The sequence below is a fragment of the Erinaceus europaeus genome, chromosome X, assembly GCF_950295315.1.
Source record: "Erinaceus europaeus chromosome X, mEriEur2.1, whole genome shotgun sequence".
Lineage (NCBI taxonomy): Eukaryota > Metazoa > Chordata > Mammalia > Eulipotyphla > Erinaceidae > Erinaceus > Erinaceus europaeus.
The window spans coordinates 80549262-81125977 of record NC_080185.1 but is presented as its reverse complement, the minus strand read 5'-3'; the positions used below and the strand labels follow the sequence as shown (position 1 = coordinate 81125977).

At 38.8% G+C, this 576716-nt stretch overlaps 1 protein-coding gene across 1 annotated transcript; it reads left to right on the top strand.

Moving 5' to 3' along the window:
* The first annotated feature begins 162479 nt into the window (after window positions 1-162479).
* AR (androgen receptor) lies at window positions 162480-521972 on the top strand. Its single transcript, XM_060183193.1, has 8 exons — window positions 162480-165126; window positions 380241-380392; window positions 456545-456661; window positions 498668-498955; window positions 503418-503562; window positions 516679-516809; window positions 519279-519436; window positions 520009-521972. Exons 1-8 carry the CDS (start codon window positions 163577-163579, stop codon window positions 520162-520164), a joined length of 2697 nt encoding a protein of 898 aa, XP_060039176.1. The 5' UTR covers window positions 162480-163576; the 3' UTR covers window positions 520165-521972.
* Window positions 521973-576716: the final 54744 nt, after the last annotated feature.

Sequence of the window (576716 nt, the reverse complement as noted above, 5' to 3'; positions counted from 1 at the left end):
TGGAGTTGGAACTCAAGTGATGGGAAAAGGAGAACTACATACAGCTATAAGTCATGTAGCACATGGCATTAAGAAACCAAGGAAATTTAAAACTTGACTAGCCTTTTTAGATTTCCATAGATGCTAATCCAACTAAAGTTCCTCCTTAGAGCTTAGCCTGCAGCCAGAACTACCTGAACACTGATTTCCTGATTTCTGCAATATTATGTTACAGTTAGTTTTTACTTTATCAGCCATATCAGGGCACAGCTCATTCTGGTTCCGGCTGCACCAGGTGTCATTGACTTATGTTGTACCTGGCCTGCCTCTCTCTGTGTGTACATTCACCAACTATTCCCACTGTTCAAACCTCTTCCCTGTAGCACCAGCCCATGCTACATGTTGCATTTAGCCAGTGACACTGCCAAGTGCTTTCACTAACCTCTGTCATTAGGTCCCTGCGTGTCCCCGCATATGTGTTCCCATTGCTGTCTGAAAGTTCAACAGCAAGCACTCCTTTGAGAAGCCCAGAATTGACTGTCCTCTGCCTGCAATGCATATAACAAACAGGCTCTGATACGTGAATGAGCATCACCTATACCATGCTACACACTCAATTGATTTAATCTGCTTGTGGTATCTCCAATGTGTTCAGGCCCATATGCACCCCCACTCCATTTTCAAAGTCCAAACCCACTGGTCTCTGTTTATTCCCCTAACAGCTGATTTATTCCCCTAACAGCTGATTTTAATCCAGCATCACAAGCACCTCACACCTTCTATATTCCTATCTACTTGTAGGGTCCAATGTTACCAGACTCTTCTTAAAACCCATCACTACTCCATTATTTGTCCCTTTCAACTTATAGGACTTGTAGACAGTGGGTTCCTCTAAGTGGTCAGGTATCACAAGTCCTTCCCCATAATTGCTGACCTATAGTCTGAAGAATCAAACATGTCCATTTTCAGCTTGTTTGTGTACCCCTCCATCAGTTTGGTCTATAGCTGGTAGACTCCCCTGCTATATCTGTTGCTCACCACCTGCTAGTGTATCACACTGTGCCTGCAGTGGAAGCTTCCTCTCTATTACTACAACAATGTAGTGGGAACCTTAGGCAAAACTCATTTCTCACCCAGTTTGAGAATCACACCACTGGTCATGCATATATGAGAAACACAAACACACTCCCTGAATCTGAAATATTTCACCTGCCACATTTGATCTGTAGAAATACTATGAGGCTCTCCTTAGATTTATCAGTGATTGCACATGCATTAGACTTCATCTGTTTTACAGAGATAAGCAAATTATAAGAGGGAATTTTCCAGAGTTAGTCAAGTAACAAACTACACCAATCAGAATGGAAAAATAAAGGAAACATTATTATCAATGAATCATAACAAAAATCCGACCCTAAAAATCCAAATAAACTAGATTAAAAATTATTAGAGATATTCCCAACAATTAATCCACAAATTTGACACAGTGGTTAGAAGAGTCAAATAATGTTTAGTCAAACTACAGCAGACTAGACTCTGAGGGAATGTAGACTCCAAAACTTAAAAGAAAGAAATGCATGCTAAAATAACTTAATGAATATTCATATAAACTGAAATGAAACTCAGAACAGCTGCATTTAAAAAAACCAATTCTTGAGAAAATTAATCAATATAAAATCCACAACAGTAAAGCAAAACAACAACAACAACAACAAAAGGCAACAGAGACATTAGCAACTAAGGTCAAACTAAAAAACTAACTAGCAAAACTAATAGACTTTAGGATTTAGGAAAGCAATGAAGGTAGAAAAAGCATTCTTAAGGATAAAGCATCATAAATTTAAAATAAAATAGAAATACTTATAAAACAGATTAGGTAGCAATTAAGACACTATTGGGGGGAAAAGTCAAGATGGCTGCATAAAGACAGCACCTAGGCTGATTCTCCTAAAAAAATTCAAATCCTGGAAATTCTAAATGTAAATAGGATTTTCAGCTCAGTAGGAGAGAAGCTACTGAGGAGGGGGAAAGAAAAAACGTGGTTAATCATTATAACCCATCCTTAAATTGGTAAAAGTGTGTTATAAATGACAAAGGAGATATGAGTAGTGAGTTTCCCATTGTACCCTTGAAAACCATTCCCCAGACCAGAAGCAGTTTATTTGGGAAATAGGAGCAGCCTGAAAAAATACTCCCCTTCAGTGGAGTCAAACTCATCAAGCAAGATTCCAAGGCTGAACCCATTGTTAGAATGCAGGTTGGAAGGTTGGATCCATGAAACTTGCCTGACTGGATCTGAGCTACAGACATTCCAAAATTAGCAGACAGACTGATAAGCATCCCTTTTGAAATAATCTGACATATATATGTTCTTTTAATCTGTTGATCCCCTCTCTCGTTCTCTTTGTATATTCATTCTGTTGGCTGTACTTTGCTACCCTTTTTCTTTTTTTTTCTCTTCTTTCTCTTTATTTTAGCTTTTGTTTCATTATTGCCTTTTGTTATTGATTGTTTTTGTTTTGTTTGGGGAGTGATTTTTGTTTGCTTGCTTTGATATAACTTGTAGGCTTTTTGTTTGTTATATATTTTCTCTTATCACTTTCTTACCTACCTATTTCTAGGATCTTACCCTACTTCAATTTGGATCTGAACTACAGTCAGTACCAAGCACAGACAAAGCTTCATCACGAGTGCACTATGAATACACACACACACACACACACACATATTTCTATTAGTCTGTTAATTATTCATCTGGTTTTCAGTGTGTATGACTTCTTTTGGCTGTGGTAGGCTGTTTACCACCCCTGGTTTATTTAGTCTTTGTTTCTGTTTTTGTTGTTGTTGTTGTATTTACTGGTGTTTATACTTTGTTTTGTGGTAGGAGTTTGGCTTGGTTTTCCCATTTTTGTTGGTTTTTTTTTTTTTTGTAGTTGTTTCAGTAATCCCCACCCCACTTCAATTTAAACACAAGAGGCACTTCTCATACTTCAAAGGCAGTGGCAGTAGTTTCACAACAGCTCCAGCCACACCTAAGACTGATCACAAGGTGACTGGCTTTAGTAGTCTAGGAATATAAAGAGTCACCACAAATCATACCTGAATAGCAAAATTGAGGAGAGAAATAAAGAAAGGGGAGTCAGGTGGTAACACAGCTGGTTAGGCGCATGTGGTGCAAATCACAAGGACCAGCGTAAGGATCCCAGTTTGAGCTCCCCACCTGCAGGGGAGTGACTTCACAGATGGTAAAACAGGTCTGCAGGTATCTATCTTTCTCTCCCCCTCTCTGTCTTCCCCTCCTCTCTCCATTCCTCTATGTCCTATCTAACAATGACAACATCAATAACACCAGTTATAACTCAACAACAATGAAAAACAACAAAGGAAACAAAAGGGAAAATAAATAAATATTAAAAAAGAAATTAAGAAAGACACTAAAAATAATGGTTAAATAAAAAAGAAATACAAAACAGCAATGACCAGCACAGGGGGCTGGAAAAAAATCCCAGCAAGCTAGAAGCAACTAAGAATGAGGAAAGTATCCAAAAATTAATTTATGCATAAATCACAGAAGTGAGGAAAGCTTTTGAGGGAAGTACTATCAGAATTAGGGAAATAACAAATGAGACCCATAAACAAAACACAAACTATCATTAGGTAATGAGAGAATGGAAACTGAAAGAGCTGAGCAAAGGGATCAGTGAGCAGAACAAATGAATACTTTAAAGTAATATGTTAAAATAACTGAGTTGAAGAATAAAGATGAGGGAAGAAAGAACAGAGTAACAGAAGCAGAAAACATTATTATCTATGTCAAGGATGAATTATAGAATACTAAGAAAGAAGTAGGAGAGCTAACAAGTATATATTAAGCAATACTGAAAGCAAAACCATAGACATATGGGATGAGCTTAAAAGAAGTAATATACATATTATTGGCCTAAAAGAGGGAGAAATAGCAGAAAAGAAAAAAAAGAACCCTAGAGGAGTTAATAGAAGAAAACTTCCTAACCCTAAACAATAAAGAGGACATTAAGAATCAAGAAGCTCAGGGGTCAAATAGAAATACCAAAGTAGATCACCTGGGACCACAACAAGGCAGGACTAGAATGACTCAGGAACCCACCTAACTACTGGTAAGTGCAAACATGTGTGACTCATGGATAGAGAGGAGCCTAAGGAGAAATTGAGTGGCTGGAAACAGTCCAGCAGTTTACCAATTGAAGCACTACCACTACTCTGTTTAAACAACAAAAACACTGTTGAAGGGAGGAGAGGACTCCCTTAAGACTAAGCAAATGCAACTGTAAGTCTTCATTGCTAATGCCCTCAGTGGCTGGAGCATATGGGGGGAGGCCCTGTCCTGACACCTGGGAACAGAGAACTTACCAGAACATTCAGGAGAAGATTTACACCTCAGTGGCTTAGCAGTGGGGCTGTATAGTTGGAGACTTTCCATGTTGTTCTCCTGATGAGAACATGGTGAATAACTTCCTCAAAAACTACAGGCTATAAATGGGACATATTTAAAAACTAACAGGGCCCAGCAGTGCTGCCCAGCTTGGCAAAGAAACTGAATTGAGCCCAGAGCTTTGGATCCTTAGGGTGTGAGAGTCACTTTGTGTTGTGCCTTAAAGCCAGCCCCCCCTGCTCTGCTTACATAATCATTGTTTTGCCTGAAATATCCCCACCATGCTATCCCCTCAGGGTATTGCTAATTCAGTTAAAACCATCGCAACAGTTGCTAAGGATGCTTACACATTCCCAGCATGCCTTTTGCTTCTCTCCACCGCGTTTCCTAGCCAATCCCATTGCAGACTTGCCATTTTCATCTTTACCCTATAAATCCCTCTGCTGTTCCAGTTTCCCTCTCTTTCTCTTCTGCACCCTGACCTGGGGAAGACCTGGAGAAGACTTGGAGAAGGGCTGGTGGGTATAGTGGGAGGCGGCCATTTTGCCAACTCCACATGGCCTAAACTGCTGTGATAACACCCAACTCTGGGGCATCCACGTGAATAAAGATTTGCGTTCCTGCTCCACCACGAGTTCCTCGTCTCTTCTCTCTCTCGCAACACACAACCAGACATCTGGCACCGGAACAGGGACCTAACCCACTCAGACCCAGATAAGTATACATCCACTTGGCTCTCTGTAGCCTTGTGTTTAATTAAGGCACTGCAGTTTATTTTCTCCTTCTTCTTATTTCTCTGAGACCCCTACACCATGGGCGACCTTCCTTCTCATGAAGAGGTTTCCCAAACCCTCTACTTTTTTTTATGAGACAGGTTTTCTATCTCTAGGACATTTTTCTCAGGGCCACACCTTGGATCCTCTTGGCCATGGTTGCGGCTTTAGGAGATATGCAGGTTCCCCTCCAACAAGGCCAAGGGACCTTGAGGGTGAGATCAAATTGTTAAGGGAGATGGTCATTGCACTTACCCAGCACCATACATGCTTTCTAGAGAAATCAAAGCCTATCCCGATCCTGACTCACACTAAGCCTTCTGCATTTTGCCCCAAGGCTCCTGTTTTGGTAGACACATGTCCAGCTTCTCCAGCAGCCGCCGCAGCCACTTCTCTGGTGGCTTCCACTTCCGTGACTCCTCGCCCCGTGGCTATGCTGCTATCGACACTGAATATCTTTGCCGGCTTTGCAATGGAGCTTTTCCTCCAGAGCAAGTCCACACATTCCCTGTAAACATTGCCCCCAATATACAGAGACCTCAGGCAAGGTACATGTATTCCTCCACATATCTTAAAGAAATTTATCAGGCGGTTAAGGAGGATGGAGTCCATGCTCTATGGACCAGGTCCATTTTACAAGGCCTTCTCCAGAACCTTAATACCCCCTGAGAGTGGAGGGACTTAGCTCACACGATGCTTCCAGGCCCACTCTTCCTGCAATGGGAGGCATTTTTTAGAGATGAATGTTAACAAAAATCCTGGATAAATAGCCAGAATCAGCCCAAGAGGGATTTTGAGGATCTGTTTGGAATGGGTCATTTGGGAACCAGAATTCAAGAGGCAGAGGCCAAGTTTCCACCTGGTTATTTTGATCAGGTATGCCTCTGAACATTACAAGCATGGGAGAGGTTAACACGACCTATGGGAGCGGCTTCAGCCCCCATTCTCTCCCTTTGCCCAGAACCTGATGAATTCCTAGCTAAATTAATTACCAGTGTCCAATCAGGTTTGGAGAGAAAGATTTATAATTCTGACACCCATTTTCTTCTCCTGCATTCTATTGTCTGGGATGGCATGCTTCCGGACTTCCATCAGGCATGCCTCAGTCTTAAAAACAAACACCCAGACACCTAGACTTTAGTGATACAGGAGCTTACATCAAGCTCTTATCAGGCACCCATTATGACACAGGCCTTTGCAGCTACCTCACTTAAGCAAAAGGGGGCTTGCTTTCAGTGCAGTTACCAAGGGCGTTAGCGTAACCAATGTCCAGAAAATAAATGACAACCCAGCTTCCAGTCAGGGAGCCAGGATCCTGAACGCTTTGTCCTAGATGCCAGAAAGGTTTTCATTGGAGGAGAGATTGTTGGTCCAAGTTTCATAGAAATTGCACACCCCTGTTGAATATAGATTTAAACAGGGATTTAAAATAGGCGCGGGGCATCTCTCAGTGCCGCCTTCAAGAGGAAATCAAGTGGGTTGCCCGCTCAGCGCCTTGCCTTTCTTCCATAAACAAAAATCCAGCCCGGGACCCAACCCATCACTCTGCCCACCATGCCATGTAACAATAGCAGAGGGCGAGCAGGAGGAGGAGCACAAGCTGTGTGAGAACTCCCAGTGTAAAAATAGCCAGCTGGAGCAAGTGAACGTCATTGATTCAGAGCCTGATATTTTGCGGACAATCCCTGTTTTAGAAAGTGGTCATCCTACTATGACAAATTACTCAAAACCTATCTGGCTTCTTGCCCGCCATGTCCAGCAATACCTGCATGATGGCTCTGCTATCCCTGAGGAACAAGAAACACTGCAAGAGGACTGGCTGCAGAATGCACCCCAGGGCCCACAATATGACATGGCAGAATCTGAAAAATCTGGTTCACAGAGCCCTCCCTTCCCCTTCTCTGAATATCTTTTGCTATGCCTTGCCAATTGTGTTTTGTGATTGAGTGAGTGAGTTGAATAACCAAAAAATATTTTTTTTCAGTGAGCTGAATGACTAAATTTTTTTGTTAGACCCATTTTGCTCAGAGTACTCTTAAGCTTAATTGACTTTATATAAAAATGCTGAACACAGCCATGGTTTCTGGAGACATCCAGAAACAGTCCAAAATTTTGTTTTTCTCCTCCTTTGATTTTTTTAAAGTGTTGGCACAAATGTAAAATGTTTAGTCTTAAACTGTGTGAGTAAAGATGGTTCAACTAAGACAGTACAGATCTAAATTCATGTTTGAAATGATATGTCTTCGTAACAAATTTTTTTCTCCTCCTGTGTGTTATAAACTACATGTTTCTATGTGTATTTCAAGTTTGGAAAACATTAATTTAATGGTTAAAAGTGTAACTTTGAAGCTACATTATTACCAGGCAGAGTTAAATGAAGGAGTTTTCAACATGATTCTTATAAAGGTAAAATTAATTTGCTAAAGTAACTGAGTATTTAAGGTAAAGTCAATATTTAACTTGACAATTCATCTCCAAAATTAAAATACAAATTATCTACACAGGAATCTTTTGGAGGGCTCTCAAAAGTGCCCTGTAAACTAATCTTGTGTAATTAATCCACAACAAATCTGGCATCAATCTGACATTGTAAATTTTAAAAAAACATAGTCACTAACATGTGTTAACTCTCTAAATAACCTGAATTTGTTTAAAGTACAAAGTAAAAAATAGTTTAAAATCAATATATCTTAATAAAATTTAGTCTGAAGATCCGTTGTGCAGAGACCACTACACAAGGTCACATAAGATGACCTTCAAACAAAATTATAAAGATATTTAAACCAATTATAATCATTGAGTTATCAATTATAGTAAACTTCTAATTTGTTAAGTTTCTATTTTCTTCACAAATAATTGACTACAACTATGTAAAGCCTTCACATGAAGAAGCATCTGCTCATATGGTAAGAAATTAAACTATATAAGAAGCCCCCCATATACAACTTACGTAAATTAACAACAATATTCACATATTTTTCTACACTTAACTGGTGTATCTTGTTTTGCCACTATAGGCCTGCCTTTGTCAGTCAACAATTTAAAGAGTTTTTTCCTTTATAACATCAACCATGACACAGACATTCCTTACAACCCTCAAAGACAAACGATTGTTGAAAAGGCCCGCCAAATGCCTAGGCCCAATTAAGTAAAGAAAAAAGGGCCCCCAATAATCAGTTGGCTAAGGCACCAACTACATTAAACCTCCTTTAATATTTATAAAAATTCAAACCAGATGCCCTGCTAACCATGGGAAGCAGATTTCCTTGCGTTTCCTTCATAGGAATCCCTGGAAAACCATCTGGACCCCTGCAAACTCTGACATTACCCACTAGATGGCACAACTACAGCAGCGCACCCCCTGAAACCCATGATGTGACCTGACAGGATCTGAAGAACCTGATTCACCACTCCAAGGACAGAACTTTCTTACTGCCTTTTTCTCACCCATCGCTGTCTGCTCTTCCTGCTTCTGCTTCACCTGTCACCTTTTGGAGGTTCCAGCTCACTCTCTACAGAGAAGCAAAGTTCCAGTGGCTGTCTTCCCCCATCAAGATAAACGTGTGGCATTTCTTTCCCTGGCCATTGGCATTGGACTGATGCTTCTATCAGACTTACTGGGACACCTTTGGACAGTGACATTCCTTTATGAAGACTCTAAGTTAGAAGAAGATGAAATCCATAAATCCATCCCTTTTATTATACCAACAAAACCAATAAAATATCTAGAAAGAAACCTAACCAAAGAAGTGAAAGACTTGTATACTGGAAATTATGAGACACTACTCAGGAAAATTGAAAAAGACACAAAGAAGTGGAAAGATATTCCATGTTCATGGGTTGGAAGAATTAAATCATTAGAATGAATATACTATCCAGAGCCATATACAAGTTTAATGCTATCCCCATCGAGATGGAAACCACATTTTTAGGAGAATAGAACAAATGCTACAAATATTTAGCTGGAACCAGAGAAGATCTTGAATTGCCAAAACAGTCTTTAGAAGAAAGGACAGAGCTGGAGGCATCACACTCCCAGACTTCAAATTGTATTATAGGGCCATTGTAATTAAAACTCCATGGTACAAGACCGTGAATAGACACACTGACCATTGGAATAGCATTGAGAGCCCAGAAGTAAGCCCCCACACCTATGGACATTTAATCTTTGACAAAGGTACCCAGACTATTAAATGGGGAAAGCAGAGTTTCGTCAGCAAATGGTGTTGGGAAAAGTGGGTTGAAACATGCAGAAGAATGAAACTGAACCACCATATTTCACAAAATACAAAAGTAAATTCCAAGTGGATCAAGGACTTGGATGTTAGACCAGAAGCTATCAGATACTTAGAGGAAAATACTGGAAGAACTCTTTTCCGCATAAATTGTAAAGACATCTTCAATGCAATTACAAAGAATACTAAAGTAAGCATAAACCTATGGGACTACATCAAATTAAAAAGCTTCTGCACACAAAAGAAACCACTACCAAATCCAAGAGACCCCTCACAGAATGGGAAAAGATATTTACATGCCATACATCAGACAAAAGGCTAATAACCAAAATATATAAAGAGCTTGCCAAGCACAACAACAAAAAAATGACCCCATCCAAAAATGGGGAGAGGACATAGAGAGAATATTCACCAAATAAGATATCAAAAAGGCCAAGAAACATAAGAAAAAAATGCCCCAAGTCTTTGATTGTCAGAGAAATGCAAATTAAGACAAATAAAAAATGGTAAAACACAAATAAAAAATGCTCAAAGTTACTGATAATGGAAATGCAAATAGACAAAATGTGATACTACTTTATAGTGATGAGGATGTCATAGAATAGAACAGACTATTACAACAAATATAAAGAAGGATGTAGGAGAAATAAAATCTACACTGCTTGTGGGAATATAAATTGTTCCAGCCTCTGTGTAAAATAATCTGATAATTTCTTAGAACTCTAGAAATGAGTCTATCTTATATCTCAGCAATTCTTTTCCTGGTGCTATATCAAAATGAATCAAGTACAGTCATTTGAAGAGATATTTGTACACCTATGTTCATAAAAGCTCAATTTGAAGTAAACTAAATTTGTAAGAAATCCAGATGCCATTAAAAGTTGTGGTTTGACGGGAGTCAGGCTGTAGCGCAGCGGGTTAAGCACAGGTGGCGCAAAGCACAAGGACCGGCATAAGGATCCCGGTTCAAACCCCGGCTCCCCACCTGCAGGGGAGTCGCTTCACAGGCGGTGAAGCAGGTCTACAGGTGTCTATCTTTCTCTCCTCCTCTCTGTCTTCCCCTCCTCTCTCCATTTCTCTCTGTCCTATCCAACAACGACAACAACAATAATAACTACAACAATAAAACAACAAGGGCAACAAAAGGGAATAAATAAATAAAATAAATATTTTTTAAAAAGTTGTGGTTTGTATGATGAGGCTATACCTTTAATAGATCTCTTTCTACATTATCACTAGTCATCTCCATCAGGAACAACATAATGGGTCCTTTTGGGGGGGCCCATAGGACATTGCCCTCAATGTGGATCAACAATGGTAGAGAATGTTTCAACCTCAGAAATTACAACGGTAGTAACTGAAGCAAGGATTGATGCATTTTAACCAATACCAGTTAGCCAAACAACACCTCCAGTCCAAGAAAAAATAGCAACCAAATCCAAAAGAAAATGAAAGAGAAAGGAAAAAAAGGAAAGAAAGAATAGACAATTATGCAAATCTACTGTCCACTGTAAATTTTAGGGATAGCAAGAAGAGAAAGGGAAGTAGAGAAGAGAGACACACACAGAGTCCACTCTAAGTCAGATTTCTTCCCAAAACAATTCACAACTGATTATCAGTAAATTCAGAAAGCAAAAGAAGGAGGAAGGAAGAAAAGAAAACAAGAACAAGAGAAAAAAAAAAGAATAGTGAAAGGAAAGAATTTTCTTTTAGTTAGTGAGGAGGAGGGAAAAAGGAGAGTGGAGGGAAGAGGTAGAGTGAAACAAGTTCCTCTCACAGTGTAGAGTACACCCTGTAACCTAGCAAGGGGAAAAAACAATAACAGTTAATTTTGGTCAACTTGAAGAAGGAGCAGGGAAAAGACACACACACACACACACACACACACACACACACACACACACACAGTAACAATAAAATATAATAGAGTAAAAACGCTGTCAGTCTTCAGCTTGGCCGATTCCGGATTGGCTCAGGCAACCTGAGCAAGTATCCAAAAAAAAAAAAAAAACCCCAAAACTTCCAAGTAGTCTTTACCAGGCAGGGGTGAGTCTCTGATTGGTCAGATATTTTTTTCACTCAAATAGAACTCAGCCACTTAGAAAAACAAGAAGGAAATCAAAAAGGAAAAAGATTAGAATGACACCCCTGGTAAACCAGGAATCTTGGTAAAGAAAATAGCTCAGCAGGAAGCCTGCTAGGAGAAGGGGTTGTTTCTGGGGTGGACTGGAGGGCTGAGCTTCAGAAATAATCAAACTATTTCCTTTATTTTACCTCCTTTTTCTATCCCAAGCGTGAGCTATAAGACCCCTCCATGGTGTCACACTTAGGACCCCTTATTCACCCTCCTGCTGATGGCCCAGTATCCTACCCTATCCAGAGAACCCTAGGTCACAAGCTGCTGCTTGATGGAGCTCACACCAGCAGTTGCCTCCAAGTCTGGTAGAAAATGTTCCAAAGGGGGTTTGGATAACATACTCTACCACCTGAAGGCGGTAGGTCCTGAAATTGGTGCAACTCCAAATGTTCCTACTGATGAACACAGAATGCAAGTTCAGACCTACAGGGTTGTAGAGGTTACATAGGCTCCTATGCTGAATGTGAGCCTCAGATAAAATCAATGGGGTTTATAGTTAACAACATTTATACACTTTTCCCATATTTGGAAGTTACTCTCTTCCCTTACCCAGCTTTCTAGCCCTATTTCCAACCATGACATCATCTCCCCAGACAATAACCTGAGTCCACCTGCATATCAGATGTCAGGCTCAGGCAAAAGTTGATCAAGTCATGGGTACTTTGGAATATACCTAAAATAGACCTAGTAGCTATTTCCAAAACGGAGACCCCAAGCCTTCATCTGTGATAGTTCAGCCTTTAAGTTCATGATTAATCACCAATTTGTATGGCTTTATATGTTAACTTTTTCAGCTACCAGGTTCCAGATTCTAACATGATGACAACTGGGCTTCCCTGGACAGATGACCCTAGCAATGTGTCCCAGAGCTCCCCTTGCTCAGATCCCTGTTCCACTAGGGAAAGAGAGAGACAGGCTGGGAAAATGGATCTACCTGTCAACACCCATGTGCAGTGGAGAAGCAATTACAGAAGACAGACCTTCCACTTTCTGCAATCCATGGTGACCCTGGGTCCATACTCCCATGGGGTTAAAGAATAGTAAAGCTCTCATGGGGAGGGTATGGAATACGGAATTCTGGTGGTGGGAATTGTACCCCTCTTATCCTATGGTCTTGTCAGTGTCTACATTTTATAAATAAATAAATTTTTAAAAATAATAGGAAAACTATCAGGGGAGTAGGTGGGATATGGAGCTCTGGTGGTGGGAAGTGTACCCTTCTTATTCTGTGTTCTTGTCAGTGTTTCCATTTCATAAATAAATACATTTAAAAAAAGAAAAGGGAGTCAGTGGTAGTACAGTGGATTAAGTGCACGTGGCATAAAGCACAATAGCCAGCTTAAGGATACTGGTTCAAGTCCCTGGCTCCCCACCTTCAGGGGAGTCACTTCAAAAGTGGTGAAGCAGGTCTGCAGGTGTCTATCTTTCTTTCCCCCTCTCTGTCTTCCCCTCCTCTTTCCATTTCTCTCTATCCTGTTCAACGACAATGGAATCAATAACAACAACAATCATAGCTACAACAATAATACAACAAGGGCAATAAATAAATAAATAAATAAATAAATAAATAAATAAATAAATATTGTGGTTCAGCAGGAAGCGCTGTGACTAAGGCATCAGACTTTCAAGCATGAGGTCCTGAGTTCAATCCCCAGCAGCACATGTACCAGAGTGATGTCTGGTTCTTTCTCTCCTCCTGTCTTTCTCGTTAATAAATAAATAAAATCTTAATAAATAAATTTTTTTAAAAGAAAAAAGTTATGGTTTGTATGGCCAATGGAATATTATGCTGTTTTTTAAAATGACAGTCTTGTCTTTTGCCTTATCTTTGACAGAATTTGAAGCAATCATGCTGAAACAGAAGGGTAAATAATAGAAGGGTAAATGATAAAAAATAGAAAACATAGAAGGGTAAATGATCTCACTCATAGATGGCATAGTTGGAACCTAAGAAACAATAACAGTAAGGGAATGCATAATGAGAAACTTGGACTGAAAGTGTTATACTGCACCAAAGCAGAGGGCTTTGAAGAAGAATGGAAAAGGATGGTGCTTGGGGGTGTGGGCTTTGAGGTCCTGGTGCAGAAAAGAACTGAAGTTGAAATGAGACTGTTTTGCAGACACCACTCATGGGGAGATTATACCCACATGTTACTAACAGTACTGTAATCAATAACCCCTTCCCAATAAAGTATATATAAAAAGAAAACTACTGTTTTATTATTGGAGTAATGTTTTCTTGATACTTTATGTTTCTTGAACTCTCTTTGTATCACATTTGAAAAAGGAGTTACTCTTCTAATCTTTACTACTAGCTACATGAGAACAACAGCTCCACTGGCCATCCTGGCTAGAAATTCTGAGTGTCCCCATATAAACATTGTGTATGTCCCAACTCCACACTTCTTGTTCTTTCATGGGGAGGATTTTTTGACCCTTTGCTTATCCTTGCAACACAAGAGAGTACTGATAGCTTTCATTCCATTTTCCCAAATGTATTACTTCAAATTTTTCAAATATCAAAGATTTCTCCCAGACTCACTGAATCACTTTTTTATTTACATACTTAGCAACCATCTATAAGTATTTTAACTTGCCATTTTCAAACTTACACACAAGGGGGCAGCTATGAGGGGGTAAATATGATGTATTAAAGATACATATTAACACTTGAGGTTAATAGCTGAGGTATGCAGATGACTTATAGTTGAATGAAGCAATTAGGGATATGAGTGTCCTTTGATGGCATGCACGATGCATTACTATTATTTTTCTCCCAGCATCCTTGCTATACCAAACACTTCATTGTTTTTATTTTATTTTATTTTATTTATTTATTCCCTTTTGTTGCCCTTGTTGTTTTATTGTTGTAGTTATTATTGTTGTTGTCGTCGTTGTTGGATAGGACAGGGAGAAATTAGTTATTATGTAATCTAAAGAGGTCTATAATCAGATACTTAAAGGATTCTGTAAAACCTGAGGCATGACAATGTTTTTAAATTTAAATATGGATGTGAAATATATTTAGAACTTGATTACTACTTAAGCTGTAATTGGATTTGCAGAAAATGTCTCCTCCATTCTGTGAACCTCATACCTTCACAAGACTAGTGAAATTGAAAACATGTTATTATTTGATTGTATTTGGATACTAACTGATTATAGATGCATATATAATATTAACAAGGCTATTAGAGAAGATTCAAGAGGAAATAAAACATTAAGTGCTGAGTTACGAGATACTTAATGAATTTCTCACTACTAGGGGAATCCTGTTTGGTTAAGTGTTGAGTGACTGAGGATCTGGTATTTACTACTTAAAGACTGGACAGCATAGCTCTCATTTGTCCTTAACAAAAATATTTACTGTCCTGTACTCAATTAACTTTTAAGAATAAATTAAGTCATTCACATATATCTTTCTACAACTCAATTTGACTCAATCCACTTAATTACTGAAGCTTGAAGCTATCTTCTAGAAACTTGATTTTATCTCCTGATTAATTTGTCCTGGCCAGGCCCTCTTCCTTCCTTCCTTCCTTCCTTCCTTCCTTCCTTCCTTCCTTCCTTCCTTCCTTTCTTTCTATCTTTCTCTCTCTCTTTTTCTTTCAATTTCTTTATTAGGGTATTAATGGTTTACAGTCAACAGTAAAATACAATAGTTTGTACATGTGTAACATTTCTCAGTTTTCCACATATTAATTCAACCCCCACTAGGTCCTCCATCATGATCCAGGACCTAAACCATCCCCCCACCCCAGAGTCTTTTACTTTGGTGTAACATACTAACTCCATTCTAAGTTCTGCTTTGTGTTTTCCTTTCTGTTCTTATTTTCAACTTCAATCTATGAGTGAGATCATACCATATTCTTCCTTCTCTTTCTGACTCATCTCAATTAGCATGATTCATTCAAGCTCCATCCAAGATGAGGTGAAAAAGTGAATTCACCTATTTTAATAGCTGAGTAGTAGTCCGTTGTGTATATATACCACACCTTTCTCAGCCACTTATCTGTTGTGCCGTCCAGATTTCTGTCATCTGCACCTGTCACATATTATATTGTTCACCACAGCCATTAACAAAAATGTTGCATGAGATATGTTTAAGGCCAGTACTGTCATAACACTATATAGAACTATTTTGCTAACTACATTATGATCTCTATATTCATTTACAAATTTTCCATGGGAATATTATTAAATATTTTGTAAAACAGTAAATGAAAGTCAAGATATGTCGGTCAAGGATTATGCTAACCATTCAGTCTGAAATTATGTCTATAATAACATGCATATAAATATCATGATGACTCCAAATGGTGCTTACTTCCATTTATAAACTCAAAAAACTGTTAAACACCTATAGTTTCAAGATTAGGTTGGTTGAGTTATATTGTGTCATTGTAGAACCTAGTTTCTATTTTTGGAGTTTTAAAACCATTTATCTGTTTATTATTGCATAAGGTCGGAAAGAAATTGAGAGGGGAGGGTGAGAGAGAAAGAGAGAGACACCTGCAGCCTTGCTTCATCACTTTTGAAGCTTTTCCCATGTAGGTGGTGACTAAGGGCTTGAACCTGGGTCCTTGCACACTGTAATGTGTGCACTTAACCACGTACACCACCACATGTCCCCTCAGAGTTCTACTTTTATCACATAACTTTGTGATTTGAATAATTAAGTTCATCTCTGCATCCTCTGTTGGGAAATTGTAAGGCTGTGGTAGAGCCTGGTAGGGCTTGACCTGAGGAGTGTGTCTATCCTGCCAGTCTTTCTCTCTACCAAGAGGTTGAGCAAGGAGGGACAGGAGTAACCCCAAAGGTTTGCCCCATCTTATCAGACTCCCTGTCTCACAAAGCACCCTGAATTCCTGATACTATGACCATTAGAAAAAAATAAATAAAGGGGGAATGTTGGGAAATTGTGAGGAAGTGGTTGAGCTTGGCAGGGCTTGACTTGAAGGGACATCCATCCTCTCATCTTATCAGACTTATTATCTACATAATCATTGTTTTGCCTGAAAGATCCCCACCCATTCTATTCCTTTGATCTATCTTCTTTCTATCCTCAAGACCCTCCCTGCCTCCAGGGTATTATTAATACCACCAATCAAAACCATCACAGCAGTTGCAAAGGAAGTTCCTAACTTTCCAGTCCCTTTTGCCTTTCTCCGCCCCTTTCCTAGTCATTTCCATTTCCGACTTGCCACTTCCGTGTCTGACCTTTAAAGGCCTGGGCTCTGAAAAATGAAGAATTGAATTGTCTCGCCACCACGAGTCTGTTCCTGAGTCATCTCCCTCCCATCACTGAGTGAGTAGCAGCCCAGGGTGGCTCTGGTCGAGTTCTCTCCAACCCAGAGAGGATGTGCCTGGGAAGAGGCACCCCCATGCTAGCCCAGCAATCCTCAAAATGTACCATTCAACGGATAGAATATATAACTTCTAATGATTTATGCTACTTTGCTTATCTTGAATCACTTAGTTATGCCACCAAATAGATATTTCAGAATTTACCTTTCAAAGGGCTGGGTGATGGCTCACTACATTAACAGTACATGTTACAGTGCACAAGGACCCAGGTTCAAGAACTACAAAACTACATCAATAGTAATACAATAATAGTGGGAAACTTTAACACTCCACTCTCACACTTAGACAATCAATGAAGCAGAAACAAGATAATTAAATGAAGAGATGGAAACACTAGACCTTCTGTGTTGCTTGCTGTGGCAGCGGGATGCAGAAAAAGGAGGTTTGGAGCAGCAAGGGAACACAATCCTTTATTTGAGCGAGGAATTCAGGGTTGGGGTGGGAACGCAACAGTTCAGGTCATGTGGAGCCAGCCAAAAATGGCCATCCCCCACTACTGCACCACTGGGCAAGAGAACGGGGGGGGGGAGTAGGAGGGCTTTTTAGGTCAACACCCAGGAGTGACATGTGGAGACCGCATTGGTTGGGGACTGCACCTGAAAGTAGTGTATATCTCTGTGTGAAGTGGCACAGCCTTGGGGGACATCTGCACAGCACTTCTGGACATTTTCAGAGGTCTTAACCCCCCAAACTTGAAATACACATTCTTCTCAAATCTACACAACACATACTCAAGGATAGACATGGACCACAAAGACAGCATCAGCAAATTCAAGAGCATTGAAATCATCCCAAGTGTCTTCTCGGACCACAGTGGAGTAAAGCTAACATTTAACAACAAACAGGAAATTACTAAAAGACAGAATTTGGAAATTAACAACATACTCCTTAAGAACCACTGGGTCAGAGAGACACTCAAACAAGAAATTCAAACGTTCCTGGAAACAAATGAAAATGAAGACACAAAATATCAGAATATTTGGAACACAGCTAAAGCAGTAGTGAGAGGGAAACTCCTAGGCCTAATATCACACATTACAGAACAAGAAAAAGCATAAAAAAATTACCTTACTGCACATCTTAAGGACATAGAGGAAGTGGAAAAAAGGAACCCTAAAGCAAATAGAGAGACGGAAATCACTAAAACTAGAGCAAAAATAACCAACTTTGAAAATAAGAGAACCATACAAAAAATCAATGAAGCCAAATGTTGGTTCTTTGAAAAATTAAACAAGATTGACAAGCTCCTAGCCAGACTTATTTAAAAAAGGGAGATGACTCAAATCATTATAATTGTAAATGACAGAGGAGATAACACAATGGACACCACAGAAATCCAGAAAATCATGTGAAACTTCTATGAAGAATTATATGACACCAAGCTAGAGAATCTGGGAGAAATGGAAAAATTCCTAGAAACATATGCCCTTCTGAAACTGAACCAAGAAGAACTACAAAACCTAAATACACCAATCAAAGACAAAGAAATCGAAACAGGTAATAAGAATATTCCAACAACAAAAGTCCTGGACCAGATGGCTTGACAAATGCATTCCACAAAACCTTCAGGAAACAGTTAATACCTATACTTCTAAAGCTCTTCAACAAGATCGAAGAAACAGGAACACTCCCACCTTCTACAAAACCAACATCACCCTGATACCAAAAGCAGATATGGACACAACAAAAAAGGAAAACTACAGACCAATATCTCTGATGCCAAAATATTAAACAACATCTTGATCAACTGGATACAGCAGTATATAAAAATGATTTGGTCATCATGACTAAGAGAGATTTATCTGAGGAATGCAAGTCTGGTTCAATACATGTAAGTCAATCAGTGCCATTTACCACATCAGTAAAAGCAAAACCTACATGAATATTTCAAGAGATGCAGGGAAAGCCTTTGACAAAATCCAACACCCATTCATGTTCAAAACACTACAAAAATGGGAATATATGGGAAATTTCTCATAGTTGAGTCCATATATAATAAACCTACAGCCAACATCATACTCAATGGACAGAAGCTGAAAGCATTCCCCCTCAGAACGGGGACTAGACAAGGCTGTCCACTATCACCATTACTCTTCAACATAGTACTGGAAGTTCTTGCCATAGCAATCAGTCAAGAGAAAGAGATCAAAGGAATACAGATTGGAAGGGAAGAAGTTAAGCTTTCACTATTTGCAGATAATATGATCTATGCATAGAAAACCTAAAGAATCCAGCAAAAAACAACTGGAAGTTATTAGGAAATATAACAATGAGTCAGGCTACAAAATCAATGTACAAAAATCAGTAGCATTTCTTTATGAAAACACTAAATATGAAGAAGACATCCAGAAATCACTCCCATTCATTGTTGCTGCAAAATCAATAAAATACCTAGGAGTAAAGCTGACCAAACAAGTGAAAGACTTGTATACTGAAAACTATGTCACTATTCAAGGAAATAGAAAACGATACCAAGAAATGGAAAGACATCCCATGCTCATGGATTAGAAGAATTAATATCATCAAAATGAATGTTCTCCCAAGAGTCATATACAAATTTAATGTGATACTCATCAAAATTCCACCAGGCTTCTTTCAGAGACTAGAACAAAAACTACTGTCAGTTACCTGGAACCAGAAAACACCCAGAATTACCAAAACAATCTTGAGGAAAAGAAACAGAAATGGAGGCATCACACTCCCAGATCTCAGAATATATTATAAGGCCATCATCATTAAAACAGTATGGTACTGGAACAAAAATAGGCACACAGACAAGTGGGACAGAATTGAAAGCCCAAAACTAAACCACCATGCCTATGCACATCTAATCTTTGATAAAGGGGACCAAAGTATTAAACGGAGAAAGGAGGCTCTCTTCAATAAATGGTACTGGGAAAACTAGGTTGAAACATGCAGAAGAATGAAACTGAACCACCTTATCTCATCAGAAATAAAAATAAACTCCAAATGGATCAATGATCTGGATGTTAGACCAGAAACTATCAAATACTTAGAGGAAAACATTGGTGGAACACTTTCCCACCTAAACCTTAAGGACATATATGAAGAAACAAAGCCAATTTTAAGGAAGATTAAAGCAGAAACAAACCAATGGGACTACATCAAATTGAAAAGCTTCTGTAGAGCCAAAGAAACTATCACACAAACAAAGATACCCCTGACAGAATGGGAGATCTTCACATGCCATACACCAGAAAAGAGCCTAATAATCAAAATATACAAAGATCTCAGCAAACTTAGCACCAAAAAAGCAAATGACCCCATCCTAAAATGGGTAGAGAATGTGAAGAGAACATTAAATATTCAATTAATATGAGAGGGAAAATTGATTGTATGTCTCAAACTTTTTAAAGCACAGAGTCTTGTTAATAAATAGGCTGAGTCTTTGATATGTTGACTCCCTTAAAAGCCTATACCATAGAAACTGGAAGCAACGGGTGGCACAGCTATATACAAATAATGTCAAATGACATAAATTATCGTGATGCTGTGTATGATACAGCAAATCCTAACAAAGGGATATTTCAAAGTTAACCCAATTGCCAAATAATGTAATTATTGCAATTACTATATATTGTCTTCTTAACTCTAAGACATCAGGAGTCTCTCCTTTCGTCTATAGAGCCTATATTTCCTCCAGTCCTGGAATCTCTGGGGGGGTCACTTTCCTTCATGCTTCTCTCAATTCATACCAAATGATATTGCATACCCTAATCCCAACCTACTCAATGTAATGAGTGCCACCTCAGCATGCTTCACTTCAGATTGTACCCAGAGACTTCAGGCATGGAATGTCAGCACTTCAGCTTCATTACTCTGGTGACATCACTCCTTTAATAGTATTCTCTAATTCCTTTCCAGGCGGTTCACTTCCTAACAAAGTATCAAACCTAGATATAGACCAGGTCCCATAAGATAGAGCATATGTTCACAACTATCCAATAATTAGGGCAAAATATATACCTTAAAGCAAAATACACAATAGTCTGCAGTGAGTCAGTATAAAGTTCCTAAAGGAAATAGTATCTAATTAGTCTTAGATAACCTCCTCACCTACTTCCTACTACATTTTTCTCACTCACTCCAAAGATAACATTTTCAAAGCATGGACTGCAAAAGATGAATAAGGGCAAGAGACTGGCATACTTTAATGATGACTCTTTAGTCACTATCAGGCCACCCCATCAGCTGCTAGTCGGTGAGTCCTGAGGTTCCCAAATAGACATGATAGGACTAGACCTCAACTAAATCCCTCTCTCCATTGGTACAGGTCATCTCTATCAGTAACAACAAAATAGATGCTTTTGTGGGTCCTCCATAGGACCTTGCCCTCAACTTGGATCAACAATGGTATAGAATGTTCGACCCTCTGAATGTAAGCTGAAAGAAATACTCTATGCTACACTTGAGGAAGATGGGTCGATATTGGGCAGCTTAGAATGTTCCTACTCATGACCACAGAATGTGAGCTCATATCTACAGGGATGCAGAGATCATATAGGCTTCTAAGCTGAAAATGGGCCTCAGATCACATCAAATTGATGGGATTTACAGTCAACAATATTTATAGCCGTATACCTTATTAGGGAGCCACTCTCTTCCCTGATCCAACTTTCTGTTCCTTCTCCAGCTATGACATCATCTTCCCAGACAATGACTTGAATCCACCTGCATATCAAATTTCAGCCTCAGGGGAAAAAATAGTATAGACACAGGCCCTTTGGAATATAACTAAAATATGCCTACTAGCTATCTACAAAATGGAGGAACCCCCCCAACTCTTAATCTGCACTATTCCAGCCTTTAGGACCATGATTGATCAACAATTTTTTGGCTTTGTATGTTAATTCTCTTTTCAGCCACCAGATTCCAGATGCTGACCAGACTTCCCTTGACACATGACCCCACAATGTGTCCTGGAGCTCTGCTTCCCTAGAGGCCCATCCTACTAGGGAAAGGGAGAGGCAGATTGGGAGTATGGATCAACCAGTCAACACCCATGTTCAGAGGGGAAGCAATTACAGAAGAAGAATAGGAAAGCGATCAGTGGAGAGGATGGGATACAGATATTTGGTGGTGGGAACTGTGTGGAGTTGTACCCCTCTTATCCTATGGTTTTTTCAATGTTTACTTTTGATAAATAAAACATTATGGAGTCAGGCACTATATCAGTGGGTTAAGTGCACATGGCACAAAGTGCCATGACCAGCATAAGGATACTGGTTCGAGCCCCCAGATCCCCATATGCAGGGGAGTCGCTTCACAGGCAGTAAAGCAGGTCTGCAGGTGTCTATCTCTCTCTCCCCCTCTCTGTCTTCCCCTCCTTTCTTTATTTCTCTCTGTCCTATCTAACAACGAATCACATCAGCAACAACAATAATAACCACCACAAGGCTACAACAACAAGGGCAACAAAAGGGAAAAAAGGCCTCCAGGAGCAGTGGATTCATGGTGAAGGCACTGAGCCCCAGCAATAACCCTGGAGGTAAAATAAATAAAATAATAAATAAAATAAAAATAAGTAAATAAATAAATAAAAATACATAAAAACAAAAATATATATTTAGGACTGGAATCTATGCAACAAAATGTTTGAGAAATTCAATCTAATTTCCCTCTCTCATAATGATTAGTAATTTATAGGACTATAAGTTAATGGGAGGGTATATTGACACCATATCCACCACCAAAGGTCTGTGTCCTACCCCCACCCAAATATACTGAATCTGAAAGTCTACCCTCAGTTTGCCCCCAGAGATTTTTCTTTTGTGTAATACTCCAAACTCAGTTTCTGCTTTGCCTCTCCCTCCCTATCCTTCTTTCTCAACTTCTTTTAATGAGTAGGATCATTCATTTCATACTCATCTTTTTTCTTTCTGACTTATCTCACTTTAACATAATTCCTTCTAGCTTCATCCAAGATGGGTTGTAGAAGTTGGGTTCATTATTCTTAATAGCTGAGTAATATTCTATTGTGCATATATAACAGTTTTATCAACTATTCATCAGTTGTTGGGCACTTGTGTTGTTTCCACATTTTGGCTATTACATATTGTGCTGCTCTAAACATAGGTGTACACATATCTTTTTGAAGGGGTGTGACTGAGTCTTTAGGATATATCCCTAGGAGAAGTACTACTGGGTCATATGGGAGGCCTGTTTCTAGCCTTCTGAGCATTTTCCAGACTGCTCTCCACAGAGGTTGGACCAATTTACATTCCCATCAGCAGTTCATGAGGGTTCCTTTGTCCCCACATCTTCTCCAATATCTATTGCTGCTGTCATTTATGATGTATGACATTCTCATAGTGGTACGGTGGTTCTCACTGTGGTCTTTATCTGCATTTCTCTGATAATCAGTGCCTGAAACTGTGTTTCATATGTTTTATGACCTTTTATATCTCTTCTGTAGTGAATGTTCTGTTCATATCCTCTACCCATATTTGTATGGGATCATTTTTTGTTGTTGTTGTTGTTGTTGCTTAGTTTGGTGATCTCTTTATATATTTTGGTTATTAACCTCTTGTCTGATATATGGCCTGTAAAAATACCCCATTCATTGAAGAGTTTCTTTATTTGTCTTATGATTTCTTTTGCTGTGCAGAATCTTTTCGATTTGATGTAGTCACATTGCTTCATTTTTATTTGGTTATTCTTGTAACTTGGTCTGTATCATCAAAGATTCCCTTGAGATTTAGATGAAAAAGTGTTCTGTTAATATTTTCCTTTAAGTATTTGATAATTTCTGGCCTAATGTCAAAGTCCTTGAGTCACTTGGAGTTTACTTTTTTTTTCTGGAGATAAAATGTGGTTCAAATAAAATGTGGTTCAGAAAAACCCATATTCCATTAATTATTTTGGGCTACCTTGTCAAAAATTAAATGAGGTGTGAGGTTTTATTTCTAGGTTATCAGTTCTTTTATTTTTAATTTAAGAAAGGAGGCATTAACAAAACCATAGGATAAGAGGGGTATAGTTCTGCACAATTCCCATAACCCAATCTCCATATCCCATCCCCTCCCCTGACAGCCTTCCCATTCTCTATCTCTCTGGGAGTATGGATCCAGGGTCGTTGTGGGTTGCAGAGGGTGGAAGGTCTGGCTTCTGTAATTGCTTCCCCGCTGAACATGGACATTGACTGATTGATCCGTACTATCAGTCTGCCTCTCTCTTTCCCTAGTAGGGTGGGGATCTGGGGAAGCAGAGCTCCATAACACATTGATGGGGTCTTCTGTCCAGGGAAGTCTGGTCAGCATCTTGCTGGCATCCAGAACCTGGTGGCTGAAAAGAGAGTTAACATACAAAGCCAAACAAATTGTTGAACAATCATGGACCTAAAGACTGGAATAGTGCAGATGAAGTGTTGGTGGGGGGGGGGGGCTACTCACTGCAGACTCTTGTGTACTTCTGCTTTCAGGTATATATTTTTCCGCTAGTTTATGGGCACGTGTGAACCTATGCTCTATCTCAGGGGTCCTGGACTATATCTAGGTTTGGGGACTTTATTGGGGAGTGGAACACCTGGAATGGAATTAGAGAATGCTATGAAAGGAAAGGTCTCACCCAAATGATGAAGCTGAAGGCTTGTCATTCCACACCTGAAGTCTCTGGTCACAGTCTGAAATGAAGCATGTTGGGGTGACACTCATTGCATTGATTAGGTTGCGATCCACAGATGCAATATTATTTGATTTGAATTGAGAGCAGCATGAAGGAAAGTAGGCCCCACCCTAAGGTTCCAGGACTGGGGGAAACATAACCTCTATAGTGGAAATGTGAGGTTCCTGTTGTCTTAGGGTTCAAGAAGACAATGGATAGTTATTGTTATCACATTATTTGGTGATAGGGTTAACTTTGGAAAGTCCCTTTGTTAGGGTTTGGGGTATAATACCCAGCATCTTGTATATAGCTGTGCTACCGGTTGCTTCTGTTCTCCCTGGTCTAGGCTTTTGGGAGATATAACATATCAAAGACAGCCTATGTATTAAAAAGACTCACTCTGTGTTTTAAGAAGTTCTAGACATATGATCAATTTTTCGCCTCTCATTAATTAAATAGTGGTTTATATGTTTACACTTTAATAGGATTGTACATAAACACCACTCCCACCACCAAAAGACTATGTCCCATCCCCACCACCTACCCCTCCTCCATCTGCCACACCAGGAAGCCCAATGGCCACCCTCCCCTTCACCACAGGCTTTTTACATTGGTACCCTGATCTCGATTTAATCAGATCCTGCTTTTAGTTTCCCTTTCTGTTCTTCTTTCTCAACTTCTGTTGATGAGTGGGAACATCCCATACTCATCTTTATCTTTCTGATTTAGCTGACTTAACATAATTCCTTCTAGCTCTGTCCAAGATGGATCAGAGAAGGTGGGCTCATTGTGCTGCTATGAACATATCACATATCTTTTTTTATTGGATGTTATGGAGTCCTAAGGGTATATTCCTAGGAGAGCAATTACTAGGTCATATGGTAGGTCTATTTCTAGCCTTGTAAGAGTTCTCCAGACTGCTCTCCACAGAGGTTGGACCAATTTACATTTCCACCATCAGTGCAGAAGGGTTCAAAAGAACCTCTCCGACATTTGTTGCTGCTGTCATTTTTGATGAATGCCATTTTCACATGGATGAGGTGGTATCCCAATATTGCCTTTATTTGCATTTTTCTTACAAGCAGTGAACTGGAGCAAATTTTCATATGTTTTGGATCTCTTCTGTAGTGAATATTCTGTTCATATCCTCTGTTTATTTCTGGATGGTGTCATTTGCAATTTTGTGGCCAAAGTGCATTATTTATATATTATTGTCATTAGCTTTTTGTCTGATGTGTGTTATTCTGTGAAGGGTCACTTTATTTGGGTGATACTTTCTTTTGCTCTGAAGAAGCTTTTCAATTTGATATAGTCCTACTGATTTTTTCTTTTTTACTCTTCCTTGGAATTGTGTTTGTATCATCAAAGGTGTCCTTGAGGTTTAGGTGTGAAAGTGTTCTACCAATGTTTTCCTCTAAGTATTTAGTCTAATCTTCAGGTTCTTGATCTATTTGGAGTTGACTTTTGTTTCTGGTGAGATAAAGTGGTTCAATTTTATTCTTCAGCATGTTTCAACCCATTTTTCCAGCATCATATATTGAAGACAGTTTCCTTCCTCCATTTGTACTTTGGGCTCACTTATCAAAAATTAGATGTTCATAGGTGTGGGGGTTTAGTTCTGGAATTTCCACTCATCTGTGTGACTATTTTTGTTCGATTACCAGACTTTTTCAATTATGATGGCCTTATAACAGAGTTTGAGGGAGTTGGGCAGTAAAGCAGGGTTAAGTGCATGTGGCACAAAACACAGGAACCAGAAGAAGGATCCTGGTTCAAGCCCCTGGATCCCCATCTATAGGGGAGTCACTTTACAGGCAGTGAAGCAGGTTTTCAGATGTCTAATCCCCGATCTGAGGGGAATGCTTTCAGGTTCTGTCCCTTCTGTACAATGTTGGCTGTAGGTTTGCTATATATGTACTCCACTATCTTGAGGAATTTCCCATCTATTCCCACTTTCTGTAGTACTTTGAGCATGAATGTGTGTTGGAATTTGTCAAACACTTTCTCTGCATCTATTGAGATAATAATGTGGTTTTTGGTTTTGCTTTTATTGATATGGTGAATGACATTGCTTTCCTCATGTATATTAACCAGCCTTGCATTCTTGTGATAAATCCCACTTGGTCATGATGAACAATCTTTTTGATATACTGCTACATCCAGTTGACTAGGATCTTGTTCAATATTTTGTCATCTCTGTTCATAAGAGATATTGGTCCATAGTTTTTCTTTTTTGTTGTGTCCCTGTCTGCTTTTGATATTAGAGTGATGTTGGCTTCATAGAAGGTGGAAGGAGTGTTCCTATTTCTTCAATCTTTTGGAAGAACTTTAGAAGTATATGTATTAAGTTTTGTATAATTTGTTTGTAAAGTCACCTGGTCCAGGACTTTTTTTTTGTTGGGAAACTTCCTAATAACTGTTTCAATTTCTTTGTCTGTAATTGGTCCATGTAGGTTTTGTAAATCTTCTTGATTCAGTTTTGGAAGGGTTTATGTTTGTAGGAATTCTTCCACTTCTTCCAGATTTTCTAGTTTGGTAGTGTATAGTTCTTCATAAATGTATCCCATCATTTTCTCAATTTCTTTGGTTTCAGTTGTGATATCTCCTCTATTGTTTACAATCTTATTTATTTGAGACTTCTCCCCCCACTGTTTTTAATGAGTCTGGCTAAGGGTTTGTCAATTTTGTTTAATTTTTCAAAGAACCAACATTTGGATTCGTTGATTTTTGTATGGTTCTCCTATTTTCAATGTTTATTTTATTTCTGCTCTAATTTTAATGATTTACATGCTTCTGGTTGATTTAAGGTTCATTTGTTCCTCTTCTTATAAGTCCTTAAAGCATGCAGTAGGGTCATTTATTTGACCTTTACTTGTTACCTAATGTGTGCTTGTATGGCTGTGAATTTCCCTGTCTTTACTTCTTTAGCTGTGTCCCATGTATTTGGATAGTTTGTCTCTTAATTTTCATTTGTTTCCAGGAACATTTGAATTTCTTGCTTGAGTTCTTCTTTGACCCAGCGGTTATAAGCAGTATATTGTTGGGCTTCCTAATTTTGTGTCTTTTACTAATTTTTAGTTTGTTGTTGAATGTTAGCTTTACACCACTGTAGTCTCAGAAGATACTTGGGATTATTTCAAGTCTCTTGAATTTGTCGATACTGTCTTTGTTGCCTACTATGTATTCTATCTTCAGGATGGGCCATGTGGATTTGAAAATAATATGTATTCTGGTTTCTTGGAGTGAAGAACTCTGAAAATGTCCAGGGGTTCTAGCCTTTACATATCTTCATTCAGTTCTCTTGTTCAGTTCTCTTGCTTCATTGATCTAAGTGTGATCGTGCAGTGTTGAAGCCACCTACTATTACTATATTACTATTGATGTATTTCTGTAGTTCTTTGGTACATAGACGGTGATAATTGTTAAATCTTCTTGGTTGATTGATCCTCTGATCTTTATGAAATGACCTTGCCTATCCTTTACTACTTTGTTTTATTTAAAGTCTATTGTGTCAGAGAATGGTGTCCCAGCCTTTTATGATCCATTAACCTGTATGATAGTTTTCCATCCTTTCACTTTAAGTCTTTGTTGGCTTGTTGGGTCAGGTGGGATTCTTGCGAGCAACATATGGTTGGGTTGTGTTTCCTAATCCATTCACTGACTCTGTGCCTGTTAATGGATGGGTTTAATACATTGACATTTATAGATATTATGGATTTAAGATATTGCAGTGCCATTATTCAATAATTTTATTTGCTCTGATATATGGCAAATATTATGGTGATGTTCTTGTTAATAGCAGGTCTTTTAGAACTTCTTTCAGGGCAGGTGTGGTGATGGTTGCCTCCTTTAATTGTTGCCTGTCTGAGAAGGATTTGATCTCTCCATCTAGTCTGAATGAAAGTCTAGCAGGATATATTTTACCCTTGTTTGAAACCCTTTTTCATTGAGGGCTCAATAGATATCTCACCATTCTCTTCTGGATTTTTGAGTTTTAGTGGAGAAAACTGCTGATGGTCTTATGGGTTTTCCCTTGTATGTGACATTTTGTTTTTCTCTTGCAGCCTTTAGGATCCTTTATTTATCCTTACTTATTTTTATTGCAACTATGATGTTTCTTGGTGTCTTTAGGTCTGCGTTGATTCCATCTGGGACTCTGAGCCTCTTGAATCTTATTGTCTTATTGTTGTTTAGGACTGGGAAATTTTCCTCTAGGTTGTTTGCTTTCCCTTCCTCTCTTTCTTCCTCTGGTTGGCAAGCTATAAGAATGTTACTTCTTTTGAGATCATCACATATATCTCTCAATCTCTTTTTCATCTTTTTTTCCTCCTTCTTAGTTTTCTCTATGTCATCCTTTCTCTAATTTTGTTTTCTGCTTCTGTTAATCTGCTTTCCCTTCCCTCAGCTTACTTCTTTAGTTCAGTTATAGTATTAGGTTGTTTTGCTAGTTGACCTTTATCTCAGCTATGTCAGCTTTCAGCACTCTAATTACTTCGAGGTAGCTAATATTTTTCTTGAGGGTCTCATCTGTTGTTTCCCTATTTCTGATAGCCCCTTTCTCCATAGTTTTTGTCCTGATTCATTGTGATAACAGTTTTATTTGCTCTTGATTTAAGCATTTTTTAACTGATGTGGTTTTTATATTTCTGTTCTGTCGTTCTTTAGTTGTTGTGTTTTGAGTTCAAGCCACACTATACTGAAGTCTTTATAAATGCAGTCAAAAGCCTCAGAAATTGCAGTAGCTACTGAAGCAAGCATTGATGCAGTTGAACCAATAATCTTTAGCCAAGCAACACCTCAAGTCCAAGAAAAAAATGAAAAAAAAAGTGAGAAAGGAAAAAGGAAAGCAAGAATAGATAATTATGCAAATCTACTGGCCACTATAAATTCTAGAGATAGTAAGAAAGAAAATAGAAACACACATACACACACACAGAGTCCACTCCCAGGCAGTTTTATTCCCCCCAAATAATTCACAATTGATTGTCAGTGAACTCAGAAAGCAAAAGAGGAAAAAGAAGAAGGGAATAAAAGAGCAGTGAAAGGAAAGAAAGTTTTTTTTTAGATTTAGCTAGGAGGAGAGAAAAAGAAGGATAGCATACCCAGTCACCTATCAATGTAAAAGGCAACAAAAGTTATTTTTTGTCAACCTGAAGAGGAGGGAAAAGGGGCATGCATATATAATAATAGTGATAATTAAATAGAATGAGTAAAAAACCCTAACAGTCAGTCTGCAGTTTGGGCCACTCCGTATTATCTGCACAAAGCTTGTTTCTCTTCAAAAATCAATCAAAGACAACCAATTATAATAAGTATAAAAAGAAACCTCCAGCTAGTCTTTACCAGGCAGGACTGAAGCCCTAATTGGTCAGGTACTCTCTCACTCGAAGAGAGCTCCAGGCCCCTTCAAAAAGAAAATGAAAAGAAAAAGACTTGGAATGACACCCCTGCTCAACCAGGAATCTTGGTAAAGAAGACAGCTCCACAGGAAGCCTGCTAGGGGAGGTTGTCCAGCCTTTGGGGACTGGTTTTGGGGTGGGGGAAGGGTAGGTTCAGAAATAATCAATCCAAAGGTTTTCCTTTCTTTGTCCTTTTGGTCTCTGTTTTACAGCCCTTGAGTGGGTTATAGGACTCTTTTTTGGCATCACCCTGACCACCCCTTATTCTGTTTTTCCACTGATGTCCCAGATATCCTACCTGTTGTTAAAATTGGGAGGCTCCAGCTGGCCTGGCTAGCTTCACAGGCGGGAACAGAGACTCGAAGACACGTGGCTGGGCAGGGAAGCTGTATTTCTTTATTCAGGAACAACGATTCATAAACTAAACCAAACTAATCACCAAACAGAACTCTGCTGCCTCCTTCCCCCACGGCGGTGCCAAGAACTCTGGAACTCTGGAACTCTCTCGGGTTCCTTGGGGCGAGGACAAGTGGCCCGCAAAAACTAGCAGGACTGAACCAATTTTCTTGGCAGGGGGAGAGCATACAACACCTACCCTTTCCAGATAATCCCAGGTGTAAAGCTGCTTCTTTTGGGAGCTCACACCAGGTATTGTCTCCAAGTTGCCATCTTGGCTCTGCCCCCATATCCCCCACCACTATCTGTTTCTTATCAACATCTTTGCCAATAGTCTCTTTTATCTGATGGCATAATTGCTGTTCCTATCCTTTTACCCCATATTATTGGCTTTAAATTACTCATTCCATGATGATCTTACTTGGAGTTCCTGTTTGTCTTATATTTTTTCTGAGATATAAAACAAATGGAACTTACTTTTTTATCGGTGATTTAATAATGACTGACAAGATTATAGGGTATGAGGGATACAATTACATACATTTGCCACCACAAGAATTCTGCACCCCACTGCCTACATTGGAAGATTATTTATTGTTTATCCCCTGGGATTATGGACCAATGATCTTTATGGAGTGCAGAATGTGGAAGATCTGGCTTCTATAATTTTTCTTCAATGAACATGGATGTTGGGGTGTTGATCCATACCCTTAGCCTGTTTCTTTCCCTCTTGATATTGGGCTCTGGATAAGTGAGGTTCCAGGATGTAATGGTGAGGTCATCTACCGAGAGGTCTGGATAGTGTCATGGTAGCATCTGAAACATGGTGGCTAAATGTGGTAAGATATAAAGTAGGTCGACATGCTTAGTAATCAGGAACCTGTTATTTTCTCCAGGGCTGGCTTCACAGGTGGGAGACATAGAAGATCAGAAACTCATGGCTGAGCTGAGAACGCAGTTTAATCTTTATTCACGAGAGGGCAAGCAGTCCAACAACCTAATCATAACACGATTCTCTCCTGCCTTTTTCTCCTCTGGCTGCAGTGTCCGGAACCAAGCAAGTGTCTAGGATAGGGGGCGGGGAGAAGCAAGAAGCATGAAAAGGCAAGGACTAAACCAAAATCTCCCAGAGGCAGGGGGAGTGGGACCAAACCAATGTAACAGAATGACCATGTAAATAGACCACAAAACAGACAAAACATAAGATTGGTGTAGATAAAGGGACTGGCCATACTAGCATAGGGTGATTGGTGGGCCCTGCCTAACTCAACCACATCTGCACAATTTATCAACACTACCAGTTCTATTTTAGATATATTCCAAGTGGCCCATGACTTTACTAATGTTTGCCTGAGCTTCACAGCTAACATTCAGGTGGGGTAAAACAATAATATATAAAACTATATAAAAGTCTGGGAAGATGGTGTCAGAGTTGAGAATAGGACTAGAAAGATGGATCAGAGTAGAAAGTAGCTCCCAAATATGGGGAAAGTACATAAATACTATTAACTGTAAATCCAATTCAATCTGACTTAGGATCCATATCTATTCATATTTAGCTCAAAATACTACAAAATGTAAATAGATGCATTTTCTTTTCTTTCATGCCTTTTATATTTTACTACAAACTTGGTATTTAAAATATTAGTGTGGAATCTCTACATTTATTTCATATTTATCCCCCCAAATTCACATTTGCTTGTCAGGGGCTAATGCTACCAACATATTTTTTGAAGTCATATTAGTTTTGTGTGGAGACTGATGTCTTTACACTATTGTTCCACCATCTTTAGACAAAATTTTAGTTTCCTTTACTTAACTATCTAAGATACTGCTGAATCTTATGGTAGTTCATTTTTATATGTTTATGGTCTCTTTGTACAATTTTCCAAATGTATTGCACTAGTTTCCATTCTAGCAAAGGTGCAACTGAGTTCGATTATCTTGTCATCCTTGCCAACACCTGTCATTTCCTGTATTGCTTATGTAGAACATTCTCACAGTGTGAGGTGGAATATCAGGATAGCTTAAATTTGCATTTCTCTGATGATAAGCAGAGCCGTTTCTCATACATCTGTAGGGCATATGTATCTCTTCTTTAGGAGTCTGTAGATTCAGATCTTTCGTACATTTTTTGATTTCTATGATTTTTATAGGTGTATGATATCAGTTGCTTATAAAATGCATGATGTGCAAATATTCTCCCTATATACTGAGTGTTCTGCTTATTATTATTCAGTTGGCTTTCAATTTATAGATTTTTTATAGCTTGATGTATTCTCATTTAGGTAATCTTGTTTTTGGCTCACATGCTGATGGGTTTAGTCTCCAAATACCTCTATGATGTGTGTGTCACCAGTGGTGTTATCTATGTATTTTATAATTCTGGTTTTAGTACTTGTATTTGATCTGTTTGGATTTAATTTTGGTACACAAAAATCACAAAGGCAGAGGATTAAAATCACAATAAACCCAGAAGAGACAAGAACAATTTCAAGATAACATGTGTTATGAGATGGTCTAGTTTAAATTTTTTCTTATGTGTGATTGTTCAGTTTTTCTAGCACCAATTATTGAAGTGGCCTTCTTTTTCTATTGAACAATTTTGGCTAAATTATCATATTATATGTTCACTTATGTTTGGAAATTTTTATCTTCTTTATTGATTTAATAGTGATCAACAAGACTATAGGATAAGAGGAGTACAATCCCCACCACCAGAATTCCTCATCCTATATTGTCCACTGGAAAGGTTCCTATTCTTTTTCCCTCTGAGAGCTTGGTCCTAGGATAATTATGGGGTACATAAGGTGGCAGGTATGGCTTCTGTAATTGTTCCTCTGCTGAACATGGGCATTGGAAGGTTGATCCATATTCCCAGCCTGTTTCTATCTTTCCCTAGTGGAGCAGGACTATGGAGAAGTGTGGTTCCAGGACACATTGGTGAGGTTATCTGCCCAGGGAAGTCAAGTTGGCATCATGGTAGTATCTGAAACTTTGTAGCTGAAAATGTATTTAAGATATAAATCAAAGGACATTGTGTAATAATCAGGAATGTAAAAAGAATATATCAGATGAAATTTGGGATCTCCATTTTGGAAAAAAGTTAGGAAATCTGTTTTAGGTATATTCCAAGCGACACATGACTTTACTAATTTTTTTGCTGAACCTGACAGTTAATATGCAGTTGGGCCAAAGGTAATGTCTGGGGAGATGGTGTCAGAGTTGTAAATGAGACTAGAAAGCTGGATCAGGAAAAAAAATAACTCCCAAATATGGGAAAGTATTTAAAGTATTGTTAACTGTAAACACCATTGGTCATTGTGCCTATTCACAGTCTACTACCAAGCAGTTCTGATTACAATGGCCCTATAATACAATTTAAGATCTGAGAGTGTGATGCCTCCAGCTCTGTCCTTTCTTCTCAATATTCTTTTGGCAATTCTAGGTCTTTTCTGCTTCCAGATAAACATTTGTAGCATTTGTTCTATTCTCCTAAAATGTGGTTAGGATCTTGATGGGGATAGCATTAAATTTGTAGATGGATACAGGTAGTATATTCATTTTGATGATGTTAATTTTTCCAACCCATGAAAATTGAATGTCTTTTCACTTCTTTGTGTCTTTTTCAATTTCCTTGAGTAGTGACTCATAATTTCCAATACACAAGACTTTCACTTCTTTGAATATATTTATTCCTAGATATTTTATTGTTTTTATTTTTATAGTAAAACAAATGAATTTCTGGATTTCATCTTCTTCCAACTGAGTGTTCCAGAGAGGAATGCCACTGACTTTTGAATGTTAATTTTGTAGCCAGACACTTTACTGTATTGCCTGATGATTTCCTACAACCGCTTGCTGAATTCCCTAAGTTTTTCTATGTATACCATCATGTCATCTGCAAATAGTGAGAGTTTGACTTCTTCTCTTCCAATCTGTATCCCTTTAATTCCTTGCTCCTGCCTAATTGCTATGGCAAGAACTTCCAACACTATGTTGAATAATAATGGTGATAGTGGGCAGCCCTGTCTAGTACCTGATCTGAGGGAAAATGCATCCAGTATTTCACCATTGAGTATGATGTTGGCTGTAGGTTTGCTATATATAGACTCCACTGCTGTGTAGATGTCCCACAAGGCTCTGCCACTCTACACAGAGAGTTACGGTACCCTTAAGTGCTCTCCTGAAGGCTCTGCCACTTCCCACATAAATATATGGTACTCAGGTACTTTCCCCAACCAATCCTGTCCCAACAAGTCACTCGGGGGTGTTGACCTAAAAAAGCCCTCCTACTCTCTGCCCCCTCTCTCGCTCTCTTGCCCTATGGTGCGGTAGTGGGGGAAGGCCATTTTTGTCTGGCTCCACATGGCCTGAACCACCCTTCTGACCTAACAATAAAGAATTGTGTTTCCTTTCTGTTTCATACCTCTCTGCTGCGTGCCACTGCTGCCAGTGTGGGGCCGAGAGTCACGCGCAGCCCAGCCTGAGGTCCAGAGAAGCCACTGCAGGGACATCCCTGCAGCTGCCCCAATGGCAGAGCCGGAGCCGGCCTGTCTTTGGGTGACAAACTGTTTGTGTCGCAGCCCGCCACCTCCTGAGGGGACTTCCCGCCACTTGAGGAGACATGAGACCCCACCAAACCCTCCTGCCGCCTGCAGCTGAAGAGACGCGGGTCCCCGCCACAGCCGGAGGAGATGCGAGTCACCGTCCCTCCCACCACCACTGCCCACCGCCCACCCCTGGATGCCCAAAGCCGCCCAGACACAGGTAAGTAACAGCTGCCTGACTCTTTGCAGCCACCGTGTCTGCCCACCATGGGGTTTCTCCTGTTTTATGAGGAGGCGTCCCAGACACTTTATTCTTTTCTCAATGGACAGGCTCTCTATCTTGAAGACGCTTTACTTGGGGCTGCACCGTGGGTTCTCTTGGCTACGTTTGTAGCTTTTGGGACATATATAAGGCACCCTGACAAAAGTTTAAGAGACCATGAGGCTGAGATACAAGAGTTAAAGGAGATGGTCTCGGCTCTCAAGCACCCTAAGCCCTCTGCATTTTTCCCCGGAGTTCTGTTTGGGCAGACACAGGTTCAGTTTCTCTGGCAGCCGCTTCTCCAGTGGATTCCACTACCAAGACTCCTTCCCCCACTGATACCTCATCATCAAAACAAGTCCACACCTTCCCAGTAAATGTGGCCCCCAATAAACAAAACCCTCAGGTGTGGCATCCATACTCTTCCAACTCAGAGACCTCAGGCAGGCAGTGAAGGAGGACGGCATTCATGCCCCATGGACCAAGTACATTTTACGAGGCTTTTTCCAGCACTTAATACCCCCCAAGATTGGAGGGACTTAGCTCTTGCTACTCTCCCACCCCGTCTACCTGCAATGGGAGGCATGCTTTCATGATGAATGCTCAAAACAATCCCAGAAAAAATAGTCACAAACAGCTAGAATGGAATATTGATGCACTGTTTGCAGCGGGAACGTTTGAAACTGGAATTCAGCAGGCAGAAGCCAAGTTTCCAGTTGGTTATTTTGAACAGGTATGCATCTGCGCAACACAAGCATGGGAGAGGTTAACCCTATCCACAGGAGAGGCCTCAGTCCCCATTAACTCCCTTTGCCAAGAAACCGATGAATCCCTACCTAACTTCATTGCCAGGGTGCGGTCAACCTTAGAGAGAAAGATTTATAATCCTGAAGTCCGTTCTCTCCTCCTGCGTTCTATTGTCTGGGATGGCATGATTCCAGAATTCCTTCAGGCATGTCACAGTCTTAAACACCAACACCCAGATAATTGGATTTTAGTGACACAGGAACTTAGATCAGGCTCTTATGGGGCACCCATTATGACACAGGCTTATGCAGTGACCCCACATAATCAAAACTGAGCCTGCTTTCAGTGTGGTCGCCAAGGGCATTTGTGTAACTAATGTCCACATAAGCTGTGACCCCGCTTCCAGTCAGGGCAACCACGCCTCCAGTCAGGACAACCCCAGCTTCAGTCAGGGAGCCAGAGGCCACAAACACCTTGTCCTAGATGTCAGAAAGGTTTTCTTGGAGAAGAGATCCTTGGTCCAAGTTTCATAATGATGGCACACCCCTGAATGGTACAAATTCAGGGCCTCAGATTTTGTGGACCATTCCTGTTTTAGAAAGAGGTCACCCTACTATGACAGTAAAGATTGGCAATATTCCTTTTAAATCTTTGATTGACACTGGGGCATAAAAGACGTTTTTCAGGCAGGTAGAGGTTCCCCAAAATTGGGAACTCCTCCCAGGACCCCATTTACATGGAGCTGGAGGATTGACCCAAGCCTTTCTCACACGAGATTCGCTCATGTGGGAAGACCCATAAGGGACTACGGGACACTTCTGCCCTTTGGTAGCTGGTATTAGCACCAGCCTACTGGGCAGGTATCTTCTGGAATGTCTTGATGTTAGGATATCAACAGATACCTCTGCAGAGGGTAACACCTGCTCCTGCAAGACTAGATCTAATCAGCAACCCCAATACTAACTGCCGCTGTTTGTAACCAAACTTCCTGCTTAGACTGGATTTCTAATGAGCCTGTCTTGGTGGAACAGTGGCCTTTGCCTAGGGAGAAGCTAGAAATTTTAAAAGAGCTCATCCGAGAGCAGTTGTCCTTGGGACACATTAGTCATTTCTGAAGCCCATGGAATACTCCTGTTTTTGTGATTAAAAAGTGCTCAGGAAAATGGCACTTCCTCCAAGATTTCCGTGTGGTAAATAAAACCATGCAGGTCTGGGGCTCCACCCAAAGGGGTTTGCCTCTTGCTTCTGCAATTCCCATGGGAATCTCAATCATAGCTACTGATATACAAGATTGATTTTTCTCTATTCCATTGCACCCTCAAGATTGTTAAAGTTTTGCCTTCTCTGTTCCTTCTATTAATAACGCCAGCCCTGTTGATGGATTTGAATGAGTGGTGCTGCTCCAGGGCATGGCCAATAGTCCTACAATTTGTCAAAAGGTTGTTAAATCTGCCTTTTTTCCATATATTCATAAGGGCCTTACGGTTTTTCACTACATGGATGACGTCTTATTACGGGGAGAATTACATACAGATCTCTATGCCCTACATGATTTTCTTATTCCTGCCTTAAAGAAAAGTGGCCTTAATGTAGCTCCTGAGAAGATACAGCTAATTCCTCCAATATCTTTCTTAGGTTCAGAGATTTCTCTAATGCAAATTCGTCCCTTAAAACCTAGTGTTACTTTTCCTTCTAACCTTACTCTTGCTTCTTTACAAAGTTTTCATGGAAATTTAAATTGGCGTAGGCAGTATCTTTATCTGCCTACTAGCTGCCTCGAGCCACTGTTTGACCTGTTAAAAGGAGACCATCAGGCCTCCTCAAAACATATGCTAACTCCTGAGGCCTCCTTGGCACTGGAAAGGGTTAACCTGGGGTTAACCAGGTTAACCTCCAGGACATGCACCATGTTCCATTCTCCCTCTCCCCTCCAGTAAACCTTCTAATCTTTACCTCAACCCCCACAGTAGTGGGGGCACTGTTGCAGAACCATGGAGTTCTCGAGTGGCTTCACATGCCAGTAGGCAGCGCTCCAAGCTTACTGAGATAGACGTGTTAGCATTCATGGTTCACCAAGGAAGAAACAGGTCTGTGCAGGTCTTAGGGAAGGAACCGGATTTAATTATTCTTTCTTTTTCTCTCACAGATACAGAGTGGCTCATACACCACCATTCCTGTTTTGCCATAAGCTTTGTGGGGTTTCCAGGACAAACAGATATACATTTTCCTTCTAATAATTTGATAGCTTCTTTACCTCTTTTGCCTCTACTAGTACCTAAACTTTTCTCTCGAGATCACATCCCCTCTACTCCTACAGTCTTCACTGATGGTGGAATAAAGGGAGCTGCTGCCCTTATATATTACCCAGACAAACAATCCCCTAAACCTCTCTTTACTGAGCTTCCTGAGAATTCCCCTCAGTACAAAAAACTTTATGCTGTTTTCCTTGCATTAAAAGCTGTACCAGAATCCTTCAACCTTTTTTTCTGACAGTGTGTATACTGTTAATTTACTTCCATGGCTTGCTTGTTCTTATGTGAAAATTGATGACAACCCACTTTCCCCACTCTTGATTCAAATCTCCTTTATGCTCTGTTCTCGAACCCAACCACTGTATGTTCAACACCTTCATTCCCACAGCCCTCTTCCTGGTTCCCTGTTCAAAGGGAATGCTGCATCTGACCGCCTTGCTCCACAGGAATTCTCCTAGCCTCTGTCTCTAATTCTGTTACTTTCATTCCCTAACCCAAGTTAATCTTATACGCCTTCGAGCTTGATTTCCTGACGTTCCTTTAGCACATTTGAAACATATTCTTACTACATGTTCTTCCTGTACAGGTCTCATAAAAACACCTGCTATTCAAACTCTTGGGGTTAACCCCCGAGGATAAAAAAACAACACTCTTTCTTAAATCGATGTCACCCACATACCCAACTTTGGTAAACAAAAATATGTGTTTGTCTCAATTGATACCTTTTCTAAATTTATGCGGGTGACAGCTCAGATGGGAGAAAGCTCTAAAAAGCATATAAGCCATATGCTCTCCTGTTTTGTTGTAATGGGCTTACCTCTTCAACTAAAAACTGTCAATGGACCCACATTTACCAGCAAACAATTTAAAGATTTTTGTTCCCTCTGGAACATTACTCATACCACAGGCATTCCCTATAATCCACAGGGACAAGGCATTGTCGAGAGGGACCATCAAACCCTTAAGGCTCAATTAAATAAAGATAAAGGAGGAATGTATCCCCCAATATCCAGCTAGCAAAAGCCTTAACTACATTAAATCTCTTTAATATTTACAAAAACTCGGACCTACATCCTATTATTCTTCACTGGCAAAAACCATCCACCATCCCAGATATTAAGGTCAAATGGAAAGACCCACTCGATAAAATTTGGAAAGGGCATGACCCCATATTGACCATGGGGAGGGTTTTCACATGCGTTTTTCCACAGAATTACTCCAAACCTGCCTGGGTTCCTGCCCGCCATGTCCGACAATACCCTCCTGATGGCGCCGCTATCTCTGAAGAACAAGAAATACTGCAAGAGGACTAGATGCAGAATGCACCCCAGGACCCATAACACAACATGGAGAAATCTGAAAAATCTGGCTCACAGAGCCCTCTCTCCTTCCCCTTCTCTGAATATCTTATGCTATGACTGGCCAGTTGTGTTTTGTGAGTGAGTGTGTTGAATGACCAAAAATTGTTGTATGACCCATTTTCTCAGAGTACTCTAAAAAACTTAATTGACTTTATATAAATATGTTGGACACAGCCAAGGTTTCTGGAGTCATCCAGAAACATTCCAAATTTTTTTTCTCTCTTTTGATTTTTTATATACAAGTCTTGGTGTATATGTAAAGTGCTTAGTCTTAAACTGTGTGAGTAAAGACAGATCTAAATTTGTTTTTAAAATGATATGTTTTCATAACAAAAGTTTTTTTCATCCTTTGTGTTATAACTAAATGTTTATAGGTATCTTTCGAGTTTGGTAAACACTAATTTAACGGTTAAAAGTGTAATCTTGAAGCTACATTATTACAGGACAAGGTAAAATTAATTTGCTAAGTAACTATTTAAGGTAAAGTCTAAATACTTGACATGACAATACATTCCAAAAACTAAAATACAAATTGTCTATACAGGGCGCTTTTGGAGGGCCCCCAAAAATGCCCTTTAAGCTCTCTTATGGAAATTAATTCACAGCAGATGTGGCATCAATCTGACACTATAAATGTTAAAACCATTGTCACTAACATGTGTCAACTCTCTAAGTAACCTGAGTCTGTTTATAGTCCAAAGTAAAATGGTTAAAAAAATCAATATATATATTAACTAATATTTGTCTAAAGATCGTGCTGTAGAGACTGCTACAAGAGGTCACATTAGATGACCTTTAAGCAAAATCATAAAGATACTTAAACCAATTATAATCATTGACCTATCAATTATAGTAAACCTCTAACTTGTTACAAGTTTTATTTTTTCACAAGTAAGTGATTACAGCTATCAAGCCTTCACATGTTCATATGGTAAGGTATTAAACTATAAAAAGTTCCTCCATATACAAATTATGTGATTTAACAACATTCACAAATTCTTCTACACTTAACTGGTATATCTCATCTTGCCACTATAGGCCCACCTTATGCCTAAGCTCAACTAAGTAACAATAAATAAATAAATAAATAAATAAGGGAAGATACACACACCCCCAATATTCAGTTGGCTAAGGCACCAAACCTCCTTTTCTATAAAAAATTCAAATCAGATGTCCTGCTAACCACGGGAAGCAGATTTTTTGTGTTTCTTTCACAGGAATCCTGAGAAAACCATCTGGACCCCTTCACACTCTGACATCACCCACTAGACAGCAGGACTACAGTGGCATACCCCTCAAAACCCTAGATGTCACCTGACGTGATCTGAAGAACCTGATTCACAGACTCCAAGGACAGAATTTTCTTACTGCCTGTCTTCCTTTCTTGCTTCTGCTTTGCCTGTCACATTTTGGTGGTTCCAGCTCACTCTCTACAGAAAAGCAGAGTTCCAGCAGCTGACCTTCCTCATGCAGCATTTTATCCCCTGCCATTTCTCCCCCTAGTCGCCTATCTTGGACTGACACTTCTATTGGACTTGCTAGTTTACCCTTTGGACACTTTACAGAATTTTACAGCAGCTTCCTTCCCTTCACGCTGCTGGCTTTTCAAAGACTGACCCTGAGTAGTTTATAGACTTTACAGACTGTTGCCTTGAGGACTATACAGTGTCAAATAACCCCTCCTCTTGGTGGGCCATGCCCTCCTGCCTACAGGTCCTGCCCTTTGAGGCAGAAAACACCCCCTAATTATGAATCCTTGCCCTCCCCCAGAGACAGGGAATGTTCCTTTGCGCACCAAGCCTTTCCTTGACATCACACTGGCTCTTACTGCTCCCCTACTTGTCCCTTCCTGTTTTGTTATATCATTCAGGTTTATTCCCAAAAGGTTTCTGCTCACCCCTATACTTCTATTCCTCTGTCACAGATAGAGTCTTTTACAGACATTGAACCATCTTAATGTGATGACTAGATAAAAAGATAGAGTAAGATGTAGAAATATTGTGAGGAGATGGTTGAGCCTGGAAGAGCTTAACCTATGAGATGAGTCCCTCCAGGTAAGTCTCTCTCTCTAAAGAGGGGTTGAGCACAGGGGGGACACATGAATCTCACAATGTTGGCAGCCATTTAAGCCTTCCCTCCCCCACAAAACATTCTACATCTTCCCACCTGAGCACGACATTCCTTAAAAACACTTAAGACTGCTCCACTCTATATATTTCCTTACTGTGTCCATTAGATATAAAGGAAAAGGGGGATATGCTCTACCACTCTACACAGAGAGTTCCAGTACCCTTAAGTGCTCTCCCCAAGGCTCTGCCACTTCCCAAAGATATATATGGTACTCAGGCACTTTCCCCAACCAATCCTGTCCCAACACATCACTCCTGGGTGTTGAGCTAAAAAAGCCCTCCTACTGTCTCCCCCCTCTCTCGTTCTCTTGCCCAGTGGTGCGGTAGTGGAGGACAGCCATTTTTTGGCTGGCCCACGTGGCCTGAACCACCCGTTTTGACCCAACAATAAATTATTGTGTTTCCTTTCTGTTTCATACCTCTCTGCTGCGTGCTACTGCCACCAAGCAACACTCCACTGTCATGAGGAATTTTCCATCTATTCCCATTTTTTGTAGTGATTTGATCATAAAGGGATGGTGGCTTTTGTCAAAGGCTTTCTCTGCATCTATTGATATGACCATGCAGTTTCTGGTCTTGCTTTTATTTATATGGTGGTTTGTGTTGATTGATTTATGTAGATTAATCCAACCTTGCATGCCTGGGATGAACCCCACTTGCTTATGATGAATAATAGTTTTAATATACTGCTGTATCTGGTTGGTTAGAATTTTTTTGCTAGAATTTTGCTCAATACTTTAACATCTATATTCATCAGAGATATTGGTGTGTAGTTTTCCTTTTTGGTTGTGTTCTGTCTGCTTTTAGTATCAGAGTGATGATGGCTTCTTAGAAGCTGGAAGGGTATATTCCAGCATCTTAAATCTTCTGGAAGACTTTTGACAATAGAGGTATTAACTCTTGTTTGAAGCTTTTGTAGAATTCATTTGTAAATCTATCTGGCCCAGGACTTTTATTTTTGGGAAGGATTTTGATAACTGTTTCAATTTCATTGGCTGTCATGGGATTGTTCATATTATCTTCTTCCTCTTTATTTGATTTTGGAAGTTTGGAGGTATCTAGGAAAGCATCCATTTCTTCCAGGTTCTCTAGATTGGTGGCATATAGTTGTTCATAGAAGCCTCACATGATATGTTGAATTTCTGTGGTGTCTGTTGTGATATTTCCTCTTTCATTTATGATCATATTTATTTGGGTCTTCTTTTCTTTGTGAGTCTGGCTAAAGGTTTGTTGATTTTGTTCACTCTTTCCAGAACAAACATTTACTTTTGTTAATCTTTTGTATGGTTTTATAATTTTCATTGTTATGTGTTTCTGCCCTAACTTTAGTTATTCCTGTCCTTCTGGTTGCTTTAGTGTTCCTTTGTTCTTATTCTAGGTCTTTAAGTTGTGCACTCAGATTGTTTATTTGTGCTTTTTCTTGTTTCCCAATTTGTGCTTGTATGGCTATTAACTTCCCTCTCAGGACTGCCTTAGCTGTGTCCCAAATATTTTGATAGCTTGTGTCTTCATTTTCATTGAACTCTTGAGCCATTTCGATTTCTTCCTTTATTTCCTCTTTGACCCAGTAGTTTTTAACTAGTGTACTGTTGAGCTTCCACATTTTGGGACTATTACTGATCTTTTGTTGATTGCTAAGTGTTAGTTTTCTTCCACTGTGGCCTGAGAAGTTGTTTTGGACGAGTTCAATTCTCTTGAATTTGCTGGTGCTGTCTTTGTGGCCTAACATATGGTCTGTCCTTCGGGATGACCCATGTGGACTTGAGTAGAATGTCTATTCCTGTTTCTTGGGGTGAATGATTCTGAAAATGTCCAATAGTTCTAGTTTATCTATCTCCTCATTTAGCTCTTCATTTTTTTTTTTTTAATTTCCTGCCTGGATGATCAGCCAAGTTGAGAGAGTGGGGTTTTGAAGTCTCCAACTATTTCAGTGTTGCTGTTAATATATTGCTGTAGCTCTTTCAGTAGATGTTTGATATATTTAGATGGCTTCTCATTGGGTGCATAGATGTTAATCATTGTTCAGTCATCTTGAATGAGTGATCCCCTGAGCATTAAGTAATGTCTATCCCTATCTCTTTTAATTTTATTTATTATAAAGTATATCATTGTCAGATATGAGAATAGCTTTTCCTGCTCTTTTTTGTGGGCCACTGGCTTGTATGATAGTTTTCCAGCCTTGCCTTTTTGAGTTAGGTACATTTCCTGTAAAGAACATGTGGTTGGGTTGCGTTTTCTGATCCATCTTCCTACTCTGTGCACTTTAATAGGTGAATTCAGGCCATTGACATTTTTGATATCAAAGACTGAAGCTATTTTAATGCCATCACTGTAGATTTTTAGAGTGTTCTGATATATGGCATATTTACAGTGGTCTGACTGTTTATTGGAGACCTTTCAGAACTTCTTTGAGGGCAGACTTAGTGATAGTTGATTCTTTCAACTGATGCTTGTCTGAGAAGATTTTTATGCCTCCATCTAGTCTGAATGACACTCTAGCAGAAAGAGTAGTCTTGTTTGAAAGTCCTTCTCATTGAGCGCTCAATAGATATCTTGCCATTCTCTTCTGGCCTGTAGTGTTTTTGTGGAGAATTCTGCTGCTAATCCTATGTGTATTCCTCTGAAGGTGACTCTTAATTTTCTCTTTCAGCCTTCAAGATCCTTTCTTTATCCTTATTCCTTTCCATTCTACATATGATGTTTCCTGATGTCTTTAAGTCTGGGTTAATTCTGTTTTGGACCCTCTGGTTTTCTTGATCCTTTATGTCTTTTATGTTGTCTATACTAGAATTTTTTTCAGCTATTACAACCTGAAGAATGCTTTCTTCTCTTCCATCTCTTCCTCTGGTAATCAAATAATGCTTATATTATTTTTCAAGTCATCCTATAGGAATCTGTCATTGTTTTCAGTATCTCTTAATCCCTTTTTGAGATCTCTTATTTCATTTTTAGTTGTCTCTAATTTGTCATCAATCTTGCTAATTCTGTCTTCAGCCTCATATATTCTATTCTCTCTCCCCTCTACTGTTTTCTGGAATTCATCTATTTTGTTACCCTGTTCTGATACTGTTTTAGCTTGTTCAGCTAGTTGTGTTCTTAGCTCAGCTATTTCAGCTTTCAACTCTGTAATAACCATGAGATAACTAGTGTTTTCTTCCAGAGTCTCATTTGTTGTTTCTGTATTTCTGATGAAAATTCTTTCAAACTCTTTACTCACTCCTGTGATTATTAACTTAACAAGCATTTAGATGGATGTTGACTTCACTAATTTGTGCTTCAATGTTTGGGGGGCTTTTAGCTGACTCTTGTCCTGGTTCATTTCTCCAATATTTTTTCTTGTCAGTTTAACTATTATATATAGTTATGAGGTTCCTTTCTCCGTTATTTTTAAATTACTGATCATTCTTGCCTGCATTGTCTTGTGTCTAAGTAAGGTACTTAAATAATTCATAGTTGTGGAAATTAACAGTTGTTTCATTATTATTTCTATCCCTATGTTGGAGTATAGAGCCTGTTAGAAGCCTCTTTTGTTTTTTTTTCTTCCCTGCAGGGTATGAGAGCCTCAGGGCTTTTAAAATATAAGTAGACTTCTTAGCTTAATCACGCACTCCTGACCAAGAGATAAATTGGGGGGAGGAGAGATAGCACAATGGTTATTCAAAGAGACTCTCACACCCCAAAGATCCAAAGCTTCAGGCTCAATTCAGCTTCTCTGCTGAGCCAGGCAGCACTGCTGGCCCCTGTGAGTTTCTAAACAAGTCCAGTTTATAGTCTGTAGGTTCTGAGGAAATTATTTACCATGTTCTCATCAGGAGAACAATGTGGAAAAGCTCCCACAATACAGTCCCACTGCTTGGCCACCGAGGTGTAGCTCTTCTCTTGAGTTTCCTGGTCAGTTCTCTGTTCCCAGATGTCAGCAAATGTACTCCTCCTGCTGCTCCAGCCTCTGAGGGCTGTAGCAATGGAGACTCACACTTGCATTTGATGAGTCTTAGGGGAGTCCTCTCTTCCCTTCAGTAGACTTTTTGTTGGTTAAACAGACTGGAGGTGGTGCATCAACTGTTAAACTGCTGGAGTTTTACCAACCACTTATTCTCTCCCTAGGCTCCTCTCTTTCCGCGAGCCACATGCATTTGTACTCACAGGTGATTTGGTAGGTTCCTGAAGTCGTTCGAGTCCTGCCTTGTTGCTGTCCTAGATGATCTCCTTTCTGACTCCCCCTCTTAAAATCTTTTACTGTTTGCCATTACTATAGGAAAAAATGTATTCATCTGGAAGTTAAGATGAATATATCTCTTGTATCACTGAAATAAATATTCATTAATAGCATCAGTATTATTATTGTTAACCTGACTTTATATTGAATAAGTTTATTTTTAAAGAAAACTTTGCATCATTTTGTACATGAGAAACACAAATTTCTTCCCTTCTGTTAAAACATTATGAAATATTTCAAAAACCTTCAAAATTAGTATAGCATCAAACACTTTATGTACATGTCATCTAGCTTCAACAATTAACAATATATATTTTAAACGTTTATTTATTTCCTTTTGGTTCCCTTGTTTTATTGTTGTAGTTATTATTGTTATTGTTATTGATGTCATTGTTGTTGTATAGGACAAAGAGAAATGGAGAGAGGAGGGGAATACAAAGCAAAGGAGATAAAAAACTCACACATGCAGACTTGCTTCACCACTTGTGAAGCAACCCCCCTGCTGATGGGGACCCAGAGGCTCAAACCAGGATCTTTATACAGTCCTTGCACTTTGTGCCACTTGTGCTTAATCCACTGCACTACAGCCCAACTCCCTCTATATATATGTGTGTGTGTCTATTTGTGTACATACATATATAATATATATTATATGTATTATATTATATATATATTTAAATGTGAATTATTTTACTTTTTGTTGTTGTTTAGGATGAAATATGAAGTTACAATTCAGATGAGGTCTTGTATGATATAGCAAATCCTAACAATGTGATTTTCAAAGGTAACCCAATTTCTTAATGATTTGGTTATAGCTATAACTATCTATTATTGCCTTCTTAAAACCTATGACCCCAGGAACCACCCTCTTTCTCTGTAAAACCCATACATCTCCCAGTCCTGAAACCTCTATGTAGAGGCTCACATTCTTGTATGCTTCTCCCAATTCATATCAACTGATAATGTGTTTGCTTATTTCAACCCAATCAATGCTACCAGTTTCACCTCAGTATGTTTCACTTCGTCCTTCATCCAGAGACCTCAGATGTGGAATGTCAACTGTTCAGCTTCATTACTTTGGTTAGACTTTTCCTAGCTCATAGGACTCCTTAATTCTATTTTGTTTTACACTTCTTAACAAACCTCAAAATCTAAATACAGACCAAGGTCCATGAGATAGGGCATAGATACATATATCCAAAAGTTTGGGGGCGTATACCTATGGAAAAGTACACAGTGGTTTGCAGTGAGTCAATATATGTAGCATGCAAGCAGAAAGACCTAAAAGACAACCTAAGTACCTAATCAAACTGTTTTACTTAAACCTAGATACCTTTGTCACCTACCTTCTATTGTACAACCTTCAATCACTCCAAAGCTAACTTTGTCAGACAAAATAAGTATTATATTAAGCTGAATAAAGGCAAGAGAGTGGCATGCTTTAATGATGACTCTTTAGTCATTACCAAGCCACCCCATCACTTGGGGCCCTAGTCAGGTAGTCCTGGGGTTCCCACACAGACATTATAGGCCTAGACCTCTAACATATCCCTTTCACTACTGTCACTGATCACCTCCATATTCTGATGTAGTTTCTACTACATAATGGACCCTTTGGTGGGCCCCTATCAGACCTGGCCCTTAATGTGGATTAACAAGGGTGGGGACTCTTCATTTTCTGAAGGGAGGTTGGATAGTATACTCTGCCTATCGCCAGAGGATGATGGGTCCTGAAATTGGCACAGCCTGGAATGTTCCTAGCTGTGACTATGGAATGTGAACTCAGACCTACAGGGATGCAGAGGTTACATAGGCTCTTGTGCTGACTATGGGCCGCAGATCAAATCAACAATATTTATATACTTTTCCCTTATTTGGGAGCTACTTTCTTCCCTGATCCAGATTTCTGGTCCATTTACCAACTATGCCACCATCCTACTATACAATAACTTAGGACCCCTGCATATTAGATGTCAAGTGCAGGAGAAAGCTGGTAGGGTCATGGGCCACTTGGAATACACCTAAAACAGACCTATTAGCTTTTTACAAAATGGAGACTCCCAAATCTTTATCTGCACTATTTCAGCCTTTAGATTCATGAGTAGTCAACACTTTGTTTTGCTTTATATCTTAACTCTTTTTCAGCCACCAGTTCCCAGATGCTACCTTGATGCCAACTGGACTTCCCAGGGGATACAACCCCACCAATGTGTACTGAAGCCCCACTTCCCCAGAGCTGTGTCCACTAGGCAAAGAGCTGGGAATATGGATTGACCTGTCAATACCCATGTTCAGCAGGGAAACAATTCCAGAAGCCAGACCTTCCACCTTCTCTACCCCACAACAACCCTGGGTACCTGCTTCCAAAAGGTTAAAGAATAAAAATACTATCCAAGAGGGGAATGGGATATGGAGTTCTGCTGGTGGGAGCTGTGTGGAAATGTACCCCTTTATCCTATGGTGTAGTCAGTATTTCCATTTTATAAATACAAATTTAAAAATGAAAGAGAAGATACCTATGATAAACCAAAGAACATCTAAGTCCTTGAAGTAGATTCTGAACAGCTAGTCTACATCTGTCAATTCAGTGAGAAAATTTATGATAAGAACACTCCAAAGGATATGAAAATACAACAGACATTTCTGTCAGAGAACCAAATCAAGGAAGAAAATATAGAACTAAATATTAAAATGGATGCATTAATAACTGCATTACCCAAAGTGCATATCACAATAGCTGACCAAAATATACATAGATGAACTAAAATCCATAGCAACTAAACAAAGTAACTCCATAGAAAACTAAAAGTGAGGGTCAGGTGGTAGTGCACCAATTTAAGCACATTGTATGAAGTTCAAGGACTCACACAAGGATCCTGGTTTGACCCCACAGCTCTCCACCTGTGTGGGGGGGGTCACTTAACAAGTGGTGAAGCTTATCTACAGGTGTCTATCTTTCTCTCTCCCTATATTCCCCTCCCATCTCAATTTCTCTCTGTGCTATCAAACAAAAATTGAAAAAATGGTTACCTGGAATAGTGGATTCACATTGGAGGCACTGAGCCCCAGTAATAACTCTGGAGGTGACAAATTTAAAAAAGAAACTAAAACTATAGATGATATCTACAATGTCAGAACAAAGGAATACAGCAGCTGATCTAAGAAACAAACTTTAGGAATTTGAAAGCAGAAGAAAGAATCATCAAGTCAGAATATGAAGCAGGAGAAACTAAGAAGAAAGTGACAGAAGTAGAAAAGTAATTAAGAGACTATGAGAACAACATCAAAGGCATGTTGTCCAAAAGCAGAGAAAAGATACTGAAAGCAGTAAGAGAAAAACAAAGAATGGCATCCAAAGGCAACATTCGTAAGGCTGCCTGCATATTTCTCAACAAAAATTTTAAAATCCAGAGTTAAATGGCAATATATCTAAATGAGAAAAGATTCCAACCAAGAATATTATATCTTGCCAGGCTTTCATTTAGAATGGATGGAGGATAAAACTTTCTTAGAAAATGAATACCTGAAAATATCAATTACAACCAAACTAGTTATACAAAAAGTTCTAAAGGGACTCATATAAAATTTACATTTCTGCTTTCAGATATATATTTGTCCCTGGTTATGAACACGTGTGAACATATGGGATGAGATATGGAGATTGGGTGGTGGGAATTGTGTGGAGTTGTAGCCCTCCTATCCTGCAGTTTTGTTTTTGTTAATGTCTCCTTTCTTAAATAAATAAATAAAATTCACACACACGTGCGAGAGCGCGCGCACACACACACGCACACACAAACAAACACTGAGGATTCACATAAAAAGGCATTGGCATATCTAGAATTTGTAATTTTGTTAAATATCAGTAGTCTGAACTCACCCATAAAAAGCTACATAGTAAGCATGTGAATTAAGAAACATAACCTGACAATATGCTGCTGGTAGGAGATGCACCTGATCAGATAAGAGAAGACAAAAATAGGCTCAAATAATTTACAAAGAGGTTCAAAGTAAAAGAAAGTAAAGCTATTATACAAGTCAGTAGACGTTAATAAAAATCCAGGAACAACCATACTCATATTTGACACCACCATTGATTTCAAAATAATTAAAGCAGTAAAAGAACGAACACTTCATAATGCTCAGGGGATCAGTCAACCAAGAGGAACTCACAGTAATCAACATCAGTGCTCCAAATGAAGGAACTACAAAATATGTAAAGCAGTTACTGAGACACTGAGAAAGTACCTAGATAATAATGTAATTATAGTAGGAAACTTTTACTCCCCACAGACAAATCAACTAGATAGAGAATTTTACTCCCCACAGACAAATCAACTAGATAGAGAATTTTACTCCCCACAGACAAGTCAACCAGATAGAGAATTAAATGTGATGGAAGTTGGACAGGAATATGGGTCTTGTACATAGTAAAGCAGCACGTTGTCAAAGTGAGCTATCTCACCAACCCACTCATGGAAATTATTAAGCAATATAGTAATATGCCAAGTTACAAAGTTAATATAAAAATTAGAGACACTTCTCTATGCAAATACTAAGAAAAAGAAGAAAATCAGAAATTATTCTCATGTGCTATAGCAATAAATACAGTCAGATATCTAGAAATGATCCCAACAATCAGAGTGAAAAACTTGTATAATGTAAGGTATGCATCATTATTCAAAGAAATGAGAAAAAACACAAAGAAATGGAAAAATATAGCATGTTCATGGACTGGAAAAATTAACATCATCAAAAGAACCATTTTATCCAAAACCATATTCCAATTTAATGATATTCCAATCAAGTTCCTACCATTAAATTTTGTATTAATGATTTAATATTGATTTACAAAATTATAAGATTATAGGGGAGTATTTCCTCACTGTTCCCACCACCTGAATTCTGTGTTCCCATTTGCTTCAATGGGAACTGAGTCATTTTTCCTAAGATATGGGTTGATATTACATCTGTAACTATCTATCTATATCTATTTTTGTATTTTGCTCATATTTTCATAAGGTCCTGCCTTCACTCCCTTTCTAAGACCATCTATACTTATTACTATTTCTGAGTGTCCTTCCTCTTTTCCTCTTCTATCTCAGATAAAGGAAACAGTACCTGATTTCCTATGATGTTTCCTCATGACAAATGCTTTGGATCCTGGTGGAAATGTGGTTCAGAGTCCTCTAGTCAACTTCCCCTATCAATTACTCTTCTTGGAGCATGAAACAAAATGTTACACAAATTTATTTAACAGAATAAAATGGAAACTAAAAAAATTACCCAGAATCAGAAAATATGTAAGATTGCCTAAACATTCTTGAAAGAAAAAAAAGAACAAGAGTACAGCCAACACACTTCTGAACTTCAAACTATATTATAAGGCTGTTGTAATCAAAACTGCCTGGTACTGATACAGAGATAGACATAGTGACCACTGAGTCCATAATTAAGTTCCCACAACTATGGATATCTAATGTTTGTCAGTGGGGCCTGAACAGTTAAAATAAGAAAAGGAAGTCTATTTAACATGTAGTGTTAATAAAATTATGTTGAAATAATAAGAAGAATGAAACTGAGCCCCCACATTTCATCATGCACAAAATAAAACTACATGTGGATTAACAACTGGATATTAGGCAAGAAATCTTCAATTATTTAGAGGAAAATACTGGTAGAACTCTTATTCAATGTAAGCTTTAATGGCATCTTTGGAAAAAAAATAGCATCTTTGAGATTACATCTGCCCCCCTATTCTGCCCGTTAACAACACATTTTAGGTTAAGAAGGCCCAAAACATTAAATAAAAAAAAGATTCTCTTCAACACATGGTGTTTTAAAATGTGTAGAAATGTGCAAACAAATGAAATTGGATCACCATATATCACTTCTTCTTCTAGCGTTTGCCCTTCTTCCGTAGCCAGTCAACAGCTTCAGGTTGAGCCTGATGTAAAGTTTCGAGACCTCCTTTGAATCTGGAGAGGTGGCAGTCGTTGACTATGTGGGTCATAGTCTGTCTGTAGCTGCAGGGGCAGTTCGGGTCGTCTCTGGCTCCCCAGTGATGGAACATAGCGGCGCACTGGCCATGGCCTGTTCGATAGCGATTGAGGAGGGCCCAATCATAACGTGCTAGGTCAAAGCCGGGTTGACGCTTGCAGGGGTCTGTGATGTGGTGTTTGTTCTTTACCTCAGCTGACTGTGAACTCTGTTTCCAAGAGACTGGAACAGAGAAGTTCAGTGTAGGCATAGGGGACCAGATTGGGTGACGAGACATCAAGCGTTGGACAGGGTGGGTGAAGATATCCGCGTATATTGGCAGGTCCAGTCGAACGTAGATGTGGGAAATGAACTTAGATGATGCTGCATCCCGACGAATATCTGGCGGGGCGATGTTGCTAAGAACTGGCAGCCATGGAACCGGGGTGGAATGGATGGTTCCAGAAATTATCCTCATGGAGGAATATGATTTGGAATCGACCAAGTGGACATGGGGGCTACGGAACCATACTGGGCCACAGTATTCTGCAGTGGAATAGCATAATGCCAGAGATGATGATCATAGTGTGGAAGCACTCGCGCCCCATGAGGAGCTGGCCAGTCTTGCAATGATGTTATTCCTCGCGTCCACCTTTGCTGCAGTTTTTATGAGACGTCCGTGAAATGACAGAGTGCGATCTAGAGTAACGCCAAGATAGAATGGCTGGGCTTCATGCCGGATTCTCGTATCGCCAAGCTGTACATTAAGCTCACGCGAGGCCGAGGCATGGTGTAGATGGAAAACAGATGATACCATTTTTGCAGTGCTAGGGACTAGTCGCCATTTTTTACAGTAATCAGATATCAGAGACATGTCTTTCGTGAGTGTTTCCTCGAGGATGTCGAACTTGGATGCCTGAGTTGCACAGCAGATGTCATCGGCGTAGATGAACTTCCTTGAAGAAGTTTCTGGGAGGTCATTGATGTAAATATTAAATAGCGTAGGAGCCAGAACAGAGCCCTGGGGGAGGCCACTTGAGACAAGTCTCCATCTGCTAGACTTGTCACCCAGATGCACCCAGAATCTTCTGTTTTGGAGAAGAAACGATATAGTGTTGGCCACCCATGGAGGCAGGCATCTTGAGATCTTGACTAGGAGACCACGGTGTCAGACCGTGTCATAGGCTGCTGTGAGATTAACAAAGACAGCACCCATCTTTAAGTTCTTCTGGAATCCATTTTCAATGTAAGTTGAGAGGGCCAGGGCTTGTTCACAGGTAGATCTTCCTGGGCGGAAACCAGCTTGAGCGGGTGATAGGAATTTCTCTGTAAGATGAGAAATAAGTGACAGAAGCAGCCTCTAAAGGAGTTTGTAACACACGGAGAGGAGAGAAATTGGTCTATAGCTGGCGGCCAGTGTTGGGTCTTTCTTTGGTTTCAAAACTGCTATAATCTTCGCACAACGCCAAACTTTGGGCATAGACTCAGATTCCAAGATGTGGGACAGGAATGAAGCGAGCCACTTCTTTGCCGTGGGACCCAGGTTAAGAATGAGTGCTGGGGTGATGTTATCATAGCCAACAGCTGTTCCTGGTTTAACCCTCTTCAAAGCATCTTCCAGTTCAGACAGTGTAAAGGGAGAGAGTTTTGGAGATGGACAAGATAACTGGTAGTGGGATGACACTCATGGGAAATTTCTCTTTTCCAGACTGGGTCGATCTTAGCACGTCCAACTTGAGTTAGGTGACTGGCCACTGAGTTTGGAGATACGGGAGGACGGGAGACAGGAGGGGGTTGGCTACCGGCACCCAGTCTGTGAAGAAGCTTCCAGGCCTTCCTACTTGAGAGGGTGAAGTTTAGACTTTCCGTGAGTTGTTGCCAGCGGGCTTGGTGTGCTGCATCCAGGGAGGCAATGAGATGGTCAGCCACATGTGGGTCGCCCGACTCATCATACTGCTTTAGTAGTTGCTCGCATTCAGCATCAAGACAAGGCATATAGTTAGCACATCTCCCACGAGGAATGGCTTGGGAAGCTTCTTTGAAGATGGCTTGGCGGAAGCGCCATATATCACTATGAAAAAAGTAAACTCCATGTAGAGCAAAGGCATACACTTTAGACCAGACACTATCAAATCATAGAAGAAAACATTGGCAGAACAATTCACAATCAGTACTTCAAGAATAACTTCAAAGACTCAAGTGCAACATCAAAGATAGAAAAGATAAATAAATAAGTGGGGCTACATCAAACTGAAAAGCTTATGCACAGCAAAGTATATCATCACTCACATATAAAGATAACATAAAAATTGGGGGAAATATTTTATACACCATAATTCAGATAAAGAACTAATAACCAAAATAGACAAAGATCTCAGCAAACTTAGCACCAAAATTACAAAGTGGAACATGGAATGAGGAAGTGGACAGAAACTTCACTGAGGAAGAGATACAGAGGGCCAACATGAGAAGGAGCTCAAAGTCACTAATTATCTGAGAAATTAAAATAAAGATACCAGTGAGATACCACTTTACACCCATAATAATGTCAGACATTAGAAAGGATAGAAAAAACAAAGGTTTAATATAATTTAGGGGGAAAGAGACAATTCTGCAATAGCAATTTAAGTGTAAATTGGCCCAATCCTTGTGGAAGACAGTCTGCAGATTTCTCAGAATATTTGAAATGGACCAAGCCTATGACCCAGCAATTTGTCTCTTGGAGATTTACCCAAAAGAATAAAAAATTGTTATCAGAAGAGATCTTTGTACATTATGTTCATAGAAGAATGCTTTGTAATAGCCAAAATTTGAAAGAAGCCCAAAAATACCCAACAATAGATGAGTGGCTAAAAAAATAGTGGAATATATAAACGATGGAATACTATTTAGTTGTTAAATATGATGAATTCATCTGTTTTGTGTCATCTGACTTATAATTTAAAAACATCATGTTATGGGAGATAATCCAAAAGTAGGACCATAAATACTGACTAATCTTACTTGTAGTGGGACTTAGTAAATAGTAACAGGGAAGGAGAAAACAAAATAAAACTTTGACTGGGAATGGTGTATTGCACCAAAGTAAAAAAACTTTGGGGTAGAGGAACATGATGGCAGAGGAAGACCTAGAGGAGAACAAATTGTTATGTGGAAAACTGAGAAATTTACAAACTACTGTATTTTACTGTTGTCTGTAAACCATTGCTGCAATAAAGAAAAAAAAAGATGAAGCAATTTGTTTTGTTTCATCTGGGATAGAACTTAAAGATATCATGTTATGGGAAATAATCTGAAGAGACAAGGACAAATATTGAATAATCTTACTTGTAGTTGGACTTCATAAATAGTGACAGGGAGGGGAAAGCAAAGTATAACTTGGACTGGGGTTGATTTATTGCCCTAAAGAAAAGGGTTCTGGGGATGTAAGGTAAGAAAGGGGCTGAAGTTAAAACACACACCAATTCCAGTTCAGGTTCTACTTGTGTTTTATCTTCTGATCTTGTTTTTCAACTTCTTCCTGAGAGTGAGATCATCCCATAATCACCCTTCTGTTTCTGACTTACCTCACTCAACATGAAAATCCAGACCACTGTATTCACTACTTGAGTCAAAGCTCCTGTGCATCCTGGTCAGCCTGGCAGACATATACGGGGGTACCCCCAAATCTCCACTTGCTTTCAGAGCCTACACACACACACCTCAACCACATTTTGCTTGAGTACTCCTGAAGATTAAGAGAGAGACCCTACCACCCACTTTCTTGGCTCCTTTAGGGCTGCACTGAGGCTCCTATCCTCCCAGATACTTAAGAGTCAGATACTTAAGTGGGTAATCTTGTGGGTCAAGGGAACTTGATTAAGGGAGGGAACTCATGGCCACTTGCCTTGACTCAAGGGGGTTGCATTGCCATAGGGAACCTACAGGTGACTGAGGCCCCTAGCCTCACAAGTCCCAGCTATCCCCTTGCCAAGGGATTCTGTGGATGAAAGGAGGGAATTTGCCACCCTCTGACTTGGCAATGGTGGTTGTACTTTGTTAGGGGAACTTACAGGCCATGAAGGTCCCTAGTCCCAGGTGTCAGTTGCCCACAAGCCAGAGATTCTATGGATCAAGAGAGGAGCTTGTTACCTGTTTGTCTTTGCTATAGGGACTGTACTCTCCTGGGGATATACAGGTCATTGAGGGACCAAAACTGTTATTGACCTTTTGTCAGAGATTTGCACATAATGGGCAACTTCAGTGTCTGTAGATCAAGAGCTGGTCAAAAGAGTGCCCTGAATCCAGAGGCCCAAACACAAGTGACTCCTGCAGAAGTAATAGCACACTTTGTACTCACTAACACCCACCCCTTAGTGATGAGATCCAACCCTCTACTTGATCTACATAATCCAAGACATCTGGCCCCTGTTCCACCAGCAAAAATACATGAGGACCCACTGTCCACTCTTCTACAAACACTAGACCTTGCCTACACTGTGTGGGAACTAACAGGTCCCTGCTTCAGGCCAAGTTGGGTTCTTTCATGTGTTACTAGTCACCTTTATGTGCTTCCAGGCATTCCACCAGAAAACAAGCAGGTTGCAGTGTAATTTCTACACAAATACACTGAGTAGTTGCTGAACCCCCGACTTCTTGTGCACCTGCTGATCACACACAACCCTCCAAAAGTCACCCCAGGTGGCTTTCAGTCCCCAACAGTACTACATAACATAGACCACTCTAGGAACACCTATGCAATTTTTCCAGGACTGTGACCCACCACATGTCCTGCAAAATAATATTGAAAATATGGGCCACTTCAGAAACCACTTTGTTATTGTACTGAAGTGAAATATCAGTGTGACATACTACTGTTATCCCCAACCAACCATCCATCTCTGTAACATCAGAACAATCTGAAAAAGTTGATGACAAGGGAATGGGTTGTGGGACACAAGGTTAAGCACACACAGTAGGAAGCACAAGGACTGGCACAAGGTTCATGGTTCTATCCCCAGCTCCCTACATGCAGGGTGGTAGGTTTACAAGAAGTGAAGTAAGTCTGAAGGTATCTGTCTTTCTCTCCACCTCTCTGTCTTTCCCTCCCCTTTCAATTTCTCTCTGATCTATCCAACAACAACAATGGAAAGGAGATGACCTCCAGGAGCAGTGAATTTGTAGTGGTGTCAATGAGCCCAAGAGATAAACCTGAAGGCAAGAAAAAAAAAAGGTACAGAAAGCAGCATGAGAAAAACAGAGAGTAACATACAGAGGCAAAGCCATAAGGCAATCTGCATACTTCTCAACAGAAACCCTTAAAAGCTAGAAGTGAATGCAAGATATCTAGAGAGTGCTAAATGAGAGAGCCTTCCAACCAAGAATACTGTACCCAGTGAGACTGTCATTAAAATTGGAGGGGGAAATAAAGACACTCTCAGAAAAAGAACAGCTGAAACAATCAATTACAAACAAACCAGCTTCACAGGAAGTTTTTAAGAAATTCTTATAAAAGCATACACAGACACAAAAGAATACCTAAGACCCGTATAAAGGAATAACATTGAAACATCTCAAATCCATAACGTGGATGTTAATGGTCTGAAATTACCCATCAAAAGACACAAACTGGGGACAGGAAGTAGTAGAGCAGTGGGTTAAGCGCACATGACTCGAAGTGCAAGGACCAGTGTAAGGATCCAGAATCGCAGTTTCAGCCACTGGCTCCCACCTGCAGGGGGGCATGGCTTCACAGGTCATGAGGCAGGTGTGAAGGTATCTATCTTTCTCTCCCCCCTTTCGGTCTTTCCCTACTCTCTTAATTTCTTTCTGTCCTATCAAACAACAACAGTAGCAATGGAAATACTAACAATAACAACAACAAAAATGGGCAACAAAATAGGAAAAATGGCCTTCAGGAGCAGTAGATTTGTAGTGCAAGCACCAAGCCCCAGCAATAACCCTGGATGCAAAAAAAGGACCCAAATAAATCATATCATAGGGGGCCAGGTGTTAGTGCACCTGGTTGTGCTCACATGTTACAATGTACAGTATTCAAGCCCCCAGTCCCCACTTGCAGTGGGGAAGCTTTGTGAGTGGTGAAGCAGTGCTGCAGGTGTCCCTCTGTCTTTCTCCCTCTCTGTCTCCTACCTCTTTGCAATTTCTGACTGTCTGTATCCAATAATTAAATAAATAAAGATAATAAAATAGAAACTTAAAAAAGTAAGCTGCATCAAATGAAAGGGGTGAGATCACAACAGACAGCACAAAAATCCTAAACATCATACAAAGCTTCTATGAATAACTGTATATCACAAAACTAGAAAATATGGAGAAGATGGACATGTTTTTAGGAACTATCACCCTCCCTAGATTAAACCAAAAGGAAATCTAGAACATGAACAGAACAATTAGGGCCAACAACATTGAAACACTCATCAAGAATCTCCCACCAGTAAGAGTCCAGGTCCAGATGACTTTATGAACAAATGAATTCTGAAAACCTTTAAAGAAGAACTACTACCAATACTCCTCAAGCTCTTCCAAACTATTGAAGACACATTTAATATAGCCAACATCATACTAATACCTAAAACAGACAGAGATCCAACAAAAAAGTAAGCTATACACCAACATGCCCGATGAACACAGATGATAGGATATTCAGCAAAATTTTAGCGAATCTCATACAGCAATACATCAAGAAGATTGTGCACATGATCACACAGTTTTTTTCTTTAATTTTTTAAAACAAAGTAGAATATTTTATTAACTATATTTGTTTATTGGATAGAGACAGGCAGAAATCGAGAGGGAAGGGGGAGATAGGGAGACAAAAAGATACTTTCAGCCCTGCTTCACCACTTGTGAAGCATTCCCCCTGAAAGTGGGGACAGGGGTTTGAACCTCGTTTCTTGTGCATTGTAACAAGTGTACTCAACCAGGTGCACCACCACCTGGACCAATCATGTAGTTTTTTTCTTTTCTTTCTTTCTTTTCTTTCTTTTTTTGTTTCCTCAGAGATTTGGGATTGGTTCAGTATAAATAAATCAATAAATGTGATCCAGCACATCAACAAATGTAAAACCAAAAATCACATGATCAACTCTGATGTCAAAGTCCAACATTCTTTCATCATCAAAATACTTAGAAAAATGGGGATAGGAGTGCATATTAAAACCATTCACACCATCAAAGGTCTGTGTCAGTACCCCCTGCCCTCCATAATAAAGTTGAGCACCTACCCTCAACCTCCCCCTAGAGATTTTTACTTTGGTGTCATAATCAAAACCCAGTCAGATTCTGCTTTGAGTTTCCCTTTCTGTTATTCTCTCTCAATTTCTGTTTATGAGTGAGATCATCCCATACTCATCTTTGCCTTTCTCACTTAGCTCACTTAACATAATTCTTTCTAACTTCACCCAAGATGGGTCAGAGAAGGTGGGTGAGTTGTTGTTAATAGCTGCATAGTAGTCCATTGTGTAACTATACCACAGCTTTCTCAGCCATTCATCTGTTGTTGGACAACTGGTTTGAGTCCAGGTTTTAGTTATTACAAATTGTGCTGCTGTGAACATAAGTGTATAAATATCTTTTTTGGTTGGGTGTTATGGAGTCCTTAGGATACACCCGTAGGAGAAAAATTACTGGGTCATATGAGAGGTCTATTTTTAGCCTTGTGAGGGTTTTTCAGACTTCTTTCCACAGAGGTTGGACTAATTCACATTCCCACCAGCAGTGCAGGAGGGCTACTTGGTCCCCACAATCTCTTCAGGATTTTTTGCTGCTGTCATTTTTTATTTTTATTTATAAAAAGGCAACACTGACAAAAACCAGAGGATAAGATGGGTACAATTCCACACAATTCCCACCACAAGATCTCCATATCCCATCCCCTCCCTGATAGACCAGGGTCATCATGGGGTGCATAAAGTGGAAGGTCTGGCTTATGTAATTAATTCCCCATGGAATATGGGCATTGTCAAGTAGATCCATACTCCCAGTCTGTCTCTCTCATTCCCTAGTCAGGCAGGATTCTGGGAAGTGGGGCTCCAGGACACGTTGATGGGGTCTTCTGTCCAGGGAAGTCAGGTTGGCATCACGTTAGCGTCTGGAACCTGGAAAAAGAGTTAACATATAGAGCCAAACAAATTGTTGACTAATCATGAACCTAAAGGCTGGAAAAGTTCATATGAAGAGTTGGGGAGTCTCCATTTTGTAAATAGTTAGTAGACCTATTTTAGTTATATTCCAAAGAGCCCAAGATTAGACTAGTTTTTTTCCTGAGCCTGATATCTGATATGCAGGTGGATCTAAGTTATTGTCTGGGAAGATGATGTCATGGCTGGAAAAAATACCAGAAATCTGGATCAGGGATGCATGACATTCTCACAGAGGTGAGGTGGCATCTCATTGTTGCATGACATTGTCACAGAAGTGAGGCGGTATCTCATTGTGGTCTTTATCTGCATTTCTCTGGATAAATGTTTCATATGTTTGTTGGCATTTTGTATCTCTTCTGTAGCAAATATTCTGTTAATGTCCTCTGCCCATTTTCGGATGAGGTTATTTGCTTTTTTGTTGCCAAATTTGGTGAGTTCTTTATGTATTTTAGTTATTAATCTCCTGTCCTATTAACTCATAGTCTCACAAATCAATATTTAATTAATTTGAGAGAGGAAAATTGATTTAATATTTTAATCATTTTGATGCATAGACCATAGCTCTGAATATATACGTCTTCCACTTAAGCACTTAAGACTTCAAATTTGTAATCAGACTGAATTTTAACAGTGAATTCAAATTAATACATCTCTAATGGTGACTTGTGCTTTGAAATATTAAATCACCTATAAGCTTAGATGAGGGAAAATAGAAGCAACTGTTAGTACCACGTTATAAGATATAGCTATATGTAAATAACATCAAATGACATAATTTATGATGAGGTTTTATATGATACAGCAAATCCTAACAAGGAGATCTTCAAAGTTAACCCAATTGTCAAATGATTTGGTAATAGCTATAACTATCTATTGCCTTCTTAAACCCCGAGACTGCAGGAACCACCCCCTTTCTCTATAAAACCCTTATTTCTCCAAGTCCTGGAACCTCTGGGATAGGGCTTACTTTCCTGCATACTTCTCACAATTCATACCAACCGATATCTGCATCTGCTGATTCCAACCTAAGCAATTCAACAAGTACCACCTCGGCATGTTTCACTTCAGACTGTGTCCAGAGACATCAGGCATGGAAAGTCATCCCTTCAGCTTCATTACTCTGGTGAGACCTTTCCTATCTCATAGGACTCCTTAATTCCATTTTAGGTGGTACACTTCCTAAGAAAGCCTCAAAGCCTTTAGACCAGGGCCCATGAGATAGGGCATATGTACACATATATCTGTAAGTTAAGGGAAAATATATAACTTAAAGCAATACTGTGCAATAGTTTGCAGTGAGTCAGTAAATGCAGCAAGTCAAAAGACCTAAAATGACACCATAAAGTATCTAATCAAATAGTGTCTAAGACCTAGACCCCCTCTTCACATGCTTCCTATTTTACTTCCCTCAGTCACTCCAAAGCTAACCTTGTCAGACAAAGTTAGGACTACAAAAGTTGTATAAGGGCAAGAGACTGGCATACTAGCTTTCTACAGGTTGGAGACCTTCAAATCTTAATCTTCAATAATCTTGCCTTTAGGTTCATGATTAGTGAACAATTTCTTCTGCTTTATAATTTTAAAAAATTTTTTATTTATAAAATGGAAATATTGACAAGACTATAGGATAAAAGGGTACATTTTCACAATCCTTACCCCCAGAACTCTGTACCCAATCCCCTCCCTTAATAGTTTCTCTATTATATATGTATGTATGTAGGTAGGTATTTATTTATTTATTTATTGCTTCTAGGGTTATTGATTGGGCTTGGTGCCTGCACCACAAATCCACTGCTCCTGGAAGCTATTTTTTTAATTTTCTTTATTGGGGAATTAATGTTTTACATTCAATGGTAAATACAATAGTTTGTACATGCATAACATTTCTCAGTTTCTGGAGGCTATTTTTTGCCCCTTTCTGTTGCCCTTGTTTTATCATTGTTGTGGCTATCATTATTGTTGTTGTTTATGTCATTGCTGTTGGATAGGACAGAGAGAAATGGAGAGAGGAGGGGAAGACAGAGAGGAGACAGCAAGATAGACACCTGCAGACTTGCTTCACTGCCTGTGAAGCCAACCCCCTGCAGGTGGGGACCCTGGGGGCTTGAACTGGGATCCTTATACCAGTCCTTGCACTTTGCACCATGTGCGCTTAACCCACTGCACTACCGCCAGACCCCCAGCTTCCCTATTTTTTATCCCCCTAGGAGTGTAGACCCAGGGTCATTGTGGGGTGCAGAAGGTGGAAGGTCTGGCTTCTGTAATTGCTTCTCTACTGGGCATTGGCAGGTATATCCATACTTCCAGCCTGTCTTTCTCTTTCCTAGTGGTTCAGGGACCTGGGGAGGCAGGGCTCCAGGACACATTTATTCTGCTTTATATCTTACCTCTCTTTCAGCCACCAGGTTCCAGGTGCTACCATGATGCTAATCCGACTTCCCTGGGCAGACAACCCCACCATTGTGTTCTGTAACTCCGCCTACTCAGAACTCTGCCACACTAGGAAAAGACAGATACAGGTTGGGAATATGGATAGACCTGCCAATGCCCATGTTCATCCAGGAAGCAATTACTGAAGCCAGACCTTCCACTTTCTGTATCCCATAATGATCCTGGTTCCATACTAAAGTTTTCAAGGGGAAGATGGGAAGGGATTTCTGGTGGTGGGAAATGTGTGGAATTGTATCCCTCTCTCTTATCCTATGGTCTTGACAATGTCTCCATTTTATATATAAAAAATTAAAAAGAAAAAAATATAAATGGGGATAGATGAGAAATACCTCATGTTAGTTGAATCTATATATAATAAACCAACAGCCAACATTATACTGAATGGTGAAAAAAATTGGAGGCATTTCCTCTCCAATCAAGTACAAGGCAGGGATACCCGTTATCACCACAACAATTCAACAGTAACTTGGAAGTCCTGATCATAGAAATAAGGCAAGAGAAAGGAATCAAAGGTATACAGACTGGAAGAGAAAAAGTCAAACTATCCCTATTTACAGATGGCATGAATATATATGTCTATATCTATGTCTATGTCTATGTCTATGTATATGTATATGTATATCTATGTATATATATATATATATATAGATAGATAGATATATATATATATATATCACTGAAGAGTCCAGTAGGAAACTTCTATATATGACTGAACAATATAGTAAGTGATAGGTTATAAAATCAATATACAAAAAAATCAATATCATTCCTCTATGCAACACCAAATAATAAGAAGAAATGATACAAAAATCAATCCTCTTCACCATAACAGCAAAAACAATACATTTTTAGGTCTAAGTTTAACAAAGGAAGTGCAGGACCTATATCCTGAAAACTATGAAACACTCTTCAAGGAAATAGAATGAGACAAAAAAGAAATAGACATCCAGTGCTCATGGAATAAAAGGATTAGCATTGTCAAAATGACTATCCTGCCCAGAGCCATATACAAATTTAATGTCATCCCCATCAAGGATCCAATGAACTTCCTTAAAGGAATACAACAAAAGTTTCAAAAATTTATTTGGAACCAAAAAATCCTCTGGATTTCCAAAGCAGTGTCTGACATAAAGGTATAACACAGAGTTACTATAATCAAAATATCTTGGTACTGGAACTAAAACAGACAGAAAGACCAGTAGAATAAAACTTAAGATCCAGAAATAAGCTCCCGCAACTATAGCCAACTATTTTTTTTTATGTTTTACAGTCAACAGTAAATACAATAGTTTATACATTCAGTTTTCCACATAACAGTACAACCCCCTCTATGTCCTCTGTTATCATGATCCAGGACTGAAAGCCAGGTAATTTTTGCAAGGGTTCCTAAACCACTACATGGCAAAAGGAGTGTTTCTTCAACAAATGGTGCTGTAAACCTGGATTGAAACATGCAGGCATATTAAATTGAACCATCATTTATCACCATGCACAAAAGTCAACTCCATGGACATTAGGCCAGAAACTATCAAATAAATACAATAAAATATTGGCAGAATTTTTCATGACCTATGGAAAAGTCCTTCAAAGATTCAAATCCAACAGCAAAAAAATAAATAAATAAAACTGAAAATAAACCAATGGGACTACATCAAACTGAAAGGCTTCTGCACAACAAAATGTGCCATTACCCAAACAAAGAGACACCCAATGGCATGGGAGAAGTTCCTAACACAATCCATATCAGACAAATGTATGATAACCAAAATATATAAAGAGCTCAGTGAACTAAGCAACCCCATTAGTAAATGTGACCAGGACATGGACAGACATTTCACAGAGGAAGAAATCCAAAGGGCCATCAGATTAATGAGAAGGCGCTCAAAGTCACTGATAATTAGAGAAACACAAATAAAGACAACACTGAGATACCACTTTACACCCCTGAGAATGTCATACACCAGAAAGGACAGAAATGACAAATGTTAGAGAGAATGTGGAAAAAAGGGACATTTTTTTCACTGCTGGTGGAACTGCAAAATGGTCCAAACATTGTGGAAAGCAATTTGGAGACTTGCTGGGACACTAGTAATGGACCTACCCTAGGGCCCAGCAATTTGTCCCCTGTGTATTTACCCAAAGGAGACAGAAACACCTATCAGAAGACATCTGTGTATACCTATGACCACAGTAGCTCAGTCTGTAATTACAAGAACTTGGAAGCAACCCAGATGTTCAACATCAGATGAGTGGTTAAAAAATGGTGGCATATATTCCTAATGGAATCAATCAGCTGTTTAAAATGATGAGGTTGTCTCCTTTGCATCCTTTTGGATGAACCTCAGGGACATCATGTTGCATGAGATAAGCCAGAAGGAGGATGAATATCAAATTATCTCACTTATTAGCAGGACTTAATAAAGTAGGGACTGGGAGGGAGTACACAAAGTGAAACATGAACTGGACATGGTGTATTGCACCAAAGTAAAGGACTTTATGGAGAAAGAGCACAAAATGAAACATGGACAACATATGATGTATTTCAACAAAATGAAGGACTTTGGGGAGAAAGAGCACAAAGTGAAACATAGACTGAACATGGTGTATTGTACAAAGGACTCTGGGGAGGAGGAGAGAGAGTGAAAAGGAAGAAAACTCTGGGGGAAGTTATATAATGAAAGTGTATACATATGTCAATGATTTCCCTGTATAAACCCCTCAATAGAAACCCCTCAATAAAACCCCTCTCGGTTCCCGGAAGATGGCGGACTGAGAAGCTGCTAGTGGCTTGAGCTCTGACCACATCGTCTGGAAATGGTAGGATTTTCTGCCTTTAGTAGGCCAGTCAATAAGGGGTCCTAGCTGTGACACCAAGGAGGTGACTATAACTTAATTTGGGTTAAGAAATAGAGTAGAAAAAAAGGGGGGAAATTCTTTCCTTTTAATTATTAAACACACCTCCGCCCCCTTACTCCCTCCATAACCAGTCCCTGGGGACCAGCTCCTAGCAGGCTCCCCTGCTGAGCTTCTGTCTTTATCAAATTCCTGTCCCAACAGGGAGTATCATTCATTCTAAGTCTATACCCTTCTGAAACCTCTGGCCTTTTTTCATTCTAAGTATCCAACCCCCCCACCTCACACCACATAGATAATTAAATTATTAAAAATAAATAAATAAATAAATAAAACTCTTTCCTTTCACTGCTCTTTTATGACTGTTCTTTTTCTTATCTTTTTCTTTTTTCTCTCTCTCTTCCTTTTTTTTTCTTTTTCTCATTTTTGTCATCCTTTCTTCCTTAATCCTACAGCTTCCAAAGCCACAGACCCCAGCTCCCACACCACCAAACAGTGTGCTTTTTTGAATTCACTGATACACATTTGGGGATTATTTTGGGGAACAATTCTGACTCAGTGTGGACTCTCACTGCGAGTGTCTCTGCTCAACTTCACTTCCTCCTTTAGCCACCCCTAGAATACACAGTGGATAGTAGATTTGCTTAACTATCTATTTCAACTATCCTTGTCAAGTCCTGAGGGGTTTTTTTCTCATTCTTAACAATCAGCTGCCTCTGATCATGATATTTGAGGTAATCTGGGACAGGGTTTTTTTTTTTACCCTGCTCTATTTTACTATTAATATTATATAAAGGCATATATCTTCCCCCCTATAGGTTCATCAGAATTAACTCTTAGGGTATCTTTCATTGCTAGGATAGTGGGCATCTTATCTATTGTGGGAGGAACTTGTCTCCTTACTCCTACCTCTTCTACAATTAAAATTAAATTAAATTAAATTAAAAATAAAGCAATAAAAAAAACTTTCCTTTCACTGTTCTTTAATTACAGCTTTTTCTTATATTTTCCCTTTTCTCTCACTTGTCTCCTTTTTCTTTTCTTTTCTTTTTTTTTTTATCTTGTCATACACTTCTTCCTTCTTCTTTGCCTTTCTGAATTTGTGAATTATTTGGGGGAAGAAATTTTACTCACAGTGGACTCTCTATGTGTGTATCTCTGCTCTACTTCCCTTTCCCCTCTTGTTACCCCTAGAATATACAGTGGATAGTAGATTTGCATAACTGTCTATTCTTGCTATCCCTTCTTTCTTTTCTCATTCTTCTTCACTGGGATTTGGTTACTATTTTTTCACGGATTGGAGAAATTGTTTGGCTAGCTGGTAGTGATTAAACTACTTCAATACTTGCTTCAGTTGCTACTGTAATTCCGGAAGTTGGTGAGTGCAATTGTCATAAAGGTATTTAGTACAGTGTTGCTTGTTCTCAAGGCACAACAATTGAGGAACAACAGAGCATAAAAAAGAAACACATAAATCAAAAAAATGGGTAGATCAAAAACAAATAAAACTGCTACTCCAATGAATGAAGACAAGAGCCCAGAGGAAATTACAAATCAGCCAGAAGTAACCATAGATAAGAAAAGTATGCAAGCAAGAATAAACTTATTAATGACAGAAATGAAAACAGCATTGGAGGAAAGGAATGGCAGTATTAGGGAAACAACAGTTGAGACCCCCAAGGAAAATACTGATTATCTTGAGGCAATTAGAGAACTGAAAGCTGAAATATCTGTAATGAAGAAAGAAGCTGAGGCAAGGGAAAGCAGACTAACAGAAGCAGAAAACAGAATTAGTCAGACAGAGGATGAGTTAGAGAAAACTAAGAAAGAGGTGAAAGAGCTCAAAAAGAGATTGAGAGACACTGAAAACAACAACAGAGACATATGGGATGGTCTCAAAAGAAGTAACATTCACATAATTGGCCTGCCAGAGGAAGATAGAGAGGAAGGGGAAGCAAACATTCTAGAGGAAATAATATAAGCAAACTTCCCAGACCTGAATAACAGAAAGGACATCAAGATTCAAGAGGCCCAGAGAGTAGCAAACAGAATCAACCCAGACCTGAGGACACCAAGACACATCATAGTCACAATGAGAAGTAGTAAGGATAAAGAAAGGATTCTAAAGGCTGCAAGAGAGAAACAAAAAGTCACATACAAGGGAAAACCCATAAGATTATCTGAAGATTTCTCCACTCAAACTCTAAAAGCCAGAAGAAAATGGCAAGATATCTATCGAGCCCTGAATGAAAAAGGGTTTCAACCAAGGATAATACATCCTGCTAGACTTTCATTCAAACTAGTTGGAGGGATCAAAACCTTCTTAGACAAACAACAGTTAAAGGAGGCAACCATCACCAAACTGACCCTGAAAGAGGTTCTAAGAGACCTCTTATAAACAAGAACATCACTACGATACTGGTAATATATCAGAGCAAACAAAAAAAATTTGAACAATGGCACTACAATACATTAAATCCATAATATCAATAAATGTCAATGGCTTAAACTCACCCATCAAAAGGCACAGAGTTGGGGGATGGATCAGAAAACATAATCCAACCATATGCTGCTTGCAAGAATCCCATCTGTCACAACAAGATAAACACAGACTTAAAGTGAAAGGATGGAAAACTATCATACAGGCTAACCGACCACAAAAAAGGGCAGGAACAGCCGTTCTCATCTCAGAAACAATAGATTTTAAATTAAATAAAGTAATAAAAGATAGGCAAGGACATTACATAATGATTAGAGGATCAATCAGCCAAGAAGACTTACCAATCATTAACATATATGCACCCAATGAGGGACCATCTAAATATGTCAAGCACTTACTGAAAGAATTTCAAAAATACATCAATAGTAATACAATAATAGTGGGAGACTTCAATACCCCACTCTCACACTTAGACAGATCGACAAAGCAGAGAACCAACAAAGATACAAGAGAACTGAGTGAAGAGATTGACAGACTAAACCTCTTGGAAATTTTCAGAGTCCTTCACCCCAAAAGACTGGAATACACCTTCTTTTCAAATCCACATAACACATACTCAAGGATAGACCACATGTTAGGCCACAAAGACAACATCAATAAATTCAAGAACATTGAAATCATCCCAAGTATCTTCTCAGACCACAGTGGAGTAAAACTAACATTTGACAACAAACAGAAAATTATTAAAAGTTACACAACTTGGAAACTAAACAACATGTTGCTTAAGAACCACTGGATCAGAGATTCACTCAAGCAGGAAATTCAAATGTTCCTGGAAACAAATGAAAATGAAGACACAACCTATCAGAATATTTGGGACACAGCTAAAGCAGTACTGAGAGGGAAACTTATAGCCATAGAATCACATATTAAACACCAAGAAGAAGCTCAAATGAACGACCTTACTGCACACCTCAAGGACTTAGAGGAAGAGGAACAAAGGAACCCTAAAGCATCGAGAAGGACAGAAATCACTAAAGTTAGAGCAGAAATAAATAACATCGAAAATAAAAGAACCATAAAAAGATCAATGAAGCCAAATGTTGGTTCTTTGAAAGATTAAACAAAATTGACAAACCTCTAGCCAGACTCACCAAACAAAAAACAGAGAGGACTCTAATAGAATTGCAAACGATGGAGGAGATATCACAACTGACACCACAGAAATCCAGAGAATTCTGCGAATCTTCTATAAAGAACTATATGCCACCAAGCTAGAGAATCTGGAAGAAATGGAACAATTCCTAGAAGCATATGCCCTTCCAAAACTGAACCAAGAAGAACTACAAAATCTAAATGCACCAATCACAGACAAAGAAATTGACACCATTATTAAGAACCTCACCAATAACAAAAATCCTGGACCAGATGGCTTCACAAATGAATTCTACAAAACTTTCAGGAAACAGTTAGTACCCATATTTCTTAAGCTTTTCCTTAAGACTGAAGAAACTTGAATACTCCCTTAAACCTTCTATGAATCCAACATCATCCTGATACCAAAATCTAATAGGGACAGAACAAAAAAGAAAAACTATAGACCAATATCTCTGATGAACATAGATTCCAAAATATTAAACAAGATATTGGCCAACCGGATACAGCAACATATCAAACAGATAGTTCATCATAACCATGTGGGATTCATCCCAGGAATGCAAGGCTGGTTCAACATCTGTAAGTTAATCGATGCCATTCACCACATCAATAAAAGCAAAACCAAAAACCACATGATTATCTCAATAGATGCTAAGAAAGCCTTTGACAAATCCAAAACCCACTCATGCTCAAAACTCTAAAAAAATGGGAATAGATGGGAAATTCCTCAAGATAGTGGAGTCTATATATAGGAAACATACAGCCAACATCACACTCAATGGACAGAAGCTGAAAGCATTCCCCCTCAGATCGGGGACTAGACAGGGCTGTCCACTGTCACCGTTACTCTTCAACATAGTATTGGAAGTTCTTGCCATAACAATCAGGCAAGAGAAAGAAATCAAAGGACTACAGATTGGAAGGGAAGGAGTTAAGCTCTCACTATTTGCAGATGATATGATAGTATACATAGAAAACCTAAAGAATCCAGCAGAAAACTACTGGAAGTTATTAGGCAATATAGCAAAGTATCAGGCTACAAAATCAATGTCCAAAATCAGTGGAATTTCTTTATGCAAGCACTAAATCTGAAGAAGAAGAAGATATCCAGAAATCACTCCCCTTTACTGTCTCAGCAAAATCAATCAAATACCTAGGAATAAAGTTGACCAAAGAAAGTGAAAGACTTGTATACTGAAAACTATGAGTCGCTACTCAAGGAAATAGAAACTGATACCAGGAAATGGAAAGATATTCCATGCTCGTGGATTGGAAGAATAAATGTCATCAAAATGAATATTCTCCACAGAGCCATATACAAATTTAATGCAATACCCATCAAAGTTCCACCAAGCTTCTTTAAGAGAATAGGACAAACACTACAATCATTTATCTGGAACATGAAAACACCTAGAATTGCCAAAACCAACTTAAGGAAAAGAAACAGAAATGGAGGCATCAAACTCTCAGACCTTAAACTATATTATAAAACCATCATCATCAAAACAGCATGGTAGTGGAACAAAAATAGGCACATAGACCAGTGGAACAGAATTGAAAGCCCAGAAATAAATCCCCACACCTATGGACATCTAATCTTTGATAAGGGGGCCCAAAGGATTAAATGGGAAAAAAGGAGGCTCTCTTCAATAAATGGTGCTGAGAGAACTGGGTTGTAACATGCAGAAGAATGAAATTGAGCCACTTTATCTCTCCAGAAACACAAATCAACTCCAAATGGATCAAAGACCGAGATGTTAGACCAGAAACAGACTAACACTTAGAGGAAAACATTGGTAAAACACTTTCCCACATACACCTCAATGACATCTTTGATGAATCAGACCCAATTGCAAGGAAGACTAAAGCAGAAACAAACCAATGGGACTACATCAAATTGAAAAGCTTCTGCACATCCAAAGAAACTATTAAACAAACAAAGAGACCCCTCACAGAATGGGAGAAGATCTTCACATGCCATACATCAGACAAGAAACTAGTCACCAAAATGTATAAAGAGCTCAGCAAACTTAGCACCAAAAAAAGCAAATGACCCCATCCAAAAATGGGCAGAGGACATGAACAAAGCATTCACTACAGAGGAGATACAAAGGCTAACAAACATATGAAAAATTGCTCTAGGTCACTGATTGTCAGAGAAATGCAAATTAAGACAACACTAAGATACCACCTCACTCCTGTAAGAATGGCATACATCAAAAAAAAACAGCAGCAACAAATGTTGGAGAGGTTGTGGGGACAGAGGAACCCTTTTACATTGCTGGTGGGAATGTAAATTGGTACAGCCTCTGTGGAGAGCAGTCTGAAAAACTCTCAGAAGGCTAGACATGGACCTTCCATATGATCCAGTAATTCCTCTCCTGGGCTTATACCCCAAGGACTCCATGACACCCAACCAAAAAGAGGTGTGTACTCCTATGTTCATAGCAGCACAATTCATAATAGCTAAAACCTGGAAGCAACCCAGGTGCCCAATAACAAATGAGTGGCTGAGAAAGCAGTGGTATAAATACACAATGGAATACTATGCAGCTATCAAGAACAATGAACCCACCCTCTCTGACCCATCTTGGACAGAGCTAGAAGGAATTATGTAAAGTGAGCTAAGTCAGAAAGATAAAGATGAGTATGGGATGATCCCACTCATCAACAGATGTTGAGTAAGAAGATCTGAAAGGGAAACTAAAAGCAGGACCTGACCAAATTGTAAGTAGGGCACCAAAGTAAGAACCCTGTGGTGAGGGGCAGACATGCATCTTCTTGGGCCAGTGGGGGATGGGAGTGGGTGGGAGGGATGGGTCACAGTCTTTTGGTGGTCGGAATGGTGTTTATGTACACTCCTAGTAAAATGTAGTCGTATAAATCACTAGTTAATTAATACGAGAGGGGGAAAATCAATTGTATGTCTCGAAGTTTTTCTAAACACAAACTGAATCTTTTCAATATATAGGCTGTGTAATTGATATGCAGACTCTCTCAAAAGCATAGACCAAGTAGATCAGAAGCAACCAATAGCACAGCTATATACAAGATACCGGGTACTGTACAGTAAGCCCCAACAAAAGGACTTTTCAAAGTTAACCCAATTACCAAATAATGTGATGATAACATTTAACAATCGATTGTCTTTTTGAACCCTAAGACAGCAGGAACCTCACATCTCCACTATAGAGCCTTTACTTCCCCCAGTCCTGGAACCACTGGATAAGGTCCACTTTCCCGTATGCCTCTCCCAATCCATATCAAATAATATTGCATCTGCGATCACAATCTGACCAACACAACGATTGCCACCTCAACATGCTTCACTTCAGACTGTGTCCAGAGACTTCACGTGTGGAATGACAACTTCATTACTCGGGTGAGACCTTTCCTTTCATAGTATACTCTAATTTCATCTCAGGTGGTTCACTTTCTAACAAAGTCCCAAAACCTAGATATACACCAGTTTCTGTGAGAGAGAGCATATGTTCACACGTATCCGTGAACTACTGCACAATATATACCTGAAAGCAGAAGTACACTAGAGTTTGCAGTGAGTACCCCCCCTAACACTTCCTCTCCACTATTCTAAGCTTTGGGTGCATGATTGCTCAACAATTTATTTGGCTTCATATGTTAACTCTCTTTTCAGTCACTAGGTTCCAGATGTCATCAAGATGCCGGCCAGGCTTCCCTGGACTGAAGACCCCACCAATGTTTCCTGGAGCTCTGCTTCCCCAGAGACCCAATTAGATATTACTTTTTGTTACCTGTGAGATTATACATTACTAAGGGCAGTAAGAAGTGCTGGTGAAGGTGTGGTAAAAATAGAAAGAACCCTTCTATACTGCTTATAAAAATGCAAATTGGTCCAACCTCTGTGGAAAACAAAGTGAAGATATAAGAATGCTAGAAATGGACTTATCCTATGACCCAGCAATTTCTCTCCTGGAGATATACCCAAAGGACGCAAATATACCAACCCAAAGAAATCTATGTACATTTATGTCATAGAAAAACATGTTGTTGATCAAACTTAGAAGCAACCCAGATGATCTATAGACGAGTGGCAAAGAAAATAGTATTATATATTAAAATGGAATATTATTCAGCTGTCAAAAGTGATGAAGTAATTTTCTTTGCCTCATGTCAATGGAACTTGAAGGAATAATGTTATCTGTGATAAGCCAAAAATAAATGAACAATTATTAGATTATTTCACTCATAATGTGTAACTTAAGAAACAAGCACAGAGGGGGCTGGGTGGTAGCACACTGGTTGATTGCACATGTCACCTGCAGGGGGAAAGCTTTAAGTGGTGAAGCAGTGTTGCTAGTGTCTCTCTTTCTCTCTCCCTATCACCACATCCCTCTCATTTTATGGCTGTCTCTATGAACATATAAATAAAGATAATTATAAATAAAAAGGAAATGTTATTTTTAAAAAAGAAGAGAAGTGGGAGTCGAGTGGTAGCACAGAGGGTTAAGCCCACGTAGAGCACGCGGTGCAAAGTGCAAGGACCTAGTAAGGATTCCAGTTCTAGCCCCCCACACACACTCCCCACCTGCAGGGGATTCCCTTCACAGGCTGTGAAGCAGATCTCCAGGTGTCTATCTTTCTCCTCCCCCTCTCTGTCTTCCCCTCCTCTCTTCATTTCTCTCTGTCCTATCCAACAACAATGACATCAACAACAATAATAACTACAACAACAATGGAAACAAGGGCAACAAAAAGGAAATAAATAAATAAATATATATTTTTTATTTATTTTTATTTTTATTTTTTATTTAAGAAAGGATTAATTAACAAAACCATAGGGTAGGAGGGTTACAACTCACACACAATTCCCACCACCCAATCTCCATATCCCACTCCCTCCCCTGATAGCTTTCCCATACTCTATCCCTCTGGGAGCATGGACCTAGGGTCATTGTGGGTTGCAGAAGGTAGAAGGTCTGGCTTCTGTAATTACTTCCCCACTGAACATGGGTGTTGACTGGTCAGTCCATACTCCCAGTCTGCCTCTCTCTTTCCCTAGTAGGGTGTGTCTCTGGGGAAGCTGAGCTCCAGGACACATTGGTGGGATCTTCGATCCAGGGAAGCCTGGCCAGCATCCTGATGGCATCTGGAACCTGGTGACTGAAAAGAGAGTTAACATACGAAGCCAAACAAATTGTAGAGCAATCATGGACCCAAAGCTTGGAATAGTGGAGAGGAAATGTTAGGGAGGTTCTCACTGCAAGCTCTAGTGTACTTCTGCTTTCAGGTATGTATTTTGCAGTAGTTTATAGACACGTATGAAGATATGCTCTCTCTCACAGAAACTGGTGTATATCTAGGTTTTGGGACTTTCTTAGAAAGTGAACCACCTGAGATTAAATTAGAGTATACTATGAAAAGAAAGGTCTCACCTGAGTAATGAAGCTGAAGGGTTGTCATTCCACACGTGAAGTCTCTGGACACAGTCTGAAGTGAAACCTGTTGAGGTGGCAATTGTTGTGTTGGTTAGGTTGTGATCAGCAGATGCAATATTATTTGATATGGATTGGGAGAGGCATAAGGGAAAGTGGACCTTATCCAAGGGTTCCAGGACTGGGGGAAGTAGGGGCTCTATAGTGGAGATGTGAGGTTCCTGCTGTCTTAGGGTTCAAAAAGACAATCGATAGTTAATGTTATCATCACATTATTTGGTAATTGGGTTAACTTTGAAAAGTCCTTTTGTTATGGTTTGCTGTACAGTACCCAGTATCTTGTATATAGCTGTGCTATTGGATGCTTCTGATCTACTTGGTCTAGGCTTTTGAGAGTGTTCACCTATCAAATACACAGCCTATATATTTAAAAGATTCAGTTTGTGTTTTGAAAAATTTGAGACATACAATTGATTTTCCCCCTCTCATATTGATTAACTAGTGATTTATATGTCTACATTTTGCTAGGAGTGTACATAAACACCATTCCCACCACCAAAAGACTGTGACTCATCCCTCCCACCCACTCCCACACCCCACAGAAGCTGCATGTCTACCCCTATCTTTCTCCTCCCCCTCTCTGTCTTCCCCTCCTCTCTCCATTTCTCTCTGTCCTATCCAACAACAATGACATCAACAACAATAATAACTACAACAACAGTGGAAACAAGGGAAACAAAAAGGAAATAAATAAATATTTTTAAAATAATCTTTTAGGAAAATAAAAGCACAGAAAGGGAAAACACAAAGTGAAACTTGGACTCGATGTGGTGTATTCCAACAGAGCAATTTACTCTGGGGAGGGGGAGGTAGGAGTGTATTGGATGGACTTTGGAGTGCTGGTACTTGATTGCATAAATGGACCTTAGTTGGTGGTGAAACTATTTTGCAGACACCTATCACTGGGAGATGATTCAACACATGTGTCAACAACTGTAATCCATTAAACACCCACTTAAAAAAATGACATACCCGCTGAAATAAAATTTATTCACTGATTATAGAGAAAGAAAAAAAATCACTCTCACTTATATTATGCCAGAAATCTTAATTGTTAAGTATTCTTGATTGATTGATCCTCTGATCATTGTGTAATGACCTTGCCTATTTTTTATTACTTTATTTAATTTAAAGTCTATTGTGTCATAGATGAGAATGGCTGTTCCTGCCCTTTTTTGTGGTCCATTAGCTTGTGTGATAGTGTTCCATCCTTTTGCTTTAAGTCTATGTTTGTCTTGTTGGATCAGGTGGGAATCTGGCAAGCAGCACATGATTGGGTTGTGTTTTCTGATCCATCATCCCACTCTGTGCTTTTTAATGGATGAGTTTAAGCCATTGACATTTATTGATATCATGTAAATGTTTACAATATTTGTTTTTAAAATTTTATTTATTCAAGGAAAGAAGGAGAGAGACAGATAAGAGCACTACACAGCACTGTCTTATGGTAGTGTTGGTTATTGAATCTGGAATATCATGGATTCAGGAATGAAAATATTTTTCATAATCATGATGCTATCTTCCCTACTAAAGAATGATAATATTTTCCCCTCCTACCCTATGGTTTTGTTAATTAATCCTTTCTTAAATAAAAAAAAAAGAATGACAATATTTGATGCCTATGACTAATGTGGTATACTAAGCAAGGTTCCTCTTTCTTTTTTCATGGATAGCAAATTTAAGGTTATAAATTATGAAGGCCCATGTGCTAAATATAGGAGAAAGGCTAGACTCAAGTTTCAATTTTTTCTTTTCCTTTTTGTTCTATCTAGAGGATTAACAGAAAAATGGTTTCTCTACTCAGAATTAACCTTTGTCAGTATTATACCATATCCTCAACATATACTAGATGTCTGAAAATGTTGAGACTATGACTTTAAATGTAAAGTGAAATCTTGAATGTTGAGTCAGATATTTTTCAATATAGGTTGTGCTTTCTCAATATTATATTTTTTATAATTAGTTTTGGGGCTACATGGGCAGAAACAACTACCAAGTTTATCTTATTTGTAAATAGAGGAATAGAAGACTCATAAAGATTGAAAACTGACTTTCCTCTTCTCTCTCTCTCTCTCTCTCCCCCTCTACAAGATATAAAGCCAATATAGTATACTTCCATAGAAAAGGGCCTTCAGGTCAAAATAAAAAGTACATCTATTGCAGTGCCTGCAATTCATCTCTCATTTGATTCACATAACACTAGTGTAATTCAGAGATCTGTTGTTTTTCTTTACATTATCTGTCTCTCTGTATCTCTGTTTATATCTGAAAATGTTGTCTTACTGCAGTAAAAAAACCCATCAGGTGTGAACAGAGTACTATGAGAAAACATAGGTCTGTAATGTGAAATCCAAGGCTATTGACTACTTCCTTATCTACATTACTCCCCACTCATTCTTCATTATTTAACATTTACTCTTTGGATTTTAAGTACATTGAGTCTTCATTGTATCCTTAACAAAGAATGTTAATAGACACCCCTTCATTTTTTTTTTTGTTTATTTTGTCATATATTTCTCACTAAATTCCTTTTTTCTTTTTTAGTTTGTTTATAAAACAGAAAATATTGACAAAACCCTAGGATAAGAGGTGTAAATTCTACACATTTTGTTACACTAGGGTTCCATATTCCATCCCCTTCACTGGAAGATTTTCTATTCTTTATCTCTCTAGGAGTATGCACCCAGAATCATTATGAGGTACAGATGGTGAAAGGTCTGACTTCTGTAATTGCTTCTCAATTGAACATGGGAATTGGCACATAGAGCCATACTGCCAGCCTGTTTCTATCTTTCCCTACTGGGGCAAGACTCCGGAGAGATGGGGTTCCAGGATACATTGGTGAGGTCCTCTGTAGGGATGCAGAGGTTACACAGGCTCGTGCACTGAATATAGGCCCCAGATCAAATCAGTGGGGTTTACAGTAAAAGATATTTATATACTTTTTCCCAGATTTGTGAGATACTCTCTTCCCTAACCCATCTTTCTAGTCCTATTTCCAGCCCTGACACTATATCCCCCAGACAATACTTTTGGCCCACCTCCATGTTAGCTATCAGACTCAGGCAAAAATTGGTAGAGTCATTGGCCCCTTGGAATATACCTAAAATATATCTATTAACTTTTTTTTCAAAATGGAGACCTCAAATCTCACCAGCCATATATTTGTCTTTATGTTCCAGGTTATTAAACAATTTGTTCTTTTTTTTGTATCTTAATGTTTTCCAGACACCTGAATTCTCTAGGCAGAGGACCTCATCAATGTATCCTGGAATTCCTCACTAATTTCTTTCCTTAAATATGTCTTTGAATGCATATTCCTTGACCCCTACTGCAGGAAGACTTCCTTGACCACATAAGGCTAGGTTGGGTACTACTCAGTATTTACATATCAAAGTTCTAATCTTTTTCCTATCTTTGATCATATTTTCCTAAAATCATATGTTAAACTTCTGATTCCATAAAAAAAGCTAAGTTTTTAAAAGACCTAAGTTTTAATCACTCTATGTCCCTGGTTTTTACTACTGTCCAGGTCTGGCACAGAGTGATTGGCTCCCTAATTGTATGTTGCACTAAAATGAGTTGGCTAATTAGAAGTCTTTGGTAGCCTATCTATCCTTCTAAGTCTCTGAAATTAATTCAAGTCTCCAGTGCACAGAGCCAAGGACTGAAGTCAACTTAGAACCTCAAGTCATGCCTGAGAGATTTCTGAAATCAGTATAAAAGTCAAGTGCTTTTGATTAAGGTAAAGCTAGCTGTTGAATTTCAACATCTGGCAGGAAGCCAGACATAGCTAAAAGCTAGGAGCTAAAGAAACATCCTCTCTTCCTGACCTTTGCCCCCCTGACACAAGTGTAGAACTGACCTGATTTAACCTGGTTTACTGTCTATTCAGAAGGCAAGTTAAAGAAGCAAGACCAGTTAAATTGTTGACTGGTAGTCCCAGTACTTTCTTGGGCTGAGATGAGAACTCCAAGCCAAACACAACTTGATTTACATTTTTGTAGCTTCCTGTAATGGGGTGCTTCTGGAAATATGGGTATTCTGAAAAGTTCACATTTATGTCTTGTTTATTGAAAAGTGTATACCTTTTCAAACTTCCTTTTGGGGAGAGGGTGGGACCCTCTTAGGAGCTTCTAGGAAAATTAATCAGATCCCACAGTTCCCACTTTTATCTAGGTATTTCACAGCCCCAGAATAACAGGATAGAAATATTCTAACAAATATCAGTTATCTATTCTGGAAATCAAGCATATGTGCATAAGTACTTTGTATTTTTCAGACTTAGTACAACTCATTTCTATGTGTAGACTGTTCTTTAAATGTGATCCTACAGACAAGACATTTCTAAGTATCTTAATGGTATAAAATGCTTCCCTGATGAGTGTCATATATATGGCATGATTTGTATGTGTAAGATGGTGGGAAGAGGAATTTGGGGCCTGAAAGGTGAAACAGTTCAAATTTGTCTTTTAAAGTAACCCAGGCAATATGTACGGAGTTGGCAAAATCCCACCAGATATGATAGCTTCTTTCTCTGTTTTTTTGCTGTCTTACTACAAGTACAGCAACTCACCACAAATCTGTCAAAGATCACATTGTTTTATAGTAGCAGTTATGAAAGGAGGCCCAAGCCCTACAATCCTCCCTTCTATTTAATTCCAATGTTTTCTCTACCCACCAAGGATTTCATCTTCAAAGAACTCTTTATAAATATTAACCAGTGAAGGCTCTGACCCAATTGTGTGGGATGAGAGCAGCAGTAATGCACTGGTTCAGTGAATAAATGTGAAATGGCAAGAAGCCAAGATGGGTTGCTACTTCTGGTCAAAAGAGATCCTGGACTTTGTCAGGGGAATTTAATGAGAATTACAGAAATAGTGACTATGCCTAAAATATTGGGAGAACTTATATAGTCAGTTCTTCTGTCTGTAAGTAGACATTTAAATTATTTTTTGAGTGATTCATTTGGGGGGGTTATGGTTTATAGTACACAAAGTTGTTGGTACATATATAAAATTCCTAGTTTTCTGAAAAACTCTCTCACTCCCAGCCTAGGTCTTCCACCATCATGCACAAGAACCTGAAAGTCCCCACCCACACCCTCAGTGTCTTTATTTTGACGCAATACACCAAACCTAGACCAGGTTCTACTTTGTGTTTCCCATTTCTTTTCCTAATTCTCAACTTCTGCCCATGAATGAGATCATCCCATATTCATATTTCTCTTTCTGGCTTTTCTCACTTCATACAATTCCTTCAAGTTCCATCCAAATTGAGATGAATTCATTACTCCTAACAGCTGAGTAGTATTCCATTGTGTATATATTCTACAGCATTCTCCGACACTCATTTGTTGTTGGATATGTAGGTTGCTTCCAGGTTTTGACTATTATAAATTTTTCTCCCATGAACATAGGTATACAAAGATCTTTTTGGATGGATATGTTTGGTTCCTTAAAATATATCCCCACAAGAGGAATTGCAGGGTTATTGGGTAGGTGCATAACTAACTAACCTTCTGAAAGTTTTAACTGCTCTCCACAGGAGTTGGACCAGTTTAAATTCCCATCAACAGTGCAGGAGGTTTCATTTTCCCCCACAACCTCTTCAACATTGGTTGTTGCTATTGTTTCTGATGCATGACATTCTCACAGGAGTAAAGTAGATTCTTGTTGTTGTCTTTATTTGCATTTCTCTGACAATCAATGTCTGTGTCTCTGATAATCAATGACTGTTAGCATTTTGGATGTCATATTTGGTTAATATTCGGTTAATATCTTCTCCTCATTTTTGGATGGAGTCATCTGTTTTTTTTCTGAGCCTAGTGAATTCTTTAAGTATTTTTATTATTAAATTTTTATCTGATGTATGGCATCTGATGTATCAAATTCTGTAAGAGGACTCTTTGTTTGGGTGGCAGTTTCTTTTGCTGTCCAGAACTTTTAAATTTGAAGTAGTTTTAGTCTTCCTTGCAATTGGATATGCATTATTGATGATGCCTATAAAAATTAGATGTAAAAGAGTTCTGACAATATTTTCCTCTTGGTATTTGATAGTTTCTGGTCTAACATCCAACTTGTTGATCCACTAAAGTTTATTATTGTGTAACAGAATGTAATGGTTCAGTATCATTCTGCAAGTTTCAATTCATTTTTCCCAATGCCATTGGTTGTAGAAACTCTCCTTTATCCATTTAATAGTTTGGGCCTCCTTGTCAAAAATTAGATATCCATGGAGGTGGGGTCTGATTTCTGGGCTCTCACATCTATTACACTGGTCAGTATGTCTATTTTTGTTTCAGTAACAGAAAGTTTTTGTTTAAGTGGCCCTTTAATACAATTTGAGATATGGGGTTGTGATGCCTCCAAGTCTGTTCTTTTTTAGCAAGACTTTTTTTGACAATTGTAGATATTTCCTGGTTCTGGATAAACATTGGTAGCTATTATCTAGTCTCCAAAAAATTGGGTGGGATCTTTATGGGAATGTACTAAATTTGTACATGGTGATTAATAGAATATTCATTTTGATGATGTTAATTCTTTGAATACATGAACATGGATTATCTTTCCACTTATTTGTGTCTTTTTCTACTTTATTGAATAGTGACTCATATTTTGATTATACAAGTATTTCATTTCTTCTGTTAGATTCATTCCAAGATTTTTTTTACTGATATTGCAAATGAGACTTACTTCTGTATATATTCTTGTTCTGACTTGTGTTTGTATGAAAGAATGCCACCAATTTTTGTATGTTCATTTTGTAGGCTGACACCTTATTATATTGCCCAATAATTTCTTTATTAAAGGTTTTTGTTTACTTAATGATAAAGATAGGAGGATGGAGAGAAAGAACCAAGCATCACTCTGGTACATGTGCTGCCAGGGATTAAATTCAGGAGATCATGCTTGTAATTCCAGTGCTTTATCCACCACACCATCTCCCAAACAACTATTGCTTGATAATTTCCAGGAGCCTTCTGCTTGATTCTTGCCATAGCAATCAGGCAAGATGAAATAATTTAAGGACGCAGATTAGAAGAAAAGAATTCAAACTGTGACTATATGCAGATGATATGACAGTATACATAGAAAATCATAGATGATTCTTATGACAACTATCCTCTAAGGAATTTTTGGACTCTCCATACAGACTTCCAAAGGGCTAAAACAGTTTTCATTCCTACCAGAAGTCTAATAGAATTATTTCTTCATATCCTCACTAGCATCTGTTTCCTATTTTGTTGATTTAAGCCATTCTCACAACTGTGAACTGGAATCTAAGTATAGTTTTAATGTACATTTCTCTAATGATAAGTGAAGTCAAGTATTTCTTCACTTGCATTTTGATAATTTGTAACCCTTCTTTACAAAACCATCTTGTCAGTTATTTTGTTGTTTTTAATTGGGTCATTTTTCTTTTGTTGATCTGTACCAGTTATTTATAGATATTTGATATTAATTACTTGCCAAGTGTGTGATACCTTCTCCCACTAAATGTGTTGATTGGTTATCCTTGTGTAGTTTGCTTTCAATGTGTAGACATTTTTTTAATTTGATGGTATTCCATTTATTTAATCTTGTTTTCATTTCACATGTCCATAGAGTTGTATCTCCAAATGTATCATTAAATTAAGTTCCAGTAATGTTTTGTTGGTGTTTACTTCTAAGTATTTTGTATTTTGTGGTATTTTGATCTGGTTTTACTGTATGGTATTAGGTGGTAGTCTAGATTCACATTCCTACATAAGGCTGTCCAGTTTTCCAGCACCATTTGTTGAAGAGACTTCCTTTTCTCCATTGAATCATTTAGGACCCTTTTATCATATATTAGGTGGATTATATATGTAGGGCATCATTTCTGAATTTTCTATTCTATTCCAAAGGCTAAGTCTTCATTTTTATTCCACTATCACACTATTTTTCTTTTTTATTAGTGATTTAATAATAATGGGATAATAGGGGTACAATTCCAACCTCCAGAGTTCCATATTTCCTCTCCCCATGAGAAGTTTCCCTGTTCTTTATCCCTCTGGGAGTATGGATCAAAAATCTTTATGGGGAGCAGAAAGTGGAATGTTTGGCTTCTGTAATTACTTCTCTGCTGAACATGGGTGTTGATAGGTTTATACATACCACTAGCCTGTTTCTATTGTGGGGTAAGGGGTCTATAGAGGTGGGATTCCAGACTACACAGCCATCTGCCTAGGGAAGTCAGTTTGGTGTTGTGGTAGCATCCAAAACTTGGTGGCCAAAAAGCATTAAGATGTAAGGCAGAACAATTTTAATAATCAGGAACTTAAAGGTAAAAGTATAGCAGATGAAATTTGAAGTCTTCATGTTGGAAGAAGCTAGTAAGTATATTTTAGTTATATCCAAGGGGCCCATGCACATGTATCGAAAATTGAGGGAAAATATACTTTAAAATAAAAGTGCACAATAGTCTACAGAGACTGAATAATTGCAGCAAGCATAGATACCATGTATCTAGACCTCTAATAGATCTCTCTCTCTCTCTCTCTCTCTCATCACTGGTCATCTCCATTAGGAACAACATCATAAACTCTCTTGTAGGCCTCAACAGGACATTACATTCAATGTAGAACACCAATGGTAGAAATTGCACCACTCTCTGAAGGGATTTTGTATCAGTACACTCTGCCATTTGAGGAAGACTGGTTCTGAATTGAATGCAGCCTGGAATGTTCTTAGCTGTGACCATGGAATATGAGCTCAGAATGACAGGTTACACAGGCTCCTGTGCTAAATATGAATATACATGAGTCCTAGGTCAGACTGATGGGGTTTACAGTTAACAGTATATATTTTTTTTCCCATTTGGGGGAGTTTCTTTCTACCCTGATCTAGCTTTCTATCACACTATTTTAATTAATACTTCTTTTGTGATATAATCTGAAGTTGGTGAGTGTGATACTTCTACTTTCCTTATTTTTTTCTTATAAGTGCTTTAACAATTCATGGTTTTTTTTAAGTTTCAAAAAGATTTTGGGTGTGTCGTTCAATTTTTTATGAAGACTGTCTTTGAGATATTGATAGGAATTGCATTAAACCAGTATATGACTTTTGGCTGCATGCCCATTTTAACAATATTTATTCCTTCAACAAGGAATGTTCTTTCATTTTTCTCTGTAATTCTCTACTTCTTTTTACGATGTCCTTTATTTTTCACCATGTGGGGAGTCAATAAACAAACAAAAGTAGAATTACTTTATTTTCACTCTTAGGCATCAACCCAAAGGGCATGCAAACACTAATTTGAAGTGAAATAGGTGCTTTTATGGTCATAGTTGAATTATTCATAGTAGCTAAAGAGAGAAAGTAGCCTAAATTAATATTGACAGATAACTGGTTAAAGATGTTACTATGCAATCAAAAGTATGATATTGTACTATTTGAGACAAAATGGATGCAACTAGAGTTTATTATGCTTATCAAAATAAGTAAAGAGATGAAAGACAATTCCAGATGATTTCCTTCAAATATGAAATGTAGAGAAATTGGGAGTCGGGTTGGGCAGTAGAGCAGCCAGTTAAGCTCAGGTGGCGCAAAGTGCAAGGACCAGCATAAAGATCTCGGTTCGAGCCCCTGGTACCCACCTTCAGGGGAGTAACTTCACAGGTGGTGAAGCAGGTCTGCAGATGTCTTTCTCTCCCCCCCCCCTCTTGCTCTCTGCTCTCCATTTCTGTCCATCCTGTCTAACAAGGATGACATCAATAACATCAATAATAACTACAACAATAATGGAAAACAACAAGTGCAGCAAAAGGGAAAATAAATAAATAAATATAAAAAAGGGATTTAGAGGAATGATGCACATGAACTTGTGATGAAGGAGGAGAAAGGAGAGGAGGAGGAAGAAGAAAACCAACTGATGAAACAAACCCAATCACAAGGAAGACTAAAGCAGACACAAACTGGTTGGACTACATCAAATGAAAAGCTTCTGCACAGCTAAAGAAACTATCACACAAACAAAGAGACCCCTCACAGAAAGGGAGAAGATCTTCACATGCCATTCACCAGACAAGAGACTAATAATCAAAATATACAAAGAGCTCAGCAAACTTGGCACCAAAAAATGCAAATGACCCCATCCAAAAATGGGGAGAGGATATGAACAAGACATTCACTTCAGAGGAGATACAAAAGGCATGTGAACATATGAAAAACTGCTCCAGGTAGCTGATTGTCAGAGAAATGCAAATAAAGACAACATTGAGATGGCACCTCAATCCTGTGATAATGGCATACATCAAAAAGGAGAGCAGCAACAAATGTTGGAGAGGCTGTGGGGACAGAGGAACCCTTCTGCACTGCTGGTGGGAATGTAAATTGGTCCAGCCTCTGTGGAGAGCAGTCTGGAGAACTCTCACAAGCCTAGACATAGACCTTCCATATTACCCAGTAATTCCCAACAACAAATGAGTGGCTGAGAAAGCTGTGGGATATATACACAATAGAATACTATGCAACTATTAAGAACAATGGGGTGGATGGGTGGGTGGGGAGAATACAGGTCCATGAAAGATGATGATTGACATAGTGGGGATTGTATTGTTAAATGGGAATCTGGGGAATGTTATGCATGTACAAACTATTGTATTTACTGTTGAATGTAAAACATTAATTCCCCAATAAAGAAATAAATTTAAAAAATTAAAAAAGAACAATGAATTCACCTTCGCTGACCCATCTTGGACAGAGCTAGAAGGAATTATGTTAAGTCAGCTAAACCAGAAAGATAAAGATGAGTATGGGATGATTCCCCTCATCAACAGAAGTTGAGAAAGAAGAACAGAAAGGGAAACTAAAAGCAGGATCTGATTAAATTGAGAGTAGGGCACCAAAGTAAAAACACTGTGGTGAGGGGAGGGTGGACATTCGGCTTGCAGGGGAGGCGGTGGGGGTGGGGGTGGGGGGATGAGATGGGACACAGTCTTTTGGTGGTGGGAATGGTGTTTATGTACACTCCTATTAAAGTGTAGTCATTAAACCACTATTTAATTTATATGAGAGGGTAAAATTGACTGTACGTCTAGAACTTTTTAAAACATAGACTGAGTCTTTTTAATACATATGCCGACTCTCTCAAAAGTCTAGACCAGGTAGAACAGAAGCAACCGGTGGCACAGTATATATACAAGGTGTTGAGTATTATACAGCAAACCCTAACAAAGGGACTTTTCAAAGTTAGCCCAATTACCAAATAATGTGATGATAACAATAACTATCCAGTGTCTTCTTGAACCCTAAGACAGCATGAACCTCACATTTCCACTATAGAGCCTATATTTCCCCCAGTCCTGGAACCTTAGGGTGGGGCCCACTTTCCTGCATGCTGCTCTCAATTCAAATCAAATAATATTGCATCCGTGGGTCACAACCTAATCAACTCAACGAGTGCCACCCCAACATGTTTCACTTCAGACTGTGACCAGAGCCTTCAGGTGTGGAATGACAAGCCTTCAGCTTCATCACTCGGGTGAGACCTTTCCTTTCATAGTAATCTCTAATTCCATTCCAGGTGGTCCACTCCCCAATAAAGTCCCCAAACCTAGATATAGATCAGGTCCCCTGAGATAGAGCATATGTTCACATGTGTCCATAAACCGGGGCAAAATATATACCTGAAAGCAGAAGTGCACAAGAGTCTGCAGTGAGTACCCCCCCCAACACTTCTTCTGCACTGTTCCAGCCTTTAGGTCCATGATTGTTCAACAATTTGTTTGGCTTTATATGTTAACTCTCTTTTCAGCCACCAGGTTCTGGGTGCCAGCTTGATGCCTACCAGTCTTCCCTAGGCAGATGACCCCAGAAATGTGTCCTGGAGCCCCACTTACCCCAGAGACCTACCCTACTAGGGAAAGAGAGAGGCAGGCAGACTGGGAGTATGGATCAACCAGTCAGCACCCATGTTCAGCACAGAAGAAATTACAGAAGCCATACCTTTCTCCTGCAAACCACAATGACCCTGGGTCCATACTCCCAAAGGGATAGAGAATGGGAAAGCTATCAGGGGAAGGGAGGGCATGTGGAGATCAGGTGGTGGGAACTGTGTGGAGTTTTACCCCTTCTATCCTAGGGTTTTGTTAATGTCTCCTTTCTTAAATTAAAAAAAAAATCTGTCTTCTATGATTTTTTGGGAGCTGTGGAGTTTATCTTTGGGTGGGTGGAGGCACAGAACTTCAGACGTGGTTGCAATGTGGAATTATACCCTACAGTCTTATTATCTTGCAAACCACTGTTAATCACAAATATAATGATTTAGATAAGAAAGAACCTTTGTAGCAATTAATTGATCATGATTTTGCCTTGGTTTAGAAAATTCTCATTTATTGCCTAGATCTACTAATGATTCATATCTCAGCTCAATGATTACTTTTTGAAGGTAACTCTTTTTGACTAATTGTTAATGTCAGGCCTCTCTCTTGCACACTTAAAATACTGATACCATTTTTTGTTTCTCTTACTATTATTTGCAATATTATATCACTAAGCATGAATATTTATTAGATCTATATAGTATATAGGAATACATAACTGGTTTAGCATGAGAAACAATATAATAAAGTGGAAAGATACAAAATCAATATACAAAAATCAATGGCACTCTTCTATGCAAACAGAAGATAAGAAGAAAAAATATAAAAATCAATTTCCTTTACCATAGCAGCAAAAACAATCAGACATTTGAGGATAAACTTAACAAAAGAAGTGAAGGACGTATACACTGAAAATGTGACTCACTCTTCAAGGAAATAGAAAGAGATAAAAAGAAATGGAAATACATCCCATGCTCATGTATTAAAAGAATGAACATTGTCAAAATGGCCATTTTACACAGGGCCATATGTCGATTTAATGCCATTTCCATCAAGGTAACAATGAACTTCTTCAAAGGAATATAACAAAAGCTACAAATATTTATCTATAACCAAATAGTCCCCAGGATTGACAAAAAATATTAAGAAAAGGAACAAGACTGAAGACATCACATTACTTGACGTCAAACTATACTATAGGGTCACTGTAATCAAAACTACCTGGTACTGGGCCAAAATAGACACACAGACCAGTGGAATAAAACTAAAGATCCAGAAATAAGTGCCCACATCTACAACCAACTAATATTTGACACATGTCTCAAACTCTTAAATAGTGAAAGGTGACTATCTTCAACAAAATGGTGTTGAAGACATTGGACTCTAACATGCAAGCAGATTAAATTTAACCATCATTTGTCACCATGCACAAAAGTTATCTCTAAGTGGATCAAGGACAAGGTCCTTAGGCCAGAAACTATGAAATAAGTAGAAGAAAAGATTGGCAGGACTCTTCATGACATATGCTCCAAAAAATATCAAGAATTCAAATCCAATTGTAAAAAATAATAATAGTAAAATAGATCAATGGTACTACATCAAACTGAAAAATTACTGTGCATCAAAGGATATAGCAACCCATACTTATTATTTTACTTTGTAATATAGAGGTAAATTGAGAGGAAAAGAGGAGGGAAGAAGAAAGAAGAAGCATTGCTTTACTTTTTGTGAACCTTCACCCTTGCAGACAGGGCCTGAAGTCACCAGAGTTCATGTGTAACATGAACGTGGAAACATGTGCACATAGCAAGGTATACCATATAAAGTGTGTATTCTTTCTACTGTAGTAGGAAAAGCAATATATTTAGGAATAAAGTTTAAAAAGGAAGTGAGAAACTTGTACAGTGAAAACTATGAATCACTCTTCAAGGAACTAGAGATAGAAATGGAAAGATATCCTGTGCTCTTGGAGCCTCTGGTGGGGCACCTGTGTTGGCTGGGTGTCTCTCCTGTGGCTAGATGTATGTTTAAAGAACTGGGGTTTATTGTCTCAAGCAGGCATCAGCTGACAGTCACCAGCTTTCAGCCACCTTCTGTTTACCTTTTAAGTCTACTTTAATGACAGGATAGACCACACAGCTCCTCCACCAGATATTTCATTGCCAATGTCCTGAGTCCCTGCCATCAGTTAAGATCCCTGAATCCCCTGAGGTCATGCATTAAATGTCTAGAGATCCACTTCTCTCACAGCCTGCTCTGTTTTCTGCTATCTAGCTGTCAATATGGCACTAGTTGCTGGCATTGATGGTGCCTCTTTTGTGCCTCGCTTCTTCCCATGTCCCTTCTTATTCCTCTGGCCAAGTGTGCAGCACCAACAGTAAGACTCAAGTATCTAACCTATAGTTTGATGATGTTTGCTAAGTTCATTTGCTTTCAATCTTTGTTTTTGGGGAGCAACTTTGTGTCCACTGTTATTTGAGGGCCATGCTTCCCAGCAGTGGTCCTGGTGATATTTTGAATATTTATTTATTTATGTATTTATTTATGAAAGAGACAGAGATATTGAAAAATAAATAGAGAAGAGTCATCTTGTCTTAAGGTAGTGCCCATGATTAAAATTAAGACCTTTGAATTCCCAGATATAGAATTAGGTACTCTAACAAGATAAACTATCTCCCTGCACCCCTACCCAATGTTTCATAGAAAATTCACATTTAAACTAATTCAAAATATTCTTAAATGTTAAACTGGAGGTTTAACACATTCTAACTCTTATCTCCAAAGTATAGGGCTCTACATAAAAGGAAAACTATAAACATATATCTTTGATGAACATTGACACAGATTCTCAACCAAATCTTGGCAAATTGAATAGAACAAGATATAAAGAGAATATTTCACCAAGACCAAGTTGAATTCATCAATGAAATACAAGAATGGTACAATATATATCAACCAATTAATATACCATATTGATAAAAAGAAAAACCTTGTGCTTATATCAATAGATTATGAAAAGGTATTTGACAACCTTCAACATCCACTTATGATAAAAATCAGTAAGAAATTATGAATATAAAGAAAAGTATTCAGTGTAATATATATATCACAAATCCAGACATGGCTTCATACTCAATGGGGAAAAACTGAATGTTTTCTTTAAAATAACAGAAGTAAACAAGGGTGTCTGTTGTAACTTAACTTAAAATGGGGTTCGTGGGGGCTGCTGTGGCATGTAAAAGGATTCACAGTGGGGACCTGGGAACTGGTTTAAACAATACAAGATTTATTAGGGTGAAACAGGTAAAAGGCAAAATAAACACTTATCATTAAGGGTTAAGAATACACTGGGGTGTGAGGGTGATCTGCCTGTGACATCTGTCACCCCATTGATCACCAGGGCTGATTCCACTGATCTGGCTGGCTAGGTGGGCGTCCCCTTCCTCCCTCACTGCTCCATGTGCATCTCTCCCAAAGCTGCATGCTCAGTAGAAGAGGACAGACTTCCTCAATAGAGACAGACAGGAGCCATCTTTGGTAGAGGATATACGAGTAGCTGTGCTCCCCTGCTAGAACCTCCAAACAAGCTCTCAAGAGTACACTAGGTCCATAAAGTCTGAGTATAGTTACCAAAAGTTTAGTTCCATCAGATAAACAATTATCAGCTCTGGTAAAGGTTTCTCATAGCTGTAGAGTGGTCTAAAAGTTTACCAGTTAGCAGAGTCACACATATTCAGTTCCCAGGAGAAGTAGCCATGGCGGATACCTGGTGCATCTCTGTCGAGATGCTTCTGACAAGGAGAAGAAACGGCAGCCAGAGACTGACTTCTAGCTGGCTGTACCTGTAAGTCTATTCAGTCCACCCACAATGCTTGTACACCAGCACAGACTGGATCCACCCATAATCCACTATGTGCCTGTGCAGATCACTGCATACTCTGTCACCAAGGCTGATGTCAGCACTGTGCTGGGACTTCCATCCATGGTCGCCGGTATACTACATCACCAGTCACCATAGATGTCCACTCTCACCATTACAGTTCATTGTAATTATAGTTCTGGAAGTCTTTGCCTGTGTAGTCCATCAAGAAATATATTAAATGAATTCATAATGGAAATGAATAATCATGATTTGCAGATAAAATAATATACCCAAAGAACCCGAAAGACTCCACCAAAATTTTATTGAAAACTATCAATATTTTTAGTAGAAGTATACAAAATCAAAATACTTAAGTCTGTGGCCTTTCTATACACACATTGTAAGCCATAGGAAACATTAATAAAGGAATTTATTTCTGTTTACAAGTGAATTGGAAAAGATAATATACCTCTGAATGATTCTAATGAAGAAGGTGAAAGACCTCTACAATGAAAAGTATATGGGAGTTGGGCGGTAGCTCAGCGGGTTATGTGCAGGTGGCACAAAGCACAAGGACCAGCGTAAGGATCCCAGTTCAAATCCCTGGCTCCCCACCTGCAGGGGAGTCACTTCACAAGTGGTGAAGCAGGTCTGTAGGTGTCTTTCTCTCCCCCTCTCTGTCTTTCCCCTCTCTCTCCATTTCCCTCTGTCCTATCCAACAACAACGACATTAATAACAGCAACAATAATAACTACAATAATAAAACTACAAGGGCAACAAAAGGGAATTAATAAATAAATATTAAAAAAAGAAAAGTATAGCACATTGTTAAAAGAAAGAAAGGGTAACACAAAAATGGAATAATATGCCTTATTCATTGATTTCCATTTAATATGGCCATTCTACCAAAATCAGTCTGTTGATTCAATGAAATTCTATCAAATATCCAATGACATTTTCATTTTTAAATTTGCAATATATTAATTTATTCACCTTTTATGACAAAATTGATTTTTAAAATTATTTCTACTTATTGAATAGAGACAGAAATTGAGAAAGACACCTGCAATGCTGCTTCACTGGTATCAAAGATTTTCCCCTTCTGGTGTGCATTGGGGGCTTGTACCAGTATTCTTGCACATTCTAAGATGTTGCACTCTATCAGGTGTGCCACCACCCAGTTCCTATTTATTCCCTTTTTTATTTATAAACTGGAAATATTGACAATACCATAGGATAATGGGTACATTTATACACAATTCCCACCACTAGAGAACTCCATGTCCCATCCCCTCCTTGAGAGCTATCCTATTATTTTTTTAAATTTTTTATTGTAGCATCCATTGTTATTCAACTTTTGATTTATTTATTTAAGAAAGGATAAATTAACAAAACCATAGAGTAGGAAGGGTACAACTCCACACAATTTCCACCACCCACCTCCATATCCCACCCCCTACCCTGATAGCTTTCCCACTCTCTATCCCTCTGGGAGCATGGAACCAGGGTCATTGTGGATTGTAGAAGGTGGAAGGTCTGGCTTCTGTAATTGCTTCCCCACTGAACATGGGCGTTGACTGGTCGGTCCATACTCCCAGTCTGCCCCTCTCTTTCCCTAGTAGGGTGGGTCCCTGGGGAAGCAGAGCTACAGGACACATTGCTGAGGTCTTCAGTCCAGGGAAGCCTGGCCGGTATATGATGACACCTGGAACTGGGTGAGTGAAAAGAGGGTTAACATACAAAGCAAAACAAATTGTTGAGCAATCATGGACCCAAAGCTTGGAATAGTGGAGAGGAAGTGTTAGGGGGGTACTCACTACAAACTCTAGTGTACTTCTGCTTTCAGGTATATATTTTGCAGTAGTTTATGGATACATGTGAACACATGCTCTCTCTCACAGAAATATATATCTAGGTTTTGGGACTTTGTTAGAAAGTGAACCACCTGAGATGGAATTAGAGTATACTATAAAAGGAAAGGTCTCACCGGAGTAATGAAGCTGAAGGGTTGTCATTCCACACGTGAAGTCTCTGGACACAGTATGAAGTGAAGCATGTTGAGGTGGCCATCGTTGTGTTGATTTGGTTGTGATCGGCAGATGCAAATTATTTGATATGGATTGGGAGAGGCATACGGGAAAGTGGGCCCTATCCAAGGGTTCCAGGACTGGGGCAAGTAGAGGCTCTATAGTGGAGATGTGAGGTTCCTGCTGTCTTAAGGTTCAAAAAGACAATGGATACTTAATGTTATCATCACATTATTTGGTAATTGGATTAGCTTTGAAAAGTCCTTTTGTTAGGTACTGTACTGTACAGTACCCAGTATCTTGTATATAGCTGTGCTATTGGATGCTTCTGATCTACTTGGTCTAGGCTTTTGAGAGAGTCCGCATATAAAATACACAGCCTATATATTAAAAAGATTCAGTCTGTGTTTTAAAAAACGTTGAGACATACAATTAACTTTCCCCCTCTCATATTAATTAACTAGTGATTTATATGACTACATTTTACTAGGAGTGTACATAAACACCATTCCGACCACCAAAAGACTGTGACCCATCCCTCCCACCCACTCCCACCCCCCACTGGCCCAGGAAGCTGCATGTCTACGCCTCACCACAGGGTTTTTACTTTGGTGCCCTACTTACAATTTGTTCAGGTCCTGCTTTTAGTATCCCTTTCAGATCCTCTTACTCAACTTCTGTTGATGAGTGGGATCATCCCACACTCATCTTGACCTTTCTGACTTAGCTCACTTAACATAATTCCTTCTAGCTCTGTCCAAGATGGGTCAGAGAAGGTGGGTTCATTGCTCTTGATAGCTGCATAGTATTCCATTGTGTATATATACCACTGCTTTCTCAGCCACTCATCTGTTGTTGGGCACCTGGGTTGCTTACAAGTTTTAGCTATTATGAATTGTGCTGCTATGAACATAGGAGTACACACCTCTTTTTGGTTGGGTGTTATGGAGTCCTTGGGGTATAACCCCAGGAGAGGAATTACTGGATCATATGGAAGGTCCATGTCTAGCCTTCTGAGAGTTTTTCAGACTGCTCTCCACAGAGGCTGGACCAATTTACATTCCCACCAGCAACGCAAGAGGTTGAAGTCCCCACAACCTCTTCAGCATTTGTTGCTGCTGTCCTTTTTGATGTATGCCATTCTTACAGGAGTGAGGTGGTATCTTAGTGTTGTCTTAATTTGCATTTCTCTGACAATCAGTGACCTAGAGCAATTTTTCATATGTTTGTTAGCCTTTTGGATCTCCTCTGATATGAATGTTTTGTTCATATCCTCTGCCCATTTTTGGATGGGGTCATTTGCTTTTTTTGGTGCTAAGTTTGCTGAGCTCTTTATTTATTTTGGTGATTAGCTTCTTGTCTGATGTATGGCATGTGAAGATCTTCTCCCATTCTGTGAGGGGTCTCTTTGTTTGTTTAATAGTTTCTTTGGATGTGCAGAAGCTTTTCAATTTGATGTAGTTCCATTGGTTTGTTTCTGCTTTAGTCTTCCTTGCAATTGGGTCTGATTCATCAAAGATGTCCTTGAGGTGTAGGTGGGAAACTGTTTTACCAATGTTTTCCTCTAAGTATTTAATTGTTTCTGGTCTGACATCCAGGTCTTTGATCCATTTGGAGCTGATTTTTTTTTCTGGTGAGATAAAGTGGTTCAATTTCATTCTTCTGCATCTTACAACCCAGTTTTCCCAGCATCATGTATTGAAGTGAGCCCCCTTCTTCCATTTAGTCCATTGAGCCCCCTTATCAAAGATTACTTGTCCATAGGTGTGGGGATTTCTTTCTGGGCTTTCCATTCTGTTCCACTGGTCTTTGCGCCTATTTTTGTTCCAGTACCATGCTGTTTTGATGATGATGGCTTTATAATATAGTTTAAGGCCTGGGAGTGTGATGCCTCCATTTCTGTTTCTTTTCCTCAAGATGGTTTTGGCAATTCTAGGTGTTTTCAGGTTCCAGATAAATGACTGTAGTGTTTGTTCTGTTCTCTTAAAGAAGCTTGGTGGAACTTTGATGGGCATTGCATTAAATTTGTATATGGCTCTGGGGAGAATATTCATTTTGATGATATTTATTCTTCCAATCCATGAGCATGGGGTATCTTTCCATTTCTTGGTATCAGTTTCTATTTCCTTGAGTAGCGACTCATAGTTTTCAGTATACAAGTCTTTCACTTCTTTGGTCAATTTTATTCCTAGGTATTTGATTGATTTTGCTGAGACAGTAAAGGGGAGTGATTTCTGGATGTCTTCTTCTTCTCCAGATTTAGTGTTTGCATAAAGGAATTCCACTGATTTTTGGACATTGATTTTGTAGCCTGATACCTTGCTATATTGCCTAATAAGTTCCAGTAGTTTTCTGCTGTATTTTTTAGGTTTTTTTATGTATAATATCATATCATCTGCAAATAGTGAGTGCTTGACTTCTTCCCTTCCAATCTGTATTCCTTTGATTTCTTTCTCTTGCCTGATTGTTATGGCAAAAACTTCCAATACTATGTTGAAGAGTAACGGTGACAGTGGACAGTCCTGTCTAGTCCCCGATCTGAGGGGGAATGCTTTCAGCTTCTGTCCATTGATTATGATGTTGGCTGTAGGCTTCCTATATATAGACTCCACTATCTTGAGGAATTTCCCATCTATTCCCATTTTTTGTAGAGTTTTGAGCATGAATGGGTGTTGGATTTTGTCAAAGGCTTTCTTTGCATCTATTGAGATAATCATGTGGTTTTTGGTTTTGCTTTTATTCATGTGGTGAATGACATTGATTGACTTATGGATATTGAACCAGCTTTGCATTCTTGAGATGAATCCCACTTGGTCGTGATGAACAATCTTTTTTGATATGCTGTTGTATCCGGTTGGCCAAGATGTTGTTTAATATTTTGGCATCTATGTTCATCAGAGATATTGGTCTGTAGTTTTCCTTTTTTGTTCTGTCCCTATCATCTTTTGGTATCAGGGTGATGTTGGCTTCTTAGAAGGTGCAAGTGAGTATTCCTCTTTATTCAATCCTATGGAAACGCTTAAGAAGTATGGGAACTAACTGTTTCCTGAAAGTTTTGTAGAATTCGTTTGTGAAGCCATCTGGTCCAGGATATCTTGCCATTCTCTTCTGGCTTTTAGAGTTTGAGTGGAGAAATCTACAGATAATCTTATGGGTTTTCCCTTGTTTGTGACTTTTTGTTTCTCTCTTGCAGCCTTTAGGATCCTTTCTTTATCCTTACTACTTCTCATTGTGACTACGATGTGTCTTGGTGTCCTCAGGTCTGGGTTGATTCTGTTTGCTACTCTCTGGGCCTCTTGAATCTTGATGTCCTTTCTGTTATTCAGGTCTGGGAAGTTTGCTTATATTATTTCCTCTAGAATGTTTGCTTCCCCTTCCTCTCTTTCTTTCTCTGGTAGGCCAGTTATATGAATTTTACTTCTTTTGAGATCATCCCATATGTCTCTGTTGTTGTTTTCAGTGTCTCTCAATCTCTTTTTGAGCTCTTTCACCTCTTTCTTAGTTTTCTCTAACTCATCCTCTGTCTGACTAATTCTGTTTTCTGCTTCTGTTAGTCTGCTTTCCCTTCCCTCAGCTTCCTTCTTCATTACAGCTATTTCAGCTTACAGTTCTCTAATTGCCTCAAAATAATCAATATTTTCCTTACGGGTCTCAACTCTTGTTTCCCTAACACTGCCATTCCTTTCCTCCAAAATTGTTTTCATTTCTGTGATTAATAAGTTTATTCTTGCTTGCATACTTTTCTTATCTATGGTTACTTCTGGCTGATTTGTAGTTTCTTCTGGGCTCTTGCCTTCATTCATTGGAATAGCAGTTTTATTTGTTTTGATCTACCAATTTTTTGATTTATGTGTTTCTTTTTTATGCTCTGTTGTTCCTCAGTTGTTGCGTCTTGAATACAAGCAACACTGTACTAAATGTCTTTATGACAATTGCACTCACCAACCTCAGGAATTACAGTAGCAACTGAAGCAAGTATTGAAGCAGTTTAATCGTTACCAGTTAGCCAAACAATTTCTCCAGTCCGTGAAAAAATAGTAACCAAATCACAGTGAAGAAGAAAGAGAAAAGAAACAAGGGATAGCAAGAATAGACAGTTATGCAAATCTACTATCCACTGTATATTTTAGGGGTAACAAGAGGGGAAAGGGAAGTAGAGCAGAGATACACACATAGAGAGTCCACTCTGAGTCAGATTTCTCCCCCAAAATAATTCATAAATTCAGAAAGGCAAAGAAGAAGGAAGGAAGAAGTGTATGACAAGATAAAAAAAACAAGAGAGAGAAAAGAGAAAAGATAAGAAAAAGAGCTGTAATTAAAGAGCAGTGAAAGGAAAGTTTTTAAATTATTTTATTTTTAATTTAATTGTATTTTTTTAATTTTCTAGGAGGAGGAGGAATGGGCGTGTCTGTAGAAGAGGTAGGAGTAACTAGACAATTTTCTTCCACAACAGATAATATGCCCACTACCCTAGCAATGAAAGATACCCTAAGAGTTAATTCTGATCAACCTAAAGGGGTGGAGATATATGCCTTTATATAATATTAATAATAAAATAGAGCAGGGTAAAAAAAAAACCCTGTCCCAGATTACCTCAAACCTCATGAGCAGTGGCAGCTGATTGTTAAGAAAGAAAAAACAAACAAACAACAACAAAAAACCTCAGGACTAGACAGGATAGCTGAAATAGACAGTTATGCAAATCTACTATACACTGTTATTCTAGGAGTAGCTAAAGGAGGAAGGGAATTTGAGCAGAGATACTCACAGTGAGAGTCCACTCTGAGTCAGAATTCTTCCCCAAACTAATTCCCAAACGTGTATCAGTGAATTCAGTGAAAGCACACTGTTTGGTGGTGTAGGAGATAGGGGCTGTGGCTTTGGAAGCTGTAGGATTAAGGAAGAAAGGATGACAAGACTGAGAAAAAGGAAAAAAAAATAAAGAAAAAAGAAAAAGAACAGTAATAAAACAGCAGTGAAAGGAAAGAGTTTTTTATTTAAAAAATTATTTAATTAGATATGGGGGGAGGGTTGACTACTTAGAAAGAAAAATGGCCAGAGGTTTCAGAAGGGACTAGACTTAGAATGAATGATACTCCCTGGTGGGACAGGAATCTTGGTAAAGAAAGAAGCTCAGCAGGGGAGCCTGCTAGGAGCTGGTCCCCAGGGACTGGTTATGGGGGGGGGGGAAGGGGGAGGAAATGAGCTTTGGAGATAATAATTTTAAAGAAAAATTTTTTTCTCTTTTTTTCTACTCTATTTTTTAACCCAAATTAAGTTATAGTCACCTCCTTGGTGTCACCGCTAGGACCTCTTATTGACTGGCCTACTAAAGGCAGAAAATCCTACCGTTTCCAGAGGATGTGGTCAGGGCTCAAGCCACTAGCAGCTTCTCATTCTGCCATCTTCCGGGAACTCCTGTTATTCAACTTTTACATTCACTGGTCTCTCCAGTATACGTTCCTTACTAGGTCTGTAAAGTCATTCCACAGTTTCTACACTGATAAGAATTGTTTTTCTAAGGCCAGTGATTTTATATGTGCAAAAATTGTTATCGATTTGAATGCATCTAAGCATTGTTGACATCAGTAAGTTCTCAGTACCAAGTGGAGTTTTTCATATACTTAGATAATTAGAATTTAAGATAAAAAGTTGAAGTACTTACTCATGTTCCTTACATTTATAGAATATTCAGAGTTATGGGTTCACTTGTATATCATGGAATTGTGATCCCTACAATTATTTAGGTATATTTACTTATATATTAACACAAGATGGAGCTATATAGAGAGAAAACAGAACATAACTCCAGCCCTCGTAGTGCAGAGGCTCACACCTGAGAGCTATTATATTGAACCACTAGCCTCTGCATCATGTCTCAGATTGCATCTCTCTCTCTAATCTTTAGTAAAGTTTATGCTCAAAAGATTGATTTCCATTGCGAATATTTTCATGTGTTTGAAAATTAGTGGAACATCTGAAAGCTTTATGAATTTCTTGGGATTTCATTTCACTGTGAATTCTTTCATGTCTACAATGAGGACCAGAAAAACAGAATGTTTTCAACACTGCTTACATTTATCAAATTTCCATTCTGAGTTACTTCATGTTGACAAAGATGATTGGCTTGAATCAATGTTTTGCTGTTTACTTTCCCTGATTTTCTCTCCACTGTGAGATCTTTCAAATCTCCAAAGAAAATTGACTTAAATGAATGTTTAACTGCATTGTTTACATTCATGAGGTTTATTTCTCTCCAATGTGAGTTCTATCTTGTAACTGAAGACAACTAGGATCCATGAATGCTTTACTTCATTGTTTATATTCATAAGGGTTCTCTGCACTGTGAGTTCTTTCATGTCTCTGAAAATGACTGGAACAACTGAATGTTTTACTATACTGTTTACATTCATAGAGTTTCTCTCCACTGTGAATTCTTTCATGTGCCTGAAGACTACTGGAACAACTGAATGTTTTACTACATAATTTACATTCATAGGGTTTCTCTCCACTGTGAATTCTTTCATGTGTTCGAAGAGTACTGGAACAACTGAATGTTTTACTACACTGTTTAAATTCATAGGTTTTTTCTCCACTGTGAGTTCGTTCATGTTGCTGAAGATAACATGGTCTCCCACATGTTTTACTACACAGTTTACATTCGTAGGGTTTCTCTCCACTGTAAATTCTTTCATGTGTTCGAATTCTACTGGAACAACTGAACTTTTTACTACATAATTTACATACATAGGGTTTCTCTTCACTGTGAGTTTGCTCATGTATATGAAGATAACCAGCTTGACTAAATGTTTTTCTACATTGTTTACATTTATGGGGTTTCTCTCCACTGTGAATTATTTCATGTTGTTGAAGATGAATAGAATAAGTGAATAATTTGTTGTATACTTCACATTCTTGAGATTTTCTACCATTCTGAATTTTTTTGCCCTCAGATATTTTCATTGTGGTATTACTTTGTTTACTCCCATGCAACTTATGCTGCTCTTTGGTGGAAAGTTCTTGTATTTTTTTTCTATTGAAACAAAGTTCCTCAAGTTTTCACACAGCACATCTCTGTAGAGTTTCTTCTCTGAAGGATTCAGTAGTGCCCACTCCTCTTGAGTGAATATCACAGTTACATCTTCATAGGTCACTGAGCCCTAAGAAACTGCCATCTCTTCCTCTTTCCCTGAATGTCTTTCAGGCCAGAAAAAGAAAGAAAAGTCTCAGCAATGGCTTGAGACTCTATTTAAATCTAGCAGCACAGCCTCTTCACTGGATAATATGGCCCCTGAGGCTTCTAAGTTCCAGGTTCAGTCCCTCTCACCACCAGAAGCCAGAGCTGAGCACTTCCCATTGGCTGCCCAGACACTGGGCTCCCTGAAGACTCCTCTCCAAGTCCAAATCGTGAAAGCGAGGGTGAGCTGAGAAGTAAGTGAGGACCCCAGAAGTGAGGTTATTAGTGCCGCTTTCATATTCTTTATCCCTCTGGGAGTATGGATCCAGGATCAGTATGGGGTGCAGATGGTGTAAAGTCTGGCTTCTGTTATTGCTTCCCTGTTATTCACTTTTTAATGAAAGTGTAATCAGGGTTCTCAGACTTGGTTTATGGTGGCTCTGGGTATTGAACACCAGAACTCCAAAGCTCAGACATGTAAGTCATTTTTCATAACTGTTATGCTAACTTCCCAGTCCCCAGTGATATTTTACAAGGATTAGTTCCACTTGGTCTCCATGGAGTATATGCTTAATATGTTGTTGGATGAGATTTTTCCAACATTTTGTAAAAAATCATTGCATCAATGTTTATCAAATGTAGATGTCTTTTTTTTTTTTTTTGTAAAGTTCCTTCCTGCTTTGGGTATCAGAGTAATGTAAACCTCATAGGATATTTCTGGAAGTGATTCACACACCAACTTTCTAAAATAGTTTGAGGATATAAATTGTTATGGAACTCATTAATAAAGATGGACTTGGGATTTTGTTCTCGGGTATATTTTTGATTACTGTTTCAATTCCTGCATTATGACTATTCAAATTATCAACTTCTGTTTACTTCAAACCTGACATTTAGTATGACTCTAAGAATAAGAAGCTATCCATTTTATTTAGTCTGTTCAATTTTTGTGCATAGATATACTTATAATAAATATTCATAATATTCTTATATTATCCTTTGACTTCTGTGTCATACATTTTAATTTTCCTCTTTTATTCATGATTAAATTTTATACACAATATTTACACACTTTCTCCATATTTGGCAGCTCCTCTTTTCCCTGATCCAGCTTTCTAGCACTTTTTCCAACCATGATATCCTCTCCCCAGACAATAACCTGGGTCCTGCATATCAGATGTCAGGCTCAAGCAAAAACTGTTAAAGTCATGGGCCCTTTGGAACATACGTTAAATAGACCTACTAGATATTTCCAAAACAGAGATCCCAAATCTTCATCTGCAATATTCCAGCCTTTAGGTTCATGATTAGTCAACAATTTGTATGGTTTTATATGTTAACTCTTTTTCAGCTACCAGGTTCCAGATGCTAACATGAGGCCAACTGGATTTCCTTGGAATGATGACCTCACCAATGTGTCCTGGAGCTCTGCTTGCTCAGATCCCCGTCCCACTAGGGAAAGAGAGAAACAGGCTGTAAGTATGGGTCGACCTGTCAACACCTATGTTCAGCGGGGAAGCAATTACAGAAGCCAGATCTTCCACCTTCTGCACCCCATGGTGACCCTGGGTTCATAATCCCATGGGGTTAAAGAATAGAAAAGCTATCAGGGGAGGGGATGGGATATGGAGCTCTGGTGGTGGGGATCTCTCATCCTATGGTCTTGTCAGTGTTCCCATTTTATAAATAAATTGTTTTTTAAACTTAGTTTATTATATTTTTATTTAATGAATAGAGATACTCAGAAATCGAGAACGGAGCAGTGGTAGGGAGAAAGACAGAGAGACTCCTGCAGCACTGCTTCAATACTTATGAAACTTTACTCCTAAAGGTGGGGACCATGGGCACTGTACTATGTGCGCTCAACGAGGTGCGTCACCACCTGGCCCCCTAAATATTTTAAGTTCTCTTTTGATTTTTTAAATGGCAAGTGTAATTCAGATGCATGTTGTATAGTCTTCATATTTGGAGGGGAATATTACTTTCTTGTGTGTGAACTTCTTACATTCATGTTCAGAAAAAATGTTTTCAATAACCATATAATTATTAATGTTGTCTTTGTGTTCCAACCCAGTTCTTAAGAATATTCCATTGGCATAGCTATTTACAAGATACTGGGTACTATACAGCAAACCCTAACAAAAGGACTTTTCAAAGTTAAACCAATTACCAAATAATGTGATGATAACATTAACTATCTATTGTTTTTTTGAACCCTAAGACAGCAGGAACCTCACATCTCCACTATAGAGCCTATATTTCCCCCAGTCCTGGAACCTTAGGATAGGGCCCACTTTCCCGCATGCCTCTCCCAATCCACATCAAATAATATTGCATCTGCCGATCGCAACCTAATCAACGCAACGATTGCCACCTCAACATGCTGCAGCTCAAACTGTGTCCAGAGACTTCAGGTGTGGAATGACAACCGTTCAGCTTCATTACTTGGGTGAGACCTTTCCTTTCATAGCATTCTCTAATTCCATCCCAGGTGAATCACTTTCTAACAAAGTCCTAAAACCTAGGTATATATCAGGTTCTGTGAGAGAGAGCATATGTTCACACATATCCATAAACTAGTGCAAAATATATACCTGAAAGCCGAAGTACAGTAGAATTTTCAGTGAGTACCCCCCCAACACTTCCTCTCCACTATTCCAACCTTTGGGTCCATGATTGCTCTACAATTTGTTTGGCTTTATATGTTAACTCTCTTTTCAGCCACCAGGTTCCAGATGCCATCAAGATGCCGGCCAAGCTTCCCTGGACTGAAGACCCCACCAATGTGTCCTGGAGCTCAGCTTCCCCAGAGACCCACCCTACTAGGGAAAGAGAAAGGCAGACTGGGAGTATGGACCGACCATTCAACGTCCATGTTCAGCGGGGAAGCAATTACAGAAGCCAGACCTTCCACCTTCTGCAACCCAAGACCCTGGGTCCATGCTCCCAGAGGGATAGAGAATGGGAAAGCTATCAGGGGAAGGGATGGGATATGGAGATTGGGTGGTGGGAATTGTGTGGAGTTGTATCCCTTCTACCCTATGGTTTTGTTAATTTATCCTTTCTTAAATAAAAAATAAATTAAAAAAATCAAAGAAACATTCATAAAAAAAGAATATCCCATATGCTTTTGAGAAGTATAAGTGCTAACTCCTTCTGGGATGTAATGTTATATATATATATATATATATATATATATATATATATATATATATATCCACCATATTAATATCATTTATGACTTTAGTTTGTAAAATATATTTTATTTGGTTTAATAAGAGAAACACAGAGAGAAAGATACAAAAGAGGGGGCAAAATGCTGCTCACAATGTCTTAAAGTGATTCTAGGGACTGAACCTAAAACTTTAGGCCTCAGGCATGGAAGTATTTTGCATAATCATTATGGTAGCTCTCCTACCAATCTATGATGATTTCATTTAATATGATCATTTCCTTATTGATTTTTGTCCTGATGATCTATCTCTATGTGTAAGTTATATGTTAAAATTATTGTGTTGCTGTTGCTATCCTTTGAGGACAGCTAGTATTTCTTTTGTATATTTTCATGATCCTGTGTTGTGAGCATATGCATTTTGATTATAATATATCTTCTTGGATTGATTGATCCTCTGTTAAGTATTCAATTTCTATCTCATTACCTTCTCTGCTTCAAAGTCTATATTATCTAATAACAGCATAACTGTTAGTGCCCTCTCCCCGCCACCTTTGCTCTCAATACCTTGTTCAAGCCTGTCACTTGAAATTTCTGTTTGTCTTTTCTTCCTATATAATCTTTGAAAATTATGATTTGTTATAGCAAATTCCTTTAACTTCTTTATTTTTGAGATGACCTTTATTTCTTCCTCGTATCTGAAGGACAATTTGGCAAGGTAGATAATTCATAGCTGGCTGTTCTTTTAATCCTTTGAATATATACTACACCCCCCCTCCTTGCCTTTAGGGTTTTTGATGAAAAATCTAATGAAAATCCATTAGCTCTACCAGTTTATGTCAGGTTCTCCTTTTCTCTAGAAGCCTGAAGTTTTTTTCTTTGCCCATGCTTTCTGATAATTTTGCTATGATGTGTCTTGTTGTCGGTTGTTTTGAATTTAGGAGGGCAGGTATTTTGCTTAGATTCTGGGTTGTCTATGTTTTGACCAGTATCCAGGTGTGGAATACTTTCTGCTTTGATTTCTTTGAATATGTTCTCTGCTTCTTTATCTCCCTCTTTTCATCCTCATGTATCCCAGTAACTCTCACATTTGTCTTTCTGATGGAATCTGCTGTTTCATTTATCCTAAACCTATTCTCTCCAACATCTTTGAATTTACAAATTGTGTTTGTTGTGTCTTCTAACGCTGATATTCTCTCCTCTGAAAGACTGATTATATTTCCTAGGGCTGCTATGTGATCCTTAACTGCATTCAAATCATCATGCTCTGTATTCCCGTTATGCGTTGTTTTCTTGTTAGTTTCAACTTTTCAAGAAACTATGTTTGTTTTTTTTCTTCTGATTTTTTTTCCTCCAGGGTTATCGCTGGGGCTCCCTGCACCACAAATCCACTGCTCCCGAATGCCATTTACCCCACTTTGGTGCTCTCATTGTTACCCTTGTTGTTGTAGTTATTATTATTATTGTAACTGCTGTTGTTGTTGGACAAGACAGAGAAATTGAGAGAGGAGGGGAAGACAGACAGGAGGAGATAAAGATAGACACCTGACGACCTGCTTTACCTTGTGAAGCAACTCCCCTGCAGGTGGGGAGCTGGAGGCTGGAATGGATATCCCTAAGTGCTTGGTGTGCTTTGCACCATGTAAGCTTAACCCACTGCGCTACCATCCCACCCCCTCTTCTGAATTTTTTAACTCCTTGGTGAAATGAATTTTCAGGTCTTGAATGTTTCTGCTTGTTATGGATGAATTCTTTTTTATTTAATAATTTTATTTATTCCCTTTTGTTGTCCTTGTTTTATTGTTGTAGTTATTATTGTCATTGTTGTTGGATAGGACAGAGAGAAATGGAGAGAGGAGGGAAAGACAGAGAGGGGGAGAGAAAGATAGACACCTGCAGACCTGCTTCACCACTTGTGAAGTGACTCCCATGCATGTGGGGAGCTAGAGGCTGGAACTGGGAACCTTACGCTGGTCATCGTGCTTTGTGCCACCTGCGCTTAACCCACTGTGCTACCGCCTGACTGCCTATGGATGGATTCTTAAACTACCCTCATTGTTGTTAAAATTCGGAGGCTCTAGCTGGCCGGGCTAGCTTCACGGGCGGGTAACAGAGATGACCAGAGACATACAGCTGGGCAGGGAAGCTGTATTTCTTTATTCAGGAACAACGATTCACAAACTAAGACAAACTAATCACCAAACAGAACTCTGCTGCCTCTTTCCCCTGTGACGGCGCAAAGCACCCTCTCACTCTGCAACTCTGGAACCCTGGAACTCTCCAACTCTCGAACTCTGGAACCCTCTCGGGGTTCCTTGGGGTGGGGCCAAGCGGGCCCGTGAAATTAGCAGGACTGATCCAATTTTCTTGGCGGGGGAGAGCTAGAACAACCCAATGTAAAGCATACAACAATTCCCCCTTTTCTTTTTAACTAAATGACTACAGTATCAAGGGTGTGGGGTGAACAGAAACCTATATCGTACAGGCATTTAAAAAAAAAAGAAACTGGCACAAACATGGAGAAACATGTAAGCAAGTAACAAGAACCAGTGTGCTGCCAAAGGAAGGCCTGAGGGGGCCGACCATTTTTTGCCTCTGTGGGCAAAACTTTATCAGCTTAAAAAAACATTTCTTGCCTCTGGGGGGCGTACTTGCCTCGACAGGCATTTGCATGGGGGCGGGGAATGACCTAGAGTCTCAAAGACAGCTGGCTGCAATTACTTACTATGAAACAAAACTTCTTATTAGCATAACCACAGCACAATCTAAAATTTATAATAGAGAAGGAATTTGAGACTTTTACATATCAGCAACGTCTTTTTAACCTTTTGTTACACCCATTCAAGATGGAGACACACCCTAGGTGTGCGCAGGAAAGGAAACCTCAGGCATGAGAATAATTAGCATAGCCATTGTGCGATTTACCATTTCTAATAGAGAAGGTAATGGAGAGTTTTACATATCAACAAGTCTATTTAACCTTTTGTTTAGACCAACTTAGTTAAAATATATTGATTGTTAACTAATTTTTACCTCAGACTTTAAATGTAAGTTAATTTTATCTTTATGAGAATTACATTGAAAACCTTTTTCATTTAACTTTGACTAGTAAGAATTTAGCCTTAAAGTTACTGTTTACCAAACTTTAAACATACACATAAACATGGTCATTAATGCATAAGGAGAGAAACCTTTGTTACGAAGACATGTCATTTTAAACACGAATTTAGATATGTACTGTCTTAGTTGTTGGGGGGGTGCATTGTCCAGTGGTGGTCTCTTGGGCAGCTTCACTTCTAGGAATTGCAGGTTGCGATCTCTGTACAAATCTCTGCGTACTCCAGCTTGTCTGCCTTCAGACCGGACCGGCAGCTGGAGATCTCGTGTGCCCAGTTTCGTCAGGGAGCCCGGGGGTCCAGGAGGTCCGGGATCGTTCCAGAATTCATAGCATGAGGGCGGGCGGGCGGGCCAGCCTTGTAGAAGGCATAGGCTGAGGTGCCCAGGGGTGGGGGCCATGATAGGCCGCCGCAGCCCTGCCACATGGCCCTGCCATGTCTGCTGCCTGCTCGCAGTGGCCGAGCAGCGTGGAGGGATCACGCGTCCAGTGCCCTGCACCACATGGTGGAGATCCGGCTCCTGTGGGATGGCCTGCGTGCTGGCATTGGGCTCCTGTGTGGTGGCATCAGGCTCCTGTGTGGTGGCATTGGGCTCCTGCGTGCTGGTGTCAGGCTCCTGTGTGCTGGCATCGGCCTCCTGCGGGCTGCGGGGCTGCAGGGCTGCGGGCGCGGTGCGCGGGGTTGTCTGGGCGCAGCCGGCTGGCTGGCTGTTTAACCAGGTGGAAACAGCAGCTCCACACCTTGCCTCCTGCCCGCTGGCTCCTCCCTCTGGCTGTTCTGAGTTCGGCCGAGCTAGTGGAACCCACAGAGTGGTCCAGAGATAAATGTTCCAGAAACAGCGAAACAGTCTCGTGAAGAAAGGGCAGAGGCCTTTGGAGATATCTTCACAAGCAGAAGAGAAGGCCATAGTACATAGGTAGCCAAATTGTCTTCACTTATCTGAGAGCTGCGCAGGTTAGGTCCACGTCGGCGCCATTTGTTAAAATTCGGAGGCTCTAGCTGGCCGGGCTAGCTTCACGGGCGGGTAACAGAGACGACCAGAGACATACGGCTGGGCAGGGAAGCTGTATTTCTTTATTCAGGAACAACGATTCATAAACTAAGACAAACTAATCACCAAACAGAACTCTGCTGCCTCTTTCCCCCATGACAGCGCCAAGCACCCTCTCACTCTGCAACTCTGGAACCCTGGAACTCTCCAACTCTTGAACTCTCGAACTCTGGAACCCTCTCAGGGTTCCTTGGGGAGGGGCCAAGCGGGCCCGCGAAATTAGCAAGACTGATCCAATTTTCTTGGCGGGGGAGAGCTAGAACAACCCAATGTAAAGCATACAACACCTCACAATGAGTTTTCTATATTCTGTCTCTTTAGTCTTGGAGTTCTGTGTACTTTTTCACTGCAAACCCTTCCATGACTATTGTTTAGCTATGCATCATCTTGAACATAAAGCATAGTTTCCAATGTGGAGCTATCAGGTGGTGCTGTGGCTACAGTGATGGATTTTACTGGTTATATATTGTGTTGGGGAGGATTCTACTGTGTATCAGTGATTTAATTTTGCTCATAGTATATAAAGTCTCACTGCAATGTTTCCGTCTATATCCAGGCTTCTTAGAATTAACTGTGTGAGAACAGTTTTCTTCTCAGTGCTCAAAGAAGAATGGCATACTTTCCTAACCAGCTGGAAAAGTTACTTACCATCTGTTTACTCTCTTGAGTCCTCTCTAGAGATAGACAGGCCACAGGGCTTTAGTTCTTGGTTTGGTTTTTTGCTGACATGCTAGTAAGTTCTAGCAATCCATTCACTATCCTGATATCCTTGAGGTAACAAATTATGTACACAGAAATTCACCATCTCCCAGCATTCAGCAATGTACTCCACTGCATAGCTACCAAGATGGCTTTGGCTATAGCACATATAACTTTATCTGTACTAGGACTCTCTCCCTTTCTCTCTTTTCAACCACTGGCCATGGCTGACTGTATGCACTGGTGGCTACATGTGTATTTTCATAAGTCCTTGCTGTGATTTGTGAAAGTTTTGGGTGATTTGTCATTTGACATTTGTAGTTGTTTGAGAAAGCAACTGTGCAACTACTACTCCTCTGTGATCACATTTCCCAATATCTCTCTTTATGTTTTTTAGAATATCAGGTGAAATGTTTGCTTATAGGTTTATGAGACTTCTCATAAGTAACTTTTATTTTCTTTTTTATTATAATTTATTTAATATTTATCAACAAGACCATTGGATAAAAGGGGTACAATTCCACACAATTCCCACCACCAGAGTTCTGTATTCCATCCCTTCCATTAGAAGCTTATATATATATATACCATAAGATAAGAGGGGTACAACTCCACACAGTTCCGAAGGGAGGATGGACAACATACTCTATGCTACACCTGAGGAAGATGGGTCAATACTGGGGCAGCATGGAATGTTCCTACTCATGACCACAGAATGTGAGCTCAGATCTAGAGGGATGTAGATGTCACACAGGCTCCTAAGCTAATTATGGGCCCCAGATCACACAAATAAATCTATATTTATACAATCAATATATTTATAAATCAATATTTATACACCTTTCCCATATTATGGAGCCACTCTCTTCCCTGATCCAGCTTTCTGGTCCTTTTCCCAACCATGACATCATCTCCCCAGACAATAACTTGGATCTACCTGCATATCAGATTTCAGGCTCTGGCCAAAAAAACAAAAACAAAACACTAGTATACCTGCAGGCCCTTTTAAATATAATTAAATTATACCTACTAGTTATCTGCAAAATGGAGGACTCCCCAACTCTTCATCTATACTATTCCAACCTTTAGGTCCATGATTTATCAACAATTTGTTTGGCTTTGTATGTTAACTCTCTTTTCAGCCACCAGGTTCCAGATGCTAGCAGGATGCAACCAGACTTGCCTGAACAGACAACCCAACCAATGTGCCTTAAAGCTCTGCTTCCCCAGAACCCTTCCCCACTAGGCAAAGAAAGAGACAGGCTGGGAATATGGATCGACCTGTCAATGCCTATTTTCAGTGGAGAAAAAATTACAGAAGTCAGACCTTCCACCTTCTGCATCCCACAATGACCTTGGGTCCATACTCCCAGAGGGCTAAAGAATAGGAAAGCTATCAGGCGATGGGATGGGATACAGAGGTCTGGTGGTGGGAACTGTGCAAAGTTGTACCCCTCTCATCCTATGGTTTAGTCAATGTTTCCTTTTTATAAATAAAAAAAATTAAAAAACTGAATATAAAAATAAAAGGAAAAAACTGAGAAAAACCATAAGATATGAGAGATACAACTCCACATAGTTCTCACCAGGACAACTCCATTTCCCTCCACTAATAACTTTCCTACTCTTTATCCCTCTGAGAGTATTGACCCAGGGTGGAAAATCTGGCTTCTTTAATTGCTTCCCCACTGAACATGGGCTTTGGAAGGTCTAATCATACTCCCAGCCTGTCTCTCTCTTTCCGTAATGAGGCGGGGTTCTGGGGAAGCTGGAGTCCAGGACACATTGGTGGAGTTGTCTGCCCAGGGAAGCCTGTTTGGCATCATGTTAGCAACTGGAACCTTGTGGCTAAAAAAAAAAATAGAGTTAACATATAGAGCCAAATAAAGTATTGACTAATCATGAACCTAAAGGCTGGAATAGTTCAGATAAGATTGGGGGGGGTCTACATTTTGTAGATAGTTAGTAGTCCTATTTTAGCTATATTCCCAAAAGCCCATGACAATACTAGTTTTTTTTTCTTTTCTATAGTTGCTTTCATAGTTCTTTCTCTTTGATTTTTTGACATTTTAACAATTATGTATCTTTATGCATATCTGCTTGGGCTATATTTTGTGCGGAATTCACTGACCACTTTCAATCTGGATTGGGTATATGAGTCATTTCCCATTTTAAGGATGTTCACAACTATTATTTCATTTGAAATAGTTATTAATGATTTATTACTAGTTTTAAAAAAGTATAAGATTATATAATGCAGTTGCACTTTAAATACATCACCACAGTTCTGTGAACCACCTCCCTTTTCCCTCAGTGATAGCTACCATAGTTCTCATGAAGCTTTAAGGACAGTATGGCTTGCCGCCTCCTCCTCCTCCTCCTCCTCCTCCTCCTCCTCCTCCACCTCCTCCTCCTCCTTTTCTTTTTCTTCTACTTCTTCTTCTTCTTCTTCTTCTTCTTCTTCTTCTTCTTCTTCTTCTTCATCTTCTCCTTCTCCTTCTTCTCCTTCCCTTCTCTTCTTCCTACTCCTCTTCCTCCTCCTTCTCCTTCTTCACAATTCCATGTGCGTCATTTAGCTATATGCCACATAAGAGCAAAATTATCTGTCACAACTATTACTTCCTCCTGAAAAAGCAAACTTCTACACCTTTCTCTCTAATTCTGGTACCCATAAAAAGATAATATATTCCTCTTGATATCACTCCAAATGTCATTCCATAGTCTGCATCTTATCCTTATAATTTTCTTTTTCCCCCAAAGCAGCATTGAGCTCTTGCTTATGGTGGTGCGGAGGATTGGACCTAGGACCTCAGAGCCTCATACATGAAAGTCTTTTTGCAAAAGCAATATATTATTTTCTTGGTCCCTTACAATTTACAAACTGTGACCTTGAAAAATTAACTTAAATTCTGAATCTCCATTTTATCATATGTAAAAGAATATATCTTCTAAGTTTAACTCATAGCTTTATTGTTAGGTTTAGATGGAAGATTGAGAATTCTAGAATACCGAATATATTTCATTTTTTCTCTTATTTAATAATGCAATAGTTTATTCATCTACTATTGAACATTGTGGAACTTCCAGGATTTTTGGCCATGGAGTAACAGCGGACATGGAGACAAACCTCCAAAACTATATGGCTGTCTGGGAAAGGAAATAAGTGACATAAAAATATAAAGTTATCAGATTTTCATTAGACTTCTCATGACAAAGTGTAGAGGCAAGAAGAAAGTGAAATTATATATTCAAAATACTAAAAGGCACAAACTTCAGGCCATGAGTATTCTACCCTGCAACATTATCCTTCAATATAAGAGAGAAATAAAGGACTTTTCAAACATACAAAAACTAAAAGAATTTGCCACATCAGCCTCACCTTGCAAGAATTACTAAAAGGAGTCCCACAATAAAAGAAGAAACAAAAGATTACACATTGTAAATGAGCTGATCAACAGTAAAATAATATTTAGAATTTAACATCAACAGAAAAAAAGGAAAGGGGAAGGAATTAATGAAAAGTTGTACTATGCAATGTCAGTAAATCAGCACCAAATTTAAAATACTATTTTAGATGTAATAAATTAGTTATAACACATATGGTAATCACAACACAAAATATGGACTAGGGTCCAGAAGAAAATACAAATGAAATCAATGAAGCTATCATTATAGAAAGCCATCCAAACAAAATTACAGATAAGTAAATGGAAACAGAACAATTTTTAAAAACCTTCAATACAAAACCATTTTTTTAAAATCAAGTAAACCATACATATATGATGCTACAATGAATGGCCGAAATTCTCCTGTCAAAAGACTCAGAGTAGATACATGGAGTAAAGAACAAAATCCATCTAGTCTATACCTCCAGAAAACATATCCAAAGAAAGAAAAAAAGAAGCTTAAGATGAGAGGTTGGAACAATCTGTCCCAAACCAATATTACAGAAATAAGGCAATATCAGCCATTGTGTTATTAAATGAAATAGACTTTCAGGTAAGTAAATTAATTTAATTAGAGATAGTGAGAAAGACTACATAATGATCAAAGGATCAATCCAACAAGAAGATACAAATATCATAAATATATATGCTCCAAACACATGTGAACCCCACATATATAAAGCAAATACTTACTGGAGTCAAGAGATATATTGATAGCAACACAATAACAGCAAGAGATATAGATACACCACTCAGAGCAAGAGACAGTTCACCTGGACAAAAAATAAAGAGGAAAGTAAGGGTCTTAAATGAAACCACTGATGAGGGAGACATATTTATTATAGAATTTTCCATCCCAAAAGTAATGCACATGTACTCTTTTCAAGGATTAAATAAATGTTGTGTCATAAATAAAGCATACAAGAATATTGACTATAAGAATATTGATATCATAAAAAACACTTTTTCTTTTTACTTCTTTTTATTTATAAAAAGGAAACATTGACAAAACCATAGGATAAGAGGGGTACAACTCAACACAATCCACACCATCAGAACTCTACATCTCATACCCTCCTATGATAGCTTTCTTATTCTTTATCCCTCTGGGTGTATGGACCCCAGGTCATTATGAGGTGCAGAAGGTGGAAGTTCTGGCTTCTGTAATTGCTTCCCCACTGAACATGGGCATTGACAGGTCGATCCATAATACCAGCCTGTCTCTCTCTTACCTTAGTGGGGCAGGGTTCTGGGGAAGCAGGGCTCCAGGACACATTGGTGGGTTGTGTGTCCGGGGAAGTCTGGTTGGCATCATTTGTTGCTAGTTTGCTGAGTTCTTTGTATATTTTGGTTATTAGTCTCTTTTCTGAAGTATGGTATGTGAAGATCTTCTCCCATTCTGTGAGGGGTCTCTATGTTTGTGTGACAGCTTCTTTGGCTGTGCAAATGTTTTCTGGTTCCAGATAAATGATTGCAGTTTATGTTCTATCCAATTTTTTCTTTTAACAAGTATGACTTTTATTTTTATTTAATAAAGGAGACAATAACAAAACCATAGAATATGAGGGGTACAGTTCCAAACAATTTCCACAACCTGATATCCATATTCCAACCCCTCCCCTGATAGCCTCCCCCTTCTCTATCTCTCTGGGAGTATGGATCCAGGGTTGTTGTGGGTTGCAGAGGGTGGAAGGTCTGGCTTCTGTAATTGCTTCCCTGCTGAACATGGGTGTTGACTGGTTTATGCATACTCCCAGTCTGCCTCTCTCTTTCCCTAGTAGGGTGGGATTCTGGGAAAGTGGATCTCCAGTACAAACTGATGGTGTCATCTGTCCAGGGATGTCTGCTCAGCATCTTGCTGGCATCCAGAACCTGGTGGCTGAAAAGAGAGTTAACATACAAAGCCAAACAAATTGTTGAACAATCAAATTGTTGGACCTAAAGACTGGAATAGTGCAGATGAAGTGTTGGGGGGCAGTCCCTGCATGCTCTTGTGTACTTCTGCTTCAGATATATATTTTCCCCTAGTTTATGGGCACTTGTAAACCTATGCTCTATCTCAGGGGTCCTGGACTATATCTAGGTTTGGGGATTTTATTGGGGAGTGGAACACCTGGAATGGAATTGAGAATACTATGAAAGGAAAGGTCTCACCCAAGTGATGAAGCTGAAGGCTTGTCATTCCACACCTGAAGTCTCTGGTCACAGTCTGAAGTGAAGCATGCTGGGGTGGCACTCATTGAGTTGATTAGGTTGCGATCCACAGATGCAATATTATTTGATTTGAATTGAGAGCAGCATGCAGGAAAGTGGACCCCACCCTAAGGTTCCAGGACTGGGGGAAATATATGCTCTATAGTGGAAATGTGAGGTTCCTGTTGTCTTAGGGTTCAAGAAGACAATGGATAGTTATTGTTAACATCACATTATTTGGTAATTGGGTTAACTTTGGAAAGTCCCTTTGTTAGAGTTTGGGGTATAATACCCAGCATCTTGTATATAGCTGTGCTACCGGTTGCTTCTGTTCTCCCTGGTCTAAACTTTGGAGAGAGTCAACATATCAAAAACAGCCTATGTATTAAAAAGACTCAGTCTATGTTTTAAGAAGTTCTAGATACATGATCAATTTTTCCCCTCGTATTAATTAAATAGTGGTTTGTATGTTTACACTTTACTAGGAATGTACATAAACACCATTCCCACCACCAAAAGACTGTTTGCCACTGCCCCCCAACCCCCACAACCCCGCCATGCCAGGAAGCCCAATGGCCACCCTCCCCTTCACCACAGGGTTTTTACTTTGGTGCCCTGCTCTCGATTTAATCAGATCCTGCTTTTAGTTTCCCTTTCTGTTCTTCTTTCTCAACTTCTGTTGATGAGTGGGGAAATCCCATACTCATCTTTATCTTTCTGACTTAGCTCACTTAACATAATTCCTTCTAGCTCTGTCCAAGATGGGTCAGCAAAGGGGTGTTCATTGTTCTTAATAGCTGCATTGTGTATATGTACCACAGCTTCTCAGCCACTCATCTGCTATTGGGCAGCTGGGTTCCTTCCAGGTTTTAGCTATTATAAATTGTGCTGCTATGAACATAGATGTACACATATCTTTTTGGTTGGGCATTGTGGAATCCTTGGGGTATATCCCCAGGAGAAGAATTACTGAGTCATATGGACGGTCTATGTCTAGCATTTTGAGAGTTCTCCAGACTGCTCTCCACAGAGGCTGGACCAATTTACATTCCCAACAGCAGTGCAAAAGAGTTCCTCTGTCCCCACAGCCTCTCCAACATTTGTTGTTGCCGTCTTTTTTGATGTATGCCATTCTCACAGGAGTGAGGTGCTATCTCAATTTTCTCTTTATTTGCATTTCTCTGACAATCAGCGACCTGGAACAGTTTTCATACGTTTGTTAGCCTTTTGGATCTCATCTGAAGTGAATGTCTTGTTCATATTCTCTGTCCATTTTTGGATGGGTTATTTGCTATTTTGGTGCTAAGTTTGCTGAGCTCTTTGTATATTTTGGTGGTTAGTCTCTTCTCTGATGTTTAGCATGTGAAGATCTTTTCCCATTCTGTGAGGGGTCTCTTTGTTTGTATGATAGTTTTTTGGCTGTGCAAAAGCTTTTCAATTTGATGTAGTCCCATTGGTTTGTTTCTGCTTTAGTCTTTCTTTCAATTGTGTTTGTTTCATCAAAGTTGTCCTTGAGGTTTAGGTGGGAAAGTGTTTCACCAATGTTTTCCTCTACGTATTTGATAGTTTCTGGTCAGACATCCAGGTCTTTGATTGATTTGGAGTTGATTTTTGTTTCTGGTGAGGTAAGGTGTTTCAATTTCATTCTTCTGCATGTTTCAACCCAGTTTTCCCAGCACCATTTATTGAAGAGAGCCTCTTTCTTCCATTTAATACTTTGAGACCCCTTATCAAATATTAGATGTCCATAGGTGTGTATGTTCTATCCTCTTAAAGAAGCTTGATGAGTATCACGTTAAATTTGTATATGGCTCTTGGGACAATATTCATTTTGATGATATTTAAACTTCCAACCCTTGATCATGGGATGTTTTTTACCATTCTTGTTATAATTTTCTATTTCCTTGCATTGTGACTCATAGTTTTCAGTATACAAGTCTTTCACTTCTTTAGTGAGCTTTATTCCTAGGTATTTTATTGATTTTGCTGCAACCATGAATGGGAATGATTTCTGGATGCCTTCTTCTTCAAATTTAGTGTTAGCATAAAGAAATACCACTGACTTTTGTACACTGATTTTGTAGCATGACATCTTACTATATTGCTTCATAACCTCCAGTAGTTTTCTGCAGGATTCTTTAGGTTTTTCTACTTATACTATCATATCATCTGAAAATAGTGAGAGCTTGACTTCTTCCCTTCCTATCTGTATTCCTTGGATTCCTTTCTCTTGCCTGACTGCTATGGCAGGAACTTCCCATACTATGTTGAATAGTAATGGTGGTGGCAGGCAGCCCTGTTCAGTCCCCAATCAGAAGGGAGATGCTTTAAGATTCTGTCCATTGAGTATAATGCTGGCTGTACGTTTGCTATATATGGACTCCAGAAAATTCCCATCTAGTCCCATTTTTTGTAGTGTTTTGATCATGAATGGGTACTGGATTCTGGATTTTGTCAAAGGCTTTCTCTGCATCTATTGAGATAATCATGTGGTTTTTGTTTTTGCTTCTATTGATGTGGTGAATGACACTGATTGTCTTACATATGTTGAACCAGCCTTATATTCCTTGGATAAATCCCATTTGGTCGTGATGAACAATCTTTTTGATATACTGCTATATCCAGTTGGCCAGAATCTTGTTTAATATTTGGGTATCCATGTTCATCAGAGATATTGGTCTGTAGTTTTCCTTTTTTGTTGTGTCCCTATCTGCTTTTGGTATCAGGGTGATGTTGGTTTCATAGAAGGTGGAAGGGAGTGTTCTTGTTTCTTTGATATTTGGAAAAACTTTAGAAGTACAGGTATTAACTGTTTCCTGAAGGTTAGTGAGAATTAGTATGTGAAACCATCTGGTCCAGGACTTTTGTTGTTGGGGAGATTCTTAATATCTGTTTCAATTTCTTTGTCTATGATTGGTGCATTTAGGTTTTGTAGTTTTTCTTGGTTCAGTTTTGGAAGGGCATATGTTTCTAGGAATTCTTCCATTTCTTCAAGATTCTCTGGCATATAATTCTTTATAGAATCTTCACATGATTTTCTGCATTTCTGTGGTGTCGGTTGTGATCACTTCTCTACTTTTTACAATTCAATTTATTTAAATCTACTCTCTTTTTTTTGTTTGTTTGTTTATTGAGTCTGGATAGGGGTTTGCCAATCTAATTTAAATTTTCAAAGAACCAACATTTGACTTCATTGTTCTTTTGTCTGGTTCTCTTATTTTTTATGTTTTTTATTTTTGCTCTAATTTCAGTGATTTCCTTCCTTCTTGTTGCTTTAGGGTCCCTTTGTTCTTTTTCCTCTAAGTCCTTTAAGTGTGAAGTAAGGTCATCTATTTGAGCTTTTTCTTGTTCTCTAATATGAGTTTGTATGGCTATGAGTTTCCCTCTCAATACTGCTTTAGCTATGCCTCTCAATACTGCTTTAGCTGTGTCCCAAATATTTTTGATAATTTGTTTCTTTGTTTCATTTGTTTCCAGGAACATTTGAATTTCTTGCTTGAGTGCCTGTCTGACCCAGCGGTTCTTAAGCAGTATGTTGTTGAGTTTCCAAATTCTGTGACTTTTAGTAATTTTCTGTTTGTTGTTAAAGGTTAGCTTTACCCCACTATGGTCTGAGAAGATACTTGGGATGATTTCAATGCTCTTGAATTTGTTAATGTTGTCTTTGTGGCCTAACATGTGGTCTATCCTTGAGTATGTTATGCGTGGATTTGAGAATAATGTGTATTCCAGTTTTGGGGGGTGAAGAACTCTGAAAATGTCCAGGAGGTCTAGTCTGCCCATCTCTTAGTTTACTTATATTGTTTCTTTGTTTATTCTCTGCTTTGTTGATCTGTCTAGATGTAGGGTTGAAGTCTCCCACTATTATTGTATTTCTACTGATGTATTATTGTAGTTGCTTCAGTAGGTTTTTGATGCATTTATATGAACTCACATGGGGTGCATAGACATTAATAATTGTCAACTCTTCTTGGTTGATTGATCCTCTAATCCTCATGTAGTGCCTTGCCTATCTTTTATTTCTTTACTTAATTTAAAGTCTATGGTGTCAGAGATGAGAAAAGCCATTTCTGCCCTTTTTGTGGTCCATTAACCTGTTGGATATGTGTCCATTCCTTCACTTTAAGCTGTGTTTGCCTTGTTGGGTCAGATGGGATTCTTGCAAGCAGCATATGATTGGGCTGTGTTTTCTGATCCATCCTCCCACTCTGTGCCTTTTAATGGGTGAGTTTAAGCCATTGATAGTTATTGATATTATGGATTTAATGTATCGTAGTGTCATTATTCAACAAATTTTATTTGCTCTGATATATAGCAAGTATTATGGTGATGTTCTTGTTTATAAGAGATCTTTTATAGCCTCTTTCAGGGCAGGCTTGGTGGTGGTTGCTTCCATTAACTGTTGTTTGTCTGATAAGGTTCTGATCCCTCCATAGTTTGAATGAATGTCTACCAGGATATATTATCCTTGGTTAAAACCCTTTTCCATTCAGGGATCTATAGATATCTTGCCATTCTTTTCTGGCTTTTAGAGTTTGAGTGGAGAATTCTGCTGATCATCTTATGGGTTTTCCCTTGTATGTAACTTTTTGTTTTTCTCTTTCAGCCTTTATGACCCTTTCTTTATCCTTGCTTTTTTTCATTGTAACTATGGATTGTCTTGTTGTCTTCAGGTCTGGATTCATTCAGTTTTGGACTCTCTGAGCCTCTTGAATCTTAATGTCCTTTCTGTTGTTTAGGTCTGGAAAACTTCTTCTATAACTTCCTCTATAAAGTTTAATTCTACTTCCTCTCTTTCTTCCTCTGGCAGGCCAATAATAGGAATTTTCCTTCTTTTGAGATCATCCCATATGTCTCTGTTGTTGTTTTCAGTATCTCTCAATATCTTTTTGAGCTATTTTATCTCTTTCTTTGTGTTCTCTAGCCCATCCTCTGTCTGGATAATTCTGCTTTCTGCTTCTGTTAGCCTGCTTTCCCTTACCCTAGCTTCTTTCTTCAGTTCAGTTATAGTATTAGCTGGTTCTGCTAATTGACCTTTTAGTTCAGCTAGTTCACCTTTCAGTTCTCTAATTACCTTAAGGTAGCTTGTTTTTCCTTGAGGGTCTCATCTGCTGTTTCCCTAATTATAATAGTCCTTTCCTCCATAGTTGTCTTCATTTCTGTGATGTTTGGTTTATTATTGCTTGCATACTTCTCTTGTTTATGGTTACTTCTGGCTCATTTGGATTTTCACCTGGGCTCCTGTTGATTCATTGTGGTAGTAGTTTTATTTGCTCTTGATTTAAACATTTTCTTTTTATTGATGTTTTTTTATTTTTCTGTTCTGTTGTTCTTCCGTTATTGTCTTTTGAGTACAAGCCACAATGTATTTAATACTTTTATGGTAAATGTAGTCACCCAACCTCATAAATTACAGCAATAGCAACTTAAGCAAGGATTAATGCAGTGCCCTGCAGCTACAGACAGACTATGACCCACATAGTCAACAACTGCCACCTCTCCATATTCAAAGGAGGTCTCAAAACTTTACATCAGGCTCAACCTGACGCTGTTGACTGGCTACGGAAGAAGGGCAAATGCTAGAAGAAGAAGAAGAATACAGTGCAGCTTATACCAGTTAGCCAAACAACACCTCCAGTCCAATAAAAAAATAGCAACCAAATCTAAAGGAAAAAGAAAGAGAAAGGAAAAAAGGGAAAGCCAGAATAGACGATTATTCAAATCTACTGTCTACTGTAAATTCTAGGCATAGCAAGAGGAGGAAGAGAATTATAGAAGAGAGACACACATACACACAGAGAAAGTGTCCACTCAGAGTCAGATTTCTTCCCCCAAATAATTCATGAACAAGTATCAGTTAATTCAAAATTCAAAAGAAAGAGGAAGGAAGAAAAGAAGACAAGAACAAGAAAAAATACATTAATGAAAGGAAAGATTTTTTTTTTAATTAATTAGGAGGATGGAAAAAGGAGAGTAGAGGGAAGAGGTAGAGAGAAACATTTGGGTTGTTTTTACTGATTCATCTTCCTACTCTGTGCCTTTTAATAGGTGAATTCTGGCCATTGACATTTATTGATATTTTAGATTGAAGATATTTTAATGCCATTATTCTAGACTTTTAGAGTATTTTGATACATTGTATGTTTATGGTGATATGATTGTTTATAGGAGACCTTTCAGAACTTCTTGCAGGGAAGACTTGGTGATAGTTTATTTATTTATTTATTTTTATTTTTTAATATTTTATGTACTTTATTTTAATGAGAGAGATACAGACAGTTTATTTTTTAACTGTTGCTTGTCAAAGAAGGTTTTTATGCATCCATCTAGTCAAATGACAGTCTATCAGGATATAGTAATCTTGGTTCAAAGTCTTTCTCAATGAGTACCTAATATATATCTTGCTTTTATCTTCTGGCATTTAGTGTTTTTGTGGAGAAATCTGCTGCTAATCTTATGGGTTTTCCTCTGTAAGTTACTCTTTTTTTTTTCTTTTGCCACCTTATATCTTATAGTCTTTTATCTACCAAGTTGCTTATGCAACTATGATCTCATTCTGATGTCCCTAAACATATGACCTCGTCAATATATCTTAGAACCTCACTTGTGCAGTGTTCTTCCCTACTAGAGAAAGTCATAGAGAGGCTCAGGCTGTGGATTAACGAGCCAAAATCCATGTCCAGCTGAGAAGCAATTACAGAAGCCAGAACTCTTTCTTTCTGCACTCCCAAATTAATTTTTTCTGGATATTTATTTTACTCTTTGGAACATAATTACATAATATAATTATTTAATTTGTTACTCAAATTGTTCCACTAAGGCTATTTAACTTTTCATATTGATTCTTTTGTCAGGATATTTTGAAAGATTTAGGGTTAGGGTTAGGGTTAGATACAAAGTAGAGAAATGCTGTGCAGATGTCTCCCCAAGGCTCTGCCACTATACACAGAGTATTATGGCAATTTCAGTGCTTTCCTCAACCAATCTTGTCCCGACACGTCACTCCGGGGTGTTAACCTAAAAGGTCTGCCTACTCTCCCTCCCCTCACTCGCTTTCTCTTGCCTGGTGGTGAGGTAGCAGGGAACAGCCATTTTTTTTGGCTGGCTCGTGGCCTGAACCACCCATCTGACCCAACAATAAAGATTTGTGTTCCCTCTGCACTTGTATTCTATATCCATTGCACCCTGCCACTGTGTCAAGCAACACCTGGCACTCAGAGTGGGGCCGACAGGCCCACACTCCCACCGGCCAGCCTGAGGTCCAGAGCTGGAGCCTCCGGGACATACCTACAGCCACCCTGCCAGCAGTGGTGGGCCAGCCTGTCTTTGGGTGACTGTTCATGCAGCTGCCTGAAGAGACGCAGGTCCCCGCTGCAGCCTGAGGATACGTGAGACCCGTCTGACCCTCCCGCCACCCAGACACAGGTAACAGCTGCCTGACTGCGGCCACTGTGGCCATGATTTCCTTCCGTTTTACAAGGAGGTGTCCAAGACACTTTATTTTTTTCTCATGGGACAGGCTCTCTATCTTGGAGACGCTTTACTTGGGGCTGCACCATCGGTTCTCTTGGCTATGTTTGCAACTTTTGGGATATGTTTAAGGCGCCCTTCCAAAAGGTTAAGAGACCTTGAGGCTGAGATACAAGAGTTAAAGTATATGTTCTCAGCATTTAAACACCCTAAGCCTTTTGCAGTTTGCCCCAAGAGTTCTGTTTCGGCAGACATGTGTTCAGTTTCTCCGGCAGCCACTTCTCCAGTGACTTCCACTTCCGTGATTCCTCCCCCCGTTGATACCTCATCATTAAGAGACCTTGAGGCTGAGGTAAAAGAGTTAAAGGATATGTTCTTGGTGCTTAAACACTCTAAGCCTTCTGCAGTTTTCCCCAAGAGTTCTGTTTCGGCAGACACCTGTTCGGTTTCTCTGGCAGCCACTTCTCCAGTGGCTTCCACTTCCGTGACTCCTTATTCAGCTGATACCTCGTCATCAAATGAAGTCCACACCTTCCTAGTAAATGTGGCCCCCAATAAACAAAACCCTCAGGTGTGGCATCCATACTCCTACAAAGTACTAAGATAACTCAGGCAGGCAGTGAAGGAAGACGGCTTTCATGCCCCATGGACCAAGTACATTTTACGAGGCTTTTTCCAACACCTTAATACCCCCCAAGATTGGAGGGACTTAACTCTTGCTGCTCTCCCAGACCTCCTCTACCTGCAATGGGAGGCATGCTTTCATGATGAATGCTCAAAACAATCCCAGAAAAATAGTCACAAACAGCTAGAATGGAATTTTGATGCATTTTTTGCAGCGGGGACGTTTGAAACTGGAATTCAGCAGGCAGAACCCATGTTTAGAGTCAGTTATTTTGAACAGGTATGCATCTGCACAACACAAGCATGGGAGAGGTTAACCCTATCCACAGGAGAGACCTCAGTCCCCATTAACTCCCTTTGCCAAGAAACCGATGAATCCCTACCTAACTTCATTGCCAGGGTGTGGTCAACCTTAGAGAGAAAGATTTATAATCCTGAAGTCTGTTCTCTCTTCATGCGTTCTACTGTCTGGGATGGCATGATTCCAGAATTCCATCAGGCATGCCTCAGTCTTAAACACCAACACCCAGATAATTGGATTTTAGTGACACAGGAACGTAGACCAGACTCTTATGGGGCCCCAATTATGACACAGTTTTATGCAGTCACCCCACATAATCAAAATGGGGCCTGCTTTCAGTGCAGTCACCAAGGGCATTGGAGTAACCAATGCCTAGATAAGCTGTGACCCCACCTCCAGTTAGGACAACCATGCCTCCAGTCAGAGCAACCCTGCCTCCAGTCAGGGCAACCCCACCTTCAGTCAGGGAAACCCTGCCTTCAGTCAGGGAGCCAGAGGCCAAGAACACCTTGTCCTAGATGTCAGAAAGGTTTTCATTGGAGGACAGATTGTTGGTCCAAGTTTCATAAAGATGGCATGCCCATGAATGGTGCAAATTCAGGGACTGAGATTTTGTGGACCACTCCTGTTTTAGAACGAGGTCACCCTACTATGACAGGAAGGATTGGCAATATTCCTTTTAAATATTTGATTGACACAGGGGCAGAAGACAATTTTAAGGCAAGCAGAGGTTCCCCAAAATTGGGAACTCCTCCCAGGACACCGTTCACATGGAGTTGGAGGGTTGACCCAAGCTTTTCTCACAAGAGTGTTGCTCGTGTGGGAAGACCCTGAAGGGACTACGGGACACTTCTGCCCTTTGGTAGCTGATATTAGCACCAGCCTACTGGGCAGAGATATTCTGGAATTTCTTTATGTTAGGCTATCCACAGATGCCTCTGCAGAGGGTAACACCCTCTCCTGCGAGACTAGATCAAATCTGCACCCCTAATACTAACTGCCACTGTACGTAACCAATCTCCCTGCTTAGACTGGCTTTCTAATGAGCCTGTCTGGGTGGAACCGTGGCCTTTGCCTAGGGATAAGCTAGAAATTTTAAAAGAGCTTGTCCGAGAGCAGGTGTCCTTGGGATATATTCGTCATGCCCGAAGCCATGGAATACTCCTGTCTTTGTGATTAAAAAGTGCTCAGGAAAATGGCACCTCCTCCAAGATCTCAGTGCAGTAAATAAAACCATGCAGGTCTGAGGCTCCCCCCAAAGGGTTTTGCCTCTTGCTTCTGCAATTCCCACGGGAATTCCAATCATAGCTATTGATACACAAGACTGTTTTTTCTCTATTCCCTTGCATCAGCAAGATTGTAAACCTTTTTGCCTTCTCTCTTCCTTCTGTTAGTAATGCCAGCCCTGCTGATAGATTTGAATGGGTGGTGCTGCCCCAGGGAATGACCAATAGTCCTACAATTTGTCAAGAGAATGTTAAATCTGCCCTTTTTCCATATATTCATAAAGGCCTCAAGGTTTTTCATTACATGGATGATGTCTTCATATGGGGAGAATTAGCTTCAGATCTCTGTGCCATACGTGATTTTCTCATTCCTGCCTTAAAGAAAAGCAGCCTTGATGTAGCTCCTGAAAAGATACAGCTAATTCCTCCAATATCTTTCTTAGGTTCAGAGATTTCTCTAACACAAATTCATTTCTTAAAACCTAGTGTTACTTTTCCTTCTATCCTTACACTTCTTTGTTTACAAAGTTTTCTTGGAAATTTAAATTGCCTTAGGCAGTATCTTTATCTGCCTAGTAGCTGCCTCCAACCACTTTTTGACCTATTAAAAGGAGACAAACAGCCCTCCTCAAAACGGATGTTAACTCCCGAGTCCTCCTTGGCACTGGAAACGGTTAACCAGGCCCTACAGGACATGCACCTTGTTCGATTCTCCCCCTTTTCTCCAGTTAACCTTCTAATCTTTAACTTCACCCCCACAGTAGTGGGGGCACTGTGGCAGAACCATGGGGTTCTCTAGTGGCTTCACATTCCAGTAGGTAGAGCTCCAAGACTCCTCAATGAGATAGACGTGTTAGCATTCATGGTTCACCAAGGAAGAAACAGGTCTGTGCAGGTCTTAGGGAAAGAACCGGATTTAATTATTCTTCCTTTTTCTCTAACAGATACAGAGTGGCTCATATGCCACCATTCCCGTTTTGCCATAAGCTTCATGGGGTTTCCAGTACAAATAGATAAACATTTTCCTTCTAATAAATTGATAGCTTCTTTACCTCTTTTGCCTCTACTAGTACCTCAACTTTTCTCTCGAGATTCCATTCCTTCTGCTCCTACAGTCTTCACTGATAGTGGAATAAAGGGAGCTGCTGCCCTTATATGTTACCCAGACAAACAATCCCCTAAACCTCTCTTTACTGATCTTCCTGATAATTCCCCTCAGTACAAATAACTTTATGCTGTTTTCCTTGCATTAAAAGCTGTACCAGAATCCTTCAACCTTTTTTCTGACAGTGTGTATACTGTTAACTTACTTCCATGGCTTGCTCGTTCTTATGTGAAAATTGATGACAACCCACTTTCCCCTCTCTTGATTCAAATTGCCTCTACGCTCTGTTCTTGAACCCAACCACTGTATATTCAACACCTTCGTTCCCACAGCCCTCTTCCTGGTTCCCTGTCCAAAGGGAATGCTGCAGCTGACCACCTTGCCTCCACAGGAACTCTCCTAGTCTCTGTGTCTGATCCTGCTGACTTTCATTCCCTAACTCATGTTAATCTTAAAGGCCTTCGAACTCGATTTCCTGATGTTCCTTTACCATAGTTGAAACATATCCTTGCTACATGTTCTTCCTGTGCAAGTCTCATAAAAACACCTGCCATTCAAACTCTTGGGGTTAACCAAAAGGGTTAAAAGCCAATGCTCTTTGGCAAATCTATGTCACCCACATACCAGACTTTGGCAAACAAAAATATGTGTTTGTCTCAATTGATACCTTTTCTAAATTTATGTGGGTGACAGCTCAGACAGGAGAAAGCTCTAAAAAGCTTATAAGCCATGTGGTCTCCTGTTTTGTTGTAATTGGCTTACCTCTTCAACTGAAAATTGACAATACATTTACCAACAAACATACGTTTACCAGCAAACAATTTAAAGATTTTTGTTCCCTGTGGAACATTACTCATACCACAGGCATTCCCTAGAATCTGCAGGGACAAGGCATTGTCGAGAGGGCCCATCAAACCCTTAAAGTTCAATTAAACAAAGATAAAGGAGGAATGTATCCCCCAATATCCAGCTAGCAAAAGCCTTAACTACATTAAATCTCTTTAATATTTACAATAACTCGGACCTACCTCCTATTATCCTTCACTTGCAAACACCATCTACCCTCCCAGCTATTAAGGTCAAATGGAAAGACACACTCGATAAAATTTGGAAAGGGCATGACCCCATATTGCCCATGGGGAGGGGTTTCACATTCGTTTTTCCACAGAATAACTCCAAACCTCCCTGGGTTCCTGCCCGCCATGTCCGACAATACCCTCATGATGGCACTGCTATCCCTGAAGAACAAGAAATACTACAAGAGGACTAGATGCAGGATACATCCCAGGATCCATAATACAACATGGTGGAATCTGGAAAATCTGGCTCACAGAGACCTCTCTCCTACCCCTTCTCTGGATGTCTTATGTTATGACTGGCCAGTTGTGTTTTGTGAGTATGTTGAATGACCAAAAAATTTGTATGACACATCTACTCAGAGTAATTTAAAACTTAATTGACTTTATATAAAAATGCTGGATGCAGCCAAGGTTTCTGGAGATGTCCAGAAACATTCCATATTTTTTTCTTCTCTCTTTTGATTTTTTTATTTATTAGTCTTGGTATATATGTAAAGTGCTTAGTCTTAAACTGTGTGAGTAAAGACAGATCTAAATTTGTTTTTAAAATGATATGTTTTCATAACAAAAGTTTTTCTTCTTCTGTGTGTTAGAACTAAATGTTTATAGGTAAGGTAAAGTCTAAATATTTTACGTGACAATATATCCCCGAAACTAAAATACAAATTATCTATACAGGGTGCTTTTGGAGGGCCCCCAAAAGCACCCTGTAAACTATCTTGTGGAAATTAATCCACAACAAATCTGGCATCAGTCTGACACTGTAAATGTTAAAACTACTGTCACTAACATGTGTTAACTCTCCATGTAACCTGAGTCTGTTTATAGTCCAAAGTAAAATGGTTAAAAAAAAATCAATATATATTTTAACAGAAATTGGTCTGAAGATCCTGCTATAGAGACTGCTACAAGAGGTCATATTACATGACCTTTAAACAATATCATAAAGATACTTAAACTAATTATAATCATCGAGCTATCAATTATAGCAAACCTCTAACTTGTTACAAGTTTTAAATTTTTTCAAAAGTAAGTGATTACAGCTAGCAACCCTACACATGAAGGATCATCTGTTCATATGGTAAGGTATTAAACTATAAAATGTTCCTCCATATACAAATTATGTGAATTAACAACATTCACATATTCTTCTACACTTAACTGGTGTATCTCGTCTTGCCACTATAGGCCCGCCAAATGCCTAGGCTCAAAAAAATAAAGTAAAATAAAATAAATAAGAGAAGATATATCCCCCAATATTCAGTCGGCTAATGCACCAAACCTCTTTTTCTATAAAAAATTCAAATCAGATGCCCTGCTAACCACAGGAGGCAGATTGTTTGTGTTTCTTTCACAGGAATCCTGGGAAAAAACATCTGGACCCCTGCACACTCTGACATCACCCACTAGATGGCACGACTACAGTGGTACATCCCCCAAAACCCTAGATGTCATCTGACGTGATCTAAATAACCTGATTCATAGATTCCAGGGACAGAACATTTTTACTGTCTTTCTGCCCTTCCTGCTTCTGCTTTGCCTGTTACCTATTGCCAGTTCCAGCTCACTGTCTACAGAAAAGCAGAATTCCAGTGGCTGACCTTCCTCATGCAGTGCTTCATCCCCTGCCATTTCTCCCCCTACTTGCCTACCTTGGACTGACACTTCTATTGGATTTGCTGGTTTATCCTTTGGACACTTTACACAGTTTTTACAGCAACTTCCTTCCATTCGTGCTGCTGGATTTTCAAAGACTGACCCTGAGTAGTTCATAGACTTTACAGACTGTTGCCTTGAGGACTATACAATGCCAAATAGACCCTCTGCTTGTTGGGCCATGCCCTCCTGCCTACAGGTCCTGTCCTATGAGGCAGGAAACACCCCCTCATTATGAACCCTTGGCCCCCCTAGAGAGACAGGGAATGTTCCTTTGCACACCAAACCTTCCCTTGATATCACACTGGCCCTTATTTCTCCCCTACTTGTCCCTTCCTGTTTTGTTATATCATTCAGGTTTATTCCCAAAAGGTTTCAGCTCACCTCTACACTACTATTCCTCTGTCACAGATAGTCTTTTACAGACATTGAACCATCTTAATGCGATGACTAGTAAGAAATATAGAGTAAGATGTAGAAATATTGTGAGGAGATGGTTGAGCCTGGCAGAGCTTAACCTATGAGATGAGTCCCTCCAGGTAAGTCTCTCTCTCTAAAGAAGGGTTAAGCACGGGGGGGGGGGGGACACATGAATCTCACAATGTTGGTGGCCATTTAAGCCTTCCCTCCCCCACAAAAACGTTTTACATCTTCCCACCTGAGCATGGCATTCCTTAAAACATTTAAGCCTGCTCCACTCTACATGTCCTTACTGTGTCCGTTAGATTTAAAAGAAAATGGGGGGATGCTGTGAAGATGTCTCCCTAAGGCTCTGCCACTATACACAGAGTATTATGGTACTTTCAGTGCTTTCCCCAACCAATCTTGTCCCGACATGTCACTCGTCACTCTGGGGTGTTGACCTAAAAAGTCTGCCTACTCTCATTCCTCTCGCTCGCTCTCTCTTGCCCGGTGGTGAGGTAGCAGGGAACAGCTATTTTTTTGGCTGGCTCCGTGGCCTGAACCACCCATCTGACCCAACAATAAAGATTTGTGTTCCCTCTGTGCTTGTAGTCTCTCTCCATCACACCCTGCCACTGCATGAAGCGACAGAGAAAGATAGAAACAGAGCTTCACGCAAGGGTGGAGATTAAATTTATGGCCAAAATAATAATTTTTTCTATACTCCAAGAGGGGGAAGTATTAGGGGAAGATGACCAAAGGACTCTGAAGCCCAATATCACCAGAACTTTTCTGACAAAAAAAAACTTTACTTTTGCATCATTACTCAGAGGAAAAAGATTCTGGAGAACACCCAAGTAAGTCAGGTACTGGTTCTATTATCTCAGAGTAAAGAGGAAAAAGAAAGAACAGCTGTGGGATTATTTTACTTATGAATGAAATACAGAGAATTGAAATACATGAACTTGAAAAAATATATATATAGCCATATCTATAATTGTGGGTGAACTGTGGTGATTACCACTAATGGTAGCGGTGTGGGATTATAACACTAATATTTTACAATCTTGTACATCTCTAATAATTCATTAATAAAGAAAATGTAAAAATTAAGTTACAAAACTAAATAAACAAATATAATATTTAAGTTACTCTAATTATGAGTGGAAAATCAATGTTTGATACATAAAGAATAATCTTGATAAATGAAGGAAAAAGAAAATAGTATGCTTACTTTTTTCTATTGATAATTTCTCTGAGGATAAGCATAAAGAGCTACAAGAAAAGGTCAGTCATTCACTGAAAGTTTTTATTTTATTTAGTACATGTAGGTGGCATGTAAATGTAACATGGTAGTCAAAATAGAATAAACACTGGGAGGAGGCAGAGTCAAGATGGCAGCATGAAGACAGCAACCAGTTATATTCTTCAAAAAAACTGACTCAAATCTTGGGAATTATAAGCAAGAACAGGGTTTTTTAGCTTGTAGGAGATAAACTATAGAGGAGGGGATAAAGAGGAACCGTGGGCTGAATGTTATAACTCATCTACAGACCAGAAAATTGAGCTCAAAGGGCAAAGGAAAGACAAAATCTTGAGTCTCCCAGCCCTCAAACACCCATCCTCCAGGCTAGAGGTGGGCTGTTTGGGGAAATAGGGGAGATAGAAAGATGCCCACAATTGGAGTTAAGCTCATTAAGCCAGACTACAAAACTGAGTCTTTTGTCAGAACTCAGTGGGCTGGCATCTAAAATTGTCTCAATGGATTTCAGCTAAGAACATTACAAAGGGATAGTCTGGGTAGATTAGGGCATTTGTTTCCCAGTTTGACTTGACTTAGAGGATATCTATTTGTTATTGTGTTAGTTCATTAGCTTGTTAATTTACTGTTGCCTGTTGGCTGAGGGTTCTTAGTGATTTTGCCTGTGGAAGGCATCTGTGGTCTTGCCTCTATTTCTTTTTCTTTTTTTTTTTTTTCTTTCTTCTCTCTCTCTGATTTGACCAGACATTCCTCTCACTTTTGTTATGGTTATTGTGTTAGATGGTGGAATTTTGGTTCTCTTTTAGGGAAGTGTTTGGCTTGATTTTTTTAAGTTTGTTTTTGTTATTGATTTTTTTTTTCATTTCCTCTCTGGTTTGAACAATTCTTAACTTTCTTGTTGTTATTGTGGTTGTATTTGGTGAGGTTTGCTATTTCATGTGGGAGAGGAGTTTGGTGTGATGTGGTTTTGTCTTCTTCTCCTCCCCCCTCCTTTTTCTCTCATCTTTTTCTCTGGCTTAATGAAGCTTTTGCATTTGCTTTCATTGTAGTTGTTTCATTGGCTGCTGGTGTACTGTGTTCTATTCAGTGGGAGGCATTTAGTTTGGTAGGGCTGGGGTTTTTTTGTTTGTTATTGTTTCTTTTTCTTTTTCTCCTTTTCTTCCTTTCTATGTTATTCATTTAATCTTTTCCTTCTCTCTAATTTTATTAAATTCTCTGATATTTGTGATTTCATTTTTTTAAATATTTATTTATTTATTTAATTTATTTATTCCCTTTTGTTGCCCTTGTTGTTTTATTGTTGTAGTTATTATTGTTGTTGTCGTTGTTGGATAGGACAGAGAGAAATGGAGAGAGGAGGGGAAGACAGAGAGGAGGAGAGAAAGATAGACACCTGCAGACCTGCTTCACCACCTGTGAAGCGACTCCCCTGCAGGTGGGGAGCCGGGATTCGAACCGGGATCCTTATGCCGGTCCTTGTGCTTTGTGCCACCTGTGCTTAACCCACTGCGCTACAGCCCGACTCCCGTGATTTCATTTTTGAGAGGACTTTGACTTTGTGTGGCTTTCCCTCTCAGACACAATAACTTAAAAGCAATAACCAGGACACAGAACTATAAAAACTACAAAAAACCTCAAATAAATAAATTGTAAGTTATAAGGGAGATATGACAACAGATACCACAGAAATCAAAAATATCATAGGAAGTTTCTATGAACAACTATATACCACCAAGATAGAGAACCTAGAAGAGACAGAAGAATTCCTAGAGACATACACCCTTCCAAAACTGAACCAGGAGGAATTACAAAATCTAAAGGGACTAATCACAGAAAAGTAATTGAAACATTTATTAATAACCTTACCAAAAATAAAATTACAGGACCAAATGGCTTTACAGATGAATTCTACCAACTCTTCAGGAAACAGTTAATGCCATTATTTTTAAAGCTCTTCCAAAAGAGTGAAAACACAGGAATACTCCCTTCCACCTTCTATGAAGCCAACATGGCCCTGATACCAAAAGGAGATAGAGACACAACAAAGAGAAAACTATAAACCAGTATCTCTGATGAACATAGGTGCTAAAATATTAACAAGATCTTAGCAAACTGGATACAGCAGTATATTCAAAAATTGTTCATCAAGACCAAGTAGGATTTGTCCTAGGAATGCAACTCCTAGTTCATTGCATATAAGTGAATCAATGTGATTCACCACATCAACAAAAGTAAGAACAGAAACCATATGATTAGGGAATCCAGCCGTAGCACAGCTTTGCACATGGCACAAAGCGCAAGGACCACTAAAGATCCTGGTTCAAGCCTCCGGCTCCCCACCTGCAGAGAAATCGCTTCACAGGTGGATAAGCAGTTCTGCAGGTGCCTATCTTTCTCTGCCCCCTCTGTCTTCCCCTCCTCTCTCCATTTCTCTCTGTTCTACCTAACAATGACGACATCAATAACAACTACAACAACAATGACAAACAACAAGGGCAACAAAAGGGAAAATAAATATTTTTTTAAAAAATTTTAAACCCACATGATTATTTCAATAGATGTAGAGAAAGCTGTTGACAAAATCCAACATCCATTTATGGTAAAAACACTACAAAAATGGGAGTAGATGGAAAATTCCTTAAGATAGTGGAGTCCCTGTGAAAACAAACAAAAATCAACTCCAACGGGATCTTGACCTGGATGTTAGACCTGAAATTATCAAATATATAGAGAAAAATATTGGTGGAACACATTACCATCTAAAGCTCAAGTGTATCTTTGATGATACAAACACAAAAACAAATCAGTGGGTCTAAATCAAATTGAAAAGCTTCTGCACAGTAAATGGAACAATTACCCAAACAAAGAGACTCCTCACAGAACAGGAGAAGATCTTTACATGATATATATCAAACTAGAGGCTAATTTCCAAAATATAGAAAGAGCTCACCAAAATTTAGCAACAAAAAAAGCAAATGGCCCATTTCAAGAGAAGAGAGAGGATATGAACAGAATATTCACTAAAGAAGATACAAATGGTCAATAGAGATATGAAAAATTGCCTAAGTCACTGATTTTCAGATAAATGCAAATAAGGACAACAATGAGATACCATTCACCCCTGTGAGAATATCATACATCAAAAAGGACAGCAGCAACAAATGCTGGAGAGGTTGTGAAGACAAAGGATCCCTCCCACACTGCTGGAGCAACTCCTATTTACTGCAGTCTGGAGAACCCTCACAAGGCTAGAAATGAACCTTCCTTAAGACACAACAATTGCTTTCCTAGAGATGTATCCTAAGGATTCAACAACAGTCATCCAAAAAGATATGTCTACACCTATGTCCATAGCAGCACAATTTATAATAACCCAAATTTGGAAGCAAGACATGAATGGCTGAGAAAGGTATGGTATATATACACAATGGAATACTCATCAGCTCTTGAAAATAATAAGCACACCTTTTCTGACCCACTTTGTATGTAGCTAGAAAGAATTATGTTAAGTGATATAAGTCAGAAAGGGAAAGACCAATATAGGATGATCCAACTCATAAACAAAAGTTAGAAAGAATAACAGAAATGGAATCACAAAGCAAGATCTGACTGAGATTGGAGTATTGTACTTAAGTAAAAAAACTCTTGAGGGTGAGTGAGATTAGATTATCAGCTGTTACTATGGGGGATGGAGGTAGAGACACAGAACTTTGGTGGCTGGAATGGTGTTATTACATTCCTATTAACTTATAGTCTTATAAATCACTAATCAATATGAGAGGGGAAATAGGTTGAATGTCTATAAAATATGAGTAATAATAGTATTTCCATAGGATTGTTGTGAATACTAGATGAGCTAATTACATAAAGTATTTATGAAAACATGCATGCACTAAATGCATTTAGTTATAAATAGTTTATATGAGGTCTTAAAATGTATGATTCACACAAAAATAATATATAATATACATTACATATTATTGTAGTTTATTGCGTAAACCTTCCTGATGAAAGGATTACAAACATTTTTCTCCTATACACTTCATTTCAGCCTGATCATTGTATATAAAATATATTATTTTTATTTATAATGCTGCTATTCTTGGTTTGCTATCTATAACAGAGGATGTTTTAAAACAGCTTTGCAGAACAGTTTTTCTGGACACAAACTTAATACTTAATTGTATTTTGTGCTGTGTAAATATCAAGTTTCCAAGGAATGATCATGATAGATAAGAGACCAACTGGTTATTGCTGTTAATATCTGATAACTATGAACTTGCTGTAATCTATGTATTAATATTATTCAATAACAAAAATAACCAGAATTTGTTTTCTTTGCAATTTACAAAAAGTTGATTAGTTTTGGTATGTTATAAAATACTACTTTTTTGTGACTCATTATAAGAATTCACACAAACTTGAATCATTTTGGTAAATTAAGTAAAAATTTCAACTGACACATTTTAGATTTAGGATTCCTTCTTTTTCTTCTTTTTTTCTTTTTTATTTCTTTATTGGGGGAATAATGGTTTACATTTGACAGTAAAATACAATATTTTGAACATATATAACACTTCCACATCACAATACAACCCTTCCTAGGTCCTCCTCTGCCATCATGTTCCAGGACCTGAACTCCACCACCACCACCATAACCTTTGAGTCTTTTACACTGGTGTAGTACACCAACAAGAATTTGTTCTAATAACGCTATTTGGTATTTTGCTGATTGACATTTCAATTCAGTTAAAATTAAAGAAATGTTGCTCACAAATGGATGAATTATATTACAAGGAATTAATTGTTCCAGTTATGAGTATAATTTATGGATGGCAGTATTTTCTTAAGTCATTTTGAAACAGGTCACATTTTGACTGGGGTAGCATGTAATCGAAGAAAATAGCAGTTGTAAAAATAAATTGTAGAAATTCACTTATTTTAAGTCCTAAGCTCTACCCTCTTGTGATTTCACTATTACACATGCAGAGAAACCGTTGCCAGGAAATTGTACTCACATGAAATTATTCTCATTTTAAGACGGAATTATTCCAATCTGAGATAAAGTTTTTATTCAGTTTCAAATACTGTGTATCTCAGTCAAAAGACAGAGAACCACAAGTTTAAGAGGATTAAAATACTGGATGGAAAAAGAACTTTGACAAAAGAGAACACTGGGCCTATATTTCTCTAAATGAACAGCTTCATGATTTTGACATGTCATTTCAGGCTTAAGAATCTCAGGGCAATATTCTGTATAACAGATGTAATAATGCCTCCTTTGCTCAACCTCAAATGTGCTATGAAAACTGACTGAGAAATAATATGGAGTTATTCTTTGTGACTCCTATTTCCTTTGCAAGGGTCACTGTTGACATGACCTAAAGCTTCAGAAATACTATGGGGATAGGATTATGCTGTTATTATTGTGTTAACTCCAAAGAAATAACATGGATGTGATGGCAGTGGTTCAGTGATTCACATCTTCTAGCTTTGAATTGGTAATGTTCTGCTACTTTGAGTGTCAGCAGTGATGTTTAGTAGATCTTTCATTACACTTAGATTACCCGAGAACTCTATCTTTAAAAGTTTATAGATGAGAACATCTGGTGTGAACTCCAAAAATAAGCAGCTTTCAACTTGGGATTCTCCAAAGAGGGTGACTGGGAGTGCTATCCATTGTGGGAAGAACTTGTTTCTCTCTCCCTAACCCTCCAATCTTCCTTTTTCTCTCCTCCTAGGAATTAAAAAAAATCAATTTTCTTTCACTGCTCTTTTTCCTTTTTCTTTGTTCTTCCTTCTTTTGCATGCTGAATTCACTGGCACTCGTTTGTAAAATATTTTGTGGAAGAAATCTGACTCATAGTGGAATCTTTTTCTCTCTCTCTTTCTCTTTCTCTCTGTGTGTGTTTTCTACTTTCTTTTGTCCCCTTGCTGTCTATAGAATTTTTAGTGAACAGAGGATTTACATAATTGTCTATTCATGCATTGCCTTTCTTCTTTTCTCTTTTTTTCTTTTTCTTTTGGTTATATTATTTTTTTCTAGGACTAGAGACATTGTTTGGCTAACTGGTATTGGCCAAACTGCATCAACCTTTGCTTCAGTTGCTTTTGTAGTAATTTCTGAGGTTTGTAAATGAATTTGTGAAAAGTCTTTAGTATAACGTGGCTTGTACTCAAAACACAACTGAAGAACAACAGAACAGAAAAATACAGACCACATCAATAAAATTTGGAAACTCAGCAGCATGTTGCTTAATAACTGCTGGTCAAAGAGGCACTCACACAAGAAATTCAAATGTCGCTGGAAATAAATGATAATGAAGACTCAAACTATCCAAGTATTTGGGACACAGCTAAAGCAGTACTTAGAGGGAAACTCATAGCCATACAATAACACATTACAGAACAAGAAGTTCAAATAAATGACCTTACTGCACACCTTAATGACTTAGAATAAGAGGAACAAAGAATCCTTAAAGCAACCAGAAGTACGGAAATCACTAAAATTAGAGCTGAAGTAAACATAGAAAATAAGAGAACCACACAAAAGGTTAATGAAGACAAATGTTGGTTCTTCGACAAATTAAATAAAATTGACAAACTGCTAGAGAGACTCACACAAAAAATGAGAAGACTCAAATAAATATAATTGTAAATGATAGAGGAGATATAACTGCTGAAATCCAGAAATCATGAGAAACTTTTACGAAGAACTATACACCACCAAGCTAGACAGCCTGGAAGAAATGGAAGAATTCCTAGACGTACACTCTTCCAAAACTGAACCAAAAGGAACTACAAAACCTAAATGGACTAATCACAAGCAAAGAAATAGAAACAGTTATTAAGAATCTTCCCAACAAAAGAAGTCCTGACCAGGTGGCTTTACAAACAATTTCTACAAAACATTCAGGAAACAGTTGATACCTATACTTCTAAAGCTCTTCCAAAGATCAATGAAACAGGAGTACTCCCTTCCACCTTCTATGAAGCCAACAAGACCTGGAAAGGGACACAAACCAAAAGGAAAAGTACGGGCCAATATCTCTGATGAACATAGATGCCAATATATTGAAAAAGATCCGAGTCGACTGAAAACAGCAGTATAACAAAAAGATTTTTCATCATAGCAAGTGGGGTTTATCCCAGGAATGCAAGGTTGGTTCAATAAACATAAGTCAATCAGTGTAATTCACCACACCAATAAAAGCAAAACCAAAAACCACATGATTATCTTAATAGATGAAGAGAAAGCCTTTGACAAAATCCAACACCCATTCATGTTCAAAACACTACAAAAAATGGGACTAGATGGGAAATTCCTCAAGATAGTGGAGTCCCTATATTGCAAACCTAAAGCCAACATAATACTCAATGGACAGAAGCTGAAAGCATTCCCCCTCAGACTGGGGACTAGAGAGGGTTATCCATTATCACCATTAATTCTGAACATAGTATTGAAAACTATTGCCATAGCAATCAGGCAAGAGAAATGAATCAAAGAATACAGATTGGAAGGGAAGAAGTCAAGCTCTATTTGCAAATGACATGAAACTATACATAGAAAAATCTAAAGAATCCAGTAGAAAACTACTGGATGTTATAAGGTAATATAGTGTCAGGCTACAAAATCAATGTACGCAAATCAGTAGTATTTCTTTATGCTGAAAGTAAATCCAAAGAAGAGGATATCAAGAATTCACTCCCATTCACTGTCGCAGCAAAATCAATAAAATACCTAGGAATAAACCTGACCAAAGAAGTGAAAGATTTGTAAACTTAAAACTGAGTTACTATTCAAGGAAGTAGAAAATGATATCATGAAAAGGAAAGACATCCCAAGCTCAAGGATTGGAAGAACTGGTAATCATCAAAATGAATAATCTTCACAGAGCCATATACAAAATTAATGTGATACCCATCAAATTTCCACCAAGCTTTTAGAGAATAGAACAAAATTGCTATCATTTGTATGGAATGAGAAAACACCTGGAAATGCCAAAACTATCTTGAGGAAAAGAAACTGAAATGGAGGCATCACACTCCCAGATCTCATGCTATATTATAAGGCCATCATAATCAAAACAGCCTAGTACTAGAAAAAAAATAGGCACACAGACCAGTGGAACAGAATTGAAAGCCCAGAACTAAACCTCCACACCTATGGACATCTAATCTTTGATAAGGGGGCCCAAAGTATTAAATGGAGGAAGGAGGATCTCCTCAATAAATGGTGCTGGGAAAAATAGATTGAAACATGCAGAATAATGAAACTGAGCCACTTTATCTAACCAGAAACAAAAAGTCAACTCCAAATGGATCAAGGACCTGGAGATAGACCAGAAACTATCAAATACTTAAAGAAAAACATTGATGGAACACTTTCCCACCTAAACCTCAAGGATATCTGCCGGACTAGCTTCGAGGGTGGGAGACAGATGACCAGGGACTCATGGCTGAGTTGGGAAGCAGTGCAATGTTTATTCAGAAATAAATCTGCATTTATAGTTTCCAGGAAGTAAGTGATAGGTTGGAAAACAGGATGTGACTAGGAGAGGGGGTGGAGCGAAAGAGAGTGCAAACCAGTGGGGATTAAAAGGTGGAAAACAGGGTTTGACTAGGAGAGGTGGAGGAAAAAAAAAGAGTGCGAACCAGTGGGGATTAAACCAGCGCCCTGCAGGCAGGGTGGGTCTCAGGTAAAACAGTGATTATGTAAATAGACCACAGTGTTAAGCAATGCAAGCAAACCTAATGTGTGATCAAAACAGAATGTCTTAGAAGCAGAATTAGAAGCAGACCAATATTTCCCCCTTTCTTTTTAACTAATGGTCATAGTATCAGGAGTGTGGGTTGAACAGAAACCTATATCGTGCAGGCATTTTCAAAAGAACTGACATAAAGGGACAAGTAGGAGAGCAGCAAGAACCAGTGTGATGGCAAGGGGAGGCCTGAAGGGGCGTTTCCTGCCTCAATTGGCAGGGCCTAGCGTGTGAAGGGGTGTTTCCTGCCTCTGGGGGCACCTCTTGCCCCTGGAGGTGTTTCATGCCTCAAAGGGTGTTTCCTGCCTCTGGGGGCATCTCTTGCCTCTGGGGGCATTTCATGCCTCAAAGGCATTTCCTGCCTCTGGGGGCAGGGCCTAGTAAGGAGGGGGGTTTCCTGCCTCTGGGGACAGGGCCTGCAGGTGAGGGGGCGTGGCCTATAGATTCCCAAGGCAGCTGGCTGCAAAGTCCGTGGACTGCTGTGATCAATCTTTGAGAAACCAGCAGCGTAAAGGGAAGCTGCTGTAAAGCGTGTAAAGTGTCCAAGAGGTGTACCAGTAAGTCCAATAGAAGTGTCAGTCTGATGACCATGGAAGAAATGCTAGGGGATGAAACACTGCACGTCTGTCTCGATGGGGAAGGTCAGTCACCAGAATTCTGCTTTTCTGTAGAGAATGATCTTTGGAGTCTTTGAATCTGTTTCTTCAGTTTGTGCCTGGTCACATCATTGGTCACATCATTGGTGTGTTGTAGTCATGCCATCTTGTGGGCGATGTCAGAGGACAGGGGTCCAAATGGATTTCCAGGGATTCTATATGAGCAGATGCTTTTTCATGTGAAGACTTGACAACTGTAATTCACTTACTTGTGAAACAAAACATGTAGCAGAAGTTTACTATAATTGAAAACTCAATTATAATTGGTTTAACTACCTTTATAATTTAGGAATTCCTTTCTAGTATGATTTCAAGGTTGTTTACACAGTATAAACTCAATAAAATGTGGAAAGGTAAATAGAAGAACCATGGTTAGAAGCCTCAAGCATGAGAATCATTAGCATAACCATTGTGCTATCTACCCCGCCCATACTCATACAGTTTTCAGGATTAAACGTTTCACATATATACCAAGAAGTAAAAAAAAAAAATCAAAAGAGAAAAAGAAATATTTTTTGGACTGTTTCTGGATGTCTCTTAGAAATCATGGCTCCGTCCAGCTTTTTTTTTTTTTTTTTTGTAAAGTCAATTAAGTTTCAGAATACTCAGAGCAAAATGGGACATAGAAAAATTCAGTTATTCAAATCACTCTCTTACTAAATGCAACTGAAAGCAGACAGCAAACTTAAGATATTCAGAGAGAACAACAAGGAGGGAAGTGAGAGAAAAGTGGTAGGTAGTTTTTTGTTTTGTTTTCCACCTTGAACCAGATTATTTATATCTCACTATGTCTCATCATAGGTCCCCGGAGGGTGTCCTAGTCTAAAAAGCTCCTCAAAATTCCATTTAGGGTGCTTCTTACGGTTCCTGTGGGATTGCTGCAGGCACCCATTTTTAAAAACAGAAGGTCTTAGAAGCAGAATTAGAAGCAGACCAACAGACATCTTTGATGAAACAAACCCAACTGCAAGGAAGACTAAAACAGAAACATATTAATGGGACTACATCAAATTAAAAAGCTTCTATACACCTAAGGAAACCATCAGACAAACAAAGAGACCCCTTACAGAATGGGAGAAGATCATCACATGTCGTACATCAGACAAGAGACTAATAACCAAAGTATACAAAGAGCTCAACAAACTTAGTAAAAAGAAAACAAACATACAGACAAACACACAAACAAAAACCCCACAAATGACCCCATCCAAAAATGGGCAGAGGATATGAACAGAACATTCACTACAGAAGAGATCTCAAAGGCTAAAAAGTAAATAAAAAATTGCTCCAGGTCATTGATGTTCAGAGAAATGCAAATAAAGATAACATTGAAATACCATATCACCCCTTTGAGAATGGCATACATCAAAAAGGACAGCAGCAACAAATGTTGGAGAGGTTGTAGGGACAAAGGAACCCTTCTGTTCTGCTGGTGGGAATGAAAATTTGTCCCACCTCTGTGGAGAGCAGCCTGGAGGACACACACAAGGCTAGACTTGGACCTTCCATATAATCCATTAATTCTCTCCTAGGGATATACTCCAAGGATTCCATAATGCCCAATCAAAAATATATTGTTGGTATGCTTCTAGATTCTGCTTTTGAGACCTTCTGTTTTTATCATCAAATTGGGTTTGCTTGTGTTGCTTGCGATGTGTTCTGTTTGCATGTCCACTCTTGGCTGGGCACCCCCCTGCCTCCAGGACATTGGTTTGGTCTCCCCCCACCCACCTCCGGGCCATTCAGTTTAGTCCTCACTGTTTCGTGCTTTTTCCTTCTCCCCACCCCCTATCTTATGTATTTCCTTTGTTTCTGACTCTTCCTCCTCAAGAGGGAGGCAGGACAGATTTGTGTCGTGATTAGGTTGCTGGACTGCATCCCCACTCTTGAATAAAGATTGAACTGCATTCTCAGCTCAGCCATGAGTCCCTGGTTGTCTCTGTCTCCCGCCCATGAAGCAAGCCCAGCAAGATATGTTTACACCTATGTTCATAGAAGCACAATCTGTGCTAGCTAAAACCTGGAAGGAACCCAGGTTCCCAACAACAGATGAGTGGCTGAGAAAGTTGTGGTATATATACACAATGGAATACTATGCAGCTATTAATAACAATGTACCCACCTTCTCTGACCCATCTTGGATGGAGCTAGAAGGAATTATGTTAAGTGAGCTAAGTCAGAAAGATAAAGATGAATATGGGATGATCCCCCTCATCAGCAGAAGCTGAGAAAGACGAACAGAAAGGGAAATGAAAAGCAGGATTTGACTGAATTCGTATTCATAATACGAGTAGGGAGGCAAAGTTAAAATCTCTGGATGAGGGTGGATGTTTGGCTTCACTGGGGCGAGTATGGGATAGGACACAGTCTTTTGGTGGTGGCAATGGTGTTTATTTACACTCCTATTAACTTGTAATCATATAAATCACTATTTAATGAATATGAGAGGGGGAAATTGATTGAATGTCTCAAACTATTTAATGCACAGACCATAGGCTGAGTCTTTGGAAAATTAACTCTCTTAAATGCTTAGACCAAGAAGAACAGATACAAATAGTGGCATTACTCTATAAGACACAACTATATACAAATAATGTCAAAGGACATAAATTATGGTAATGCTGTATATGTTACACAAATCCTAACAAAGGGATTTTCAAAGTTAATCCAATTGCCAAATAATTTTCATGAGATAGTAATAACTATCTATTGCCTTCTTAAACCCTAAGAGCGTAAGAACCTCCAGTCTCCTCTATAGAGCCTATATCTCCCCCAGTCATGGAACTTCTAGGGTGGGACTCACTTTCCCCCATACTTCTTTCAGTTCATACCAAATCATATTGTATCTGCTGATCCCAACCTAATCAACTGAATGAGTACCACCTCAGAGCCCATATTTCCTCCAGACCTGGAACCTGTAGGGTGGGGCTCACTTTCCTCCATGCTTCTCTCAGTTCATTGAAATAATATTGTATTTGCTGATTCCAACCTAAACAACACAGTCAGTTCCACCTTAGCATGTTCACTTCAGACTGTTTCTAGAGACATCAGGCATAAATTAGGGCAAAACATATACCTGAAAGTAAAGTGCACAATAGTCTGCAGTGAGTCAGTATATGCAGCAGGCAAGTAGAAAGACCAAAAATACACCTTAAAGTTCACAATGAAATATTGTTTACTTAGACTTAGATAACCTCCTCATGTTCTTCCTATTATACTTCTTTAACTCACTCCAAAGCTAACCTTATCAAAGCAAGGACTTCAAAAGCTAAATAAGGGCAAGAGGCTGGCATACTTTAATGATAAATTTTTAGTCACTATCAGGCCACCCCATCAGCTGGGGCCCTATCGGGGAGTCCTGAGTTTCCCAAACAGACATGATGGGCATAGACCTCAAATAAACCTCTCTCTTCATTGTCACTGGTCATTTCCATCATAAACAACACAATAGACCTCTTTGTGTACCTCCATGGGACCTTTCCCTCACCATGGATCAAAAACTGTAGAGAATGTTCAATCCTCAGAAAGGAAGCTGAACAACATACTCTATGTTCCACCTGAGTAAGATGGGTCCTGAAATTGGGGCAACTTAGAACATTCCTACTCATAACCAGAGAATGTGAGCTCATATCTACAGGAATGCAGAGGTCACATGGGCTCCTCAGCTGAATATGGTCCCCTGATCAGATCAAATCAATGGCATTTACAACTAACAATATTTATACACCTTTCCCATATTTGGGAGCTACTCTCTTCCCTGATCTTTTTTCCAGCCATAATATCATCACCCCAGCCCAAAACTTGGTTCCACCTGCATATCAGATATCAGGGTTAGAAAAAAAATAACAAAAAAACTAGTATAGCCATGGGCCCTTTGAAATATAACTAAAATAGGCCTATAAATTGGAGACCCCCAATTCTTCATATGAACTATTCCATCCTTTAGGTTCATGATTAGTCAACAATTTGTTTGGCTTTATATGTTAACTCTTTTTTTAAGCCACCAGGTTTCAGTTGTTATCATGATGCCAACTGGACTTCCCTGGGCAGATGACCTATCAATATGTCTTATAATTATGCTTCCCTAGAGCCCACAGCACTAGGGAAAAAGAAAGACATGCCGGGAATATGGATTGACCTATCAGTGCCCATGTCATCGGGGAAGCAATTACAGAAGCCAGACCTTCCACCTTCTGCACCCCATAATGACCCTGGACCAATTCTACCAGAGGGTTAAAGAATAGGAAAGCTGGGATTTGGGCAGTAGCTCAGCGGGTTAAGCACAGATGGTGCGAAGTGCAAGACCTGCCTAATGATACCAGTTCGAGCCCCAGCTCCCCACCTGCAGGGGAGTCGCTTCACAGGTGGTGAAGCAGGTCTGAAGGTGTCTATCCTTCTCTCCCCATCTCTGTCTGCCCCTCCTCTCTCCATTTATCTTTGTTCTAACAACGACGACATCAGTATCAACAATAATAACTATAGCAATAATAAAAAACAAGAGCAACAAAAGGGAAAATAAATATTAAAAAAATGAATAGGAAAGCTATCAGTGGAGTGGATGGGATATGGAGTTCTGGTGGTGGGAATTGTGTGGAGTTGTACCACTCTTTGGTTTTTTCAGTGTTTCTGCTTTATAAATAAAATTTTTTTTAAAGTTTACAGATGAGTGTTTTTCAGATGCATATCCTGGTAAAATTATGAACCTTATTCATGTCAACACTGTACTATAAACCCTCAACTCTGTAATAAAAGGAAATATATTAATATATATACACATATATGTATGTGTGTATATATAGATATATTCCCTCACTGATTCTTTTATTTTTATTTGATAGGACAGAGAGAGATTGATTAAGGAAGATAGAGAGCTATAATCCTTTTTCATCAAGCCCAGGTCCTTGCTCATGATACTGTGCATATTCAACTGGGTGTGCCACCACCTATTCCCCGACTGATTCTTATTTTCCTTTTTGGTAGCTATTGATTCCCTCTACAGTACCCAACAGAAAATACATATGACCCAAGATTTGCTATATGTTATCATCTAAATAAAATGTTTTCAGCAACAGATAGTGTCAAGGACTTTATAGAGTACAATGAAATAAGGTCTCTGTTCAGGAGAAAGGAGAAATATGGATAGTGAATCAGAAAAATATTGCTGAAATGATTTCCAAGTGTTGGTCTATGTTTTATGTGTTGGCAAAAATTTAAAGTCTATACTTTAAATGTGGTACATTAAATTTCTATACACATTTTAAAAAGTGAACAGATAGCATTTTCCAGATTATATGAAAATTACTTGTTTCTTAATGCCTGAAAAATAATATATGATTCTATATCAAGCATAATAGTTTTCTAGGTCAAACTCTGCTAGGATATTGTTATCTTCAAAATGGGAGTAATAACAAGTAAATTTAGTTTTGTTGGACAGTTCTGCAGGGATTTGAAATAATATATTGCAACATTATGTTAAATAATTATTATATGCATATAATTCTTATTGCACATCATTTTACATTATCTAAAAATATATTTGCGAGAGAAAGAGAGAGATAGTGACCAACAAGAGTACTTCTCAGCTCTGATAATATGCAATGCCAGAGACTGAATCTGGAAGCTAAAGCTTGCTGTGATTTACTGCTGAGCTATTTCCCTCATTATTATCATTAAAAAATATAAAAGGCAAACAAAAGTAAAAGATTAATATCCTTGAAAAATATTTGGTATTCTTCATCAAATGTAAAAATTGTATATTAAATACTTTGTTCTACCATAGATTCAATGCTACTCTTCATCTAATGTTTTATTAGAGAGGAAAAATGAGACTTGATGGTAAGAAATCAGTTGCTTCATGAAAAAAAAAACAAAATTTATTGGCAATTGCCTTATATCTTCTATCACCTGTCTCACCTTAGACAAAGAACTTTATATATCTGAGATTCTGTTTTCCCCTCTGCAAAATTTCAGTAATCTATATCCACATTGTATCTTATACAAAGGTTAACAATTATCAATATCCTGTATTTATAGTGTACCACAGTGCACTAAAAATGAATTAATATTGTTAACTGTAAAATAGCAGAGCTTAGGGTAAACTCATACCATTTTTATAGCAAGCTTGTATTTTTACATGTAAATGTATGTTATACAATTATCCATATAAAAATCTAACATTATATGCCTATATTTTAGTTAAATGGAGTATTTAGAGTTCATAGTTCCAGTGCTTGGCACATAAGATAAATGCCATGCATTTGTAGAAGAAATTAAAAAAAAAAACAATAAAATGAAATGGACATAATGGAGGATGCTTCCTACTGGACGATTTTGTATTTATGCTATATATCCAGAGGTGATAGATACTTTAAAAGATATCATGTGTGCAAAAATTATGAATAATAAATTCAGAAACACTTCCAAGAGAACTCAATATTTGACCTATGTTTTGAGAGATATTTTGAATTTAGTCATGAAGGAACAGTTAGCTGAGAGATAATATTTCACTGACAACTCAAAGTTAGATAGACTTTAGAGGAGGATATATTTAGAGTGAACTCAGTAATATTGATGTAGATTAAAAGATAGGATGTTATCAGAAGACTAAGACAGGGAAGGCAAAGCAGAGAAATGGAGGGTTTAAATATGATAGACGTAAAAAGCTAATCAATGGGAGTCCGGTGGTTGTGCAGTGGGTTAAGCGCATGTAGTACAAAATGCAAGAACCAGCATAAGGATCTCAGTTCGAACCAGGCTCCTCATCTTAGGGGAGTTGCTTCACAAGCGGTGAAGCAGGTCTGCAGGGGTCTATCTTTCTCTCCCTCTCTCTGTCTTCCCCTCCTCTCTCTATTTCTCTCTGTCCCAACCAACAACAATGACATCAATTACAACAATAAAGCAACAAGGGAAACAAAAAGGAATAAATATTAAAAAAATAAATAGTCAGTATTAATAATAATAACAGTAGAGTCACTTCATAAGCAGTGAAGCAGGTCTGCAGGTGCCTATCTTTCTCTGCCCCCTCTGTCTCCCCTCCCCTCTCCATTTCTCTCTGTCCTATCTAACAATGACGACATCAATAAAAACAACAATAATAACTACAGCAATAAAACAACAAGGGCAACAAAAATGAATAAATAAATGTTTTAAAAAGTTAAAAAAAAAAAAAAGCTAAGCAATGGGAATGGGGTGGGCGGGAGCACCCATGGATAAACTAACATATTACCATGCACAAGGACCCGGATTCCTGCCCCAACTCCCCACCTGCAAGGCAGAGGCTTCAGGAGCTGTGAAGCAGGTCTGCAGGTGTCTTTCTCCCTCCCTCACAATCGTCCCATTCCCTCTTCACTTTCTTTCTGTCCTATCAAATAAAATAGAAAGAAAAGGAAATGAATTAATCCAGGAGCCATGGATCTGTTGTGCTGGAACTGAGCCCCAACAACAAATCTGGTGGCAATAAGGAAAAAAAAGCAATAAGCAATGGAACTAGACATGAACCTGCAGGTCAGAAGTTGCAGATTTCCAACCCACAAACTAATTCTAGTCTACAGACATAGTTTTGTGGACTGAAATCTACTAGCTTGAATTATGTCTTTAAACCAATTAATTAGTTGACTACAATTTACATTAGTTGACTACATTTACAAATTTTAGGAGGCATTATTTTAAAGCCAGTAATTCTGTTCTTAAATATACTGGAACATTTGTAACAACAAGACCATATTCCTGCCTGACCACAACCAGTTAGAATTGTATAATAGCCATCCTCTTAGATATAACATTTGTCTAACTTAGATGAAACTATATCTTCTACACTGTGTAGTTTTTTCTCTCTAGTATCAGTTTCTTCCCATCTGATTTTATTCTTAGGCATTTGGATTTGAAGCTAGAGCAAGGATGTTATCAGGTTATATGTTCAGAATTTAAACTATTATTGTAATTTTGGAGAAGTAAGAGTTGGAGATGTGGAGAAGGAAAGGTGAGGATACAAGAAGAAAATATGAATTTAGAAAGTAGTCTTTTATAACTCCCTAGTTGGAAGAAATAGCAAATTTCCACAAATCTACATAGAAATAAAATGCAGGGATTTATACATAAACATCAATCCTCATTTTCAATGCAGTACTAATGTAATCATTAAACAATTATTTACACTTCTTAAAATGTGAATAGACTCCTTAAAGGCAGTGTACACAGTATCCTATTAATAAGTGAATCTCCAATGCTGAGCACAGAGCTTGATAAGCAGTAAGTATTTAATAAAACACTCATTCGATGCACAAATTGTAAAGTCACTCTACTGTACTTAAATAATTGTTAACTTCTGCGAGCATGCTGAAAACATAGTATGTTGTTTTAAGTTCCAAGTTTGGAGATAGAATTTTAATTTGGTAGAAGTAGAATCAATCCATTTTATTCAACAGATATTTATTGACCACTACCCTTGTGCTACACCATGCTTGACCCCTAAGCATTTGGTAGTGAGCAAATGAGTTAGGAAACAAATTGTGTAGTAAAGAAATGAGATATTAAGCATGCATGATTAATATTAATTATATTTGCGAAAAGCTTTGCAAAGGAGAACCACTGCATATTGTTATAACTTAAAAAATTAAAATATCTAAAAAAACAAGTCATTATTAGAAATGTATTAAACGTTTGAGCCCACTGTTGAAATTCAGTCTGAATACTAATTTGAAGTCTTAAGTGCTGAAGGAACATTTGCTCAGAGCTATGGTCTATGTAACAAAATGTTTGAGATATTCGATCCATTCTTCCCCTCTCTTTTAAAGTGAATAATAATTTGTGAGCCTATAAGTTAGTAGGAGTGTATATTAACACTATTCCCACCACCAAAAGCCTGTGTCCCACTCCTCTCCCACCCCCAACCCCCCAGTGAAGCTGAACATCTGCCCTTACACTCCACCCAGAGATTTTTACTTTAGTGCCCTACTGCAAACTCAGACTCTGCTTTGAGTTTCACTTTTTGTTCTTCTCTCATCACCTACCTTCTGTCGCATGTCCCTCAATCACTCCAAAGCTAAACTTGTCAGACAAAATAAGGACTACAAAAGCTGAATAAGGGCAAGAGACTGGCATACTTTAATAATGACTCTTTAGTCACTATCAGGCCACCCCATCACCTGGGGCCATAGTCAGAGTGTCCTGGGATTCCCACACAGACATGATCAGCCTAGACCTCTAACAGATCCCTCTCACCACTGTCACTAGTCATCTCCAACAGGAACAACATAATGTACCCCTCTGTTGGCCCATGTCCGACCTGGCCCTCAATGTGAATCAACAATGGTAGGGAACGTTCCATTCTCCAAAGGGAATTTGAACAGCATACTCTGCCTATAACCCGAGGATGATGGGTCCTGAAATTGCATAGCCTAGAATGTTCTGGCCGTGACCATGGAATGTGAGCTCAGACCTACAGAGATGCAGAAGTTACATAGGCTCCTGTGCTGACTATAGGCCCCAGATCAGATTAATGGGGTTTACAATTAACAATATTTGTATACTTTTCCCATATTTGGGAGCTACTCTCTTCCCTGATTCAGCTTTCTGATCCTTTGTCCAACTATGACACCATCCCCCCAGATAATAGCTTATGTTACCTGTATATTATATGTCAGGTGCAGACAAAAACTAGTTGGGTCATGGGCCCCTTGGAATATGCCTAAAATAGACCTACTAACTTTTGCCAAAACGGAAACCCCAAATCTCCATTCGCAATATTCTTGCCTTTAGGTTCATGATTAGTTAACAATTTCTTTATTTTTTTATTATTTTTTTTTATTTAAGAAAGGATTAATTAACAAAACCGTAGGGTAGGAGGGGTACAACTCCACATAATTCCCACCACCCAATCTCCATAACCCACCCCCTCCCCTGATAGCTTTCCCATTCTCTATCTCTCTGGGAGCATGGACCCAGGGTCATTGAGGGTTGCAGAAGGTAGAAGGTCTGGCTTCTGTAATTGCTTCCCCGCTGAACATGGGCGTTGACTGGTCGGTTCATACTCCCAGTCTGCCTCTCTCTTTCACTATTAGGGTGTGTCTCTGGGGAAGCTGAGCTCCAGGACACATTGGTGGGGTCTTCAATCCAGGGAAGCCTGGCCAGCATCCTGGTGGCATCTGGAACCTGGTGATTGAAAAGAGAGTTAACATACGAAGACAAACAAATTGTTGAGCAATCATGGACCCAAAGCTTGGAATAGTGGAGATGAAGTGTTAGGGAGGTACTCACTAACAATTTCTTTTGTTTATATCTTAATTCTTTTTCAGCCATCAGATTCCAAATGCTACCATGATGCCAACCTGGCTTCCCTGGACAGAGGACCTCACCAATGTACCCTGGACCTCTACCTCCCCAGATCTCTACCCTACTAGGGAATGAGAAAGACAGGCTGAGAGTATGGATTGATTTGTCAATGCTCATGTTCAGCAGGGAAGCAATTACAGAAGCCAGACCTTCCACCTTCTGCACCCCATAATGACCTTGGGCCCATGATCCCAGAGGGTTAAAGAATAGGAAAGCTATCAGGGGAGGGAATGGGATATAGAGTTCTGGTGGCAGGAATTGTGTGGAATTGTGCACCTCTTATCCTATGGTAGTGTCAGTGTTTCCATTTTATAAATAGAAACTTAAAAAAAAATAAGGTGGCCTGGCAGTAGCTCAGCGGGTTAAGTGCACATGGCACGGCTCAAACGGTTTGAGCCCCTGACTCCCCACCTGCAGGGAGGTCACTTCACAGGTGCTGAAGCAGGCCTACAGGTGTCTATCTTTCTCTCTCCCTCTCTGTCTTCCCCTCCTCTCTCCATTTCTCTCTGTCCTATCCAACAACAATGACAACAATAACAACAGCAACAGCAGTAAACAACAAGGGCAACAAAAGGGGAAAAATGGCCTCCAGGAGCAGTTGATTCATAGTGTAGGCACTGAGCACCAGAGATAATCATGGAGGCACATAAATAAATAAAAACTGAGTAACTGCAGGACTTGAGCCTGGGAGATCTAAAAAGGCTTCTTGGAAGTGTTGTATACATAGGCATTAATAAAATGAAAAGGGAGGAATATGAGCTAGATTTTCAGGTACAGAGAATAGCAGATACAAATGTAGGAAAAACAAGGGGTATTTGAGGTGTTCTGAATAAATACCAGTGCAATCAGAGCTCAGAATTTCAGAGGAAAAGTGGTGCAAGATAAAATCAGAAAGGTGGATAAATGCCAGGTCATGTAGACTTCGGTTAAAGATTTGAACTTAAACTAAGAGCAATGGGAGGATAAAACAAAATTTAAGTAGGAGATTATTACTAACTTTTATTTAAAAATTATACATTTATATATTGATTTCAAGTATTAGTAAAGCTATAAAGGCAGCTTATATTGTATTTAAACAGTAATATATATAATAACTGAATATTCAAAAATTAATTTTAAATGAGTAGGAGAAATAAATGAAAATCTAGAGTGCTACACATTCTAATAAAATAAATAAGATTATATATATAGTAGTCTTAGAGTAGAATAATATTTCTTAGTTCTCACACATGCAAATTATTTATAAAGGGCTAAGTGGTGGTGCAACTTGTTAAGCATACATGCTACCATGTGCAAGGACCTGGGTTTGTGTCCCTTCTCCTTACCTGAAAGGGAGGAGCTTCAAGTACTGCAAGTGTCTTTCTCTCTTTATCCCAACCACCCCTCCCCTCTCAAATTCTCTTTATCCCATTAAATAAATAAATAAATAAAAGAATAAATAAATAGACAAATATTGAATATATAAATTAGACTGCAACATAAAAAGCATGTCTGCTCTTAAGATTATATTGAGAAGAAAATGAAGATAAACTACAAAGTGGGAGAATATATTAGTGAATCATATTTCTAATAACAGACTTATAACGGTTCTGTTAATATATATGTATAACATATAAGTTAATGTATATCATATATGTATCAGTTATTTATATATAAGTAGCTCTAAAAATTGCAGAATCTAAGCAACTCAATTTTTAAATTATGCAACATATGTTAACAAAGTATTTGTTAAAGAAAATATAAAAATGAGAAACACATGAAAATATTTTATAACATTTATTAGATAAATTAAAACAAAGATAGTAGTAAGTACACATTAAGTTAGAATTCTAACTTTAAAAAAAAAGTGATTTAAACAAACTTTTGATGAGTGTGGAAAAGGTAAAATCATTTCTTTCTTCCTTCCTTCCTTCTGTTGGTATGCTTTAAAAACCCCTTCTGTTTCATTTGGTTTAATCCCCCCCTTCATTCTATTTATATAACCTCTGTTAACAAGCACCACCTTCCCTCCAGGGCATTGGTGGTTTAGTGGTAGAATTCTTATCTGCTCCGCCCCCTCTCCTTGTCATACCTTGATTTTCACCAGTTACTTTTCTCTCCTCCCTCTCTGCATCGCATCCTGTTCCCACCCTACTAGGCTAGTATATTTATAAGGACAACATTGTTTGTAGTAGTTTAGTTTAGCTTAGCTCGGCTTAGATTGCACTGCGTCCTGCATGAATAAAGAGATACTGAGTACAACCCAGCCATGAGTCCCTGGTCGTCTGTTACCCGCCCGTGAAGCCAGCTCGTCGAAAACAACATAACCATGAGTCCTTGAGTCTCTGTTCACCGCTGCGAAGCTAGCCCGGCCTGCTGAAGCCAGCCTGGCGAAAACAACATCCTTCCTTTCTTTTTTCTTTTTTCTTTTTTTTTTTTTTTTTTGATAGAGGCAGAACAATTTAAAGAGATCACAGAACAAAAGCTTCCTTCAATGTGATGGAGGCCAGGTTCAAACCTGGCTACATACATGACAAAGAAGCACACTATCCAAGTGAGATTTTTTTTCCCAGTCCAACAAGAAACTTCAAAGGAAGTTTCTTTTTAGTTTTTAAATTATTTATATAATAGTGAGCTATAAAATCATAATACCTATCTCATCAGCAAAATCCTGTGCCTCTACTAGCCTCCTCCTCCCCAAAGATAACCACCATAGTTCTTTTAAGGTCAGGTTGACTAAGTTCTTCTGAGGACAGCTTGACTACCTTTTTTTTTTTTTTAACTCAAGTTCATGTTCGTCAGTTCTCTATATTCCATGTATAAATTAAATCACCTGGTAGTTGTCTCCTAGTTCCTAACTTACTTCACTTCTGAAAGCACAACCACTTCTAATGTCATCCATTTTGTCTAGAAAAAAAGTGAAAGAAAAAAGACTATTTACAATGTTCCAGGTGAGAAAGATAGTTTCTCTAATTGGTTGGTAATAGCTAAGATAAATGAGTATTTGTGTGACATTTCAGAAAATAAAACCCATAGGACTTGAATAACACCAACATTCTCTAGTCAGCATTAGAAATATTTCATTTAACAAATGCCTTTGAAATTGCAGAGTAATCCATCAGTAGTTGTCTTTTACCTTCTTATATTTCTACTGTTTTATTAAAAAATAATAACTCACAAGAAAATCATTACCATATAGACATGATTTCTTATATTTCCATGATAGCCGTCTAAGTGCTACTTACCATCAATCTAATATCCTCTGTGGTGACAAGGTTCCCCAATATCCACTCAACACCCTCCTCAAAAGCCCCCTCCATGAAGCCCTTGGTTTTGCTGCAATAGGCCATGCCTAGTCCAAATGTCAACCTTGTTTTACCTTTCCTTTCACATTTCTTAATATCAACCTATAAGTGAGATCATCTGCTCTTTTTTTCCCCTCCTGACTTAACTCAGTTAATATAATTCCATTAAGTTCCACCTCAAGATTCCATTTTGTGTAAGTGCTACACTTTTCTAACCAACCATCCGTGTTTAATATCTCTGTTGGTTCCATGTTTCTTCACCTTCTTATTTCACTAAGCAAAATGACCTCTAGTTTCACAATTTGTCCAGAATAATACTATGGCATCATTTTTAACTGCAGAGTAGTATTCAATAGCATATATATTATACAATTTCTTTTTTATTAGTCCTTTAATATTTATTTACAAAATGAAAAGATAATAGGGGAATAATTGCATGTTATTCCTAACACCAGAATTCCATGTCCCCATCCCCTCTATTGGAAATTGTAATAGTTTTCCCAAGGTTGTTGATATGGGCTGATTCTCTATCTATCTGTATCTATGTGTATGTGTATATATTTTTTCTTGTTTTTTAATGGCCCTGCTTTCACTCATTCTATGTCATCACTCTTACACCTATTACTATTTCTGGGTATCTTTCCTTTTTTCCTCTTTTCTCTCAGGTAAGAGAAACAGTGAAGGCTTCCTCTGGTATTTCCAGATGTACTTACCTTTCATTGATAGTATAAAAACAAGATTCCTGGTGACAAACCCTTTGAATCCTGGTAGAATGGGGGTACAGAGCCCTCTAGTTTACTTCCTCTATTAGTTACCCCTTTGGAAATATGGACTAAAACTCTTTTGGGGTGCAGATGTTGGAGGGTTCTGTTTTCTGTAACTTATTTTCTGCTGGACATGGGCATTGGCTGGTTGACCCATACCCCAGCTTGTTTATAGCTTTCCCCAGTGGAGTAGGGGGTCCAGAGAGGTGAGGTTCTAGGAAGCATAGATGAGATCATCTGCACAGGGAAGTCATGATGGAATGAATTATAGTAGTATCCAGAACCAGGTGGCTGAAAGTCAATAAGATAGAAAGCAGGACAGGATGTGTGATAAACAGGGGCCATAAAGTAGGAATAGAGCAGATGAAAGTGGGGACCTTAGGGTGGAAGGAAGCTAGGAAGCCTATTTTAGGTATGTGCTCAGGAGCCTATGTCTTAGTAATCTTTGCTTGAATTTAATAGCTAACTTGGACATGGACTAGAAATATTGTCTGGGAAGATGGTGTCATTGTTGAGGGCAGAGTTCGGAAGCATGATTAGGGCAAAGTTGCTCACTAGTTGAAGAAAATATGAAAATGTAATTAACTGTTTGCCACTTCAATCTTACCTGGGGCCCATATCTATTTATAGCACTGGAGCATGTACAACCAACAAGTTCAGTCAGACTGAACTCATAGTCCTTGGTCACAGCTGGGAACATTCTAGGCTGCACTCACTTCAGAACCAGTCTTCCTAGAGTGGCAGAGTAAGATAGCCCAGCCTCCTTTCAGAGACTGTGGCAATCCCTACTATTTCTAGTTTATAGTGATGGTAGATAGCAAAATGTACTGGAGGTCTAGTCCCATAAAATCTATGGGAGAATCCAAAGATTCTCTAACTAGGAACCTGGGTCATAGGGTCACCTGATAGTGTCCTAAAAGGCCATAGCTAAGTGAGGCAGTGTCTTGCCCTTATCCAGCTTTTGCAGACCCTCTTTTATCTTTTGAGCTTAGACTTTCTTCAGTTGTTAAAGCACTGAATGTCATTTGTTGTACCCAAACAAGATTTATGGTAACTGGCCTCAGGTCAGGGAGGAAATAGACCTATGCTTTTAGTGAGGTCTTAGTTAACCTCATGCTTATCTGCTTTTACTTGTTTGATGATTCTATTAAAGGTTGCCATTGAGACAATAATTACCCTTTACTTGATATATAGTTTTTGCCAGTATTTCTCTTGGCCGTTGTAAAGTATTTCTTCTAAAGTTTATCAAGGGGTAATAATAATTCTGATGCTCCGTCAAAAGAGATTAAAAGATGGAACAATATACACTTCCTTTTGTATATTTAACTCATTTTAAATTTAGTGCTTTAGGGAAGTAAAGTAGGTTATAGGAGAGGGGGTTTTCTAGGCTTAAGTAATAAATATCTGATTAGAGAATTTATGATGCCTTTTTAGGCCACTGTACTAGATTGCCACTATAATGTCTAAATCTAATCATGGAGGGATATTTAGCACTTTGAATTTGAGGTATATAATTGCTTCATTACTTATGGATACATGTAGACATACCCTCAGCCCTAATCTGTGTCTAGTGTCTGTAACTCTGTTAGCAATAGTGCCTTTTAAAATGGAACTAGGTAGTCCACGTGTTAGGAAGGATCTCACCAGATTAAAGGAGTTTAAATGTTGACATCTCAGGCTCAGTGTCTCTGGAGACAATCTGCAATGATAAGTCAGTAGGGATAATGTGGCATGGTGTCAATAGTAGCACTGATATAGTTGAGGTCAGTAGAACCAGTATAACTGGGTGAGGGATTAGAGCAAAGAAACATCAAGAAATACATCCAGAGTCCTCGAGTTTCCAGTACTATGAGAAATACAGATTTTAAAGAGAATAGGAAAGGTCCCTTGTAGTCTTAAGATAGAGTTTAAAATGGCAATAGTTAAGTATTATTCTAACCAAGTTATTTCGGAGCTTGTTTTTTATTTGAAATTCCAATCTTCATAATTTACCATAATATACTTGATATTACTATGCTTTATGCCATTTAAGGACATCAACTAATAATGGTATCTTAGATATTGACAGTACCAAATAATTGTCTTTTTTTAATTTATTTTTTATTTAAGAAAGGAAAATTTAACAAAACCATAGGGTAGGAGGGGTACAACTCCACACAATTCCCACCACCCAATCTCCATATCCCATCCCCTCCCCTGATAGCTTTCCCATTCTCTATCCCTCTAGGAGCATGGACCCAGGGTTGTTGTGGGTTGCAGAAAGTGGAAGGTCTGGCTTCTGTAATTGCTTCCCCGCTGAACATGGATGTTGACTGGTCGTTCCACACTCCCAGCCAACCTTTGGGTCCATGATTGCTCAACAATTTGTTTGGCTTTGTATGTTAACTCTCTTTTCAGCCACCAGATTCCAGATGCCATAAGTACCAAATAATTTTCATCTATCTGACCTAAAGTTGTAGGTAACGTTATATATATAACTTAAGCTCAGTGTCAGAATTCAGTCAACTTACAAAGTTGAAATATTATTTAGGCTAGATAAAATATATATACTCAGAACTAAAATTTAGGTATTTATTTAATTTTAAATCTATTTCCCTTGATATATTGAATTAATAGTGACTCTTAAGATTATAAATTAAGTCAGAAAGATAAAGACGAGTATGGGATGATCCCACTCATAAACAGAAGTTGAGAAAGAAGAACAGAAAGGGAAATTCAAAGCATGAGTTGACTGAATTTGGAGTAGGACTCCAAAGAAAAAACTCTGGGTGGAGGGTGAGGGTGAATGTTCAGCTTCATGGGGTGGGGGGGCGGAGGGGATGAGACACAGTCTATTGGTGGTAGGAATGGTGTTTCTGTACACTCCTATCAATTTTCAGCCATATAAATCACTATTTAATTAATATAAAAGGGGAAAATTGATTGAATATCTCAAACTTTTTAAAGCACAGACTGAGTCTTTTTAATACATGGGCTGAGTCTTTGATATGTTGACTCTCTTAAAAGCTTAGTCCAGGGAGAACAAAAGCAACTGGTGGCATAGCTATATGCAAACAATGTCAAAGGACATGAAATATGGTGAGGGTGTGTATAATACAGCAAGTCCTAACAAAGGGATTCTTCAAACTTAACCCAATTGCCAAACAATGTGATTATTGCAATAACTATTGTCTTTTTAAACCCTAAGACAATAGAAATCTCCTGCTTTGTCTATAGAGCCTATGTTTCTCCCAATCCTGGAACCTCTGGGGTGGGGCTTACTTCCCTGCATGCTTCTCTCAAGTCATACCAAATTATATTGCATCTGTTGATTCCAACCTAATCAATGCAACAAGTACCATCTCAGCATGCTTTACCTCAGACTCTGTACAGAGACATCAGGCATGGATTGCCAATCCTTCATCCTCATCACTCGGGTGAGACCTTTCCTTTCATGGTAGTCTCTAATTCCATTCCAACAGGTTCACTTCCTAACAAAGTCCCAAAACCTAGATATAGGCCTGGTCTTGTAAGATAGAGCATGTGTTCACATGTATCTACAAATTAGGGCAAAATATATACCTGAAAGCAAAAATACACAATAGTCTGCAGTGAGTCAGTATCAAATTCATAATGTAATAGTGTCTGCTTAAATTTAGATACCCTCCTCACCTACTTCCTACTACAGTTCTCTCACTCACTCCAAACCTAACCTTAGCAAAGCAAGGACTGCAAAAGCTGAATAAGGGTAAGAGACTGGCATACTTTAAAGATGACTCTTTAGTCACTATCAGGCCATTCTACCAGCTGGGGCCCTAATTGGGGAGTCCTGAGTCTCGCAAACAGACTTGATGGCCCTAGAACTTGAATAAATCCCTCTCTCCATTGTTTCTGGTCATCTCTATCAGCAACAACAAAATAGACCCCTTTGTGGGCCCCCCCTAGGACCTTGTCCTCAACTTGAATCAACAATGGTAGAGAATGTCCTGTTCTCTGAAGGGAGGATGGACAACATACTCTTAAGATACCCATGAGGAAGATGGGTCAATACTGGGGAAATAAGGAATGTTCCTACTCATGACCACAGAATGTGAGCTCAGATATAGAGGGACGTACAGGACACACAGGTTCCTAAGCTAATTATGGGTACCAGATCACATCAAATTGATGGGGTTTATAGTAATATTTATACCCCTTTCCCATATTAGGGAGCTACTCTCTTCCCTGATCCAGCTATCTGCTCCTTTTCCTAGCCATGACATCATCTCCCCCAGACAATAATTAGGATTCACCTGCATATCAAATTTCAGGCTCAGGCAAAAACAAACAAAAATCAAAAACTAGTATAGCTACAGGCACTTTGAAATATAACTAAAATATGCCTACTAGCTATCTACAAAGTGGAAGACCCCCCCCCAAAAGCTTCACCTGCATTATTCCAGCCTTTAGGTCCATAATTGTCCAACAGTTTGTTTGGCTTTGTATATAAACTCTCTTTTCAGCCACCAGGTTCCAGATGCTAACAGGATGTGACCAGACTTCCCTGGACAGACAACCCCACCAATGTGCCTTGGAGTGTTGGTATGCTTCTAGTTCTGCTTCCGGGATCCCTTCTGTTACACTGCTTGACATTCTGGTCTATTTACATGGTCATTCTGTTACATTGGTTTGGTCTCACTCCCCCTGCCTCTGGGAGATTTTGGTTTAGTCTTTGCCTTTTAGCACTTCTTGCTTCTCCCCGCCCCCTATCCTATGTACTTCCTTGGTTCTGGACTCTTCGGCCTGAGGAGAAAAAGGCAGGACAGGATCGTGTTATGATTAGGTTAGATTAGTTTTTTGAACCGTTCACTCGTGAATAAAAAAATACTGCTTCTCCGCTCAGCCCTGTGTCCCTGATCATCTGTCTCCTGCCGTGAAGCTAGCCTGGCAAAAACAACATACTGGCACTGTGAACTTTGACTGACATTGGAGCTTCACTTCCCCAGAGCCCTTCCCCACTAGGGAAAGAGAGATACAGGATGGGAGTATGGATTGACTTGTCGACACCCACGTTCAACGGGGAAGCAATTACAGAAGCCAGACCTGCAACCTTCTGCATCCCACAATGATCTTGGGTCCATACTCCCAGAGGGTTAAAGAGTATGAAAACTATCAGGGGAGGGGTTGGTATATGGAGGTCTGATGAGAATTGTTCGAAGCTGTACCCCTCTTGTCCTATGATTTTTGTCAATGTTTCCTTTTCATAAATAAAAAAATTTTAAAAATCTATAGCATGTCGACTGTAGAACATTAATTCCCCAATAAACAACTTAAAAAAATAAAAAATTAAAAGATTACAAATTAAAAGGAATATAAATTCATACCATCCCCACAAACAAAGGTAAGTCAAACAATTTCTGTATAGAGATGTCTGTTGATGAATATTTAGGTTGTTTCTACTTATTGGCTATTGGTTTTGATCATTTGTATAATACAGATAATTGTATAACAGAAGGGAGGGTAGAAAAATTATCTCTATGCCTTTGTGAGAACTATGGAGACTATGTGAGGGGTCCAAGAACTTTGGTGGTGAGGGCAGTGTGGAACTATACCCCTATAATAGTGCAACCTTGTAAACCCCTTCTCTTTCTCTCCTTCCTCCACCTATTATCATTACTTTAACAGAACTCTGCTTAGTTATTTCTTAATGACCCTGGGAGTGGACACAGAGAGAGATAGACAACTGAGGCATTGCTTCATTATTCATGAAGCTTTCCCTTTGCAGATTAGGACCATGGTAACATGTGCACTTAGCAGAGGAGTCTTTGTCCACCCCCAACACAGCTTAGTTTTGATTTATAGTGGTGCCGGGGAATAAACCCCAGGACCTCTAATACACAGACATGAGAGCCAGTTGCAAAAATAAATATGCTATCTCCCCAGATGTCTATAAGACATTATTAAATTAAAAATAAAATAATAATAATTAAAATATTACATAAGGGATGGGGTAGACAACATAATGTTTATGCTTAGGCTTCAAAGTCCCTGGTTCAATCCCCTGGACCATCATTAAACCAGAGCTGATCACGGCACTGGTAAAGATAAAAATAAAAATAAAATAAAACATTGAAGAAGAAGCATATGCTTTAAACAAAACCTCAAATCAAATATCCTAGACTAAGAAGATACCAGCAGTTATTTAACTACCAGTAAATTACCAAGAAGAAAATTAAGAAAAAAAAGGAGGGAAAATAAAGGAGGAAGTAGATGGGGGAAAAAAAAACTATCTCACCTGAAGCAATTTTCAGATTCAATGGTATCCTTGTCCTTTGATATTTTTCCCAGTGATATTTTACAAGGTAAAATAACAAAATTCTAAAATCTTTATGGAACCCCCAAAACGCAGGTCCATTAAGGCAATCTAACAAAAAAAAAAAGAAAAATGGAAGTAGCAGGCTACTGGACTTCATATTATACTACAAAGGAATTGTTTTCAAACAGTATGCTATTGGGGGCTGGTGTGGTGGTGCACCTGGATGAGTGCACACATTAAAGTGCACAAAGACCCAGGTTCAAGCCTCTGGTCCCCACCTGCAGGGAGAAAGCTTTACAAGAGGTGAAGAAGCAGTACTGCAGGTATCTCCCTCTTCTACCCTATCTCCCCTACCCTCTCAATTTCTTACTGTCTCTATCCAATAAATAAAGATATTAATAAAAAATTTTAAAAAACTGTTTTTTGTTCCAATTAAATATAATTGAGATCTTAGGAGTATGGGATCGACCTGTCAATGTCCATGTTCAGCGGGGAAGCAATTATAGAAGCCAGACCTTCCACCTTCTGCATCCCACAAGGACCTTGGGTCCATACTCCCAGAGGGTTAAAGAATAAGAAAGCTATCAAGGGAGGGGGTGGAATATGGAGTTCTGGTGATGGGAATTGTGTGGAGTTGTACCCCTCTTATCCTGTGGTTTTGTCAGTGTTTCCTTTTATTAATAATAATAAAAAAGAAGTAAACCTACAAATACATGGTCAGCTAACACATGATACATGAACCAGTCTCCACACAGTGGAGAAAAGAAAGCCTCTTCAGAAATATAAAAGAGCTGACCTGGATAGTATGCACAATTTAGCCATGTGCACAGTCCAAACTGGAGTTAAGTCCTAATGAAATTGAAGGAATCTTTGATGCTGTGTTATCTTTCTCTCTTTGTGTCTGAATAAGTGAACTTGAAGTAGTGAAGTCCTGGAAATGTCAGAAAATTTTGTTGAAGACTTACTTCTAAGATCATAAAGAACTGGGCAGTGACACACTTGGTAGAGCTCATACCTTACAATGCACAAGGGCCCAGATTCAAGTCCTCCATTCATATAGCTGCAAGGGGGCAACCTTTATGAGTGTTGGAGCAATGTGTCATGTCTCCCTCTTTTTCCTTCCCTGTCTCTCCTTTCCTTCTCAACGTAAATAACATGGTGGCTGAAAAAGAGTTTACATTTAAAACCAAACAAATTGTTGACTAATCATGAACCTAAAGGCTGCTAACATGATGCCAACTGGACTTCCCTGGGCAGACGACCTCACCAATGTGTCCTGGAGCCCTGCTCCCCTAGAGCCCCTCCCCACTAGGGAAAGAGAAAGACAGACTGGGAGTATGGATCGATCTGTGAATGCCCATGTTCAGAGGGGAAACAATTACAGAAGCCAGACCTTCCACCTTCTGCACCCCATAATGACCCTGGGTCCACTCCCAGAGGGATAAAGAATCAGAGAGCTATCAGGGGAGGGGATGGGATGTGGAGTTCTGGTGGTGGGAATTATATGGAGCTGTACCCTTCTTATCCTGTGGTTTTTGTCAGTGTTTCCTTTATATACATAAAAATAAAAAAAAGAATTGGCGAGGAAAGATTGGATAAAGATTTCATTAGTTAAATCAGACTGCAATCAATAAATCATACATGCACCAAAATACATAAACAATTCACACAACTAAGCAAAGAAAAATGAAGAACCTGATTTAAATAGAAGACGTGAATAGATACTCCTGCACAGAAAAGACAAAGTGGTCAAAAGACACACAAAAAAATGCTCAACCTCACTTGTTGTTGTTGTCATTATTATTATTACAGAAATTCCAAAATAAAGTATTATCTCATCTATGAGAATAGTCTATGCATAAAAGAAAAGTAGAAACAAGTGCTGGTCCAGGGTATGGTGGAAAGAAACTGTAGCACACTCTTTGTGGTAATGTAAATTGGACCATCATATACAAGAAAATGATATGGAGAATATTTGTAAAAACTAAAGGTAAAAAGATACTGCGTGACTCAGCAAGATTGCTCCTGTATTTATGAAAGTACTAAATTGAAACAATCAGTGAATCCTTATATTCATAGCAACTATTCACAATATTCACAATAGCCAAGGCATGGAAGCAACCTAAATGATAATCCCTGATGGATGGATGAAGAAGTTATGGTACTATATACTCAGTGGAATACTATTCAGTTGTTAGCAAAGATAAAAACCTAGTGTTCTATGACTTTTGTTTGCAGTTTTATTTGCTTCTAAGTACCATCTTCATCTCTATTTCACTATTATAAGACCCCACCCCAGCCTACATGGATATATAATGTAATCATGCTAAATGAATAAGTCATAAAGTGAGGGTCAGTTAGCAGATGGCTTCTTTCATATCTGAAACATAATTAACCAAAGCAAATGAACTAACGCATCCAGCAATAATAACACTTAAACTTTGACATCCTGGTTATTTGAAACGAGTGGATGGAAAAGATATGCCTAGCACTAGAACATGGGCTCTGGGTGTAGATATGATGCTGTGTACTGTGTATTGATACTTGTATACTATTTCAAATCAATGATAAATCAGTATTTTTATCTTAGAATAAATTGAATTTTCAAAGCATTTATGAATTTTACTTACTTATTCTTGTTTCTAATAACAATAGTAAATTTAAAATTAGCTTTGTAATGATTTGATAGCTCTAAGAATAAAATTGCATCTTTATCATAAGGGATGATTTGTGAGAAATATTTAGGGTTGATGTGCTTGGGATAAACCCAGATAGGGCTAAAGCCATTAATAGTCCATCTAGTAATTTTTTATTCCCTTGGGGAAAATTTCTTGTGGTTTTTGTGCTTCAGAAGATTCATTTATAGCCTTTTCCAAGAAACCTTAATATTGCCAAGTCTAAGTAAAGAAGCAATAACATGAAAGTCTAGTCTAGGTTCTACTAATGTGGAACACTTAATTAACTATATCTTTGTCACAGTGTCTTCTGATCCTTTCTACTCATGACTACCTTTAGAATAAAGGTTACCCTTTTGATAACCTTTAATTTTGTAAACCATTATTAAATTATTAATAAAAAGTGGGGGAGGGGGCTAGGAAAGCTCTGGGTCCCTATTTCCCCACGGGTCTATTCTTCCATTTCCTCTACTTTTCCATTTGATCTTTAAACAGGTCATGGCCCCGCCTTCAAAAAGGAGCAATTTTGGTGCCCCCCATGTCACTGCCCACTCCTTGCTGTGCACCAAGAGAAGGACAAACAGTCCTTTGTCTTACAAAAGTAAGGTTATCAGAGTGAGAATGCTGCTGGCACTGAGGGAAACAAAGGGTGGAGAGGATCCAATGTACAATGGTGGAAGGATATTTGCATTTTGATGAGCTAAATTCAAGGAAATTCAAAAAAATCACTCCTGAAACATAAAACCAATGTCACCTCAGTTAATGCATGTCATTATGTGTTAAAGACTATATATACATTATAATATGTAAATCATTATATATTATCTCTTCTAAGTAAGCCCCATTCAGTGAGTAGTGCAATTTGTAGTATTAAAGTAAACAATTAGGAAAAGCATGGGCCTGAATACAAGCAACTGTCTGAACAGTCCTAGCCAAATTGAGGTCTCAGTGAACATGACAAATGTTTTTTTACTAGTGTTTTTGCTTGCTTGCTTGCTTGCGTGTTTTTATCTTTACACTTCTGGATAAGTGAGACCTGTGGCAATTTTAGAAAAAATAAAGGGAAAGAGGGCAGAGATGACCTCTAGTTTCAGGGCAGAGAATTTCCAGAGCAACTGACACCAGGCCAAAGGTCCAAGATACCTTTATGGAGAAATCTGAGAGGTTTACAAATCTTTAGGGTAGTTTGGCCATTCCTCACTTCTCAGTTTTTAATAGACGCCCCTATGTGCACTGCCCAGTCTACCCTACACAAAGTTCCTGGAGTCTGAAGGAACTAGCAATCCTATTACCCTTACCTACTTCTACTTTCTTTCCTTCCACAGGCAATCCGTGTCAGGTTTGAGATTGGACTTTAGAACCAAATCTGGTAAGTGTTAGTCTCTGTAGCCCTGTCCTCAAAATAAAGCTCCCAGTTAAAGTGTCATATCTGGCGCCTAGATCCTTCTCCATTAGAGTAAGAGCTATTTGGGGAACTGGGGTGCTCCAGGACTAGACAAACAATGTCCTTCCTTTATTCAAACTGCACCCACACCAGTTTCTCCAAAGCCACCCCATTTTAGTGCGCAGAGAAAGGAGTGGAAATAAAGGGGAGGAGAGAGAGAAAGGAGGTGGGAAGGCTAGGAGGCGGGCCCGGTGGGAGGCGGGCCCCGAATAGCAAACTGTTGCTTTTGCTCTCCACCTCCCAGCGCCCCCTCGGAGATCCCAGGGAATCAGTGTGTTGGAAAAGCCAGAGGGGCCCTAGCTACCCTGAAAGCAGCGGAGGCTAGGGAGATAAAGCCGACAACCTAGTTATTCTAGTGCAGGACTGGAGTGGAAGGAACGCACAACGTCAAACCCTAGCCGGTTTCTGGCAACAATCAACGCCTTTGGAAGCACCGTGGAGTTCAAGCCTCCGCCCTGGAGCTGCCCTTTCTTCTTCGGAGAAGTTTTTAAAAGCTGCTAGATACTCTGAAGAAAGGAGGAAAGTGTCTGGTAGGAAAGACTGCTGCCTTTACTCCCCCCACCCCGCCACCCCCACCCTTTACCCTCCACCCTCCTGCTGCTGCCTCTGCTGGCTCCTAACACCACCACCCCCAACCCCCACCCCAGTCGACCCAGCACTGCCAGTCAGAGTTTACAGAGAGGTAACTCCCTTTGGCTGAGGCTAGAGAGCTTACTGCTCCTTGCAAACTGCTCTGAGGAGCAGGACTACCAGGGAGCGGCTTTTAAGCACTGCAGCCAGGACCTGTCTGGTTTGGCAGGACGTGGGGCAGGCTACCAGGATCCCTTCAATACTTCTCCGCCTCCCCTAGCATATCTCTCTCCAGCCAGTTTTTTGAACCAGAGATTAAAGGATGACTAGGTATTCAAGACTTCAGTAATCTAAAGCAAAATAAAATTTAAAGACAAGGAAAAAACAAAAAGAAAATAACAAAAGGAGAAGAGCACGTATTAGCTGCACCTGTTCAAAAACTGAATTCGAAAGGCAGAGGATTCCCCTTTCTGTTTCTTCCTTAAAATTTTGAGCATCTTTAAATCTGTCCTCCACGTATTCAGGAACAGACTGTGAACCTAACAGGGAAGATCCTGCTTGTTGCTTGTTTTCCTCTGCAAAAGACTTTTATAGACTGTCAAAACGCTTTTGCTTTGGCTACTCCTGCAAGTGTCCTTCCCAGGAGGTTCCTGCAGGTGGGCAGTTAAATAGCGACTACCACATCTACATCAGCAGCCTGTTGAATTCTTATCAAGCAGAGAAAGGGAGGTAGATTAAAGGAATTGGGTGGGAGATTCAGCTAGATTCAGTAATGGAGGTGCAGTTAGGGCTGGGGAGGGTCTACCCTCGGCAGCCTTCAAAGACCTATAGAGGAGCTTTTCAGAATCTATTCCAGAGTGTGCGTGAAGTGATCCAGAATCCAGGACACCGACACCCAGAGGCCTCAAGCACAGCACCTCCGGGTATCCATTTGCAGCAGCAACAGCAGCAGCAGCAGCAGCAGCAGCGCAATCTCCAGCGGCAGAAACAGCAACAGAAGCAGAAGCAGCAGCAGCAGCTGTCTGAAGATGATTCTCCCCAAACCCAGAGCCAAGGCCCCACAGAATACCTGGCCTTGGATGAGGAAAAGCAGTCTTCCCAACATCTATCAAACCCTGAGGACCACCCAAAAAGTGGCTGTATCCTAGAGCCGGGAGCTCCTGCATCTGTCAATAAGGGACTACAACAGCAGCCACCAGCACCTTCAGATGAGGATGACTCAGCTACCTCATCCACACTGTCCCTACTGGGCCCCACTTTCCCAGTCTTAAGCAGCTGCTCTGCTGATATTAAAGATATCCTGAGCGAAGCCGGCACCATGCAATTGCTTCAGCAGCAACAGCAAGAGGTGGTGTCTGAAAGCAGCAATAGTGTGAGAGTGAGGGAGGCCACTGGGGCTCCCAACTCCTCCAAGGACAGTTACCTAGGGAGCACTTCTACCATTTCAGACAATGCCAAGGAGTTGTGTAAGGCAGTGTCAGTGTCCATGGGCTTGGGTGTGGAGGCAATGGAACATCTGAGTCCTGGTGAACAGCTTCGGGGGGATTGCATGTATGCTCCACTTCTGGGGGGCCCACCTTCTATGCGTCCTACTTCTTGTGCTCCACTGGTTGAGTGCAAAGTTTCTCTGCTAGATGATGGTTCTGGCAAAAGCACTGAAGAGACTGCTGAGTATCCCTCTTTCAAGGCAGATTACCCCAAAGGGCTTGATAGCCAGGGCTTGGCTTGCTCCACCAGTGGTGAAGTAGGGACCTCTGGAGCACTTGAGTTACCATCCACCCTGACTCTCTACAAGTCTGGAGCACTGGATGAAGCAACTGCATATCAAAGTCGTGACTATTACAATTTTCCACTAACTCTGACTGGGCCACAGCCTCCACCACCATCTCCCCATCCTCACACCCGCATAAAGCTGGAAAACCCATTGGACTATGGCAGCACCTGGGTGGCCACAGCAACACAGTGTAGATATGGGGACCTGCCTAGCTTCCATGGTGGGGGTGCAGCTGGACCTAGCACAAGCTCACCCTCTGCTGCTGCCTCCTCTTCCTGGCACACTCTCTTCACAACTGAGGAAGGCCAACTGTATGGACCCTGTGGTGGGGCAGGAGGCAACAGTTCAGGGGAGACAGGGACTATATCCCCATATGGTTACTCTCGGCCACCTCAGGGACTGGTGGGCCAGGAAGGTGAATTTACCCCACCTGAAGTGTGGTATCCTGGTGGCATGGTGAGCAGAGTGTCCTATACAAGTCCCAGTTGTGTCAAAAGTGAAATGGGCCCCTGGATGGAGAGCTTCTCTGGACCTTATGGGGATGTGCGGTAAGTTGCTTTAAGAAATGTTTATTAAGCTAGAATTAATCTGACTTGGGATTTATTAATTCTCTCCTCCCTATAAAAAACATTCTGCTCCTAGGAAATCTATACACGGTTTCTTATAAAGGGTCATCCTAAGTCTAAAGTTTTCTTTATGTTCTTGGACTAAGGTTAGGTTTGTGGGCTCCTGACCTTTACTGCCTTTACAATTCATGTTGCTGCTAGCCCTGGGTACTTGCATGTTCACTTTTCTATTCCTTAACAATCTCTGCCTCCTTAAATTTTCACCATTGTCTCATGGTACTCCATATATATCTTGTGGTTTTCAAACTTAAATCCATATGCAAGGATATGTTGTCCTCTTTAGAATTTGAGAATTTAGATAAGAACTGTGAGTAATTTCTCCTAAGATCTGTTAGGATCTCTCCTCAGCCTATTGTCTGCATTGGAAGATTTGAAGCAAAGACTGGCCCAAGTTCTTTTACAGCCACCTCCTACAATGTGACAAAATGAAACACCCCACTAAGGGAATAAGGTGATCTATGGGTTCTGAGAGTCCCTGTGTGAAGAGGGCATGAACTCTTATGTGCAAGTAACTGAGAACTTTCACCAGAGGTAGAGGTCAGCTGAGAGAATTCCAGGCAGGATTAGAACAAGCAAATGTAGTGGAAAATCAAAGGGCAACTTTCCTGGTAAACAAGATAGGGTTTGCACTCCCAAACGTACTATATTGAAAGTAGCTTATTTTGAAGACTTTCAAATTTTCTCTTGTGAAGTATTTATTTTTCTGTGAATTAAGAGCATCCACAACACCCTACTTAGTTGTGTATCATATCAATGAAGAGAAAATTATTTTAATGAACAATTTAGCCTGACTTAAAAATATAAAGGATTTCCTTATACTCTAAATGTAAAGGATTTATACTCTAGTGTGCTCAGAAATATGCTTTTGGTATGGAATAATGAGTCTCTTCAATATATTCCTTCATCTTACATCTTACGGGCATGCTTGCATTTAAAAACAAGAACTGATAGCTCCAACAAATTGAGTAAAAATGGTTAGTGAGCTATGAGCCATAATCTTAATTGGGGCATGTGAAGAGTGGTGGTCAATTTCACTTTGTTTATTAAAAATTCTTATTTACCCCAAGTGCTAAACTAACTTTTAAGAGACCATGTTGACGATTACTTTTCAACAAACTAAAATATTCATTTATTTCCATGGAGGGAATATAAACTAAAGTACTAACTCCTCAGGTCTGCTGGATGCTGATGAAATTCCTTTTTAAAAAAAAATAATAACTCTTTACATATGTCTGAGCTATTTTCCTTTATCAGTGACTTTGAAAAATATTATTAGCATCTGTAGCAAAGAGAAATCTGACTATTTGCCTGTGTAACTGATAGCTTTGTTCTTAGAAGGTTGGTATTTAAAGCATTAGAAAAGTAAAAGGACAGGATTTTATACAATACTATTCCCTCTCTCTCTCTCTCTCTCTCTCTCTCTCATTACCAGGCTGTATGTTTTACTGGGTTTTTACATTTTGGCTTACAAGACTTTTAAAGAGTTCATTTATATCATTAAAGTCCCTTCCAGTTTATTTGGAAACTTAAAAAGTGTCATTTGCTTATACTGTGAGATAAAAAATTCTTCATTTTATAAGAATACATTTACTTTGGCTGTTACTTTCTTTGGACTGTTGCTAGTCAGAGGAGCTCTCTTTTACTTTAATTTTTCTGGACACTTATATCTAAGGTACTCCCTCACCTGCTATGATGCTAACTAAACACAGCAACTAGAACCTTCCTTTTTCTGTACCCCTCAAGAAACTCAGCTAACAGGGAAGTAATGAATGTTTTCTCACATTAGTTAAAGCGTTTATGTCTGAAGACTTACCTAATATTTTTTAGATATTTTTTACAGAAAACAACAGTTCTTCAGATAATGTGTGATTTTTTTATATTTATTTTATTTATTTATTCCCTTTTGTTGCCCTTGTTGTTTTATTGTTGTAGTTATTATTGTTGTTGTCGTTATTGGATAGGACAGAGAGAAATGGAGAGAGGAGGGGAAGACAGAGAGGAGGAGAGAAAGATAGACACCTGCAGATCTGCTTCACCGCCTGTGAAGCGACTCCCCTGCAGGTGGGGAGCCGGGGTTCGAACCGGGATCCTTATGCTGGTCCTTGTGCTTTGCGCCACCTGCGCTTAACCTGCTGCGCTACAGCCCGACTCCCATAATGTGTGATTTTTATCCCAGGTCTCAGTAGAAAGAAAAAAGCCTTAGAAAAAACAGATTAAAACAAGCTACTTTACTAGTGAGAATCTAGTGGTACCAGTAGAATGTTCACAATTATTTACTCTTTCCTTGCATGTTGTTGCTTCATTGGTTATATAGAGCCCAGTAAAAAAGAAAACTGACATTTCTCTCTTCTGGTTGTCAATTACTTTTTCAAGATTTGGAAATCTTTAAGTCTTTTTTTTTCCCCCGTGTGTGTGTGTGTGTGTGTGTGTGTGTGTGTGTGTGTGTGTTTAGTGTAAAAATTTCATCAGAATGCAACCAATCCCAGTATAAAAAATGGCATTATCTAACTTTTTTTTAACTTTAGTAACTTCTGAAATAACTGCTTTTACATAATAGTTTTGCCTAGAGAGAGACTGAAGCTAGTCTTTTAAAAACATACTTGCCATATGGTTTAAACTGAATGTATAGTAAAAATGTTGAAGGATCTTGTGTGGAAACCTGATAATTTTTTTTTAATTTATTTGTTTATTTGTCTGTTTGTTTGTATTACCTGATGATATTTTGTGGAGCTTTCTTTTTGAGTGATCCTGTAAGATTGCAACCTTGCTAATTAACACTGACCCATTTGACAGAAATAGGTTCCTTTATATCCTAACAACTAACATAATGATATGACAAGTTATTAGTAGATGAACTTTAGGGTAGCCCATGTGGGAATTAAAGTGAGTAAGATAAGTTATCTAAATACAAAAAACAGCATTTCAGTTTATCTCTTGATAATTTGTTCTGATACTCATGAAAGCATATATTATTTTAGTACTCTGAGATTGGTAAATGATTTTATCTGTTATAAGATAATTTTTATCAATTCTCATTTACATTTTTCTCTTTTTTAGTTATCAAACAGCTGTTTTTAAGAACATTTAAGAAGCAATTTATTTATTTTGTAAAGCAAAAAAACTGTTTTGGTACCAAGATAGATTTATATGATCTGTTCATAGGCCTTTGAGGTTCAACATGTTGGAAAGAAATATTCTTTCTCCATAGTGAGCAAAATATTGTTGAGTTATGCTGAGTACTAATAATTAGAACCCAAAGCAAATAGCCAGACTAAGTTGTACCCCATTTATGGATATATGCAAAATGTAGACCTTTTGTTTGTGTACAAAGTATTTCTCTCAGCTCTACCAAAAAATTAACAGTGAGAAGTATTTCAAAGATTTCACTTTCTTCATTACAGGATCACTTTGAGGTACTTTTTTGCCAAATATAATTTTACTTTATTAGACTTATATTCTTTGAACTGAAACTATACTACACGTTGAATATTCTGCTGCCATTTAATTTTTAAAGTGTATTCCTTTCAGTAGTAACAAATAGTAAAAAAGAAAAAAATAATGTGCGGTTCATGGGACAGGGAAAAGGAAACTTCTCCCCACTCCCAGCTTCCACCATTTTCTCTTTGTCTACAACTTCCTCATGCTGCCCATTTATGATTTTCATCTATTCTATACCTTTCATTCTTGTGACATTGAAATATAGACTCATTTCTGCTTCTCAGTGTATATTTGTCATTATATCTATAGCAGGCTCCTAAACATTTTTTTATGATCTGGACAGATACAGATCAGATCAACCTCACACCACATCTTTTTAAAGACTAGATTACTTGAGAGAATTGCAAATTGATTACCGGCTCTTTATCTTAAGGTTAAAGCCTTATTCAACAGTTGCTGAGGGAACTAAACTAGATGGCTTAATGACTTGTGGATATAGTGAAGTATTTGTCTACTATTTTCTCTGTCTCCTGTCCATTTTGGCAGCTTTTATTCAAAGCATGAGAATAACTGTATTCCCTCCCTCTTAGCTTTATCTGGGTCAGACCTCCACAGCACTTTCACAAGCAGTGTCTAATCTGTAATTGAGGTACTTTGTAGAGGCTTCTGACTAAACTAATATGCCAATGCTATGTGTAAATTACTCATATGAAAACAAAGATTCTAAAGCAATTACTATACTTCAGACTTCTGCTAGCATTTCATCTAGTTCTGAAATTATGACTTCAGATAAAGTTAATATAATAAACACAACTCTGTCTTATTTTGTCATTACTAGTAAAATCTTAGGCAGTTACTAGTATTGGTTGACATTTGTCATATTGAAGTAAACACTATTTCATTAGCAACTTTATACTGACTCACTACTGACTATTTTGTATTTTTGCTTTCAGGTATATATTTTGCCCTAATTTATGGATACATGTGAACATATGCTCTATTTTAAGGGGCCTGGTCTATATCTAGGATTTGGGACTTTGTTAGGAAGTGAACCTCCTGGAATGGAATTAGAGAGTTCTATGAAAGGAAAGGTCTCACCCAAGTAATGAGGCTGAAGGGTTGTCATTCCATGCCTGATGCCTCTTTACACAGTCTGAAGTGAAGCATGCTGAGGTGGTACTCTTTGTGTTGATTAAGCTGGGATCAACCCAGGGTTTTTTACTTGGTGCTCTACTCCAAATTTAGTCAGATCCTGCTTTGAGTTTCCCTTTCTGTTATTCTTTCTCAACTTCTGTTTATGATGGAAATCATTCCATACTCATCTTTGTCTTTCTGACTTAGCTCACTTAAGATGATTCCTTTTAGCTCCATCCAAAATGGGTCAGAGAAAGTGAGTTCATTGTTCTTAATAGCTGCCTAGTATTCCATTATAGTATTCCATATATACCACAGTTTTCTCAGCCACTCATGTGTTGCTAGGCACCTGGATTGCTTCAGATTTTAGCTATTACAAATTGTGCTGCTATGAATATACGTGTACACATTTCTATTTGGTTGGGTATTATGGAGTCCTTGGGGTATATCCCTAGGAGAAGGATTACTAGGTCATATGGAAGTTCCATGTCTAGCCTTGTGAGAGTTCTCCAGACTGCTCTCCACAGAGGCTGGACACCATTTACATTCCCAGCGGCAGTGCAGAAGGGTTCCTCTGTCCCCACAGCCTCTCCAGCATTTGTTGCTGCTGTCCTTTTTGATGTATGCCATTCTCATAGCGGGTGAGATGGTATCTCAATGTTGTCTTTATTTGAATTTCTCTAGAATCAATGATCTGGAGCAATTTTTCATATGTTTGTTAGCCTTTTGGATCTCTTCAGTAGTGAATGTTCTGTTCATATCCTTTGCCCATTTTTGGATGGGGTCATTTGCTTTTTTGGTGCTAAATTTGCTGAGCTCTTTGTATATTTTGGTTATTAGTCTCTTGTCTGATGTATGACATGTGAAGATCTTCTCCCATTCTGTGAGGAGTCTCTTTGTTTGTGTGATAGTTTAGTTGGCTGTGCAGACGCTTTTCAATTTGTTGATCTGCTTTAGTATTCCTTGCAATTGGGTTTGTATCATCAAATATGTCCTTGAGATTTAGGTGGTAAAGTGTTCCACCAATGTTTTCCTCTAAATATTTGATAGTTTCTGGTCTAACATCTATGGCCTTGTTCCATTTGCAGTTGATTTTTGTTTCTGGTGAGATAAGGTGGTTCAGTTTCATTCTTCTGCACTGTAACTTATTTTCTGCTGGACATGGGCATTGGCTGGTTGACCCATACCCCAGCTTGTTTATAGCTTTCCCCAGTGGAGTAAGGGGTCCAGAGAGGTGAGGTTCTAGGAAGCATAGATGAGATCATCTGCACAGGGAAGTCATGATGGAATGAATTATAGTAGTATCCAGAACCAGGTGGCTGAAAGTCAATAAGATAGAAAGCAGGACAGGATGTGTGATAAACAGGGGCCATAAAGTAGGAATAGAGCAGATGAAAGTGGGGACCTTAGGGTGGAAGGAAGCTAGGAAGCCTATTTTAGGTATGTGCTCAGGAGCCTATGTCTTAGTAATCTTTGCTTGAATTTAATAGCTAACTTGGACATGGACTAGAAATATTGTCTGGGAAGATGGTGTCATTGTTGAGGGCAGAGTTCGGAAGCATGATTAGGGCAAAGTTGCTCACTAGTTGAAGAAAATATGAAAATGTAATTAACTGTTTGCCACTTCAATCTTACCTGGGGCCCATATCTATTTATAGCACTGGAGCATGTACAACCAACAAGTTCAGTCAGACTGAACTCATAGTCCTTGGTCACAGCTGGGAACATTCTAGGCTGCACTCACTTCAGAACCAGTCTTCCTAGAGTGGCAGAGTAAGATAGCCCAGCCTTCTTTCAGAGACTGTGGCAATCCCTACTATTTCTAGTTTATAGTTAGGGTAGGGTCCCAAAGAAGCTCACAAAAGGGCTTATGCTGATGTTCTCAATGGATGTGACCAGTGATGGTAAATAGCAGGACCTATTTGACCTATTATCAGCCATAGTATCTGTGGGGAGAATCAAATGCTTTTGATTCCCTGTCTTCTATTTGGTATTTTTGTGGGCTTATTTATGTGAGCATATCACATAAATGGAATGATTTATGCAACTCTTTGTGATAAGTTTCATTCATGTAGAATAATATTTTGAGCATTTGCTATATTAAAGCATAAGTCAGTATTTCATCCTTTATTTATTTTCTTTATTGGAGGGATTTATGGTTTACAGTCAACAGTAAAGAACAGTATTTTTTTACATGTGGAACATTTCTCATTTTATCAGCATAACACTTTTATCCCTCACCTAGATCATCCTCCACCATCATCTTTTGGTTAATGTCGCATTGTATTCCATTGATGTGCATTAGAGATGCTTTTGCCCTTTAACTATTATGAATACTACAGCTGTGTACATCTATTTACCACTTTTGGTGGACATATATTGTCAGTCATTTTATGTAAAGAATCAGAATTTCTGGGTAATACGATGATTATTTGTTTAACTTTTCCATTAATTCCCAGGCTGTTTGCAAAAGTAAAATGTGCTATTTTCCAGAACTGTCATCGGTCTATGAGAATTTAAATTTCTTCATATCCTTTTCATATTTGTATCATTGATTTCTGTTAAGAATCTGGATGTGAGTCTAGTAGAGATTGCATTAAATTTGTAGATAAGTTTGGGCAGGGTTGCCACAATAATAATGCTAAACCTTTTGATTGATGACTATAGACCGTAGGCTATCATTCGATTATGTAGGTATTCCTCACCAGTTTTGTGTAGTTTTAAAAATATGAATCTTTATTTATTTTTGATAAATTTATCTTGAAATATTTTAATTTTAAAAGTTGTACTCACCTTTTTTGGAGTGAGAGAATAAGAAATAGCAGATTGTACACCTCTCATTCTATGGTCTTGTCAATATTTCCATTTTATAAACAAAATTTAAAAAAGAAAAAGAAATAACAGATAATTGCTCATCTCTCATATATGCGGTTACAGAGGAAAAATCAGGGACCTGCATTCTACCCAGTGAATCTCCTTCAGGACTTTTTTTTCCTGGTATAGCTTCCTCCAAGATTTCCATAGTTGATTTTAGTGCAATTGTTTTGTTATATCCTGTTACCTTGTTAAAAGTACTGAAGTTGTAGATATCTCTGGTTAAAGCATACTATTTCATCCTTTGAAGGACATAAAGGAATACTGTTTTCAATTTTTCTCAGCTATGGGTTGATAATACTAGTCTTTCTTGGATAAAAACACTTAAATATATAGAGTAATGTTGGAATGAAACTTAATAATGTTTATGCAGTTATTAGAACTCTTAGTCTTAATATTTGAGAACTTTTAGCAAGGAAATAAAAATAATAACCACGCCGATGAAGAATAAAAAGGTAACAACTGAAAATTAGGTCAACAAAATCACTAACCGTACGTGGTTTGTGCTTATGTGTATGTAAGCAACTAGAGTCATACTTTAAGTTTTTTATGTGTTGACCTTCGGATAAAGTAAATGCCATTACTCCTGGTGTGCATTTCTGGATGAGGAAATAGTTCATTTACTCTCATTTAATTTGGATTTCTATTTTTCACACCACATAATTATGAAACAGAGAAACAATTCACCTATAAAGGGGCCGAATGTTTGCCTTATTAATACTCTAAGCTAAGAGTTATATCTTATCAGCAACAAAAGCTTGTGTCTTGATTTGTGCTACTTGAACTTCAGGAGACTCAGCAAAAGGTCCTACTGTGACTTAGCTGTCTTTAGAGATGATTGTAATGAAGTGTGATTTTTAATGTGTTCCTGTAAAATAGCAACATGTTGAATGCCTGCTAAAACCTGCGTGCTTGGGTATCATGTTAAATAAGACACAATTCAGAGAGAATCCTGAGATCACTGCCATCAGAAAGCTTGTGGTTATTAAAAAAAATTGAAGGGAATTTCAGTGCAGTGGTTACTTCTCTTCTTTGTCTATGTATCTCTCTGAAAAAAGTTGTCTTGGAGCAGTAAAGCCCTGGAAATATAATAAATAAATAAATAAACAAAACATAACATAACAGTGATACTATGATACCTGTGAATAGATGCTGAATTGTATGGCATAGATTTTAAAATAAAGATATTTAAAAACTAAATGAATCAGGGCTGGTCAATGGCATAACCAGTTGAGTACACATGCTATTGTGCACAAGGACTTGGGTTCCATCCCTGGGCCCCTAACTGCAGCAGTAGTGAAGCACTGTTGCATGTATATTTTTTTGTTCCTCTCTCCTTACATTTTCTCCCTATTTCTGTCTCGCAGCAATGAATAATTTGATTGCATGAATCAATGTAAGCTAGCATGGTTCAGTTCCCTGCAACACCATAAACTAGAGATGGTGAGTACTCTGGTAAACAGAAAAAAAAAAATACAAAACTGAGGGAAATTGATGGGTATATGTTTGACATTAGAATTACAGAACATCTTTATTGATTCTAATGCCAAACATATATACCCATCAATTTCCCTCAGTTTTATATCTTACATAAAACAAAAAATATTCTGCTGTAAAAGATTTCATTTATTATGGTGTCCTGCTTTGAAGTTCTACATAAATGGGACTTTAGAGTGTTAGAGTAGGTAAGTAAAAAATACAAAATCAAATTATTTTTTATTATATTGTCTTTAAAATTTTTTTTTTATTTATGAAAAGGAAACACTGACAAAAAACATAGGATAAGAGGGGTACAACTCCACACAATTCCCACCACCAGAACTCCATATCCCATCCACTCCCTGATAGCTTTCCTATTCTTTATAACTCTGGGAGTATGGACTCAAGGTAATTATGGGGTGCAGAAGGTGAAAGGTATGGCCTCTGTAATAGCTTCCCAGCTGAACATGGGTGTTGAAAGGTTGATCCATAATCCCCGCCTGCCTCTCTCTTTCCCTAGTGGAACCAGGCTCCGGGGAAGTGGGCCTCCAGTACATATTGGTAAAGTTGTCTGCCCAGGGAAGTCTGGATGGCATCATATTAGCGTCTGAAACCTGGTGGCTGAAACAAGAGTTCACATATTAAGCCAAAAAAAATCATGAACCTAAAGGCTGGAGTAGTTCAGATGAAGAATTGGGGGGGTCTCAGTTTTGTAGATAGTAGGCCTATTTTAGTTATATTCCAAAGGGCTCGTGACTATACTATTTTTTTTTTCCTGAGCCTGACATCTGATATGCAGGTAGATCCAACTTATTGTCTGGAGACATGGTGTCATGGCTGGAAAATGTGCTAGAAAGCTGGATCAGGGAAGAAAGTAGCTGCCAAATATGGGAAAGGTTTTTAATTATTGTTGATTGTAAACTTCATTGATTTGACCTGATCTGGGGTCTATATTCAGCTTAGGAGCCTATGTGACCTCTGCATCCCTGTAAATCTGAGCTCACATTCTGTGGTCATGAATAGGAACATTCCAAGCTGCCCCAATTTCAGGATCCATCTTCCTCAAGTGGAGCATAGACTACGTTGTCCAGCCTCCCTTCAGAGGAAGGAACATTCTCTACTGTTGTTGATCCAAGTTGAAAGCAATGTTCTGTGGGGGCCCTGATATGGGGGTCTATTGTGTTGTTCCTAATATAGATGACCAATAACAATGGAGAGAGGGGTTTATTTGAGGTCTAGGCCCATAATGTCTGTTTGGGAATCTCAGGATTCCCCGACTAGGGCCCCAGCTGATAGGGTAGCCTGATAGTGACTAAAAAGTCATCATTAAAGTATGCCAGTCTCTTGCCCTTATTTAGTTTTTGCAGTCCTTGCTTTGATAAGGTTAGCTTTGGAGTGACTGAGGGAAGTGTAATAGGAAGAACGTGAGTAGGTTATCTAAGTCTATGTAGACACTATTTCATTAGGAACTTTATGGTGTCTTTTTAGGTCTTTCTACTTGTTTGCTGCATATATGGACTCACTGCAGACTGTTGTGCACTTTTGCTTTCAGGTGTATCTTTTGTCCTAATGTATGGATACATATGAACATATGCCATATCTCATAGGATCTGGTCTGTCTCTAGGGTTTAGGATTTTGTTAGGAAATGAACCACCTGAAACGGAATTAGAGAGTCTTATGAAAGGAAAGGTCTCACCGAGTAATGTGGCTGAAGGGTTAATATTCCATGCCTGATGTCTCTGGACACAGTCTGAAGTGAAGCATGCCTAGGTGGTACTTGTTGCATTGATTATGTTGAGATCAGCAGATGAAATATGATTTGTTATGAATTGAGAGAAACATGCAGGAAAGTGAGCCCCACCCTGGAGGTTCCAGGACTGAGGAAGTGGGAGGTTCCTGCTGTCTTAGCGTTTAAGAAGGGTTTAAGAAGGAAATAGATAGATAGTTATTGCTATAATCAAATTATTTATCAATTAGTATAACTTTGAAAACTCCCTTTGTTAGGATTTGTTGTATCATATACAACATCACCATAATTTATGTCCTTTGACATTATTTGTATATAGCTGTGTCTTACAGAGTAATGTTACCGGTTGCTTCTGTTCTCCCTGGTCTAAGCTATTTTTTTTATTAAGAGGCACAGTATTTATTTTTAATGGCTTAGATTATTTTTAAGTGATTTCCCCTCCCTTGAGGGAGAGAAACATTTACTGAGGCAAAGCAGGGATAGAAAAGAGAGGAAAATACAGGCTTTAGAGGCATGCAGACCCATGAGAGAAATTAGGGGTGAAGGCCAATGAAACAGGTCTCTAAATCAACATATCTCATAACCATGGACTTAATTTTCTTTCTTTATTTTCTTTATTTATTTAAAAAAGGAGACATTAACAAAACCATAGGATAAGGGGTGCAACTCCACACAATTCCTACCGCCTGATCTCCATATCCCATCCCTGCCCCTGATAGCTTTTCTATTCTTTATCCCTCTGGGAGTATGGACCCAAGGTTATTGTGGGGTGCAGAAAGTGGAAGGTCTGGCTTCTGTAATTGCTTCTCCGCTGAACATGGGCATTGACTGGTCAATCCATACTCCCAGTCTGCCTCTCACTTTCCATAGTGGGATGGGGATCTGGGGAAGCTGAGCTCCAGGACACATTGGTGGGATCATCTGTCCAGGGAAGTCTGGTCGACATCGTGCTAGCATCTGGAACCTGGTAGCTGTAAAAAGAGTTAACATACAAAGCCAAATAAATTGTTGAACAATCATGGACTGAAAGGCTGGAATAGTGCAAATGAAGTGTTGGGGGCGGTCCTCCATATTGTAGATAGCTAGTAGGCATATTTTAGTTAAATTCCAAAGGGCCTATAGCTATACTAGTTTTTTTTTTTTTTTCTCTGAGCCTGAAACCTGATATGCAGGTGGATCCAAGTTATTGTCTGGAGAGAGAGGTTATGTCATGGCTGGAAAAGGGACAGAAAGCTGCATCAGGGAATAGAGTAGCCCCTTAATATGGGGAGGAGGCATTAATATTGTTGACTGTGAACCCCATCGATTTGATTTGGTCTTGGGCCCACATTCAGCTTAGGAGCCTATGTGACCTCTGTATCCCTGTAGATTTGAGTTCACATTCTGTGGTCATGAGTTGGAACATTCCAAGCTGCCCCAATATCGACCCATCTTTCTCATGTGTAGCACAGAGTATGTTGTCCATTCTCGTTTTGGAGGATGGAACATTCTCTACTGTTGTTGGTCCAAGTTGAGGGCAAGGAGTCTATTTTGTTGTTTCTGATATAGATGACGGGTACCAATGGAGAGAGGGACTTATTTGAGGTCTAGGCCCATCATGTCTATTTGAGAATCTCAGGACTCTTCGAATAGGGGCCCAGATGATGGGGTGGCCTGATAGTGACTAAAGAGTCATCATTAAAATATGCCAGTCTCTTGCCCTTTTTCAGCTTTTGCAGTCCTTGCTTTGATAAGGTTAGGTTTGGAGTGAGTGAGAAAACTGTAATAGGAAGTAGGTAAGGAGGGTATCTAAGTCTAGTTAGATACTATTTCATTAGGAACTTTATACTGACTCACTGCAGACTATTGTGTACTATTGCTTTCAGGTATATATTTTGCCCTAGTTTACAGATACATGTGAACATATGCTGTATCTCACGGGACCTCATCTATATCTAGGTTTTGGGACTTTGTTAGGAAGTGAACCTCCTGGAATGGAATTAGAGAACACTGTGAAAGGAAAGGTCTCACTCAAGTAATGAAGATGAAGGGTTGTCATTGCACAGCTGAAGTCTTTGGACACAGTCTGAAGTGAAGCATGCTGAGGTGGTACTCCTTGCATTGATTAGGTTGGGATAGGCGGATGCAATATTATTTTATATGAATTTGAGAGAAGCATGCAGGCAAGTGAACCCGCCCTAGAGGTTCCAGGATTGGGGGAAATATAGTCTCTATAGTGGAAATGTGAGGTTCCTGCTATCTTAGGGTTCAAGAAGACAATAGATAGTTATTGTTATAATCACATTGTTTGGTAATTGGGTTAACTTTCAAAAATCCCTTTGTTAGGATTTGCTGTATAATACCCAGCAGCACCATAAGTTATATCCTTTGACATTATTTATATATAACTGTGCCACCGGTTGCTTCTGTTCTCCCTGGTCTAGGCTTTTGAGAGAGTCAACATATCAAAGACTCAGCCTATGTATTAAAAAGACTCAGTTGTGCTTCAAAAAGTTTGAGACATACAATTAAGTTCCCCTCTCATATTAATTAAATGGTGATTTATATGATTACAAATTAATAGGAGAGTACATAAACACCATTCCCAACACCAAAAGACTGTGTTCCACTCCTTCACCCCCCATCCCTCCCCCCGCCGCCCCGGGAAGCCGAATATCCACCTTCACCCTCACTCCAGGGTTTTTACTTTGGTGCCCTACTCCAAATTTAGTCAAATCCTGCTTTTAGTTTCTTTTTCTGTTCTTCTTTCTCAACTTCTGTTGATGACTGGGATCATCCCATACTCATCTTTATCTTTCTGACTTAGCTCACTTAACATAATTCCTTCTAGCTCCGTTCAAGTTGAGTCAGAGAAGGTGGGTTCATTGTTCTTAATAGCTGCCTAGTATTCCATTGTGTATATATACCACAGCTTTCTCAGCCACTCATCTGTTGTTGGGCACCTGGGTTGATTTCAGGTTTTAGCTATTACTAATGAGAATGGGAAACGCTCCTGCTGTCTTAATATTTAAGAAGGCAATAGATAGTTATTATAATAACCAAGTTATTTGAAATTTGGTTGACTTTGAAAATCCTATTGTTAGGATTTTCTGTATCATACAAGACCTCACTATGATTTATGTCATTTAATGCTATTTTCATTTAGCTGTATCTTATATGTTGACACAACCAGTTGCTTCTGTTCTCCCTGGTCTAAGATTATAGGTGATTTAACATTTCTTTTTTTTCTTTTCCTCTTTTTTTATTGTTGTAGTTATTATTATTGTTGTTGTTGATGATGTCATCATTTTGGATAGTACAGAGAGAAATGGAGAGAGGAGGAGGAGGGGAAAGGCAGAGAGGGGGAGAGAAAGACACCTGCAGACCTGCTTCACCGCTTGTGAAGTGACTCCCCTGCAGGTGGGGAGCCACGGACTTGAACCGGGATCCTTATGCTGGTCCTTGCGCTTGGTGCCACATGCGCTTAACCCACTCCAGTACCACTCCACTCCCATGATTTAATATTTCAAAGAAAAGGTCATTATCAGAAATTTACTAAGAATTTAAACCCACTGTTAAAATACAATCAAGGTATTGGTTGGGGTTTGGAATTGATACAATATATCCACCATTTTTGGTGGCTATTTTTTCCCTTTCTATTATACTTGATAGGAAAGAGAGAAGTTGAGAAGTAACTTGCAGACCTGCTTCACTGCTAGTGAAATTTTCTTTCTATATGTGGGGAGTGGAGGCCTGAACTCAGATCCTTGTGCATGGTAATATGTGCACTTAAATGAGTGTGCCACACCCATCCCCCTATATATTAAACTCTTTTATTTTTTCCCCCTGTCAGAGCACTGCTCAGCTCTGGCTTATAGTGTTTCAAGGGACTGAACCTGGGATTTTGGAACCTCAGGCAAGAATCTATTTGCATAACCATTATGCTATCTACCCCCTCCCTATTTTAAAAACTTTATGTAAAAGATAACAGAAAAAAAATGAACTCCCCATCCCCCTAGCTTCTACAGAGCTAGTATCCAGAAGGCTTTATGGAGGACACATACCTCTCAGGTATCAACATAGACAAATTACCTCACTGGTAATCCTCTCATTTCCTCTACTCGCTGCTGTCCTTTTTGATGTATGCCATTTTCACAGGGGTGAGTTGGTATCTCAGTGTTGTCTTTATATGCATTTCTCTCATAATCAGCTACCTGGAGCAATTTTTCATGTGTTTTTTAGCCTTTTGGATCTCTTCTGTAGTGAATGTTTTGTTCATATCCTCTGCCCATTTTTGGATGCAGTCATTTGCTTTTTTGTTGCTAAGTTTGTTGAGCTCTTTGTATATATTGATTAGTCTCTTGTTTGATGTATGACATGTGAGGATCTTCTCCCATTCTGTGAGGAGTCTCTGTGTGATAGTTTCTTTGGCTGTGCAGAAGCTTTTCAATTTGATGTAGTCCCATTGATTTGTTTCTGCTTTAGTATTCCTTGTAATTGGGTTTGTTTCATAAAACATGTCTTTGAGGTTTAGGTGGGAAAGTGTTCCATCAATGTTTTCCTCTAAGTATTTGATAGGTTCTGGTCTAACTTCCATGTACTTGATCCATCTGGAGTTGATTTTTGTTTCTGGTAAGATAAGGTGGTTCAGTTTTATTCTTCTGCATATTTCAACCCAGTTTTCCCAGAACCATTTATTGAAGAGAGCCACCTTCCTCCATTTAATACTTTGGGACCCTTATCAAAAATTAGATGTCCATAGGTATAGGGGTTTAGTTCTGGGCTTTCAATTATGTTCCACTGGTCTGTGTGCCAATTTTGTCCCAGTGCCAGCCTGTTATGATGATGATGGCCTTATTATATAGCTTGAAATTTGTGAGTGTGGTGCCTCCATTTCTGTTTCTTTTCCTCAAGATTATTTTGGAAATTCTGGATGTTTTCTGGTTCCCGATAAATGATTGCAGTTTATGTTCTATTCTCTTAAAGAAGCTTGGTGGAACTTTGAAGGGTATTGCATTAAATTTGTATAGGGTTCTCAGGATCATATTCATTTTGATTATATTAATTCTTCCAATCCATGAGCATGGGATGTCTTTCCATTTCTTGGTATCAGTTTCTATTTCCTTGAATAGTGACATATAGTTTTCAGTATACACGTCTTTTACTTCTTTGGTCAGCTTTATTCCTAGATATTTTATTGATTTTGCTGCAACAGTGAATGGGAGTGATTTATGGATGTCTTCTTCATATTTAGTGTTTGCATAATGAAATACCACTGATTTTTGTACATTGATTTTGTAGCCTGACATGTTACTATATTGCCTAATAAATGCTACTACATTTTTGCTGGATTCTTTAGGTTTTTCTATATATACTATCATATCATCTGCAAATAGTGCTTCCCTTCCTATCTGTATTCCTTTGATTTCTTTCTCTTACCTGATTGCTATGGCAAGAACTTCCAATACTACGTTGAAGAGTAATGGTGATAGTGGACAGCCCTGTCTAGTCCCCGATCTGAGGAGGAATGCTTTCAGTTTCTGTCCATTGAGTATGATGTTGGCTGTAGGTTTACTACATATGGACTCCAGGATCTTGAAGAATTTCACTTCTATTACCATTTTTGTAGGGTTTGGAGCATGAATGGGTGTTGGATTTTGTCAAAGGTTTTCTCTGCACCTATTGAGATAATCATGTAGTTTTTTATTTTGCTTTTATTGATATGGTGAATGACATTGATTGACTTATGTATGTTGAACCAGCCTTGCATTCCTGAGGTAAATCCCACTTGGTCCTGATGAACATTTTTTTCATATACTGTTGTATCCGGTTGGCCAGGATCTTGTTTAATATTTTGGCATCTATGTTCATCAGATATATTGGTTTGTAGTTTTCTTTTTTGTTTTGTCCCTATCTGCTTTTGGTATCAAGGTTATGTTTGCTTCATAGAAGGTGGAAGGAAGTATTCCTTTTTCTTAGATCTTGTGGAAAAGCTTAGAAGTATAGGTATTAGCTGTTTCCTGAAAGTTTTGTAGAATTTGTTTGTGAAACCATCTTGTCCAGGAATTTTGTTGTTGGGAAGATTCTTAATAACTATTTCGATTTCTTTGTCTGTGATTGGTGTATTTAGGCTTCCTAGTTATTCTTAGTTCTGTTTTGGAAAGGTATAGGGTATATGTTTCTAGGAATTATTCCATTTCTTCCAGATTCTCTAATTTAGTGGCGTATAGTTCTTCCTAGAAGTTTCACATGATTTTCTGGATTTCTGTGGTGTCAGTTGTGAAATCTCCACTATTATTATTTGGGTCTTCCCCTTTTTTTTTAGTGAGTCTTTCTAGGGTTTTGTCAATCTCGTTTAATTTATCAAAGAACTAACATTTGGCTTCACTGATCTTTTGTATGGTTCTCTTATTTTCGATGTTGTTTATTTCTGCTCTAATTTTAGTGATTTCCGTCCTACTGGTTGCTTTAGGGTCCCTCTATTATTCTTCCTCTAAGTCCTTAAGGCTTGCAGTAAGGTTGTTTATTTGAGCTTTTTCTTGCTCTCTAATATGGGATTGTATGGATATGAGTTTAGGATGTGAATTTCCTGAGCAACTTTTCATCTCTTTTACTTCTCTCACTTAAAAAATAAATAAACCACAATGTTCCCTGAGAACTAGAAGTGGGAATATGTGCTTTCCCTTTCCTTTTTTCCCCCTCAGGGGCCTGTCAAATGGAGGGAATGTAATTATCACCTGGAATAGTTTTATACTACTGTCATCATTAAAATCACACTTGGAAATTCTGACAATTACCAATGAAATTATTAACATGGAGGGGACATGTGTACATCTCTGTCTTTCCTGCTCCATACTGTACACAGCTGCAGGGTTTATCAGTACTTATTTTCTAGATTACTCTCTTATGTAGATCCTGATAGTAGAAAAGCTTCCCAAGGTACTCGAGATATGCTTTGGGTAGAAATTTGTACATGATGTCAGGGAAATAAATATTGATTGTTGCTGACAACCCTTAACACCTTCTTCATGGAGTTCTGGTCTCACTAGTGGGTGGTTCATTGATAGAGAAAAAAGAAATCAATAGTGATTTTATATGATTTGGCTTGTGACCCACAGGAGGCAGCCAAAGCATTATCAATTAGGGATGTAAACCAGCTTCCTGTTAATCTGTTTAATCTTCTATGGTTTGGGATAAAACAGAGTGGGTAGAGAATTTTGGCATGGGGCTTGAACATTTCACTATTTTTAGCATGATAAATGTATATGAAAACAATATTATCTTATATGTCCCTTGACTTACCTGAAGGACATCTAGTGAGAGTAAGCAGCATAACTACCAATAGTATTCTTCAATGCCGTTTTTCTTTTCTTTACAGATGTCAGTTTCTACTTAGATGACCTGAATTGATGTTTGTATGTGATTATGTACAAGACTGTATGTATGTCTGCTTATGTAACTACATTTCTCCAGAAACAACTGTGACACAGAGACCTACAAATAGTTATTTGCTAATTATGCTGTCTTCATTTATACTTGTATTCCCATGTGCTTATGCGTCTGGTTAAGTGACTGTGCCACACTATCTTTAAACAAAAACAAAAATACATATTTTGATTATGTGTGTCTCTCTACTGGTATTATATACTCTGAGTTTGGGTATGTTTCTCTAGTAACAACCACCCCAAACATGTGTTATTTTGTTTATGTATGAAGTTCTTTCTGTCTTTTTTTTTTTTTTTTCTTTACACCGTGGTTATTTCTGGGGCTTGGTACCAGCACAAGAAAGCCTTTGCTTCTGGTCTGGTGGCTATATTTTTCCATTTATATTTTCTTTCTAAATTGTTAAATTGAGATAAAACAGGGAGGTAGAGAGGAAGACAGACATCTGCAGACCTGCTTCACTCCTCATGAAGTGGACACCTTGAAATGGGGAGTGGAGGCACAACCTGGGTCTTTGTGCATGGTAATATGTGCACTTAACTGTGTGCACCACAGACTAGTCTCCTAAAGTTATTTCTATTCACATATGAATTATATGTTTGCTTTTGTCTTTATTTATGTATCTGTACAAGCGTGTTTAATATGACTACTTTTGTTTTTACATTAACTCTTCTTTGTGTGTCTGCTTCTCTATATGTCTTCTTTTTTGCCCTTAGAACTCAATGTACCCATGAAATTAGATGCATTATCAAGACAGAGTTCACAGTAAATACAAATGAGAACCAAAAAGTATTTTTCATTTTTAGGATAAGAAGGGTACAATTACCACCACAAGAGCTCTGTATCCCACCATATCCCCTGATAGCTTTCCTATTCTTTAACTCTCTAGGAGTATGGACCCAGGGTCATTACGGGGTACAGAAGGTGGAAGGTCCGGCTTCTGTAATTGCTTCCCTGCTGAACATTAGCCTTGACAGGTCGATCCATTCCCCCAGAAAGTCTCTCTCTTTCCTTAGTGGGGCAGGAAAATGGGGAAACGGAACTCCAGGACACATTGGTGGGGTCATATGCCCAGGGAAGTCCAATTGGCATCATAGTAGCATCTGGAACCTGGGAACTGAATAATGAGGCTGAAGGGTAGACACGCCTGATGTCTCTGGACACAGTCTGAAGTGACACATGCCAAGGTGGTACTCCTTGCATTGATTAGGCTGGGATCAGCAGATGTAGTGTCATTTGGTATGAGTTTAGAGAACATGCAGGAAAATTAGTCCTACCCCAGAGGCTCGAGGAATGGGGGAAATATAGGCTTTATAGAGGAAGTGGGAGGTTCCTTCTGTCTTAGGGTTTAAGAAGGCAATAGATAGTTATTGCTATAATCAAATTATTTGGCAATTGGGTTAACTTTGGAAATCTCATTGTTAGGGTTTGCTGTATGATACACGACATCACCATGATTTATGTCCTTTGACATTATTTATATATAGTTCCACCAATGTTTTCCTCTCAGTATTTGATACTTTCTGGTCTAACATCCAGATCCTTGATCCATTTGGAGTTGACTTTCATATCTGCTGAGATAAAGTAGTTAAGTTTCATTCTTCTGCATGTTTTAACCCAGTTTTCCCAGCGCTATTTATTGAAGAGAGCCTGCTTCCTCCATTTAATACTTTGGCAACCTTATCAAAATTAGATGTTCATTGGTGTGGGGGTTTAGTTCTGGGCTTTCAATGATGATCCACTGGTCTGTGTGCCTATTTTTGTTCCAGTACTAGGCAGTTTTGATGATGATGGCCTTATAATATAGTTTAAAATCTGGGAGTGTGATGCCTCCATTTCTGTTTCTGTTCCTCAAGATTGTTTTGGTGACTCTAGGTGTTTTCTGTTTCCAGATGAATGACTGTAATTTTTTGTTCTATTCTCTTAAAGAAGCTTGGAACTTTGATATGTATCTCATTAAGTCTGTATATGGCTCTGGGTAGAATATTTATTTTGGTGATATTAATTCTTCCAATACATGAACATGGGATGTCTTTCCATTTCTTGGTATCGTTTTCTATTTCCTTGGATAGTGACTCATAGTTTTCAGTATAAAAGTCTTTCACTTCTTTGGTAAGGTTTATTCCTAGGTATTTTGTTGATTTTGCTGCGACATTGAATGGGAATGAATTATGTATATCCTTTCCTTCTTTAAAAATTTTATTTATATAAAGGAAACACTGACAAAAAACATAAGATAAGAGAGGTACAACTCTGCACAGTTCCAATCCCATACCCTCTTCTGATAGTTTTCCTATTCTTTCTCCCTCTGGGAATATGGACTCAGAGTCATTATGGGGTGCAGAAGTGTGTTGCTATTTTAATTATATTCTAAGGGGTCTATGATGATACTGGTTTCTTTTTCTTTCCTTCCTTCTTTCTTTCTTTTTTTAGCCTGACATCTGATATGCAGGTGGATCCAAGTTATTGTATGGGGAGATGATGTCATGGCTGGCAAAAGGACCAGAAAGGTGCATCAAGGAACAGAGTAGCTCCCAAATACAGGAAAGGCATATAAATATTGTTGACTGTAAACCCAGATATCCTTTTCTTCGGACTTAGTGTTTGCATAAAGAAATGCCACTGATTTTTGTACACTGATTTTATAGCCTGACACCTTGCTATATTGCCTAATAACTTCCAGTAGATTTCTGCTGTATTCTTTAGGTTTTTCTGTGTATACTATCATCTGCAAATACTGAAAGTTTAACTTCTTCCCTTCCAATCTGTATTCCTTTGATTCCTTTCTCTTGCCTGATTGCTATAGCGAGAACTTCCAGTACTATGTTGAAGAGTGATGGTGATAATGGACAACCCTGTTATTATTCCATAATGGACAGTCCATTATTATTCCCCAATCTGAGGGGGAATGCTTTCACCTTCTGTTGCCTGTAGGTTTCCACTATCCTGAGCAATATTCCATCTATTCCCATTTTTGTAATGTTTTGAGCATGAATGGGTGTTGGATTTTGACAAAGGCTTTCTCTCCATCTATTGAGATAATCATGTGGTTTTTGGTTTTGCTTTTATTGATTTGGTGAATGACATTGATTGACCTACATATATTGAACCAGCCTTGCATTCCTGGGATAAATCCCACTTGGTCATGTTGAACAAACAATCTTTTTGATATACTGTTATATCCGGTTGGCCAGAGTCTTGTTTAATATTTTAGCATCTATATTCATCAGATATATTGGTCTGTAGTTTTCCTTTTTTTGTTGTGTCCCTATCTTCTTTTTGTATCAAAGTGATGTTTGCTTCATAGACGGTGTATGGGAGTATTCCTGTTTGTGTTATCTTTTTGAAGAGTTTTGAAAGTATAGGTATTAACTGTTTTCTGAAGGTTTTGTAGAATTCACTTGTAAAGTCATCTAGCCCTGGACTCTTGTTGCTGGGATGATTCTTGATAATTGTTTCAGTTTTTTTTTTTCTGTGATTGGTGCATTTAAGTTCTGTAGTTCTTCTTGGTTCAGTTTTGGAAGGATATATGTTTCTAGGAATTCTTCCATTTCTCCCAGATTCTCTAGCTTGGTGGCATATAGTTTTTCGTAAAAGCTTCATATTTTTTTCCTGTGCTGTCAGTTGTGATATCTCCTCTATCGTTTACAATTTTATTCATATTTTATATTTTAAATGAAAGATTTGTTTTACCCTGTGAGAATGAGATAGAGAGAGCCATAGCATAACTCTTGGACATGTGCTAGGGAACAAACAGAAAATTATGACTGAGAGTTCAGTATTCTACAGAATACACAACCTACTAGACCCCTCCTTCTTTTCTTATACTGAGCTTATTTGTGTGTATAACTGAACTTCATACTGCTAACAATAGCTGATGTTCTCATTTGTACCACTGAACCTCAAACAGGGAATCCATAGCTTATGTACACATTGTACAACTGAAATTTGTACAGTAGTATGAATTAAGATTGCATTCATTAGTACAACTGAATTTCATGCATATAATCAGACTATGTATTACTTTGTACAACTGAATGATACACATAGATAATCTTACACAGTATGAATAACCAAATTCGTAGATATAGCACAGAGAGTACTCATTTGCCTAGTTGAATTTCTTTTAGACAGTATTTTTTATTTTATTTTATTTTTTATGATTTTTGAGGAAGGTTATAGTACAGTTGTTGACACATAGGTGCAATATCTTATCTCCCAATGATAGGTGTCTGCAAGGCAGCTGCTCCCCCAAACTAGTTTTATTACCCCAAAATCAGGACTGCAGAGCTCCTCTATGAACTATCTTTTCCTCCTTCCCCAGAGCCCTCTTCTTCGGTGTAATACACCATACAGTTCAAGTTGCATCTTATATTTTCCCTTACTGGTTGTTTTCCTCTTTAAATTTAACCTATGAATGATCATTTGGTATTTGTCCTTCTCTTTTGGACTTTCTCACTCAAGATGATGCCTTTAAGTTCTTTTCTAGATATTCAAAGTAGATGACATCATCATTTTAAAAAGATGCATGGTGGGAATTGTGTGGAGTTGTACCCCTCCTACCCTATGGTTTTGTTAATTAATCCTTTCTTTAAAAAAATATCTTTAAAGTAAAGAAGACAAAACATGAAAAAAAAGATGCGTGGTATTCCATTGTATAAACATACCACAAATTTCTTTTTAAAAATATTTTTAATTTTCTTTATTTATGTATAGATAAAGCCAGAAGCTGGGAGGAAGGGGAAGACAAAGAGGGAAAGAGAGAGAAACCTGCAGCACTGCTTCACCACTTGAAGAGCTTTCCCTCTGTAGGTGGGGGCCAGGGACTTGAACCTGGGTCCTTGAGCATAGCAACGTGTGCTCTCAGCCAGATGTGCTATCACCAAGCCCCTATACCACAGATTTCTTAGACACTCATTTGTCATTGAGCATTTGGGTTGCTTCCAAGTTTGGACCATTACAAATTGTGCTGCTATCTACTATATTTAAACTAAAATAAATTTGGTTTCTCTTTTATTACTTGATACATTCTGTTTGATTCTTGTTCTGTAAATTAAAAAGGAAATTTCAAGTTGTAGCTCATAGAACTTCACTAATATGAAGTTTTCTAGATAGATGTTCCCTTAGAATAATAGCAAATAATCTTTCTACAGCTAAATAGCATAAATGTTTCTATTGAGCTTATTACTGACCATTTCTTTCTCAGGGTCTGTCAGAATTGAAAACAAAATGAACATTTTACAGTTCCTTATACATATTAGATAGTGAACAAAATGTGATACCAGAAAAATCATGACAGCACCAAGAAAGCACTAAGATAACTTGGAAAGAGTGTAGAACTATCATAAAGGGTCCCTCTCAGTACCAGTGGATCATATTGCACTATGGTTACAGTGACTTTTAGCAACATCATTTTTAATATCTTATAAACAGAAATGTTTAATAGTGGATGAGCCACATTTTTAATTTTCCTTTTGCAGGTACAGAACAAGAACCAATGGAAGGGTGTCAAGTAAAAAATAAAACACAAATGAACTTTAGTTTCAAACATAGTAGATGACCTTTCAACGGATAAAAGAGAGTACTGTCTTCCTGTTCTTCCCTACCATTATTTTATCATAACTTTATAACAAAGAGAAATGGAAAATAAAGTCTACAAGCTCTGTGGGAGTGGCAGACACAGTCTTTCATATAGATTTTCAAATGAACTTTGAAGCCTGGAAGCAGAGACATTGATGTTCGGTTACAGTAATAGACTTTAGAGGTGGATATAGGGATAATTGTTGTTTTTTATGAAGCATACTCTTCAGTCTGCTATCCTACCAGTCTGTGATGTACCTACAACCATAAACTTCTGGTTTAGTGTACCCTTGGTGATATAGACTCTAACAGGCACTTGTAACTGTGAAACTTTGGCCACTACATACAGTTGCTCAAACACAGACCACTGGCTTTAATCTTGGGAGCATCAAACATAATGGGAAGACAGAGGAAATTAACTACACTGATAGATCAAAACAACAGCTGAAGAAAACTCCAAGTTCAATAAAGCTATCTAAATTCTCCATATAACACTTCAAAACAGTAGTCCTAAATATGTTCAGTGAAATGAATAGTTCGATAGAAGAAAGCTATCACTTAGTCAAGAATATATGAAATAAGTGATTACATAAATCAGCTGGGGCCCCAGTCGGGGAGTCCTGAGATTCCCAAAAAGACACGATGGCCCCAGACCTTGCATAAATCCCTCTCTCCATTGTTACCAGTCATTTATATGAGGAACAACAAAACAGTCCCCTTTGTAGACCCCCATAGAGCCTTGCCCTCAACTTGGATCAACAATAATAGAGAATGTTCCATCCTCCGAAGAGAGGCTGGACAACATACTCTATGCTACACCTGAGGAAAACAGGTCCTGATATTGGGGCAGTCTGGAATGTTCCTATAGTTGACCACAGAATATGAGCTCAGATATACAGGGATGCAGAGGTCACATAGGCCCCTAAGCTAAATATGGGTCCCAGATCACATCAAATCGATGGGGTTTGCAGTCAACAATATTTATACCCCTTTCCCATATTAAGGAGCCACTCTCTTCCCTGATCCAGCTTTCTTTCCCTTTTCCAGCCATGACATCATTTCCTCAGACAATAACTTAGATCCACCTGCATATCAGATTTCAGGTTCAGGGAAAACAACAACAACAAAAAAGTATAGCCACAGGCCCTTTGGAATATAACTAAAATATGCCTACTAGCTATCTACAAAATGGAGGAACCCTCCCCCCCCCCAACTCTTCATCTGCACTATTCCAGCCTTTAGGTTCATGACTGGTCAACAATTTGTTTGGCTTTGTATGTTAACTATCTTTTCAGCCACCAGGCTCCAGATGCTAGCATGATGCTGATCAAACCTCCCTGGACTGACAACCCCACCAATGTGTCCTGGAGTTCCGCTTCCCCAGAGCCCCATCCTACTAGAGAAAGAGACAGACAGATTGGGCATATGGATCAACCTGTCAACGCACATGTTCAGAGGGGAATAAATTACAGAAGCCAGACCTTCCACCTTCTGCATACCATAATGACCTTGGGTCCATACACCCAGGGGGTTAAACAGTAGGAACGCTATCAGGGGATGGGATGGGATATGGCAATCTGGTGGTGGGAATTGTGTGGAGTTGTACCCCTCTTATCCTATGGTTTTGTCAATGTTTCCTTTTTATAAGTAAAATAAATAAACAAATAAATAAATAGGAAAGCTATCAAGAGAGGGGATGGATTACAGAGTTCTGGTGGTGGGAATTATATGAAGTTGGACTCCTCTTATCCTATGGTTTTATAAGTGTTTCCTTCTTATAAAATAAATAAATAAATATAAAAATAAGGAATATAGTAATTATATTTATCTTTATATTTATTTATTGGAACTTATAAGTAGTTGCCGGTCAATAATGCAGTAAAGTGAATAATCAAAATGATGAATTCATGAGTGGGAGAATAGGGTACAATAAGTTATTAAAAACCAGCTTGTATCTGATAAGCAAATAGCTCACTTAAATAGTGTGATTGTTTTGTCATATACGTGACCCATATTCAAACCCTCCTCCTGAAGGACAGTTTTGTGATACCTCTGTTTCTGACTTTGTGTCTAAAAATGTCGCGTTGGAATAATAAAGCTGCAGTGAAGAAAAAAAATTGAGCCTGCACACACACACACACACACACACACACACTCAACAAGGATAAAGAACTAAAACAAGTGAAGATAATATGTTTTTGAAATATTTATTTATTTTCCCTTTTGTTGCCCTTGTTGTTTTTCATTATTGTTATGGTTATTATTGTTGTTGATGTTAGATAGGACAGAGAGAAATGGAGAGAGGAAGGGAAGACAGAGAGGGGGAGAGAAAGATAGATACCTGAAGACCTGCTTCACCGCCAGTGATGCCACTCACCTGTAAGTGGGGAGCTGGGGGCTTGAACCAGGTTCCTTAAGCCAGTACTTGTGCTTTGTGCCACATTCACTTAACCCTCTGCTCTAACCTGACTCCCGATAATATAAGTTTTATGAGACATTATCAAGAGGAGCAACATTTGCATCATAGAGGTTATATTCTAAGTAGATAAAGTGATAGAATTCTTATTTGAAGAAATATTAGCCAAGAAATTTCTTAAATAAGCAGATAGACAAAAGATCTACCTCTAAGAGCTCTCAAAATAAACGTAAAACTAAACTCATGAGGGCACATACTAATTAGAATAACAAATATAAAATATGGAGAATTTTGAAACTTTAAAGACAAAAAACAGTCACTGTTAAGTGAACTCAAATACTATTAGCTGATTTCTCAACAAAAATTCTAAAAGCTAGAAAGAACTTACAGGATATATTCAAATGTTTGAATGAAAAGACATTCTCCCCAGAATATTCTATCCAGCTTAATTATCAATAAAATTTGAAGAAGTGATGAAGAACTTCTTAGACAAACAACAGTTAAAGATATTTATTGGAGGTTGGGAGTTAGTGCAGCGGGTTAACTATAATTGGCATAAGGATCCTGGTTGGATCCCCCATCTGATGGGGGGGGGGTCTCTCACAAACAGTGAAGCAGGTATTATTCCCCCCCTCCGTCTTCCCCTCCTCTCTCAATTTCTCTGTCCTATCCAACAACAGAAATAACAATAATAACAAGGGCAACAAATTGGGAAGAAAACTGGCCTTCAGGAGCAGTGGATTTATAGTGCAGGCACCAAGCCCCAGCAGTAGTACTGGAGGTATAGAAAAGAATAGGAAAAAAAGGTACTAATTTCCTCTATGTTAGTCTTACTGTAAATACTAAAAAGAAAAATATAAAAGTGAAAATACTGAATATTTTCTGTCACACACACACACACGGAAAAAATAAAGGGAAAAAAATAAGAGAATCTGGTCCTGGATGTGGAGAAGTGGCTAAGGCATTGTACTTTAAGGAATGAAGTTCAGAGTTCTATCTTCAAAACTGCAGGTGCCTGAACAATGCTGTGGTTCTCCCACTATACCTCTCCCTCTCCCTCTCCTTCTTAATCATCTTTCCATTTTTTCATGAATGAATAAATGAATTTTAAAAAAATACAAAGGTTATCAATTGAAAACCTTCGCACAGCAAAAGAAACCACTACCCTACAATGAGACCTCTTACAGAATGGGAGAATATCTTTGCATACCACACATCAGACAGGATGCTAATATCCAAAATATAAAGACCTCTTCAAATTCAGCAACAAGAAAACAGATGACCCTATCTAAAAGTGGGAAATGATATGAACAGAATATTCACAACAGAAGAAACCCAAAAGGCCAACAAACATGAAAAAAAAATGCTCCAAGTCATTAATTGTCAGAAAAATACAAATAAAGACAATGAGATACCATTTCACTCCTGATCAGAAAAGGTAGCAGCAACAAATGCTGAAGAAGTCCTGGAGACAAAGGAACCCTTCTGCACTGCTGTTGGAAATGTAAATTAGCCCAACCCCAGTGGAGAGCAATATGAAGAATTCTCAGAAGGCTAGATGTCAACCTACCCTATGATCATGCAATTCCGCTGCTGGGGATATATCCTAAGGAACCAAATACACCCATGCAAAAAGATTTGTGTATACCTATGTTCATAGCAGCACAATTTGTAATATCCAAAACCTGGAAGAAACCCAGGTGTCCAACAACATATGAGTGGCTGAGTAATCTGTGGTATATATACACAATGGAATACTACTCAGCTATTAAAAATGGTGAATTCGCCTTCTTCACCCCATCATGGATGGAACTTGAAGATACTGTGTTAAGTGAGATAAGAAAAGCAGAGAAGAATGAATATGGGATGATCTCACTGACAGACAGAAATTGAACAAGATCAGAAGGAAAAACACTAAGCAGAACTTGAACTAGAGTTGATGTACTGCACTAAAGTAAAAGACTCAGGGAGTTGAGGGTGGGGAGGGCTCAGGTACTGGAACCTGATGTCAGAGAAGGAACTAGTGGGGGTTGTACTGTTATATGGAAATGTTATACATCTACAAACTATTGTATTTTACTATCAACTGTAAACCATTAATTCCCCAGCAAAGAAATAAAAAACAATGGCAAATTCACCTTCTTTGCTTCTTCTTGGATGGACCTTGAAGGAATCATGTTAAGTGAGATAAGTCAGAAAGAGAAGAATGGATATAGGATGATCTCACTCATAGACAGAAGTTGAGAAACAAGATTAGAAGGGAAAACACAAAGCAGAACTTGGACTGGAGTTGGGGTTGAGGTGAGGGCTTAGGTCCTGGAACATTATGGCAGAGGAGGACCTAGTGGGGGTTGAACTGTTATGTGGAAAACTGAGAAATATTACACTTGTACAAACTATTGTATTTCACTGTCAACTGTAAATCATTATTCCTCCAATAAAAATTAAAAAATAGAAAAAAAATCAAATAGAGACATGGTTTAGCCTCTGAATGTAGAACTGAGTTTATCAAAATGGCTTACAGTTGGGGAGAGAATTGCAAGGGCAGAGGGTGTTCATAAGGTTTTGGTGCTTTGGTGGCAGCAGTGGGGCAAAGGCAGGGGTGTGTGTGAAGGTGTGATAGAACAGTTTGTACTTCTATAAAACAGTCTTGTAAAGCACTACATCAAATATAAACAAACCACTATAAATCACATAAATATATAAGATTCTGCAAATACGAATACATATATTTCTGGGTGAAAACATTTCTATATGGTGGCAGGAGAAATTGTGAAACAATTTTGCACAGGACTTGCTGTTGCAATTTAACTTAAAAAGGGGGTTTAGGGAACTGTGGTGCCTAAAAGACTCACAGCAGAGAACTGGGAATGGGTTTAAACAATATACGGTTTTATTAGGGTGAAACGGGTAAAAGGCAAAATAAGCAATTATCATCAGGGGTTAAGAGTACGCTAGGTCCATAAAGTCTGAGTAGAGTTATCAAAAGTTCAGTCCCATAAGATAAACAATTATCAGCTGAGATATAGGTTGCCCCTGGCTGGAAGAGTTTTAAAGAGTTTACCAGGTAGTAGAGTCACATGTGTTAAGTTCCCAGGAGAAGTAGCATGGTGAATACCTGGAGCATCTCCACTGAGATGCTTCTGACCAGGAGAAGAAACAACAGCCAAAGAGACCAGACTTCTGTCTGTCTGTATTTTAAAATCTATTCAGTCCACCCACAATGCGTTGTACACCAGCATAGGCTGGATCCACCCACAGACCACCATGTGCCTGCATAGATCACTGCATACACTGTTGCCAAGGCTAATGTCAGCACTGTGCCAGGAGTTCCATGGTCGGTGGTGTACTGTGTGACCACAATTCCCCACTTCTAGTAAAAAGATGGACAAGATGCTCAGAGTCTGTATGAGTAATCGAGAGCACACATCTTCAGTGATTCTAGAGTTTCCTCGGTAAGTTCTGCCTTTATCCCCCCATCCAGAGTGTGGGCACAATAACTGGGTATCAGATAAGGCCCTGTAAGCCTGAAGATATGTGGTCTAGTATCTGTGTCTAACCCAGTGATGGGCCATCACTCAAGAAAGCTCAGAACAGAGCTTACAGAGGTGTCCCCAAGTTCAAGTGGCTCCTGGGTGGTAATCATGGCATATCCAGGGTGATGGACTGTTGCAACCCATGCTTTAGCTCATATTCTTGTGAGGAATTTAACTGCTTCAGAGGGGTTTAACTGCTCAGCATGGGTCCAAACAGGACCTGTGAATGATAAACTAGAATAAACATACCCTATGCCTTAAGTTAGTAATTTTATTGACTTCAGTCACAAAGACTAAACAACTCATAAGGCATCTGCTGGAGAAGGAATAGTTCTGTGGAGGAAAATAGTGCTTAGCATCTATCTGACTGGAATCATGCAGTACAAAATTTAAAATATGTAGAGCTCTCTGTATCCTTCTGTTCATGACTGAGAAATAGCTCTTTAAGGGTACATATGACATTCCACAATTATTCATCTAGTGGGGTAGTAAGGCATGTGAAATGCACATTTAGAAGAAATAAGCCATAATCTAGAAACATATTTAGGGTCATAGTCAGTCTAATAAGGAATACCTCAGCAGCAAAGGCAGAGAGAGTGTTCACAAACATGGGTTGCTTTCTGTGTGACAGGTGGCATATACAAAGCCTGTAACAATGTCCACAAAGATAGGAATAAATTTCAACTTAGCAAATTGAGGGATGTGTGAAACATCCATTTTTCAGAATCAATGTTAAAAAGTCCACTGAGAAAAATACCCATGGGATTGGGGTAGAATCATGCCAGTCTAGGCATAAAGGAACAATGACTCATGATATATCAGAAATATCCAATCATTTAACTAGAGCTTAGGACTTTGGTAAAATATGGACTGACCAAACAAGACAATATTTGAGGTTTTCATGTTGGAAGAAGCTAAGAAGTCTATTTTAGGTGTATTCCCAGAGGCCTGTGATTTTGCTAATTTTACATGAGCCTGACAGCTAACATGCAGGTGGGCTAAATTTATTGTAAGGAGAGATGGTGTCAGAGTTGGGAATATGACTAGAAAGCTGTATCAAGTAGCTTTCAAATATGGGAAAAGTATATAAACACTGTTACCTGTAAACCCCATCCATCTGACCTAGGGCCCATGTCTATTCATATTTAGCACATGAGCCTGTGCAACCTATGCATCCCTGTCAGTGTCACCTCTCATTATGGTCATAGCTAGGAACATTCTAGGCTGTACTTATTTCAGGACCAGTCTTCCTCGAGTGGAAGAATAGGTTGATTTATCCTCCCTTTGGAGAGTGGTGGAGTCACTACCATTGTTTTTCTACATTGAGGCCCACAAGAGAGTTTATAATGTTGTTCCTGTTGCAGATGACCAGTGGTGGTGGAGAGAGGGACCTGTTAGAGGTTTACACCCATCGTATCTATGTGGGAATCCCAGGATTCCCTGACTAGGGCCCCAGATTATGGGGTGGCCTGGTAGTGACCAAAAGGGTCATCATTTAAGTTTGCCAGTCACTTGCTATTATATAGCTTTCATAGTCCTTACTTTATCTGACAGGATTAGATTTAGATTGATTGAGGGAAGTAAAATAAGAAGTAGGCAAGGTTCTGTAGCTTTCTTGGAAGTGTACCACCTGAAATGGAACTAAGGAGTCCTATGAGCTTGGAAAGACCTCACCAGAGTAATGGAGCTGAAGGGCTGACATCCCATACCTGATGTTTCTGGAAACAGTCCAAAGTGAAACATTTTGAAGTGGCACTGGTTGAATTGATTTTGTTGAGACCAGTAGATGCGGTATCAAATAGTATGAATCAAGAGAAGCATGAAGTAAAATGAGCAAAGCCCTAGAGGTTCCATTACTGGGAGATATATGGGTTTTATATAGAATGTGGAAGTTTAAGAAGTTTAAGAGTTTAAGAAGGCAATAGATGGATATTATAACCACATTATTTGGGAACATAGTTTACTTTGGAAATACCATGGTTATGATTTATTATATTATACAAGACCTACCATGATTTATGTCATTAATGGTATTAATAAATAACTATACCTTATATATTGGCAAGACCAGTTGCTTTTGGTCTCCCTGGTCTAAGATTGTAGGTGATTTAAAGTCTCAAACTTTTTAATGCATAGACTTGAGTTTTGAGCATATATTCCTTCATCTAAGCACTTAAGGTTTCACATTAGTAACTTGATTGAATTTTAACACTGAGATTAAATAGTTAATGGATTTCTAATATCAAATCATTTATTTTTTATTTTTTATTTAAGAAAGGATTAATTAACAAAAACATAGGGTAGGAGGGGTACAATTCCACACAATTCCCACCACCCAATCTCCATTTCCCACCCCCTCCCCTGATAGCTTTCCCATTCTCTATCCCTCTGGGAGTATGGACCAAGGGTCATTGTGGGTTGCAGAAGGTAGAAGGTCTGGCTTCTGTAATTGCTTCCCCGCTGAACATGGGCGTTGACTGGTCGGTCCATACTCCCAGTCTGCCTCTCTCGTTCCCTAGTAGGGTGGGTCTCTGGGGAAGCAGAGCTCCAGGACACATTGGTGGGGTCTTCAGTCTACGGAAGCCTGGCCGGCATCCTGATGACATCTGGAACCTGGTGACTAAAAAGAGAGTTAACATACGAAGCCAAACAAATTGTTGAGCAATCATGGACCCAAAGCTTGGAATAGTGGAGAGGAAGTGTTAGGGGGTACTCACTGCAAACTCTAGTGTACTTCTGCTTTCAGGTATATATTGTGCAGTAGTTTATGGATACATGTGAACATATGCTCTCTCTCACAGAAACTGGTGTATATCTAGGTCTTGGGACTTTGTTAGAAAGTGAACCACCTGAGATGAAATTAGAGTATACTATGAAAGGAAAGGTCTCACCCGAGTAATGAAGTTGAAGGGTTGTCATTCCACACGTGAAGTCTCTGGACACAGTCTGAAGTGAAGCATGTTGAGGTAGCAATCGTTGTGTTGGTTAGGTTGTGATCGGCAGATGCAATATTATATGATATGGATTGGGAGAGGCATACGGGAAAGTGGGCCCTATCCAGTGAGTGGTTCCAGGACTGGGGGAAGTAGGGGCTCTATAGTGGAGATGTGAGGTTCCTGCTGTCTTAGGGTTCAAAAAGACAATTGATAGTTAATGTTATCATCACATTATTTGGTAATTGGGTTAACTTTGATAAGTCCTTTTGTTAAGGTTTGCTGTACACTACCCAGTATCTTGTATATAGCTGTGCTATTGGTTGCTTCTGATCTACTTGGTCTAGGCTTTTGAGTCTGCCTATCGGTTACACAGCCTATATATTGAAAAGATTCAGTTTGTGTTTTGAAAAACTTCGAGACATACAATTAATTTTTCCCCTCTCGTATTAATTAACTAGTGATTTATATGACTACATTTTATTAGGAGTGTACATAAACACCATTCCCACCACCAAAAGACTGTGACCCATCGCTCCCACCCAATCCCACCCCCCACTGGCCCAGGAAGCTGCATGTCTAACCCTCACCACAGGGTTTTTACTTTGGTGCCCTACCAAATCATTTCTAAGTAGAACAATAAACTGTGTTGCTAGTTCCATATACCATGAATAGTCAAAATTAACTATACAGCTAAATCTTCATAATTTTTCCATTGTGCTTGATTGCTTTCCAGGACCAATTTACCTTATGATCACTGTTTTATGTATGATCATAGTTTCTGATATCTTCATCTTTACAACTGTCCAGTGATGTTAGTAGAATCTTTTTATTTTTGTATTTCTGTATTGACGGATTAATGCTTTAGAGTTGACAGTAAAATACAGTAGTTTGTACATGTATAAAATTTCTACATAATACAGCTCCCACTAGGTCATCATGTTCCAGGACCTGAACCTTCCTCTCCCCACCCCCAGAGTCTTTTACTTTGTTGCAGTACACCAGTGTTGGTAGAAAATGGACATTTTATAGAAGAAGAAATTGAGACTTAGATATATAAAATAACTGAACTTGGATTCAACCACTAAAATTCTGTACATCAAGCTGTTAAATTTCATACAGAAAGTAATTCCTAGAGTAGAAAAATATTTTAAAAGAAAATTAAAGGAAGAGAGGAAAGAAAGTAGAAAGGAAGAAAGAAAAATGAAAAAGAAAAACTGATAGACCTGTCCACTATTGGCACTACCGTTCAACATAATCCTCTAGGTACTCTAGAATGCAACCAGACAAGAAATATATACCAAAGGTATACATATTGGAAAAGAAGAAATCAAACTGTCACCATTTGCTGATGACATGATAGTATATCTAGAGGACCCCCAAAGACTCCAAAAAAACTACAAAACACTGGATATGATTAATTAAATCATTAAAGTAGCAGGATATAAAGTGAATAAAACTAAATAATGTGACATTTTTATATACAAATGAGGACTCTGAAGAAAGGGACATGAAAGACTTAATCCCCATTTACAGTTAAGTTCCAAAAGGGTAAAATACCTGGAGATGAATCCCATGAAGGTGGTGAAGGATCTTTATAAAGAAAACTGTAGGGCATTGCTAAAGGAACTAGGGGATGGCACAAATCAATGGAAGAACATTCCATGTGCCCAGTTGGAAGAATATACATCACTAAAACGGCCATCCTACCAAAATAAATCTGAAGTTTTATTGTCTTTATGGAAGTGCAGTCCCTATGAAAATCCCTATGACTGTCTCCAAGGAAATTGAGTGACTTGTCAAAAAAAATGTATGGAACCACAAAACCATGAATAGCCAGAGTACTTCTGAGAAGAAAAGGAAATAAACAATAGCACACTTCCCAACCTCAGTTTATACTCAAAGCAGTGGTAATTAAAAAATCTGGTGCTGTAATAAAAATGAACACTTGGATCAATGGAACAGAATCAAGAACCCCGAAATTATACCATCAATTTACACCTACCTAATAGATGACAAAGGAGTCAAAGTCATTCAATGAAGTAATGAAGGTATCTTCAACAAATGGTGCTGGGAAAACTGAGCAGCTACATTTAGAATAGGGAAATAGACCACTACTTAATATCATGCACAAATACCAGATAAAAATGGATCAAAGATCTAGATATTAGACCAGAAAATCTAAAATTTGTAAAATAAAATATCAGTGAAACACTGCATTTGTAACAGAGAAAGTCTACAATCTAACTCATTTTATAGTTGAATTGAGACTTTTTCCCCATCAATCCTTGATTTTAAGATATTATTAAACCCTCTCACTATATGTAGGAAATTATTGGGGTTCTCAGTATCAAAAGGAGTTATTACCAGTGTAAATATCTATTAGAGATTAGAAGAATGGTTAGTTTATTTTTCTGGTGTTTTAATTTACTGTGAAAGTTTTAAAGTGGGTGGTTAGAAATAGCATTTAAAATGCTATTCAGCTAGTGACTGATGATACAGTTGAAGCTAGCTATTTCATCTACCAGCACTTTGAGAAGAAAAACTTTTCCATAGTACTCGTTAGTACTATGCAGTTGCTCATCTAGTGCAGTGTTTCCTGAGCTTCACTAATTTTCAGTGAACTTTATTTTTTACAATTTCTTGACTTTCTGCTTGTCATTTCTACTACTCATTGCTTATTATTATTTTTTAAATTTCTTTATTGGGGAATTAATGTTCTACATTTGACAGTAAATACAATAGTTTGTACGTGTACTGTTTTTTGCCTTTCTAATGACAATTCTTGCAAACTCTTTACTCACTCCTGTTATTATTCCACTAACTAGTGTTTGGATGTTGATCTCATTATTTTGTGCTTCAGCCTTTGGGGGGCTTTTAGCTGGATTCTTGTTCTGGTTCATTTTTCCAATATTTCTTCTTGTTGGTTTAACCATTTTTTTATAGTATGTTATGATGCCCCTCTCTCAGTGCTTTTCCAATTACTGATCACTCTTGCCTAGACTGACTTTTGTCTAAGTAAGGTACTTAAAGGGTTCACAGTTGTGTAAATTGACAGTTGTTTCAATATTATTTTAATCCCTAAATTGGAGCACAGTTGTTTAAAAGCCTCTTTGGTTCTTTTTCTTCTCTGCAGGCTACGGGAGCCTGAGTTCTTTTAAACTATAAGTAGCCTTAGCTTAACCCCTCAACCATGACCAAGAGATAAAGCAGGGTGGGGGAGAGATAATACAGTGGTTATGCAAAGAGAGTCTCACACCCCAAAGATCCAAAGCTCAGGCTCAGTTCAGCTTCTCTGCCAAGCTGAGCAGTGCTGCTGGGCCCTGTGAGTTTCTAAACAAGTCCCGTTCATAGTCTGTAGGTCCTGAGGCAATTATTCACTATGTTATCATCAGGAAAACAACATGGAAAGGCAGCCACCACACACCTCCACCACTAGGTCACCAAGGTATAGATCTTTTCCTGAGTTTTCTGGTTATTTCTCTTTCCCCTGGTGTCAGCACAGGGCCTTCCCCTGCTGCTCCAGCTTCTGAGGGCTGTAGCAATGGAGACTCACAGTTGCATTTTATGAGTCTTAGGGGAGTCCTCTCCTTCCTTTAGCTGCCTTTTTGTTGATGAAACAGACTGGAGGTTGTACCTCAACAGGTAAACTGCTGGACTGTTACCAGCCATTTAATCTCTTCCTAGGCTCCTCTCTGTCCAGGAGCCACATGTATTTGCACTCACAGGTGATTTGGTAGGTTCCTGTTCTAGTCTTGCCTTGTTGCTGTCCTAGATGATCTCCTTTCCTGACTCCCACCTCTTAAAATCTTTTACTGTTTGTCATTACTATAGGAAAAAATGTATTAGTCTGGAAGTTAAGATGAATATATATCTTGTATCACTGAAATATTCATTAATAGCATAAGTATTATTATTGTTAACCTGACTTTGTATTGAGTAAATTTATTTTTAAAGAAAACTTTGCATCATTTTATACATAAGAAACACAAATTTCTTCCCTTCTGTTAAAATATTATGAAATATTTCAAAAACATTCAAAATTAGTATAGCATCAAACACTTTATGTACATATCATTTAGCTTCAAAAATTAACAATATATATTTAAAATATTTATTTAATTCCTTTTGGTGCCCTTGTTTTACTGTTGTAGTTATAATTGTTATCGTTATTGATGTCATTGTTGTTGCACAGGACAAGAGAAATGGAGAGAGGACTGGAATACAAAGATAAAGACACACAGGTGAAGACTTGCTTCACCACTTGTGAAGCAACTCTCCTGCTGATGGGGATACAGGGGCTCGAACCAGGATCCTTATGTGGTCCTTGCGCTTTGCACCACTTGCCCTTAACCCACTGCCCTACAGCCCGACTCTTTCTCTATATATATATGTAAATCATTTTACTTTTTTCTGTTGTTTAGGATGAAATATGAAATTACAATTCAGATTACGAAATATTTTAATTTCATTTTCACTTCTACATATTAAAAGGAATTCCATGGATGGAATTGACCACATAGGAAATTTCAGTTCATATGTATTTTAAAGGAATTTTTTTAAATTATTTTTTTATTTCTACTTTTTTGAATTTTATTTATAAAAAGGAAACACTGATAAAAACATAAGAAAAGGGAGGTACAACGCCACACAATTCCACCAGCAGAACTCCATATCCCATCCCCTCCCTTGATAGTTTTCCTATTCTTTAACCCTCTGGGAGTAAGGACCCAGGGCCATTGTGGGATGCAGAAGGTGGAAGGTCTGGATTCTGTAATTGCTTCCCCGATGAACATGGTCATGAAAAGGTCTATCCATACTCCTAGCCTGCCACTCTCTTTCCCTATTGGGGTGGGGTTCTGGAGAATCGGAGGTCCAGGACACATTGGTGGGGTTGTCTTCCCAGGGAGGTACGGTTGACATCACGGTAGCATCTGGATCCTGGTGGCTGAAAAGAGAGTTAACATATAAGCCAAACAAATTGTTGACTAATCATGAACCTAAAGGTTGTAATAGTGAAGATGAAGAGTTGGGGGTATCTCTGTTTTGTAAATAGCTAGTAGGCATATTTTAATTACATCTTAAAGGGTCTGAGGCTATACTATTTTTTTGTTTTTTTCCCTGAGCCTGAAGTCTGATATACAAATGGATCCAAGTTATTGTCTGCGGAGATGATGTCATGGATGGAAAAAGGACAAGAAAGCTGGATCAGGGAAGAGAGTAGCTCCCAAATATGGGAAGGGTGTATAAATATTTATGACTGTAACCCACAAAGATTATATAGAATATGGGGCCCATAGTCATCTTAGAAACCTATGTGATATCTGCATCTCTGTATATCTGAGCTCACATTCTGTGTTCATCAGCAGGAAGGTTCCAAATTGCCCCAGTTTCAGGACCCATCTTCTTCAGGTGGAGCATAGAGGATGCTGTCCAGCCATACTTTGGAGGATGGAACATTCTCTACCATTGTTGATCCAAGTTGAGGACAAGGTTCTATGGGGGCCCACAAAGGGGGCTATTTTGTTGTTCCTGATAGAGATGACCAGTAACAATGGAGAGAGGGATTTATTTGAGGTTTATGCCCATCATGTCTGTTTGGGAATCTCAGGACTATCAGAATAGGCCCCCAGCTGATGGGGTGGCCTGATAGTGACTAAAGAGTCATCCTTAAAGAATGCCAGGCTTTTGCCCTCATTAAGCTTTTGCATTCCTTGCTTTGACAAGGTTAGCTTTGGAGTGAATAAGGGAAGTACAAAAGGAAGTAGGTGAGAAGGTTATCTAAGTCTAAGTAGACATTATTTCATTATGAACTTTATACTGACTCACTGCAGTATAAAGTGTACTGTATACTTTTGCTTTCAGGGATATATTTGGCCCTAATGTATAGATACATGTGAACATATGCCCTATCTCATGAGACTGTGTGTATATTTAGGGTTTGGGACTTTCTTAGGAAGTGAACCACCTGGAATGGAAGTCGAGAATCCTATGAGAAAGGAAAGATCTCACTCAAGTAATCAGGCTGAAGGGTTGACATTCCAAGCCTGATGTCTTTGGATACAGTCTGAAGTGAAGTCTGCTGAGGAGGTACTTGTTGCATTGATTAGGCTGGGATCAGCAGATGTAATATCATTTGGTATGAATTGAGAAAAGCATGCAGGAAAGTGAGACCCACCATACATGTTCCAGGACTGGGAGAAATATAGGTTCTGTATAGGAAGCAGGAGTTTCCTTGATTTCTTAGGGTTTAAGAAGACAATAGATGTTTATTGCTGTAATCAAATTATTTGGCAATTGGTTTAACATTGAAAATCCTTTTGTTAGGATTTTCTGTATCATACATTATGTCCTTTGACATACATTATGTCCTTTGACATTATTTGTATGTAGTTGTGCCACCAGTTGCTTCTGTTCTCCCTGGTCTAAGCTTTTAATAGAGGCACCATTTCAAAAACTCAGCCTATGGTCTGTGCATTAAAAAGTTTGAAACAATCAATTTTCTCTCTCATATTAATTAAATAGTGATTTATATGACTACAAATTAATAGGAGTGTACATAAACACCATTCCCACCACCAAAAGACTGTGTCCCCTTCCATCCTACCCCCTTTCCCCTGGCCCCATGTAGCCCGAACATCCACTTTCAGACTCAACCCAGGGTTTTTCCTTTGATGCGGTACTCCAAATTCAGTCAAATCCTGCTTTGAGTTTCCCTTTCTGTTCTTCTTTCTCAACTTCTGTTTATTAGTGGAATCATTCCATACTCATCTTTATCTTTCTAACTTAGCTCACATAACATAATTCCTTCTAGCTCCATCCAAGATGGGTCAGAGAAGGTGGGTTTATTGTTCTTAATAGCTGCATAATATTCCATTGTTTATATATACCACAACTTTCTCAGCCACTCATCTGTTGTTGGGCACCTGGGTTGCTTCCAGGTTTTAGCTATTACAAATTGTACTGCTATGAATATAGGTATACACATATATTTTTGGTTGGGTGTTATGCAGTCCTTAAGGAGAGGAATTACTAGGTCATATAGAAGGTCCATGCCTAGCCTTGTGCGAGTTCTCCCAACGGCTCTCCACAGAGCATGGACCAATTTACATTCTCATCAGCAGTACAAAAGGGTTCCTTTCTCCCCACTGCCTCTCCTGCATTTGTTGCTGCTGTCCTTTTTGACATATGCCATTCTCACAGGGGTGAGCTGGCATCTCAATGTTGTCTTTATTTGCATTTCTCTGACAATCAGTGAACTGGAGTAGTTTTTCATGTGCCTTTTGGATCTCCTCTGTAGTGAATGTTCTGTTCATATCCTCTGCGCATTTTTAAATGGGGTCATTTGCTTTTTTGTTGCTATCTTTACTGAGGTCTTTGTATATTTTGGTGCTTAGTCTCTTGTCTGATGTATGGAATGTGAAGATCTTCTCCCATTCTGTGAGGTGTCTCTTTGTTGTGTGATAGTTTCTTTGGCTGTGCAGAAGCTTTTCAATTTGATGTAGCCCCAATAATTTGTTTCTGTTTTTGTCTTCCGTGCAAAGATGTCCTTGAGGTTTAGTTGGGGAAGTGTTCTAAGTATTTAATAGTTCCTGGTCTAATATCCAGGTCCTTGATCCATTTGGAGTTGGGTTTTTTTTTTTCTGGTGAGAAAAGGTGGTTCAGTTTCATTCTTCTGCATGTTTCAACCCAGTTTTCCTAGCACCATTTATTGAAGAGAGTTTCATTTCTCCATTTAATGCTTTCATTCCCCTTATCAAAAATTAGATGTCCATAGGTATGGGGGTTTAGTTCTGGTCTTTCAACTCTTTTCCATTGGTCTTTGTGCCTATCTTTGTTCGAATACCAGGCTGTTTTGATGATTATGGACTTATAATATAGTTTGAGATCTGGGAGTGTGATGTCTCTATTTCTGTTTCTTTTCCTCAAGATTTTTTTGGTGATTCTAGGTGTTTTCTGGTTCCAGAAAAATGATTATAATTTTTGTTCTATTCTCATAAAGAAGCTTGGTGGAAATTTGATGGGTATCACATTAATTTTGTATATGGCTTTTGAGAGAATATTCATTTTGATAATATCATTTCTTCCAATCCATGAGTATAGGATGTCTTTCCATTTCTTGGTATCAGCTTATATTATTTTGAATAGTGAAATATAGTTTTACATATACAAGTCTTTCACTTCTTTTGTAAGGTTTATTCTTAAATATTTTATTGATTTTTGCTGCAACAGTGAATGGGAGTAATTTCTGGATGTCTCCTTCTTCGGATTTAGTGTTTGCATAAAGAAATTCCACTGATTTTTGTACATTTATTTTGTAGCCTGACACTTTGCTATATATATTGCCAAATTAACTTCCTGTAGTTTTCTGCTGGATTATTTAGGTTTTTTCTATGTATACTGTTATATCATCTGCAAATAGTGAACGTTTGACTTCTTCTCTTCCAATTTGTATTCCTTTGATTTCTTTCTCTGATTGCTGTGGCAAAAACTTCCAATATTATGTTGAAGAGTAATGGTGATAATGGACAGCCCTTTCTAGTCCCCGATTTGAGGGGAGAATGCTTTCAGCTTCTGTACATTGAGCATGGTGTTAGCTGTAGATTTGCTATATATGAACTTCACTATCTTGGACAATTTCCTATCTATTCCTATTTTTGTAGTGTTTTGAGCATGAATGGGTGTTGGATTCTGTCAAAAGATTTCTCTGCGTCTATTGAGTTAATCATGTAGTTTTTGGCTTTGCTTTTATTGATGTGGTGAATGACATTGATTGACTTACGTATTTTGAACCAGCTTTGCATTCCTGGGATAAATCCCACTTGGTTGTGATGAACAATCTTTTTGATATACTGCTGTATTTGGTTTGCTAGTATCTTGTTCAATATTTTGGTATCTATGTTCATCAGAGATATTGTTCTGTAGTTTTCTTTTCTGTTGTGTCCCTATCTGCTTTTGCTATCAGGGTGATGTTGGCTTCATAGAAGGTGGATGGAAGTATTCCTCTTTCTTAGGTCTTCTGGAAGAGCTTTAGCGGTATAGGTATTAACTGTTTCCTGAAGGTTTTGTAGAATTATTTTGTAAATCCATCTGTTCCAGTACTTCTGTTGTTGGGAAGATTCTTAATAATTGTTTCGATTTCTTTTTCCATGATTAGTTCATTTAGGTTTTCTAGTTCTTCTTGGTTCAGTTTTGGAAGGGTATATGTTTCTAGAAATTCTTCCAGATTCTCTAGCTTGGTAGCATATATTTCTTCATAGAAGTTTCACATGAATTTCTGGATTTCTGTGGTGTCAGTTGTGATATCTCCTCTATCGTTTATAATTATAATTATTTGAGTCATCTCCCTTTTTTTTTGATGAGTCTGGCTAGGGGTTTGTCCATCTTGTTTAATTTTTCAAAGAACCAATATTTGGCTTCATTGATCTTTTGTATGGTTCTCTTATTTTCTTTTTTTTTTAATTTATTTCTTTATTGGGGAATTAATGTTTTACATTCAACAGTAAATACAATAGTTTGTACATGCATAACATTCCCCAGTTTCTCATTTAAGAATACAACCCCCACTATGTCATTTATCATCCTTCATGGATGTGTATTCTCCCCACCCACCCACCCCAGTCTTTTACTTGGGTGCAATATGCCAATTCCATTTCAGGTTCTACTTGTGTTTTCTTTTCTGGTCTTGTTTTTCAACTTCTGCCTGAGAGTGAGATCATCCCATATTCATCCTTCTGTTTCTGACTTATTTCACTCAACATGATTTTTAAGGTCCATCCAAGATCAGCTGAAAACGGAGAAGTCACCATTTTTTACAGATGAGTAGTATTCCATTGTGTATATATACCACAACTTGCTCAGCCACTCATCTGTTGTTGGACACCTGGGTTGCTTCCAGGTTTTGGCTATTACAAATTGTGCTGCCAAGAACAGGTTCTCTTATTTTCAATCTTGTTTATTTTTGCTCTAGTTTCAGTGATTTCCATCTGTCTATTTGCTTTAGGGTTCCTTTTTTCCACTTCCTCTATGTCCTTAAGATGCGCAATAAGGTAATTTATTTATGCTTTTTCATGTTCTGTAATGTGTGATATTGTGCCTATGAGTTTCCCTCTCAGTAATGCTTTAGCTGTGTCCCAAATATTTTGATATTTTGTGTCTTCATTTTCATTTGTTTCCTGGAACATTTGAATTTCTTGCTTGAGTGCCTTTCTGACTCAGCGGTTCTTATGTAGCATTTTGTTGACTTTCCAATTCTGTGACTTTTAGTAATTTTCTTTTTGTTTTTGATTGTTAGCTTTACTCCACTTTAGTCTTAAAAGACACTTGGGATGATTTCAATGCTCTTGAATTTGTTGATACTATTTTTGTGGCCTAACATGTGTTCTATCCTTGGGGATGTGCTGTGTGGATTTGAAAAGAATGTGTATGTAATTTTTGGGGGGTTAAGAACTCTGAAAATGTCCAGGAGGTCTGTCCATCTCTTCATTTAATTATCTTGTTTCTTTGTTGATTCTCTGCTTCATTGATCTGTCTAACTGTGAGAGTGGGGAGTTGAAGTCTTCCCCTATTATTGTATTACTACTGATGTATTTTTGTAGGTCTGTCAGTAGGTGTTTGATATATTAATTGGGCCCTCTTTGGATGCATAGATGTTAATAACTGTTAAATCTTCTTGGTTGATTGATTCTCTAACCACTATGCCTTGCTTATTTTATTACTTTATTTAATTAAATGATATTGTGTCAGAAATGAGAATGGCTTTTCCTGCCTTTTTTGTTGTCTATTAGCTTGTCTGATAGTTTTCAATCCTTTCACTTTAAGTCTGTGTTTGTCTTGTTGGGTCAGTTTGGATTCAGCCATGCAGTTGTGTTTTTTGATCTATCCTAGCACTCTGTGCCTTTTAATGGGTGAGTTTAAGCCACTGAAATTTATTGATACTGTGGATTTAACGTAGTGTCATTATTCAAATATTTTTATTTGCTCTGATATATGGCAAGTATTATGGTGATGTTCTTTTTTATAAGAGGTCTTTTAGTACCTCGTTCAGTGCAGGCTTGGTGATAGTTGCCTCCTTTAACTGTTGTCTGTTTGAGACGGTTTTGATCCCTCCATCTAGTTTTAATGAAAGTCTAGCAGAATATATTAACCTTGGTTGAAACCCTTTTTCATTCAGGGTTTGATAGATGTCTTGCCATTCTCTTCTGGCTTTTAGAGTTTGAGTGGAGAAGTCTGCTGATAGTCTTATGCTTTTTCCCCTGTGTGACTTTTTGTTTTTCTCTTGCAGCCTTTAGGACCCTTTCTTTATCCTTGCTTCTTTTCTTTGTAACTATGAATTGTCTTGTTGTCTTCAGGTCTGGGTTGATTCTGTTTGGGACTCTTTGGGCCTCTTGAATCTTAATGTCCTTTCTGTTGTTTAGGTCTGGAAGTTTTCTTCTGTTATTTCCTCTATAATGTTTACTTCCCCTTCCTCTCTTTCTTCCTCTGGTAGGTCAATTATAAAATGTTACTTCTTTTGAGATCGTCCCATAATTCTCTGTTGTTGTTTTCAGTCTCTCTCAGTCTCTTTTTTAACTCTTTTACCTCTTTTTTAGTTTTCTCAAGCTCATCCTCTTTCTGGCTAATTCTGTTTTCTGCTTTTGTTAATCTGCTTTCCCTCCCCTCAGCTTCCTTCTTCACTTCAGTTATAGTATTAGCTTGCTCTGCTAATTGGCCTTTTAGCTCAACTATTTTATTTTTCAGTTCTCTAATTGCATCGAGGTAGCTAGTATTTTCCTTGAGGGTCTCATCTGTTGATTCCCTATTTCTGATAGCCCTTTCCTCCATTGTTGTCTTCATTTCTATGGTTATTAGGTTTATTATTGCTTGCAAACTTTTCTTATCTATGGTTACTTCTGACTTGGAGTTTTTTTTGGGCTTCTGTCCGGATTCATTTTGGTAGCAGTTTTATTTGCTCCTTATTTAACCATTTTTTATTATTGATATGGCTTTTATTTCTCTGTTCTGTTGTTGTGTTTTGAGTACAAGCTATACTAAAGACCTTTCACAAATGCAGTCACAAATCTTAGAAATTCCAATAGTAGCAACTGAAGGAAGGATTGATGCAGCTCAACCAATACCATTTAGCTAAACATCTCCTACAGTGCAAGAAAAACTAGCAATGAAAACCAAAAGAAAGAGAAAGGAAAAAAGGGAAAGCAAGAATAGACAATTATGCAAATCTACTGTCCACTATAAATTCTAGGGATAGCAAGAGGAGAAATGGAAGTAGAAAAGAGAAACACACACATAGTCTACTCGACTCAGATTTTTTCCACAGAATAATTCACAAACGAGTATTGTCGAATTCAGGAAGCAAAAGAAGAAAAAAGAGTAAAAAAGAACAGTGAAATGAAAGAGGGTCTTTTTGTTGTTGTTGTTGTTTATTGCTTGTTTTGTTTTTTGAGTTAGCTAGGAGGAGAGGAAACGGAGAGTGGAGGGAGGATAGAGCAAGAAACTAGTTCCTCTCACAATGGATAGGAACCCAGTCACCCTGTCCAGAGAATCCCATGTTTTAAGCTGTTTTTGAGCTCAAGCCAGGAGTTGTTTCCAAGTCGCTTTCTTGGCCAGGAAAACTCAATTTCTTAAAAAATATTTTTTAAATATTTATTTCCTTTTTTTGCCCTTGTTGTTTTATTGTTGTAGTTATTATTGATGTCATTGTTGTTGGATAGTATAGAGAGAAATAGAAAGAGGTGGGAATGACTGACGGGGAGAGAAGTATAGAGACCTGTTGACCTGCTTCACTGCATTTAACCTGCTCTGCTACTACCCGACTCCCCTCAATATTTTTTAATTCTTATTTTTTTCTACTTCCCTATCACATTTTTTCTTGCTGTTGTCTTTTAAGACCAGTCTTAGATATATTGCATCTGTGAATATCTCAGATGGCATTTTTAATAGGTACAGACTTTATTTTACTATCATAATAATAAAATCATCACTGTGAACATATATGTATTTATGTGTATCTCTAAATATCATCTAATAGTCTGAAAATTATTACATTATAAATGCTGAGCAAACTGAATGAATTTGAAAATAGACTAAAGCCAAGTTTGCTGAAATTTAGCTCCATTCATTTTCTCATGTTTGAGAAAATTATCTCTGGCCTTACAGCTACTGGATAGGGTTAAATTTCATTGTTTTCTGGGTCCTATATTTCTTTTTTTTTCCTCCAGGGTTACTGCTGGGCTCGGTGCCTGCACCATGAATCTACTGCTCCTGGAGGCCATTTTTCCCCCTTTTGTTGCCCTTGTTGTTGTAACCTCGTTGTGGTTATTATTATTACCATTGTTGATGTTGTTTGTTGTTGGATAGGACAGAGAGAAATGGAGAGAGGAGGGGAAGACAGCGAGAGGGAGAGAAAGATAGACACCTGCAGACCTGCTTCACCGCCTGTGAAGCGACTCCCCTGCAGGTGGGGAGCCGGGGGCTCGAACCGGGATCCTTACGCCGGTCCTTGTGCTTTGCACCACTTGTGCTTAACCCACTGCGCCACCATCCGACCCCCCTATATTTCATATATATAAAACATGACAAAAGGAAAGGGATATATTGAGGTAGTAATGTCGTCATGAGTGTTTTGGAGAGGGAAAGAGGATTGGATCAGGAAGAAAAATGGGACTATTATGTATTTGTTAATTTGTAAAGAAATATCAAATCACTAATATAATTTTAAAAAACATGGCAAAAGTGTAGAGAAGTTAAGTGATTATTAGTTGAGTAAGTTTTGGTATATATACACCATGGACTCTGGGAGAGTGGGAGGAGGGGTTTGAGAGGAGACTAGGAACCTAAAACAGGAAGGTGGTGGAAGAGTATTTTGGTGATAGGAATGGTGTGCAGACATGTTTTGTAAATCATTCATTTTTTTGTAATAAAGTCATTAAAAAGTAGTAGATCTCTAAGCATCCAGTACATTAGGATATATGATTGCTCTAAGTAGTGGTCTACCTCACTTCAGCAATGGAATGTCTATTGGACAACACCTTTAGCAGCTAGTTTAAAAAGCATTAATGATGACACTGTATTCTTTGCAGAAGCTGATAACGTCCAGCTTCTTAGATTTGGGTTTGAGGTTTTGGCTCTGTTCCACCCACCCTCTCCAAAACAGAGGCAGCACCCATGGATATAGTTTACGATATCGTTGTTATATTCAAGAAAACACCTTTTATCAAAACTAAATTCAAACTCCTTGAATGCCCTTTGGGATAGTTTGGAGATGTGTACACTCTGATTGTTTTACTTCTTCTTCTTCTTCTTTTTTTAAACAACTGTTCAATTCTGCCTATTGGTGGTGCCTAGGATCAAGTAACTTCTGTGTTTCGTGTGCCTCTCTGATCCTTGTCTTAACTACTTTTACTTAATTTCATTTCCTAACCTACTGAGAACTTTTATCTCACCCAGTAATTAACTTGTCAAAGTGGCTGTTATCGTAGCTCACTCAAATGCTTAGTGACTTTGCAGCAGAGGCATTCATGTTCATAAACTTGAAAACAGTTTTTAATTAAGCAAACACTTAATCAAATATAAATTTCTAGCTCTTTGAAATATAGGTTCTGTGAGCGAAGAAGCAATGTAATTAATTTGAGTACAGGAAAGTATATCAATTGAACTTAACAGCCTTCATACAGGTGAAACAGTTACTGGGATAGAAACAATTATATTAAGGCCATAATATTATATGAAAACTCAAAGGCAAGTATTTTATTGTTTAATTTTAAATTATTTTTTATTTATAAAATGGAAATATTGACAAGTTTATAGGATAAGGGGGTTTATTTCCACACAGCTACCACCTGCAGAATTCTGTATCCAATCTGAATAGGTTCCCTATTTTTTAAAAATTTTTATTTATAAAAAGGAAACACTGACAAAAACCATAGGATAAGAGGGGTACAACTCCACACAGTTCCCACCACCAGAACTCTGTATTCCATCCCCTCCCCTGATAGTTTTCCTATTATTTATGTCTCTGGGAATGTTGACCCAGGGTCATTATAGGGTGCAGAAGGTGGAAGGCCTGGCTTCTGAAATTGCTTCCCTGCTGAACATGGACATTGGCAGGTTGATCCATACTCCCAGCTTGTCTCTCCCTTTCTCTAGTGGGGCAGGGCACTGGGCAAGCAGAGCTCCAGGACACATTGGTGGGGTCATCTGCCCAGGGAAGTCCGGTTGGCATCATGATAACATCTGGATCTTGGAGGCTGAAAGAAAGTTACTATATAAAGCCAAACAGAACCTATAGGCTGGAATATTGCAAATGAAGATTGGGGGGGGTCTCCATTTTGTAGATAGTAGGTTTGTTTTACTTGTATTCCAAAGGGCCCATGACTATATTAGTTTTTTTTTTTTTTTCTGAGCCTGAATCTGATATGCAGGTGTATCCAAGTTATTGTCTGGGGAGGTGATGTCATGGCTGGAAAAAGGGCTAGAAAGCTGGATCAGGGAATAGAGTAGCTCCCAAATATGGGAGAGGTGTATAAATATTGTTGACTGTAAACCCTATCAATTTGATCTGATCTGGGGCCCATATTCAACTTAAGAGCCTATGTAACCTCTGCACCCCTGCAGATCTGAGCTCACATTCTGTGGTCATAAGTAGAAATGTTCCAAGCTGCTCCAGTTTCAGGACCCATCTTCCTCACGTGGAAGACAGAGTATGTTTTTCAGCCTCCCTTCAGAGAACAGAACATTCTCTACGGTTGTTGATCCACATTGAGTACAAGGTCTTATGGGGGCCCACAAAGGTGTCTATTGTGTTCTCCCTGATAGATATGACTGGTAACAATGGAAAGAGGGATTTTTTTTTGAGGTCTAGGCCCATCATGTCTGTTTGGGAATCTCAGGACTCCCTGACTAGGGCCCCAGCTGATGGGGTATCCTGGTAGTGACTAAAAAGTCATCATTAAAGTATGCCAGTCTCTTGCCCTTATTCAGCTTTTTCAGTCCTTACTTTGATATTATTATGTTTGAAGTGACTGAGGGAAGTGTTATAGGAAGTAGGTGAGGAGGGTATCTAAGTCAAAGTAGAAACTATTTCATTGGGCACTTGGTGGTGTCTTTTTAGGTCTTTCTACTTGCTGCATATGTTGACTCATTGCAGGCTATTGTGCACTTTTGCTTTCAATTTGTACTAATTTATAGATATATGTGTACATATAGCCATCTCATAAGACCTCGTCTACATCTAGGTTTTGGGACGTTGTTAGGAAGTGAACAGGTCAAAATGGAACTAGAGAATCTTATGAAAAAGGAAAAGACTCGCTTGAGTAATGAGCTGAAGGGATGTCAATGTATGCCTGACGTGTCTGGACACAGTATGAAGTTAAGCATGCTGAGGTGGTACATGTTGCATTTATTAGGTTGGGATCAGCATATGCAATATCATTTGGTATTAATTGAAAGAATCATGCAGGAAAGTAAGTCCCACCCTAGAGGTTCCAGGACTGGGGGAAATATAGGCTCTGAGGTGGTACTCATTGTGATGATTAGGTTGGAATCAGCAGACACATTATCATTTGATATGCATTGAGAGAAGCATTCAGGAAAGTGAGCCCCATCCTCGAGGTTCCAGGACTGGGGGAAACAATAGGCTTTATAAAAGAAGTGGGAGTTTCCTGCTGTCTTAGGGTTTAAGAAGGTAATAGATAAGTTATTGGTATAATCAGATTATTTGGGAATCGGGTTAACTTTGAAAATCCCATTGTTAGGATTTGCTGTATGTCCTTTGACATTATTTATATATAGCTGTGTCTTATAGAGCAATGCAACTGGTTGCCTCTGTTCTCCCTGGTCTAAACTCTTAGAAGAGTCAGTATTTTAAAGAACAAATCATTATTAGAAATGTATTAACAATTTGAGACCACTTTTAAAATTCAGTCTGGTTACACTTAGCCTATGGTCTGTGCATTAAAAGGTTTGAGACATTCAATCAGTATTTTCCCTCTTATATTAATTAAATAGTGATTTAGGAGACAAGTTAATAGGAGTTCACATTAACACCATCCCACCACCAAGGACAGTGTCAGGATTCCTTCCTCACCCCCCTTCTCTGCCCAGTGAAGCTGAACATCCACTCTCACCCTCTCCCCAGAGATTTTTACTTTGGCGCCCTACTACAAACTCAATCATATCTTGCTTTGAGTTTCCCTTCTGTTCTTCTTTCTCAATTTCTGCTTATGAGTGGGATCATGATCTTTCTCTTTCTGACTTAGCTCATTTAACATAATTCCTTCTAGCTTCATCCAAGATGGGTCAGAGAAGGTGGGTTCATTGTTCTCAATAGCTGCATAGTATTCAATTGTGTTAACGTACCACAACTTTCTCAGCCATTCATCTGTTGTTGGGTACCTTATTTGCTTCCAGATTTTAGCTATTACAAATTGTGTTGCTATGAACATAGGTCTACACATATCTTTTTGGCTGGGTGTCAAGGTGTCCTTGTGGTATATCCTTAGAGAATTATTGGGTCATATGGGAGGTCCAAATCTAGCCTTGTGAATGTATTCCAGATTGGTCTCCACAGAGGCTGGACCAGTTGACATTTCCACCAGCAGTACAAAGTGTTCCTTTGTCCCCACAACCTCTGAAGCATTTGTTGCTGCTGTCCTTTTTGATGTATGCCATTCTCACAGAGGTGAAGTGGTATCTCAATGTTGTCTTTATTTGCACTTCTCTGATAATCAGTGAACTGGAACAATTTTTCATGTGTTTGTTAGCCTTTTGGATCTCTTCTGCAGTGAATGTTCTGTTCATATCCTCTGCCCATTTTTGAATGGGGTCATTTGCTTTTTTGTTGCTATGTTTGCTGAAGTCTTTGTATATTTTGGTTATTAGTCTCTTGTCTGATGTATGGATTGTGAAGATCTTCTCCCATTCTGTGAGGGGTCTCTTTGTTTGTGTGATAGTTCATTTGGCTGTGCAGAAGTTTTTCAATTTGATATAGTCCCAATGATTTGTTTCTGTTTTTGTCTTCCTTGCAATTTGGTTTGCATCATCTAAGATGTCCTTGAGGTTTAGGTGGGAAAGTGTTCCACTATTGTTTTCTTCTAAGTATTTAATAGCTTCTGGTCTAATATCCGGGTCCTTTATCCATTTGGAGTTTATTTTCTTTGTTTCTGGTGAGAAAACGTGGTTCAGTTTCATTCCACATGTTACAACCCAGTTATCCCAGCACCATTTATTGAAAAGAGCCTCCTTCTTCCATTTAATATTTTAGGCCCCGTATGAAAAATTAGATGCCAATAGGTGTGGGAGCTTCCCTATTCTTTATCCTTCTGGGAATATGGAGCTAGGATTCTTATGTAGTGCAGAATGTAGCATGTCTGGCTCCTGTAATTACTTCCCCGCTGAACATGGGCATTGAAAAGTCGATTCATACTCCCAGCCTGTCTCTTTGTTTCCCTAGTAGTGCAAGGAACTAAGGAGGCTGTGCTCCAGGACACGTGGTATGGTCATCTGTCCAGGGAAGTACCATTGGCGTCATGGTAGCATCTGGAACCTGGCTGCAAAAAAAAAAAAAAAAGCTAAGATATAAAACAGAAAAAATTGTTAACTAATCATAATCCTAAAGGCAATGATATTGCAGATAAGGATTTGGGGTCACTGTTTTGGAAAAAGCTAGTAGGTGGTCTATTTTAGTTATATTCCAAGGGGATCATGACTTTACTATTTTTTCCTTGAACCTGACAGCTAATGAACTGGTGAGCCCAGGTAATTGTCTGGGGAGATAGTGTCATAGTCGGAAAAAGGTCTAGCAAGCTGGGTCAGGAAAGAGAGTAGCTCCCAAACTTGGGGGAAATTATATAACTATTGTTAACTGTAAATCCCATCAATTTGATCTGGGGCCTATATTCACTACAGAAGCCTGTGTAAACTCTGCATCCCTGTAGGTCTGAGCTCACATTCTGTGGTCAATGCTAGCAATATATCAGGCTGCACTAATTTCAGGGCCAATGTTCCTTAGGTGGTAGAGTATGTTGGCCAACCTTCCTTTGAAGAATTTATCATTCACTAGTATTGTTGATCCACATTGAGGTCCTATAGGGGTCCACAGTGGGCCCCTATATATTATGTTGTTCCTGATCACCAGTGACAGCTGAAAGGTGGATCTGTTAGAGGTATAATCCAAACATGTCTGTGTGGGAATTCCAGGACTCCCTGACTAGGGCCCCAGGTGATGGAGTGTCCTGGTAGTTACTAAGGAATCATCATTAAAGTATGCCAGCCTATTGCCCTTACTATGCTTTTGTATTCCTTATTTTGTTTGACAAGTTTAGCCCTGGGGTAATTGAGGGGAGTGTAATAGGAAGTGAAAAAAGTGTCTAGGTCTAAGTAGAAAATATGTTATTCGGTACTTTATGGTGCATTTTTATGTCTTTCTACATTCTTGCTTCATTTATTGACTCATAGGAAATTATTGTGCATTTTTGCTTTAAAGTATATATTTTCCCCTAAGTTAGGGACATATGCCCTATCTCATGGCCTTGGCCTACATCTAAGTTTTGAGGTTTTGTTAAGAAATGCACTTCCAAAAATGGACTTAAGTAGTTATATGAGCTAGGAAAAGTCTCACTAGAATAATAAAGCTGAATGGTTGACATTCCATGTCTGACCTCTCTGGACTTGGTTTGAAGTGTAACATGCCGAGGTGGTATTTGTGGCATCAGCAGATGCAGTATCAATTGGTATGAACTGAGAGAAGTATGCAGGAAATTGTGCCCCCTTCTAGAGGTTCCAGGCCTGGGAGAAATATGGACTTTATTGTGAAAGGGAAATGCTTTTGCTGTCTTAGGGTTTAAGAAGGCAATAGACAGTTATTGCTATAAGCAAATTATTTGGCAATTTGGTCAAGTTTGAAAATTCTTTTGTTTGCATTTGCTTTATCATACTCACCATAATTTATGTCATTTAAAAAAGTCAAGCATTTTATTTTTTTTTCCATTTTATCGGTTTGTGGTTAGTAGTTTACAGTTTCTGACAAATGGGTAAAATTTACCATTTTCCCTTGATAGGTGTCTGAAAAGCTTACTCACCTCCAAATTAAAACTCCAAAGCCCCATACTTCCAGTCCCTTTTCTTACCCTCTTACCCCAGAGTCCTTTGTTTTGATGCAGTATACCAACCCAGTCCAAGTTTTACTTTATTTTTAATTTTAATTTTTATTTATAAAAAGGAAACACTGACAAAACCATAGGATAAGAGGGGTACAACTCCACACATTTCCTACCACCAGAGCTCTGTATCCCATCCCCTCCCCAGTAGCTTTCCTATTATTTAACCCTCTGGAAGTATGGACCCAGGGTCATTATGCGTTTCAGAAGGTGGAAAGTCTGAATTCTCTAGTTGCTTCCCTGCTGAACATGGTCATTGGTGTTGGCAGATCAATCCATGCTCCTATTTTTATTTTTTCATTTTTTTCCTTTATTGAGGGATTAATGTTTTACATTCGACAGAAAATACAATCGTTTTTACATGCTTAACATTTCTCAGTTTTCCAAATAACAATACACCCCCCACTAGGTGGTCTGACATCCTTTTTCAGGACCTGTACTCTCCCCCCCACCTCACGACCCACACCAGAGTCTTTTACTTTGGTGCAATGCACCATCTTCAGTCCAGGTTCTGCATACTGTTTTCTCTTCTGATCTTGTTGTTCAACTTATGCCTGTGAATGAGATCATCCCATATTCATCTATCTGTTTCTGACTTTTCACTTAACATGATTTCTTAAAGCTCCGTCTAATATGTGCTGAAAGCGGTAAAACCACCATTTTTAATAGTTAAGTAGTATTTTTTACATTATAATTTATTTTATTATTTATTTTATTTTTTTGTACTTAGATTTCTTTAAGAAAGGAGACACTAACAAAACCATAGAATAAGAGGGGTACAGTTCCACACAATTCCCAGAACCTGATCTCCATATCCCATAGCCTTCCCATTCTCTATCTCTCTGGGAGTATGGATCCAGAATCGTTGTGGGTTGCAGAGGGTGGAAGGTCTGGCTTCTGGAATTGCTTCCCCACTGAACATGGACGTTGACTGGTCGATCCATACTCCCAGTCTGCCTCTCTCTTTCCCTAGTAGGGTGGGATTCTGGGGAAGGGGAGCTCTAGTACACATTTCTGAGGTCCTCTGTCCAGGGAAGTCTGGTCAGCATCTTGCTGGCATCCGGAACCTGGTGGCTGAAAAGAGAGTTAACATACAAAGCCAAACAAATTGTTGAACAATCAAATTGTTGGACCTAAAGACTGGAATAGTGCAGATGAAGTGTTGGGGGGTATTCCCTGCATGCCCTTGTGTACTTCTGCTTTTAGGTATATATTTTCCCCTAGTTTATGGATATGTGTGAACCTATGCTCTATATCAGGGGACCTGGACAGTATCTAGGTTTGGGGACTTTATTGGGGAGTGGACCACCTGGAATGGAATTAGAGAATACTATGAAAGGAAAGGTCTCACCCGAGTGATGAAGCTGAAGGGTTGTCATTCCACACCTGAAGTCTCTGGTCACAGTCTGAAGTGAAGCATGCTGGGGTGGCACTCGTTGAGTTGATTAGGTTGTGGTCCGAGGATGCAATATTATTTGATTTGAATTGAGAGCAGCATGAAGAAAATTGGGCCACACCCGAAGGTTCCAGGACTGGGGGAAATATAGGCTCTATAGTGGAAATGTGAGGTTCCTGTTGTCTTTGGGTTCAAGAAGACAATGGATAGTTACTGTTATCATCACATTATTTGGTGATAGGGTTAACTTTGGAAAGTCCCTTGGTTAGGGTTTGGGGTATAATACCCAGCATCTTGTATATAGCTGTGCTACCGTTTGCTTCTGTTCTCCCTGGTCTAGGCTTTTGAGAGAGTCAACATATCAAAGACAGCCTATGTATTAAAAAAACTCAGTCTGTGTTTTTAGAAGTTCTGGACATATGATCAATTTTCCCCCTCTCATATTAATTAAATAGTGGTTTATATGTTTACACTTTAATAGGAATGTACATAAACACCATTCTCACCACCAAAAGACTGTGTCCCATCCCCACAGGGACCCACCCCCTCCCCCACCCCGCTGCCACCCTGGGAAGCTCAATGGCCACCCTCCCCTTCGCCAAAGGGTTTTCACATTGGTGCCATGTTCTCCATTTAATCAGATCCTGCTTTTAGTTTTCCTTTCTGTTCTTCTTTCTCAACTTCTGTTGATGAGTGAGGACATCCCATACTCATCTTTATCTTTCTGACTTAGCTGACATAACATAATTCCTTCTAGCTTTGTCCAAGATGGATGAGAGAAAGTAGGCTCATTGTTCTTAATAGCTGCATAGTATTCCATTGTGTATATATACCACAGCTTTCGCAGTCATTAATCTGCTGTTGGGCACCTGGGTTCCTTCCAGGTTTTAGCTATTATGAATTGTGCCATGAACATAGATGTACACACATCTTTTTGGTTGGGCATTATGGAATCCTTGGGTTATAGCCCCAGGAGAGGAATTACTGCGTCATATGGAAGGTCTATGTCTAGCCTTGTGAGAGTTCTCCAGACTGCTCTTCAGAGAGGCTGGACCAATTTACATTCCCACCAGAAGTGCAAAAGGGTTCCTCTGTTCCCACAGCCTCTCCAACATTTGTTGTTGCCATCCTTTTTGATGTATGCCATTCTCACAGGAGTGAGGTGGTATCTCAATGTTGTCTTAATTTGCATTTCTCTGACAATCAGAGACCTGGAACAGTTTTTCATATGTTTGTTAGCCTTTTGCATCTCCTCTGAAGTGAATTTTTTGTTCATATCCTCTGCCCATTTTTGGATGGGATCATTTGCTCTTTTGGTGCTAAGTTTGCTGAGCTCTTTGTATATTTTGGTGATTAGTCTCTTGTCTGATGTTTGGCATGTGAAGATCTTCTCCCATTCTGTGAGGGGTCTCTTTTTTTGTGTTATAGTTTCTTTGGCTATGCAGAATTTTTAAAAATTTGATGTAGTAGCCCCATTGGTTTGTTTCTGCTTTAGTCTTCCTTGCAATTGGGTTTGATTCATCAAAGGTGCCCTTGATGTGTATGTGGGAAACTGTTTTACCAATGTTTTCCTCTAAGTATTTGATAGTTTCCTGTCTGACATCCAGGTCTTTGATCCATTTGGAGTTGATTTTTGTTTCTGGTGAGATAAGGTGGTTCAATTTCATTCTTCTGCATGTTACAACCCAGTTTTCCCAGCACCACATATTGAAGAGAGCCTACTTCTTCAATTTAATACTTTGGGCCCATTTATCAAATATTAGATGTCCACTGGTGTGGGGGTTTAGATCTGGGCTTTCAATTCTGTTCCACTGGTCTATGTGCCTATTTTTGTTCCAGTACCAGGCTGTTTTGATGATGACGGCCTTATAATATAGTTTGAAATCTGGGAGTGTGATGCTCCATTTCTGTTACTTTTCCTCAAGATGGTTTTGGCAATTCTAGATAACTTCCAATAGTTTTCTACTGGATTCTTTAGTTTTTTCTATGTATACTATCATATTATCTACAAATAGTGAGAGTTTGACTTCTTCCATTTCAAGCTTCATTCCTTTGATTTTTTTTCTGTTGCCTGATTGCTATGGCAAGAATTTCCAATACTGTGTTGAACACTAATGGTGATAGTGGATAGTCCTGTCTAGTCCCTGATCTGAGGGGATACACTTTCAGCTTCTGTCCATTGAGTATGATGTTGGCTGTAGGTTTGCTATATATGTATTCCATTATCTTGAGGAATTTCCCATCTACTCACATTTTTGTGGAGTTTTGAGCATGAATGTGTGTTGGATTTTGTCAAAGGCTTTCTCTTCATCTATTAAGATAATCATGTGGTTTTTGGCTTTGCCTTTATTGATGTGGTAAATGACATTGATAGACGTACATATGTTGAACCAGTCTTGCATTCCTGGGATGAATCCCACTTGGTCGTGATGAACAATCTTTTTGATATGCTGCTATATCCGGATTGGCCTAGATCTTGTTTAATATTTTGGCATCTGTGTTCATCAGAGATATCGGTCTGTAGTTTTCCTTTTTTTGTTGTGTCTCTATCTGCTTTTGGTATCAGTGTGATATTCGCTTCATAGAAGGTAGAAGGGAGTGTTCCTGTTTCTTTGATCTCATGGAAAAGCTTTAGTAGTTTGGGTATTAACTGTTTCCTGAAGGTTTTTTAGAATTCGTTTGTGAAGCCATCTGTCCCAAGACTTTTGTTGTTGGGAAGTTTCTTAATAACAGTTTCAATTTCTTTGTCTGTGATTGGTACATTAGGTTTTGTAGTTCTTCTTGGTTCAGTTTTGGAAGGGAATATGCTTCTAGGAATTCTTCCAATTCTTTTAGATTTTCTAGCTTGGTGGCATATAGTTCTTCATAGAAGTTTCGCATGCTTTTCTGGATTTCGTGGTGTCAGCTGTGATATCTCCTCTATCGTTTACAATTCTATGAATTTGAGTCTTCTCTCTTTTTTGTTTAGTGAGTCTGTCTAGGGGTTTGTCAATCTTGTTTATTTTTTCAAAGAACCAACATTTGGCTTCATTAATCTTTTGAATGATTCTCTTATTTTCGATGTTGTTTATTTCTGCTCTAATTTTAGTGATTTCTGTCCTTCTGGTTGCTTTAGGCTTCCTTTGTTCCTCTTCTTCTAAGTCCTTAAGGTGTGCAGTAAGATTGTTTATTTGGTTTTTTTTCATGTTTAATATGTGATTGTATGGCTATGAGTTTCCCTCTCAGTACTGCTTTAGCTGTGTCCCAAATATTTTGATAGCTTGTTTCTTCATTTTCATTTGTTTCCAGAAACATTTCAATTTCCTGCTTGAATATCTCTGATCCAGTTGTTCTTAAGCCGTATGTTGTTTAGTTTCCAAATTCTGTGACTTTTAATAATTTTCTGTTTGTTGTTAAATGTTAGCTTTACTTCACTATAGTCTGAGAAGATACTTTCAATGCTCTTGAATTTGTTAATGTTGTCTTTGTGTCCTAACATATGGTCTATCCTTGAGTATGTGTTGTGTGGATTTGAAAAAAATGTGTATTCCAATTTTTTGGGTTGAAGAACTCTGAAAATGTCCAAGAGGTCTAGTCTGTCCATCTCTTCATTTAATTCTCTTGTTCTTTGTTGATTCTGTGCTTTGTTGATCTGTCTAAGTGTGAGAGTGGGGTGTTAAGGTCTCCCACTCTTATTGTATTACTATTGATGTATTTTTGAAGTTCTTTGAGTAGGTGCTTGATGTATTTAGGTGGTCCCTCATTGGGGGCATAGATAATTATTAAATCTTCTTGGCTGATTGATCCTTTAATCATTATGTAATGACCTTGCCTATCTTTTATTACTTTATTTAATTTAAAATCTATTGTGTCAGAGATGAGAATGGCTGTTCCTGTGTTTTTTTTTTTTTTTTTTTGGTCCATTAACCTGTAGGATAGTATTCCATCCTTTCACTGTATGTCTGTGTTTATCTTGTTGTGTCAAGTGGGATTCTTGCAAGCAGCATATGGTTGGGTTATTTTTTCTGATCCATCCTCCCACTCTGTTCCTTTTGATGGGTGAGTTTAAGCCATTGACATTTATTGATATTATGGATTTAATGTGTTGTAGTGCCATTGTTCAACAAGTTTTTATTTATTCTGATATGTTGCAAGTATTATAGTGATGTTCTTGTTTATAAGAGGTCTTTTAGAACCTCTTTCAGGGCCGGTTTGGTGATGGGCTGAGTAGTATTCTATTGTGTATATATACCACAACTTGCTCAGCCACTCATCTGCTATTGGATACTTGGGTTGCTTCCATGTTTTGACTATTACAAATTGTACTGCCAAGTTTTACTTTCTATTTTCCCTTTTTTCCATTTCCCAAGTTCTGCCTATGAGTGAGGTCATCCAGTATCCATCCCTCTCTTTTGTTTTTATCTTTTCTTTTATTTCAGGGCACCATTCAGCTCTAGATTATGGTGGTGCTGGTGATTGAACCTGGGATCTTTGGTGGCTCATATGAAAATAATAATTATGTTATCTCCCCAGCCTACATCCCCCTCTTTTTGACTCTTACCACCCAAACACTATCCTTTCAAGCTCAATGCAAGGTGAAGCAATGATGGGGAATGTTTTATAATATGTATTTCAGAGTTTCCAGTCTAATATATAGATTGATATTTCATTTTAAGTTGAGTTTAGTGTATGGTGCAAATTTATAATTTAGTTATATGTATTCTTAGAATTCTTTTGTTTACTTTCTTCCTGAAAGGCCTCTATAGTTCCAGATAGATTTGAGAAATTCATTCTCAGCTTGCATATTTAGTTAGTATGCCTTTGGGTATTGAGCTAGCAGATGGTGTTGTGGCTACTGTGCTGGGTTGTGTTTACACACACACACACACACACACACCTATACTGAGGGTGGTACCACAGAGTACACATTTTTAGTTTGTCACCTAGTTGTTTTTAAGCCTGGGTAGTATAAGGGCTATGTAATCTTTCAACCTGTACCCAGACCTCTGAGGATTTTATGTGTAATTTTTTTCTAAATATTTTTACATTCGTTTAGTTATTGAATCTTGACAAAGAGACATTGGGAAGTAGGTAATAGAGAACTGCAGCACTGCTTCACCAAATATGAAACTTTTTCCTTGCATGTGAGGACAAGAGGTTTGAACCCAAGTCTTTGCATATGGTAACACTTGAACTTTTTACTACTACTTAGCCTCTATGTTGTTTTTTTCTGCATGTTCAAAAAGGCCAACTGCCAGGGGTCTGCCTAATCTCCCACAAATCTACCTTGGACTGGAGACAGATCACAAAACTTCCCAGCAAGATTTTTTTTTTTCTTCCACTCTGGTGAGTTCTTACAAGCAGTTCATTGCCCTAATGTCCCTGAGGCCACTTTTTAAGAGCATAAAGATTCCCAGCTCTCTTGTGCTGGCACAGTATACAATGCATAGCTGTAGCTGCCAAGACTACATTGGCTACTGGCACTCAGAGCTTCTTCCTTATGGTTCTTCTCTCCCTCATCCCTGGCCACATGCGCAGGCGCCCACCTCAGGCTAAATATGTTTATTTGGAAAGGCCAGCTATAATTTGATGAGATTTGGTACATTCCGTTGTTGTATTTTCTTGTAGCTTTGGACAGTGACTGCATATCCAGTGCTACTCCATGGCCACATCTTCAGAAGTTTTCTTTTTAAAAAAATGTGACCAAAAGTAGCTTGTTTTGGAAAGAGAACTTTATGTTTTATTGGAAGGGGCAATGGATAAAAAACAGGAGCTTTTCAGATAAGGAATAAAAAATATCAAAGAAACATTTGAAATGTCTAAGAAACCTGATGATTTTTGTGTATGTGATTCAAGGATTGTTTTCCTGCTGTATGGTTACCAAATGATAGAGGCTGGGGAGGGGGTACACAGTGTACATCAAAATGGATTCTCTTTTATAAAGAAAATTGGTTATGCTTTCACATCAGCCGCGTGGATGCAGATCCTGAAGACCTTGTTGAGTTAAAATATAGGTTATTTGAAATGTTCAGAGTAGGATTTTAATTTATGCCCTAGGTTTTCTTTTTTTCCTCTAATTCTTTGTGTTTAGAGCAATAAATACAACCATACCTTAATTTGGTTCCATTGCATGGTTGTCAAGTTTGACTCAAACCCTAATTTAATTGACATTGTAACCATTCTCTGGTATGTCCGTGGTTGAGCTTCCATATTAAATGTGCACATTGACAACAAAGGCACGGATTCATATTCATACATGAGTCAGTCCTTCAGGAGCTATTATTATATGCTTGTTATTTCCCTTTCACTCAATGGAAGTACTATTTAAAATTAAAAACTCATAAAGGTATAAAAACAAACTGCCAAACACCTTTTACCTAGTTTTCTAGATTTAGTTACTCTGATCTTAGTCTTAGAAATCACATTATCAATGAAATATCACTTGAAGTGAAATATTTTATTTTTCAGATTTAGGTATTTGGAGCTTCTCCATTGGGAGCCTATAGTGAGAACTTTTACCAAACTTTTTACCTATAGTGAGAACTTTTATGATCTAGGACTAGTTGCTTATGAATATGAAAGAATCCTCCTGAAGGTTTTTTTCTTCTTTTTAAAATTTTTATTTATAAAATGGAAACACTGACAAGACCATAGGATAAGAGGGGTACAATTCCACACAATTCCCACCACCAGAGCTCTGTATCCCATCCCTTCCCTGATAGCTTTTCTATTCTTTAACCCTCTGGGAGCATGGACCCAGGGACATTATGGGGTGCAGAAGGTGGAAGGTCTGGCTTTTTTATTGCTTCCCCGCTGATTATGGGCATTAGAAGGTCAATCCATATTCCCAACCTGTCTCTTCCTAGATTTTGTCTTGTAACATCTGGCTGCATAATACTTATTTTATTCTCTATTTGTTTTCTTCTAGAAAGAGTTAATGGAAGTCAGTTGAATCAATACACCTTTTTGTAGTGCAATTGTTGCAAGATTTGTATACTGTAAATTCACCAGTTAAAAGTGTTCAAATTTAGTGGGTTTTTTTTTTCTCTATTTGATAGGACAGAGAGAAAATGAGAAAGAACTTCAGACCTGTTTCACTGTTCCTGAAGCCCTCATACCTTACAGACCACTGGTTATTTTTTCTTTTCTTTCTTTATTTTTTGATAATAACAACCCTGGTGTGTATAAAGATTCGCTTTACTTGTTCCTGAAGGAATATCCTATGAACTTACATGATTTTTTTCCTAGTACTTATTTGCATAGTTATACTGGTGTTACAAATTTAGCTGCATTAGCTGCCTACTGGGTATGAATGCCAGAAAAATCTAAATGACCTTGGCTTCCTTGCTGAGAATGCAGCCCAGGAGGAGACATTTATCAGAAATGTATCAGAAATTTACCGCTTAAGCCCCTCAACCCTTCCCTTATCTAGGACAAGGAGAATCTACATTGAAAGGTCCATATTTTTTTATTATTATGTTAGCTTGGCTGGTTTGGAAGGTTTTATTTAGGTATCGCCTTATGCAGATTTAAATTAAAACAACAGAGAATGAATATATAAAATAGTGATTAAAATGTAAATGTTGGCTTATTCTTGTTGGTCTCCATGATTCAACGGTCAAATAAATACATCTGTCATGTGTAATCTCTGACATACTTTGAAGCAAAAAGAGCAAAATTAATTTTGTTTTATATGTGGATTCTGTGTGGGTGTATATGAGAAAGTGGGATTGAAGAGCAAGCCCTCCACCTGGTGTTTTAGCAGTTTATATTGGGGATTTGAAAGTAGAATAACCCAAGTAATCTTGGAACTCCATGCAAGAATTTTAAAAGTTTTGTGTCTCATAAATGTGTGTTTCAAAGATTGGTTGTTCTATAACTTGACTGTATTTTTCTGTTTAATTTATTTTACTTCTCTGAGTTTTCTTTTTACTAGTGAGTTATGTAGTGAGACCTGTAAATATAACATCTCAATTTGTGGAATAATCAAATTCAATGATGTACAGAAATTGTTCAAACATATGTACTCAGTGAGGTTGCTACCTGTTTTATATCACAGGATCAATAATACTATGCAATTAATGGTAATTTGAATATTCATACATTTATTTATATTTATTTTTAAGTTTTTTATTTATAAAAAGGAAACATTGACAAAACCACAGGATAAGAGGGGTACAACTCCACACAGTTCCCACCACCAGAACTCCATATCCCATCCCCTCCCCTGATTGCTTTCCTATTGTTTAACCCTCTGGGAGTATGGATTCAAGGTCATGTGGGATACAGAAGGTGTAAGGTCTGGCTTCTATAATTTCTTCCCCACTAAACATGGATATTGACAAGTCGATGCATACTCTCAGCCTGCCTCTCTCTTCCCTTAGTGGGGCGGGGCTCTGGGGAAGTGGAGAACCAGGACAGATTGGTGGGGTTGTCTGTCCAGGGAAGTCTGGTTGGCATCATGCTAGCATCTGGAACCTGGTGGCTGAAAAGAAAGCTAACATATAAAGCCAAACAAGTTGTTGACTAATCATGAACCTGAAAGCTGGGATAGTACAGATCAAGAGTTGGGGGGGGGGGGTTTTCTCCCTTTTGTAGATAGCAAGTAGGCATATTTTAGTTATATTCCAAAGGGCCTGTGGCTACACTAGTTTTTTTTTTTCCCTGAGCCTGAAATCTGATATGCAAATGCATCCAAGTTATTGTCTGGAGAGATGATGTCATGGCTGGAACAAGGACCTAAAACCTGGATCAGGGAAGAGAGTAGCTCCCAAATATGGGAAAATTATATAAATGCTGTTGACTGTAAACCCCATCAATTTGATGTGATCTGGGGCCCATATTTAGCTTAGGGCCCATATTTATGTGACCCCTGTAGATCTGAGCTCACATTCAGTGGTCATGAGAAGGAACATTCCTAGCTGCCCTAATATTGACCCATCTTTCTCAGGTGTAACATAGAGTATGTTGTCCAGCCTCCTTAAACCCTAAGATAGCAGGAACCTCCCACTTCCTCTATAGAGCCTATATTTTCCCAGTCCTGGAACCTCTAGGGTGTGGCTCACTTTCCTGCATGCTTCTCTCAATTCATACAAAATGATATTGCATCGCCCATCCCAAACTAATCAATGCAATGAGTACCACCTCAGGATGCTTCACTTCAGACTGTGTCCAAAGACATCAGACATGGAATGTCAACCCTTCAGCTTCATTACTCTGATGATACTTTTCCTTTCTTATAGGATTCTCTAATTCCATTCAAAGTGGTTCACTTCCTAACAAAGTCCCAAAACCTAGATATAGACCAGGTTCCATAAGACAGAGCATATGTTCACATTTATCCATAAATTAGGGCAAAATATAAACCTGAAAGCAAAAGTACACAATAGTCTGCAGTGAGTCAGTATAAAGTTCATAAGGAAATAGCGTCTACTTAAACTTAGATACCTTCCTCACCTACTTCCTATTGTACTTCCCTCACTCACTCCAAAGCTAACCTTATCTAAGCAAGGACTGCAAAACTGAATGAGGGCAAAAGCCTGGCATTCTGTCTTTTCCATTCCTAGAATGATTATTACTGTGACATTTTGCTCACTGGAGATGGCATGACAGCTTTTCCTATGGTTACTGTTTTATATGCTGATTGATTGTCCTTACCTGTTTCAGACCAATTCTACAATTTCTAGTGTTAGACAAAAGTTTTGAGTTCTACATGGCAAACTGAACTTCCGAATCTTATTATTCTCTACTTGGTAATATTTATTTCCTCTGGAATGTGATCATGGAACATCTAAGACTACTTTTTAGAATAAAAAAAAATGGGCTGAAATGTCAAAAAAAAAAAAAAAGAATGACTCTTTAGTCACTACCAGGCCACCCCATCAGCTGGGGCACTAGTCGGGCAATCTTGAGATTACCAAACAGACATGATTGGCCTAGACCTCAAATAAATCCCTCTCTCCATTATTATCGGTCATCTCTATCGGTAACAACAAAATAGACCCCTTTGTGGGCCCCCCATTGGACCTTGTCCTCAACTTGGATCAACAACGGTAGAGAATATTTGTATAATTATAATCTGGGAAGTTAGCAGAATGTCTACAGACAGAATGGGCTATAAAAATACATTTTTTAAAAATTGCCACCAGGGTTATCACTGGAACTTGATGCAGACACTGTAAATCCATCACTCCTGGGGGTTATTTTTTAAATTTCTATTTGATAAAGCAGATAGAAATTGAGAGGGGGGAGATATAGAAATAGAAAAACCTGCAGACCAGCTTTACCACTTATGAAGTGCCCCAGACCCTCCCTTTCAGGTAGTGTCTGCAGAATGCACTCACACCCAACTTAAGTCCTTTCACACCATCATGCGTTAGGATTATAAAGTCTTTCTGTCATCTTCAATTACTTCCCTAGAGTCCTATAAAATATTTTCTATTATACCTGGGCCTAAGTATTGATATTTATTTTTATTTGTTCTTTTTCTTTTTCCTAGGGCCCTACCTTTACTTTTTTCTAAGCCACAAATACACCTATTACAACTGAGTGTTCTTCCTTTTTCCTTTTCCCTCTCAAAAAAAGGAAATAATAGTGCCTGACTTACTGAGGTGTTCTCCAGATTCTCTACCCACTCAGTGATGGTATTGCACTATTTCTTAGTTCAGAGCAAAAAGTCCTCAGAATTCTATTTCAGCAAATGTAATGTTTAATGTAGAATAAACTATTACAGATTTTCTACTTAAAGCTTATAAATCTCTTGCCCTAAGCACGTGAAGGAAAGTTTATGAACTACAGTTATCTGTAAGGCATATTCTGTTTGGTTAGACTTCACTCTCTTGCTTACATACTTGACTTCTTTCTCTTGTTGATAATAATATGTAGGCATATTTTCCCCAGATTTCACTGTAAAATTGATAATTTTTCATTTGTTCAGTACCTTGCAAGTCAAAATATCATAGCATACAAGAGATTATGGACTTAATTCCTTCTGTGGTTTATGCCAGGGTTCTTCAATTTGATCCTCTTTCTTTCAGTGGATGTATGACAGTTTGGTTAGTTTTTTGTCCTTTATTTTACATTTTACTGCCTGGTCCTCACCATTCCTTATAAGCATTTGTGAAATCCTGCTTTCCCCACTCCAAAGGACTTCTTAATTCATATTAACCTGATGGGTGTCTATCTTTTTATTTTCCATATAGATTTCCAAGGTAAAGGTTCTCTAGGAGAATTTTAGCCTGAGCATTAGGATTTTAAACGAAATACTAATATAAATACAAAATTCTCTCATTTATGTTTTATTGTACTTACATGTGAAACATAATAATGATTATATTAGAGACAATATACATTTCAACAGATATTAATATATTTGTCTAAAATATTGATTAAAATTAAAAATCTGTGGCTGATCTTGTCTGCTTCTACTTGTCTACTCCGTGAAATATTTCACAAATGTGACAATTAAACTTGACCTTGCAGAATAAAGGTTTCAACTACGAAGATGAGTAGCGACAAATTATTATTTTTTATTTTTTTCATTGTCTTTATTTATTGGATAGAGACAACCAGAAATCAAAAAAGATGGGGGAGATAGAGAGGGATACAGAGAGACACTGTCAACACTGCTTCATTACTTGCAAAGCTTTCCCCCTACAGATGGAGACTGGGAGCTCAAACCAAGGTCCTTGTGCATTCTAACATGTGCACTCATCCAGATGCACCACCACCCAGCCCCTAGCAAGAACCTTTGTTTGTTTGTTTTGTTTTAATTTTTATTCATAATATGGAAACAGCAACAAGACAATAGTATAAGGGGGACAGAGTTCCACACAATCACCATCACCAGAGCACCATATCCCATCCAATCCCTCTTTTTAAAATTTCTTTATTGGGGAATTAATGTTTTACATTCAACAGTAAATAAAATAGTTTGTACATGCATTACATTTCCCAGTTTTCAATATAACAATACAACCCCCTCTAGGTCCTCTGTCATCCTTCTTGGACCTGGATTCTCCCCCGAACCCACCCCAGAGTCTTTTACTTTGGTGCAATATGCCAATTCCAGTTCAGGATCTACTTGTGCTTTCTCTTCTGATCTTGTTTTTCAACTTCTGCCTGAGAGTGAGATCATCCCATATTCATACTTCTGTTTCTGACTTATTTCACTTAACATGAATTTTTCAAGGTCCATCCAAGATGGGGTGAAAAAGGTGAAGTCACCATGTTTTTATAGTTGAGTATTATTTCATTATGTATATATACCACTTGCTTTCTCAGCCACTCATCTGTTGTTGGACACCTGGGTTGCTTCCAGGTTTTGGCTATTACAAATTGTGCTCCTAAGAACATATGTGTATCTTTTTGGATGGGTGTGTTGAGTTCCTGAGGATATATTTTCCCAGGAGAGGAATTGCAGGATCATAGGGTAAGTCCATTTCAAGCCTTCTGAGAGTTCTCCAGACTGTTCTCCATAGAAGATGGACCAATTAACATTCCCACCAGCAGTGCAGGAGGATTACTTTGACCCCACAACCTCTCCAGCATTTGCTGCTGTTACCTTTTCTGATGTATGACATTCTCACAGGAGTTAAGTGGTATCTCATTGTTGTCTTTATTTGCATTTCTCTGACAATCAAAGACTTGAAGCATTTTTTCATGTTTTTCTAGGCCTTTTGTATCTTTTCTGTGGTGAATATTCTGTCAATGTCCTCCTCACCTTTTTAGATAGGGTTATTTGTTTTCTTGTTGTTGAGTTTGACAAGCTCTTTGTGTATTCTGGTTATTAGCCTGTTGTCTGATGTATGGCATTGTCGGGCTGCGCCGTGGAGAAGAGAGAGAGGAGGTCCGGACGGAAGAGGGAGCATAAATCTTTATTTGCGCTGGCACCTCAGAGTTGGGTACGAGAGAAGCAGGATGGGCCATGTGGAGGTAGCGAAAATGGCCTCCTCACGTAGTAACCTTTCCTGCATCTAAATACCAAAGTGAAGCACCGGCAAGAGAGAGAGGTCCGCACAAGAGAGAAGAAGGGCTTTTATAGGAGTAGCTTTCGAGAGAATGGGAAGGAGGAGGAGTAACCATAGCACTCCAGGATAGGATAATAACTCTCATGAGAATGGGAGGGGGGAGTAGTAACCAAAGCACTCCAAATATCGCGGGGAAATAGACAATGCCCTGAGGGCACAACATGGCGGAACAGGCACTCCGAGAATGTCCCAACTCAGTAGCCTGAGGGGACAACATGCAGATGTGACTGCATCTGCACAATTTCCCAGCATGGCATGTAAATATCTTCTCCCTTTCTGTGAGGGGTCTCTTGGCTTGGGTAGTGATTTCTTTTGCTGTGCAGAAGCTTTTTAATTTGATGTAATCCCATAGGTTTTTACTTGCCTTAGTCTTCTTTGTAATTGGATTCGTTTCATTAAAGATATCTTTAAAATTTATGTGGACAGTTCTGCCAATATTTTCTCTAAGTATCTGATAGTTTCTGGTCTAACACCCAAGTCCTTGATCCACATGGAATTTACTTTTATATTTGGTGAAATGTAGTGGTTCAGTTTCATTCCTCTGCATGTTTCAACCCATTTTTTCCAACACCATTTGTTGAAGAGACTCTGCTTTCCCCATTTAATAGTCTGTGTATGTTTGTCAAAGATTAGGTTTCCATGGGTGTGGGGGCTTGCTTCTGGGATCTCAATTCTATTCCACTGGTCAGTGTGTCTATTCATGTTCCAGTACCAAGCAGTTTTGATGACAGTGGCCCTATAATAAAATTTGAGAAAGATAGACACTTGCAGACATGCTTTACTGCTTGTGAATCAACTCCCATGTAAGTGGGACTCCAACCGGGATCCTTATTCGGTCCTTGCTCTTTGTACCACGTGCGCTTAACCCGCTGCGCTACTGCCCAATTCCCAAAAGTCCCAGTGTTTTGGATGGCAGAGGACCTACTGGGAGTTGTATTGTTATATGGAAAACTGGGAAATGTTATGCATGTACAACCTATTTTATTTACTGTTGACTGCAAAACATTAATCCCCCATAAAGTAATTTTTTAAAAAGTTCCAATCTGTTTTTTCCCTCTCAGAAAGGCTTGGGCCAGTAAAATTTCAGTGTAAGAGGTGTAAAAAAAAAATGTCCAGAGGCAGGACCGGGTGGTGGCACACCTGGTTGGGCACACATGTTACGATGCACAAGGACCCAGGTTGGAGCCCCCAGTCCCCACCTGCAGGGGGATAGCTTTGTAAGTGGTGAAGCAGGGCTGCAGGCGTCTCTTTTTCTATCCCTCTCTATCATCTCCTTCCCTCTCGATTTCTGGCTGTCTCTATCCAATAAGTAAATAAAGATTTTTTTTAAAAAAATGAGTGCACATGTTGCAAATGTCCAGAGGCAAGACTAACCATGATATTTGCTTTTTATAAATTTTATTAGTGACTTAATACTGAATTACAAAACTATGTGATGACACGGGTTACACTACCACATCACTCTTACCATTAGAGTTCTGTTTCCCATTTTCTCCACTGGAAAAATTCAGTACTTCTGCTCCTGTCACAAATATCCATTGATTCATTTGTATAATTATTTGTTAATTTATAAATATATGTTTATATTTATATGGAGTTCATATATGTTCATATTCACTACAAGAGCCTGTGTAACCTCTGAGTCCCTGTCAGTCTGTGTTTGCATTCCATGATTACAGCTGGGGACATACTAGGTGCACTCATTTCAAGATCAGTTTTCTTTTTTTTAAAATATATATACATACATATACATATATATGCATATTTCCTTTTGTTGCCCTTGTTCTTTTATTGTTGGAGTTCTTATTGATGTCATCATTGTTGGATAAGACAGAGAGAAAGGGAGACAGGAGGGGGAGACTAAGAGGGGGAAGAGAAAGATAGACACCTGCAGACCTGCTTCACCTCTTGTGAAGTGTCTCCCCTACAGGTGGGGAGCTGGGGCTCAAACCGGGATCCTTATGTCTTTGGCCAGTTTTCATCAAGTGGCTGGTGGGGTAGGATAATCCAATCTTCCTTTGGAAAGTGGGACATTTCCTACTATTGCTACTTTATAGGGATGGAAAGTTCATGAGGTGGCACACAGAGGACTTATACTGATGTTCCTGATAGAAGTGACTGGTGATGGTAGAGAGAAGGATCTATTAGAAACCTAGGTTCATCAAATCTATGTGGGAATCCAAGGACTCCCTGACTAGGGGCCCAAGATGGTAGAGTATCTTTAACCATTATGTTTCTAGTGGAAGTCTATCAGATAAGATTAAAAAGTTAAGTACAAACTTATGGAAATCATATTGTAGAGAAGTAGTTTGGAAACTTGTTCCACAGGAAACTTATACTGGTACTATTGACAGAGTACTTTCTTTGAATTCAGAAAAATCTCCATTTGTCTTCTGTCTTTGCCTATTAAAAGAACTTGGGAAAGGCTTGTTGTTTTAATATTTTTAGTTAATGTAACTGCTCTGCTAACTTATTGTCAGATGCCCTCCCCCCACTCATTGAATAATAAAGGAACCCTTTACAACTTTTTCTCAGGACTCTGTAAATACGCAGCTTGGAGAAGATGAGAGAAATAATGCCTTCTATTTTTTCTTGTATAACTTTCCTATTCTAGTCCAACTTTTTGAAATTTTGGCTTATATGACATTGCCAGAGTATATCCTTATACTATCCTTATACTGTACTGAGTTAGGCTGTGAGCAACAACATTTACTTGTCCTCTCACCTTGGAACTCAATATCTTGCTGGGATCTCTTCCACAATGAGAATTTACCTTCACATGAAAAGGACATGAGTTGGGGTAGCAAAATAACTCACCTGATTAAAACTTTGTCATGTTTGTGACCTACCTTTTGTAAAGGCTTGGATTCTATTTGAGGGACTTTACTCACTCTTGTTTTATGGCTACACACTGAACTCTGAGCACAAGAACTTAAAAAAATCATATATTGGGCAAGGATAGCATAATCGTTATGCATTATATGAGGCTATATATATTATATATCATATACCATATGTCATATGTCATATATTATTTTATACTGTATACCACATATTATATATTATACATTGTATGTTATATGGTTATGAATTATATGAGGATCTGTAGTCCCAGGTTCAATCCCCAGCATCACCATAAACTAGAGCTAAACAGTGCTCTAGTATAAAATAAATTAAGATGCAGCATAATGTTTATGTAAAATACTTTTGTGCCTGAGGCTCTGAGGTTCCTGGTTCAATGCATTGCAGCATCAAAAAACAGGACTGAACAATGCTATGGTATCTACCTACCTACCTACCTACCTATCTAGCATCTGTCTATCTATTTATTTAATCTATCTATATCTATATTTTCCTCTGTATTTCTCACTCACTAAAATAAAAAGATAATTAAATATGAAAGATATCATATACCAGTACTTGTCCCAAATATTTGGAATCAGAGTATGACTGGATCAAGGCAGGTCAATGGCTAGTGATCATCTCAGACAATACCATGTAGAACAGCTTTCTGCATGAAAAAGTATGATTCACTATTTGTACTGTATTAATGACAGCAGACACTCTTAATTCTGCATTAGAACTTGGAAGTGACTTAATGGGTGGTGTGTATTGCCTGCATGTGAGAAAGTCTGTGTTTGACTCAGCACTACATATGATGAAGTGATACTATGGTGTATGTGTATTTCATAAAATAATAAATACTGTACAATAAATAATTATAATATTACACTAGAGCTTATATTTTGTGAAAACCTGAGAATGTTAACAAGGAATATCTGATGTATATATGCAAAGTCCCATCATATTTCAAGATATTTTCTCTTGTTTTCATTTTCTTTTTTTTGTTGTTGTTTATAAAATGGAAACACTGACAAGACCATAGGATAGAAGGGGTACATTTCCACACATTGCCCACCCCCAGAGCTCCATAGCCAATCCCCTCCCTTGATAGCTTCCTTATTCTTTATCCCTCTGGAAGTATGGACCCAGGATTATTGTGGGGTGCAAATGGTGGAAGGTCTGGGTTCTGTAACTGCTTCTCCATTGAATATGGGCATTGGCAAATCCTCCTTGCCCTTAGGTGACCATCCGCTGTTTCTCTTGTGGCTCTTGTTGGTTTCACCCAACCAATTCATATCTTAATAGATGACTCTTTAATTTTTATGTTTTCTTTTTTGTTTATATAGACAGAAATTGAGAGTGAAGGGGAAAAGCTTGATGGAGAAACACCTTCAGTACTGCTTCACTGCTTGTGAAGTTTCCTCCCTGTAGGTGGGAACTTTGCACTCAATCAGGTACACCACTGGTCTGACTCTTAAAGGGTCAAGTAAAATAAATGTCTAACAAAAAAGAATTACTAAAAATGAAGTTTTTGGAATTAGCAAGTTTGTGAGAGCAGATGCTTTGAGAGATGAGAGGTCCTCTTGGACCTTCATACAAGCACCATTGAATTTTCTGCCAATTACTTTCCTTCCCCCAAAACACATAAACATACGTACATTGTGTGTTTTACACAGCCAGAACATTTAAACCATTTGTTTGTAGTTCTCTGTAGCTTTATATATTTTGTTCCTTCTGTTCCTTTTTCCTCTTGGCAAAACATCAGTTTGATGTCATTTTGCTTCCTATACCAACTTTGCCTATGTCACATTTTCTCTTGTACTGAGCCTATTTGCCTGTTACACTCCTAAGAGGAAAGACATTTCCTTTGTCACCTTTGAGTCTCATGCCTTTGGCATGTTAGTAGGAACACTATAAATATTTGAAGATTGAACAAAGAAATTACCTTTAGATTCACAGCCTCTCCTCTTCATCAGAAAATAATATCTAAATGAAAACTCCTAAATTTGAGCATAAATTAGATGGTTAATAGGCACATGCATTTATTTTTAAAGCATTGTGAAGTTGTACAGTTCTTGTATGTTCAATGTGATGGGACTAGATAAAGTGAAGCCTACACCAAACCCAATTCATGTTGCTTCTTTTTCAGTCTGGGATAGCAAATGACACAACTGTATTTTTAATACGGTTAAAGAGAAGGCTATGAATTCACTAGTCAATTTCATTTAATATGTGAATTTCTTTGATTTGTCTAGTGAGAATGCTAACATCTCTGAAATTATCTTGTAGTTGTCACATGAAAGTCTCTCTGTTGGTGTTACACTATTTAATATTCAAAACAAATAAGTATTCTCTTTTTTTGGTGAGAAAACTGAGGATTAAAGTAATGCATGTAGCAGGTGGAGGAAGTGTATACTTACATTGTGTCTCTGTACGTTTTTTTTTATTTTTTTATATTTATTTTATTTATTTATTCCCTTTTATTGCCCTTGTTGTTTTATTGTTGTAGTTATTATTGTTGTTGTTGTTGGATAGGACAGAGAGAAATGGAGAGAGGGAGGGGAAGACAGAGAGGAGGAGAGAAAGATAGACACCTGCAGACCTGCTTCACCGCCTGTGAAGCGACTCCCCTGCAGGTGGGGAGCCGGGGTTCGAACTGGGATCCTTATGCCGGTCCTTGCGCTTTGCGCCACCTGCGCTTAACCCGCTGCGCTACAGCCCGACTCCCATCTCTGTACGTTTTTATTGTATTTTACGGTATGGTGTGGTGCAGTATTTGTGATGTGTTTTGGTGTGGTTTGATGAAGTGTGTTGTGGTGTAGTAGGAATCTTTGTAAGTACAATTTCATCACTCTCAGGCCCCTCTTTTCACTAGGGGTAGAGAAGAGAAAAGGAGAGGGGAGGAGAGGAAAAGAGAGGAGAGGGAAGGGGATGGGAGGGGAGGGGAAAGGAGGGGGAGGGAAAGAGAGAGAGAGAGAGAGATTCACAACATCATAGTTGCCCCTAGTAACATGGCACTCACGTGGCACTGAGACTTGAACCTGGAGAGCATGCATGAGAAGCCAGTTGCCCTTCCTGGTGAGATAATACTAAAGCTCCTAGACTGATTTAAAAAATATTTCAGATAGATTGAGAGAGAAAGAGACATTAGAGCACTGCTCCACCACTGATGTAGCTTTCCCAGGTGCTGCATTGCTCCCACGTGGTATCTGGACTTAAACCTAAGGACTTCACACATAGAAAAAACTTAGTTCCACCTTATGCTTTTGTTCACTAATCCTTTCTTAAATAAAAAATTAAAAAAAAAAGAAAAAACTTAGTTCCTTACCACACATGGCAAAGCATGTCTCCCTGCTTAGTATGTTATTTACTAACCCCCACTCTTCTTTTTACTGGATCTCACTGTATCTGAAGGAAATGAAGTTACATTTATGATGTCTGTGTAAATGTGCACATCTTTGTTGGAAGCCAGACATGATGTATACTGGATAAGTATTTGAGAATGTTTGTTTCGTTCATTTGGCTATTCATGTACTTTCCTGGGGCATAGTGGCAAGCTAAGACAAGTGCTGACAAACAACTGTAAAATTTGGATGGCTACCTTCAAAGTATGAAGAGCACTGTCTTTGGTGATAATTTAAGTAGAGGCTTTATTTATGGCTGCATATTGGATGGACCTTTTCCAGATGTTCTCTGAACTTACTTATGAGTCCCAGAGCATTTCTGATTTAGACACACTCTTGGACATCATCATCACATTTGGCATAAAAGGGGATTGTACTAGAATGCTTTGTATAATATTGCCTGGTATGACAGAATAAACTAAAATTTTAAAATTGAAATTTGTTATATTTGGTTTATATTATCAAAGTTACACTACACAAATTAATTAAAGTAGCTGAAATTCACTTCTCATATGTGAAGAATAAAAAATCACCACCTTACCTACTTATTATGTAACTAAAATTGAGATTGAATACCACATACATAAAAGCCACTTAATAAATGTTACTTATTGCCTTTCCAGCATACCCATTCCTGTCCACCCAATCAGCAATATTCCAAGCAATATTTTTTAAAATACGCATTTTTTAATTTTTTTATTTATAAAAAAGGAAACATTGACTAAACCATAGGATAAGAGGGGTACAATTTCATACAATTCCCACCACCAGAACTCTGTATCCCATCCCCTCCTATGATAGCTTTCCTACTCTTTGACCTACTCCGAGGTCATTGTGGGATGCAAAAGGTTGAAAGTCTGGTTTCTGTAATTGCTTCCCCGCTGAACATGGGTGTTGACAGGTCGATCCACACTCCCAGCCTGTCTTTCTCTTTCCCTAGTGGGGAAGGGCTCTGGAGAAGCTGAGCTCCAGGACACAATGGTGGAGTTGTCTGTCCAGGGAAGTCTGGTTGGCATCATGAAACCTGGTGGTTGAAAAAAGAGTTAACCTACAAAGCCAAACAAATTGTTGTACAATCATGGACTTAAAGGCTAGAACAGTCCATTTTGTAGATAGCTAGAAGGTATATTTTAGTTATATTCCAAAGGGCCTGTTGCTATACTAGTTTTTTTTTTTTTGCCCCATTTTGAAATCTTATATGCAGGTGGATCCTAATTATTGTCTGGGGAGGTGGTGTCATGGCTGGCATAAGGACCAGAAAGCTGGATCAGGGAAGAGAGTAGCTCCCAAATATGGGAAAGTTGTATAAACATTGTTGGCTGCAAACCTGATCACTTTGATTTGATGTGATCTCGGGCCCATATTCAGCTTAGGACCCTGTGTGACCTCTGCATCCCTGTATTTCTGAGCTCACATTCTGTGGTCATAAGTACCAAGCTTGCCCAATATCAGGACCTATCTTACTCAGGTGTAGCATAGAGTATGTTGTCCATCCTCTCTTCAGAGGATGGAACATTCTCTACCATTGTTGATCCAAGTTGAGGGCAAGGTCCTATGGGGGCCCACAAAGGGGTCTATTGTGTTGTTCCTGCTAGGAGTGTCCAGTAACAATGGAGAGAGGGATTTATTCGAGGTCTAGGCCCATCAGGACATGCATTTTGAAGTCTTGCCTATGGCTTCTTGGCACCTCTTGCAAGAACTGATTGTATATTGTCCTTCCTTCCAAAGCCTTTTGTCTTCTGCCCATTCTCACTCAAGTCTTGGGGTTCCAAATGTAGTAAGATATACAATGATATGTAGAGAGTCAAAGGCTGTTACTCAGTATCCTGGACAGCACTCCCAATTCCATTTTGCAAACTGCATATGCAGGTTCCCTACAGGCCTTGGAACCCACACATGTGTCATGCATCACAATATTTACTGTACTCAAATCTACCTTAAGAGAGAGAAAAAAAAACTTGTTTAGACTTGTTCCTTTTCAAGCTGCTGTTGTCTACCTAAATTTGATTAAGAGAGGCACTTTAAACTCATTTGGACTTATTTATGTAGAATGAAGTCAGAGTGATTGGTGCTGCCTTCCATCTTCAAGGTATTCAGAAGCACTTGCAAGGCAACTTGGCAAGTTCTGGCACCAGTCACATAGGGCAAAGCAACTTCAGCCCAGCCACACAACACTTCACAAATAGTCATGCCCAGGGTGGTATCATTAAGCTTGTTTTTATTGGAAGAGCAAGAGAGGGAGGGAATATTAGATGCCAGTTTCCACAAGTACCCTTTATGGAAGTGCATTTGACTCATCAAATTTCACTTTAATAGTCAGCTCAGTAAAAACTGTTCTCTATCAAAAAGTAGAACCTGATGGTGCCAAGCTGATCTCCAAGTGATGCCACAGATTGACCAAATAGGCATGAACTCACAATCGAATTTTTCAGTCTCCACCTTCTTCTTTTCTGTTTTCTTCCACTTTTCTGTTTTCTTCCACTTTTATTTTGAATTTTTATTGTTTATTTGTTTATGTATTTTGCAATCAGGGTTATTTCTAGGAGTCCTTCAAGCACTACAAATGAACTGCTTGTGATGGCTTTTATTTTATTTCTACTTATATGATATGACAGAGAGAAATTGAGAGGGGAAGACAGAGAGGGAGAGAGACAGAGAGATACTTGCAGACGTGTTTCACTGCTCATAAAGTTCCCCCAGCCACGGGTGAGGGTTGGAGGCCTGGACCCAGGTTCTTATGCATGACAATGTGGGTGCTCAACCAGATGTGCAACCACCTGACACCATTTTTCTTTTTCTTTCTCTTCTCCATCCTCAGTGTGTTATAATTACAAAGTTAGCCAAGAAGTGAACAGTGTGCCTTTTCATTCTGTTTACTTGTCTCATTTCTCACCATCTCACTATTGCATTGATAGCAAGGGAATTTTGAGAAGTGACACTATGCTAGATCTGAAACTTACTTCTTTTTAGTAGAGTACAACATCACTGTAACTATTTATTCATATTTTCTCTTTAATTGCACTAGGATTAATTAATGAAAATATAATTCTTATCTTCTGCCTTGGTTGTAAACATAAGCCCTCCCTCCTTTTATCTGTAGGGTATCTTGTTCATTTCCACATTCCCCAGAGAAAACTTTGTCTCACACCTTATAAAACGTTCTTGTTAAAATAAAATTAATGCCCTTTAAGTAGGCTTTATAATAGGTTAGGATTTCAGGCCAGAGTCCCATTATCTCTTGCTTTGACTGTCAGTATTGTTATCTTTTCTTACTGTATAGTCATTTTGTGTGTCCTGGAAACCACATAGGGGAGCATTTATCACTGACACCGTATTTTTAGAGCATAATCAGCGTAGATAGATTGAGCCTATCTCATCTGCCTACCAGAGATGACTGCCTGTGCTTTGATAACAAATAATAATAAGGGAGTATTCTCAAGACAGAGACCTAAAATTAAACATGGCAGCTGTATTTTTGGTGTACAGGTGATTGGAATCCAACAGTAAGGTTTTATTATCTTTCCTTCTTTGTTTAAATATCCAAGGTGAACCTCTGGAGAAGGATCTTGAGTTTGGCACATGCCCTATATATTGGCATTCTAGTAGAGAAACTTAGAACATATTGGAATTCTAGTAGAGAAACTTAGAACACTTATAAGTTGTCACCCTTTTTGTTAAGTTCCCTTGTTTTAAAATAATAAACACTTAAGAATCCCACCCACAGGTAACTTTTGAACTGTATAAAGCTTTTGTTTTCAAACTGCCAAAAGCTCCTTATTCTGTTCTCCTTTATTTGTATTTTGTTTATTTTCTGTTCTAGAGTCTTTAGTTATCTCCAAGAACTTTATAATTACTCTTATTGACCAGGTATGGGGCCACTGTAGACTAAGTTGGGGTCATTTATTTTAATGTTAAGCAAAAATTTAAAATTAATAGAGAATTTTTTGAATTGTCAACTGTAGACTATTTCTTGGATTTTCTCATTTGGATTCAAAATGTGAGTACATTGTTTAATAAACTCATCTTTTAGAGTTTTAATATTTTTTATCTTTGGAATGAATATGAGAAGCACCAATTATTACCTCAAGAGTTGATGATACTACTAATAATAATTTCAGTAATTAATTGAAATAAATAATGTGGAAATCTTTTCTAAATGTTAAAACAAATATATAAAAAATATTCTTATTTCCCCTCCATTTGTGTTCTATCAGAAGTTCTATTTTCTTATATATATATTTTTGTTTGTTTTTATTTTTTTATTTAAGAAAGGAGACATTGGTTTTGTTAATTAATCCTTTCTTAAATAAAATAATTTAAAAAAAGAAATGGGACATTAACAAAACCATAAAATAAGAGGGGTACAATTCCGCAAAAATCCCGTAACCCGATCTCCACATCCCACCCCCTCCCCTGATAGCCTTCCCATTCTCTATCTCTCTGGGAGTATGGATCCAGAATCGTTGTGGGTTGCAGAGGGTGGAAGGTCTGGCTTCTGGAATTGCTTCCCTGCTGAACATGGGCGTTGACTAGTATGTCTCTCTCTTTCCCTAGTAGGTTTGGGCTCTGAGGAAGTGGAGCTCCAGTACACATTGATGGGGTCGTCCGTCCAGGGAAGTCTGGTCAGCATCTCGCTGGCATCCAGAACCTGGTGACTGAAAAGAGAGTTAACATAGAAAGCAAACAAATTGTTGAACAATCATGGACCTAAAGACTGTAATAGTGCAAATGAAGTGTTGGGGGTATTCCCTGCATGCTCTTGTGTACTTCTGCTTTCAGGTATATATTTTTCCCCTAGTTTATGGGCACGGGTGAACCTATGCTCTATCTCAGGGGGCCTGGACTATATCTAGGTTTGGGGACTTTATTGGGGAGTGGAATGGAATTAGAGAGTACTATGAAAGGAAAGGTATCACCTGAGTGATGAAGCTGAAGGGTTGTCATTCCACACCTGAAATTTCTGGTCACAGTCTGAAGTGAAGCATGCTGGGGTGGCACTCGTTGTGTTGATTAGGTTGCTATCCGCAGATGCAATATTATTTGATTTGAATTGAGAGCAGCATGCAGAAAAGTGGGCCCCACCCTAAGGTTCCAGGACTGGGGGAAATATAGGATCTATAGTGGAAATGGGAGGTTCCTGTTGTCTTAGGGTTCAAGAAGACAGTATAGTTATTGTTATCATCACATTATTTGGTGATAGGGTTAACTTTGGAAAGTCCCTTTGATAAGGTTTGGGGTATAGTACCCAGCATCTTGTATATAGCTGTGCTGTTGGTTGCTTCTGTTCTCCTTGGTATAGGCTTTTGGGAGAGAACATATCAAAGACAGCCTATGCATTAAAAAGACTCAGTCTGTATTTCAAGAAGTTCTAGATCTATCATCAGTTTTTCGCCTCTCATATTAATTAAATAGTGGTTTATATAATGTTTACACTTTAATAGGATTGTACATAAACACCACTCCCACCACCAAAAGCATTTTCTTATATTTTACAAAAATGGTTAAGATGTCTTTGGCTGGGGCCAGGTGGTAGCACCCCTGGTTAAATGCACATGTTACAGTGCACAAGGTCCCAGGTTTGAAGGTTTGAGCCCCTGGCCTTCACCTGCAGTGGGGAAGGTTCATGAATGGTGAATCATGGCTGCAGGTGTCTCTCTGTCTCTTGCCCTCTCTACTTCCCCTTACTTCTCAGTTTCTGTCTGTCTCTATCCAATAAATAAATAAAGATGAAAAAAAAGATGTCTTAGGATCTCTTATAATTTAGGAATCTATAGACTGTGTTCTCCCCACTCTTCAAGATCATCCCAACTAGGAAACACTTTTAAAGTAAAATTTTATTTAATATTCATTGGTTATAAAGTGTATAAAACAGAGAAACTGGATTCATAGCACCACATCAGTAGAGTTATTGGAAGGAATCACACATTCAAGCCCTATACTCTGCTACTGAGCAACCACTCCCCCACCTCCCATCATGGCAAAAACATATTTTAATACAGAGTAAAAATCTGAAACTCGTGGGAGTCAGGCTGTAGTACAGCGGGTTAAGCGCAGATGGCGCAAAGCACAAGGACCAGCATAAGTATCCCGGTTCGAACCCTGGCTCCCCACCTGCAGGGGAGTCGCTTCACAGGTGGTGAAGCAGGTCTGCAGGTGTCTATCTTTCTCTCCTCCTCTCTGTCTTCCCCTCCCCTCTCCATTTCCCTCTGTCCTATCCAACAATAATAACTACAACAATAAAACAAGGGCAACAAAATGGAATAAATAAAATAAATATAAAAAAATCTGAAACTCGTAAGTCTTGGTAACATCTCTTAAAGTATAATAGGAAATACCTATTTTTTAAAAAATTATTTATAAAAATGGAAAACTGACAAAACTATAGGATTAGAGAAGTACAACTACACAAAATTCCAACCACCAGAACTCCATAACCCATCCCCTCCCCTAATAACTTTCCTATTATTTATCCCTCTGGGAGTATTGGCCTAGGGTCATTATAAGGTGCAGAAGGTTGAAGGTCTGGCTTCTGTAATTGCTTCCCCGCTGAACTTGGGCGATCCATTACTCCCAGCCTGTCTCTTTCTTTCCCTAGTATTGAAGGGCTCTGGGGAAGCAGGGCTCCAGGACACATTGTTGGGGTATTCTGCCCAAGGAAGTCCAGTTGGCATCATCATGGTAGCATCTGGAACCCAACATTGTTAACATACAAAGCCAAACAAATTGTTTACCAATCATGGACCTAAGGGCTGGAATAGTGCAAATGAAGAGGTGGGGGGTCCTCCATTTTGTAGATAGCTAGTAGGCATATTTTAGTTAAATTCCAAAGGGCCTGTAGCTATACTAGTTTTGTTTTGTTTTCATTTTTCTTTTTGCCCCTGAGCCTGAAATCTGATATGCTAGTGGATCCAAGTTATTGTCTGGGGAGATGATGTCATGGCTGGAAAAGGACCAGAAAGCTGAATCAGTGAATAGAGGAGCTCCCTAATATGGGAAAGGGGAATGAATATTGTTGACTGTAAACCCCATCGATTTGATGTGATGTGAGTGGGGTGTTTACGTCTCCCACTATTACTGTATTACTATTGATGTATTTTTGTAGTTCTCTCAGTATGTGCTTGATATATTTAGATGGTCCCTCATTGAGTGCATAGATGTTAATAATTGTTAAATCTTCTTGGTTTAGTGATCCTCTAATCATTATGTAATGGCCTTGCCTATCTTTTATTACTTTATTTGATTTAAGATCTATGATGTCAGAGATGAGATTGGCTATTCCTGCCTTTTTTGGTGGTCCATTAGCCTGTATGATAATTTCCATCCTTTCACATTAAACCTGTGTTTGTCTTGTTGGGTCATTTGGGATTCTTGCAAGCAGCATATGGTTGGGCTGTGTTTTCTGATCCATCCTCCCACTCTGTGCCTTTTAATGAGTGAGTGTAGACCATTAATATTTATTGATATTATGGATTGAGTGTATTGTAGTGCCATTATTCAACGATTCTTTATTTGTTCTGATATATGGCAAGTATTATAGTGATGTTCTTTTTTATAAGAGGGCTTTTAGTACCTCTTTCAGGGCATACTTTGTGATGGTTTAACAGTTGTCTGTCTGAGAAGGTTTTGATTCCTCCATGTAGTTTGAATGAAAGTCTAGCAGGATCCTTGGTTGAAACCCTTTTTTAATGAGGTCTCTATAGATATATCTTACCATTCTCTAGTGGCTTTTCGAGTTTGAGTGGAGAAGTCTGCTGATAGTCTTATGGGTTTTCCCCTGTATGTGACTTTTTGTTTTTCTTTTCCAGCCTTTAGGATCCTTTCTTTATCCTTGCTTCTTTTCATTGTAACTATGATGTGTCTTGTTGTCTTCAGGTCTGGGTTGATTTTGTTTGAGACTCCCTGGGCCTCTTTAATCTTAATGTGCTTTCTGTTGTTTAGGTCTGGGAAATTTTCTTCCATTATTTCCTCTATAATGTTTACTTCCCCTTCCTCTCTTTCTTCCTCTGGTATTATACAAATATTACTTCTTTTGAGATCATCCCAAATGTCTCTGTTGTTGTTTTCAGTGTCTCTCAATCTCTTTTTGAGCTCCTTTACTTCTTTCTTAGTTTTCTCTAGCTCATCCTCTGTGTGGCTAATTCTGTTTTCTGCTTCTGTTAATCTGCCTATCCTTCCCTCAGCTTCTCTCTTCAGTTCAGTTATAGTATTAGCTTGTTCTGCTACTTGGCCTTTTAACTCAGCTATTTAAGCTTTCATTTCTCTAATAACTTGAGGTAGGTTGTATTTTCTTTGAGGTTCTCTTCTGTTGTTTCCGTAATTCTGATAGCCCTTTCCTCCATAGTTGTCTTCATTTCTGTGATTATTAGGTTTACTATTGCTTGAAAACTTATATTATCTGTGGTTACTTCTGACTGATTTGAAGTTTCTTCTGGTCTCCTGTCCTGATTCATTGTGATAGAAGTTTAATTTGCTCTTGATTGAACAATTTTTTTATTGATGTGGTTTTTATTTTTTTGTTCTATCATTCTTCAGTTGTTGTGATTTGAGTACAAGCCATACTATACTTTTATGACAAGTGCAGTCACCAACATGAGAAATTACAACAGCAGTAACTGAGGCAAGGATTGATGCACTTCAACCAATACTATTTAGCCAAACAACACCTCCAGTCCAAGAAAAAATAGCAACCAAACAATAGTAAAAGAAGTAGACAGGAAAAAAGAAGATCAGGAATAGACAGTTAGGCAATTCTACTGTCCACTATAAATTCTAGGGATAGAAAGGGAAGAAAGGGAAGTAGAGAAGACCCACACACATAGAGTCCACTCCATGTCATAATTCTTTCCATAAATTATTCACAAGAGAGTATCAGTGAATTCAGAAAATAAAAGCAGGAAAGAAGTAAAGAATTTAAAAAAAGGAAGGAAGGAAGGAAGGAAGGAAGGAAGAAAAGAAGAAAAAAGGAAGAATATTGTAAGGATTTTTTAAAATTAGCTATGAGGATAGAAAAAGGAGAGTAGAGAGTAGAGGTAGAGAGAAACAAATTCCTCTCACAATGGATAGGACACCCAGTCACCTAGCAATGGAAAAAACAACTAGGGTTAATTTTGGTCAACCTGAAGAAGGTGGATGGGAAAGAGACACGTGTATATAATAATAGTAGTAATAAAATAAAATAGAGTAGAAAACCCCTAATAGTCAGTCTGCAGCTTGACTGCTCAATTAGCTACAGGGAGCCTGAGCAAAACAACCAATTTTAAGAAGTATCCTAAAAATAAAAGGAAAAAAAACCCTCCAGGTAGTCTCTGATTGGTCAGGTATTTTATCACCCAAAAGAGCTCCAGCCACTTAAAAAAAAAAGAGAGAGATAAACTAAGGGAAGAATCTTAGAATGACATCCCTGGTGTTCTAGAAATCTTGTTAAAGAAAATAGCTCAGCGGGGAGCCTGCTAGGAGTGGCTGAGCTGCCCCTGTGGGCTGGTACTGGGGTGGGGGGTGGGTGAGCTCAGAAATAATCAGAAGATTCTCCTTTGTTCCCCTGACCTCCATTTGTCAACCCAAGAGAGAGTTTTGGGACTGTATTTTGTTGTCACTCTGACCAGCCAATGTTCACCCTCCTACAGACAGCCCAGTATCCTACCAGATCCAGCAGATTCTGGATTGCAAGCTGCTGCCTCTTGGGAGCTCATGGTAGCTATGACTCCAAAGTCACCATCTTGGCCTACTAAAGACCTTTCACAGATGCAGTCACAGACCTCAGAAATTACAACATTACCAACTGAAGCAGGGGTTGAAGCAGTTTAACCAATACCAGTTAGCCAAAAACACTTCCAGTCCAAGGGGGAAAAAAGAAAGTAAAAGAAGAAAAAGGAAAAAAGGCAAAGCAAGTAAAGAGAATTATGCAATTCTACTGACCACTATAAATTCTAAGGATAGTAAGGAGAGAAAGTATAGTAGAAAAGAGAGCTACAGAGATAGAAAGAGAGCGAGAGACCCTACTCTGAGACAGATTTATCCCACAAAATAATTCACAAACAAGTGTCAGTGAACTCAGAAACCAAAATAAGGGGAAAAAAAGGAGTGAAAAGAAAGATATTTTTTTTAATTATCTAGGAGGAGAAAAAAAGAAGGGTGGAAGTAAGAGCAAGAGATAAACAAATTGCTCCCATAGTGGATAGGACACACAGTCAACTATTAATAGAAAAAGCAACAACAGTTTATTTTGAAGAGGAAGGAAAAAAGGACATGTGTATATAATAATAGTAATAATAAAATAGACTAAAAACTATCACTCAATCTACAGCTTGGACCACTCCAGATTGGCTACAAGCAGCCTGGTTTCCTTTCTAAAGGAAGCAAAGAAATCAATCATAATAAGTGTCACAGTATTCCAACCTTTGGGTCCATGATTGCTCAACAATTTGTTTGGCTTTGTATGTTAACTCTCTTTTCAGCCCCCAGGTTCCAGATGCCATCAGGATGCCGGCCAGGCTTCCCTGGACTGAAGCTCCTGGAGCTCCACTTCCCCAGAGACCCACCCTACTAGGGAAAGAGAGAGGCATACTGGGAGTATGGACCACCCAGTCAACGTCCATGTTCAGTGGGGAAGCAATTACAGAAGCCAGATCTTCCACCTTCTGCAACCCACAAGGACCCTGGGTCCATGCTCCCAGAGGGATAGAGAATGGGAAAGCTATCAGGGGAGGGGATGGGATATGGAGATTGGGTGGTGGGAATTGTGTGGAGTTGTACCCCTTCTACCCTATGGTTTTGTTAATTTATCCTTTCTTAAATAAAAAATAAACAGTATTAGGAATAAAAAAGAAAAAAATTTCAAAAAGAACAGTATTAGGAATAAAAAATAAATTTAAAAAAGTGTCAAAAAAGAAAAATAAACTCCAGCTAGTTTTTTCCAGGCATGGCTGAGGCCCTAATTAGTCAGGTATTCTGTTACTCATATAGAGCTCCAGCATCCTTCAAAAAGAAAATGAAAAAAAAAAAAAAAAAAGAAAAGAAAATGAAAAAGAAAAAGGCTTGGACTGACACCCCTGCTGAAAGCCAGGAATCTTGCTAAAGAAAATAGCTCCACAGGAAGTCTGTTAGGAGAGACTGCTCAGCCTATGGGTGTAGCTTCTGGGGTTAGGGGGGAAGGGTGAGTTCTGAAATAATTAAGCTGAAGATTTTCCTTTCTTTGTCCTTTTAGCCTCTGTTTGCCAGCCCAAGAGTGAATTATAGGACTCTTTTTTGGTGTCAGCCTGACCCACCCCCTTTATTCACCCTTTTAAGGGAGTCCCAGGTATCCTACCCTTTCCAGCGAATCCCAGGTTGTAAGCTGTTTCTTTTGGGAGCTCACAACAGGTGTTGTTTCCAAGTCACCATCTTGGCTCCACACCCCCGTAAATACTTCTTATTCATTAAGTTCTGGTGTCTAATCATTCTTGAGATAAATAGTAAAATAAAAATGATAAAATGTTGACTGGTTTCTGAGTACTCTTTTATTGAGGTAACAATATGGCTATAATGGTCACTTCAACAGTTGCTGTATATGTATTTTCTAAAGTATCATTCTCACAGATGGAAAGTGATATCTCATTGTGGTTTTATTTTCATTTCTCTGATAACCAGTGATTTTGAGAATATTTTCATATTTTTTGTCTTCTGTATATCTTCTTTTGTGAGGCTACTTACTAACTATAGCCTCTCCCCATTTTTTAATTAATTGTTTCTTGTTGCTAAGTTTGGTGATTTTTTTTTTATGTGTTTTAATTATTAGCTCTTTTTCCTATGTAAAGATCTTCTCCCATACAATAAGATGTTTTCTTTTTTTTCCCTCTTTTGGTAACTCTTCCCTTTATGTACAGAAAATTATAATTTGACATAGTTCCATTAGTTAATTCTGTTTTCTTTGTTATTTAACTTTAGTTTATTTATTTATTTTCCCTTTTTTGCCCTTGTTGTTTTCGAACTTTAGTTTTTGAAGATATTTCTGAAGCATATGATGTCATGTATTGTGCCGCTGATTTGTATTTAACAATTTCTTGTCTAATGTATTTGTGTTTGATCCATCTGGAGTTGACTGCTGTGCATTGTGAAATGTGGTGATCCAGTTTCATTCATTGGCATGTTTCAGCTCAATTTCCCTAGCACAATTTATTGGACAGTCCGTATTTTCTCCATGTAAACTTGCTTGTACATGTGGGTTCCTGTTTTCTTATTTTAGCAGTATTTATTGGAGAAACTTTTTCTTTTGTGTATACAAGATGTTCTACATTAGTAAAAATGAAGGGAAATCTTTAAATTATATTAAATTACACTATAAATTACATTTGGGCTTTATTATCCACATACTCTATACATTAGACTCCAGTCAATGTTGAAAATGCGTACATTTGCACTTAACATGTACTTATTTTTATTGCTTGTTATCCTCTAGTTAATACATTATAATACCTATTTATGTTACTTTTACATTATAAATACCTCATTAGTAATATAGACATAACTTAAAATATGTGGGAGGTTAGTAAAGGCTATAAGTACATTTAATGTTCTATATAAGGTATTTTAGTATTCCTGGATTAAAATATATGTGTTATATAATAGACACAATATATGTGTACTTGTGTGCACACATGTATATTGGAATCTACCTCTTTCATGTAGTAATACTATTAATACTGTACTTAACAAAATTTTTGTACTATTTTATCATTGCAGAACATGGAGCATATTCTAAACATAATTGCTATCTCCACAAGCCGTCTTGCATTGAACATGGGGAGGGAAACTAACATGATATAAATGTAAACTTTTACTTCGAATATTCCATCCGTTTTTATTTAAAGCAGTGTTTTAGCTGGATTTCTGAACAAATTCACCACTCTGGGCAACCACTTTTTTTTTTCCTTCTTTCCTTTCATTTGGTAGGTCAGAGAAAAGCTGAGAGAGGCGAGGGAGATAGCAAGGGAGAGTGAGTGGTGGAGTGAGAGAGAGGCTGACTGCAGGACTGATTCACTGTTTCTGAAGCTTATCTCCTGTAGGTGGGTGCCTGGTACTTCAACTGGGATCTTTGCATCATTTCTGGAACATTTTATTTTCTTGATTTTTTTTCTAAAATTTTTTTTAATATTTATTTTATTTATTTATTCCCTTTTGATGCCCTTGTTGTTTTATTGTTGTAGTTATTATTGTTGTTGTCGTTGTTGGATAGGACAGAGAGAAATGGAGACAGGAGGGGAAGACAGAGGAGGAGGAGAGAAAGATAGACACCTGCAGACCTGCTTCACCGCCTGTGAAGCGACTCCCCTGCAGGTGGGGAGCCGGGGTTCGAACCGGGATCCTTATGCCGGTCCTTGTGCTTTGCGCCACCTGCGCTTAACCCGCTGCGCTACAGCCCAACTCCCTCTTGATTTTTTTTTACCTACTTTGATTTGTAGCTTTGGCTCAGACATAAATTGTCCAAGTAATATATTCTACTAGGTGATTACTAGTAATATGTTTTTTTTAAATATATAGGTCACTTTTATTGGTTGAACAACAGAATAAATCATCCTGTAAAATAAATACAAATATAGATGTACAAATATAGATGGATTACTTCCTGGAGTTATTTTTCCTCTTTGTAAAACTGAATATATGTTTACAACAAATAGAGTAGTCCATATTTTTTTCTTAGAAAACTAACTTTAAGTCTATTAATGTTAGGGATAAAAATAATTATTTCAATTATTTTAGTTATAACTTAATATTTAGAAAGATAATATTTTCTAATGTAAAATAAATCATATGCTATAATATATGTGGTAAACAGTACTGTTATCACCAACCTTTCAGTTAACAGCTGAACGCGCTAACCAATTACACCACAGAGACGACTACTAAACAGTACTTTTATAGTGGTATTTATTAATTTTAGTTTATTATATTATACTTTTATAATTTATTTTCTTTTTGAACATATTTATTTATTTTTAAATTTTGTTTATAAAATGGAAATATTGACTATTTGTTTGTTTTATATATAATTATCACCACCTGGACTTCACCACCCCATGCTGACCTTTTAGATAGAGAGACAGAGAGAGATGGGTGGGAGAGAGAGAGATCATAGCACTGAAGCTTCCTTCAGTGTGGTGAGCGCTGGATTGTAACCTCAATTGCTGGCATGTCAGAGTACGCACACTCTACACATGAGTTATTCATTTAATGAAAACAAAACATATATATATATATATATATATATATATATATATATGCCAACAGATATATATCCTAGGCAATCATCTACAACTTGACATTAACAAAAAAACTTACGATGATGATTGTATTTTTGTACAACTACAACAACCAAAAATCACTAAACTAACACTGAAATAAGTGTGGAAAGTCAAAAACCTAGCTGATGAGACTAATTATGTTTTCAACTACTTCCTAGCTACTTATTATTAGGAAATGAAAACATAACAACTTTTTTTCAGTTTTTAAATAATTTCCAACAGACAGTCACCATTTTAGAGGTGTGTGTGTGTGTGTGTGTGTGTGTGTGTGTGTGTGTGTGTGTGTGTGTGTGTGTGTGTGTGCCATCAGGTTTATCTCTGGAGCCTGGTGAATTTCTTTATGGCTCCACCAGTCCTAGAGGTCCTTATTTTACCTTTTTCTTTTTCCTTCCTTCCTTCCTTCCTTCCTTCCTTCCTTCCTTCCTTCCTTCCTTCCTTCCTCTCTCCCTCCCTCCCTTCTTTCTCTCCTTACTTCCTTCCTTTCTTTCATTATTTTGATAGAGGGTGAAAGAGAAGAGACAGAGATAAAGAGTGATAGCTATAGCACTACTTCACCTCCTATTGAGCTTCCCCCATTGCAGATAGGGAAATCCTTTGGCATGGTGGTATGTGTCTTTTTCCAGGTGAACAAACACCTGGTCAGCCATTTTAGATTATGATTTGATTTAGACTAGAATGTATGTGGAATTTAAGCCCCACCAGTGATTAAAACTTTCTTCAAACATTCTAAACAAACACATTATCTGAAAATTCTTAGTTGAAACACATAAAGTACTATGGAGATTTCTGATAAATGTGTTGCAACTCATTTTTCTGTAGAAAAATATGATTTATAAAATAATCACACTGATTATTCACTAATTTCACACTAAAGTGACACTAAAAAAAAAGAGTAATGATCTGTCATGGCCTACTTCTTGGATTTTTTTTTTTTTTTAGATTTTAAAGGTCAAGGAAGCAAAATTTTGTACAGTGGGAAATATGATATTTCTTTTACATCACTGTACTTGAGAAATGTTAAATTATAAGTATTGTTGTCAGTGAAGTGCAGTTTCACTTTTCCCTGTGATAAATGTCAGAACATAATACCCATTGCACATCTGTCCTTTTCCTCCACCATGAGACACATCAGACCCCCCAACTCCCTTCTTTATAGTCCTTAAATCTGTTGCATAAAACAGTATGTAATTAGTTTTGCCTTATATTTTCCCTTTATTTGTTTCTTTGTCTTACCTGTGAGTGTGGTCATTCAGCATTTACACTCCTTCTGACTTATTTCACTTAACATTAAGCCTTCATATTCTAGGTCTTTTGTGTTAGATGCATAGGACAGGAATCACCAGATAGCATGGTAGTTTCATTTTTAATATTCTGAAGGACCTCCAGGCTGTTTTCCATAGGATGGACTAGTTTGAATAACAGGGTTCTCTTTAGGGAGAGTTTTTTTTTTTCAGTAAATGATGTTAGAAGAATGTGCAAAGGGATGAAACAGGACCACAACATCTCACCATGTGCAAATGTAAACTCAAACTAAATCAAAGGCTTGGATCTTAAACTGGGAAGCATAAAATATATAGAGAAAAACATTGACAGAACCTTCCACATTGGCTGCTTTGGAAATTTCTTCAGAGACTTGAGTTCAACAGCTAGGAAAACAAAAATAAAAATAAATCAATAGAATTATATAAACCTGAAAATCCTTGGCACAGTAAAGAGAACCATTACCAAAATTTAAGGAAAAAAAAGTTACTGCACAGGACTAACAATCAACACATACTCGAAAAAAAATGTTAAAAATGGGAAAGGGGTCTAAAGAAACTCTCCAGTAAAGAAGAAATTAAGAATTCCAACTGGAGCAGTCACAGATAAAGATAATTTTAAATCTGAATGATTTTTCTTTGTTATTTATTCTACATTTTCTGGGGAATTTCAATTTCATAAGAAATACTTTAATTTTTAAACTTATTTATATATTTATTATTTTCTGTGTTTTACTGGGCTTCAGAATTCTGAATACCTTTTTAAAATTTTATTAGTGAATTAATAATGATTAATAAGACTGTAAGATAACAGGGGTACAATTTCATACACTTCCCACTTCCAGACTGCCTTGTCCATCTCCAGAGTGCCCTTCACAGGAAGCTTCCTACTCTTTATCACTGGAAATATGGACCAACATTATTTATGGGATTCAGGTGGTGGAATTTCTGGTTTCTGTTATTGCTTCTCTGCTGGACATGGATATTGGCAGGTTGATCCATACCCCAAACTTGTTACCATCTTTCCCTAGAGAGGTTGGACTCAGAAGAGATGAGGTTCCAGAGTACATCATGAAGCTGTCTTCTCAGGGAATTTAGGATGGAATCACAATAGCATCTGCAACTTAGTGGCTGAAAAGCAGTCAGATATAAAGCAGGACAAATTGGTCAATAAATATGAACCCAAAGGTAGGAATGGAGAAGATGAAATTAAAGGTATCCATGTAGGAAGAAATTGAGGAGTCTATTTTAGGTATTTTTAAATTTTTCTATTTAGGTATTTAGTTAATTTTTGCTTGATCTTAATAGCTAACATGCAGGTAGACTGAAAATATTGTTTGGAAATATGATATCAGAGTTTAGAATAGGACTAGAAAGCTGGATTAGAGCAGGGAGTAGCTCTCAAATATGAGTAAAGTCATTAACATTAACATTAACATGTCATTAACTGTTTACCCCATCGATCGGACTTAGGGCCCAACATGACCTTTTTATCAGAAAAAGAAAGATAGAGATGAGAGAGGAAGAGAAGGAAGTCATCCCCCCACATTTTTCTATTTTATTTGTTAGGACAGTGATAAATTAAAATGGAAGGGGGAGATAGAGTGGGAGAGAGAAAGACAGACCCTTGCAAATCTGTTTCACCACTTGTGAAGTGTGTGTGCCCCCCCCCCCCCCCCCGCAGGTAGGGAGGAGGAATTTGAATCCACATCTTTGCACATGGTAATGTGTGGTCTCAACTGAATATGCTACCACCTGGCCCCAGAGAAACTGATTGTATTATACTTGAAGATATCCTACCTGAAAAAACATATGGGGGATATTTTCCCAAGCATCTCAAACTATAACAATAAAAATGCTCTTTAATTGTACTTCCTTCAGTAGAGCAGTTGTTCTTATTTTTCCGCTTTCCCCATATGTTGAGAATGATTCCATACACTGAAACAACTCGTACTACACTTCATAGCACTGGGGCAGGTTACAAAAAGGTGACTTGCTCCAAATTATGTAGGTCAGAATTAGTTTATTCAGCATGGAAATTTGTTTAGAAAGTTACTTCAGCCAGTGATATGTAATAGTAAATCTTCTCCCTTTTCTTGAATAAAATTCAGTTTTTTTCATTGATCTAGAATGTAAATGCTTTGTGGACTGTGTGATCTTTACTGTGGTATCACAAAAAAGACATACACAATATATAAACCAATAAATAGCTATCACTGTTTTGAAATAGATATTTACAAAAGAGAAAAAAATAGCAGATTGGATTTGACATGCAGGCCATACTTTTGACTATTTCTGAAATTATCATGGCTCTTGGTATCTATCTGTCCTCTGAGATCACAGCTATGTCAAAATTTCATTAAATATTTGATGTTACAGCATATTTAAAGCACTGCGATATTCAGGTAACCAGAAGTTACCTACTAAATTCTTTTACCATAGACTGGGAAATGCTCTGATTTTATCTTTTCTAGCTCTACTATTACCTCCTTCACAAAAGTTGACTAACAGATTTTCCAAAGAGCTACTTATTGCCAAACAGTTGACTCACAGTTGCCTAGAATTGAATGATCTCTGTCCTGTTAACTCTTGTGTATGTGAGTGCACCAACATATAAAGCATTCTGCTAGTCATGACATATAAACTGTAGATATACCTTGCTTTCAGAACCTATTTGTTCTAGGAAAGGTATCTATAAGAGGAAAAAAATGAATAGAACTGTCTAACTACCACTTTGAAACTGGACATGGATTAATTAGAGATTTTTTTTTAAAAAAGCACATTTAATGGGCTGAATGTACTTCTGATGAAAAGTGGTCAGTTACAGGCACCATACCACTTGGACAAGATTTCAGAGTCCTAACTACTTTTATTACCAAATTAATCAGAATGCTTATGGTTTTGAGCGAGTCACTTCCCCTCTGTGAGCCTTAGTTTATTCACATTTGAGTTGAAGATAATAATAATAATTATGCCTAGGGTACTTCTGAGAACTGAAGGAGATAATGAATTCGAAAGTACTCAACATTGCCACATGTAAAGATGAAGAAAGAATTGACATGAGTGGGCCATTGGGGCAGAATTCCAGAATGTGCTGAAAGTCTGTTGCCTAAGCAAGCACCTCTTGTTAATTTTTTTTTTGCAGCACATTATAACAATTTGTTTTTATTCTGATTAAAAAAGAAATAACATTTAAACCATTTGAACTTTTAATGTAATACAGTTTAGGATAAATAATAAGATAATTAAATTAAAATGAAATAAAAAAGAGAAGGGAAAAAGCAGTCCTTGGCTTTTTGCTGACTTTATAATAAGTGTGTCAATTTAATTTTAGAAAATTAATTAAAATATATCTAAAGATTTATTTACTTAGTTTTTGTATGCTAAAACAAGACACAAAAATACATGTATATACGGAGAGAGAGAGAGAAGAAAGGAGAGGAGGAATGATGAAGAGAGCGCGCTAGAGAAACATCAGACTTATGCAGGGTTAAGGATCAAACCCAGGACATCATGCATATCAAATATTATTTTATTATTATGGAATCATGTGACTACAAGTAGAGTATTTATTTTTAAATTTATTTATTTATGTGACTACAAGTAGAATATTTATTTTTAAATTTATTTATTTATTTCCTTTTGCTACCCTTGCTGTTTTATTGTTGTAGTTATTATTGATGTTGTTGTTGGATAGGACAGAGAGAAATCGAGAGGGGAGGGGAACACAGAGAGGGGGAGAGAAAGATAGACATCTGCAGACCTGCTTCACCACTTATGAAGTGATTCCCCTGCAGGTGGGGAGCCGAGGGCTCAAACCAGGATCTTTGCACCGGTCCTTGCTCTTTTGTGCCACCTGCACTTAACCCGCTGTGCTACCACCCACCAAGTAACAATATTGTTAACCAACCCTAACCCCCTCCTTCACCTTATTATTTTTTTCACTGTTTCCTACTTAAGGCAAAATTTGAGGTGGAACATTTCCTCTTGTGATCTCAAGATAAGCATCTCAAGATAGTAGTTTCCTTAGAATTCATCATAGATCCATGCTATCCAATATATAACTACTTTCTACATGTGAAATTGTAACACTTAAAGTGTCACCAATTGATAAATGAAAGGAGAAGCTGGGGTGATATAAAGGATTAACGAGAAGAAGGTACCCAAGAAAATCAGAAATCCTTGTTTCTTAGAAGCAAATCCTGTTTCTTAGTGAAGACTATCTGTAGTGGGTGCTGTAACTGGCATTGCTTACTCTTTTGTGCTATGCCTCCTCATACTTTTTTCCTATTTGTAGTTTGACAAAAGTCTTATCTGCTATGTAAATGTAATTTTTCATCAATTTACATTGATCAGTAACTGATCCATAAAAAGCAGGGCAATGGGAGATGATTTATTTCTTTTTTATTAGTTTTTGTTAGTGATTTAATACTGATTTACTAGGTTTTAAGATAAGAGTAGTAAATTCCATACAGTTCGCACCATGAGTTCAGTGTCCCATCCTTTCCATTGGAAACTTCCTTATTATCTCTTTTGGAGTATGGGCCAAAATTCTCTTTGAAATGCTTAAGGTTCTGACTTCTGTAGTTGCTTCTCTGCTGGACATGGTCATTGTTAGGTCAATCCATATCCCCAGATTTTCTCTTTCCCTAGTGGGGTAAGGCTCTGTAAAGGTGAGGTCATCTTTCCCGGAAAATAAGATGAAATAGTAAAAGCATCTGGAACTTGGTGGCTGAAAGGCAGTAAGGTTTAAGGCAGGACAGATTGTTTAATAAGCAGAAATCATAAAGTAGGGATAAAGCGTATGACATATATTTTAGGAATGCTTCTAGGCACTATGTCTTAGTGATCTTTGCTTGAGCTAATAAAGGAATAGACTAGAAATATTGTCCGGGAAGATGGTGTCAGAGTTGAGAGTAGAACTAGGAAGCAGGATTATGGCAGAGAGTTGCTCACAAACTTGAAGAAAACATATAAATACAATGGTCTGTCTACCACAATGATCTAACTCATGGCCCCTATCTTCATATTTAGCAATGGAGGCTGTACAACCTGCAAGTCCCTGTCAGACTGAGCTGACAGTTCATAATCATAGCTGGGAACATTCTAGGTTTCACTCACTTCAGACTTGATCTTCCTTGAGTGGCAGAGTAGGATGTTGCAGCCTCCTTCCAGAGAGTGGGGCAGTCCCTGTCATTGTTAGTTCATAGTGAGGGCACAGTTCTGAAGAAGCCTACAAAAGACCTTAGATTTCCAATGAGTGTGACAAGTGACAGTAGATTGAGAGGTCTATTAGAGGTCTAGGCCCATGGATGATTTGTTTCTTTTGCTACACAGAAAGTGCAGGATACAAGGGGCAGATTCATGGTGAGGTAGTTAACCTCCACAAAACTCTGAGAATGAGTTTGATTTAAATGCTTGATGGAGAAATGGAAATTGATTCAAAAAACTCAGTTTGGACAATTTCTTCTTTTCCCCATTACATTGATGGGGAGGGGGTATTAATTTGTGGTTAGGTTTTTGGCACATGGGCAGTTTTCATCTCTCTGTCACAGGTGTCTACAGAACACTTACACACACACACACACACACACACCAACTTAGGGAAGTTTCCATCATTATAAAACAAGACAGCAAGGCCCTCTTCACCCTCTTCCAATCATGCAGTCCCCAGAATATTTTTATTTGGTGCAATATCCCCACCCAGTCCAAGTTTCACTTTTCATTTTCTCTTTCTATCCTTGCTTCTTAAGTTCCACCTATAAGTAAGATCATTCAGTATTTGCTATTCTCTTTACGTATGTCAGATAAGATAATAACTTTTCACTTCCAGTCAAGATGAAGCAAAGGAAATGCCTTTATAATTCTTAACAAGTGAGAAGAATTCCATAGTGTATACCATAACTTTCTTATCCATACATCTGCTAGGTATGTGAGTTGATTGAACATTAGATTATTTCAAAGTGTGCTGCTGTAAATATAGTGTACACAGATCTATTCTGTCTGTACATTTTAATAAATCCCTAGGTGCATTTCTACTGTTCTGAGAGGTTGGACTGTTTTCAATAGGAGTAGGACCAACTTACATACCCACCAGTAGTATAGAATAGTTCCCTTTCTTCTTCATTCTCTTGTTCTTTTTTCTCAAGATTCCTTTGGCAACCCTAGGTGTTTTCTGATTGTAGGTAAATTTTTGTAGATTTCATTCTTTAAATTAAAAAAATGGTTTTATCTTGGTAGGGATGATGTTAAATATATATATATATATATATATATATATATTGACAGGACGGTCATTTTGGTGATACTATTTTTTCTAATCCAGGGCATAAGGTATCTTCCCATGTCTTTGTACCCTTTTCTGTTTCATTAAAGAGCAACTCATCATTTTTGGTATACAAATATTTCACCTCCTTTGTTAACATTGTTCCTAAATATTTTGATTATTTATGCTGATACCATAAAATAGATCAATTTTTATATTTATTCTTCTTGATGTTAAGTGTTTATGTAGAGAAATTCCATTAATTTCTGTATATTGATTCTGTAGCTTGTCACTTCACTATACTGTTCAATAATTCCCAAGGGTTTTCTGCTGAATTCTATTTTTAATTATTTTTATTTATTTATTGAATAAAGAAACCAATAAACCAAGAGGGAGGGGGAGACAGAGAAGTAGAGAGATAGAGAGACACTTGCAGCACTGCTTCACCACTCGCAAAGCTTTCCCTGTGCAGGTGGGGACTGGGTACTTGAACCTAGGTCCATGTGCATTGCAACATGTGTGTTTAACCAGGTTCTAACCAGAGGTGCCTAACCTCTCTGCTGGATTCTTTAGGATTTTCTATATATAATATAATATTATTTGTAAATAATGATAATTTAAATTATCTTCCAGTCCATATCATTTTAGTTTCTTTCTCTTGCCTAACTACTATGGCTAGGACTTCCAAAACTTTGCTGAATATTAATAATAATAGCAATCAATCCGGTCTGAATATGACTAAAAAGGGGATACTTTTCCACCATTGATTATGATCCTGGCTGTACTGGTTTGAGGAATTTCTCATCTATCTACTTATTTTAATATTTTCATCTTTAAAGGATGCTGGATCCTTTCAGAGGTTTTCTCTGCATATATTGAAATAATCATATTTGTTTTCCTTTTATTGATGCGGTGAATCACATTTATTAATTTATATATATGGAACCAGTCTTGCTGTATCCAGCGGGCTAGAATTTTGTTCAATATCTTATTATCTATATTCATCAGGGATACTGATCTGTACTTTCTTTTTGTTGTTGTTGTTGTATTGGTATCTTCTTTTGGTAGCTGGGTAGTGATGGCTTTATAAAAGGTCTTAGGGACTATTCCTATGTTTTTAATATTTTGGAAGACCTTGAAAATATAGATAATATTTTCTCCTAGAATTTGGAAAATTTCTAAATCACCAACACTGATTATTAAAGTCTGCATTTGCCTTCCAGTTACTATATTCTACGATCCTTGGGGAGGAACACAGGTTTTTTTTTGTTGTTGTTTGTTTGTTGAGTTACCTCCTGATCTATATATACATTTCACAAGTCTTTGCCTATCTAGGAGATGGTACAGTGGTAGAATTCTTGACATACAAGTATAGTGTTCAGAGATCATCCGCAAAATGTCATGTGCCAGCATGATACTATGTGTTTTCTTTCTCTTGCTTCTCTCTCTTGTAAAATAAATAAAATTAATCTTCTAAAATTAAGTAAATTACAATATTATAATAATATGGTATACCATATTAAATCAAGTAGAGAAATGTGTTTTCTGTTATACATTACTTAAGGAAAAAAAGGAAATTTCAAATAAGAATGTTTAATATCATTTGACTTTTATAAATTTAAAGTTGTTCTATTTTGTTCTACTTATTTTTATATGAATGTACTGTGGCAGAATATAACTTAAATTCTTGAAAGTTGATCCTCCTGAAGCATGAGTTGAACCTCATATAATCACATATTTTATTTCTTAAAAATTTTATTTTGGCGGCCAAGTGGTGACACACCTGGTTGAGCTCATATGTTACAGTGTGCAAAGACCTGGGTTCAAGCCCCTAGCCCCTATCTGTAGAGGGAAAGCTTTGTGAATGGTAAAGCAGTGCTGCAAGTGTCTCTCTGTCTTTACTTATCTCCTCTTACCTCTAGATTTTTTGCTGTCTCTATCTAGTACATAGAGATATAATTTTTTAAAGTTTTTTTTCATTTTGTTAAGTGTTTACAGGACTTTTGTAGTATGGATACAGTCCCGAAACCCGCAACCTCCACCCAATATTTACCAACATACTTACTTAACACCAGATTGTCATTACTCTTTACCATCAGGCACTGAATCCTGAACCTTCTTTTGTGTCTCTACTCATTTTAAATGAATTTCAAAACAATGATTAGTAATTATTGCTCAAATTTAAACACTGATTTTTATTTTTTATTAGAGGGTTAGTGATTTACAGGAAATGTAGTTGTTGATGCATGGGTAAAAGTTCTTAATTTTCTGCAAGACACATTCATGCCCAGTCTAGGTCTTTCTCCATCATCATATACCAGGACCTGAAACACCCTTCCTCGCCCCATCCCCTCCCCGTGTCAATTTTCTGCAATACACCAGTCCCAGTTCAATTTTGCATTGTGTGTCTATACTGTGCTCTTATTTCACAATTTCTATGAGATTATCCCATATTTACCCAACATGATTTCATAAAGCTCCACCCAAGGTGAGGTAAAGAATTGAATTCACCATTATTTAAAATCCCATTGTTAGGATTTGCTGTATCAGATCAGACCTCACCATAATTTATGTTTCTTAATGCTATTTACATATAAATATATCTTATAAAGTAACACCCCCAGTTACTTCTGTTCTCCCTGGTCATTGTGAGGGTCATTATTGGTCAACTGGAGATACAACATCAGGCAGATGTTATCTGCCTACAAGAAACACATACAGCAGTCGATGAAGCTGCTCGATTCACCATCAGTGGATTCGATTTAATATGCTATAATCTCCATCCTAAACACGGACGAGCCATCTACGCCAAATCGTCTTGCGGACGTTTACCACACGGCCTCTTCGACCTTCTACGACTCCATTACTATTGGAACTATTCAGCTTGTCAACGTATATAAGCCTCCCAGTGCCTCATGGGATAATGAGGTCCTGCCTAGCCCGAATCACCCAGCCGTTTACGTTGGAGACTTTAATAGTCATCACCAAGACTGGGGATATTCCTCCACTCGTGCTGACGGCTCTATCTTAGCCGACTGGGCTTCAGCGAATGACCTCTCTCTATTATACGATCCCAAACAGCCAGGCTCTTTTCACAGTGCTAGATCGAATAAAGACTCGTCACCCGACCTGTGCTGGATTAGCACAGTCAACGGCCAAGCCTTTCCCGGTACGAGACAAGTTCTCAAGATCTTCCCGCACAGTCATCACCGCCCAGCTATCATCCACATTGGTCTCCTGCTCCCACTGATTCTATGCTCGGATGATCTTACCAACAAATCTATTCCTGCAATTCCAATTAACTCTATCCCCTCTGAAGATTCCTACAGGCGCTTCCGCCAAGCCATCTTCAAAGCAGCTTCCCAAGCCATTCCTCGTGGGAGACGTGCTAACAATACGCCTTGTCTTGATACTGAAAGCGAGCAACTACTAAAGCAGTCGGGCGACCCAGATGTGGCTGACCATCTCATTGCCTCCCTGGATGCAGCACGCCAACAACTGGCAACAACTCACGGAAAGTCTGAACTTCACCCACTCAAGTAGGAAGGCCTGGAAGCTTCTTCACAGACTGGGTGCCAGTAGCCAACCCCCTCCCGTCTCCCATCCTGCCGTATCTCCAAACTCAGTGGCCAGTCACCTAACTCAAGTTGGATGTGCTAAGATCGACCCAGTCTGGAAAAGAGAAATTTCCCATGAGTGGTCATCCCACTTCCGGTTATCTTGTCCATCTCCAAAACTCTCTCCCTTTACACTGTCAGAACTGGAAGACGCTTTGAAGAGGGTTAAACCAGGAACACTGCTGGCTATGATAACATCACCCCAGAACTCATTCTTAACCTGGGTCCCACGGCAAAGAAGTGGCTCGCTTCATTCCTGTCCCACATCTTGGAATCTGAGTCTATGCCCAAAGTTTGGCATCGTGTGAAGATTATAGCAGTTTTGAAACCAAAGAAAGACCCAACACTGGCCGCCAGCTATAGACCAATTTCTCTCCTCTCCTTGTGTTACAAACTCCTTGAGAGGCTGCTTCTGTCACTTATTTCTCATCTTACAGAGAAATTCCTATCACCCGCCCAAGCTGGTTTCCGCCCAGGAAGATCTACATGTGAACAAGCCCTGGCCCTCTCAACTTACATTGAAAATGGATTTCAGAAGAATTTAAAGATGGGTGCTGTCTTTGTTGATCTCACAGCAGCCTATGACACGGTCTGGCACTGTGGTCAAGATCTCAAGATGCCTGCCTCCATGGGTGGCCAACACTATATCGTTTCTTCTCCAAAACAGAAGATTCCGGGTGCATCTGGGTGACAAGTCTAGCAGATGGAGACTTGTCTCAAGTGGCCTCCCCCAGGGCTCTGTTCTGGCTCCTACGCTATTTAATATTTACATCAATGACCTCCCAGAAACTTCTTCAAGGAAGTTCATCTACGCCGATGACATCTGCTGTGCAACTCAGGCATCCAAGTTCGACATCCTCGAGGAAACACTCACGAAAGACATGTCTCTGATACCTGATTACTGTAAAAAATGGCGACTAGTCCCTAGCACTGCAAAAATGGTATCATCTGTTTTCCATCTATACCATGCCTCGGCCTCGCGTGAGCTTAATGTGCAGCTTGGTGGTACGAGAATCCGGCATGAAGCCCAGCCAGTCTATCTTGGCGTTACTCTAGATCTCACTCTGTCATTTCACGAACATCTCATAAAAACTACAGCAAAGGTGGGCGCAAGGAATAACATCATTGCAAGAGTGGCCAGCTCCTCGTGGGGCGCGAGTGCTTCCACACTACGATCATCATCTCTGGCATTATGCTATTCCACTGCAGAATACTGTGCCCCAGTATGGTTCCGTAGCCCCCATGTCCACTTGGTCGATTCCAAATTATATTCCTCCATGAGGATAATTTCTGGAACCATCCATTCCACCCCGGTTCCATGGCTGCCAGTTCTTAGCCAACATCGCCCCGCCAGATATTCTTCGTGATGCAGCATCATCTAAGTTCATTTCCCACGTCTACGCTCGACCGGACCTGCCAATATACGCGGATATCTTCGCCCACCCTGTCCAACGCTTGACGTCTCGTCACCCAATCTGGTCCCCTACGCCTACACTGAACTTCTCTGTTCCAGTCTCTTGGAAACAGAGTTGGCAGTCTGCTGAGGTAAAGAACAAACACCTCATCACAGACCCCTGCAAGCATCAACCTGGCTTTGACCTAGCACGTTATTATTGGGTCCTCCTCAATCGCTATCGAACAGGCCATGGCCGGTGTGCCGCTATGTTCCATTGCTAGGGAGCCAGAGACGACCCAAACTGCCCCTGCAGCTACAGACAGACTATGACCCACATAGTCAATGACTGCCACCTCTCCAGATTCAAAGGAGGTCTCGAAACTTTACATCAGGCTCAACCTGACACTGTTGACTGGCTATGGAAGAAGGGCAAACGCTAGAAGAAGAAGATTGTGAGGGTTCTCCAGACTGCTCTCCAAAGGGATTGGACCAATTTAGATTCTGACTATCAGTGCACGAGAATTCCTTTGTCCCCATAATCTCTACATAATTTGTTACTGCTGTTGTTTCTGAAGTATAGCATTCTTATAGGGGTGAGGAGGTATCTCTTTATTTGCATATATCTGACAACTGTTGACCTGGAGCAAAATTTTTATATGCTTGTTGTCCTTTAGTATTTTTTCTGTAGTGAATATTCTGTTCATATCCTATGCCCACTTTTGGATTGGTTCATTTGATTTTTTTGTTGCTAATTTTGGTTAACTCTTTATATATTTTTGTTATTAGCCTCTTGTCTATATATGGCATGTAAAGATATCCATCCATTCTGTGAAGTGTGTCTTTGTTTAGGTGATGGTTTCTTCTGCTGTGCAAAAGTTTTTTAATTTGATGTAATCCTATTGATTTGTTTTTTATTTATTCTTCTTTGTAATTGGGTTTGTATCTTCAAAGGTGCCATTGAGGTTTAGATGGGAAAGTGTTCCACCAATATTTCCCTCCAATTATTTGATGGTTTCTGTTCCAACATCCAGGTACTTGATCCATTTGGAGTTGACTTTTGTTTCTGGTGAGATAAAGTAATTCAGTTTCATTCTTTTGTGTTTTTCAACCCAGTTTTCCCAACACCATTTATTGAAGAGACACTCCTCCCTCAATTAAATAGTTTGAGCCCACTCATCAAAAATTAGATGTCCATAGGTGTGAGGGTTTATTTCTGAACTTTCAATTCTGTTCCACTGGTCTGTGTACCTATTTTTGTTCCAGTACCAGGCTGTTTTGAATACAATGGCCCTATAATATAGTTTTAGATCTGGGAGTGTGATGCCTCCATTTCTGTTTCTTTTCCTCAAGATTGTTATGGCAATTCTTGCTGATTTCTGGTTCCATATAAATGATTATAGTTTTTGCTTTATTCTCTTAAAGCAGCTTGTTGGGACTTTGATGGGTATCACATTAAAACTGTATATGGCTCTGAGTAGAATATTAATTTTGATGATATTAATTCTTCCAATTCATGGGTATTGAATGTATTGAATTTCCATTTCTTTGTATCATTTTCTATTTACTTGAATAACAACTTATTTTTTAATATTCAAGTCTTTCACCTCTTCAGGCAGGTTTATTCCTATATATTTTATTGATTTTGCTGTGATAGTAAATATGAGTGATTTCGGGACATTTTCCTCTTCTCACTTAGTGTTTGGAAAAGGAGTGACACTGATTTTTGTACAATAATTTTGTAGCCTGACACCTTGCTATGTTGCCTAATGATTTCTACAAGCTTTCTGCTGTATTCTTTAGGTTTTCCTATGTATCATATCATCTGCAAATAGTGAGAGTTCGACTTCTTCCTTTTCAATCAGTATTCCTTTCTATTTCCTGATTGCTATGATAAGCACTGCCAATACTCTGTTGAAGAGTAATGGTTATAATGAATGGCCCTATCTATTCCCCGATCTGAGGGGGAATGCTTTCAGCTTCTGCGTGTTGAGTATGTTTGCTGTAGGTTTACTGTATATGGATGGACTCATTCATATGGATATAAGGAGTTTTTCACTTATTCTCAATTTTTATAGTTTTTTATATCATAAACGGATGTTCAGTTTTGTTAAAGACATTCTCTGCAACTACTGATATAAACATGTGGCTTTTGGTTGTGCTTTTAGTGATGTTTTGAATCACATTAATTAACTTACATATGCTGAACCAGCCTTGCATTCTTGGAATAAATCCCACTTTGTTATGATGAACAGTTTTTTAAATACACTTCTGTATCCAATAGGCTAGTATTTTGTTCAGTGTTTTAGCGTTTATGATCATCAGAGATATGGTCTGTACTTTTCCTTTTTTGCTCTTTCCCTTTCTGTTTTTGGTATCAGGATGATGCTAGCTGGCTTCATAGGACATGGAAGGGAGTATTCCCATGTCTTCAATCTTTTGGAAAGGTTTTTAAAGTAGACACATTAACTCTTCCTTGGAGGTTTTATAGAATTCATTTGTAAAATCATCTGGTCCAGGACTTTTATTCTTGGGAAGGTTTTGATAACTATTTCAGTGTCTTTGTCTGTGATTAGCCCATTTAGGTTTGTAGTTCTTCTTGGTTCGGTTTTAGAAGGGTTTGTATTTCTGGGAATTCTTCCTTTTTTCCAGGTTCTCTTGCTTGGTGGCATATTTGATCTTCATAGAAGCTTCACATGATTTTTTTGTGGTGTCTGTTGTGATATCTCCCTGTCATTTACTATTCTATTTACTTGGGTCTTCTCCCACCCCTTTTTTTTAATGAGTCTGACTAAGGGTTTGTCAATTTTGTTTATTTTTTCAAAGAAGCAGCATTTGGCTTCACTGATATTTTGTATGGTCCTCTTATATTCAAAACTGTTTAGTTCTGCCCTAATTTTAGTGATTTCACTCCTTCTGGTTCTTTTATGGTTACTTTTTCTCTCTTCTTGTAATCATTATTTTTATTGTTGTTGCTATTGATGCTCTTGTTGTTGGACAGAGAGAAATGGAGAGAGGAGGGGAAGACCGAGAGAGGGAGAGAAAGACACCTGCAGACCAGCTTCTCCGCTTATGAAGCAACTCCCCTACAGGTGGGGAGCCAGGGGCTCAAACTGGGATCCTTACGCTTGTCCTTGCACTTTGCCCCACCTGTGCTTATTCCACTGTGCTGCCCGACTCTCTTTTCTTGTAATTATTCACGCCATGCAGTTAGATCTTTATTTGAGCTTTTCCCTATTCTCTGATGTGTGCTTGTATGGCTGAGTTTTCCTCTCAGTACTGCTTTAGCTGTGTCCTAAATATTTTGATAGCTTATGTCTTCAATTTTATTTGAATCTAATTCATTTGAATTCCTTCCTTGTGCTCCTCTTTGAAACTGTGGTTTTTAACCAGTGTGTTGCTGAGTTCCCATATTTGGTACATTCTATTTTTTTGTTTGCTGTTAAGTGTTAGTGTAATTACACTGATATGAGAACATGCTTAGGATGATTCAAGTGCTCTTGAATTTGTTCATACTGTCTTTGTGGTCTATCCTTAAAGATGTTCCATGTGAATTAGAAAAGAATGTGTATTCCAATTTCTTGGGGTGAAGAACTCTGAAAATTTCCAGAAGGTCCAGTCTATCCATCTCTTCAATTAATTCTCTCTCTCTCTTTTTTTCTCTGCTTAGATGATCTGTCTAAGTGTGAGAGTGTGGTGTTGAAGCCTCCTACTATTACCATGTTACTACTAATGTATTTTTGAAGTTCTTTCAGTAACTGCTTTACGAATTTTGATGGGCCCTCATTAGATGCATGTATGTTGATATTTGTGAATTCTTCTTGGTTGATTGATCCTCTGATCACTATGCAATGTACATGCTTATCTTTTATTACTTTGTTTATTTTAAAGTTTATTGTGTCAAGGATGAGTATAGTTGTCTATGCCCTTTTGATGGCCTTTTTGCTTCTATGATAATTTTCTGTCTTTTTACTTTGCATCTATGTTTATCTTGATGAGTCATATGTGATTTCTGCACTGCTAGGCATTACGCCAGCTCCCCTGCATTACTTCATGCTGTGGTCTATTTTTGTAATCATTGTTTTGCCTGAGACCCACTATGCCTGCAGGGTATTGGTTAATCCCACTGGTTAGAACCTTCGCAACAGCTGCTATGGAAGCTTTTCTACCTTCGAGCTCTTTTCTCCACCCCCTCTCTTAGCCATTTATTTTTCCCACTTGACACTTCTGGTTAAATATTATATATAAAGGCAAAGGCATTGTCTCTGATCAATAAAAGCAGTGCATTGTGTTCCCACTCCGCTATGAGTTCCTGGTCTCTCTCCTGTGTTGTTGAGTAAGCAGCAGCCCAGGTTGGCTCCGGTCAACTTCTCTCCAACCCAGAGAGCATGTGCACGGGAAGCAATGCCCACAAAGCTAGTTGAGCAATGCACACAGCATATGATTATGTTTATTTATCCATCTTCCTAATCTGTACCTTTTAATGAGTGAATTTAAGTCATTGACACTTACTGTATTACATACTTAAAGTATTGTAGTGCCATTATTCAAGACTATTCTTCTGATATATGGTAAGTTTTTTGGTTATTTTATTCATTTTTATTCATTTTTATTTTTTTATATATTTTTATTTTTTATTTAAGAAAGGATTAATTAACAAAACAATAGGGTAGGAGGGGTACAACTCCACACAATTCCCACCACCCAATCTCCATATCCCACCCCCTCCCCTGATAGCTTTCCCATTCTCTATCCCTCTGGGAGTATGGACCAAGGGTCATTGTGGGTTGCAGAAGGTAGAAGGTCTGGCTTCTGTAATTGCTTCCTCGCTGAACATGGGCGTTGACTGGTCATTCCATACTCCCAGTCTGCCTCTCTCGTTCCCTAGTAGGGTGGGTCTCTGGGGAAGCAGAGCTCCAGGACACATTGGTGGGGTCTTCAGTCTACGGAAGCCTGGCCGGTATCCTGATGACATCTGGAAACTGGTGACTGAAAAGAGAGTTAACATACGAAGCCAAACAAATTGTTGAGCAATCATGGACCCAAAGCTTGGAATAGTTGAGAGGACGTATTAGTGGGGCTACTAACTGCAAATTCTAGTGTACTTCTGCTTTTAGGTATATATTTTGCACTAGTTTACGGATACGTGTGAATATATGCTCTCTCTCACAGAAACTGGTGTATATCTAGGTCTTGGGACTTTGTTAGAAATTGAACCAGCTGAGATGGAATTAGAGTATACTATGAAAGGAAAGGTCTCACCCAAGTGATGAAGCTGAAGGGTTGTCATTCCACACGTGAAGTCTCTGGACACAGTCTGAAGTGAAGCATGTTGAGGTGGCTAATATTGTGCTGGTTAGGTCGTGATCAGCAGATGCAATATTATTTGATATAGGTTGGGAGAGGCATATGGGAAAGTAGGCCCTATCCAAGGGTTCTAGGACTGGGGGAAGTAGAGGCTCTAAGTGGAGATATGAGGTTCCTGCTGCCTTAGGGTTTAAAAATAAAATCGAGAGTTAATGTTATCATCACATTATTTGGAAATTGGGTTAACTTTGATAAGTCCTTTTGATAGGGTTTGCTGTACAGTATCCAGTGTCTTGTATATAGATGTGCTATTGGTTGCTTCGGATCTACTTGGTCTAGGCTTTTGAGAGAGTCTGCCTATCAATTACACAGCCTATATATTGAAAAGATTAAGTTTGTGTTTTGAAAAGCTTCGAGACATACAATTGATTTTTCCCCTCTCATATTAATTAACTAGTGATTTATATGACTACATTTTACTAGGAGTATACATAAACACCATTCCCACCACCAAAAGACTGTGACCCATCCCTCCCACCCACTCCCACCCCCCACTGGCCCAGGAAGCTGCATGACTACCCCTCACCACAGGGGTTTTACTTTGATGCCCTACTTACAATTTGATCAGGTCCTGTTTTAGTTTCCCTTTCAGATCTTCTTACTCAACTTCTGTTGATGAGTGGGATCATCCCATACTCATCTTTATCTTTCTGACTTATCTCACTTAACATAACTCCTTCTAGCTCTGTCCAAGATGGGTCAGAGAAGGTGGGTTCATTGTTCTTGATAGCTGCATAGTATTCCATTGTGTATATATACCACTGTTTTCTCAGCCACTCATCTGTTGTTGGGCACCTGGGTTGCTTCCAGGTTTTAGCTATTATGAATTGTGCTGCTATGAACATAGGAGTACACACCTCTTTTTGGTTGGGTGTTATGGAGTCCTTGGGGTATAAGCCCAGGAGAGGAATTACTGGATCATATGGAAGGTCCATGTCTAGCCTTCTGAGAGTTTCCCAGACTGCTCTCCACAGAGCCTGTACCAATTTACATTCCCACCAGCAATGTAAAAGGGTTCCTCTGTCCCCACAACCACTCTAGCATTTGTTGCTGCTGTTTTTTTTTTTGATGTATGCCATTCTTACAGGAGTGAGGTGGTATCTTAGTGTTGTCTTAATTTGCATTTCTCTGACAATCAGTGACCTAGAGCAGTTTTTCATATGTTTGTTAGCCTTTTGGATTTCCTCTGAGGTGAATGTTTTCTTCATATCCTCTGCCCATTTTTGGATGGGGTCATTTGCTTTTTTGGTGGTAAGTTTGCTGAGCTCCTTATATATTTTGGTGGTTAGTTTCTTGTCTGATGTATGGCATGTGAAGATCTTCTCCCATTCTGTGAGGGGTGTCTTTCGTTGTTTAATAGTTTCTTTGGATGTGCAGAAGCTTTTCAATTTGATGTAGTCCCATTGGTTTGTTTCTGCTTTAGTCTTCCTTGCAATTGGGTTTGCTTCATCAAAGATGTCCTTGAGGTGTAGGTGGGAAACTGTTTTACCAAGGTTTTCCTCTAAGTATTTGATTGTTTCTGGTCTGACATCTAGGTCTTTGATCCATTTGGAGTTGATTTTTGTTTCTGGTGAGATAAAGTGGTTAAATTTCATTCTTCTGCATGTTACAACCCAGTTTTCCCAGCACCATTCATTGAAGAGAGCCTCCTTTTTCCATTTAATCCTTTGGGCCCCCTTATCAAAGATTAGATGTCCATAGGTGTGGGGATTTATTTCTGGGCTTTCAATTCTGTTCCACTGGTCTGTGTGCCTATTTTTGTTCCAGTACCATGCTGTTTTGATGATGATGGCTTTATAATATAGTTTAAGGTCTGGGAGTGTGGTGCCTCCATTTCTGTTTCTTTTCCTTAAGATGCTTTTGGCAATTGTAGGTGTTTTCATGTTCCAGATAAATGATTGTAGTGTTTGTTCTATTCTCTAGAAGAAGCATGGTGGAACTTTGATGGGTATTGCATTAAATTTGTATATGGCTCTGGGGAGAATATTCATTTTGATGATATCTATTCTTCCAATCCATGAGCATCGTTTATCTTTCCATTTCTTGGTATCAGTTGCTAATTCCTTGAGTAGCGACTCATAGTGTTGTTGAGGTGGTCTGGTGTCGGGCTGCACCGCGGAGAAGAGAGCAGACGTCCAGAGCAAAGGGGTACACAGATCTTTATTATAGGATGCGGGGGAGGTTTGGTTCAGACCACGTGGAGCCAGCCAGCAATGGCCGACCACGGGGGGAGAGCAGGGAGCGAGACCTCAGAGAGGGAGAGCCGAGAGCCCAGAGAGAGAGAAGGGAGGGGTGAGGGGGCTTTTTATTGGGCGACAACCAGGGGTGACGTGTAGGGCCAGGATTGGTTGAAAGGGGGCACTCTAGGATTTAGCGGAGCATAGAAAAACCTGGGGGCGGAGACTGCATCAGAATAAGTCCTCAGCAACATCTCCTCCTATCCCTTTATATCTAAATGGACACAGTAAAGAAAAATGGAGCAGGCTTAAATGTTTTAGAGGAATGCCATGATCAGGTGGGAAGATGTAGGACTTTCTGTGGAGGAGGGAAGGCTTAAATGGCTGCCAACCTTGTGAGATTTATGTGTCCTCCTGTGCTCAACCCCTCTTTAGAGAGAGAGACTTACCTGGAGAGACTCATCTCATAGGTTTAAGTGCAGCCTGCTCAACCATCTCTTCACAATATCTCTACATCTTTTCTATCTTTTTACCTAGTAATAGCATAAGATGTACAAAGTCTATAAAAGACTTTCATGGGGCAGAAACCTTTTGGGCATAAGCCTACATGACATAACAAAATAGGAAGGGACACGAAGGGGAGAAGTAAAAGCCAGTGTGGTGTGAAGGGAAGGATTGGTGTGTAAAGGAGCATTTGGTTACGCCAATGTCCTTGGCGACTGCACTGAAAGCAGGCCCCGTTTTGCTTACGTGGGGCAACTGCATAGACCTGCGTCGTAGCGGGTGTCCCATAATTGCCTGATGTAAGTTCCTGTGTCGCTAGAATCCAATTATCTGGGTGTAGGTGTTTAAGATTAAGGCATACCTGACAGAATTGTGGTGTCATGCCTTCCCAGACAATAGAGCGCAGGAGTAGTGTGCGGACGTCAGGATTATAAACCTTTCTCTCTAAGCTTCTCTTCACCCTTGAGATGAAGCTCGCCAATGACTCATCAGAGCCTTGGTGAAAAGAATTAATGGGAGCTGATGGATCTACATCAGGTGTGGTCACCCTTTCCCATGCTTGTGTTGCACAGATGCGTACCTGTTCAAAATAACCAGTTGGAAACCTGGCTTCTGCCTGCTGAGCTCCAGATTCATAAGCTCCTGCTCCAAACAAAGCATCAAAATTCCATTCTACCTGTTTGTTACTATTTTCCTGCGATTGCCTAGAGCACTCATCGCGGAAACATGCCTGCCACTGAAGATAGAGTGGGTCTGGGAGTGCAGCACGAGCCAGTTCTTTCCAGTCTTGTGGTATATTTAAATGATGGTAAAAGCTTCTCAAAACGGACTTGGTCCATGGAGAGTGCATACCATCCTCCCTGACTGCTTGTCTGAGCGTTCCATAATCTTTCGAGGAATATGGCTGCCACGGCTGAGGGTTTTGTTTAGAAGGGGCCAAGTTTACCGGGAATGTGTGGATTTGGTCCGATGGCATGGTAGAGGGAGCTACAGAAGTGGAAAGTTCAGTAGAAACTGCTGTAGTGGCTGCAGGGGAGACTAAACGCATATCTACGGGGACGGAGCTCCCGGGGTGGACTGCACATGGTTTAAAATCTTTAAATGCTGAAAAAATATCCTTTAGCTCTCGTATCTCAGCCACTAGGTCCCTTAATGGTGACGTATCAGCAGGGGGCGGGGTCAGGGACGAGGAAGCCTCAGGCGGAGCTGAAACCGCGGCGGCAGGGGCCAGGGGCGGAGCTGAAACCGGAACGGCAGGGGGAGGGGCTAGAGAACCGGAAGCCTCATGGGAAGCGGGCTGCGGGGCCAGAGAAGCAGAAGGAACTGAACACGTGTCTGTGGGGACAGCTGGGGGAGGGGTCAAAGGAGCGGCAAAACACGTGTCTTCAGGGGCAGTGGGGGGAGGGGTCGTGGGAGCAGAAGCTGCCGCAGGAGAAACCGAACACGTGTGCCCGGAGGCAGTGGTTTGGGGGCTGACTGCAGATTGCTTAGGGTGTTTAAGTCCTAAGCAAATATCCTTTAACTCCTGTATCTCAGCCTCAAGGTCACTTAACCTTTTGGCAGGAGGCCTTGTACATATCCTGAAAATAGTAAATATAGCCATGAGAACCCATGGTGTAGCAAAAATTAAAGCGTCTCTGAGATCGAAAGCCTGTCCCAGGAGAGAAGGATAGAATGTCTGGGACACCTCCTCATAAAACGGAAAAAATCCCATGGTGGAGGGAAACGCGGGGCCACAGAAGCAGGCGAATTCCACTTACCTGTGTCTGGGCGGTTTCGGAGACCTCAGGCCGGGCGTGGTGTGGGTACGGAACACGATGGGCGCCAGATGTTGTTGAGGTGGTCTGGTGTCGGGCTGCACCACGGAGAAGAGAGTGGACGTCCAGAGCAAAGGGGTACACAGATCTTTATTATAAGATGGGGGGGAGGTTTGGTTCAGACCACGTGGAGCCAGCCAGCAATGGCCGACCACGGGGGTAGAGCAGGGAGCGAGACCTCAGAGAGGGAGAGCCGAGAGCCCAGAGAGAGAGAAGGGAGGGGTGAGGGGGCTTTTTATTGGGCGACAACCAGGGGTGACGTGTAGGGCCAAGATTGGTTGAAAGGGGGCACTCTAGGATTTAGCAGAGCATAGAAAAACCTGGGGGCGGAGACTGCATCAGAATAAGTCCTCAGCAACACATAGTTTTCAGTATATAAGTCTTTCACTTCTTTGGTCAACTTTATTCCTAGGTATTTGATTGATTTTGCTGAAACAGTAAATGGGAGTGATTTCTGGATGTCCTCTTCTTCAGATTTAGTGTTTGCATAAAGAAATGCCACTGATTTTTGTACATTGATTTTGTAGCCTGATACCTTGCTATATTGCCTAATAACTTCCAGTAGTTTTCTGCTGGATTCTTTAGGTTTTTCTATGTATACTATCATATCATCTGCAAATAGTGAGAGCTTGACTTCTTCCCTTCCAATCTGTATTCCTTTCATTCCATTCTCTTGCCTGATTGCTATGGCAAGAAATTCCAATACTATGTTGAAGAGTAACGATGACAGCGGACAGCCCTGTCTAGTCCACGATCTGAGGGGGAATGCTTTCAGCTTCTGTCCATTGAGTATGATGTTGGCTGTAGGTTTCCTATATATAGACTCCACTATCTTGAGGAATTTCCCATATATTCCCATTTTTTTGTAGTTTTGAGCATGAATGGGTGTTGGATTTTGTCAAAGGCTTCCTCTGCATCTATTGAGATAATCATTTGGTTTTTGGCTTTGCTTTTATTGATGTGGTAAATGACATTGATTGACTTACGGATGTTGAACCAGCCTTCCATTCCTGGGATGAATCCCACTTGGTCGTGATGAACAATCTTTTTGATATGCTGCTGTATCCTGTTGGCCAAGATCTTTTTAAATATTTTGTCACATGTGTTCATCAGAGATATTGGTCTTTAGTTTTCCTTTTTTGTTCTGTCCCTATCAGCTTTTGGTATCAGGGTGGGGTGATGTTGGCTTCATAAAAGGTGAAAGTGTGTATTCCTGTTTCTTCAGTCTTATGTAAACGCTTAAGAAGTATGGGAACTAACTGTTTCCTGAAAGTTTTGTAGAATTCATTTGTGAAGCCATTTGGCCCAGGACTTTTGTTGTTGGGGAGGTTCTTAATAATGGTTTCAATTTCTTTGTCTATGATTGGTGCATTTAGATTTCATAGTACTTCTTGGTTCAGTTTTGGAAGAGCATATGCTTCTAGGAATTGTTCCATTTCTTCCAGATTCTCTAGCTTGGTGGCGTATAGTTCTTTATAGTAGTTTCTCAGGATTCTCTGGATTTCTGTGGTGTCAGTTGTGATATCTCCTCCATCGTTTACAATTCTATTAATCTGAGTCTTCTCTCTTTTTTGTTTGGTGAGTCTGGCTAGGGGGTTGTCAATTTTGTTTAATCTTTCAAAGTACCAACATTTTGCTTCATTGATATTTTGTATGGTTCTTTTATTTTTGATGTTGTCTATTTCTGCTCTAACTTTAGTTATTTCTGTCCTTGGATGCTTTAGGGTTCCTTTGTTCCTCTTCCTATAAGTCCTTGAGATGTGCAGTAAGGTCGTTCATTTGAGCTTCTTCTTTTTTTTTAACATTTTTTCCTTTTTATTTATTTGTTTATTTATTGGATAGGGACAGAGAGAAACTGAGAGATGAGGGGTGAGATAGTGAGAGAGAGAGAGACAGAGAGACACCTGCAGCCCTGCTTCACCACTTGTGAAGCTTTCCCCTGCAGGTGGGGACCAGGGGCTTGAACCTGGGTCCTTGCACACTGTAATATGTGCACTTAACCAGGTGCCCCACCACCTGGCCCCCATTTGAGCTTCCTCTTGGTGTTTAATATGTGATTGTATGGCTATAAGTTTCCCTCTCAGTACTTCTTGAGCTGTGTCCCAAATATTTTGATAGGTTGTGTCTTCATTTTCATTTGTTTCCAGGAACATTTGAATTTCCTGATTGAGTAACTCTCTGACCCAGTGGTTCTTAAGGAATATGTTGTTTATTTTCCAAATTCTGTGACTTTTAATAATTTTCTGTTTGTTATTAAATGTTAGTTTTACTCCACTGTGGTCTGAGAAGATACTTGGGATGATTTCAATGCTCTTGAATTTATTGATGCTGTCTTTGTGGCCTAACATGTGGTCTATCCTTGAGTATGTGTTATGTGGATTTGAAAAGAAGCTGTATTCCAGTTTTTTGGGGTGAAGGACTCTGAAAATGTCCAAGAGGTCTAGTCTGTCAATCTCGTCATTCAATTCTCTTGTATCTTTGTTGGTTCTCTGCTTTGTTGATCTGTCTAAGTGTGAGAGTGGGGTATTGACGTCTCCCACTATTATTGTATTACTACTGATGTATTTTTGAAATTCTTTCAGTAGGTGCTTAATGTATTTAGATGGTCCCTCATTGGGTGCATAGATGTTAATAATTGTTAAGTCTTCTTGGCTTATTGATCCTCTAATCATTATTTTATGTCCTTGCCTATCTTTTATTACTTTATTTAATTTAAAATCTATTGTGTCTGAGATGAGAATGGCTGTTCTTGCCCTTTTTTGTGGTCCGTTAGCCTGTATGATGGTTTTTCATCCTTTCACTTTAAGTCTGTGTTTATCTTGTTGTGTCAGATGGGATTCTTGCAAGCAGCATATGGTTGGGATATGTTTTCTGATATATCCCCCCACCCTGTGCCTTTTGATGGGTGAGTTTAATCCATTGACATTTATTGATATTATGGATTTAATGTATTGTAGTGCCATTGTTCAAAGAAAAATTTTGTTTGCTCTGATATATTGCAAGTATTATAGTGATGTTCTTGTTTATAAGAGGTCTTTTAGAACCTCTTTCAGGGCTGGCTTGTTGATGGTTGCCTCTTTTAACTATTGTTTGTCTAAGAAGCTTTTGATCCCTCCATCTAGTTTGAATGAAAGTCTAGCAGGATATATTATCCTTGGTTGAAACCCTTTTTCATTCAGGGCTCGATAGATATCTTGCCATTCTCTTCTGGCTTTTAGAGTTTGAGTGGATAAGTCTGCAGATAATCTTATGGGTTTTCCCTTGTATGTGACTTTTGTTTCTCTCTTGCAGCCTTTAGGATCCTTTCTTTATCCTTACTTCTTCTCATTGTGACTATGATGTGTCTTGGTGTCTTCAGGTCTGGGTTGATTATGTTTGCAACTCTCTGGGCCTCTTGAATCTTGATGTCCTTTCTGACAGGCCAATTATACGAATGTTACTTCTTTTGAGATCATCCCATATGTCTCTGTTGTTGTTTTCAGTGTCTCTCAATCTCTTTTTAAGCTCTTTCACCTCTTTCTTCGTTTTCTCTAACTCATCCTCTGTCTGACTAATTCTGTTTTCTGCTTCTGTTAGTCTGCTTTCCCTTGCCTCAGCTTCTTTCTTCATTACAGCTATTTCAGCTTTCAGTTCTCTAATTGCCTCAAGATAATCAGTATTTTCCTTGGGGGTCTCAACTGTTGTTTCCCTAATACTGCCATTCCTATCCTCCAATTTTGTTTTCATTTCTGTCATTAATAAGTTTATTATTGCTTGCATACTTTTCTTATCTATGGTTACTTCTGGCTGATTTGTAGTTTCTTCTGGGCTCTTGTCTTCATTCATTGGAGTAGCAGTTTTATTTGTTTTTGATCTACCCATTTTTTTTATTTATGTGTTTCTGTTTTATGCTCTGTTGTTCCTCAGCTGTTGTGTCTTGAGTACAAGCAACACTGTACTAAATACCTTTATGACAATTGCACTCACCAGCCTCAGGAATTACAGTAGCAACTGAAGCAAGTATTGAAGCAGTTTAATCACTACCAGTTAGCCAAACAATTTCTTCAGTCCGTGAAAAAATAATAACCAAATCCCAGTGAAGAAGAAAGAGAAAAGAAAGAAGTGATAGCAAGAATAGACAGTTATGCAAATCCACTATCCACTTTATATTCTAGGGGTAACAAGAGGGGAAAGGGAACTAGAGCAGAGATACATACTTAGAGAGTCCACTCTGAGTTAGATTTCTTCCCCAAAATAATTCACAAATTCAGAACTGCAAAGAAGAAGGAAGGAAGAAGTGTATGACAAGATAAAAAAGATCTGTAATTAAAGAGCAGTGAAAGGAAAGGTTTTTTTATTACTTAATTTTTAATTTAATTTAATTTAATTTTTTAATTAGCTAAGAGGAGGAGGTAGGGGCGAGTCTGTAGAGGAGGTAGGAGTAAGGCGACAAGTTCCTCCCACAATAGATAAGATGCCCACTGCCCTAGCAATGAAAGATACACTAAGAGTTAATTCTGATCAACCTAAAGGGCGGGAAGATATATGCCTTTATAATATTAATAATAAAATAGAGCAGGGTAAAAAAAAAAAAAAACCTGTCCCAGATTACCTCAAACCTCGTGATCAGAGGCAGCTGATTGTTAAGAATGAGAAAAAAAAAAACCCTCAGGACTAGACAAGGATAGCTGAAATAGACAGTTATGCAAACCTACTATCCACTGTATGTTCTAGGGGTGGTTAAAGGAGGAAGGGAAATTGAGCAGAGACACTCACAGTGAGAGTCCACAATGAGTCAGAATTCTTCCCCAAAATAATTCCCAAATGTGTATCAGTGAATTCAAAAAAGCACACTGTTTGGTGGTGTGGGGGCTGGGGCCTGTGGCTTTGGAAGCTGTAGGATTAAGGAAGAAAGGATGACAAGAATGAGAAAAAGAACAAAAAAGAGAGAGAGAAAAATGAAAAAGATAAGAAAAAGAACAGTAATAAAAGAGCGGTGAAAGGAAAGAGTTTTTTAATTAATTTATTTATTTTTAATTATTTAATTAGCTATGCAGGGTGAGGTGGGGGGGTTGGCTACTTAGAAAGAAAAAAGGCCAGAGGTTTCAGAAGGGTATAGACTTAGAATGAATGATACTCCCTGATGGGACAGGAATTTGGTAAAGAAAGAGGCTCCTAGCAGGGGAGCCTGCTAGGAGCTGTTCCCCAGGGACCGGTTATGGGGGGGGGGGGGAAGGAGGAGGAGGTGTGCTTAATAATTAAAAGGAAAAAATTTTTTCCCTTTTATTCTACTCTATTTCTTAACTAAAATTAAGTTATAGTCACCTCCTTGGTGTAACCGCCAGGACCCCTTATTGACTGGCCTACTAAAGGCAGAAAATCCTACCATTTCCAAAAGATGTGGTCAGATCTCAAGCCACTAGCAGCTTCTCAGTCCGCCATCTTCCGGGAACCCCTATTTTATTCATTTTTATAGGAGGCCTTTTAGAATGTCTTTCAGAACAGGCTTGCTGATAGCTGCCTCCTTTAACTGTTGCTTCTCTGAGAAAGTTTTCATGTCTTTCACTTTCTTCCTACCTCTCCCATCCTCCTCAGTTTTTTTTTACATCTTTAACTTAAAGAAAGAAATAAAAATAGTTATAAAAATAAGAGTAGGGTAGACTAAAAAACACATGAAAAATTTCTCTAGGTCACTGTTTGTCAGAGAAATGCAAATAAAGACAACATTGAGATATCATCTCACCCCTGTGAGAATGGCACACATCAAAAAGGACAGCAGCAACAAATGCTGGAGAAGCTGTGGGGACAGAGGAACCCTTCTGCACTGCCGCTGGGAATGTAAATGGTGTCCAGCCTCTGTGGAGAGCAGTCTGGAGAACTCTCACAAGGCTAGACATGGAACTTCCATATGACCCAGTAATCCTTCTCCTAGGGATATACCCCAAGGACTCCATAACACCCAACCAAAAAGAGGTGTGTACACCTATTTTGATAGAAGCATAATTAGTTATAGCTAAAACCTGGAAACAACCCAGGTGCCCAACAACAGATAAGTGGCTGAGAAAGTGGCTGTGATATATATACACACACATATATATATGTATATATATATATATATATATATATATATGTGTGTGTGTGTGTATATATATATATATATATATATATATATATATATATATATATACAATGGAATACTATGCAGCTGTTAAGAGCAAGTACTTTGGTGTTCATCTCTGTCTCTCTATGCATGTCTCAAAAATAAAATAAAATAAATACTTAAAAAATCACCAAACTCATCAAAAACAAACAATAGGAAATATGCAAAAATCCCATGCAAATTGGAGTGAGGAAATAGACATAATCTTGATTAAAGAAGAGATTAAAAGGGCCAACAGGTTTGTGGAAAAAAAAAAGGTCAGTCATTGACTGTTAGATAAATGTAAACTAAGGCAGCGATGAGATAACACTTTACATTGGTGTTAATGTAGAAAGGACAGTAACAACAAACATTGGTGAGGCTGTGCAGAAAAAGGAACCACTCTATGCTACTGGCTGAAGTGCAAGTTGGTCCTACCCCTGTGGAGAGCAGGCTAGAGATCTCCCAGAATAATTAGAAATGGACCTACCCTCTGACTCAGCAATTCTTCTCCTGCGGGTATATCCAACAAACTTGAATAACAGGAAACAAAGGGAAAACATTCCATCTAGAGAATATAAGCAAAGTTGGTAATAACCCAGAATGCATATGCACATTTAGTTTAAGTGTGTAGAAGGAATAAGTAGATTAAGGCCAGGTCATAGAAGTCCTTGATTTGCAGGTTAAGAAACTTTTTGTATAAATTTATCGGGATTAACTAACCACATTTCTGATTTAGAAAAACATTCCTGCAGTGATATGTGTAAAGAGTGATGAGGCTGAGGCTGGAGACTGGGAGAACATGTGGCAGTGAAAGAACATAAGATATATCAATTCCCAGCCAGAACTGAGTGGTGAACCAGTAAAACAATAATTAATTAATTAACTGAAATTGAAATATGATAAATATATGTTTTAGGAATTTGACTTTGAGAAAGAGAAATAGGCATAATGCTTGAAAGGAATAAAAGAAATAAAATGGACATCACTTGGCAATGAGAAGAAGTTAAACTGTTTTTTAAGGTGCTGACATATATCCTTTCTTTGTGAACCATGGAGCACATACAATATAAGGATTTGGAAATTTCCTCCGATAATGTATGGGAAGACTTGTAACATGTGATCTCAATCCCCTAGTGTACCTGCTAAAAAGTCATATCTGGTGCCTATCTCAGGAGTAAACAAGCAAGCTTTATTCACTATTTCTTATTTGAACTCCACAAGCAAACTAGTTATTGTGTCAGAATAATCAAATGTATTATGCTTTTGAACATTTTTTGTATAATACGTTCTCCCAAGGAATCTGATGAATATAATCAAAATATACTATTCCCAACAGTAGCTGAGAACCTACAGGTTGAAGGAAACTATATAGTTGCAAAGAAGTCCTGTTTGATGATTGGAAGTTTAGGTCATTTACATAAAGAGTGAAGTAATTGCTGTCTACCTGTTAGTTCTCTACTACTTTTGGGAATATTCTCTCAACAACTTTTGTGTGGCTTTAACAAGATCACACCAAGTTAACATTGTTCTTAGTATATTCAAGCAGTGCTTGAAGAAATTTGGTTCTGGCAGCAATTAAGGAAAACAGTATAGAGAATACTGAGACAAAGAAAAATGTAAAATTCTAATCAATCAATACCACTTATAGGTATATATCTAATGGATACAGATATCATAATTTACTAATTTCAAAGAATATATGCACCCCAATGTTCATGGCTATATTACCCTCAGTAGCCAAGTTATGGAAGTGACCTACATCCTCATGGACAGACAACTGGATATATATATACATGCAGTTAAAAGAGGATGTTGTATCTTAGAATTAAATGTATAGAAATGGAGGTGATTTTGTTATGTGAAATAAACAAAGAGGTAGAAGAACTGCCAGGCGGTTCTGTTTATATGTAGAATATAAATAACTAAGGCAAACAAACTTAAAAATATATAGTAACCAAATTATCTCTTAGACTTTATGAGAGCTGTGACAGTTATCAGAGGGAATGGTCACAGGACTTTGGTGAAGGGTGTGTGATTTACACATACTATTATGGGTATGAAACTTTACTGCTGCAGTCTTATAATTTTATAAACTAAATAATCAGTAATAAAATATTTAAAACAAAAATTGGTTTTGACTTTCAAAGATGATGATAAAATCATATTTAAATTTATCTTTCTTTTCTAAAACTTTATTTCAATTATTAATGAGAGAGAGAGAGAAGTGAATGAGCCAATACATTATTCTATGATGCCAGGGATTGAACTTGGAACCTCATGCATAAAAGCCCAATACCTTATCCACTGTACCACATCCAAGACCACTTTTCTGTTCACTTTTCATAATGGTAGTATAATTATTTTCACTGCACATCACTACTGAATGAATGTTTTGGAATGATGGGCTTGACTTGGTGATGGTGATTATACTTTTTTTTTTTTTTTTAGCTTTCAAGGAGTTGATAATGTAGCCTCCTTGGGGTAGAATCCTTCATTTTAGTCATTTAGTGACCTGGTGAGAAAGGGAATTTTATAATCAATAGTTGCTTAAGTGTAATTCAAACACAATTCAGACTACTCTCTTCCCTGAAAGTGAGTTCAGTAGGAATCTCAGTGTAATGGAAAGCACTAAGATATCAGTCACAGACATTCTGAAATGTTTCTTCAAAGTGGCCTGTGTTACAGAAGTTGTAATTGCTTATTTTGAGGGTACATGTGGGCATACTTGTGGTATGACTCAATCTTTTTGCTTGGATGATTCCACTTTCATTATGAACAGGATCTCTGGAGGGCCAGCTTGGCATGTGCATGTGCTCATTCCACCCTGCAGCATTCTTTATGAGAAAGCATTTGTTGAGTGGTTTGCCATTTTGTTTTACAGCCTCTCTGCTGACTGAAAAATGGTCATCTGTCTTATTCATTTGTCTGAGAAAAGCAATCCCCCATCTTCTTATGGCAGAGAGGTAACTCAGAAATCATATAATTTCTTTCTGTCTATACAGATATTGTCAGGAACTGGATCAAAAATTAAACCTGAGTTTTATTATTGGTTTGTATTTGTCGCAAATTGGACATATGATGTTCTTTTTCTTGTTATATTGTTTAGCTAACAAAATATACAAACTATTGATACGTCTTAATTCAAGTAAATAATTCTATTAAGCACAGTACTGAACATTCTGTTAACAGAGGTAATACCAGTTTTTGCCCTCTAAGCATTTGAAATCTAACAAAAAACACAAATATACAAGCATTAATATTTTATTCTGTATTTCCTATTCACATGTGAATAGAAAACTAAAATATTATTAATTCTAGTAGAAAAGAGCCTTGAGGGATTAAAAATATTTACTACATATCAGCAATTCTTACATTCACAACAGTGTTTGTGAAATGAGTATTGCCTTCCTCAACATAAGTTGGCCCAATGTAGTTATTAAGAAAGTTACATTTTAGGATGATGACTTTAGGAATTGTACAAAAACTGGTGGAACTAGAGACAGTAAGACCTTTCAGAAGGCTATTGTTTAAACTGGGTATAATATTTCTACAGAAAAGGATTGGCAGTATTGTTGCTTTTTGATGACTCTAAAGAGCTGCAATGCCTGTACTTTACACACAGACTTTCAAAAGAGTTTATATCTACTTGAAGTGCATTAAGCAATATGTAGTTTCAGTAGTTTCATTGCAATTTCCTTTTTTTAATGTGACTACATCAAATTGAAAAGCTTCTACATAGCAAAAGAAACCATCACCCAAAGAGACTCCTCACAGAATGGGATAAGATCTTTATATGCCATATTTAAGGCTAGAGATTAATAACTAAACCATATAAAGAGCTCACTAAACTTAGGAACAACCAATCAAATGACCCTATTGAAAATAGGGAGAGGATACGAACAGAATATTCACTACAGAAGAGATACAAAACGCTAACAGACATTTGAAAATGTGTCTCAAGTCACTGGTTGTCAGAGAATTGGAAATAAAGTCAACATGAGATACAACTTCACCCCTGTGAGTATGTAGGGGTTGTGAGGACAAAGGAACTCTCTTATACTGCTGGTGGGAATGTAAATTAGTCTAATCCCTCTGGAGAACAGTCTGGAGAACCCTCACAAGGCTAGAAATTGGCCTTCATTATGACCTCTTAATTCTTCTCCTAAGGATATATCCTAAGGAACCAAACACACCCACCCAAAAAGATATGTGTACACATATGTTCATAGTGGCACAATTTTTAATGGCCAAAAACCTGGAAACAACCTAAGTGTCCAACATCAAATGGGTGTCTGAGAAGTTTTGGTAGATATACACAATGCAGTACTACTCAGCTATTAATAATGAATCTTGGATGGAGCTAGAAGAGACTATGTTAAGTGAGGTAAGTCAGAAAGAGGAGTATGGGAAAATCCCACTGATAAACAGAAGTTGAGAAAGTAGAACAGAAAGAGAAATGCAAAGCAGAATTTGACTGAGTTTGGAATATTGCACCAAAGTAAAAAGCTCTGTAGGGAGGTAGATTTTCAGCTCCACTGCAGGGAGCTGAGTATAGGGACACAGACCTTTGGTGGCAGGAATGGTGTTAACATATATTCCTATTAACTTTTAGTCTTACAAATCACTGTTTAATTAATATGAGAGAGGAAAACAGACTGATTGTCTAGAACTTTTCAATGTATAGACCAGTTCTGAATATATATTCCTTCAGTCTAAGCACTTAAGGTTTCAAATTAGTAAATTGATTGAATTTTAACACTGGGCTTAAATTGTTAATACATTTATAATAGTTTTTTAAAATATTAAATCACCTATAATCTTAGACCAAGGAGATCAGAAGTAACTGGTCATGTCTCTATATAAGATACAACTATATGTAAATAGCATTAAATGGCACAAATATGGTAAGATCTTGTATAGTACAGCAAATCTTAACCATGGATTTTCAAAGTAAACAAAGTTCCCAAATAACTTGCTTGTAATAATAGTCATCTATTGCCTTCTTAAACTCTAAGACAGCAAGGAACCTTCCTCATTCCCTATAAAATCTGCATTTATCCCAGTCCTGGAAACTTTGGGGGTTTTTCTCATTTACATCATGCTTCTCTTTATCCATACCTTATAATACTGCATTCGGCTGATCTCAACTAAACTAATGGCAGCCAGTGCCACCCTGACATGTTTAACTTCGGACTGTGTCCAGAGAAACCAGGCATTGGATGTCAATCCTCCAGCTCCAATACTCTGGTGAGACATTCCCTAGCTTATAGGACTGCTTAGTTTCATTTTGGGTAGCACACCTTCTAACAGAGACACATAACATAGATATAAATGAGGTGAAATAGAGCACATGTTTGTAAGTTAGAGGAAAATATATACCTTAAGTATATATACAGTGACTCAATTGCAGCAAGTTGAGAGAACTAAAAAAGACACCATGAAGTACTTAATCACTGATATCACAATAATAAACACTACTAACTTTAAGTTATATATCCTGCTTTTTTAAATTAAAAGATAGCTTGTTTTACTGATTTTGCATTTCCTTTTTACTATTACGTCACTAGTAAGTGATTGTTTTATTTGCTACCTAGTGTTTTTTAAATTTTTTGCAATTATGTATTTACATTTATCCTCAGTTCTGGTTTTGCTTTCTTTATCAGTATGACTTTTTAATAATTTAAAATGTTTTTATGTATGATATATTTTAACTTTTCCTAGACCATGATCTCTGAAATTGTATTTCAGGGGAGAGGCTGAGCAGTGGTACATCCAGTTGAATGTATATATTACTAAGCATAAGGACCCAGGCTTAAACCTCTTTTCCTCACCTTCATGGGGAAGTTTCAACAGTGGTGAAACAGTGTTGTTGCTGCTCTCTCTCTCTCCCTCTCTCTCTTCTTCCTTCTCAATTTCTCTGCTCTGTCAAAATAAATAAATATTAAATCTGAATTTTTGGAGTGCAGAAGGTAGTCGTCAGTAGAGTGCAGCATGCCTCTCATATTTGAAACCCTGAGTTCATTATTATGTAATTCATGGAAGCACCATGGAGAGCACAATGGAACCCCATGGGTGGTGAATGGCACTTTGATAGTTCTCCTCTACTATTCCATTTCCCTCCTTTTACCCCTTCAAAAAATAAAGAATAAAAATTTGATCTTGTAGCTTTTTCAGTGGTATCATGTATGTATGTATGTATGTATGTATGTATGTATGTATGCATGTATGTATGTATGTATGTATGTATTCATTCATTCATTCAAAAAGAAATTGAGAGGGGAGAGGGAGATACAAAAAGAGCTACAGACAGCAGTGCTTTACTGCTCATAAAACTTCCCCCCTGTAGCAAGTGATGACTGGAGCTTGAACCATGGTCCTTGTGCACTGTAATGTGTGTGCTCTACAAACATATCACTACCTGGCCCTGGTATCACGGTATCAAATACTATACTTGAGTTCTTTCTGGTACCTTGTAAAATATTCATTGCTGAGGCTTCACTACTTTGGGTCAAACTTATCAGATAAATAGATAGGTAGGTAGATGATAGATATAAGATAAATAGATAGATAGATAGATAGATAGATGATAGATAGATAGATAGATAGATAGATAGATAGATAGATAGATAGACAGATGTAAAATGGACATTACAACACTGATGTGGTGAAAGGAGAGCTAGATTTTTGGTTACAAGCATGTCAAAACAAGGATGCTTCTTAGTTATTTTGTTTTGTTATGTCCAGTGCTTCACCACTCAAGGTGATATTGATGGGTAGAAAGAAGGAAGAGGAAAAAAGTAGAGGAAGATAGGTAGAGCGAGATGTGGAAGGAAGGAAGGGGAGATAGAGACGGATATGTAGAGAAAGGGAGGGAGAGAGAGAGAAAGAGAGAGTGAGAGAGAGAAACACAAAATGAATCATAGCACCAAAGTTTCCCTGAGTGTCATAGTACTCCCATGTGGTATACTATGATCTAGAACCTGTGGCTCATGCATGGCAAATCAGTTATTTTCCTAGGTCAAAAGTTTTCCTAGGACACAACCCCCCATGTTTTCATATTATATAATACTAATGTATTCTCTGGCATGCTAAAAATATATTGGAATCAATGTGTTTGAAAACTCTTTATATTGTTTTTATTATTCATATTATTTTATTTATAAAATGGAAACACTGACAAGACCATAGGATATGAGGGGTACAATTCCACACAATTCCCACCATCAGAACTCCATATCCCGTCCCCTTGATAGCTTTCCTATCTATTCTTTATCACCCTGGGATATGGACCCAGGATCATTATGGGATGCAGAAGGTGGAAGGTCTGGTTTCTGTAATTGTTTCCCTGTTGAACATGGGTGTGGACAGTTCAATCCATACTGTGTTTTTATAAGGCTTTTCTCCTGAAAGAAGGAAAAGCAGCAAGCAGAACTTCTTGTAGTACTTAAAGTTGATTTAACATTTTTATTGTTTTTTTCCTAGAGCTTCACCACTCCAGGCTGACTATTTAAAAACATTCTCTATGGGGGGTAAGGCTTGAACCAAGGTCATGGACATTAGCCATTTTGCTGAATTGGCTTTTTTGTTGTGTGATTTTTCTTTTTTTTTTTTTTTTTAAGATTTTATTTATTTATTAATGAGAAAAATAGGAGAGAGAGAGAGAGATAGAAAAAGAATCAGACATCACTCTGGTACATGTGCTGCTGGAGATTGAACTCAAGTCCTCATGCTTGAGAGTCTAATGCCTTAGTCACTGTGCCACCTCCTTGACCACTGTTGTTTGTTTTTTCTAAAGTAACAAAAAGTAGTAGCCTCACAGCAAAAAAGATCAAATCATAAAAGGTGTATTAAGTGTTATAAATTCTCATAGCCTCAACTTTCTATCTCTTTCTCTGTCTCTCTGCCTCTCTCTCTCTACACACACACAAACACACACACACACACACACACACACTTTTACTCTTCCAAAGTAAGTTAAGTGATCAATATCTTGTGTATGATTTTATTCTAGTTTTTCTATACACATAAAAATATATCTATATAGATAAAAATACATGTTTTTCTTTACAAAGGTCCTCACAGTATCATTGCCATTCTACAAATTGACTTTTTCACTTAATTGACAGTTCATATATAGTTTTCCTTATTGATATATACAAAGATTTCATAAGGGGGCTGGGTGGTGGTGCACTGGATTAATAAGTACATGGTGCAAAGTACTGGAGTAACGATCCCGGTTCTAGGCGCCTGCTCCCCATCTGCAGGGAAGTCGCTAAACAAGCGGTGAAGCAGGTGTGCAAGTGTCTCTTTCTCTCTGTCTTACCTCCTCTTTTTCTCTGTCTTACCTCCTCTCTCAATTTATTTCTGTCTTATCCAGAAAAACAGCAGAAATGACAACAATAAAAATAATAACAACAATAAGGGCAATAAAAATGGAGGAAAAAAAAGGCCTCTAGGAACAGTTTATTCATAGTGCAGGCATTGAGCCCCACCAATAACCCTGGATACAAAAAAAAAAGATTTCATGATATTCAACTTTTTTTCATGTTATTCAATCCTTTTTATTATATTCAATCATGAATATACTGTATGCAATATATAATTTCCATATGGATTATATTTTCTTTTGCTAATGATTGTGTTAGTAATGGTAATGTTTAATTTTATATATAGAAACACAGTATATATAGTGCTTAAAGAATACCTCTGAGGTCATACTACTTTGATTCAAATATTGATGCATTACTTTCTTACTTTGTGGATTAAGTTAGTTAATTTGTTATTAGTAATTTACAGGATTATAATAATAAGTATAAAGCTACACACCACTCTCACAGTTCTGAGTCCCACTCACCACTCATACTCAGTAAGGATAAAGACCATGCTTCTCCCAAGATATAAGAGGTTGCTTTTCTGTTTAATTTTTGATTTTTATTTATTTAAGAAAGGAAACACTAGCAAAATCTTAGGATAGGAGAGGTACAACTCTACACAATTACCACCATCCGGTCTCCATATCCCCTCCCCTCCCCTGATAGCTTTCCTATTCTCTATCCCTCTGGGAGTATGGACGCAGGGTCCTTGTGGATTGCAGAAGGTGGAAGGTCTGGCTTCTGTAATTGCTTCCCCACTGAACATGGACGTTGACTGGTCTAACCATACTCCCAGTCTGCCTCTCTCGTTCCCTAGTAGGGTGGGTCTCTAGGGAAGCAGAGCTCCAGGACACATTGGTGGGGACGTCAGTCCAGGGAAGTCTAGTCGGCATCATGCTGGCATCTGGAACCTGGTGACTGAAAAGAGAGTTAAAATACAAAGCCAAACAAATTGTTGAACAATCATGGACCTAAAAGCTGGAATAGTGCAGATGAAGTGTTGGGGGGGGAACTCTCTGCAGACTCTTGTATATTTCTGCTTTCAGGTATATATTTTTCCCTGATTTATGGACATGTGTGAACTTATGCTCTATCTCAGGGGACCTGGTCTATATCTAGGTTTGGGGACTTTATTGGGGAGTGGACCTCCTGGAATGGAATTAGAGAATACTATGAAAGGAAAGGTCTCACCCGAGTGATGAAGCTGAAGGGTTGTCATTTCACACCTGAAGTCTCTGGACACAGTCTGAAGTGAAGCATACTGATGTGGCACTCATTGCATTGATTCGGTTGCAATCAGCAGATGCAATATTATTTGATATGAATTGAGAGCAGCATGCAGGACACTGGGCCCCACCCTAAGCTTCCAAGAATGGGGGAAATATAGGTTCTATAGTGGAAATGTGAGGTTCCTGCTGTCGTAGGGTTCAAGAAGATAATGGATAGTTATTGTTATCATCACATTATTTGGCAATTGGGTTAACTTTCAAAAGTCCCTTTGTGAGGGTTTGCTGTATGTGGCTGAGAAAGCTGCGGTATATATACACAATGAAGCTGTAAAAGTATAGGTATTAACTGTTTCCTGAAGGATTTGTAGAATTTGTGAAGCCATCTGGTCCAGGACTTTTGTTGTTGGGGAGATTCTTAATAATGGTTTTGATTTCTTTGTCTATGATTGGTGCATTTAGGTTTTGTAGTTCTTCGTGGTTCAGTTTTTGGGATGGCATATGTTTCTAAGAATTCTTCCATTTCTTCCAGATTTTCTAGCTTGGTGGCGTATAGTTCTTCATAGAAATTTCCCATGATTTTCTGGATTTCTGTGGTGTCAGTTGTGATATCTTCTCTACCGTTTACAATTCTATTAATTTGGGTCTTCTCCCTTTTTTGTTTAGTGAGTCTGGCTAGTGGTTTGTCAATCTTCTTTACTTTTTCAAAGAACTAACATTTGGCTTCATTGATCTTTTGTATGGTCTCTGATTTTCGATGTTGTTTATTTCTGTTTTAATTTTAGTGATTTCTTTCCTTGTGGTTGCTTTAGGGTTCCTTTGTTCCTCTTCCTCTAAGTCCTTAAGGTGTGCAGTAAGGTAGTTTATTTGAGATTTTTCTTGTTCTTTAATCTGTGACTCTATGGCTATGAGTTTCCCTCTCAATATTGTGTTAGCTGTGTCCCAAATATTGTGATAATTTGTGTCTTCATTTTCATTTGTTTCCAGGAACATTTGAATTTCTTGCTTGAGTGTCTCTCTGACCCAGTGGTTCTTCAGGAGCCTTTGGTTAGGTTCCAAATTCTGTGTCTTCTAATAATTTTCTGTTTGTTGTTAACTGTTAGCTTTACTCCACTGTGGTGTGAGAAGATACTTGGGGTGATTTCAATGCTCTTGAATTTGTTGATGCTGTCTTTGTGGCCTAACATGTGGTCTATCCTTGAGTATGTGTTGTGTGGATTTGAGAAGAATGTGTATTCAAGTTTTGGGGTGTGAAGAACTCTGAAAATGTCCAAGAGGTCTAATCTGTCCATCTTTTCATTTAATTCTCCTGTTTGTTGATTCTGTGCTTTGATGATATGTCTAGGTGTGAGAATGGGGTGTTAAAGTCTCCCACTAGTATTATATTACTATTAATGTATTTTTGAAGTTCTTTGATGTATTTAGATGGTCCCTCATTGGTTCCATAGATGTTAATAATTGTTAAGTCTTCTTGGCTGATTGATCCTCTAAGCATTATGTAATGATTTTGCCTACCTTTTATTACTTTATTTAATTTAAAATCTATTGTGTCAGAGTTGAGAATGGCTTTTTTGTGGTCCATTAGCCTGTATGATAGTTTTATATCCTTTCACTTTAAGTGTGTTTATCTTGTTGGGTCAAGTGGGATTCTTGCAAGCAGCATATGGTTGGGTTATATTTTCTGATCTATCCTCTCACTCTGTGCCTTTTGATGGGTGAGTTTAAGCGGCTGACATTTACTGATGTTATGGATTTATTGTATTGTAGTGCCATTAATCAACAAATTTTATTTGCTCTGATATATTGCAAGTATTATAGTAATGTTCTTGTTTATAAGAGGTCTTTTAGAACCTCTTTCAGGGCAGGCTTGGTGATAGTTGCCTCCTTTAACTGTTGCCTGTCTGAGAAGGATTTGATCCCTCCATCTAGTTTGAATGAAAGTCTAGTAGGATATATTATTCTTGGTTGAAACACTTTTTCATTCAGGGCTCGATAGATATCTTTCCATTCTCTTATGGCTTTTACAGTTTGAGTGGAGAAGTCTGCTGATAGTCTTATGGGTTTTCCCCTGTATGTGACATTTTGTTTTTCTCTTGCAGCCTTTAATATCCTTTCTTTATCCTTACTTCTTTTCATTGTAACTATGATGTGTCTTGGTGTCTTCCAGTCTGGATTGATTGTTTGGGACTCCCTGGGCCTCTTGAATCTTAAGGTCCTTTCTGTTGTTCAGGTCTGGGAAGTTTTTCTCTATATTTTCCTCTAGAATTTTTACTTCCCCTTCCTCTCTTTCTTCCTCTGGCAGGCCAATTATACGAATGTTATGGCTTTTGAAATCATCCCGTATGTCTGTTGTTGTTTTAAGTGTCTCTCAATCTCTTTTTGAGCTCTTTCACCTCTTTCTTAGTTTTCTCTAGCTCATTCTCTTTCTGGCTACTTCTGTTTTCTTCTTCTGTTAGTCTGCTTTCCCTTCCCTCAGTGTCTTTCTTCAGTTCAGCTATTTCAGCTTTCATTTCTCTAATTGCCTCAAGGTAGTTAGTATTTTCCTTGAGTGCCGGACTAGCTTCGCATGTGGGAGACAGATGACCAGAGACTCATGGCTGAGTGGTATGCAGTTCAGTCTTTATTCATGTGGAACACAGCACAATCTAAGCTATGCTATCTCTAATCATAATCCTGTCCTTATATATACTCACCAAGTAGGGTGGAAACAGGATGTGATGTAGAGAGGGTGGAGTGAAAAAAGACTGGTGGAAATCAGGTGTACTAGGAGAGGGGGCAGAGCAAAAAGACATCATGAAACAGTGGGAATTAAACCAATGCCCTGCAAGCAGGGCGGTGCTTAACAGTGGTTAACAGTGTTTATGTAAATAGAATACAGTGTTAAGCAGGGGGGATTAAACCCATGAAACAGAAGGGATTTTAGAAGCAGAATTGTAAGCATACCAATTCCCCCTTTCTTTTTAACTAATGGCCATAGTATTAGGAGTGTGGGGTGAACAGAAACCTATATCATACAGGCATTTTCAAAAGAACTGGCAGAAGACATGGAGGAACAAGTAAGAGAGCAGCAAGAACCAGTGTGATGCCAAGGGGAGGCCTGAGGGGGGGGCGTTTCCTGCCTCAAAGGGCAGTGCCTAGCAGGCGAAAGGGCATTTCTTGCCTCGGGGGGCATCTATTGCCTCAAAGGGCATTTCCTGCCTCTGTGGACATCTCTTGGCTCTGGGGGCGTTTCATGCCTCAAAGTGTGTTTTCTGACTCTGTGGGCATGACCTAGTAAGGAGAGGGAGTTTCCTGCCTCTGGGGGTAGGGCCTGCCGGTGAGGGGGCGTGGCCTATAGAGTCCCAAGGCAGCTAGCTTCAGTCAGTCTTTGAGAATCCCAGCAGCATAAAGAGAAACTGCTGTAAAGTTGTGTAAAGTGTTCAAGAGGTGTACCAGTAAGTCCTATGTAAGTGTCAGTCCAAAGCAGATGACCATAGAATAAATGCCAGGGGTTGAAATGCTGCATGTCTGTGTCAATGGGGAATGTCAGCCACCGGAATTCTGCTTTTCTGTAGAGAGTGAGCTTTGGAGTCTGTTCTACATTATACATATATCCCATAAATTTTTATTCAGTCAGCTGTTGATGGACATATAGGGAGCTTCCATATTTTGGCTATTGTGAATGATGAAGATATGAACATGGGGGTGCACATATCTCTTCAATGCCCAAGAGTGCTATTGCTGGATTATAAGGTATTTTTTCCTTCTTTCTTCAGTTCTTTCTTTCTTTTAAATTTTTATTTATAAAAAGGAAACACTGACAAAAACCATAGGATAAGAGGGGTGCAACTCCACACAATTCCCACTACCAGAACTCCACATCCCATCCCCTGTCCTGATAGCTCTCCTATTTTTGATCCCTCTGGGAGTATGGATCCAGGGTCATTCTAGCTTGCAGAAGGTGGAAGGTAATTGGCTTCTGTAATTGCTTCCCCACTGAACATGGGCATTGGCAGGTCAATCCATTCTCTCAGCCTGTCTCTCTTTTTCCCTAGTGAGAGAGCACTCTGGGGAAGCAGGGCTGTTGTATGCTTTACATTGGGTAGTTCTCCCCCGCCAAGAGAACTGGATCAGTCCAGTTAGTTTCACGGGCCTGCTTGGCCCCGCCCCGAGGAACCCCGAGAGGGTTCCTGAGTTAGAGAGTAAGAGAGAGTTCCTGAGTTCCAGAGTAAGAGAGAGTGCTTGCGCCGCCACAAAGAGACAGCAGAGTTCTGTTTGGTGATTAGTTTGTCTTAGTTTATGAATCGTTCTTGAATAAAGAAATACAGCTTCCCTGCCCAGCCAAATGTCTCTGGTTGTCTCTGTTACCCGCCCGTGAAGCTAGCCCGGCCAGCTAGAGCCTCCGAATTTTTAACAACAAATGGCGCCCACGTGGACCTGACCTGCGCATCTCTCAGATAAGTAAAGACGATTTGGCTACCTATACACTATGGCCTTCTCTTCTGCTTGTGAAGAGATCTCCAAAGGCCTCTGCTCTTTCTTCACGAGATTGTTTTGCTGTTTCTGGAACATTTATCTCTTGACCACTCTGTGGTTTCCACTCGCTCAGGCGAACTCAAAACAGCCAGTGGGAATAGCCAGCTGGCGGGAGGCGAGGCACGGAGCTGCTGTTTCCACCTGGTTAAACAGCCAGCCAGCCGGCTGCGCCCAGACAACCCCACGCACCGCGCCCGCAGCCCCGCAGCCCCGCAGCCCGCAAGAGGCTGATGCCAACACGCAGGAGCCCGATGCCACCACACAGGAGCCCGATGCCACCACACAGGAGCCCGATGCCAGCACGCAGGAGCCCGATGCCAACACGCAAGAGCCCGAGGCCAGCCCACAGGAGCCAGCTCTCCACCACATGGAGCAGGGCACTGGACGCATGATCCCTCCACACTGCTCGGCCACTGCGAGCAGGGCAGCAGACATGGCAGGGCCATGGGGCAGGGCCGCGGCGGCCTATCATGGCCGCCACCCCTGGGCACCTAGGCCCACGCCTTCTACAAAGCTGGCCCGCCTGCCCTCTTGCTATAAATTCTGGAATGATCCAAGACCTCCTGGACCCCAAGGCTCCTTGCTGAAACTGGACATCCTGGCAGATCCTCAGCTCCAGTCTGAAGGCAGACAAGCTGGAGTATGCAGAGATTTGTACAGAGATCGCAACCTGCAATTCCTAGAAGTGAAGCTGCCCGGGAAGCCACCTCCGGATGGTGAACCCCCCCCCAACAACTAAGACAGTACAGATTTAAATTCGTGTTTAAAATGACATGTCTTCGTAACAAAGGTTTCTCTCCTTGTGTATTAATGACCATGTTTATGTATGTTTAAAGTTTGGTAAACAGTAACTTTAAGGCTAAATTCTTACTAGACAAAGTTAAATAAAAAAGGTTTTCAATGTAATTCTCATAAAGATAAAATTAACTTACATTTAAAGTCTGAGGTAAAAATTAGTTAACAAGCAATATATTTTAACTAAGTTGTTCTAAACAAAAGGTTAAATAGACTTGTTGATATGTAAAACTCTCCATTACCTTCTCTATTAGAAATGGTAGATAGCACAATGGCTATGCTAATCATTCTCGTGCCTGAGGTTTCCTTTCCTGAGTACAACGTGACTCCATCTTGAATGGGTGTAACAAAAGGTTAAAAGACGTTGTTGATATGTAAAAGTCTCAAATTCCTTCTCTATTAGAAATATGCTAATAACAAGTTTTGTTTCATAGTAAGTAAATTGCAGCCAGCTGCCTTTGGGACTCTAGGCCATTCCCCTCCCCCATACAAATGCCTATCAAGGCAAGTACGCCCCCCAGAGGCAAGAAATGTTTTTTTTAAGCTGATAAAGTTTTGCCCACAGAGGCAAAATAATGGCCCCCTCAGGCCTTCCCTTGGCAGCACACTGGTTCTTGTTACTTGCTTACATGTTTCTCCATGTTTGTGCCAGTTTCTTTTTTTAAAATGCCTGTACGATATATGTTTCTGTTCACCCCACACCCTTGACACTATAGTCATTTAGTTAAAAAGAAAAGGGGGAATTGTTGTATGCTTTACATTGGGTAATTCTCCCCCGCCAAGAGAATTGGATCTGTCCAGTTAGTTTCGCGGGCCTGCTTGGCCCCGCCCCGAGGAACCCCGAGAGGGTTCCTGAGTTAGAGAGTAAGAGAGAGTTCCTGAGTTCCAGAGTAAGAGAGAGTGCTTGCGCCGCTGCAAAGAGACAGCAGAGTTCTGTTTGGTGATTAGTTTGGTTTAGTTTATGAATCGTTGTTCTTGAATAAAGAAATACAGCTGCCCTGCCCAGCCGTTGTCTCCACGTCTCTGTTACCTGCCCATGAAGCTAGCCCGGCCAGCAAGAGCCTTCCGAAAATTTTAACAACACAGGGCTTCAGTACTCATTGGTGGGGTCCTCTGCCCAAGGAAGTCCTGTTGGCATCATGTTATCATCTGGAAACTGGTGGCTGAGTTAACATAGAGCCAAACAAATTGTTGACTAATCATCAACCGAAAGGCTGGAATAGGTCAGATGAAGAGTTGGAGGGTCTCTGTTTTGTAGATAATAGTAGTTATATCCCAAAGGGCCCATGACTATACTACTTTATTTATTTATTTATTTTTATTTTTTCTTGATCCTGATATATGATATGCAGGTGGAACCAAGTTATTGTCTGGGGAGATGATGTCCTGGCTGGAAAAAGGACCAGAAAGCTGAATCAGGGAAGAGAGTAGCTCCCAAATAAGAGAAAGGTGTACAAATATTGTTGACTGTAAATCCCATCTTTTTGATGTGATCTGTGCCCATATTCAGCTTAGAAACCTATGTGATGTGACCTCTGCATCCATGTAGATCTGAGCTCACATTATGGGGTTATGAGTGGGAGGTTCCAACCTGCCCCAATTTTAGGATATTTCTTCCTCAGGTGGATCCTAGAGTATGTAGTACAGCCTCCCTTCGGAGGATAGAACATTGTACAAATATTTTATCAATATTGAGGGCAAGGTCCAATGGAGACCCACAAAGGGGTCTATTTGTTGTTCCTGATAGATTTCCATTGACAATGGAGAGAGGGATCTATTTGAGGTCTAGGACCATCATGTCTGTTTGGGCACTCTGGACTCCCTGACAAGGACCCCAGCTGAGGGGTGGCCTGATAGTGACCAAAGAGTCATTCTTAAAGTATGCCAGTCTCTTGCCTTTATTCAACTTTTTCAGTCCTTACTTTGATTAGGATAGCTTTGGAGTGAGTGAGGGAAGTATAATAGGAGGTCAGTGAGGAGGGTATCTAAGTCTATACAGACACCACTTCATTATGAACTTTCCGGTGTCTTTTTAGGTCTTTCTACTTGCTTCACGATATACTGACTCACTGAAGACTATTGTGCACTTTTGCTTTCTGGTATATATTTTGCCCTAATTTATGGATACATATGAACATATGCCATATTTCATGGGACCTGGTCTATGTCTAGGTTTTGCGACTTTGTTAGGAAGTGAACCGCCTGAATTGGAATTAGAGAATCCTATGAAAGGAAAAGTCTCACTTGAGGATTGACGCTGTAGGGTCGACACTCCATGCCTGACGCCTGGACACAGTCTGACGTGAAACATGCTGAGGTGGGACTCATTGTGTTGATTAAATTGGGATCAGCAGATGCAACTTCATTTGATATGAATTGAGAGAAGCTTGTAGGAAAGTGAGCCCACCCCCCCCAGAGAACTTGACTCTAGAGAGGAAGCTGGAGTTTCCTGCTGTATTAGAGTTTAGGAAATCCAAAGATAGTTATCGCTGGGGAGTTGGGCAGTCTTGCAGGAACGTGCAAGAACCAGTGTAAGGATCCTGGTTTGAGCCCCTGGCTCCCCACCTGCAGGGGAGTCATGTCAAAAGCGGTGAACCATGCCTGCAGATGTCTATCTTTCTTCCCCCTCTCTGTCTTCCTCTTCTCTCTCCATTTCTCCCTGTGCAATCCAGAATGACCATGACATCAATAACAACAATAGTAATAACTACAACAATAACAAGGGCAACAGAAGTAATAAATAAATAAATATTAAAAAAATAAAAGTAAATAAATAAGAGTTATTGTTGTAATCAAATTATTTGGCAATTAGGTTAACTTTGAAAATCTGTTTGAATTTCCTGTATCATACAAACATCATCATAATTTATGTCCTTTGACATTATTTGTATATAGCTGTCTTATAGAGTAATGCCACTGGTTGCTTCTGTTCTCGCTGCTCTAAGCTTTTAAGAGAGTCACCATTTCAAACACTCAGCCTATGGTCTGTTCATTAAAAAAAGATTTGAGACATTCAATCAATGTTTCCACTCTCATATTGATTAGTGATTTATATGGCTACAAATTAGTAGGAATGTACATAAACATGATTCCCACCACCAAAAGACTCTGTCCCATCCCATCCTCTCCTCCACTACCCCCAGTGAAGCAGAACATCGATCCTCACCCTCCACCCAGAAGATTTTACTTTTGGTGCCTTACTCCAAACTCAGTCAAATTCTGCTTTGAGTTTCCCTTTCTCTTCTTCTTTCTCAACTTCTGTTTGTAAGTGGATCATACATAATCATCTTTGTCTTTCTGACTTAGTTCACTTCACATAATTCCTTTCAGCTCCATCCAAGATGGAGCAGAGAAGGTGGTGCATTGTTCTTAATAGCTACAGAGTATTCCATCATGTAAATATACCAAAGCTTTCTCTAGCCACTCATCTGTTGTTGGATACCTGGGGTGCTTGCAGGATTTAGCTATAATGAATTGTGCTGCTATGAACATAGGTGTACACATATCTTTTTGGTTGGGTGTTATGGAGTCCTTGGGGGTATATCCCTGGAGAGGAATTACTGGGTCATATGGAAGGTCCGTGTATAGCTTTGTGCGAGTTCTCCAGACAGCTTTCCACAGAGGATGGGTCAATTTATTTTCCCACCAGGACTGCAGAATGATTCCTTTGTCCCCAAAACCTCTATAGCTTTTGTTACTGCTGTACTTTTTGATGTATGCCATTCTCACAGGGGTGAGGTGGTATGTCATTGTTGTCTTTATTTGCATTTCTCTGACAATCAATGAACTGGAACAAGTTTTTATGAGTTTTCTACCCTTTTGGATCTCTTCTGATAATATCCTCTGCCAATTTTTGGATGCTCTCATTTGATTTTTTTTCTAAGTTTGCTGAGCTCACTGTATATTTTGGTTATTAATCTCTTGTCTTATGTATGGCATGTGAAGACCATGTAACATTCTGTGAGGAGTCTCTTTGTGTGATGGGTTTTTTTTGGCTGTGCAGAAGCTTTTCGATGTGATGTAGTGCCATTGATTTGCATTTTTTGAGTCTTTATTGCAACTGTGTTTGAATCATCAAAGATATCCTTGAGGTTTTGGTGGGAAAGTGTTCTACCAAAGTTTTCCTCTAAGTATTTGATGTTTCTGGTATAATATCCAGGTCCTTGATCCATTTGGAGTTGACTTTTGTTTCTGGTCAGTGAAAGTGATTCAGTTTCATTCTTCAGCATGGTTCAATGCAGTATTCCCAGCACCACTTATTGAAGAGAGCCTCCTTCCTCCATTTAATACTTTGGGACACCTTATCAAAGATTAAATGTCCATTGGTGTGGGGGTTTATTTTAGGGCTTTCAGTGATGATCCCCTGGTTTGTGTGCCTATTTTTGTTCCAGTACCAGGCTGTTTTGATGATGATGGCCTTATAATATAGTTTGAGATATGGGAGTGTGATACCTCCATATCTGTTTCTTTTCCTCAAGATTGTTTTGACTATTCTGAGTGTTTTCTGGTTTCAGATAAATGATTGCAATTTTTTCTCTATTCTTTAAAAAAAATTTGGTGAAACATTGATGGCTATCACATTAAATTTGTATATCCCTCTGGGTAGAATATTCATTTTGATGGTAATATTTCTTCCAATCTATGAGCATGGGATGTCTTTCCATTTCTTAATATCCATTTCTATTTCCTTGAATAGTGACTCATAGTTTTCAGTATACGAGTCTTTCACTACTTTGGTTAGGTTTATTCCTAGGCATTTTATTGATTTTGCTGCAACTGGGAATGGGAGTGATTTCTGGATATCCACTACTTTGGATTTAGTTTTTGCCATGAAGAAATAACACTGATTTTTGCACAGTGATTTTGTAGCCAGACACCTTGCTGTATTGCCTAATAATTTCTAGTACCTTTCTGCTGGTTTCTTTAGGTTTTTCTATGTACACTATCATATCATCTGAAAATAGTGAGAGCTTGATTTCTTCCCTTCCAGTCTGTATTCCTTTGATTCCTTTCATTGCCTGATTGCTGTGCAAGAACTTTCAATACTTTGTTGAAGAGTAATGTTGATAATGGACAACCCTGTCTAGTCCCCTATCTGAGGAGGAATGCTTTCACCTTTTGTCCATTGAGTATGATATTGGCTATAGGTTTGCTACATATGGACTCCACTATCTTGAGTAATTTCCAATCTATTCCCATTTTTGGTAGTGTTTTGAGCATGAATGAGCGTTGGATTTTGTCAAAGGATTTCTCTGCATCTATTGAAATAATCATGTGGCTTTTGGTTTTGGGTTTATTAATGTGGTAAATGACATTGTTTGATTTATGTATATTGAACCAGCCTTGCATTCAAGGGATAAATCCCACTTGGTCATAATGAGCAATCTTTTTGATATACTGCTGTATCCAGTTGTCTAGGATCTTGTTTAATATTTAGGTATCTATGTTCATCAGAGGTATTTGTCTGTCCTTTTACCTTTTTGTTGTGTCCCTATCTGCTTTTGGTATCAGGGTGATGCTGTCTTTATAGAAGGTGAAAGGGAGTGTTCCTTCAATATTTTGTAATCATTTTTAGAAGTATAGGTATTAACAGTTTCCTGAAGGTTTTGTAGAATTTGTTGGTGAAGCTATCTGGTCCAGGACTTTTGTTGTTGGGAAGATTCATAATAGGTGTCTCAATTTCTTTATGTGTCATTAGTGTACACACTTATTAGAGGATTAATCAACCAAGAAGATTTAACAATTATTAACATCTATGCACCCCAATGAAGTCTCATATAAATACATCAAACACCTGCTAAGAAAACTACAAATATAAATCAACAGTAAAACAATAATAATGGAAGACTTCAACACCTCACTCTCACACTTAGATACATCAGTGAAGTAGCGAATCAACAAAGAAACAAGAGAATTAAATGAAGAGATGGACTAGAACTCCTGGACATTTTCAGAGTTCTTCACTCCAAGAAACAGGAATACATATTCTTTTCAAATCCACACAGAATATCTTCAAGGATAGACCACATGTTAGACAACAAAGGCATTATCAACAAATTCAAGAGCACTAAAGTCATCCCAAGCATCTTCTCAGTACGTGGTGGAGTAAAGCTAGCACTCAGTAACAAGCAGAAAAGTACTAAAAGTCTCCCAATTTGGAAATTCAACAGTATGTTGCTTAATAACCACTGGTTCAAAAAGGCACTCAAACAATAAATTCAAGTGTTCCTGGAAACAAATGAAAATGAAGATAGAAGCTATAAAATATTGGGACACAACTAAAGCATTACTGAGAGGAAAACTCATAGCCATACATGCACATATTATAGATCAAGAAAAAGCATAAATAAATGACCTTACTGCATGCCTTAAGGACTTATAGGAAGAGAAACAAAGCAAAGCTAAAGCAAACAGAAGTATGGAAATCACTAAAATTAGAGCAGGTATAAAAAGCATTGTAAATAGGAGAACCATACAAAACCATATCATTGAAGCCAAATGTTGGTTATTTGAAAAATTAAACGTAACTGACAACCCCCTAGCCATAGTATACCCAAAAAAGAGACAAGATTTAAATAACTAGAATTGTAAACAATAGAGGAGATGTCAAAACTGAGACCACAGAAATCCAGAAAATCAAGTAAAGCTTTTAAGAACTATACACTATCAAACTAGAGAATCTGGAAGAAATGGAAGTTTTCCTATAAGCACAGTCTTTCAAAACAAAACCAGAAGAACTACAGAACCTAAATGCGCCAATCTTCTTGTTTATTAGAAGTCTTTTAGAATCACTTTCAGGGAAGGCTTGGTGACTGATGATTCCATTAACTGTGCCTGTCTCAAAAGGTTTTGATCTCTCCAACTAGTTTGAATGAAATTCTAGAGGATATATTATCCTTAGTTGAAACCCTTTATTATAGAGGGCTTTATAGATATTTTGCCATTCTTTTCTGGCTTTTAGAGTTTGAGTGGAGAAGTGTGCTGATAATCTGTATGTGACTTTTTTGTTTTTCTCTTGTAGCCTTTATGATCCTTTTTTATCCTTTATTCATTTTATTGTAATTATGCTGTGTCTTGAGGTCTGGGTTGATTCTGTTTGGGACTCTGGGCATCTTGAATCTTATTGTCCTTTTTGTTGTTTAGGGCTGGGAATTTTCCATTTTTTCTGCTAAAATCAAATCTTATATATTTTTATTTATTTATTCATTTTAAAAAGGAGACATTAACAAAAACGTAGGATAGGAGGGGTACAACTCCACACAATTCCCACCACCAGATCTCCATATTCATCCCCTCTCCTGATAGCTTTCCCACTCTTTAATCCCTCTGGGAGTATGGACCAAGGTCATTGTGGGTTGCATAAGGTGCAAGGTCTGGCTTCAGTAATTGCTTCCACGATGAACATGGGTGTTGAAAGGTTGATCATACTCTTAGTCTGCTTCTCCTTTCCCTAGTAGGGTGGGTCACTGGGGAAGTGGATCTCCAGGAAAGATTGGTTGGGTTGTCTTTCCAGGGAAGTCAGGTCAGCATCATGCTGGCATCTGAACGTGGTGACTGAAAAGAGAGTTAACATACAAAGTCAAACAAATTGTTGAACAGTCATAGACCTAAAGGCTGAAATAGTGCAGATGAAGTGTTGGGGGGTACCCCCTGCATACTATTGTGTACTTTTGCTTTCAGGTACATATTTTGCCCTAGTTTATGGATACATGTAAACATGTGCTCTATCTCATAAGACCTAGTCTATATCTAGGTTTTGGGATTTTGTTAGGAAGTGAACCACCTAGAATGGAATTAGAGAATACTATGAAAGGAAAGGTCTCACGTGAGAAATGAAGCTGAAGTGTTGTCATTCCACACCTGAAGTCTCTGGACACAATCTGAAGTGAAACATTCTGAGGTGGCATCATTGCGTTGATTAGGTTGTGATCTGCAGATGCAATATTATTTGATATGAATTGAGGGCAGCATGCAGGAAAGTGTGCCCCACCCTATGGTTCCAGAACTGGGGAAAATATAGGCTCTATAGTGGAAATGTGAGGTTCCTGCTGTCTTAGGATTCAAGAAGACAATGGATAATTATTATCATCTCATTATAATGGATAATTATTATCATCTCATTATTTGGTAATTGGGTTAGCTTTGCAAAGTCCCTTTGTTAAGATTTGCTGCATAATACCCAGCATCTTGTATATAGCTGTGCCACTGATTGCTTCTATTCTCCCTGGTCTAGACTTTTGAGAGAGTCAACATATCAAAGATTCAGCCTGTGCTTTAAAAGGTTGAAACATACAATGAATTTTCCCCATCATATTAATGAAATAGTGATTTATATGACTACAAATTAATAGGAGTGTACATAAACACCATTCCCTGATCTAGACTTTTGAGAGAGTCAGCATATCAAAGAGTCAGACTGTGCTTTAAAAAGTTTGAAACATACAATGAGTTTTCCCCATCATATTAATGAAATAGTGATTTATATGACTACAAATTAATAGGAGTGTACATAAACACCATTCCCACCAACAAAAGACTGTGTCCCACCCCAAACCCCGCCCCCGTCACCCCGGGGAGTTGAATGTCCACGCTTACCCTCACCCCAGGGTTTTTATTTGGTGCCCTACTCCAGATTTAGTCAAATCCTGCTTTCAGTTTCCCTTTCTACTCTTCTTTCTCAAAGTGTGTTAATGAGTGGGATCACCCCATGCTCATCTTTATCTTTCTGACATAGCTTACTTAACATAATTCCTTCTAGCTCCATCCAAGAATGGTCAGAGAAGGTGGGGTCATTGTTCTTAATAGCTGCTTAGTATTCCATTGTGTATATATGCCACAGCATTCTAGCCATTCATCTGTTGTTGGGCACCAGGGTTGCTTCCAGGTTTTAGTTATTATGAATTGTGCTGCTATGAACACAGCTGTAAACACATTTTTTGGTTGGGCATTATGGAATCCTTGGGGTATATCCCCAGGAGAGGTATTACTGAGTCATATGGAAGGTCCATGTCTATGCTTGATAGAGTTCTCCAGACTGCTCTCCACAGAGGCTGGACCCATTTACATTCACAACAACAGTGAATAAGGGTTCTTCTGTCCCCACAGACTCTCCAGCATTTGTTGCTGCTTTCCTTTTTGCTGTATGTCATTCTCACAGGAGTGAAGTGGTATATAAGTGTTGTCTTTATTTGCATTTCTCTGATAACCAGTGACCTGGAGCAATTTTTCATATGTTTGTTAGCTTTTTGGATCTCCTCTGAAGTGAATGTTTTGTTCGTATCCTCTGTCCATTTTGGGTGGGGTCATTTGCTTTTGTGGTGCTAGGTTTGCTGAGCTCTTTGTATATTTTGATGATTAGTCTCTTGTCTGATGTATGGCATGTGAAGATCTTTTCCCATTCTGTGAGGAATATCTTTGTGTGATAGTTTCTTTGGCTGTGCAGAAGCTTTTAAATTTGATGTAGTCCCATTGTTTTGTTTCTGCTTTAGTCCTCCATGCAGTTGGATTTGTTTCATCAAAGTTGTCCTTGAGGTTTAGGTTGGAAAGTGTTCCACCAATGTTTTCCTCTAAATATTTGATAGTTTCTAGTCTAACATCCAGGTCTTTGATCCATTTGGAGTTGATTTTTGTTTCTAGTGAGAAAAGGTGGTTCAGTTTCATTATACTGCATGTTTCAACCCAGTTTTCCCAGCACCATTTGTTGAAGAGGGACTCCTTCCTCCATTTAATACTTTGGGCCCCCTTATCAAAGATTAGATGTCCATAGGTGTGTGGGTTTAGTTCTGGGCTTTCAATTCTATTCCACGGTCTGTGTGCCTGTTTTTGTTCCAGTACCAGGCTGTTTCGATGGTGATGGCCTTATAATATAGTTTGAGGTCTGGCAGTGTGATGCCTCCATTTCTGTTTCTTTTCCTCAAGACTGTTTTGACAATTCTAATTGTTTTCTGATTGTAGTTTTTTTTTCTATTGTCTTAAAGAAGCTTGGTGAAATTTTGATGGGTATCACATTATATTTGTATATTGTTCTCGGTAGAATATTTATTTTGATGATATTAATTCTTCCAATCCATTATCATGGTATGTCTTTCCATTTCTTCGTATCAGTTTCTATTTCCTTGAAGAGTGACTCAGTTTTCAGTATACAAGTCTTTCACTTCTTTGGTCAGCTTTATTCCTGGGTATTTTACTGATTTTGCTGCAACAGTCAATGGGAGTGATTTCTTGATGTCTTCTGCTTCATATTTAGTGTTTGCATAAAAAATACCACTGATTTTTGTACATTGATTTTGTAGCCTGACACCTTGCTGTATTGCCTAATAAATTCCAGTAGTATTTGCTCGATTCTTTAGGTTTTTATATGTATAATATCATAGTGAGAGTTTGACTTCACCCCTTCTAATCTGTATTCCTTTGATTTATCTTGCCTGATTGCTATGGCAAGAACTTCTATTACTAAATTGAAGAATGTTGGTGATAGTGGACATCCCTGTTTAGTCCCCGATGTGAGTGGGAATGCTTTCAGCTTCTGTCCCTTGAGTATGATGTTGGCTATAGGTTTGATATATATGGACCTCACTGTCTTTAGGAATTAACTTCTATTTCCTTTTTTTTAGTGTTTGGAGCATTAATGGGTGTTGGATTTTGTCAAAGGTTTTCTCTGCATCTATTGAGATAATAATGTGGTTTTTGGTTTTACTTTTAATGAAGTGGTGAAAAATATTGATTGACTTAAGTATGTTGCACCAGCCTTGCATTCCCGGGATAAATCCCACTTGGTCGTGATGAAGTATTTTTTTGATATACTACTGTGTCCAGTTGGTCAGGATCTTGTTTAATATTTTGGCATCTATATTCATCAGATATATTGGTCTGTAGTTTTCCTTTTTTGTTGTGTCCCTATCTGCTTTTGGTATCAGGGTGAAATTGGCTTCATAGAAGGTGAAGGAGTCTTCCTATTTATTCAATCTTTTGGAAAACTTTAGAAGTATACCTATTAAGTTTTGTAGAATTTGGGGCCAGAGCCAAGATGGCAACTTCTAGCCAGCTGCTGGCATGAGCTCCGACAACTGTTGGATAGGGTAGGATAATGGGCCATCAGCAGGACAGTGAATAAGGGGTCCTTAGTATGACACCAAGGAGGTGACTATAGCTCAACTTGTGTTAGAAAACAGAAAAAATAAAGGAAATCTTTTGATTATTTCTGAAGTGCACCCACCCGCCACCCACCATAACCAGACCACAGGGGCTGGAAAGCTACTACTAGCAGGATCCCCACTGAGCTTTTTTCTTTTCCAGGATTCCTGGCTCACCAGGGATATGATTCCATTCCTCTTGCTTTTTGATTTCCTTCTCTCTCTTTTTTTTTTCTAAGTTGCTTGTGCTCTATTTGAGTGACAAAATATCTGACCAATCATAGTATCACCTTTACCTGGGATAGACTACTTGGAGGTTTGTTTATTTTACCAATTGGCTGTTTTTGTTCAGTCTTCCTGAGCCAATTGGGAGCCGTCCAAGTTGCAGACTGTAAGGGTTTTTTTTTTTTACTGTGTTCTATTTTATTATTACTATAATATATATGCATGCCCCCCCCCAGTTGGCCAAAATTAACGGTTATAGTTTTTTACATTGCTAGGTGACTGGGTGTCCTATCTAAGAAAGATGTAGAAGAGCTCAAAATGAGATTGAGAGACACTGAAAACAACAACAGAGACATATGGGATGATATCAAAAGAAGTAACATTCGTATAATTGGCCTCTCAGAGGAAGAAAGAGAGGAAGGAGAAGTAAAAATTCTAGAGGAAAATATAGAGGAAAACTTCCCAGACCTGAACAACAGAAAGGACATTAAGATTCAAGAAGTCCAGGGAGTCCCAAACAATCAATCCAGACCAGAAGACACCAAGACACATCATAGTTACAATGAAAAAGAATTAAGGATAAAGAAGGGATATTAAAGGCTGCAAGAGACTGGAAAGTTATTTGCAGAATACTCTTCAGACAAGTGGTTAATATGAAACATCTATGAAAATGCAAAAATGCTCTAGTTCATTCATCATTAGAGAAATGCAAATTAAAACTACATTAAGATTGCACCTCACAACTGTGAGAATAGGCTCCGTAAATAAGCAAAAGACGAAAAGTGTTGGAGAGGATATGGAGTGAGAAGAACTCTATTTACACTGCTTGTTTGTCAGAAAAGTGAGTTATTTATGCATAGACAAATACATTATGACTTATTTATTTTTTAATTTCTTTACTGGCAGATTAATGGATTACTATTGACAGTAAAGTACAGTAGTCCATACATGTGTAACATTTCTGTTCTCCACATAACAATTCAACCCCCACTAGGTCCTCCTCTTTCATCATGGTCCAGGACCTGAACTGTTTACCCCCACCCCAGAGTCTTACAGAAAAGCAATTCCACTCCAAGCTCTGCTCTGTAACACTGTTCCTAGTGCTGGAAGAAAAAAGACAGGGGCTTAAAACCTTTCAGTGTTTGTCTCAGGGGGGTTAGGCCTTCTGAAATTAAGACAAAGACACAATACAAAACAGGGCATTTGTGACCACAAGACAACCCAAAGCAACCACCCACCTACCCCATCCCACCCTCCTCAGATCATACAAAGGAGAAATCTATAGATCACAATAGCACCACCTGCTGGCTATCAATAACCAGCATAAAAAAGTAAGATAAACAGAACTAAATAGCCAAGTATGCCATATCAGCCAGACAGAAATGAAACAGAGGAAATCCAAGGAGTTACAGACTTGGAGAGAATCTCAGAGACAGACTGCAGAGAGCTCATTATGAGGACTCTCCAAGAAATTAAGCAAGAATTTAAAGAGCATGTTACTATGGAATAACAACACACAAGAGAGGAACTTATAACAGAGCTCACTAAGAATCTTCAAATCTTGAAAGAACTTCAGTTAAAACTCCAGTGATTAAAAGACACTCTAACTGCAGCCCATTCCAGGTAGAAGGCTTAGGCAGTAAATCAACACATTCAGAAGAAATAATCTCTAAACTATAAGATATGGCCAGCCCACTCTTTCTTTATTTTTTTTTGCCTCCAGGGTTATTGCTGGGTCTCAGTGCCTGTACCATGAATCCACTGCTCCTGGAGGCCATTTATCTCTTATTGTTGCTCTTGTTGTTGTAGCCTTGTTGTGGTTATTATTGTTGTTGTTGATGTCACTCGTTGTTGGATAGGACAGAGAGAAATGGAGAGAGGAGGGGAAGACAGAGGGGGAGAGAAAGATGATCACCTGTAGACCTGATTCACTACCTGTGAAGTGACTCCCCTGCAGGTAGGGAGCAGGGAGCTCAAACCGGGATCCTTAAACTGTTCCTTTTGCTTTGTGCCACGTGTGCTTAACCCACTGTGCTACCGCCTGACCCCCAGCCCACTCTTTCAATTCAAATATGAGAGAGAGGAATGGTTCAGAAAGACTGAAGCAACTCTCTATGAAATTCCAGACTCCATCAAAAGATTGAATATAAGAGTGATAGGTATATCTGAAGAGGATGACAAGGCTAAAGGCTTAGAGTCCATTTTCAGAGCAATTTTAGCTGATAACTTCCCTCTCTTAGGAAACCATCAGAACATTATCATCCCAGAGGCAGAACAATAACCCAGATTTATAAATACAAAAAGACACATTATTGTAAAACTATCAAAAGTTAACAACAGTGAAAAAAATTGCTGGCTTCTAGGAAATTAAAGAAGTTACATACAAAGTCAGAGTTATAAGACTTTCATTAGATTTCTCTTTACAAACTCTAGAGGCAAGGAGAGACTGGAATGACAAATTCAAGGCACTAAAGTAGAGGGAATTCCAGCCATGAATTATGTATCCTTAAAAATTATCCTTCAAGTATGAGAGAAAAATAAGGGCTTACTCAAATATTCAAACACGAAAGGAATTTCCCACAATATACCCCAACTTACAAGAAATACTGTGTGGAGTCTTAAAAGAAACGAGGAAACAAAGGATCAACCTGCCAATGCCCATGTTCAGTGGGGAAGTGATTACAGAAGCCAGACCCTCCATCTTCTACATTCCATAATGACCCTGGGTCCATACTCCCATAGGGTTAAAGAACAGGAAATCTTTCAAGGGAGGGGATGGAATACAGAGTTTTCATGGTGGGAACTGTGTGGATTTGTACCACTCTTATCCTATGGTTTTGTCAGTATTTCCTTTTTATGTATAATTTTTTTTAAAAAAATTATTCAACCAAGAATAATATATCCTACCAGACATTCATTCAGATTGAATGGAGTGATGAAGATATTCTCAGAAAAGTAACAGCTGAAAGAATCAATTACAACCAAAGTAGCTTAATAAGATACACACAAGAACTGTATAAGTCAATGACATTGAAATATATTAATCCTAATATTTCGCTAAACATCAATGGTGTAAACTCATTAACCAAAAGCTACTGAGTAGGAATTTGTACAAGGAAAAAAACCCAAATATATTCTGCCTACAGATGACTGACTCAATTGACCAAGAAGTACAAAAAAATTAAAAAATAACTCAACATAAAAGGATGGAATACTTGTATAAAATCCAATGGACCTCCAAACAAGAAAAGGAACTGCTACATTCATATCCAATATAGTTGACTTCAAAAATAATTAAAGCAAAAAATATTGAAATGAACACTACATAATATCAAGGGATTAATCAACCCAAGAGGGACTCACAATAATTAGCATTGATCTTCCAAATGAGGAGGAGACAATAAAATATGTTAAGCAGTTACTGATACATCTGAGAAAATACACTGATAGTAATACAATATTAGTGTGGCACTTTGACTTACTCAATAAGGCAGAGCAATGAGACAGAAAATCAATATGGAAACCAGAAAATTAAATGGAAAGATGCATAGACTAGGCCTACTAGACATCTTCAAAGCTCTTCATTTCAAGAAAACAGAGTATGTATTCCACTTGAAGCCACATGCAATAAATATGCTCTCAGACCATATTATAAGTTACAAAGACAGCATCAATATATTCAAGAGCATTAAAATCATTCTAAGTATCTCAGGCAACAATGCTGTTGAACTAGCATTCAGCAATGTATTAAAAAGTAAAGAGAATCACATTATTTGGAAACTCAACAGTACACTATTAAATAACTATTGAATGAAAGAGAAAATTAGTTTGGTCCTGGAAACCACTGAAAATGAAGAAACAAGTTATCAAAATATTTGAGATACAATTAATACAATACCTAGAGAAAAAATTCATAGCTATATGGTCAAGCATAATGAAGCAAGAAAAAAAAACTCAGATAGACAATCTGACAGCTTACCTGATGGATTTAGGAAATAGACAAACATAGGAGACCTAAAGCAGCAGAAGGAGCAAAACAACTAAAACCAAGTATAAAATAAACACTGGGAAAAAAAATAGATCAATGAAGTGAAGAGCTGATTTCTTGAAAGGGTGAGCAAAATTGATAAACCTCTTGACAGACTCACTAAAGAAAGGGAGAATGCCCAAGTAAATCATATTGTAAATGAACGGGATAAATGACCATTAACACCGTAGAAATTCAAAGCATCTTGTGAGGATTCTAGGAACAACTATATGCCACCAAATTAAACAATCTAGTTTCAACCTTTGTACAACTGACCAAATGGGACTATAAAATAGTAATAAACCAAATATAGTCAAAGAAGTTGAAGTAATAATAAAAAAATATCTGTAACAGCAAAGTCCATGTCCAGATAGTTTTACAAATGAATTACACAAAGACTTTAAAGAGGAGCTACTATCAATACTTCTCAGGTGTACAAAAGAATACTTCCTAACACTTAGTATGAAGCCAATGTCACCCTGAAACCAAAGGCAAAGACACAACAACAAAAGAGAACTACAGACTGGTGTCTATGATGAATATATATGTCTAGCTAACCAAATACAGAAATACATCAAGAAGATTGTCAGTGGTGAACAAGTAGGATTTATCCAGGTGTTTCAAGACTGGTTCAATATATGTCAAAGAAAACATATGGTGCAATTTATCACCAAAAGGAAAACCAAAAACTCAAAAGGATTAGTTACATAATCCTTTCATAATCAAAATTCTAAAAAGAATGGAGATAGTTTGGAAATTCTTGAAACTAATGGAGTCTCTATATAACATATCTACAGAAAACATAATTAATCGAGAGAAATGGAAATTTATCTTTCATCCACCCCATTTCATGGAGGTCTCTCTTTTTTATTGATTTAATGATTATCAACAAGATTGTCAGAAAAGAGGGGTACAATCCCACCACCAGAATTCCACATACCATCCAGTCCATTGGGAGCTTTCCCTGTTGTTTATCCTTCTAAGAATACGGACCCAGGATAATGATAGGGTGCAGAAAGTGGAAAGTCTGGCTTCTGTAATAGTTTCTCTGCTGGACATGAAGATTGGCAGGTCAATCCATATTCTCAGTCTGTTTCTATGATTCCCTAGTGAGGCAGGGCTCTGGAGAGGTGGAGTTCCAGGACACATTGGTGAGGTAGTCTGTCCAGGGAAGTTAGGTTGACATCTGCAACTTGGTGGCTGAAAAGTGTTAAAATATAAAGGAGAACAAATTGTTTAATAATTATCAATATAAAAATAAGAATAGAGCAGATGAGATTTGGGGTCTCCATTCTGGAAAAAGCTAAGATGTCTATTTTAGATATATTCCAAGGAATCCATGACTTGACTGGTTTTTGCCTGATTCTGACAGCTAACATGCAGGTGGACCCAAGGTATTATCTGGAGAGATGGTGTCATAGTTGGAAAAGGGACTATAAAGCTGGATCAGGATGGAGAGTAGCTCTCAAATATGGGGAAAAAGTATATAAATTATCTTAATTGTAGACCCCATAGATTTTATCAGGGCCCCATATTCAGCAGAGGAACCTGTGTAACATCTGCATCCCTATTGGTCTGAGCTCACATTCTGTAGTCATAGCTAGCAACAATCTAGACAGGTCATTTCAGTACCCCTCTTCCTTGAGTGGCAGCGGATGTTGACTTAACCTCCCTTCAGAGATTGGGGCAGGCCCTACCATTATTGTTTCACATTGAGGGCAAGGTCCTGTAGAGACCCAAAAGAGGATACAAGATGATGTTCCTGATGGAAATGACTAGCAATGGTGTAGAGAAGGATATGTTAGAGGTCTAGGCAAATTATGTCTATGTGGCAATCCCATGATTCCCTGAATATGGGCCTGGATGAAGGGGTGGCCTGGTAGCAAATAAAGAGTTATTAAAATATGCAGATCTATTGTTCTTATCCAGCTTTTGTTGTCCATAGTTTGTCTGACAAGGTTAGCTGTAGAGTGATTGAAGGAAGTGAAATAAGAAGTAGGTGAGGAACATACCTAGATCTATGTAGAAACTATTTGATTTAGTATTTTATGGTGTCTTTTTTTAGATCTTTCTACTAGCTTGTGACACTTACTGAGTAACTGCAAACCACTGTTCACTTTTACTTTTTTTGTAAACACTTTATGATTTTTAAAATATTTATTTATTTATTCCCTTTTGTTACTCTTGTTTTTTATTGTAGTTACTATTGTTATTGATGTCATTATTGGATAGACAGAGAGAAATGGAGAGGAGGGGAAGACAGAGAGGGGGAGAGAAAGATAGACACGAGAAAAGCCTGCTTCACTGCTTGTGAAGTGACTCCACTGCAGGTGGGGAGCCGGGGGCTCGAACTGGGATCCTTATGCCTGTCCTTGCACTTTGCACCATGTGCGCTTAACCCGCTATGTTACAGCCCAACTCCCACACTTTTACTTTATGGTATATATTTCCCCCTAACTTATGGATACATGTGCACATAAGCTTTATCTCATAGGTCCTGGTCAATATCTAGATGTTGTGGCTTTGTGAGGAAATGCACTGGTCACTATCAGACTACACCATTACCTGGGGCCCTGGTCAGGGAATCTTGGGACTCTGACATAGACATGATGGGCCTAGACCTCTAACAGATCCCTCTCTCCACTGTCACTAGTCATCTCAATCAGGAACTATGGCAAGAACTTCCAATACTATGTTGAAGAGTAAGGGTGATAATGGACATCCCTGTCTAGTCCCTGATCTGAGGGGGAATGCTTTTAGCTTCTGTCCATTGAATATGATGTTGGCTGAAACTTTGCTGTATATGGACTCCAATACCTTGAGGAATTTTCCATCTATTTCCTTTTTTTGTAGTGTTTTGAGCATGAAATGGTGCTGGAGATGTCAAAGACTTTCTCTGCATCTGTTGAGATAATCATGTGGGTTTTGGTTGTACAGTTATTGATATGATAAATGACATTAATTAACTTACATATATTGAACCAGGCTTGCATTCTTGGGATAAATCCCACTTGGTCAAGATGAACTATGTTTTTAATATACTGCTGTATCCGGTTGGCTAGGATCTTGTTCAATATTTTGGCATCTATGTTCATCAGAGATTTTGTTCTGTAGTTTACCTTTTTTGTTATGTCCCCATCTGCTTTTGGTATCAGGGTGATGTTGGCTTAATGGAAAGTGGAAGAGAGTGTTCCTGTTTCTTTGATCTTTTTGGAAAGCTTTAAAATTATAGGTGTTAACTGTTTCCAAACTTTTTGAAGAATTCATTTTTTATATAAATAATTTTTATTCATAAAAAGGAAACACTGACAAAAACCATAGGATAAGAGGGATACAACTCCACACCGTTCCCATTACCAGAACTACATAGGCCATACCCTCCTCTGTTAGCTGTCCTATTCTTTATCACTCTGGAAGCATGGAACAAAGGACATTACAGGGTTCAGAAGGTGGAAAGTCTGGCTTCTGTAATTGCTTCCCCGCTGAACATGGGCATTGGCAGGTCGATCCATACTCCCAGCCTGTCTCTCTTGTTCCTTGGTGGGGCGGGGCTATAGGGAAGCAAAGCTCCAGGACACATGAGTGGGGTCCTCTGCCAAGGGAAGTCTGTTTGGCATTATGTTAGCATATAGACATCTAGAACCTGGTGGCTGAAAGAAGAGTTAACATATGACTCCAGGAGTTGGGCAGTAGCGTGCAGTGGACTAAGCACACATGGCGCAAAGTGCAAGGACCAGCATAAGGGTCCCGGTTCGAGTCCCTGGCTACATTCCAAAGTGCCCTTGATTATATTAGTGTTTTGTTTTTTTTGAGCCTGACATCTGATATGCAGATGGAACAAAGTTATTGTCTGGGAAGATGATGTCATGGCTGGATAGAAGACCAGAAAGATGGATCAGGGAAGAGAGTAGCACCCAAAGAAGGGAAAGGTTTATAAATGTTGTTGACTGTAAGCCCCATTTATTTGATCTGATCTGGGGCCCATATTCAGCTTATGAGCCTATGTGACCTCTGCATCCCTGTAGATCTGAGCTCATCATATTCTGTGATCATGAGTAGGAATGTTCCAAGCAGCCTCAATTTCAGAATCCATCTTCCTCAGGTGGATCATAAAGTATGTTGTCCAGCCTCCCTTCTGAGGATGGAACATTCTCTACCGTTGTTGATGCATGTTGAGGGAAAGACCGTATGGGGTTCCACAGAGGGATCTATTGGGTTGTTCCTGATAGAGATGACCAGTAACAATGGAGAAAGGGGTTTATTTGAGGTCTAGACCCACCTTGTCTGTTTGGGAATGTCAGAACTCTGACTAAGGCTCCAGCTGATGGGGTGGCCTGATAGTGACTAAAGAGTTATCTTTAAAGTATGCCAGACTCTTGCCCTTTTTTGTTGTTTTCGAGAGGTTAGGTTGTTTTTGCCGGGCTGGCTTCACGGGCGGGTAACAGATGACCAGGGACTCATGGTTGAGCTGTAGGCAGTATCTCTTTATTCATGCAGGACGCAGCACAATCTAAGACGAGCTCAGCTAAACTCAAGTTAAGTTAAAACTCACAATGCTGTCTTTATATATACTTGCGAAGTAGGGTGGAAACAGGATGTGACATAGAGAGGGTGGAGAGAAAAGTGACTGGTAAAAATCAGAGTGTGACAAGGAGGGGGCAGATTAGGCGAGAATCCTATCACTGAACCACAAATGCCCTGGAGGGAGGGTGGAATTTGTTAACAGTGGTTATGTAAATAGAATGAAGTGGTTATGTAAATAGAATAGTGTTAAGCAGGGGGGATTTAAACCAAATGAAACAGAAGGGGTCTCATGCATACCATCAATTCCCCCTTTCTTTGTAACTAATGGCCATTGTGGAGTGAACAGAAACCTATATTGTACAGGCATTTTCAAAAGAACTGGCATAAGACATGGAAAACAAAATAGGCGAACAGCAATAACCAGTGTGATGCCAAGGGGAACATTTCTTGCCTCAAAGGGCAAGGCCTAGCAGGCGAAAGGGCATTTCTTGCCTCTGGGAACGCTTCATGCCTCTGGGGGCATCTCTTGCCTCAAAGGGTGTTTCCTGCCTCTGTGGGCATCTCTTGCCTCTTGGGGCGCTTCATGCCTCTGTGGGCATAACCTAATAAGGAGGGGGAGTTTTCTGACTCTGGGGCAGAGCCTGCAGGCGAGGGGACATGGTCTATAAAGTCTCAATGCAATTGGCTGAAGTTAGTCTTTGAGAAACACAGCAGCTTGTACCAGTAAGTCCGATGGAGGTGTCAGTCCAAAGTAGCTGACCACAGAAGAAAATGCCAGAGGATGAAACGCTGCACGTCTGTCTTGATGGGGAATGTCGGCCACCAGAATTCTGCTTTTCTGTAGAGAGTGAGCTTTCGAGTCTGTGAATCTGTTTCTTCAGGTTGTGCCAGGTCACATCATTGGCTTCCGGGGGCGATGTCAGAGAACAGGGGTCCAAATGGATTTCCGGGAATTCCATTTGAGTAGATGCTTTTTCATGTGAAGACTTAACAGCTGAAATTCACTTACTTGTTGAACAAAACTTGTAGCAGATTAGAAGTTTACTATAATTGATAATTCCATTATAATTGGAAGTCCTTTCTAGTATGATTTTAAGGTTGTTTAAACAGTTTAAACTCAATAAAATGTGGAAAGGTAAACAGAAGAACCACGGTTAAAAGCCTCAGGCATGAGAATAATTAACATAATCATTGCACTATCTGCCCCACCCATAACTCATACCGTTTTCAGGATTAAACGTTTCAGATTCATGTCAAGACATAAAAGAGAAATCAAAGGAGGGAAAAAACAATTTTTTGGATTGTTTCTGGATGTCTCTAGAAAGCATGGCTGCGTCCAGCATTTTTTTAAGTCAATGTCAGACAAAAATTCAGTCATTCAAATCATTCTCTTATGAAACGCAATTTGAACCACATTATCAAGATCTTACCATGTAGGATTAAGAATCCCCGGAGGGCGTCCTAGTCCAAAAAGGTCTTCAAAATTCCATTTAGGGTGCTTCTGACTGTTCCTGCTGGATTGCTTCAGGCACCCATTTTTAAAAGTGTCTTCCCATCAAAGAAAGAATCCAGTCAGGAGAGTAGAACTAACCACGTGTCTCCATACTTGGGAACTGCCAGGGTACTGGAGAATGCTCTTCAAATTAGAGTAGTCCTTCTCCATGGGGAACATTCGAGAAGATGTTGCAGCGGTCTGGTGTCGGGCCGCACCGCGGAGAAGAGAGCGGACGTCCAGAGCAAAGGGGTACACAAATCTTTATTATAGGAAGGGGGGGAGGTTTGGCTCAGACCACGTGGAGCCAGCCAGCAATGGCTGACCACGGGGGGAGAGCAGAGAGCGAGACCTCAGAGAGGGAGAGCCGAGAGCCCAGAGAGAGAGAGGGGAGGGGTGAGGGGGCTTTTTATTGGGCGACAACCAGGGGTGACGTGTAGGGCCAGGATTGGTTGAAGGGGGCACTCTAGGATTTAGCGGGGCATAGAAAACCCTGGGGGTGGAGACTGCATCAGAATAACTCCTCTGCAACATCTCCTCCTATCCCTTTATATCTAAATGGACACAGTAAAGGAAAATGGAATGGAGCAGGCTTAAATGTTTTAGAGGAATGCCATGCTCAGGTGGGAAGATGTAGGACTTTCTGTGGAGGAGGGAAGGCTTAAATGGCTGCCAACCTTGTGAGATTTATGCGTCCTCCTGTGCTCAACCCCTCTTTAGAGAGAGAGACTTACCTGGAGAGACTCATCTCATAGGTTTAAGCGCAGCCTGCTCAACCATCTCTTCACAATATCTCTACATCTTTTCTATCTTTCTATCTAGTAATTGCATAAGATGTACAAAGTCTATAAAAGGCTATCATGGGGCAGAAACCTTTTGGGCATAAGCCTAAATGACATAACAAAATAGGAAGGGACAAGTAGGGGAGAAGTAAAAGCCAGTGTGGTGTGAAGGGAAGGATTGGTGTGTAAAGGAACATTCCCTGCTTGGGTGGGGAAAGGGGCAAGGGTACATAATGAGGGGGAGGCGGGAGGCATGACCCACCAAACAGAGGGGCTATTTGGCATTGTATAGTCCTCAAGGCAACAGTCTGTAAAGTCTATGAATTACTCAGGATCAGTCTATGAAAAACCAGCAGCGTGAAGGGAAATAAGCTGCTTCAAAATTGTGTAAAATGTATATATGGTATGTCAGAAAGTCCGATACAAGTCTCAGTCCGAAGTAGATGGCTAGTGGAGGAATTGGCAGGGGATGCAACGCTGCATGAGGGAGGTCAGCCGCTGGAATGTTGCTCTTTTGTAGATAGCTAGCTGGAATTGCCAACACATAACAAGCAGGACAGAAGCAGGAACGGTAACCAGGCATGAAGAAAGTTCTGTCCTTGGAGTTTGTGTATCAGGTTCTTCAGATTGCGTTGAGTAACATCTAGGGTTTCGGGGGGTGTGCCACGGTAGTCGTGCCATCTAGTGAGTGACGTCAGGGTGTGCAGGGGTTCAGATGGTTTTTCCGGGATTCCTGTGAAAGAAACACAAACAATCTGCTTCTCGTGGTTAATTTGAACTTGTAACAAGTTATAGGTTTGTTATAGTTGATACCTCGATGATTATAATTGGTTTAGAATCTCTTTATGATTTTATTTAAAGGTCATCTAATGTGACCTCCTGTAGCAGTCTCTACCACAGGATCTTGAGACCAATTTTAGCTAAAATATGTATTTTAAACAGACTCAAATTGCTTAGAGAGTTAACGCATATTCGTGACAATGATTTTAACGTTTACAGTGCCAGATTGATGCCAGATCTGTTGTGGATTAATTTCCACAAGATAGTTTACAGGGCACCTTTGGGGGCTCTTCAAAGGTGTCCTGTATATAAAATTTATATAGTTTAGTTTTGCGAATGAATAGTCACGTTGAACATTTAGACTTTTACCTAAATAGTAAGTTACCTTAACAAATTAATTTTTACCTTGTCTGGTAAAAGTGTAGCTGTAGGGTTACACTTTTGACCGTTAAGTTAGTGTTACCAAACTTGAGACATACCCATAAACATTTAGTTATAACAAACTGGAGGAAAAAGAACTTTTGTTATAAAAACACATTATTTAAAAACAAATTTAAATCTGTCATTAGTCACACAGTTTAAGACTAAACACTTACATATATACCAAAGCTATATATAAAAATTCAAAAGAGGGAGAAAGAAAAAAATTTTTGGAATGTTTCTGGACGTCTCCAGAAACTTTGGCTGCGTCCAGCATTTTTATATAAGGCCAATTACCTTTTAGAATACTCCAAGCAGATGGGTCATGCAAAAAAAAGAAAAAAAGTTATTGTCATTTAACACACTCACTCACAAAAACAACTGGCCAGTTATAACATAAGACATACAGGGAAAGGGTAGGAGAGAGGTCTCTGTGAGCCAGATTTTGCAGGTTCTGCCATGTTGTATTACGGGTCCTGGGATGTATCCTGCATCTGGTCCTCTTGTAGTATTTCTTGTTCTTCAGGAATAACAGCACCATCCTGCGGGTATTGTCGGACATGGCGGGCAGGAACCCAGACAGGTTTAGAGAAATTTTGAGGGAAAATGCATGCGAAACCCCTTCCCATGGTCAATAATGGGTCAGGCCCTTTCCAAACTTTATCGAGTGGGTCTCTCCATTTGACCTTAATAAATGGGAGGGTAGATGGTGTTTGCCAGTGCAGAATAATAGGGGGTAAGGCTGAGTTATTGTAAATATTAAAGAGATTTAACGTAGTTAAGGCTTTTGCTAGCTGGATATTGGGGGGATATGTTCCTCCTTTATCTTTATTTAGTTGAGCCTTCAGTGTTTGATGGGCCCTCTTGACAATCCCTTGTCCCTGTGGATTGTAGGGAATGCCCATGGTATGCGTAATATTCCAGAGGGAACAAAAATTTTTAAATTGTTTGCTTGTAAACATAGGGGCATTGTCTGTTTTCAAAAATAATGGGACCCCCATAACGGCAAAACAAGAGAGCATATGGCTTACAAGTTTTTTAGCACTTTCTCCTGTCTGAGCTGTAGCCCACATAAATTTAGAAAAGGTATCAATTGAGACAAACACATATTTTTGTTTGCCAAAGTTTGGTATGTGGGTGACATCAATTTGCCAAATAGCATTAGCTTTTAAACCTCGGGGGTTAACCCCAAGGGTCTGGATAGCAGGTGTCTTTATGAGACTTGCACAAGAAGAGCATGTAGCAAGGATATGTTTTAACTGTGGTACAGGAACATCAGGGAATCGAGCTTGAAGGCCTTTAAGATTAACATGGGTTAGAGAGTGAAAATTAGCAGGATCAGAGACAGAGACTGGGAAAGTTCCTGTGGAGGCAAGGCGGTCAACTGCGGCATTCCCTTCGGACAGGGAACCAGGAAGAGGGCTGTGGGAACGAAGGTGTTGAATATACAGTGGTTGGGTTCAAGAACAGAGCATAGAGGCGATTTGAATCAAGAGAGCGGAAAGTGGGTTGTCATCAATTTTCACATACGAAAGAGCAAGCCATGGAAGTAAGTTAACAGTATACACACTGTCAGAAAAAAGGTTGAAGGATTCTGGTACAGCTTTTAGTGCAAGAAAAACAGCATAAAGTTCTTTGTACTGAGGGGAATTATCAGGAAGCTCAGTAAAGAGAGGTTTAGGAGATTGTTTGTCTGGGTAATATATAAGGGCAGCAGCTCCCCTTTTTCCGCCATCAGTAAAGATTGTAGGAACAGAGGGAATGGGATCCCGAGAGAAAAGTTTAGGTTCTAGTAGAGGCAGAAGAGGTAAAGAAGCTATCAATTTATTAGAAGGAAAATGGTTATCTATTTGTCCTGGAAACCCCACGAAGCTTATGGCAAAGCGGGAATGATGGCGTATAAGCCACTCTGTATCTGTGAGAGAAAAGGGCAGAATGAATAAATCCGGTTCTTTCCCTAAGACCTGCACAGACCTATTTCTCCCTTGGCAAACCATGAATGCTAACGCATCTATCTCAGTGAGGAGTCTTGGAGCTCCTCCTACTGGCGTGTGAAGCCATTCGAGAACCCCATGGTCTTGCCACAGTGCCCCTACTACTGTGGGGGTGGAGTTGAAGATTAGAAGGTTTACCGGAGAGGAGGGGGAGAATCGAACAAGGTGCATGTCCTGGAGGGCCTGGTTAACCCTTTCCAGTGCCAAGGAGGCCTCAGAAGTTAACTTACGTTTTGAAGAGGGCTGTTTGTTTCCTTTCAACAGGTCAAACAGTGGTTGGAGGCAGCTTGTGGGCAGATAGAGATACTGCCTAAGCCAATTTAAATTTCCTAGAAAACTTTGTAAAGAAGCAAGAGTAAGGTTAGAAGGGAAGGTAACATTAGGTTTTAAGGGACGAATTTGCGTTAGAGAACTCTCTGAACCTAGGAAGGATATTGGAGGGATTAGCTATATCTTCTCAGGGGCTACATTAAGGCCACTTTTCTTTAATGCAGGAATGAGAAAATCACGTAAGGCATAGAGATCTGTATCTGATTTTCCCCATATTAAAATATCATCTGTATAATGAAAAATATTAAGGCCCTTATGAATATAGGGGACAAGGGCAGATTTAACAGCCTCCTGACAAATTGTAGGACTATTGGCCATACCCTGGGGCAGCACCACCCATTCAAATCTATCAGCAGGGCTGGCATTATTAATAGACGGAACAGAGAAGGCAAAACGTTTACAATCTCGCGGATGCAAGGGGATAGAGAAAAAACAATCTTGTATATCAATAGCTATGATTTGAATTCCCGTGGGAATTGCAGAAGCAAGAGGCAAACCCCTTTGGGGGGAGCCCCAGACCTGCATGGTTTTATTTACTGCACGGAGATCTTGAAGGAGGCACCATTTTCCTGAGCGCTTTTTAATCACAAAGACAGGAGTATTCCATGGGCTTCGAGAATGACGAATGTGTCCCAAGGACAACTGCTCTTGGACGAGCTCTTTTAAAATTTTTAGCTTATCCCTAGGTAAAGGCCTCTGTTCCACCCAGACAGGCTCATTAGAAAGCCAGCTTAAGCGGGGTGTTTGGCTACGAACAGTGGCATTTAGTATTGGGGGTGCTGAATAGACCTGGTATGGCGGGAATGAGTTTTACGCTCTGCAGAGGCGTCTGTGGATATCCTAACATTAAGACATTCCAGAAGATCCCTGCCCAGTAAGTTGGTGCTAATATTAGCTACCAAAGGGCGGAAGTGTCCGGTAGAACCTTCTGGGTCTTCCCACATAAGCGAGTCTCGTGTGCAAAATGCTCTTGTCATCCCTCCTATTCCATGTAAACTGGGTCCAGGGATGAGTTCCCAATCTTGGGGAACCTCTTCTTGCCTTAAAATCGTCTTTGCTGCCCCTGTGTCAATCAAAAATTTAAAAGGAATATTGCCAATCTTTACTGTCATAGAAGGGTGACCTTGTTCTAAAACAGGAGTGGTCCACAAAATCTCAGGCCCCGAATTTGTACTATTCAGGGGCGAACCATCTTTATGAAATTGGGACCAACAATCTCTCTTCCAATGAAACCCCTTACGACATTTTGGACAAACAGTACGTGGTCTCTGGCTCCCTGACTGAAAGCGGGGTTGCTCTGGCTGGAGGCATGGTTTCCCTGACTGGAGGCGTGGTCGCAACTTATCAGGACATTGGTTACGCCAATGTCCTTGGCGACCGCACTGAAAGCAGGCCCCGTTTTGCTTACGTGGGGCAACTGCATAGACCTGCGTCGTAGCGGGTGCCCCATAATTGCCTGATGTAAGTTCCTGTGTCGCTAGAATCCAATTATCTGGGTGTAGGTGTTTAAGATTAAGGCATACCTGACGGAATTGTGGTGTCATGCCTTCCCAGACAATAGAACGCAGGAGTAGTGTGCGGACGTCAGGATTATAAACCTTTCTCTCTAAGCTTCTCTTCACCCTTGAGATGAAGCTCACCAATGATTCATCAGAGCCTTGGTGAAAAGAGTTAATGGGAGCTGATGGATCTACATCAGGTGTGGTCACCCTTTCCCATGCTTGTGTTGCACAGATGCGTACCTGTTCAACATAACCGGTTGGAAACCTGGCTTCTGCCTGCTGAGCTCCAGATTCATAAGCTCCTGCTCCAAACAAAGCATCAGAATTCCATTCTACCTGTTTGTTACTATTTTCCTGCGATTGCCTAGAGCACTCATCGCGGAAACATGCCTGCCACTGAAGATAGAGTGGGTCTGGGAGTGCAGCATGAGCCAGTTCTTTCCAGTCTTGTGGTGTATTTAAATGCTGGTAAAAGCTTCTCAAGATGGACTTGGTCCATGGAGAGTGCATACCGTCCTCCCTGACTGCTTGTCTGAGCGTTCCATATTCTTTCAAGGAATATGGCTGCCACGGCTGAGGGTTTTGTTTAGAAGGGGTCAAGTTTACCGGGAATGTGTGAATTTGGTCCGGTGGCGTGGGAGAGGGAGCTACAGAAGTGGAAAGTTCAGTAGAAACTGCTGTAGTGGCTGCAGGGGAGACTAAACGCATATCTACGGGGACGGAGCTCCCGGGGTGGACTGCACATGGTTTAAAATCCTTAAATGCTGAAAAAATATCCTAGCTCTCGTATCTCAGCCACTAGGTCCCTTAATGGTGACGTATCAGCAGGGGGCGGGGTCAGGGACGAGGAAGCCTCAGGCGGAGCTGAAACCGCGGCAGCAGGGGCCGGGCGCGGGGTCAGGAAAACGGAAGCTGCAGGCGGAGCTGAAACCGGGACGGCAGGGGCCGGGGATGGAGCTGAAACCGGGATGGCAGGGGCTGGGGCGGGGTTCAGGAACGCAGATGCTGCAGGCGGAGCTGAAACTGCGGCGGCAGGGGCCGGGGGCGAAGCTGAAACCAGACGGCAGGGGCGGGGTTCAGGAACGCAGAAGCTGCAGGCGGAGCTGAAACCGTGGTGGCAGGGGCCGGGGGCGGAGCTGAAACTGGGACGGAAGGGGGTGGGGTCAGAGGAGGAGCGTCTGAACACGTGTGCGTGTATGTTGGAACGGAATTCTTGGGTTTAGCTGCTGATCGCTTAGGATGTCTAAGTCTTAAGCACATGTGATTTCACTCTCGTACCTCAGCCTCAAGGTCACTTATCCTTATGGCATACCACATTTTACATATCTTGAAAGTGGCGACCACAGTTAAAAAAATCCAAGGAGTAGCGAAAATTAAACCTTTTATGACAGCGGGAATCTGTCCCAGGTCAAGAGATAATGACTGGGACACCTCCTCATAAAACTAGAAATTTCCCATGGTGGAGGGAAACTCGGGGCCACAGAAGTGGGCGGATGCCACTTACCTGTGTCTGGGCGGTTTCAGAGACCTCAGGCTGGGCGTGGTGTGGGTACGGAACACGATGGGCACCAGATGTTGTTGCAGCAGTCTGGTGTCGGGCCGCACCGCGGAGAAGAGAGCGGACGTCCAGAGCAAAGGGGTACACAAATCTTTATTATAGGATGGGGGGGAGGTTTGGTTCAGACCACGTGGAGCCAGCCAGCAATGGCCGACCACGGGGGGAGAGCAGGGAGCGAGACCTCAGAGAGGGAGGGGAGGGGTGAGGGGGCTTTTTATTGGGCGACAACCAGGGGTGACGTGTAGGGCCAGGATTGGTTGAAAGGGGGCACTCTAGGATTTAGCGGGGCATAGAAAACCCTGGGGGCGGAGACTGCATCAGAATAACTCCTCTGCAACAAGAAGAAGTCCAGAAAGTCCCAGGGGAAATCCCCATGCATATCTCAAGTTCTATGATCACAGTCATAAAGAACCAAATTGTGGCCCGGAGCAAAATGTAGTCCTTTTCCTCAGGAAACATGGGAGAGGGAATCCAGAAAGTCCAAGGAGAAATCTCCGTGCATCTCCCAAGCTCTATGATCCCGGTCATAAGAAACCAAAGTTCCCGGTCAGGGAACCGAAGTGTGGCCCAGAGTAAAATGTTCCAGAGACAGAGAAACTGTCTCATAATGAAACAGTAGAGGCTTTGGCTAACCTCTTCATAAGTAGAAGAGAAGACCATAGTGCATAGGTAGGCAAAGTCTTCACTTATCTGGGAGTTGCGCAGGTCTGGTCCCACGTTGTTGCGCCATATGTTGTTTTCGATGGGTTATGTTGTTTTCGCCGCAGCGCAATCTAAGCCGAGCGGAGCTAAACTAAAGGTACAGTAAAACTCACAATGCTGTCTTTATATATACTTGCGAAGTAGGGTGGAAACAGGATGTGACATAGAGAGGGTGGAGAGAAAATTGACTGGTAAAAATCAGAGTGTGACAAGGAGGGGGCAGATTAGGCGAGAATCCTATCACTGAACCACAAATGCCCTGGAGGGAGGGTGGAACTTGTTAACAGTGGTTATGTAAATAGAATGGAGTGGTTATGTAAATAGAATAGTGTTAAGCAGGGGGGATTTAAACCAAATGAAACAGAAGGGGTCTCATGCATACCATCACTTTTTCAGCTTTTGCAGTCCTTACTTTGGTAAGGTTAGCTTTGGAGTGCATGAGGGAAGTATAATGGGAAGAAGGTGAGGGGTTTAGCTAAGTCTAAGTAGATACTATTTCATCAGGAACTTTATGGTTTCTTTTTAGGTCTTTCTACTTGATGGTGCACATATTGACTCACTGCAGAGTATTGTGCACTTTTGCTTTCAGGTATATATTTTGCCCTAATTTATGGATACATGTGCACATATACCCTATCATATAGGACCTGGTCTATATCTAGGTTTGGGGCCTTTGTTAGGAAGTGAACCACCTGAAATGGAATTAGAGAATCCTATGAAATTAAAGGTCTTACCAGATTAATGAGGCTGAAGGGCTGATATTCCACACCTGATGTCTCTGGACACAGTTGTATTTGAAGTTTGCTATGGTGGTCTCTGGGTTGAGGGTGAGGGTGGATATTTTGCTTGGGGGGAGGATATTTATTGGGGGGAGCGGGGAGGATTGGTTGGGACACAGACTTGTGGTGGTGGGAATGGTGTTTATGTACACTCCTATTAATTTGTAGTCATATAAATCACTATTTAACTACTATGAGAGGGGGAAATTGATTGAATATCTCCAACTGTTTAATGCAGATACCAAAGGCTGAGTCTTTGAAATGCTGACTATCTTAAAAGCTTAAGCCATGAAGAACAGATGCAACTGGTAGCATTACTCCATAAAACACAGCTATATACACATAATGTCAAAAGACATAAATTATGGTGATGTTGTGTATGATACAGCAAATCCCAACAATGGGATCTTCAAAGTTAACCCAATTGCCAAATAATTTGATTACAGCAATAACTATCTATTACCTTCTTAAATCCTAAGACATCATGAAATTCCAGCTCCCTCTATAGAGCCTATATTTCCCACGATCCTGGAACATCTAAGGTGGGGCTCACTTTCCTGCTTGCTTCTCTCAATTCATACCAAATGATATTGCATTTGCTGATTTCAACTTAGTCAATTCAATGAGTACCACCTCAGAATTAGCTTTTTTCTTTTTTTTTAAATATTTATTTATTTATTCCCCTTTTGTTGCCCTTGTGGTTTTCTTCATTGCTTGTCTTCATTGTTGGATAGGACAGAGAGAAATTGAGAGAGGAGGGGAAGACAGAGAGGCGGAGAGAAAGACAGACACCTGCAGACCTGCTTCATTACTTGTGAAGCGACTCCCCTGCAGGTGGGGAACCAGGGGCTCGAACCGGGATCCTTACACAGGTTCTTGCACTTTGCACCATGTGTGCTAAATCCGATGTGCTACTGCCCAACTCCCAGAATTTGCTTTTATAGCCACCTGGTCCTGGGTTGATTCTGTTTGGAAATCTCTGGGCCTCTTGAATTTTTTTTATTTTTTATTTTTTTTTTATTTATAAAATGATAATATTAACAATTCTGTAGGATAATAGGGGTATATTTCCAGAAAATGTCCATCCTCAGACCTCCATATCCAATCCCCTCCCTTAATAGTTTCCCTATTCTTTATCCCTCTGGGAGTAAGGACCTAGGATCATTGCGGGGTACAGAAGGTTGAATGTCTGTCTTCTGTGATTGCTTCTCCACTGAATATGGGCAGTGGCAGGTATATCTGTACTCCCAGCCTCTTTCTCTTTTTCCCTATTGGGGCAGGGATCTGTGTAGGCAGGGGTCCAAAACACATGCTTGGGTTATTTGCCCAAAGAAGTTGGGTTGGCATCATGGTATAATCTGGAACCTGATGGCTGAAAAAGAGTTAAGATACAATGCCGAACAAATTGTTGACTCATCATGAACCTAAAGGCAAGAATATTCTAGAACATACCTAAAATACAGCTAGTAGCTTTTTTCAAAATGGTCCTCTTGAATATTTATGTCCTTTCTGTTGTTTAGGACTGAGTTTTCTTCTATTATTTACTCTAGGATGTTTACTTCCCCTTCCTCTCTTTTTTCCTCTGGTAGGTCAATTATCCAAATGTTATTTCATTTTTTTAATATTTATTTATTTTCCCTTTTGCTGCCCTTGTTGTTTTATATTGTTGTAGTTATTATTGTTTTATTGATATCATCATTGTTAGATAGGACAGAGAGAAATGGAGAGAAGAAGGGAAGACAGAGGGGGGAGAGAAAGATAGACACCTGCAGACATGCTTCACAGCCTGTGAAGCAATTCCCCTGCAGGTGGGGATCCGGGGCTCTAGCTGGGATCTTCACGCTGGTCCTTACTCTTTGCATCACGTGCACTTATCCCACTATGCTACCGCCATACTCCCAAAAATGTTATTTTTTTTAGATCACCCCATATGTTTCCGTTCCTGTTTTCAGTGTCTCTCAATCTCTTTTGGGGGTATTTTATTTCCTTCTTAGTTTTCTATAACTCATCTTCTGTCTGCCTAATTCTGTTTTCTGATTCTGTTAATCTGCTTTACCTTCTTTCAGGTTCCTTCTTCAGTTCAGCTATTTTTTTAAACCTTTCTCACAGTAATAGCTTCTTCTGCTAGCGGGCTTCTTAGCTCAGCTATTTCATCTTTCAGTTTTCTAATTACCTTGAGATAGCTACTATTTTCCTTGAGGATCTCATTTGTTGTTTCCCTAATTCTTATAGCTCTATCCTCCATAGTTGTCCTCATTTCAGAAACGGAGAGGGGAGGTGAGATAGAGAGAGAGAGAGAGACAGAGAAACAGCAGCAACCCTGCTTCACCACTCATGAAGCTTTCCCCCTGCTGGTAGGGACCAGAGGCTTGAACCTGGGTCCTTGTGCACTGTAACATGTTCTCTCAACCAGGAGTGTCACCACCCAGCCCCAAGAATGGGTTTTATTTATTTATTTATTTATTTAGTCTCCACTATGAATCCACTGCTTCTGGAGGCCATTTTTCCCATTTTTTAAAATTTATTTTGTATTTAAGAAAGGATAAATTAACAAAACCATAGGGCAGGAGGGGTACAACTCCACACAGTTCCCACCACCCAATCTCCATATCCCATCTCATCCCATCCCATCCCCAATAGCTTTCCCATTCTCTATCCCTCTGGGAGCATGGACCCAGGGTCTTTGTGGGTTGCAGAAGGTGGAAGGTCTGGCTTCTGTAATTGCTTCCCCGCTGAACATGGGCATTGACTGGTCAGGCCATACTCCCAGTCTGCCTCTCTCGTTCCCTAGTTGGGTGGGTCTCTGGGGAAGCTGAGCTCCAGGACACATTGGTGGGGTCTTCAGTCCAGGGAAGCCTGGCCGGCATCCTGATGGCATCTGGAACCTGGTGACTGAAAAGAGAGTTAACATACAAAGCCAAACAAATTGTTGAGCAATCATGGACCCAAAGCTTGGAATAGTGGAGAGGATGTGTTAGGGGGGTACTCACTGCAAACTCTAGTGTACTTCTGCTTTCAGGTATATATTTTGCACTAGTTTATGGATACGTGTGAAAATATGCTCTCTCTCACAGAACCTGGTCTATATCTAGGTTTTGGGACTTTGTTAGCAAGTGAACCACCTGGGATGGAATTAGAGTATACTATGAAAGGAAAGGTCTCACCCGAGTAATGAAGCTGAAGGGTTGTCATTCCACACGTGAAGTCTCTGGACACAGTCTGAAGTGAAGCATGTTGAGGTGGCAATCGTTGCATTGATTAGGTTGCGATCGGCAGATGCAATATTATTTGATATGGATTGGGAGAGGCATGCGGGAAAGTGAGCCCCACCCTGAGGTTCCAGGACTGGGGGAAGTAGAGGCTCTTTAGTGAAGATGTGAGGTTCCTGCTGTCTTAGGGTTCAAAAAGACAGCTAGTTAGTTATCATCACATTATTTGGTAATTGGGTTAACTTTGTTAAGTCCTTTTCTTAGGGTTTGCTGTATAGTACCCAGTATCTTGTATATAGCTGTGCCATTGGTTGCTTCTGATCTGCTTAGTCTAGGCTTTTGAGAGAGTCCGCATATCAAATACACAGCCTATATATTAAAAAGACTCAGTCTGTGTTTTAAAAACTTCGAGACATACAATTAATTTTCCCTCTCTCATATTAATTAACTAGTGATGTATATGACTACACTTTACTAAGAGTGTACATAAACACCATTCCCACCAGCAAAAGACTGTGTCCCATCACACCCACCCACCCCCACCCCCCACTGGCCCAGGAAGCTGCATGTGTACCCCTCACCTCAGGGTTTTTACTTTGGTGCCCTACTTTCAATTTAGTCAGATCCTGCTTTTAGTTTTCCTTTCAGATCTTCTTTCTCAACTTCTGTTGATGAGTGGGATCATCCCATACTAAGTCTTTCTGACTTAGCTCACTTAACATAATTCCCTCTAGCTCTGTCCAAGATGGGTCAGAGAAGGTGGGTTCGTTGTTCTTGATAGCTGTATATACTCCATTGTGCATATATACCACATCTTTCTCAGCCACTCAACTGTTGTTGGGCACCTGGATTGCTTCCAGGTTTTAGCTATTATGAATTGTGCTGCTATGAACATAGTAGTACACACACTATGAATCCACTGCTTCTGGAGGCCATTTTTCCCATTTTTGTTGCCTTTGTTGTTGTTATTGTTTTCATTGCTATTGCTGTTGCTGGATAGGACAGAGCAAAATTGAGAGGGGGGAAGAAAGACACCCATCGACCTGCTTCACCACTCATGAAACTACCCCTCTACAGGTGGGGAACCAGGGGCTGCCACCGGAATCCTTAAGCCTGTCATTGTAGGTCTTTGCTTCGCACCACATGTGCTTAACTTGCCAGCCCCCCAAGAGTGGCTATTTATTTTTATTTTTTATTACCTTTTGTTGTCCTTGTCATTTTTTATTGTTGTAGTTATTATTGTTGTTGTTGTCGTTGTTGGATAGGACAGAGAGAAATGGAGAGAGGAGGAGAAGACAGAGGAGGAGAGAAAGACAGACACCTGCAGACCTGCTTCACCGCCTGTGAAGTGACTCCCCTGCAGGTGGGGAGCTGGGGGCTTGAACCGGGATCTTTATGCCGGTCCTTATGCTTAGCGGCACCTGCGCTTAACCCGCTGCGCTATGGCCCGAATCCCAGAATGGTTATTTTAATACTATTTATTCTTCTGATTCATCATCAAGGGATAGCTTTCCATATCCTTGTGCAACTCTGTTTGCCCTATAGTTTTCATTGTAAAGCTGTTTCATACTCATTGCTATATTCAGTAAAACAGGTTCCATATTTTTTCAATTAAATTTTAAATAGGATTGCTTCATTCATTAAAATTATCCCTGATTCCTCACTTGTGTATAGAAATGTCTTAGATTTATTATTATTATTATTATGCCCTGCCATTCTGTTTACTTTTAGCAGTTTTGTGATGAAATCTTTACTGTTTTTATGTATATTATTATATCTGTAAATATCAATAACTCAACTTCTGTAATAATTGGACTCCTTTTATCTTTTTCCTGCCTGATTAAGTTACCAAGAACTTCCAGGACACAATTAAACTATTATAGTGCTGTGAGTCTACATCCATGTCTAATGACAGATTTTCGAGGGAAAACTTTCAGTTTATCCCACTGGGTATGATGCTAAACATGGGTTAGTTATGTATGACCCTTATTATGTTAGATAATTATCCTTCTATTCCCAATTTCTTAGAAGTTGGTAGGCACAATGGCTGTTGATTCTTGTCAAATGCATTTTCAGTAACTACTGATATCACCATATGATTTTTAACTTACTTTTTGTTGAGATTGTAGAGTACATTAATTACATTGTATATTTTGAACTATCCCTACTTACCTGAAATGAATTTCTGTTGGTACTAGTTGATTTTTTTCTTTATATGTTGTCTAACTTGATTTGTTGAGAACCTTTGCATCAGTGTTTGTTGTTTTTAACTTAAAAAGGGTTTAGGGGAGCACTGCAGAGCGTAAAAGGACGCACAGCGGGGAGCTGAAAACAAATTTAAACAACAGATTTTATTAGGGTGAAATAGGTAAAAGGCAAAATAAGCAGTTATCATCAGGGGTTAAGAGTACACGAGGTCCATAAAGTATGAGTATAATTATCAAAAGTTTAGTCCCATAAGATAAACAGTTATCATCTGAGGTAAAGTTAGCTCATGGCTGTTGAGGGGTCTTTTATTTTTATTTAAGAAAGGACAAATTAACAAAACCATAGGGTAGGAGGGGTACAACTCTACACAGTTCCCACCACTGAATCTCCATATTCCATCCCCTCCCCTGATAGCTCTCCCATTATCTATCCCTCTGGGATCATGGACCCAGGGTCTTTGTAGGTTGCAGAAGGTGGAAGGTCTGGCTTCTGTAATTGCTTCCCCGCTGAACATGGACGTTGACTGGGTGGTCCATCCTCCCAGTCTGCCTCTCTCTTTCCCTAGTAGGGTGTGGCTCTGGGGGAAGCGAGCTCCAGGACACATTGGTGGGGTCTTCAGTCCAGGGAAGCCTGGCCAGCATTTTGATGACATCTGGAACCTGGTGACTAAAAAGAGAGTTAACATACAAAGCCAAACAAATTGTAGAGCAATCATCGACCCAAAGGTTGGAATAGTGGAGAGGAAGTGTTGGGGGGTACTCACTGCAAACTTTAGTGTACTTCTGCTTTCAGGTATATGTTTTGCACTAGTTTATGGATATGTGTGAACATATGCTCTCTCTCACAGAACCTGGTCTATATCTAGGTTTTGGGACTTTGTTAGCAAGTGAACCACCTGGGATGGAATTAGAGTATACTATGAAAGGAAAGGTCTCACCCGAGTAATGAAGTTGAAGGGTTGTCATTCCACACGTGAAGTCTCTGGACACAGTCTGAAGTGAAGCATGTTGAGGTGGCAATCGTTGCATTGATTAGGTTGCGATTGGCAGATGCAATATTATTTGATATGGATTGGGAAAGGCATACAGGAAAGTGGTCCCTATGCAAAGGTTCCAGGACTGGGGGAAGTAGAGGCTCTATAGTGGAGATGTGAGGTTCCTGCTGTCTTAGGGTTCCAAAAGACAATTGATAATTAATGTTATTATCACATTATTTGGTAATTGGGTTAACATTGAAAAGTCCTTTTGTTAGGGTTTGCTGTACAGTATCCAATATCTTGTATATAGCTCTGCTATTGGTTGCTTCTGATCTACTTGGTCTAGGCTTTTGAGAGAGTCTGCATATCAAATACACAGCCTATATATTAAAAAGACTCAGTCTGTGTTTTAAAAACTTCGAGACATACAAATAAATTAAAAAATAACAGTGGAAGGGAGTATTCCTGTTTCTTCAATCTTATGGAAAAGCTTAAGAAGTATGGGTACTAACTGTTTCCTGAATGTTTTGTAGAATTCATTTGTGAAGCCGTCTGGTCCAGGACTTTTGTTGTTGTAGAGATTCTTAATAATGGTTTCAATTTCTTTGTCTGTGATTGGTGCATTTAGATTTTGTAGTTCTTCTTGGTTCAGTTTTGGAAGGGCATATGCTTCTAGGAATTGTTCCATTTCTTCCAGATTCTCTAGCTTGGTGGCGTATAGTTCTTTATAGTAGTTTCGCAGGATTCTCTGGATTTCTGTGGTGTCAGTTGTGATATCTCCTCCATTGTTTACAATTCTATTAATTTGAGTCTTCTCTCTTTTTTGTTTGGTGAGTCTGGCTACGGCTTTGTCAATTTTGTTAAATCTTTCAAAGTACCAACATTTGGCTTCATTGATCTTTTGTATGGTCTTTTATTTTCAATGTTGTTTATTTCTGCTCTAACTTTAGTGATTTCTGTCCTTCTGGTTGCTTTAGGGTTCCTTTGTTCCTTTTCCTCTAAGTCCTTGAGGTGTGCAGTAAGGTCATTCATTTGAGCTTCTTCTTGGTGTTTAATATGTGATTGTATGGCTATAAGTTTCCCTCTCAATACTGCTTTAGCTATGTCCCAAATATTTTGATAGGTTGTGTCTTCATTTTCATTTGTTTCCAGGAACATTTGAATTTCCTGATTGAGTAACTCTCTGACCCAGTGGTTCTTAAGGAGTATGTTGTTTAGTTTCCAAATTCTGTGACTTTTAATAATTTTCTGTTTGTTGTTAAATGTTAGTTTTACTCCACTGTGGTCTGAGAAGATACTTGGGATTATTTCAATGCTCTTGGATTTATTGATGCTGTCTTTGTGGCCTAACATGTGGTCTATCCTTGAGTATGTGTTATGTGAATTTGAAAAGAAGCTGTATTCCAGTTTTTTGGGGTGGAGGAGTCTGAAAATGTCCAAGAGGTCTAGTCTGTCAATCTCTTCATTCAGTTCTCTTGTATCTTTGTTGGTTCTCTGCTTTGTTGATGTGTCTAAGTGTGAGAGTGGGGTATTGACGTCTCCCACTATTATTGTATTACTATTGATGTATTTTTGAAATTCTTTCAGTAGGTGCTTAATGTATTTAGATGGTCCCTCATTGGGTGCATAGATGTTAATAATTAAGTCTTCTTGGCTGATTGATCCTCTAATCATTATGTTATGTCCTTGCCTATCTTTTATTACTTTATTTAATTTAAAATCCATTGTGTCTGAGATGAGAATGGCTGTTCTTGCCCTTTTTTGTGGTCCGTTAGCCTGTATGATAGTTTTCCATCCTTTCACTTTAAGTCTGTGTTTATCTTGTTGTGTCAGATGGGATTCTTGCAAGCAGCATATGGTTGGGATATGTTTTCTGATATATCCCCCCACCCTGTGCCTTTTGATGGGTGAGTTTAATCCATTGACATTTATTGATATTATGGATTTAATGTATTGTAGTGCCATTGTTCAAAGAAAAATTTTGTTTGCTCTGATATATTGCAAGTATTATAGTGATGTTCTTGTTTATAAGAGGTCTTTTAGAACCTCTTTCAGGGCCGGCTTCATGATGGTTGCCTCTTTTAACTTGTCTAAGAAGGTTTTGATCCCTCCATCTAGTTTGAATGAAAGTCTAGCAGGATATATTATCCTTGGTTGAAACCCTTTTTCATTCAGGGATCGATAGATGTCTTGCCATTCCCTTCTGGCTTTTATAGTTTGAGTGGAGAAGTCTGCAGATAATCTTATGGTTTTTCCCTTCTATGTGACTTGTTGTTTTTCTCTTGCAGCCTTTAGGGATTTTCTTTATCCTCATTTCTTCTCATTGTGACTATGATGTGTCTTGGTGTCTTGAGGTCTGGGTTGATTCTGTTTGCAACTCTCTGGGCCTCTTGAATCTTGATGTCCTTTCTGTTATTCAGATCTGGGAAGTTTTCTTCTATTATTTCCTCTAGAATGTTTGCTTCCCCTTCCTCTCTTTCTTCCTCTGGCAGGCCAATTATACGAATGTTACTTCTTTTGAGATCATCCCATATGTCTCTGTTGTTGTTTTCAGTGTCTCTCAATCTCTTTTTAAGCTCTTTCACCTCTTTCTTCTTTTTCTCTAACTCATCCTCTGTCTAACTAATTCTGTTTTCTGCTTCTGTTAGTCTGTTTTCCTTTGTCTCAGCTTCTTTCTTCATTACAGCTATTTCAGCTTTCAGTTCTCTAATTGCCTCATAATAATCAGTATTTTCCTTGGGGGTCTCAACTGTTCTTTCCCTAATACTGCCATTCCTTTCCTCCAATGTTGTTTTCATTTCTGTCATTAATAAATTTATTATTGCTTGCATACTTTTCTTATCTATGGTGACTTCTGGTTGATTTGTAGTTTCTTCTGGGCTCTTGTCTTCATTCATTGGAGTAGCAGTTTTATTTGTTTTTGATCTATCCATTTTTTTATGTGTTTCTTTTTATATATATATGCTCTGCTGTTCCTCAGTTGTTGTGTCTTGAGTACAAGCAACACTGTACTAAATACCTTTATGACAATTGCACTCACCAACCTCAGGAATTACAGTAGCAACTGAAGCAAGTATTGAAGCAGTTTAATCATTACCAGTTAGCCAAACAAGTTCTCCAGTCCATGAAAAAATAGTAACTAAATCCCAGTGAAGAAGAAAGAGAAAATAAAGAAGGGATAGCAAGAATAGACAGTTATGCAAATCTACTATCCAATATATATTCTATGGGTAACAATAGAGGAAAGGGAACTAGAGCAGAGATACACACATAGAGAGTCAACTCTGAGTCAGATTTCTTCCCCAAAATAATACACAAATTCAGAAAGGCAAAGAAGAAGGAAGGAAGAAGTGTATGACAAGATAAAAAAAAAGAAAAGAAAGAAATAAGGGACAAGAGAGAGAAAAGGGAAAACTAAGAAAAAGAGCTGTAAAAGGAAAGGTTTTTTATTACTTTATTTTTAATTTAATTTAATTTTTTGATTAGCTAGTAGAGGGAGGGATGTGAGAGTCTGTAGAGGAGGTAGGATTAAGGAGACAAGTTCCTCCCACAATAGATAAGGCGCCCACTACCTTAGCACTGAAATATATGCTAAGAGTTAATTCTGATTAACCTAAAGGGGGGAGATATATGCCTTTATATAATATTAATAATAAAATAGAGCAGGGTAAAAAAAATAAAATAAAATAAAAACCCTGTCCCAGATTACCTCAAACCTTGTGATCAGAGGCAGCTGATTGTTAAGAAAGAGAAAAAAAAAAACCTCAGGACTAGACAAGGATAGCTGAAATAGACAGTTATGCAAATCTTCTATCCACTGTATATTCTAGGGGTGGCTAAAGTAGGAAGGGAAATTGAGCAGAGACACTCACAGTGAGAGTCCACACTGAGTCAGAATTCTTCCCCAAAATAATTCCCAAATGTGTATCAGTGAATTCATAAAAGCACACTGTTTGTTGGTGTGGGGGCTGTGGGCTGTGGCTTTGGAAGCTGTAGGATTAAGGAAGAAAGGATGACAAGAATGAGAAAAAGAAAAAAAAAAGAAAGAGAGAGAGAGATAAAAGTAAAAGAACAGTCATAAAAGAGCAGTGAAAGGAAAGGTTTTTTTAAATTTATTTATTTTTAATTATTTAATTAGCTATGCGGGGTAAGGTGCGCGGGTTGGCTACTTAGAAAGAAAAAAGGCCAGAGGTTTCAGAAGGGTATAGACTTAGAATGAATGATACTCCCTGATGGGACAGGAATTTGGTAAAGAAAGAGGCTCCTAGCAGGGGAGCCTGCTAGGAGCTGGTCCCCAGGGATTGGTTGTGGGGGTGGAAGGGGGAGGCGGTATGCTTAAAAATTAAAAGGAAAAAAAAATTTTCCCCTTTTTTCCTACTCTAATTCTTAACCCAAATTAATTTATAGTCACCTCCTTGGTGTCACCGCTAGGACCCCTTATTGACTGGCCTACTAAAGGCAGAAAATCCTACCGTTTCCAGGAGATGTGGTCAGAGCTCAAGCCACTAGCAGCTTCTCAGTCCGCCATCTTCCGGGAACCTCTTTTCCTATCTTTTAAAATTTTGTTTTGTTTGTTTGTTTGTTGTTTTAATGAGAGATACGGAGGACACATATCAGAGCACTGCTCAGCTCTAGCTTATGGTGGTGCTGGGAATTCAGAGCCTTAGGTATTACAGTCATTTGCACAATCATTACTCTAACTCCCTAGCCCTGTTTTCACATCTACACATATTTATTTTTCTTGTTAAAGGGGAATTTATTTTTTTAATTTTTATTCATAAAAATGAAACACTGATCTCACTCTCAGGCAGAAGTTTTAAAACAAGATCAGAAAAGAAAACACAAGTAGAACCTGAAATGGATTTGGCATATTGCACCAAAGTAAAAGATTCTGGAGTGGGTGGGTGGGGAGAATACAGGTCCATGAAGGATGATAAATGACATAGTGGGGGTTGTATTGTTATATGGGAAACTGGGGAATGTTATGCATGTGCAAACTATTGTATTTACTGTTGAATGTAAAACATTAATTCTCCAATAAAGAAATAAAAATAAATGAAACACTGACAAAAAAACATGGGATAAGAGGGGTACAATTCCACATAATTCCCACCACCAGAACTCTGCACCCCCCTTTCCTCCCCTGATAGCTCTTCTATTCTTTATCCCCTGGGAGTATGGACCCAGGGTCATTATGGGGTGCAGAAGGTGGAATGTCTGGCTTCTGTAATTAATTCCCCTCTGAACATGGGAGTTGGCAGCTCAAGCCATACTCCCAGCCTGTCTCTCTCTTTCCTTAGTAGGGTTGGGCTCTAGGGAAGCAGGGCTCCAGGACACATTGGTGGGGTCATCTGCACAGGGAAGTCCAGTTGGCATCATGTTAGCATCTGGAACCTAGTGGCTGAAAAAAAGACAACCTATAGAGCAAAACAGGTTGTATACTGATCATGAACCTAAAGGCTGGAATAGTTCTTATGAAGAGATGGGGGTCTCCATTTTGTAAATAGCTAGTAGTCTTATTTTAGTTATATTCGAAAGAGCTCATGACTGTAATAGTTTTTTTTTTCTCTGAGCCTGAACTCTGATATGCAGGTGCATCCTATATTGTCTGAGGAGATAATGGCATGGATGGAAAAAGGACCACAAAGCTGGATCAGGGAAGAGAGTAGTTCCCAAATATGGGAAAGGTGTATAAATATTGTTGACTGTAAACCCCATCAATTTGATCTGATCTGCTCTGGGCCCCATATTCAGCTTAGGAGCCTACACGACCACTAAGTCTCTTTAGATCTGAGCTCACATTCTGTGGTCATGAGTAGGAACAGTCCAAGCTGCCCCAGTTTCAGAACACATCTTCCTCAGGTGGACGATAGAATATGTTGTCCAGCCTCCCTTCAGAGGATGGAACATTCTTTACTGTTGTTGGTCCACATTGAAGGCAAGGTCCTATGGGGGCCCACAAAGGGGTCTATTGTGTTGTTCCTGATAGAGCTGACCAGTAACAATAGGGATAGATTTTTAAAAATATTTATTTATTTATTTATTCCCTTTTGTTGCCCTAGTTGTTTTATTGCTGTTGTTATTGATATTGTTGTTGTTGGATAGGACAGAGAGAAGTGGAGCGAGGAGGGGAAGAAAGGGGGGGAGAGAAAGATAGACACCTGCAGACCTGTTTCATCGCCTGTGAAGCGACTCCCCTGCAGGTGGGGAGCCGGGGGCTTGAACCGGGGTCCTTATGCTGGTCCTTGCGCTTCGCACACAGTGGCGATAGATTTATTTAAGGTCTAGGCCTATCTTGTCTGTTTGGGAATCTCAGGACTCCCTGACTAGGGCCCCAGCTGATGGGGTGGCCTGATAGTGATGAAAGAGTCATCATTTAAGTATGCCAGTCTCTTGCCCTTATTCAGCTTTTGCAGTCCTTACTTTGATAAGGAGTGAGTGAGGGAAGTATACTAGGAAGTAAGTGAGGAGGGTATCTAAGTCTAAGTAGAAACTATTTCATTATGAACTTTACAGTGTTTTTTTAGGTCTTTCTACTTGCTTGCTGCATATATAGACTCATTTATATGCAGACTATTGTGCACTTTTATTTTCAGGTATATATTTTGCCCTAATTTATGGATACATGTGAATATATGCTCAATCGTTTGGGACCTGGTCTATATCTAGGTTTTGGTACTTTGTTAGGAAATGAACCAACTGAAATGGAATTAAGAGAATCCCATGAAAGAAAAGTCCTTCACAAACACACACATTCAAATGTTGAAACATAAATACCTGATATGTTGGTAATTGTAGGTGGCGGCCTTGGAGGGAACATAGGTAATGGAGGTAACACCTACACAAATCTGATAAGTGCCCTTTTTTTAAAGACTTGACCCTTTTAACTTGAATTATTTATTTAACTGATTGAACAGAGAGAAATTTAGAGGGAAGGGGAGGGAGAGAGGGAGAGAGATAGAAAGAAATCTGCAGCACTGCTTCACCACTCCTGAAACCTTCCCCTGAAGGTGGGGACAGGGGGCTTGATCCTGGGTCCCTAGTGCTTGGTAATATATATACTTAGCCAGGTATGCCATCACCGAACCCCTGATTAGTGCCTTTAGAGAAGAAATGCCACAGAGTTTGCTTCTCTTTGTACTATGTGAATTTACACTGAGAAGTTTGCAACTTATATGAGGGTCTTCAACTGGCCACACTGAAATCCTGATCTCAGACTTTCCATTTATATAATAAATAAATATAGTTTGTATTTTTTTCACTAGCATCCCAGTCTATGGTACATTCATGTGCCACTTAACATTTTGGGCAATAGTGGGCAGCCAACACAATGGTTGCCCCAAATTTCTGGTGTTAGTGATATCATAGCCTTTCTTTCTTTCTTTCTTTCTCTCTTTTTTTCTTTTTTTATCGAAAAAAGTAGAAAATCAGGGATCATTACTCTTTGATATCAGGCATGTCCAGTTACATTATAGCTGCTATCTTAAGGAAAATATGGTAATGTTAAAGGATATTCTTCACTGAAAGAGATCAGACTAACAAAACTACTAGAAAAGTCTATATAGCATACAAGAAAATTCTTATTTGTTTGTTTTATTTTTAAATTTTCATTTATAAAAAGGAAACACAGACAAAAACCATAGGATAAGAGGTGTGAAACACCACACAATTCTCACCACCAGAACTCCATATCCTATCACGTCCCGGCATCCAGGGTTATCACTGGGGCTCAGTGCTGGCACTATGAATTCACTGCTTTTGGCAGACACTTTTTCCATTTTATTGGATAAGACAGAGAGAAACTGAGAGGGGACAGTATATTAGAGAGAAAGACAGACACCAGCAGACCTGCATAGCCATTTGTGAAGTGTCCCCCTGCAGCTGGGGAACGAGGGGCTCGAACCCAGATCCTTGTGCAAACTTTTAAGCTTAGTACTATGTACACTTAATTGGGTGGACCACCATTTGGCCCCACTTCTTTTTTCATTGATTTGTCATTGGTTTAAAATACCTTAGAGTTTCAGTGGCTTAACTCCCCCCCCCACCGTATGTGCATAAGACTCATGGCATTCAACATCAAAGTTATATTTTTTCTCACTATCAAAATGACTATAAGTGAAATCAACTGGTAATTACTTTTTTGCTTATTTATTTACTTATTTGCCAGTACAGGTGTTATTTTTTCATTTTTTTAGATAGGACAGAGAGAAAATCAGAGAGAAGGGGGAGAGAAAGAGAGAGACTGATGCAGAGTGATTTCACTGCTCATGAAGCTTCCTCCCTATAGGTGGATAGCAGGGGCATGAACCCTAATCCTTGATTGTGGTGTGGTGTTATTTATGTGCTAAATTAGGTGCATCGCCAACTGTCCCCTTGATAGTTGTATTTCATTTCCTGGACTTACATAATTCTCTTACCATAATAACCTTAAGTTCCACCTATTTTGTTTTAAGCTTTTTAAAGGCTAATGTTAAGTTGTGTATGGAGTTCTTTATATATTTTGGATATAATACCCTTGTGACATATGCAGTGTTCGAATATCTTCTCTAAATTACAGAATGCCATTCTAGTTCACCCCTACATCTATTATTACTTTTAGGTATCTTTTTTCCCCTCTCTCTCTCTTTATAAAATGGCAACACTGACACTACCATTGGATAAGAGGAGTACAATTTTCACCACCAAAACTCCATATCCCATCCCATCCCCTGATAGCTTTCCTATTCTTAACCCTCTGGGAGTATTGAGCCAGGGGCATTATGGGGTGCAGAAGGTGGAAGGTTTGGCTTTTGTAATTGCTTCCTGTTGAATGTGGGCACTGACAAGTTGATCCATACTCCCAGTCTGTCTCTCTCTTTCCCTAGTGGGGACAGTCACTGGGGAAGTAGAGCTCCAGGACACATGGTGGAGTTGTCTTCCCAGGGGGCTCAGGTTGGCATGATGGTGGCATCTGGAACCTGGTGGTTGAAAAAAGAGTTAACATGAAGGGGCAGAGCCAAGATGGCAACTTGGATACAGCAGCTGCTGTGACCTCCAAACAGAAGCAGCTTACAACCTGGGATTCTCTGGATAGGGTAGGATATTGGGATGTCTGGAGGAGGTTGAACCTGGACTGGTCAGGGTGACACCAAAATAGAGTCCCATAACTAACTCTTGGGCTGACAAACAGAGGCCTAAAGGACAAGGGGAAATCTTTCTGGCTTGATTATTTCTAAACTCACTCCCCCGCCCACCAGAAATAGCCCCCAGGGGCTGGGCAGCTGCTAGTAGCAGGCTTCCTGCTGAGCTATTTTCTTTATCAAGATTCCTGGCTCACCAGGGGTGTCATTCCCAGCCTTTTTCTCTTTGTTTTCTTCCTTTTTGTTGTTTGTTTTTATTTTGTTTTAATTTTTTATTTATAAAAAGGAAACATTGACTAAACCGTAGGATAAGAGGGATACAACTTCGCACAATTGCCACCACCAGAACTCCATATCCTATCCCCTCCCCTGATAGCTTTTCTATTGTTTAACGCCCTGGGAATATGGACCCAAGGTCATTGTGGGATGCAAAAGGTTGAAGGTTTGGCTTCTGTAATTGCTTCCCAGCTGAACATGGACATTGACAGGTCGATCCATACTTCCCACCTGTCTCTCTTTTTCCCTAGTGGGGAAGGGGTCTGGGGAAGCAAAGGTCCAGGACACATTGGTGGGTTTGTTTGCCCGGGGAAGTCTGGTCTGCATCATGCTAGCATCTGGAACCTGGTGTTTGACAAGAGAGTTAACATACAAAGCCAAACAAATTGTTGACCAATCATGAACCTAAGGGCTGGAATAGTGTAGATGAAGAGTTGGGGGGCCCTGCATTTTGTAGATAGCTAGTAGGCATATTTTAGTTAAATTCCGAAGGGTCTATGGCTATACTAGTTTTTTATTATTATTCCTTTTTCTTTTTGCCCCTGAGCCTGAAATCTGATATGACAATGGATCCAAGTTATTGTCTGGGGAGGTGATGTCATGGCTGGCAAAAGGACCAGAAAGCTGGATCAGGGAAGAGAGTAGTTCCCTAATATGAGAAAGGGGTATAAATATTGTTGGCTGTAAACCCCATCAATTTGATGTGATCTGGGGCCCATAATTAGCTTAGGAGCCTATGTGACCTCTACATCCCTCTAGATCTGAGCTCACATTCTTAGGTCATGAGTAGGAACATTCCATGCTAACCCAGTATCAACCTATCTTCCTCAGGTGTAGCATAGAGTATGTTGTCCATCCTCCCTTCAGAGGATAGGACGACATTCTCTACCACTGTTGATCCAGGTTGAGGACAAGATCCTATGGGAGCCCACAAAGCATTCTATTTTGTTGTTCCTCATAGAAATGACTGGAAACAATGGAGAGAGGGATTTATTCGAGGTCTAGGCCCATAAAGTCTGTTTGAGAATCTTTGGACTCCTCAATTAGGGCTCCAGATGATGGAATGCCATGATAGTGACTAAAGATTAATCATTAAAGTATTCCAGTCTCTTGCCTTTATTCAGCTTTTGCAGTCCTTGCTTTGCTAAGGTTAGCTTTGGAATGAGTGAGAGAACTGTCACAGAAAGTAGATGAGGAGAGTTTCTGAGTCTAAGTAGACACTATTTCATTAGGAACTTGATACGGACTCACTAAAGACTATTGTGTATTTTTTTATTATTATTTAGGTAGCTGGAGCTCTACTTGAGTGACAACATACATGACCAATCATAGCCTCAGCCCTTTCTGGGAAAAACTACCTGGAGGTTCTTTTGTTTGAGTTTTCATAATTGACTGTCTTTCTTCAGGATACCTGCAGCCAATCTGGAGCAGTCCAAGCAGCAGACTGACTGTTAGAGATTTTTACTCTATTTTATAATTATTGTTATTACTATTATATAAACGTGTGCCTTTCCCTTCTCCTTCCTCATGTTAAAGAAAGTTAATTGTTGTTGTTGTTTTTAAATTGATAGGTGACTTGGTGTCCTATCCACTGAGAGGAACTTATTTTTCACCCTCTTCCCTTTACTTTCCTTTTGCTGTCCTCCTAGCTAATTAAAAATAAACAAACAAACAAATAAATAACTCTTTCCTTTCACTGATCCTTTTTTTTTCTTCTTTTTCTTTTCTTTCTTTTTTGCTTTCTGAATTCACTGATACTCCTTTGGGAATTACATTGTAGAAGAAATATGACTCAGAGTGGAATCTCTCTGTGTGTGTCTGTGTCACTTTTCTACTTCCCTTTCTCCTCTTGCTATCCCTAGAATTTACAGTGGAGAGTAGATTTGCATAATTGTTTCTTCTTGCTCTCCCTTTTTTCCTTTATCTTTCTTTTTTTCTTTTGGTTTTGGTTGCAATTTTTTCTGAATTGATGGTGCTGTTTTGAGACTGTTGTAATTTCTGAAGTTGGTGACTGGATTTGTGAAAGGGCCTCAGTATAGCATGGCTTATACTCAAAACACAACAACTGAAGAATGACAGAACAAAAAAAGGCAAGCCACATCAATAATAAAAAAAAAAGGTTAAATCAAGAGCAAGTAAAACTGCTACCACAATGAATCAGGACAGGAACCAAGAAGAAACTACAAATCAGTCAGAAATAATTATAGATACGAAAAGTACGCAAGCAATAATAAACCTAATAATCACAGAAATGAAGAAAACTATGGAGGAAAGGACTATCAGAAATAGGGAATCAACAAATGAGACCCTCAAGGAAAATACTAGCTATCTCGATGTAATTAGAGAACTGAAAAATAAAATAGTTGAGCTAAAAGGCCAATTAGCAGAACAAGCTAATACTATAACTGAACTGAAGATGGAGGCTGAGGAAAAGGAAAAAGATCAATAGAAGCAGAAAACAGAATTATCCAGACAGATGATGAGCTAGAGGAAACAAAGAAAGAGGTAAAAGAGCTAAAAAAGAGTTTGAGAGACACTGCAAACAATAACAGAGACATATGGGATGATCTCAAAAGAAGTAACATTCACATAATTGGCCTACCAGAGGAAGAAAGAGAGGAAGGGGAAGTAAACATCCTAGAAGAAACAATAGATCAAAACTTTCCAGACCTAAACAACAGAAAGGACATTAAGATCCAAGAGGCCCAGAGTGTCCCAAAGAGAATCAACTCAGACTGGAAGACACCAAGACAAATCATAGATACACTGAAAAGAAGCAAGGATAAAGAAAGGGTCCTAAAGGCTGGAAGAGAAAAACAAAAAGTCACATACAGGGGAAAACCCATAAGACTATCAACAGACTTCTCCACTCAAACTCTGAAATCCAGAAGATAATGGAAAGATATCTATGGAGCCCTCAATGAAAAATTGTTTCAACCAAAGATAATATATCCTGCTATACTTTCATGCAAACTAGGTGGAGGGATCAAAACTTTCTTAGACAGGCAACAGTTAAAGGAGGCAACCATCACCAATACTGCCCTGATAGAGGTTCTAAAAGACCTCTTATAAACAAGAATATCACCATAATACTTGGCATATATCAGAGAAAATAAAAAAATTTGAGTAATAGCACCATAATACATTAAATATATAGTATAAATAAGTACCAATGACTTAAACTCACCCATTAAAAAGCACAGAGTGGGAGGATGGATCAGAAAATACAGCCCAACCATATGCTGCATGAGGGAATCCCACCTGACCCAACAAGACAAACACACACTTAAAGTGAAAAGATGGAAAACTATCAGACAGGTTCATATCCCACAAAAAAAGTCAGGGATAGCCATTCTTCTCATAGACAATGAAATCAAACAGTTATTAAGATTCTTCCCAACAACAAAAGTCCTGGAACAGATGGCTTTACAAACGAATTCTACAAAACCTTCAGGAAATAGCTAATACCTATACTTCTAAAGATCTTCCACAAGATCGAAGAAACAGGAACACCCCCTTCCATTTTCTATGAATCCCTGATACCAAAAGGAGATAGGGACAGAACCAAAAGGAAAACTACAGACCAACATTTCTGATGAACATAGATGCCAAAATATTAAACAAGATCCTAGCCAACCAGATATTGAAGTATATTAAAAAGTTTATGCATCACAACCAAGTGGGATTTATCCCAGGAATGCAAGGCTAGTTCAGCACACATAAGGCAATCAATGTCATTTACCACATCAATAAAAACAAAGTCAAAAATCACATGATCATCTCAACAAATACATAGAAAGCCTTTGACAAAATCCAACACCCACTCATGCGCAAAACAATACAAAAATGGGAATAGACGGGAAATTCCTTAAGATAGAAATTCCTCAAAATGGAAATTCTTGCCATAGCAATAAGGCAAGAGGATGAAATCAAAGGAATACAGAGTGAAAGGGAAGAAGTCAAGCTCTCATTGTATGCAGGTGATACGATAGTATACATACAAAAACCTAAAGAATCCAGCATAAAACTTCTGGAATTTACTAGGCAATATAGGAATGTGTAAGGCTACAGTATCAATGTACAAAAATCAGTGACATTTCTTTATGCAAACACTAAATCAAAAGAAGAGGATATCCAGAAATCATTCCCTTTCACTTTTGCAGCAAAATCAATAAAAATACCTAAGAATAAACCTGACCAAAGAAGTGAAAGATTTGTATACTGAAAACTCAAGGAAACAGAAAATGATACCAACAAATGGTAAGACATTCCATGTTCATGGATTGGAAGAATTAATATCACCAAAGTGAATATTCTCCCCAGAGCCATTTACAATTATAATGCGAAATCTGTCAAAGTTGCACCAAGCTTCTTTAAGAGAATAGAACAAAAACTACACATGTGGCATGAAGCACAAGGACTGGTGTAAGTATCCCAGTTCGAGCCCCAGCTTCCCACCTGCAGGGGAGTTGCTTCACAAGCAGTAAAGCAGGTCTGTCTATCTTTCTCTCCCCCTCTGTTTTCCCCTCCTCTCTCCATTTCTCTCTGTTCTATCCAACCACGATGACATCAATAATAGTAACTACAACAACAATGAAAAGCAACAAGGGCAACAAAAGGGAAAATAAATAAATTAATTAAATAAATAAAAAATAACAAAAACTACAATCATTTATCTGGAACCAGAAAACACCTATAATCGCTAAAACAATCTTGAGGAAAAGAAACAGAAATGGAGGCATCACACTCCCATATCTGTAACTATATTATAGGGCCACCACAATCAAAACAGCCTGGTATTGGAATAAAAATAGGCACACAGACCAATGGAACAAAATTCAAAAGCCAGAACTAACCACATCTCCCCACCTATGGATATCTAATCTTTGATAAAGGGGCCCAAAATATAAAGTGGAAGAAGGAGGACCTCTTCAATAAATAGTGCTAGGAAAACTGAGTTGAAACATACAGAAGAATGAAACTGAGCCATTTTATCCCACCAGAAACAAAAATTAACTCCAAATGGATCAAGGACCGGGATTTTAGACCAGAAACTATCAAATATTTGGAGGAAAACATTGGTGGAACACTTCCCCACCTAACCTCAAGGACATCTTTGATGATTCAAACACAATCACAAGAGAGACTAAAGCAGAAACAAATCAATGGGACTACATCACATAGGAAAGCTTTTTGACAGCCATAGAAACTATTACACAAAGAGACCCCTCACAGAATAGGAGAAGATCTTCACATGCCATACATCAGACAAGAGACTAATAACCAAAATATACAAAGAGCTCAGCAAACTTAGCAACAAAAAAGCAAATGAGCCATCCAAAAATGGGCAGAGGATATGAACAGAACATTCACTACAGTAGAGATTGAAAAGGCTAACACACACATGAAAAATTACTCCAGTTCACTGATTTTCAGAGAAATGCAATTAAAGACAACATTGAGATACCACCTCACCCCTGTGAGAATGGCTTACATCAAAAACGACAGCAGCAACAAATGCTGGATAGGCTGTGGGGAGAAAGTAACTTGTCTGCACTGCTGGTGGGAATATAAATTGGTCCAGCCTTTGTGGAGAGCAGTCTAGAGAACTCTCACAAGGATAGACATGGACCTTCCAAATGACCTAGTAATTCCTCTCCTAGGGATTTACTCCCAGGATTCCATAACATGCAAACAAAACTATGTGTGCCTATGTTCACAGCAGCACAATTAGTAATAGCTCAAACCTGGAAACAACCCAGGTGCCCAACAACAGATGAGTGGCTGAGAAAGCTGTGGTATATATATATATATATACAACGGGATGTTATGAAGCAATTAAGAATTATAAACCCACTCTCTCTGACCCATCTTGGATGGAGCTAGAAGGAATTATGTTAAGTGTGTTAAGTCAGAAGGAAAAAGACAAGTATGGGATGATCCCATTCATAAACAGAAATTGAGAAAGAGTAACAGAGAGAGAAACTCAAAGCAGGATTTGACTGAATTTGGCGTTGGGCACCAAAATAAAACCCTAGGTTAAGGGTGAGGGTGTATGTTCGGCCTCATTGGTGGGTGGGGGTGGGGGTGGGGGTTGGATGGGACAGAGTCTTCTGGTGGTGGTAATGGTGTTTATGTACACTCTTATTAATCTGTAGTAATATAAACTATATATATATATGTACAATGGAATACTATGCATCTATTAAGAGCAATGAACCCACTTCCTCTGACTTATCTTGGATGCAGCTAAAAGGTAGTATGTTAAGTGAGCTAAATCAGAAAGAGAAAGACAGTATGGGATGATCCCACTCATAAACAGAAGTTGAGAAAGAAGAATAGAAAGGGAAACTAAATCAGGATCTGACAGAGTTTGGAGTATGACACCAAAGTAAAAATATCTGGGTGGAGGTCGAGGTTGCATGGTTGGCTTCATGGTGGGGTGTGGGGGGTGGGGAGTGGAGGTGGGGTGGTTGGGGAGGGTGGGATGGAACACAGTATTTTGGTGGTGGGAATGGTGTTTATGTATACTTCTATTAATCTGAAGTCATATAAATCACTATTTAATTCATATAAGAAGGGGAAAACTGATTGAATGTCTAAAAGTTTTTAACTCACAGGCCATAGGCTGAGTCTTGATATGTTGACTCTCTTAAAAGCTTAGACCAGGGAGAACAGAATCAACCAGTGGCACAGCTATATACAAATAATATGAAAAGACATAAATTATGGCAATGTTGTGTATAATACAGCAAATCCTAACAAAGGAATTTTTGAAAGCTAACCCAATTGGCCAATAATATGATTGTAGCAATAACTATCTATTGCCTTCTTAAACCCAAGACAGCAGGTACCTCCCGCTTCCTCTATAGAGCCTATATTTCTCCAGTCCTGGAACCTCTAGGGTGGGGCTCGCTTTCCTGCATGCTTCTCTCAATTCATACCAAATGATTTCACATCTGCTGATCCCAACCTAATCAACTCAACGAGTACCACCTTGGTATGATTCACTTCAGACTGCGTCCAGAGATGTCAGTAATGGAATGTCAGCCTCATTACTCAGGTGAGACCTTTCCTTTTATAGGATTCTGTAATCCCATTCCAGGTGGTTCACTTCCCAAGGAAGTCTCAAAACCTAGATATAGACCAGGTCCCATGAGTTAGGACCTATGTTCACATTTATCCATAAATTTGGGCAAAATATATACATGAAAGCAAAAGTACACAATAGTCTGCAGTGAATCAGTATGAAGTTCATAATGAAATATTGCCTACTTAAACTTCGATACCCTCCTCGCCTATTTCCTATTATACTTCCCTCACTAACTCCCAAGCTATCCTTATCAAAGCAAGGATTGCAAAAGCTGAATAAGGATGAGAGACTGCATACTTTAATAATGACTCTTTCATCACTATTAGGCCACCCCATCAGCTGGGGCCCTAGCCTTAGAGTCCTGAGATTGCCAAACAGACATGATGGGCCTAGAAGTTGACTAAATCACTGTCTCCATAGTTACCAGTCATCTATATCAGGAACAACAAAACAGACGCTTTTGTGGACCCCCATAAGGTCTTTCCCTCAATGTGGATCAACAATGGTAGAGAATGTTCCATTCTCTGAAGGGAGGCTGGACAACATATTCTATCTTCCACCTGAGGAAAATAGGTCCTGAAATTAGGGCAGCTTTAAATGTTCCTACTGATTACCACAGAGTGTGAAGAGTGATCTACAGGGATACAGAGGTCACATAGGCTCTTAAGCTGAATATGGTCCCCAGATAAGAACAAATCTATGGGGTTTACACTCAACTAGTATATCCACAGGCCCTTTTTTTTTTTTTTCCCACTATGTCATTCATCATCTTTCATGGACCTGCCACCCCAGAGTCTTTTACTTTGGTGTAATACTCCAATTCCATTTCAGGTTCTACTTGTGTTTTCTTTTCTTTTTTTTTTTTAATTTTTTTTTATTTAAGAAAGGATTAATTAACAAAACCATAGGGTAGGAGGGGTACAACTCCACACAATTCCCACCGCCCAATCTCCATATCCCACCCCCTCCCCAGTAGCTTTCCCATTCTCTATCCCTCTGGGAGCATGGACCCAGGGTCATTGAGGGTTGCAGAAGGTAGAAGGTCTGGCTTCTGTAATTGCTTCCCCGCTGAACATTGGCGTTGACTGGTCGGTCCATACTCCCAGTCTGCCTCTCTCTTTCCCTAGTAGGGTGGGTCTCTGGGGAAGCTGAGCTCCAGGACACATTGGTGGGGTTTTCAATCCAGGGAAGCCTGGCTAGCATCCTGATGGCATCTGGAACCTGGTGACTGAAAAGAGAGTTAACATACAAAGCCAAACAAATTGTTGAGCAATCATGGACCCAAAGCTTGGAATAGTGGAGAGGAAGTGTTAGGGAAGGTACTCACTGCAAACTCTAGTTAGTATACTTCTGCTTTCTTACTTTGGTGCCATACTCCAAACTCAGTCAATTTCTGCTTTGCGTTTCTACTTTTTTTTTTTTTACATGCATAACATTCCCCAGATTCCCATTTAACAATACAACCCCCACTATTTCATTCATCATTTTTCATGGACCTGTATTCTCCCCACCCACCCGTCCACCCCCGTTTTCAGCCGATCTTGGATGGACCTTGAAAAAATCATGTTGAGTGAAATAAGTCAGAAACAGAAGGATGAATATGGGATGATCTCACTCTCAGGCCGAAGTTGAAAAACAAGATTAGAAAAGAAAACACAAGTCGAACCTGAAATGGAATTGGAGTATTACACCAAAGTAAAAGACACAGGCCCTTTGTTAATGTAACTAAAATGTGCTTACTAGCTATCTACAGAACGGAGCCCCCACCCCAACTCTTCATCTGCACTACTCCAGCCTTTAGGTTCATGATTAGTCAACAACTTGTTTGGCTTTATATGTTAACTCTCTTTTCAGCCACCAGGTTCCAGATGCTAGCATCATGCCAACCAGACATCCATGGACAGACAACCCCACCAATGTGTCCTGGAGCTCTGATTCCCCAGAACCCCACTGCACTAGGGAAAGAGAGAGGCAAGCTGGGAGTATGGATCAAACTGTCAATGCCCATGTTCAGCGGGCAAGCAATTACCAAAGCTGGACCTTCCATGTTCTGCATCCCACAATGACCTTGGGTCCATACTTCCTGAGGGTTAAAGAATAGGAAAGCTAGCAAGGGAGGAGATGGGATACAGAGTTATGGTGGTGGGAATTGTGTGGAGTTTTACCCCTCTTATCCTATGGTTTTGTCATTGTTTCCTTTTTATAAATAAATAATAATAAATGAGTTAATATATAAAGCCATACAAGTGGTTGACTAATCATGAACCTAAAGGCTGGAATGTTGCAAATGAAGATTTTGGGGACTCTGTTTTGGAAATAGCTATTATGTCTATTTCAGATATATTCCAAAGGGCCAATGATTTTATTAGGTTTTGCCTGAGCCTGACATCTGATATACAAGGTGCACCCAAGTTGTTGTCTAGGGGGCTGGTGTCATGGTTGGAAAAATGGCTAGAAAGCTGGATCAGGGAAGAGAGTATCTCCCCAAAATGGGAAAAGTGTATAAATATTGGTAATTGTAAACCCCATCTATTTTATCTGGGGCCCATATTCAGCATAGGAGCCTATGTAACTTCTGTATCCCTGTAGGTGTGAACTCTCATTCTGTGGTCATGAGTAGGGCACTTCAAGTTGCACTAATTTCTGGACCCATCTTCCTCAGTGGTAGATAGATTATGTTACCAACCTGCCTTGGGAGGATAGAATATTCTCTACCACTGTTGATCCGCATTGATGGCAAGGTCCTATGGAGGCCCACAAAGGGGTATATTATGTTGTTCTGGATGGAGATGACCAGTGACAATGAAAAGTAGGATTTATCTGAGGTCTAGGCCCATGATGTCTGTTTGGGAATCTCAGGACTCTCCGGCTAGGGACCTAGCTGATGGGGTGGCCTGATAGTGATTAAAGAGTCATCATTAAAGTATGTCAGTCTCTTGCCCTTACTCAGCTTTTCTAGTCCATACTTTGATAAGCTTGGCTTTGGAGTGAAAGTGGGCAGTATTTTTTTATTTTAATTTTAAAGTATTCTTTTTTATTGTTGTAATTATTAATTATCTCATTGTTGTTGGATAGGACAGAAAGAAATGGAAAGACAAGGGGGAGACGGGGGGGAGAATGATAGACACCTGCAGACCTGCTTCATCACTTGTGAAGCGACTCCCCTGCAGGTGGGGAGCTGAGGGCTTGAACCGGTGAACCGGTATCCTTACACTGGTCCTTGTGCTTTGCGCCATGTGCTCTTAACCCACTGTGGTATCTTCTGACTCCCGAAAGAGGGCAGCATAATAGGAAGGAGGTGAGGAGAGTATCTGTGTCTATGTAGAAACTATTTCATTAGGTACTTTATCGTGTCTTTCAGGTCTTTCTATTTGTTTGCTTCATTTGTTGGCTCACTGCAAACTACTGTGCACTTTTGCTTTCAGGTATATATTTTGACAAAATTTATGGATAAAATTTAGGTATATATTTTGACATAAATTTATGGATAAATTTATGGATAAATGTGTACAAATGCCCTATCACATGGAACCTGGTCTATATCTAGGTTTTGGGACTTTGTCAGGAAGTGCACCACCTGAAATGGAATTAAGGAGTCTTATGAGAAAGGAAAGGTCTCACCCAAGTAATAAGGCTGAAGCCTTGACATTCCATGCTTGATGTCTCTGGACACAGTTCAAAGTGAAGCATGGCAAGGTGGTCCTCATTGCACAGAATAGGTTAGTATCACCAGATGCATTATCAATTGGTATGAATTGAGAGAAACATGCAAGAAAGTGAGCCCCACCCTAGAGGTTCCAGGACTGGGGGAAATATGGGCTTTATAGAGGAAGCAGGAAGTTCCTGCTGTCTTAGGATTTAAAAGGCAATAGATAACTGTTATAATCAAATTATTTGACAGTTGGGTTAATTCTGAAAATCCCTTTGTTAACATTAGCTGTATCATACAAAACAGCACCATAATTTATGTCCTATGATGTTATTACATATGTATCTTATAATGTAAGGCCATTCGTTGTTTCTGTTCTCCTTGTCTAAGCTTTTAGGAGAGTCAACGTTTCAGCAAAATCAGCCTACGATGTGTGCATTAAAATTTTTGAGAAGGGAGTCGGGCTGTAGCGCAGCGGGTTAAGCGCAGGTGGCGCAAAGCACAAGGACCAGCATAAGGATCCCGGTTCGAACCCCGGCTCCCCACCTGCAGGGGAGTCCCTTCACAGGCGGTGAAGCAGGTCTGCAGGTGTCTATCTTTCTCTCCTCCTCTCTGTCTTCTCCTCCTCTCTCCATTTCTCTCTGTCCTATCCAACAACGATGACAACAACAATAATAACTACAACAATAAAACAAGGGCAACAAAAGGGAATAAATAAATAAAATAAATATTTAAAAAAAATTTTGAGATAATCAATCAATTTCGCCCTCTTATTAAGTAAACAGTGATTTATGTAACTATAAGGTAATATGAGTGTACATAAACACTATTCCCACCACCAAAAAACTGTGTCCCATCCCATTCTTCATTCCCCCCAGAGAATTTGAACATCCACCCTCACCCTCCACACAGGGATTTTTACTTTGGTGTCTTACTCCAAACTCATTCAGATCCTGATTTGAGTTTTCCTTTCTGATCTTCTTTCTCAGCTTCTGTTTATGAGTGGGATCATCTCATACTCGCCTTTATCTTTCTGACTTAGCTCACTTAACATAATTGCTTCTAGCTCCATACAAGACAAGTCAGACAAGGTGGGTTCATTGTTCTTAATATCTCAGTAGTACTCCATTGTGTATATATACCACAGCTTTCTCATCCTTTCTTCTGTTGTTGGGCACCTGGTTTGCTTCCAGGTTTTAGCTATTGTGAATTGTGCTGCTATGAATATAGGTGTACACATATCTTTTTGGTTGGGTGTTATGGAGTCCTTGGGGTATATCCCTATGAGAGGAGTTACAGGGTCATATTGAAGGTGCATTTCTATCCTTGTGAGGGACCTCCATACTGCTCTCCACAGAGGCTGGACTAATTTACATTCCAACCAACAGTGCAGGATTCCTTTGTCCACATACTCTCTCCAGCATTTGTTGCTGTGGTAATTTGTGAGGTATGACATTCTAACAGTGGTGAGGTGGTATCTCAATGTTTCACGTGATATTTGGCCTTTCATGCTCTTCTTCAGTGAATTTTCTGTTTCCTCTGCCCATTTTTGCTTTCTTGTTGCTAAGTTTGCTGAATATTCATTTTAATGATATTAATTCTTTCAATCCATGAGAATGGTATATCCTCCCATTTCTTGGTATCATTTTCTATTTCTTTGAATAGTGACTAATAGTTTTCAGTATACAAGTCTTTCACTGCTATTTATTTTAATATTTATTTATTACCTTTTTTTGCCCTTGTTTTATTGTTGGAGTTATTATTGATGTCATTGTTTTTGGATAGGACAGAGAGAAATGGAGAGAAGAGAGGAAGACAGAGAGGGAGAGAGAAAGACACCTGCACACCTGCTTCACGACTTGTGAAGCGACTCCCCTGCAGGTGGGGAGCTGGGTGCTCGAACTAGGATCCTTACACAGGTCCTTGCACTTGGCACCACATGCGCTTAACCTGCTGCGCTACCACCAGACTCCCTCTTTCACTTCTTTTTTTTTATTTAAGAAAGGATGAATTAACAAAACCATAGGGTAGGAGGGGTACAACTCCATACAATTCCCACCACCCAATCTCCATATCCCACCCCCTCCCCTGATAGCTTTCCCATTTTCCATGCCTCTGGGAGCATAGACCCAGGGTCATTGTGGGTTGCAGAAGGTAGAAGGTCTGGCTTCTGTAATTGCTTCTTCGCTGAACATGGGCGTTGACTGGTCAGTCCATACTCCCAGTCCGCCTCTCTCTTTCCCTAGTAAGGTGTGTCTCTGGGGAAGCTGATCTCCAGGATACATTGGTGGGGTCTTCAATCCAGGGAAGCCTGGACAGCATCCTGATGGGATCTGGAACCTGGTGACTGAAAAGAGAGTTAACATACAAAGCCAAACAAATTGTTGAGCAATCATGGACCCAAAGCTTGGAATAGTGGAGAGGAAGTGTTAGGGAGGTACTCACTGAAAACTCTAGTGTACTTCTGCTTTCAGGTATATATTTTGCAGTAGTTTATAGATACCTGTGAAGATATGCTCTCTCTCACAGAAACTGGTGTATATCTAGGTTTGGGGACTTCGTTAGAAAGTGAACCACCTGAGATGAAATTAGAGTATACTATGAAAGGAAAGGTCTCACCCGAGTAATGAAGCTGAAGGGTTGTCATTCCACATGTGAAGTCTCTGGACACAGTCTGAAGTGAAGCATGTTGAGGTGGCAATCATTGCATTGGTTAGGTTGTGATCGGCGGATGCAATATTATTTGATATGGATTGGGAGAGGCATACGGGAAAGTGGGCCCTATCCAAGGGTTCCAGGACTGGGGGAAGTAGGGGCTCTATAGTGGAGATGTGAGGTTCCTGCTGTCTTAGGGTTCAAAAAGACATTCGATAGTTAATGTTATCATCACATTATTTGGTAATTGGGTTAAGTTTGATAAGTCCTTTTGATAGGGTTTGCTGTACAGTACCCCATATCTTGTATATAGCTGTGCTATTGGATGCTTCTGATCTACTTGGTCTAGGCTTTTGAGAGAGTCTGCATATCAAATACACAGCCTATATATTAAAAAGGTTCAGTTTGTGTTTTGAAAAACTTCGAGACATACAATTAATTTTACCCCTCTCAAATTAATTAACTAGTGATTTATATGCCTACATTTTGCTAGGAGTGTACATAAACACCATTCCCACCACCAAAAGACTGTGACCCATCCCTCCCACCCACTCCCTCCCCACACTGGCCCAGGAAGCTGCATGTCTACCCCTCACCACAGGGTTTTTACTTTGGTTCCCTACTTACAATTTGATCAGGTCCTGCTTTTAGTTTCTCTTTCAGATCTTCTTACTCAACTTCTGTTGATGAGTGGGATCATCCCATACTCATCTTTATCTTTCTGACTTAGCTCACTTAACATAATTCCTTCTAGCTCTGTCCAAGATGAGTCAGAGAAGGTGGGTTCATTGTTCTTAATAGCTGCTTAATATTACATTGTGTATACATACCACAGTTTTCTCAGCCACTCATCTGTTGGGCATCTGGGTTGCTTCCAGGTTTTAGCCATTATGAATTGTGCTGCTATGACCATAGGTGTACACATAATTTTTGGTTGAGCATTATGGAATCCTTGGGGTATATCCCCAGGACAGGAATTGCTGGGTCATATGGAAGGTCCGTGTCTAGCCTTGTGAGAGTTCTCCAGACTGCTCTCCACAGAGGCTGGACCAATTTACCTACCCATCAGCTGTGCAGAAGGGTTCCTCTGTCCCCACAACCTCCCCAGAATTTGTTGCTGCTGAATTTTTTGCTGTATGCCATTCTCACAGGAGTGAGGTGGTATCTCAATGTTGTCTTTATTTGTACTTCTCTAACAATCAGTGACCTGGAACAATTTTTCATGTGTTTGTTAGCTTTTTGGATCTCCTATAAAGTGAATGTTTTGTTCATATCCTCTTCTCATTTTCGATGGGGTCATTTGATTTTTTGGTGCTAAGTTTGCTGAGCTCTTTGTATATTTTGGTGATTAGTCTCTTGTCTGGTGTATGGCATGTGATTATCTTCTCCCATTCTGTGAGGGGTCTCTTTGTTTGTGTGATAGTTTCTTTGGCTGTGCAGAAGCTTTTCAACTTGAGGTAGTCCCATTGGTTTGTTTCTGCTTTAGTCTTCCTTGCAGTTTGGTTTGTATCTTCAAAGATGTCCTTGAGATTTAGGTTGGAAATTGTTCATCAATGTTTCCCTCTAAGTATTTGATACTTTCTTGTCTAACATCCAGGTACGTGATGCATTTGGAGTTGATTTTTGTTTCTTGTGCGATAAGGTGGTTCAGTTTCATTCTTCTGCATGTTTCAACCCGGTATTACCAGCACCATTTATTGAGGATAGCCTCCTTCTTCCATTTAATACTTTGGGCCACCTTATCAAAGATTAGATGCCCATATGTGTGGGGTTTTAGTTCTGGGCTTTCAATTTCAGTTCCACTGGTCTGTGTACCTATTTTTGTTCAAGTTCCAGGATGTTTTGAGGAAAATGTCCTTATGAAGTAGTTTGAGATTTGGGAGTGTGATGCCTGCAATTCTGTTTCTTTTCCTCAAGATGGTTTTGAGAATTCTAGGTGTTTTCTGGTTCCAGATAAATGACTGGAGTTTTTGTTCTATTCTTTTAAAGAAGCTTGGTGGAACTTTGATGGGTATCACATTAAATTTGTATGTGGCTCTGGGCAGAATATTCATTTTGATGATTTCAATTTTTCCAATCCATGAGCATGGGATGTCTTTCCATTTCTTGGTATCAGTTTTTATTTCCTTCAATAGTGACGCATAGTTTTCAGTATACAATTCTTTCACTTCTTTGGTAAGCTTTATTCCTAGGTATATTATTGATTTTGCTGCAACAGTGAAGGGGAGTGATTTCTGGATATCATCTTCTTCAGTTTTAGTGTTTACATAAAGAAATGCCACTGATTTTTGTACATTGATTTTGTAGCCTGACCTCTTGCTATATTGCCTAATAACTTCCATTTGTTTTCTGCTGGATTCTTTAGGTTTTTTCTATGTATACTATCATACCATCTGCAAATAGTGAGAGCTTAACTTCTTCCCTTTCACTCTGTATTACTTTGATTCCTTTCTCTTGCCTTATTGCTATGGCTAGAACTTCCAATACTATATTGAAGAGTAATAGTGATAGTGGACATACCTGTCTAGTCCCCCATCTGAGGGGGAATGTTTTCATCTTCTGTCCAATGAATATGATGTTGGCTGTAGGTTGTTATATATGGACCCCACTATCTTTAGGAATTTATGTATTCCCATTTTTTGTAATGTTTTGAGCATCAATAGGTGTTGGATATTGTCAAAGACATTTTCTGCATCTGTTGAGATAATCATGTGGTTTTTGGCTTTGCTTTAATTTATGTGGTGAATGACACTGATTGGCCTACGTATGTTGAACAAGCCTTGCATTCCTGATATAAATCCCACTTGGTCATGATGAAATATCTTTTTGATATTCAGCTGTATCCAGTTGGCCAAGATCTTGTTTAATATTTTGGCATCTCTCTTTGTCAGAGATATTGGTCTGTAGTTTTACTTTTTTGCTGTATCCCTATCTGCTTTTTGTATAAGGGTGATGTTAGCGTCATAGAAAGTGGAAGGGAGTCGGGCTGTAGTGCAGTGGGCTAAGCGCAGGTGGCGCAAAGCACAAGGACCAGAATAAGGATGACAATTTGAACCCCAGCTCCCCGCCTTCAGGAGAGTCACTTCACAGGCAGTGAAGCAGGTCTGCAGGTGTTTGTCTTTCGCTCCTCCTCTCTGTCTTCCCCTCCTCTCTCCATTTCTCTCTGTCCTACCCAACAACGACAACAACAATAATAACTACAACAATAAAACAACAATGGCAACAAAAGGGAATAAATAAATAAAATAAATAAAAAAAATTAAAAAAAGAAAGTGGAAGGGAGTGTTCCTGTTTCTTCAATCTTTTGTAAAAGTTAGAAGTATGGGTATTAACTGTTTTCTGAAGGTTTTGTAGAATTCGTTTGTGAAAGCATCTGGTCCAGGACTTTAGTTGTTGGGGGAGATTCTGAATAAATGTTTCAATTTCTTTGTGCTTGGTGTATTTAGGTTTTATAGTTCTTCTTGGTTTAGTTTTGGAAGGGCATATGTTTTTAGGAATTCTTCCATTTCTTCCATATTTTCTAGCTTGGTGGCATATAGTTCTTGATAGAAGTTTCGCATGATTTTCTGAATTTCTGTGGTGTCAGTTGTGATATCTCCTATATCATTTACAATTCTATTACTTTGAGTGTTCTCCCTTTTTTTTTTTTTTTTTTTTTTTTTTTAGTAATTCTGGCTAGTGGTTTGTCAATCTTGTTTAATTTTTCAAGAACCAACATTTGGCTTCACTGATCTGTTGTGTGGTTCTCTTATTTTCAATTTTGTTTATTTCTGCTCTAATTTTAGTGATTTCTATACTTCTGGTTGCATTTGGGTTCCTTTGTTCCTTTCCTCTAAGTTATTAAGGTGTGCAGTAAGGTTGTTTGTTTGAGCTTTTTCTTGTTCTTTAATATGCGATTGTATGGCTATGAGTTTCCCTCTCAATACTGCTTTAGTTGTGTGCCAACTATTTTGATAGCTTGTGTCTTCATTTTCATTTGTTTCCAGGAACATTTGAATTTCCTGCTTGAGTGTCTGTCTGACCCTGTGGTTCTTATCAGTATGTTGTTTAGTTTCTGAGTTCTGTGTCTTTTAATAATTTTCTGTTTGTTGTTAAATGTTAGCTTTACTCCACTGTGGTCAGAGAAGATACTTGGGATTATTTCAATGCTCTTGAATTTATTGATGCTGTCTTTGTGGCCTAACATGTGGTCTATCCTTGAGTATGTGTTTTGTGGATTTGAAAAGAATGTGTAGGTGGCAGCTGTAGCACTGCAGGTTAAGTGCAGGTGGTGCTAAGCACAAGGACTAGCATAAGGATCCCTGATCAAGTCCTGGCACCCCACCTGCAGGGGAGCTGCATCACAGGCAGTGAAGCAGTCCTGCGGGTGTCTATCTTTCTCTCCCCCTCTCTGTCTTCCCCATCTCTCTCCATTTCTCTCTGTCCTACCCAACAATGAAGACAACAACAATAATAAATACAACAAGAGCAATAAAAGAGAATAAATTAATTAATTAATTTTAAAAAAGACTGTGTATTCAGGTTTTTTTGGGGTGAATAACTCTGATAATGTCCTGGAGGTCTAGTCTATCCATCTCTTCGTTAAATTCTCTTGTATCTTTGTTGATTCTCTGCTTTGTTGATCTCTCTAAGTTTGAGAGTGGGGTATGAATGTCTCCCACTATTATTGTATTACTATTGATGTATTTTTGTGTTCTTTATGTAGGTGTTTGATGTACTTAGATTGTCCCTCATTTGGTGCATAGATGTTAATAATTGTTAAGTCTTTCTGCTGATTGATCCTCTAGTCATTATGAAATGGTCTTGCTTATCTTTTATTACTTTATTTCATTTAAAATCTGTCGTGTCAGAGATGAGAATGACTGTTCCTGCCCTTTTTTTTGTGGTCCTGTACGATAGTTTTCCATACCTTCACTTTAAGTCTCTGTTTATCTTGTTGGGTCAAGTGGGATTCTTGCAAGCAGCATATGGTTGGGATATGTTTTCTGACCCATCCTCCCACTCAGTGCCTTTGCATGGGTGAGTTTAAGCCACTGACATTTACTGATATTATGGATTTAATGTATTGTAGTGCCATTATTCAACAATTTTTTATTTGCTCTGATATATGGCAAGTATTATAGTGATGCTATTGTTTATAAGAGGTCTTTTAGAACCTCTTTCTGGGCAGGCTTGGTGATAGTTACCTCCTTTAACTGTTGTCAGTCTGAAGGTTTTGATCCCTCCATCTAGTTTGAATGAAAGTCTAGCAGGATATAATACCCTTGGTTGAAACCCTTTTTACTTGTGGGCTCAGTAGATATCTTGACATTCTCTTCTGGCTTTTAGAGTTTGAGCAGAGAAGTCTGCATATAGACTTATGGGTTTCCCCTGTATGTGACTTTCTGTTTTTTCTCTTGTAGCCTTTAGGATTCTTTCTTTATCCTTACTTCTTTTCATTGTAACTATGATGTGTCTTCAGGTCTGGGGAGTTTTCTTCTATAATTTCCTCTATAATGTTTACTTCCCCTACCTCTCTTTCTTCCTCTGGCAAGCCAATTATATGAATGTTACTTCTTTTGAGATCATTCTATATGTCTCTGTTGTTGTTTTTAGTGTCTCTCAATCTCATTTTGAGCTCTTTTACCTTTTTTTTAGTTTTCTCTAGCTCATCATCCATCTGGCTAATTCTGTTTTCTGCTTCTGTTAGTCTGCTTTCCCTTCCCTCAGCTTCTTTCTTCTGTTCAGCTATTTCAGTTTTCAGTTCTGTAATTACCTCGAGGTAGGTAGTATTTTCCTTGAGGGTCTCATCTGTTGTTTCCCTAATTCTGCTAGCCCCTTCCTCCATAGTTGTCTTTATTTCTGTGTTTATTAAGTCTACTATTGTTTGAATACTCTTCTTATCTATTTACTTCTGACTGGTTTATAGTTTCTTCTGGGTTCCTGTCTTCATTCATTGCAGTAGCAGTTTTATTTGATCTTGGTTTAACCATTTTTTATTGATGTGTTTTTTTAATATTCTGTTGTTCTTCAGATATTGTGTTTTGAGTACAAGCCTCGCTATACTAAATACCTTTATGACAAATACAGTCACCTACCTCAGAAATTACAGTAGTAATTGAAGCAAGGATTGAAGCAGTTTAACCAATACAAGTTAGCCAAACAGTGCTTTTATCCATAAAAAATAGCAACCAATTCCAAATGAAAAAGAAAGAGAAAGGAAAAAAGGGGTAGCAGGTTCTACTGTCCACTGTAAATTCTGTGGGTAGCAAGAGGAGAAAGGGAAGTAGAGAAGAGACACACAAAAAGAGAGTCTGCTCTGAGTCAGATTTCTTCCCCAAAATAATTCACAAACAAGTGTCATTGAATTCAGAAAGCAGAAGAAGGAGTAAGAAAGAAAAGACAAGAATGAGAAAAAAAAGAAAAGAAGAAAAGAAAAAAAAATAGCAGTGAAAGAAAACAGATTTTGAAATAGCTAGGAGTGAGAAGGGGGAGAGTGGATAGGGAGGTAGGTAGAGTGAAACAAGTTCCTCTAACAATGGATAGGACATCCAGTCACCTATCAATGAAAAATACAATTAAGTTAATTTTGGTCAACCTGAAGGAGGGGAGAATGGGACATGCATATATATAATAGTAATAATAAAATAGAACAAAGTAAAAATCCCTAACAGTCAGTCTGAAGCTTGGATGGCTCCCGATTGGCTCAGGCATCCTGAGCAAAGTCAGCCAATTGTTAAAAAAAAAAAAAAAAAAAAAACCCTCCAGGTAGTCTTTCCCAGGTGGGATGAGTCTCTGATTAGCCCAATATATTGTCACTCCAAATGAGCTTAAAAAGAAAAGAAAAGAGGAAAGGGAATCAGAAAGGAAAAGGATGGGAATCACAGCCCTAGTTAGCCAGGAATCGTGGTAGAAAAAAAAAAAAAAAAAAAACCTCAGCAGGGAGCCTGCTAGTAGCAGCTCTCCAACCCCCTGTCTGGTTATAGGGTGGGGAAGAGGGATGCACTTCAGAAATAATTTTTAAAAATTCCTTTCTTTTTTCTCTGTTTTCTAACCAAATTGAGCTATAGTCACCTACTTGGTGTCACATTTAAGACCCCTTATTCACCGTCCTGCTGATTGTCAGATATCCTACCCTTTCCAGCAGTTATTGTCAGAGCTCAAGCCAGAAACTGCCTCCAAGTTCTCACATTGGCTCCGCCCCACTGGGAGATTCTTAATGACAGTTTCAATCTCTTTGTCTGTGATTGGTGTATGTAGGTTCTTTAGTTCTTCTTGGTTCAGTTTTGAAAGAGTCTATGTTTCTAGGAATTTTTCCATTAATTCCAGATTCTCTAGCCTGGTGGCATATAATTGTAGAAGTTTTGCATGATTTTTTGGATTTTTGTGATGTCTGTTGTGGTAGCTCCTGTATCATTTATGATTCTATTCATTTGAGTCTTTTCTTTTTCTTCTTCTTGTTCTTCTTCTTTTTCTTCTTCTTCTTCTTCTTTTATAGGTCTGGCTAAGGTTTTGTCAATTTTGTTTAATATTTCAAAGAACTAACATTCAGCTTCATTGTATCTATTCTCTAATAAATATTCTGTTTATATCCTCTCTGGAATTTTGGATTGGGTCACTTGATTTTTTGTTGCTAAGTTTGATGTTTTCTTTATATTTTAAAATTTATCTTTATTTTTATTATTGAACAGAGACAGAGAAATTGAGAGAGGAGGGTAAGTATAGAGGGAGAGAGACAGAGAGACACCTGTATCCCTGTTCCACCACTAGTGAAACTTTCCCCCTGCAGGTGTGGACCAGGGGCTTGAACCCTGGTCTTTGAGCTCTGTAATGTGTGTGCTCAACAAGGTGTGCCACCACCTGGACCTGGTTCTCTTTTTTTGATGTTGTTTATTTCCTGTCTAATTTTGGTGGTTTCAGTCCTTCTGGATGCTTTAGCGTTCCTTTGTTTCTCTTCTTCTAACTCGGTAAGGCATGCAGTAAGGTCGTTTATTTGAGCTTTTTTTTTTCTTTCATGTGTGCTTGTATTTCTATGAGTTTCCCTCTAAGTACTGCTTTATTTGTGTCACATATATTCTGATAGCTCGTGTCTTCATATTCATTTGTTTCTAGAAACATTTGAATTTCTTGCCTCTTTGATTCAGCGGTTATTAAGTAGTATGTTGTTGAGTTTCCAAAATTTGTGACTTTTAGTCACAATAGAAGGTAGGTGAGGAGGGTGGAGGGTATCTATGTCTAAGTAGAAACTATTTGATTTGGTGCTTTATTGTGTCTTCTTAGTGATTTTTTTTAGTTTTTAGTTTTTTCTTGTTACTTGCTACATTTATTGAATTGGATTTATATATTTTTCCTATTAGACTTTCATCTGATATATGGGATGTAAGATCTTCTCCCATTCTGTGAGAGGTGTCTTTTTTTAAAAAAATATTTATTTATTTTCCCTTTTGTTTCCCTTATTGTTTTATTGTTGTAGTTATTATTGTTGTTGTTGTTGGTGTCATCATTGTTGGACAGGACAGAGAGAAATGGAGAGAGGAGGGGAATACAGAGGGGGGAGAGAAAGACACGTGCAGACCTGCTTCACCGCCTGTGAAGCGACTCCCTTGAAGGTGGGGAGCCGGGGGCTCTAAATTTCCAGTCTGTCCATTACAAGCCACCACTGTTCTCCTAATGTTGCAATACATTGGCTATCATCTCTACATAATCTATCTAAATTTGTACATAATTTCCCCTTTTTATTCCAGGTCCAGTACTCTCTTCCCCTCCAAGCCACTCATGAACCTGTTACTACATCCAAATGTCCCTCCCATTTTCCTCCTTTCTGCAGGTTCTGATGGAGATGGAGTTCAGAGCCCTCTTAAGGACTTCTTCCTATCAGTTCTCCCCCACTGGAAGTATGGATCAAAATTGTTTTGGGGGTAGGAGTTCTGGCTTATGTACTTGCTTCTCCACTGGACATGGATATTGGCAGGTTGATCCATACCCCCAGCTTGTTTATATCTTTCCCTAGTTGGGTAGAGCTCTGGAAAGGTGAGATTCTAGGATACACTGGTGAGGTCTTCCCAGATAAGCCAGGATAGAATCATGATAATGTCTGAAACTTGCAGTCTGGAAGGTGGCAGTACATAAAGTGGGACAAACTGGTTAATGAACAAAGCAAATGAGATTAGGGAACTTACGGTGGAATAGTTTCAATTATGTATTTTATGTTCTCTAAATTCTACATATGAGTGAAACCATCCTGTAATTTTCTTTAACTCCTTGCTTACTTCACTAAGTATAATCTTCTCAAGTTCCATCCACTTTTTCCCAAGGATACAAGTGTTGTTTTCGCTGGGCTGGCTTTGCGGGCGGGAGACAGAGACGACCAGAGACTCATGGCTGAGCTGAGAATGCACACCACACAATATGCTCCTCCATCTTTCTCCTTCGGCGGCCAAGTCAGGAACTCAGCAAGTACGTAGCATAGGGGGCGGGGAGAAGGAAGAATCGCGAAAAGGCAAAGACTAAACCACAATTTCCCGGAGGCAGGGCAAGTGAGACCAAACAAATGTGAAGCATACCAACAATTCCCCCTTTTCTTACATTGTGTGGTGATTAGGTGGTTGGACTGCTTGCCCGCTTGTGAATAAAGATTAAACTGCGTTCTCAGCTCAGCCATGAGTCTCTGGTCATCTCTGTCTCCTGTCCGTGAAGCCAGCCTGGTGAAAATGACATAATGGCATCCAATGTGGGGCAAGAATCTCAGCTCCACACACATGCAACAGACCAAAGAAGATCAGATAAGTAAAGCCACCATGGCCTTCTTTTCTGCTTGTGAAGAGGTTTCCAAAGGTCTCTGCCCTTTCTTCATGAGACTGTTTCTCTGTTTCTGGAACATTTCTCTCTGGGCCACACTGTGGTTTCTGCCCAAGGCCCACCCGCAGGAGCTGGCTTGCCGCCGCGTGATGTGGGCCATTGGGCGTGAGCTCCCTCCACACTGCTGGCCACTGGGAGCAGGGCGGCAGACATGGCGGGAAGGGGTGCAGCCCATCCTGGCCGCCACACCGGAGCACCTCGGCCTGTGCCTTCTGCACTGCCAGCCCACCCGCTCTCCTGCTGTGAAGTCTGGGCACATCTCAGACCACCCGGAGACTGCGGACTCCCTATTGGGACTGAGCCCCCTGGCTGAGATCCCCAGCTCAGCTCTGAAGGCAGAGGAGCTAGAATAAACAGAGATCCCTTCAGAGATCGCAACCTACAATTCCTGGAGCTGAAGTTGTGCAAGAAGCCACCGCCAGACAATGCACCCCCTGAAACTAAGACAGTATAGATCTAAATTCGTGTTTAAAATGACATGTCTTCATAACAAAAGTTTTTCTCTTTGTGTATTGAAGACCATGTTTATGTATGTGTTTAAAGTTTGGTAAACATTAACTTTAAGGTTAGAAATGTAACTTTAAGGCTACATTCTTACAAGACAAAGTTAAATGAAAAAGGTTTTCAACATAATTCTCATAAAGGTAAAATAACTTACGTTTAAAGTCTGAGGTAAAAATTAGTTAAAAATCAATATATTTTAACTAAGTTGGTCTAAAAAACCTGTGCACACCTAGGGTGTGTCTCCATCTTAAATGGGTGTAACAAAAGGTTAAATAAGACATTGTTGATATGTAAAGCTCTCAGATACTTTCTCAATTAGAAACGGTGGATTGCACAATGGTTATGCTAATGATTCTCATGCCTGAGGCTCTAGAAGTGGTTCTTTGACTTACCACGTTTTATTGTGCTTAGATTGGTTAGGAGCCTTAAAATGAAATGAAAAAGACCTTCCAAATTTATAAAGATACCTAAACCAATTATAATCATCTAGTTATCAGTTGTGGTAAACTTCTAACCTGCTACAAGTTTTGTTTCATAAGTAAGTGAATTACAGCTGTCAAGTTCTCTACAGAAGAGCAGAATTCCAGCGACTAACCTTCCTCATGCTATGTTCCACCCCCTGGCAATTCTTCAGTGGACATCTGCTTTGAACTGGCACTTCTATCGGACTTACTGGTACACAACTCCACAGTAGCTTTCCTTTATGCTGCTGGGTTTCTCAAATACTGACTGCAGCCAGCTGCCTGGGGACTCTATAGGCAAATCCTTCCCTCTTTACTAGGTAATGCCCACAGAGGCAAGAAACGCCTGTCGAGGTGAGAAACACCCCAGAGGTAAGAGAAGCCCACAGAGACAGGAAATGTTCTTTAGCTGATAAAGCCCTGCCCACAGAGGCAAGAAACGCCCCCCTAAGGCCTTCCCTTGGCATCATACTGGTTCTCGTTGCTCGCTTACTTGTTCCTCCATGTTTGTGCCAGTTTCTTTTTTGAAAATACCTGTACGATATAGGTTTCTGTTCACCCCACACTCCTGATACTATGGTCAATTAGTTAAAAAGAAAAGGGGGAATTGTTGGTATGCTTCACATTGGTTTGGTCTCACTTCCCCCCGCCTTCAGGAGATATGGTTTAGCCCTTGCTAGTTTTGCACTTCTTCCTTCTCCCTGCCCCCTACCCTATGTACTTCCTGAGTTCCTCTCTGCCACCAGAGGAGAAAGATGGAGGAGCACATTGTGTCACCACATTAGGTGTTGGACTGTTTGCCCGCTCGTGAATAAAGATTAAACTGCGTTCTCAGCTCAGCCATGTGTTTCTGGTCATCTGTTACCTGCCCTCGAAGCCAGCCCGGCGAAAACAACATATAAGATTATCTTTTTTATTGCTGAGAAGTACTTCACTTAGTATATGTCCTATAACTTTTTTATCCAGTCATCAGTTGAAAGGCATTTTTCAATGAAGCCAAATGTTGGTTCTTTGAAAAATTAAACAAAATTGACAAACCCTTAGCCAAACTCACAAAAAAGGAGAAGACTGAAATAAATACAATTGTAAATGATAAAGGAGATAATACAACAGACACCACAGAAATCTATAAAATCATGCAAAGCTTTTATGAACAAATTATATGCTACCAGGCTAGAGAATCTGGAAGAATTACTAGAAATATATATCCTTCCAAAACTGAACCAAGAAGAACTACAAAACCTAAATGCACCAATCACAAACAAAGCAATTGAAATAGTTATCAAGAATCTTCCCAACAACAAAAGTCCAGGACCAGATGGCTTTGCAAATTCTTTTTTTAACACCATTCCCACCACCAAAAGTCTGTGTCCCATACCACCCCCCACCCCCCCCCACCCCACCCCACCCCCCGCTGCCCTGGGAAGCCTAATGTCTACCCTCTCCCTCACCACATGGTTTTCACTTTGGTGCTCTACTCTCAATTTAGTCAGATCCTGCTTTTAGTTTCCCTTTCTGTTCTTTCTCAACTTCTGTTGATGAGTGGGATCATCTCATACTACATCCTGTTTTTGTTTTGAGACCCCAGAGTCACAATGGCTATCATGTGCTGGTTACATCTTATTTTTGTGTTAGTCATTTCCTCATTCTGGGGAGGACTTTCACAAATTAATTATTTTCACTAATTTTTGAACTTAATACAAGAAAACCATATTGTATGTTTGCTGTTATGATTTATGTGTTTTGTTATGTGCACTGACTTTTGAAACTCACACATTGTTACATTGTATTCCTTGCAATTACCAAATTGTAATAACTAGCATATAATTTGTCCTGCAAGTGAATTTTTTAAAATTTTGCTTTTATGAGTAAATCTGCAATAGCAATTTTCTCATATGCTTCCTGGTATATATGTCCACTAGTTTCTCTAGCATATAAAGGAGGGGAATGACTGCAATTGGAATTTATTTCCCATGCTCAAAAGTCTGCCCATGAGTCGAGTGTGCCATTTGTTCAGATTAGGCCAGGGTAATTGAGAGTGTAATTTGCTTGAGGGAGGAAGGGAAGGTAAATGAAAACTGGTCTGGAAAAGATACAATTTATTTCCACTTTGAAGTAAAAGCAAGTTGTAGTTAGTCAATCTTAGATTCTAAAATCTTCATTATTTCTTCTACTCATTTTGTTTTTAGTTATTTTCCAAATTATACTTTATTTTATTTTGCCATCAGTGTTATTGCTGACACTTACATGCAGTCATTTTTTCTTTCTCTCTCTCTCTTTCATTTATTTATTTATAAAACAGAAGTATTGACAAGACCATAGGATAAGAGGGGCACAATTCCATATAATTCCACTGACCAGCACTCTGGATCCAATCCCCTCCCTTGAAAGTTTTCCTATTCTTTGTCCCTCTGGGAGTATTGACCCAGGATCATTATGGAGTGCAGGAGGTGGAAGGTCTGGATTCTATAATTTCTTCCTTGCTGAACATGGTCATTGACAGGTTGATCCATACTCTCAGCCTCTCTCTCTTTTTCCCTAGTGGGGTAGGGATCTGGGGAGATGAGGTTCCATGGCACCTTGGTGGGGTACTCTGCCCAGGGAAGTCAGGGTGGCATCACGATAGCATCTGGAACCTGATGGCTGAAAAAGAGTTAAGATATAAGGCAGAATAAATTGTTTACTAATCATGAACTTAAAGACAAGAATACTGCAGATGAAGATTTGGGGTCTCCATTATGGAAATAGTTAGTAGGTCTATTTTAGGTATATTCCAAGGGGCCCATGACACTACTAGTTTTTGTCTGAGCTTGGCATCTAACATACAGATGACCTAAGTTATTGTCTGGGGATACGGTGTCATCTTTGGAAAAAAAGGACTACAGAGCTGGATAGGGAAGAAAGTAGCTCCCAATTACGAGAAAAATAAGTAAACATTGTTAACTCTAAACCCCACTGATTTGATCTGAGGCCAATATTCAGCACAGGAACCTATATAACCTCTGTATCCCTGTAGGTCTGAGACTGCATTCTGTAGCCACAGCTAGGAACATTCCAGGCTGCACTAATTTGGAACCCATCTTCCTGGAGTAGTAGTTAGAATATGTTGTCCAGTCTCTCTTCAGAGAATGGAACACTGTTGATCCACATTGTTGATCCACATTGAGGGCAAGGTCCTAGAGTGGCACACAAAGGAGTCCATTATGTTCTCCCTGATGGAGATGACCAGTAACAGTGGTGAAACAGATCCACTAGAGGTCTAGGCCCACCATATCTGTGTGGGAACACCAGGGCATTAAGAAACGAAGAAGGAGAGAGAGGGGAGAGGAAGAGACATAACTATAGATATCCAAAAACTGTGAATTTTCTTCTTGTAGCTGTGAATAGTAACATGTGCATTCTATGAGGTGTGTGATGACCCAGGCCCGTTCAAGGTGCATTTTTATTAAACCCATATCTAATAACTGAAATGTTTTTAAGTATGGACTTCAAATTTTATCAATCCAGTTATTTTAAACAATTTGAATTATATTCTTATTTTATTATTAATAAAAACTATTTTAACAAGCTTTTCCAAAAGATTTACTGCAAATTTGCAGTAAGTCTTACTTTTATAACTTGTTGCAAGTTTTCAAGTTTCCATTTTATCTAGTAATTATTATTATTATGCTATTATTATAATTATGCTATTATATAAAAATTACTGCCATTATCATCATCTCATGTAACCTCTGCTTTCTCTATGTCTATCAAAAAAGAAACAAACACTATATTTTGGCTTTTTAGCCAAGATGACAGTGGACTAGCAAATCTAGTTTTTTTGCTACCACATACAAAACAAAAACTGCATTGTACTTGGAAAAACAACAAATATTCACAGGGCCATATTGGCAGAACTCTCTTTGATACCGGTTTTAGGAACATCTATTTTTATTCAAATTAAATTGCAATAAATAAATAAACCCCCCAAATAAAATAACCAATGGAACGGCATAATAGTTAAAATCTTCTGCATGACAAAAAGAATCACCTCCACAACAGAGACTCCTCATGGAGTTAGACAAAATCTTTATATGTCATATATCTAACACAGGGATAGTAACCAAAGTACACAAAGAACTCATCAAACTCATCAATAGTACTACAAACAACCCCATGGAAATATGGGAAAAGAAATGTGCAGAGTATTTTCCAAAGAAGAGATCCAACAGATATATGAAAAATGCTCAAGGTTACTGAAGATCAGGAAAATTTAAATAAAATCAACAATGAGATACTTTACATCTATGAGACTGTCATACATTACAAAAGACAGAAAAAAAAAACCTAATGTTAGAGTAGCTGTGTTTGGGAAAGTTACTCTTCAAATATTGCTGGTGAGAATGCAAATAGGTTCAATACCTGTGCAAAACAGTCTGGAAATTCACTAGAATGCTAGAAATGGAACTAATTTAACACCTGTTGATCCATCTTTTATGCATATAATTAGGGGAAAAAGGCACTTCTCCAAAAATATCTGTGCATATCTATATTCACGGCAGCACTTTTTGTAATAAACCAAACTTGGAAATGACACAGATATTCAGTGGCAGACAAATGACTAAATAAGTTTTGGGACATATACATCATGGAATAGCTATGCAGTCATTGAAACTATTAAAGACATCTCCTTGTCAAGTTTCTCAGTCTAGTCTATTCTCAACTCTGATACCATCTTCCCAGACAATACTCTTAGCCCACCTGAATGTTAGCTGTTGGGCTCAGTCAAAAATTAATAAAGCCACGAACTCCTTGGAATATACATAGACTTCCTAGCTCCTCCCAACATGGAGATCCCTAAATTTCATCTGCTATATTTTTACCTTTAGATTCCTGTTATTAAACAAATTGCTCTGCTTTATATCTTAATATTTTTCAGGCACTAAATTGCAGCTGTTACCATGATGCCAACATGACTTCCCTGGGGAGACAGACTCACCAATGTGTCCTGGGACCCCCACCTCCCCAAAGCCCTACCCCACTAGAGCAAAATAGAATCAGGATGAGGGAATGGATCAACCTGTCAATGCCCATGTCCGACAGAGAAACAACTATACAAGCGAGACTTTGCACATTCTGCTCCCTATAAAGATCTTTGGTCCATAATAATAGAGGAATAAAGAATTATGGAACTCTGGTAGTAGGAATTGTTTTTTATTTTATTTTATTTATTTTCCCTTTTGTTGCCCATTTTTATTGTTGATGTAGTTATTATTGTTGTTATTGATGTCTTCGTTATTAGATAGGACAGAGAGAAATGAAGAGAGGAGAGAAAGACAGAGAGGGGGAGAAAAAGATAGACACGTGAAGACCTGCTTCACCGCCTGTGAAGCGACTCCCCTGCAGGTGGAGCACCAGGGGCTAAAACCGGAATCCTTATGCCAAATCCTTGTGCATCCTGCCACCTGTGCTTAACCTGCTGGGCTACCGCCAGACTCCCTGGTAGTATGAATTGTATGGAATTGTATCCCTCTTATCTCACAGCCTTGTCAAACATTATTAAATCACTAATAAAAATGCAAAAAAAAAAGAGAGACTATCAGTTGATTCTCAACAAAGCTCTAAAGGCTAAAAAAGATTGACAGGATGCATTGAAAGTTTTCAGTGGTAAAAGTCTCTACCTAAGATTACTTTATCCTTCTAACTGATCAGTCACATTTGGTGGAGACATAAGGTGCACTTCAGATAAGTATAAGTAACATGGAAGTAAACAAAGTTGGGAAAATAAGCAGAATACAGTGAATACCTTGGGCTTAACTATAGAATTTAACTTAATAAAATGTTTTTGTGGAGTTGAGTTTTGGGAGGAAGAAGGCCCAGTAGACTTTGGTAGAGGAATATTGCTGTTTTTGTGGTGTTGGTGTTGACACATTTTGAGGAGGTGAAATATTATTATTGGAAATGGGAACCCTGAACAAAGCTCAGAGTTTTCTTGAAGCCCTAATTAACCCCCCCTTTTTTTGGCTTTTTTCAAGTTATTACGGACAATATATTGGAGGTATGCCATGGTTATCCTTAGCATTTTATATTTAAAGATTCTCTTTATATGACCTATATAGATGACTAGAAATCCTAATGTGAACACTTAGAAGGTAACATAAAGTTAGAGAGAAAACACACTCTCTGGATATTTAAATTGCAATTTTTCTATCAGGAGAAGAACATACTGGGAACACAGAATACAATGCATTTTGCTTTTTTTTTAATTCTACATTTGTAAATAAGACAGCCTAAGTTAAAGAATATAGTTTCCTAAAACTTAATATGATCATTTAGAGCTCAGTCTTTTCAGCATAAAATACAAAACATCTTCCTAAACCCCTAGGCAAAAATTCTACTCTTTATTATTTGCAATTAGATGATCTGATCAGGCTCAGTTTGTGTCATTATATTTTCCTCTCTAAGGGCTGTTAACATTCTAGTAAAGATTTATTTTTGTAGTCTTAGACTGAAAATTTATTCCCAAGTGTCTCTTGAAAGTCATAAACCATATAACAGAATTCAATACATTTTCATTGTTTTTATATTTGTACACTTCAAAAATTGGTGTGGATACACTGTACTGTGTCCATTGATTAACAAGAAGGTTTGAATGACACTAAGCTATAAATACTTTCTAATTATCTTGATAAGTTCACTCATATTAACAAGGTCAGGTACAATGAGTTTCCTTTTATCTAGGAAAAGAAGCTCATGCCATTCTGACATCAATGACATTTTGGTGGGATGCTACTCTTTTTTTTTTTCTTCTTTTTTATTTAAGAAAGGATTAATTAACAAAACCATAGGGTAGGAGGGGTAAAATTCCACACAATGCCCGCCACCCAATCTCCATATCCCACCCCCTCCCCTGATAGCTTTCCCATTCTCTATCCCTCTGGGAGCATGGACCCAGGGTCATTGTGGTTTGCAGAAGGTAGAAGGTCTGGCTTCTGTAATTGCTTCCCCGCTGAACATGGGCGTTGACTGGTCCGTCCATACTCCCAGTCTGCCTCTCTCTTTCCCTAGTTGGGTGGGTCTCTGGGGAAGCTGAGCTCCAGGACACATTGGTGGGTTCTTCAGTCTAGGGAAGCCTGGCCAGCATCCTGATGACATCTGGAACCTGGTGACTGAAAAGAGAGTTAACATACGAAGCCAAACAAATTGTTGAGCAATCATGGATACAAAGCTTGGAATAGTGGAGAGGATGTGTTAGGGGGTACTAACTGCAAACTCTAGTGTATTTCTGCTTTCATGTATATATTTTGCAGTAGTTTATGGATACGTGTGAACATATGCTATCTCTCACAGAAACTAGTGTATATCTAGGTTTGGGGACTTTGTTAGAAAGTGAACCACCTGAGATGAAATTAGAGTATACTATGAAAGGAAAGGTCTCACCCAAGTAATGAAGCTGAAGGGTTGTCATTCCACATGTGAAGTCTCTGGACACAGTCTGAAGTGAAGTAACTTGAGGTGGCAATCGTTGTGTTGGTTAGGTCGTGATCAGCAGATGCAATAGTATTTGATATGGATTGGGAGAGGCATACGGGAAAGTGGCCCATATGCAAGGGTTACAGGACTGGGAGAAGTAGAGGCTTTATGGTGGAGATGTGAGGTTCCTGCTGTCTTAGGGTTCAAAAAGACAATTGATAGTTAATGTTGTCATCACATTATTTGGTAATTGGGTTAACTTTGAAAAGTTCTTTTGTTAGGGTTTGCTGTACATTACCCAGTATCTTGTATATAGCTGTGCTATTGGTTGATTCTGATCTACTTGGTCTAGGCTTTTGAGAGAGTCTGCATATCAATTACACAGCCTATATATTAAAAAGATTCAGTTTGTGTTTTGAAAACTTTGAGACATACAATTAATTTTCCCTCTCTCATATTAATTAACTAGTGATTTATATGACTAAATTTTACTAGGAGTGTACATAAACACCATTGCCACCACCAAAAGACTGTGACCCATCCCTCTGACCCACTCCCACCCCCCACTGGCCCAGGAAGCTGCATGTCTACCCCTCACCACAGGGTTTTTACTTTGGTGCCCTACTTACAATTTGATCAGGTCCTGCTTTTAGTTTCCCTTTCAGATCTTCTTACTCAACTTCTGTTGATGAGTAGCATCATCCCATACTCATCTTTATCTTTCTGACTTAGCTTACTTAACATAATTCCTTCTATCTCTTATCCAAGATGGGTCAGAGAAGGTGGGTTCATTGTTATTGATAGCTGCATAGTATTCCATTGTGTATACATACCACAGATTTCTCATCTGTTGTTGGGCACCTGGGTTGCTTCCAGGTTTTAGCTATTATGAATTGTGCTGCTATGAACATAGGAGTACACACCTCTTTTTGGTTGGGTGTTATGGAGTCCTTGGGGTATAAGCCCAGGAGAGGAATTACTGGATCATATGGAAGGTCCATGTCTAGCCTTCTGAGAGTTTCCCAGACTGCTCTCCACAGAGGCTGTACCAATTTACATTCCCACCAGCAATGTAAAAGGGTTCCTCTGTCCCCACAACCACTCTAGCATTTGTCGCTGCTGGTTTTTTTTTTTTTTGATGTATGCCATTCTTACAGGAGTGAGGTGGTATCTTAGTGTTGTCTTAATTTGCATTTCTCTGACAATCAGTGACCTAGAGCAGTTTTTCATATGTTTGTTAGCCTTTTGGATCTCCTCTGTAGTGAATCTTTTGTTCATATCCTCTGCCCATTTGTGGATGGGGTCATTTGCTTTTTTGGTGCTAAGTTTACTGAGCTCTTTATATATTTTGGTGATTAGTTTCTTGTCTGATGTATGGCATGTGAAGATCTTCTCCCATTCTGTGAGGGGTCTCTTTGTTTGTTTAATAGTTTCTTTGGATGTGCAGAAGCTTTTCAATTTGATGTAGTCCCATTGGTTTGTTTCTGCTTTAGTCTTCCTTGCAATTGGGTTTGATTCATCAAAGATGTCCTTGAGGTGTAGGTGGGAAACTGTTTTACCAAGGTTTTCCTCTAGGTATTTGATAGTTTCTGGTCTGACATCTAGGTCTTTGATCCATTTGGAGTTGATTTTTGTTTCTGGCGAGATAAAGTAGTTCAATTTCATTCTTCTGTATGTTACAACCCAGTTTTCCCAGCACCTTTCATTGAAGAGAGCCTCCTTTTTCCATTTAATCCTTTGGTCCCCCTTATCAAAGATTAGATGTCCATAGGTGTAGGGATTTATTTCTGGGCTTTTAATTCTGTTCCACTGGTCTGTGTGCCTATTTTTGTTCCAGTACCATGCTGTTTTGATGATGATGGCTTTATAATATAGTTTAAGGTCTGGGAGTTTGATGCCTCCATTTCTGTTTCTTTTCCTTAACATGGTTTTGGCAATTGTAGGTGTTTTCATGTTCCAGATAAATGATTGTAGTGTTTGTTCTGTTCTCTTAAAGAAGCCTGGTGGAACTTTGATGGGTATTGCATTAAATTTGTATATGGCTCTGGGGAGAATATTCATTTTGATGATATTTATTCTTCCTATCCATGAGCATGGTTTATCTTTCCATTTCTTGGTATCAGGTTCTAATTCCTTGAGTAGTGACTCATATTTTTCAGTGTATAAGTCTTTCACTTCTTTGTTCAACTTTATTCCTAGGTATTTGATTGATTTTGCTGAAACAGTAAATGGGAGTGATTTCTGGATGTCTTCTTCTTCAAATTTAGTGTTTGCATAAAGAAATGCCACTGATTTTTGTACATTGATTTTGTAGCCTGATACCTTGCTATATTGCCTAATAATTTCCAGTAATTTTCTGCTGGATTCTTTAGGTTTTTCTATGTATACTATCATATCATCTGCAAATAGTGAGAGCATGACTCCTTCCCTTCCTATCTGTATTCCTTTGATTCCTTTCTCTTGCCTGGTTGCTATGGCAAGAACTTCCAATACTATGTTGAAGAGTAATCGGGATAGTGCACAGCCCTGTCTAGTTTCTGATCTGAGGGGGAATGATTTCAGCTTCTGTGCATTGAGTATGATGTTGGCTGTAGGTTTGCTATATATAGACTCCACTATCTTGAGGAATTTCCCATCTATTCCCATTTTTTATAGAGTTTTGAGCATGAATTGGTGTTGTATTTTGTCAAAGGCTTTCTCTGCATCTATTGAGATAATCATGTGGTTTTTGGCTTTGCTTTTATTCATGTGGTGAATGACATTGATTGACTTACAGATGTTGAAGCAGCCTTGCATTCCTGGGATGAATCCCACTTGGTCATAATGAACAATCTTTTTGGTATGTTGCTGTATCCGGTTGGCCAAGATCTTTTTTAATATTTTGTCATCTGTGTTCATCAGAGATATTGGTCTGTAGTTTTCCTTTTTTGTTCTCTCCCTATCAGTTTTTGGTATCAGGGTGATGTTGGCTTCATAGAAGGTGGAAGGGAGTATTCCTGTTTCTTCAATCTTATGGAACATCTTAAGAAGTATGGGTACTTACTGTTTCCTGAAAGTTTTGTAGAATTCATTTGTGAAGCCATCTGTTCCAGGACTTTTGTTGTTGGGGAGGTTCTTATTAATGGTTTCAATTTCTTTGTGATTGGTGCATTTAGATTTTGTGGTTCTTCTTGGTTCAGTTTTGGAAGGGCATATGCTTCTAGGAATTGTTCCATTTCTTCCAGATTCTCTAGCTTGGTGGCGTATAATTCTTTATAGAAGTTTCGCAGGATTCTCTGGATTTCTGTGGTGTCAGTTGTGATATCTCCTCCATCGTTTACAATTCTATTAATTTGAGTCCTCTCTGTTTTTTGTTTGGTGAGTCTGGCTAGGGGTTTTTCAATTTTGTTTAATCTTTCAAAGTACCAACATTTGGCTTCATTGATCTTTTGTATGGTTCTTTTATTTTCGATGTTGTTTATTTCTGCTCTAATTTTAGTGATTTCTGTCCTTCTGGTTGCTTTAGGGTTCCTTTGTTCCTCTTCCTCTAAGTCCTTGAGGTGTGCAGTAAGGTCGTTCATTTGAGCTTCTTCTTGGTGTTTAATATGTGATTGTATTTCCCTCTCAGTACTGCTTTAGCTGTGTCCCAAATATTTTGATAAGTTGTGTCTTCATTTTCATTTGTTTCCAGGAACATTTGAATTTCCTGCTTGAGTGAGTCTCTGACCCAGTGGTTCTTAAGGAGTATGTTGTTTAGTTTCCAAAGTCTGTGACTTTTAATAATTTTCTGTTTGTTGTTAAATGTTAGTTTTACTCCACTGTGGTCTGAGAAGATACTTAGGATGATTTCAATGTTCTTGATGCTGTCTTTGTGTGGCCTAACATGTGGTCTATCCTTGAGTATTTGTTATGTGGATTTAAAAAGAATGTGTAATCCAGTTTTTTGGGGAGTATGGCTCTGAAGATGTCCAAGAGGTCTGGTCTGTCAATCTCTTCATTTAATTCTCTTGTGTCTTTGTTGATTCTCTGCTTTGTTGATCTAAGTGTGAGAGTGGAGTGTTAAAGTCTTCCACTATTATTGTATTACTATTATATGCTATTATATGCTACTCTTGCATATGTTGATCATCAACTTATTATTGAAATGTGTAACACTGCTTGAAGGTCTACTCCACTAGTATGGCAAGGGTGGTTTGTGAGGAGGTAGAGTGCGAAAAAGCTCAAGACAATAACAGCACTGTCTAATGTTCTCTTGTAATTGATTTCTGATAATTTTATGATGATGTGTCTTAGTGTTGGTCATTTTGTTGTCAGGAATTTAGTTGTTATTTCTTCTTTTTAATGATCTATCATCTATTGTGGTATTCTATTAATTATTATCTATTATTGTGGTATTCTCAGACAGAGAGATGGGACACTGAGGAAATTAAGCAGGAAACTACATTTATTGATATTGGTATTGGCTCAGTAGATTTACATCCCAAAGCTGAACTCTGAATGCAGCAGAGCTTTCTTTTTTATGTAATTAGAGCTTCCTCAAAACCACAAGCTTATACATGCATTTCTCTAATAGGCCTTTTATATCTTGATTGGCTCACAAACACAAAGTAGCAGAGTAACCAGGGAAAAGGGGAAAACCCATTGTTAAGCTTAACTAGGTCAGCTGCAGTGGGCAAGTCTCACCTGCAATAACTGTTTCTAGCTGCAGTAAAGACAGTCAGCTACTAAAACCAGCCTGCCACACTATGTACTGGTCATTCCCCAGATTTGGAAGTTTCTGCTATTAGCTCCTTGAGTGTTGTCTCTGCTACCTTCTCCCCCTCCCCCATGTTCTTTCTAGAATTTAACTTATATTAACTTTTCTATTGATGTCTGATATTTCTTGTAATATAACCTTATTTTTATTACAATTCTTTCTTGTCTCTTTTTCATTTAAAGTATTGTCATCATTTGATCTTTGAATCCTGTTAGTCTTTCCACTACATGATTGTGTATACTTCTTTGCTTTATAAGTCACCACAAATTTAAGTCAATGTGTTCTTGGCAACCTGTATTTCTTTTCAATATTAAAAATTTTTTTTCCTTTAAATCATCAGTCTTTTACTTTAGTTATTATTGGATAGACAGAGAAAAATTGAGAGGGGAGGGGAAGATAGAGAGGTAGAGAGACAGAAAGACACCTTTAGCCCTACTTTACCACTCATGAAACTTTCATGCTGCACTTGGGAACCAGAGGCTTGAACCTGAGTTCTTATGCATTGTAATATGTGCATTTAGCCAGGTGTGCAACCACCTGGTCCCTAAATCATCAGTCTTTTTGATGAACATTTTATTTTCTTTCTCTATCTACTGAATCCAGATTTCTGTTTATGATGAGAATTTATAATTTATCTTATGTTATTCTGATGTGTCTTATCAATAGTTTCATTGGAAAGTCCTGCAACTTTACATATTTTGGGGGTTCTATTATGGCCTAATTTCCTCTTCTAGAAATGTAATTGTTAATGAGAGAGGGGAAGAGAACTAGAGCATCATTCTGGCACATGGGATGTCAAAGATGAAACTTTGTCTTTCTGACTTGGCTCACCTAACAAAATTCCTTCTAGCTCCATCCAAGATGGATCATAGAGGGTGGGTTTATTGTTCTTAATAGCTGTGTAGTATTGGGTAAATATACCAAAGCTTTCTCCTCCATTCATCTGTTGTTTGGCACATGGTTGCTTCTAGGTTTTAGTTATTATGAATTTTGCTGCTAAGAACATAGGTGTACATATCTTTGTGACTGGGTGTTAAGGAGTACTTAGGATATATCCTTAGGAGAGAAATTACTGGGTCATAAAGGGAGGTCTATTTCTAGCCTTGCAAATGTTCTCCAGACTGTTCTCTACAGAGGGTGGACCAATTTACATTCCCACCAGCAGTGTAAGAGGGATCTTTTGTAGCCACACTCTCTCCATCATTTGTTGCTGCTCTCATTTTTGATATATGCCATTCTCACGGGGGGTGAGGTGGTATCTCAATATTGTCTTTATTTACATTTCTCTGACAATCAATGATGTGGAGCAATTTTGAAGCTTCCTCTCTGCAGATGTGACTTGCAGTATTGAACCTGAATCTTTGCATGTGCACTCAACCAGATACACTTTTGCCTGGCGCTGAAAATTTGACTCCATGCTTACCTCAATTAATAAATTCATTATAATGATCTATACATGTAATTTACTCCTAAAGACCCCAGACTTCCACCCTTCTGTTTTTGCCTCCCGTTGACATGTGTTGCATTGTTTTCTTGTGTTTTTCCAGTTTGGAGACTGCCAGGGATCATGTTCTACCCATAGACTATTACTTTCCACCCCAGAAGACATGTTTGATCTGTGGGGATGAAGCTTCTGGCTGTCATTATGGAGCTCTAACTTGTGGAAGCTGCAAAGTTTTCTTTAAAAGAGCTGCAGAAGGTAACGGATCTTTCATACTTCTGTATTATTTTCCACCTATAGAGTTAGAACTATTCCAGGATCCAGTATTTTATCATTTAAGAAGGTCAAAGGAGTCAACGGTAGCACAGCAGGTTAAGCACATGTGGCATGAAGTGCAAGGACAGGTATAAGGATCCTGGTTCAAGCCCCCAGCTGCCCACCTGTAGAGGAGTCAGTTCATAGGTCATGAAGCATGTATGCAGGTATCTATCTTTCTCTCCCCCTTCTGTCTTCCCTTCCTCTCTCCATTTCTCTCTGTCCTATCCAAAAAAGACAACATCAATAACAAAAACAATAATAACTACAACAACAGTAAAAAAGGACAACTAAAGGGAAAATAAGTAAATAAAAGAAGGTCAGTGGGAGGGCCTTCCTAAAGAACCTAACAGCCTTAAGGAACAAGTTTTCTACAGTTACTGCCCCAATAATTTTAACACACTTGGTAGAAATGCAGGCAAAATATAGTCAAAGTGCAGATGGCTCTGGCTAGTGATTGGAGCTTGGTAGGTGAAGGGAATGTAAGAAATATTAGCCCCCACCCTTTAGGTGGGAACCAGGGACCTAAAGGTGGGTACATATGTATGGTAATATATGTGCTCAACAAAATAGCAGATATTTACTAGGCAGCTCTCTCCTCAGCCAATATTTTTTCTCTCTCTAAATAATATATATATATATATATATATATATATATATATATATATATTACTAGAATATATAATATATATGATTCTAGCCACTAGGCTAGAGAGATAGCATAATGACTATGCAAGAAGACTTTCACAGCTGAGGCACCAAGGTTTACATATTGAATGCCCAGTGCAAACATAAGCCAGGGCTAAGCAATGTTCTGGCTAATATATATATTCTGGTATATATATGGAAAAAAATCTAGTAACTGTTCCACTTCCATGGTTGCTAATCATTATTTTCTTGGAAATGAATCAACAATTCTATAGTGACTAACATTTTAAAGACAATTGTTTGTTGTATTGCACCAAAGTAAAGTATTCTGGGGTGGTGGTGGTGAGGGCATGATGGCAGAGGAGGACCTTGAGGAGGTCAAATTGTTATGTGGAAAACTGAGAAATGTTACACATGTATGAACTTCTGTATGTTACTGTCAACTGTAAACCATTAATCCCTTATAAAGAAAAATAAATGAAATATAAATTATTTGAAATATTTAATTTCCTTCTGCTGTATTACCCAGTAAAGTAAAATTCCATTACAGAGAAGCTAATAGTGGAGAAACTCCACTTGAGTGCCTAGCCTCTTTGCTGTGGAAGTTATGACTGTTCTTAATGAAGCCTTCCTGGCCTCAGCCCCCCAAAAGAAGTGACTATTTGGAAAACTTTCATTCTATGTAAGCAAGCACCTTTGTTTTCTATCTTCTTGGGGCCTCTTTGCACTCATATCTCTTAGGTAGATAAGTATCTATAGTGAGAAGATATATTTTTAATATCCTCTTCAGAGGCCTGCTTTCAGGCACATCTATTGTCAAATATCCCAAGTTGAGTTGCATCTTATATTTGATTTATGAGAGCTCAAGTCCTCATTCCTTACTTATTTAGCATGAAACAATATATATTCCCTCAGCCCATTCTTAAATCATATATAAATTCTAGTGTCGATGGTATGGCACTTTTTGGGAGCCAGGGCTATGGAGCAGCAGCAGCTGTGTTTCTCTCCTCTCCTCTCCTGGGTCCATTAGGAATACCAAAGGAGACTACCTGGGACCACAACAAGACAGGACTAGAACGGCTTCAGGAACCCAACAAATCACTGGTGAGTGCAACCCTGTGGCTCATGGACAGAGAGGAGCCTAGGGAGAGATTAAATGGCTGGTATCCAGTCGGCAGTTACCAGTTGAGACACTACCTCCAGTCTGTTTCACCAACAAAAAGATGGCAGATGAGAAGAGAGGAGAGGACTCCCCTAAGACTCACCAAATGTGACTCACCAAATGTTAGTCTCAATTTCTACTGCCCTCGGGATCTGGAGCAGTGTGGGGGGAGGCCCTGTGCTGACACCAGGAGACAGAGAAATAACCAGGAAACTCAGGAGAAGACCTGTACCTCAGTGGTCTAGCAGAGGGGCTGTGAGAGTCTCTTTGAATAACCACTGGATTATCTCTGCCCCACCCTGCTTTATCGCTTGGTCAATAGTCAGTGATTAAGCTAAGAAGCCTATTTACAATTTAAAAGCCCTAGGCTACCATAGCCTACAGGGAAGAAAAAGAACAAAAGAGGCTTTTAAGCCACTGAGCTCTCAGAAATTAAAATACAATTGAAACGATTCTCAATTTCCACAACTGTGAACCCTTTAATGACCTTAGATACAAGTCAATCCAGGCAAGAGTGATCAGTAATTTGAAAAGTACTGACAGAGGGACCTCATAACATACTATATGCAATGGTTAAACCAACAAGAAGAAATATTGGAGAAATGAACCAGGACAAGAGTCCAGCTAAAAACCCCCCAAAGGTTGAAGAACAAAATAATGACATCAACATCCAAATACTAATTAAGGAAATAATCACAGGAATGAGTAAAGAGTCTGAAAGAATTGTCATCAGAAATGCAGAAATAACAAATGAGACTCTGGAAGAAAACACTAATTATCTCAAGGTTCTTAGAGAGCTGAAAGCTGAAATAGCTGAGGTAAGAATACAACTAACTGAACAAGCTAAAGTAGTATCAGAACAAGGTAACAAATAAATGAACTCCAGAAAACAATAGAAGGAAGATAGAATAGAATAAATGAGGCTGAAGACAGAATTAGCTAGATCAAGGATGAACTAGAGACAACAAAAAGAAGTAAGAGATCTCAAAAAGAGATTAAGATATACTGAAAACAACAACAGAGGAATCCCAGGAAAAGCCATCTGGACCCCTGCACACTCTGACATCGCCCACTAGACAGCAGGACTACAATGGCACACTCCCCAAAACCCATGATATGACCTGACACGATCTGAAAAACCTGATTCACAGACTCCAAGGACAGACCTTTCTTACTGCCTGTCTTCCCTTCCTGCTTCTGCTTTTCCTGTCACGTTTTGGCAGTTCCAGTTCACTTTCTACAGAAAAGCAGAATTCCAGTGGCTGACCTTCCCCATGGAGATAGACGTGCAGCGTTTCATCCCCTGGCATTTCTTCCCATAGTCACCTACTTTGGACTGAGACTTCTATCAGACTTGCTGGTATACCCTTTGGACAATTTACACAATTTTACAGCAGTTTCCTTCCATTCACGCTGCTGATTTTTCAAAGACTGACTCGGAGTAATTCATAGACTTTGCAGACTGTTGCCTTGAAGATTATACAATGCCAAATAGCCCCTCCACTTGGCAGGCCATGCCCTCCCTCCTGCAGGTCCTGTCCTTTGAGGCAGGAAACACCCTTCCCCCATTACTAAGCCCTGCCCCCAGAGGCAGGGGACACCCCCAGAGACATAAAACTCCCCCTTGCGCAACAGCCTTCCCTTGGCATCACACTGGCTCTTACTGCTCCTCTACTTGTCCCTTCCTGTTTTGTTATAGCATTCAGGTTTATGCCCAAAAGGTTTCTGCTCACCCCTACACTACAATTTCTCTGTAACAGAGTCTTTTACAGACATTGAACCATCCTAATGCGATGACTAGATAAAAAATAAAAATAGATGTAGAAATACCGTAAAGAGATGGTAGAGCCTGGCAGAGCTTAATCTATGAGATGAGTCCCTCCAGGTAAGTTTCTCTCTCTATGTGAGCACAGGGTGGACACATAAATCTCACAATGTTGGCGGCCATGTAAGTCTTTCTTCCCCCACAAAAACATCCTACATCTTCCCACCTGAGCTTGGCATTCCTTAAAAAACATTTAAGCCTGCTCCACTCTAAATTTCCTATACTGTGGCCATTAGGTAAAAAGAAAGGGGGAGATGCTGTGCAGATGTCCCCTCAGGCTAGTGCCAGTTCCTGAGAGAGGTGGGACGTTCTCAGAGTGCCTGTTCTGCCATGTTGTCCCCTCAGGCTAGTGCCAGTTCCTACGAGAGTTAATACTATATTCTCAAAGTGCCCTTCCCAACCAATCCTGTCCTGGCTCATCACTCCCAGTTTTTGCCCTATAAAGTCCTTCTTCTTCCACCCCCCTCTCTCTTGCCTGCTCTCTTGCCTACTCTCTTGTCCACTTTTCACTTTGGTGATTAGACGCAGGGAAGGTTGCTGCGCTAGGCGGCCATCTTGGCTAGCTCCACTTGGCCCAAACCACTGCGCTCTCACCCAACTCCAAGGTACCTGTGCGAATAAAAAATTGTGTTCCCTCTCCGCTCCGGATCTCCTCTCTCTCTTTCTCTCTGCTTCGCAGCCAACAGTTGTCAGAGAAATGCAAATAAAGACAAAAATGAGATACCACTTCATGCTTGTGAGAATGTCATACATCAGAAAATATAACAGCAGCAAATGCTGGGGGTCTAAGGAACATTTCTGCACTGCTGATGGGAATGTAAATTGGTCCAACCTCTGTGGAGAACAGTCTGGAGAACTCTCAAAAGGCTAGAAATGGACCTACCCTATAATCCTGAAATTCCTCTCTTAGGGATATAGCCTAAGGACTCCAAAACATCCATCCAAAAGATCTGTGTACTACTATGTTCTTAGCATCACAATTTGTAATAGCCAAAATCTGGAAGCAACCCAGGTGTCCAACAACAGATGAGTAACTGAGCAAGTTGTGGTATTTACATACAATGGAATACTACTCAGCTATAAAAAATGGTGACTTCACCATTTTCAGCCAATCTTGGATGCACCTTGAAAAATTCATGTTAAGTGAAATAAGTCAAACAGAAGGATGAATATGGGATGATCTCACTCTCTCGCAGAAGTTGAAAAACAAGATCAGAAGAGAATGCACAAATAGAACCTGAACTGGAATTGGCATGTTGCACCAAAGTAAAAGACTCTGGGGTGGGTGGGTGGGGGAGAATACAGGTCCAAAAAGGATGACAGAAAACCTATTGGCGGTTGAATGGAAAACTGGGAAATACGCATGTACAATCTATTGTATTTTCTGTCGAATGTAAAACATTAATTCCCTAATAAAGAAATAAAATATAATAATATAAAATAAAATAAATTATAGTGTCACCTCCCTATCATTTACTTTGATTTTAATCATCCTATACACCTTATTCACTCTCCATTCTGAACTGATTCCTTCTCAAAAAGATACTGATGAACAGTCTCTAGACAAAGGCTGACCTGAGATCACATATATTTTTTAAATTGTATTAGTGATTTCATAATTATTAGCAAGATTGTACAATAACATGGTACAATTCTGTATCCTACTCCATACTTTAGAAGTTTCCTTATTCTTTATACATCTGTGATTATGGACCAAAATTCTTTATGGGATGCAGAAGGTGGAATTTCCAGCTTCTATAATTGCTTCTCTGCTGAACACGAACATTTCAAGTCAATCTATATCCCCATCCTGTTTATATCTTTCCCTAGTGGGATAGGCCTCTATTGAGGTGAGGTCATCTGCCTGGGGAATTCAGGATGGCAGCAAAGTAGAATCTGCAACTTGATGGCAGAAATGAGGAAAGGTATAAGGGAGGACAATTTTTAAACAAACTGGAACCTAACAGTAAGAATAGAGAAGCTAAAACTAAGGGTTTTGTGTGGAATGAAGCTAAGAAGTCAATTTTAGGTATATTCCAAGGGGCCCATGACTTAAGTAAATTTTGGCTGAGCCCAATAGTTAGCATGCAGGTGGACTAAAATTATTGTCTTGGAAGTTGGTGTCAGAGTTGACAATAGGACTAGAAAACTGGGTTAGGGTAGAGAGTAGCTCCCAAATATGAAGAAAGTATATAAATACCATTAACTGTAAACCACATCAAACTGACCTAGAGCCCATATTTATTAGCACAAAAGCCCATCTAACCTCTGCATCCCTTTCAGTCTAAGTTCACAGTTCATGATCATAGCTAGGAAAATTCTAGGCTGCACTCATTTCAGGACCAGTGTTCATCGAGTGGCAGAGCAAGGTGACCCATTCTCCCTTCAGCAAGGAGGTAAAAGTCCTGTAGAGGCCCACAAGAGGGCTTATGATGGTGATCCTTATGCAAGTCACCAGGGATTGTGGAAGAGAGGGATATATTTGTAGTCTAGTCCCATTATATTTATGTGGGGATCCAAGAAATTCCTGACTAGAGTCCCAGATGATGGGGTGGTCTGGTAGTGACCAAAAAAGACCATCATTAAAGTTTTCCTGTCTCTTGCCCTATTCAGCTTTTGTAGTCCGTACTTTATTGACAAGGTTAGATTTAGAGTGATTGAGGGATGTGACATAGGAAGTATGTAAGGAGTGTATCTAGGTCTAAGTAGAAACTATTTGATTGTACTTTATGGTGTCTTTTTTAGGTTTCTACTTGCTGCAATTATTGAGTCTAAGTCTACACAATGCAGACTATTGAGTGTTTTTACTTTAAGTTATACATTTTCCCCTGACTTATGGATACATGTACACATGTACCCTATCCCTTATACCTGTTTCGAGGTTCTCTAACTTTGTTAAGAAGTGTACCATTTGAAATGGAACTAGGAAGTACCATGTGTTACAAAACATTTCACCAGAATGTTGGAGCAGGTGATTGGCATCTCAGGCTGGCATCTTTGGATACAGTCCAAAATGAAACAAGGCATGGTGGCACTGGTTGTGTTGATTTGGTAGAGGTCAGCAGATGGAGTATCAAATGGTAGGGGGTCAAGAGAAGCATGAAGAAATACAAGTAAAGTCCCAGAAGTTCTAGTACTGAAAACATATCTATGCTTATATGTATGACAAATACTCACCGATGTCCATACTTTCCAGAAAGGAAGTACTTACTACCAAGACTTGTTGCTTTACTGTCAGTGGTTCTGGAACACTAAGTTTAAATTATGAACAAAAAAGGCAGTTCCTGAGGTGTGGGCTAAAAACCTTTTTTTTTCACTTTTTTTTTATTATTATTTAAGAAAGGAGACATTAAGAAAACCATAGGATAGGAGGGGTACAACTCCACACAATTCCCACCACCCAAACTCCCATCCCCATCCCATCCCATCCCATCCCATCCCCAAAAGCTTTCCCATTCTCTATCCCTCTGGGAGCATGGACCCAGGGTCCTCCTGGGTTGCAGAAGGTAGAAGGTCTGGCTTCTGTAATTGCTTCCCCTCTGAACATGGGCATTGACTGGCCGATCCATACTCCCAGTCTGCCTCTCTCTTTCCCTAGTAGGGTGGGTCTCTGGGGAAGTTGGGCTCCAGGACACATTAGTGGGGTCTTCAGTCCAGGGAAGCCTGACCGGCATCCTGATGGAATCCAGAACCTAGTGGCTGTAAAGAGAGTTAGCATACAAAGCCAAACAAATTGTTGAGCAATCATGGACCCAAAGGTTGGGATAGTGGAGATGAAGTGTTGGGGGCTACTCAGGGTGGGGGTGGGATGGGACATAGTCTTTTGGTGGTGGGAATGGTGTTTATGTACACTCCTATTAAAGTGTAGTCATATAAATCACTATTTAATTGATATGAGAGGGGGGAAATTGTATGTCTCGAACTTTTTAAAACACAGACGGAGTCTTTTAATATATAGGTTGAGTTTTTGATATGGGGACTCTCTCAAAAGCCTAGACCAAGTAGATCATAAGCAACCGGTGGCACAGCTATGTACAAGATACTGGGTATTATACAGCAAACCCTAACAAAGGGACTTTTCAAAGTTAACACAATAACCAAATAATGTGATGATGACAATAACTATCCATTGTCTTCTTGAACCCTAAGACAGCAGGAACCTCACATTTCCACTATAGAGCCTATATTTCCCCCAGTCCTAGAACCTTAGGGTGGGGCCCACTTTCCCACATACTTCTCCCAATTCATATCAAATAATATTGCATCCGCCAATCCCAACCTAATCAATGCAACGATTGCCACCTCAACATGCTTCACCTCAGACTGTGTCCGGAGACTTCGGGTGTGGAATGACAAGCCTTCAGCTTCATCACTTGGGTGAGACCCTTCCTTTCATAGTGTTCTCTAATTCCATCCCAGGTGGTTCAATTCCTAAAAAAAAAAAGTCCCAAAAACTAGATATAGACCAGGTTCTGTGAGATAGAGCATATGTTCACATGTATCCATAAACTAGGGCAAAATATATACCTGAAAGCTAAAAACCTTTATGGTAGCCTTTAAAGTGACAGGACTATAGGCCATAGCAACAGAAGTACCACCAGGAATTTCTGGCACATAAAGAAAACATAAGTATTATGTATTCTATGACTTGTATTCTGTTTTATAGATGACAATTAGAATGATGGTTTTCATCATCTTAATAAGATGGTAGGGTCACGTAAGAAAGTAACAGCAACAAAAGTTTTATATGTTTGTCACCATAGTAAGAAGTAGTTAACTAATATTTGTTATTATTTAAAACATACAGTAAGTTCCACCTATATCCCTGAGAAAATCATTATGTATACTGAACTAATATGAGGTCCAGGGTCCCAAACTACAAGGTACAGAGGACTGCCTTTCTTTCTTAAAAGTGTTAATTAAGATGGACTTTCAGAAAAGTAAGTAAGGGGAATCTCCAAATACTTCATATTGCCATAAATTTCTCCAGTGAGAACCTGCCTCTTCCCAACAGTTTGTCATATGCTGGGTATAGTCAACCAATTCAGAGCTAGTGAATCAGCAGTCCCAGAGATTCTAGCAATACTATACATAATCAGATAGAAAGAAAATTTAACTGAAGAGAAAATTCAGTATTTATGCTGTTTCTGGGTTTTAAAAATCTGGCACCAATATTTACTGTTTTCAGAAATCAGCAGAAATGATAAACTAGATTTTGTAAGGGAATTTTTTTTCTGTATAATACATTCCACATGAGAGTTTTCTGCAAAAGTTAGAGCAAAAGGAAGGAAAGAGATAGAAGGGAAAATAGCAGGTTTAGCCATGTAAAGCACCAGTGTGATGTAGATCTTGGGTTATTTGAAAAATAAGAATAAGCAGATGGGGAATAATAACTCAAATTATAGAAAACCTGGAAATCTAGCAAGATCTCAAAATGCTTCAAACTCTAACACTGAAAGTGAAACTATGCTGAATAATCATGGCCCTGGATCCTAGAGGGGTCATAATGGCCACTCTCTAAAGCCTAGCCTGGTCAGAAATATCACTTTTGATGGATCATGAGAGACTCAGTGAATCAGATGTGTACATTTTATTCGAAAGAAATTAAGTAGGGGGTTGGGTGGTAGTGCAGAGGGTTAAACACACATGGCCCAAAGCACAGGACCCGCACAAGGATCCAGTTCAAGCTCCCAGCTTTCCACCTGCAGGAAAGTTGCTTCACAAGCAGTGAAGCAGGTCTGCAGGTGTCTGTCTTTCTCTTCCCCTCCTCTCTCGATTTCTCTCTGTTCTATCCAGCAACAAGGACATCAATAACAATAATAATAACCACAACATCCATAAAACAACAAGGACAACAAAAAAGGAAAAAAAATAGCCTCCAGGAGCAGTGGATTCATGGTGCAGGGACCAAGCCCCAGCAATAACCCTGGAGGCAAAAAAAGAAAGAAAGAAAGGTAATTATATACAGACACAGACTTTAGTTAGTGAAAATCAGATATGCACAGACACATGAAGATAACAGAAAGTGTGTGACAGCCCCCCCCCCCGCACACACAACTGAATTCCTTATTTATTCCTAGTCTTTTCTTTAATTTAAGAAAGAATTAATTAACAAAACCATAGGGTAGGAGGGGTACAACTCCACACAATTCCCACCACCCAATCTCCATATCCCACCCCCTCCCCTGATAGCTTTCCCATTTTCTATCCCTCTGGGAGCATGGACCCAGGGTCATTGTGGGTTGCAGAAGGTAGTAGGTCTGGCTTCTGTAATTGCTTCTTCGCTGAACATGGGCGTTGACTGGTCGGTCCATACTCCCAGTCTGCCTCTCTCTTTCCCTAGTAGGGTGGGGCTCTGGGGAAGCTGAGCTCCAGGACACATTGGTGGGGTCTTCAATCCAGGGAAGCCTGGCCAGCATCCTGATGGGATCTGGAACCTGGTGACTGAAAAGAGAGTTAACATACGAAGCCAAACAAATTGTTGAGCAATCATGGACCCAAAGCTTGGGATAGTGGAGAGGAAGTGTTATGGAGGTACTCACTGCAAACTCTAGTGTACTTCTGCTTTCAGGTATATATTTTGCACTAGTTTACGGATACGTGTGAACATATGCTCTCTCTCACAGAAACTGGTATATATCTAGGTTTGGGGACTTCGTTAGAAAGTGAACCACCTGAGATGAAATTAAAGTATACTATGAAAGGAAAGGTCTCACCCGAGTAATGAAGTTGAATTCCTTATTTATTCCTAGTCTTAATCCCACCTGGAGCCAGCTTCACATCAGTCTGTTGAAATCACTTGCCTTTTTTTATTATTTATTTATAAAAAATAAACACTGACAAAACCACAGGATAAGAGGTGTGCAACTCCACACAGTTTCCACCACCAGAACTCCGTATCCCATCCCCTCCCTTGATAGCTTTCCTATTCTTTAACCCTCTGGGAGTATGGACTCAAGGTCATTTTGGAATGTAGAAGGTTGAAGGTCTGGCTTCTGTAATTGCTTCCCCGCTGAACGTGTGTGTTGACAGGTCTATTCATACTCCCATCCTCCTCTTTCCCTAGTGGGGTGGAGTTCTGGGGAATCAGAGCTCCAGGACACATTGATGGGGTTGTTTGTCCAGGGAAGTCTTGTTGGGATCATGCTAACATTTGGAACATCAATAGGACCTTTGTTTAGCCTTTCTGTAGTACCTACCCCACCTCCACCCCTACTCACTCAAGTGCTCTTTTTTTTCTTTTCTTCCTCTGTAGGAGAAACAAAATGTCCCTAGCTTTAAGCAGTACCAGTGGAACTGTTAACTGGACACCAGTTTGTGAAATTTTAAGATTTCAAGGGAACAGACAGTGGTGCACCTGGTTGAGTACACATGTTAAAATGCACAAAGACCTGGGTTTAAGCCTCCAGTCCCCACCTGCATGAGGGAAGCTTCACAGGCAGTGATGCAGAGTCCCTCTCTATATATAGCTTTCCTAACCTCTATGTTTCTCTCTGTCCTATCAAATCAGTGAATAAATAAAAATAAAAATAAATTAAAAGATAGATTTAAATGATATAGTTTCACATTTCACCTGCCAAAAAACTTCTGATCCTCTCCCAATCCACCATAAATCTCACAATTTTTATATGAGATTGATAAGAGAAAATTTTTATATAAGATTGCCTGTTTGTTTCATTTATCTGTATTCACATATGAGAAAAAACAGCCATTAGTTGTCTTTCACCTCTTTACTTATTCCCTTTAGATAAAAACAGAGAAGCAAAGAGATAATTAAAAAGACCATAGCACAAAAGTTTATGTTGTTGTGTTGGAAACTGGGCTCAGTCCTGTGTCAAGGACATGAAAAAGCAGCTCTCTGTCAAAGAGCTATTTTTCTGGCTCTCTTTAATTATTTCACTAAGCATAATCACTTTACTTATTTTTTTTAAATAAGTGCCTTTGAGTTCATGGAGCTAGATGTTCTTGATTATTTGAAATATGCAAAAACACCCATATATTTCAGCAAAGATAAAAATCTCTTGGTTCCCTTGAGATATAAAGTCTAAGTCCTAGTATTAAGACCTTTAAGGAGCAAAAGTGTTTAAAAAATAAATTCAAAAATTACCTCTAAAAGATATATTAGAAGCTGGGCTGTGGTGTACCTTGTAGATCACATACGCATGAGTACCTCATACATGAGAACCAGCAAATAAACACTGGAGGGAAAAGTTTTTTTTTTAATTACTATTTATAAAAAGGAAATACTTACAAAACCATAGGATAAGAGGGGTACAACTCTACACTGTTCCCACCACCAGAACTCTGTATCCAACCCCCTCCCCTGATAGCTTTCCTATTCTTTAACCCTCTGGGAGTATAGACCCAGGGGCATTATGGGGTGCAGAAGGTGGAAGGTCTGGCTTCTGTAATTGCTTCTTCACTGAACATGGGCTTTGGCAGGTTGAACCATACTCCCTGCCTGTGTCTCTCTCTTTCCCTAGTGAGGCAGGGCTTTGGGGAAGCAGGGTGGAGGGAAAAGTTTAAGTAATAAAATTGTATTTATTGACAGAGAGGACATATTATACCCTCTAATATATGCAGTGGCTAGGATAAAGTACTTGTACAAGTCCAGTTCTGACTCACCTTCCCAATCAAAAGCCGTGTGTGTGTGTGTGTGTGTGTGTGTGTGTGTGTGTGTGTGTGTGTGTGTGTTCTTTATCCTCCCATCAGTAAAACTGGGTGGTTGGAGCATACTGTCAGGATTGGCTCTACTTGAAGGCAGTTTTTTTTTCTTAAATTTATTTATACCTAAAATACATAGACACACATATATGTTTATAGACATATATAGCCAAATCTGAAATTTTACTAGTACAGAGTTAGACTATACCTGTATTTGAATATTGTCTAAGATAGAAAGAAAGGTTTTTTTCTTGTAACCCATTGAGGACATTTATTGATTTGATCTTTTACACATTTAAAATGCATTTTTATTGCCCAGATAATAAACACCTGTCTTAGAAAGAGTGTGAGCATATATTTTCTCTTCCTCGTTTGCTCATCAGTTAATTCATGCTGTGTATTCAGAGTTTTGATTACAACTTTATTTGTGGTTTAGAACTCTCTGGACTGGGTACAATATATAAAATTCTGGCAAATAGGGCTGGATAGTGACACACCTGGTTGAGTGCTCATGTTATAATGCACAAGGATCGGGTTTTGAGCACTAAGTCCTACCTGCAGGGGGATAGCTTCACAAGTAGTGATGCAGGGATGCAGATGTCTCTCTCCCTCTTTATCTCCCTCTTCCCTCTCAATTTATGACTGTCCCTATCCAGTAAATAAATAAAGATAATGATAAACATTTTGACAATATGACAGATATTCAGTTTTGACTTTGGTACATCACAAAGTATGAAGATTTAACATCATTGTTCCAAGCCTCAAGTACAGAATCAATTTAACCTGGTCATATTTTCCTGTGAAAGAAGAAGAGAAAATGTTATATGTTTTCATAGTTAGTATTGCTGTGACTGTAAAGTGAGAATAAGATGACTCAGGGAAGGAGCTGCTTGTTTTGAGGGGGAAATTGTTACCAGGTCCAAGATTTAAAATAAAATCTTCTGAGTAGAGACGTAGTAACATTGTGTGTATTTGTACATTGTGTGTAGTTTAGTGGATTGTCTAGGTTAAAAACAGGCAGGAATATTCATGCTCAAAATTCAGAGGGTCCAAGTTCAATCCTTGGCACTACAGTGTGCCAAAACTGAGCAGTGCTCTTGTAAAAAAAAAAAAAATCCAAACAAGCAAACAAAACAGTCAGCTAACTAGTGGTAGTATAAATGGGGAGGTGAAAAGGGAAGGCATATAGGATGCTACCTGACAGGTTAGTAAGTCAACTAAAGAAACTAATGTAGTAGTGTGTGTAGATAGAATAATGGTTATGCAAAGAGACTCTCGTTCCTGACACTTCTGAGTCCCAAATTCAATCCCCTGCACCACAGTAAGCCAGACCTGTGCAGTGCTCTGGTGTTTCTTTCTGTGTCTTTCTCTCTCTGCATCTCTCTCAAAAATAAAATAAATTAAATACTTTGAAAAAAAGAAAGAAACTGATGTCTACATGCAGCATTAGGGGCTTGAAAGGCTTTTTGTTGTGTGGCTCTGTTATATGTCAACTTTCTCTGTTAAAAAATAAAGGAGTAAACAATATTTTTGCTTTTGCTTTTTTAATTGCGAAACACTAAAGCATCACTATGACATTTTATGTTGTGCCAGGAACCCAACACAGTGTCTTACATATATAAGATACACATTCTATATGTTAACCACCTGTCCAACCTATACCCTTGATATTTTAAAAATATTAAAAATATTCCTCATCTTAGTTATTTTGTGACATGTGACACCTCAGCCAATTGCAAATACTTTCATTACTAGTTCAGTAAACATATATATATATATGTATATGTATATATATGTATATATATGCCTATATCCACTTTTAGTTTTATGTCATGTAATTTCCAAAAATCCTAGCTTTCATTATCTTAAAAGTTAATTTTCATATGGAAATATAAAAAGTTGATAAAATGCTCAAGGAATGGACTGGGTTAAAGCTCAGAACCTTAAGATTCCCTCTCTCTCTGGATTTATGACCATGACTGAATAGCTTATTATTATTATTATTATTTTCCATTTCCTCATGTGTGATGTCAGAATATATCTACTTCATCATGTTTCAAAGAGGGTTAATTAATTCATTATGTTCAGTGTGTGCTCAAGAATTTACTATTTTTCAGAGATTTTCTAGTAAAACGTTTGAAAGTGCCCATCTATTTGTTTCGTACACATGGAGCACTGTTTGATACACATCATAAAACTGAAACTTTAGTTTACATTCCAAACTCAAAGAATTACACCATCCTCACTAATGTTTACAATATGTCCCAATTTGGTATCCTTGGCAAATTTTATGTAAGTATAGCTTTGATTTTCTCTCCTGCCCCAAAGTTTGTGAGAGAAGAAATTTAAATGAACCCCTACTAAAGTCTTTCTGTTTTTTAAACTCACTCTTTTCCACCTCAAATTATATGGAATTGAATGTTGCATTTTTATTATATTGTCGTTGTTATTGTTGGAGCCAGGGCCTCACACATGCAGTTTCAAGCTTCCAGGCCACTTGATCTTCCAGATAGAGAGTGTATATGAAGGGAAACAACATAACACCAGCTCTTTCCCTGGTATTATGGCACGTCCCATGTGTACTAGGGCTGAAACCTAGACTATGCTAATTGTAAGGCATATACCTGTATGCCTAACCCACTAAGTTCCCTGTCCATGAATATTCTTTTGTGGAATTATGTGGAGACTTTAGGGTGTGTGTGTGTGTGTGTGTGTGTGTGTGTGTGTGTGTGTGTGTGTATGAGTTTGTGTGTGTCTTCTTCACTGTATACCATTTTTAAAGAAGTTTGATTTTCTAGGAGTAGCTGCCGACAGTCAGCAGAACCTTGACCAGATGTATTTGTTCAAGTAATTCACTCAAACTGATAAGGGTAACCCTAAAGATAGTTCCACAAAGTCTTGATATTTTTTTTATTTAAGAAAGGAGACATTAACAAAACCATAGAATAAGAGGGGTACAGTTCCGCACAATTCCCATGACCTGATCTCCGTATCCCATCCCCTCCCCTGATAGCCTTCCCATTCTCTATCTCTCTGGGAGTATGGATCCAGGGTCGTTGTGGGTTGCAGAGGGTGGAAGGTCTGGCTTCTGTAATTGCTTCCCCGCTGAACATGGGTGTTGACTGGTCAGTCCATAGTCCCAGTCTGCCTCTCTCTTTCCATAGTAGGGTGGGGCTCTGAGGAAGTGGAGCTCCAGTACACATTGATGGGGTCGTCTGTCCAGGGAAGTCTGGTCAACATCTTGCTGGCATCTGGAACCTGGTGGCTGAAAAGAGAGTTAATATACAAAGCCAAACAAATTGTTGAACAATCATGGACCTAAAGATTTTAATAGGGCAGATGAGGTGTTCGGGGGTATTCCCTGCATTCTCTTGTGTACTTTGGCTTTCAGGTATACATTTTTCCCCTAGTTTATGGGCATGGGTGTTATTTTTTTAATTATTATTTATAAAAAGGAAAGACTGACAAAAGCCATAGAGGGGTACAACTCCACAAAATTCCCACCACCAGAACTCCATATCCCAACCCCTCCCCTGATACCTTTCCTATTCTTTATCCCTCTGGGAGTATAGACCCAGTGTCATTATGGGGTGCAAAAGTTGGAAGATCTGGCTTCTGTAATTGCTTCCCTGCTGAACATGAGCTTTGACAGGTTGATACCTACTTCTACCATATCTCTCTCTTCCCCCTAGTGGATCAGGACTCTAGGGAAGCAAGGTTCAAGGACCTATTGGTGGGGTTGACTACCCAGGGAAGTCTGGTTGTCATTAGGGAAGCATCTGGAACCTGGTGGCTGAAAAAAAGAGTTAACATATAAAGCCAAAAAAATTGTTGACTAATCATGAACCTAAAGGCTGGAATACTGCAGATGAATATTTAGGGGTTTCCATTTGATAGATAGTCTTAGGCCTATTTTAGTTATATTCCAAAGGGCCCATGATATAACAAGGTTTTTTTTTTTTTTCCTGAGTATGAAATCTGATATGCAGGTGGATCCAAGTTATTGTCTGGGGAGATGATATCATGGCTGAAAAAAAGGACCAGAAAGCTGGATCAGGGAAAAGAGTAGCTCCCAAATATGGGAAAAGTGTATAAATATTGTTGAATGTAGACCCGATCAATTTGATCTGGTCTGGGGCTCGTATTCAGCTTAGGAGCCTGTGTAACCTCTGTATCCCTATAGATCTGAGCTCACATTCTGTGGTCGTAAGTAGGAACATTCTAACGTGCCCCAATTTCAGGACCCATTTTCTCAGGTGGAAGATAGAGTATGTTGTACATCTTCCCTTCAGAGGATGGAACATTCTCTACCGTTGATGATCTACATTGAGGGCAAAGTCATATGGGGGCACACAAAGAGATCTATTGTGTTGTACCTGATGGAGATGTCTGGTAACAATGGAGAGAGGGATCTATTCAAGGGCTATAGGCCCATCATGTCTATTTAGGAGTCTCAGGACTCACCAACTAGGGCCACAACTAGGGATGTGGCTTGATAATGGCTGAAGAGTCATCATTAAAGTATGCCAATCTCTTGCCCTTCCTTATTCAACTTTTGCAGTCCTGACTTTGATAACATTAGCTTTGGAGTGAGTGAGGGAAGTATAATAGGCAGTAGATGAGGAGGGTATCTAAGTCTAAGTAAACACTATTTCATTGTGAACTTTAAGGTGTCTTTTTAGGTCTTTCTACTTGCTTGCTGCATATACTGACTCACTGCAGACTATTGTACACTTTTGCATTCAGGTACATATTTTGCCCTAAATTAGAATGGGTTGACATTAAGGCATCACTGATGTCTCTGGAAACAGGCTGAAGTGGAGCATTCTGAAGGGATACTTGATGCATTGATTAGGTTGGGATGGGCGGATGCAATATCATTTGGTATGACTTAAGAGAAGCATGCATGAAAGTGAGCCCCACCCTAGAGGTTCTAGGACTGGGGGATATATATAGGTTCTATAGAGGAAGCTGGAAGTTCCTGCTGTCTTAGTGTTTAGGAAGGCAAGAGATAGTTATTGATATAATCACATTATTTGGTAATTGGATTAACTTTGAAATATCATTTGATAGGATTAGTGTATCATATAAAACATCACCATAATTTATGTCCTTTGACATTATTTGTATATAGCTGTGTCTTATGGAGTAATGCAACCAGTTGCTTCTGTTCTTTGTGGTCTAAGCTTTTAAGAGAGTCAAAATATCAAAGACTCAACCTATGGTCTGTGCTTTAAAGAGTTTGAGACATTCAATCAATTCTCCCCTCTCATATTAATTAAATAGTGAATTATATGACTACAAGTTAATAGAGTTTTACATAACCATACCCACCACGAAAAGACTGTGTCCCAACCCATATTACTTCCTCCCAACCACCACTACCCAGTGAAGCCAAACATCCACCTTCACCTTCAACCCAAAGATCTTAACTCTGGTGTCCTACCCTAAACTCAGGCAAATCCTGCTTTGAGTTTCCCTTTCTGTTCTTCTTTCTCAACTTATGTTGATGAGTGGGATCATCCCATACTCATCTTTATCTTTCTGACTTAGCTCACTTAACATAATTCCTTCTAGATCCATCCAAGATGGGTCAGAGAAAGTGGGTTCATTGCTCTTAATAGCTGCACAGTACTCCATTGTGTATATATACCATACCTTTCTCAACCACTCATCTGTTGTTGGACACCTGGGTTGCTTCCAGGTTTTAGCTATGATAAATTGTGCTGCTATTCACTCATATCTCTTTGATTAGGTGTTATGGAGCCCTTGGGGTATATCCCTAGGATAGAACTTATTGGGTCATATAGAAGGCCCATGTCTAACCTTGTGAACTTTCTCCAGACTGCTCTCCATAGAAGTTGGACCAATTTACATTCCCAACAGCACTGCAGGAGAGTTCCTCTGTCCCCACAGCCTCTCCAGAATATGTGGCTGCTATCCTTATGATGTATGCCATTCTCACAGGAGTGAGGTGGTATCTCAGTGTTATCATTATTTGCATTTCTCTGACAATCAGCGACCTGGAGCAATTTTTCATGTGTTTGTTAGCTTTTTGGATATCTTCTGTAATGATGTTCTGTTCATATCCTCTGCCCATTTTTGGATGGGTTCATTTGCTTTTCTGTTGCTAAGTTTGGTGAGGTCTTTATATATTTTGGTTATTTGTCTTTTTTTAATTTTTTTATTTTTTTTTATTTATGAGAAAGATAGGGGAGAGAGAGAAAGAACCAGACATCACTCTGGTACATGTGCTGCCAGGGATTGAACTCAGGACCTCATGCTTGAGAGTCTAGTGCCTTAGCCACTGCGCCACCTCCTGGACGACTATTTGTCTTTTCTTTGATGTATAGCATGTGAAGATCTTCTCCCATTATGTGAGGGGTCTCCTTGTGTGTGTGCTAATTCCTTTGGCTGTGCAGAAGCTTTTCAATTGGATGTAGTCCCATTGATTTGTTTCTGCTTTAGTCTTCCTTGTAATTTGGTTTGTATCATCAAAGATATCCTTGAGACTTAGGTGGGAAAGTGTTCCATCAATGTTTTCCTCTAAGTATTTGATAGTCTCTGGTATAACATCCAGGTCCTTGATCCATATGGAGTTGTTTTTTTTTTTTTTTTTTAATCTGGTGAGAAAAAAGTGGTTCAGTTTCATTATTTTGCACGTTTCAACCCAGTTTTCCCAGAACCATTTATTGAAGAGAGCCTTCTTTCTGCATTTAATACTTTGGTCCCCCTTATCAAAGATTAGATGTCTATAGGTGTGTGGGTTTAGTTCTAGGCTTTCAATTCTGTTCCACTGGTCTATAGGCCTATTTTTCTTCCAGTACCAGGATATTTTGATGATGATGGCCAAATGATATATTTGAGATCTGGTAGTGTGATGCCTCCATTTCTGTTTCTTTTCCTCAAGTTTTTTTTTGAAAATCTAGGTGTTTTCTGGTTCCTGACAAATGAATGTAATTTTTGTTCTATTCTTCAAGAAGCTTGGTGGAACTCTGATGGATACTGCATTATATTTTTATATGGTTCTGGGTAGAATATCAATTTTGATTATATTAATTCTTCCAATCCATGAGCATGAGATTTTTTTCCCTTTCTTGGTATCATTTTCTATTTCCTTGAATAGTGACTCATAGTTTTCAGTATACAAGTCTTTCACTTCTTCGGTGAGGTTTATTCCTAGGTATTTTATTAAATTTGATGCAACAGTGAATGGAAGTGACTTCTGGATATCCTCTTCTTTGGATTTAGTGTTGGCATAAAGAAATACCACTGATTTTTGTACACTGATTTTGTAGCCTGACACCTTGCTATATTGCCTATTAACTTCCAGTAGCTTTTTTCTGGATTCTTTAGGTTTTTCTATGTATACTATCATACTGTCTGCAAATAGTGAGAGCTTGACTTTTTCCCTTTCAATCTGTATTCTTTTGATTCCTTTCTCTTGCCTGATTGCTATAGAAAGAACTTCCAATATTATGTTGAAGAATAATGGTGATAATGGACAGCCCTGTCAAGTCCTAGATATGAGGTGGAATGCTTTAAGCTTCTGTTTGTTGAGTATCATGTTGGCTATAGGTTTGCTGTATATAGACTCCACTATTTTGAGGAATTTCCCATCTATTCCCATTTTTAATAGTGTTTTGAGCATGTATGGGTGTTGGATTTTGTCACAGGCTTTCTCTGCGTCTATTGAGATAATCATCCTGTTTTTGGTTTTGCTTTTATTGATGTGGTGAATGACATTGACTGACTTACATATATTGAACTAGCCTTGCATTCCTGGGACAAATCCCACTTGTGATGAACAATCTTTTTGATATACTGTTGTATCCAGTTGGACAGGATCTTGTTCAATATTTTGGCATCTATGTTCATCAGAGATAGTTGTCAGTACCTTTCCTTTTTTGTTGTGGCCCTATCTGCTTTTGGTATCAGGGTGATATTTTCTTCATAGAAGGTGGAAGAGAGTGTTCCTGTTTCTTCAGTCTTTTGGAATAACTTTAGAAATATTAACTATTTCCTGAAAGTTTTGGAGAATTTGTTTGTAAAACTATCTGGTCCAAGACTTCTGTTGTTGGGAATATTCTTAATAACTATTTAAATTTCTTTGTCTGTGGTTGGTCCATTTAGGTTCAGTTTTGGAAAGGTATATGTTTCTAGGAACTCTTCCATTTATTCCAGATTCTTTAGCTTTATGTCATATAGTTCTTCATAATATTTTCTCACAGGATTCTGGGCAGTAGCACAGTAGGTTAAGCGCACATGGAGCCTAGCGCAAGGGCCAGCATAAGGATCATGGTTCAAGCCGTCGGCTCCCCACCTGTAGGGGGTCACTTCACAAACAGGGAAGCAGGTCTGCAGATGTCTAGCTTTCTTTCCCCCTTTCTGTCTTCCACTCCTCTCTATTCTCTGTCCTACCCAACAACAACAACAACAACAGGTATGACAACAATAAAAACTACAACAAATGCAACAGCAAAGGCAACAAAATGGGGAAAATGACATGTAGGAGCAGTGGATTCATAGTGCAGGCACTGAGTCCTGGAGGCAAAAAAAAAGTTTCTCATGATTTCTGGATTTCTGTGGTGGCAGTTGTGATATATCCTGTATAGTTTACAATTCTATTTATTTGAGTCTTCCTTTTTTATAGAATCTGGCTAAGAGTTTGAAAATTTTGTCTAATTTTTCAAAGAACCAAAATTTGGCTTCATTGATCTTTTGTATGCTTCTCTTATTTTCGATGTTGTTTATTTCTGCTCTTATTTTAGTGATTTCCAACCTTCTGGTTGCTTTAGGTTTCCTTTGTTCCTCTTCCTCTAAGTCCTTAAGGTATGCAGTAAGATCATTTATATGAGCTTTTTCTTGTTCTCCAATGTGTGCTTGCATGGCTATGAGTTTCCCTCTCACTACTGCTTTAGCTGTGTCCCAAATATTTTTTATAACTTGTATCTTCATTTTCATTTGTTTCCAGGAACATCTGAGTTTCTTGCTTTACTGCATCTTTTGCCCAGCAGTTATTAAGCAGCATGTTGTTGAGTTTACAAATTTGGTGACTTTTAGTAGTTTTCTTTTTGTTGTTTAACATTAGCTTTACCCAGCAGTGGGCTGAGAAGAAACTTGGGATGATTTCAATGCTTTTGAGTTGTTGATACTCTCTTTGTGGCCTAACGTGGTCTATCCTTGAGAATGTGCATTGTGGATTTGAAATGAAAATGTATTCCAGTTTTGGGGGGTGAGAACTCTGAAAATGTCTAGGAGGTCTAGTCTGTCCATCTCTTTGTTTTATTCTCTATTTTCTTTGTTGATCATCTGCTTAGCTGATCTAAGTGTCAGAGTGAGGTGTTGAAGTCTCCCATTTTTATTGTATTACTATTGATGTCTTATTGTATTACTATTGATGTGTTTTTTATAGTTCTTTCTGTAGGTGTTTGATGTATTTAGATTGGCCCTCATTGGGTACATAGATGTTGATAACGGTTAAATCTTCTTGGTTCATTGAATCTCTAATTATTATGTAATGGCTTTACCTATCTTTTATTACTTTATTTAATATGTGTCATAGATGATAATGGTTTTCCCTGCCTTTTTGTGTGTGTGTGTGGTCCATTAGCCTGAATGATTTTCCATTCTTTCTCTTTAAGTCTGTTTTTTTCTTGTTGGGTCAGGTGGGATTCTTGCAAGCAGCATATGGTGGGGTTGTGTTTTCTGATCCATCCTCCCACTCTGTGCCTTTTAATGGGTGAGTTTAAGCCACTGACATTTATTGGTATTATGGATATAAGGTGTTGCAGTGCCATTATTCAACATTTTTTTGGTCTGATATATGGCAAGTATTATGGTGATGTTCTTGTTTATTAGAGGTCTTTTATAACCTCTTTCAGGGCAGACTTGGTGATAGTTGCCTCCTTTAACTGTTGCCTATCTGAGAAGGATTTTATCTCTCCATCTAGTTTGAATGAAATTCTAGCAGGATATAGTATCCTTGGTTGAAACCCTTTTTAATTGAGGGCTCAATAGATGTCTTGCCATTCTCTTATGGTTTTTTAGAGTTTTGAGTTGAAAAGTTTGCTCATAGTCTTAGGGGTTTTCCCCTGTATGTGACTTTTTGTTTTTCTCTTGCAGCCATTAGTATTCTTTCTTTATCCTTACTTCTTTTCATTGTAACTATGATGTTTCTTGGCTTCTTCAGGTCTGGGTTGATTCTGTTTGGGACTCTTTGGGCCCCTTGTATCATAATGTTCTTTCTGTTGTTTAGGGCTGGGAAGTTTTCTTCTGTTATTTCCTCTATGGTGTTTACTTCCTCTTCCTCTCTTTCTTCCTCTGGCAAGCCAATTATGTGAATATTACTTCTTTTGAGCTCATCCCATTTGTTTTGCTATTTGGCCTTTTAGCTCATCTTTGTCAGCTTTCGTTCTCTAATTACCTAGAAGCAGCTAGTATTTTCCTTGAGGGTATCATCTCTTGTTTCCCTATTTCTGCTAGCCCTTTCCTCCATAGTTGACTTCATTTCTGTGATTATTAGGCTTACTATTGCTTCCATACTTTTCTTATCTCTGGTTACTTCTGACTGATTTGGAGTTTCTTCTGGACTCCTGCTGTGATTCATTATGGTATCAGTTTTATTTGCTCTTGATTTATTTGCTCATGATTTCACCATTTCCTCATTGATGTTGCTTGTATTTTTCTGTTCTGTCCTTTTTCAGTTGTTCTGTTTTGAGTACAAGCCACACTATACTAAAGTCTTTCACAAATGCAGTCACAAACCTCAGAAATTACAACAATAGCAACTGAAGCAAAGATTGATGCAGTTCAACCAATACCAGTTAGTCACACTATACCTCCAGTCAAAGAAAAAAGAAATGAAAAAGAAGAGAAAGGAATAAAGGCAAATCAAGAACAGACAATTATTCAAATATACTATCCACTATAAATTCTAGGGATAGCAAAAGGAAAAATAATGTAGAAAAGACACACACACACACACACACACACACACACACACACAGAGAGAACCCAATCCGAGTGAGATTTCTTACACAAAGTACTTCACAAATGAGTTTCAGTGAATTCAGAAAGCAAAAGAAGGAAGAAGGGGAAAATAAAAAGAGGTTTTATAGGAAAGAATTTTTTTATTTTTTTAATTAGCTAGGAGGAGAGAAAAAGGAGGGTGGAGCAAAGAGAGAGAATGAAAGAAGTTCTTCCCACAATGGATAGCACACCCGGTCGCCTATCAATGGAAAAAGCAACAATAGTTAATTTCAGTCTGCCAGAAGAGAAGGAGAAGGGAAATGAGTACACAATAACAGTAACAATAAAATAGAGTAGAAAACCATAACCATCAGTCTGCAGCTTCAACAGCTCCAGATTGGCTGTATGCAGCCTGGAACTTCCTAAAACAAGCAAAGACAACCAATTATAAGAAGTATGAAAAAAAAAAAATTCCTTTCCCAGTCAGGGCTAAGGCCCTGATTGGTCAGGTATTCTGTCTCTCAAATAGAGCTCCGTTCTCCTTCAAAAAGAAAAGGAAAATAAACCAAAAAAGGCTCGGAATGACACCCCTGCAGAGCAAGGAATCTTGGTAAAGAAAGTAGTTTCACAGGAAGCCTGCCTGTAGAGAGTGGCTAGCCAGTGGGGGTTGATTCTGGGCATGGGAGGACGGGTGAGTCCAGAAATAGTCACTCCAAAGATTTTCCTTTCTTTGTCCTTTTTGCCTCTGTTTGCCAGTCCAAGAGTAAGTTATAGGGCTCTTTTTTGGTGTCACCCTGGCCACCTCATATTTACCCTTTCTACCGATGGCCTAGTTATCCTACTCTCTCGATAGAATCCCAGGTTGTAAGCTGCTTATTTTTGGAGGTCATACCAGGTGTTGTTCCTAGTCACCATCTTGACTTTCTAGATGTATTTTGTTATTTTTATCTGTCTCTAGTTTTCCTCTTTCTTCTTTGCTTCCTTCCTTCCTTCCTCTCTTTTCTCTCTTCCTTTTCTCCCTCCCTCCTTTCCTTTCTCCCTTCTTTTTCTTTCTTTTATCATTCTTTATCCTTCCCTCTCTCCATTCCTTACTTCCTTCTGATAATCACTGGGACTTCAGATATCTAGCCTGACCTTTTTAGATAGAAAAGAGAGAGAGAGAGAACTATAGAGATACAACGAAAAAAGAATCTACAGCACTGGAACTTCCTCCAGTGTGGTGGGAACGGGGCTCAAACCAAGGTTGTGCCCATGACCAAGCAGTGCATTAGCCAAGTAAGCTGTCTTTCCAGCTCTCCTGTTTCTTATTTTCATAATACCACAATCTGATTTTAAATAAAAGGCAAGCATATTTTCTCTTTAAAATTTAAAATAGGGAGTTGGGCGGTGCGCAGCAGGTTAAGTGCAGGAGGCAAAAGTGCAAGGACTGGAGTAAGGATCCTGGTTAAAGTCCCGGCTCCCCACCTGAAGGGGCATCGCTTCTCTCTCCTCTCTGTTGTTTTCTGTAGCTCAGTTATTTTGCTACCCTCTTCTGATACTGTATTAGGTTCTTCATCTAGTTGTTCTCTTAGCTCAGATATTTCAGTTTTCAGCCCTCTAATTACCTTGAGAGTGTTAGTGTTTTCTTCCAGAGTCTCATTTGTTATTTCCCCATTTCTGATAACTTTACTTTCAAACACTTTCCTCACTCCTGTGACTAATTCCTCAGTTAGCATTTGGACGTTGACCTCATTCTTCTGTGCTTCTACTTTTAAGGGGCTTTTAGTGGGTTTTTGTCCAGCTTCACTTCTCCAATGTTTCTTCTTAGTTTAACCATTGTATATAGTGTTATTTGAGGTCCCTCTCTGTACTTTTCAATCCACTGATCGCTCTTGCCTGGATTCACTTATGGCTATGTAAGGTACATAAATAGTTCACAATTATAAATAGTTCATAGTTGTGGAAACAGTTTTATTCGGTTATCTTAACTCCTGAGTTGAAGCACACTGCTATTAAAGTCTCTTTTGTTTTTTTTTTTCTTCCATGTAGCTATAGGATCCTGAGGGTTTCCTTTCACTATAAGTAGACTTTTTAGCTTAATCCTGACCTATAGGTAAATTAGGGTGGGGGAGAGTTAGCACTGTGGTTATGCAAAGACACTCCTAAGGCCCAAGGATGCAAAGCCCTGGGCTCAACTCAGATGCTCTGCCAGCAGCTACAACCAAGCTGGCAGCACTGTGAGTTTCCAAACAAATCCCATTTATACTCTGTGTTTTGTGGCTGTTATTCACTGTGTTTCCCAATTCGTCAGGAAAACAATGTGGAATGTCTCCCACTATAAAGCCCCACCTCTAGTGCAACAGGGTGTAGATCTTCCCCTGAGTTTCCTGGCCAGTTCTCTGCCCCCTATTTCAACATGGGGCCTCCTGGCTGCTGTGCCAGCCTCCAAGGGGCAGAAGCAATGGGGACTCACAGTTGCATTTGGTGAGACTTAGGGGAGTCCTTTCTTCCCTTTAGCAGTCTTTTGTTGGTAAAACAGACTGGAGGTGACACCACAACCGGAAAACTGCTGGACTGTTATCAGCCACTCAGGAATAGATATGGGATTTAGGCCCAGGAATCTTTCCTCAGGCTCCACTTCGTCCATGAGCCACATAGGTTTGCACTCACTTGTGACTTGGTGGGTTCCCAAAATAGTTCTAGTCTTGTCTTGTTGCAGTCCTAGGTGGTCTCCTTTGATATTTCTAGTTGACCAGGGAGAGGAGAGGAGTGGAAAGAAATGCAGCTGCTGCTACTCTCCACTGTGTATTTTATCTCAACTTAACAACTCCCCAATTTATTACTCTTGAGGCAAGAAGAGAGAGCATCAAGTCTACAGGATAAAATTGGTGTTCGGAGTGGCATGCAAACACCTATTACAGGAAAATAAGAAATAATATTTGTCTATAAACAACTGTCCTGTAAACCATTATTTCCTCCAATAGAGCACTGTTCAGCTCTAGCTTATGGTGATGCAGGGGATTGAACTTGGGATTTGGAACCTTAGACATGAGAGTCTCTTTGCATAATCACTTCCTGCCGGAAAAAAAAAATTGGCCTTTCACAGAACCTCTTGGCAATTGTGAAATTCTTGCAGTTATTTTTTCCTTTGTAGTTACTTATTAGTGCAAACATATGTACTAGGCACACATATTTTTGAGGTAACATCTGTTTCTTAGATATCTGAGATTTGGTCTCATGGCAAAAATGTGATACCATTTGAAATAATTGAACTCTATGGGAACCCATCATTAAAAGGAAAAAAATAAATCAAAGCAGTAATAGTCATATGCATATATTTGCATATCCTATTTTTCATATATTTATATTCCTTTATCTTTACTTCTAGACAAATTTCAGCATTCCGAAAAAGCAAGTGAGCTTTATAGTTGCCAAGGAGTGTATAGAATGAATTATTATTTCCGCAGAAGAAGAAGCTGGTATTTGGTGGTAAATGACTACAGAGGTAACAAGAATTAGAGTTCTCAGTCCCTTTGCTTCCAGTCAGTGCTATGAATACTGAGTACCCCCATGAAATTACTACAGCTTATAGGTAGACTAACATTATTTACTAATATTTAAGTAGCAGCTTTGATAGTAGCATATTGATGGATTTAATCAGTAAATATTTGTTGAATGTTACTACACTTGGAGGCATTGGGCTCATACTCTGTAAAGCTTATTCATGGATTTTAATGATAATAATCCTGGATTTTAATGATAATAATCCTTTAAAGCTTTTCAAGAGTATATGAAGGTGACCATATACACTGAACAACTGAACATTCTAAAAACTCAATAAAAATGATAGGTCATCCTTTTATTTTACCATATGAGCAAACATAACCTTTGCCAGGTAGTCCGCACATAATAGCTTGACTTACTGGAACTTGTACATTGATCTTCTTGGTCCGAAGCTAGAAATCACTCTGCTACAGAAAGACTTCCCCTCAAATACCTATATGTATTAACCAAAAATCGGGAAAAATATTGTTAAACTTAGACAAGCATGAAAAACAACACTGAAGAAAAACAATATTATTAGAAATAACAGGAAGAATTAAAGAAAGAGACATGTGCTGTGAAGAGAAACTAAGGAGCCATTGAATTACTGAATAACATTGGCATAAGAGGGAGTTTGTCATACTAAGAAAGCCCCAAACACTTATCACAACTGAAAGCCAGTAACAAGTAAGGTTTAGTGCTTCCACAAACTTCTGCTTTTGCAAAGGGAAACTCAGATAGTTCTTTAACTCAGATAGTTCTTTATTCAATTTCATCAAAGAATCACAGAAGAGGTAATACAAAGTTTTTCTCATTTTGGATAGCTGATTCAGTTATAAGTAGTTAAATAAAAATAAAATATGTGTATTGTTTGGAATTACAGGACTTTTATTATTGATTTTTATTAGTGATTTAATAATGATTGACAAAAATAACATGTTGAATATTGAATAACATTTGGTCTGAATTATCTGGAATATTTTAGCAGTTCATCTATAACAATCTATATCTTTACCACTGAATATCCAAAACTGTCTAAATAAGCCAGATATGTCTAATAACTTCAGTTAATGTCATATGCATCATCTTTGAGACCACAGTTCAGCTAAGGAGCTTCAAGATTTAACATATATGAAACATTGGTTAAATCACTTAACTTCTCTGTGAGAACAGAGAGCATCCAATAGGACTACTGTAAGAATTATAAGGTATATAGTACAGCTCCTTATACCTATTAAGTTTGGGTTATTGGAAGGCTACACTGAGCAGAGAATGAAAGAAAAAAAAAGGAATAATAAGAGAAGGTATTTGTGGTAGTTTTTTGGATAATGAAGTACTTTCTGGACAACTACTTTTAAGTGTTACTTAGTGATCAGAGAGCCAGTATCATGCATTTAAGAGGTTAGAAAAAGTCAGTTTATTTCTCTTCTTTCCAGGACACTGTGCATGCCCCCAAACAGTTCAGCAAGCATATGTTCTTCCCCACACCATGTTTCTACTTAAATGTGTCAGAGTGTCTTGCATATAATTTTCCTCAAGAAAAATTATTTGAAATTTTTAGTAAATTCAAATCTCCCGGGTGCTGATCAGCAGAAAATCTAACAGTCATAATTACCCTTTATTTCCTTAGTCCAGGTAGCCGTATATCTTAAAAAATGGTGAGGCCAGATTCAATAGAATTTTGAGCTAGCATCTGTGTAAATATACATTTTAGGTTTTTTGCTGGAGCTGGTGGATTTTTTTTTTAACAAAGCTGAACTGTCTATTATATAGAGTGTTTCTTATATTTTAGTGCTTTTGGAATACTTGGTGGACTGTGGTTTGTAGTGCTATTGCTTGTTTGTTTTGGTTGGAGTCTAGTATTTACTTGAAAAACATTGTATGACTTATGACTTTACTTCATTTAAAATTCAATTCTGATTGTGTTTTTAACTTATTCCACTTTTGATATATTGAATTTATATCCCTCTATTTCCACTCACTCTTCAATTTTGATACATTTATAAGACAGTCAACCAAAACCAGCAAGTAGCATACTAATTATATTGTAATCCTACCTGAATCTCTTTTAGATCTTGTCTTGAACTCTGTGGGAAAGGAAGGCATTAGTGCTCTTCCAAGAGTCCCTACAGTTTTATTTATTTATTTATTTATTTATTTATTTATTTATTTATTGGATAGAAAAGCTGAAGTAGAAAGGGTAGACAGAAAGGAGAGAAAAAGAATGATACCTACAGCACTGCAGATCCTCTTGGCTTTCTGATTCTCTTAGGATTTTATAACATTCATCCCTATTGTTTGTTACTTTATTTCTTTGAAAGTCTACTTTATTAAATATGAGAATAACTGTTCCTGCTTTTTTGTGTTCCATTAGCTTGTTTGATAATCCTTTCACTTTAAGTCTGTCTTTGCCCTGTTGAGTTAGGCATAATGTTTGCAGACAACAGATGGTTGGGTTGGGTTTCCTGATCCATATTCCTACTCTGTTCCTTTTAATATGTAAAGTCATACCCTTTACATTTACTGATATCAGTAATTTAAGATATTTCAGTGCCATTGTTTTGAAATTGTCTTGAGTGTTCTGATATATAGCATGTTTTTGGTGATGTTTTTATTGTTTATGGAAGACCTTTTAGAGCTTCTTGCAATACAGGCTTGGTGATAGTTGATTCTTTCAACTGTTGCTCATCTGAGAACTTTTTTTTTTAACCTCTTCATCTAGTCTGAATGACAGTCTAACAGGATATTATATTCTTGGTTAAAAGCTTTTCTCATTGAATGCTTGATAGATATCTTGCATTTTCTGGCTTTTAGAGTTTGTGTGGAGAAATCTGCTGATATTCTTATGGGTTTTCGTCTGCATGTGACTGCTTTTCTCTTGCAGCCTTTAGAACTCTTTATCCTTATTCCTTACCATTTTAACTTTGATTTACCTTGGTCTCTTTAGGTCTAGAATGATTACATTTGTCACTCTCTGGGATTCTTGAATCTTTATGTCTTTTCTGTTGTTTACTGACAGGACATTTTCTGTTATTATAGTCTCTAGCATCCCCCTTATTCTCTGTTATTCCTCTGGCAAGCTCATAATGTGTATGTAGTTTCTTTGAGGTCATCATATATGTCTTTGTTGTTTATTTCAGTGTGTGTTAATATCTTTTTAGCACTTTTACTTCTCTCTTATTTTTCTCTAATTTATCCTTGATCTTGCTAATTATGTTTTATGCCTTATTTATTCTATTCTCACTTCCCTCACTTCTGTTCTTTAGTTCAGCCATTTTGTTACCATGTTCATTTACTGTATTAGCTTTTTCAGCTAGTTGAGGTCTTAACTCAGCTATTTTAGCTTTTAATTCTCAAATTACCTCTATATAGTTTGTGTTTTCTTTCAGAGTCTTGTATTGTTTCCCTATACTGTTAATTTTTCCATAGAAAACTTTCCTTGCTCCAGTGATTATAGTATCAGTTAATGTTTGGATGTTTACCTCATTCTTATTTGCTTCTGAATTGTTGGAATGTTTTCTGGGTTTTTGTACTGGCTTTTTTATACTTCAGTGGTTCTTTTTGATTTGACATTTCTCTTTGTTGTCTTTGAAATTTGTGTCCTGGATGTTGTTGTTCAGGCATAGTGTTAGGTGTTCTCTAATCTGTTGGTTCCTGGAGCCCTGAAGCCAGTCACCTTTGTGTGTGTGTGTGTGTGTGTGTGTGTGTGTGTGTGTGTGTGTGTGTGTGGACTGGGTTTAGCTCTTTTAATGGTGATGCCACTGCCATTGGAAGATAAGAGGTAGGATCTCCTGTGTTGAAATTGAAGAGAGTAATAAGTGATTTGAACAACAAGGTGATGCCTTTTATTTCTTTCTTTTACTGCTCATATTTAGCCCCATCTTCCACTCCCTCAGTCATTATTATTTTCAAAAACATGTAGGTATTTTGGTAAGGTCTACAGTTGATAAATATAAAAACTTGAATTTTCGGTTCGAGCCCCCGGCTCCCCACCTGCAGGGGAATCGCTTCACAGGCGGTGAAGCAGGTCTGCAGGTGTCTATCTTTCTCTCCCCTTCTCTGTCTTCCCCTCCTCTCTCCATTTCTCTCTGTCCTATCGAACAACGAATTGCGTCAACAAGGGCCATAATAATAACCACAACGAAGCTACAACAAGGGCAACAAAAGGGGGGAAAAAAATGGCCTCCAGGAGCGGTGGATTCATGGTGCAGACACCGAGCCCAGCAATAACCCTGGAGGAGGAAAAGAAGAAAAAAAAACTTGAATTTTCAGGAAGCCAGATGAGAACTGCATCCACTGTGAAAGCAATTGAAAATTAAAATTTTCAAATTTGATATTAGTATTTTTTTAGAATTTTTCTATTGAAAGAAGTCAAGAGTTTAGTGTGTTCCAGAAGGGAAAACGCTACAGGAAGAATAATTTGGATAGTCCAACAGAATGAATATCATTCAAATAACTTTTGACAAGCAACTGCTTAAATTTCCAGACGCATTACAATTGCTATTTTGAATTCTCACAACTCTGCAAATATTGATTTGACTATACCAATCCAAATGCACAAAAGAGAAGACACTCAAAAATACTTTACCTTTACCCAATATTGTTAGTCCTAATCAATAAGCATCTTTTCTATGATTATCCAGGCCCCAACTTATAAGTCACTGTCATTGCCACCACATGATACTTCTTAATTAATTTAAACTAGCTTAGGGCTGGTAACAAAAACTTCATAATCCTGGTACAAGTAATGAAACACCCCAAAAAGCTTAAATACACATTAAGTCCTGGGTCCTCATCTGCAATGTGCAAAAGTCATTTGAGGTGAAGCAGTGCTACAGATGTCCCTTTCTTCATGTCTTTTTCTCTCTTAATTTCCCAAGATATTCCAACAAAATGAATATCATTCAAATAACTCTTGATAAGCAACTGCTCAAATTTCCAGATGCATTACAAATGTTATTTTGAATTCTTACAACTCTGCAAAGATGGATTATATTATACCATTAAAATCCAAAATAAATAAATAAATAAATAAAATAATAAAGAAGCCGAATGGCCAGCAAATTCATTTGACAGGCACTGAGCCCCAGAAATAACCCTGGTGCTAATTTTAAAAAATAAGTAAACTTCATAATCTATGCCTGAGGATCTTAATCTCTGAGAAGAATATCAATTTAGTAAGAAACCGTTAATCTTCCTTGGCATTTCACCATTTTTTATGTATAAGAAATTGAAGTTGAAAGGAAAGAAAAGACTTGCCTGAGACAGCACAGTGAACTGTTTAATTGAAACCATACCCTGTACCTTCTTGATTAATTTCATAACTCCTAACACTTTTTGTATTATTGCTGCTTGTATTATTGTGTTATTGCCGGAAGAAAAGAGACAGGGGCTTAAAACCTCTCTGTGTTTGACTCAGAGGTTTTTAGCCTTTGGGAATTCAAGGCAAAGACACAACATAAAACGGCATTTGTGAGCCCAGAGAAACCTCCCTGTCCCACATGCCGCATATAATACAAAGGAGGGAATCCTAGAAATCACAGTAGCACCACTTGCTGGCCATCAATAACCAGCACAAAAAAGTAAGAGAAACAGAACTAAAGAGCTAACTATGCCATATCAGCCAGACAGAAATGAAACAGAGGAAATCCAAGGAATTATAGATTTAGAGAAACTCTCAGAAGCAAACTACACAGAGTTCATTATGAGAACTCTCCAAGAAATTAAGCAAGAATTTAAAGAGCATGTTACTATGGAATTAAAACACATGAGAGAGGAACTTATAACAGAGCTCACTAAGAATCTTCAAATCTTGAAAGAACTTCAGTTAGAACTCCAGGGAGTAAAAGGCATTCTAACTGCACCTATGCCAGGTAGAATGCTTAGAAAGTAGATCAACACATTCAGAAAAATAATCTCTAATCTAGAGATACAGGTAGCCCATTCTTTCAATTCAAAGATGAGGGAGAGGAATGGTTCAGAAAGTGTGAAGCAACTCTCTTTGAAATTGCAGACTTCATCAAAAGATTGAATATAAGAGTGATAGGTAAATCTGAAGAGGAGGACAAGGCCAAAGGTCCAGAGTCTATTTTCTGTGCAATTTTAGCTGAGAACTTCCCTCAGGAAACCATCAGAACATCTCATTTGAGAGGCAGAATGATCACCCAGATTTCTAAATACAAAAAGAACAACACCAAGGCATATTATTGAAAACTACCAAAAGTAAATGACAAGGAAAAAAATTGCTGGTTGCAAGGGAAAGGAAAGAAGTTACATATAAAGGCAGAGCTATACAACTTTCTTTTTTTTCACTTTGGAGAGTGCGTCTTTATTAAGTATTTGGCCCTTTTATTTACTTATTTATTTATTTATTTTATTGATGTAATGATTGAGAAGACCTTAGGATAAGAAGGGGTCAGTTCCCACCACCAGAGTTCCATATCCCATCCATTTCATTGGAAGCTTTCCTATTCTTTTTTTTTAATTTATTTAAGAAAGGAGACATTAAAACCATAGAATAAGAGTAGTACAATTCCACAAAATTCTCATAACCCAATCTCCATATCCCATCCCCTCCCCTGATAGCCTTCCCATTCTCTATCTCTCTGGGAGTATGGATCCAGGGTCATTGTGGGTTGCAGAGGGTGGAGGGTCTGGCTTCTGTAATTGCTTCCCCTCTGAACATGAGCTTTGACTGGTCGATCCATACTCCCAGTCTGCCTCTCTCTTTCCCTAGTAGGGTGGGGCTCTGAGGAAGTGGAGCTCCAGTACGCACTGATGGGGTCGTCTGTCCAGGGAAGTCTGGTCAGCATCTTGCTGGCATCCGGAACCTGGTGGCTGAAAAGAGAGTTAGCATACAAAGCCAAACAAATTGTTGAACAATCATGGACCTAAAGACTGGAATAGTGCAGATGAAGTGTTGGGGGGTATTCCCTGCATGCTCTTGTGTACTTCTGCTTTCAGGTATATATTTTTCCCTTAGTTTATGGGCACGGGTGAACCTATGCTCTATCTCAGGGGACCTGGACTATATCTAGGTTTGGGGACTTTACTGGGGAGTGGACCATCTGGAATGGAATTAGAGAATACTATGAAAGGAAAGGTCTCACCCGAGTGATGAAGCTAAAGGGTTGACATTCCACACCTGAAGTCTTTGGTTACAGTCTGAAGTGAAGCATGCTGGGGTGGCACTCGTTGTGTTGATTGGGTTGCAATCCGCGGATACAATATTATTTGATTTGAATTGAGAGCAGCATGCAGAAAAGTGGGCCCCACCCTAAGGTTCCAGGACTGGGGGAAATATAGGCTCTATAGTGGAAATGTGAGGTTCCTGTTGTCTTAGGGTTCAAGAAGACAATGGATAGTTATTGTTATCGTGACATTATTTGGTGATAGGGTTAACTGTGGAAAGTCCCTTTGATAGGGTTTGGGGTATAATACCCAGCATCTTGTATATAGCGGTGCTACTGGTTGCTTCTGTTCTCCCTGGTCTAGGCTTCTGGGAATGACAACATATCAAAGACAGCCTATGTATTCAAGAGACTCAGTCTGTGTTTTAAGAAGTTCTAGACATATCATCAGTTTTTTGCCTCTCATATTAATTAAATAGTGGTTTATATATTTACACTTTAATAGGATTGTACACAAACACCACTGCCACCACCAAAAGACTGTGTCCCATCCCCACCACCCCCCCACCCCCCAACCCCCCCCGCCATGCCGGGAAGCCCAATGGCCACCCTCCTCTTCACCACAGGGGTTTTACACTGGTGCCCTGCTCTCGATTTAATCAGATCCTGCTTTTAGTTTCCCTTTTAGTTCTTCTTTCTCAACTTCTGTTGATGAGTGGGGACATCCCATACTCATCTTTATCTCTCTGACTTACCTCACTTAACATAATTCCTTCTAGCTCTGTCCAAGATGGGTCAGATAAAGTGGGCTCATTGTTCTTAATAGCTGCATAGTATTCCATTGCATATGTGTACCACAGCTTTCTCAGCCACTCATCTGCTGTTGGGCACCTGGGTTCCTTCCAGGTTTTAGCTATTATGAATTATCCTGCTATGAACATAGATGTACACACATCTTTTTGGTTGGGCATTATGGAATCCTTGGGGTATATCCCCAGGAGAGGAATTACTGGGTCATATGGAAGGTCTATGTCTAGCCTTTTGAGAGTTCTCCAGACTACTCTCCAGAGAGGCTGGACCAATTTACATTACCGCCAGCAGTGTAGAATGGTTCCTCTGTCCCCACAGCCTCTCCAACATTTGTTGCTGCTGTCCTTTTTGATGTATGCCATTCTCACAGGAGTAAGGTGGTATCTCAATGTTGTCTTTATTTGCATTTCTCTGACAATCAGCGACCTGGAGCAGTTTTTCATATATTTGTTAGCCTTTTGGGTCTTTTGGATGTCAGACCGGAAACTATCAAATACTTAGAGGAAAAAATTGGTGAAACACTTTCTCACCTAAACCTCAAGGACATCTTTGATGAAACAAACCCAATTGCAAGGAAGACTAAAGCAGAAACAAACCAATGGGACTACAACAAATTGAAAAGCTTCTGCACAGCCAAAGAAACTATCACACAAACAAAGAGACCCCTCACAGAATGGGAGAAGATCTTCACATGCCAAACATCAGACAAGAGACTAATCACCAAAATATACAGAGAACTCAGCAAACTTAGCACCAAAAAGCAAATGACCCCATCCAAAAATGGGCAGAGGATATGAACAAGATATTCACTTCAGAGGAGATCCAAAAGGCTATAAAACTTTCATCAGATTTCTCTTTTCAAAATCTAGAGGCAAGGAGAGAATGGAATGGCATATTCAAAGTTCTAAAGGAGAAGGAAATCCAGCCACAAATACTGTATCCTGCAAAATTATCCTCCAAATATTAGGAGAAATAAATGTTTGATTAAATATTTAAGAACTAAAGGAATTTGCCACAATCAACCCCACCTTTCAAGAACTACTGAACCGAGTTCCACAAGAAAGGAGGAAGCAAAGGAATACACATTCCAAACACCAAGTTGCAGATGCTACCGTGACATCAACCTGACTCGCCAGGACAGACAGCCTCACCAATGTACCCTGAACCCCACCTCTTGAGAGCCCTGCCCCATAGAGAAAGAGGGAGACAGGCTGGAAGTATAAAAATCAACCTGTCAATGTTCAACAATTGCAGAAACCAGACCTCCCACCTTCTGCATCTCATAATGACCCTGGGTCCATGCTCCCAGAGAGATAAAGAAAAAGAAAGTTTCCAAAGGAGGAGATGGGATATGGAATTCTCGTGGTGGGAAATGTGTGGAATTTCACTTCTCTTATTCTATGGTTTTGTCAATATTTTCTATTTTACAAATAAATTTATTTATTTATTTATTCCCTTTTGTTGCCCTTGTTGTTTTATTGTTGTAGTTATTATTGATGTCGTTGTTATTGGATAGGACAGAGAGAAATGGAGAGAGGAGGGGAAGACAGAGAGAGGGAGAGAAAGACAGACACCTGCAGACCTGCTTCACCACCTGTGAAGGGACCTGCCTGCAGGTGGGGAGCCGGGGGTTCCAACCAGGATCCTGAAGCCGGTCCTTGAGCTTAGCGCCACCTGTGCTTAACCCGCTGCGCTACAGCCCGACTCCCTACAAATAAATTTTTAAAAATGGCCACCAAGAGCAGTGGATTTGTAGTGCTGGCAACCAGCCCCAGCAATAACCCTGGAGGCAAAATAATAATAATAATGATGATGATGATGATGATGATGATGATGATAATAATAGTTTGTAAAATAGAGAGTCAAATGTCTTAGGGCCACTAGAAAGAGGAATACATCAGAGTAACAAAGTCTAATCAAAGTAATCCATACCCCTCTACAAGCTGGCTCACACTCTGTAGATCAGTGAGCATAGTGGATTTCATGGAGACTAAGATCTAGTGATTCTTGGATCGTCAAATCCATCCAGGTGTAGTTAGTCCCAAAGAGACTGGTTATCTCTTCTACAAGACAGAAAGTTTAATTTTGTATAAGTCATATGGTGTGTGGTCAACTCCAAAAGAGCAGAGCTTGGTCAAAGGAATTTGTACTCTCCAAGGGGACAAGTGAACTTCCCATAGATTGGAGAAATCTTTGACCTTTGCACAGGCCAAGGACAGGTGACTCTGGAGCCATTAAACCAACTGGGCCCAAAAAGAGACTGAATGTCTCCTCTTCAGGTTAAAACTCAAAATGTTACCTGACCAGTATTGCCAGTTAATTATAGGAGAACAAGATCCAGCCACTAGCCTTCTCATAGCTCTAGAGACCAAAGGACCCTCTAACTTGTCAGAGAACAAAGTAACCAGTTAGAAGCATTCAGATTAAATCCTGAGAAGAAAAGGAACTGGGCTCAAATATCCCAAAAATTCAATGCTTGGTTGATCCCTCTGGACACATGCTATAAGGGACACTTGCTGCCAGGGATAGCTGGTGTCTCCCCACCTATTGTGGTGTTCATGGTGGATGAAGAAATGTAGAGGTGTTTGGGATAACAGAACACTATCCAGTTCTTCAGTACCAGAAATGCTCAGGCCATAATGTTTTTTACCTAAAGCCAGTACCAGTGATCCCAGCAAATAGAGACTCATAAGCCAAAGTTGGTGTATTATCATATGAAGATAGCTTCTTCCGGCTCTCAAGAAATGAATCAAATCTTCTTATGCCTAATTGGGTATGACTTTCGAAGAGGAAGCCAGATATAGGAATGTCCTGAGACAGGTTGCAGTGAGTGTGTTCCCAATTGAGGATAGATATAGGGCTGTAGCTCCTTCCAACTCTCTGATAACCAAGTTACCTTTGGTGAAGTGGCAACTCCCACAACCAGACTCCAGAAATGGGAGTGCAGAATGTTGTGAGGCAATCTTCCAAAAATTATTTGACCAGTTTCTCCTAAAAATGCCTGCTCCCACTGTGACTCCTAAGCAAGATAAGGGTGTAGTGGGATCCATCTTCATAAAAAAGTAGTACAACTTTATCCAGAAAATTTAGGTCTGTATGGGGAAGAGAATACTTCATAAGAATAGAACAGTTCTGCTTGATTTTCTCCATACAGAATGCATATTGTCCTATGTCAGTAAACCCCCACAAAGGATGTGGTAAACATGAAGCTCTAACTTCTTATCTCTGTTCCCAGTATGTACTGGTTTCTTCTATCAGAGTTATTTGCTCTATCTTAGCAGTATTGTTGAGTATGCATATGACTTATATACTACTTAGAAATACATATATTTGTTAAAACATGTGAAGATGGTAATATGTTTCTAAAATTCAATTAATTCTTAACAATTTGTTTCTAATAATACCAAGAAACCCCAGACATGCACTTGAATGGTAGTACTGGCATAAAAGAACAAGTGATTCAGATTCAACTAGCAGGAATCAAAGCTACCACAAGTCCAAAACCAGTTATGTGCCTGGCATTATGCCTCACAGGACGCAGGGAAAACCAGGAAGCTCAGATATTTTCGGTTTTTGTCAATTTCCATAATGTACACATTACTATCAGTATCAATTTCAAGTTACAGATATAACACTGGTGTGAAATTGAGAAAAATTATCAGAATTAGCATTCATGTGTTTGGTTGCTTATTATCGTCTCACAGTTCTAGGCCTACTTTTTCATACAGAAAGAGTGAAACAAAGAGGCAGAGAAACAGAGGCACTGAAACTTCTTTCGGTGTAGTGTGAACCAGACTCTAATCTGGTTCACACACTTGGTAAAGCAGTGCACTATATAAGTGAGTCATATTGCTAGTTTCAGAATCAGCTATTGTGAGTAACTATAACCTATCTCCAGTCCAATGCTAAAAAGAACCTAGGAGAAAACAGCATAAGAATATATAACATTGGTCTGACTAAATCAAAAAACCTTACCAAAAGTGAGCGACTATTCCATGTAGTTCTTTCCTTGGTGAGATTTTAACTGTATATGCTCCCAGCAGACCTTTCCAAATCCCATTTGGTTTACAGTTAAGAATATTTATATACCTTTCACATATTTGGGACCCACTCTCTCCCCTGATCCAGATTTCTAGTCCTATTTCCGACTCTGACACCATCTCTCCAGACAATACCATTAGTATGTTCCCTGAGGCCCATCACTTCTGTAATTGTTGCTTGAGCTTGATAGCTAACATGGAGGAGGACTAAACATATTGTCTGAGAAGTTGGTGTCAGTGTTTAGAATAGGGCTAGAAAGCTAGACTAGGATGGAGACTAGCTCTAAAACTTGAAGAAAATACATAAATACAATTAATTGTTTACCACGTTGATCTGACCCAGGGCCCATATATTCGTATTTAACACAGGAGCTTGTATGACCTCCAAGTCCCTATAAGTCTGTGTTCTCAGTGCATGGTCACAGCTGGGAAAATTCTAGGCTACACTCATTTCAGGACCAATTTTCATCAGTTGGAAGAGTAAGATGACCCAGCCTTCCTTCAAAGAGTGGGGCAATCCCTACTATTGTTAGTTCATAGTGAGGGTTAGGTCCTGAAGAAGTTCACAAGAGGCCTTGTAATGATGTTCCTGAAAGAAGTGACCACTGATGGTAGAGACTGACATCCAGGACTCGAAGAAATGCGGATTTTAAAGAGAGTGGGGAAATTTCCTTGTAGCCTTAGAATTTAAAAAGGCAATAGGTAGATGTTATTATAACTAAGTAACTTGGGAGCATTATTTTCTTTGAAAATCCCATGCTGAGCTTTTACCATATTATATTTGACCTCAACATGCTTTATATAATTTAATACTATCTAGTAAGAACTATATCTTACATACTAACAGAACAAGACGATTCATTTCTATCTGGTTTAAGGTTGTAGGTAATGTAGTATTTTTTTAAAAGTTATTTTTAGAAATGTTCATTCAATCTCTTTTCCCCTGGCATATTGAGTAATAGTGATGTATAAGATTATAAATTAATAGGATTACAGATTAACAACATTCCAGCCATCAAAGGGCTGTGCCCCTGACTCCTCTGCAGTGGATCTGAAAGCCCACCTTCCTCCCAGAATCTCAAGTAGATAAGCCAGAAGGAGAAAGACGAATATGTGATTATCTCACTCAGAAATTGAGAAATAAGAACAGGACGGTAAACACAAAGCAAAACTAAAAAAAAATACTTATCTAATATTTTATGTATGGCAGTTATTTTTTTGTTTGTTTAATTCAAGAGTTGAAAGCATATAACCAAAGTAGAGATACACTTCTGTATTTTTCCTTTTTGTTGACAAAGTTATGTTACAAGACTGTACATATTTCAGAGTACAACAAGCCCTCTCCTCAGATAGTAAATTAACACTCCACATGCCAGCTGCATATGTGCCAATGTGCCTCTTCCCTTGCACATTTAACCTTGCCTCTTTCTCCCATTAGATTGACATCATTTTTATGTCAGAATTTCAGGATTTATTTTTGTTTGACATCACTCATTCCTTTGTGTTGTTTCTTTACATCCTACATGTAGATGAGATTGTCTAGTGTTTGTTATTATTTTGGTTTCTTTCCCTTAGCATGATCCACTCCAACTTTGTACTTTGTCCTTTCTTATAGCTGAGTAGTATTTCATCATGCACATTTACAATATAATCTTTATCAATTCATCTATCTTTGAGCCTTGTTTCTGTATCTTGACTATTGTGACTAGAACTACAATGAACATAGGTATGCATATGTCTTTTCAGATCAGTGATTTTATGGTTTATTTTTTGTTTGCTTGATTTTAGTAGCTACAAAGGAGTGGGATTGTTGGGTCACATGCTAGGTCTATTCTTAGTAATGAGAAATTTCCAAAATGCTTTATGTTGGGACTGGATCAGTTTATATTCCTACCAACAATTCACAGAGCTTCCTTTCTATCTGCATTCTCCAGAACTTGTTATTTCTGTCCTTTTGATTTAGTCCATTCTCACAGCTGTGAAGTGCTAACTAATCATAGTTTTGATGTGCATTTAACTGATAATGAGTGACTTGGAGCATTTTTTTTCATTTACCTATTGCTTTTTCTAAGTCCTCTGTGGTGAAATGCCTGTGTGATTGTACTCCCTTTTTCAGTGGGGTCATTTGTTCTTTGTTGTGCACTTTCATGAGTTATTTGTATATCTTATATATTAACCTTTATCTCATGTATGTTGTGAAAAATATTTTATCCCATTCAGTAGGATGTCTTTTTTGTTTGAACAATAGTTTATTATCCTTTGCTCAGCCTTTAAATTTTATCCAATTTCATTTATTTATTTTAATTTTCATTCCCCTTGCCTTTGGAGTGGAGTTTCTGAAGACAGCTTAGAAGCCAGTATTATAGAATTCCTGCCAATGTATTTTCAGAGTATTTTATGGTTTTGGTTTTATCTATTTGTCTTTAATTTACTTTGAGTTAACTTTTGTGCATTCCTTTGTAGGTAGGTATTTGCTTTTCCCAACAGTATTTACTAAAGAGGCACTCCTTTATTTTATGCGCTTGGCACTTTTGTCATAAATTTACTCTCCATATATATTCAGATTAGCATTTGGCCTCTCAGTTCAACTCAGCTGATCATTATGACTATTTCTGTACCATGTTTTTCACCATTATAACTATATATATATAAAATGAGTCTGGGCAGCATTATGTCTCTGATCTTTTTCTATCTTAAGTATGATTTTAGCAAATCTGAGAGCTTTTTTAGTTTCTAAAAATTCCACTAATTATTGTTCTATTTTTATTGAAGAATGCCACAGAAACTTTGGTAGGGATTGCATTGTATCTATGTAGCACTTTGGGTAGAATGATCTTTTTTTAAAATTTTATTTATAAAAAGTATGTCCTGGAGAATTATATTTTTAAGAATAATAATTCTTCCCACCAATAAACAACAATATTTCAATTTTCTTGTATCTACTGTCTCTTTCAGTAATGCCCTACAATTTTCTTTCTGTTTTTTTATTTAATAAAGGAAACATTAACAAAACCATAGGATAGGAGGGGTACAACTCCACACAGTTCCCACCACCCGATCTCCATATCCCATCCCCTCTCCTGATAGCTTTCCCATTCTCTATCCCTCTGGGAGTATGGATCCAGGGTCATTGTTGGTTGCAGAAGGTGGAAGGTTTGGCTTCTGTAATTACTTCCCCGCTGAACATGGGTGTTGACTGGTCGGTCCATACTCCCAGTCTGCCTCTCTCTTTCCCTTGTAGGGTGGGGCTCTGGGGAAGTGGGGCTCCAGAACACATTGGTGGGGTTTTCAGTACAGGGAAGCCTGGTGGGCATCCTGATGTCATCTGGAACCTGGTGGCTGAAAACAGAGTTAACATACAAAGCCGAACAAATTGTTGAACAATCATGGACCCAAAGGTTGGGATAGTGGAGATGAAGTGTTGGGGGGTACTCACTGCAGACTCCAGTGTACTTCTGCTTTCAGGTATATATTTTGCCCTAGTTTATGGATACATGTGAACATATGCTCTATCTCACGGAACCTGGTCTATATCTAGGTTTGGGGCCTTTTTCATAGGAATTGAACCACCTGGGATGGAATTAGAGAATACTGTGAAAGGAAAGGTCTCACCCAAGTAATGAAGATGAAAGATTATCATTCCACACCTGAAGTCTCTGGACACAGTCTGAGGTGAAGCATGCTGAGGTGGCACTCGTTGTGTTGATTAGGTTGGGATTGGCAGATGCAACATTATTTGATATGAATTGGGAGAAGCATGCAGGAAAGTGGGCCCCACCCTAAGGTTCTAGGACTGGGGGAAATATAGGCTCTATAGTGGAAATGTGAGGTTCCTGCTGTCTTAGGGTTCAAGAAGACAATGGATAGTTATTGTCATCATCACATTATTTGGTAATTGTGTTAACTTTGAAAAATCCCTTTGTTAGGGTTTGGTGTATAATACCCAATATCTTGTATATAGCTGTGCCACCAGTTGCTTATGATATACCTGGTCTAGGCTTTTGAGAGAGTAAGCATACCAAAGACTCAGCCTATGTATTAAAAGACTCAGTCTGTGTTTTAAAAAGTCCGAGACATACAATCAATTTCTCCCCCTCTCATATTAATTAAATAGTGATTCATATGACTACACTTTAATAGGAGTGTACATAAACACCATCCTCACCACCAAAAGACTGTGTCCCATTCCACCCACCCACCCCCAACCCCCTGACTCCCCGGGAAGCTGAATGTCCACCCTAACCCTCACCACACGGTTTTTACTTTGGTGCCCTACTCTCAATTTAGTCAGATCCTGCTTTTTGTTTCCCTTTCTGTTCTTCTTTCTCAACTTCTGTTGATGAGTGGGGACATCCCATACTCATCTTTATCTTTCTGACTTATCTCACTTAACATAATTCCTTCTAGCTCTGTCTAAGATGGGTCAGAGAAGGTGGGTTCATTGCTCTTAATAGCTGCATAGTATTCCATTGTATATACCACAGCTTTCTCAGCCACTCATCTATTGTTGGTCACCTGGGTTGCTTCCAGGCTTTAGCTATTATGAATTGTGCTGCTATGAACATAGGAGTACACACATATTTTTGGTTGGGTACTGTGGAGTCCTTGGGTTATATCCCCAGGAGAGGAATTACTGGGTCATATGGAAGGTCCATGTCTAGCCTTGTGAGAGTTCTCCAGACTACTCTCCAGAGAGGCTGGACCAATTTACATTCCCACCAGCAGTGCAAAAGTGCAGAAGGGTTCCTCTGTCCCCACAGCCTCTCCAACATTTGTTGCTGCTGTCCTTTTTGATGTATGCCATTCTCACAGGAGTGAGGTGGTATCTCAATGTTGTCTTTATTTGCATTTCTCTGACAATCAGCGACCTGGAGCAGGTTTTCACATGTTTGTTAGCCTTTTGGATCTCCTCTGAAGTCAATGTTTTGTTCATATCCTCTGCCCATTTTTGGATGGGGTCATTTGCTTTTTTGGTGCTAAGCTTTGTATATTTTGGTGATTAGTCTCTTGTCTGATGTATGGCATGTGAAGATCTTCTCCCATTCTGTGAGTGGTCTCTTTGTTTGTTTGATAGTTTCTTTGCTTGTGCAGAAGGTTTTCAATTTGATGTAGTCCCACTGGTTTGTTTTTGCTTTTGCTTCCTTGTAATTGGGTTTGTTTCATCAAAGATGTCCTTGAGGTTTAGGTTGGAAAGTGTTCAGCAATGTTTTCCTCTAAGTATTTCATAGCTTCTGGTCTAACATCCAGGTCTTTCATCCATTTGGAGTTGATTTTGTTTCTGGTGAGATAAGGTGGTTCAATTTCATTCTTCTGCATGTTTCAACCCAGTTTTCCCAGCACCATTTATTGAAGAGAGCCTCCTTTCATTTAATACTGTCTCTTTTAGTAATGCTCTGCAATTTTCAATGTGCATGGTACAGGTCTTTTTCTTCCTTTGTTAACTATATACTAAGGAGTCTGACAAAGTATCTCATTTGGATAGTATGCTGTTTTCCATGTGTATGCCCCAGGTTCAAGCCTGGCCTAAGTTCCCCGGTAGAGGTCCTTAGTTCTATAGTACTATATGTCTCTTCTGTCTCTCTCTTTTTTTGAAAAAGTCATACTGAAGCCTCAGTGAATGTATATGTATGTGAATATGTATATGTATTTGAATATGTATATGTATGTGAATATGTATATGTATATGTAATTTTTCAAGGTACCTAATTCTTTTCAATGAGACTCTAAATGGGATTATTGTCTTGATTTCCTTCTATTCTTCTTCATTACTTGAAATATCCAAGTGGTTTTGTATAACTATATTGTAGTCTGTTGCTTTGTTAGATCACCTTTTATTTCATGAGTTTTAATGGATATTTATGGTTTTCTTTATGTTTAATGAATATTATGGTTTTCTTTATGTTTTATGTCATACTGTTGTTTACTTTATTTGTTTTAGATAGAAACAGAGAAGTTGCCAGTGGCTTGAACCAGGAATTTTATGGACTGTAATATGGGCACTCAAACAGGTGCTCCACCACCTGGCCCCTCTGTACCTATTTTATTGAAAATCTTTATCGTAAGTTGATGATGAATATTTCCAAATACCTTGCAAGTAAGTAAACCTAGATTGGGCTTGCCAACAGTCAGCACTTAAATCACTCCTAGCCAATTCTCCTTGAATCACACTTAGGTGGTCTTTGAGACTATCAGAGTGGAAAACATCTGAACCCAGTATATCCCTTATGTTGGTAATGTTTTTCAAGTATCTGCAACCTCTGCATCGCTGTAGGTCTAAGCTTTCATTTTGTGTTCACCACTAGGAACATTGCAGGCTGCACTAATTTCAGAACCCATCTTCCTTGGGTGGGAGAGTATGTTGTCCAAAGTCTCTTCAGAGAATAGAACGTTCCCTACCATGGTTGATCCACATTGAGGGCAAGGTCCTATAGAGGCCCACAAAGAGATACATTATGTTGTTCCTGATAGAGATAACCAGTGACACTGGAGAAAGGAATCTGTTACAGGTTATTTTTGATGTATGAAATTCTCACAGGGGTGAGGTGGTATCTCAATGTTGTCTTTATTTGCATTTCTCTAACAATCAGTGACCTGGAGCAATTTTTCATATGTTTGCTATCATTTTGGATATCTTCTGTGGTGAATAGTCTGTTCATATACTTTGCCCATTTTTGGATGGGTTCATTTGCTTTTCTATTGCTACATTTGATGAGCTCTTTGTATATTTTGATTATTAGTCTCTTGTCTGATGTATGACATGTGAAGTTCTTCGCCATTCTGTGAAGCATCCCTTTGTTGGGGTGATGGTTTCTGTTGCTGTAAGAAACGTTTCAATTTGGCATTGTCCCATAGATTTCTGTTTGTTTTAGTCTTCCCTGCATTTGGGTTTGTATCATCAGAGATGTCCTTGAGGTTCTGGTGGGAAAGTGCTCCACTAATATTTTCCTGTAAATATTTGATAGTTTGTGTTCTAACATCCAGGTCCTTGATCCATTTGGAGTTGATTTTTGTTTCTGGTGAGATAAGGTGGTTCAGTATCATGTTTCTGCATGTTTCAACCCAGTTTTCCAGGCAACATTTATTGAAGAGAGCCACTTCCCTCCATTTAATACTTTGCCCGCCCATCAATATTACATGTCCATAGGTGGGGAGGGGGTGTAGTTCTGGGCTTTCAATTCTTTTCCACTGGTCTGTGTGCCTATTTTTGTAACAGTACCAGGCTATTTTGATGATGATGGCCTTATAATATAGTTTGAGATCTGGGAGTGTGATGCCTCCATTTCTGTTTCTTTTCCTCAAGATTGCTTTGGCAATTCTAGGTATTTTCTGGTTCCAGATAAATGATTGTAATTTTTGTTGTATCTCTTAAAGAAGCTTGGTGGAACTTTGATGGGTATTGCATTATATATATTTTTACCTTTATTCACTTATTTATTTATTCCCTTTTGTTGCCCTTGTTGTTTTTTATTGTTGTAGTTACTATTGTTGTTGTAGTTGTTGGATAGAACAGAAAGAAATAGAGAGAGGAAGTGTTGGTGGGGTACTCACTGCAGACTCTTGTGTACTTCTGCTTTCAGGTATATATTTTTCCCTGGTTTATGGACACGTGTGAACATATGATCTATCTCAGGGGACCTCGTCTATATCTAGATTTGGAGACTTTATTGGGGAGTGAAAACTTCCCTGGACTGAGGACCCCACCTTCTGGTTGCTTTATGGTTCCTTTGTCCTCTTCTTCTAAGTCTTTAAGGTGTTAAGTAAGGTCATTTATTGAAGCTTTTTCCTTTTCTGTAATGTATGCTTTATGGCTATGAGTGTCCTCTAAGTGCTGCTTTATCTTTGTCCCAAATATTCTCATAGCTTCTATCTTCATTTTCTTTTGTTTCATTTTACATTTGAATTTCTTGCTTTGACCCAGTGGTTATTATGCAGTATGTTGCTGAGTTTCCAAATTTTGCGAATTTTAGTAATTTTCTGTGTGTTGTTGAGTGTTAACTTTACTCCATTGTGGTCTAGGAAGATGCTCGGGATGATTTCAATGCTCTTGAATTTGTTGATACTGTCTTTGTGGCCTAATATGTGGTCTATCTTGAGGATATGCTGTGTGGATTTGAAAAGAATATGTATACCGTTTTCTTGGGGTGAAGAACTCTGAAAATATCCGGGAGAGCTAATATTTCCCTCTCTTCAATTGATACTCTTGTTTTTTATGATTCTCTGCTTACTTTATCTGTCTAAATGTGAGAATGGGGTGTTAAAGTCTCCTACTATTACTGTATTACTACTGATGTATTTCTGTAGCTCCTGCAGTAAGCATTTTATGTTTATATGGGCCCTCATTGGTTGCATAGATGTTGATAATTATTAAATTGTCTTGGTTGATTGATCCTCTATCATTATGCCAGTCTTTTTTGCTTTATTAAATTTATATTGTGTCAGAGATGAGTTTAGCTATTCCTGTCCTTTTTTTGGTGTTTTTTTTTTTTTTTTCGTGGTATGATAGTTTTCCATCCTTTCACTTTAAGTCTATTTGTCTTGTTGGGTCAGGTGGGATTCTTGCAAGAAGCATATTGTTGGGTTTTCTGATCCATCCTCCCACTCTGTGTCTTTTAATGGGTGAATTCAAACCATTGACATTTACTGATATAGATTTAAGTTTTTGCAGTGCTATTATTCAACAATTTTTATTTACTCTGATATATGAAAATTATTTTGGTAATATTCTTGTTTATAGGAGGTTTTATTACAACCTCTTTCAGGGCAAGCATAGTGATAGTTGCGTACCTTAAATGTTGCTTGTCTTAGTAGGTTTTTATCCCTCCATCTAGTCTTAATGAACTTCTAGCAAGATAGAGTATCCTTGTTCAAAATCTTTTTTTGTTGAGAGTTTGATAGATATTTTGCCATTTTATTCTGGCTTTTAGAGTTTGAGTGGAGAAGTCTGCTGATAGTCTTCCTCTGTATGTGACTTTTTTTTTTCTTCCAGCATTTAGGATCCTTTCTTTATCCTTACTTCTTTTCATGGTAACTATGAAGTGTCTTGATATCTTCAGATCTGTTTTGATTCTGTTTGGGGCTCTCAGAGTCTCTTTTATCTTAATGCCCTTTCTGTTGTTTAGGGTTGGGAAGTTTTCTTCTATTATTTCTCCTAGGATGTTTACTTCCCTTTCCTCTGTTTCTTACTCTGGTAAGCCAATTATGTGAATGTTACTTCTTTTGACAGCATCCTATATGCCTCTGTTGTTGTTTTTGGTGTCTCTCAATCTCTTCTTTTTTTTAGCTCTTTTACCTTTTTTTTTTATTTTTCTCTAGCTCACCCTCTGTCTGGCTAATTCTGTTTTCTGCTTCTGTTAATCTGCTTTCCCTTCCCTCAGCTTCCTTCTTCAGTTCAGCTTTTTTTTTTTTTTTTTTTGCCTTGCTCAGTTACAATTTTAGCTTATTCTGCTAGTTGTCCTTTTAGCTCAGCTATTTTGGCTTTCAGTTCTCTAATTACCTCAGAGTATCTAGTATTTTCCTTGAGGCTTTCATTTCTTGTTTCCCTATTTCTGATAGCCTTTTCCTCAATAGCTGTCCTTATTTCTATGATTAATAGGTCAGTTATTGTTTGAATATTTTCCTTATTTACAGTTGTTTCTGGCTTACTTGGAATTATTCCTGTGCTTCATTTTGTTATCATTTTTCTTTTGCTCTTGCTTTAACCATTTTTATTGGTGTGATTTGTATTTTTCTATCATGTAGTCCTTCAGTTGTTGTGTTGTTTGTGTATAAGTCACAATAAACTAAATCTTTTCATAAATGAAGTCACAAACCTCAGAATGTACAATAGTCACTGAAGCAATGATTAATGCAGTTAAGCAAAAACCAGTTAGCCGAGCAACACCTCCACTCCAAATATAAAGACAAACTAAACAAAAAGAAAAAAGAAAAAGCAATAATAAACAATTATGCAAATAAGGTGTTAAATATACATTCTAGAGATAGTGGGAAGAGAAATAAAAGGAGAAAAGAAAGACACAGGGAGTGAGCTACAGAGAAATAGTGCATTATTTGTCAGATTTCTTCCACAAGATAATTGATAACAAGTGCCAGTGAACACAGAAAGAAAAAAAGAAAAGAAAAAAAGCAGCAAAAGGAAAGTGATTTTTAAGATATCTTTTTCTTTCCCTTTCCATAGGAAATAAAAAGAAAAGTGGAGAAGAGAGAGAGACAGAGAGAGACAGAGAGAGAAGCAAGTTCCTTCCACAATAGGTAGCACACTAATTTTGGTCAACCTGTTGATGAGAGAAAAAAGTCCAAGTTATAATAATAATATAAAATAGAATTCTAAAAAACCTGTCAGTCTGCAGATTAAACCACTCCAGATTGGCTGCACACAGCTTCGTCCCTTTCCTAAACCAAGCATAAATAAACAGTTACATGAAGCCACTATCAAACAAGACCAAAAGATAGAGAGAAGCGGGGTCGGGTGGTGGCGCACCTGGTTGAGCACACAGATTATAGTGCGCAAAGACCTGGGTTCGAGCCCCTGGTCCCCACCTGCAGGGGGAAAGCTTCGCAAGTGGTGAAGCAGGGCTGCAGGTGTCTCTCTGTCTCTCTCCCTCTCTCCCTCTTCCTTCTCAGTTTCTGGCTGTCTCTATCCAATAAATAAAGATAGTTAATTTTTTTTTAAAGATAGAGAGAAGGAAGACAGATAATCTTACCCAGGCAAGACTGGGGCCCTGACTTGTTATATTTTCTATCACTCAGATAGAGATCCATCCCTCTTCATAAAAAGAGGGGTTTGCTTGGGGAAGTATATCTCTTGTCCTACTTTGGATGACACACCTGCTGATCCTAGAATCTTGATAATGAAATTAGGTCCATAGGAGGCCTACCAAAAGTAGCTGTAATGTGGGGTTGGTCTTGTGCCTGGTGGAGTGCAGAGCAGAAATAGTAAAACCAAAGACCCCCAGCCAAATCCCTGTTTCCTTTGTCCTTGTTGACCTCTGTTTGCCAGCACAAGAGTGAACTATAGGGCTCTTCTTTGGTAGCACCCTGACCCACTCCTGCCCTCCTCTTCCACCACTGGCCCAGAAATCCTACTCTCACCCAAACTTTCCAGGTTTAAAGTAAGGACTTCAGAAGCTGGATAAGGGCAAGATACTAGCACACATTAATGATGCCCCTTTGGGTTACTTTAATGATGGACCTTTAGGTCCCATCATCTGGGACCCTAGTCAAGGAATAAGTGGACCTCTGCATCCCTCTAGATCTGAGCTCACATTCTGTGGTCATGAGTAGGAACATTCCATGTATAACTCTTGGGAGTATTCTCCTGAATGCGCCCCACAAGGGTTGGACCAATTTACATTCCCACCAGCAGTGTAGGAGGTTTTCTTTGTACTCACAACCTCTCCATCATTTGTTGCTGCTGTTCTTTTTGATGTATGCCATTTTCACAGGGGTAAAGTGGTATTTGAATGTTGTCTTTATTTGCATTTCTCTGACAATCAGTCACCTGGAGCAATTTTTCATGTGTTTGTTATCCTTTGGGATCTCTTCTGTAGTTACTGTTCTGTTCAAATCCTCTGCCCATTTCTGGATCACTATTATTTCTATAACTATCAATATGTGTATTTGCCAAATTTTTTCTTTTTAAATTTTTATTAGTGATTTAATATTGATTTACAAAATGACAAGGTAATAGTGGTACCACTATCTACCAATTTCCCCACTAGAGTTCTGAATTTCCAATCCCTCTACTGTAAGCTACAACAGTTTTTTTTAAGGTTTAGATATATGTTAACTATTATGTCTACAACTATCTGTCTATATTTGTATATATATTGCCCCTTTTTTCTCTACAGTCTCATTTTCTCTTCCTTTCCAAGTCACACATATACCTGTTATTGCATCCAAATGTTTCTCCCTTTGTCCTCTTCTTTCTCTGAGTCATTATGGAGTTGAAGTTCAGAGCCCTCTGATCATCATCTCCCTATCATTTTCAGGTGCACAAGGTAGTTCTGACTGCTTTGATTGGTTCTCTGCTAGGAATGGGTGTTGGCAGGCAGTGTGATCCATATCTCCAGCTTGCTTCTATCGTTCCTTAGTGGGGTGGGGATATTGGAGAGGTGAGGTTCCAAGACACATTGGTGAGATTGAACTGTTTTAGACATATTCTTTTTTTAAAAAAATTATTTATAAAAAGGAAACATTGACAAAACCATAGTATAAGGGGGGTACAACTTCACACAATTCCCACCACAAGAACTCTATAACCCATCCCCTCCCTTGATAGCTTTCCTATTTTTTAACCCTCTGGGAGTATGGACTAAAGGTCGTTGTGGGATGTAGAAGGTGGAAGGTCTGGCTTCTGTAATTGCTTCCCCACTGAGCATGGTCGTTGACAGGTTGGTCCATACTATAAGCTTGTCTCTATCATTCCCTAGTGGGGAAAGGCTCTCAGGAAGCAGAGCTCCAGGACACATTAGTGGGGTTGTCTATCCAGGGACTTCTGGTGGGCATCATGCTAGCATCTGGAACCTGGTGGTTAAAAAGAAGGTTAAGATACAAAGCTAAACAAATTGTAGACCAATCATGGACCTAGCAGCTGGAATAATGCAATTGAGGAGTTGGGAGGTCCTCCATTTTTGTAGATAGCTAGTAGGCATATTTTAGTTAAATTCCAAAGGGCCTGAGGAGATACTAGTTTTTTTTCCTTTTTCTTTTTGCCCCTGAACCTGAAATCTGATATGCCAGTGGATCCAAGTTATTGTCTGGGCAGATGATATCATGGCTGGAAAAAGGACCAGAAAGCTGCATCAGGAAAAGAGAGTATCTCCCTAATATGAGAAAGGTTTATAAATACTGTTGACTGTAAAACCCCCTTGATTTGATGCAACCTAGATCCCATAATTTGTTTAGGAGCCTGTCTGACCTCTGCATCCCTCTAGATCTGAGCTCACATTCTGTGGTCATGAGTAGGAATATTCCATGCTGCCCAATATCAATCCCATCTTCCTTAGGTGTAGCATAGAGTATATTGTCCATCCTCCAAATGGAGAATGGAACATTCTCTCCCATTGTTGATACAGGTTGAGGGCGAGGTCCTATGGGGGCCCACAAAGGGGTCTATTTTTGTTGTTCCTGATAGAAATGACTGGTAACAATGGATAGAGGGATTTATTTGAGTTCTAGTCCCATCATGTCTGTTTGGGAATCTCAGGACTCCCCTGATTAGGGTTCCAGCTGATGGAATGGCCTGATATTGACTAAAGAGTTATCGTTAAATTATCACAGTCCCTTGCCCTTATTCAGCTTTTTCAGTCCTTGCTTTGATAAGGTTAGCTTTAGTGAGTGAGTAGGTGAGTAGGGTATCTATGTAGTCTATGTAGACACTATTTAATTGGGAACTTTATACTGACTTACTACAGACTATTGTGTACTTTGGCTTTCAGGTGTATATTTTGCCCTAATTTATGGATACATTTATGCTCTAGCTTATGGGACCTGGTCTATATCTAGGTTTTGGGACTTGGTTAGGAAGTGAACCTTTTGGAATGGATTTTAAAATACCATTAAAGGAAAGGTCTCACCCAAGTAATGAGTGTGAAGGGTTGGTATTCCATGCCTGATACCTCTGGACACAGTCTGAATTGAAACATGCTCAGATGGTCCTTGTTTCATTGATTAGGTTGGGATCGGCAGATGCAATATCATTTGGTATGACCTGAGGAAGCATGCAGGAAAGTGAGCCCCAACCCAGAGGTTCCAGGACTAGGAGAAATATAGGCTCTATAGAGGAAGCAGGAGGTTCCTGCTGTCTTAGGGTTTAAGAAGACAATAGATAGTTATTGTTATAATCACATTATTTGGCAATTGGGTTGACTTTTAAAAATCCCCTGGTTAGGATTTGCTGTATCATACACAGCCTCACCATATTTTATGTCCTTTGACATTATTTGTATATAGCTATATCACAGGTTGCTTCTGTTCTCCCTGCAGTAAGCTTTTAATAGAGTCTATATATTAAAGACTCAGCCTATGTATTAAAAAGACTCAGTCTGTGCTTTAAAATTTTTGAGACATTCAGTCAGTTTTCCCCCTCTCATATTACTTAGTGATTTATATGACTAAAATTATGAGTGAATTCAAAAAGCAGAAGAAAGAGGAAGGAATAAAAGAAGACAAGAACAAGAAAATGTCTAAGAGCAGTGAAAGAAAAGAGTTTTTTTTTAATTAGCTAGGAGGAGGGGAAAGTGGAGGGAAGAGGTAGAGTGAAACAAGTTCCTCTCACAATGGATAGGACATCCAGCCACCTAGCAATGGAAAAAAAAACACAGTAACAGTTAATTTTTGTCAACCTGAGGGGGGGCACGCATATATATAATAGTAATAATAAAATAGAATAGAGTGAAAAAACCCTATCTGTCATTCTCCAGGTAGTCTTTCCGAGACAGGGGTGAGGCTCTGATTGGTCAGACATTTTCTAACTCAAATAGCGCTCCAGCCTCTTAAGAAAAAAGAGAAGAAAATCAAAAAGGAAATGGATTTGAATGACATGCCTGGTGATCCAGGAATCTTGGTAAAGAAAATAGCTCAGTGGTAGGACTGCAAAGAGTAGCTGTCCATCCTCTGGGGTCTGGTTCTGGGGTGGGGGGCGATGAGCTTCAGAAATAATCAAAATATTTCCTTTATTTGTTCTCCATTTTCTAACCCGAGTGAGCCCTCCTTGGTGTCACACTTAGGACCCCTTATTCACCCTACTGCTGACGGCCCAGTATCCTACCCTATGCAGTGAATCCTAGGTCACAAGCCATTGCTTGTGGGAGCTTACGCCAGCAGCTGCCTGCAAGTCATCATCTTGGCTCCACCCCCTAGACATATTCTTAGTGGTTCACAATTATCATAGTTTTTCCTTGACTTTGATAGATATCATGGAGTTGAACAAAGGTATTGTCTGAGACTGTGGTGTCAGAGTAGAGAAAAGGGCTAAAATGTTGGATTAGGGAAGAGAGTAGCTCCCAGTCTGGATAAAAATCTATGAATAAAATAAACTTTTGGGGCCAGGTGTTGGTGTACCTGGTTGAGCACACATATCACAATGTGCAAGGACCCAGGTTCGAGCCTCTGATCTCCACCTGCAGGGGGAAAGCTTTGCAAGTAGTGAAGCAGTGTTTCAGGTCTCTCTCTCTCTATCTCTCTCTCACACACACACACTCACACACACACACACACACACACACACACCCTTTCCTCTTGATTTCTGGCTGTATACTACCCAATAAATAAAATAAAGATAACTTTTTAAAAATAATAAAATGTTTACCCCACCCACCTTACCCAAGACCCATATATTTGTATTTATCACAGGATACTATGAAACCTCTGAGTCCCTATTGGTCTGAGCTTGCAATTCATGGTCACAGTTGGGGGCATTCCAGGACTGCACTCCTTTCAGGACCAGTCTTCCTTGAGTGGCAGAGTATGTAGACCCAGTCTCCCTTTAGAGATTGAGGAAGTCCCTACCATTGCTATTCTACACCGAGGGCAAGGTCCTGTAGAGGCCCAAAAGAGGGATTATGCTGATGTTCCTGATGGAAATGACCAATGATAGTGGCGAGAGGGATCCATTAGAGGTTTAGGCTTATCATATTTGTGTGGGAATCCAAGGATTCCCTGACTAGGGACTCAGATGACGGGGTTGTCTAATATTGACCAAAATGGCCATTATTACATGAGCCAGTCTATTCCCTTATTCAACTTTTGTAGTCCTGGTGACTTTAGACTTCCTCCCCATTGCATAAGCGTTGAGTGTCATTTGTTTTACTCAACTAGAATTAGCCTTTTGGGATCTTTCTTCATTTGTTCTTTCTGTTAGATTGCTAAACTAATTTTGTTTAAGTCAGATCCATTAGAGAATTTACAATGCCTTCTTTAGGCACTTCTACTAAAATTCTAGGCTTATTCAGTCTAATCATAGAGAACTAATAATCACATTTACTTTGAGTTATATAATTTCATCTTGCTTGTGGATACATGTACACCTATGCCCAGTATCCTATACCCTACCTGTTTCTAATATTTATAACTTTGTGCCATTTTGGTAGGTTGACATCTCAGGCTTGGTATTTCTGGCAACAGTCTGCAGTAAGACTTCAGTAGCAGCATAACAGTGGATGGCATCCCTAATAGTATTGATCTAGTTGAGGTAAAAGTGTTACTATGTTGCTAAAGAATCAGAGAGAAGAAATATCAAGAAGTATGTGCATAGTCTTAGAGGTTTCAGGAGTAGGATTAAATGAGGATTTTAAAGAGAATAGGAAGGGTTTCTTGAAGTCTTAGAAAGAATTTAAAATAACAATAGTTGTTATCATAACCAAGTTAGTTGGGGGTTTGTTTTTCTATGAAAATTCAATGGGTTAAACTTTAATCCACCAAGAAATAAATTTTAAAAATAAGTAAAAAGCTTCTGCACAGCAAATGAAACCACCACCCAAACAGAGAGACCTCCCACAGAATGGGAGAAGATCTTTGCATTCCATATATCTGCCAAGAGGCTAGTAACCAAAATATATAAAGAGTTCACTAAATTTAGCAACAATAATTTAAAAAAGATAATTTTTATGGTTTCTAAGTTTGAATGATTACAAATTGTGCATCTATAAACATAGATGTATATAGATCTATTTGGATAAGTATTTTTGTATTTGTGTAGATATATAGGAGAGGGACTACTGGATCATAAAACACAACCATTTCTAATCTTCTGAGTTATAGGAGTGTTCCACAATGCATCCCCACCAACAGTGTATAAGAATTCTTTTTACTCCACATACTTGACAGCACTTTTGGTTTCTGTCCTTTCTGGTGTATGGCAATCCATATGTGCAAATTGACATATTGGCTTTAGTTGAAATTTTCTGATAATCGGTGACTTTGAACATCTCTTCCTTGTCTGTTGGCCCTCTGGATATTTTTCTTCTTGAAGATTTCTGTCCATGCCCTCTCTACATTTTTATTAGTTATTTAATAATGATTAACAAGATTGTAGGATAAGAGGGTGAGCAATTCCATAAAATTTCCACCATCAGAGTTCTGTAACCTATCCTTGCATTTTTGTTTCCCTATTCTTTCTCCCTCTGACAATATGGACCAAAAGTATTTATGGAGTACAGTAGTGGGGAACTCTGACTTCTATAATTGATTCTCTGCTGAACATGGACACTGGCAAGTTGATCCATACCCCTATCCTGTTTCTATCTTTCCCTAATGAGATAGAACTCTGGGGAAGTGAGATTCCAAGACACATTGGTCAGGTTGTCTTTGGAATTCAGGATTTCATTATGGTAGCCTCTGCAACTTGGTGGCTGAACAGCAGTAATGTATAAAGCAGAACAAATTGTTTAATAAACATCAAGCTAAAGGTAAGAATAGAGCAGATGGGACTAAGTATCTTTGTATGGAAAGAAGCTAGGAAGTCTAAAGTCTATTTTAAGAGTATCTCAAGTGGCCCATGACTTTGATAGTTTTTGCATGAGCACAAGCCCTCTCTACATCTTTAATATTTTGTTGTTGTTCCTGAGTTTTTTCTAATTCTTTATATATTTTTGTCATTAGCCCTTTGTCTGATCTATGGTATGTAATGATCTTCTCCAATTCAACAGAGTGTATTTTAGTAAGAGTCCTTTCTACTGTACAGAAACTTTTTCACTTTGATGGTTGATTTTTTTTTCACTATTGAACTTGATTCTTCAGAAATATTTCTGAAACAAACATCATGAAATATTCTGTCAATGCTTTCCTTTATATATTTGGTAATTTATGGTTTAATGTCCAGGTCTGATTCATCTGGAGTTGCCTTTTTCCATCATGATCTACAGTCATTAAGGTTCATCTTTCTGAATCCTTAAACCCAATGTTTCCAAACACCACTCTCCATTTTATGTTTTAGGACTCCTCATTATGAATTATTTGTCTTGAGGTGTGGGAGCTTATATCTGAATTCTCAACTCTTTTATACTCATCTGTGGGGAAAGGCTCACTGTCTGGGAAATTCAGGCCATTATTTCCATGTGAGTCTAAGAGGGATGACCCCGAGCCCCCTCCTCACAGGAGGGGCATTAGGCAGGTCTTCACTCGACCCCATAACCTTATGATAGTTGGAGCTTTCCAGACTGGGAACCTTCCTTGCACATGCTTCCTCAATCCCTTTGAACAAAGGCCATAAATTGCCATAATGGCTAACTGAAACCCACCACAAATATGCTGGTCATGATTTCCCTCCATGCACTTGCCCTCGTCAGTAGGGTCCACAGGACCCCTGGGGTGGCCCATTTCCCCTCAGCCTCTGCAGTCACCGGCTGATGTGCAGAGGAGAACCAGCCCCCACACTCATCTGTGTGTCTGCTTGTTTTAGTAACAGGTTTTTCTGGTCCTAATTGTCTTTAATAAATATACAGGACACCTCCTTTCCTTTTAGTATTTTTTTTCTGAAATCCCTCTTGTTATGAGTATATAATTTTATGCTCTTTACCTAAGCTATTTTCAAGGTAAACCCTTTTCCAGCCTTTCTCCAAGTCTGTAGTATCCAGAGCAATATTCTGACATATGCACCACCAGGGATTAAAATTGCTACTTCATTCCAAAGAATTGAATACCTTATCCACTGTGCCAGCTTTCAGGCATCAGTGGCATTATTTCATATGAAACCCTAAAACCTACAAAAATAAAAATTATAAGTAGATTAAAATTTATTATCACTTTATATGTATGAGAGTAATTGAAAGCCTAATAGCATAGTGGCAAGGTAAAGAAAGAAGCAGAGAGAGGTTTTTGCTTTAAAGGGACATCTTCCAATAAAACATCAGACATTTGCACAGAAATGCTTTCTATTTTTATCTCTCGATACCACTGAAGAATGTTAGAGACTTAGAGTTGGGATGTTTTACTAGAAAACTACCAAAAGAAACTTGCTTCTGCATATGTTTCAAAATGTTCCTAAAGTGATACTTCATCATTAAATCCATTTTTCAGCTTTCTACACTTTTGTCAAGGTGACATATTTTCACAATATTTTGTAGCACAACATATTTACTACACATTTTATTTAGTATTACAGTAAGAGTTACCTTCTTTCCCTTCAACACACCTGGAAAAGTCTCTCATACTATATCTGTTGCTGCTTTGCTTGAAGGTTTTTGGAGATCCCTAGTGCTGAGCTGTTTTCTCTACCCTTCCACTAATCCTTTGATGTCTTCATCACTGACTTAAAAACCCAAAGACTTTACCAGAGATACTGTATCTACAAATATTGGACTACATTCAGCCATCAACTTTCTGTAGGCAGAGTTCACAGACTTATAAGAGGAAGCACACCAGTCACAATGACAAAGTGGAGGTACTGAAATGGCCCCTGCAGAGGGGCTGGGTGATGGCACACCAGACTAAGTGCACATAGTACAAAATTGTTCCTATAGAACTGTCAGCTCAGTATCCAAGTTCATTGCTCAGAGCTTTTTTTTTTAAGATTTATCTATTTATTAATTAATGAGAAACATAGGAGGAGAGAGAAAGAGCCAGACATCACTCTGGTACATGTGCTGCCATGGATTGAATTCAGGACCTCATGCTTGAGAGTCTGATGCTTTATCCACTGTGCTACCTCCCAGACCACTTGCACAGAGCTTCCAAGAGCACTTGGTATACAGAGTTTTGTTTGTTCATTTGTCTTTTAATTTGAGATTTCATAATGGTTTATAGGTTGGAGCAGAGTAATTTTGTTGGGGGCTTGGGAAACTCATAGTTGTAAAATTAAATTCCTTCAGCAATAGGTCTTCTAAGCCTGGAGAGTGAACATGAACATTGTACACTATTATTAAAACCCTTAGAGACAGTTCTTTATTCTATAATATTTTTTACATGGAGTCTAAACACTTTGTTCATTCATTCAGCAAAGATTGCCTGGTGGGGGCCAGATAGTAGTACAACGGGTTAAGTGCACGTGGCACAAAGTGGAGTACTGAAGAAAGAATCCTGGTTGGAGCATCCCCACCACCACCACCCCCAAGTGGTGAAGTAGGTCTGAAGGTTTCTATCCTTCTCTCCCCCTCTCTGTCTTCCCCTCCTCTCCCAATTTCTCTCTATCCTATCCAACAACAATAACAATAGTAACATCAAGGGAAACAAAGGTAACAAAAATGGGGACGAATGGCTTCCAGGGGCAGTGGATTCGTAGTGCAGGCACTGAGCCCCAGTGATAACACTGGAGGCAAAAAAAAAAAATCTGCCTGGTTATACAGGTTTTGATGTCTGCCTATGGCATTACACTTAACTTACCTTATGCCACATTTTGACCTTTTAATATTTGGAGGTTTTCACTGTGATAGATAGACTAGTAGAAATTGAATGGGGTTTTTGGTGTTGTTTTGTGGAGTTGTTTCTCTAGGGGAGAGAGAGAGAGAGAAAGGAAGACTTTACAGCACCGAAGCTTCCTTCATTGTGTTGGGGGCTGAACTTAACCAATTTTAAGTTTTAAATTCCCTGAACTTTCCCACAAAATGACAGTTATCCTGTATTTCATTGGTTTGTACCCTGAAAATGTTTTATCTTTTTTTTTTTAGCAATATAAGATGTACTAGGCATTTCTATCTGAAATAAACCATTCTAATCACATTTGAAGACTCACAGAAAGATAAAATTCAGACTCTGCATAGACTCTAAACTCACTAAAAATTTTTGAGCAGCTACTTTGTTGGCATTGACTTTATGTCAGCTTCACCATGCCTGGCTTTAAACAGTTCACTACTTTGTTCCAGGTTTGTCTTTTAACATACTGTTTTGTTTTCTCTTTTCTTGGAAATATTATCACCTGGTATCTATTTTTAATTAATCAAGATGCACAATTTCTACACTTCTTCCAATGTCCATGGAAGCCTTTGCACCTCTAGTAAAACTTACACTTTTAATAGTTTCCTTATTTGACACTATCTTAAAGATCATTGTTCTGAAGAACAGATATATAGTATTTATCCTCATACTTAACCATGATCTGTTTTTTTCTCCTATAATGGTTATCACTAATTCTCTTTTGATGAATTATATTACTAACCTTCTTTGAACTCATAACTTCTAAGAAAGAAATAAACTTGAAATAAAAATGCAAGTATATGGTGTAATATAAGGGTTTCTACACTTGTACAAAACTTTCTGTGAAAATAATGTGTCATTCTTTATTTTGTGTTTATTTTGTCATTCTTTATTTTATCTTTACTCATTTTAGTAAATGTTATTCATGAGTGCTAAGCAAGTGTCGGGTTCTGAATAATTTTTCTCATAGAAATGTATTAAGTGCTCTCTTGGAGTGTTTTTTTGAAGACAACAGATGCTAAGATGTATTTACTTGACCTGTATCTGATAACCTTTCCTTCAGTATTGAGGAATTCTCATGTACTGTGTCCCAGAGATATACTGAATTCTCAAGTATGAGGTCCCAACTTTAATTTTCTTACTAACTTGTGCCAGAGCAGTACTCAAACCCTCCTCCTAGTCATCCTCATGCTTCTTTTCCTTTCCCTTTCTCACTTATAAATAAAAAAGTAAATATATTTAAAAAGAAGTGTTTCCCCTTATTAGTCTCTTTTTCTGGAACCGCTAACATATAAATGTTGTTCTTATTCATGTTATACCACAACTTTCTTATATTATCTTCAGTTGTTTCATTTTTTTCTTATAGCTATGTTTTCTTCTTTCTTTCTTTCTTTTATTTATGAAAAGTAAACACTAACAAAAACCATAGGATAAGAGGAGTACAACTCCACACCATTGCCACCACCAGAACTCCATATCCCATCCCCTCCCCTGATAGATTTCCTATTCTTTACCCTCTGGGAGTATAGACCCAGGGTCATTATGGGGTGCAGAAGGTGGAAGGTCTGGCTTCTGCAATTGCTTCCCCACTGAACATGGGTGCTGGCAGGTCAATCCATACTTCCAACCTGTCTCTCTCTTTCCCTAGTGGGGTGAGGCTCTGGTGAAGCAGGGCTCCATGACACATTGGTGGGGTCATCTGCCAAGGGAAGTCTGGTTGGCATCATGGTAGCATCTGGAACCTGATGGCTGAAAAAAGAGTTAAAATATAAAGTCAAACATGTTGTAGACTAATCATGAACCTGGAGTAGTTCAGATGGAGATATGGGGACTTCCAATTTGTAGATAGCTAGTAGGCCTATTTTAGTTATATTCCAAAGGGCCCATGACTATACTAGTTTTTTTGCTTGTTTTCTTCCTGAGCCTGACAACAGATATGCAGATGGATCCAAGTTATTGTCTGAGGAGATCATGTCATGGCCTGAAAAAGGGCCAAACAGCTGGATCAGGGAGGAGAATAGCTCCCAAATATGTGAAAGGTGTATAAATATTGTTGACTGTAAACCCAATCTATTTGATCTGATCTACCCTGGAGCTTATATACAGTTTAGGAGCCTATGTGATCTCTGCATCCCTGTAGATCTCAGCTCACATTCTGTGGTTGTGAGTAAGAACGTTCCAAGCTGCCCCAATTTCAGGACCTATCTTCCTCAGGTGGTAGATAGAGTATGTAGTTCCTTCGGAGGATGGAACATTCTCCCTTCAGAGGATGGAACATTCTCTACCACTGTTGATCCATGCCGAGGGCAAGATCCTATGGGAGCCCACAAAGGGGTGAATTGTGTTGTTCTGGATAGAGATGACTGGTACCAATGGAGAGAGGAATTTATTCAAGATCTAGGAACATTGAATATGTTTGGGAATCTCATGACTCCCCAACTAAGGCTCCAGCTGATGGGGTGGCCTGATAGTGACTAAAGATCCATCATTAAAGTATGCTAGTCTCTTGCCTTTTATAAGTTTTTATAGTCCTTACTTTGATAAGGTTAGCTTTGAACTGAGGGAAGTGTAATAGGAAGTAGGTGAGGAAGGTAACTTTGTCTCAGTAGACACTATTTCATTCGGTACTTTATCATTTCTTTTTAAGTCTTTTTACTTGCTTACTGCATATATTGACTCGGTATAGACTACTGTGCATGTTTGCTTTCAAGTATATATTTTGTTCTAGTTTATGGATACATGTAAATATATGCCCTATCTTAAGGGACCTGGTCTATATCTAGGTTTTGGAACTTTGTTAGGAAGGGAACCACCTGAAATGGAATTGGAGAGTCCTATGAAAGGAAAAGTCTCATCTGAATAATGAAGCTGAAGGGTTGACATTCCACATTCCACATCTCTGGATACAGTCTGAAGTGAAGCATGCTGAAGTGGTACTCACTGCATTGATTAGGTTGGGATCAGCAAATGCAGCATCAGTTGGTATGAACTGAGAGAAGCATGCATGCATGAATGTGAGCCCCACCCTAGAGGTTCCAGAACTGGGGAAATATCGGCTCTACTGAGGAAGCGTGATTGCTATGGCAAGAACTTCAATACTATGTTGAAAAGTTATGGTGATAATAGACATCCCTGTCTAGTTCACAGTCTGAGGGGGAATGATTTCAGCTTCTGTCCATTGAGTATGATGTTGGCTGTAGGTTTGCTATATATGGACTACACCATAATGAGGAATTTCCCATCTATTCCTATTTTTTGTAGTGTTTTGAGCATGAATGGGGGTTGGGTTTTGCCAAAGGCTTCCTCTGCATTTATTGAGATAATCATCCTGTTTTTGATTTTGCTATTCTTGATGTGGTGAATGACATTAATTGACTTTTGTATATTTAACCAGCCTTACATTCCAGGGATAAATATAACTTGGTCATGATGAAGAGTCTTTTGATATACTGCTGTATCTGGTTGGCCAGGATCTTGTTCAATATTTTGGCATCTATGTTTATCAGAGATATTGGTCTGTAGTTTTCCTTTTTTGATTTGTCCCTATCTACTTTTAGTATTAGGGTAATGTTGGCTTTATAGAACTTGGAATTGAGTGTCCCTTTTACTTCAGTCTTTTGGAAGAGCATTAGAAGTATAGGTATTAACTGTTTCCTGAAGGTTTTGTAGAATTCATTTGTAAAGCCATCTGGTCCAGGACTTTTGTTGTTTGGAAGATTGTTAATACTTGTTTCAATTTATTTGTCTGTTATTGGTCCATTTATGTTTTGTAGTCCTTCTTGGTTCAGTTTTGGAAGGGTATATGTTTCTAGGAATTCTTCCATTTCTTCCAGATACTCTAGTTTGGTGGCATATAAAAATGGACAGAAGTAAAAGTTTCTATTGATTTTCTGGATTGCTGTGGTGTCAGTTTGATATCTACTGTGTCATTTACAATTTTATTTATTCACATCTTCTTTTTTGTTGATTATAGCTAGGGTTTTATCCATTTTGTTTAATTTTTCAAAGAACCAACATTTGGCTTCATTGATCTTTTGTATAGTACCCTTATTTTCAATGTTGTTTATGTTTGCTCTAATTTTAGTGATTCTGTCCTTCTAGTTTCTTTAGGGTTCCTTTGTTCCTCTTCGTCTAAGTCCGTAATGTGTGCTACAGGGTCATTTATTTGAGCTTTTTCTTGTTCACTAACGTGTGCATGTATGGTTATGAGTTTCCCTCTTAGTACTGCTCTAGCTGTGTCCCAAATATTTTGATAGCTTGTGTCCTCATTTTAATTTTTTTCAGGAACATTTGAATGTCTTGCTTTAGTGCCTCTTTAACCCAGTGGTTACTAAGCAGCATGTTGCTGCGTTTTCAAATTTGGTGGCTTTTACTAAAATTATTTTCTGTTGTTGAATGATAGCTTACTCCACTGTGGTTTGAGAAGATACTTGGGAGATTTCAATGCTCTTTAATTTGTTGAGACTGTCTTTGTGGCCTAATATTTGCTCTATCCTTGAGGATGTGCTCTATGCATTTTAAAAGAATGTTTATTTTATTTTGGGGGGATGAAGAACTATGAAAATATCCAGGAGGTCTAGTCTGTCCATCTCTTCATTTAATTCTCTTGTTTCCTTGTTTATTATCTGCTTCCTTGATCTGTTTTAGTGTGAGAGTGGGGTGTTGATGTCTCCCACTATTACTGTATTACTATTGGCTTATTTTTGTATTTATTTTTTAGTAGTTGTTTGGGTGCATAGATGGTAATAATTGTTAAATCTTCTTGGTTTATTAATCCTCTGATCATTATGTAATAGACTTGCCTATCTTTTATTACTTTATTAAATTTAAAGTCTATTGTGTCAGACATGAGAATAGCTGTTCCTCCCCTTTTTTGTGGTCTATTATCCTGTATGATAGTTTTCTATCCTTTCATGTCATCTATTTTTGTCTTGATGGGTCAGGTGGGATTCTTACAAGCAGTATATGGTGGGGTGTGTTTTCTGATCCATCCTCCCACTCTGTGCCTTTTAATGGGTGAGTTTAAGCCATAGACATTTATTGATATTATGGATGTAAGGTATCGCAGTGCCATTATTCAACATATTTTTTTTTGCTCTCATATATGGCAAGTATGGTGATGTTCTTGTTTATAAGAGGTCTTTTATAACCTCTTTCAGGGCAGGCTTGGTGATGGTTGCCTCCTTTAATTGTTGCATGTCCGAAAAGATTTTAATCCCTCCATCTACTTTGAATGAAAGTCTAGCAGGATATAGTATCCTTGGTTGAAACCCTTTTCCATTGACTGCTTAATAGATATCCCACCATTCTGTTTTTTGGCTTTTAGAGTTTGAGTGGAGAAATTTGCAAATAATCTTACGGCTTTTCCCCTGGATGTGCCTTTTTGTTTTCCTCTTGTAGCCTTTAGGATCTTTTCCTTATACTTACTTCTTTTCACTGTAACTATGATGTGTTCTGGTGTTTTCAGATCTGGGTTGATTCTGTTTGCGACTCTCTAGGCCTCTTGTATCTTTTTTTTTCCTTTTTTTTAATATTTATTTTATTTATTTATTCCCTTTTGTTGCCCTTGTTGTTTTATTGTTGTAGTTATTATTGTTGTTGTCGTTGTTGAATAGGACAGAGAGAAATGGAGAGAGGAGGGGAAGACAGAGAGGAGGAGAGAAAGATAGACACCTGCAGACCTGCTTCACCGCCTGTGAAGTGACTCCCCTGCAGGTGGGGAGCCGGGGTTCGAGCCGGGATCCTTATGCCAGTCCTTGTGCTTTGCGCCACCTGCGCTTAACCCGCTGCGCTACAGCCCGACTCCCGGCCTCTTGTATCTTAATGTCCTTTCTGCTGTTTAAGGATGGAATATCTTCTTCTATTTTTCCTCTAGGATGTTTACTTCCCCTTCCTCTCTTCCTCTGGTAGACCAATTATGTGAATGTTACTTCTTTTGAGATCATCCCATATGTCTCTGTTGTTGTCTTCAGTATCTCTCAATCTCTTTTTTAGCCCTTTTACCTCCTTCTTTGTTTTCGCTAGCTCATCCTTTGATTGATTTTGTTTTCTCCTTCTGTTAATCTGCTTTCCATTCCCTCAGCTTCCTTCTTCAGATATAATACTTGCCTATTCAGATATACTATTAACTTATTCTGTAATTGTCCTTTTAGCTCAGCTATTTGAGCTTTTTCCTCCATAGTTGTTTTTATTTCTGAGATTAATAGGTCTTTTATTGCTTCCATACTTTTGTTATCTATGGTTACTTCTGACTTCTTTGAAGTTTCTTCTGTGCTCCTGTCCTGATTCATTGTGGTAGTCATTTTATTTCCTCTTGATTTAGCACTTTTCTTTTATTGATGTGGTTTGTATGTTTCTGTTCTGTCATTCTTTAGTCAGATTTTTTCCACAAAATAATTCACAAACGAGTGTCAGTGAATTCAGAAAGCAAAAGAAGGAAGGAGAAAGATTTTTTAAAAAGAGCAATGAAAGGAAAAAGTTTTTTTTTTTAATTAAGAGAGAAAAAGAAGGATGGAGGGAAAAGGGAGAGAGAAGCAAGTTCCTCCCACAATGGATAGCACACCCAGTTACCTATCAATGGGAAAAAAAAAAGCACTAACAGTTAATTATGGTCAACCTGAAGAGGAGGGAAAAGTGACACAACTATATAATAATAGTAATAATAAAATAAAATAGAGTGAAAAAACCTAACATCAGTCTGTATATTGGACTGCTCCAAAATGGCTGCAAACAACCTGGTCACCTTCCTAAAACAAAGACAAGAAAGAAAGAAAGAAAGAAAGAAAGAAAGAAAGAAAGAAAGAGAGAGAGAAAGAAAGAAACTCCACCTAGTCTTTCCCTATAACCCTATTTGTAACCCTATTTGGTCATGTATTCTATTACTCAAATAGAGCTCCAGCCCTTTCAAAAAGAAAAAAGAAAAAGAAAAACAGCCTTGGAATGACACCCCTGCTGAGCCAGGAATCTTGATTTAAAAAAAAAAAAAAGCTCCACAGGAAGTCTTCTAGGAGAGGCTGGCCAGACCATGGGGAGCTGGTTTGGGGTGTGGGGAGGGTGAGTTCAGAAATAGTCAAGCCAAATATTTTCTTTTATTTGTCCTTTTGGCCTCTGTTTGCCAGCCCAAAAGTGGGTTATTGCACTCTTTTTTCGTATAACACTGACCACCCTTTTTTCTTTTTTCCCACTGATATCCCAGATATCCTACCCTCTCCTGAGAATCCCATATTTAAAGCTGCTTCTTTCTGAGCTCACATCAGGTATTGTCTCCAAGTTGTCGTGTTGACTCCTCCCCATCGACACTTGGTTTTAACAGTTTTGATATGTGACATTATTACAGCTATAAGGTCATATATCACTGTTGCTATGATTTGTATTTCTCTAATGCAAATTACATGATTACATGTAATCATGAGAATTTTCTAATGCCTATTGACCATATGTATCTCTTCCTTGGTGAATTAGGTGTTCAGATCTCCTCCACATTTTGCAGGGTTGCTTGTTAATTTGCTGCTGAATTTTGTGAGTTATTTATGCATTTGCATTATTTGTCCTTTGATGACATTTGTCCTTTGATGGCATGTGAATATATTCTAACAATCAGTAAGATTTTTTTATTGGGTTTACAATATAGACTTTTTTTTTCCTCCAGGGTTATTGCTGGACTCGGTGCCTGCACCATGAATCCACCGCTCCTGGAGGCCATTTTTCCCCGTTTTTGTTGCCCTAGTTGTTGCAGCCTCGTTGCGGTTATTATTGCCATTGTTGACGTTGTTTTTGTTGTTGGATAGGACAGAGAGAAATGGAGAGAGGAGGGGAAGACAGAGAGAGGGGGAGAGAAAGACAGACACCTGCAGACCTGCTTCACCACCCGTGAAGCGACTCCCCTGCAGGTGGGGAGCCGGGGGCTCAAACCGGGATCCTTAGCCGGTCCCTGCGCTTTGTGCCACGTGCGCTTAACCCACTGCGCCACCGCCCAATCCCCAATATAGACTTTTTTTTTAACCAGAGCACAGTTCAGTTGTGGCTTATGGTGGTACGGGGTGGGTTGGCGGTGGGGGATTGAACCTGAGACTTCAGAGCTTCAGGCATCAGAGTTTCTTTGCATAAACATTATGCTATCTACTCCACCCCAGTAATATTTTTTTTAACTTCATGGGGAGGTTAATGGATAATATGGTATGGTTGTTGACATATGGATACATATTCTCATCTCCTTGTTATAGGTGTTTCCAAAACATTTTCATCCCCAACTTAGGTCCCTTTAAACCATAATATACCAGGATTCTAGCCTTTGTTCTTTAAAGTAGTCTCATTGGTTTGTTTCCTCCTTTTTACCTTGCCACTGAAGATTTAGACTCTACAAAAATCTCTACTCAGTGCAGTTGTTAACACATGAGTACAGTTTCTGATCTCCCTGTGAAAGTTCTTTGCAGAACTTTCTCACTCATAATGTATTTCCTTTTACATCATCATGCAACAGAACTCCAAGGCTCTCTTCACCCCCTTTCACCTCCTTTTTTTTTCAGAGTTCCTTATTTTGATGTAGTACAACATGAACAATCCAAGTTTTATGCTGTGATTTCCTTCTCTGTCCTTATTCTTTAAGTTTCACCTGTCCTTATTCTTTAAGTTTCATCTACAAGTGATACATCCAGTATTTGTCCTCTTTTTATTTTATCTCACTTAACATGTCTTCAGGCTCCATTCAAGACTACATAAAGGTGATGGCTTCATCATTTTTAACAGAACAGTGATATTCCATTACGTGTGTGTGTGTGTGTGTGTGTGTGTGTGTGTGTGTGTGTGTGTGTGTGTGTGTGTGTGTATGTATTCCATCCATCAGTCATTGGACATCTAGTTCCTTTCAAAGTTTCCACTGTTATGAATTGTGCTGGTATAGGTGTAAAGCTATTTCTTTGGATGGGTTTTTTTGCTTCCTTTGTATAGAACATCAGGAAAGAAATTGAATGTTTCCTATAAGGGTTGGACCAATTTGTAATACAGTCATACCATCAGTGCAGAAGTTTCTCTTTTCCCCTGAATCTTCTTCAACATCTGTTGTGACTGTCCATTTATTGAGGTGGGTAATTGTTGCTATGCTTCACATTGGTTTGGTCTCGCTCCCCCCTCCCTGCCTCTGGGAGATTGTGGTTTGACCCCTGCTAGTTTCCCACGCCCCCTTCTCCCTGCCCCCTGAGCCTACGGGCTTGGAGAGTTCTTGCTGCTGCCACCGGAGGAGAAGGATACAGGACAGATCTTTGTGGTGACTGGTTTGGGTTAGTTTTTGAATCGTTGTTTGTGAATAAAGACATACAGCTTCTCTGCCCAGACGTGTGTCCTTGAGTCTCTGTTTACCACAGCGTAGCTAGCCTGGCCTGCTGGAGCCCCGAACTTTAAGAACAAATGATATTTACCAGATAATGATACCCGGTAAATAATTATTTATACATGAGTAAAATTTCTTCAATTTTCTGAAAATCATGCTCACCCCCAAACTAGATCCTCTTTCACCATTATGCACCAGGATCACAAAGACCTCCCTAGCCTCCCTCGAGAATCATTTATTGGGTGCAACACACCAAAACCAGTCCAAGTTCTACTTTGTGTTTACCATTTATTTCTGTTAATAACTGAGATCACCCATATTCATCCATCTCTTTCTGGCTTATCTCACTTAACATGATTCTTTCAATCTCCATCTAAGCCAAGGTGAAAAAAGATGAATTCATCATCTTTAACAGCTGAGCAATGTTCCATTGGGTGTATATACCAAAACTGTCTTAGTCACTCATCTGATGTTGTGCTGCTATTAACATAGATATATACATATCTTTTTGGATGAGTGTTTTTGATTTCTAGGGACATATTCCCAAGAGAGGAATTGTCAGGTCATAAGGTATGTCATTTCTAGCTTTCTAAGGGTTTTCTAGACTGCTCTCCACAAGAGTTGAACCAATTTCCATTCGCATCAGCAGTGTAGCAGGGTTCCTTAACTCCTGAAATCTCTACAACATTTGTTGTAATTATCTTTTCTGTTGTATAATATTCTCACAGGAGTTAAGTGGTATCTCTTTGTCTCTATGGGTACTTCCCTGACAACCAATGACTTGGAGCATTATTGTACGTCTTTTAGTCTTTTTTATCTCTGTCCATAAAATCTACTTTAAACAAATTTATTTATAAAAAGGAAACATTGACAAAACCATAGGATAAGAGGGGTACAGCTTTGCACAATCCCCACCACCAGACCTCTGTATTCCATCCCCTCTACTGATAGCATTCCTATTCTTTAACCCTCTGGGAGTATGGACCCACGATCACTGTGGGATGCAGAAGATTAAAGGTCTGGCTTCTGTAATTGCTACCCTGCTGAACATGGGCGTTTACAGGTCTATCCATACCCCCAGCTTGTCTCTCTCTTTCCCAGGTGGGGAAGAGCTCTGAGGAAGCAGAGCTCCAAGGCACATTGGTGGTATTGTCTGTCCAGGAAAGTCTGCTTGCATCCTGCTAGCATCTGGAACCTGGTGGCTGAAAAGAGAGTTAACATACAAAGCCAAACAAATTGTTTACCAATCATGGACCTAAAGGCTGTAATAGTGCAGATGAAGTGTTGGGGGGTCTTCCATTTTGTATACAGCTAGTAGGCATATTTTAGTTATATTTTAAAGGGCCTGTAGCTATACTAGTGTTTTGTTTTTTTTGCCTGAGTCTGAAATCTGATATGCAGGTGGATCCTAATTATTGTCTGGGGAGATGATGCCATGGCTGGAAAAAGGACCAGAAAGCTGGATCAGAGAAGAGAGTAGCTCCCTAGTGTAGGAAAGAGGTATAAACATTATTGACTGTAAACCTCATCGATTTGATGTAATCTGGAGCCCATAATTAGCTTAGGAGCCTGTGTGACCTCTACATACCTCTAGACCTAAACTCACATTCAGTGGTATGAGTAGGAACATTCCATGCTGCCCCAGTATCAACCTATCTTCCTCGGGTGTAGCATAGATTATATTGTCCATCCTACCTTAGGAGGATAGAAAATTTTCTACCATTATTGATCCAAGTTAATGGCAAGGTACTATGGGGGCCCACAAAGGGGTCTATTTTGTTGTTCCTGATAGAAATGACCAGTAACAATGAAGAGAGGGATTTGTTCGAGGTCTAGGGCCATCAAGTCTGTTTGGGAATCTCAGGACTCCCTGATTAGGAGTGATAGTGACTAAAGAGTCATTGTTAAAGTATGCCAGTCTCTTGTCCTTATTCAGCTTTTGCAGCCCTTGCTTTGATAAAGTTAGCTTTGGAGTGAGTGAGAGAACTGTAATAGGAAGTAGGTGAGGAGGGTATCTAAGTCTAAGTAGGTGAGGAGGGTATCTAAGTCTAATAACTATTTCGTTATTAACTTGATACTGACTCACTACAGACTATTGTGTATTTTTGCTTTCAGGTATCTATTTTTCACATGGATACATGTGAACATATGCTCTTACAGGACCTGGCCTATATCTAGGTTTTGGGATTTTGTTAGGAGGTGAACCTCATGGAATGGAATTAGAGAATACCAAGAAAAGAAGGTCTCACCCGATTGATGAGGGTGAAAGGTTGGCAATCCATGCCTGATGCCTCTGTACACAGTCTGAGGTGAAGCGTGCTGAGATGGTACTCATTGCATTGATTACATTGGAATCAGCAGATGCAATATCATATAGCCTGACTTGAGAGAAGCATGCAGGGAAGTGAGCCCCATCCCAGAGATTACAGGATTGGGAGAAACATAAGCTCTATAGAGGAAGTGGGAGATTCCTGTTATCATAGGGTTTAAGAAGACAATGGATAATTATTGCGGTAATCACATTGTTTGGCAATTGGGTTGACTTTTTAAAATCCCTTTGTTAGGATTTGCTATATCATACACAGCCTCACCATATTTTATGTCCTTTGACATTATTTGTATATAAATAAACCACCACTTGCTTCTGTTCTCCCTGGACTAAGCTTTTTAAAGAGTCAACATATTAAAGACTCAGCCTATGTATTATAAAGACTCAGTCTGTGCTTTAAAAAGTTTGAGACTTTCTTTTTAAAAAAATTTATTTATTTACTTAATAAAGGAGGCTAACAAAATCATAAGATGGGGGGGTACAACTCCACACAATTCCCGCCACCCAATCTCCATATCCCATCCCATCCCCAATAGCTTTCCCATTCTCTATCCCTCTGGGAGCATGGACCCAGGGTCGTTGTGGGTTGCAGAAGGTGGGAAGTCTGTCTTCTGTAATTGATTCCCCACTGAACATGGGCGTTGACTGGTCTATCCATGCTCCCAGTCCCCCGCTCATATTACTTAAATAGTGATTTATATGACTACAAACTAATAAGTGTGTACAGAAACATCATTCCCACCACCAAAAGACTGTGTCCCATCCCACCTCCCCACCCCCTGTCCCATGAATCTGAACATCCACCCTCACCCTCCACCCAGGGTTTTTACTTTGGTGCCCTACTGCAAATTTAGTCAGATCCTGCTTCGAATTTTCCTGTTATTCTTTCTCAACTTCTGTTTATGAGTGGGATCATCCCATACTTGGCTTTATCTTTATGACTTAGCTCACTTAATATAATTTCTTCTAGCTCCATGCAAAATGAGTCAGAGAATGTAGGCTCATTGTTCTTAATAGCTGCATAGTATTCCATTGTGTATATATACCCCAGCTTTCTCAGCAACTCATCTGTTGTTGGGCACCTGGGTTGCTTCCAGTTTTAGCTATTATGAATTGTGCTGCTATGAACATAGGTGTGCACATATCTTTTTGGTTGGGTGTGACAGAGTCCTTGGGGTATATCCCCAGGGGAGGAATTACTGGATTATATGGAAGGTACATGTCTAGCCTTGTGAGAGTTCTCCAGACTGCTCTCCACAGAGGCTGGACCAATTTACATTCCCACCAGCAGTGTAGAAGGGTTCCTCTGTCCCCACAGCCTCTCCAGCATTTGTTGCTGCTGTCCTTTTTGATGTATGCCATTCTCACAGGAGTTAGGTTGTATCTTACTGTTGTCTTTATTTGCATTTCTCTGACAATCAGTGACCTGGAGCAATTTTTCATATGTTTGTTAGCCTTTTGGATCTCCTTTGAAGTGAATGTTTTGTTCATATCCTCAGCCCATTTTTGGTTGGGGTCATTTACATTTTTGATGCTAAGTTTGCTGAGCTCTTTGTATATTTTCGTGATTCGTTTCTTGTCTGATGTATGGCATGTGAAGATCTCTCATTCTGTGAGGGGTCTCTTTGTTTGTATGATAGTTTCTTTGGCTGTGCAGAAGCCTTTAAAATTGATGTAGTACCACTGATTTGTTTCTGCTTTAGTCTTCCTTGCAGTTGGGTTTGTATCTTCAAAGATGTCCTTGAGGTTTAGGTGGGAAAGTGTTCCAGCAATGTTTTCCTCTAAGTATTTGATAGTTTCTTGTCTAACATCCAGGTCCTTGACCCATTTGGAGTTGATTTTTGTTTCTGATGAAATAAGGTGTTTAAGTTTCATTCTTCTGCATGTTTCAATGCAGTGTTTCCAGCACCATTTATTGAAGAGAGCCTCCTTCCTCCATTAATAATTTGACCCCTTTATCAAAGATTTGTTGTCCTTAGGTGTAGGGGTTTAGTTCTGGGCTTTCAATTTCTGTTCCACTGGTCTGTGTGCCTATTTTTGTTCCAGTACCAGGCTGTTCTGAGGATGATGGCCTTATCATGTACTTTGAGATTTGGGAGTATGATACCTCCACTTTGTTTATTTTTCTCAAGATTGTTTTGGCAATTCTAGGTATTTTCTGGTTCCATATAAATGATTGTAGTTTTTGTTCTCTTTTTTTAAAGAAGCTTGATGGAACTGTGATGGATATTGCGTTAAATTTTTATATGGCTCTGGGAAGAATATTCATTTTTTATTTTTTCTTTTTTATTTATTTTATAAAGGTAGTGAGAAATTGAGAGGAAAGGAAATATGTAGAGAGAGACAGAGATTCACCTGCAGCACTGCTTCACCACTTGTGAGGCTTTTTCCCCTGCAGGTGGAGACCAGAGGCTTGAACCTGGGTCCTTGTGCTTTGTAATATGTGTGCTCAACCAGGTGCACCACCACCCAGCCCCAAGAATATTCATTTTGATGATATTTATTCTTCCAATCCATGAGCATGGGATGTCTTTCCATTTCTTGGTATCAGTTTCTACTTCCTTGAATAGTGAATCACAGTTTTCAGAATACAAGCCTTTCACTTCTTTGCTCAGCTTTATTCCTAGGTATTTTACTGATTTTTCTGCAACAATGAATGAGAGTGATTTTTGGATGTCTTCTTCTTCAGATTTAGTTTTTGCATAAAGAAATGCTACTGACATTTATTACATTGATTTTGTAGCCTAACACCTTGCTATATTGCCTAATAACTTCCAGTTGTTTTCTGCTGGATTATTTAGGTTTTTCTATGTATACTATCACATTATCTGTAAATAGTGACAGCTTGATTTTAGTCTGTATTCCTTTGATTTTTTTCTCTTCCCTGATTGCTATGGCAAGATCTTCCAGTAGTATGTTGAAGAGAGAACACTACAGAACTGTTTTACAACTTAAGAATCTTCCTCGTTGCAGTGGGGACCAGAGGTTTGAACTGAGGTCATGCACATAGTAATGTGTGTGCTTAATCAGATATTCAACCACCTGGCTTTGATAAAACACATTTTAAAGACAGCATATGAGGATTTCCTGCATCCTAAATCCTATAAGAAGTTTATGCCCCTCACCTCTTAGTAGAGCTGTCACCGCCCCTTTCCATACCCTGTCTAAAAAGCATTAAACAGCGTCATCCCCCAGTAAAAATCCAGCACTACAACTACTGTCTAATGATCAATGTTACACACACTCTGGCCAGAACTACCTTATATCCCCACCCCACCCCCCATTCCCATCACTACAAAAACTCAGTGGAAGTCACATTTAAAAAAAAACAATTGAGAAGAGAAGGGTGATAGAGAGGGAAAGAGGCAGAGAGACACCTACAGCACTGCTTCACCACTTATATAGCTTTTTCCCTACACGTAGAGACCAGGGGCTTGAACCTGAGTCCTTGTGCACTGTAATATTTGCATTTAACCAGATGCATTACTGCCTGGCTCTTAGAAGGCACATTTTCAAATATACCAGGACCTAGGTTCCAGTTCTCAGTCACTACATGGAGGTACCACATAAAAAACATCACAAATATTGGAGTAGAACTGCAATTTTTATCCTCTTTGTGTGTCTTTTTTCCCTCACTGTCACTACCATTGTATTTGGAAAAAAAAAAAAAGGATGGAGGGAAGGAATAGTAGTACTAATAAAACATAGCTTTTTTTCTTTACTATTCTTTTCATTCATAACAGGCAGAAATCTACTTTCTGGAGGTGAAGTTTCCAGGTGTATAAAGTATGAGTACAAACTACTGCTTGTACTTTACACCTATGAATTTTACAAGTGTTTAAGAGGTTGTTATATTGTTATGGACTTTTCAATTTTTCTATTTGATAGTGATCTGCATGATTATAAGATAATAGGGGTATATAGTTTTATATTACTCCAACCTCCAGAGTTCTGTGCCCCCCCAATGATAACTACTATAGTTATCCCAAGGTCTTAAAAATTGGTTTACTGTTTTTTCTTCAAGTTTCTGTGTAACAGTTCTCTATAGTCCACACATGAGTGAAACCATCTGGTAATTGTTCTTTACTTCCTTATTTTACTAAAAATAATCAATTCCAGTTCCATCCATTTTGTTCCAGAGGATACAATATCATCTTTTTAAATTGCTGAGTAGTGCTCTGTTGAGTATATGCCCCATAAATTCTTTATCCAGTCATCTGTCAATGAGCATTTAGGTTATTTCCACTCTTTAGCTATTGTGAATAGAAAGGATATAAATATTGTGGGACATATGCCCCTTTGAATTAGTTCTTTCATGTTTTTTGAATAAATACCTAAGAGTGGCACTGCAAGACCATAAGGTGTTTCCATTTGTATTTGTTAAAGGATTTTCTTTTTTAATTTTTTCCCTTATTGAGGAATTAATGGTTTACATCTGACAGTTTGTACATGCATAACATTTCTGTTTTCCACATAACAATACAACCCCCAGTAGGTCCTCCGTCATAAACGATTTTCTTATTTTTTTTTTAATAAATTTTTTCGGATTTTTCTTCTTTTTTTTTGTTTATTTCCTTTTGTTGCCCTTATTGTCTTATTGTTGTAGTTATTATTGATGTTGTTATTGTTGTTGTTGTTGGATAGGACAGAGAGAAATGGAGAGAGGAAGGGAAAACAGATAAGGGGAGAGAAAGACAGACACCTGCAGACCTGCTTCACCACTTGACTTCCCTGCATGTAGGGAACCAGGGGCTTGAACCGGGATCCTTATGCAGGTCCTTGCGCTTAGCACTACATGCGCTTAACTTGCTGCGCTACCGCCGACTCCCCATAAAGGATTTTCTATACTGTTCTCCCTAATGGATGTACTAGTTTGCAGTCCCACCAGCAGAGCCGTTCTTTCTCCACATTCTCACCAGTCTTTATCATTTCCTATTTTGTTGATGAAAGCTATTCTCACAGAAGTAAGGTAGAATCTCAGTGTGGTTTTAATTTGCATTTCTTTAATGATAAGTGAAGTGGAACATTTCAAAGATGACTTTGGGTCATGTGTGTCTCTTCTTTAGAGAACTGTCTATAACTTCTTATTTTTTTATTGGTTAGAATCTGAATCAGACTTCTTTATTTTTTGAGACCATCCACAGGAAATATACAAACAATAAGTACAATATTGAATCAAACTACAGTCTGGTTTAATACATTCCAGATTGCTTGAGTTCATTTGCTATCCTTTTCCCTCATGTACAGGTTATAACTTTTGTTTAGAACTACTCCTACAGAAATATATTAATAGATCTACTTACTCTTACACTTATTCTCCTAGGGAAACAGAAGTACCTGTGTGCTAGCAGAAATGATTGCACCATTGATAAATTTAGAAGGAAGAATTGCCCATCTTGTCGTCTCCGGAAATGCTATGAAGCAGGAATGACTCTGGGAGGTATGATGTTTTACTCCCTCTTTTTTTACTTTCTTTTATTTGTTTTCCTGCACCCCTCTCTTATTCTCTCATTAAATAACATTTTTTCACTTTCATGTTTTCAAGAAAATTAGCCATGCTCTAGATGCAAGATGATCCCTTCATGCTTATGTGGTCATCAGTCAACCAGAGACATTATTTTTTTTACATTTCTTATTATTTTCAAATATTTTTATTTATTTATTTATTATTGGATAGAGAATGGGTGAAATTGAGAGGGGAAGGGGAGATACAGAGGGAGCAAGAGAGCCCTGTAACCCTGCTTCACCACTCTTGAAACCTTCTCCTTATGTGTGGAGGCCAGGGGTTTGAAGCTGGGTTCTTGCACTCTATAATGTGTGCGCTTAACCAGCTGAACCATTGCCTGGCCCTCAGTGACATTCTTTATATATGATGCCAGTTCCTATTCTGTATCTCAATATAGGAACAAAAGTGAAGTTAAGATCAGGACCCATCAAATGATGAATGAGTGTCATCTTGGCTGTGAGGGTTCACCAGTAAAATGTAATGGTTCTGAATTAATGTTAAATTGTGATTAGGATGAAATAACCAAGGCACATAGAATAGTTACAAGTGCAAGATGACCCAGATAGGGACTGGCTCTAAATATCCAGGGAAATCTTTCAGGTAAATGCTGGCAACTTGGAATAAGAACCTGTTTTTCTTTGAAGTCTATGACTAGCCTGTTAAGCAGAGCCAATTTTCAATCCCACATCTTCCAGGGGGTAAGTGGTCCTTTTAATCATTTTCTTTTCACTACAAATCTATTGATCATTTCTAAAGCATTCTTTTTTCAGTATCACAGTGACTTGACAGAAGGACGTTGCAGTTTTTCAGAGTGATTCCTCTACTCATAAAACTTTCTACATAGTATGTGTCTACTATGAGTGGTCTCAAATTTTCATAAGTATCTAACTGACACATATCTCTCTTTCCAAATATGTGCTTCTTCATGGTTACATCTGCTCAAATCCAGGTTCCTTCCTGTTCCCTGCTGCTTACAAAAGTTACACTTTTTATGAAAAAGTAAACATAAGCTCATTAGTTTACTTTGATTTTGAAATGCAAATCTAAAAAAATCAAGTCTTTTCCAGAATGACTGAAATGGTATCCTTATATCTCCTTAAGTGGCAACCTGGAAAGATCAAGATCCTAAAATTCTACCCTTTTTCCCTGTACTCAAGACTAATGTAGAGCACTTGTCCTTCTCCAGTTTTCAATGTAACACTCAATACCTTGCATGTCTGTAGTGGTATTTACAAAAAAAAAAACTATAATTTTAACCATGTGTGAGCTTCATGTGACCATTTTCCCCTATTCACAAGCTAGGGAAATGTAATCTTTAGGCAGATCAAAGATCTACAAGTGAATTTGAGCCAGGCACAATTTATGAAAGCCCCAACAGAAGCGTCTCAATTTTTTTCAAGTACTCCCTGATATCACATAAATGTATTCTTTTTACTTTATTTATTTATTTATTTCCCTCTTGTTGCCCTTATTTTTTATTGTTGTTGTAGTTATAATTGTTGTTATTGATGTCGTTGTTGATAGGACAGAGAGAAATGGAGAGAGGAGGGGAAGACAGAAAGGGAGAGAGAAAGACATCTGCAGACCTGCCTCACCCCTTGTGAAGAAACGCCCCTGCAGGTGGTTGAGCCAGGGACTCGAACCGAGATCCTTACACCAGTCCTTGAGCTTCGCGCCATATGCACTTAACCTGTTATGCTACTGCCCGACTCCCACCTAAATGTATTCTGTTAGTGTTTCTCATAATGTCAAATAAAATGAGATGAAGCTATCTGATAAAAACAGCATTGTTCTTTTTTACTTAATATACTGCAGGAAATTTCATGCAGTGGAAGAGGCAAAATTATGGTAGGAGAGTTCAGATAGAAATCCAGGAAAGGTCTGGCTTCTGTAATTGCAGCTCGGGTGGTGGGAATTGTGTGGAGTTGTACCCCTCCTATCCTATGGTTTTGTTAATGTCTCCTTTCTTAAATAAATAAATTATAATTAATATGTTTGGATAGGAAAAAAAAAGAAATCCAGGAAAGATATTAAAGGTATTGGTAGAACTGATCTTATTATAAATATTATAATCTAATGAATATATATATGTGTGTGTGTGCATTCAGAGTGACCAATCTGTATTGTAGACCCATGTTTGAATCCTGGTTCTCATATTTATTAGCATCTTGACTTTTAATAACTCTGTAACCCCTTACGAACCTCTTCCTCTTCTTTCTTAAAAAGGGAAAGCAAGCAGCTACATTATATGATACTACTTATATATTTTTAATAACTAATACTCCCTAAATAGAAAATTTTGGATAAAGGGCTAGATGAGCTCGATTTCTGCAACATTATGTGAACTAGGTGCTGTGTTTCTACGTTATTATTTTTTTCTACTTTTTTTATTGGAGAATTAATGTTTTACATTCAACAGTAAGTACAATGGTTTGTACATGCATAACATTCCCCAGTTTCCCATATAACAATACAACCCCCACTAGGTCCTCTGAATCCTTCTTGGACCTGTATTTTCCCCAGCCACCCACCCCAGTCTTTTACTTTGGTGCGATATACCAATTCCATTTCAGGTTCTACTTGTGTTTTCTTTTCTGATCTTGTTTTTCAACTTCGGCCTGAGAGTGAGATCATCCCATATTCATCCTTCTGTTTCTGACTTATTTCACTCAACATGATTTTTTTCAAGGTCCATCCAAGATCGGCTGAAAACGGTGAAGTCACCATTTTTTACCGCTCAGTAGTATTCCATTGTGTATATATACTACAACTTGCTCAGCCACTCATCTGTTGTTGGACACCTGGGTTGTTTCCAGGTTTTGGCTATTACAAATAACTGAGCTAAGAACACAACTAGGTGAACAAGCTAAAACAGTATCAGAACAGGGAAACAAAATAGATGAACTCCAGAAAACAGTAGAGGGCAGAGGGAATAGAATCAATGAGGCTGAAGACAGAATTAGCAAGATCGAGGACGAATTAGAGACAACTAAAAAAGAAGTAAGAGGTCTCAAAAAGAGATTAAAAGATGCTGAAAACAACAACAGAGTCCTATGGGATGACTTCAAAAGAAACAATATATGCATTATTGGCTTACCAGAGGAAGAAAGATAGGGAGAGGAAGAAAGCATTCTTCAGGCCATAATAGCTGAAAACTTCTCTATTCTAGACAACATCAAAGACATAAAGATTTTAAAAGCCCAGAGGGTCCCAAACAGAATTAACCCAGACTTAAAGACACCAAGACACATCATTTTTAGAATGGAAAGGAATAAGGATAAAGAAAGGATGCTGAAGGCTGCAAGAGAAAAACAAAGAGTCACCTACAGAGGAAAACCCATAAGATTAGCAGCAGACTTCTCCACATAAACACTACAGGCCAGAAGAGAATGGCAAGATATCTATCGAGTGCTCAATGAGAAAGGCTTTCAACCAAGAATTCTACATTATTAATGAAACCTAGAGAAGCTAAGAAAAATTAAAATTTGAAAAGTCGCCATTTTAATCAAAGTATCATATAAAATGAACTAATCACCACCAGATTATACATTCTATTTAATCATACTGATCATTTTGCTATTTTTTAATTTATTCATAAAATAAAAATATCAACAAGACCATAGGACTACAACTCTGCATGATTTCCACCAGCCCCTCCCTTAAAAGCTTTCCTATTCTTTATCTCTCTGGAAACATAGACCCAGGGTCATTATGACGTGCAGAAGGTGGAAGGTCTGGCTTCTTTAATTGCTTCTCTGCTGAACATGGGCATTGGCAGGTCGACTTATACTTCCAGCCTGTCTGTATCTTCCCCTGGTGGGGCAAGGTTCTGGAGAGGTGGAGTTCCAGGACACATAACCTTAACATTCTCCATCAGATAAAATAGTTTTCCAGGGAGTCGGGCGGTAGCGCAGTGGGTTAAGCCCACGTGGCACGAAGCACAAGGACCGGCATAAGAATCCTAGTTCGAGCCCCTGGCTCCCCACCTGCAGGGAATCACTTCACAGGCTGTGAATCCAGTCTGCAGGTCTTTCTCTCCCCCTGTCTTCCCATCCTCTCTCTATTTCTCTCTGTCCTGTCTAACAAAGACAACATCTCTCTATTTCTCTGTCCTGTCTAACAATGACAACACCGGTAACAACAACAATAATAACTACAACAACAATAAAAAAACAAGGGCAACAAAAGGGAAAAAAATAAATATAAAAAAATAATAAATAGTTTTCCAATGCATAAATAAAGGAACTATTTGTTTGTAAGAATTGGTAGGTAATTTTGTATGGATGTCTTCTCTGGACACCAGACTTGCTATGGGAATATTTATCTCTATACATTTTTTTTTCAAATTAGGTGATACATTCACATCCTCCTTTTATAAGCATGATTAAACTTGTAACAGTAGTAATAAACTTAGCTGGACTGTGAACCTTAGGTCAACTTTGTTCATAATATAAAAGGATAATTAAATACTATACTAATCTGGAACCATACATATGCTTCAAAATTGTCATTTCTATTGGCTTTCTTTGTACACAATATATTTGTATGACCCTTGCTCTTGTTTTTTGTGTATTTAATTACTTTGGTTGGATTTATAAGATTGTATTATTTTTTCTTTTAAAAAGTGTTGTTACATTTAATTCTCAAAACTACTTATCTGTAAATTATGTATATAATATGGGGAAGTCTCTGGTAGACACCCGTTTTTTTCCACCTGATGATATAAATTACAGGTTTGCTTTGAAACAAGTAAAGATTAATGGCACAAAAGTTCCCCATAAAACCAGACTTTAAAATTATATTCATATCTCAGACAACACTAATAAAGAAGAATTAAGAAGTCAGAGCTATCTACTGATCTGACAACAAAACCTGCAGACTATCTAAATATTTGTAGAGAGATTCTCCCACACAAATGGTCATAGGAAAAAAAGATTAGAAACGAATCCAAAGTTTCACTGAAAATAACTGAAGCTCAAAATATTTCCTGGCTTTGTACACTGACCTAGGTTGCCCACTTCAGTAACTGCTGTCTTTTGATCATCATGCTGCCACTGGAATCATGATCCCCATTCTATATGAATTATATATTCTATATTCATTATATACCCATATTGAACAACTTCTTGATTATTTCACAGCCTCATTTTTTCCCAGGGTGGTCAATAACTAACACTTCAACTATCTCTTCTCATCACTAGAAAATAATTCTCACTTATTCAGTAATCAATTCCCATCTTGTTCTTACCCAACACCTGTCAGCCAACAACCTGCATCTTGTTGTTATGTATTTGCCTGCTCTGCATATTTCATAAAGTGGAATATGTCTTTTTGTGCCTTCCATCTTTAGATTATTATGGTTGTGAGGTTCATCTATGTTGCAGTATGTTATCAGTAACTGTCCCACTTATGAATGAATAATATCCCACTAGATGTATATAACATGATTTCCTATGCCATTCTAATCAGGTGATGAACATTTGGTTTGATTCTCCCTTTTAGCTACTGTGAATAGTGTTGTTACGAATATTCGGGTACAAGAATTTGTGTACCCACTTTCAATTTGAGGGGCATATATCTTGGAGTGGAGCATTTAGATTGTTAAATTTATGTTTCAACTTTTCCTTTTTTGTTTTCTTTTTTTATTTCTTTATTGGAGAATTAATGTTTTACATTCAACAGTAAATACAATAGTTTGCACATGCATAACATTCCCCAGTTTCCCATATAACAATACAACTCCCACTAGGTCCTCTATCATCCTTCATGGACCTGTATTCTCCCCCACCCACCCACCCCAGAGTCTTTTACTTTGGTGCGATAGGTAAAAGATAATATTAGTTTTATTTACTTAAACACGTTTTGAACTTATTTATTTATTAATGGAGCCAATGGATGAGAGAGGAAGGCAACAGAGAAAAGGGTCAGAGGACTGCTCAACTCTGGCTTACAGTAGTGCCAGAGATTGAACCTATGTTTCCCTTTTTATAGAATAGTCCATCTTTTTTCCATTGCAGCTAAATAATTTTTATATTACCAGTAAATTTTTATAAGGGTTCCAACTTCTACAGATATTTTACAAAGTGAAAAACTATGGTGATTATACTTGGTGGAAGAAGAGGGGAAAATGGGTAGACAGAAAGATCGCAGAACTTTGGTTATGGGTGCAGTGTAGATATATACCCCATTAAAGTATGATCTTGTAAGTTGTTATTAAGTCAATAAAATGTAAATTAAAGTGTGTAGTCAAAAATAACCTGTGATTACAATGAACTCTTTTTGAAAATGAGTCTGTATACAATGGAAATGTTTACTTATCAATTCTCATGGTAGATATAAATTTATAATTTCTTAGAGTGTCATACTAAGTATTCAAGTTGATACGCTGAATTTAGTTCTCAAATATGAATGAATATAGTCAATACAGTGAAAATAAATTGAAAAATGTTGGAGTTGGTTTCTATTAGAATCTAATTCATTGATATTTACTGTTTGTTGTGCAAAAATTGCCATATTAATCAATGGAGCTTCAGAATGTTAGTCTTCAAGAAATTTCCCCAAGATATAAGAATTCTTGTTGCTAATATTCTTGGTGTAATTAATGTTCTTGGTTACATAGACTTAGGCTAAAGACCTAGCTCCCTTATTTACTGTGCCCTCTTAAGCTTCAGCTTATTCATTTGTCTTTTATAAGTACCAAACAGAAAGTTCACAAAGATTAGATTATACTCACAAAGATTAGATTATACAGTGAATATTAGTATATTTGGAAAATGACAAAGTAATAGATTAGTATGATGGTTTATTATTATTTAACTGGTAAGGTTATTTATAAACTTAACAGTTGAGCTATTTTTCTTTCATTATTAGTGATTTAATAATTATTAACAAATTATAAGATAACACAGTTATCTTATACACACAGTTCCCACCAACAGAGTTCCATGCCCCATTTCCTCCACTTGAAGCTTCTTTATTCATTTTTATTTATATAACTTTATTTATAAAATGGAAATATAGACAAGACCACAGGGTAAGAGGGGTACATTTCCATACCACCAGTCCTACCACCAGAACTCTGTATCCAATCCTTCCCCTTGATAGACTTCATATTCTTTATCCCTCCGAGAGTATGGAGCCAGGATAACTATGGGGTGCAGAAAGTGGAAGGTCTCTGTGAAGCTTCTACAAAAATATATATATTTCACCAAACTAGAGAATCTGGAAGAAATGTAAGAATTTCTAGAAACACATACCCTTCCAAAACTGAACCAAGAAGAGCTACAAAACCTAAATGCACCAATCATAGACAAAAAAATCAAAACAGTTCTAAAGAATATTCCCAACAACAAAAGTCCTGGACTAGTTGGCTTTACAAACATACTCTACAAAACTATCAGGAAACAGTTAATACCTATAAATTTAAAGCTCTTCCAAAGGATCGAAGAAACAGGAAAACACCCTTCCACTTTCTATGAATCCAAGATCACCTTGATACCAAAAGAAGATAGGGACATAACAAAAAAGGAACCTACAGACCAATATCTCTGATGAACATTGAAGCTAAAATATTGAAGAAGATCCTAGCCAGCTGGATACAGCAGTATATTAAAAAAAATTGTTCATCATGACTAATTGGAATTTATCCCATTAATGCATGGCTGGTTCAATATACATAAGTCAACAAATGGCATTCACCACATCAGTAAAAGCAAAACCAAAAACCACATGATTAGCTCAATAGATGCAGAGAAAGCCTTTGACAAAATCCAACACCCATTCATGCTCAAAACTCTACAAAAATGGGAATAGATGGGAAATTCCTCAAGATATTGGAGTCCATATACAGCAAACCTACAACCAACATCATACTTAAGGAGCAGAAGCTGAAAGCATTCCCCCTCAGATCCTCAGATCGGGGACTAGACAGGGCTATCCACTATCACCATTAGTCTTCAACATAATATTGGAAGTTCTTGCCATAGCAATCAGGCAAGAAAAAAGAATCAAAGAAATACAGATTGGAAGGGAAGAAGTCAAGCTCTCACTATTTGCAGATGATATGATAGTATATATAGAGAAACCTAAAGAATCCAACAGAAAGCTACTGGAGGTTACTAGGCAATACAGCAAGGTGTCAGGCTACAAAGTCAATGTACAAAAATCAGTGGCATTTCTTTATGTAAACACTAAATCCTAAGAAGAGGATACCCAGAAATCACTCCCATTCATTGTTGCAGCAAAATCAATAAAATACCTAAGAATAAACCTGACCAAAGAAATGAAAGACTTGAATACTGAAAACTATGAGTCACTATTTAAGATAATAGAAAATGAGACAAAGAAATGGAAAGATAACCCATGATTATGAATCATAAAAATTAATATCATCAGAATGAATATTCTCCCCAGAGCCATATACAAATTTAACGTGATACCCATCAAAGTTCCACCAGCTTCTTTAAGAGAATAGAACAAAAACCACAGTCATTTATCTGGAGCCAGAAAACACCTAGAATTGCCAAAACAGTCTTGAGGAAAAGATACAGAAATGGTGGCATCATACTCCCAGATCTAAAACTGCATTGCAAGTCCATCATCATCAAGACAGCTTGGTACTGGAACAAAAGTAGGCACACATACCAGTGGAACAGAATTGAAAGCCCAGAAAAAAAAAAAACCCAAACCTATGGAGATCTAATTGTTGATAAAGGGGGCCAAATTATTAAATGGAGGAAGGAGACTCTCTTCAATAAATGGTACTGAGAAAACTGGCTTAAAACATGCAGAAGAATGAAACTGAACTACTTAATCTCACTAGAAACAAAAGTCAACTCCAAATGGATCAAGGACCTGGATGCTAGACCAGAAACTATCAAATACTTAGAGAAAAACATTGGTAGAACACTTTTCCACCTAAACCTCAAAGGCATCATTGATAACACAAACCCAGTTGCTAGGAAGACTAAAGCAAAAACAAATCAATGGGACTGCATCAAACCGAAAAGCTTCTGCACAGCAAATGAAACCATCACCCCAACAAAGAGACCCTTCACAGAATGGGAGAAGATCGTCACATTCCATACTTCTGACAAGAGACTAGTAACCAAAACACATAAAGAGCACATCAAAGTTATCAACAAAAAAGCAAATAACCCCACCCAAAAGTTGGCAGAGTATATGAACAGATTATTCACTACAGAAGAGATACTAAATGATAACAAATATATGGAAAACTGTTCCATGTCACTGATTGTCAGAGAAAAGCAAATAAAATACAGCATTGAGATAGCACCTCACTCCTGTAAGAAATGCATATGTCAAAAATGACAGCAGCAAAAAGTGCTGGAGAGGTTGTGGGAACAAAGGAACCCTCCTACACTGCTGGTGGGAATGGAATTTGGTCCAACCTCTATGGAGAGCAGTCTGCAGAACTCTCACAAGGCTAGAAATAGACCTCCCATATTATCCAGTAATTTCTCTCCTATGGATATATTCTAAGGACTCCATAACACCCAACCAAAAAGATATGTGTACACCTATGTTCATAGCAGCACAATTCATAATAGCTACAGCCTGGAAGCAAACTAGGTGTCCAACAACAGATGAATGAAAGCTGTGGTATCTATATACCACATAGGTATTAATAACAATGAACCCACATAGGTATTAATAACAATGAACCCACTTTCTCTGACCCATCTTGGATAGAACTAGATGGAATTATATTAAGTGAGATAAGTCAGAAAGACAAGTAGGCATATGGGGTGATCCTACTCATAAACAGAAGTTGAGAAAGAAGAACAGAACAGGAAACTCAGAATCTCTGCTTCAATGATTCAAATCCAACTATAAAGAAAACAAAGTGAAGAGATCTGAGTCCGAATCTGACTGAGTTCGGAGTATGGCACCACAGTAGAAGCTTCCCTGTTCTTTATCCCTCTGGGAGTATGGGCCAAAATTATTTATGACATGTAGAAGGTGGTAGGTATGGTTTCTGTAATTCTTTCTCCATTAAACGTAGATGTTAGCATGTTGATCCATCCCCCACAGCCTCTGTTTCTATCTTTCCCTGATGGGCTCTGGGAGGAAAGGTTCTAGGGCACATAGAAGTTGAGTTTTATCCTGAGTTATGACATATGAACAGAACAAGAAATATAGAGACCCACCCTACTAGGGAAAGAGAGAGGCAGACTGGGAGTATGGACTGACCAGTCAACGCCCATGTTCAGCGGGGAAGCAATTACAGAAGCCAGACCTTCCACCTTCTACAACCCACAATGACCCATGCTCCATGCTCCCAGAGGGATAGAGAGTGGGGAAGCTACCAGGGGAGGGGGTGGGATATGGAGTTTGGATGGTGGGAATTGTGTGGAGTTGTACCCCTCCTACCCTATGGTTTTGTTAATTTATCCTTTTTTAAATAAATAAATAAAATTCAATCTACTTAAACCAAAAATATCACCAGTATCTTTTTTGCAAACATACTTTGGGAGATAAAACTATTCCTCTATGATAATATTTTTGTAAAACAACATTTCTTCAATCAAAATAAATTCAAAAGAGAATCATTTATTATGTTCAAACTCCATGTCAACAAAAATCGAATTGTCCACTCTGATACATAATGTTGTTTGGAAAACAATTCTTTCTTTAAAAAATCCTTTGTTTTGTGATATGTTATTTAAATTTATTTTTATTAACTAATTTGATAAGACAGAGAGGATTTGAGAGGTAAAGTAGGATAGAAAGGAAGAGAAGAAGACACTCACATAACTTCTTCACCAGTCATGAAGCTTCCCCCCTGCAGGTCAGGACCAAGATTTTGAACCTGGGCCCTTGTGCATTATAACATATGCATTCAATGAAGTACATCGCACCAGCCCCTGAAAACAAATATTTTTTGCAAAATTTACCTCCAAATCACCTGGAGAAAACTACTACAAAGTTTATTTCTAACTTGGAAAATTAACTGTACAGCATACTTTTGCTCAACCAATGTAAAATTAGAAAGTAAATGCCACAAAAGAGTAAATTAACTCAGCATTTAGGAAGTAGACTTTTCTTTTTTACTTTTTTATCATATGTTGTTTTTTTTCTTATCATTCTTTTTCCTTTTGCATTTATCTTTGTTTTTTCCCTCCCCTGATAGCTTTCCTATGCTTTAACCCTCTGAGAGTATGGACCCAGGGTCATTATGGGGTGCAGAAGGTAGAAGATCTGACTTCTGTAATTGCGTCCCCACTGAACATGGGCACTGACACGTCAATCCATACTCTCAAACTGTCTCTCTCTTTCCCTAATGGGACAGGGCTCTCGGGAAATGGGGGATCCAGGACATATTGGTGGGGTTGTCTGCCCAGGGAGGTCCGGTTGGCATCATGGTAGCATCTGGAACCCGAGTAATGAAGGATTGACATTCCACGCCTGATATCTCTGGACACAGTCTGAAGTGAAGCATGCCTAGGTGATATGCATTGCATTGAATAGGTTGGGATCAGCAGATGCAGTATCATTTGTTATGAACTGAGAGAAGCATGCAGGAAAGTGAGCCCCACCCTAGAGGTTCCAGGATTGGAGGAAATATGGGCTTTATGGAGAATGTGGGAAGGAGGTTCCTGCTGTCTTAGGGTTTAAGAAGGCAATAGAGCACAAGTACCAGCGTAAGGATCCCAGTTCGAGCTCCCAGCTCCCCACCTGCAGGGGAGTCACTTCACAAGTGGTGAAGCAGGTCTGCAGGTGTATGTCTTTCTCTCCCCCTCTCTGTCTTCCTCTCCTCTCTTCATTTCTCTCTGTCCTAATCAGCAACAACAGCAACAATAAAAGAAAAGAAGGCAATAGGTAGTTTTTGCTATAATCAAATTATTTGGCAATTGGTTTAACTTTGAAAATCCCATTGTTAGGATTTGCTGTATCATACACGACATCACCATAATTTATGTCCTTTGACATTATTTATATATAGCTGTGTCTTATAAAGTAACGCCAACAGTTGCTTCTTTTCTTCCTGGTCTAAGCTTTTAGAAAAGTCCATGTTACAAAGAACAAGACATTATTAGAAATGTATTATCAATTTGAGAGCACTGTTAAAATTCAGTCTGGCTACACGTTTGAAGTCTTAAGTGCTTAGATTGAAGGAACACATACTCAGCCTATGGTCTGTGCATTAAAAGGTTTGATACATTCAATCATTTTTCCACCCTCGTGTTACTTAAATATTGATTTATGAGACTACAAGTTAATAGGAGTGTATATCAACACCCTTCCCACTACCAAAGGACAGTATCCTAACACCCCCCCCAGTGAAGCTGAAAATCTACTCTCACCCTCCACCCACAGATTTTTGCTTTGGTGCCCTACTCAAAACTCAGTCAGATCTTACTTTGATTTTCCCTTTCTGTTCTTCTTTCTCAACAATTATCTTTATTTTTAGCCATACATATCTACACAGTTATTCAATTATGAGTTTTTCTTAATTGAGGGAGTTAATGGTTTGTGATATATTTATTGACATATGATACAATTTCATTGTTTACCAGGACCTCCTAGTTGTGTTACACTTCTCCCTCTCCCATTTTTCCCAGGGTCTTTTGCTTGATGCAATAGACCTTGTCTAGTTCACATTTCACTTTGTGACTGAAGAGTTATCTTAAAAGTATGCCAATCTCTTGCCCTACTTCAGCTTCTGCAGTCTTTACTTTGATAACCTTATCAAAAGCTTTGGAGTGAGTGAGGGAAGTATAATAGGAAGCAGGTGAGGAGGGGATCTAAGTCTAAGTAGACACTATTTTATTAGGAATTTTATGGGGTTTTTTGTTTTGTTTTTTAGGTCTTTCTATTTGCTTGCTGCATATATTGATTCACTGTAGACTGTTGTGCACTTTTGCTTTCAGGTATATATTTTGCCCTAGTTTATGGATACATGTGTACATATGCCCTATCTCATGGGACCTGGTCTATATCTAGGTTTTGGGACTTTGTTAGGAAGTGAACCTGCTGAAATGGAATTAGAGAATCCTATGAGAAAGGAAAGGTCTCACTGGAGTAATGATGCTGAAGGGTTGACTTTCCATGCCTGGCATCTCTGGACACAGTCCAAAGTGAAGCATGCTGAGGTGGTACTGGTTGTGTTGAGTAGGTTGGGATCAGCAGATGCAGTATCAATTGGTATGAATTGAGAGGAATATGCAGGAAAATGAGCCCCACACTAGAGGTTCCAGGACTGGGGGAAATATAGGCTTGATAGAAAAATAGGAGGTTCCTGCTGTCTTAGGGTTTAAGAAGGCAATAGATAGTTATTGCCATAATCAAATTATTTGTCAGTTGGGTTAACTATGAAAATCCCATTGTTAGGATTTGCTGTATTATGATTTACAACACCTTTGGCATTATTTATTTTTTACTTTGGCATAATTTATTTATAGCTTTGTCTTATAAAGTAACGCCACCAGTTGCTTCTGATCTCCCTGGTCTGAGATTTTAGAAGAGTCAATATTTCAAATAACAAGTCTTTATTAGAAATGTATTAACAATTTGAGACCACTGTTAAAATTCAGTCCGGTTACACTCAGCCTAGGGTCTGTGCATTAAAAGGTTTGAAACATTCAATCAGTTTTTCCCCTCTCATATTAATTAAATAGTGATTTAAGAGACTACAAGTTAATAGGATTGTACATCAACACCATTCCCATCAACAAAGGACTGTTTGGACCCTCCACCCCCCAGTGAAGCTGAACATCTACTCTCACCCTCCACCCAGAGATTTTTACTTTGGTTTGCTGGTTTTGTTTTTTGTTGCTAAGCTTACTGAGCTCTTTATGCAATTTGCTTATTAGCCCTTTGTCTGAGATGCGTTGTGTAAAGGTCTCCAATAATGTAGGTTATTGTTCTGTAGTTACCTTTTGTTGTTTAAACTCTCTTCAGTTTGATATAGACCCATTGGTTTATTTTTGCTTTTGTTTTCTTTATTGTTGGATTTGAATTATTGAAGGTTTTTGTGAAACAGAGATTGTGAAGTGTCTTACCAATGTTTCCTTCTATGTATTTGATAGAATGTCCATGTCCTTGATCCACTTAGAGTTGACTTTTGTGCACAGTGACATGTGACAATTCAATTTCATCCACTTGTATGTTTCTATCCAAATTTCCCAACACCATTTGTTGAGAAGTTTCTCCTTTCACGATTAAGTTGTTAAAGCACCCTTGTCAAAAATTAGTTGGCCATATATATGGGAGCCTATTTATGGATCTTCAGTTTTATTACGTTGGTCTATATGTGTGTTTTTGGTTCCAGTACCAGGCAGTTTTGATCACAGTAGCTCTGTAATATAGTAGTAATATTACTAGTATAATATAGTAGCTTGAGGTTAGGTAAAATAATGCCTCTGATCATATTCCTTTTTTTTTTTGCAAGATTGCTTTGGAAATCCTGGGTATTCATTAGTTCAAGATAAAAGTTTGTAACTTTTGTTCTATTCCTTTAAAGAAATTTCTTGGTACTTTGATGGGGATGACATTAAATCTGTATGTGGTTCTGCGTAGGTTGGTCATTTTGATGATGTTATTTCTTCCAATCCACGAGCATAGTATATTTTCTGTTTCTTAGTATATCTTTCTATTTCCTTGATGAATGAGCCATATCTTTTAGTGTATGTGTCCTTTTTCTTTCTTAACTTTATTCCCAAATATTTTATTGTTTTGCTGTTATAGTGAAAGAAACTTATTTCTACATATTTTCTTCTAATAGCATAGTATCTATGTTCATCAGGAATACTATCTGTAGTTTTAATTTTTGTTGTGTCTCTGTATGCTTTTGGTTATTAGGCTGATGTTGGCTGCATAAAGGTGTTATCAAGGATCCCTATGTCTTCAATATTTTGGAAGAACTTGAGGAGTATTGATAGTAAGAAAGAAAGATTCAGAGGACCTAGTAGGGGTTGTATTGTTATATGGGAATCTGGGGAATGTTATGCATGTACAAACTATTGTACTTACTTTTGAATGTAAAACGTTAATTCCCCAATAAAAAATAGTACAATAAAAAAAGAAAAACAGCATCACCAAAAGCATGCCATATATCAGAACAATATAAGAGTTTCAAACAACGGCATTACAATGTCTTAAATCTATAATACTAATAAATTTCAATTACCTGAATTTACCCATTAGAAGGCACAGAGTAGGAAGATGCATAAGAAAACACAACCCAACTATATGTTGTCTGCATGAATCCCACGTAACTCAACAGACAAACACAGACTCAATGTGAAAGGACGGAAAACTATCAAACAAGTGGGAGTTGGGCATTAGCCCAGCGGGTTAAATGCACATGGTGCAAAGGGCAAGGACTGGATCAAGAACCCCAGTTCAAGCCCCGGCTCCTACCTGCAGGGGAGTCACTTCACAGGCAGTGAAGTAGGTCTGCAGGTGTCTGTCTTTCTCTCCTCCTCTCTGTCTTCCCCTCTTCTCTCCATTTCTCTCTGTCCTACCCAACAATGATGAGATCACTAACAACAACTACAACGACAATAAGAAAACAAGGGCAACAAAAGGGAAAAAAATAAATATAAAATTTTTTTTTAAATACATTAAAAAGGGAGTCAGGCGGTAGCGCAGCGGGTTAAGCACATATGACACAAAGCGCAAGGATCTGCGTAAGGATCCCGGTTCGAGCCTCCAGCTCCCCACCTGCAGGGGAGTCTTCACAGGCAGTGAAGCAGGTCTGCAGGTGTTTATCTTTCTCTCCCCTCTCTGTCTTCCCCTCCTCTCTCCATTTCTCTCTGTCCTATGCAACAAAGAAGACATCAATAACAACAATAGTAATAACAACAATAAAAAAAATTTTAAAAAGAAAACTATCATACAAGCTAATGGATCAAAAGGAGGGGCAGGAACAGCTATTCTCATATCTGACAGAACAGCTTTTATTATTTGTTTATTTTTATTTTTATTTTAATTTATAAAAAGGAAACACTGGCAAAAGCCATAGGATAAGAGGGGTACAACTCCACACAATTCCCACCACCAGAACTCCATATCCCATCCCCTCCCCTGATAGCTTTCCTGTTCTTTATCCCTCTTGGAGTATGGACCCAGGGTCATTATGGGGTGCAGAAGGTGAAAGGTCTGGCTTCTGTAATTGCTTCCCTGCTGAACATGGGTGTTGACAAGTTGATCCATACTCCCATCTTGTCTCTCTCTTTCCCTAGTGGGGCAGAACTCTGGGGACGTGGGGCTCCAGGACACATTAGTGGTGTCATCTGCCCAGGGAAGTCCAGTTGGCATCATGTTAGCAGCTGGAACCTGATGGCTGAAAAAAAAGTTAACATATAAAGCCAAACAAATTGTTGGATAATCATGAACTTAAAGGCTGGAACAGTTCAGATGCTGAGTTGGGGGAGTCTCTATTTTTTAGATAGTTATATTCCAAAGGGCCTATGACTATACTTGTTGTTTTGTTTGTTTGTTTGCCTGTTTGTTTCTTTTTCCCCTGATCCCGTCATCTGATATGCAGGTGGATCCAAGTTATTGTCTGGGGAAATTATGTTATAGCTGCAAAAAGGATCAAAAAGCTGGATCAGGGAAGAGAGTAGCTGCCAAATATGGGAAAGATGTATAAATATTGTTGATTCTAAACCCCACTAATTTGATCTGTGGCCCATATCCAGCTTAGGAGCCTGCGTGACCTCTGCATCCCTGTAGATCTGAGCTCACATTCTGTAGTCATGAGTAAGAATGTTCCAAGCTGCTCCAATTTCAGGACCCATCTTACTTGAGTGAAACATAAAATATGTTGTCCAGCCTCCCTTCAGCTGCGGCCCTAGTTGGGGAGTCCTGACACAACAGATTTTAAAATAAATAAAATTAAAATTTGGGGTGGAAATTATTTAATGCTCAGAGGATCAGTCAATCAAGATGATATAACTATTACTAACATCTACAAACTCAAAAATAAGCCATCTAAATACATCAAACATCTACTGAAAGACCTACATTAGTATATTAACAGCAACACAGTAATAGCAGGAAACTTTAGCAGTCCATTCTATCAACTTGACAGATAATCTAGGTATAGAATTAATAGATAACAAGGGAATTAAATGAAGAGATAAATAAACTAGAACTATTAGACATATTCAGAGTCATTCAACCCAAGAAATCGGGGTACACATTCTATACAAGTCCATATGGGGCATTCTTGAAGACAGACCATATAATGGGCCACAAAGAACATGCCAATGAATTCAAATCATTGAAATCATCCCAAGCATCTTCTCAGACCACAGTGGAATTAAATTAACACTTAACAACAAACACAAATTCCAAAATATAGAAACTCAACAGTACACGACTTAAAAACTACTAGGTCACAGATTAAATTAAGAAAGGAATGAAATGTTTCAAGAATCCAGTGAAAATGAAGACACAAGCTATCAAAATATTTGGTACAGTTAGGGAAGTTCATAGTAGTACAAGTACACATTAAAAAAATAAGAAATAGCTCAAGTAAACACCTTGATTGGACACCTTATAGACTTAGAAGAAAAACAGAGGAATGAATCCTAAAGCAAGCAGAAGGACTGAAATCACTAAAATTAGGGCAGAAATATATGCCACCAATATAGAGAACCTGGATAACATGGAAGAGTTGCTAGATACATACAAACTTCCAAAAATAAACAGAGAGGAACTATAAAATATGAATAGCCAATCATAGCCAAAGAAATTGAAACAGGTCTCAAAATCTTTTCCAACAATAAACATCCTGGACCAAGTGGTTTTACAAATGAATTATACAAAACCTTCAAAGAAGAGTTAATACCTCTACTTTTAAAGCTCTTTCAAATGATTGAAGTCTTCTCTGAAGCCAGCATCACCCTGATAACAAAAGCAGACAGGGACACAACAAAAAAAGAAATACACTTAAAGTTGGTAATATATTTCTTTTTTTTTTTAATTTTTTATTTAAGAAAGGATTAGTGAACAAAAGCATAAGGTAGGAGGGGTACAACTCCACACAATTCCCACCACCCAATCCCCATAACCCACCCTCTCCCATGATAGCCTTCCCATTCTCTATTTCTATGCTTTTTCTTCTGCAACAGTCTCTGAAATCAATTTATTTATGGTAGATGTGAAGTTAGCAAAATCAAAGGCAGACAAATATGAAAGCCAGACACAAGAGGGAACACACACACACACACACACACACACACACACGCACACCTCCTGACTCTGATATTCTGGAGAAAAGCCAAGGAAGAACTTCAGGAGGGAGAATTTTGCCCTCCTCTGGGCAGAATTTTAACCTCAAATCCAGCAAGAATTTCCCTAATGTGGAATGAAAAGCTAAAGTGGTTTACTTTTTAACTGTTTTCTATTTGTTTAAATCTTGCATATTTTTGATAATGAATTTCTTTTAATAAAGGCATTAATATATCCATGGTATTTTCTTATTTACAACAGACTGACAGAATTAATGTTGTTAACATCTTTTTTTTTCCCCTCTCAACTGCTTTCCAGGTCATGATGACCTGTTCAGCCTGGACTGTTTCACATTTGTTTTTAATGCTAGTTTAAATGTAATTGTAAAAGCATGTATACTCTAAATTCACATATTTAACTTTTTCCAGTGGAAAAGTCTGGTATGTGAAAATATTTCCAGACTCTACAGTTCCATATGAACCAATTTTTTGGTAATGGTGTTGTACCCCTCACCCATAATGGCATATGAACAGTGAGCCCCCTTTTTCTGGTTCAATGGTGAAAGGAAACATGAAAATAATGCCTGCCAGATCCTGTGCTTTGGCAAAGATATGCAGCATTACAAAGCATTCTATTATTAATTACAGTTACTTCTCCATGAACTAAAAACCATTAAACTAAATATTCCAACATAAACTGTACAAGATAAAATTCAATATTATTTGTCCTAGCTATTTCACTCACTCAAACTGGGATGAAGAAAGGAATAAAGATATATGTGAAAGGATGAAAGAACTTCCTTTACTTAGAAAATTTCATTTATATTTGTCAGTATACACTTACACCCAGATGCACTCACTCCTAAATACTCATTTTACAACAACTAATCATTAACTTGGTCCACTTCTTATTATTGTGCTAGTTCATTCCCACTAATCTCCACTTGATTCTTTGACTCACTATCACATGCTCAACCTAATGAAATTAAAGGAGTACTACCCTAGAAGTTAGAACACATGGTTCTAGTCCTTGGCCTGCTACTATTTAGCTATTACTTTGGACAGAACTTGACTTTGGCTGTTAGTCTAGTCGTTTTTTAAAATTATGGGTAATTTAAGGACTTCAAACATTTTCTTGGAAATTTTTCTTCAAACAAAAACTAATATGGAGTCCCAAATGTAGATACAAATGTACTACTACTCTGGTTGGGGTAAATATGAAATTATTGGAGCCACATGCTCAGGCTCATTTTGTTCCTCTCTGCAGTCTTTAATTCAATTTTTAGAATCCTTAGGGATCTTTTGTTGTGTGCTATTGGTGTCTGGAAACACCTTTAACTCTGATTCTCATAATTTACTTCATTCCTTGCAAAAACTATACACTGCATCAATGAGCTTTTCCAGGCATACATGCTTGAGATAAAAGAATAAAATGAAGCAATGTGGGGTTTAGCAATGAGCAGGAACAGGAGACATATTTTATTAAACTACAAGGCTTACATGCCATATTATTACCGATATTCTTTATTGACACACATATGAATCAGAATAATATTATTAATGTACAGATAGAGAGATTAAGATACAGAGATACAGAGTCTTGACCAGTAACTAATAAAGGCTACAGCTAATCTCCAAGTTGCAGATGTTATCATGATTCTTTTATTCTTTTTTAATTTTTATTTTTAAAATTGACAAGATTATAGAGTTAGAGGGGTACATTTCTACACACTGACCACCCCCAGAACTCCATATCCACTCCCTTCCCTTGATAGCTTCCCTATTCTTTATCCCTCTGATAGTATGGACCTAGGATCATTGTAGTGTGCAGAAAGTGGAAGGTCTGGATTCTGTAATTGCTTCTCAACTGAACATGGGCATTTGTATGTCGATCCATACTCCCAGCTTGCCTCTCCCTGTCCCTATTGGGGCAGGAATCTGGGGAGGCAGGACTATGGGACACATAGTGGGGTTGTCTGCCCAGGGAAGTCAGGTTGGCACCATGGTATCATCTGGCACCTGGTGAAGATATAAAGCAGAACAAACTGTTGAACAATCATGAACCTAAAGGCAAGAATATTACAGATGAAGATTTGGGGCCTTCGTTTTAGATAAAGCTAGTAGGTCTAATTTAGATATATTCCAGAGGGCCTATTATTATTCCTACTAGTTTTTGCCTAAGCCTGACATCTAATATGCAGGTGGACCCAAGTTATTCTCTGGGGAGATAATGTCATAATTGGAAAAAGGACTAGAAAGCTGGATCAGAGAAGAGAGTAGATCCCAAATATGGGGAAAGCATGTAAATATTGTTGACTGTAAAAACCATCGATTTCATCTGGGGTCAATATTCAGCACAGGAGCCTATGTAATCTCTACATTTCTGTAGGTCTAAGCCTCTCATTCTGTGGTCACAGATGGAAACATTCCAGGATGCATTAATTTCAGGACCCATCTTCCTCAGTAGTAGGTAGAGTATGTTTTCCAGCCTCCCTTCAGAGAAGGGGGCATTCCCTACCATTATTGATCCACACTGAGGACAAGATTCTATAGGGGCCTACAAAGGGGTCTGTTATGTTATTCCTGATTTAGATGACCAGTGACAGTGGTAACAGGAAAGTGTAATAGGAAGTAGGTGAGAAGAGTATATAGGTCTAAGTAGCAGCTGTTTCATTAAGTACTTTAAGGTGTGCTTTTAGGACTTTCCACTTGCTTGCTTCATTTATGGACTCACTGCAAATTATTATGCACTTTTGATTTTAGGTATATATTTCCCCTAACATATGGATACATGTACATATGCCCTGTCTCATAGACCTTGGTCTGTATCTACGTTTTGAGGTTTTGTTAAGAAGTGTGCCACCCTAAATGGAATTAAGGAGTCTTATGAGCTAGGAAAGGTCTCACCAGAGTAATGAACCTGAAGGGTTGACATTCCACGCCTGACAACTCTGGACACAGTTCGAAGTGAAACAGGATGCGGTGGTACTGGCTGCATTGATTAGGCTGAGACCAGCAGATGCAGTATCAACTGGTATGAATTGAGACAAACGTGCAGGAAAGTGAGCCCCACCCTAGAGGTTCAAGGACTGGGGGAAATATAGGCTTGATAGAGGAAGTGGGAGGTTGCTTCTTAGTGTTTAAGAAATACATAGTTATAGTTATAATGAAATTATTTGGCAATTGGACTAACTTTGAAAATCCTAGTGTTAGGATTTGCTGTATCATACAAGACTTCACCATAATTTATGTTCTTTTATGATATATATATATATGTGTGTGTATATACAATCTGTATCATAAATTAACACCACCAGTTGCTTCAGTTCTCCTTATTTAAGCTCTTAGGATAGTTAATATTTCAAAGAACAAGTTATTATTAAAATGTATTAACAATTTGAGCCCATTAAAATTCAATCTGATTACCAATTTAAGTCTTAAGTTCTTAGATTTAAGGAACATATACTCAGGATATGGACTATGCATCAAACAGTTTGAGACATTCAATCCATTTTCCCCTCTCATATTAATTATATACTTATTTATGAGACTGTACGTTAATAGGAGTATATATTAACACCAATTTCACCACCAAAGGTCTGAGTATCTTCCTCTGCCCCTCAGTGAAACTGAACATCTACACTCACCCTCCACCCAGAGATTTTTACCTTGGTGTCATACTCCAAAATCAGTCAGATTCTGCTTTGAGTTTCCCTTTCTGTTCTCTCAACTTCTGTTTATGAGTGGAATTAACCCATACTATTCTTTGTCTTGCTGACTTAGCTCACTTAATATAATTCCTTCTAGCTCCATCCAAGATGGGTCAGAGAAGGTGGGTTCATTGTTCTTTTTAATTTTTTTTTATTTATAAAAAGGAAACATTGACAAAACCATATGATAAGAGGGGTACAATTCTACAAAATTCTCACAATCAGAACTCCATATTCCATTCCCTCCCTTGATAGCTTTCCTTTTATTTAAGTTTCTGGGAATATGGACCCAAGGTCATTGTGGGATGCAGAAGGTGGAAAGTCTGACTTCTGTAATTGCTTCCCCGATGAACATGGGCTTTGACAGGTCGATCCATACTCCCAGCCTATCCTATCTCTCTCTTTCCCTAATGGGGTGGGGCTCTGGGGAAGCTGAGGTCCAGGACACAATGGAGGGGTTGTCTGTCCAGGGAAGTCTGGTTGGCATCCTACTAGTATCTGGATCCTGGTGATTGACAAGAGAGTTAACATACAAAGCCAAACAAATTGTTGACCAATCATGAACCTAAAGGCTGGGACAGTGCAGATGAAGAGTTGGGGGGGTCCTCCATTTTGTAAACAGCTAGTAGGCATATTTTAGTTATATTTCAAAGGGCCTGTGGCTATACTAGTTTATTTCTTTTTTTTTCCCTGAGCCTAAAATCTGATATGCAGGTGGATCCAAGTTATTGTCTGGAGATGATGTCATGGCTAAAAAAAGGACCAGAAAGCTGGATCAGCGAAGGGAGCAGCTCCCTAATATGGGAAAGGGGTATAAATATTGTTGACTGTAAAATCCATCGATTTAATGTGATCTGGGGCCCATATTCAGTTTAGGAGCCTATGTGACCTCTGCATCCCTGTAGATCTAAGCTCACATTCTTTGGTCATGAGTAGGAACATTCCAAGCTGCCCCAATATCAGGACCCATCTTCCTCAGGTGTAGCATAGAGTATATTGTCCATCCTCCAAAGGGAGGATAGAACATTCTCTACCATTGTTGATCCAAGTTGAGGGCAAGGTCCTAGGGGAGCCCACCAAGGGTTCTGTTTTGTTGTTCCTCAAAGAGATGATCTGTAACAATGGAGAGTGGGATTTATTTAAGGTCTAGTCCCATCATGTCTGTTTGGGAATCTCAGGGCCCCAGCTGATGGGGTGGCCTGATAGTGACTAAGGAGTCATCATTAAATTGTGCCAGTATCTTGCCCTTATTCAGCTTTTGCAGTCCTTGCTTTGATAAGGTTAGCTTTGGAGTGAGTGAGAAAACTGTGATAATAAGGAGGTTAGAAATGTATCTAAGTCTAAGTAGACAATATTTCATTAGGAACTTTATACTGACTCACTACAGACTATTGTGTAATTTGCCTTTCAGGTATATATTTTGCCCTAATTTATGGATATATGTAAACATATGCTCTGTCTCATGGGACTACATAGCATTCCATTGTGTAACTATACCATAGCTGTTTCAGCCATTCATCTATTGTTGTCTTTATTTGCATTTCTCTCACCAATCTGTGGCCTGGAGAATATTTTTATGTGTTTGTTAGCCTTTTAGATCTCTTCTGCTCTTCTGTAATGAGTATTCTGTTCACAAATCTGCACATGTTTGGGTGGGGTCATTGTTTTTTTGCTAAATTTTGGGAGCTGTCTTTTTATTTATAAAAAGGAAAAATTGACAAAACCATAGGATAAGAGGGGTACAGCTCCACACAGTTCCCGCCACCAGAACTCTGTATCCCATCCCCTCCCCTGATAGCTTTCCTATTATTTAACCCTCTGGGAATATGGACCTAAGGTCATTGTTAGATGCAGAAGGTGGAAGGTCTGGCTTCTGTAATGGCTTCCCTGATGAACATGGGTGTTGACAGGCTGATCCATACTCCCATCCTGTCTTTCTCTTTCCCTAGTGGGGAAGGGCTCTGGGGAAGTGGGGCTCCAGGACACATAGGTGGGGTTGTCTGTCCAGGGATGTCTGCTCGGCATCATGCTAGCATCTGGAACCTGTTGGTTGACAAGAGAGTTAACATACAAAGCCAAACAAATTGTTGACCAATCATGGACCTAAAGGCTGGAATAGTGCAGATGAATAGTTGTGGGGTCTCCATTTTGTATATAGCTAGTAGGCATATTTTAGTTATATTCCAAAGGGCCTATTTTTTTTTTGCCTTCTTCTTCTTCTAGCGTTTGCCCTTCTTCCGTAGCCAGTCAACAGCATCAGGTTGAGCCTGATGTAAAGTTTTGAGACCTCCTTTGAATCTGGAGAGGTGGCAGTTGTTGACTATGTGGGTCATAGTCTGTCTGTAGCCACAGGGGCAGTTCGGGTTGTCTCTGGCTCCCCAGCGATGGAACATAGCCTGTTCGATAGCGATTGAGGAGGGCCCAATCATAACGTGCTAGGTCACAGCCGGGTTGACGCTTGCAGGGGTCTGTGATGAGGTGTTTGTTCTTTACCTCGGCTGACTGCCAACTCTGTTTCCAAGAGTCTGGAACAGAGAAGTTCGGTGTAGGCGTAGGAGACCAGATTGGGTGACGAGTCGTCAAGCGTTGGACAGGGTGGGCAAAGATATCCACGTATATTGGCAGGTCTGGTTGAGCGTAGACATGGGAAATGAACTTAGATGATGCCGCATCCCGACGAATATCTGGCGGGGCGATGTTACTAAGAACTGGCAGCCATGGGACCTGGGTGGAACGGATGGTTCCAGAAATTATCCTCATGGAGGAATATAATTTGGAATCGACCAAGTGGACATGGGGGCTACGGAACCATCCTGGGGCACAGTATTCTGCAGTGGAATAGCATAATGCCAGAGATGATGATCGTAGTGTGGAAGTGCTCGCACCCCATGAGGAGCTGGCCAGTCTTGCAATGATGTTATTCCTCGCGCCCACCTTTGCTGCAGTTTTTATGAGATGTTTGTGAAATGACAGAGTGCGATCGAGAGTAACGCCAAGATAGACTGGCTGGGCTTTTTTTGCCTGAGCAGGTGATATGCAGATGGATTCTAATTATTGTCTGGGGAGATGATGCCATGGTCTGCAGAAGGACCAGAAAGCTGGATCAGGGAAGAGAGTAACTGCCAAATACGGGATCTGGGCCCCATATTCAGCTTAGTAGCCTCTGCTTGTGAACTCTGCATCCTTGTAGATCTTAGCTCACATTTTGTGGACATAAGTAGGAACATTTCAAGCTGCCCCAATATCAGGACCCATCTTCCTCAGGTGTAGCATAGATTATATTGTCCATCCTCCCATCGGAGGATGGAACATTCTCTACCACTGTTGATCCAAGTTGAGGACAAGGTCCTATGGGGGCCCAGAAAGGGGTCTATTGTGTTGTTCCTGATGAAATGACCAGTAACAATGGAAGGGAGGATTTATTCGAGGTCTAGACTCATCATGTCTGTTTGCGAATCTCAGGACTCCCAGAATAGGGCCCCATCTGATGAGGTGGCCTGATAGTGACTGAAGAGTCATCTTTATAGTATGCTAGTCTCTTGCCCTTATTCAGCTTTTGCAGTCCTTGCTTTGATAAGGTTAGCTTTGGACTGAGTGAGAGAACTGTAATAGGAAGTAGGTGAGTAGGGTATCTAAGTCTAAGTAAACACTATTTAATTAGGAACTTTATACTGACTTACTACAGACTACTGTGTACTTTGGCTTTCAGGTTTATATTTTGCCCTAATTTATGGGTACATGTGAACATATGCTTTAGCTTACAGGACCTGGCCTATATCTAGTTTTTGGGACTTTGTTAGGATGTGAACCTCCTGGAATGTAATAGAATACTATGAAAGGAAAGGTCTCATCCGAGTAATGAGGGTAGACAGTTGACTGTTGTATGCTTTACATTGGGTTGTTCTAGATCTCCCCCGCCAAGAGAATTGGATCAGTCCAGTTAGTTTCGCGGGCCTGCTTGGCCCCGCCCCGAAGGAACGCCGCCAGAGTTCGAGAGTTCCTGAGTTCGAGAGTAAGGGAGAGTTGGAGAGTTCCACAGTTGGAGAGTTCCAGAGTAAGAGAGAGTGCTTGCGCTGCCACAAAGAGACAGCAGAGTTCTGTTTGGTGATTAGTTTGTTTTAGTTTATGAATCATTGTTCCTGAATAAAGAAATACAGCTTCCCTGCCCAGCCGTATGTCTCTGGTCGTCTCTGTTACCCGCCCGTGAAGCTAGCCTGGCCAGCTAGAGCCGCCAAATTTTAACAACAAAGCCTGGCTAGCTCAGTCGGTAGAGCATGAGACTCTTAATCTCAGGGTCATGGGTTCGTGCCCCACGTTGGGCGCCATTTGTTGTTAAAATTTTCGGCTCTAGGATTGATGCAGTTCACCAATACCAGTTAGCCAAACAACACCTGTAGTCCTAGAAATAATAGCAACCAAATTCAAAGAAAAAAGAAAGAGAAAGGAAAAAAAGGGAAAGCAAATATAGCCAATTATGCAAATCTACTGTCCACTGTAAATTCTAGGAATAGTAAGGAGAAAGGAGAAGTAGAGAAGAGAGACAGTAAGAGAAAGTAAGGAGAAAAGGAAGTAGAGAAGAGAGACAGAAAGAGAGAGAGAGAATCCACTCTGAGTCAGATTTCTTCCCCAGAATAATTCACAAATGAATATCCATGAATTCAGAAAGCAAAAGAATCAAGAAGGAAGACAAGAAGACAAGAACAAGAAAATAAAGAGCAGTGAAATGAGGGTTTTTTTTTTTAATTAGCTAGGAGGAGGGTAAAAGGAGAGTGGAGGGGAAAGGTAGAGAGACACAAGTTCCTCTCACACTGGATAGGATACCCAGTCACCTAGTAATGGAAAAGACAACAACAGTTAATTTTAGTCAACCTGAGGAAGGGGGGGGGCAGGGACGCTCTTATATATTAATAGCAATAAAATAGGATAGAGTAGAAAACCGTAACAGTCAGTCTGCAGTTTGGACAGCTCCAGATTGGCTCAGGCAGCCTGAGCAAAGATAGCCAATTGTAATAAGTATCCCCCCCTCAAAAAAAAAAAACCCTCCAGGTAGTCTTTCCCAGGAAGGAGTGAGGTTCTGATGATTGGTCAGGTATTTTGTCACTCACATAGAGCTCCAGCCACTTAAAAAAAAGAGAGAGAAGGAAAACAAAAAGGGAAAGGCTTGGAATGACACCCATAGCGAGCCAGTAATCTTGGTAAAGAAAAAAGCTCAGCAGGAAGCCTGCTAGGAGCAATTGTCTAGCCCCTGGGGTCTGGTTCTGGGGTGGGGGGAGGGGTGAGCTTCAGAAATAATCAAAAGATTTCCTTTCTGGCTTCTCCCTGGCTTCCGTTTTCTAACCCAAGAGTGATGTCACCCTAGGACACCTTATTCACCCTCCTGCTGAGGGCCCAGTATCCTGCCCTATCCACAGAATCCCTGGTCACAAGCTGCTGCTTGTTGGAGCTCACACCAGCCACTGCTTCCAAGTTGCCACCTTGGCTCCGCCCCCTGTGAACTTTTTATGTACATTTGGTTATTAGTCTCTTGTCTGATGTACGGCACGTGAATATCTGCTCCCATTCTGTGTGGGGTCTCTTTGCTTTGTGATGGTTTCTTTGGATGTACAGAAGCTTTTAAGTTTATAGTTCCATTGAGTTTTTTTTTTTTTTTTTAGTCTTTCATGCAGTTGGGTTTGTATCATAGTGTTCCACTAGTGTTTTCCTCTATGTATTTGAAAGTTTCTGGTCTAAAACCCAGGTTTGATCCATTTGGAGTTGACGTTTATTCTCATGCGGTAAAGTGGTTCAGTTTAATTCTGCATGCTTCAAGCCAGTTTTCCCAGCACCATTTATTGAAGAGAGCCTCCTTCCTACATTTAATATTTTGAGCCCCTTTATCATAAATTAGATATTCAAAGGCATGGAGGTTTAGTATTGGGATTTCAATTCTGTTCCACTGGTTTATCTATTTTTGTTCCAGTGCCAGGCTGTTTTGATTATGATATCCTTATAGTATAGTTTGAGATCTTAGAGTGTGATACTTCCATTTCTGTTTATTTTCCTCAGATTGCTTTGGCAATTATTGGTGTTTTCTGGTTCCACATAAATTATTATAATTTTAGTTCTATTCTCTTAAAGAAACTAGACTTAGATGGGTATAACATTGAATTTGTATATGGCTCTGGGGTGAATATTCATTTTGATATTAATTCTTCTGATCCATGAGCATGGGATGTCTTTTCATTTCTTTGTATCACTTTATATTTCTTTGAATAGTGAATCATAGTTTTTAGTATACAAGTCTTTCACTTCTTTGGTAAGGTTTATTCCAAGGTATTTCACTGATTTTGCTGTGACAGTGAATAGAAGTGATTTCTGGATATCCTCTTCTTCAGGTTTAGTGTTTGCATAAAGAAATGCCACTGATTTTTGTACATTGATTTTGTAGCCTGACACCTTGTTATATTGCCTCATAATTTCCAGTAGGTTTCTGCCAGATTCTTTATTTTTTCTATGTATACTATCATATCACCTGCAAATAGTGAGAATTTGACTTCTTCCCTTCCAATCTGCATTCATTCTATTCCTTTCTCTTTCCTGATTAATATGGGGAGAACTTCAACTATGTTGAAGAATAATGGTGATAATGGACAGCCCTGTCTAGTCCTTGATCTGGTTGGAAATGCTTTCAGTGTCTGTTCATTGCATAAGGTGCTTTTGTTTGCAGGTTTGCTGTATATGGACCCCACTATCTTTACGAATTTCTTCCTTGAGTTCCTCTTTGACCCAGTGTTTATTATGCAGTATGTTGTTCAGTTTCCAAATTCTGTGACTTTTACTAATTTTCTGTTTGTTGTTGAGGGTTAGCTTTACTCCACTGTGGTCTGAGAAGATGCTTGGGATGATTTCAATGCTCTTGAATTTGTCAATATTGTCTTTGTGGCCTAACATGTGGTCTATCCTTGAGGATGTGCTGTGTGTATTTGAAAAGAATGTGTATTCCAGTTTCTTGGGGTGAAAATCTCTGAAAATTTCCAGGAGGTCTAGTCTATCCATCTCTTCAAGTAATTTTCTTGTTCCTTTGTTTATTCTCTGCTTAGTTGATCTGTCTAAGTGTTTAAGTGGGGTGTTGAAGTCTCCTACTATTACTGAATTACTACTACTATAATTTGTAGATCTTTCATTTTGTGTTGGATATATTTAGATGTTCCTTCATTGGGTGCATAGTTGTTAGTAATTATTAAATCTTCTTAGTTGATTGATATCCTGATCACTATGTAGTGTTTCTGCCTATCTTTTATTATTTTATTTAAAGCCTATTGTTTCCGAGATGAATATGGCTGACCCTGACCTTTTTTGTATTCCATTAGCCTGTATGATAGTTTTCTATTCTTTCACTTTAAGTCCGTGTTTGTATTTTTGGGTCAGGTGGGATTCTTGCAGACAGCATGTGGTTGTATCGCCTCCTTTAACTGTTGTTTGTCAAGAAGTTTTTTTACTCCTCCATCTAGTCTGAATAAAAGTCTAGCAGGATTTATTATCCTTAGTTGAAACCCTTTTTCATTTTGATCTGAATGCAATGATAGAAAGTGAGTATTTTTATCACTTTTTTATTGATTTAATGATTGACAAGATCATAGGATAAGAGGGGTACAATTCCACACAATACCCACCACCAGAGTTCTGTATTGCATCCCCTCCATTGGATGCTTTTTTATCCCTCTGGGAGCATGGATACAGGATCATTATGGGGTGCAGAAGGTGGAATGTCTGACTTTTTTAATTGCTTCTCTGCTGAACATGGGCATTGACAGGTCAATCCACACTCCCAGCCTGTTTCTCTCTTTCCCTAGTGAGACAAGGTTCTGGAGAGGTCAGCTTCCAGGGTTCATTGGTGAGGTCATCTTCCAGGGAAGTCAGGTTGGTGTCATGGTAGCATCTACAACTTGGTGGCTGAAAAGCATTAGGATATAAAGCAAAACAAATTGTTTAATAATAAGGAACCTAAAGGTAAGACTATAGCCAATGAGATTTGGGATCTCCATTTTGGAAAAAGCTAGTAGGTATATTTTAGGTATATTCCAAGGGGCCCGTGACTTTGCTAATTTTTTTCCTGAGTCTGAGAGCTAATATGCAGGTAGGTTAAAGGTGTTTTCTGGGGAAGTGGTGTCAGAGTTGTAAATAAGACTGAAAAGCTGGATCAGGGCAGAGAGTAGCTACTAAATATGGGAAAAGTGTATAAATATTGTTAACTGTAAACCCCATCAATTTATTCTGTGGCCCATATTCAACAGAGGAGCCTGTGTAGCCTCTGTAGATCTGAGCTCATATTCTGTGGTCATAGCTAGGAACATTCTGGGCTGCACCCATCTTCCTCGATTAGAAGAGTATGTTGAACCAACCTTCCTTCAGAGAATGGGACAGTCCCTATCATTGTTGACCTACATTGAGGGTAAGATCCTATAGAGTCCCACAAGTGGGTCCACTATGTTGTTCCTGATGGAGGTGACCAGTGAAAGTGAAGAGAAGGATCTGTTTGAGGTCTAGGTCCATCATGTCAATGTGGGAATCCCAGGATTCTCTAACTAGGGCCCCATATGATGGGGTGGTCTGGTAGTGACCAAAGAAGCCATCATTAAAGTATGCTAGTCTCTTGCCCTTACCCAGCTTTTGTAGTTCTTATTTTTTCTGACAAGGTTAATCTTGGAGTGATTGAGGGAAGTGAAATAGGAAATAGGTGAGGACGGTATCTAGATCTAAGTAGAAACTATTTAATTAAGTACTTTATGGTGTATTTTTTTAGTACTTTCTACTTGCTGCACTTATTGCATCACTGCAAACTATTATGTATTTTATATATATTATGTTATATATTATATTTTACATATATTAAGTTATAAATTTTATGGATACATGTGCACATGTATTCTATCTCATGGGCCCTGCACCACCTGATATGGAATTGAGGCATCCTATATGCTAGGAACAGTCTCATCAGAGTACTGGAGCTGAAAGGTTAACATTGCACACTATTGTCTCTGGACACAATCTGAAGCAAAACTTGTATTTTATACTCTAGAGTCCACGGCGAAATATAAAGAAGAGAAATATCCTTAATCTTTGACAGAAGACACTGCAAGTTTCTCCCTCGGGGCGGGAGGTAGCCCAGAGGGTTAAGCGCACATGGCTCAAAGCATGAGAACCACAGTTTGAGCCCCTGGTTCCCCACTTGCAGGGGGTGGGGGTCGCTTCACAAGTGGTGAAGCAGGTCTGCAGGTTTCTGTCTTTCTCTCCCCCTCTCTGTCTGCCCTTCTCTCGATTTCTTTCTGTACTATCCAACAAGAACAAAGATAAACAACAAGGGCAACAAAATGGGGGGATAGCCTCCAGAACTAGTGGATTCACAGTGCAGACACTGAACCCCAGCAATAACCTTGGAGGCAAAAAAATAAAATAAATTTAAAAAAAAGTTTCTCCCTCTACCTTAAATCCTCCATACCCATGAATGGAATAGCCTCTATCATTAGGTTTCATATAACAAGTCTGCTGAAATGCCTTAAGGATACAGTGGCTAAAGAGACTACAGATAAACCATATCTATGCACCTTTACCAAGATATGAAAATATTTATCTGGTGCATAAGATATAGTTCATATGAGGTTCTAATAATACAGATTGAAAAATGAGTCTCCTTAATGGTTCAGGCAATAGGATTCACTATTGTTCTCCAGTCTTCTGAGTAGTAGATAGTAAAGTGTTTTTGTGGCAGGTAAGTATTTATTTAGTAATGTTCCTTGCCGTATGACATTCTCACGGGGGTGAAGTGGTATTCTTGCTTGCCTTCATTGAGTTAAGAATAACTGGAAAGGTAAACAATTAAAAGTGACTCACTAACCATTAGAACAATTAACCCTATTTTCCCCTTTCCTGACTTTCCTATTCAATTTAAATAGAACAGTATATCTCTGTTATGACTTTGGGATTGACAATCCTGTACCTTACAGAGAATTATATCTCACTCTGGGGCTCAGGTGCAGAAGGCAGTAGGGACATGAGGGGATGACCTTCCTGGATGAAAATAAGGCTAGGATGCTTCGTTGTACAGCATTCAGGTCCTCTAGCAATACACCAGCCTTTGCTGCAGAGAGAACAGAGGATCCCATGGCAGAATGAATGGAATCTGATTTCAATTAGGTTTAATACAGTCAAGCTCTTCAGACAGAGAGGCCAGAACACCTGGTGCAGCTTGTGCCCCTGTGGCCACAGGGGCAACACATTACCCAGGTATTGGAGGCGAATGGAAATATGACGTCCTTTCCTATATAGGTCTCAGTGGAGGAGGATGTGAAAATACCAGACAAATTCTCATTATCACTACACAGAGAAGGGGAATTATTTCATCTTGATGGATTCTTCCCACACTTTCTGCACATATTGATCTTGCTTGTAATGAGTTTCCTTAGATCCACAAATTATTATCCCACTGAGATCTGAGTCATTGACAAGAGAGTCGAGGTGACAGAGTGTACCTCACTGATTGCACCAGCAACAATTATTCTCTGTGTCCCTCGACATTTTGAAAAGTCTTTGGATTCATCTGTATAAAATTCATTTGTATTCTTTTCTTCTTTTTCAATAGCATGAGTAGGCCATAACAAAAGGGACAGTTTCCCTGGAGAGTCGTTTACATTCTCAGTACTACACCATAGATGTTTCTGAAAATTACAGAAATGTTCTATATTGGCACTGTTATAAAGAGGCACTAGCCACTACTGTATCTTTGAAAGCTGAAATGTGACTTATGAAACCGATGAATTATGTATTTTTATTTTCTTTGATTTCAAAAATCACTGTGTGGCTGTTTGTTTCCATTTTGAATATTGCAATTCCAGAAGGCACTCTGAGAATCAGATATAGAAATAAGTTATTATTTCTGGGTTAGAAATAAGAGCCCTTATTCTAGCTTCAGCTCTGCCACTATATGACCCCACCCTCTCTGGTCTCATCCAGAGACCTGAAGTGTTAAATTAATATGAGAGATCCAAAAGACTGAATTCAACTTCAAATGAATTTTAGTAAATTTTTATATAATTTTTATTTATAAAAAGGAAACACTAACAAAAACCATAGGATAAGAGGGGTATTTTGAAGTATATGAATGCCTTCTAGGGGTGTATGTATGCATGTGTGCATATATGTATATGACAAGAGCAGGAAGGAGGGAATTCATTTCAGTTTAGTAGAGTCCCCAATGTTTCTTTCCATCCTCTTTCTGATACATATAAATACACCACTGTGTATTAACTGCATTAAGTATGTAAAACCCTGCATGAAATGATTTTCATAAATTCTTTTTTTAATCATTGTATTGGGAATTAATAATTTAAATCACAGTTGTTGACACATAGATGCAATTTGTCATCGCCTCATGATAAATGTCTGTGAAACACTCTCACCGCCAACTTGAGTCCTTTTCCATCATCGTGCACCAGGACTCCGAAGTCACTCCAGTTGTGTCCCTATCTTCCTTCCTCCAAAGACCTTTGTTTTGGTGCAGTACACCAAACCTAGTTTATGTTTTACTTTGTGTTTCTGTTTTTTTGTTTGTTTGTTTCCTTCTTTTTTGTTATTAAGTTTCAACTACTAGTGAAGTCATCCTGTACTCTTCTCTTTCTAGCTTATTTCATTTAACATAATTCCTTAAAGCACCATCCAAAATGAGACAATGGAAGTAACTTCATCTTTCTTTTTATTTTCATTTCTTTATCAGTTATTTAATAATGATTAACAAGATTGTAGGTTAAGAAGGTTACAATTCCAGAAGTCAGGTGGTAGCACGGGTTAAGCGCATGTGGCGCAAAGCAAAAGGACCCTCATAAGGATCCCGGTTGGAGCACCTGCTCTCTACCTGCAAGGGGCTCACTTCACAGGCACTGAAGCAGGTCTGCAGGTGTCTATCTTTCTCTCCCCTTCTCTGTCTTCCCCTCCTCTCTCCATTTCTCTCTGTCCTACCCAACAACGATGACATCAATAACAACAACAATAAAAAATGAGGGCAACAAAAGAGAATAAATAAAATAAATATTAAAAAAAGAAGGTTACAATTCCATATGATTCCCACCACCCGAGTTCCTTATCCCATCCCCTCCATTGAAAGCTTCCCTATTCTTCATCTATCTGGGGGAATGGACCAAAATTTCTCATGGCATGCAGAAGGTGGAAGGCCTGGCTTCTGTGATTTCTTCTCCACTGAACACGGATATTGGCATGTAGATTCATAACCCCAGTTTATCTCTGTCTTTCCCTAGTGGGGTAGGGCTCTGGGGGTGTGGGGGTGAAGACAAATTGGTGTGGTAGTCTGCTCAGGGAAGTCAGGATGGCATCATGGTAGCTTTGACAACTTGGTGGCTAGAAAGCTGTATTATATAAAGCAGGACTATTTGTTTAATAATCTGGAACATAAAGGGTCTTGGCGTGGGAAGAAGCTAGACAGTTCATTTTGGGTATATTCCAAGGGGCCCATGGCTTTAGTCATTTTTGCCAAGCCCAATAACTATCATGCAGATGGGCTTAGAAGATGGTGTCAGAGTGGAAAATTGGACTACAAAGCTGGATTAAAATAGAGAGTAGCTCCCAAACATGAGGAAACTATTTTGATAGCTTGTTTCTATATTTTCATTTGATTCTCAAAGACAAAAAAAAACACCTTAATTTCCTCCTTAATTTCCTCTTTGGTCCAGTAGTTGCTAAGTAGTGCAGTGCTAAATTTCCATATTTGGGAACTTTTACTAATTTTCTTTTTGTTGTTAAGTGTTAGCTTAATTCCACTGTGGTCTGAGAAGATGCTTGAGATCATTTCAATGCTCTTGAATTTCTTTATATTGTCTTTGTGGCCAAGTGGATGATCTATCCTTGAGAATGTCTCATGTGGACTCAAAAAGAATGTGTATTCGAGTTTCTTGGGGTGTAGGACTCTTAAAATGCCCAGACGATACAGTCTATCTATCTCTTCAATTAATTCCCTTGTTTATTAGTTATCTGCCTAGATGTTCTGCCTGTGTCTGAAAGTGGGGTGTTGAAGTTTCCTACTATTACTACTGACATATTTTTGTAGCTCTCTCAGTAGGTATTTGCCTTATTTAGATCAGCCCTCATTGGTATATGTTAATAATTGTCAATTCCTCTTGGTTGACTTATTCCCTGAGCATTATGTAATGTCCATGGCTATCTTTTATTAATTTATTTTATAGTCTATTGTATCAGAAATGAGAATAGCTACCCCTGACCTGACATTTTTGTGGTCCTTTAGCCTGTATGATAGTTTTCCATCCTTTCATGTTGAATCTGTGTTTGCCTTGTTGAGTTAGGTGGTATTCCTACAAACAACATATGGTTGTGTTGTGTTTTCTGATCAATCTGCCTACTCTGTGCCTTTTAATTGGTGAATTTATGCCATTGACACTTATTAATATTATGTATTTAGGATATTGCAGAGCCATTATTCACCTTTTTGAGTGCTCTCATAAATGCCTTTTTTGTGATGCTGTTAATGTTTATAGGAGGCCTTTTGGAACCTTTTTTTCAGGGAGGGCTTGTGATAGTTGCCTCCGTTAATTGTTGCTTGTCTGAGAAAGGTTTTTATCCCTTCATCTAGTCTGAATGACAGTCTATCAGGGTATACTGTTTTTGGTTGAAACCCTTTTTCACTGAGAGGTCAATATATATGTATATCTTGTCATTCTTCTCTGGATTTTAGAGTCTGTGTGGAGAAGTATGCTGAAAGTTTTATGAGTTTTCCTCTGTATGTGATTTTTTAAATTTTTTTTTATTTAAGAAAGGATTAATTAACAAAACCATAGGGTATGAGGGGTACAACTCCACACAATTCCCACCACCCAATCTCCATAACCCACCCCCTCCCCTGTATGTGATTTTTTGTTTTTCTCTTGCAACTTTTAGAATCCGTCCTTTATGCTTACTTCTTTCATTGTTAGTTACCTATGGTGTGTCTTGTTGTCTTAACTTCATCATTCTTAACAGCTGAAGAATAGTCTTAGCCACTCATATGTCCTTGGGCACCTAGGTTGCTTACAAGTTTGGACTAATTACAAATTGTAATGCTATGAACATAGTGTGCAAAAATCTCTTTGGCTAGGTGTGCTTGTTTCCTTTGGGTGTGTCTCTAGGACTGGGATTGTAGGCTCTTAGAGTATATCTATTTCTATCATTCTGAGAATTTTCCAGACTTCTCTTCACAGAAGTTTGACCTATTTACATTACCACCACTATAACCTTCCAACATTTGTCCTTACTGTCTTTTCTGATGTATGACATTTTCACAGAAATGAAGTGGTATCTCCTTGCTGTCTTATCATTTGTATGATAATCAGTGACTCTGGGCATTTTTTATATGTCTGTTGGCCCTTTTTCTTTTTTTATAATAACCATAGGATAAGGCCCTTTTGTGTTTTTTAAGGAATAATTTTTTTTTTTTAGAAACTGTATTTTCCCCTTTTGTTGCCCTTATTGTTTATTGTCGTCATTGTTGTTATTGTTGGTAGTGGTGATGTTGTATAGGACAGAGAGAAATTTAGAAATTTAGGGGAAGACACCTGCAGACCTGCTTCACCACTTGTGAAGTGATCCCCTCGCAGGTGGGGAGTCAGGGGCTAGAACCGGGATCCTTACACCGGTCCTTGCACTTTGTGCCATGTGCACTTAACCCGTTGCACCACCACCTGGCTCCCAAGCTTATTTTTCTAATGTCTGTTGGCCTACTGGATCCCTTCTTTGGTGAATATTCTGTCCATATACTCTCCAATTTGAGATTGAGTCATTTGGTTTTTGTTCTCTGAGTTTGGTGAGATCTTTGTATATTTTGGTTATTAACCTTTTGTCTGCTGTGTGACATAAAAAGATTTTTCCCATTCCATAAGGAGTCTATCTGGATGGTGATTTCTTTTGCCATGCTGAAACTTTTCAGCCTGATGCAGATCCATTTATTTATTTATTTATTTTTAATGAATGGATTTGTGTAATTGAAGAACCTTTTACAACTTAGATTGAAAAGAATTCTGCCAATGTTTTACTCTAAATATTTGATGGTCCCTGGCTTAAAATCTAAACCCTTGGTCTATTTGAAGTTTACTTTTATGTTTGGTGAAATGTAATGGTCCTGTTTTATTCTTCAGCATATTTCAACCCAAAGTTTACCACATCTATGGACATCTAATTTTTGACAAGAGGGTCCAATATATTAAATGGGGGAAAGCATAGTCTCTTCAACAAATAATTTCTTTGAATTTTCCTTCTTCTTGCTATGAAACTTTTAATAATTTTAGTGCCCCAAACATGTTTATAATTTGAGGACATGACTAGAGTATTCTAGCTTCCAATTCTAAGTACTGAATTTTAGAATCAAGGACTAGGATAGAAAGGAAATAGACTACAACTCCAATCCTACTGTTCACCTTCACTCTTAGGATACAAGTATGGTTCAGGGATTCACTGTGGAATTAAGTAATACAATGTGTTTATGAATTGGACAAATAGAAGATCTAATCATCTTCTCCCTGTACTAGGCTAGAATGGGGACTACCTGAACTAGAAACTCCTGAGTACAAGACCAGAAATACATGACCCTGTATGTATATGTGTGTGGGGGGTTGTACTTTTAGAAATCAGAGGAGCAGATACAGTGGGTACTGCAAGTTTGTATAATTATTAACAGGAATCTATGTCAGTAGTGATTTCACCAGATGACAAGATATTGCCTCTTGTTCTAGAAGATGAGCTACGTCTAACTTATACATCTGACCTCGGTGAAAGAGAGAAGGTGGATTATGAGTATGCATATTTCCTTATTACTGAATGTCTGAACCCTGAATAAATTATTATTGTATAAAGTCATATTAAATTTTCTTTTATCAAAGACTTATATGAGTTATTCCCTTTGCTCCTCTTTTACTACTAAACCCCTAATTTTCTCTTCCATTTGATTTGTTCGAACATGAGATCCATTTTGTTCTATTTTTATTTATGTATTTATTTTGCCTCCAGAGTTATCACTGGGGCTTGGTGCCTGCACTATGAATCCACTGCTCCTGGAGACTATCTTCTCCATTTTTTGCCCTTATTGTTATTATTGTTGCCGTTATCATTATTATTATTACAATTATTGTTGTTGTTGAATAGGACAGAGAGAAATGGAGAGAGGAGGAGAAGACAGAGAGGGGGAGAGGAAGATAGACACCTGCTGACCTGCTTCACCACTTGTGAAGTGACTTCCCTCCAGGTGGGGAGCTGGAGTTCAAACAGAGATCATTATGCAGGTCTTTTCACTTCACACCATGTGCACTTATCCCAGTTGATCCATTTTTGCACTTACTAAGTTAGACTTTGATTGGAGCCTATATAGCAGTACTTATTTTTCTTTCTTTTAATTTTTTATTTATAAAAAGGAAACATAGACAAAACCATAGGATAAGAGGGGTATAACTTCGCACAATTCCCACCACCAGACCTCCGTATACCAACCCCTCCCCTGATAGCTTTCCTACTCTTTAACCCTCTGGGAGTATGGACCCAAGTTCATTGTCGGATGCAGAAGGTTGAAGGTATGGCTTCTGTAATTGCTTCCCTGCTCAACATGGGCACTGACAGGTCGATCCATACTCCCAAGCAGGACTTATTTTTCATTTGTATCCTTTTGATTCAAACCTGTGAGCCATTCTTGCACTGATTTAATAAGTTGAACTATGATTTCAGTTTATATTTCAGGATTTACTTTTTATTGTTCTACTTAGAGCTGAAAATATGTTCTAGATAACCGTCTTATTATGCAGGAACCAGAAATTGATAAGCAATAGGTGTTGCTGCATTTATCAATTTAAATTGAGCCACTATCTTATCTCTTTGATTTATATATTACTACAATTATCACTATTACTATTGTCATCATCACCATTATTTTTATTTTAAAGAAATCAGAGATAAAGTAATTTATATATTACAACTGCCTATGCAAGGTCTCAGTGCCATGACTCTTTCAATTATTATTATTTATAACAATATAAATGTCTGGAAAATAAAACAAAATGAGTGCCTAAGGACCTTTCTTTTTCTTTTTCTTTTTAATTGGGAGGTTTCTCATTTCAGTACAGTTTTTGGCACACAGGTACAATAGCCCATCTTGCTACAATGTGTCTGCAAAACAATTTCACCCCCAACTCAGGTTCTTTTTTTGTTGTTTTTATATCTTAATTTTTTTATTTTTATAAAGTGGACTTATCCATTATCATGTACCAGAACCTGAAGAAGAAAAAAAAAAGCCTTCTCTCTACCACTCCTCTGTTTTTCACAAAAGTCCTTTGTCCTGGTGCAATCACCCAACCAATGAAAGTTTTTACTTTCTGTTTCCCCTTTATGTTAATATTTATCCTCTTTCTGGCTTATGTCACTTAGCATGATTCCTTCAGACTCCAACCAAGATGAAGTGACGAAAGTGACTTCACCATTTTTAATAGCTGAGTAATATTCCATTCTTCTTCTTCTAGCGTTTGCCCTTCTTCCGTAGCCAGTCAACAGCATCAGGTTGAGCCTGATGTCTGCTTGTTGCTGGCTTTGAAAGTGACTGGGATCCATGTGGATTCAGTCAGCTAGGAAGGATCGTCAGTTTCCCCAATAAATGGGTACTCACGGGATGCACCACGAGAAGGTCGATCCAATGCATCCCAATATTCCATTGAAATTATACTACACAGGAAAGTTCCAGTTTTCTAAACCCAGAATGGGATGATCTATAGGCTGAGCATAAAAATGCAAAATTGTCAAGGGTGACTACAGCTCAGCAACTACAGAGCTCCTGGCTGTCCACCCTTCCTTCCTTTCTTCCTTTCTTCCTTCCTTCCTTCCTTCCTTCCTTCCTTCCTTCCTTCCTTCCTTCCTTCTGCCTGCCTTGTTTAAGATAGAGACAGAAAGAGGCAAAGGGGGAAGAAAGAAACAACCTACACTACTCCACCATGTTTGAAGCTTCCTCACTGCGGGTGGGAACTGGGACTTAAACCCAGGTCCACTATACTGGATGCACTATACTGGATGCACCTCCACCCAACACCTCAAAGCCATATTTTAAACCTCATTGCCACCTAATACTTAAATATATAAACATTATGTACCCAGTCTGCTTGATCATCTCTGATATAATGAGTTCCTGCAACATTTCCATCTTCAGTGTACTTTAAGAATCGTTACTCATGTGTGTGTGCATACACGTGCACTCATGCATGTGCGTGTTGAGAGGGAAAGAGAAAAACATACTAAAATCCAAGTTTCTCTACTTTTCTGGTACCTCTTAGAAACCAAAGAATATGTACAATCCTTGCTCAATAAATCTACCTTTCTAGTCTCTCTTCCTAGAAGTATGTTTTAATATGCTAGAATAGACAGAACTATTTCAGCAAATTTTTTGAATTATTCTGGTAGCTGGAGGGATAAAACAATGGTTATGGGAGTTGGGCTGTAGTGCAACGGGTTAAGTGCATGTGGCGCCAAGCACAAGGACTGGCTTAAGGATCCTGGTTTGAGCCACCAGCTCCCCACCTGCAGGGGAGTCCCTTCACAGGTTGTGAAGCAGGTCTGCAGGTGTCTATCTATCTCTCTTCCTCTCTGTATTACCCTCCTCTCTCCATTTCTCTCTGTTCTATCCAACGACGACATCAATAATGTAACAATAACAATAATAACCACAACAACAATAAAAAACAGCATGGGCAGCAAAAGGGGAAATAATTTTTTAAGTGGTTGTGCATCATGTCTGAGGCTCCAAAAACCCTTGCTGAAACCCAGACTCGATCATAAGCAAGAGCTGAGCAGTATTCTGCTTTAAAAAAAAATCTGTATTTGCCTATTATCTGCAGATTAAGCCCAAATTCATAATAAACATGAATTTTCCATTAAAATAAAATCTCACCTTTGTTTTCAATTATATTTATAGACATTCCCCCCATACACATACACCATATACACTTCAGTTATACTGATCTCTAACTATTCCTCAAAATACTACTCAGTGTTCTTATTTATGCCTTGTCTACCCATTTTTGTCTGAGGAAACCCTCACCATACGTCAAGTTCAAAGGCCACCATAAATCACTTCCTGCACAAACTTACATATATAGATTACTATCTTCCACTATTGTTATATCTCAGTTGTAACATTTAACATTTTCTCTAGACTTTGTGGGCATTTATTTCTGCTCTACTACATTGAGGTGGGACCACTGTACTTATTTTTTTTTCTGAAACCAGGGTCTTACTCATAAGTGATTTCACCATTCCTCAGCCATTTCTTTTTTTAATCTAAAGAGATACTCCCATGTGATACTTGGCCTGGAATCTGGGCTGCTTGTATGACAAGGCACTACCCTACAGAGTAAACTATGTATCCGATGCTCTGTGCCCATTCTGTCACTTAAAAGTAAATACCTAAAATTAATATCTGCTGAATGAAAATAATAATTCATAAGGATATTGGTAAACGATTTAGTTTAAGATCTGATTATGAAAACCAAAGGCTGCATTTAGGCAGCACTCAAGACTATAGTAGGTCACTCTGGAAAAGGGGCTAGGACACTTTTCCTCAAGGAGTTTATAATCTATCAGAAGAAAGAATGAGCACAGTTACATTATAAATTCAAACACCTTTTTTATTGCCATCAGATTTATTACTGGGACTCAATTCCAGCACTATGAATCTGCACCTCTTGGTGGATATTTCTTCTTCTTTTTTATATTTTATTTGATAAGACAGAGGGAAATTAAGAAGGGAAGGGGAGATAGAGAGGGAGAGAGAAAGACAGACATCTGCTTTAATGCCCCTGAAGGCTCTCCCTGAAAGTGGGGAACAGGGACTCAAACCTCATTACACATAATGTAATGGTGTGTGCTCAACACCACTCACACTCTCAAATAACTTTTCTAAGAGACTCACTGTACTGTGTGATTTCGACAACTGATAATAACTCCAAGTTCCCCTTCCTTTCCAATAGCCCGGAAGCTGAAGAAACTTGGCAATCTGAAACTACAGGAAGAAGGAGAATCTTCCAGTGCCACCAGCCCAACTGAGGAGCCAACCCAGAAGCTAACAGTATCACACATTGAAGGCTATGAGTGTCAGCCTATCTTTCTGAATGTCTTAGAAGCTATCGAGCCAGGTGTGGTGTGTGCTGGACATGACAACAATCAACCCGACTCCTTTGCAGCCTTGCTCTCTAGTCTCAATGAACTTGGAGAGAGACAGCTTGTACATGTAGTCAAGTGGGCCAAGGCTTTGCCTGGTAAGGAAAAGGAAATCAGAGGCATGGGGAAGGGGGATCAAATTTAATTGATATTCCTATAGACCAGACGTCATGCCCAGTCTTTTACTGTCCATTAACTCATGAAGTCCCCACTGCATCCATGCGGTTTAAAGATTGGTTTAACTTATACTTTGAAAACAAGAGAACTTATAATCAAATCTAAGAAAAGAGCAAGTATCTTTATAGAGGACCCCTAACATTGGCATGTAGCAATTGTTTTTCCATCTTCAACACACAAACACAAAAAAATTGCTTAATGATAGCAAGTCGTATATGCTTTTATATGCCTTAACACGCACACACACACACGCGACCACACACACACACTGTAATGACAATGTATCTCAACTGTTATTTTGCTTTCAGTATTTCAGTATTACATTTAGAAATTATATGCCTTAAGAACACTTAAATTATGGTGTGGTGAAAATAAAATGGTATTAGAATCAGAACACTTTAATTTTCTGTGTCAGTTCTGGTAATTCATTATGTGATCCATTTTCTGGCAATTCATTATGTGATCCCTTTTCATTTTGGGTTTCAAGTTATCTGTATAATATGTGAAAAGTGGTTTGATAATTCAAAATTTATTATGTGAATGATTAGTGGTTTTTTTAGCTACCTAGGAGTCATAATGGTAGAAAACATTAGATTACTGTGAAAAAATACAAAATGTTTGTTTAACTTATGCTTGACTACCTCTAGTTAAAGAGTAATCACTCCCTTCTCATATCATCTACTGTTTGAACAGGTATGACTACAAAATATGAGAGTCTGGAGAAGCATAAGATCATATACTCAAAGATTCACAAACTCTAACAAGCCAACCAATTTCTCAAAAGTATAAAATACAGATGCAAGTGTACCTGTTTAATTTAAAGCCAGTGTTTTTCCTCAGCTTTCTCACTATTCTTGCCAAAGGTTAAAGCTCCAAGGAACACATTTTTAAAACAAATTAGTCCGGAGTTGGGTGGTTGGGTTAACAGTGGGTTAAGTGCAAGTGGCACAAAGCATGAGGACTGGCTTAAGGATCCTGGTTGGAGCCCCCAGCTCCCCACCTGCAGGGGAGCTGCTTCATAAGCAGTGAAGCAGATGTGCAGGTGTGTATCTTTCCCTCCCCCTCTCTGTCTTCCCCTCCTCTCTCCATTTCTCTCTGTCCTGTCTAACAACGATGACATCAATAACACCAACAAGAATAATTATGACAACAATAAAAAAAACAAGGGCAACAAAAGGGAAAATAAATAAAAAAAAACAAATTAGTCTATGATTCAGAGTTCTTTTGACCTAAATCTCTTCTTACAGTGTCAACAAATAACCTGCCTTTTGATAATAACTTAGATGGCAATTGATGCTGAACAGAATACTTGTCTGATTTAGATTTTAGAAAAAAAAACTATAAAATAAGGGAATTTTTCCTGAGTTTCATGGCTACACACTGAAACTCTGGAAAAAAGTGTTCTTTATTTACATTTACATTGACAAGTAAGAGTGCCAAAATTTGAACCTAGGTTTCCTCTTGATTCCAGATCCCCTAAGTATCTTATCCCACTTACAGTTTGTGCTGTCCCTCTCCCCACCTCCTTGCCTTAGTAATCCTGAACGTTGCATTGAGAAACCAAGGCTTCTTCACACAGTCACTTGACTCTTAATGTGGGCTTACTATCTTTGAAAATATAGCATTTTGGCTCCTAGTCCATATGAAAGTTTTGTCTTTCCAAGTTGCAAGGCCCAATAACAGTCACTAGATTGTCCTTAACAACTTCTCAACTCTGGAAGCTGAGGTTAACTAATGAAATAAATTACTGGAAAGAAAGCTTGAGGATTCTACCTGTGTACTCACTGTGCCAAAACAGAGGATTCACAAAGGTAGGGAAAATAAGGAAAAGAGAAAGTCACATAAATTTTCACTACTTATTCAGCTGTTTACATTGATACAATGTGTGCAACAGATATTTGGCTTAATCTTTATAGGTAATTGATAACAACTAACTAGTGTCATTTTAAAGTATAAATAACCCTCTAATATATGAAGTATATGTCGATATTATAATTATATAAGACACATATACATAGTACATATGTATATGTCATACACATATATCAATTCATATATATAATTTATATTATACATATGATTTTACCTAGATGTCTTGTTAGAATCCTATATCAAATAATTTTGACAGAACTTTTATGACTAGGTTTATATGTAAGTTGGCCTTCCTCATCCTAAGTCCAAGCACAAGAAGTTGAGGATATTAGTTTACCATCTAATTCACTCATTCAAGAAAATTTTGTATGACCTTGAACCATTTAAAAAGATAGTTTCAAAAATAAATAAACCAATAACCACAGTCATAAGAACTGTTATTTATATTGTCAATAATCACCTACTATTTCAATTTATTTGTTCATTTAACCAATTGAGTTCCTCTCTAATGCAAGGCATTATGCTAAACACCTACACAGATTGTGCTATAAGTTTTTAATAATGATTATGATATATGTAAATTCCATGAATAGTAACTTATATTTTAAAAATGATAACTATAGACAGATAAGTAGACAAGTGCTCATAAGACTTGTCTGATTTGAGGTGTTAACTATAGACTAGTATGACATTGAGGAAACTACATGTCTGCATGTTATTATGTTTCCTCATTTGTAGAAATGGTAGAATAATAACATTGAAAATTGTTATCAACTCTGAAATTTTTTTATAACTAATTACTAGTACAGTAGTTGAAACCTGTCAGGTGGTCTGCTGTTATTTGATTTGAGGGCTTAAGCCACTGCTTTCATTAAAATCAATTTAAGCTGCCACCAAACTTCAGAAGTTTATGAGTAAGTCTCAGGAATAACTCATCTTCTTTAAAGACCTTGACTATAGGGTGTACTAGAGCATTAACAGTTTCTAAATTGGTCTGTTTTTTTGGGCCTGTTTTATCAGAATGAACATGAGCATACAGGTTTCAAATTTAGATTGCTAAGAGATTATGTTGATTGGACTCTAGTGAGAAAACAGGATCTCAAAGAAACTATCTCTGTTCATTAACCTACTTGGTGTTTTTCATAACCTGAGAATGACTCCACTCCACTCAGTTTCTCCAGAATAGCTTAACACAGTGCTAAACAGATGTGGAGTGAATGTGTGCTATAGGAAATAGACTACAACTACAGCTATTGCTTCCTTCAGTTACCCCTTGATAACCATGGTATTTGAAACTCAAAGGCAGGCTATTTAAACAGAATAAAGTATTATAATCACATTAGATTAAACTTCTAAGAAAATAATTTGGATGTATATATGGTGATTATAATTAATTAGATAATTATCATTAATGGCATTTAAATAGTATTCAAGCCAAATTAAGCTTTTCTTTCTTTTTTTTTAATCTTTGTTCTCAGCCATCTTAGGTGGAAGGGTATATCCCTGTGTTGGAAAGAAGGAATATGTATTAACATCTTTCTTGGTACCTTCATGGTTCAGTCTTCAGCTTATTTATGTACCCTCATGTTCCCACCCACAAGCTAAGGGTTTCCTTATTTCTCATTATCTCCCATCCTTGTGGTTCAGGATCTGAGCTTCCAGAATCCCTCTCTAAGAGATCCTTAGATGTTCCATGCTTGGTTTTAACTTGTTGTTGCCCATCAAAGAACATCTGTATTCTATGATATATTAGGCCTTCAGGCAGGAAATACTGTAGTGTCTGAAGCACTGTATAGTGTATCAGTATACAATTACAATTAAGATGAAAGGCATAGGACTGAAAACTAAGACATCAGCAAATGGTGGAACTCTAAAGGGAGTTATATGGGAGGCTAGAACATTAAACAAAAGGGAAATATATGCACTTGGACAGAGACTAACCAAGCAGCACAATATGTTTAGATAGACTTCAGAAAACAGCCTATAACAATAAAAATCTAGGTGGCAGGAGGAATTATTATTACACTGCATCTTCAGAAAAGAGTAGCAATCAAGAACACAGGCTTTGAAGTCAGGCTTCTTAGCTTTGGAATCTGGACTGCCAGTTTACAAGAATTATGATCTTAGACAAGTTTCATAACTTTTCCATGAGTCACTTTTGCTGATTCATAGAGTGAAGATAATAGTGGATCCTAATTCATTAGATTTTTGTGAGGATTAACTGAACTAAAGTGCTTACAAAAATTATGCTTAGCAGTCAGAGATAAATTATTATTCTACCCTTTTCACTATCATCATCATCTAATTTCAAAAGCTCAGTGAAGTAGAGAATTCAAAAATTCTCATACCTTACCATGTTTGTTTGTTTTACCTGATCCTAAGCAGTGGTGATTTCTGGTGCTTTTAAGGAACTTTCCTGTTGCTGAAAGTTTACAGATTAGCAGAGACTCTGACACAGTTCATTCCATTGAAGCTGAATCTGACCACTGCCTCTTCCCCATCTCAATTCAGGCTTCAGAAACCTGCATGTGGATGACCAGATGGCAGTCATTCAGTACTCCTGGATGGGACTTATGGTGTTTGCCATGGGCTGGCGTTCCTTTACCAATGTCAATTCCAGAATGCTCTACTTCGCCCCTGACCTCGTTTTCAATGAGTAAGTGCCCATAGGTTCAGAACTACCATAATCACAGTCTTCTAGCCTTCTGGATGATGACTATGATGGTAATGGGTATAAAAATTTATCCTATCCTATTTGACCTATAGACGAAGCAGTAGAGGCTGAAGCCAGACTATTGAATGTGAAGTGGCTTTTTTCAGCTGGAGAGTCCATTGGTGTGAGGCAAATCTTATTGCTGAGGCCATTCCTACTCCACTTACTTCATAGCCCTGATATTTTTTTATTTTTTTCTGACCTACATTGTGTCATATCTCAGAATCTTATGTAAAAGTCCCTACACTACACACTGTGAAATGGATTGTAGAGATAATGCTGAATAATTTGGGGACTGATTTGATCTGGTTCCTTCATTAACACTGAGTACTACTAGGTTTTTGATGAGTAAGCCCTTCATGTCAAAACTATTTTTCTACACCTTATTGATGCCTCACAATAAGCTGGTTACTTTTTTAACATTTATTAATGATTTATAGATTGTAGGATAAGAGGGGTACAATTCCATACAGTTCCCACCACCAGAGTTCTGTATCCCATCCCCTCCATTTGGAGCTTTCCTATTCTTTATCCCTCTGGGTATATGGACTGAGGATCATTATGGGATGCAGAAGGTGGGAAAGCTGGCTTCCATAATTGCTTCTCTGCTGAACATATGCATGTTGATCCAAGCTTCTTTCTATCTTTCTCTAGAGGGGGCAGGGCTCTGGAGAGGTGGGGTTCCAAGACACACTGGTGAGGTCGTCTGCCCAGAGAAGTCAGGTTGGCATCATGGTAGAAACTTGGTAGCTGAAAAAAAACATTAATATATAAAGCAGGAAAATTGTTTTTATAATCAGGAAACTAAAGGTATGGATATATCAAATGAGATTTGTGGTTTCCATTTTGGAAAAAGCTAGCAAGTCTGTTTTAAGTATATTCCAAGGGGGCAGTGACTACTAATTTTTGCCTGAGCCACACAGATAGCATGCAGGTACACTAGGAGTATTACCTGGAAAGATGGTGTCAGATTTGGAAATAGGACTAGAAAGATGGATTAGGGCAGAGAGTGGCTCCTTAACATGGGGAAAATATATAAATGCCGTTGACTTTAAATCCCAATGATCTGATCTGGGGCCCACGTCTATTCTTATTCAGCACAGGAGCCTGTGTAACCTCGGCATCCCTGTATGTCTGACCTCTCATTCCATGGACATAGCTAAGAACATTCAAGGCTGTATTCATTTCAGGACCCGTCTTCCTACAGTAGCAGAGTATGTTGACCCAGCCTCCCTTTGGAGAGTGGGGCAATCCCTACCATTGTTGATCTACATTGAGGGCAATATCCTATGGAGGCCCACAAAAGGGTTTATGATTTTCTTCCTGATGGAGATAACCAGTGATGGTGAAGAGGGATATGTTAGAGGTCTAGGCCCATTATATCTGTGTGGGAATCCCAGGATTCACTGACTAGAGCTCCAGATCATGGGGTTGCCTGGTAGTGATAAAAAGGGCCATCATTAAAGTGTGCTGGTCACTTTCCCTTACCCAGTTTTTATAGCCCTTACTTAATCTGACATGGTTGGACTTGAAGTGATGAGGGAACTGAAATAGGAAATAGGAAAGGAGACTATGTAGGTCTAAGCAGAAACAGTGTGATTAAGATGCCTTATGGCATCTTTTTAAGTCTTTATACTTGCGTGCTTCACTTATTGAGTCACTGCAGACTATTCTGTACTTTTACAATAAGGTCTGTATTTTCAGCTAACCTATGGATACATGTGCACATGTACCCTGTTTTATGGGTCCTTGGATATATCTAAGTTCTGTACGTTCATTAGGAAGTGCACTATCCAAAAAGGAATTAAATGAGCTAGGAAAGGTCTGACTGGAATAATGGAGCTGAAGGATTGACATGCCATACCTGGCATCTTTGGACACAGTCTGAAGTGAAACATGTTGAAGTGGTACTGACTGCATTGATTTGCTTGAGATTAGCAGATATAATATCAAATGGTATGGATTGAGATAAGCATGAAGGAAAATGAGTCAAGCCCAAGAAGTTCCAGGACTGGGAGAAATATCAGTTTTATAGAGAATAAGGAAGGTTCCTTGCTGTCCTAGAGTTTAAGAAGGCAATACTCAGGGGCCAGGTGGTGGTGCATCTGGTTTAGCACACATGTTATAGTGTGCAAGGACCCAGGTTCAAACCCCTGGCCTCCGCCTGCAGGTTTAAAGCTTCACAAGTGGTGAAGCAGTGCTAAAGGTGTCTTTCTGTCTCTCTCCCTCTCTATCACCCCTTTCCCTCTCAATTTCTGACTATCTCTATCCAGCAAATAAATAAATATTTTTTAAAAACTTGTTAAAAGAAGGCAATAGGTATAGTTATTATAATAACCAAATTACTTGGAAATTTACCATGATTTATGACATTTAATGCTATTTTCAAATAACTGTATCTTCTTTTTTATTTAGTTATAAAATGGAAACACTGACAAGACTGATAAGAGGGGTACAATTCCCACCACCAGAGCTCCATATCCCATTCCCTCCCCTGATAGCTTTCTTATTTTTTAACCCCATGGGAGTATGGACCCAGGATCATTATGGGGTGCAGAAGGTGGAAGGTCTGGCTTCTGTAGTTGGTTCCCCACTGAACATGGACTTTGACAGGTTGATACATACTCCTACCCTGTCTCTCTCTTTCCCTAGTTGGGCAGTGCCCTGAGGAAGTGGAGCTCCAGGATACATTGGTGGAGTCATCTGTCCAGGGAAGTCCAGTTGGCATCATGGTACCATCTGGAACCTGGTGGCTGAGAAAGAGTTAAGATACAAAGCCATACAAATTGCTGATTAATCATGAACCTAAAGGCTGGAAAATTGCAGATGAAGATTTGGGTCTCTGTTTTGTAAATAGCTAGTAGGTCTATTTTAGGTATATTCCAAAGGGCCCATGACTTTATTGGTTTTTGCCTCAGCCTGACATCTGATATGCAGGTGGACCCAGGTTACTGTCTGGAGAGATGATGTAATGGCTGGTAAAAGGGCTAGAAAGCTGGATCAGGGAAGAGAGTAGTTCCCAAATATGGGGAAAATGTATAAATAGCGTTGACTGTAAAACCCATCGATTTGATATGGGGCCAATATTCAACAAAGGGGCCTATGTAACCTCTACATCCCTGTAGGTCCAAACTTGCATTCTGTCGTCATGAACAGGAACATTCTGAGTTGTACCAATTTCAGGACCCATCTTCTTTAGTTGGCAGATAGAGTATGTTATCCACCCCCACTTCGGAAGATGGAACATTCCCTACCATTGTTGATCCACATAGAAGATAAGGTCCTATAGGGCCCCCAAAGGGTCAAATATAACTAGCTTTTGTATACTGACAATACCAGTTGCTTCCGGTCTCTCTGGTCTAAGATTATAGGTTATTTAATATTTCAAAAAAAGGCATTATTAGAAATGCATTAACAATTTAAGACCAATGTTAAAATTCAAACATTGTACTAATTTGAAAAATGAAGTGCTTAGATTGAAGGAATATATACTCAGAACTGAGTTCTATATATTAAAAACTTAAAATAGGCCTACTAACTATTTCAAAAAAAAAACCTAGTATAGCCACAGTCCCTTTGGAATATAACTAAAATATGCCTTCTAGTTATCTACAGAATGGAGATATCCCCCAACTCTTCATCTGCACTACTCAAGCCTTTAGGTTCATGATTAGTCGACAACTTGTTTGGCTTTATATGTTAACTCTCTCTTTTTTTAATTTTTAAAATATTTTATATTTATTTATTTTCCTTTTTGTTGCCCTTGTTGTTTTTTATTGTTGTTGTAGATGTTATTGTGGTTACTGATGTTGTCTTTGTTAGATAGGACAGAGAGAAATGGAGAGAGGAGGGGAAGACAGAGAGGGAGAAAGAAAGACAGACACCTGAAGTCCTGCTTCACTGCCTGTGAAGTGACGCCCCTGCAGGTGGGGAGCCCGGGGCTTGAACTGAGATCCTTATGCCAGTACTTGGAATTTGTGCCATGTGCTCTTAACCCGCTGCGCTACCGCTGGACTCCCATGTTAGTTCTCCTTTAAGCCACGAGGTTCCAGATGCTAGGATGATGCCAACCAGACTTCCCTGGACAAACAACCCCACTAATGTGTCCTGGACCTCCGACTCCCCAGAACCCCACCCACAAGGGAAAGAGAGACTCAGGCTGGGAGTATGGATCAAACTGTCAACACCCATGTTCAGCAGGGAAGCAATTACAGAAGCCAGACCTTCACCTTCTGCATCCCACAACGACCTTGGGTCCATAATCCCAGAGGGTTAAAGAATAGGAAAGCAATGGGGGGAGGGTGGGATATGGAGTTCTGGTGGTGGGAACTGAGTGGAGTTGTTCTCCTATTATACTATGGTTTTGTTAGTGTTTCCTTTTTATAAATAAATTAAATAAAAAATAAAATATATAAAATAAAATATTACTTTATTAAGTGGTATATTATGATGAGTCAAAAAAGCTAATTTATGTTAAATTTTTCATACATGACAGTCAACAAATAAAAGCTATGTACATTTCTTTTTTTTAATTTCTTTATTAGGGAATTAATGTTTTACATTCAACAGTAAATACAATAGTTTGTACATGCATAACATTTCCCATTTTTCCATATAACAATGCAACCCCCAGTAGGACCTTTTGGGGCCTGTATTCTCCCCCTCACCCACCCCAGAGTCTTTTACTTTGGTGCAATACGCGAATTCCAGTTCAGGTTCTACTTGTGTTTTCTTTTCGGATCCTGTTTTTCAACTTCTGCCTGAGAGTGAGATCATCCCATATTCATCCTTCTGTTTCTGACTTATTTCACTTAACATGAATTTTTCAAGGTCCATCCAAGATTAGCTGAAAACTGTGAAGTCACCATTTTTTATACCTGAGTAGTATTCTGTTGTGTATATATACCACAACTTGCTCAGCCACTCATCTGTTGTCAGACACCTAGGTTGCTTCCAGGTTTTGGCTATTACAAAACTATTGTGCTGCTAAGAACATATGTGTAAAAGCTATTGTGCTGCTAAGAACATATGTGTACACAGATCTTTTTGGAAAGGTGTGTTGGGTTCCTTATGATAAATCCACAGGAGAGGAATTGCAGGATCATAGGTTAGTAGGTCCATTTATAACCTTTTGAGAGTTCTTCAGACTGTTCTCCACAGAGGTTAGACCAATTTACAGTGCTACCAGGAGTGCAGGAGGGTTCCTTTGACCCCACAACCTCTCCAACATTTGCTACTGTTACCTTTTCTGATGTATGACATTCTCACAAGAGTGAAGTGGTATCTCATTTTTGTCTTTATTTGCATTTCTCTGACAAAAAAAAAGACTTAGAGCGTTTTCTCATGAGTTTCTTGGCCTTTTGGATCTCTTCTGTGGTGACTATTCTGTCCATGTCCTCGCCCCATTTTTGAATGGGGTATTTGTTTTCTTATTGTTGAGTTTGACAAGCTCTTTATATATGTTGATTATTAGCCTCTTGTGTGATGTATGGAATGTTAAGATATTCTCACATTCTGTGAGGGGTGTCTTGGTTTGGGTAGTGATTTCATTTGCTGTGCAGAAACTTTTTAATTTGATGTCGTCCCATAGGTTTGTGCTTGCCTTAATCTTCTTTGTAATTGGATTCCTTTCATTGAAGATGACTTTAAACTTTATTCAGAAAAAATTTCTGCCAATATTTTCCTCTAAGTATCTGATAGTTTCTGGTCTAACATCCAAGTCCTTGATCCACTGGGAATGTACTTTTGTTTTTGGTGAAATATAGTGGTTCAGTTTCGTTCTTCTGCATGTTTTAACCCATTTTTTCCAACAGCATCTGTGGAAGAGACTCTGCTTTCCCCATTTAATAGTCTGGGCACCTTTGTCAAAGATTAGATGTCCATAGGTGTGAGAGCTTACTACTGGGCTCTCAATTCTATTTCAATGGTCAGTGTTTCTATTCATGTTCCAGTACCAAGCAATTTTGATGACAATGGCCCTATAATACAATTTGAGATCTGGGAGTGTGATGCCTCCAGTTCTGTTCTTTCTTCTCAAGATGGTTTTGGCAATTCTAGATCTTTGCTGGTTCTAGATAAACATCTGTAGCATTTGTTCTATTCTCCTTAAAAAAAAAAAAAGGTGGTTGGGATCTTGATGGAGATAGCATTAAATTTGTAGATGGCTCTGGGTAGTATATTAATTTTGATGATGTTAATTCTTCCAACCCATGAACATGGAATATCTTTCCACTTCTTTGTGTCTTCTTCAATTTCCTTAAGTAGTGACTTATAATTTTCAGTATACAAGTCTTTCACTTCTTTGGTTAGGTTTATTCCTAGATATTTTATTGTTATTGTTGCAATAGTAGAAGGAATTGATTTCTGGATTTCAACTTTTTCTAACTTAGTGTTTGCATAGAAGAATGCCACTGACTTTTGAATGTTAATTTTGTAGCCTGACACCTTACTATATTGCCTGATGATTTCCAAAAGCTTCTTGCTGGATTCTTTAGATTTTTCTATGTATACTTTCATGTCATTTGAAAATAGGGAGAGTATGACTTCTTCTCTTCCAACCTGTATTCCTTTAATTCCTTGCTCCTGCATGATTGCTATGGCAAAAACTTCCAACAATATGTTGAATAGTAATGGTGATAGTGGGTAGCCCTTTCAAGTACCTGATCTGAGTGGAAATGCTTGCAGTGTTTCACCACTGAGTATGATATAGACTCCACTATCTTCAGGAATTTTCCATCTATTCCCATTTTTGTAGTGTTTTGATCATAAAGGGATGTTAGATTTTGTCAAAGCCTTTCTCTGCATCTATTGATATGACCATTTTTTTTTTGGTCTTGCTTTTGTTGATTTGGTGGAACACGTTGACTGATTTATGTATATTAAACCAACCCTGCATGCCTGGGATAAACCCCACTTGGTCATGATGAACAATCTTTTTAATATACTGCTGTATCTGGTTGGCTAGAATTTTGTTCAATATTTTAGCATCTATGTTCATAAGAGGTATTGGTCTGGAGTTTCCTTTTTTGGTTGTGTCCCTGTCTGCTTTTATTATCAAAGTGAACTTGGCTTCATAGAAGCTGGAAGGGAGTATTCTAGTGTCTTCCAGAAGTGGAAGACTTTTAAAAGTGGAGGTATTAGTTCTTTGAAAATTTTGTAGAATTCATTTGTAAAACCATCTGGTCCAGGACTTTTATTTTTGGGAAGGTTTTCATAACTGTTTCTATTTCATTAGCTGTGATGGGCCTGTTCATGTTATCTAGTTCCTCTTTATTTAATTTTGGAAGTTCGTTGGTATCTAGGAAATCATCCATTTTATCCAGGTTCTCTAGCTTGGTGTCATATAGTTGTTCATAGAAGTCTACCATGACAAGCTGAATTGCTGCGGTGTCTGTTATGATATCTCCTCTTTCATTTACTATCTGATTTATTTGGGTCTTCTCCCTTTTTTGTTTTGTGAGTCTGGCTAAAGTTTTGTCCATTTTGTTCACTCCTTCAAAGAACCAATATTTACTTTCCTTGATCTTTTGAATGTTTTTCTTGTTTGCAGTGTTATATATTTCTGCCCTAACTTTAGTTATTTCTGTCCTTCTGGTTGCTTTAGGCTTACTTTGTTCTTCTTCTTCTAGGTCATTAAGATGTGCAACAAGGCTGTTTTTTTGTGCTTTTTCTTGTTTCCTAATGTGTGCTTGTATGGCTATGAACCCTCCTCTCAGGACTGCCTTAGCCATATCCCAAATATTTTGATAGCTTGTGTCTTCATTTTCATTGAAGTCTCGAAATATTTTGATTTCTTCCTCTATTTCCTCTTTGACCCAGTAGTTCTTAAATAGAGTACTGTTGAGCTTCCACATTTTGGGATGATTCCTAATCTTTTTTTTTATTGTTAAGTATTAGTTTAATTCCACTATGGTCTGAGAAGATGCTTGGGATGATTTAAATGCTCTTGAATTTGCTGATTTTGTCCTTGTGGCCTAACATATGGTCTATCCTTGAGAATGACCCAGGTGGACTTGAGTAAAATATGTATTCCAGTTTCTTTGGATGAATGACTCTGAAACTGTCCAATAGTTCTAGTTTCTCTATCTCCTCATTGAGTTCACTCACGTTTTTATTGATTTTCTGCATGGACGATCTGTCAAGTTGAGAGAGTGGGGTGTTGAAGTCCCCTACTATGACTGTGTTGTTGTTAATATTTTGCTGTAGCTCTTTCAGTAGATGTTTGATATATTCAGATGGCTTCTAATTGGGTGCATAGAAGTTAATAATTGTTAAGTCTTCTTGATTGACTGATCCTCTGAGAGTTAAGTAGTGTCCATCCCTATCTTTTTAAATTTTATTTATTTTAAAGTCTATCGTGTCAGATATGAGAATAGCTGTTACTGACCTTTTCTGTGGGCCATTGGCTTGTATGATAGTTTTCCATCCTTTCACTTTGAGTCTGTGTTTGTCTTGTTAAGTTAGGTGGATTTCCTGTAGACAGCATATTGCTGGGTTGTGTTTTCTGATCCATCTTCCTACTCTTTGCCTTTTAATGGTGAATGCAGGCCATTGATATTTATTGATAGAAAATATTGAAGATATTTGAATGCCATTCTTATAGATTTTTAGAGTGTCCTTATATATGGCATATTGATGGTGGACGGACTGTTTATAGGAGACATTTCAGAACTTCTTTCAGGACGCGCTTGGTGATAGTTGATTCTTTCAACTGTTGCTTGTCTCAGTATGTTTTTATACCTTCATCTAGTCTGAATGACAGTCTAACATGATACAGTAGTCTTGGTTGAAAGCCTTTCTCATTGAGTAGTCAGTATATATTTTGCCATTCTCTTCTGGCCTGTAGTGTTTGAAGTTTGCTGCTAATCTTATGGGTTTTCCTCTGTGACTCTTTGCTTTTTCTCTTTTAGCCTTCAGAATCCTTTCTTTATCCTTATTCCTTTCCATTCTAAATATGATGTTTCTTGGTGTCTTTTAGTCTGGGTTAATTCTGTTTGGAACCCTCTGGGCTTCTTGAACCTTTATGTCTTTCATGTTGTCTAGATTAGAGAAGTTCTCAGCAATTATGTCCTGAAAAATGCTTTCTGCCCCTCCCTCTCTTTCTTCCTCTGGTAAGCCAATAATGCGTATGTTATTTCTTTTGAAATCACCCCAAAAGTCTCTATTGTTGTTTTCAGTATCTGTTACTCGCTTTTTGAGATCTCTTAGTTCTTTTTTCGTTGTCTCTAATTTGTCCTGGATCTTGCTAATTATGTCTTCAGACTCATTTATTCTATTCTCTCTCCCCTCTAATGTTTTCTGGAGTTCATCTATTTTGTTATGCTGTTTTGATACTGCTTTAGCTAGTTGTGTTCTTTGCTCAGCTATTTCAGCTTTCAGCTCTATAATAACCTTGAGACAATTAGTGTTTTCTTCCAGAGTCTCATTGGTTGTTTCTGCATTTCTGATGACAATCCTTTCAAACTCTTTACTTGCTCCTGTTATTATTTCCTTAACCAGTGTTTGGATGTTGACCTCATTATTTTGTGCTTCAACTTTGGGGGCTTTTAGCTGGATTCTTGTCCTGATTAATTTCTCCAATATTTCTTCTTTTTGGTTTAACCTTTTTATATAGTGTGCTATGAGGTCCCTCTCTCAGTACTTTTCAAATTACTGATCACTCTTGCCTGTATTGACTTGTGTCTAATTAAGGTAATTAAAGGTTCACAGTTGTGGAAATTGACAGTTGTTTCATTATTATTTTAATCCCTGACTTGGAGTTTAAAAGGCCTAAGAGGTTTAAAGCCTCTTTTGTTCTTTTTCTTCCATGTAGGCTATGGGAGCCTGAGGGCTTTTAAACTATAAGTACGCTTCTTAACTTAATCACTGACTCCTGACTAAGAGATAAAGCAGGGTGGGGCAGAGATAATCCAGTTATACAAAGAGACTCTCACAGCTCCAGCACTAGGCCAACAAGTTATAGATCTTCTCCTGAGTTTCCTCTTTAGTTCACTATCCCCTGGTGTCAGCAGAGGACCTTCCCCAGCTTCTCCAGGTTCTGAGGGAAGTAGCAATGGAGAATAACAATTGCGTTTGGTGAGTCTTAGGGGAGTCCTATCCTCCCCTCAGCCATCTTTTTTTGGTGAAACAGACTGGAGGTGGTGTCTCAACCGGTAAACTGCCGGACTATTACCAGCCACTTAATCTCTGTCTAGGCTCCTCTCTGTCCACAAGCCACTCATATTTGCATTCATTGGTGATTTTGTGGGTTCCTGAAGTCACTCTAGTACTGTCTTGTTGCAGTCCCAGGTGGTCTCCTTTGGTATTTCTTGTTGACCTGGGAGAGGAGAGGATTGAAACGCAGCTGCTGCTGCTTTGTAGCCCTGCCTCCAGAAGTCTCCCAATATGTCCTTTTCTGATACTCTTTCTAGAATAGGTCTTATTTTCTGTCAGCTGTCTGAGGTCCTTTATGATATAGTAAACAGAGGTGGCCAGAAAAAATATCACCAAGAATTCTGAGCTAGTCTCACCAGAGACAATGTCTTTGGTTAAGAAAAGAACTGTCTTCATCCTCTTCATTTTATCCCTCTAATCCAGAAGAGCCTTAAAATAAAATCTACAGGCTAATGCTAGTACCACAGTGTAACATTGAGGAGAATGAGTGTCCATAGATGCCCTAAGCCAACACTGGTAATCAGAAGTTATTAATAACCATTGGGCTTCCGACACAGTCTAATTTGTGGCTTCCAGATATCCATAGGGCTACCTACGATGCCATCTCCTAGGAAAGGCTTTAAAAAGATCCATTCCTGTTAATTTCCCATCCTAACTCTCCTATTCTCCAGTAATAGAATAAACTTCCATTCAGGGTCTTGAGATTATTGGTTACTTTCTAAATCCCAATTCCTTCTCTTTCACTGTGAAAATGTGTGGAACTCCATAGATTTGTCATTAATAGAAGTTTGAAAGTGTAGTGAACATCAAGGTTAACAGATCTTATTTATAAAATCTCTAGAAGGGGCCGGTTGGTAGCACACCTGGTTGACTGCACAATGACCTGGGTTTGAGCCTATGCTCCCCATCTACAGGAGAAAAGCTTTGGGAGTGGTGAAGCAGGGCTGTAGGTGTCATCTCTTTCTCTATCCTCCTCTGTCTTCCCCGACCATCTAGATTTCTGGCTGTTTCTATCCAATAAATAAATATATACATTTTTAATAAAGAAAGGTAAGATGAAAGAACTTAGAGGATAAGCTATGGTCAGTTGACAGGTGATGTGAGGTAAACACTTCCTCTTTCCTAATACATTTCACCCTGAATTGAACACTCAACGACATCTACCCTCTTTCACTGTGCTAACTAATATTTCAACCTGTATGCATAAGCAGTAAAAGGCCTGCTCAGCCTGTGGATAAGACTAGTTGTTTGGGAACAAAAATGACAAACCACAGATCATAATTCATAATTTCTGAATGATGGAACCTAAAGGCTACTAGATGTTCTATTAGATTTTTCACATGGCCAGTAAAGAAACACAGAGGTTACATCTCTAAAAACTTTTCCAAACCTTAGCCTCTTTTCTATATAGTTCACTGGTGCTAATATGATTATCTGTTCCTAAGTCACTATAATAAAATCAGCTTATATGTGTTTATAGCTATCAATCTGTGGTTAGTAACAGTCAGTATATGAAGTAATAGACTGCTCTTTATCAGGAGATGATGATGATGTAGTAGTAGTAGTATCAGTAGTGGTATCAGTAGTAGTAGTAGTCATAGTCATAGTAATAGAAGTAGCAGCAAAAGGAGGAGGAGGAGGAAGAAAAAGAGGAGGAGAGTATGGTCTTATACATGCACATTTTTACCACTCTGGGTGTTTTTTTCCTTCAGATAGAGAGAGTGACCAGACTATGGTGCACCTAGTTAAGTGTACACATCACAGTGTGCAAAGACCTGGGTTCAAGCCCTTGATTCCCCCCACCTGCATAAGGAAAACTTCAAAAGTTGTGAAGTAGGGCTACAGGTGTCTATCTGTCTCTTTCTCTTTCTATCTTACCCTCCCTTCTCAATTTCTGTCTGTCTCTATCCAATAATAATAATAATAATAATAATAAATATTAGATTAACAGAGACAGGAGGGATTACAGATCTTCAATTTCCTCCAGGGACAGTTCAGATCTGAGCAGAGCACATAGCAGTACAGACATCTTACCCAATAATCTATATTTCTAGTTGATATGTTTAGATTAGCTATTCAGAAACACTTCCTGGCTGATTTTAAACTCATTGTAAAGGGATGAAAGGGAAAATTCTGTCCTGGACATTTTTTAAACAAGTAATTGTGTTTTTAGTATGGGAAATGGCAGAGGAAAATGACTGGATTATCACCACTATTCACATGGAGATCTTGATATCTTTATATTAGGGAAAGATAGAAAAAGGCTGGGTGTATGGATTGATCTGCTAATGCCCATGTCCAGTGGAAAAGGAATTACAGAAGCCATACCTTCCATCTTCTGCTCCTCATAAAGAATATTGGTTCATACTCCCAGAGAGGAATAAAGAATAGGGAAACTCCCAATGAAGGGGATAGGACATAGAACTATAGTCGTGGTAACTGTATAGAATTGCACCCCTCTTAATAATCTGGTTAATCATTATTAAATCATGAATACAATTTAAAATAATTGACTTTTATGGCAGATGTCCTGAAATATTCTGAATTCTTATGCCTGAAAGGCTTATCTCACTCTAAGATATTATAAATATAGACAAGGAGATCAAGGCCAATTGTGCTAATTTAGCTAAGTATTCCTTTACCTCTCACAGGAAAACTGGAGGGTCAGAAGCACAGGAACCTGAATATTACATATGCTGTCCTATATCATAGTCAGAGAAGATGAATAATTTGTCTGAATTTTGGAAAACTATAACACTACATTTATGAATTGAAGTACCAACAAAAGAAACAAACAGAAAGATCTTTGGATAAGCTGTGAGGAAATGGCAACTAGAGACATTTTCTGAGGAAGTACAGTGAAGCTTTCTTTAACTCCTTTCCTCTTTCCATGTGTTTTCAAACCAGGTACCGTATGCACAAGTCCAGGATGTATAGCCAGTGTGTCAGAATGAGACACCTCTCTCAAGAATTTGGATGGCTCCAAATCACTCCCCAGGAATTTCTGTGCATGAAAGCACTGCTGCTCTTCAGCATTAGTAAGTACCTGTAGGTAAAGGAGATGCCCACTGAGAAGTAGTGGCTCAAAAGAGAGCAGCTTTTGCCATTAAACAATTATTAGGGAAAAATCAACTCTTAACATTTCCTTTTCTTTTTTTCCTTTACCTTCCCTCTACCAATTTCCTGTAACAACCTGTTTCCTAAGATAGATAAATTTCATATCTCGAAACCACTTTCTTTACTGAAGTTCATCTTCCATCAGTTTTTTTTATCTACCCACGATATATCTCTGGGACAAAGATCCTTTGGCTGATTGAAGCAGGTCTCTTAATTTTTCCACAGCTTCTACAATAGAAACACTCAAGGATCACCTCTATTGTAGGGCAGGAAGAATTTCCTCTCAGAAGGATTTCCTCTTCTGCCAAAATGAAGGTGTATTCTAAGAAACTCATATAGGATTTATCAGCCAGGGAATCTTTCTGGTTTTTTTAAATTTATTTATTTATAAAATTGAAACATTTTTGGATGGGGTCATTTGCTTTTTGTGGTGCTAAGTTTGCTGAGTTCTCTGTATATTTTGGTGATTAGTCTCTTGTCTGATATTTGGCATGTGAAGATCTTCTCCCACTCTGTGAGGGGTCTCTTTGTGTGATAGTTTCTTTAGCTGTGCAGAAGCTTTTCAATTTAATGTAGTCCCATTGGTTTGTTTCTGCTTTAGTCTTCCTTGCAATTGGGTTTATGATTGTTCAACAATTTGTTTGGATTTGTATATTAACTCTCTCATCAGCCACCAGGTTCCGGATGTCAGCAAGATGCTGACCAGACTTCCCTGGACATACGACCCCATCAATGTGTACTGGAGCTCCACTTCCTCAGAGCCCCACCCTACTAGGGAAAGAGAGAGACTGACTGGGAGTATGGATCAACCACTCAAAGCCAATGTTCAGCGGAAAAGCAATTATAGAAGCCAGACCTTTCACCCTCTGCAACCCACAACGACCCTGGATCCATACTCCCAGAGAGATAGAGAATGGGAAGGCTATCAGGGGAGGGGATGGGATACGGAGATAAGGTTATGGGAATTGTGCGGAACTGTACCCCTCTTATTCTATGGTTTTGTTAATGTCTCCTTTCTTAAATAAAAAAAAAGAAAAGAAAAAGAAAAGAAAACAGCAAAAAAAAAATTGAAACATTGACAAGGCCATAGGATAATAGGGGTACAATTCCCACCACCAGAGCTCCATATCCATTCCCTCCCCTGATAACTTTCCTGTTTTTAACCCCATGGGAGTATGGACCCAGGGTCATTATGGGGTGCAGAAGATGGAAGGCCTGGCTTTTTTAATTGCTTCCCCACTGAACATGGGCATTGACAGACCTACTCATACTCCCAGCCTGGCTTTCTCTTTCCCTTGTGGGGCAGGGCTCTGGAGAAGCGGAGCTCCGGTACACATCAGTGGAGTCATCTGTCAAGGGAAGTCCAGTTGGCATCATGGTACCATCTGGAACATGGTGGCTGAAAAACAGTTAAGATACAAAGCCATACAAATTGTTGATTAATCATGAACCTATAGGCTGGACTATTGCAGATGAAGATTTGGGGTCTCTGTTTTGGAAATAGCTAGTAGATCTATTTTAGGTATATTTCAAAGGGCCCATGACTTTATCAGTTTTTGCCTTAGCCTGATCTGATATGCAGGAGGACCCAGGTTATTATCTGGGGAGATGATATCATGGCTAGTAAATGGGCTAGAAAGCTGGATTAGGCAAGAGAGTAGCTCCCAAATATGGGGAAAGTGTATAAATATTGTTGACTATAAAGTCCACTAATATCTGGAATCTTTCTTTAATGACTTTTCTAAATAGAGTGCTTCCTTGGCCTCTGTATGGGAGAAATGAGACATTTTTTCTTTATACTTTCTTTTTTTTTTTTCAAGATTATCTCTGAGATCTCTGAGGCTCAACTCCTAGTGTACTGTTTTTTTCTATAGATGATGACAGAGAGGGAGAGTAATAAATCAATGAGAGATGTCGCAAGGTGACTTCGTAACTCATGGAGCTTCTTCCATGTGGGTGGTTCAAACCCAGGTCCTTGAACATGGTAACATGTACTTTACTGTGTGAGCCATTTTCCAGTTCCCTAAATGAGGCATTTTTATTCAAGGTCATATGTTTTAATTTTACAACTCAGAGTTGAATTGTGGACAAACATACTTATAAATTCTTAGGAAACCTGTAGTTAAAAAACAAAAAAGACTAGAAAAGGAAAAGGCACATCAATTTTATTTCCTTGATGCCATTTAGATTAAACTCAGTTAGCCTTTATCCTTAGACTTTCTTGGCAGAAAGAAGGTCACAGACTTCATTCAACTGACGGAAAGCCAATTACTTGGTTCTCTCCCCTCTGTGGGTTGGAGTCAAGTCTATGGACAGAATACTTGATGCTATGTCTAATGTCTCCTCATTGACATGCTCTCCCTCCCTATTCTATCTTCATCCCATGTCAGTTCCAGTGGATGGGCTAAAAAATCAAAAATTCTTTGATGAACTTCGAATGAACTACATCAAGGAACTTGATCGTATCATTGCATGCAAGAGAAAAAATCCCACATCCTGCTCAAGACGTTTTTACCAGCTCACCAAGCTCCTGGACTCTGTGCAGCCTGTAAGCAAAATATGGAGGGTACTTTGTCATGGGAAACAGCATGAGTGAAGTAATAATACACTTTTCTAAGACCTGGCAACACCTGTTGGGAGGCTCTTTTTCCCCCTCTGGCTTTGAATGTGGTCCAAGAAGAAAATGCAATGGAGAAGAAAGGAACACAGGTCACAATGTCCCAGCTGGATGTTGTGAAAGTGGTGGAGGAGTTGAGAACAGAGTATCTGGAACTCAGGGAAGGGGCTGAGAGCAGATAAGTTTTCTAGGCAGACAAAACAGACTTGGATGTTTTTTCTTCTTCTTTAAGATATGTGTGTGTGTGCGTGTACATGTGCGTGTGCGTGTGCGTGTGTGTGTGTGTGTTTACACATGCACTTGAATAGGAACACTCTGTTCTGAGTCAGAGAGCTTTCAGTGGTGTAAGAGATCCTTTGTGAGCCCTCAGTGACTCCCTAGAGTCTATTTAGTGAATGCATGCACACACAAAACACACATACATAGGGAAAGAGGAGGACCTCAGGGAGGGGGAATGCCTGACAGAAACCAACCTGGTTTTCTCTCTTATTGTTCCCTGACAGATTGCACGAGAGCTGCATCAGTTCACTTTTGACCTTCTTATCAAGTCCCACATGGTGAGCGTGGACTTTCCAGAAATGATGGCAGAGATCATCTCTGTGCAAGTTCCCAAGATCCTTTCTGGGAAAGTTAAGCCCATCTATTTCCACACACAGTAAAGCTTTATGAACCCCTGTTTCATCACCCCAAACCACTACCCCTTTCAGATACTTTTGCCTGTTATAACTCTGCACTACTTTTTCTGCAGTGCCTTGGCAAATTTCCTCTACCGATGTGCAATCTGTCATGAAGATGTTCCTGAATTCTTTTTGCTGGGCTTTTTCTCTTTCCTCTTTTTAACCCCTTCCTATAAGATACTTCCATAGGTCTTTTAGATTACCCTACCTGCTATAGCTCTTATCTGTGCTTTCAGTGGTGTTGTAGTTCTTTAAATCTGTGATGATCCTCATGTGGCCCAGTGTCAAGTTGTGCTTGTTTATAGCACCACACTGTGTGCCAGCCACATAAACATTTACTCATCTAATTCCATGGGAAGTTTAGAGAGCTAAGAGTATCTGGGAAAACAAAGGGGAAAGAAACCATGCTAGAGATTTTTTCCTCTTAATAAATAATAAAAGCAGACAAACAGACATCCTGAATAAGGTAAAAAGTAATTAGAATAAATTAAAAAGTGCTGGCCTGTGGGGAGCCAGACTTCATTTTCCCCAAAACTTTCCTCCCTTTAAGACTATTTTCTGCCAATGGCTATTACCATGAAAGGGCAGGGTGACCGCAGAGCTGAACTGGGGCAGGAGGAGGGCAAATTTAAGAGAAGTCAAAGAGGACAGATAGATCACCACTACCTGCCCACAGCCTTTGCCCCTGAGGGCTAAACTGTTCAGCTGCATTGCAAGTCATTGTACTGGAAAATGTGCTTCTATTTTGAAAACACATCTGCATGTGACTGCCCTCCTCCGTCCCTTTTCCTTCTCACCCTCTGCCTCCACCCTCAAATTGATTTTCAATAACTTTTCAAGTTTTGAACTGAATGTTCTGTTTAACAAAAACTTGGCCACTTTCACTGAAAAGCCAGACGAGAGAGAAGGAGGAAAGATAGCTAGCCTTTGGAAGGTCCCGTTTGATCCAGATAAGTTTTATCATCTGTGTGCCAGGAAGGAGCTTGAAACTGAAGTTCAAAGAAAAGAAAATGGTGGCTTGGCTATTCTCCTGCTTAGGACATTGAAGATGTAATTGCTATTTGCCCCTACCTCTAAGAGACCTGAATGTTTTCTGCTTCATTTCAGGCAGTTGCTAGCTACCTTTAGTGCTTTGTGGGTCTGAGTTGCACAGACTGCATTTCACCCATGTTGGTAAAGTTTGCTCACTTTGGGGGGCAAGTCTGTAGACTCTACTAAAAGTCTCCACCACCAAGAAGACTAGTAAGACAGAATTGTTGACATTTACCCATAGATTCCGGTAGGGTCAAGACATCTTACCAAACATCCCTCACCAGATCTTCAGTCTTAAGACAGACTGGAAAGATGGTATCACTGGGACTGGACAAGCTGCCATCTTAGATATGTCGTACAGAGATGGAATCCTTCTATAAGTGGAGATAAGTCCATTTTCTCCCTCAGAGAAACTAAATGGGATACTAAGGTCAGGGATAAGGAAAAAAAAATCCATTACCAGGGTGTGAAGAATGAAGGATCTAGCTAGAACCAGAAAGCCTAAAATAATTTCCTTCTTATCCAGCATATCCACCTGAAGAATTCGTGGGAAAGATGAGAAGAAATCACAAGTGGACTCATACTATTAAGTATTTAGAGGCAAAGTTTAAACCCAGATGTGTCCCACTTAGTGACTTTACTAATATATCTCCTTTGCTACTGAATCTGTGCTCTGACATTGGATCATGCTCTTAGAATGTGGTTGAAATGTTGAGACTACAGAAATATGAACTCCTTCAGATGACTTCATATGACTGCAGTGGAATGCAGTCATGAACCCATAGTATATTTCTGGGACAATGGTTTCATATTCTGGGACAATAGTTGATTTTGTTTCCAATCCCAAGTGCAGGGAAATTTTTATCCACTTTTTTATCTTGACCACTGTCCTCTCCTATAACTCTTACCATCATTTACTAAACACAGAAATTTAAACGCAAGTCACCAAGCTGCCCCTTTCAGTTGGTTCACTCTACTTATTGTTAAGTTTTGTGTGATATATGAACTACATGGCTTTTCTACCGTGATTTCTTTATAAATATTAATAGTCAAGAGGGCCAGGTAAGATGGGTGATTTTGATTTTCTTTTTTTTTCTCACAGTTGATAATGTCTTGGTTTTTTGATAGATCCTGGTTTTCTTTGTTATGGCACTATTTGATTTATGTAAGCTTACAGAATTGCTTTTAATTGTCTTAAGCAGAAAAAAATCTACCATTCTCTTCATTTAACCTAGGTTAGACTTTGTTTCTTTGCCTCTACTTTGAACATATTTTCATCTTTTGTGGTATATAAATTCAGTTATATCATCCCAATCTCTCTTGTAAATACTGAAAGTTCTCCTTTGACTATTTTAGACTATCAGATTTTTTCATCTCTGTGGATTTTCCAATTGTGACTCTTTCTTTATGAGTATATATGTTTTTCATCAGTGGAAGTAAAAAGTCAGTGAAATAGCAGTGTAATTAAAAGCAGAAAAAACTGGATTATTCTGGATTTCAAAGTGGCAAAACTGGGAGAAACAGTCTAAAACAGACATTCGGCCTTCTGTTTTTGCACTGGGTTTTCAGTAAACAAAAGCAATTTTTAGGTTGAATTTGTTATCCTGCAAATGAACAAGGTTTTGTTTGTTTGTTTCTTTTTTCACATTTTGTTTTTTGGTCATTAGTGTTGCAGCCTATATAACTGATGGAAATTCCATTGTGCATGAACAAGAAAAGCTGTGGTTGTTGGTACATTGTGCTTACCTGTGAAAGGTCAACCATCCAGACTCACCTGATGAGCTGGAAGAAGAGGATCACTCACCAGAAAAATAACAGAGACTATCTCCAAAGATGTTTGCTGTGCTCTATGTAATTGAGAGTGAAGAAGAGAAAATTTAAAGACCAGAGGAAAGACTTTACTTGTGCTGTGCAGAAATAGCTGCCAAAATCACAAACTTTGTGGTTAGATAAAGGAGTCACATGGCAATTTCAGCTCTCATTGATTGGGCAATCTGAGCTGAAATTTGAATTAGGTTCTTTGTTTCATTGTTCTTCTATGCCACATACAATATCTTTGTTCTTGGAGAGTTATTATTTTTTTAATAAGAAAAGAATTTTTGAAGGATTCTATCATATATGTTTGAAAAATAAAACCAGTAATGCATATATTTTTATGTATGTTTACCAGCACTGGAAAAGAAAAGGGATTTCACTCTGTCTTTTGGTTAGTTTCTGAGGTTACTAAGTTGAGAAAAAAAATGCACTAATGCTATAATTCCTCTCCGTCCATACACTACTTCTTAAATAGATATATGCATATCTAGCAAAATATACTCTATTTGAACCTTAATAGTAAATGGAACTGCCACCCATTTAATATGGATACAGTGTAAGTAACTTAAATTTATTTGTCCAAAAGCCTCAAAGTATTTGTTTCATTAGGTACAACATAAATGTGACCTTTTCACTTTTCTTACTTGATATTTACAAGGACTCAAAATCCCAGGTGCCTATGCCGGGGCTTCACTTCCTGAGACTTCCTCTCCAGACTGCCTAGCATCTATCCCTGCATAGTCCCTGCATGGCCCTAGGAAAACAAATGGTTAACTACTTATAATCCTGTTCTAGTTTCCCAGGTGAAAGGGCAGTGAGCCAAAGAAGTGGCTTTCATGTTTGAACCCCTGAAGTAGGTCATGGGAACCGTTAACTGCCAAAGCACAGGATCAAGTCCCAGAACTTAACATCAAAATAAGTCATTTAGTATGTGCAATGTCTTCTAAAAGGAAGTTTTTACCCCTTCTACCTTTTTATACACAGTTCTGTTCTCATCACTAATCTCTTTAAAAATCTTTGAAAGCCTTTTAAAAAGGACAAAGAGATGAAAGCATAACATTATGTAACCAAAGATTATACCGTATCTGCTACAATAGCAAAATTTAAAGGCAGGGAAGAAGCAAGCATTACTGCCTCTTTTGTAAACTAACCAAAGACAGACCTTGCTAGTGACTCACTTTTGAGGGTTGTGGGGTTCTTACACACACATACACACACACACACACACACACACACACACACACACAGACACTTAATTTTTTAAATAAGGGATTGTGGGTCCTTCACTAAGTCATTTCATGAGCAAAACTAGCTTTCCTCTTTCTTAGTAGTTACTGAGGAAACTCTTGAAGCTTCATCATTGCATGGTTGTAAATGGAACTTTCTTGGCTACCTGTTTACAAACATGTTAGCTTATCTGAAGATGTGGCTTATTTGAAGATGTGAATTCAGCTCTTGCTGAGAAGGAGGAATTTAAAAGAATAGTTTTTGCACTAGACGGATAGTAGACAGAAATAACTATTTCTGCCCCTTTTTGATTAACACAATAAGTTCTTTGTGGTTTAAAGTAGAATTATATTGTAAATGAGTACCTGTATTCATGTTTCAAAACTGAATTATATATAGAGAGATATCATGTGTTCTGATAACTTTACCTTTTCTGCACCTTTATATTTGGTTCCAGGTTACAAATAATACCATGTACTTGTAAGAAAGGCTATAGTTACATCTTGGAAGCCCTCTCCTAATGGAAAAGATATCTAGTATAATGAGATGACTAGGAGATAAATGCCTTTATTGGGACCTGACCCATAGACCTTTAAAAGGATCATAGTGGCTAAATGTTTAGAGTACATGGTGTATTGCACTTTACTAGCCCCGGACTGTTGAATGTGTAAAGGGTGGTGAAAACTCATTGGAACCAACTGATATTTGCATAGGAAGCCAAAGGTCTACCCAAATGATTAAACAAAGGGCCACTTAAAGGACCTAGAGGTTTGAAGAAGTAAAGACTTTTTGTTCTTTACCATTTTGTGAGAGAAGGGCAGTTTCCTGCATTTGGGACCTGGAGCAAGTGCTCCATCTTTCATACAATTCAGTCACCTATGACTGAGGTGTTCTTGCTACTGGGTAACTGTGTGATCTAATTCTGGTTTTGGGGTATGTTTTGTAAAGATTTTGACAATGAAAATGTGCTTTTCTTTGTTAAAAATTTGCCAGTGTAGTAGAAGTTATATTCCTATAGATATAGATTTACCTCTTCCCATATGTAGAGGTGTCTTTCTTTAGTTAAGAGCTTGACACTCGGGTCTGTTGCCCAGAGCCTCCCAACCCTTAACCATTTCTAGGTGAAGGCAGAAAAATAAGTACTTTTGCTATTACTCTCCTGACACTTAAGTCTGGAAGGTGCCCATCCCAAAAAATGATTCGCCATTATTTTAATTTGGCAAGTAGAAACATAAAGGGAAGATTTGCCTTTGATTCTGCTTCATATCATTTTATTTTCCAGACAATAAGAAATATACATTAATATTTCTAATTCCAATTTCAAATAGCAAAGATGCAGTTTTACTTTGTCATCCCACTTATATCTTAGTTTTTTTTTGGAATAAAATGAGAAATTTTGGAATGAATGACCCTTGCAACTTAAAACAGTTCCTACATGCACTTTAGCAAGGCAACTTCCATTGGCTCCCAAATAGACATATACCCCAAAGGAAAAAAAAATGAAATACTGTTTCTCCTCTGATGATGCCCTCCCTGGCTGACATTTGACATTTTGGATTCTGTCCCCTGCACAGCAGACAGATCAGGACTGTACTATCTCTCTATCTTATTCTTTAGTGCTTACTGTACTGTCTTACTCCATAAGCCATTCATATGCTGAGAGTAACCACCATTGGGATGACCCTGGTTAAACACATATTTTTGATCCACTCATCGGTACCCTTCTGCTTTCCCTAGACAAGAACTTTGATTGAGAGTGTCTCTGATATGACATTCTTATGCTGTCAATGAGAATAATTTGGTATCCAAAATAAAAATTAATTTTCAACTTTGATGGGAAAATAGAGAAAAATACTACAAATGTATTTTAAAAGAGACACAATTTTGCTCGAAAATTATTTTGATGGAGCTTCAGTTCTCACAAAGACACTTGATCTCTACTGGGCAGCAGAACCAGCCCCAAGCAGTAGTGTCCTGTTATCTTTTTTGTAATCTTGGAAATTTTTGTTGCTCTAAATACAATTAAAATTGATGAAACTTGTTTGTTGGAATACCTGTGTGGTTCTGTATTTGTTTCTGTCTGCTTTCAGAAGTATCTTATATTATATATAAAAAATTAGCTACTGGAACTTAGAACAGAAAATGGAAACACAAAATAAAACGTGGATTGGGTTTGATATATTGCACCAAAACAAAGATCTCTGGGGAGGAGGGCAGAAAGGATACTGAGGTGAAGGTGTTGAGGTCCTGATGCATGGTGGTGGAAAAGGACCTAGGCTGGAAGTAGAGTGATTTTCAGACTCCTATCATGGTAAGACGAGAAATTTTATTCATCTATTAGCAACTGTACTGTAACCCCATTTAAAAGGACTGGTCTACAAGCTAAAATCTGACCATAGCTCCTGTTGTGACTGCAGGCATGAGTTATTGCACAAAAGACAGAGCGAGAGAGGCACAAGAAAAACTGATAATACTCCCTTATCATCACTTTTATTTGTTAAAATATAACACAATATAAAATTTCAGATGAATATCATCAGAGTTATTTTCATTAGCTTTTTATTGGCTGTCTTTATTGAAGTCATTTGGAATAATTCTTAGTGACTTTTTATGCTATTTTAATTTTCATATATTTAAAATGAATCATGTGCACAATGGTTATAAATTTGCCTCATGATAATGTTATCATAGTTTGATATGGAACCATCAAAGACTTTTTACTTAAAAGTGCAGGTAGCTCATTATCACCTCTCATTAAAACCTTGTGCTTCACAACAGGAAGGAAACCAAACTAAGCAAGCTGTTCACTGTCATTTTCATCATCTGGGGGGGGGTTGAAATGGATGTCTGTATATTTCCAGGCTTCTGATAAGGAATGGGCATATTTATATCATATATATATATATATAATTTTTAACTCTTGAAACCCCCAGATAAAGTTGGACCAGCTGTTTGTGGGGAGAGGAGTTCAAAAGTTCAAGAAATATTCACTTCCTATCTCCCTTTAGTAAAAATACTTATGGGTTCTATAATTTAATGTAGGAGCTAGAGATACAAGCCCCAAAATGTGATAGATGGTGTTAAGGAAATATATGAAAGTTCTCTCTGATTCAGTGTCCCTACCTGTAACAGGAGTTATCACAATGTCTTTCCTCTGGGTCAGGCTGGAAATTTAATAAGGAGTATGACCAAACCTTTTTTTTTTTAGCTTTTATCCCTGTTACAGTGTCAGAACTGAAATGCCTTTCTCATAAATTTTCCTTTTTTTTTTTCTGACCATAATCTATCACTGAGGTTTGGTGCCTGCATAATGATTTCACTGCTCCTGGTGGTCTTTCTTTTTTTCTGATAGAGGGTGAAGCTGATAGGGAGAGATGAGAAAAGGGAAAAGGGGAAAGAAACACCTTCAGCACTTCTCCATAACTCATGAAGCATCTCCCCAAAGGTGAGGACCAGGATCTTGAGCCAAAGGCCTTGCACCTGGTGCACCTGGTAAAGCATTTTCATTTCCTGAGAGTGCCTAGTTGAGAGAGAAAGTTTTTAAAAAATTGTAACATAATAGCTTTAATATGATGGAATTCCAAGAAAAAAGATAACTAGTCTAATCAAGTGGGATGGTCAAGGAAGGCTTTTTTCTAAAAATTTCTTTATTAGGGGGTTAACAATTTATAGCTGACAGTAAAATACAATAGTTTGTACATGCATAACATTTCCCAGTTTTCACATAACAATTCAGCCCCCACTAGGTCTTTCTCTGCTGTCATGTTCCAGGACCTGAGTCCCCGACCCACCCTCCCCAAAGTCTTTTACTTTGGTGCAGTACACCAACTCCAGTCCAAGTTCTACTTAGTATTTTCTCTTCTGATCTTGTCAAACCTATATTTCTAAGTCCAAACAAGCACATCTGAAAGATTAGTTGGACATAGAAACATAGCAATTTGAGAAAATATAAGTTGTAGTCTAAATTTTAGCTATTGCCAATGGTGAAATTTTCTTAATGCTACATATTTTCCTTTCTTTTTATTTTATTTATTTTGTTTTTGAGATAAGACTAAGCCAGTGAAATTCAATAAAGATAGGACTTAAGTGGAAAAAGGAGCATTCTTTCACAGGAAAGAGATTGTAAGGTAAACTACAAATAGTTTAGTTTACCCTGAGAGAAAAATTTGAAGAAATGTATTTATGAGAGATGATGAAGAGCAAAGTCACTGAAGATATATTTATCATACTGGAGAGTTTGGTCATTATACCAAGGTTAAAGGAGAGACATATAAATTCTTGTCATCATTCATTTTGCAGAACACATTATCTCATCTGAACATATTTCCCTGAGGAATCAAATGGATCAAGCAAGAGTTCATTTTGAACATATAAAAACTTAGCATGGTGAACTGATTGGTACAAAGGATATCCATATACAGTTAATGGTTCTATATGTAAATCAAGAGAGTCTCTTTATTTCCAGTTTTAGGCTCCCACTTTCAAATAAAAGGCCCCAGGACCTAATACTATACTTGGAATATGTAGGTCAAGGATTCCCACAGAGACAGCACAGTCTGTCTACTTTCCCACTTGCACCTGCTATGGCTTTCCTGAGGTGACACTTTTTGAACACAGGGTTCCTACATGGTAGGCAGGACATGCCAGAGAGGAGTAGTAGCATCATCAGAGAGATAGTGAAGTCTCTAGAAAGCCTGTAAAATTGGTGCTATAAGTTTTATATGTCTTGATAAGTAGTATAATCTCAGAGCCAGGCAGTGGCACACCTGGTTAAGCATACACATTACAATGCACAAGGACCCAGGTTCAAGCCCCTGGTTGCCACCTGCAAAGGGAAAGTTTCACTAGGCAGGGCTACAAACATCTCTGTATTTTTCCCATACTTTACCCCCCTCCCCTATGAAGTTCTCTTTGTCTCCATCCAATAATAAATAAGAAAAAAAGAAGTATAATTTGTTCTTTAGGTAAGTCATTTTCATTGTTCATGTGTGAAAAATAATAATCACATGCATAACATTCTTCTAGGGTCACATGAAATTCATTATTTAGTCCCTTTCTCTTCCACTGAAGAAAGCATGGTTGTTCATGAAACTGACTGTATAGGTACTTAATTTAGAAGATAATCACCAATTAACTTCAATATTTTAGATATCAACAAATTACTTGTCAAACTTCACAACTGATAGCAGAACAGTTGAAATATTTAAGAATTTTTAAGCAAACTTGTTACAATTACCCCACCCTGCTTTATTCCTTGGTCAGAAATGAGTGATTAATCTAAAATACCTACTTATAGTTAAAAAGCCCTCGGGCTCCTGTAGCCAACAGGGGAAAAAAAGAACAAAAGAGCGTTAAACAACCACTGTGCTTCAACTCAAATATTGATATAACATTGAAAAAAACTTTTAATTTTCACAACTGTGAATTGTTTAAGTAACTTACAAGTCAATCCAGGCAAGAGTGATCAATGGATTGAAAAGTACTGAGAGAAAGAGTTGGGCAGTAGCAGAGTGGGTTAAACACACATGGCGCAAAGTGCAAGGACAAGCATCAGAATCCCAGTTCGAGCCCCTGGCTTCCCACCTGCAGGGGTGTCCCTTCACAGGCAGGGAAGTAGGTCTGCAAGTGTCTATCTTTCTCTCCCCCTCTCTGTCTTTCTCTCCATTTCTCTCTGTCCTATTTAACCACGATGACATCAGTAACTACAACAATAAAAAGCAAGGGCAACAAAAGGGAAAATAAATTTAAAAGTATAAAAATTTAAAAAGAAAAGTACTGAGAGAAGAATATAACACACTATATACAATGGTTAAACCAAGAAAAAAACACCAAAAAAATGAACCAGGACAAAAGTTTAGCAAAAGCCCCACAAAGGTAGAAGCACATAAGAATGAGGACAGCATCCAAATACTAACTAAGGCATTAGTCACAGGAGTGAGGAAATAGTTTGAAAGAAATGTCATCAGAAATGGGGGAACAACAAAAGAGACTTAAAGAAAACATTATCTCAAGGTAATTAGAGAGCTGAAACCTGAAATAGCTGAGCTAAGAGCACAACTAGCTGAACAAGCTAATATGGTATCAGAACAGGGAAACAAAATAGCTGAGCTACAGAAAACAGCAAAAGGGACAGAGAATAAAATAAATAAGGCATAAAACAGAATTAACAAGACTGAGAATTAATTAGAAAAACTAATAAAGAAGCCAGAGAGCTCTGAAAGAGATTAAGAGATACTGAAAACAACAGGGACATATGGGATGAGTTAAAAAGAAGTAATATATGCATTATAGGCCTACCAGAGGAAGAAATGAAGGGTAAGAAAGCATTCTACAGGAAAATTATGATGAGAACTTCCCTATTCTAGACAACATAAAACATATAAAAGGAAGGCGGAGCCAAGATGGCAACTTTGGAGCCACAGCTGCCATGAGCCCAAGAGGCAGAAGCTTGCAACCCGGAATCCACTGGATCTGGTAGGATATGGGGCTGTCTGTAGGAGGGTGAATAAGGGCTGGTCAAAGTGACAACAAAATACAGTCCCATAACTGTTGGTGTTCTTCTAAATTCTGCTTATAAGACCTTCTGTTTTGATCATCACTTTAGGTTCGCTTGTATTACTTACGATATGGTCTATTTACATAATCACTGTTTTACCTGGGTCCCACCCTGTCTGCAGGGTATTGGTTTAATCCCCTCTGGTTAGATGGAAGCTTTCTATGTTCTGTTCGAGCTCTTTTCTTGCTCCGCCCCCTCTCCTAGTAATTTTCCTTTCCCTTGTCACTTCCAGTGAAGAGATGCATAAAAGGCAATGTATCTGATTAATAAGCGAGATACTGCTTCACAGCTCAGCCATGAGTCCCTAGTCATCTCTCTACCACCCGTTAAGCTAGACCGGCAACTGGTGCCCCAAACTGGGACTGGCACATAACTCTCTCTTGGGCTAACAAATGGAAGTCAAGGGGACAAAGGAAAATCCCTTGATTTTTTTTTTAAACTCAGCCCCCACCCCAATACCAGCTTGCAGGGCCAGCTCAGCCACTCCTAGCAGGCTCCCCACTGAGCTATTTTCTTTACCAAGATTCCTGGCTCACCAGGAGTGTCATTCATTTCACAATTCATTTAACTTCTCTCTTTTTTATTTTTTTAAGTGGCTGGAACTATATTTGAGTGACAAAATACCTGACCAATCAGAGTCTCATCCCTGCCTGGGAAAGACTACCTGGAGGTTTTTTTTTTTGGATTCTTCTCACAATTGGCTGTCTTTGCTCCAGCAGTCCAAGCTGCAGACTGACTGTTAGGGGTTTTCTACCCTGTTTTATTTTATTTTATTACCACTATTATTATATACATGTATCCCATTTACATCCACTTTCTTCAGGTTGTCCAAAATTAACAATTGTTGTTTTTCCATTGCTAGGCTACTGGGTGTCCTATCCATTGGGAGAGGAACTTGTTTATCTCTACCTCTTCTCTCTACTCTCCTTTTTCCCTCCTCCTAGATAATTAAAAAATAAACTCTTTCCTTTCACTGCTCTTCCTTTTTTCATCTTTCTTTCTTTCTTTCTATCTTCCACCCTTTCTTTTTTTTCTTTTCTTCCTTCCTCCTTCTTTTGTTTATTGAATTCACTGAAACTTTCTTGTGAATTATTTAAGGGAAGAATCTGACTTGGAGTGGACTCTATGTGTGTGGGTCTTCTCTACTTCCTTTTCTCCCATTTCAATCCCTAGAATTTATAGTGGACAGTAGAATTGCATTATTGTCTACTCTTGTTCTCCCTTTCTTCCTGTCTCTTTTTCTTTTGTTTGGTTGCTATTCTTTCATGGACTGGAGGTGTTTGGCTAAATGATATTGGTTGAACTGCATCAATCCTTGCCTCAGTTACTATTGTTATAATTTCTGAGGTTGGTGACTGCACTTGTCATAAAGGTAAGCATGACTTGTACTCAAAACACAACAACTAGAGAACTACAGAACAGAAAAATAACCACATCATAAAAAATGGTTGAATCAAGAGCAAATAAAACTGCTATCACAATGAATCAGGACAGGAACCCAGAATAAACTGCAAATCAGTCAGAAGTAACTAGAGATAAGAAAAGTGTGCAAGCAATAGTAAACCTAATAGTCACAGAAATGAAGACAACTATGGAGGTAAGGGCTATCAGAACTAGGGAAATAATATAGGAGAACCTCAAAGAAAATACAACCTACCTCAAGGTAATTAGAGAAATGAAAGCTGAAATTGCTGAGCTAAAAGTCCAACTAGCAGAACAAGCTAATACTATAACTGAACTGAAGAGAGAAGCTGAGGCAAGGGAAAGCATATTAACAGAAGCAGAAAACAGAATTAGCCACACAGAAGATGAGCTAGAGAAAACTAAGAAAGAGATAAAAGAGCTCAAAAAGAGATTGAGAGACACTGAAAACAACAACAGAGACATTCGGGATGATATCAAAAGAAGTAACATTCCTATAATTGGCTGCCAGAGGAAGAAAGAGAGGAAGGGGAGGTAAACAGTATAGAGGAAATAATGGAAGAAAACTTCTCAGATCTAAACAACAGAAAGGACTTTAATATTCAAGAGGCCAAGTCCACAAAAAAACCCAGACCTGAAGACACCAAGACATATCATAGTTAGAATGAAAAGAAGTAAGGATAAAGAAAGGATCCTAAAGGCTTCAAGGAAAAAACAAAAAGTCACATACAGGGGAAAACCCATAAGATATCAGCAGACTTCTCCACTCAAACTCTAAAAGCCAGAAGAGAATGGCAAGATATCTATCAAGCCCTGAATGAAAAAGGGTTTCAACCAAGGATAATATATCCTACTAGACTTTCACTCAAACTAGATGGAGGGATCAAAACCTTCTCAGACAGACAACAGTTAAAGGAGGCAACCATCACCAAGCCTGCCCTGAAAAAGGTTCTAAAAGACCTCTTATAAACAAGAACATCACCATAATACTTGCCATATATCAGAGCAAATGAGCAACTGTTGAAGAATAGCACTACAATATACTCAATTCATAATATCAATAAATTTAAATTCACCCATTAAAAGGCACAGAGTGGGAGGATGGATCAAAAACACAACCCAACCTTATGCTGCTTGCAAGAATCCCACCTGACCCAACAAGACAAATACAGACTTAAAGTGAAAGGATGGTAAATTATCATACAAGCTAATGGACCACAAAAAAGTCAAGAACAGACATTTTCATCTCTGACACCATAGACTTTCAATTAAATAAAGTAATAAAAGATAGGCAAGGACATTACATAATGATTAGAGGATCAATCAACCAAGAAGATTTAACAATTATTAACATCTATGTACCCAATGAAGGACCATCTAAATACATCAAGGATCCACTGAAAGAACTATAAAAATACATCAATAGTAATACAATAAGAGGGGGAATCTCTCACACTTAGACACATCAACAAAGCAGATAATCAACAAAGAAACAGAATAATTAAATGAATAGATGAACAGACTAGTCCTCCTGGACATTTTCAGAGTCCTTCAACCCAAAAAAACTGGAATACACATTCTTTTCAAATCCACACAGCACATCCTCAAGGATAGACCACATGTTAGGCCACAAAGACAGTATCAACAATTTCAAGAGCATTGAAGTCATCCCAAGTAGCTTCTCAGACCACAGTGGAGTAAAGCAAACAAAAAAGAGAAAGCAACAAAGAGAAAATTAGTAAAAGTCACAGAATTTGGAAACTAAACAACATTCTGCTTAAGAAATGCTGGGTCATAGTGGCACTCAAGAAAAAAAATTAAAATGTTCCTGGAAACAAATGAAAACAAAGATACAAGTTATCAAAATATTTTGGACATAGCTAAAACAGTATTGAGAGGGAAACTCATAGCCATATAATCACATATTAGAGAACAAGAAAAAGCTCAAATAAATTACCTTACTGCATGCCTTAAGGACTTAGAGGAAGAAGAACAAAGGGACCCTAAAGTAACCAGAAGGATGGAAATCACTAAAATTAGAGCAGAAATAAACAGCAACAAAAGTAAGAGAACCGTACAAAAGATCAATGAAGCAAAATGTTGGTTCTTTGAAAAATTAAACAACATTGGCAAACCCCTAGCCATACTCACTAAAAAAGGGGATAAGACCCAAATAAATAGAGTTGTAAACTAAAGAGTAAATATCACAACTGACACCACAGAAATCCAGAAAATCATACAAGACTTCTACGAAGAACTATAAGCCACCTATCTAGAGAATCTGGAAGAAATGGACGAATTCCTGGAAACATATAACCTTCAAAAACTGAACCAAAAACTACAAAACCTAAAAGCACCAATCACAGACAAAGAAATCGAAACAGATATTAAGAATCTTCACAACAACAAAACTCCTGAACCAGATGGCTTCACAAACGAATTCAACAAAACTTTCAGGAAACAGTTAATACCTGCACTTCTAAAGCTCTTCCACAAGATGGAATAAACAAGAATACTCCCTTCAGCCTTCTATGAAGCCAACAACACCCTGATACCAAAAGCAGATAGGAACACAACAAAAAAGGAAAACTACAGACCAATATCTCTGATGAACATAGATGCCAAAATATTAAACAAGATCCTGGTCAACCTGATACAGCAGTATAACAAGTGTGATTTATCCCAGGAATGCAAGGCTGGTTCAGCATACATAAGTCAATCAGTGTCATTCACCGTATCAATCCACCTTCTCTGTCCACCATCTTGGACAGAGCTAGAAAGAATGAGCTAAGTGAGCTAAGTCAGAAAGATAAAGATGAGTATGGTATGATCGCACTCATCAACAGAAGTTGAGAAAGAAGAACAGAAAGGGAAACTAAAAGCAGGATCTGATTAAATTGAGAGTAAGGCACCAAAGTAAAAACCTGGGGTGAGGTTGAGGGTGGATATTTGGCATCCCTGGGAGGTGAGGGGTGAGTGTGGGGGTGGGGGGATGGGACACAGTCTTTTGGTAGTGGGAATGGTGTTTATGTACACTCCTATTAATTTATAGTCATATAAATCTCTAATTAATATGAGAGGGCAAAATTTGATTATCTGTCTCAAACTTTTTAAAGCACAGACTGAGTCTTTTTAATACATAGGCAGAGTCTCTGATATTCTGACTCTCTCAAAAGCCTAGACCAGGGAGAACAGAAGGAACCATTGGCTCAGCTATATATAAATAATGTCAAAGAACATAAATTATGGTGATATTGGGAATTATACAGCAAATGCTAACAAAGGGAATTTTCAAAGTTAACCCAATTACCAAATAATGTGATGATAACAATAACTATCCATTGTCTTCTTGAACCCTAAGAAAGCAGGAAACTCACATTTCTACTATAGAGCCTATATTGCCCCCAGTCCTGGAACTTTAGGGTGGGGTGCACTTTCCTGCACACTTCTCTTAATTCATACCAAATAATATTGCATCTGCCAATCACAACCTAATCAACACAACAACTACCAACTCAACATGCTTCACTTCAGACTGTGTCCAGAGACTTCAGGTGTGGAATGACAACCCTTCAGCTTCATCACTCGGGTGAGAGACCTTTCCTTTCATAGTATTCTCTAATTCCATTCCAGGTAGTTAACTTCCTAACAAAGTCCGAAAACCTAGATATAAACTAGGTCCTGTGAGATAGAGCATATGTTCACAAATATCCATAAACTAGGGCAAAATATATAGCTGAAAGCTAAAGTAAACAATAGTCTGCAGTGAGTACCATCCAATACTTCATCTGCACTATTCCAGCCTTTAGGTACATGACTGTTCAACAATTTGTTTGACTTTGTATGTTAACTCTCTTTTCAGCCACCAGGTTCCAGATGCCAGCATGATGCCAACCAAACTTCCCTGGACAGATGATCTCACCAATGTGTCCTGGAGCTCTGCTTCCCCAGGGCCCCACCATACTAGGGAAAGAGAGAGGCCAGCTGGGAGTATGGATTGACCAGTCAACGCCCATGTTCGGGATCAGCGGGAAAGCAATTACAGAAGCCAGACCTTCAACCTTCTGCATCCCACAATGACCTTGGGTCCATATTCCCAGGGGGATAAAGAATAGGAAAGCTGTCAGGGGAGGTGACGGGATATGGAGATCTGGTGGTGGGAATTGTGTGGAGTTGTACCCCTCTTATCCTATTGTTTTCTTAATGTCTCCCGCCGGGCTAACATGGGGATGCCTCTTCCCAGGTGCGTACTCTCTCTGGATTGGAGAGAACTCGACCTGAGCCAGCCTGGGCTGCTACTCACTCAGTGACATGAGGGAGATAACTCAGGAACCAAGCACATGGCGGTGGCAGCGAGGCAATGTAATGTATTTATTGATCAGAGAGCCAAGGCTTTTTAAAGGGCAGACCCGGAAGTGGCAAGTCAGAAATGGAAATGGCTATGAAAGGGGCAGAGAAAGGCAAAAGGGGGCTGAGAAGGTAGAAAGTTCCTTAGGAACTGTTTGGAGGGTTTTAACTGGATTAATTGGTAGGATTAATACTACCCTGCAGGCAGGAAGGGTCTTGAGGGCAGAAAGAAGATAGATCAAAGGAATGGAATGGGTGGGGATCTTTCAGCCAAAACAATGATTATGTAGATAGGCCATAGTATCAGCAATGCAGGGTGTTTGTGAGCCCTGCCAAGCTTAACCACATTCTCACAATTTCCTGACATCCCCCCTTTCTTTTTATCAGGCCACAGTATCAGGAATGCGGGGTGCTTTGTGAGGCAGGGAGTCTGATAAGACAGGGCACACCTTTGGGGTCACTCCTGTCCCTTTCTGCTCAACCTCTCGGTAGAGAGAGAGACTGACAGGATAGATGCACTCCTCAGGTCAAACCCTGCCAGGCTCTACCACATTGTCACAATTTCCCAACAGTCTCCTTTTTTTAAATAAAAAAATATATAAAGTTTCAAGATACAAGTAAGTAAAGAAACAGCACCTTGAAAGGAAAAAAAAACTCACAACAAAAATCAGAATGGAGTGAAGTACTATAAAAGTATATTACTAATAACTCTAAATGTGAAAAGCCTAAATTCACCTGTCAGACTGGCTAAATGAATTAAAGAACAGGATCTATCCAATATGTGTCTTCAGGAGCACACAAACCTATAAAATACAAACTGAAGCTTAATGTAAGAGTATGGCGCAAGATGTCCCAAGCTCATAATTCAGAAAAAGAGCAGGGACAACTATTCAGTTCTCAAATAAAATAGACTTTCATGTAAGAAAAATAAGCAGAAATAGAGAAGGACATTACACAATGATCAAAGAATTAATCCAACAAGAAGACATAACCATTATAAATATATATGCCCCAAACTCAGGTCAACCCCAATATATAAAACAAATACTTACTGAACTTAAGTGAGACATTAACAGTAACACAGTAATAGTAGAAGATGTTAACACACCACTCACAGCAAAAGGTTGGTCATCTGGACAAAATGTCAGTTGTGAAATAGAGGTCTTAAATGAAATCATAGACAAAATGAACCTGATGGATATATACAGAACTTTCCATTCCAAAATAAGTGAATACACATTCTCAAGTACACATGGAACATTCAAAAGGATTGACCATATGCTGAGCCACAAAAACAGCCTAAACAAATATATAAATATTAAAATTATAAAATGCTTCTGAAAAGCATTCATACCTGAAGGCATGAATATATAAAACAAACACAAAAGGAAAAAATTGTCCCAAATTATTGAAATTAAACAAGATGCTTTTGAATAATACATGTGTCACTGAAGAAATAAAAAAATTAGTAGTTACCTCAATACCAAAGAAAATGAAGAAGCCAAACATCAGATCCTATAGGATACAGCAAAAACAGTCTTGAAAGGGAAGTTCACAGCAACAGGTACACATTAATAAAGAAGAGATTTCATCATCTAACAACCCAACTAAATCAACTTGAGTTGGTGCAGCAAAGAGATACAATATTCAGCTGAAAACAGGATATAGTGAAAATCAAAGCAGAAATCAACGAAATAGAAAACATAAAGAAATAAATGTTAATTAAACCATGAGCTGGTTCTTTGAAATATCCTTGTAAATAAAATAGATAAAGCACTAGCTTCACTCACCAAGTGAAAGAGAATGCAATAATAAAATCAATTAGAAATGAGAGAGGAGATAATACAACAGATGAGGCTGGATACAAAGGATCATGCAAAACTCTTCTGGATATCTATATGGAAATAAATTAGACAATTTAGAAGAAACTGTCACATTTGTAGAGTCATAGCAACTATAAACCTTCATATAAGAGGAAGTAGATAAACTTTACTGGCCAATCACTAATAAAGAAATGGAAAAAGTAATCAACACCCTCCTTGAGAACAATAGCCCATGTGCATATTGCTAGACTAATAGATTAAATTAAAAAAATCAAAGAACTAATACCCATCCTCCTCAAACTCTCCCAGAAAATAGAATAAGAGGGAACATTCCCAAGCACATTATTTTATGCTAATATCACTCTGATCCGCAAATCAGGAAAGGACTCTACCAAAAAGAAAAATATAGACCTATAATCTTGATGACCATAGATGCAAATATCCTCAACAAAATCTTGCCTAATCAAATCCAACAACATATTAAAAGAATACTCCACAAAACCAAGTAAATTCCCAGTAAATCTGAAAACCAGTCAATGCAATTCACTTATCAACAAAATGAAAGATAAAAATCATGATTTATTAATCTACACATTAAAAAATTTGACAAGGTTGAACAACCATATATGACAAAGACCTTTAAGAAACTGAGAGTGGAAGGAAAATTCAACATTATAAAGGCTATATATGACAAGTCTATGGCCAACATCATGCTCAGCAAAGGAAAAATTGAAATCTTATCCTCTAAAATTAGAAATTAGCCAAATATATCCATTTTCACCACTTTTTTTTTCAGTAGTGTCTTTTTATTTTTTTTTTGTTTTGTTTTTCTTTCAACTTTTATTTATGAAATGGAAACACTGACAATACCATAGAATAAGAGGGGTACAATTCCCACCACCTTCTCCATATCCCATCTCCTCCCCTATTCTTTAACCCTCTGGGAATATTTAAACAGGATCATTATGGGGTACAGAAGGTGGAAGGTTTTGCCTCTGTAATAGCTTCACAGATGAAAATGGGCATTGGCAGGAAGAGCCATACTCCCAGCAAGTCACTCTCGTTCCCTAGTAGGGCAGAGCTCTGAGGAACCAGGGCTCAAGGACACATTGGTGGAGCCGTCTGACCAGGGAAGTCTGGTTGGCATAAGGTTAGTTTCTGGACCTGGGGCTGAAAAAAGATTTAAGATATAAAACAAAACAAATTGTTGACTGATCATGAACCTAAAGGCTGGAATATTGCAGATGAAAATTTGGGGTCTTTGTTTTGGAAAAAGCTAGAGGTCTATTTTAGGAATATTCCAAGGTGCTCATGACCCAAGTAGTTTTGCCTAAGACTGACATCTCATATGCAGGTGGACCCAAGTATGGGAAAATGATGTCATGGCTGAAAAAAGGGCTAGAAGCCCAATAAAAGAAGACAGTAGCTCTCAAATATGGGGGAAAATGTATAAATATTGTTGACTGTGAACCCCACTGATTTGATCTCTACCACCATGTTGTCCCCTCAGGTTACTGCCAGTTCCCACGAGAGTTAATACAATATTCTCGGAGTGCCTTTCCCAACCAATCTTATCCCGACTCGTCACTCCTGGTTCTTGCCCTATAAAGCCCTCCTACTTCCGCCTCTTTCTCTCTTGCCCGCTTTTCACATAGGTGATTAGACGCAGGGAAGGGTGCTGTTTGAGGTGGCCATTTTTGCTAGCTCCACATGGCGCTCTCACCCAACTCTGAGGTGCCTGTGCAAATAAAGAATTGTGTTCCCTCTTCTCTCCGGATCTCCTCTATCTCTCCTCTGTGGTGCAGCCCAACAGATCTTGAGTCCATATTCAGCATAGGAGCCTATGTAATATCTGCATCCCTGTAGATATGAGCTCACATTCTGTGGTTATGAGTAGGAACATTCCAAGTTGCACCAATTACAGGACTCATCTTCTTCAGGTGGTAGATAGAATATGTTATCCAACTTCCCTTCAGAGGATGTAACATTCTCTACCATTTTTGATCCACATTAAGGACAAGGTCCTATGGGGGCCCACAAAGGGGTTCATTATGTTGTTCCTGATGGAGATGACCAGTGATGATGGAGAAAGGGATCTATTTATTTCAAGGGTCATCATGTCTGTGTGGGAATCCCAGGACTCCCCAACTAGGGCTCCAAATGATAGGGTGGACTGATAGTGACTAAAGAGCCATCATTAAAGTATGCCAGTCTATTGCCCTTATTCAGCTGTTGTACTTTGATAAGGTTAGCTTTGGAGTGAGTGAGAGAAATGTTATAGAAAGTAGGTGAGGAGGGTATCTAAATATAAGTAGAAACTATTTCGTTGGGCACTTTATGGTGTCTTTTTGGGTCTTTCTACTTGCTTGCTGCATATATTGACTCATTGAAGACTATTGTGCACTTTTCCTTTCAGGTATATATTTTGCCCTAATTTGAGGATACATGGGACATATGTCCTATCTCATGGGATCTGGTCTATATCTATGTTTTGGGACATTGTTAAGAAGTGAACCACCCAAAATGGAATTAGAGATTCCTATGAGAAAGGAAAGGTCTCACCCGAGTAATGAAGCTGAAGGGTTGACATTCCATGCCTGATGTCTGTCAAAACAGTCTGAAAAGAAGCATGCCAAGGTGATATTTGTTACATTGATTAGGTTGAGATCAACAGATGCAGTATCAATTGTTATGAATTGAGAGAAGCATGCAGAAAAGTGAGCCCCACCCCAGAGGTTCTAGGATTGGAGGAAATATGGGCTTTATGGAGGAAGTGGGAGGTTCCTGTTGTCTAAGGATTAAAGAAGGCAATAGATAGTTATTGCTATTATCAAATTATTTGGCAATTGGGCTAACTTTGAAAATCCCAGTGTTAGGATTTGCTATATTTACCTCACCATAATTTATATCCTTTGATGTTATTTTATATATAGCTGTACCTTATAAAGTAATTTCACCAGTGGCTTCTGATCTCCCTGGTTTAAGCTTTTAGTAGGGTCAAAATTTCAAAGAATAAGTCATTGTTAGACATATATTAACAATCCAAGCCCATTGTTAAAACAGTTTCATTACCAGTTTGAGTCTTAAATGCTTAGAATGTAGAAACATATACTCAGCTTATGGTGTGTGCATTAAAAAGTTTGAGACAGAGTCAGGTGGTAACTCAGCGAGTTAAGCACACATGTTACAAAGCGCAAGGACTGGCATAAGGATCCCAGTTTGAGCCCTTGGCTCCCCACCTGCAGGGGAGTCATTTCACAGGCAGTGAAGCAGGTCTTCAGGTGTCTATCTTTCTCTCCCCCTGTCTTCCCCTCTGCTCTCCACTTCTCTCTGTCCTACCCAACAATGATGACATCAATAACAACAATAATAATAACTACAACGATAAAACAAGGGCAATAAAAGGGAATAAATAATTTTTTAAAGTTTGAGACATTCAATTTTCCCCTCTCATATTAATTAGTGATTTATGAGACTACAAGTTAATAGGAGTATACATCAACACCATTCCCACCTCCTAAGGACTGTGTCCCACCCCATCCTGCCCCCATCCCCAGTGAAGCCAAATATCTACCCTCACCTACCACCCAGAGATTTTTATTTTGGTTCCCTACTCCAAACTCAGTCAGATCCTGTTTTGAGTTTCCCTTTCTGTTCTTTCTCAACTTAATATTTAAGAGTGGGGTCATCCTATACTCATCTTTTTCTTTCTGACTTATGTCACTTAACATAATTCTTTCTAGTTCCTTCCAAGATGGGTCAGAAAAGGTTGTTTCATTACTCTTAATAGCTGCATAGTATTCCATTGTGTGTATATATACCAATACTTACTCAGCAATTCATCTGTTGTTGGGTGGCACCTTGTATGCTGCCAGGTTTGAACTATTACAAATTTTGCTGCTATGAACATAGATGTACAGATACTTTTTGGTTGTGGGTTATGGAGTTCTTGGGGTATATCCCTAGGAAAGGAATTAATGGGTCAGATGGAAGGTCCATTCCTAGCCTCATGAGGGTTCTCCAGAATGCTTTTTATAGAAGGTGGAACAATTTACATTCCCACCAGCAATGCAGAAGGGTCCCTTTGTCCCCACAACCTCTCCAGCATTTGTTGTTGTTATCATTTTTGATGTATTACATTCTTACAAAGGTGAGTTGGTATCTCAATGTTGTCTTTATTTCCATTGATCTGACAACCAGTGACCTGGAACAATTTTTCATGTGTTTGTTAGCCTTTCTGAACACTTATTTAGGGAATTTTCTTCTTTACATGAAAAATTAACCTTTGTTTTATTTTTTTTAATACCAGAGCACTCTACCTCTGGCTTATGGTGGTGTAGGGATTTAACCTGGAACCTCAGGTATAAAAGCTTTATTTATTTATTTATCAAAAAATTTTAATTGGGTTATTGATGTTTTACATTTGATAGTAAATAAAATAGTTTGTACATGCATAATGTCTCTTACTTTTCCACATAACAATAGAACCCCCACTAGCTGCTCTGTCATCCATTTTTGGACCTGTACTCTCCCCTGAAACACATAACCCAGAGTCTTTTACTTTGGTGCAATACACCAACTCCAGTTCATGTTCTACTTGTCTTTTCTCTTCTGATCTTGCTTTTCAACTTCTGCCTGAGAGTGTGATCATCCCATATTCATCCTTCTTTTTCTGACTTATTTCACTTAGCATGATTTCTTCAAGCCCCATCCAAGATGGACTGAAAACGGTGAAGTCACCACTTTTAGTAGCTGAGTAGTATTCCATTTCATATATATATACCACAACTTGCTCAGCCACTCATCTGTTTTGGACACATAGGTTACTACCATGTTTTGGCTATTACAAGCTGTGCTGCTAAGAACATAGGTATACACAATTTTTTTTGGATGTGTGTGTTGGGTTCCTTAAGATATATCCCCAGGAGAGGAATTGCAGGATCATAGGGTAGGTCTATTTGTACCCTTCTGAGAGTTCTCCAGACTATTCTCCACAGGGGTAGACCTATTTATCTTCCCACCAGCAGTGAAGGAGCATTCCTTTGACCCCACAAACTCTGCAGATATCTTTTCTATTTTTCTATTTTTATATTTATTTATTTCCCTTGATTTTTTTATTGTGTTGTTATTGATGTTGTCGACAGAGAGAAATAGAGGAGGGGAAGACAGAGAGGTGTGGAAAAAGATAGATACCTGCAGACCTGCTTCACTGCAAGTGAAGCAACTCCCCTGCAGGTGGGGAGCCAGGGGCTTGAACCGGGGTCCTTACACAGGTCCTTGCACTTCATGCCACGTGCACTTAACCTGCTGCACTACTGCCCAACCATCTGCTGCTACCTTTTCTGATGTATGACATTCTCACAGGAGTGAAGTGGTATCTCTTTGTTGTCTTTATTCGCATTTCTCTGACAATCAAATGCTTGGAGCATTTTTTCATGTTTTTTTGGCCATTGGAACTCTTCTGTGTTAATATTCTGTCCATGTCCTGGCCCCATTTTTGAATGGAGTCATGTGTTGTCTTGATATTGAGTTTGGAAAGCTCTTTATATGTTTTGGTTATCAGCCACTTGTCTGATGTATGGCATGTAAAGATATTCTCCCATTTTGTGAGGGGTGTCTTGGTTAAGGTAGTGGTTTCTTTTGCTGTGCAGAAGCTTTTTAATTTGATGTAGTCCAATAGGTTTGTGCTTGCCTTAGTCTTCTTTGTAATTGGATTCCTTTCATTGAAGATGTCTTTAAACTTTATCCAGAAAAAAAGTTCTACCAATCTTTTCCTCTAAGTATCTCATAGTTTCTGGTCTAATATCCAAGTCCTTGATCCACTGGGAATGTACTTTTGTTTTTGGTGAAATATAGTGGTTCAGTTTCGTTCTTCTGCATGTCTCAACCATTTTTTCCAACACCATTTGTGGAAGAGACTTTGCTTTCCCCATTAAATAGTCTGGCCACCTTTGTCAAAGATTAGATGTCCATAGGTGTGGGGGCTTACTTCTGGACTCTCAAATATATTCCACTGGTCAGTGTGCCTATTCATGTTTCATTACTAAGCAATTTTGATGACGATGGCCTTATTAATACAATCTGAGATCTGGGAGTGTGATGTTTCCAGTTCTGTTCTTTCTTCTCAAGATTGTTTTGGCAATTCTAGGTCCTTTCTGGTTTCATATTTGTAGCATTTGTTCTATTCTCCTAAAAAAAAAAAAAAGGTGGTTGGGATCTTGATGGGGATAGCATTAAATTTGTAGATGGCTCTGGGTAGTATATTCATTTTGATAGTGTTAATTCCTCCAACCCATGAACATGGAATATCTTTACACAAATTGTGTCTTTTTTCAATTTCCTTGAGTAGTAACCCGTAATTTTCAGTATACAAGTCTTTCACTTCTTTGGTTAGGTTTATTTCTAGATATTTTATTGTTTTTGTTGCTGTAGTAAAAGGAATTGATTTCTGTATTTCAACTTTTTCTGACTTAGTGTTTGCATAGAGGAATGCCATTGACTTTTGAATGTTAATTTTGTAGCTTGATACCTTGCCTGATGATTTCCAAAAGCTCCTTGCTGCATTCTTTAGGTTTTTCTATGTCTGCTATCATGTCATCTACAAATAGGGAGAGTCTGACTTCTTCTCTTCCTACCTGTATCCCTTTAATTCCTTGATCCTGCCTGATAGCTATGGTAAGAACTTTCAACACTATGTTGAATAGTAATGGTGATAGTGGGTAGCCCTATCTAGTACCTGATCTGAGGGGAAATGCTTCCAGTTTTTCACCACTGAGTATAATGTTGGCTGTAGGTTTGCTATATATAGACTCCACTATCTTCAAGAATTTTCCATTTATTCCCATTTTTGTAGCATTTTGATCTTAAAGCGATGTATTTTGTCAAAGGCTTTCTCTGCATCTATTGATATGACCATGTGGTTTTTGGTCTTGCTTTTATTGGTGTTGTGGACCACATTGTTTGATTTATGAATATTAAAGCAACCTTGCATGCCTGGGATAAGCCCCACTCGGTCATGATAAACAATCTTTTTAATATACCGCTGTATCCGTTTGGCTAGAATTTTTTTCAATATTTTAGCATCTATGTTCATCAGATATATTGGTCTGTAGTTTTCTTTTTTGGTTGTGTCCCTGTCTGCTTTTGGTATCAGAGTGATGCTGGCATAATAGAAGCTAGAAGGGTGTTTTCCTATGTCTTCTATCTTATGAAAGAGTCTTAAAAGCAGAATTACTAACTCTTTCTTGAACTGTGTAATGAATATACTGTTCATATCCTGTGCTAATTTATGGATGGGGAAATTTGATTTTTTAGTTGCTACATTTGGTGAGCTCTCTGTTTGTTTTTGTTATTAATCTTTTGTCTGATGTATGATACATGAAGATCTTCTCCCATTCTGTGAGAGGTCTCTTGGTTTGGGTGATGGTCTCTTTTGTTCTGCAGAATCTCTTCAATTTTATGTAATCCCAATCATTTGTTTTTGCTTTAGGTTTCCTTGCAATTGGGTTTTTTATCATCAATGATGTTTTTGAGGTTTAGGTGGGAAAGAGTTCCACCAATGTTTTTCTCTGAGTATTTGATAGTTTCTGGTCTAAAACCCAGGTCCTTGATCTGTTTGGAGCTGACTTTTGTTTCTGGTGAGATAAAGGGTTCAGCTTCATTCTTCTGCAAGTTTCAACCCAGTTTTCTCAGAAACATTTACTGAAGATATCATCTTTCTTCAGTTTTATATTTTGACCGCCTTATCAAAGTTTAGATGTCCATAGGTGTGGGAGTTTATTACTAGGATTTACATCCGATTCCACTATTCTGTGTACTATGCTGTACTAAGCTGCTTTTTTTATTTATTTAAGAAAGGAGACATTAACAAAACCATAAGATAGGAGGGGTACAATTCCATACAATTCCCACCACCCAATCTCTATATCCCATCATCTCCCCAATAGCTTTCCCATTCTCTATCCCTGTGGGAGTATGGGCCCAGGGTCATTGTGGGTTGCAGAAGGTGGAAGGTCTGGCTTCTGCAATTGCTTCCCTGCTGAACATCGACGTTGACTGGTCAGTCCATACTCCCAGTATGCCTCTCTCTTTCCCTAGTAGGGTGGGTCTCTGGGGAAGCAGAGCTCCAGGACACATTGGTGGGGTCTTCAGTCCAGGGAAGCCTGGCCGGCATCCTGATGGCATCTGGAACCTGGTGGCTGAAAAGAGAGTTAGCATACAAAGCCAAACAAATTGTAGAGCAATCATGGACCTAAAGGTTGGAATAGTGGAGAGGAAGTGTTGGGGGGGTACTCACTGCAAACTCTAGTGTACTTATGCTTTCAGGTATATATTTTGCACTAGTTTATGGATACATGTGAACATATGCTCTATCTCATGAAACCTGGGACTTTGTTAGGAAGTGAACCACCTGGGATGGAATTAGAGAATACTATGAAAGGAAAGGTCTCACCTGAGTAATGAAGCTGAAAGGTTGTCGTCCCATGCCTGAAGTCTCTGGACACAGTCTGAGCTGTAGCATGTTGAGGTGGCAGTAGTTTTGTTGATTAAGTTGAGATCAGCAGATGCAATATTATTTGATATGAGTTGGGAGAGGCATGTGGGAAAGTGGGTCCTAACCTAAGGTTCCAGGATTGGGGGAAATATAGGCACTATAGTGGAAATGTGAGGTTCCTGCTGTCTTAAGATTCAAGAGGACAATGGATAGTTATTGTTATCATCACATTATTTGGTAATTGGGTTAACTTTGAAAAGTCCCTTTGTTAGGGTTTTCTGTATAATACCCAGTATCTTGTATATAGCTGTGCCACTGGTTGCTTCTGATCTACTTGGTCTAGGCTTTTGAGAGAGTCCGCATATCAGAGACACAGTACTATGCTGTTTTGATGATGATAGCCTTATACTAACTATAGTTTGAGGTCTGGGATTGTGATACCACCATTTCTATTTCTTTATCTCAAAATTGTTTTGGTGATTCTATTTGTTTTCTGCTTCCAGACAAATGATTACATTTTGTTTTGTCTATTCTTTTAAAGAAGCTTGGTGGATCTTTGATGGGTATCACACTAAATTTGTATATGGGTCTGGGTAGAATTTTCATTTTAATGATATTAATTCTTCCAATCCATGAATATGGGATGCCTTTCCATTGTTTGGTGTCATTTACTATTTCTTTAAATATAATTTTCAGTATACAGTTCTTTCACTTCTTTGTCAGGTTTATTCCAAGATATTTTATTGTTTTTATTGTGACTATGAATGGGAGTGATGTCTGGATATCCTTTACTACAGACTCATTGTTTGCATAAAGAAATACCACTGATTTTTGCACATTAATTTTGTAGCCTGATACCTTGCTATATCTATAGCAATTTTGTACATTAATTTTGTAACCTGATATCTTGCCTAATGATTTCCAGTAGCTTTCTGCTGGATTAATTAGGTTTTTCTATATGTACTATCATATCATCTGCAAATATTGAGAAATTTAATTCTTTCAGTCTGTATTATTTTAATTCCTTTCTCTTGCCTGATTTCTATGGAAAGAATTTCCAATACTATGTCAAAAAATAATGGTGATAATAGACAGCCCTCTCGAGTCCTCAGACTTAAGGGGAATCTATTCACCTTCTGTCCATTAAGAATGATGTTAGCTGTAGTTTTACTGTATATGGACTACAATATCTTGAGGAATTTTCCACCTATTCCCATTTTTGTAGTGTCTTGAGCATGAAATGGTGTTGTAGTTTGTCACAGACATTCTCTGCATCTGTTCAGATAATCATGTGACTTTTGATTTTGCTTTTATTGATGTGGTGAATGATGTTGATTGAATTATGTATATTGAACCAGCCCTAAATTCCTGGAATAAATCTCATTTGGTCTTGATAAACAATTTTTTGATATACTACTGTATATGGTTGGCTAGGACCTTGTACAATAGTTTAGCATCTATGAACATCTGAATTTCTTGCTTGATTTCCTCTTTGACCCCATGGCTATTAAACAGTATGGGGCTGAGTTTCCAAATTTTGTGACTTTTAGCAATTTTTGTTTGTTTTTGAGTGTTAGCTTTACTCCACTGTAGTCTGCGAAGATGTTTGGGATGATTTCCATGTTCCTGAATTTGCTGATACTGTCTTTTTTTAATTTATTTTTTATTTAAGAAAGGATTAATTAACAAATCCATAGCATAGGAGGCGTACAACTCCACATAATTCTCACCACCCAATCTCCATATCCCATCCCCTCCCCGATAGCCTTCCCATTCTCTATCCCTCTGGGAGCATGGACCCAGGGTCCTTGTGGGTTGCAGAAGGTGGAAGGTCTGGCTTCTGTAATTGCTTCCCTGCTGAACATGGACGTTGACTGGTCAGTCCATACTCCCAGTCTGCCTCTCTCTTTCCCTAGTAGGGTGGGTGTCTGGGGAAGCGGAGCTCCAGGGCACATTGGTGAGGTCTTCAGTCCAGGGAAGCCTGGCCAGCATCCTGATGGTGTCTGGAACCTGGTGGCTGAAAAGAGAGTTAACATACAAAGCCAAACAAATTGTTGAGCAATCATGGACCCAAAGCTTGGAATAGTGGAGAGGAAGTGATGGGGGGTAGTCACTGCAAACTCTAGTGTGCTTCTGCTTTCAGGTATATATTTTGCACTAGTTTATGGATACATGTGAACATATGCTCTATCTCATGAAACCTGGTCTATATCTAAGTTTTGGGACTTTGTTAGGAAGTGAACCACCTGGGATGGAATTAGAGAATACTATGAAAGGAAAGGTCTCACCTGAGTAATGGAGCTGAAGGTTTGTCATTCCACAAGTGAAGTCTCTGGACACAGTCTGAGATGAAGCATGTTGAGGTGGCCATCATTGTGTTGATTAGGTTGTGATCAGCAGATGCAAGAATATTTGATATGGATTGGGAGAGGCATACGGGAAAGTGGGCCTATCCAAAGGTTCAAGGACTGGGGGAAGTAGAGGCTCTATAGTGGAGATGTGAGATTCCTGCTGTCTTAGGGTTCAAAAAGACAATGGATAGTCATTGTTATCATCACATTATTTGGTAATTGGGTTAACTTTGAAAAGTCGGTTTGTTAGGGTTTGCTGTACAGTACCCAGTATCTCGTAAATAGCTGTGCTATTGGTGGCTTCTGATCTACTTGGTCTAGGCTTTTGAGAAAGTCCGCACATCAAATACACATCCTATATATTAAAAAGACAGTCTGTGTTTTAAAAACTTCGAGACCTACAATTAATTTTCCCCCTCTCATATTAATTATCTAGTGATTCATATGACTACACTTTACTAGGAGTGTACATAAACACCATTCCTACCACCAAAAGACAGTGACCCATCCCACCCACCCACTCCCACCCCCCACTGTCCCAGGAAGCTGCATGTCTACCCCTCACCACAGGGTTTTTACTTTGGTGCCCTACTTACACTTTGGTCAGGTCCTGCTTTTAGTATTCCTTTCAGATCCTCTTACTCAACTTCTGTTGATGAGTGGGATCATCCCATACTCATCTTTATCTTTCTGAGTTAACTCACTTAACATAATTCCTTCTAGCTCTGTCCAAGATGATTCAGAGAAGGTGGGTTCATTGTTCTTGATAGCTGCATAGTATTCCATTGTGTATATATACCACAGCTTTCTCAGCCACTCATCTGTTGTTGGGCACTGGGTTGCTTCCAGGTTTTAGCTATTATGAATTGTGCTGCTATGAACATAGGAGTACACACCTCTTTTTGGTTGGGTGTTATGGAGTCCTTGGGGTATAAGCCCAGGAGAGGAATTACTGGATCCTATGGAAAGTCCATGTCTAGCCTTGTGAGAGTTTTCCAGACTGCTCTCCACAGAGGCTGTTGGGAATGTAAATTGGTCCAGCCTCTGTGGAGAGCAGTCTGGACTGTCTTTTTAACGTAACATGTGCTCTATCCTTGAAGATGTGCTGTGTGGACTTGAAAATAATGTGTATTCCAGTTTCTTGGAGTGAAGAACTCTGAAAATGCCCAGGATATCTAATGTCTCCATTCCTTTGATTATCTTGTTTCTTTGTTAATTTTCTGCTTAGTTGATCTGAGTGTGAAAGTGGGGTGTTGAAGACTCCTACTATTACTGTATTACTATTGATGTATTTTTGTAACTTTTTCAGTTAGTGTTTGATGTATTTAGCTGGGCCCTCATTGGGTGCATAGATGTTAACAACTGTTAAATATTATTGGTTGACTGATCCTCTGATCATTATGTAATCACCTTTTCTATATTTTATAACTTTATTTAATTTAAAATCTATTGTGTCAAAGATGAGAATTGCTGTTCCTGCCCCTTTTTTTGTGGTCCATTAGCCTGTATGTTAGTTTTCATACTTTCACTTTAAGTATGTGTTTGTTTTGTTAGGTCAGGTGTGAATCTTTCAGGAAGCATATGGTTGGGTTGTGTCTCATGTTAACTCTAGTGGCTAACAACAGGACAAGACCAGGAGATTGGGTAAGAGAGTCAATTAGCTAAAGATGTTTAGAAGGACATGTTAATTATCTCAACAAAGGAGAAGTAGACAGAGTGGAGCCTTGAAGGAAGATAGAGGAGATCAAAGTGGAGGCGGGGTTTAAGGAGACAGGAAGGAAGAGTCTTTTGGTCAAGGCAGAATGGTGATATGTGGATTATGTGTGATCACAGTGGGTGAACTATAGTGAACTTCAAGCAGGCAAACCATTTTGTTTATAACAAGGAAATGAGTTAAGTGTTAGTGAGTGTAGGTTCCTGTGATGCTTGGGAGACTGACAAGGGGAAACTGAGTCAGGAAAGCTTTTCCCTCCATGCTCGACCCCTGGAAGGGAGAGGCTGACAGGCGGGGTATTTTTTCAGACCTCCATCTTTATGCTGGGAGTTCCTATATGCTCTTACCATGCTTTCACAATTAACCCCACAAAGTGTTGGGGGGTTCTCCATTTTTTTTAGATAGATAGTAGGCATATTTTAATTATATTTCAAAGGGCCTGTATCTGTACTAGTTTTTTTTCTCTGAGGATGAAATCTGATATGCATGTGGATCCAAGTTATTGTCTGGGGAGGTGATGTCATGGCTGAAAAAGGGACCAGAAAGCTGGATCCCTAATATGGGGAAGAGGTATAAATATTGGTGACTGTAAACCCATCAATTTGTTGTGATCTGGGACACATATTCAGCTTAGGAGCTTATGTGACCTCTGCATCCCTGTAGATCTGAGCTCACATTCTGTGGTCATGAGTAGGACCATTCCAAGCTGCCCCAATACCAAGACCCATCTTCCTTCCTCAGGTGTAGCATAGAGTATGTTGGCCATCCTCTCTTCAGTGGATGGAAAATTCTCTATCATTGTTAATCTAAGTTGAGGGCAAGATCCTATGGGGGCCACAAAGGGATCTATTTTGTTGTTCCTGGTAGAGATGACTGGTAACAATCAAGAGAGGGATTTATTTGAGGTCTAGGCCCATCATGTCTGTTTGGGAATCTCAGGACTCCCCAAATAGGGACCCAGCTGATAGGGTGGCCTGATAGTGACTACAGAGTCATCCTTAAAGTATGCTAGTCTCTTGCCCTTACTCAGATTTTGCAGTCCTTGCTTTGGTAAGGTTAGCTTTGAAGTGAGTGAGAAAACTGTAATAGGAAGTAGGTGAGGAGGGTATCTCAAACTTTTTAGGGAAAGAGAGAGACATTCTGGGAGTATGGATCATCCTGTCAATGCCCATGTTCAGTGAGGAAGCAATTACAGAAGCCAGACCTTCCACGTTCTTCACCCCATAATGACCTTGGGCCCATACTCCCAGAGGGTTAAATAATATGGTAGCTATCAGAGGATGAGATGGGATACAGAGTTCTGGTGGTGGGAATTGTATGAAGTTTTGCCCCTCTTATCCTATGGTTTAGTCAATGTTTCCTTTTTATAAATAAAAAATTTAAAAAAAAAACTTTTTAATGCACAGACCATAGTCTGAGTCTTTGGTATGTTTTCTCTCTTAAAAGCTTAGACCAGGGAAAACAGAAGCAACTGGTCACACAGCTATATATAAAAAATATCAAAGGATATAAATTATGGTGATGTTTTGTATGTTACACAAAATCCTAACAAAGATATTTTTCAAAGTTAACCCAATTGCCAATTTGATTATAACAATAACTATCTATTGCCTTCTTTAATCCTTAGACAGCAGTAACCTCCCAATCCTCTACAGAGCCTATATTTCTCCAGTCCTGGAACCTCTAGAGTGGGGCTCACTCTCCTGCATGATTCTCTCAATTCATACCAAATGATATGGCATCTGCTGATCCCAACTTAATCAATGCAAAGAGTATTGGTATGCATCACTTCAAACTGTGTCCAGAGATGTCAGGTGTGGAATATCAACCCTTCAGCCACATTATTCAACAATTTTTTTGCTCTAATATTTGTCACATATTTGGGGATGTTTTTCTTTATAGGAGGTCATTTAGAAAGTCAGGGAAAGTCTGGTGATAGTTGACTTCTTTAACTATTGTTTGTCTCTGAAGTTTTTTTGTTTGATTTTTTTAACCTTTTTTCTAAATTTTTATTTAGTAAAAGGGAACACTGAAAAAAAACATAGTATTAGAGTGGTACAACTCCACACAAATCCCACCACCATAACTCCATATCTCATTCTCCCTATGATAGCTTCCCTATTCTTTACCCCTCTGGGAATATGGATCCAAGGTTATTATGTGTGCAGAAGATTTAAGGTCTGACTTTTGTAATTGCTTCCCCGCTGAACATGGGTGCTGGCAGGTTGATCCATAATCTCAGTCTGTCTCTCTCTTTCCATAAAGTGGCAAGACTCTGGGACACATTGGTGGGTTCATCTGCCCAGGGAAGTCCGGGTGGCATCATGGTAGCATACGGAACCTGGTTGCTGAATGAAGAGTTAACATATAAAGCCAAAAAAATTGTTGACTAATCATCAACCTAAAGGCTGGAATATTGCAAATGAAAATTTGGGGATCTCCATTTTGTAGATAATTAGTAAACCTATTTTAGCTATATTCCAAAGGGCCCATGACTATACTATTTTTTTTCTGAGCCTGATACCTAATATGCAAGTGGATCCAAGTTATTATTTGGGGAGATGATGTCATATTGGAAAATGGCTAAAGAGTCTGATCAGGGAGAGAGTAGCCCCTAAATATGAGAAAGGTTTATAAATATTTTTTACTGTAAACCCTAGAGATTTTATCTGATCTGGGGCCCATATTCAGCTTAGGACTCTATGTGACCACAGAATCCCTGTTGATCTGAGCTTACATTCTGTGATCATGAGTAGGAACATTCCAAGCTGACTCAGTTTCAGGACCCATCTTCCTCAGGTGGAACACAGAGTATGTTGTCCATCCTTCCTTCGGAGTATGGAACATTCTCTACTGTTGTTGATCCACATTGAGGGCAAGACCCTATGGGGGCCCACAAAGTGGTCTATTGTATTGTTCCTAATAGAAATGACTGGTGACAATGGAAAGAGCAATTTATTCGATGTCTAGGCTCATCATGTCTGTTTGGGAATCTCAGGACTCTCCGACTGTGTCACAAGCTGATGGAATGGCCTGATAGTGACTAAAAGAGTCATCATAAAAGTATGCCAATCTCTTACCTTTATTTAGTATTTTCAGTCCTTACCTTGTTAAGGTTAGCTTTAGAGTGAGTGAGGGAAATGTATTAGGAAGTTGGTGAGGAGGGTATCTAAGTCTAAGTAGAAATTATTTCATTGGGAACTTCAGGGTTTCTTTTTATGCCTTTCTACTTGCTTGCTGCATATATTGACTCACTGCAAACTATTGTACACTTTTCCTTTCAGGTATATATTTTGCCCTGAGTTATGGATATATCAGTATATGGACCTGGTGTATATCTATGTTTTGTTAGGAAGTGAACCACCTGAAATGAAATTAGAGAATCATATGAGAAAAGAAAGGTCTCACCCGAGTAATAAGGCTGAAGGGTTGACAATCTGTGCCTAATGTCTCTTGACACATTCTGAAGTGAAGTATGCCGAGGTGTTACTGGTTGCATTGATTAGGTTGGGGTAAGCAGATGCACTATTGTTTGGTGTGAATTGAGAGAAGCATGTAGTAAAGTGAGCCCAACCCTAGAAGTTCTAGGACTGGAGGAAATATGAGCTTTATAGAGGAAGCAGGATGTTCCTGCTGTCTTAGGGTTTACTAAGGCAATAGATAGTTATTGTTATAATCAAATTATTTGGAAGTTGTGTTATCTTTGAAAATCTCATTGTTAGGATTTGCTGTATCATACACAACATCAACATAATTTATGTCCTTTGACATTATTTATATATAGCTATGTCTTAATTAATGCCACCAGTTGCTTCTGTTCTCCTTGGTCTAAGCTTTTAGAAGAGTCTGCATTTCAAAGAAGTCATTATTAGAAATGTATTATCCATTTGGTACCACTGTTAAAATGCAGTCTGACTACATGTTTTCTGACCCTCCTTTAATGGATCTAGAAGCAATTATGTTAAGTGAAATAAGTCAGAAAGACAAACATGAGTATAGGATAATCCCACTCACTAACTGAAGTTGAGAACAAAGAACAGAAAGGGAAACTCAAAGCAAGATCTTAATGAGTTTGGAGTAGAGCATCAAAGAAAAATCTCTGAACTTTGATTATATCTGCCCGCTTGTACCCCCCAATAAATGAGCCATTCTAAGAGGCTTCTCCTGGAGCTGATTGGTCATGTGTTTCCTTTCTTTCTCTCCACGCACATTACCCTCATCGCCAAAGCCCCCCTAGAACTCCCAGGGGCCGCCCTGGTCTCTGCCACCAGTGGCCAGGGAGATGGAGAGCCCCAAAATGACCCACAATCTGTTGTTCCCCTAATTCTGATAGCCTTTTCCTCAATGGTTGTCCTCATTTCTGTGATTGATAGTCCAATTATTATTTGGATACTTTTCTTGTCTATAATTGTTTCTGATGTAATTGGAGTTTCTTCTGGGGTCCTTTCCTGATTTATTGTGATAGCAGTTTTATTTGGTCTTAATTTAACCATTTTTATTGGTGTGGTTTGTATTTTTCTGTCCTGTTGATCTTCAGTTGTTGTGTTGTGTGAGTATAGGCCACACTAGAGTCTTTTCTCGGATGAAGCGACAAACCTCAGAAAGTACAATAGCAGCCAAGGGAAAGATTAATCCAGTTCCACCAAAACAAGTTATCCAAGCAACACCTCCACTTTGAACTTCCAGTTTTTGAAGAAACCTCTTTGCAGAGCTCAGGCCAGGTGTTGTCTCTGAGTCACCATCTTGGCTCCCCACTCTCACTACTTCTATTCAACATAGTCATAGAAGCACTAGCCAGGGGTGATGAAGAGGGAGACCTGAAGGGAGCAACTAAAAAGACTTTAAAAAAACTGATTCAAACCCTGAAAATTCTAAGAAGAAACAGGTTTATCAGGTCTATAGGAGATAAACTAGAGAGGAGAGAACAAAAAGAAACCACAGAGTAAAAGTATAACTCATCCATAAGCCAGCAAAAAGAAGCTAAAAAAAAGATATGTGTACACCAATTTTCATAGCAGCACAATTTGTTAATAGCTAAAACTGGAAGCAACCCATGTGCACAACAACAGAGGAGTGGCTGAGAAAGCTGTGGTATATATACACAGTTGAATATTATGCAGCTATTAAGAACAATGAACGTACCTTCTCTGACCCATCTTGGATGGAGCTGGAAGGAATTATGTTAAGTGAGCTAAGTCAGAAAGATAAAGAAGTAACCAGTCACACAGCTATATACAAATAATGTCAAAGGACATAAATTATGGTGATGTTGTATATAATATAACAAATCCTAACAAAGGGATTTTTCAAAGTTAACTCAGTTGCCAAATAATGTGATTATAGCAATAATTGTCTATTGTCTTCTTAACCCTAAGACAGCAGGAACCTCCCACTTCCTCTATAGAGCCTATATTGCCCCCAGTCCTGGAACCTCTGGGATGGGGCTCACTTTCCTGCATACTTCTCTCAATTAATACCAAATGATATTGCATCCATCAATCCCAACCTAATCAATGGAATGAGTACCAACTCAGCATGCTTCACTTCAGACTGTGTCCAGAGACATCAGGAATGGAATGTCAACCCTTCACCCTCATTACTTGGGTAAGACCTTTAATTTCATAGCATTCTCTAATTCCATTCCAGGAGGTTCACTTCCTAATAGAGTCCCAAAACCTATGTATAGACCAAGTCCAGTGAGATAGAGTATAAGTTCACATGTATCCATAAATTAGGGCAAAATATATACCTGAAAGCAAAAATACACAATAGTCTGTAGTGAGTCAGTATAAAGTTTGTAATGAAATAGTATCTAACTAGGCTTAGATACCCTCCTCACCTACTTCCTATTACAGTTCTCTCATTCACTCCAAAGCTAACCTTGGGAAAGCAAGGACTGAAAAAGCCGAATAAGGGCAAGAAACTAGCATGCTTTAATGATGACTCTTTAGTCACTATCAAACCACCCCACCAGGTGGGGCCTCTTCCAGGAAGTCCTGAGATTCCCAAACAGACAACATGAGCCTAAACCTCAAATGAATCCCTCTTTCCACTGTTACCAGTCATCTCTGTCAGGAACAACACAATAGACGCCATTGTGGGCCCCCCAACTTGAATCAATAACAGTAGAGAATGTTCCATCCGACGAAGGGAGGATGGCCAACATACTCTATGCTATACATGAGGAAAATGGGTCCTGATATTGGGGCAGCTTGGAATGTTCCTACTCATGACCACAGAATGTGAGCTCAGATTCAGATGCAGAGGTCACATAAGCTTAATATGGGTCCCAGACCAAATCAAATCAATGGGGTTTACAGTCAACTAGTGAGGGTTTTATTGTTATATGGAAAAATGAGAAACGTTATGCATGTACAAACTATTGTACTTAATGTCAAATGTAAAACATGAATACCCCAATAAATAAATTAAAAGAAAAAAGAGAAAATATAAAAAAAAAGTACCACCTGAGGATGCTTCACTTCAGATTGTGTCCAGAGATGTTAGGCATCAAATGTCAACCCTTCAGCATCATTGCTTGGGTGAGACTTTTCCTTTCATAGGATTCTCTAATTCCATTCCAAATGTTTCACTTCCTAACAAAGTTCCAAAACCTAGATATAGACCAGGTCCCATGAGACAGAATATATGGTCACATGTATCCATAAATTAGGGCAAAATATATACCTAAATGCAAAAGTACACAATAGTATGCAGTGAGTCAGTATAGAGTTTATAATGAAATTGTGTGTACTTAGACCTAAATACCCTCCTCACCTACTTGTTATTATCCTTCCCTCACTCACTCCAAAGCTAACCTTATCAAAGCAAGGACTGAAAAAGCTGAATAAGGGCAAGAGACTGGCATACCTTAATGATGACTATTTAATCACTATCAGACCACCCAATCATCTGGGGCCCTAGTTGGGGAATCCTGAGATTCTCAAACAGACATGATAAGACTAGACTTCGAATACATCCCTCTCTCCATTGTTACCAGTCATCTCTAACAGGAACAACAAAATAGACCCCTTTGTGGACCCCCATAGGACCTTGCCATCAACTTGGATCAACAATGGTAGAGAATGTTCCATCCTCTGAAGGGAGGGTGCACAACATACTCTATGCTACTCTTGAGAAGATGGGTTGATATTGGGGCAACTTGGAATGTTCCCACTCATAACCACAGAATGTGATCTCAGATCTACAGGGATGCAGAGGTCACATAGGCTCCTAAGCTGAATATGTGCCCCAGATCACATCAAATCGATGGGGTTTACAGTAAACAGTATTTATACACATTTCCCATATTTGGGAACTACTCTCTTCCCTGATACAGCTTTCTGGTCTTTTATGCAGCCATGACATCATCTCCTCAGACAGTAACTTGGATACCCCTGCATACCAGATTTCAGGCTCAGGGGAAAAAATTAATATAGCCACTGGCCCCGTGGAATATAACTAAAATATGCCAACTAGCTATATACAAAATGGAGGACACCCCCTCAACTCTTCATCTGGACTATACCAGCCTTTAGGTTCATGATTGGTCAATAATTTGTTTGGCTTTATATATTAACTCTCTTCAGCCACCAGGTACCAGATGCTAACATGATGCCAACCAGATTTCCATGGACAGACAACCCCACCAGTGTGTTCTGAAGCTCTGCTTCCCCAGAGCCCCACCCCTCTAGGGAAAGAGTGAGACAGGCTGGGAGTATGGATTGACTTGTCAATGCCCTTGTTCAGTGGGGAAACAGTTACATAAGCCAGACCTTCCACATTCTGTATCCCACAATGGTGGGAACTGTGTGGAGCTGTACCCCTCTTATCCTACGGTTTAGTCAGTGTTTCCTTTTTATAAATAAAATAAAAATAATTAAAATGGGAGAATGAAGGATCTTAAAAAAGGGCAATAAAAAGGAATAAATAAATAAATATTTTTTTAATATTTATTTTATTTATTTATTCCCTTTCGTTACTCTTGTTGTTTTACTGTTGTAGTTATTATTGTTGTCATTGTTGTTGGATAGGACAGAGAGAAATGGAGAGAGGAGGGGGAAGGCAGAGAGGGAGAGAGAAAGACACCTTCAGACCTGCTTCACCACTTGTGAAGTGACTCCTCTGCAGGTGGGGAGCCGGGTGCTCGAACCAGGATCCTTTCGCCGGTCCTTGCGCTTTGTGTGGCACAACCTGCGCTTAACCAGCTGTACTACAGCCTGACTCCCAATAAATAACTATTTTGAAAAATTTAAAAAGAGAATAGAACAAAAATTATAGTCATGGGTGCTGTGTGGTGGCACACCTGCTTGAGCATATATTACATATTACAATATCACAATGTGCAAGGACTCTAATTTGAGCCCCCAGTCCACACCTGAAGGGGGAAAGCTTTGGGAGTGGAGCAATGCTACATTGCTCTGTGTGTGTGTCTCTCTCTCTTGATTTCTGATTGTCTCTATCCAATAAATAAATATAATAAAAATTAAAAATTACACTCTTGGATCTGGAACCAGGAAACACCTAGAATTGCCAAAACAATCCCAACAATAAGAAATAGAAATGGAGGAATCAAACTTGCAGATCTCAAACTATGTTACATGGGCATTATAATAAAAACATCCTGGTAGTGGAAGAAAAATAGGTACATAGACCAGTGGAACAGAATTGAAAGCCAAGAAATAAAGCCCCACACCTATGGAAATCTAATTTTTGACAAGGAGGCTCAAAATATTAAATGGAGGGATTAGTTTCTCTTCAATAAATGGCACTGAAAAAATAAAAGAGATTGAAACATGTAGAAGAATGAAACTGAACCACTTTGTAACACCAAAACAAAAACAAACTCCAAATCGATCAAGGGCTTGGATGTTATACCAGACACTATCAAATACTTAGAAGAAAATATTGGTGGAACACTTTCCTTATAAATATTAAGGGCGTCTTTATGATGCAGAGCCAATAGCAAGGAAAACTAAAAAAAAAATTAATCCATAGCTAACCTTGTCAGACAAAGTAAGGACTACAAAAGCTGAATAAGGGCAGGAGACTGGCATACTTTACTGATGACTCTTTAGTCACTATCAAGTCACCCCATTAGCTGGGGCCCTGTATCAGTCATTTGGTACTGTCAATATCTAAGATATAATGATTAGCAGATACCCCAAAAGGTCACAAACCATAGTGAGGTCAAATATATTACTGTAGATCTTAACCATTGGATTTTCATAGGAAAAAATAACAACTAACTTGGCTATAATAATAACTAACTCACTTGATTATTGGAGTTGGAGGGATGATATATCTAGAGCATCATCTCTGGATACAGTTCGAAGTAAAACATGATGTGGAGGCACTGGCTACACTGATTTCACTGAAATAAGCAGAGTCAGTATTATAGGGGAGGAGATAAAGGGGAGGAGATAAAGGGGAGAAGTATTAAGAAATACAAGGTCTATCATGTCTGTGTGGGAAGCCCAGGGCTTCCTGACTAGGGACCCTGGTGATGGAGTGGTCTGGGAGTGACTAAAGAGTCATCATTAAAATATGCTAGTTTCTTGCCTTTATTCAGATTTTGTAGTCCTTACTTTGTTTGACAAGGTTAGGTTTGCAGTTATTAGGTGACATATAATAGGAGACCTCTAACAGATTCCTCTCACCATTATCACTGGTCATCACCATCAGGAACAACATAACGGACCCCTTTTGTGGACCCCTAAAGGATCTTGCCCTCAATGTAGATCAATAGTGGTAGGGAATGTTCTATTCTCTGAAGGAAGGTTGGACAATATACCCTACCTGCAGAAGATGTGTCCCAAAATTAGTGCAGCCTAGAATGTTCCTAGCCATGACCACAGAATGTGAGCTCAGACCTACAGTAATGCAGAGGTTACATAGGCTCCTGTGCTGAATAAGGGACCCAGATCAAATCAATGGGTCTTATAGTTAACAATGTTTATATACTTTCCCCATATTTGGTAGATACTCTCTTCCCTGTTTGAGCTTTCTAGTTTTTTTTTCCAACTATGACACCATCTCCCCAGAAAATAACCTGGGTCCATCTGCGTATTAGAAGTTAGGTGAAGGCAAAAACTAGTAAAGTCATGGGCCCTCTAGAATATACCTAATAATAGGAGTATAGATTAACATCATTTCCACCAACAAAGATCTGTGTTACTACCCCCAACACCTACAAAAGACCTTAAATCTACACTTCTCCCCTACCCAAGAGTCTTTTACTTTGGTGCAATATCCAAATCTAGTTCAAATTATGCTTCTCATTTTCCACCCTGTTTTTCTTTCTCAATGTCTATTTATGAGTGGTATCATCTTTCTTTTCCTGGTTTATCTCACTTAACATAATTCCTTCAAGCTCCATTCAAGAAGGGATGAGTAAGGTGTATGCATTTTTTTAGTAACTGAGTAGTATGTTATTGTGTATATATACCAAAAATTTCTCAGCTGGTCATCTATTGTTAGACACTTGGGTTGCTTCCAGGTCTGACTATTAAATATTATGCTGCTATAAACATAGTTTAAAATATATATATATTTCACAGTTTCTAGTCTAATGTCCACTTTGATTTGATGTGGTGTTAAATAATGATCCAGCTTTATTCTTCTAAATATGGTTGTCCAATTGTTACAGCACTATTTTTGAAGATGATTTATTCCTCCATTGATGGTTTTGGTCCCTTTGTCATCTGGTAAGTAATTATATATGTGTGGGCTTATTTCTGGACTTGCAATTCTGTTTCACTGATTTTCGTGTCCATGTGTATTCTACTATATAGCTGTTTTAATCACTAGTGCTTTGAAATGAAAACTCAATTTGGGGATCATGACCCCTCCATTTTTTTTATCAGAAATGTTTTTGTTATTCTCAGATCCATAGATTATTTGGACAAGTAGTTTATAAGGATTGGTGTGGCATTAAAAGTGTAGGTTGCTTTTGGAAGAATGGCCATGTTAATAATGCTTGTTCTTCTAGTCCATGCACAAGGAATATTCTTTCATTTTTGTCTATTTTCTATTAACAGTATCCTGTATTTTTCACTGTAGATAGCTTTTACCTCCTTTGTGATATTCACTCCCAATTATTATATTTTTGAAAGATCATAAATGGGATTAAGTTTTCAATTCATTTTCCTTTAATTCATAATTTTCTCACCACTATACCACCACATAATTCATCATTTGTATATAGAAATGTAATAGATTTCTGGGTATTAATTTTTTATCCTGCTACTGTACTAAAATTTTTATCCAATGGATAAATAAAATAGATAAACCACTAGCTATACTTACAGGGAGAGAATTAAACAACTAGTTATACTTACAGAGAGAGAAAGAGAGTCTGTGTGTATGTGTGAGACAAAGAAAGGGAGAGAGTGGGCTGGGCAGTGGCTCAGCATGTTAAGCACGCATGGTGTAAGGCGCAAGGACTAGCTTCTGTCTCAAGCAGTGAAGCAGGTCTGCAAGTGTTTTTCTCTTCCTCTCTCTGTCTTTCGCTCCTCTCTTGATTTCTCCCTGTCCTATCCAGCAATAACAACAATAATAACAACAACAAGGGCAACAAAAAAACATTTGTTCCCAAAAATGGCCTCCAGCAGCAGTGGATTTGTAGTGCAGGCATCAAGCCCCAGAGATAACCCTGCCCTGGAGGGAGAGACAGAGATAGAGAGATTTGATAAAAACAATCAGGAATGAGAGAAATGAAATTACAACAAAATATGGGAAGTACAAAAAACCGTAAGAATATACTGCAATCTTATCCATCAAATTAGAGAATATAGATAAAAGGCTTGAATTCCTAAAGTTGTATCAACTGCTAAGCTTAACCCAAGAGGAAGTAAGTAGCTTAAATAGGACAGTCACTAACATAGAAATTGAATGAAGAATCAATAATCTCCATAATAATAAAAGCCCAGGTCTACATTGTTTTAGAAATGAATTTTATAAGACATTTAAACAGTTCCAGAAAATTGATGAGAAGTAATTGTAAAATAAAATGAAAGGGATTTCTGCTGCAGTGAATAATGGACTCGGCTGAGGGGCAAATTCAAACAAATCAGGGTAAACAAGATAGGTATCACTAAATAAGAAGCAAATAAGGCGTAAATAAGAGCATTTCCTAAGCCCAAGAATAGTTACTAAAAGTTCATCCCCACGTGTTCATATTGTTCCAGTCAGCAGTAGTATCAGATCCTAGAGAAACTCAGCTGGAGTTACTGCAAGCCACAGAGTGCTCCAGAAAGTAGGGTCGAATGGAACAGGCCCATTGGAAAGGTAAATCAACAAAGTTTTAATTCACATGTGTCCAAGCCCTAGAGAGAAGCTACATCTCACCACACCCATCTCTTGATCCCCAATCCCAAAATGCATGCTAGCTGCTCCCAGGAACCACCCTCTTCACCAGCATCCTGTCCTTCTTTGACCAGACTTTTGGCTGCTTGCAAATTTGGTCACTAACTTCAGCCAATTACTTTACATCCCTACAGCAGTGCTATATGCTAGAGGCAGAGAAAGAGGGGGGAGAGAGAGATTGATTTGATAAAAAACAATCAGGAATGAGAGAAATTAAATTAGAACAAAAGATGGGAAGTACAAAAAACCGTAAGAATATACTGCAATTATATCCAGCAAATAGAGAACCTAGAACAACAGGGAATAACAACAGACAATAACCTTCAATATGTTCTATGAGATGAAAATTCCATTAATCCCTAAAGCAGGAAAAAAGGATCCAAGAAAAAAGAAGGAAAATCTTGCACCTATATATTAGATAAACAATGAGACAAAGATTAACAAAAAAATTATTGCAACGCAAATTCAACAAAAATATCAAGAGAATTATTCAACATGGCATAGTGAGGTTCCTCCCTCTGAAACAGGAATAACTCAGCAGTAAATGTAAAATACCATATACACAAAAGTAAAAATTAAAAAAACACATGACTGGGGGGGTGGAGCTAAGATGGCAACTTAGAAGCAACACTTGGTGTAAGCTCCAAAAAAAAGCATCTTATAACCTGGGAGTCTCTGCATTGGGTAGAATATCTGGTGCTTACTTGAAAGGGGGAATAAGGGGTGGACAGGGTAACACCAAAAAAGAGTCCTATAACCCACTCTTGGGCTGGCAAACAGAGGCCAAATTGACAAAGAAAGGAAAATCTTTGGTTTGACTATTTCTGAACTCACTCTTCCCCTACACCCCAGAACCAGCCCCATGGGATGGCCAGCTACTCCCAGAAGGCTTCCTGTGGAGCTATTTTCTTTACCAAGATTCCTAGCTAAGCAGGGGTGCCATTCCAAGCTTTTTCTTCTTTTTTTCTTTTTTTTTAAGTGGCTGGAATTCTATTTGAGTGACAAAATACCTGACAAATCGGAGCCTCAGCACTGCCAGGAAAGACTACCTGTAGCTTTATTTTTTTTAATAATTGGTTGTCCTTGCTCAGGCTGCGTGCAGCCAATCTGGAGCTGTCTATGCTGCAGACTTACTGTTAAGGTATTTTTCTCTATTTTATTTTATTGTTACTGTTATTATATATGTGTGTGCCTTTTCCCTCCCCTTCAGGTTGACCAAAATTAACTGCTATTGCTTTTTTACATTGATAGGAGACTGGGTATCCTATCCATTGTGAGAGAAACTAGTTTCTCCCTCTTACTTCCACCCTCTTTTTCTCTCCTCCAAGCTAATTAAAAAAACTCCTTTAACTGCACTTTTTTCTTTTTCTTCTTTTCTTCCTTCTTTTGCTTTCTGAATTCACAGACACTCCTTTGTGAATAATTTTGTGGAAGAAATCTAACATGGAGTGAACTCTCTGTGTGTGTCTCTTTTTTCTACTTTCCTTTCTCCACTGGCTATCCTTAGAATTTCTAGTGGACAGTAGATTTGCATAATTGTCTACTGCTGGGAAATTGTGCAGATGCAGTCACATCTGCCATGTTGTCCCCTCAGGCTACCGCTAGTTCCCGCGAGAGTTGGGACATTCTCGGAGTGCCTGTTCCGCCATGTTGTGCCCTCAGGGCATTGTCTATTTCCCCGCGATATTTGGAGTGCTTTGGTTACTCCTCCTCCTTCCCATTCTCATGGGAGTTATTATCCTACCCTGAAGTGCTATGGTTACTCCTTCCCCTTCCCATTCTAGCGAAAGCTACTCCTATAAAAGCCCTTCTTCCGCACCTCGCTCTATTGCAGGCACTTCACTTTGGTGTTCAGACGCAGGAAAGATTACTGCGTGAGGTGGCCATTTCCGCTACCTCCACGTGGCCCAACCTGCTTCTCTCGCACCCAACTCTGAGGTGCCAGCACAAATAAAGATTTGTGTTTCCTCTTCGCCCCGGACCTCCATTCTCTCTTCTCTGCAGCACCAAACGACACGTGGCACCCGACGTGTCCCACACTCATGCGCGGCATGAGGTCCAGAAAAGACACCCAGACACAGGTAAGTGGCATCCGCCAGCCTCTGTGGCCCCGCGTTTCCCCCACCATGGGATTTTTTCCGTTTTATGAGGAGGTGTCCCAGACATTATATCCTTCTCTCCTGGGACAGGTTTTCGATCTCAGAGATGCTTTCATTTTCATTACACCGTGGGTTCTTATGGCTATATTTGCTACTTTCAGAATATGTTCAAAGCCTCCTACCAAAAGGTTAAGCGACCTTGAAGCTGAGATATGAGAGTTAAAGCATATGTGCTCAAGGCCTAAGTGATCTGCAGTTAGCCCCAAAACTTCTGTCCCCACAGACACATGTTCAGCCACTCCTTTGACCCCACCCCCAGCTGCCCCCGCAGACACGGGTTCAGTTACTATTGCTGAGGCTTCCGCTTCTCTGACTCCTCCTCCTACTGCCCCGGTTTTGGCTTCCCTGAGGCTTCTGTTTCTTTGACTCCTCCCCCTGCTGATACCTCATCATTAAGAGACCTTGTGGCTTCCGCTTCTTTGACTCCTCTCCCTGCTGATACCTCATCATTAAGAGACCTAGTGGCTGAGATATGAGAGTTAAAGGATATCTTTTCAGCATTTAGAGACCTTAAACCATTTGCAGTCCACCCCAAGAGCTCTGTCCCCATAGATACGTGTTCAGTTTCCCCTGAGGCCACTACAGTAGCTTCCACTTCTATGACTCTCTCCCCCGCGTCATCAAACCAAGTCCACACCTTCACGGTAAATGTGGCCCCCAATTGACAAAACCCTCAGGTGTGGCATCCATTCTCCTCTAAAGCGCTCAGAGAACTCAGGCAAGCCAAGAAGGAGGACGGTATTCATGCTCCATGAACCAAATCCATTTTAAGGAGTTTTTACCAGCACCTTAACAGCCCCCAGGACTGGAAAGACCTGGCTTGTGCTGCACTCCCAGACTCCCTCTACCTGCAATGGAAGGCATGATTCCATGAGGAATGCTCTAGACAATCACAGGAAAATGGTAACAAACAGATAGAATGGAATTTTGGTGCTTTGTTTGGAGCAGGAGAGTTTGAATCTAGAACTGAGCAGGCAGAAGCCAAGTTTCCAACTGGTTATTTTGAACAGGTACACATATGCACAACACAAGCATGGGAAAGGGTAACCCCAACCACAGTAGAGTCATCAGTTCCCATTAACTCTCTTTGCCAAGGCACTGATGAATCATTAGCGAACTTCATCTCAAGGGTGAGGGTAACCTTAGAGGGAAAGATTTATAATCCTGAAGTCCGCTCTCTCCTCCTGCGTTCTATTGTCTGGGATGGCATGATACCACAATTCCATCAGGCATGCCTTAGTCTTAAACACCTACACCCAGATAATTGGATTTTAGCAACACAGGAACTTACTTCAGGCTCTTATGGGGCACCCGCTATGACACAGGTTTATGCAGTTACCCCACATAATCAAAACGGGGCCAGCTTTCAGTGCAGTCGCCAAGGGCATTGGCATAACCAATGTCCAGATAAGCTGCAACCACGCCTCCAGTCAGGCCAACCCCGCCTACAGTCAGGGCAACCACACCTACAATCAGGACAACCACGCATCCACTTAAAGCAACCACACCTACAGTCAGGGCAACCCCAACTTCAGTCAGGGTGCCAGAAGCCATGAACACTTTGTCCAAGATGTCAGAAGGGTTTTCATTGGAAGAGAGATTGTTGGTCCAAATTTCATAAAGATGGCACACCCCTGAATGGTACAAATTCGGGGCCTGAGATTTTGTGGATCACTCCTGTTTTAGAACGAGGTCACCCTACTATGACAGTAAAGATTGGCAATATTCCTTTTAAATGTTTGATTGATACAGGGGCAGAAAAGACGATTTTAAGGCAAGCAGAGGTTCCCCAAAATTGGGAGCTTCTCCTGGGACCCCGGATACATGGGGTTGGAGGGGTGACCCAATCTTTTCTCACACGAGACTTGCTCATGTGGGAAGACCTGGAACGTTCTACTGGACACTTCCACCCATTGGTAGCTGATAATAGCACCAACCTATTGGGCAGGGATCTTCTAGAATGTCTTGATGTTAGGATATCCACAGATGACACACGCTTTTGCGAGACCAGATCTAATCAGCACCCCCAATACTAACTGCCACTGTTCGTAACCAAACTCCCTGCTTAGACTGGATTTCTAATGAGCCAGTCTGGGTGGACAGTGGCCTCTGCCTAGGGAAAAGCTAGAAATTTTAAAAGAGCTCGTCCAAGAGCAGTTGTCCTTGGGACACATTCGTCAATCTTGAAGCCCATGGAATACTCCTGTCTTTGTGATTAAAAAGTGCTCGGGAAAATAGCGTCTTCTCCAAGATCTCTGTGCGGTAAATAAAACCATGCAGGTCTGGGGCTCCCCCCAAAGGGGTTTGCCTCTTGCTTCTGCAATTCCCACGGGAATTCCAATCATAGCTATTGATATACAAGATTGTTTTTTTTCCCTTGCATCCACAAGATTGTAAACGTTTTGCCTTCTCTATTCCTTCTATTAATAACACCAGCTCTGCCGATAGATTTGAATGGGTGGTGCTGCCCCAGAGCATGGCCAATAGTCCTACAATTTGTCAAGAGACTGTTAAATCTGCCCTTTTTCCATATATTCATAAGGGTGTTAATGTTTTTCATTACATGGATGACGTCTTAATATGGGGGAAATTAGATACAGATCTCTGTGCCCTACGTGATTTTCTCATTCCTGCAATAAAGAAAAGTGGCCTTAATGTAGCTCCTGAGAAGATACAGCTAATTGCTCCAATATCTTTCTTAGGTTCAGAGATTTCTCTAATGTAAATTCGTCCCTTAAAACCTAGTGTTACTTTTCCTTCTAACCTTACTCTTGCTTCTTTACTAAGTTTTCTTGGAAATTTAAATTGGCTTAGTCAGTATCTTTATCTGCCTACAAGCTTCCTAAAACCACTGTTTGACCTGTTAAAGGAAACAGACAGCCCTCCTCAAAATGTAGGTTAACTCCCGAAGCCTCCTTGGCACTGGAAAGGGTTAACCAGGCCCTCCAGGACATCCACCTTGATCGATTCTCCCCCTCCTCTCCATTAAACCTTCTAATCTTTAACTCCACCCCAACAGTAGTTGGGGCATTGTGGCAGAACCATGGGGTTCTCGAGTGGCTTCACACGCCAGTAGGTGGAGCTCCAAGACTCCTCACTGAGATAGACGCATTAGCATTCATGGGTGGCCAAGGAAGAAGTAGGTCTGTGCAGGTCTTAGGGAAATAACTGGATTTAATTATTCTTCCATTTTCTCTCACAGATACAGAGTGACTCATACGCCATCATTCCCATTTTGCCATAAGCTTCGTAGAGTTTCCAGGACAAATAGATAACCATTTTCCTTCTAATAAATTGATAGCTTCTTTACTTCTTTTGCCCCTTCTGGCACCTAAACTTTTCTCTCTAGATCTGATCCCTTCTGCTCCTACAGTCTTCACTGATGGTGGAAAAATATATATGCCCTTATATATTACCCAGACAAACAATCTCCTAAACCTCTCTTTACTGAGATTTCTGATAATTCCCCTCAGTACAAAGAACTTTATGCCATTTTCCTTGCATTAAAACCTGTACCAGAATCCTTCAACCTTTTTTTCTGACAGTGTGTATACTGTTAACTTACTTCCATGGCTTGCTCGTTCTTATGTGAGAATTGATGACAACCCATTTTCCCCTCTCTTGATTCAAATCGCCTCTACGCTCTGTTCTCAAACCCAACAACTGTATATTCAACACCTTCGGTCCCATAGCCCTCTTCCTCGTTCCATGTCCAAAGGAAATCCTGCAGCTGACCACCTTGCCTCCACAGGAACTCTCCTAGTCTCTGTCTCTGATCCTGCTGACTTTCATTCCCTAACCCATGTTAATCTTAAAGGCCTTCAAGCTTGATTTACTGATGTTCCTTTACCACAGTTGAAACATATCCTTGCTACATGCTTTTCCTGTGAAAGTCTCTATTCAGACTCTTGGGGTTAATCCCCAATGCTTAAAAGCCAATGCTCTTTGGCAAATTGATGTCACCCACATACCAAACTTTGGCAAACAAAAATATGTGTTTGTCTCAATTGATACCTTTTCTAAATTTATGTGGGCGACAGCTCAGACGGGAGAAAGCTCTAAAAAGCTTATAAGCCATATGCTCTCCTGTTTTGTTGTGATGGGCTTACCACTTCAACTGAAAACTGACAATGGGTATGCATTTACCAGCAAACAATTTAAAGATTTTTGTTCCCTCTGGAACATTACTCATACCACAGACATTCCCTATAATCCACAGAGACAAGGCATTGTCGAGAGGGCCCATCAAGATAAAGGAGGAATGTACCCCCCCAATATCCAGCTGGCAAAAGCCTTAACTACATTAAATATCTTTAATATTTACAATAACTCGGACTTACCTCGTATTATTCTTCACTGGCAAACACCATCTACTCTTCCAGCTATTAAGGTCAAGTGGAAAGACCCACTCAATAAAATTTTTAATGGGCCTGACCCTCTATTGATCATGGGAAGCGGTTTTGCATGCATTTTCTCACATAATTACTCTAAACCTGTCTGGGTTCCTGCCCGCCATGTCTGACAATACCCGCATGATGGCACTGCTATCCCCGAAGAACAAGAAATACAAGAGGAGTAGATGCAGGATACATCCCAGGATCCATAATATGACATGGCAGAATCTGGAAAATCTGGCTCACAGAGCCCTCTCTTCTACCACTTCTCTGGATGTCTTATGTTATGACTGGCCAGTTGTGATTTGTGAGTGAGTGTGTTGAATGACCAAAAATTTTTGTATGACCCATATGCTCAGAGTACTCTAAATATTAAAACCATTGTCACTAACATGTGTTAACTCTCTAAGTAACCTGAGTCTGTTTATAGTCCAAAGTAAAAATAGTTAAAAAAATCAAAATATATATTTAACCAAAATTGGTCTGAAGATCCTGCTGTAGAGACTGCTAGGAGAGATAGCATTAGATGACCTTCAAACAAAATCATAAAGATATTTAAACCAATTATAGTTATCAAGGTATCAATTATAGTAAACCTCTAACTTGTTACAAGTTTTATTTTTTTTCACAAGTAAGTTATTACAGCTATCAAGCCTTCGTATGAAGAATAATCTGTTCATATGGTAAGGTATTAAACTGTAAGAAGTTCCTCCATATTCAACCTATGTGAATTAACAACATTCACATATTCTTGTACACTTAACTGGTGTATCTTGTCTTGCCACCATAGGCCTGCCTTTGTCAGCCAACAATTTAAAGGTGTTTCCCTTTATAATATCACCCATGCCACAGACATTTTTTACTACCCCCAAAGACAAATGTCTGTTCCCCTGGACATCACATCCACTGACTGCTTCCCTTAGACTTGAGATATGATCCCACCTCTTCATACCAATGGATACATTCCCCCTTCCTTACCTGTCTACCCTTAGTTGTGGGACCCTTGCTTGTTTTACTTCTTCTGCTCACAGTTGGTTCTATAATTCTTTGCAAGATCATGGCCTTTTTGCAGCAACAGATTGATGCCATAAAGATGCAACCTATACAAGCTCACTATCATAGGTTGGACATGGCAGAATATGGAGTTGCTGCAGAGGATTTGTCCCCCTCCATCAGAACGTCCACCATGTAGAGGGCTGGCTAGCCAATGATGGGTAAGGGGAAACTAGCACTATCCAGTCAACCTAAGACACGGCACCTGGTACTAGTGGGCAAAAAATCACCAGTTTTTCCAATGCCGGGTAAGAAGGAAGGCTGATCCCCAACCTAAGACAGGCACAGTCCACCCTGCCACAAAACAAATCTGCCAAACATCAAAACATGAAATAAGAAAGGGGGACATGTGGGGAGCCACATGTGCCCTCACAGTTGTTATTGGCATGGCCATAGAGTCTTTATTAAAAGATAAGTTCCTGGGAGTCAGGCTGTAGTGCACGGGTTAAGCACAGGTGGCACAAAGCACAAGCACCGGTATGAGGATACCGGTTTGAGCCCTGGCTCCCCACTTGCAAGGGGGTTTCTTCACAATCGGTGAAGCAGGTCTGCAGGTGTGTCTCTTTCTCTCCTACTCTCTGTCTTCCCCTCCTCTCTCCATTTCTCTTTGTCCTATCCAACAACCACAATATCAATAACAACTACAATAAAACAACAAGGGCAACAAAAGGCAATAAATAAATAAATAAATAAATAAATACCAGAAAATGAGATAAGATAAGTTCCCGCTTCCCTACACCTTAGAGTCTTTGTTAAAAGATGAATTCTTTTTCCCCATGAATCACCCAGGACCTTCCAGACAACGGCTGATTACCATGACAAATACAAATAATTATAATAATTAATAAATAAATAAGAAAGATACATCCCCCAATACTCAGTTGTGTAAGGCACCAAACCTCTTTTTATATAAAGCATTCAAATCAGATGCCCTGCTAACCACGAGAAGCAGATTCTTTGTGTTTCTTCTACAGGAATCCCGGAAAAAATCATCTGAACCCCTGCACACCCTGACATCACCCACTAGATGATACGACTACAGTGGCACACCCCCCTGAAACCCTAGATGTCACCTGACGTGATCTGAAGAACCTGATTCACAGACTCCAAGGACAGAACTTTTTACTGCCTGTCTGCCTTTTCTGCTTCTGCTTTGCCTGTCACGTTTTTGCAGTTCCTGCTCACTCTCTAAGGAAAAGCGGAATTCCAGAGGCTGACCTTCCTCATGCAGTGTTTCATCCCCTGCCATTTCTCCCACTAGTCGCTTACTTTGGGCTGAGATTTCTATCGGACTTGCTGGTATACCCTTTGGACACTTTAGCCAATTTTACAGCAGCTTCCTTCCCTTCACGTTGCTGGTTTTTCATAGACTGACCCTGAGTAGTTCATAGACTTTATAGACTGTTGCCCTGGCCATTAGATAAAAGGAAAGGGGGAGATACTGGGAAATTGTTCAGATGCAGTCACATCTGCCATGTTGTCCCCTAAGGCTACTGCTAGTTTCCACAAGAGTTGAGACATTCTTGGAGTGCCTGTTCCGCCACGTTGTGCCCTCAGGTCATTTTCTATTTCCCTGCAATATTTGGAGTGCTTTGGTTACTCCTCCCCCTTCCCATTATCACGAAAGCTACTCCTATAAAAGCCCTTCTTCTTCCGCACCTCGCTCTCTTGCCAGTGCTTCACTTTGGTGTTCAGACGCAGGAAAGGTTACTGAGTGAGGCAGCCATTTTTGCTACCTCCACGTGGCCCAACCTGCTTCTCTCACACCCAACTCTGAGGTGCCAGTGCAAATAAAGATTTGTGTTCCATCTTTGCCCCAGACCTCCTCTGTCTCTCTTCTCTGCAACGCAAAACGACAGTCTACTCTTGCTTTCCTTTTTTCCTTTATCTCTCTCTCTCTCTTTTGATTAAGGTTGCTATTATTTCCTGGACTGGAAATATTGTTTGGCTACTGGTATTGATTGAACTGCATAAATCCTTACTTCAATTGCTATTCTTGTAATCTCTGAGGTTTGTAACTGCATCTGTGAAAAGGCCTTAGTACAGCTTGGCTATAACTCAAAGACAACAACTGAAGAATGACATAACAGAAGAATAAAAACCACATCAATAAAAAGTGGTTAAATCAAGAGCAAATAAAACTGCTACCACAATGAATCAGGAAAGGAGCACAGAATAAACTCCAAATCAGTCAGAAGAAACCAAAGATAAGAAAATTATGCAAGCAATAATAAACCTAATGATCACAGAATTGAAGACAACTATGTAAAAAAGGGCTATCAGAAACAACAGTTGAGACCTACAAGGAAAATACTAGTCACCTTGAGGTAATGGGAGAACTAAAAGCTGAAATAGCTGAGATAAAACTCCAATTAGCAGAACAACATAATACTATAACTGAACTGAAGAAAGAAACTGAAAGAAGGGAAAACAAATTAACAGAAGAAAAAAAAAACAGAATTATCCAGACAGAGGATGACCACAACAACTTGTCATATCAGAGCACATAAAAAATTGTTGAATAATGGCACTATAATACATTAAAACCATAATATCAATAAATGTCAATGGCTGAAACTCACCCAATAAAAGGCACAGAGTGGGAGGATGGATCAGAAAACACAACACAACCATATGCTGCTTACAAGAATCCCACCTGACCCAACAAAACAAAAGTGAAAGGATGGAAAACTATCCTACAGGCTAATGGACCACAAGAAAAGGCAGGAACATCCATTCTCATCTCTGACACAATAGACTTTAAGTTAAATAAAGTAATAAAATATAGGCAAGGCCACTACATAATGATCAGAGGATCAGTCAACCAAGAAAATTCAACAGTCATTAACATCTATGCACCCAATGAGGGCGTTCTAAAAACATCAAACACCTACTGAAAGAACTACAAAAATACATTAATAGTAATACAATAGTAGTGGGAGACTTCAACACTCCACTATCACACTTAGATCAGTGAAGCAGGGAATCAACATAGAAACATGAGAATTAAATGAAAACATGGACAGACTAGACGTCCTGGACATTTTCATAGTTCTTCACCCCAAAAAACTGAAATACACATTCTTTTCAAATACACACAGCACATCCTCAAGGATAGACCACATGTTATGCCACAAAGACAGTATCACCAAGTTCAAGAGAATTGAAATCATCCCAAGTATCTTCTCAGACCCCAGTGGAGTCAGCTAACATTCAACAACAAACAGAAAATTACTAAAAGTAACAGAATTTGGAAACTCAAAAACATGCTGCTTAATAACTGCTGGGTCAAAGAGGCACTCAAGCAAGAAATTCAAATGTTCCTTGAAACAAATGAGAATGAAGACACAAGCTATCAAAATATTTGGTACACAGCTAAAGCAGTAATGAGAGGGAAACTCATGACCATACAATCACAGATTAGTGAACAAGAAAAAGCTCAAATAAATGAGCTTAATGTATGCCTTATGGACTTAGAAGAAGAGGAACAAATGAACCCTAAAGTAACCAGAAGGACTGAAATCACTAAAATTAGAGCAGAAATAAACAATATCAAAAGTAAGAGAACCATACAAAAGATCAATGAAGTCAAATGTTGTTTCTTTGAGAACTTGAACATGATTGACAAAACTCTAGGAAACCTAACTAAAAAAAAAAAAAAGGTCTCAAATAAATAGAATTGTGAATGATACAGGAGATATCACAGCTGACACCACAGAAATCCAGAAAATCATGTGAAACTTTTACAAAGAACTACAAAGGAATATAAGCCACCATTTCTGGAAGAAATGGAAGAATTCCTAGAAACATATACCCTTGCTAAACTGAACCAAGAAGAACTACAAAACTTAAAACGACTGATCACAGAAAAGAAATCGAAACAGGTAAGAAGAATCTTCCAACAACAAAATTCCTGGACAAGAAGGCTTTATTAACAAACTCTACTAAAGCTTCAGGAAAAAGTTAATACCAATACTTCTAAAGCTCTTCCACAAGAATGAAGAAACAGGAACACTCATTTCCACCTTCTATGAAGCCAACATTACCCTGATACCAAAAGGAGATAGGGACACAACATAAAAGGAAAACTACAAACCAATATCTCTGATGAACATAGATGCCAACCTATTGAACAAGTTTCTATCAAACTGGATACATCAGTATATCAAAAAGAATGTTCATCACAACCAAGTGGGATTTATCCCAGGAATGCAAGGCTGGTTCAACATACTTAAGTCAATGAAAGTCATTCACCACATCACTAAAAGTAAAACCAAAAACTACATGACTATCTCAATAGATGCAGAGAAAGCCTTTGATAAAATCCGACACCCATTCATGCTCAAAACACTACAAAAATGTGAATAGATGGGAAATTCCTCAATATAGCGGAGTCCTTATTTAGAAAACCTACAGCCGACAACATACTCAATGGACACAGGCTGAAAGCATCACTCCTGAGATTGGGGACAAGACAGGGCTGTCCATTATCACCAATACTCTTGAAATGAGTATTGAAAGTTCTTGCCATAACAATCAGGTGAGAGAAAGAAATCAAAGGAATACAGACTGGAAGGGAAGAAGTCAAGCTCTCACAAATGATATGATAGTATACATAGAAAAACCGAAAGAATCCAGCAGAAACTACTGAAGGTTACTAGGCAATATAGCAAGGTGTCAGCCTACAAAATTAATGTACAAAAATCTGTGGCATTCCTTATGAAAATACTGAATACGAAGAAGAAGACATCTAAAAATTACTTCCATTCATTGTTTCAGCAAAATCAATAAAATACCTAAGAATAAACCTGACAAAATAAGTGAAAGACTATATTGAAAATTATGAGTCACTATACATGGGAATAGAAAATGATACCAAGAAATGGGAAGACATCCCATGCTCATGGATTGGAATAATTAATTTCATCAAAATTAATATTCCCCCTAGAGCCATATGCAAATTTAATGTGATACCCATCAAAGTTCCACCCCAACTTCTTTAAGAGAATAGAACAAAAATTACAATCATTTATCTAACACCAGAAAACACCTAGAATCACCAGCAAATAAATACAGCATTGAGATACCACTTCACCCCTGTGAGGATGGCATACATCTAATAGGACAGCAGCAATAAATGATAGACAAGCTGTGGGGACAAAAGAACGCTTTTGCACTGCTGGTGGGAATGTAAATTGGTCCAACCTCTGTGGAAAGTAGTCTGGAGAACTCTCACAAGGCTAGACATGGACCTTCCATATGACCCAGTGATTTCTCTCTTAAGGATGTACCCCAAGGACTCCATACACCCAATCAAAAAGATATGTATACATCTATGTTCATAGCAGCACAATTCATAATAGATAAAACCAGAAAGCAATCCAGATATCCAACAATAGATGAATGGCTGAGAAATCTGTGGTATATATACACAATGGAATACTACACTGCTATGAAGAACTATAAACCCACCTTCTCTGACCCATCTTGGATGGAGCTAGAAGGAATTATGTAAAATGAAAAGGAAAAGAAACTGTTTCTGATTATGGTGTTGTCGAGCAAATCCTATAAATGGGATTTTCAAAGTTAAACCAATTGCCAAGTGACTTGGTTATAACTATAACGATCTATTGCTTTCTTAAACCCTAAGACATCAGGAACCCTCCCATTCTCTATAAAGCCCATATTTATCCCAGTTCTGGAAACTCTAGGGTGAAACTCACTTTCTTTTATGCTTCTCCCAATTCATACCAACTGATACTGCACCTGCTGATCCAAACC

What these genes read in the sequence shown, in the direction of transcription:
- AR (XM_060183193.1), top strand. Translation starts at nt 163,577, where the DNA reads ATGGAGGTGCAGTTAGGGCTGGGGAGGGTCTACCCTCGGCAGCCTTCA. An exon ending in GGACCTTATGGGGATGTGCG is followed by an intron (nt 165,127 to 380,240) that starts GTAAGTTGCTTT and finishes GTGTTTTTCCAG; the next exon opens with TTTGGAGACTGCCAGGGATC. An exon ending in TCCTGGACTCTGTGCAGCCT is followed by an intron (nt 519,437 to 520,008) that starts GTAAGCAAAATA and finishes GTTCCCTGACAG; the next exon opens with ATTGCACGAGAGCTGCATCA.